The 567999-nt window shown below is 47.6% G+C and overlaps 7 protein-coding genes across 8 annotated transcripts; 5 read left to right on the top strand and 2 right to left on the bottom strand.

Moving 5' to 3' along the window:
* Window positions 1-140715: 140715 nt before the first annotated feature.
* LOC311217798 (actin-1-like) lies at window positions 140716-141849 on the top strand (the record flags this gene model as incomplete). Its single annotated transcript, XM_084300106.1, has 1 exon — window positions 140716-141849. One exon carries the CDS (start codon window positions 140716-140718, stop codon window positions 141847-141849), a length of 1134 nt encoding a protein of 377 aa, XP_084156232.1.
* A 1092-nt stretch (window positions 141850-142941) lies between these two features.
* Window positions 142942-144075, top strand: LOC311217799 (actin-1-like; the record flags this gene model as incomplete). The annotated part of the gene is made up of 1 exon (XM_084300107.1): window positions 142942-144075. One exon carries the CDS (start codon window positions 142942-142944, stop codon window positions 144073-144075), a length of 1134 nt encoding a protein of 377 aa, XP_084156233.1.
* Window positions 144076-169376: 25301 nt separating this feature from the next.
* On the top strand, window positions 169377-445993 carry PRDM16 (PR/SET domain 16; the record flags this gene model as incomplete). 2 transcript variants are annotated; one of them, XM_084299999.1, is made up of 17 exons in its annotated part: window positions 169377-169427; window positions 275715-276064; window positions 316479-316529; window positions 401463-401597; window positions 409872-409974; window positions 416842-417040; window positions 419575-419722; window positions 419879-420032; window positions 423939-425340; window positions 429041-429128; window positions 432962-433131; window positions 435039-435116; window positions 441147-441316; window positions 442094-442268; window positions 442652-442882; window positions 443827-444001; window positions 445916-445993. In XM_084299999.1, exons 1-17 carry the CDS (start codon window positions 169391-169393, stop codon window positions 445991-445993), a joined length of 3744 nt encoding a protein of 1247 aa, XP_084156125.1. In that variant the 5' UTR covers window positions 169377-169390. The 2 variants fall into 2 exon arrangements, with proteins under 2 accessions (XP_084156125.1, XP_084156124.1); XM_084299998.1 differs by having other exon boundaries at window positions 445859-445993.
* Window positions 445994-454020: 8027 nt separating this feature from the next.
* On the top strand, window positions 454021-462468 carry ARHGEF16 (Rho guanine nucleotide exchange factor 16; the record flags this gene model as incomplete). Its single annotated transcript, XM_084300111.1, has 14 exons — window positions 454021-454560; window positions 455228-455279; window positions 455671-455840; window positions 456461-456517; window positions 456888-457048; window positions 458175-458327; window positions 458827-458956; window positions 459319-459393; window positions 460145-460237; window positions 460461-460615; window positions 460930-461139; window positions 461484-461557; window positions 461885-461986; window positions 462329-462468. 14 exons carry the CDS (start codon window positions 454021-454023, stop codon window positions 462466-462468), a joined length of 2112 nt encoding a protein of 703 aa, XP_084156237.1.
* A 2140-nt stretch (window positions 462469-464608) lies between these two features.
* MEGF6 (multiple EGF like domains 6) lies at window positions 464609-536758 on the bottom strand (the record flags this gene model as incomplete). The annotated part of the gene is made up of 36 exons (XM_084300246.1): window positions 464609-464676; window positions 464845-464976; window positions 465479-465607; window positions 465700-465828; window positions 466214-466342; window positions 466457-466585; window positions 466706-466834; window positions 467353-467481; window positions 467695-467826; window positions 468440-468568; window positions 468821-468949; window positions 469848-469973; window positions 470092-470220; window positions 470849-470977; window positions 472354-472482; window positions 472584-472712; window positions 473012-473143; window positions 473411-473539; window positions 473640-473771; window positions 474888-475013; window positions 477717-477851; window positions 478126-478260; window positions 478428-478556; window positions 479678-479806; window positions 480486-480617; window positions 480813-480980; window positions 482067-482189; window positions 482936-483058; window positions 484034-484171; window positions 486059-486181; window positions 486563-486685; window positions 487284-487409; window positions 494937-495059; window positions 532449-532558; window positions 535103-535237; window positions 536673-536758. The coding sequence occupies 36 exons, from the start codon at window positions 536756-536758 to the stop codon at window positions 464609-464611; spliced, it is 4563 nt and encodes a 1520-aa protein (XP_084156372.1).
* A 2851-nt stretch (window positions 536759-539609) lies between these two features.
* TPRG1L (tumor protein p63 regulated 1 like) lies at window positions 539610-543540 on the top strand. The gene is made up of 5 exons (XM_084300114.1): window positions 539610-539814; window positions 539925-540016; window positions 540862-541038; window positions 541636-541789; window positions 542100-543540. Exons 1-5 carry the CDS (start codon window positions 539623-539625, stop codon window positions 542292-542294), a joined length of 810 nt encoding a protein of 269 aa, XP_084156240.1. The 5' UTR covers window positions 539610-539622; the 3' UTR covers window positions 542295-543540.
* Window positions 543541-543985: 445 nt separating this feature from the next.
* On the bottom strand, window positions 543986-557937 carry WRAP73 (WD repeat containing, antisense to TP73). The gene is made up of 12 exons (XM_084300023.1): window positions 557841-557937; window positions 557247-557399; window positions 556569-556685; window positions 550534-550606; window positions 549554-549657; window positions 548907-548993; window positions 548258-548392; window positions 548092-548169; window positions 547032-547137; window positions 545982-546107; window positions 545148-545339; window positions 543986-544266 (listed from the first exon to the last, which is right to left on the bottom strand). The coding sequence occupies exons 1-12, from the start codon at window positions 557907-557909 to the stop codon at window positions 544157-544159; spliced, it is 1350 nt and encodes a 449-aa protein (XP_084156149.1). The 5' UTR covers window positions 557910-557937; the 3' UTR covers window positions 543986-544156.
* Window positions 557938-567999: the final 10062 nt, after the last annotated feature.

Below are 567999 nucleotides of genomic sequence, written 5' to 3'. Positions count from 1 at the left end.
GAATCCATGTGTTAGGGAATTAATCATTCAGCTTAGCCAGACGAACACATTCTTCACAAGGCTTATGCACATCCACAATAATTTTAAAGAATACTGAATGTCATTTGCCTTTTTCTCATAGCTCCCTTGATCAGCTTTGTTTCACTATCCGAAATTTTCTATTTCTAGCCTTGCTGTGCCATATTCAGTGCCATGTTCCATTCCATATTTATCATGAGCTCCTTGTCCTTCCCTTATTCTTGCAGCCTTACAAACAAACGAGAAAAAACAGTCACTGGAAAATTCCCAAGCGGATAAATTAATGTATGCTACAGCCTGATGCCTCTCGCTTGAGTCTTGTTTTCAGTTTCTTAAGTTCAGGATTATTTTTATCAATTTTAAGGCCATAATCAGTGATTTTCCAGGCCTCTTCATAATGCTGCATTTCAAAATTGTATTGTGCAATCTTATGGAAAGTTCTGGCTAAAGTTCCACTGCCAGGACCATTCATGATGCTGCACAGTGCTGTAGATTCATCCAACTGCAGTGCTTCAATATACTGCTTAACTGCTGCTTCTTCCTCTGACACTGACAACAGCAGGAGTCCTTTTGAACAGTGGTCCTGAACTCGTGTTCTCAGACTGTTAGAGCCATGGTTCTGGATTACTTTCTCCATATCTTTTAAAGCTTTGTCATATTTTTTCAGGTGCATAAGGCAAGCAGCCCTCTGTCGGAGGTATCGTGGATTATCTCTGCTTGTCAAGATAGCCAGGGTAAAATAACCAAGAGCCTTCTCATAGCGATATTCTTTAATCAGCACATTTCCTTCTTGCACTGCTACCTGTTGACATAAAGTTAGTTAATATTTGTTATTAGAAGCCGGGGTGTATGTGTGTACATTTCTGCCACAGCTTGCTCTAACAGGTGACTATAGGGAAATTGTGTTTTCTGGTCAGTAAGGAGTTAGCCCCATGCATTGCTCCACAAATATCCACACCTGCTAATAATGAAATATGGTTTCTACTGAAAAGGTTCCCCAGGCTACAGGAAAACAAACAAACAAAACAAATAGCCAACTAGTGGCTTAGCTCATCAACAATCTCAAGCGCTTGTGAACTATCTGCTATTACCTGAAGGGAAAAACAACAACAAGAAAATAGAGAAGGCTGAGCGAGCCACATAATTTTTAGGCTTATAAAAGTCAATAAAGAAAACTCCATTAGAACTATTTGCCTCAAATGGATTTCTCATTATTTCCCTTTATTGGTAATAAACAAAGCTTTTAACATGCTGCAGCAGATTGAATATTTAAGTTATAAACAAGACTGCCACCAGCAGCTTAGGTCTTACAGAGCGCTGAGCCAAACAAGCCGAGCCCAAGTACAGGATAAATGTTGTCATCAGTCCCATTCCAGGGGATATCACATTGCCTTCGGGTGCTGGTGGCTACCCAAACTTTAGTTAGCCCAGCCACTGTCTCAGTAGCCGTGCTTGAGCACTCTCCAAAAGTCCATCTCAGGTCTTCTTCCAGTCTGCCCGTTTGCCTTGTCTTTGTATGTTAATGGCTTAGATTAGCACTGCTTGATGTTTAATGCAACAAAGGAAAACAGGTTCCCGGTGAAATGGAACAGTATTGCAGGTCAGCCTGAGAAACTCATCTCAGACCTGTGACATGAAATAATTTAGCCACTCCTAACAATTTAGGAAGAACTCTACCCCAATTTGCCACAAAATGACAAATATGAATACATAAGTGAGTTTCTATTAGAGAATCTCTCAGCTTCCACGTGTAGAAATAGGTAGGACCTTTCCTCAAATAGTGTAAATCATTGGCTTTAATAATTCTGGCCATAAATTGGAAGGCAGCCTGTCCAAAACCATCAGATCTCTGACTACAATTTAAAAAGTAGCAAATTTAGTTTGTCCTTTCAAGTGTTTTTACAGCAACTAGTCCGTGCAGGTGTTTTCTTAGTGGTGGGACTTTAACAGGGGCTCGAGGAGGAACTAACTGCATCTGCATGTTCTCTGACATGAGAACAGCTCTTTCCTAGAAATTCTGAAGTTCTAGATCACGTTGTTCATTGTGCAGTTCCTCAAAATGCCTTCTGCTGAGGGCTTAATTTAGACACAGGCTGTATCGTTTTTAAGGCTGTTTCTGTAGGAATCAGCTCTGGGACAGCCTATGGCATGTCAACAGAGCCTGCAGCTCCGAGGATCGGGGCAAGGAGCTGGCAATCAGTCACACATCTAACCTCTGACATAGGAAACAGAAGGGTTGAAGCTGCACTAGCAGCAAGCAAACTCCCTTCCTCTGACCTTTTGGAGTTTAATAAGTCTTTCAGATTCCTATTCCCATGTGGCTCTCCCAGTTGTTTACAGATTCCTTATCATGGGACCCCTTGGACTATAAATAATGCAAGAATTTTATTACTTTGTTTTCACGAAAAAAAAAAATAGTAGTACATCAAGGAGCTCTCCTTCCTCCACCCTTTCCTATGCAGCTCATGTTGGATTATTTTTACCTTTTCAGACCAGACTCCAGGATAATGACGATACATTTCTATAATACCCTTAATCTCCAAGCGCTGCTCTGCTAGAGACACGCTGTGGGACACTGGGTAAATCCCTAAACTCTTCGGTGTTTCAGTCTCCTTATTTGTGAAACGGAGGTAACAGAAAGAACACGCTCCCCCTGCAGTGTAGTTAGGAGCCATGGCACAATAAGGACACTTGTTTTTTGACACAAATTCTCTCTAAGCTCTTTGCTTTCACGAGATCTTCTTTTCACACAAACTGGAATAACCTTGTGGGCAAAAGAAAGTCCTACCAGAAAGATCCTTTGTGATGTTGTATAGGTGAATTAGCCAATTCCTTCCCCACCCAAGCAAAGTACATATTTATCCCCTTCGTCACAAAATGTCTATCAAAAAAAAGCCACCACAACAACCATTACTGATTCTGGGCTAATCAGTAATAAAGACAATCATGCTCAGTAATCTTTGCAGATTAGAGAATATAGAAAGAGACCCCAGGTGCTTGAGTTCAAATGTTTACTTGGTTTGCACAAAAAGCCTGAGAATAAAGATTTAAAAAATTACTCTTATTTTACTTGCAACAGATATTCAGTTCCAATCTTTAAATCAGTCCAGCCACCCCCACACCCCCAGTCTCTCGTGTGGTGGAGAAATCTTTCATGATAAATAAGCCACCAGTAAGGGGTTAAATGCCAGACCATTCCGAAGCTGATAAAAAAAAAAAAAAAAAGTGCCTCTCCTCTTTTAAAGGTTTCACTAATCTGTACCACCAGTGAGTTCCTAACACATCAATTCAGTTTAAACTGTACATATTTTTTTATCTCGTTGTCAGCATAACAATCCCTCTGCATTTTCTCAGAAAGCAGCATGGATGGACTTAGCTGTGAGACTTCCACACAGGAAGAGTGATGTAGCAGCAAGGGAAATTCAGCTGTAAAACTTATCTTCATTTGTAGATGCCTCCTCAGGGCCTTCACAGACACATTCTTGAATGTACCTTTATCAACTTTATATAGTGAAAGATTGCAAATTGGCTCTGAGATCTCCAAACTCTTCCCCAGAAGACTGAACTTTCTACATTATTCTGAAGAAAGGGGCTCTTTTCTCTGTAATGGTGTCTATCTAGGGACTGGTAAATTAATACTTGTTTACTTATATCCTCCTGCTGTTTTGCTAAAATACATACAAAGTACTCTTCTCTAGATGCATTTAGTATATCAGCATGTTGTTTGTTTTATAACCTGGGAGAAAGCATAACAATATAGCTTCTCACCAGGGTACACGGAATCTACAAATTGAATAAAAGGAAGCAAACTGATTCTCAGAACACAGAGCTTCTGGGTAATCAGTATTGCAGATGCCTGAGTGAATGTTAAAACTGCTCACCATCAATCTGACCTTGTCCTTCCTTATTGTTGGAGATGCTTTCTCAGAGCTGGATGCAATTTGGGGGCAAAATGTGGAGAAAAAAAAAAGGGAAAAATAAATACTCCATGGGACTAGAGCAACATGATACTTTTGTGTCAAACAGTTGTAGCTAAGAAAACCAATACCAAACCTCCCCAACCTCGAAGGCATTTTATAAAAATGTGAATATATTTACAATTCTGAAGTTACACAAGTAAAAAGGATTGAAGTGTTTTATGTGATTGAATCAGAACCTTCAGTTTCATCTCAGCAGGAAAATGAACAAAACATGAATTCCCTTTCCCCATTAGTCAGCTACGTGCACCATGTAACTCATACAGAGTACAATATTATCAACGATCCTGTTAAATCTCTAGCTCTCCCTCACAACCCCTGCATATTAGTGGTGGGATTAAACAGGCTGCGTGCTAGGGAGACCAGCAAGAAATTCCCCCAAGTGGTAAGAAGTGGTAATGATGAATTATTAGAGACTGAAGCAAGGTCACTGCAATGAAAGAAGCTGAATCCAAATTCTCAAATCTACTCTGACTGGCTGGAGAGAAGGATGGAGAAAGAAGCCAGTTTGTATGTAATTCTTCTGATAAATGGTCTTCCCACATAGTTCTGTACACTTCCTGTAAAAAATACTTCTGTACTTCTGTTACTTCCCATTTCTTTCCCTGCTGAATCTACTGATGAGGCAACAAAAAAGGGTTGTACCTGAGAGAGATGCTGCTGTTGCTTAGCATCTACAAAGTTCAGGAGAAACCTCAGCTCCCTTTCATCTTTCCTCGCTAGGATGCTGAATGAGTGAGCTGCCACTGGCATGTTCCTCTTCTTCAGCTGCAATACAGCCAGTCTTGCATTAGCAAACTCATCTGCACGAGAGTGGTCAAATGCTTCCTGAAGGTGAATCAGGGCCTCTTCATACCTTCCTGTTGGTTAACATCAGTACAAGGCATGTAACCCATTCCACAGGGAAAAAGAGACATCAATAAACTTTACTAAAGCAGACTATCCACATTTCATATCTAAGGGTATTATAATTACTTTGTACCCTCTCCTGAAACTTTTGCAAGCTTCTCTCAAGAAGTGCTGTAAAATAAATACATGCTCCCATTGCCACTGAACATTTTTTTTATGAATTCATTAATCATTCACTTATTCTGATGAGCTATGTAAAGAATTAGTGCTTACCATTTGCAGTCAAAACATCTGTATAGAAGATGTGATATTGAGCATCCTTGCAAATTTTGATTAGTGCTCCTGCAATCACGAGAAGGTCCCTGAGGGTCCTCCTTTCCTTTGAAAGGTCTTTAGTAGCAACAAGCTCAGCTAGCACGGTCCTGCCATGCTGAAGAAGCCACTGAGCGATCAGCTCCCGGGCTTCATGCTTTAAAGACAAGATTGCTGGGATCACTGCTCCTGCCTCTGCCTTCAATGCCGAGATCAAATCTTGTACTGCCTCCTATGTAGAAACAAGACCAAAAATGAAATGGTGACAATAGCTATTCGTTGTTTTATTTATCTTTTTTAATTCTCTCAGTTGCCAGCTGTTCCACAGCCAAAGCAAGGGCATTCACTGAGCAAATTCTATAGGAAACTCTTGACTACAGTGAGTCCATGACATGGCCTGTGGTATCTTACACTGATATTGCTTAATACTGCCAGAAAATTCACCAGTAAATCAATACAGTGATAATACCTTCTGCTGCTTCAGAGCAAGGTAAACGAATCCTCGTCCACTCAGAGCTTGAACGTTCCCAGGGTCCTCCTTTAGGACGGCATTAAAATCAAAAATAGCAGTTTTCTTCTGACCAAGGCGCCCGTAACACTGAGCCCTGATAAGGAGGCAGTCTTCAGCAGAGCCACCTGGAAAAGACATGCAGCTGTGCTTACTTGAAAGGTCTCCAGTCTAATGGTCTAAAGTAAGGTGCAGTAAAATCCCACTGTGTGCAGACTACTAAGCCCCACCAAAGGGCCTCAAATAGGCTAAGTGAAAATGATGCAGTAGATATACATGTACAGGTTGTGGAGTGCTGACTGCAGGGCTGAAAAGTAAGCGTTTTATTTAGACCTGTGGCAAGGGTGGAATAAGCGGTAGAATTCTGCCAAAGAATGGATTTTCACTGGTGAAGTCTTGGATGTGTTTTCAGGAGTGCCTTACAAAGACAAGGCTGCTCTGATGTTCTGAGTCTTGTGGTGTACGTTTCTCACTTACAGATAGATGGCTGACAGTAGAAACCAGTGCACCTTTATAGGCTAATAAGCGACAGGCAAATCTGGAATAATAATAATAATAATAAATGTCTGGGCTGCTATATGGGCAAAAATCCTAGTCAGGGCATATATGTTGCCACTAAGATAATTTTTCAAAAAATAAAAATTCTGCATGCTATAAACAGAAGAATCAGTTCTGGAAAACACTAAAAAGATGCATGTATATAATATTTATATACACAGGAATTAAAAAAAAAAAAGTTCTAATAGGGTTTACAGAAAGTTGGGGCACTTTGCTGAGAGTAAATGTATGGCTGCAATCTGATTTATAACTGTAACTGTCCTACCGTGACAGAACTCTAACTTTCCAGACAGGAACAGGCACCACACTGTGCCAGGCACACTACAAACACAGGCCTTACTTCAAAGAGCCTTCAGTCTAATTAAACAAGCCAAAAGAACATTGCAATAAAAAAATGAGTGGAAAAGAGAATCAAAATCATAAAATCACACTGCTAAATTAGTTCAAAAGCTTCCTGGTTTCTAATAAAATCAATACACATGTCAATAAACTTTATCTCTTCTCAAACAGCCACAACTGCTTTTCTGATTGCCTCAAGGTCTCAGCAAGAGCGAGCCTCTTCAGAAACTGTGAAAGGAAGCAAACGGAGTGGCCTGCAATTATTAAACACTCAACATGCAGGCGATTTTTTTCTGCCTTCTCTGGAATACCTAGACTCACACAGCTGATAGTACAGAGAAATTATACATTTTCCAGGTGTAATGAAACAGCTTCTGTCAATTTTTGAGGAAGTCTGGAAAGTTTTGCCATTTGTTATTCTTGAGGACCTCTAAAAACAGCACAGTAACGCTGCGATGGAACGCAGTAAAAGTAAGATGAGGCTATTTATTGTAAAAGGGCATGTCTTCACATCTCCACATCTATCCCACAATCACAACTGTCTCCACAGACAACATTAATGTGCCACAAAAGGAGGCAACCTACCAATAACACAGCCACTACATAAGGATCTGAGCTGGATTAGGATCCAATTCATTAGAAGTAATCCTGGGAGATTTTGGTGTGTTGGAATAGCACAAATTAGAGAAGAGGGCTCTAAAAGGAAGGTACGTGAGGATGGAAGCACAAAGCCATTTGGCTGTTTTAATTAAGTAGAGTCAGAAGGTACACGCTGTTTTGGATAGAACAGGAATCCAGATGGGACTGTCTAATTTACTTCCACACTTCATTTGCACTGGAATTTGCATATAAAATTATTTTTCTCTGCTTTCAAATACGCGCTGCCCAAATAAAAAACCATAAAGCTATCCATGAAAAGTATGGTCCCTTCATCCACTGGATACAAAGTGTGCATCCCTCCCCCATCCATATGCCCCTTCCTTTCAAGGCATTTTTGATGAGGATCTTAATTTGCCCAGGACTGCAATCAATAAACGTGGCATCTCAATACTGGATGATAAATTATCAGTGCCACTGTAAATATTTTTTTTATCAGGCAAATGGAGCATCTTGCACAGCTGCCTGCAGAGATGAGCCAGCAGACAGGCCCCTGGCAATTCTTTTACAGTAATGAGGCTTTTTCTCCCTCCTGATATGCTCCAAAACTTCTGTACTAAAGGTTATTATCGCTCTGGAGCTCTATCAATTGGCTCCCATAAAGACAATGTCTATTTCTTAACAAGCATCTGTTCTAGCAGGTGGGGGGTTGATAAGCTGGAATGCACAGGCTGTGAAATGGAACCATCTCAAAGCAATTAACAGTTTTCTTTTCCATTTTCATAAACCAATGTCTCTTCTTCTCAATGCTGCTGTCATAACATTTGCTCAGAGTGAAAGGCAGATTACCATAAAAATATGGTTTTGCTTGGAACATGCCAGAAGCATTTCCATATCAGCCTAATCTCTCTCCTTAGGAAAAGCTGGGATAATGATGCGTGTAAGTGGGTGCATTCACTCATTTGCACTGGAACCACACATTCATTGGTGTGTTGGAACATGAAGGCAGGTTGTTTGCTGCAGTGACTTATCTACAGCGTGCTCTTTATGAGGAACAGGAGGTTCCACGTCAATTTCACTGGTAGGAGGATTTTCAGGGTACTAACTGATGTAACACACTAAGGCTAAACAGGACCCTGCTACCTCAAAACTGCTGATCTAAAATGGGCTGAAGCTGAACCTGTTGCAGCAGCTTTTCCACACTGCTTATCCGCTAGCACTTCCCCTAACAGTTACACAAAATAAATGGGATAAGGGCTTCCTCTTTCTTCTGAATCCAGGATTTCCTTCATTTAGATGACTTTGTGAAGTAGCCCCTCATTCACAGTCTTTTAAGGACTAAGTGCTCACAGGGACCAAATTTCCCTTTCATTTATCAGAAGTTTGGCTTTAACCTCTTTAAGAAACAATTGTGTTTTAGAAGAAACTCTCATCTCTTTCTACATCAAGTTTGACTTTCTGGGAAAACTATGTTTTTAGATCAAAAATCTCTGGCTTTTCTTGCAATTACCAGCTTTCAGCCTTGCTTCAGTCACCTGTGTGCAGCTACTTGATGAAAATCACGGAAGGGAAAGCAGTTCTGCAGGATTTCCTTGAGACATTTCCCTGTGCTCTGAGCACATATATGTCGCGGTGATAAAACTGCATCCCTGCATCAAGTACCAAAAAATCCCTCTGTTACTTTGCTTTTCCTGTACCATCAAAGAACAGTATTACACTGCTAATCCTAAAAGGGTGTTTTATTTTAATTTTTACCTTCTTACATGTAAGTCTACTGTTTCAGTCTTCTCATTGGGGAAATGATGGATGGGAATTGTTTGCATACCCACTGATGTGATTTCCCATAGAAGTACATCTCCTACCCATAGCTTTATAATCTTACCTGAAGCAATGATGGCAAAAGAAAGATAGGCAATGGCCTCTTTGATGTCAGCATCCCTCTGTTTGTTCTTCAAGATAGTCAGTGCTCTGAAACGGCAGTGAGTTTCCATCAGCTTCCGATCTTCATCTTTGAAAATGTCCATGATTGGCAGGAGGCAGGAGGTATCGCCAATTTTGATCACTTTCTTTAGCAGCTTAACAATGGGAGAGAAAAAGATAGACTGGCATGAAAAGATAAATGAAATTAAGAGCTGCTAAAGCTAGAATTACTTCTGTCTAGGGATACAAGTATGCTCTTTTCCAGTGCTTCTCCATGTTTTACTGGGGTGCTGGCTGTGGTCTAGCCATACACCATGAATCTCTTCTATTATGTGGAATTATTATCTCTTTTATAATGTGGAAATCATTGTAGTGGATATAGTAATGCTGCTTTGGTTACTTTGAAATCAGCTGTTCAGACTGCCAGTTAACTTGCTATAAATACAGCTGAACTACAGGATGATTGCTCCAAAAAGAGAAAGTTTCTATGGAACAGGACTTTGCTGAAACTTTTTGGTTGTAAAATTGAAACTAGTGAATTCAGGGAAGTGCATCACCTTCCTTTTAGTACTGCTGAGAAATGTACAGATTCAAATCCACGAACTACTGTCCTGGGGAAGAATCTTGCCTGACATATGGTATCTTTGCCTCCATTCACTAGAGTGAAAATCACCAAGCAGTTTTTACTAAAATTAATATGGAAAAGAAACAAAAGGTGTTTCCTCTGGTAAAGCAAACGTGCTTACACAGGTAGTCAACATTTGAATCTAGGCCAGAGAAGCCAGAATGACAAGAACAGTTATCTTGATACACCAAACATAAACATAGAACTTATTTAGCTCTCTATTTTGGATGCTAGAAAGCAAGTTGATCAAAAATGTTTTGTTGAAAAAATTTTGGTGACATATATTCCATCCAGAACTTGTAGCAGAAGCTGCAGATAAAAATCTAATTTCCAGGGCCTACCTGCTGACTCTAATAAAGTCATGACATTCATGAATAGCTTCCCAAAGGCAGCATATTATACAAAACCTTTATTTTTCCCAGGAAATGGTGACAACAAAACCTGGGAACTTTTTTGGCTAGCAAAATTTATCTGGGATTTTAAAAAATGCAATAGTTCCCTCTGACGGCAGAAGCTGGTAATTCAACTTTGTAATCCTTGGTAAGAGAATCAACACATTGGAATTTCACCCACAGTTTCAAGCACAAGAAAGAAAACTGCAGACTTTGAGCTGCTGTTTTTTTGTTTGTTTGTTTGTTTGTTTTTGTTTATCCCCATTCATCATACCATCACTGATCAGTCTCTCATTCTCCCTGCTAGCCAGGTGCTCCTTACCTGGTTGCCATCATACAAGAAACCCTTCTTCAATTGCAGAAGTGCGAGTCTAGCCAGGATGGGAGACCTTTGTGGATTTCTGGAGAGTGACAGTAAGAGTAGTTTGTGAGCTTCTTCTACCCAGCCCATCTGGTATAGAGCATCAGCACAAAGGATCTGTGATGCTTCATCAGAAAGATCCAGTTCCACCAAGAGAGAAGCCAGCTGATAAACCCCAAGGGCATCCCTGAAAGAAAGGAAAAAAAAAAAAAAAAAGAAAGGAAAAGGAAAGGTTCAGGTAAAATGCTAACAATAACAGAGCCTCTTTGTCTCATCTGGAAGCTCAGACACAGTCTATTATCAAAACAGTTAATACATTTTACCACATCCAGCACCACATAAATCTCTTGCCACTTAATTCTATAATTATTACCCCCCTTTATAAAAATATGTTCTTAAGCAGCTGTGGGTCTAAAGAAAGGCTGAAAACATGTGATTCATACCTGTGGTTGCAGCTGATACTTCAATGGGAAAGGAAAACCTAACAGTGATACTGAAATCTATCTAGTGGCCCAGTATGTCCTTCAGTTCGGAGCTGAGACTGAAAGGAGCCAGCTAGCACTAACAAATCTGTTTTATTTTGGGTGTAACAACTCCTTTAGAGGAGAAATCTCTGTCATATTCCATCTAGTGTTTTGCTCACTCCTAGCTCAAGCCAACTGTTGCATCATGAATTAACTTTCATATAAAGATTGAGCTGATTTGGCTACGTGGATCCTGTCACTTTACAACATACCAGCCAAAAGGTATTTTGCTGGAATAGCCTCACCTATGAAGTTTTATTTTATTAGGAGCACTTTAAAAGGGTCTAAATCCTATTCTTGGTTATCTGACGCAAGAACCCTCCCTGCTACTCAGGCCACTCTGTTGGGAATCTGTTCAGCTGTGTTTGTTTTCCTGTCCCCAGGCTGAGCTGCCTCCAGGGTACCTTTTCTTCTGGAGCATCTTCTGTCCCTCTTCTTGGAGGACCTTTAGCAGCAGTCCTCTTTGGTTCCATGGCACATAGGACTTGATTGTGAAGATGGTTTCTTCCAGCTTTAACTGGCAAGCTGTGATATAATCCAGGGCTGTCAAGTAGTGGCTGCCACCAGAAATCCGGATAAGTCCACGCCCACATAAGGCTTTAATACAACTGCTGGGATGCGGGGAATCATGCTCGATGACTTTTTGAAAGTCCTGCAGAGCTTGCTGCTGGTTCTGAGTGTGGAGGCAGCAGAATCCTCGCAATGCTAGCAGAGTATTGTAGTAAGTTTTCTGCTCTGCTGCTAAGAGGTGGTCACAGATTTCCAGGGCAGTTCTGATGTGTCCGTGCAGGAGATGGCAGTCTGCCAGCCGAACACTGAGCTCACGTTTGGATCCTGGGGAGATGTGCAGGAGGAACTGGACTGTCTGGATCACGGAAGGGAGAAGTTCAGTACCATGATTGCTTCTGAGCTCAGGCCGAGCACGCACAGCCTCCCTGTATGCTGCAAACTTCACCTCCAGGACAGTTCTAGCCTGTTCTTCTATCTTCTCAGTATCAGGTGGTGAGAAAAGCTCTTCAAAATGCTTCATTGCCTGGGCAGGGGTAGCTGCAAAGGCTTCTGCTAAATCCTGGATCATTTCCTGCATCCGTCCACCCAAGAAGAAATATGCAGCAGCCCGTTCCAAGAGCAGACCCAAAGCTTTCTCATCTCTGATATTATTACCTGCTGACAAACCCTTAAGGGCCTTGCTACAAACTGCCACGCACTCCTCAAATTTGCTTTTCTTAAACAGGTAATCTGCCTGCATCCTGCAAATGCAGATATCATCTGGTGCCACTGCAGACAGGAAGTCATAGCAGTTGCCCAGCCACTGGTCCAAGGATCTACAATCTGGGCTTTCTTTCTGACATGTTGAGAGAAAATTAGAGAAGGCCTGGATGATCTGTGGCAGGTGTTCTCTTTGCCTGGTACACACATAGGCCACTGCCTCAGTGCGATGCATCACAAATGCTTCAAGATAGTCCACAACTCCCTTCCTTATTTGTGCCCCTGACAGCACCCATGCCAACGCCCTCAGCAGCAGCAGTTCCATCGAGTGCTTCGGGTTAGCCTTGAGCAGAGTACTGCATTTACTCACCACCTCCTCTGAGCATCCTCGTCTAAGCAGGGCCTCCAATTTAAATAGTGAGGATACCACATTGTCAGGACTTATGGTGGAGAGAAAGGCGGCAGCTATTTCCACTTTGAGGGACACAGCGTCCAAGTTCTTGCTCTGGATCTTGGGAATCTGACTCTTGTCTTTGCACCACATCTCCAAGGTGGCTACCACTTTCTCCCAGAGCTCTTTGTCTAGGGAATTCACTTTCTGCACGGCCGTGGGGGCACTGCAGCTGAAGGCAGCCAAATAGAAAGCAGTGGCTTCTGGCAACTCCTGCTGGGCTAGATGGCGGTCCCCCTCTTCGCACAGCAGCGTGGCAAGCCTCTGAGGTGACATTTTGAGCAGCTGTAGCTTCACCAAGGAGCATCACATCAGCATTTACACCTAGAGCCTGTGAAACAGAGAATAGGCAGCATGAGGGGCTGTTGAGCATAACTTCGTTTTGCTTAGGGCAGTGGAGCTTTCCAATTGACAGTAGGAAAGTAGGAAAAGAATTTGAAGTAGAAAGCTTTCCAATTGACAGATACAAGCAAGACAAAATCCTGTGAAAAGCCAGTGTTTTGTCATTGAGACCTTTACTGGGGAGCAAAGCCAAGAGCAGAATCAGGCCACAGAGGCTAATTAATTGTCCACACCTGCACATTAACCGCTTTTAATCAGAAAGCGCCACACAAAACCTGCCAGTATGCGCAAGCCCCTTGGCTGCCCAGGCTGTGGGACCTACTGGGTTTTGTCTCCCTGGCCACGATGCCAGTTTGATAAAGTTTTAATCACTGATAGTTTGTTGGTCCTGGTGGCGGTCAGGGAGGGGGCAGCTTAACGCCCTGCTTTTGCCTTTGAGGGGCTGGAAAGGGAGAAGGGAACTAGCACTGAATTTGCCCCTTCCCCCTGTAAGGCAGGGGTGAGCGGGGAGGGCGAGGTTTAGGGCAGAGGACGGAGTGGCGGAGCCCCTTGCTCGCCCCAATGCACCCGCTGGGGTCTCGCCACCCTGCGGAGGAACCCCCGGGGGCGTCTCGCCCGGAGAGAGCTACCTGAGGGCACAAACAACTACCTGAGGGCACAAATACCTGGCAGCGGGCGTCTGACGGAGCTGCTGGCCCCTCGCTTCCCCCGATGTGAGGTAAGGTAAAGCGGCCGGGCCGGGCGCGCTGTTGCCTGGAGACTGCAAACATGGCCGGGGCCGGGCCTGAGGGCCCCGGGAGCGGAGCCCGGCCGGGGCTGCCCGCCGGCGGTGCGGGGAGGGACGGGGGGGGGAGGGTTCCGTCTTGGTTTGCGCTCGTTGTCGCCTCCTGGGAGGTGACACAGATCCTATCACTGTGTGACCCGCGAGGGGGTGGCCGGGGAAAGCAGCTGGTACCGGAGGAGAAGTGAACGGGGCCCGCTGACCCTGGGCGTGACGAGGGCTGAGTTGCTCGCCCAAACTGTGCGGCTCCCTCCCTACCCTATCAAGGGTAAAACCCTTGATTTTTAGTAATCCAGGATGTTTTTAAGTGTGTTTAAACTTATGGCAAGCCTTTAAGCCAGGTCCAGCTCTGAAGTTTAGCCTTTTTGTTATATCCTTGTTCTTTCTCATTCAAATGAGAATGAAAAAAACCCTGTGATTAATAGAGATTTTTTGACATTTTATTAAGAGTTTGCCTGTTACTTTGATTTGATTACTTTCACTTTAATTACCATAATTAGCCATCGAGATATAATTTAGCATTGCTGTCACATTAGGCCACAGGTGATATTGCCAAGAAAGACTTGAGGGCATAAAAAGAAACGGTTCTGAAATAGAAATCACATTAAAAGGAGCTGAGTTGATCAAACGCGTGTGCGTCTTTGCCCCTCCGCTGAGGTTCAAGCATGGCTTGTGGGAATAGAAACAAGACCGGTGCCTTCAATGGATTCTGGCCCAGGCTGCAAAAATCATTACCCATAATTTGACTTTGCTGCATGACTGAGTGGTGTGCAAGTTGCTTCCAGCCACGTTTTGCCTTGTAGATGTAACGAATATGGAGGATACTAGCATCCTCCATTCATCATTTCTAGCATAAAGATTCCCAGTTTAGTTAAAGATACAGTGTGTTCACTGCACGGGTGTTGTGAGGGATGCTGCTGTGATCTTGATGTACAAGGCTGGCCAGAAAGGTGGCAGTAACTTGAAGCGATGGTTTTATTTGCTGAGGGTCAAATACCAGGTGTTACGAATACAGCCAATTTTATGTTACACATCAAACTTAATCTCAGGTTCCTAACTGCAGTCATCAAAGGAATAAGGGCAAGAGCATCTAGAGGAGCTCAAAGATGATTTGAGAAGAGGGTATTTTTCTGGTGGACCATGCTCTGGTATGATATGTGAGGTGTATGAGTAGAGGCTGGTGTGACAACCCCTCAGTACGGATACCAGAACCAGCAACGCAACAGCTCCCAGTCCTGGCTGCTAATGTTTCTCTCAAGTCACCAGACAATTTGTTGCTTGTCCTTTGGGGCAGATATGGCAAGTTCTGTTTCTAAGATCATAAAAAAAAAAGTGAGAAAAGGGGAAAAAAAAAAAAAAAAGTATAGAGATGTTTATTTAAACATTCATTAAATATTAAGTATTCCACAAGTTCATTAAATATTAAGTATAATACAATAGCTCCTCATAACGTCTCGACTAGTGATTAATTTTTAAAGGGAGGCGAGTGGGAAGCGAGTAAAGACACCACAACAAGTGGCTTTGTAAAGCTGGAGATCCTCTAACATATATGTGCAGTAACTCTTTCCAAGGATGTGTCTGAGAAATCTTGCACTTCTTTCAAGGGTTCTCAATGCCTGCAGGGCTTGTAATGGGTTCCTCCCCTTCAGGCTTTTAAATGTGAGACATAGCTTGGTCTGAAAGTGAGAAACCAGAAATACTTGCGTTTGGTACACAAGATTGGGTTTAGAAAATGAACTTTCTTTGATAGTATTGTAATGGGTTGGGGCACTAGCAACATTTTTTTTAAAAAAAAAAAAAAAGGGTATTTGATTTACTTGACTAACATTCTTCACGCTAGGCTCTACGTTGGTTGGAGAGCAAACCCCAAATTCTGCTCTCATTTAGCCTGGTGTAAGCATAGGGTAGGGAATGAAGATGGCTTGTACTAAATTATACAGGCTGGGCGACTGAATGCCCACAGGACTGAAGTCAAGAAGCTCTCTGCTGATGTACTAAGCTGTTAAGCCACACGATGAAATTTCATCCCTGTACATATTTAGTTCCACACCCACGGTCTGCCAGGAGCATTAGGCTGCATTAGGCTGCTGGTAACTCTGTTGTCAAACAGAGTTGGGATATTCTTCTCTCGTGAAGGAAATCTGCACCCCGGCATTGTATCCTGTGACCGCAGCTGCTGCTATTCCTTTGAGTTAGACCAGCAGCTTCCAAACGGAGACCTCTAAGCTTTGCTATTGACAGATCTTCTTCCTAATGTTGTCTGGAAGAAAAATGTATATAAAACCTCTCTTTTCAGGTTGTTCAAATTCTCAGTTAGCCTTATATATGTTTCTGTTTATATGATATGATAGCCTGCTGTTCCGTCAAATCTTTCTGAAACCCAGATAATCACAGAAGTATAACACATCCTAGGAAAACTGTAAGGTGATTAAATCAGTGATTGTAAAGAGCTCTGGGAAGTGTGAGTGAAAGGTGGCATGGGTCAGAGAAGTTGTAGTCTTGTTGTTTTATGGTCCAACCCCATTACTCTGGATCTGGATGATTTTTTGTAAAATTTACCCCTTTATTCAAGCTTATTAGTAAGGCCTTGAAGAAGTGACTATCCTGAATCTTTTGGCTTTGCAATGTTTATATATGTGTGTGTGTGTATATATATTAATATATTAGATATCCTAGAATTGGCTGTGACTGCATACTTTTATATGCTCAGAAAGCAGCATGCTGCCTTTATGCACTGGGTTATTTTCATCTGTTTACCCCAACGAGAATGACAACGTGAAGGATTGCAGGGCTCCCTGATGAACAGCAGGATTAAGATGCACTTGAGCAAGATTACAAGAAAAAAAGTTGTCGCTCTACTAGAGAAAGAAATAATCCTTTTGTTTATGTTCCAGAGATTAAAGCTCAAAACCCCCAAAGGTCACCACACACATGCTTTGCTCTCAGTTATTGTCTCTGATTTAACTGCGGGATTCAGCATTTGTGTCCAGTGAGGAAGCCATCAGAATAAACTGGAGCACACTGGAGCAGAGTCCTGAACGTGGCAAGCAAGCAGCATATCCTCCCAGGGCATGCATCCTTCCAATAGCATGTCCTTCCTAATGGCCACTATCAAATTTTGTTTCTGTGGTATGCTGTTTACCATGCTTATTTAGAATACAAGCTTTTGAGGCTAAGGATACTGCCTGCTACGATGAGTGTGATGGGCTGGATCTCTTCAGAGATCTGCCAGCACTGATAAAACATGAGGAATAACACAGTGAGGGATAAAAAAAGGATGCTGTTACAGCATCTTGGTAGATATGCTGCCAACTCAAATTAAACAGGTGGTGCTAAGCAGCCCACTTTATTCCTCCTTTGTTAGTGTTGAAATGTACTGCTTTTATTTCCCCTTGTTCCTTCCCTGCTTTACAGAGAAACGGGGATCAGAGCGCATTGTTAAGGGATAACTTATTTGGCTGCGCTAAGTTTCCAAATCATATTGGTTGGAACAAAGTTTATCAACCAGGCATGGAAACATTAATCACCCAGAAAAATAACACACAGTGAAATGACTTTTCAAAATGTCGTTGGTATAATTATCATCTTGGCCATTACATTAAATGCCACCATTTATAACTGTTATGTTTAAGTATGCAAACAGTAATTAACTTGGTAATGAACTGAGGACCCCTGTGCCTCTCTTCCCTCAGCTAATTTGCATGTTAATTATCATTAGCAACCAGGGAAACAAGTTATAAACAGCTTAATTAGCAGCTTAATCATTTTTACAAGAAAACGCGCTGCACTTTGATACATGAGCAAGTTAGATTAATGAAGTCAGATGAGCGTGTTTTTTCAGCGCTGTTCCCTGCTGCAGCCTTGCACTTGTGCTCAGGCCCATGGACGTGTGCATGCTCATGTTTTGGGGCTCTGTACCTTGTACTACAAGCAGGCAGTGTTTCCACAGCAGGATCTATCAGCGTTTTGGGAGGAACTGCTTTCCTCTTCCATTCCTGGAAGCATGTAGTTGGGTTAAATGGGCACCACAAGAGCTTCTACTCCAGCATGCTCAACCACAGTGCCGTGAGGCTGGTTCTCATCACGCTCCTCGCTCAGCCCTGCTGTTTCCAGGTCCTTTTTGCTATGATTTGACCTGTTCCCCTTGTTTTCAGTGCAGTGGGTGCCTGGCCACGCAGTGCTGTGCTGGCACTGCCCTGAACACCACTATCACCCCGTCCTGCTGCATGCGCTGCAGCCCCCGCTGTGCGTGGTTGGGAGCAGGCGCTGGGCTTGGTGCTGGGGAGCCCTGTGGGGCTTTTGTGCTTGGGGTTCAGCTGAGGGCTGAGCTTGGCTTCCTCAGCAGCACGGTGAATGTCTTCAGCAGTTCTGAATTTATAGATAAAATTATTTGCTGTTTGTTTTCCTTTTTTTTTTTTTTTTATTTTTTTTTATTTTAAATAACATTCAGAAGTAAAACAGAGAGCTGGAAATGCATCTTGTTGCAACAGAGGAGATAATAATCAAAGAGATGAAAACTGTAATAGGGAGGAGAAATGCTGCCCACTATGTCTGACAGCAGCCAAGTGGTGTAAACAGGCACTGATCTGTGTGAAGTTTGGATTTCTGTGCATGTACTGAAATCCTTTATGGGTAAAATAGCCAGATGAGGCTCCCTCTCTTGCTTATACAAAGGATAAAATGTCATTGTGGGAATTATTCCACATCAGTTTGCCAAGAGCACTCCTCATTTGATCAAGAATCAATCATCTGATAAAAGCCAATAGAAATTTTGTCATAAAAGGAGAAGACCTTGTCTAAGGGGATTGTGGAATGGCTGTCAGCAGAGATTTTGGGAACGGGTTATAAGAACACCTGCAAAGGATGGCCTGGGTATTGATCCTGCTACAGGATGGCGGGTAGACCTGAGCTCTGAAGCCGGGCAGTTTTCTGTGATGTGGCTGGAGAAAATCGGTGATGCTTGATAGGAAAATGTGCAATGTGATAAAACTCACTTCTCTATATGGTTGATCCAAGTTCAGGCTGGCTTCCTTTTATTCCACAGGAACCAAGGGATTATCTTACTCGTAATTAAGATGGTTATGTTGCATAAAGCAATAGCAGCTTGTACAAAATTAAAGGGTGTTACAACATTTATGCTACTCGCTATTGGCAGTACAATTCCCATCCTCGTGCTGTGACAAGCCGGTACCAGCAGAGGATGCCAGCGCACCGTTTGTTAGGGGAACAACTGTCAGCCAGAACTTGAGTTTCTCAGTTTTTCAGTTGCTGGGCTAGCACAAAAGGAGGACGCTGCTGCCTTGTGAGGCTCCTGAGTTCAGCTCGCAGAACTTTCCCCGGGCAGCTCGTCGCAAAATCCTGTACAGACAGAGGGAAGGAGTTAGTGGTGGGGACTTTGGGCAGTCAGCTGCCTGCTGCTAGAGGTGCTCTGCACAGGTCAGGGCTCACCTGGGAAGGGGGAGGCTTGTGTTAAGTGTTCACTAATTTACCTAATATTTCAGTAGACGGGTTTTGCTCGGGTACCTTGGGAAGCACTGTCCCGTGCTTCACAAATGCACATGCACGAGACAACCACCCGGGTACTATCACAGCAGAGGGTATGGCTGGGAGACATCAGTCCTTGTAGGTTCGCTTCTGTGAATTTACCAAAGACCAGACAGTAAATGCTGAAAGGGGAATAAATCATTGCACGAGCACAGAAGTGGCAAGCCAGCCCCATGGCCCAGCAGAGCTCAGGCAGGGCCCAGTCCGGGAAGCACAGCTGATTTACACCAGCTGAGGATCCAGCCTGGTTTATCTCCTCAGCCACCGACCCCCGTCATTTCCTCACGAGGGGCACTGCCCCGCGGAATGGCAACCAGCAAAGAGAGCTTCCTGTGCTATGTTCCATAAATTCTTTATCAGCTCGTGTAATCAGATAGCATAGCTGGATGTTGACTTTGTTACGGTACCTGGAGCAAATCTCTATATGTTAATTTAAAGCCATAAAACTACAGCTTAGGGTTTCAGCATCCTAATTGAAACTTCCTCTTCTTGGAGGCATTCATGCTACAGCAGAATAATAATCATCATAAAAACGCAAGATGCAGATAAAATGAAAGTGCATTGTTTCAAGTAACCCATAAATGCCAGGAAAGCTCTGACACCTGATGCCGAGTGTGCCGCAGCGTTGAAGGATCTCCACTGGACTTTCTGCTCTTTTACCAGCAGTCTGGTAGAAGCTCCACACTGTCATCGTGGGGTACTTAGGAGCAGAGATAAAATGGATGGGATTGGTAGAAGAATCTCATTGATTTTCCTGGGAGAAACCAGCCCTGTGGTGGGTCTGAATGCCAGGGTCCTGTCTCCAAAAGACCTTCAAGGAGTACAGGAGCTTGTGCTGAGAAGTGCTGCAGCAAGGATAAGATGGCACCAGGCTGCTGGCTGGGCTGTGCACCAAATGCTGTCACAGATCAAAGGGAAAACTAAATTATAGATTGATATGTGCTTTAGTTCATAAGTTATTAAGCACCAGGTAGCAGGTTAGATTAATATTGTGCCTGGAGGTTTCTTTTTTTTCCCCTTCATTCCCTTTTTTTTTTTTCTTCTTTACTCTTTCTCTTTTTTTTTTTTTTTTTTTTTTTGAATAGGAGAAAACAAAATATTTTTCTAATTAAGTAAATCTACAGTGCCTGCTAATGGGGCCCGTCTGTGTGCTTGTCACAGGGCACAGGGAGAACTGGAATAATGATTTTATTTTTTCATTAAATAGAATTATAGGCAGTTACTCAAAGCAACTGTGAGTCTAATTGAAAGAAAACCATTTCTTCTTAATTTACTTTCACGGTTCTGGATGATAAAAGAGTGTGTTCGCTGGAAAATTAAATAAAAAACACAACATGAGGAAGCTTGGAATAATGTTGCTCAGGCACAGGTGGGCAGGGAGAGCCCAGTGGTGTTCCTGGCGAGCTCGGAGCCTCCTCGAACCCCCTGTGCTTCTCCTCTCCGGGCCCTTCCCAAGCTCTGCTCCCTCTCATTTCGGGCCATCCCTTTGTGCCCCGGTTCTGTCATCCACCCTGTAACTGCTTCAAGGTGCCTCCTGCAGGGCTGTGCTCCTCCTCCCCATCCCTCTCCAAGTGTGGATCCAAGCTGCATCGCCAAACCACGGCACTGCACGTGGGTATGGGAGAAGCAAGGCACAAAATACAGCTTGGGGGTGCATATAGGGCTCCCCAGGGATTGCTCCTGATGCAGTGGGGGAGATGAAGTGTGCCCAAGGGCATGCACATGGAACGAGGGCACAAAGCTGCCATCCGAGCAGGGCCTGGGGCTCTGCATTGCCCTCCACAGGTGTGCTGCTCCGGCCCCTCCTGGCCACCCTTCTCCTGCTAGGGCTGTGCTGGGCAGCTGAGGTTTGACCTGATTTTTTGTCAGGCCCCAGCAATCTTAGGGCCCATACAGGCGTGTGAGGGGTTAAGAAAATGGGAACTGATTAATTCTGTGGCGAGGGTCCTTATCTGGCCCCGGTGCTGCCTCGGAACGGACACATCTGGTAGGGTCACAGCGTGGAGGACTGGCTGCAGCACCGAGGCAAGGGTCTGTTTCCACTAACCATTTCTGCTACTTCTTACACTAAGTACTTCCTAAAAAAGGCACGGGATAATGTTTCACTGTGGCTGCCGTTAGATTTACGGGGATACCATTTGCTCTGACTCTTGGATTCACTCAGCCCGGGACAAGATTAAAACCAACTCCTCAATTTCCTTTTTCTCTTTAGGAAATTAATTGTGGCTTTTCTGCTAATGAAAGTCCAGAGACACGAGCTTAGTCAGGCTCTGTGCTTGTTTGATATATCTTCAAGGTGCACCTGAAGGAAACAAGAAGCTCAGGCATCTATTGGCAGCCAACGCTCAGTCTTTACCCTAAAATCCTTGTCGTCCCAGTTTCATCTCCATTTCTCCATGTTGCATAATAGAAACCAAAGGAGTAATTTCAAAAGAGCTTTGGAAGCTTCTCTTCTCCTTCTAGTGAAATCCTTCTGAGAAATGCTTTTGGAACCAGCTGTATTTAAAGGAGCTTCTTGCAAACTGCTCTGCTGCTGATGATGCCGGAGGGAGGAAGTTTCCTGTAGCCCCCTGATGTGCTGTGGTGGGATGGGACTGGGGAGCCGGGCAGGGTGACTGGGAGCACTGGGACAAGATACCTGTATTTTCTCATCAGTGGACTCATTTGAGAATTTTCTGACAAGAAGGGTTTTCACTGGAAAATGCTGGTTCAGCCAAAATTAGTTTTCTTCCATCTCATGCCCGGCAAACACTAGCTTCTTTGTTCCTCCTGCTGCTGGAGAACCTGGGCCTCTGGGATCGGTGGTCCCAGTGCTGTCCCAGCTCAGCCCTATCAGCTCCTCCCTCCGGAAAATAGGAAGCCTTCCAGGCCGGCTGGAGAGCTGGACACCACGAAAATCCCCATGGAGGCCAGCGAGCTGTGACTCCAGGATTCAGCTGAACCCTGGCTCCTGTTGGGTTTGCAGAGGATGTGCCAAAGGAAGGTTGTTGAGGTTTTCTGTTTGTTTTTCATCTGTATCTGCACTGATGGGCTCGGTTAAAGAGAATCCCTGGTCAATGGATGCTCTTCTTTACTGGCAGCTAACGCACTGGGAGGGATGGCCAGGCCCTTTAGTTTGGTTTTAGGTCTGGAAACATGCTCCAGCTCCATTTGGTCGGATGAATAAAAGCAAAGAGAAAATGTTGCTGAACGCCCATTCTTACTAACAGGGAGCCTTCCCCCCTTCCGAACATCCTGCTCAAGGGCTCTGACAAGTAAACAGCATCCCGTGAGCTACCTGATAAATGCTGCTTTCAAAATAAAGATTTTTTCCAAACTCTCTAATACCTTCCTAATCTGAAGTACAATTTTTCTCCTGTATAATCACTATATTAAAATTTAATGCCAAGTATTAATATAGCATATTTAATGGCAACCTGCATATTATTCTGAGCGTAGCTGCCTTGCAAAAGAGCTCTGTGAGCTCGAGCAGGAGAGTATTTAACCCTTCCCAGGCACTCGGTGGGTAGCAAAGGCACCTGGAGTTTGCTGCTGCCACACACAGCAAACCTTGGCGCTGGGAAGCATAGTGGCAGGTTGCAGGCAGTGAACACATCCTCCTCATTTGTCTGCTGGGACAACTTCTGTTTAAAAAATGCTTCTTCTGAGTCTGTTCTAGCAGGTAAATTTGGACTGGAAAGATGGAGAAAGCATCTCCTGCACTCAGCTCTTTCAACCCCAGGACCAAAGTGCCTCCTTCTTATCCCAAGCCCGTGGGCAGGAGTTGACCCGTTAAGTTTCATTGCTGTGTCTAGGAAATCTGGATACCTGCCTTTTAGAGCCTGATGTTTTGTGGTACTGGAGCATCAAACATAGTGTAATTACCAGACAAGAAGCCTTGAAAAATGGGCTGTGCCACAGGACGATCAGGCTGGCTTCTAAATGCAAGTTTCCTGTTGGAAGTCATGGTTTTACATTTTGGCTTTGAAAGGCGTCCATCTTCTGGTGTTTTAGCTTTTGTCTGCAATACGGGAGGCACGGTGGCACGTAAACACAGACGTGCAAAAGCAGCAGCTCAGTGCAAAACGCCGAAACTCCTGACAAAAATCGGTGTGGTTGACACAGCCGTAACGCCTCAGGTCCACTTAGAGGAAAGAACAGAGGAAACAAGTATCCCCGAGCAGGACTGGTTCTGCTGCTGCCCCGGCCCTTTTGTCTGATGGCTTAATGTGAGAGCGGTCTGAGGAGGCGAAAGCAGCGGGAGCTGCTCCTTTTATAATGTTTTCTTAAATAGAATCACCGAGTAAAATATTCTCACCTGGAAAGAAGTCTGTGCTGAGGTGGAGGGAGGGGGAAGAAATTAGAAAAAGAAAATAAAGAAATAGGCAGTGGGTGGCAAAAGGGGGAGAGGTACACAGTGGTGAGTGTGAAGGATGACTTGGAAAGTAGAGGGATGCTATTGAGGAACAGCACTAGGAAGGAAAAGGGGGGCTGAGGGGAAAAGCAGGAGACATGGTAAGTTAAGTAAATTCACATTTATTTCTGCAAGAATTTGCTTCAAACGCTCTTCCTGCCCTCGCTCAACATTTGCTGTTTGGACGCTCTCCACTCCGGGGAGGAACAAAACGGCTCTGTTAGAGCACCAGCGGCGGAGGTGAATGCCAGGTCAGCGGCAGGCGGCTGTGCTGGGCTCTGCCGTGCTCCACCTGGGGCACCGCCGTGCACGGGGCTGAGCCGGGCCTGAAGCCCCCCCGGCCCCCCCTGGGTCCACCCCGTGCCCACGGTCTGGTGCTGGAAGCCAAACTCCGCTGCGAATTATTAGCCATCTCCCCAAACCTCTCGGCTTTTAGGGTAGCTGGCTGTGATCCCTGGGGAGCAGTGGTCATGGTGAGGTTTATTAGCATCGTCTTGACAGTGTTTAACTGCGTAATGGACAAGCTAGACCATACAGCTGTAACCCTATCCTGCGCTGCCAGTCAGATGTGTTCAGCAAGAGATGGTCCCTGTTTAAATTAGGGCCTTGAATATCAGTGCAAATGAAAGAGTTTTCATCGCCGAGGAGGACAGAATTATTTTTACCCTTAGCTAACCTCGCTGCTGCCTGCGCACCAGATAGCAGAGACGTTCCAGCTTATTGGGACTACAACCAACCTATTGTTTTGGGCCAGCGTGAGCCGAAGGGAACAATTGGAGACATTGTCGAGGATCTGATGCTGAAGGTTTTTAAATGCATGTTCTGCTGTGAAGGCATAGGGCATCTGCAGTGTGACTGTCTGGAGATGTTGCTGTATGGTCTCAGGGAGGCTCCTTTACGCACAAATCACACTTGTAATGAGGACATCCCATTTCCTAGGCAGTCCTACATGACTTCAGCTTTCATTGCTGTATGTCTAGGGGCTCCTCTCGACAAAAATTGTAACTCTTTAATGATCATAATCTGTTATTTCTTATCTCCTGTGTTCTTCAGTCGTGGCTGTACTTGCAGTTGCTGTTCACACCTCCCGTAGGTGAGGGATGTTAGCACACGACAGCTGTCCATGCATAAAGTGCCCTTCTAATTAAAACTGGCGTAATTCTGCTTGGCCAGCCTAGTTCAGCCCTCATTTATAAGCGTAAGGTCTCCTTTGCTTCCAAAGTATGGTGCATAATGGTATTTAAGAGAAGAGCTGATTCACTTCTTATGTCCATTAAAACATCTCATTTCATTGAAATGCACCATTTAGTCCTTTATGCATGAGATCTCTCACTTTAAAGACAGTTTAGAAGTTTAATTTGAAGTTCTCTGCAGAATTTCTCTGGCTTCCACGCCCACAGAGGAAGGCTCTTCAGACGAACACTGAATTGCATTCGGAGTGTACCTTTTTTCTTGCTTTCAGGGAATACCTTCCCTGCCATGTGAGCTAGAAGGGGACGTTTTGTGTAGACCAGCGTGGCTGGCTGATGGTCTGACAATTGAGCAAACCTAGTATTTCATCCAGTGCAAGTCTCGGCGCCTGTAACAGGCAGTTCAACGCGCTCCCTCCACGCGGTAACTTCTTTTGGATGTAGGATTCGCTGGCTCTTCAAACGAGACTGCTGCCCTGCGTCTCTGGCATTTGCAGTAATGCTGGAGGCATATTTATTAGAGTTCAGTCCTGCCATGAGAGCGTTAGAAACAAGGACAAGATTTTAGAATATATCCAGTAATTTCTATTTTTATTACTTTGCAGCTGAGTTATCCAAGTTTCCCACTGACAGTCAGGGTCCTGTAGCCAGCACGCTCCGAATCTCTGTAAGGAAACCAGTCCAGGTCCCAGAACTTGGAGCCTGACTTTCATTGATCAGTTACTGAAGGTGGAGGGTGGAAGAGGCTGAAGCGTGGGGTGCTGCTGCTCGTGCCATTCATCTGCTCCCTCTGCAGAGTTGCTGCTGAGCCCCGAAGCCCTGATAAGTAGCAGGCAGTCGAGGCCAGAACGCAGCTTACAGCTGGATGACATTTTACACACGTTTGGAGTGTCTCACAAGATGTTCTCCAATTAGTCATCATCACTCACAATATGTTTTACATATTACCACACAGTTTACAGTCAGTCAGACTAATACAATTGCCGTGCAGCTGCTCACAGCAAGACACAAAGGTTATGGCACTGTGTACATAAGCAAGCTGTGAAAGTTACAGCCATCCAGCTCCTTTACCCTCTTGTGCTTTTAAAAGCCAACAGAAGCAGAAACAAATAGCGAGCGCGCCTCTCATTTCAGCCCTGGAAAAACATTTGAAAGCATGGAGTGAAAGGAGGGATTTTGTTTTTATAATTTGATTCCCATTGCTGCAGCTGCAGCCAAAACCTTTGGATTTTGGAAAAAGTTCAGAAAGTGCTGCTTTTTGGAAGAGGCGGTGTTTATTGGAAAATTACATCTTGCCCAGTAAAAGCTGACAGTATAAGTACTCTAGTCTATTAAAAGCTACAGAAGACACCGTTAAGGGTTTATTTAATGATTGCTACAGATGGGCTTTGGGAACTTGGAGCCTGGCATTGGTGTATGGGCTCTGAGGTTCAGTTCTGAGAACACAGAAATGGTCCTTGTCGTACTGGTGACCCCTCTCATCCTCCTACATGGTTACACCAGAGCTGGCTGCCGCAACTGGACTCTGCCCAGTAATTTGGCAAGTTTTCCTACAGAAAAAGCTTCAGAGGTCAGCACGGCAGCTGTGAGAAGAGCTGAGGCGCTGCGACCAAGAGTCCGCGGCTGGCAGGCTCGGGATCCTAGCCCGAAAGCAGGCTCTGGCTCAGACCTGGGTTTGACCCTGTGAAGTTTCCTGGAACTCTTTGGGTTACGGAACAAAAATATCTTGTGGAAAGAGAGGAGCCACTGCCTCAGAAGTGTTAGGCCTGATCTAAACGCCGTTAGAACATAACAAGTGGCACAGGCATTGGCAGACTTTGAGCTGAGCCCTTAAAACATAAGCCACGCTTGCCTCTAAGAGGGCTGAGCCTGGGGAGAGGAAGCAAACATCACCACTGGAGTACCAGGAAACATGGGAATTCATTTCTTAGAGCCTGGGAAAGGGAACAGCCTCCCCCTTACCTTGTGGAAGCCTCCTTTTCCACCAGCTGTCCAGTCTCTGCTTGCAGGTCACGAGGAAAGCTAGGTACATCAAATTGTTTTGGGTGGTTTCTGACTCCAGTGTTACTGGACGGCAATCTGAGCCATCAGTCTGTGCAGTGAGGGATAGGTAGGGCACTGCTCTGCTTCGTTGGCTCCTCTGCTCATCTCCCTGGAATCCGGGTGCTTTCCTGGAGTCCTTCTAGGAAGCAGCAATAACATCTTCCATGTGTTTGTCAGACTTTTTTCTAGGAAATACTGTTATGATCTTGGAGCTGTTTTGGTGTGTATATGCACACATTGCACTTTCACTGAAGAAAAGAGGATACAGTAGTGGCCTCGGTGTTTATGACATTTACAGCAGAAAGAGATGAGCACTGTGAGGACCTTACGTCCTGTAGGACACCTCTTCAGCAAGTCCAGGCCAGCCCTGCTGATTTCCTCTTTAAATTCCGGCTGTTGTATTTGCCTCAGTGGTGCCCAACATCTCGGGGCTGTGTGTGTGCTGACCATTAGCACTAAATTCTTGTGCCACAGGTGTGGAAGTGTTCGGGAACTCAACGTTTTGCTTTGAGGCTGGGGTCTGGAGGCTGGATGAGATTCCAGGGACCCCTGCAGGATCTGCTCCTTGCCTCTGTGACTGAGAGGGGATCGCCTACAGCTGTCTGAAGGCATGCTGCCCTGCTGAATCCTCTCCTCTCCTTTACTTCTCTGGCTTCTGTGACCTGAACTGAGAGGTGACTTCCGTGCTGTTTTGAGGAGCTGCCTCTCCCCTGAGCATCAATTGCTCCTTTGCTACAGCCAGCAGCACGCGCGTGTTGTAAAGATGCCGATGTCACAGCTGTTTAGAGCGAATTCAGTGTAATTCAGTTTTACAAGAAGTGCTAGGCTAAATCCAAATCAACATTGCTTTCAGCAAAATACAGTTATAATTCTTTTGGCCTGCTAACAACGCGTGTGTTGCCATATTTGTCTTTCGAAAGCAAAATAAAATATGACATTTACTGACAGCCTGCTTCAGAAGTGGAAAGGCATGATCTCTCTTACGTGTCGAGGCTCTGGAGGAAATCCATTATTGCTCCTGTTTCCACGGGTAGAGCTGCCACCAGAACGGAGCCACTGCAGAGGGGGAACTCGGGTAAGAGGAGGGGCTGTGTTTCTTTCAGGAGCAACGTTTTCAGCATGTAGCTCATGTGAAGGAGCCAATTTTGAAAGTCGTCTTTGAGGATTCCTGGTGGCTGGCGCTGAAGTCAGGCAGAGTGCTAGTGCTCAGCTCAACGTTGATGCAGGGGCAGAAAGGCTGTGTTTTTTTGTCTTTATGTGTTGGGCACAGGCTAATTTATGAACCTGAAAAATGTCAAAGGCAGACATAATTCTGATTTTTAAAATTTTACAACTGAAAACAGAAGAATTTGGAGGGAATGGTGTGAGTTCAATGCCATGAGGAGTGCCACACAACTTCTAGGACATCCTCAGGAGCCTAAGATCCTGAGCATTCACTGCTCACGCAGCATTGCTGCTGCTGTTTGTAACAGATCCTTCTGCTCTTGGCAATGTCTCTAGGGTCTTGTGTAGTCATCCTGTAGAGGGGTTCATCCTCCACTGAAAGCAGCCTCATTAGCCTGCATGTTTAAATACTGTCTGGTGGATCTATTTCCCTCCCCGTTTTTAAGCCTGGAGAGAAAGAAAGTTGTGCACGTGCGCACAGCTATGTTCTGCCCCTCTTCCCTTGGTGATACTCACCTTGCATACGTACCTCTTTGGATTCCAGACCTCCTCTCCCTTCTGCACGTGCTTGGAGGCAGGCACCCTCCTTTGCTCACCCCACTTTGGCTCTGCAGTATTTGGGAAAGCTCACAGCTAAGACAATGTTGGCTGCTCTCCTAGCATTATTCCGTGCCTCTTCAAATCTTGTTATGTTACTTTGGTGATAAATAGTCATAATAAATTCTTTAATAGTGTGAAGATAGGTCATTACTCATCATCGCCAGGCTGTGAAAAGACCATAAATCTGGAATAAAAGCCATTCATTTAGTTGGAGAATCCAAAGCTTCACTGTTTAGAAGGATTCATTTCCACCATCCCCCTCAGTTAATCATTCTCCAAGTCCTCATAAATATCACAGGCAAAGGAAAAGAATGACCTATTCTTGCTGTGCCATAAAATGTACGATGTTATGCTATGAGTTTTTACTTCTCAGCTCACATGTGAAAAATTCAGCAGCAAACCAGAGGTTGCAATGTGAAGTTTCTTGCTCACTGTGCTTGCTAGGCCAAAAAGGCAGGTGGGCAGAAATGGATTCAAAGACAACAGAGTTTCCCAGAAGAAAGAAAATAGACAGAAGAAGGATCCCATGCATACATACTTATGTGTTGATGTATTTTCTCTTGCTATTTTACAAAATCAGTATCAATAGTACAAATTTTAAAATTACTCGGCCAGACTGTGCTGTCTCAGAGCCTCTAGACTTAAATGAGGCTGGATTGCTTCATAATTCTATCAGCTTCTCTTTCTGGACTTTATGGGGGAGGAAGAGGACATTTTCAGGCTTGCTCTCAACTGTAGAAGGCAGAAACAGATTTTTGCTAATGAAGGTTAAGATTTTCAGGAATTTATGCAAAGTGTCTTGTGAAAGACACTGAACTAATGACAAATGAGTCATGAAGATTTCCATACTGGAAGAAGGACAAAACAAAATAAAAACCACTGGGCAAAAGCACATATTGTATTGCCATCATGAAGAAAGATTGGGGGCACTTAAAGCCAAAGTGTGAGCAGGCTTCACGCAAGAGTAACTGAAATAGCTGTAGTGCCTACTCCGTGCCTGAGCCCTTGAGGATCTAAGTAGGAGGCTGCTACAGGTGGGACCGCTGCTAACTAGACCACAGTTCATGAGTTAGTGTTGGCCAAGAATTCGTTATCCAGATGTGCAAGTTATTTCATCTCAAAAATGCCAGTTTTCCTTGCGGGAAAGGTTTCTGACAAATTCTTGACTTGGATTGTGCTTTGGAAAAATGCTTTGAGTTTGTCAAAATATGCTACTTTGATATTTTAAAAAAATAATTTGTCATTTTTCTGGTTTAAATGACTTTTTGCTTTGCAACTTGAGTGAACTGAATTAAATATACTTAGTGTTGCAAATCAAATGTTTGAGTACAATATGTTTTGAAACGATAGCAAAGATCTTATGGTTGACAGAGTGGTAAGGTTTTTTTTTTTTTTTTTTTCACAATCTGCTCCAGCCTCTGGTTACTGACAGCTATTGGTGGTGGTGGTTGCTTGTAGACTAAATCAGAGAACCAGTGATGATTGTTAAGAGTGTGGCAGCTGCTTAAGGAGACCGCCTCTGTCTTCCTTCGTTTGCACATCACCAGCCACCTGGTGCTGTGGAGGAGGTCCCTGCCCTTGTGCTGCTGCTGTCCCGCTGGGGAAGAGGGTGGATGAGGCTGGGAGGGCCTCCTTGGGACGTGTGAGCACTGCTTGGAGAGATCCTGAGGGCTGGGGATGGGATGGGATGGGATGGGATGGGGCGAGGCGGCTGTGGTGGTGCTGAGCAGCCTTTCCCAGGCTGCAGCAGAGGAGTTCCAATGAATGTATTCAGGGGAGCAACCACCGGGATTGATTTATGCGCTAGCTTTGAACCAGAAACTATATAAGCAAGCAATAAATCATGGCACTGGAGGAACACAGAAGCTATTGCCTGGGACTCGGCAAGTTATGAGAAGGAAGTAGAAAAAAAACAGTGAAAAGGAAGAGAAAGAAAATTGTCTATTTTCAATAAATTGTTTGAGCTCCAGCATTAGCGGGCTGGGCTTTGCCTTGGGATTAGGAGCCAGCTTGGGAACCAGCGAGCGCTATCTTTGCCTTCACGTAACCTCATTAACTCCGTAATGTTAAACACATTCTCCAGCCGGGCTCCGTGGTCGTGTCTCCGGCCCGCTCCCTCCCAGGGCCGCGGCCCATCTCGCAGGCATCTCTGTGAAACCCTTGTAGTAAACGTTAGCGATCCCTTCTGAGCTGTTATTGTCTCTGCCTTCAGATAACTAAGCAGGTATACACTTAAGTCCAAGATAAACACTTCCTTGGCCTCTCATTTATTGCAGATATAAACTCCTATAAAGCTCGCCACTGTGCTAGCTATCATGCCCTCTATCGCCTTTTTGCAAAATGTAATCCATAAAATGCTTTCATGGTAACCTTATACATCGGCAACCAGTGATAACATCTCTAGGCCCCCGTGACAGACAGGAACTCGCAAGCATGGAGTTAATAATGCAAACTTTCAAAAAATGAAACTGGCAGAAAGAGACGAGGAGGGGAATAAAAGGGGCCGGTGTGGCTGTAATTGGGACCATGTGAGCTTCCTTAGAGAGGGATTAAGGGAAAGAGACAGGCCTCGCCCGCGAAGATTAGTTTCAATTAGACGGGCTGGAGGCGAAAGTCAGGACTTGGTGAAAGATTAAAACAAGAAGGGAGAAAGTTTCCATTGCTTTTGCTCCAGGCCTACACAAGAGGGTTCAGTGAGATCATGCTAATTGAAGGCAAAGCTCGCATGGAAGTTAGGAAGAACTCGCATTAATTGATTCGATGCTGCGATTTTTTCTTTATCCGCAGCGTTCTTTGGGGTTGTTCTTTTTTTTCCCCCTTTTCAAAATGTACAGAGGGAAATATCACCCGCAACACCCGCCGTGGTTGTGCGGAGCCATGCAGGCGAGCGGGGGGCACTCACCTGGTGCCACCCCGGCACGGCCGCGCTGCCTCGCTGCGGTCCCCGCTCGGTTTAGCATCAAGCCCTAGAACCAAATTGGTGGTGTCACTGCTACTACTGTACAGCTGAGCTCCTCGTTGCACAAATTAAGGAGCCTGTTCCCTTGACAGATTTGTTTTTCCTGCAAGAAGGTCCAATTTAGAGCGTTAATTAAACGTACTCTCTGGAATCTACTGCATGGGAATCACCCAGGCTTGCGTTTTCCAGCCCTGGGGTTGAGCAGAGATAACACGTGATTTCCTTCTGGCTATCATAAAGAGGAGCTCTTTGGGAAATGGTGAACAAGGTATTGTCATCTATCCCTGACTGGGAGAATAAAGCACTGGTGTAATTGTGATGCTGGTGAGGGAATTGTGTTGCTTTTCTCCTCCCGCCTCCCTCCCTGGCTTCCAGTTTGAGTGAAAACGGAAACTGGGGAATCGTAGGAATTAGAAGTGGACAAGATGGGTCCATGCTGGCCCCCAGTGCAGAACTCCTCTCAGTGGTGTAGTCCTCAGTGCTTTGTCTGCTTTGCAGCGGAGTGAGTGCTGAAATTACAATTACACCATTTCCTTTAAGAGGAAACTATTCAAATATGAATAGGTTTCCATGTTAAGATTTCTCTCCTCTGCCCCCTTGATAATACGGAGAGCTATAGCAAAATGTATATCCAATCTTTCTATATTAGATCAATATTTTTATTCCATTAAACTTGTCTCTGAGGGGCGAGATACATCATCTTTTGCCAGATTTCTGTATCAGATTGTCACTCTGTGGATTTTTGTTTCATAAAGCTTTGGAATTACAATGCCTAGTCAATTATAGTTAAATGCATTTTCACAGCCGGCCAGAAAAACATTAGCACTAATCAAAAACATCACACCAACAGGGATTCCCAAAGAGGGTTTTTTTTTGTTGTTTTATTTTGTTTTATAAAAATGTTCTCTCAGCTAGAAACATCAAAAGACAACCATGGACATGATCGGCTAAAATATGAGAGAGAGAATTTGTGCTCTAGCTGCAGCGAGATCTGTCTCTCTTGCAGATGACAGCTGATGCAAAATTTTTGCATTTAAGCTAATATCAATACCCAGCAGGGGAGGTCACTCCTGACAGCTCTAACGCTCTAATAATGGCTTGCTACCATCCTCTGTCTTCGGCTTCACATACGCACATTATTTCATTTCGGTTTCTTGCTTCCTGTTGCATTTTTCAAATTCACGATGAAATTAGATACCGGGGGCTAATTGCTCGCTACCTTTTCATTTTTCATGTTAGAAAATGGCAACACCCCCCTGTAGGATCTCGCTTGGCCACTAGATGACTCTGTGTGATGTTCTGGTCACCAGTGAACCCAAGGCTCAGCTTTGGGGCTGTGTGGAAAGCTGTGTCTGCACTGGTGACTTTCCTCTCACAGTTATTGTGTCCCTTGCTTAACACAAGGTGTGGTTTCAGTACATCCCAGCCCTACGATGCAGAACCTGGGAATGAATTCTGTAATGCTCCAGACGTGGCCTGGAGGTGCTTTGCTGTCCCCATCTGCAGCAGGACCTGCCCATGTTGGCTGGGTTTTTCCAGCTATCCGAGTGACACCGTGGACATTCAGGTGAATACGGTTGCAGCTGGGGTCTGGGGGCTGCAGCTGACTGAACATGAAATCTTAAAAGTTCTCAGACTGGACTTGTGCAGCTGTGGAACTGCTGCGCAGAACAAATTGACCTCATTTGCTACCTCGGAGTGGCACCTAGGCACAAACATCACTTTGTCATTACGATATTTATTTTAAATGGAAACACTGACAACATTCCAGTTTTTCCCAGTTAAAACCTGGTATCCCTGATTTCCTCTCCCCACCTCCCTCTGCCCTTCAGGCTTTTTTATTTTTATTTATTTATTTTTAACCTGGAGTTATTGCATGGAAGCCTGATAAATGAATGCTATGAATGAATGTTTTCCAAACATTGTAGGAACTATTAAGAAAGTGGTTTTCCTTCTTCCCCTTTTTCCTTCCCACACTCCTCCCTCTCCCACCCCACAACTAATAGCACACAAATAGCACTTCATGTAAGTTTGGCTACTCTCCACTATTCCAGGCAGACTTCAGGAAATCTCTTGATTTATGGTTGGGGCATCCAAAGGCAGCATGCTGCCTGCTTCCTTAAGGGGTGCCTATTGGTGACATTTAGTAAGTTTGAGGTGCAGTATTTCAAATAGGGAAAATCCATATTTTAGCCAGATAACTATATGTTTATACTTATAAATTGATTTAGTAATGAAATGAGCTCCTTTCATGGTCCTTGCTGGCTTTAGGGTCTTTGTTATGGTATACTCAGACTGTTCTTGAAATTTAGTTTACCAAAGCAGAGCCAAAATTTTCTATCCGTGTTCCCATGAGCAGCCTGATTGAATTGAATAGGGCTATTCACATCAATAGGTAAAGCAGGATCTGGGACACAGTTCAGAAAAGCCACCGAGCACGTGCTTGAGGCCTGCTGTCCCTTGGTCCCCTCCTGCTGCTCGTGGCTGCTTGAGGTGTATCTGTTCAGCCCTTGGGTATGGGAGTCGCATATCTGATCTCCTGCGGGTAGGACACTTGGGATGGGTGTTATTCAGACCTAAGTTAGAGCTACAGCTGAGTGATTTGCCCTTGTATTTGGGTTTTGTCCTCTGTGGCTCAGTGATATTTCACTTATCAATAAATTCCTGCCCCAAATGGAGACTGGGGGTAGCTGCTGCCTGGCAGACCTAGGTGCTGCCTGAGGATCACCAGAGAAAACGTGAAGAAACTTGTCAGCAGTTGGAACTTTCTAATTTCCAGTGCTGCATCGCTAGGTTCGTATGTTAGAGGCATTTTGGAAAACGGCCTCGCCGATACACCGTGCTGGAACACAGCGGAGGTTTGCCAGGTTAGCGCTGTGCTTAACTCAGGCTCATTTTCAGTGGGGACCTGTAAAATCTTTCCATAGGAAATGCTAGAATAAGGAGGACTTCAGTTTAGACTCCTTCACGTGAGACAGGGCTGTCGTTGTGCTTGGAAGGAGTTTCTCATGACAGCTGCTTTGTGCTGGCCCGGATCCGGCTGCACGAGGAACACGTTTGCAGAAGGCAGGCATTGTTCAACGCTGCGGACGAGAGGTGTCATTGCAAGCAAAAAGGCACGGGTTTGGACTTCTCTATCCAGCTTCTTTCGATGAATGAAATGTTAATTGAAGGATGCAGCTGGATCTTGCCTGAATCCCCGCAGTCCCAAGCTCAGCAGATACGGTGATGGCTTGTGACCAAGGATCGGGGTGTTTGTCTCATTGCAAGCTTAACTCTGTTTGGCAGCATTTTGGGGGAAGAGTTATTTTTCCTGTTTTTCTGCATACAGATGGTGCTGATAGCAATGAGGTCCTGTCCCTTACTTTTTGGCTCTGATGAAACCAAATTAATTTTTAAGGTTAAGAATAACTTCTGCAGTAACAATGGGTCATCACCATGATGCACTCACCCAGCATGAAATTACCGCTTTATATCAAGTGAAAGCTTGCACAGTTTTCTCACAGCACCACCTGAAAGACAAGCAGGGTACCGGGATCCAGGCACTGTTTCAGTTTTAGTCCATTTTACAGATTTGGCAGGTGAGCTGTGGCATTCACTTCTTCTGAAGATGTTCTGGTTTTCCCACCTATAGAAAGGGGAAGCAGCTATCTCTGTAAAGTGTCTGGAAGACGAGCACCACACAGCCTTGTTTCTAGTGAGTGCTTTTTGGAAGGTGCTCAACTTTGGGTAAAATAAAGCTTTTTACCGTGAAAGCATTATTATATGTTAGGCCAAACCGTGGCATCCTTGGACAATGCTGGGCCACCAGCTCCCACGGAGAGCTGGGGATTTGTCTGGTCCAGAACGTGTCTGGAATTCTGCCCAGAGTTAAGGACATTTTATTAGTTTAGGTTTGTCTTTGAAGGGAAAAGCGCAACTGTGCTCACAGATACCTGAAACTCTTTTGGGGGTAGGACTTCAGGTTTCCCACCGCATGTGAAAAATGTGCCTATCACTAAGTAATATTTCTTTCTCCATTTGTAATATATTTCTCCTTATGTTATTTCTTTTCTCCTTTACAATTTTTTTCTTTATCTTATATGAGAAAACATGCAGCAACGCCCACTGGCAAACAAATGAGTTAATCCTTTTCTGCAGCACTCTGATAGTTCATATATCTGCCTTGCTTCTTCCTGGATTATGACAACAGGTAAAGCTTCTCCTAAGAATAAAATAAACCCTGCTCACAGAGCTATAGAAATCCAGAAGTTTTTGAATTCAATTTGCAGTCCCGAAGCAGGCAAAATTCCCTGCCTGTTGTGCTCCCAAAAACATAGCGTGAAGATACCCAGTTAGAATTTCTTTTAGACAGTTGCTGAAGAGGAGAATTTAATGAAGAAAGAGAATGCAACAAGGGCGCTGTTCGTGCAGCCTCTTCGCAGAGCCCCATGCGGGCCTGAGGCCTTTGTCTATTGAAAACCTGGACCAAAAAGCCCCTGCTCCTGTCCCGCTCCTCCCACGGCTTCACTTAAATTCTCGGATCGTGAGGGCATGCAGGGAACAGCTGCTTATGATCTCTTCACAAGTGCTGGGTCATTGGTAAACAACCATCCCTCCACCCTCCCGCAGAAAAAAAAATTATACAAAAAATGTATTCATTTTCCCTGATGATGAAGAGTAATGAAGAGCACGTGCATGCTGCACTAAGAGAGAGAGAGAAAAAAATGACAAATTAAATCATGTCTCGTTTGACAACCCTTTAAGTGTAACAGGTCTGCACTTGTGCTGTCTGACAGGCATGATTGATACCACGGAGCACTCGTCAATTTTTAAACACACAGACCGAACAAAGAGTCACTTCATCCCGGTGCTTGTAGTTTACAGGCAGCCCAGTGCTACGCAGGGTAAGCACCCCTTCATGCGGCGGTGTTTTACTTGGCAATACACTGCATCTCACTGTTTGGACAACTATATTTATTTTTATGATCCTTAAAATATTGTAACCCAGTCAACTCAACAGTCATTTAAGGTAATTTCTGGTCTGAACAGCATCTATTTTCTGGACAACTTTACAATAATATATGTTTGCTATGGGCCAAATTCTTTGTGTAGGTACCTCTGTTTCTGGGCTTATTCATAGCTGTTAACTGGGAGGGAGTCACAGTATCCAGTAATTTCTAATAACTTGGAATTTAAACCTCCTGGTTGTTTTTGACCGTGCATTTTGCAGGCGATGTATAGGAAGGGAAAACAATACGCTTTTCTTTATTTGTGTACAAGCAAGTGGAACAAAACCAGAGGTGGCCTTTTAAAATGATGTTTAGATGGTGGTTTTGGATACAAACTTATGTCAGAACAGCTCATAGTGGTAAAATAAGGTCCTGCTGTAAAGAGTCAGTCTTTAATTATCAGAGCTTTGCTATTGCACCGGAGTAACAGAGTTACTGGGAGGTTTTTAAAGGCACTGATAGGAACTGGAGGATAATGCTCTGTTGCATTTTCCATTTCCTTCTGAAATGTTGTAAATGTCTACACTTGGACATCTTTCATCCTGCAATGACTATACAACATCACTAGATTGTTTTTGCCAGGGTGAATCATCCCTCAGTGGTGTTCCTACACCTCCATGGCAGGACGTGTCACAATATAAAGCCCTGCTTGGCACTTTAGGGCAGCCGGGGAAGAATTCTTTATGGCACAGAAGCGCAAAGGAGAGCCTAAGCAACACCCCTGTAAATAGACTGGATGTATGTGACCCTGTGGGATCACAGAGGAGTGTAATAACCTTGATTTTCAGGGATTTTCATGGAGCAGCACCCTGGGCAAGGAGCTCTGAAGCTGCAGGCAGCAGCGATGCTCTCTCTCATCTCTAGACATCCTTGACTCATGTTTTTGTGTGAAATTATTTATTAGCAGCCAAAAATGAATCAGCAAAGCCTTGCAACATTCAGTGGGTGTTACGAACTAAACCTGTAGTCTCTGTAAATCCAAGGCCCTCTTTAGACTGGGATTTAAGAGATGCTTACGTGCATATCAGCCGTGTCTGCGCAGGGATGAATTCCATCATCTAGGCTTTCATTCTGTGTATCTTTACTACTTGTCCTGGGCCCTTAACTCCATTAAGGGTAGATGCACAACTCTGTTTATTTAGACCTTTTTAACCTGACAGTTCCAATCAAGCTAATTCATCCGAGAGAGACCAACCATCCTTTTATTTATTTTAAACTATTTTACCAAGGTAACCCAATCCAGACCATCTCCATATCTTGTTTACAAGAGCAGCCTTGGTGACAACATCTGTCCTGTGTAAAATGTCAAAAAAAAAAAAAAAGGGAAAAAGGAAAACCTAGCAAAAATCATAAAGCCATCAGAAATGTTATTCAGATGCACGCACTGAAGTGAGCTTCCAGCATCATTGCCTACACTGTCCAGAGAAGAAAAAAGGTCAGAAGGAGGTATCAGGGCCATGAAAGCCCTTGTTGGGGCTGAGGGGTCAGGCTGCAAAGTGTGTTCAGGGAGGCTGTGAACCCCTCTGGGTAGTGGCCACCCCTACCTGCTGGCAGGAGGCGGTAGCACTGCTGGTGAGGTGTAAAATTGCTGAGCGTATCGCAGTAGGCTGTGTCTTTGGTCTTTCTCTGATGCTATTTCTTTGAAGGTTTAGTGTTGATATATATATATATTTATTTATTTTTTTGACTTTTGGAAACGTACACGTCTTCTACACAAAATGGAATGATCTAACAGCTATCTGCACAGGCGCAGGTAGAGTAACCTGTGGCTGTTTGTGCTTGTAAAGGTGAATTGTTTAAGAGGCAATAGGAGAGAGTCAGTTCCTGATGTAACTGGTGAGATATGTCAGCAAAAGGAGGTTAAAAGGAAACAAAAAACTACTGTAAAATTCAGAGTCTTTGGGCCTTGTACTGTCTGAACTGTCAGAAGAGGCTTTGTGCCATGCTCGTGATTGTTTGGCTTTTAAACTACACACAGTTTCTGGGCTGCATGGGGGGGATTTTTATTTTTAAGTGAAAACCTATGTATTTTAAATGAAGGTATCCAATAAAGCAGGGAAAGTCTTATATAGTTCCACTCTAAAAGGTTAACTTATGCTAGAACAACGATTGCAGTACAACATTTGAAAGTCCTACAGCAGTTCAAAGGAGATAGCTGGCTGACAAGTGTGGCAGCGCTTTGGGGTCCGCAGGGGCGGGGGAAAGCTGAGCAGCTCCCATTGCTGAGATGCTTTGGCAGAACTCAATGGCTTGTCTTGATCCTTGCTGATCCCTGCAAGCTCTTGTATTTCAGGAAGAGGTGGGAGCCTGTGGAATTTATTTGTCACTTGAGCTAGCGATGACCATCAGGAATGAGACCTGTGTAGTCCATTATTGCTTGCCATTGTGTGGCGAGCTCTTGTTCAAATTTGCGGCCGCACGATGTGTGGTTTGAAGTGGATTTCATGCTGGTGGAATGCTCCACATGGGCAGACTGCAGAAAACATTTTCTGACTATGCACGGAGCAGGTACATGATGGCAGGAGCACGTCCTGCCTCTGAGCCTTCCTTGGCTCAGCCAGTGGCTGTGTCTGAGAAGAGACCCCGTGGGCAGAACTGGCAGAAATGCATCACACCCTCAAGCCGAGCAGGAATGAAGTCATTATTTTACAAATCAAAATTAACGTGTTTATTTTGGTCAGAAAAAAACGCTTCTTACAGAAAAGATAAATTTTCACATGAGCCGCTGAATATCTGACAAATATCTTTGCTACTAAAACTGCAAAATGGATGTGAAATTAGAGAGAGAGGGGGAAAAACTGCCCAACTGATCCTTCCAGTTTCAATGAAACCTGCCAGAAATAAATCTAATGAAAAACATTGTCTGCGTCTTGTAGAAGCCAAACAAACATACCTGAGAAAGCTCTTTAAATTTATTATGACCGAGCCTCTCTCTGCACAGAAACAAGCCACATCTGCTCTTGGTATTGCACTCACATCCACGTGAAAGAAAAGATTAAAACAAGATACCAACATAAAAATAGATTGATACAGGAGAAGTGAGTGGGAACTCCTGGAAGGAGATTGTTAGATAGTGACTGCTTGGAATTAGTCCAGCCCCAATTGCGGCCGAGAGAAATTGGCTTTCTGCTGGGCCGTGTTTGCTGTAATGCAAACCAGTGTGCGCGGGGGGGTAGGTGACTGTCGTTACAACAAGCTTTTGCCAGCACAGTAGCTCAGACACCAGGGGATAATGCGTTACACAGTGATGCTTTCCAGGACATCAGTTCTGGTGGGTTGTTTCTGTCGGAGGCTGCGAGTTCCCGAGGCACGGTTTCCCACGAGGTGTTATCTCGGCAGTCCCAGGTTGGGATCCTTCCTGTGGTGCTTCGGGGAAATACCTTCACCTCCTGGTAGTCTTTGGGTTTCAGCTGGCATTGCTGCTTTCTGAGGGTAAAAGCAGGATTCATATTTCAGGGAATGGGCACAACAATCAGGAAAGCAGCCCCCTGTTCCTCATCCAGCACAATCCCCACCTGGCAGAATGGCTCGTGGTGGCCTCAAAGCCGCTGCAGGCTGAGGGCTCTGCTGAGAATAAGGCACCTCTGAGGGGAGCCCTGCTGCTTCCCCCCGCTTCATGGGCTTCCTGATGAGGGCTCTGGCCAGGGCTCGGCTGAAGTTTGGGGACCAGGTGATGGGGTTGAGGATCCTGAAGGGGGAAAGCATGCCCAGAGCTGCCTTGCAAGCAGCAGCATCTTTCAGATTCGGTGTAGGATCCAGTGTAAATGGAAAGCCCTTGGTTCCTTGTGTGGAAACCCTGGGATGCCACCTTTGCTTTAAGTAGTGGTGAGATCAACAATTGAGTTAAAAAATGTGTACTCACATGCTGCTGAGCCCCGACCTTTTGTAATTTCAGATTAATGCAGTAAATTTAGCTTCCCGTCCTCAGCTAGTTTGCTGCGTGCTGATGGACACTGCTGCGTGCCACAGCAGAGGTGGCAGGTGCTGATCGCTGGGTAACTCGATCCCTGGATCAGTTGTAACACATCTTAAAAAATTTAACTTACAGAAATATAAAAGGCAGTTCGCAGAATGAGATTTTCCCCCTTCAGACCTGGAAAACCTGGTGGTGTCTGTGGTTTTGTAAAAACCTCTCATACGGTATTTATTTTTATTTCTCTGCTAGCCCTTGGGTAAAGATTACTTTCAAACAAGCTGGTTTACTGTTTGCATAACACAGGCTTAAGTTCAGTTAGAAATAGATCATTTTTCAAGTAAAATTCCCCAGAAAATAATTACAGGTATTTGGGGGTGTTGGGGAAACCATCAGAAAGCTTTGTTTTTAAGGCCTGGTGACACCTGGCAATTAAAAGTAAAAATCCATTTTTCAATCCAGACCTTCCTCCCTCTCCTTGGGGATAAATTAAACCAAACTGCAGGAGTTTCAAACATGCTCCTAAATCCAGCATCGTTTGCTTCTGGGTAGATCCTACACTCTGCAAATTATTTCTTCCTGGGAAAGTGTCTCGGATTCATATTAATGAGGATTCCATGTTTGCGGTTAGGAGAAATTTGGTCTTGTGGCTTAAGCGGCCTCAGGACTCTCATTAAGGACAAGAGGTTAATAATCTAAACTAGCAGTTAACTAGCTCTGGTCAGCAGAGCATTATTGCTTTTGGCTCGGCTTGCTGAGCGGGTCCCCGTCCGCTGCGGTGCCGAGGTGTGGGTGAACATGGGGTTGCCCCCACCCTACTGCCACGCACCTCCAAGAACCCAGCCCCATCTTCTCAGTGTTTATCAGGTAGCAGCAGATGGCAGCGAGGTTCCCCCTTTTCTTTCTCTTCTCTGGGCTGAACAGAGTCACCCTTTGAAGCTCTTGTAAGATGTACTCCTGACCAGCTTGGTGGCCCGGGGCTGGACTCACTGCTCCCTGCCGATGGCTTTCTTCTACCAGGTGGCCCCAGAGTGGACACGATGCCCCAGGTGCAGAAGCAGAAGAGGGCAAGGATCGCTTGCCTGGACCTGCTGGCCTGGTTTATCCAGCTATCGGCAGGATTAAGTTTCTTTCTTGGTCAAGAGCTTGCAAGAAACAGTGCAGGTATTCCTGACATTGAGGAATTGCTGCTGAAACTAGAAGGCAGTCACAAATTAGCTCTATCCTTCTACAGCCGGTGGAAACTTTAGTTTTAATTGCACAGACTCCAAGCAAATTAAAAAAGAAGCAACCAAATCAGTTATCAGGCTGGCTTCCTGCAGTGTCCTGACAGTTCAAGGTCCCAGAGGCCTCTGCAGAGACTAGAGGTTTCACTGGCTTCTGCTACATCCTCCCTGCTTAAGTAGAAAAGAAATAAAAACAATTTTAATCTGGAAGTGATCTTTGTGCAGTTATGGATCAAACTCTGTTCCCAGTGGAAAAAAAATAGGGCATGATCAGATATCATACAATTACCCTCCACTGTTTCTAACATGTTTTATTTCAAGGATGCAATTTATTTCACGGGATATCTCTTGTTGAAGCATCCACGGATTTATCTTCTGGCATTTTGAAATAGATATCTTAGAGTATCCAAAGAAATACATTTAGTCTTGCTCAACTTTTGGCTGAGAACGAGTATCCAAGACACTGTCTAGAAATCCAAAACCCCAGTCCACGAAATCCAGCAGAAGCATGGTCTGCCTGAACAGCCAGACTCAGCAGACACTGTCTGTCATCCAGGCAGCATCGTGTGTCCATCCCATGTAGCATCAGCCTACACACTGGAAAGCTTTGCAGCGTGCTCTCGATTTGCTTCCAGGGGAGGCACCTGCTGTAAAAGAGGAAGGAGCTTTGTTACCTATTGTTTTGCAGGAGAACACGATGCTCTTGCTGTCTGCAGTTCCCCTGGGACCAGGACAAGTGGGCTCCTGGTTTTATCATCAGGCAGCCAGAGTTGCCTTGGTGGCTGCTTGCAGGAAGGAGAAGTGCTCGAAATGCACGGGAGCCCCCAAGTTAGTGCTGCTCGGGCCCGTTTCTGACGCCTCTCTCTTCTTGTGTCAGGAAAGCCGTCTCTGCACTCGCAGTTCCCTTTGGGAAGAAGTGCCTGGGACTCTAGCCCAGCCATACATCTCTGTCAAAATCTCTATGAATAAATTAACCTTTCTAAAGATTAGTGCACCCTAATACCTCAGGGTTTTTTTCTTGTTTTTTTAACAGAACAAATGCTAAAAATGCCTTGACAGACCTTGCTAGGTTTTGTGCTGTGGATCATCTACAAGGGATTATGCTGGGGATAGCTTTAAAGGCACAGCCGTGAGATTCTGGAGAGTACTAACTTGGCTCCTCCTTTGGAGAAGGGCTTTAATGCCCAGCAAACATATGACTATGAGCAGGAAATCCTCGTTAGGGCAAATAATAAAGAAGCTAATGAAAATCCTCATGCTTCTCCTTCTACAACACCTCAGATTCAATCATCTCCCAGCGTTTCACAACTGTTAGTGCACCGGAGCAAAGAAATGATCTGACTCGGGTGACTTTGAAGACTTAGGTGGCTGCACTTAACACTCAAACAGCTCCAGCACGGGCTGCCCGATACATCTGTGAAACAATGGGCTCAGTGTCAGCAGCCCAGCTGGCCCTTCTCCTGGAGACTTTTGCCCATTCTTCCTTACTCGAGCCCTTGTTTGGTGGAGCGGGCTGCGGGGAGGTCAGGTATCTGCTGCTCTGTTCTCTTGCCATTGAGTTGCTGGAATTGATCTGATCCTTTCCAGGCGGCTGGGGGCAGGGGAGCCATTCCAAAGATGGTAGGGAGTGTTTTGATTTTTGATCCTTTTGAGATGAATTATGGGGAGGAAGCTGTCTGCTATCAGAGGAATTAGTCAAATTCCTTGTCAGATGTGCAATCCCATTAAAAATGCATTATCTGTTTTCAAAGCTTAAGCATGGGTGTTGGTTGAGAGTCTTTAAAATATTATTGTAAACTTTCACTGAGAAGAAGTATTCCTGAGTCTTTCATGAAGGCTAATCCCGCTTCAACTACCTTAAACCATCAACTTCTGGGGTGGCCTTCCCAAGCAACACCAGGCGAGAGCACGCAATTATTCTGGGAAAATCCCCCTGGAAGATGCGTACATTTGTTTTATGATGTTGTTAGCAGCTCTCAGCATTCAACTGATTTGTTCTGATAACCATTCTGTATCTGTGTGCCTCCTCAAATTCTTCCTTTGCTTTTCTGCCTGGCATCTAGAGTTCAAATAGGACATATTCAGACCTTTCTTAAGAGCCCTAAATGAGACACCGAACAGATCATAAATGATGTGCTCTGGCTGGTTGCATGCTGTTCTGTAGGGTATTTTCCTGGACTTTTGCTCAGGTGAATTGTTAGTGCCGGAGAGCAATGGGGTTTCCAGCACTTCTATCTGCAGCCTAACATTTAAATCTCAAACTTCCTTACAAGGCGCAGTTTAATTCACATGCTGAACTTTGGAAGGAGATGGGATGGTTGATGGTAGCCCAGCCGCTTTGCTCGGCTCTGCAGTGCAAACGGGAGGAAAATGCTCTCATTCTGTAGGGTCGCTTTAACACCCCTGCCACTGCATCATCCGAGCACCACTGGACTAGCTGAGAACCTGCTAATCAGTCTATGTAATCAAGCTGTGTATTTAGAGATTACAAAATCAGGTGGTCCCCTTTTGGAAGGAAAGAAGCAGCCTTGGCTAGCAAGGGATTCTTGCGAGGCCAGGACTGTGCCGGCACAGAGGGACATGTTTCGTGCTACTTTGTTTTTCTGTTCCATCAGAGGAGTTGGCAAAAAAATAGGCAAATTCCTCTGGTCTGGCTGAAGGCTCTGGCACCAGGCAGTGTCCGTGTTTCCTGCCTGGTTCTCTGGCAGGAGCGTTAGTTTCTGTAACAACTCCGGGCCTCTGTGTCCCCGCCGGCAAACGAAACACAGCTTGGTGCTTATCTCCTGAAATACCAGTGAAGTTACGGGTTCAATCACCATTAGGCATCATTGCCAATCCACCTGTTAAAATATTTTCCAGACAACAAAGTATGAAAGTAGTGCATGCACATCATAAATAGTTGGGATAATGTGTTATGTTTGAACACTTTTAAGGAGCTTGGATTTTATTTTGATGGTGGCTGAACTCCCAAGAGACCGCACCGGGACTTGTGAACAAACGCTGCGGATTGAAATAAATTGTGCGGGAAGGTGAAAACCAGCTTCGCTCTCGCTCCAGCCAATCCATCTAAAAACTCAGCCCAAAGTTTTCTGAGAGTTTCAAGAACTCCCCTCTCTCTTCTGCTTGGTTAATGAGGGAACACAAGCAATTATTCTCATGCTCCTTTCCACATTTGTAAGCAGTGAATCTTGAGAACCTCACCTGGTCTTTGCCTTGCAAAGCTTCTGCTCCCCGTGCTCTCGGATCAGAGTTCAGTTTGCTGCAGACATGCAGCTGTGATGCAGCTTATTTTAATGCTCCGAAGCAGAGGTGGTGGTGGCACTTTAGTGTTTCCTTTGCTACAATAGGTTTATCTCAAAAGTTTATGTTATTTCAATGAAGTGCAGTGTTTACCATGAATAGTGGGGCCTGCAGAAAGCCTGTTGCAACCCTGTTCCTACTGTGAATCAGCAGTACCTCAAGCCTGAACCAATTTAGGAGGGTATTGGCCATATGATTTTAATATTAACAAGCGGAGCAAATTTGTGAGTGGGTTGTTGGCCAGTTTCATAGTGAGGGGCACCTGCAATCGATCAACGCGGCTCCTACGACAAGGTGTCGATGCACAGGCAGAATAATAACAGGAATCCGCTGCGTGCAGGGATCACTCAGCTGGTGGGGAGGTGTTAACACGAAGGAGAAAACAAAACATGATGGTGAAACGTTTTTATTTGTTGGGGAGTCTTGCTCAGAGATGTGAATGAAGCAGGGCAAGGGATGGAACATGGCAAGGAAAAAGAGAAAAAGGGAGAAAAAAGGGGGAAAAAAGGCATTACAGTTGTGAGACCCAATCCAAGGGTTGGCAAAAGGACCCAAATCCCAGGCTCCTTCTCCTTGGGAAGTTCAGGGGGCACTTCCCAGCCTTCAGAAACACCAAGTGGTTGGCTAACATGGGTCAAGGCAACCCATCTGTGGGTAACATGGAGCTGCCGTGTCCTGCTTTAGTCGCTTTGTCTCTGTTTTTTTTACCTCCGTTTCTTTATTTCTACATCATGTAGCAAGTCTTGACTTAGCAGAATATGTCTGCTCTAATTCAGGCTGCCCATACATGCTATTGGCAACATGTGCTGGCTTTATTGTGTTAATGGCATGCGATTCTGCAGATCTGAACTAACACCAATCTTTTTTCTCCCTCCAGATGAAAAAGCCCTGAGCCTACATTCTGCTTTGCCAGTCGCTGTTTCCTGTCACTCGCAATGGCCTCTTCCCAGGAGGTAAGAAAATAATCTTGTGTATTTTTTACCAACGGTAATCTGTTGTTTTGGCATTCTGTGAATGACTGGTTTCAGGCGATTCTGTCAATGTACCTAGCCAGCAACCAGGTTTTGGATATTTGCTTTGGGAACATTTTGTGGTTGAATGGCTGTGTTCCATTCCACATGTAAACATGGGCAAAAACTCATATTTAACAGTTCTAAACAGTTGGACACTGGTCAAAGAGGCTACCCCCCCTTCTCTTTAATACACTGAAATTTTGCATGAAGTACAGAACAATTTAGTAGCAGGAATGCCCAGGTCCTGCCAAACGTATGATTTTGTTTTATTTTATTTTTAAAAATGCCTAGCACAAAGACCGAGCCTGTATTTGGAAGGAGATGTCAGGAAAGCAAAACTTAATTGAATCTCAGACTGTACAATTGGAGTCATGTCTAAAAGGAAAGCTGTCTTTTCCCTCAGCGTGCACTTGTACTGGAGGCCAGTTTCCACTCTCATCTGCGTGAGTTTAAGCCACAGTAACTCCGCATGTGCCTGCACCAGTGGGGCTTGAGATCAGAATTGGGTCCCCAGCTATTTCAAGCTTTGTTCTTACTTGCTTAGACATCTGATTGATCCCAGCGATGCCAATCTAGTTACTTGTCTTCGCCACTCGGAAGAGTCTGGCCTCGGCAACAGGACCTGGTGTGCGTTCAGCACTTCCCAAAATCCAGCTCTGTGTTACCAAATGTTGTGTGCTGTGCTTCAGTGGGAGCAGGAGATCCCTGCATCCCGTAACAGTAAGTGCTGTGGAGTAAAGAGCTTGTGCCAGCCCTTTGCCTATGGGCAGGTTTATCTTCCAGGGGTTTTCAGAGCATCCAGTGGAGGCATCTCCCTCAGGTCCTCGGATGATGGAGCCCATTTTCCCTACTCAGAGTTGGTTCTCCCATGTCGCAGGGCTGGAGCCCACCTGCTGCGCCTCAGAGCATCTCAGCTGCCTGGTTCCCTCAACAGGTCCCTGGTCCTTCCACCTGGCTCTTGTTGCCTACAGAAAGGATTCCTGCAGAGTGCTGCCTTAGTTCCTGGGGGAGATGTTCGCTGTACGGAAAGCATGAAAAACATTTGGAAAGAGAGGGCTCCTTTGGTCTGACAACAAAGAGTGCTGTGCAGAGGGCTGCTCAAAGGGTGGTGAGGATAAAAAGGCCTTTGTTCAAAATCAAGCTTAGCCCTGGTCAAAACGGAGAAGGAAATGGATCTTTTCCTGTCTCATTTGGGCATGAGGCAAAAGATGAATATTTTGGGCGCAGTGTGCTTGGGCTACTAGTTTTATATGCTAGATCATTTGTTCAGAACTGACCCTAAAACATCTACTTCATGGTCCTTTTACACACTCACTGATGGTCACAGAAGTGCAAGTTGTACGACGTATGTCCTCACGTGTATTTATGATGAGCTGACAGTTGCTGTGTAATAAAACCCACCATTTCCGCACCTCCTTTAGCTCCAAATGTGCCAGTTAGGTCTCTGAAAATAGGCTTGTTTCTTGCAAGTGATCCAGGAATAGCAGAGCTCGGCCTCTCAGGCATTCCCAGTGTCGGGGCACCTCCTGGCCTGCTGAATGTCCCCAGTGTGTTCTGTCGGGGGGGGTCGTGCACAGTCTGTGGAGCACCAGTGATCTCTGGTAGCACTTGTTGGTGCTGCACAGATTGTCTGGTCACATGCTGCTGGCACGCTGCCTTATTTCCAGCTGCTAAATTGCATTCAAAGGCCATTTAAAATACTTTCCTAATAAAACTTGCCTATAAAAATAGTTACTATAGCTGCTGCAGGGATGTTCTAGGATCGGATCCAAAAGACAGTCCCTACTGAGATGAGATCCACCCTACCAAAAAAAGCTGAGAAATTTCAGCCTTAGCAGAAATTCAGCAGAAATTAATGGCAGGGGAAGTGTTAATCAAACCACGAGCTTTCTTAGTTAATGCACGGTCAGTCCTGCAGCTGATGAATAAGATAGGGAGCATGGCTTGTCGGGCAGAGTTTCTGAGCTGTTTAAATGTGTTACAGCTCTGCTATTAAAGTAGAAGAGTTTGGATTAATTGAGTAAGTGGCACTTAAGAGACGGCAGGTTAGGAGGATGCAGAGCGTGGCTACACGCAGCTTGGGTGTTTGCTCTCCTCTTTACATCTGCTGTTGCCCTTTCCCTGTAGCTGTGGCGTGAGGACAAAGCCGATCAACTGCAGGTTTCATTGCCAGCGAGCTGAGACATGCAGCTGTTTCAATTCTTTGATCACAGAAGATAGCAGCACGAGCAGACCCAGTGCTGATGCAAACTTTTTTATTTGAAAACCCCTGGGTAGGAGCTCAGCGCAGCTGCTGGGACTCTCAGAGGGTGGCTGGGGGCAGGCAGGGGAGGGCTTGCAACCCTTGCTGGCCACGTCCCTGCAGCAGCAGGTACAGAGTCTTCCTTGTGGCCAGGTGTAACCCGTGCTGTGTTCACCATCCCATGCCAGTGCCCAGGAGTGCTGGAAATGCAGCTTTTTAGGAGCGACTTTCTCCATCTCCAGAGGAAGAAGCTAGCACGCTCGGTCTCAGTTTGCACGTCTTGTTTCCCTTCTCGTAGACAGGAAGCATATGTGTCTACCTCACCCTTATCTCACCAGCTCGCTCGACGCTTGAACTTATCCTTCCGTTATCATTAGCTTGTCAAGGCAAACCCTTCCAGGACTTTCTGACTCACATCCTGGAAACCTTTTTTATTTTTTTTTTTCTTAGCAGTTTGGTCCAAGATAGAGATTTTTTTGTTGTTTTCTCTGCATATTTGGACATGCCTGGTGCATATGCCAGATACTACAAATAGCCCAATCTCCCCTCTTCGTCAGGCAGCATCTGGACTTTTTCCTTCTATGTCATTGCCGTGGTAGATGTTGACCTGGATTCTCTGCTATATAACGGGTAAGAAAGAAGTGGCAGGGAGCTAGTCCCACTGCATAGCTTTTTTTTTTTTTTTTTTCCAGAACTGGATACAGTCTTGTTTTGCAATGGGGATTGAAGGGCTAGCATTAAGGAACTCAAATTTATTTCAAGACCTAAGCCCAAACCAAGGATCTAAGCCATAGAGGAGGTGGTAATTTTGAGAAGCAGAAGAGAATTTTCCCTCCAACTGCAGATTCCCACACTGAACCAGCACAGCTCCTCACCTTTGGCTTGCATTTCTAAGCAGACTCATGCCAGACACCCCCTCGCCACTGCTTCTGTCCCCAGGACCTTCCTTTGGGGCACTGTTGCCCCATTGGCACAAATGGCATTGGTCTCTGAACAGATCTGTGCACATCTTCAGGGAGGCCTCTAGCTCTTAATGCGCTGGATCTTAAAGTGTTCTGCTGTGCTGCAGTCAGAACCACGTGGAACTGTCTGATTACACACAGCGGCTGCTGGAAGTCAGTGTGGTTTTCCTGAAGTTAGGAGTCCCCTTGGAAATGGGCTGAAACTTTTTCTGTAGCACCCTCTGCCTGCTCTCTCCTCAGCCTTTGCCTGTGGTTTTCTGTGTCAGCACTTTGTGCTGCAGTGAAATGGAGCCCGGGATGCTCTGGGCTGCGGCTGAGCTAATGGCAGTGGTGGAGCGATGTGAGGTGTAGGTTCTGTGTCCTTGGGATGGTCTCTGTTCTGTCTGCAGGGGGAAGGTATCTCAGTTGGGGATGTAAAACATTGATTTCCAGTGTTTGATACTGCTTTCTGGGAATTTCTTCTTTAACTTATTAATCTGGTTTTGTAACGTGTTAAAGTTCAAGTACTGATATTGCTAGGTGGCCTACTTCAGCAACACTTAAAATGGCATGAATGGTCTCTAAAATGGTATTTATTTTTGTTTTTAAGGGAAAGCTGAAATACAGGAAGTGATGGGATTTTTTATTATTATTATTATTTTTATTTCTTCTAGTAAATTCTAAATGAAGCATAAGAACTACTTTTAAGGTTGTCTAATTCAGGTGTAGGTACTTGGAAATATTTCATCTTCCATAAGCAGCCTACCATAGTGGAATGTTGTTTTCTCACTGTGCATTACTAGGCTACGATACTTCCACTTGTGGGACCATTGTCTAGGTAAGGGCTCTGTAGGGCTGATTTGTCCTCGAGTATCAAAATCAAGGCCACAATTAATTTTCTAAAGCTGAAACTTTCTAAAGTACCATATGAGTTGGAAGCATAAGTCAGCTCTTAAGCAATTTTTCGTGCTTTTCCTTGTGCCTTTCAGTGCAATTAACATTTTTGCTTTTACAAGCACTAAGCACCGAGGTGCCCACAGTGGCTTCAGCGGTGCTCAGCCTGCAGGGATCTCAGACCACAGGGTTCGGAGCCCCACTAAAAGCTTGTAGTTTCTAGGCAGGGAATGAGCCCTGTATGGGTTCTTGTCCTGACATCCCTATAACAGTCTTTGCCAGTAGGTGGGGTTCCAGTCCTATTAAAAAAACCTGGGAAACCTCTTGTCTATAAACGCTCGCTCCCCTTGCACTTCCATCCACAAGCTGGCCACATCTGGAAATGTTTGATTTGATATAGTGTCGTTTTACATTGCAGAAATGAGCGTAAGCGGTTTTTTAACCCACCAAGTGAGAAATGTGATCTGGGTTTTACTACCGACCCTTTAAATAAAAAACAGATCGCTTATTAAACCATTATCTATCAAGGATATGGAGAGAGTTAGAAATATCCCAGGATCAGAACCAAAATTGAAACGGACACATTTCCGTCTACTGTCCAGTCCTGACAGCGTGGTCCAGTCGTGCAAGAGCAGAGCTGAAATACCTCACGTGGGGAAAAACAAGCACAGAGAGACAGGGGAAAGGAACAAGCTCACATCCTACCCCGAGATCTGTGTCTGCTGTGACCATTCCCATTCAAGTACGAGGCAGTGCTCATAGGAAATCACTGAAATGTATTATCATGTGTTACTTGTTGTCAGGATTGGATAAAATCTTCCTGTACGAGCTCCTTGCGCAGCAGTAGGTGAGGGGATGCCAGCTGGGCTCCTTGCAAGTGCCACTGTGCTCACCTCTGTGTGAGCAAAACACTCTCAGTGGAGCTAACTCCTGGCTTGTGAAACACAATCCCGAGATACTGTGCTCTTATTTGCCAATTTTGACTCCTCATGTGTCTTTGCTTGAAAAGCAAAGGGTTCCAGCTTAAAGGATGCGTGCTAGGTTTGCTCACATGCTCTCGCCCCTGCTTGATCAAATGCTGCTTCCTCGCTGGTCCGGGCACATCCCACTGCTCTGATGGAGCAGCTCACGTGAGCAAAACCAGAAGGATTTGACTCTCCGTGAATTATGACAGTTGGCATCTGAAATGAAACAAAGATCAGATCTGAGATGGATTTTTGCCATCATGTTGCATTTAAAAGCTCGTATTACTTTGGTTGTATTACATTGCATCACACTCGACTGAGTCAATGTGTCATAAAGCTGCCTAATGTAATTGTACACTGCATAAATGCAACAGAATGCCTCCGAAAAGTGATATTTCATGCTTGCTAGCTAACGCCTCGGCAAAGATTAAATCCATGAAAAGTAGGTATGTCCAATTGTTAGTTTGGATCAGCAAATAATTCATTACCCACATTATCTTTTTTTGAAATGTCACTCTGTGCTGTAAATCACTAAGGTCCTGCCTAAAATGCCAACACAGGGAGTTTTTTAAAAGAGCAAATTAAATTTGAGGGCCAGTTGGCAGAGTGCTTTTCCCCTTGAGCGCAGCTGCCCATCTCCAAAGCCGACCCCGAGCACTTGCCTCCCTCTGTCTGTGGTGGCTCGTGATGGGCACTGCTCATTCTCCCCAGCACCTCCCTCGCAGGCACTGGCCTCCCCCTGGATGCTTTCAGGAGAGGAACCTCCACCCTGGGTTGAGCCCTCATTCTGCTCTTTTTGGGGAAAGAGGAGCATTGGGCTCCTTGTGCCTCAGTTTGCAGGGCTGCAAAAGCTCAGGAGGTTTGAGTTACAGGGAAGGATACGAAGTCAGGCTTTCAGAGCTCATTCCCAGCAGCTTTGGGTTGTGGGTGCCAAGCTGGGGATGGGGAGAGCTGAGTTAAAGTCTGGAGCTGCTGGCAGGTCTGCTCCTGAAAGGGCAGCGGCTTGGTGATGCTGTCGAGGCCGGAGGTGGACAGACGTGTGCACCCCAGCAGGGACCTGCAGGCCCCTTCCACTGATGCAGGGACGGAGGCTCAAAAAGGCATGAAAAAGCTGTGTAAATCTGAGGCAATCACAAAGGTGTTAGGCAGGAGGAAGGGCACGTGCTCGTGCATCGAGAGGATTGCTCTGGAGCGCGTGGCGAAGGGGTTCATGGCGAAGGGGTTACCTCCCAGCAGAGGAGGCTTCCCCAGCCCCAAGGAGCTGGGTTTGTGGGGTGGGAGAGGGGAAGGGTTTTGGTCCTGGCTGCCACCATGTGAGTGGTGGTTGCATTGAAGGTGCCCCTCGCCTCCAGCCTTCAGTTTGGAGAGCATGGAGCAGGGGGAAGGAGGTGTCCGGAGGGAGCCCAGGTGCCCAGGGAGGAGGGTTTGATCGCCAGGCTAAGGGCAGGTGCTGGACATGTGGAATCAGCCTCGGGACGTGCTTCTCACACGCCTCTGGGGAGTAGGTTTGTTCAGAAGGGAGCTGGGGACGGGTGCCTGTGCCATTTAATGCCTCCTTGCGGGCTGGGTCCAAGTGCTCTGACAGTGGAAAGCGAACATCTCTGCTCGCCTCGTTGTTAGGGCATCATTCAAACGTAGGGGTTGTTGTTCTCAGGAATGTCAGGGAGCCACGTTTGTGGCAGACAAAGCAGGATTTATTTCCTGCATTAGTTAATAGTACTTCCTTTCCCCAGTCAGCATTCAGACTGGAGGGTATGAATCTCAAACGGAGCAGCAAAGCTCGTAGTAACATTTTAACAGGATTTATTAACTTTATTTGCTTGAATAAACATTGGGATCCTCGAGCACTTTCTTTTTTGAAGATTAACAAACAACCTGGCCGCCTGACGCTGGCCTTGCCGTGTGCTGGGGGTGTCCTTCCCCTCAAGTTCCTTTACAGATCTCAACCTAAAGCTTTTATTGGGAGGCACGAGGCTCATCGGCCCCAAAGTACACACCTGTATGGGTTTCTAAGCTCATGGGTAACACAATATTTCCACAGCTGCTTTGTAAGCCATTTGCTGTCAAGTAGGTTCAAAAGATTCCACGTGCGCATAAATCTCTGTGTCACCAATATACAGCGGGACAAATTTGCAAGATATTTGTACAACACAAATGCTGTTACATACTAATTTTACGAGTCATTTTTATATCACAGAGAGAAGAAAACAACACGCGCCGTTACTGTGAGAATCAGTTTGGATGAAATAATATTGTAATTCATGTGCATGCGTAAAATTTTATAGGTATTATTTAATGCTTGTTACACCTCAGTTCCTATCTGTGTGTGAAACTTGTTTGCTCTTTATGTTCCTACTCATACTTTACGTTCAGTTTCTGACATCTCTCTCGAGCTATTTGCCTTGCCCAGGTAATGAGCTGTTTCACATTTGGTGCCAATTAGGAGACATTCCAGGCTACTGATACAGTTACAAATGTTGATTCCCAGAAATGTGTGAAATGTGTGGACCAGATTCTGATCCATTCATTCTAACGCGCAGCAGCACCGCTAACTTCAGATGAGTCACTCGTGATTTATAGATCTGGTTTATACACAATAAAAGCGCCTGGCCCTAGCTATTTCCCTCTTACAGTTATGTTTGCTTTGGGGGACTAATTATACTGCAGGCTGCTGCTTGCGTAGGGTTGATTGTGAGCTTGTGGCCCAAACTCAGATCTGAATATGCTCTAGTATTTATTAGAAAGCCCCCTTGGGATTGGGTTTGGAGCTTGGGATTCCTAGGTCCCTTTCCTACTTGCTTAGGCAAGCTGATAAATCTCCTTTGCTCCGAACCTCTCTATTCCATTTCTACAACAGATATAATGTTGTTTGCTTTTTACACAACATGTAGGGAGTGCCCAAGAATTCTAATTTTTGAAGCAATCTGAATGCCTTGGTTGAAACCTTTTCATTTTGGACGATCTTTTATGCCTATATTGAAAATATCAACAGACTGCTTGTGAAAAAGCATTTCCAATTCCATATGGAAAATGACTGAAGGGTACGCACAAAATTAAGGCTTGCCTGTTGAAACATTAACAGATTTGTCACACTGTTAGTCTCAGAGCTGGGCCATGCAAAGATGAGAAGAAAGCAATTCTGTGTGAGTTTGGAAGCTCCTTGCTGTCTGCAGGGCTGTTAGGGTGCTGAACAGGGGTGTTCCTTATGCCTTCTAAATTGTCTTAGGAGCTTATTTGCAGCTAAAAAGTCAGCTGGTAGGGAAATTTACTGTGTCTACTTATTACCAGACAGCTGTTGTAGAGGATACACTTCAACATTCAACCTGTGAGAGGTATCTGGCTTTTAAGCCTGCCTCTGTTCAGCTCATCACAGAGAGTACCAGCACGTGCCACAGCTGCCAGGATCCCTAGGAGAAGGGGTGCAAAGTGATCCAGCGACCTGGAAACTTGGGAAAGGAGAACAGGTGAAATAATGTATTTACACTTGGGTGTTCCCTCCTGGTGCCCTGCCATTCCTAGCAGCTGAATGGTCACATTCGAAAAAGTTTTAGTGACATAATCAGACTGAAATATTGTCCAAATTGCCTTTGTCTTTGCCATCTGTCTTTATCCCAGCTGACGACAAGGGAGACCCTAAAGCAGTGCAAGTTTAATCTGCTCTGGGTTAAGTATGCGAGAGACCCAGTGCTCTGTAGTACCTTGTTCAGCAGTGATCATCATGGAAAACAGAGCCGTAATCGAGAAGAACAGTTCTCTGCCATGTAAACAGTCCTCCATTTCAGTCCAAATGAAAGTTGACGCACAGAAATATCATGCACAGAGATATGCAATCTCCTTGTTCGTATGTTGGAGCTGGAATCATGAAAACATCCTAATGCGGTCTAGGTTCGGGTAGGTCCTGGTGCCATGTGCTCCATCCCTGCTTTGCCGTTCTCTTTAATTACGTTCAAGTAGGCAAAGAGAGCTAGCAGGGTCAAATCTGCTTGACAGATCCTCTTTGCCATCTGCTGTCCAAGCCACCTGCAAAAGGTTCAGGTTTGCCTTGATAAATGTGGTAGGTAATTCAGCAAAGTAAGTAGCCCTGTATGCTGAGATTACTGTAACCTCAGAGGGAGAAAACAAGGAAATTGGTGCATTTCGGCACATACCCCACTGCATGTGCATGACTAAAGATAGCAATGGTATCCCGTGCTGTACTTTGATCTCAGGGTATTCAATTTTAATTTCTGTTTTCTTAGCTTTTATCCCAAAATCTGCCTGGAAACTGTTTTTTGTTTTTTTTCTGCACACATCATAGTTTGTGTGTGCAGCATAGGCCAAAGGGGACAAAGGCTGAAATTTGCAGGCTGCTATCATTTTTCTTTTGTTTTGGGTGCTCCCTTTTTTTTTTTTTTTTTTTTTTTTTTTTTTGTGTGTGTGTGTGTGTGTGTGTGTGTGTGTGTGTGTTGCATTCCAGTTCTGATCCTATCTGCTAATATCATCATTTGGCTTCACTCCCTCATAGTTTGATGCCCCAACTTTTCCTTGTTAGCACAGGGAAATGGTAAGCTTGTAGTGAGTGATAGCCAGTAGGTCTGGGATTGATTACAAACAAAAATCCTAGATAAGATCATAAATTTAACCCATCCCTGTGATGTGATTGTATCAGGATTCAAGTACGTCTAAAAAGTTGTTTCCGATTTTCAGCCACTTCATCTGGTTTCCATACAGCCCAGCTGGGAGCGAAGCTCTCTCGCGGTGGACCCTAATCCATGCCAGCCTGGCGTGGAAGAAGCCCTTGTTTCTGTTGTTATTGTATTATAAAAGTGGATAGAAATGATTTAGACAAGATGGCCATTTCAAGGAGGATCAGTTCAAACACTGCTGAGATAAAACTGACCTGATAATAAAACAGGGCTGCTTTCCCACCCTGTTGCCTTCCTTCCCTTTCCCTCCCTGAAGTTTAGCTGCATTTAAACACATTCAGAATGGTGTCTGAGCACCCTGAAAGTCAACGGGGAACCATCAGCGAGAAAACCAGTACTTGGTTAAGAATAGAAGGTCAGCTGAACCAAAACACGGCGAGCCTAGCAAAACCAAACATGAGGATGTGTAGTGCCTGTTCCTTCACTGTGGGAAGAGATACTTGTGCTCGGCTCGCCACCCTTCTGGAGCCAGTGCCTGTCTGTTTTTGCCCACATCCTACATCTGAGCCGCCTGCTTTCCCCGCTGTAAATGACCACTGGGATGCAGTCCCGTTGCCTGAAAGCAGATTGAGCTTTACACCCTCCGCAGCCGATGCTCTCCCATCCATCCCCTCGCCCCGTGGTACCAGGTGATTTAATGTTACTGTGGCTTTAACGGCCTCGTCGCTGCTCTGCCTACACAGTGGTTGTCTCCTGTGTGACTGTGCCTGGGAAAATCTATTACTGGAGTGCCATTAATCTGAGGCTGCCGCCTCTGGCACTTTCTGACTCTTCTATTTAATGGGCCTCTGCTTCCGGAGCTCTGGAGACATGCTGTTTTCCTCTCTTGATCAGCTTTGTTTAATTATCAAAATATTTGATGCAGAAAATTGACATTAGTTGTGAAGGTTCCTGCCTTCCTCCTCCTCGCAGCCTCCCTCCCTGCTCTGTAGTGACATTGAGATCTTCCGCATGTACCACCTTCACCTTAAAATAGCAAACGGCTTGAACAATCATTCGCTTGTCCGGGCACAAGCCGTATCAGCGAGCCATGGATGGGGCTCGCTGTGAGCCCCCTGCTGCAGCACGGTGCTGAGCACGAGCTGGCCCCGTGCACGGCTGCACCCCGCTCTGCCTCCCGCATGGGGAGCAGCGAGGGCAGCCAGCACCCTGGTCCTGGGACGGCTTCAGGGTGAGCTCGTCAGTGAGACTCGGGATGGCAAAAGTCCCTCTGGAGCTGAGATTTCCACTCCTGCGTCCTGCTCTTGTCCTCAAAGCAGGCAGCTGGAGGGGTTGCAGGTGGCCCAGTTGCACCAGTGTGCTTTGCTTGCTGGTAGCCACATTGCTCACTCCAGTACTCAGGATGGGCACATATAAACCAATATTTATTGCCCAAATGAAGATCCGGTGGCAATATGGTTCCGACATATAAGGGTCTTCACAGGTAGGGAGGCCAAAGTCCTGAAAAAGCCCTCCCCATTAGCAGGCAAAAAGCACGGTAAGACCCCCGGTGGGGAGACAAATCTCAACAAGGTGCATTGTTCTTAATGCTAAAAGTCCTTAGCTGCTAGAGCAGCTATCAAAGGGAAGCAGTAAGTTTTCTGTGCTTGAAATCATTCAGTTGGGACTGGATGCCGTTCTGGAAACTCCACTTTTCCCAAGCATAACATAGGTTTAGTGCAGGGCAAGAGGGTGAAAGTGTCAGGGCTCTTGTCCTGGGCAGGCAGAGGAGCTGAGCTGGTGTTTCCTGCAGGACTTGGGGTCTGCCTCTGCCACGCTCTCCCCAGCGCTGCCGTGTCCCAGAGGAAAAGGAACCCTAAAGAGGGTCTGAAATTCGTGTCCTCCTTTTGGCAAGCCACCTCTCTTATTTCTGCTGCCTATCTGCAAAATGCAATGAAACATGAATTACTGAGATTTGGGGCTACTGGGAGACAGAGCAGGGGAGTGATTTGTGTAACCCTGAAAGACACGAGTACCGTCGTCGTATTCCTCCCTCACACGGTGCCTGCCTGCTCCGCCGGGCTTATCCCTTCCCACTAACATTTACTGCCCTCTCTTTCTCCATTAGGCACGCCGTGCTTCCCTCACAAGACACAGGCAGGCTGTAAGGAAGGTGAGTAAAGTACAGATGGGGCCCATAAAAGTTATCCAGCTTGCTGTTACGGTGACTTTCAACAAGTAAATCACCTCCCAGCAAGAGTAATCCTCTTTTACCAGCACCACCTTAGATGCTGCTGTCACGATCACACTGGGAATAGTTGCTGTTTGGTGTTTGTATGATTTGTTTGGGTCTTGCTATATGTACAAATATTTTCAATTCTACTAAGTAATTCATATTAAGTTGTATTTACTAATTAATTCATATTAGAAGGCTATCTGCGGTATTTGAACAAAACAATTTACAGTGAAAAATAACATTTAATTGAAGTCAGAGCATTTTGAAGATGGACGTGCATTTTGATGAGGAATCTTGTCAGCAGCAGGGTGTGTTCCTCAGCCAAAGACTAAGGGACACACTGAAAGCTCCAGCACAGATGATCTGACAGCACTGAATTTTGCAAAATTACTCAGATGCTTTAGTTTCAACCCATGGAAATGGAAGCAATGTTCAAAATCTCAAAATGTGCTGTATCACAGTATTGCTTTCCAGCCTGTTCCTGTGCCCTGGCAAGAGAAGGAAATTGTCTGGGCTATGTTCTTACCTATTTGGATGCTTAAGTGGCAAATATGGTTGTTTCTGCAGTCTTAGCCACTTGGAAGAGTTGTTTCTCCTTTATGGTACATAAGAAACACATTCAGGAGCAGTGAGATGTGCAGGCAAAGATCCTACCCTGTGCATACACCCGCTGAATGCCCAACAGTTTTTCTCGCCAGCATGTCTGTGTTGCCATCGTTGTGTCCTCTCCCTTTGGTTTGGTTTTTGGGTACAAAGACACAAAGTGAGACAAGAGCACTGCCTCCAGACCCCCAGCCTGGCCTGTGTGTAACAAGCAACCCAAATGCATCCTTGGGTTTGTTAATAGACTTTTCATTAAGTTCCAATGCTTCCTTAAGTAAAGGGGCAGATTGAAAATTCATACAAAGCCTGACCAGTTTCACTAGCTAGTGCACAGTTGCATAATCAAAAAAAAAAAAAAAAAAAAAAAAAAAGCCAGGGTTATGGCTTCTTGTTTTTCTTTTCTTTTTTTTTTTTTTTCTTTTTTTTTTTTTTCTCCTGTTTGCATGGTTTAATCTTGATGGTTTATGTTTTTCAACCTCTTATCTCTCTCTTGCATTACTTTTGTATTAGGAATACATGTATTTCTGGTGAAGTCAGTGGAGTTACCTCTGTGTAATTCAGGAATAATCAGTTGGAGGCAACCATGGACTGCTCTGGTAAGTAATGAGTGCACTGTGAGAGGTAATCAGATTCAGACTCTGCTTGTGAATATCCACTGTTAAATGATCAGTTATAAGTCTCCATGCTGTTTGGGACTCAGAAATGTAAAGCCAGTCTAGTAATAGGTGTTCACTGCATCACGGATTTGGGCATAAGGAAAAGGAATATCTTCAGCTTCATTTATACTGCACATGAAAATAATCAGAAAGATACAAACCACCAAGGTGCAAAATGAGTTTTCCAATTCATAAACACAAGCCACCAGGAGTTAAAACCTCTTGGTTTCTTCCCATAGTGCCCCAGGCAATAGTTTTCATATATATTTCTCCATGGTCAGAAGTCAGAGCAGACCACTGCTATCTAAGACCTTGACTTTTTTTCCCTGACAGTTACAATTATTACAGCCCGGGGGACTCATTTTCTCAGTCTGGCCACCCGCTGACCTAGCCTGCAACCAGAATACACTTTAAAACAAACAAACAACAGCTAGGCTCACCTCTCCTCGCTTCTCCTCCCCCAGCTCTGGAATATTTTCACACCGCACCCCTTGCAAAAGGATATTAGCCACTTTTGCTGAAGGCACAATCACATTATCAGCACCATTCTCTCTCTCTTTCTCCCTCTCCTCCCCCAAAGATAAATTTTTTATGTTGCTATTTTCTTCTCTTTTGTATTTGGCATTCGATATTTACTTGATAAACTGCAGAGCTGCTACTAAATGGGCCCTGATACAACTTAATAAATACATAACAACATCCAGACTGCACTGTATTACTTCGCTGTGTCCTGGGCTGCTAAGGAACCTTGGAGATAATGTCAGCTAAAGAAAAGTTATACCTTAGCTCAGGGGGAAAAAAAAAGATACTTATTCTGGAATAATTATTTGTGCATTAAATGACTGCTGCTGTTGCTGTTGAAATGAGCTGCCTGATAATCTTTCCCCGTGTCTTTCTGAAGTGCGCACACGCTCGGTGTTTCTCATACACAGAGAACCTTGCTGTGTTGGAGCATCTATTCTTCTCTGGAGGAATATGTAAGTAACACACGACTAACAAATTTTTACTGGGAGACTTTCCACTGTTCTAGCCAGGAAATATCCACCAGCAAAACTTTGACATCTGTAGGTTAAACTTTTAGAAAGGAGCCTGTGTTTAGGTGCACTGCTGAACTGAGGTGTGATTCAGTGAGTGAGTGTGGCAAGACCCAAATACAGGGGCTGGGCCTCGTTAAATACAGATATGAAAGAAGGAGATACAGTAAAAAGTTAGAGATCAAAGCTGAAGCGGAGGTTACTCACTTTCCTCTAAAGTGCACAAAGTTTTCTCTGTTCTTATTGTCATATTATAACACCTCTAAATTTTTAAACAAGTTTTTCGCATCTTGAGATTATTATTTTTTAATACAGAAACCAATTTAAACCAGGTAATTGACAATCACCCAATGTACAAAATATTATTCCCACATCTGCCAAGCACTGACCAGTGAATATTGCCAGCTGTGGCTGAATGATAGGAACCACCACTCAGTGTCCTGGAGCACTGCATCCCATGTCTCAGAGATCCTCTTAGACACGCATTTAGAAGCTATTCATAAAGCCCTGGTTCTCTGGGGGAAGGTACCCAGGCATTTCTTCAGCCTTAGCCAAGGCTGGGAGGCCTTCTTTGTGGAAGCAGAAGTTCCTTGTTTGATGGTAAGCCCTTCCTTATAATAAGACTAGTCAGAGAGGTGGAAAAATTTGAATGGAGATAACGTATGAGAACTGTACACCTCTGATTTACATGAGGGAACATTACTTCCTATACAGCACATACTGGTGTTTTGTTACCTTTCCAGGAAGAAAGCAGAGAGCATTCCAAAGTCTGTATTTAACGCAAAAGAGCATTGAACAAAATACCTCAGCAAACCCTGAACCACCTGTGGTTTCGAGATGACCTGTTCTGCCTTTAATAACATGGTGAAGAACATGTATGCATGCGTAAACACAGACACATGCACAGGTACATTGAGGAGTCATTCCTCTAACCTTCGCTATATTTTCCTTTTCCAGGAGGGCTGGATTTTCTTTACTAGTCTTTTCCATCTGTGTTCTAATTGCTGAAAGCATCAGCATAAAGTGCCATCAACCAAAACGAAGTGAGGCAGACTCCCACAAGCTGCAAAACTTTGCAACACAAAGCCGCAGTACAAAGAGTTTAGCTCTATAGAAACCGCAGTGAATGCTATGAAGAATCCCAGAAAACTTTGCACGATGCTTCAAAATGCACCACAGGGATCCAGCGCTTGTTACCTCCTGACACCATCTCTCTGTAAAGCAAAAAGCGTGCAGCGCTCCATGCAGCGATTACCCCGAGGTCCCACGCATTCAGTGCTAACGGTGGAAAGTTTCAGATCTCACAAAGAAGACAACAAGGAGCTTTGATTGCCCCAGTTGAAGCTCCTGGTAAGGAACAGGTCACTTCCCTCCAAGCCTCTGAGCCTCGCTGTGTGGATATTTTCATGCCCGCTTGACAGGTGACTGGTTTACCAGACAGGGTTGTCAGTGCTGCTGGGGGTTATCTGGATTTTGCTGTAGGCAGGAACTGGACCACAATGAGCATTAAAAAAGCTCGCTGTTCTTCGTTTGTTTAGAGACAAGCCATCTCAAACTTGTTTGAAGCCTTTTTTATTGAATTCACACTCTTGTGCCAAGCACTGAAAGATTTACTTTGGCTATTGCTGCAAGATGGAAAGCATATGAATGCGTGGCTGGCTGCCAGCCGCGGGTGCGCAGTGAAAGCTCTGGTACAATGGCCGGTTACATGGAACAAATGTGAATGCGCTGGGCAGACGTGACTAAAGAAAGGCCTTGGCATTCAAAGAACCGTTTGAGGTTTTATCCAAGTGACTGAAGTAGGGTCAAGAGATAACACTTCCAACCAGCAAAGCAGCTGAAAAGTAGCGAGCTACAGGTACGTGCACGCGTCACCTGAAGTCGCAGCTGCCTGGCTGTCCTCGCAGGCTCCAGCGCTTCCCCAGATGCCATCTGTGAAGGCAAAGACCCACTTGGACTTATCCAGTGCGAGGCACCCCAACTGCTGTTGTATATTTCTTGCAGATGTTGCCATAATTTTGTTGTGGTACAATTTGACATACGGCTCCCTGCTGCATCCGAAAGGGGCACATTATCTCAATTAATGTTTCACAGCAAACGTGGCACTGATAGTATTCATGGGACTAAAGACTATTACCATTTGCATGGTGACTAGAACAAGAATTATGACTATGTGTGTTTTCTGCAGCAAAATTTGCCCTTGGGCTCTTTTTTTTTTTTTTTTTTCTTTTTGGCTTGTGACAATGTTCTCTTTTTCTTCCTCCTTCTGTTTTGATTTCTACTTAAAGTTTTATGGCTCTGTCCCCTCCAGGGTGCTATTATCTTGTATGCTAATAGGGCTATGCATATTCTATTAGCGTTGTCAGTGTGAGATAAGAGGCACATTCTGTAAGGAGCACTCAGGGGGTAATAATCACAGCAAGGGGTCTCAATGTTAGTACATTATCAGTCATCTTCACATTTCAGTGGAGCCTGTTTATGCACCTCTTCAGCTGCGCAACTCAGACACTGAAAATTGCTGAATGTTTACGGAAACTGTTGTAGAGGAACATAATGAGATTTGAGATTGACTTGATAAAGGAGCCTTCTCCCTTGTTGCTTCCAGATACAAGATGTTTGGAACTGCATGCAGTAAGTATGATAATATGTTATAGGGCAGTTAGCAGCTAAAAGCAGGCTCGGATCTGTATTTCAAGCAGTAGAGCAGCTATCTAGGAAAAGATATCACGAGGGTCAGCATCGTTGTGCTTTCTTCAGAAATTTCTCTTTCTGTCTCCCTTTTCTATGTGGTTACACATAAATGGGCACACCTGGTTCACATCAGCAGGAAGGCTGACAATTTTTACACCCTTTAGTCTTGAACTTGAATGATTATAAGCCAGTCCACAGCAAGAAAATCAGTGACAGGATGTGAAGGGCAAACGAGTGACCATATGCAACGCTTAGTTAAATAGCAGTCCTTGGTTGCAGCAATGGCCAGTGGCTGTGAAAGAGGTGTCGTGCGAGTGTTTTTTCCAGCTATTGATGCTGCTATGGGCTAGTGAGGCAGAGGCTTTTCTGCTGCTGGAAATGTCTGTTGTTGCTCCCAGCTGACTTGTGCTCCCACCAAACCAGGGACTTTGTAATAAATTCAGTGCCTGGTTTTGCAGACCATGGGAAAATACATGTAGCCTAATGAGGAAAGACACAAAATACAGAGGTGAGGAACTAATCACGTATTCAGAACGAAGGAGCAGACAGTTCTTGGGGACAGATGGGGAACTTTTGCTGTAAAACTTTTCCTTTCTGCAAATAAAAAACTAAACATCCTGCCATGGGCAAAGGTTTTAGGAGAGCCTTAAAATGTTAGTGAGTATAAATATGCAAATTCCTAAATGCATAGATGCCTAGTTAGATGGTCTAAAATTAATTCCTGGGAAGCAGCAGCTATATGCTGGCTACAGCTGAACAACCATAGCAAGAAGGAAAGTGCTATGTTTTGGATCACTTCTGTAGTACTTAAGATTACACATGGATATGAACACTCCTTACTTTAAAAATATTTGTCCTTGACATTTCCAGACACATGGCTCACACCAAATGTATTCAGCTCCATCTCCTGAGGGTCTTGAGATTAAAACCCCTGCTTTCTCACCTTGTGATCTGGCATTAATAGCTGATAGAAAAATCACATACATGACTGACATCTTCCTAGAAATGTGAGACTGTGGAATTAATGAATGCCATGCTGGAAAGCAGGGGTCAGTTTGGAAATAGGATTTCTGTTGCCAGCCATCCAGTCATGAACTGGACAATCTGCCGTTCATTTTTTTTCTTCAGCATTGAGGAAAATTGGTCTGGAGAATAAAGCAGTCAGAAAATAAGTAGCTATGTTTCTTTGGCCACTGGAGGTTGATGGACTTTTACGGCTTGAGGAAATCGGGCTGACTTCTGGTTTACAGAAGAGCTGTTAGCACATTCTTCGTGCCTGCTAAGTTCTTTATCCTGCTGTTATCCACAGCAAAAAAATTTGCAAATCTGTAAATCTGCAACTTCTAGAGGCTTGGGTGGCCCAAAGAACTGATGGGCAGACGCTGTGGTACTGTTAGACCAATGACAGAGGTACAGCAGTGCTAGGTGGCTGCGCTCCCACCCCCTGGATGGTTGGTGAAATGTCAGGGGAAAAGATATCCTATTTGGGGGGAGAGGGGTATTTCCAGCCCCAAACTGCATCAGCTGGAGAGAAGGGGCCATGGAAAAGTCTGTTCCATATGATTTTAAATAATTTTCAGCGAAATAATGTTTGGTGTACCTTATCTGATGTTTCAAGATCCCCTGTGACCCCAGCAGTGCTAATATTGTTGCCTGTTTTCTACCTTCTCTGCTGCATCTGTCTACAGTTTTGTCAACACTGATCTTGTCAATGTGGCCGTGATGAAATCACGTTTACTCATGAAATAATACCACTCATAAATGAAACAGCACAGCCCCTGTACAACACTTCTCACTAGCATGGACTTAAATTGCTAGCAGCTCTGTGGAACTAGTGATGATCTCAATGAAAAAAAAAAATCAGCACTTCCTAGAAAGTAGATGGTTTCATGAAAGAAATAATGCCTTTTTGTGTATTTTTAGCATGAGATCAAAGCTTGGAAGCATTTGTTTTCTTTTCCCTTTTACTTTCTTTCCAATTTTCTGTTCTCTTTTTTCAAGAGCAAATGAAGAAGAAAAAAAAAGCTAAATACAAAGGGAGCTGGAAGAGAGAACTGGAAAGGAAAAACTTTTAGTTAAGACTTTTTTTTCTTGGTTAAAAAAAAAAAAAAGAAAAACAGGAATATTTGATTGAAATGTTTGCAGGTGTTTTTTGGTTTTGGTTCTTTTTTGCGAATGACATGCTATTTCTCATTGTTCTGTCAAGGTAGCTCCCACTCCCTCTGAGCTCTGCTGCAATCATTCTTGTTGCTTCTGGGTGCACACTGGTTATTTTGGCTTCCAAACAACTCCCGAGTCTGTCAGCTAAGCGAGAAGACAAATGCAAAAAGGGAATTACGTATCTTCTTTTGCTGCTCTTTTTACATCTCATCAAAAAACAGCAACAAAATAACAACAGCAACAAAATCCTATCTGTGCCCTGATCCCTTTCTGCACCCACATTGTACGAATGCACTGAATGGCTTTAATCTGAGCGAGGGTTAATTCTCTTTTCTAGACTCCCTCTAACTGGATTCCTAACTATAGGTGCGATCAAAGGAAGGTTTAATTAAATCAAAGGTAGTTTGCATTCAGCTAAAGCAGTCATTATAAATAGGTTTCCTTTTTAAAGGGTCGTAATAGCTGTGTTTGTTAAAAGGATAACACTAGTGAAAGATCTGAGGGCAAATTATCTTCTGTATTCTGTGACTTCCTTATTGTTTCAGAGCAACTTTTAGAAAAATAAATCCCAAAGCATCCTGTTTACCTCAGCCTGCGGGATCTGTAGGTGACAGAAGAGAAAAGCACGTGCCACCAGCATGCTGCAGGCGGCCTTATCCTGCCTGAGCTGTCCCACTGCTCGTGGCAGCCGGGCAGGTAGTACCACGGGGCTGAACCCAGCCACCGCTGGGAGCTGTGCAGGAGTCCTGGTGCTGGAAGACGAGACGGGACCCACAGCCACTTGTATGTCTGAGAGCCATCCCATTTTGATCAGCGAGCACATGAACATTGCACGGGGAGAAATGTGGAAGCAATTACTTTAAGAGCCGTCTTTTGGGCAATTCCCAAAGAGACATCAGACCCTGTATTTATGAAGCCTATTGCATTGGGCCCTAATGAAGCAATTAAGCAAAGGGTCCTCTGTGTTTGATCTAAATGTGGTAATTTTTACAAAAACATCGCCGAGTGATAGATACCCATAACTCAGAGTCCTTAATTGTACTTAATTTGTTTGGAATACGAATGTGCATTTAATTAAGCCAGGGCTTTGCCCACATGTTTAAAGAAGGGCTGTCAAGGAAAATTAAGACCCAGTTTGTTTTCAAAGTTACTGGTTTTTATCAGGCCAGGACAGCGATCTTCGAACAGAAGGTTACAGATAATTAGGCAGAGACCTCAAGCCAAAAAAAAAATGCAGAGACACTGTACAGCTGAGAAAGCAGGAAGAAAAACTCCTTGATGAAGAAACATAAGAATCGGCTGTTCACATAGTAAAGTCATGCATGGCTAGGATTTGGTAAATGTGACCTGTTGGTTAAAATGTGTTTTGCGTTCTTCAGCTCCAGCAATGTGGATGGAGCCTGGCTGTGGTTAATGGCAAAGCAGCTGGCTCTGGCAGCAGAAGTCGTGCCGTGCTTCAGGACCACTGGGAGCTGATGGCATCTCCATCAAATGACAAGAAAGTGCAGAGGACAAAAAGCACTTTTCTTGCTTACTCAAAGTTACTGAACCTAGCCTTTGAAAGGTGGTTTTAAAATTGTCTCTTTCCCAAGCATGGAAATACCGTAGGTGCTTGTCATTCTCTTGGGAAGAATATTAGTCTGGTGCACAGAAGAGGACTTTATTCCTGGATAAGTAGTGCTTTTGACTTGCTGATACTAGTACAGAAAGCAGCAGAATACACTTTTACATGAGCAAAAATATTTCAGTAGGAAAGAAAATATTTTAATAGGGGAGGAAAGATTGTAAGTGAAAATTCTGAGATGTGGACTTAAATATTTTTTTCTTTCTTATTTAGTGGAAAAATAATGAAGTTGAAAGCAAATAATGCTTCAACACACATGAAGAAGAAACAGATTTGGATTCTGAAGAATCAGTATCAGCATTACAGCAAACAACGTTCATGTGTGGACACTGAAACCTCCGATTTCTGTGAGTCCTTCATGAATCACATGCTGGTTATCAGTTTCTCAACACTGTCATTTTTAATGTCATGGTGAGGCATTTATGTCAAGACCCTTATTGTGGAAAATAGTTTCCCTGGCATTATCTCGCAGCCTAAATAGGTTACGTGGCTGACAAGGAAAGCTGTGCACACATCACTGGTGAGTGGTGAGGTAAGTCACAAAGAGAGTGACTTGTCTATGGAAAGGTGGTGCATCTGTAACAGAGCTGAAAATTGAACCCAGATTCCCTGCACCGAGGGAACGTCGGGGCCTGAATTGCAAAAATCATACTCTGAGTGTTTTGATGGGCTACCGCTCTGATGACAGCTGCAGTGGTTCTTAATTACGGATCACAAAACATGTGGAGAATCGGTAGAGTTTTTAAAGGAAAACTCACTGCGGATGGTGTTATCTCCTGTTTCGGGATCTGCCTTTAACTGATTAGTAGCTAATTCAAGCTGGCATCTCGCTGTGAGATGGTACCTGGCCTTTTCTGCTTGGGTGGCTCAATTTAAAAGTTGGCAGAATACCCAGAACAGCATCAGAGCTAATTTAGTATAAAATTATTCGACTTAAAATAAACAGAATAAAATAAAATAAATCCTATGGTATTAGAGTTCTCTTGGCTGGATTGTTTTATGCCTAGCAAAGATTTATGGCCTGCTGTTGTTAGAGCATCAGAAGGTCTGTACAGAGCCGAAGTACCCTGCAAGCCCTTTACCAGGGGTCTCCTTGCCCCCAGTGTCATAGGCATGTGAAAGTTTGCAACCCCCCCCGAATGAGATGCTGAAGGGGAAGGATGCTGTGGGAGAGCAAGAAGGTGCTCAGTGGCACCGGTGAGGCAGAACAAAGGCAGGGAGGTGCTGCTGTGCATTCCAAAGCCACTCCAAGGAGGTCTCTCTTTTTTGATGTATCTGCTAAGCACATTGAACCAGTTTGCACGCGCAGGCCCAGAACACAATTCTTCTCGTGGTAAATGAGCATGTCAGCCGTTTCACCCCCTTACTGGTGTTTAAAATTTTTGCAGCAATAATGGAGAATTTGAAAGGACATCAGAGGTGGATTTACGGGACTCCTGGGAAATCAACTGTTTCCTGTTTCAACAGCTTCTTCATCATAACTTGCTTTCTCAGTCACTGAATGATGTTCTATTAATCTTGGTGTGCAATGATTACTATTAAATGCAGAGCTGGATTGAGCCTCAATTTGTGAAATAACCTTTTCTGTGTCTTCTGTGAGTCCAGCATGGTAAACTTTGGGTGGAGGTCTCCTGACCAAGTGGATAATTGTGTTCCAATGCATCCCGTGAATAATGCAGATAAAAAAAGCTGGAGTGAATAATTCATTTTGCCTCCACTCATTTTGAATTAGTCTATTCATGTATGTATCCTTTCCAGTCTGCCTGTCTCTATGCGTGCATGTATTTACATAGCAATGTTGTAATTCTCAGGTACTTAAATATCAAAGCAATATAACTACTACTCTTTGCATATGTTCCTGACTATGCTGTGTGATTGCATATGTATAAGTCAGCATTGTATATTGTACCATAAAATTCAGGGCTTGGTTTTAAGATGAAACATGACACATCATTTCTGCTGCTGTGACGGCTATCTAAAATTAATATTAAAAAACTTTCAAACATGGGCAAATCATTTTGGCCTGGCTATAAATTACAGAATGCATATTTTGGGCTGCGTTCAGATGCAGTGCTGCATGTTGCCAAAGATCAGATCGCATGCTCACAAGTTTACCTTGCTTTTACCTTGCCAGCAACTTCTGGATCGTAGGTCAAGCATAGCCTGCGAGCATGAGGAAGCTCTTGCCTTTGGGGATGGCGTTCCTTGAGGGGTAAGGACAGCAATGAAATTGTCTGCGCATCACTGGCACCTGCCTGCAGCTCAGGAGCCTTCCTCTGAAAAGCCGGTTTCCTGATTGAATCAGGTTTGTCAGAAAAGTCTCAAGAAGCATCTGAAATCTGCACAGACAGCTGAACGGCCCGTGGCTCTGGTCTGTGGCAATGTATCAGCCGTGTCTGAGAGCTGTCACTGCCCCGTGGTGGATTCGTTGGCCCACTCGAAGCACAGCTCTGCAAGATGAGGTACTGGGGATGTTCCCGAGGGCATGGGCTGTGTGTTCTCCTGCCTTGGGCAGCCAACAAGTTGTGAGCACGCAGCTCCTAATCGGGGCTGGCAGGGCAGGTGGTTTATCTGTGCCTGAGAGGTCCTCCTCTGCAGAGAGACAGACGCTTGTTTTGCCTCCTTGTTGTGGGCTTTTCAGTTTCCAGTCCATTACAGGTGACACAGCCGATAAGGAGCCTGTCTGTCAGCGCCGTCCCTGGAGGGGCGAATCTTCATCCCTTCCTGTACTCAAAGCAGAGCCGCCTGCTCACGCTTTTTCAGATCATGCTGGGCACCAGGTGAGGGCTGCTCTGCTGGAAGCCAGGTCACAGCATCCCAGCCCTGCCAGGCCCTGTCCCACACAGCCCACACAGCACCTCACGGGCCACAGCAGCTCCAGAGCAAACCTCCTCCCCAATGGGGATGGCAGTGCGTAAAATGAATGCACTGACATTTTCTGAGGGGGTCAGAAGAGGAAAGATTTGCAAAGCTGTTCTGTGAACAGCTCCAACCCCCTGCTCGGGATCTAGGTTTTGCTAGTAGTGAATAAGCGTGCTGTTCACTACTCCGAGCCTTACCTTTTTTCCTTTGAGCTGACCTCAATTCTAACTCAGCTTATTACAGTTTTGTGTCTGATGTTTCAAAAATTATTTTCCTAGGGTTAATCCCTAACCCACAGCAATACCATTAGGAAAGTTATCTGGCAGACTGACTTGTTACCATTTAGAGCAAGCGGTCTTCTCAATTCATAGAAATCTGTATGTATTATTCACAGATTGGAGAAACTGGAGCAACATTTCTACAGCGCAATGCTCTAGTTTTGCCTGACAGACCTGTGCTAATTACTCTGTGTGGTTTTGACAGAGAGCCAAGAATGGGTTGTAGAAAAATGTGTATCACTAAAACTTAGGTCCCCAAAGTCAAAAGTAAAACAAACAGTGAGAGATCATTATCTGAAGCAGACCCTTACTAGCTGTGTACAGAAAAAAAGTCATTCCCATGTTTTGTTTTCCTTTTTTTTTTTTTTTTTTTCCTCCTTTAGACCAAGTAGTCATGTCTGTATTTGGAAATATCTTGAGCTTGTACAGTTAGGGCAGACAGTACATTTATTCTGCTTTATCCCTTTTTCCTTCTCTTTGAAAGGCTATAGCTGGCTCTGGGGTGGACTCTTTGTGTGGCCTTCAGTGAGTCACTTAACCTTCCTGTGCATCAGTTTACTCATTTGTAAAAGGAGTATTATAATAATAGGCACCCCTCGGGGGCTCTTCCAGATTTAAATAATTAATGTTGGTAAAGCAGTTTCTGAGGCCCAGATTAAAGGTGCTAAATAAAGGCAATATATAAGTATTTTTTACTCCAGCTCCTTACAGAAAGACCAAAGCAATAGCCTGATAACTCTTGGATTTAAAGCTGGGAATTAATGCTACAGTGCTCAGAGTATATTTTGATTTCTGTGGTCCTGATTCAGCAGCGCTCTTAAGCCCATCCTTAATTTTGGAAAGGCCTGTTAATTTCCAGGGGCACAGATCCCAATCTGGAAAGCTTTGTTGAACCAGTTCCTGGTGACAGACGAGAAGGATCAGCTGTGTGCGTATGTGCATGCATGTGTCAGTGTGTTTATCCTTTCGCATTTCTGACCTCAGTAAGAACATCAGTGCAACAAGAATATAATCAGCAAGCCTCATAAAGGTTGCAAAATTCATCCGGGATGCAAATCAATAAATGTAACAGGAGAGAAACTACAAGCTGTGCATTTCCACGGAGGCGCAGATTTTGTGGGATGGATAGACGCTGCTGAGCATGACCTAATGCCGCAGGAAAAAAAAGCAACCACAGACCTCAGCATCTAAACAGTATGAATATTGAACCAGAGGTCCTTGAGTAATTGTCCTTTCTTCACTCTAGGGGTGAAAAGGGTACATTAGACATTCACTAGCAGCAAATGGCACCTGACATCTCTTTAAGTGAAAGTCAGCTTGGAATTTTTTTTAATGGCCAAGCATAAATCTTTTAAATTATAAATCAATAAATAGTTAATTCAATAATAGGAATCTTTTAAATATTTAATGAGTCATATGCAGAATGGCTCTATAACTGGATGTTGATGGAACTGTGTCAGAGGAATTTGAATCAAACTTTTCTAAACTCCCCATATTAAAATAGTTATCGATTCAAACATAAACTATGAGGACTGTTGCAAAAGTAAGGGGGGGTGGAGGGGCTTAGCATACATTTTCTCATCCAAGAAAATGTAGAACTAGCAGCTTATTTTTAATGATGTATTCTTGAGCTTTTCAGGTTGTATTAATGTTCCCAGAACAAAAATGAGTAAGAACCTATGCAGACGAGATTTTGTGTGTGTGCATATTCATTAAAATCTTGTTTTAGTGGCAGCTGTGCTCTTAAATAAAAGTTGTGGCAGTCTGCCTCTCATTAAGGGATTCTGCTAACCAGCAATGGCATCGGTATCCTGAACTACCTCCATCTGAAACCGCCCCAAAGTTTAATTTATTTACTAGAGTTTCAAGTGGAAGACAGTGGAGGTTGTACCCACAAACGCTAGAGCTCAGCTTGTTCCTGCACAATTTTCTCTGGGGAGATCTGTAGGCAGTGTTCACTCTCATTAACTCCGTGCTGCTCTAAGTCAACAACAGTGTTCCTAATTACCCTGAACTGGAGGAATCTCTTCTCAACCCACAGACCACATTCAGTGCACTGCTATTTCATAGCAGATACGGCATCTTCAACTGTTCTGGGGTCTGACCTTTACTTCCAAAACTGTAGCCTAGCTCTCATGGTCGCAGTAAGTCCTCTTATCCAGTATAACCAGAGCCAGAGTCGCTGCCTCCTCAGCTGGCCCAGTTGTTGGTCTGGCAGGCTGAACATCAGCGTTCCTTCAGCATTTATTTCAGCGTTGGTGCTGGGCACTCCTGGCAGCCTTGGTTTGAGTATCCCTGAGCAGTCGCTGCTGGTATCTCCAGTAACAAGGGTGGAAAGGATGGTGCTGAGAGCAGGGTGCGGACGTTGCTTCGGTGGGGGAAACGCAGGCAAACAGGCAAGAAAGGTGCAAAGAGGCTGGAGAAGGATTGGCCAAAAAGCTGAGGTTCTTTCAGAGTTGCTCCCTGACTGGTAGGTTTGCTTTGGGTAAGCTTACGTGCATTCAGTGCCACACATTTCAGAAACACGTCCTGGCATTTGAGGAACAAAAAAGGCTTTTATGCAAGGCTTGTTCACCATTTTAAAAGCTTCCGGCTTTTAAGCCACTCAGCAAAAATAAATGGTGTCTTTACATTCCTTTAGCAAAGATAGCAACAAAGGTGTTTGATGTTGACTCCTGAAACAAAGAAACACGGTATCAGAAACGCCTTCTCGTCACACCTTATCGTGCCCATTTTACAGATGGCTAAATATGTTTGTATTCCGAGGGGACAAAATTTGACCATACAGAATTCATCCCGCTGCCTCTGAGGGGCAACCAGCCCTGATGCGGGCCCTGCCGTTTGCTCTACACATGCCTCTGTAGTCAGATGGAGTTGGTTCAGTATTTGTAGCAGATCCGAGTTTCATTTGTATTCTGCACACCTCTTCTCTCCCCTCTCCGTGTATGTACATCCAGAAAAGCTGCCTGCATATCCTTGTTTGGTTTTTGTTGTTTTGTTTTGTTGTTGTTGTTTTCCCCCAGGATGACAGATACTGTAACAATGAGAGTAGATTAATATCTCCTTAATCAGCCAAATGAACGTGACACACAAGGGTGACAGTTCAATTTGGTGCTAACAGATTGTGCCTATCAGAGCCCTTCCATTCCAACGGATGTTTATTTCTGGCAGAGATCATATGGTTCTGGGAGGACCCCAGCTCACAGACACCCATTAAATACATCAAGTACCACATAGGTGTTACTCACCCGCCTGTCAGGACACTATCTGCTTGGGAAATTAAATGAGCTTTGACACACGCAATGGAGACACACTGTCACTTAGCCGGGCGAAGCGGCAGCATGTATTATTGACTACCCGCTGCTGCAGGTCCCTCTCTTTATTGCTCGCTATTATTTGTTTGCCTGTGGACCGTTCGCTGCTGAAACATGGATCAGACACCGAGTCTGTCTCCTGGGGAGATGCATAACGAAATGTAATGGGGAGGAAATGCAGACGGGGCAGTGGTTTAGGTAGAAGTGATACATTAAATCTTAGTCCCAGAACTGACGGTGCTCGGAGTTTGTTTGCAGGTGGGATTTCAGAAGGATCTGGTTTCTAATTCTGAAATTCAATCTGCAGGCTCTAATTCAAATCTTTCTTTTCCTGCTTCCTGCGGCGTTTCAGATGAAGTAGCCCCAGATACTGTACAAAGGAGCTGCAAGTCCTTCCCAAGGGCTGTCCCTGCTCCTGCCCTCGTCTCGGCCACGGCCCCTTCTCTCTTGTGCAGGCTTGTAACAAAACACCTAAGCCTAGGAGGGCACCGCCATCAAGGAATCGAAGTAAAGCTTGGAATTTGTCAGGCTGCACTGTGGTGTGACCGTCGTATCAGTGCTTGCAGCCCCAGCCCCAGCTGCCTGCCCAGCGCTGTGCTCACCGCCTGGCTGGGGCAGCGGGGTGGCACGCTGTGTGCCGAGGCCTGGCATTGCTGCTGCTGTGTGAATCTGTCCTCAGCACTTACAGGTCTGATCCTGCAGCCCACTGCTGCCCACGGGAATGTAATTGAATGGGAAAGTTTTCCTTTGCTGGATGAACCCCAGTTATTTATTTTCACAGTGACTCACACCGGCTATCTACCTGCTTTTGTTTAGACACCAGTACCCTTCCCATATACGTGAAATTGCTAAATTTTGTGGGGTCCCACCCAAAAATAAATCACATTTGTAGACCTCTGCACACCTCATCCACAGAGAGGAACTGCTCCAGAGCTTAGCGGCAGGCTCATTGCATTACCTTCTGGTTTTCTTATGGAACTTGGTTGCACAACTCCCAGCAGTTTGCTTCAGAGAAGACAAGAGCCATGTTTATTTTTGAAAGATAAAATGCAAGTAAGTTTCAGCGAAAAGGGTTCCAAGACAAAATTAACAATAAATTACCCAAACAATGACATTAAAAGATATCCATGTGATTGTAATTATGAAGCCAAATCCTTCCAAAGGAGGGTTCTGTCATTTCCCATACTTGTTACAATTGCTGTCGTACAAATGTGTTTGGTATTTTTATCATTTTTTTCCTTCTTATTACAGGTTTTGTCATAAGAATAACTCATCAAGGTTTTATGACTAATAAATTCTCTAAATTACAGTCCAAGGATGCATTACTTTAATTTTTTTTCTCCGTATTCTGTATTTTAATTGCCTAGCTATTTCCCACTTGCCTTTTTTAATGACTCATTAGGCTTAAGGGGAAAGAATAGAATTTAGTCCACCTAAGATCTTGCATCAAGTTCTGGGCACCTCAGAAAGGAAGTGATATATGACAGGAGGATAAAAGTGACTTGTATGTCTCAGGAGAAGACTTTGGATTTTGAGTATGAAGGATCTTCAAAACTGACAAAAATACTTAAGAAAGCCCCAGGCCAGGAATTGATTATTAAAATTATTGGAACAATTATTCCTAATAAGAAATGCATTCAAGAGGCATTTGTAAAGTATAGATACAGGCATAAACTTTACGTGTAAGTAGGTCTACTGAGTTCATTGCAGAGTTCTGAAGACTAAAATTAGGTGAGCCTGTAAGCACGCTGTGAAGCCAGGACAAGCAGAACTAGAGGGGATGTTTTTGGTTACACGTCCTTTTGGGGATGTAGTGCAGACAAGGGCAGACAGCAGACACGCAGACAGTGCACCTCCTGGGCCTCTCTTCTGGAATAAAGGGGAAAAAAAGTATTTTGAGTTTGATGAACCCCTGCCCATTCCAGCACTGCCACATGCTATCAGAAACACACTCCAGGATAACCTACCATGGTACCTGTGTAAGCCAAGAAGGCCCCAAAATGCCTTTCCACATGCAACCGCAGGATCATTTTACCATCCTTCCCGTAAACACCCATGTCTCACACACAGGAACACAAGCCTGGCCTCGATTTTAAACATCAGAGAGATGTGAGCCCCAAGGAAAATATTAGCTGCCAATTCCAGCTGCACAAAGTCTTTTCTTCTAGGTGGTCCTGGAGACCTTGTCTCCTGGATGGACCACGGCTGCTGTGGTCCTCCTGCCTGGCTCGCGGGCCGTGCCCCGCTGACACTCATGCACACCCCAGCACGCGTGTGCCAAATAAATCGCAACAGCTTCTGCTGACACGTGGGCAGGATGCTGACCCAGGAAACTCGCTCCTTTTTCTCTGTACCTTGTTGTTAAATTGGTCCCAGATTTTTATGGGCCATCGCTGGCATGGATTTCTCCTCTGACCATTTGGGTTTCAACATGAGGTCATTAACAATCCGCTCTGGGGCAGAGCAAAGCCTTTGGCCTCCCACTGTGTTCACCAGGTGGGCACCACGGTGCCACAGCAGCAAGAAGGGCCCAGGGGACGAGCCCCTGCCGCCCCCCCCCCCCCCCCCCTCCCTCCCACCTCCTCCTCATCTTCTTCATTGCAAGGGCTCTGCCAAGCCTGAACCCATGGCAGGGAATGCTTCCTGTTGTTGTTTGTCTTGCAGGTTTCGGAGGAGGGACACCCGACCTTGGCATTTTCCCAGTGGGACATTGCTGCCATGGGCTCTCCTGCTCGACCTTTTCCAGCACCGCACGAGGGCCCTGCAAGGAGCTTCAGTCTCCATTGCACTGTCCAGCCCAGAGAGGACTTCTCACCTTTGAAATTTACAGAAATGCTGGCTAACTGCCCCAATTACAACCTGGACAGGCAGTTGCTTGGCAGAGTAGTGCCTGTATTTTCAGTCTCAAGCTAACTGGAGTGGGAGAGCAACTGCCAGGGAAGCGGTTCCTGTGCCTGTCAGCACTCTGCCCTTCTTCACTGCGCTGAGGTACTCTCTACCTTCTCTATTCTATTCTGTAAAAGTCACCTGTTAGCATGAACAATCACAGTCATCACTGTTCGAAACTTGCACATTGAGCCAGTCACAGGGAGCACACCGAAGGCACAAATGTGGGGCTGCTTCCATGCTCAGCAGCGAGGGGAGCTCAGACTGCAGAGCAGCAGGCCTCAGGTGGCAAGGCAACAAGCACCCAGAATGGAGAGAAAACACCTGAGTGTAACACTGGGTAATGAAATACAGTTGAGGAAGTGGGATAGCTGCTAATGGGCAGAGTTAAATCCCCAGTACCAACAGGCAGATGTTGTTTGCTGCATGGCTGTGGCAGGGATTTGGCTGAACTGTGCTGGGCCTCTGGTGAGCACACGAGATTTGCCCATGGAGAAGCCATCTCGTGACATGTATGGGCCTGAACATGACAGAAGAGCTCAGCTGCTGTGCTCTTGTCCCCCTTAGTTAGGAGCTGGTGGTTTAATTTTGCTTTAGGCAGACCTAAAGAGCAAGTTGAAAGCCCATTGACTGCACGCTAACAAAAGCAGGAAAATGCGGCTTTACGGGAGTGACTGCCACACAAATCTCTCTAGAGGGAGGCAGAGAGCTATTTCTACAGGAAGATTTGATAGTTTATGTGTGCAGCACAATCAGGAGCAACAGAAAAGCACTCTTTGTCAAGTGTGTTTCAGGTGGCAGCACAGGTTATGCTAGTGGCAAAGTCCTTAAATATTCACCTCCATCATCTGCTCAGCAGGATTTTTCTCTTGCAAAAGCTGCACAGCACTTTTCCTGCAATTGCAGCTCTCTGACCATAGCCCATCTTGTGCAGAACCAGGGGGTGCTTGCAGGGAACCAGCTCTGAACTGGGGGCTGCCTAATCAGGAGTGGAAGTCATAACAAAGTAGCCTGGTCCTCGCAGCTGTGCTTCCAGGATGGCAGCTAATTATTTCAGAACTGTGAGTGTTATTCAAATGCACTTCCCAGCATTTTTCCTCCTTCTGCTGACCGCGAGCAGCTTGCTGCGAATGTCTTAGTGTGCACGCTCAGAGGTGTCACTGGGTGCCTACTTGGGTTTCATTCACAAAACCACAGATTTTGAAAATTGCTTTGTGTATTCAATGTGGGATACAATCCTGTCTGAAGCTGATGAAAAAATGTTAGCTTCAGCCCAGGGTTTCAGAAAATCATCTTTTCCACTAAAACAGTTGTTTTTGTTTTCTTTTCTAAATCCTCAAATCCTAAACTCGCACAACAATCTAGTCACTAATTTGTTTTTACTTAGTATCCAGATTTTTGACAGCACAATATGGTTTTGTACCTTTTGAGGCCTGGCTTTTTGAAAATGAGACTCATAGAGGATGTAGCTCATTGCAACACGGCTGTTCCATATGCCCCATGCCCTGCAAACACAGCCTTGCTTGTGGGTACTGGAGCAGGTGTAATTGGGCTGGTGCTCTGAGCGAACAGAGCACAAGAAGTCCTGCGTGTGCAAATCTGAAATTCAGTTCACTGCCACGCACAAAAATCTGCCCCTTGCTAGCTGGGAACAGGCCGTACGCTGCAGGTCACATAAAGAAGTTTGTAGAAGCACTGCCCCAAAGAGGTCTGAATGCAGGCTCAATTAAAGGACTGAAACATCTGCATGTGTGTTTGCAGGCCGTGTTTTCTCCCTGATAACTGAAGTCATAATGTACATAAAGTGCTTAAAACCGATTTCGTCACAGTTAAAATTGAATATGACGGTTACTCTAGAAAATATGGCCTATTTCCTTTTACTAGTTAGCTTTTAAAGGTGTTTTACAATTCAAATGAGCCATGCAATTAAAGGTGACATTGCCAAAACTGGACAGACTAAAATTAGACATTCCTGCTGTGTGTTAGAGCTTGGCCCACATTTAGCTCACGCTGTCTTTGGGCTGTACCTGTCTGCTCCAATCTTATGAGTCAACAGGATACTGAAATGTTCCAGAATCCTGCTCTTTGTGTTTCTCTGTTCTTTCTGTCTTCTAGCATTATGCTGTCCTTCCTTCCCTTTATAGCATTTAATGCTCAAAACCACACTCAGGGGCACACACTCGTGCACATACATGCACTCAGAGCAATATTTTAGCATGTTTGCATAGAGAACTAGGAAGCACTTCATTATTATTACACTTACTGACTTGACCACTATAAACCCATAATTAGAAACAATCCCTGAGTTTACAATCCTAATAGCAGGCAGCAGGGTGGCAGGCTGTTATCTGTGCTTCTTAGCTAATAAACTGAGGACCAAAAGGGAGCTTCAGCCGTGCTAGGCTCGGGCCACAGTCACTTACAAATGCTTTGATCTGTGTAGATTCAATGGGATACCTTAGTTACAAGGTTGTATTGAAAAAGATGATTTTCCCACCTGTGGGTGGGAGCCTGGAGCAGCGCGGAGGGTTTTGGGGATTTTGAGGAACACACAGGAGGTCACTGGCAGCAGCAGTACCCAGAGCTCCTGACATCCTTCTAAAAATCCCTATGCGTTAATTAAATACATAATTATATGGTCCCTAAGTAATCAGTGACATGATTGCCATTAACATTTAACAATGCAAAGCGTTCTGCCATGGTTTGGGAACAATGTGTTAGTGTGGAGACTCCTGAAAATTCCTGTCATCAATAGCTCAAGGCAAATTAGAAAGTCAAAAGTGAGGGATATCTCCCTGACAATGCCTGTTGTTCTTTGAAAACAGGACGTGGCCAGAGAAAAATTCTCTTTCATTTTGGGTGCAGCTCAGCGCATTTAATAAGACCATCTTCAAGTCAGTGAAGTCTGTAAAGTCACGATTTAGCCACTCAGATTGGTTTCATATCAGTACAAGTGAACTGCCTGACATGATCATACTCCTTTTTATCAGGTAAGCGAGGAGAAATACTTATTTTCTTTGTGGGAGAGCAGGTTGGGTTTTAATCTTTATGGTTGTGTACTGTGTGTGCACAAATAGGTGTAAACTTCAAAATCTGGCACAGAAATTATATTGAAATTCTGTGGGTGTGAATAGTGCTAGCAGCCTGAAGAACGTACTATACGTGTATTTTAACTCACCCAGTATAGCTCCCTGCCAAGACAAGATTATATTCTGCAATACATAAAAGTGTAGTGTTTGCATAGCACCTCTAAGGTACTAGGTGCTTTACAACGTGCTGTGGAACTCCCGTGTTATAAAATAGTGTATAAATATGCTAGGAACTAGCTCTATTGCCTATCTTTTTTCCTAAATGCCTTTCACCATGTATCATTGGAGCCCTAAAGCCTGTCCCATGGAACATGCCATCGGATTCCAGGAGCAATGAACTTCAAAAAAAAAAAACAACACCAAAAAACCACCACAGTCACTTTTTAATGGCACCGGTTACAAGATCCAGGTCTTTTCACACAGGGCCAGTCATTTGAATCCAGACCAGGTTGGTAGTTATGTCTGCTGAGTGACCTATATGAAAAGAGTTCTTGGTTTCAATCCAGTTCCTAATGGAAAGATGCCCAAGCTGCTGAAACGAGCATCCCAGCTGGCCGCGCCGCTAGCAGCGCGAGCACCGGGGCGAGCTGGGAAGGTGCCACGGAGCCAGAGCCCGCGCCTCGCCCCCACGGGTGGTCTCCTTGGGTCAGGGCTGAAACACACTGGTGATGGTGACACGGGGTAGCTTGCGTTACTCCGTCTGCTGTACAGATACACGGAAAAACTCTTTCTCCAACTGTGTTTCAGTGGCACTGTTCCGACTTGCTTTAGAGGTTATTAGGTTCTTGCTACAGAGTGAACACTTGAAAAACTTAAGGACCGCTCTCTGATGCCAGGTTCGGCTCCAACCGCACAGGGCTTTTCTGTACAAGTAATTTCTGGAGTGAATGAGATAATTGTGGGCTGCTACAGCAGTGCCACTATAACAGAAAGCAGAGTGCACATAACTTGGATTGAAGGTGATTTACCACTGGAGCCACCTCCTGAGCGACACAGTGGATTTCCATCTGTTGCAGCCTTTACATCAAAACTGATGTTCCAGAAGAGATGCCGCAACTCAGGCAGTTGTTACGGGTTTGTTGGAGATATTTCTGCTTGATGCATGATGTTCTTTGGGTTGTGCTGTTCAAGAGGTCATCCTAAGCCGTCTTTTTGAGCTGGCCTTAAAATATATGAATGTGGTGACTGCTGCAGAAAGATTGACATGTGGCAATATTTGCCCCAGAGATTTTATTGTCAGCACTAAAATGCCTTTCTGTTAATCCTTTAATAGCTGTCGGCTTCATATCTGAACTCGGAGCTCTCTCAAAGTCTGGGGTCAGCACAAGCTCGCGCTCTCCAAGCCCCTCCAGCAGCCGTGGCAGCACGGACCCTGACACGACAAGCCAAGAGCTCCCGCAGCATCTCCCCCCACCTCTGCCATTGTGTCAGCAGGTACAAATACATTCCCTGGCAGAAAGACACATAAATCCCAACTGTCAAGAAACAAAGCACTTTTTAAACTTTAACGAGCAGACTAATGGAAATAAAATACAAAGAAAAAGAAAAAAGGAGACTAAAATGTTTTTTATTTCAGTATTCTGCAGGAAAAAGTGTGTACACTAAATAATAAATAAGCCACGCAGTGTTTTTACAGCTTCTTTCAGATGCGTGAATATTTAAAACATGCAAAAATGTGGAATAGGCATTTACTGAGGACAAAAGAAGAGAACTTATTTTATGTGCAGAGAGCAAGATGGGGAAAGCAGAGAGATGCATGTTTAATGGATTGGCGCTCGCAGAAGGGAGGTATTTCCAAGTGTGAACGTATTTGTAGACAAACCAAGCTGACAAGTTAGCTTGGGGAAGACATATTACAGCAGAATTGGCCTGGGAAACAGGGGAAACAGGATTTTGTTGTGAGGGTGCTCATTAGTGCAAACAGTGCCTGCTGGGTGGTGGCAGCCTAGCAGCCAGGTTCTCCAGCTACTCTGGAAGTCCTCAGCCCTGGTTTCTGGTACCTGAGAGCTCCTTATATGTAGCCAGCAAAAGATGCACAACTTTGCATACCTTTGTTGTGACTGGAGCCAGAAGGGACTCATTGCTGTGCCCCTTGTGTTTTGTAGGAGGGAGAGGGAGCGCAGAGATAAAGGTACAGCCGCCTCGCCTAACGCAGACCAGAGAGGAGGAATATTTCCTTCAGCTTTGGAACAGGTACCGTGAGAAGGGCAATTGCTGCTGAGGAAAGAAAAGAATAGTTTCACAGTGGTAAGGAGAGAGACAGCCTGGAGAAGCATGGCACGTGAGGCTATCAAGGACTTTCTCCATGGCTAGCTGGGCCATGCCTTTGTGTTTGGAAGCTGCTGAAACCGAAGAAAGAAAGGCCTGTTGCCATGACTGGCAGGGTCTCATTATTCACTATTCCATGGCTTATGGTTTAATGCTTGTTTAACTGGATTTTTTTTTTTTCCCTGACTTTTGATTTCTTTTTGCCAACTTTATATTTTAATACATGTTTTTATGGAAATATTTATAGTGCACATGTTGCATATAAAACACCATCATAAAGCTTTTTTCCTTCAGCCCTGTTGAAATAAATGATGTTATTATTATAATAATTTCATAGGGTTATATCTGTTCGGTAATGAAAAAGACCTGTGGCTGCTTGAACCATCAACCCAGGCAGATTTTACAGCTTTCTGTAGCTGCAGTGACCTCATGGAGCTGCTGGAACTTTTAAATACCCCGTTCCCCAGCCGAGGGGGGCACGCAGGGCAGAAGGAGCAGCTAGGAGGAACGGGACACTTGCATGCTGCCCTGCAGAGGACTGAGCATTGGTTTCATTGCCTACATTGCAGAGATTTCGTGTCCACCATCAGCTTAGCAGACTTGCAGGTGTGTTTCTGAACAAAAATAGGTTTGAATGAATGTGTGCAGGCAGGCACACGATGCACGTGTTGGTGCTTTTCTCTGCTGGGATGTAGGCTGGAAGGGGAGCAAGTATCAGACTAGAAAGATAAGGACTGAGTATGTGAGCATCTATTGGGATAGGCTTATGTACACGTGCGTGCATGCATTCTCACAAGCTTTAATGATAAATTTAAAAAAGGCGAGGCAAACAACTGTAAAGTACGGTGGATTTACAGCAGATTTTAAAAATTAATACTCAAACATGAAAATGCTTTATACAAGAAAGAAACCTTTTAATAACTTCTCCGTCCTAGGAAAAAAAGGATAATGAATAATTCAGCTACACACCAAGAAAACCAATTTGCTGAACAAGTGTAAAATAAATCTGAGGGAGAACTTGTCCAGATTCCCTAAATTAAGAACCTGGTTTGGGAATGATAAAAGTAAAGCTCTATATAGCATGAGAGTCTCTGTAATACTTAAACATGGAGAGAAAGACACTAGAACAGCACATTAATGCAGCAGCACCTGCGACTCCCTGTAACTTGTCCGTGGTGTTATCCTGAAGACTGCACTGTGAGATTGCCTTCTGTTTATGGGTACCACAGAAAGGTGAGCTTGAGGAAGAAGGCTGGCCTTCTCTTCTTTTGCCACAGATCACAGTTTGAAATATTTTGTGCCTATGCACAGCCTCCCTCAGCAAAGTCACGTGTAAGCTGGAGTCACATGAAAAGTAGAGGGATTAAATCATATGCTGGAGGAGATTTGCTAGTTAGAACTGGTTTGCCTGCAGAATAGGACCCAAATCTGATCTGTAAAGAAATAAATGCCTTAGTTATCCCGGAATAACCCCAAGACATAAGTCAGTTATGAGTCTTTAATACAGATTTCAACTTGCACTAGAGATTTTCAAAGAATTTCATAATCGATTGGTGGCATTTTAGAAGCAGCTGCATCTGCAAAAACACCTGCTGGCTCCTATTTGTTAGATCTCCGAGGGGAAGTAATGGTCAATGGCTAACAAAGCTGACCCCAAACTTCCAAGCAGGGAAGACAGAGAGAAGCCACTTGAGACAAAGACCTTGGAGACACCTTTGCCTGTAGCAAGGACTGCTGAAGGTTGGGCGCACTTCTGGAAATGGCACTGCTCTGGGTGCCTCTTGTGGAAGGCCCCTGCTCTATGCATGCCACCTTCTTTTCCACTTCTGTGGCGGGACGGAGCATAGGTGGGGTGCGGAGGAATTCCTGGTAGAAAGGACTAGTGTTTCCTTACTTGTCAGCTTGCTTCAGACACAAATTCATTTGCTGCCCCTGAAGCAACCCGGTCAAGGCTGTGTGGTCTGCTTGGAGGCCCGATCCTGTTTCTGATCCATGGGAGGTGCTCTGCATAGACTGAGCCCTTTCTCTGCCATGCTATAAAAGAGTTGGGCCTTGCGTACTGCGCTTTGGAATGAGCCCCTTGGAGGAACAGGCTCCATAAAGTTTTTATAACCCATATTTTATAAGGTATAGTGAGTTGGACGAAAGGAGTTTTTTTTCACGTGTATATGTGCATATGAATCAGAGCTAATGCACAGGTAATTCAGCCTGGACCACAGTCCCAGTTCCTGTCTAAGCTGACCTCTAGGATATGGATGAGAATAAAGTTGATGCAGAACAGTATGGCAATGGTTAGAGATGTGATAAAAACCCATCACCTTCATAGCAGAAGAAAGAGCTCTTGTGGTGCTAGTCCCCATGTCCTCGAGTGGTGCCGTATGAGGGTTTTGCCAGGGAAGGACCAACCTTCTCCACATGGCGTTCTGTAGGTTTGAAGAATTGCTTGTAACAAATACTCAGAAAGTGACTGTGCATTATGTACCAGTTTTTTAAACTTTAATGTAATTATGATGAGTGTTGTAGGCATATTAAGGCATTCCCTCTGCCATTGAGTGAGAGTGTGAAAGAGACACCAACATGAGGGATTGCTTCTCTTTTTTCTTTTTCTTTTTTTTTCCTAAGATTTTCTCCAGTGAAGCCCAGAGTTTTTGTATCTTGTTGCATCTCTGATTACAGAAGTTCCTGTATTGAATGCTGAGCACATGAAGCATTTATTTATGCATCTTTTTATCTCATGGACTCCACAGGAGCAAATCTTTCCATTCCCAACCCATCCCTCTCATGGAAGAAACCCTTCTCACCTTTTGAAATGCTTTTAGAATTTGGGTTTTCAGCAGTCGTGTTCAACCTCAAAGGCTGGAAATGTCGGTGGTCTCCCCCATCCCTCTGCCACAAAGATGACCACAAGCTAGTGGGGATCACTGGTGTCCAGCTGCAGGAGGCACTGGCCCAATGCAACGCCCTTTGCTCTCCGATGAGCACAAAACCTGTAAAAAGCTGCTCCTGGCTCAGGGTGGACTTCTGCTGGGGGGGCATTTCAGAAGGGTGCCTGCAGTGGTCCAAGCTGCAAGACAGTGGAGAACTTGCTTGCAGTGTTTTGTAGTTAACAAAACAAAAATTAACGTTATTCTGCAACAGTAATTTAGACGTGGTCAAGGTTTTAGCAGTTGTAAGGAATATTACCTGCTATAAAGTCTGAACGGTGTTGAATTTACAAAAAGTGCCTGATGTAAAATCATACTGTCAGGAACAATTAGCCATGGTGCATAAAAAACCTCTTACAGAGATTACACTTCCCAGATTGTTTTACAGAGAAACTTTGTGTTAATGTTATGCTTTGAATGCCTTTTGCCGTGAAGCATTTAAGAAACAACAGTTTATAGTCTCAGATCTTTATGGTTTGGAAGAATGAACACTCCCCTCATGTTAGGCCAAATTGATGTTTTAAATTCAGGAGAAACCCCATCATGTTATAAAAAGGAGAGAATGTCCTAAGAAGAAAGTGGTCAAATCATTCCAAGATGTTATGGGTTTAAGGGTTTTTTTTTTTTTTTTTTTTGCGCTTTTTTTTTTTTTCCTACGGAAAAATTTTCATGATCCTGGGCATATGGTCAAAAAACACAGAAGTGAGATATTTTTAGACAAGCACATTTGGGATAAAGTTACCCGCCCTGGCATGTGCACGGGGACAACCTGGGCTGCCCGTAGCGGCGTGGGCACCATGCAGGAGGTGTGCCCAGCTGGTGCAGAAGGTGAGGGTGTGAGCATCCCCTGCTCCTCGCTGCCTGGCTTCTCTCTGCTCAGAGAGGCCATGTGTGCTCCGGGAGGGCTGCCTGCCGTGGGGATGTGCACACCAACCTGGCACGGGGCTCGTGATGCTCAGCAAGGTAGAGCTGAGGCCAAGCAAACTACAAAGAGCAGGATGCCTCCTCCTGCATGTCCTGCTCCAAGCTGTGATGCTGCAGTGGGAAGGGGCTGAAGGACAGGGCTGCGGGCAGGTGAGGAAGCCCCCCTGGTCCCCTGGTACTGAGGGCACTGCCACAAAGCCTGGCTCTTTCCTCTGGCCATCAGTTTTGGGGTGCAGCCACAATTTATCCCCCCCAACGCCTGTGCATCGCTGGAGCCCACTCCTGCGGCTCAGGCTCAGTTGAGTGATGCGGGATCCAACTTTGTAAGTTCTGCCTGTAGTTTTTTTTCCAGCCCTGTCAGCGCTGCAGAGCCAAGGCATCCCTGGCAGCTCGGGCTGGATTCTGTTTGGCCTCACGCATCATCACCAGGCTTGCCGGTTAATTCAGGCAGAGGGTGATGATGTGTGAGGCAGAAAAAGCACAGCCTGGCCTTCAGGTGCTGGGCACAGTCACCACAAAGGCAGGCAGGAAAACGCTGTTTCCATTTGTACACTTGAATTAGCGTGACCTGGGAATCCTGGAGGCTGCAGCAGAGCCTGGACCACGGCGAGGCTGACAGCACAGCCACTGAGGCATTCGGATGGCTGAAAAACCTCCGTGGCAGCAGACTTGTGTCACTGTGGGCTGTGTGAGCACCAGGCTGGCACTGCAAGCCCAGGTGAGATCCCTGAGCGATATTTTCAGCTCAGTTACATGCAGGACACTCCAGCATCCCTGCAGCCGGCACCCCACACATCTGCTTCATGGCTGTGTGAGCCCACCCGTGTGCAGATGCCCCTGTGGGAGGCTGTTCTCTGGTTGTGTCCTCCTTAACGGGTTCCCTAGCTGCAATGGATGTACGACTATTTTTAGGAGTGGCCAGCAGCAGCCTGGCATTGGATCAATAGATGCATACCACGATGAACTCTGCGGGGTATTTTCAGTTCCCACTGCCCCTTATTAGGAGACGTGGGACCAAAATAACTGGAAAAGCCTATAGCCATGCAAAGAACACAACATAAAATGCAGACCAGGAAACGGGTTGAGGTATGATCGTCAATAATGCTTAAAACTCACAGTCCACACAGTTTCTGGCAGGAATGAAAAAGCAAACCACACAAGATCCTGGAATATGTGTGCAGGTATGCACTGAGTTTATTCTGGCATGAGCTGAAGTATGGCCCTAATAAAAAAGTCCACATCTGACATTGTGTGCTGTTCTTTTGAACTGACACAGAGAAGGCTTATCGGGACGGTGACCAAGCTACATTAGGCCTTGGATTTGTAGATGACTAAGCCAGACGTTGGTCTGCACATGAATTTTGGAAGGCTGATGGCATCACATGCAGTCACAGCGCTGCAAGTATTCATGTGTATGTAACAAGACCAAGGTGAGGAACGTTGGGGAGTCGACCTTGGGAGTCCGCTCGTTTTTTGGCTTGTAGGCTCAGGTTTGCACCTCCCAGAAGGAAGGAAGACACATGCCCTGAAGCTGGGAGAGAACTCCTCCTTTCTGTAAACGTGGTGTTTGGAGTGAGTCACGCTGCTCAGAAGGGCCAGGACTTGATCCAAAGCTGATTGAGCTCAACAGCAGTCTTTCCACTAAATTTAAGGAAAGCTGGAGCCCTTGGACGGATGCTGACCACTTGGGAAGAACTCAGTGCCCGGGCAGCAGTACTGTAGACACAGAAAACCAGCCCTAAGCTCCCTTGGAAATGCTAGTTCGCTCTTTTTTTTTTTTTTTTTTTTTTTTTTTTAATTAATTCATGCATAGGACCGAAAAATCTCATCACAAAAGGCTTCATGAGCAGATGGTTGTACTGTGACCGACCCCACACATACACCTCGCTTGTTCTTGTTTGTAAAAACACGTGTAAAACAAGAAGTCAGATGTGAGTTAGGCACTCTGCCTCTTAGGTGAGATTCCTCCCAAGTCCAACAGGAGAACCAGGAGTGCTTCTTTCAACTTCAGATTATGTGATATATTAGTTTGGTCTCAGAAGACACAGTGCTTCCTTATTTATGTAGCTTTGATCTAAAAAGCTGTTTATTTATGTTTTATTGAACTATAAAACATCCAGTAAACATGCCTTATGTTTTTATTATGTTCTACATGGACTCTGTCATGAAAATGTCAGGGAAAAATAATGAAGATCTTTATTGTGTTGCTGCTGGTGTCTTCCTTTGGAAGTTCCTACGCTTTGTGTTTCTGTTCAGATGACTGTAAAATTCATAAGGCCTGCAGATGTCTTGCCTGCTGAGCATCTGGAGGGGAAGGAAGTTTTTCTTTATGGAGTCCCCATGGATGCACTACTGGGGGCATTATCAGAAAATAATCATTTGGCATTTCTCTTCGGATGCCACTTGATGGGATCTCTGTCAAAGCTGTCCGGAGGTATGAATTGTGGTGGTGGGAGCTGCTTTCTGTGCTCAGCTGCTTGTGACAAGTTGAGGACCTGCTCTGTGCTTGCACCATCCCACAGCAGGCAGAAACTACCAGGAAAACCTGACCAAGGACCGGGGCACGGGCTCTCAGCCTTAATGGCACAGAATTCCTGCAGTGTCCTTGGGTAAGGACTTCCAGGTTTTTAGAGAATCGGTAATATCCTCAATTATGTAACAGTGTTTCCTCCCGGCTTACGGTGTTCCCAACATTGTTTTAAAAGAGCCAAGGTAGAAATTTGTAGTCCAAGGGAGCAGAGAAGGAGCACGGCCCTTGCTGATCAGCCAGGGCCAGGCCCAGGTGAGCTGCAGGTGTGCGCTGATGGGGCCGCCCTGCAGCAGGCTGCAGCCGGCCCTGACTCCACCTTAAGCTCTTCATGCCATGTAGGCCCCACGCTCCTGGACACTCTCTGGTATGTTCAGGCCTTTCCAGAGGAACCTGGAGGGTTTTCTGGTCTCTCAGCTGCCTGGCCCTGCAGTGAGAGTGATTTTGGGTGGTGACTTGTGTGGGAAGCCTGGTGCCTTTGCAGTGAAGGCTCCGGCCTTCGCACTGGCGGCCATGGGCAGGTGGGAGCTGTGGTGGTGTGGAGGCTCTGAGGGGGCTGCAGGAAGGCGGCGAGCCCGTGGAGCCCTTCTAGGCTGTGAGTAAGAGTCCTGTGTGTTATAAATGGTGTGTCAGGAGTTAGAGTGCTTCTTGGCTTCACAAATTGATGTTAATGTTGCTGTGATCATACTTCAGCAGGGTAGTGGTGGTTGCTTCTCACCCCAGGCCCGACCCAGCTGCTCCAAGAAGGGAGCTTGAAAACGAGCATAGTGGGAAACAAGTCCTTTTTCTGATGTTGCTTCTCACCAGCTCTTTTTATTACGCTAATTTTTTCCTTTCTTTTTTTCTTAGTGGTCGAAGTCTTCTCTTCCTGCCTGACAGAAAACGGCAGTGAGGAGCCTCGTAGCGCCGTTAGCTGAGCAGGTTGGTGCCCCGTGCGCGAGAGGAGGAGTGGGTTCTTCGAGGTGGGGGAGCCTGGAATGCTTCAGACTTACATGGGTATGGTTCAGCATTTCAGAAGCGTAATATCATGGCAGTCAGGATCTGGGCCTCGTGTTGATAGTTCTTTCTCTACAAAATGTGCTCTTCAAGCTGCTCTGAGACCCCTGCGCACGAGTCCCTTCTGGGGGTCTGCAGCGGGAGCGATTCAGACATGTGAAAGTTTGCTTCCTTTCCATTTGAATGGCGAGCGAAAGGCTAATTCCATTTTACAGTCATCTTTGTACCAATATAGTTTGTATGTTGCATTTGACCTCCTGTAACAAGGTTAAACCACAAGGATCCCCTTGAGAAGTTGCTATTCATCTTTTATATGTGAAGATTTTCAAGTATAGAAAGGGGATAAACCTAATATGGTGTTTAATGGAAAAAAATTATGACACCAATAACACATCTGTGTCTGTAATTTCACAGGTTTTCTTTCTGTATATTTATATATGTATATATGTATAATTTAATATCAGCCTCAGGGTTGTGGTCTCACATGTCATCAGCTTGCAGGAAACTGGATCCTAGGACTAAGTATCAGATGAGTTGCTAATGTTTGGAAAAAAAGCAAAAAACATGCTTTGGGTCTCTGTTTTATGGCCGTTATTGAAGTAAGAATTTGTGATTGTAACCTGATGCTTGCCTCACCAACATGTTTTCATTATTGTCTGGATAATTGAAAGTCCAGGCAAATTTGGATGTTAGGAGATATTATACATGAAGGTCTCAGTGCTCAGCACAGCTGAATGTAGAGGTGGTTCAGATTAAGGATGAATGTTTCACCATTTTATGTGGGTTAGAGATTGTTTTATTCCCCACCAGCAGCAGTCCAGACACAGGCTGATTAACATGTACTTAGTTTACTTCCAGGGCTGCTTCTCCAGCACACCCAGGCTGTCATGCACGAGCTCTCGCTCTGAGCAAAGTGTAACTTCTCAGGCTGACTTGGCAGCAATTCAGAGTAAACTACTCACAACAATACAACGATGTATTTTATCTTGCTCTGTGAGGAAATGCCTAAACAAAAATGGGAGTCGAGTCTGAGCTAGCCTGCTTGTGTCTAAGGAGCAGGGGGGGGGGGGTTTAGAGGTGGAACTGTGGGAAAAAGGCTTGCAAAATTCCTTTTAAATGTGCAAATGACTATTGTTGCTGCTTGTTAGTGTGGAAATCCCTGAAATGTCTTATGTCTTGCTCATACCAAGAAAGATTTCTGTAGAAAGAAGCTGCTAGATCTTCCCCAGCCTGCAAAAAGGAATTTAAGCCTTTCTGTCTGTCTTGGGCCAGTCCTTGCAGAAGTTTGGCTTGTTTTTGTTTGTTTATGCGAAATGGGTGGTCCTGGTTCAGTTTGTGGGTTCCAGGGCTATAAAAAAGCCCAGAACCTTGGTTTGTTGGCAGGAGCTGACATTTGTTGAAAATCATCAGAGCCGAAAGGACAGATGATGGGGACCTAACCCAAAAGGTGGTCCTCTGTGTCAGCGAGACATGATGACAGGGGCACCTCTCTGCCATAGTCCAGGCCTATTCCTCTTCCGTGGGTAAACACATGATTTAAGTCCACAGGATTTATGGATCTAGCGGTTTCCCCACTATGTTAACTAAAAGTTGACATAGAAAAAGGTAAATGAGGTTTGTAAGCTAATCCCTATTAACTGGGCATAACTGGAAAATTAAACCAAACAAAAACTTTGGGTGGCTTTGAAAAACACCATGAGACTTTTCTGCCAGATTTCTGAATCCTTTAATTAGATGCACGTGTCTCCACTGACTAAAAACCAGGGCTCGATCACTCATTAATCTTCACACACGAGGGGCAACCAGTTCAGCACAGCGTTCAGCCACGGCACGAGCAGGCACTGGACAACGTGACAGCAGAGCGGCTTACTGCTGACCCGCCGCTTGGGTAAAAAGCCTTTGAACAATTGGAAAAACCTAACTCCATATTTGAGTTCTGCAAGGAACTAATTACTTGCCTGGACTCTGCCCACATACCAGCTTCTACCCCCATAAATCCACCGAACAGCAGGCATCCATGAAAGTCCTCCACACTTCTTTTCTGAATCAGGCTCTTTATGTGTATCTCAACTTGCTTGTGGAAGATTCATGGCCCAAGCTGCCTTAAGTATTTTTGTTATGAATAGGAACCCTTAAACATTTCCTTCTCATTTAATTTATCATTTTTTTTAAGCTTTCAACACTGGGTGCAAGCTAGAAATAATGGGAGGCAAAGTTTGTCCCTGAGAAAAGGGCCTTAAAATAATAAAGCGTGCAGCGGGGAAGGAGAGGAACAAGGGAAATAAATTAGCCACTTGTGAGATGGGAAGTTTCTTGTGTCGTGTGGTTTCTGCATTTCATCCTGGTGTCTCTAAGTATTGACTTGATTCTGTGTTTGAGTGTGCTTTTAGGCACAAATGAGAAAACAGCAAAAAGAACAATGACAATTGGAGCAACTGTGTCCCATGCTTGCTGCTGGCTTTGGGACGTGGAGGTGTGCAGAGGTCATTCCTCGCTGCCGGGACTTCTCAGAAGGAAGACTGGCCAGAGATAAATGCAGCTCAGTAGTTCCACTTCTGCAAGGTTCTTGTTAATAATTAATTATTAAGCACTGGTGATTTATTTCCACCCGCACCAGTGTTTTTTCTCTATGTGGGCTGGGAAAGTTAAGGCTGTGTTTTGAATTAGGGGTTCAAACAAATCTGCTCAGCTCAAAAGGAAACGGAGTTGAAAACACTGACTTCCTCCTGGTCAGGCATCACAACAATAAACCTGTTGAGATTTCACTTGGAAATGGGTTGCGGGTTTGCTAATAAGTTTAGTAAATCATTTTACAGCTGGATTTGTCCTTTAAGTTCATAACAGAATACAATGCCTAATACTAGCAATATCTCTAGAATTTAAACTAGAGACACGTTTGGAGTAAATGCTTTGTTTACTGCATCTTTAACAGAATAAGAAAATTCAAGGAAATTCAAATTAAATATAAAAAGGCTGTTCTGATCTATACAGAATCCCTAAGATTATACAGTGAGGAATACCTGTATAGTCATCAGGCTTTCTATGAAAAAAAATACGAAATGCAAGTCCTGAGCAATTGTTTCATGTGCAGCTTGGCCCTCAGATTCAATAACAGGCTACTTTTCTCAGCTGCTGAAAGCCCTCTTTTACGGGGGCAATTTGGTTAGATGCCTTTTCAAAGGGAAATCGTATCCACCTTGTTTTTGACTGCGTGCTGTGTACGTGTGGTGTACGGGCTTACAAATGTGCAAATCGCTACCAGAGTAAGAACGAACCTTACCACGGGCAAACGATATGGTGTGTGCGATGTAAATTTTCAGGAGTTTCATGTTTGGTCAAATCACACTTTATAAAAACTCAGTGACAAACCTCGAGTTGTCTTTAGGTGGAGCAGTTCTCTTCCTGTTGCTGAGCTCACCTTGGTGTTTGCGAGCCGGCTCTTCTGCTGCTGGGACACTCGAGCATCTCTGAGCTGAGTGCTGCAAATGAGGTGCCCGGATGAAATGCGGTTACCTTCCCAGAAGGCGAGGCTTATCACCTCCAGGGCTGCTCTGCTTTCCACTGACTCAGAAGGAGAACATTTTTCACTGCCTGTTCCAAACCAGCCAGGGAGGTGGAAGACAGCCTATATAGTTTCATCTAATCTGATGCTGGAACTCGGAGAGCATTGCATTGGTTAGCTGTGATTCAGAACGTTAACCACTAAATCAGTTAGAGGAATTTATAATTCATTTCAGCTATTGCAGGATTTAGTACAATAAGATCATTATTGCCTTGAGATATCCTTCAGGTCATTAATTTAAATTAGAAATGCCTTCAAACAGGATATCACGCACAGCTCCTTCCATGGATTCTGGAGTTTAAGCTCAAGAAATACTTCCTGCCAGATATATTTGCTTTTGCAAATGTGAGTCGCTGCTTCCCAGTTGTGTAATACCTGACTGTTTACAGTTCTCAAAGGTGGCATTGCAGAAGTGGCACAAGTATTCTTAATTATGCTAATTACCATTGCTGCTTTGTAAAGGGCTGAATTCTTCTGTAATTGAATCGCTCTCCTACGTTCTGTGGTGATTTTGGTGTCACAGGGGTGGGGTTTATGTTGATTGCACAACTCGCTTCTAACTCACATGCTAGGGCTGTAAAGCCAGGGCATCTCCGATAGCAGCAGCAGCTCATTGCAGCTAGTTCGTAAGAATTGGCTGTGGTGGAAGGTGTTAGAGGAAAAGTAACTGTGACTGTGTGGGTGAGGTGGGCATCTGCTGCGGAATGCAGATCCTGGAATAGGGACAAGGCCTGGGCTAGGGGCAGGACTTGGTACAGGACATGGTGGTGTGAGCTGGGGCTGAAGGAAGGGCTGGGGCCAAGCCAAATGTGACGGGATGAGCTGTGCATGAAGGAGGCAGAATGCCCCGAATGCCTGGGGCTGTGGGAGGCTTGTTGTGAAGGCAGCCCTCACAGCCAGGTGTTGGGCTGGCATGTCAGCAGGAAGGCTGCAGGCAGAAATAATTTTCCAGAGTGGATCAATATGCCGCCAGCCACCTTTAAAAGTAGCCTACAGTCTGAGCAATTGTTCTTTGAACAGAGTGGTCTTAAAATGGAAAGAGAACATCAAGAGGTGGGTATTGCTGAGTTAGTTTTCTTTATCACCTCTTTAAGGGATTTTTTCTTTTTTACGGTGCTGTCATCAGCAGTTGATAACATTGCTGCTTTTGAATACATGGAGATTCTTTTTACACACCTGAGAACAGGCCTTGTATAAAGCCAGGGAAGAAAAATTGTTAGTTTCTGCTCTGTGCATCTGATGATAGCTTCCTGAAAGGCACTAGGGATGTCTGCAGGAGTCCCTGTTGCTTTTAGAAGAGTATTGTAGGACTTTATGGGGGGAAAATACTGCAAAAGCAAATACTGGGACTCTTCCATTCAAACCATGGTGATCTTCCCGTGTGGTGGGGATGCTTTCACTGCACGATGAGCCAAGGTCTTACACTTGTAGATCACTCTTCTGCGTTGTCTCCAACTTGCTCAATACCTGAGCAATCTATCTTGCAAAATTTGTCCCAAACTGTAGTATAAAATTTTGTTGCAACGTTCAGCAGAAAAGACTCAGAAGTGTTTAAGTGTCAATTTCTTTGGTGTTTTAGACAGGCCCAGCCTTTGAGTATTTTTAGCCTGAATTCCCGTGTTCAGAATTAGGATTACCTCACACCCATGGTTTGTTTCACCTGGGTTTTGAGCAGAGGTCTTCACTGAGCCTGTCAACGCTACAGGCAACTGGAGAAACCCAGCCTTTGGGTCTGAGCATCCGTGCTGGGGACTGTGAACTTCTCTGCGGAGGTGTTTCCAGCGAGCATGAGGTGGCCACAGAACCACCACGAGCTCGGGCAGCTCAGAAATCCTTTTAGGACCAGTCCAGGGGAAGCAGCCCAGCCCCTCCGCAGAAAGCTGGGCGTCGGAGGGGAGACCGATGGCTAGCTGGAGACGTGGCTGAGTGCTTCTCCTCCGCCCCAGTCCTCCCTGTTGTCTTCCCACTTCTTGGCTAAATGGGTAAAGGAAAGCTCCTTGGCCGCTTGCCACGCTGAAACCCCCCCAGCCCTGATTTATTATCACCGAAACCAGCTGCAGATGTTGGCTGGGCCAGGGCTCTGCTGCCAATTAGGGCGTCTCATGCAGAGATTACTGCTCCGCTCGCCGGGCACTCAGAGGAGAGCATGGCTGACGGGAGCGGGGCTGTGCAATAAAAACGGGCTTTAAAAAGATGAAAAATAGGTTTCACCTAGGCAGGTAAAAGACAAAGCTGAGCGGCTGGAGCAGTGCTCGGTGGCGGGGGGAGGCTGGCCCAGATTTTTAAGACTTTGTATGGGTTCCCTTTTCTTAGGTGTTTCACTGGGGTAATGAACCCTAAAATTCCACCCAGAAACTTGCCCAGCCAATGTGGCTGTGTCCATGTGTGGTTTGGGGGCTTGTGATTTGTCTCAGGCTTACTGAACGTCTGGCTGGACCGTTCCTGTACTTAATGTGAGACCTGCAGGAAAGCGGGCCTGGGCTTCCAGGAGCCCTGCCAGCTGTACGTGGCAGTAGGGAACACAGTTTTCAGGGAACTCATCTGTGAAAACAGCTTTACCCAAACCTATGAAAAAGGGCAGGAGGGGAAGAGACCACACTGAATGTCTGTGATGTACATACTGGGCTCAGGACAGGTATTTTCTTCTGCTAGCAACCCCTTGCTTAACTCCAGCTGGCCACAGTTCCAGATGATCCAATTCAAAATTAGTCTGATATAGAACCTGATGCTTTTTAATCCCTTTATCCCACTTCTATTATATTTTTGGTCTGTCACCTTTTGCTGAAATTACAATAATTTTGTAATGTGGTACTTCCAGTGCTATCCATAGTGCCGTGTGACCCATGCAATCCTGTGTATATGAATTTAAATATTGCCAAACTTAGGTTGCAATGGTGTGTGTGGCACTGCAATTGAAGTTTGACAAAGTTAAATGTGACTGAGAACCAGGTGAATTAAATTTAGAAAAGGTTATTGGATTGAAACGAATATACGGGAAAACTGTAGAAGAATAAAATCTCAGACAGTTTTATTCACTGACACCATTACAGCCTGCAATGGCAGGATGCTCCCTTAGATAACAGTCGTGTTTCTTTTCACCCAAACAGGAACACTAAATTTATTTTTATTTAAAGCTGCGTTTTTGTCTTGTTGCAGTTCAGCAAAACAAAATCTGAAAGGTATTCTGTTACCTTGTTCCTGTCACATACCTTTCTAATATAGGCTTCATACTTTTGCTGTGTTCTGATGCTTTCTGGGGAAAAAAACTGTTCCAGGAGGACTTAAACGTGCCTCTGTTTCTAAAGGTTTACCCTCTATATTGCGTGGTCTTGTCCATCTTTTTATATGCTTGCTATCATTTTCAAAGCTAATAGGAAATGAATAGAACAAGTTATTAGAGTATTAGTTTGTAACTCCTTCAGATCTTGCTCTTTTCTTTTTAAAGCAGCTTGTATTGACCTACTCAGGTATCAAGTGCTGAGCGCTCCAAATGAAATGCAAAAGCTAATCTCAACACTTGACTGGTTGGAATGAATTCCTTACATATACAAGCAAGATCAGAGCCCATTAGCAACCAATATTAGATTAAATGAGACTAAACATTACATAGTGTGATTTTCCTTCTAGAAGTAGTTTATTATTGCTATAATGCAAAGCACTTCTTCACTGCAGTGCAGTTCAAGTGTTTAGTCTCTCCCGGAGAGCTCGTGCGGTGCTGAGCACAGGATGCATGAAGGAGATCCCGCAGCTTCGGTGGCTTATCGGGAGAGCAATCTGATGCAGTGGCCCCAGAAGAACAGAGGGATGAAATCTGATAACCAGGCTTTACCTAAACTTAATAGCAACATAAAAGACTTTATTTTCTCTTTTAAGGTTTGAAATGTATTTCGTTATGAAAATGCGGTGTTGCGTTACCGTAATGCACAAAAGGATTTTTGCAAGCAAAGCCTTCAGTAAAGTTTCACAGCTACTGTGTCCTGTGGACAGTGGGACACTTGAGGGGACACTTGAGAACAGCCGAAAACACACCTACGGCTAAGCCAGGAAAATAAGTGTGAAAAGGCTCAAGATGCCCTCCTAATGACAAGCCACGGGGCTAGGCAAACCTCGGTGGGACGAGCAGGAGACGCGTCCTCACCGCTGGCACAAATCTGGCTTTTTCACGTTGTGGGATGGGGCAATGGAAGAAATATTATTTCTTTTGTCTGTCCTTGTTTACTTGTGAAACTGAGAATTGATTCCTTGTAGTAGGAGCCGCTGCTTGCCACCAGGAGAAATTTGTTTCTGAAATGCCATTGTTCTGCTGCGCTGGGGGCAGAATTGACAAAGCGACGGGTGGCGTTTCCATTTCTAGCTTCTCTAAAGATAACATAAAAATCATGATAGATCTCATGAGGGGACTACGTGGTGCTTGGCCCGGTGTTTCACCTAGCCTGCTGAAAGCCACGAGGACGCTTAACAAATAACACTGACACAGGTCTCCTGATCTTTCCTGTCCCGGTTATTTTGAACTGCCTCCCCCCAAAACACCCCACAGCACCCCTTTAGGCTCCCCAGAAGCCTGTGATGTTGGGCTTTCAGGGAACCAGAGCTAACTTGCAATTGATGATGAAAACCAAGCAAGGCAAATCCCACGCTGTTCTGAGATGGGTACCTCTGGTGCTAGGTGGAAATAGTGCCAGAACCAGGATACATCAAAACACTTTTTAGAAGAAAAAATGTAACCAAAAGCTGTAGGAGAATAAAGCAGTGCATCTTCATGCTATGATCAAGTGTAACTATAGATTTTCAGTCATTTCTAATGTTTTTTTCTAATTCTAGTGTTTTCTGTAGGACAGCATGGGCATACAATACTAGAAATTTGAAGTAATGTCTTAACGTAATCAAATATTTCGGTCAATCCTGACTTTAGGTTAGTTAATGTATTTTGGAATTTGAGTTTTGCTCTTTTTTTTTTTTTTTTTAATTAGAATCCCAGAGTTGTTTATAATTGGAGCTGGTACAATATTGTGAGGTGGTACAATAGTTTGTCAGGAGGAACACGTGGTTCATACAGCGCTAACATAAACTCTTATTTCTAGGCTGTAGGAGATGGCAGCAGTATGGCACATATTGGGCACATATCGATCAACTCCAAACATTAAATATTATTTTTAAGATGAGGTCAATCATCCCGTCTTGAAATAATGCCCCTACCTTCCCATAGGCTGGGAAGGAATTTAAGTGACTTTTTAAAGCCAGGCACCTATTCTTCTGGATGCTAACACGTGGTGGGGATACATTCCCTGTAGGTGGTTTGCACAGGGTCCAGAGGACATCATCTGCAGTGCAAGGAATGGTCTCGGATCTCCCCAGACCTAATAAAGCACCTTAACCATAACATTATTCTTTCTCTTGGTAATTTAGCGGTGTATGGAAGCGTTTTATTAGTATGTGGTTTTGGACAAAACATAAAACATTTGAGCAGGCCAACAGCACTTGTACAGTTTGGTAAAAACTGAGGACAATGTTTTATTAGTAAGCCTTCATGGGTGATTTTAATCTCTCCAGCTTCTAATAGAAAGTAAACTGCAACTGGAGCAATGAATCGGAGCAGGTTGGCTCTTCAGTTGTGCACCAACAGTGAGGCAAGCAGCTCTCGTCTGCTGGGACCTGGTCCTCCAGGCACCGAAGGGCTCTGCTCCTGCTGAGCCCGGTGGGAGATGCTGCTTGGTCGTTTGCCAGCAGGAACACACGCTGCAGCATCTGCAGGTTGTGCGTTTTCCACATTCGATGTGAGCCAATAAAACCGAGCCTATAATACACAAAACCAGGGGCTGGGTAGTTAATGGAGAGCCTCTTGCCTGCTTTGTGCAGCAATATTTCATTTAATAGGGTGCTACATAGTGCAAATTCACCATTTAATTATAGACTGTCAGAATTCATGTTCATATTTGCAAAGTTGGGTTAATTCTCTTTACGGTATTTGTGCTTCCCAGTCAAAACAGGAGTCACTTTCTTTCACTGCATACAGGTTCATAACAGGGTAAGATTGATGGGTAGAAAAGTGCACCTACTATAGGTTGATAACCTAGGCGTTATTTTGCTACTGGCAATTTATTTTGGGTAGACGTTGAGAGATCAAGTGAAAAAGCAGATTGCAAAGCAACATGGAGAAAAAATTCACCCTACTGAAGGATAATGCCTTCTAAAGGGACTTAGCAAAACTGTCCCCGACAAAAGAGAAGCCAGGAGAAGGTGGTGGGCCAGGGGTGACTGGAACATCTCATCAGTGTGCTGGGCTTAATTGGGCTCTTTTGGTGCTTGCACAGTTTTAATAATGTTTGGAGATGTAGAACTGAAGGCAGTGGCTTCTGTTTCTGATAGATTCCTTTGCACTGAGATTTAATGGATTAGCCAAAATGATGTGAAAAAATGGATCTCTGATTTATTACCTGCAATTTTTCGCTTACTGCAGCATTTTTTTTTACTCAATCACAGTGTTTTCCACCCTGTTAAAGTCTTGTGTGAATAAGTGCTATGTTGTGTTTCTGGATTTGCCCGGAGGGCTCATCAGAGGACCCTTTGCCTACAGTCCCCACCAGGCCATTTAAACAGGAAGTTTAATTTTATAGTATTAAAAAAGAGAAAACGGTACTTAATTATCTGGCTGTGAAACAGCAGTACTCTTTCTTAATTTTAGTAGCTAATAAAATGCTGTTCCTGCAGTTAACTACTTCTGGTCCAAATGCACTACAATTTTGGCTATTTGAATAGAATATTTTATGAACTGTTATATATTGCACTACAGTTTTTAAACTCCACTATGACATATTTCTCTCAAGATTTATTAGCATTTTTTATTTAAAACAATATATTAAAGAGAGGAGAAAGAGTAATCTTAGCTAAAATTCAAATATTAGAAAAACATAACATAGACCAAATCTTTTCATTTAACTTCCCCCCCTCCCTTCTCCTCTCCCACTGTTGCTATAAAAAAGTTTTTTGGAACAACAACCCACACCTGCATCATTAATTCAATACGTCTTCCAACATGACTCAAGCCATAGTATCAGTTTCAGGGGCCATTTGCTACTTAAATGACTTTATGAAAACAGAACAATGAGCTGCCCCTATGCAGTCCTTGCATTAACTCGGGCTAAAATAAACCCCGGGATCGTTTATGTCCCGGTGTCTTTTATATCCCTGCTCCTTCCCTCGCAGTTGCCGTTGTGCCTCCTGCCCCCCGAGCGCGCGGCCTCTCGTTAAGCGCGATGGCTGTTGTGCTGCCTCTGTCCTCAAACTCGTTAGTGCCTGAAGTGTGTCTGCACCGGGCCAGGAGCCTGGCTGGGGGCTTTCTGAAGTGGAAGTGTTTCGGGGAGCAGGCCTTTAGTCGCGGCTGGTGCTGCTGGGTTCCAGGCTGGGGACACGGGGGGGGGGGGGGTGGCAGGGCCGGATTTAGGTCTAGATTTGGCCCAAATGCTGCGTTTGGGAACGAGCAGCGCCCTCAGCCTGGTGTTGCTCACAGCAATGGAAGCGATGATCTGCAGAGAATTCACTTCATTTTTTGAGCAGAACGTGGGCGCTCCTCGTGTGCTGTAATGGGCCGGGGGCTGATCCAGGGGCCCTCAGAGCTGAGCGGGGCCGGTCTGTCCCTCTGTGGGAAGGAGCCCCCAGGTCGCCCTGGCGAGGCTCTGACTTTGTCCCAGCCTGGGATGCTGACAGGGAGTTGGCTTAAGCATGGAGAAGCGAGATCAGCTTCTGCATCTCTGCTGTTTCTGCCTTTGGTTTTGTTCCAAGCAGCAAGAGGGAATTCCCTTCGGAGAGATGGGGATCCTGCAGCAGGCGCTTTGTGTTTGTTCATCACCCTTGGAGCTGAAGCGCTTTCTAAATAGGAAAACCACAAGAGGGGGGAAAAAAAAAGTCAAAACAAATGGAAGAAAGAAGAAAACCTCGTGCAATCCAGCACAGCTGTTCACATTTCCATGTCCTTGTGAGCAGGAGCACGTGGAAGATGTGCTCCTAGAGAGATGATGCCTAAAGAAACAGTGACGGGGCACACCTGGGCAGCTGATTTCAAGCCATTACAATGAAATGAACAGGAAACTAATCACACAAAAAAAGTACGTTCAGTGCCATGTTCCCAGCTTTCTTACCTTGGAGGGCCTGAGACATTTTGATTCGTGTTGTGCAGTGCTTTTTTCTTAAATGACTCTAAATCATCAGCAGGAGGTTTTTAATGGGACGTCAATTTCTATGCTACCGGATCTTTTTTTTGGCTGTTTTAAAATAGGAGGACATGTGAAAGGCAGCATCGGCTCCATCGCCGTGACGGCCTGTGTCCTGTTGGCATGGCTGGGGATGGCTGCCGGGAAGCAGTTTACTCCTTAGGCCTTGGGTGGGAGGAAAGGCACTTAGAAATTCAGTGCCACTCTCCAAAATTCACCTGCTCTTTCTCAGGTGCTTGACTTTGGAGTGAAGTCCAGCTGCAGAGACAGTTCTCATGGAAATAGCTGTCATTCCAAGGGTGTGTCTTTAGGCAGGATGGAGGTCGGGAGCCACCAGGCATCCCTTGGGCTGCCCCTCGGGAGCACCCTGACCTGGCTTCACCCAGGCTGGAGGGGAGGGAGGCTGCAGCAGGGTGCTTGGAGGTGGGACTTGGAACTGGAGAGCAGGAATCACCTCCTGATGTTCTGGAAATACGCAGCACATGAGGAATCTGCAACTTAAAATCACTTAACCAGATTTATCCTTGATTTAAGTTTATTCCTACCCATGTATTATACCTCAGAGATGAACTTGTCCACATATTGCTTAGCCTGTAACTGTTCTCTCTGATCTGGGTATTTTATGCAGCTGTAAATATTTGCTGTTCATGATGAAAGTGCTGTGGTTGTGAGTGCCTCTTATAAACTCTGCCCAAACAGCAGCTTAATGTGCTGCTCTTTGTCTCCTCAGTGTTTCTAATATCAATTTTTAATGAGACTAATTGTTCTGAGTACTCCCACGTGGCCTGCGTCGGTCCAGCTCCTGAAAACTTTCCAAACTTATTTAGGAAATTCCCTAAGGTGCCTTTGGAGACACTAACATGCCGAAGTTCTCCCAGGTCCCACTACCACGCTGGGACCTTTTGTCCTTCTGGCTGATGTTCACTGCAATCCAATTAATGGCACCTCAGCGTACCATGATGCTACCAGCACTGACACCTACTGCAAGGGGTTGGACAGGGCAGTGCTGTGAGGAGTGCTGTTAGCTCTGCTTTGCTGCCTAGAACCGGGGCCTGAATCCTCAGGTTATTTCAGTAGGGATTGTAGTGGTGAAAACAAACGGATGAGAAATCTGCTGCAAATTACGGTGTGCAGCTGATGGGAAAGTGACGCTTAAATGCATGCGATGGACCCAGTCTGAGGAATTTGCCCAGTGACGTCCAAGAAGGCTGTAGTGTGGGAAGAGTAGGACTGTGGTCTTCAGAGATGCAGGTTTATGCTTGTCACATCTCCTGTCAAGTCCTTTATGCCCTTATTCCAGGCCAGTTTGTCTCCTCTTAGCGGACAAAGAGTTGCCTATTCAGCATGCAAAAGCCATGAGATCGCTGCCATCCTCTCTTGAGGCTTTGTGACTACGATATTCTAGATGCAGATCCTCAGCTTCTCCCACGGCAGGACCGCACAATTTTCCTCCCTAATCCATGCACAGTCTCCTTGACTCCTTGAGTTGTACAGGCATAAGTGAGAGTCCCTGGGTGTCCTGTCTGCTGGGGAAGAAATTCAGAGTAAACGGCACAGCCCATAATTCCTTATGAGTCAGGTCGCTTATGATGGAAATTATCATTTGTTTGCATAAGGGATAATACCCTAGTGAGCATCTGCTTAATCTTAGCTGTCACTTAGCAATAGAGGATACGCAATTCATGCTGCCCCCCACTGTATCTAGCAGGAACCAGTTAAAAAGGAAACTATTGTCATCAATTACGTGAGTCAATGTTTTAGAGAAAGTATCCTCCACAGCGGTGTCTCCATAATTTAGATGAGTGCAGTTAGTTAATTTGCAGGCTTTAAGAGACTCGGGCAACTATCAATATTAGCCTTACAAGCATATTGTATACCAGCACAAACAAATGAGGTTATCATTAATATACAACAGTCTGCTAGAAAGCATGCTGCAGTGGAGTGTCCTGCCCTACACAGCTCTTTCACGTGTACATGTGGAGGAAATGCATCTAACAGTCTCCTGCTCTGCATAAACCTTTTTTTTGTTAGTGTTGCAACTTCCACACTGCTTATCACCTATCTCAGGCATGGCTATGAATTGTTTGGGGGGAAAAAAAGCTGCCTGTTCCCTTACAGAAAGCTGCTTATATCTATTTTGGTTTACTCACCCTTAATATAGACATTGAAAAATCTTCCCAGATCTATTTTGAGTGCTGCCTGAACACAAAAATATTTCTGCAACAGAAAGCATCTTCTTGGTGTATTTAAGAGTCTTCAAGGGCTAAATTGGGATTGGATGAGATCCAAGTTTCTGAAGAGCAAAGGCTTTGGGGCAAGGGTTTTATAAAATCTGTAGCAGGGAGGATGACAAGGAAGCTTCTCTGTTTTAAGAAACACCGCCTTTCTGGTTCAGGTAGAAGTAAGAGGTATAGAACCAAAGTGATTATTCTGATGGGAAAAAACCTCCACTGAAGCTGGTAAAGTAATTAAAAGCAGTGATGTTACTTAAAACAGACTTGACATATCTGAATCACAAAGACATCAAAAATGGTTTACATTTAGCAGCAGAGTTTCTCGTTATCTGTTACAGTCACCTTGGATTCTGGGTCTGGAATTCAGAATTGAGAGGAAATGTGTTAATCAAGAAAGGCTCCGAAAGATGTTTCCATGGGACAAGGTAGCAGCAAGTAACTGTCTGCAGAAAGTCGTGTGCAGCCCTGCATTGGCAGCTCCTGATCATTGAATGAAACCCAAACCAGGGAGTCTAACAAAAATCCCTGCTGGAGTGCTCTCAGAGCCTGCTGGCCAAGGGCACTGAGAGGAGCTGATGGATGGAAAGGAGCTGAAGCAGAGATCGTGGCCTTGCCGTGTGGCACATGGGGATCATTACCAACCACCTACAAAGCCATCCTCTTGGCACACACACAGCAAACCCAGAAAGACGTCTGAAGTGCAGCAAGCATTACTCTGTTTGATCCAAACTGTAGGATGGCAAACTGACTTGTTCCCAGCGAGGGGAAGCCTTTCAGCGCTGGGGTAACACTAATCGATTTCAGAGGAGTGGAGGAAAGAGCACGATGCTAATTGGTAATGGCTGGACTTCATTAATTTTAGACAAAATGCCTGAGACGCCATGTAAATTGTTAGTATTAACCGTTGCAGTGGTGGTTGCTTAACTTAAGGGCATAGGATAAGGAAGTCTGGCTGAGGTGTAACCCGATATTAGATGTTAGACGATAAAAATCACGCACATCCTGCCTGGGGCAGCGGGTCTATTCTTGGTTCTTCCAGCTGGGATGGGCTGCTCGGAGGCCGTAGATGCATCCTAGCACCTCTTTGGGGGAAAAAAAGGCCTAGCTGCCATCTGAATAATGCTGGAAAGAAAGGTATTTAACAGGCATGCAGGCAGTATGGGACGCACACCAAAATGGGCTGTAAATAAGTAGATGAAGAGACCCTTGTATGACTGTGGGAAAGAAAGCACAAAATCCCAAAGCTGGATAAGTATTCTTGAAAAAATTCACCTACATTTCTGAAATCTGGCCGTGAGCTTCCACGCAAGTTCCAGGCAATCTCAGTACAGACGATTCTGCTCTTGAGAGATCAAAAACTTCCTGGTTACCAATAAAATTTTTTACTCCTAACTGCTTAAGACAAGCAGAGTGTCCATTTTGGAAAGCCTGGAGTGAGAGAAGGGAACTCAGCTCCGTGGCTCCAGCCCACGTCTCTTTGGCTCTCCCTACCTCATACGTCTCATCCTCCTGCCTTCTTCCTTCCCAGCCCTACAGCTGTGCCGCTGGATAGGTGAAAGGCAGGGAGACCCCACTTCTGTGCCTTGTCCCTTCAATATTCACACATCCTCCAAACAGCTTTAGAGAGAAGTCTGTAAAATATTCAGCGAGACCGGAGTGTCCCGTTTTAGTCTACATGTATGTATCAGCCGTGCTGCAATAACGTAAGGACCTTGCTGAGGCCTTGGGCTTTTCCATCAGTGAGAGTGCATTGCTGAGACGTGCATTGATTCATCTGGAAGGACTGGCGTATGCAGCAAGCGCTGGGAGAGTTTAAGACGTATGTTGGGTAAAAATATTAATCTGTAGAATCCTGGTGGGCCCTTTCAGCGTTAATGTCTGTCTCTGAATGAGAAAGAGGTCTCAGAAGTCCTCCTAAATGTACCCTGTGTCTCCATATCATAGAGAGCAGCACGCCCTGTAAGAGCAAGAGGAGAACTAAACTCCAGTCACTCCTTTGGTTTTTGACTCCTTGTAATTTTTTTATTAAGATAATGCACCATTAAGTAATGCCCTGGCCGATGTGCTGATTGCTTGCTGTTATTTCAGATGTCCATCAGTGCTAAGCAGCCATTAGTATTTACCCACCTGAACGTTATCACTGTGTGCACTTAGTAACCCGGATTCATTTGCCATTATGTAGATTTCTTTTCTTTTTGCGGTTGACACGCTCTTTCTTTAAAGACAACAACCCAAATAAGCCTATTAGTGCTGCGAGCTTGTCGGAGATCCCCGCTAGGCGGGCTGGAATCAGAATGTTTGCGCTTCGAATTTGCTCAATTGGTCCTTTTCCATTATTCGACCTGGATTGCTGCTGTTCGCCACCCTTGTCCACTGCATTAACTGTCTATTACCCTGTTTACCGTCGTCGTGTTAAATGCCAGCTTATGAATGTCAATTTGTTCTCCAATTAGCCATGCCTTATTGACTTGCCCTTAGACTTTCAAACATAAGCTTTCTGAAGTGCCTACCACTATAAAACTGATTTGTTTAATTTTTTAAAGGGATATGGCTTTAACGTGTCCTTTTAGTTTAGTTATCTCGGTTACCTGTGTTTAAGGTCTGTTGTTTTGGCAGTGAGGCTCATTCTAATAGCTTCATATCTGTGTTAATATTTTGTGACAGTTTATGGACTGACCTCGTGCAGGGGATGCATTCATTTCCTTCTCCTGGATGTGGCATGCTAGCAGGAACCTGTTACAGGTGCAAGCGTTTCCCAGAGGTCTGAAAGTTAAGTACAGGCAGGTTTTGTGCAAGGAAAATTAAGAAATCCTTTTGCTTGGGCCTGCTGCAGCCTTACACGACCAGTGTTGGTGTGGGACCAACTCGTTACCCTGGGACGTTCGGAAATAAGAAACGAGGAATTGCATCGTGAAACATCGAGACTCCAAATGATGTCCTGGTGAGGCCACCAGCAAACACTGAGCTGAGTGTGTTCGTTATCACAGGGCCACAGAGAGGCTTTTCCTCTAGGATCAGCCATATACTGGTTTTTACATTGATAGCTGCTGGGGCTAGCTGCCACGTGTTGAAGCCTGACACGTGCATGTGCTGCTGTCACGTTCGCAACACCTTAATGGAAAAGCAGAGCAAGCGGGCTGAGTAAGGGGTTAAAAACCAGGCAACCTGGGTCCGACTTTTCTCAGGTTTCTCCAAACAGTCTGCTCGGGACACCTCTGGCAATTATCTCACTGCTGACTGTACCTAGAGGTAGTGCTTGGTTTGGGCTAGCTGTGTGAGTGTTTACTGGGAGTTATCTGTCAGGAGACAGAGACAATAACACACTGGCACAAATGGTTTATTTTTCTTTCCCCACTCCTAACTTCAAACATCCTTTTCTGCCCCAGCTCTCTTCCTTCCAGCTAGAAAAGGTCCCCTTTGATTTAGAAAAGAACTCCAGAAGAGATGACACCAGAAACATTTTTTTTTTTTTTTTTTTTTTAACTGAGCTCTCCTGGCTGTCCAAAGATTATTTAATTATCCTTTTTAAAGGCTGCAAAATCAGAACCTTGTTAAAAAAGTTGTTAGGAGGGGGGGAAATCCAGCTTCTCCATCTTCCAGACTCAGTTCACGCCACCCTAAGGGATCCAGGCCCTGGTTATTAGATGCCCACCTCCCCGTGCTCAGCCTGATGGTGGGACCCCCACGCTTCTGCATGCGGTGAGCTGGGTCCTGCCTTCAGCCCCCAGATTTTAATTGCCATCAACTGCTGAGTCAAGCATGATGAAACACATGCGCTAAATTAGACTTTTAATATTTTAGCCTTTCATTTCCTCCTGTCCATGGCAGCTTGTCGTCGTGTTTTATCAGCTAGGTTTTCTGCTCTGTCTCTCCAAAAAGCCCTGTACGGTTTGGTTCGTTGGTTGCCCCAGCATCCCCAGACATCGCTTTCTCCTGTTGCTGTGTTCATCCCAGGTCAGTTGTGACCGATTGTATCAGTGCTACCGCTGAGAAAAGCACGAATCCTGCTTCAGCTCCAGTCAATTAGTCCAAGTTTTCCCCTCTTATGGAAATTGAATCTGCCCTCTGAAAATAACAAATCTCTATCATGCTCAGAGGCTTTTTTTGGTGTTTATTTTAAGCAAACTATCCAAAAAGCTACTTAGGCTTTCTGAAGAGATCTCTGGGACAAAAGTACAGAGAGCTCTTAGGAAGGAGAAGAAGAAAACGATTTCTGTGAGTTTTCTTCTGCCCTTTTTTTTTTTTTTTTGGTGTAGAACTGTATATGACAAGTGTTTTTTGGCATCAGAACAGTGTCAATAAATGGCTTTTGCAGTTATCTAAATGCTTTAGCTGTGCTCGGGCGTTTAATCTCTTGTAAAAGCTGTTTATTGCCTTCTGTATTGCTCTGCAAGGCACATTATCCCTTAAGTATATGAATGACACAATTAGTCCTCTTAGCGACTTACCAAAATACTGCTGATTAAAGGTCAAGCATAAAAATTCAGATGCCACTCTCCTTAATTAAGAAAACTGGCCCTACTGCATAAAGACCAGAGTCTGAAGGGAAATCTACGTGAGAGGGGGAGAATCAAATGGGTTCAGCTCTGTGCTGAGGATAAATGCTCCGTGGCCACGCTTGGTTTCTAGGTAGCAAATTGAAATCACAAAAGGTGTTCATAAAAGTCCATTTGACTATTAGTGATCTTCTCAAAACAGATTGTTAACTTCAATATGCTGTAAAGTGTAAGTGGCATTTATAGGTGGCATCACAAATAACAGGCAATCAAACCTCATTAACACTGTAGTTTATAATTGCAGATTACTGTAATTTGTGAGGTATTCAGGATTTTGCAAGGGTGTTATTTCTACCATTGGGAGCTAATGAACAGGGGTACAAATTTACTGTAAGTTTAGTCTTGTATTTTTCTGTAGGAAACAATTGACACTAAAGACTTCAATCATAAGTTTTTTTTGTTCTTGTTGTTTTATATAAAAAATAAAACTGTTGCACTGAATTTTGTTTGGGGTGGAGGGCTGAGAACCCAAACATTTCTGGTAAATGATGTTCACCTATAAAGGCTGCCTTTAATCCCTCCTCTTGCAAGGAAAGGGATGGCCAGTAGATAATGCTCTAAGAAGGAAAACAGTTCATGTCTGCACTTTAAAAAACTTTCTGATCATCTCTCTAGCAATTTAATAAAAGAAATTCATCTTGGCTTGTTTCTTTACTTTCTGTTTCTGATGTCTAGGCAGCAAGCTAAATCATTTCTTGTAACTGTTCTTTGCAATTTCAACAAATGTGGGCAGTTCAGATGGCTATCCCAGAAGTATTCAACTGCTGGCTATACATCCAAACTCTTAAATGTTTGAGGTTAGCACTGCATTTATTTGCTTTCAAGTAGCATTTGATTGGTACAATAAAATGAATGACACATGTTCTTAGTATAAATTAGGAAGGTGTCCAAACCACAAAGGTTAGAGCTGAGTTCCCTCAAATTGTAAGGTTGTTCGTAATTAGGGACTTGAATGTGCGTGGTGTTGCGTGTGTGTGTGTCTTTGTTTGGGATCTAGATAGTCCAATTAGGAAGGAAGGTTTTGAGACTCACAGATGTTACGTTTGCTCATTCAGGCCTCAATCATACGTAGTTTCTTGGGTATAAAGCTACCTGCCTAGTGAGTTAGGTGTGTGACAACAGTCGGGAGCATGTAGCTGTTAGGTAGATGTGGCTTGAGGCAAGTTGTTCGGCTGCTTTCTAAATACAGTTCTGGATTTTCAAATCTTGCCATGAAGTGTTCACTAAGGTCTTGCTTTTCTTTGAGGCACTGAATGAAGAGCTGTGGATGTTCAGACCTCTTGAAAATCTGGTGCTGGGTACTCAGAAGCTGATGCAATCAGTGGTCAGCTTTGAAATGTGGAAATTTCCTGCTGTAAATGTAAAACTACAATTTATGCCTTCCTGGCACTTTGCTGCAAAGGAGAATCCACAAGAAACCTGCTGCGTCCTCCTCTGTTTGTCATCACTTCTGATGCCACCCTAGAAAACAGAACTGCATCTGTTTGCTTGGTGTGATCTTTAGGGGAAGTCTGAAATCAGGTCTTCTGAACTGCTAAATAATTGAGGCATACCCACTTATTCCTTGCTGCTGCTGAAACCCTTTCCTCCAAATGGAAAAACAGCTTAGGTTTTGGTCTGTGGTTCTGCCCTTTTTTACCAGGTGTTGGTTAAGTTTAGTTTGGATATAAATGCTGAGGTAGATTATACATGTAAGGAGCCAGTTGTCATACAGAACACACTTTTCCTACCCTGACATTTAGACAATATTAATGGATTTCAAAGCTTCCTTTGTCCCAGAACCAGCTATGCCACAGTTACTAATGGGATTTGTTTTGCAGAGCTGCCTTTGCTGAGTTTTTTTGTTAAGTTTTGCCCCTGAGAATGCCTGAATTGTGAATTCAGTTCTTCCACAAGCTTAGGTGCTTCGAGACTGAAGTTGTTTGAGGGCTGCACTGGTGCTACAGGAGCATCCCGCCCCCCTTCCAAAATATCAGATTCAGGCTTCAATCCCCACCGCCAATAGGAGCTGCAGCAGGAGTGAGCAATGCTGCTTAAAACAAAGCTTAAAAACAGCCGGTAGCAGCTGTGTACTTTCATCTAGCATGCCTCAGGACAGCCTGCAATTGCTTGAAGATTTGTCTGTACAGCAGTGACAATAAAAGATGTACGAAGTTTACTTTTTGACTGCTTTCATGGTTCACAGGCAGAAATAAAAATGAATTCCCTCCAATTTAAGTCCTTCAGCCAAAAACACGTCAATTTTCAAAGCAAAAACCAGTGACCGATATTCTTGACAAAGCTAGTTTTGCTAATTTTAGGAGATATCCCTAAAGGTGAGCTTGGAAGGATGTCATATCTGACTCTTATCTTTGAATCCCATATACTTATGTTTATTAAAATCAATATAATCCATTAGCCTACATTGTTTCCATTTTTAATAATCTATTGATATATTGCCTGGGCTTTTACGGGACTAAACAAATTTCCTCTTTATGTGCCCTGTAATAGCCGGAGGTCAGGCTGGTTGAGAGCAGTTGCTGTATATAAATGTTTATTTACTGCCTGACTACTGATTGAGAACATATCTGGTCCACAGGCTTCAGATGGCTTTTAAACTAGAGATTTATGGCTTACTTCCTGTTTTCCAGACACAGTACACCATTTTTAAATAAAGTAATGAATGCAAGCTATTGTGAAAATAATAGGCAGGGATTGCACCAAACCCCGCGTTTGAGAGGTGGGTTACCGGGACCCCCGTTATTTCATATTCAATTTGTTTTCTACTCATACATATCATGTACGGCAAGCACTTCTATTCCCTCTCTGGGCTCGCTATGTCTTTTTAGCCCGGAGCTGCCCTCCTGGAGGGGCTCAAGTGCCCACCCCAGCCGCTCAGTGGCCAAGGGGAAGCAAGCTGGAAACACGCAGCAAAGAACCCGGCCCGTTTTTGCCCCAAAGCTGTCACTTTCTAGCAGCTTCTCTCCTCTTGGCCCCTGGCGCAGCGAAGCTTTCCCTTGGGGGCTTGGCTTTGAGCGGGATCCAGGTCCCTTCTTCACGTGGTTTCCTGCCTTTTTGCTCCCGGCTGACAGAGCCGTGCAGGATGTGCTTATTTTTAAGCCTGTGAAAGTAACAATTGAAATGGGTTTGTCTGGCCTGCAGCTCTGTCTGTCTGGATTTTTGGGAGCCACGTTACACGACACAGTGATTAACCAGGCTTTTGTGAGTCCTGTGTCCCATGTGGGGTGCGCATCTGCTTCATCTGTTAAATGGTACGTGCGCTCTAGACCTTTCTCTTCCCTGTGGAGCAGTAGCTGAAGGAAGTTCCGAGTCCCGAGTCCCTTCTTTCTTTTTGTTCTCCAGAAGTGTGAAAATTCACCCACCTAGCAGGATGCTGATCGCTCCTTCACCCCTGCTGCTGCACAACAACGAAATCACAGAGTTAGCATACTGTTGGGATAAAAGCCCTTACTGATAGTTACCTTAAGTTGATGACAACAGATAACTAATATTGTGTCATAGCTGTCACAACTGGACATCTGTAACCTTAAGTCTTCATAAAGTTCCTGGTCTCAGGCTGAAATCTGCTGCACAGCAGCAGTCGGGGTTTCAGCGACGAGACAATTTCATACGGGAAAATTGGCCATCACTTAGGACATTCCTGCCTCACGGGGACCCTTCCACGTGTAAATCCTGATAGTCTAAATTTCTTGGCAGCAAATTAGATGCGAATACAAGAGCAATTGACTGTAATTGTCCCCTGGGGATGGGATCGCTTATTTATTTGTTTTTACAGTTCTCATTCACATGGTGAATATCACTTCCCTCTGGACACGGTGTGGCTTAGAATCATCATTGTTATAAAGATGTTTTACATCCTCACAGAGATCTGAGGATGTAAGAGTTAAAGCAGAGCTTGCAGGAGGCAGCAATTCAAGCAGAGGAGCGAGCAGAAGGTCTGCTGCTGGGAGCGCTGCTGGCCATAGCGCGCGTTGTCCCGTGTGCCGAGCCAGGTTTCCCACTACTGACATCACTGGGGGAATTTTTCGGCTGATTTCAGCGTGTGTTTGTGGGGTTACTCGTAGTGCTGTGATTCCCTTTTCTCCCAGGTTGTTCTTTATTAGATGGCAACCTCGAGGGGCACGGGCAGGGGGACAGGCCAGTGCCTACTGGGAAGCCTGGGGAAAGCCAGCTCCAGTTTGGACATCTGACAGTCACATTAGCTGGATCTGTGGAGGCTCTTTAAGCAAGTTCTGTTGCAATATTATCGTGACTGTGGAAGCTCTGAAGGCTGTTTTACACCCCTCCAGCTCAGAGGCAAAGCACTGTAGGCTGCTTTCTCTGGTGTGGGGTGTGAGCACCCTGCTGGAGCATCACCAAATCCATAAACCCTTCCTTGTGAGGAGCTCTGAAGAGCTGCAGAAGTAAAGTTAGCTTGTAAGAATGAACCAGCTCAATCCCAGTTTTTCACGACCGAAAACATTTCACAGTGTGTTGCTTCAAATAAGAATAAGGCACTGCATCTCTGTCTTCATGACAGACTGTTGCACTCAGGTGGAGATCTGTAGAAAGAGCTGCTCAGACTTCCTTGGTCGTGTTACAGGGGATTCCTAGTGCTGATCTCTGGTCCCTAGATGATGCTGTTCGTCTGTCAGGGAAGGTTTCCACGTTAGAGAGCTAAATAAGCCTTTGGCAATTGCAGATTTTTGGCGATGCTGCAGCATGGCAGGAGTTGGAACAAATGTGCCAGCTCCCTGCTTTGCTTACTGTGAAACGGGAGTGAAAAGAGGTGGCTGCAAAAGCATCCTGGTGGAGTAGCCCTGCATCACAAATGTGGGCCGTTTCTGGGAGTTTTATGTGCATTTTTAACCTGTTATGCCATAAAAGAGCCCTAATCAATGCAACACATAGCACAGTGCGGATTGTGTGCTGCCTGGGGCACACAGAGCTCCTTCATGGAGAATATGCTCATTAAAACGTGTAATGACAGGCATAACTCCCCAATATTTCGTATGGTCATTAAACGTCTAATTATATCAGCATTTTCTATAATAAAAAATGTGGCATTCTTTATGAACATGCTTGGCACCAGCATGAAAGGGGCAGGGAGGGGCTGGGCCAGAGGCTGCCCCCTTGCACTGCTCGCAGGAGTTCCTGGAGCTTTCCCACCGTGGCTGTGCGAAACAGCAGCAAAAATGCTGTGGCGAGGGCCTTGGTTTTCTTTGGGCTGTGAGGGATGGAGCTCGTTGCGTCTGGGTACTGAGAAGATGGAAGAAGTGAGGGAAAAGTCAGCTTTAAGGGCTTGATTCAACACCCATTAAACTCAAGTTGAGAGTGATAGATTTTGAAAGGAACCTACAGATGCAGTAGCTACTTAGCAGGATTTTCAGGAGCACCTGGGTGTCTAATTCCCATTGATTTCACATGAGGGAATTGGCCTTCATTTGTAGGACACGATTTACAAACAGAGGTTCTTCCATGTGCAGATCCCACTGATCTGCAAATTGCCTGGCAGCAAATTGAGTGTGAATGTGAGCACAACTGGCCGTGGTTGCCCCCAGGGCAGGGGATAATTTCTTTGTTTTTACAACACCCACAATGTCCAGTAAACACAGGTTTCCCGAAGGGATGGTACAAAGGGTTCCAAGGAGAGGGAAGCTCCTGGCTGCCCTTGAAAGTCCTGGAATGTGTTTTTAAACGTCTGAGTGGTTTTAAATAGTTTTTAAAATTTTGGGAAGCATTCCATTGTCTTCTGGAGCAATACTCAAAGGTTCAGAGGCTCGCACCAGCTCTTCAGACACTATGAGGAGCTGCTAGTGATGCAGAGGAAGATTCGGCTTTGGCAAATTCCCTCCTTTGAGGAGTAGGAAGGAGAGGATTTGTCTAAACTTTCAGACTCGATCTGCTGCTAAAAAATACTTGGACTTGTAAATAAGTACATATTTTCATTAGCATTTAATTTGTAGTTAAAAATGAATTCACAGCAATCTGAGTTCCAGCTTATCTGCTTTTCTCAAAAGCAGGACAGGACACTCCCTGTGCCGGTGCATGTTTTACATATTTACCTTTAGCCTCCACTTTATTTTGAGGTGATCGCTAGCCTGAGTTTGTGGGGTTAGGGCATGGATGTGACTAACTCCTCAGAACCCGGCTGGAGGTTATTCAAAGAAGCTGGAGAGCACTGCACGTGGGAGACAGCTGCGGACTGTTACTGAAACGAGGAAAAATCTGCTGAGCATCTTCCCTGCACGCTGAGCCCCGGCCCATTCAGCTCTTCCCAAGCTGCTCAGGTGGCCAGAAGCTGAGGGTTTACAGGGCTTCTCTGAAATGCTGTATTAACTGAAAATAACCCACCTTCATGGTTCTTTCACCTTTTGTGAAAACGTCCCTTTTAAAGAGTTTTATGGAGTCAGCTGCCTGCCAAGAGTAACTTTGGGTGGTCATGGCAGCTAGGAATTCGCCAGCCCGGCTCAGCAGCTGGCAAACACCACTGGGTGAATTCCCCAGGCTGACTCCAGCAGCGTGGATAGCTTCAGAGGGCACAGCAAGAGATGTCTGCCCTGGGGGCAAAGCTGCCCTTGCCCCTCACTGCCACCCATGAAGTGGATTCTTTCCCCCAAGAAATCAATGCTGCAAATGCAAGGGCTACCACTGCACCCGCAGAGAACCGAGCTCTGACACCCAGTAATCTGACCAGAAACGTAAAACCATCGCATCACGGAATAATTAGCAGCTTAGTAACTGGAGCAAAGCAAGCCTTAAGGAATTGCGGTGCATGTGTGTGCAAAAAGAAACTAACCCCAAATAACCTTTTTTTCTGTCTCCCAAATACAACGATCGGATGATTTGCTGAAATAGGATGCACCAGGGAATTGAAAGGCCTGAAGGAGACCTAGTAATTGCTGTGGTTTCAAAGAAGCAGTGTAACTGGCCCTGGGATCCAGGAAAGCTGAGAACAAAAGCAAATGAATTAACTTGTTATTGGCTTTAAGAAGCTGAAGATAGGCTGGAGTTGAGGACTAATGATCCACCTGCAGGTCAGTCCCATAAACACGTAATCTGATTTCTGCAGGAAGTGAAGAGTGGAGCAGATGAATTACTGCTACTGCACCAGAAATAATTACTCGTTGGATCTAAATCCCTAACTCCAACTACAAGGGGAGGACTCTTGCTCTCTGGTGGCAAGCATTCGTTCTTCTCTGTGCCATCCCTGCCATGCTCAGAAAGTTCTTTAAACCAAATCTATGAGCACTGCCTCTTCCATTTGTCAAGTTTTAGTGACTGCCAAGGCAACTAAAGCCTCTGATCACTGTCCTGCCCAGTACGGATCCACACGGCTACGTTTTTCTGCATTAGAAATAACCAGCAGACATGAGAGTGTTTGTTTATGCCAGTGTTTGTTCTACTAAAGAAAACCATCTGTACAGTGTTCAGCACACCTCGGAAAGCTCTTCCTGAGGGTTCGGTCACACATACAGTCACTTCTTTTCTTGGAAGAAGGCCATTGCTTTGAAAGGAATCCAGTCTGTCTGCAGGCAGGTTAAGCAGTCATTCAAGGAATTAGGCAGGCAGTGTCTTCTCAGACACTGCAAATGGCAGGAGGTGATCTCAGCACGTTTAGGGGGTTCCTGCAGAACCTGGCCCCTGGTACTGCTGGAGTCATCTCACCCGGTACGGATGTCACATCCACTTCACTCCTCCAGGGCTGTTCTGTACCGTAAGAAAAGAATATGCACCAGCTTTCACTTGCATTGTGCTAGGCTCCATCTCAGGACTTCATCTTTTCCATCCTTAATTATGAAACACCCCTATAAATTACCCCACAAAGAAAGCTCCATGAAGCCTCCAGGTTCTCTAACAGATATCACTGCCACAGGCTGCTGGTTTTAACCATATTGCCAGGCACATCAGAAGAGGATTAGGACGCTGCTCCACCAGAAGCTGTGCAGTTAAGCAATAGTCAGGCAGTCCCTGCTCCAGGAGGCTCCCAGCCTATTCCACATACGGCCAAACTCATCCTCTGCAGTGGAACTGAATTAATTTAAGAGTTTTACACCCTGGATGAATTTGGCTTTGAGCATTTCTAACTGTTTACTTTCTCCCTTTTCACAGCCTGCGAGCTGTCAAGCTTCTATCATTTGTTTGGATGTTAATTTGGATTATCTTGTCATCGAGGAAATCATTAACTTATTATTGCCTTGTAAAATCAGAGTAGGCAAGGAGCGCACCCAGTGATTTTGGACCTCGGCAGCAGGGCAGCCTGAGAGCTGTCACAGCTGGCTTCAGTGTTTTTCTCCTCCCTCTCTTTGTTTTTAAGAGGTCTGGGGCTGTGGGTGCTAGAATGAACAATATCCAGCAAGTGCAATGTGTAAATTTTGAAAAAAAAAAATATTAAACATGTGGTTTGTGTTTCAAAACCCGGAAAATATTATGAAAGCAATAAAATATCCCTACTGCAGGCAGCCCGAGAGGGCTCTCCCTTTGTGAGTACATGCGCTCGGATTTAGCTGTGTGTCATTCTCCAGCCAGCTTCATTCCAGGAAAGCCAGGCTGGGCCTGTGCCTTGAACCGAGCTGGGCAGCGAAGCCGTCCCACATCTAGGGGCAGCAGCTGCGGGGTGTCCCCGGCGGAGCCCGCTCCAGACCGGGATAAAGGGAAGGTAGCAGAGCTCCATCTCCATCCACAGACTTTGTGTCGAGCGCCCGTAGCTGCTCCTGCAGCAGGGAGCCTCATAAAGGGCTGGTGCGCGAATTTGCAGCCAGACTAGCCGAGAGCACAGGTGCCTCGTTAAGGCCTGCAGTGCTGATGATCATAATTAATAACGGTCAGGCGGCTCACACTGTCTGTTCAGTGGCTGGGCACTCAGTAGCAGCCAGGTGTCTGCCTTCCTCATGCAATGTAAGCCTGCTCTGGCAGTACCCTGGCTGTCCTCAGGTGAGGATTCGTGGGTGTGCTAACAAATTAGCAGGGTGCATTTTGGCTCAGCGACGAGGTATTTTGTCCTGCAAACACGCACACAGAAGCTCAGTGGCCTGAGGGATGGGTAACAGTGTCGTGAAGTGTCATGCAAAAACTTGGGAAGATGTAATTAACTCATAAATACTCCTAGAGATACAGTGACAGGGTGAGCACGTCAGCAATAGGATTCTGCTATCCTCATGCCTTCAGATTTAACCAAAGCTACACCTAAACAAATCATTGTTTAGGGAGTGTGGACACTTTATTTTTTAATAGTCTGTGACCTGCAATAGACTTTAGGTTGGGTGTTAATGACCAAAGGTTTTGCAAGTAATTAAATCTGCGGAAAGCACTATCCCTGAGAGGCTGAGGGGTGTTTTGGAGAACAGGCGTGCGGCTGTGCATGGCCACAGTCCCAAACTTGGCTGGGCTGCCTGCACGCAACCTGAGCGGAGCCGATGCTCATTGATCCGGGTGGCTCTTTTAACCAAAGCCTGGACTTGGACGTGCTACTGCTGCTGTGCTTTATTCACGGAGAAACCAAATATTACAAAACCACGACACGCACGTCCATGTCTCAGGATACGACCATCTGATTTTTCTCTTTGGGCAAAATAAATGACATGAGTAGACGTGACTGGAGGTATAGCTCATATACATCACAGAAAAACTTTTAATATATTCCAGCTGAGAATCTCATGCATGTATATATTTATATATTAAGCTAAGTGGGTGTATATATATATATATATATATATCTTAGACTTTACACAGAAAAGACGTGAGCTGGTGTGCATGCTACCCTTCCTAAAACGTAGCTCCGTAACACGCGCTGTTTTGGGATCCATACACAAGTCATGATTAATCTTTTCTTTCAAACATTGTGCTTTATAAAGTCCCTGACATCTTCAGCTAAACCTTTGTGCTATTCTTTGGTAACCAGGCCGCAATTTTTCACTTAATGTATTGGGTCTGTGCAACCATCCTTCAAAAATAGATGGGTATCTATCTAGATAAAAGAAGGAGCAATCCAGGTTTCACCCAACATCTCACATCACACCTTTTCTGAGGGTAGGAAATAATGCTACTAAAAAATCATAAAAATAAATATATATAAAATTTCATTTCCGTGCTTGGTTGAGCATCAGGGTTCCAGCAAAGGAACTTTTGATATGTGTGCTTGGAAAGAGGGCAAAATTTGGAAACCTCACAAGAAGGCCAGTTCTTCTAATGGCTCAAACCCACTTTTTCACACCCTGTAAGGCTGGATTTATTTACTTTATTTTATGTCATGGGCTGCTTTTACTAAGGTCATGCATTATTCATCCATTTCTAAGTGTCTGATAGAGAACAACCTCTTGCATGTGTGATGAAATCTGTGGGGCCCACTCTGAAATGCTGACTTATGTGGAGTTAATTAGGCATGAATTAGGAAAGGGGGGGCAAAAAAGCCACGGAGGTGCCACAAAGCAAACACACTGCCAAGACAAGCTAAGCAGCAGCCCGGGGTATTACGGGTTAATTATTATGTAGCATTTCTAATGAATCAGAGAGGCACGCTCAGCTGGGGTCTAATTAGTGCTGCTGAGCCCTGAGGTTGCAGAGGCTGTAAGAGGGTGCTGAGAGATGGCTGCGGTGATTGGGGAGGCGTGAAAAGGGCTGGGCTGTGGCGGGGTGGTGGAGGATGTAACCGCGAAGACACGGAGGAAGCTGGTGTTCCTATTTTATTTTTTGCCCTTCCAGCAAAAGGGCCTGACCCTAATTCCTGGGTAAAACCGCGCTAGCCGTGGAGCCTCGGTTAAAGTCTTAATTTTTTACCACTACTACTCCTAAAGTTTTAATTCCTTGGCTTTCCTTGGTGGTTGTGAAGTGTCCGACAGGTGATCTTTGCTGCCTGAGGTGCTGCTAAAGTAGCCGAGTGCTTCTCTGACTGCGTTGCTCTTTGCAGACTTTGCCTATGGGAAGGAGCTCAGCTGGCACTGACGGCCCGTGTTGGCCAAGTGCATCGGCCCAGAGAGCTGTGAAACAGAAACGCCTTGGGGCAGAATGCAGCATCTCTGCTGCCCTCCTGGTACTGTCTTGCCAAGTGTGTTTTGCATCACAGGGTTCCTAATTCAGATCCGTCGTCCATCCCTCTAGAAAAGCCATTTGAAGGTACCTGTAACCCCGCTGTTAACTGAAAATGGCAAATGGCAAAGCCATTCGTCTTTTCCTGCCGGGTGGTGTAACCCTCCCTGTGCTCCGTTCCCAGTAACGGCCTGGTCCTTTCCCTTCAAACCCTCAAAGCTCAAGTGAACATTTACCCAGTCAAAACACCAGGCTTTGCATGGTCAAAGGATTAAAGCGCGTTATTAAGTTTCAGTAAAGAACATTACTGGGTATTCGCGGAGCAAGACTTGTATTTCACCTGAAAGGCCAAAGGCCTGGGGACTGAATACGATGCCAGGGCCAAAGCCGCAGGGTTTGGACCCAAAAGCACCGGGTGGCTCAGGCGATGCTGCTCCTCGCCCAAATTTCGATGCTCGCAGCCAGGCGCTGTCCTCACGGCCACTTCGGTCAGCGGCCGAGGCACTCAGCACCCGGGACTGCAAAACAAGAGGAAAGTCTCATCTTTTTTTTCTTTTTCTCATCAAAAAGGAAGGGATGGGGAAAGGTTGTAAGCACATAAAATGGGAGCATTTACAATGTTTTGTGCTAAAGCTTTGCATGTACGATTACCTACTGTGTACTGTGTCTTTAAAACACTAATGGGCCCACTAAAAAAAAAAAAAAACCCAAACCCATGACAGTCCACTAGCAACTAGCACACTAACAGGTTCTCATCTGACACCAGTAGGGAACCGAAGATATTTTATTATTTGGAAACTCCATATAGGGAAAGCCAGCCTTGAATCTGTCATTACTCCAAGAACCGCACCTCCCCTGGGAGTTAATTATTTTCTTAAAATGCAACTTGTACTGTTAGTTTAAAACATTCCAACTGTGTTCGCACTCTTTAAATCTTCTGTAAACCTTAGAGTTTAAATCACTTGCAGATAAGAGTAATTCTATTAGAAAAAAAAAAAAGTTCGGTGGAAGGGGAAAGAGAGGGAAATAAAAGGGCATTGATAGAAGCGTCCTTTGGGTGCCCATTGCCCTGTCACCTTTAGAACTTGGCAGGAGCTGCAGCCCGCAGTAACTTTATAGGTCCTGGCACAGAATGAAACAAAATAGGTGCATGCCACATTTTCCTTCCAAAAAAACACCAGGGAGAGACTTGCCTCCTTTGTAAGAGACTCAATATCTGAAAAGGTACGCTAAATTTAAAAGGAAAAAAAAAAAAAAAAAAGCGAGTGGGGCTGACAGGTCGTAGCCTTCTCTGGGCTTCTATTTTGAAAGAAGGTATTGGGCAAAGGGCTGCCTCTGGCTGGGAGCACGTTTGGGAACTGAAGGGCTTGCAGAAGTGTTTAAATATAGGGCGCTACTGCAATGTTTGACCATCTTAACTCCTCTTGTTTTGGCTCTTTTCGCTGCTTTCATGGGAATTCCGTGGCATTAAAAAAAAAAAGAAGAAAAAAAAAGAGCTCATTGCTGTGAGTTTGCCATGAGTGAGCCAGGGAGAGAGCGTATGTGTCGTTTTTGGAACTGTCTGTGCAATCGTTCGTATGTTGTATTGGCCAGGCTCCTAGAATTAAGGGTAATTCAGTGGTTCCAGAGCTGGGCTTTTTTTTTTTTTTTTTTTCCTTCTCCCTCCCCTCCCCAGCCACCCTTTCTCTCTCTAATTTGTTTGGGCTGCAAATCAGCTTCCCGAATTCTGTGAGTGCTGTTTTGCTTTCTGAGCAGTTTTCTCGTGCAAAGAGCACGTGGGTTGAGCTGCGATGTTAGCAGCGGTGCGAACCAGGCGCCACACACCTGCGGGAGCTTTTCTCCAAAGGAGATGGGTAAAAGCAAAGTGCACGTCGTTGGTAATTCTGGCTGTGGCTCTCGTGGTTCAGCTATAGAAAAAGGAGGTTCCCTCCACCTAGTGATCTGCTGAGAGACACCACCGACTCCAGCCCCCCGCTGCTGGGTGCTGCCAGGCTTCGAAAGGATGAAGGAGACCCAGACCCTACTGAATATTGCTTTCTGCAGATAGAATTGGCCTCTCAGTCCCTCAAAATCTCAGCTTCACAGAAGCGTGCTGATTATTGCACACACACACACAACTTCAGCACTTACTGGAGAAGGTTTGTGCTGCTGAACATCTGAGTCGGAGAGCCCAAATGCCGGGGCCTATCCTAACAAGCTAATTTATGAGTGACTCTAGTAGCAAACTAAACCTTAGGACCTTGGGGTTTGTTACAGTGAGACAGAAAGAAAAAAATGGCCTATGAATTTTAGGTCTTTTATAACTTGTTCTGAAAAGAAACACCCATGAAGCAATAAATAAATTTGTCAGATGCTTCCGCTTCACTTTAGGCGGGTGTCTTTATGTATATTCCTAATTTAAAACAGCTGAGATACCAGTACTGGAGAAGTTCACGTGTTTGTTACGCACGTTGCTTGTGAACAGCTCTGTGCGTGGTGAAGCCGTCAGGTTGCAGAGGATGAGGAGGATCGTGCCACATTTGCACACAAGGGACGGGCAGGGCGATGGATGCCCCTGCACATTGCCTGGGACTTCTCCTCCGTGATGCAGCAGGTCAATGATTTATGTCCCAAGGAATCCCAGCGTTGATGCTGTGTTCCCCTGGGCCTGCTGGTAGCACTGTCACCTGCAGGCCAGAGGGTTGGTTACATGCCCGACCAGGATTTGCTGGCCCGGTGGAGCTGCCCTGCTTGGGATGATGTCCTGGCAAGGAGAGGGGGCTCCACAGTTCCTTGGCACCGGGAGGGCAAGTGGAGGGTCAGCAAGAAGTGGGGATCCCCCCTCACGGCTTTAGTTGTGTCACCTTAGGGTGTTTTTTTTTGTTTTGTTTTGTTTTGTTTTTTTTTTTTTTTCCTGGCCTTTATTTATTTATTTACTTATTCCCTAAGTGTTCTGTTAAACGTGTCGTGGCTGGGGCACTGCGTGTCAGCTTGGAGTCGCTGTGTGCTATATCACCAACATTTACAGCATCGGTGAAATCTCATCCCTTCGTCCACGTGTTGTCAGGAGGCTGTTCTTGAATCCACTGCTCCTTGAATATGCCCATCTCTGCCCCTTGAAGCACCACTTCAGACAGAAATGAGGCACAGACAGACCAGAGGGCGTCCCCCTCCCGTGGTCTCCAGTGAGGATTAGATCTGAGGGGCTCTGTATCGCTGTTCATTCAGATTCCTTCTGATTTCTGCCCCATGCTAGCCCTACTGAATGAAAATTTCTTGGCCATAATTTAGGTCGGAGCAGATCCAGAATATTTCCTGGAGACATTTGTGTGATTTCCTCCAGTTCGGTTAAAGCACGTAAACATTTCCTACAAACTGATTCTAATAAAATGCACAGGATAGCCTTACATAAAGTGCTATCAGCAGACTTGAGATTACATTTTTAGGCAGAAATAAACCCGTATAAAGGACAAACTTCCTCTTAAAACTCCGCGTAATGAGGCACGGGAGCCCACTGAAAATAATGAGCTGTTAAAGGAATAAACACGTAAAAAAAAAACGACAAAAGGCCAGGCAGCTTTGGAAAGACAACGGGAGAGAAGCCGGCTGCGATAGGAGGACACCCCCGGAGGCTCGGGGAGCTGCTGGAAGCGCCGGGCCGGGGGGGAGCGGGGGCGCCGCCCGGCCGCAGCCAGCACGGGGCGCTGCGAACCCGGCACGGGGAGAAGGCGCTCGGCTGTCGGGCAGCCCGGCCGGCCCTGCGGCATGCGGGAGGTGCGGAAAGTACACTTTTTTTTAATTTATTTATTTTTTTTCCTGGATGCAAAACCTGCAGGAGCTTGGCTGCGTTGGCTGGGGCTGAATTCAACATTTATTTGCCTTCATTTCACCTGTTCCCGAATATTTGTTGAATACTGTTCCTGCCGTACACACTGCCTTCAGAAGCTTATTTCCTGGAGAGGAAGTACTTGCTCTTCTTATTAAAAATGCACACCTGGTAGATTTTAGGCGCTGTGCCCATCTAGCCAAGCGATCGATAGTCCAGAGACGTTCCCCTATCCCTATATATGATCTGTGGTCATCTCCTGAGCGTGGCCAGCAGCCTGGCTGGGTCCTGGGCTCCCAGCAGTGAAGTTGGTGGATGCTGCAGGGGGGGCACATCCCCCCTGGCCCACGCAGAAGCCCCGCAACGCGTGGCGCTGCTCCTGAGAGCTCTGCTGCTGAATGCCGCCTCGATCTTTCTTTTTGCACAGTAAAAGTTGTCCTCGGGCATTAATTCCTATCCTAATTTAATCAGAATTTCTCCTCCTACTGGAGCATAAAATAAGGAGTAATTAGTTTTAATGTATCTACAGCCTCTTCAACAGAAAAGAAAAATCTCCTACCCTTGGTTCTCCTTGCTGTAAGCCTCATTAAGATTCTTGAAGTTAAAAGAATATACAAAGAAATGTGCTTTGTGTAAAGCAGATGTGCTTTTCTGGTTTACTTAGAGCTCCTGGGGTCTCCTGGGGACATGTTTGTCCCCCTGAGCATCCGGCACACCGGTGGCACAGAGCAAAGCTGTGGTGGCACCGAGCAGGTGCGTTGCAGCAGGAAACAAGTGTCAGAGCCTGCCCCTAAAAAGCTCGGGTAAAAAGGCTGGTGGGGCCGGGGGAAGGTGCCCTCAGCTTCTGGTGGGGCTGGGCCTCGGCAGCCACACTCGATGGACTAAGCTGGTCGCACAAATAATCCCAATATTCACAGTATAGCCACAAAAAATCACAGCATTCTAGTAAGGCACCAGCAAAGCCTTTATTTAGTCCTCCCCAGAAGCCACTTGGTTGCTTTCTTTGCCTGTCTTTACATTTTTAACACGAAATAAGGCTTTTTTTATGCTCGGTGACTGGCATATTGAGCACAGGGGCCTGGGAGTTGGCCTTGCAGCAGGGTGCTCGTACTGCAGGGCTGAGGTGTCCGGCGAAGTTCATCCCTGCGCCGGCTTTCTCTTGCTGGCTCTACCGATAGCTGAGCGCTGGTACATTGCATTTGCTTGGTTTTGTGGTTTATGTCTCCTGCTGGTTCCGTTCCAGGAACACTGGTATGAGGTTGCAAGTAAAGTACCATTCTCTGTTGCCTTAATTTTGTCATTTGGAAAGCTTTACAAGTTAATATTTATATGAAATGATCAAAAATTCATCTTACTTGATGCATGTTTATTTAATATATTTAGGTAAGGACCGTATTAATTTTTTTTCCAAAAAATAAACTTTAAACTTTTTCTGAACTACTTGCATTTTAAGGTACTTAAAATTGTGTTGCAATTTTAACAAAACCAGTCTTTGTCTAAGCCTTTATGCCAGTTGGTAAAGATTTTTACATTAGTTCTGCAGTTAGACTTTTTATTAAAAAAAAAATAGAGGTATTTCTCACTTCAAGACAAAAAACTTCTAACATAAAAGTCCTGTGGAGTGAATAGAAAATGCTAACTTTATTTATTTATTTATTTATTTTAACTGGACTTTGGGTATGTGAATGGTTTTCAGAATAAAATACATTTCAGACGCTTCTGAAAGTCGTGGTAAATTAAATTCAGTAGCCCAGTTCTGCAACCTGTAGAAATCATTGCAGCTTTGTTGGTCTGATCCGCACAGCGCAGAGCCAGCCCCAGAGGTGTCCCCTGAAGGCTGGTGGCATCGCTAAATTCGGGGATTGCTCCGCGGGTCAGAGCTGGAGTTCCTTGGGCTCTGCTGTAAGGGAGGCCGGGGGCTTTCAGCATTTGCTGAGAAAAAGGAGCAGTACGGCATGAAATAACATTCTAATCAGAATTCCCTCCTCACTTAAACTCTCTTTAGATAGACAGTTAATTTATCTCTGTTTAACTGCTGAATCAATCCATCCATCAAAGCTACAAAAGCTAATTAGCTGGAGTCAAAGCAGCAGCAGCTCCGATGCACGGTAGGGTATGTAATACCTTATAAAATTGCAGCAGGGGATGCAAGGTACATTTCCCTGCACATGCCTTGAAGCTGCCCGAGAGGCCCAGGCATCCACTCCCTGCCGCGTTTGCGAGCGCCGGCTTTGGCCAGGAGCCTGCCTCGTGTGGTCGCTCGAGGACCTTCTCCTGGCGGTGTCCCCCCGGGTGCCTGGCTGTCCGGCAAGCTGAGCGCGTTCTGCAGCACCCACAGGCGGTCCTGCAGAGCTCGGGGGGAAGGAAAGCCAGGCTGAGGGCTTGGAGACCCAGCCCAAGCTGCTGCAGAAATTCACTGGGATGTTACTGCTCACCCGGCGTGGGCTGCAGGCTGTGGTGTGCTCCGAAGGGGTATTAGCAGAGTGCTGCTTGCTCGCAGTGTGGCTCCTTGGGTGGCGTTGAGGCTTCTTTTGTGCAAAGCCCTGGTGCTACAGGGGCCTTCCACGATATTTCTAGCGCACCGACCCATCTTACCTGGCTGTGGAGGATGCAGAACTACAAGCAGAGCATCCACAGAGGCACCAGGGGAAGAGCAGCCTGGGCATGAGGCGCAGTTGTTTCCCTGGGGTGTTTCTCAGTGGCGTTTGTATGCAAACTGCAGTTGCAGAAGCAGGGGCCGGTTCTTAAGAAACACGATCCTTGTTTCTGTGTTATCCATTAATAACTGTAACACTCTCAACAGCTCTTTCTTAGCAGAATGTCTTAAATCTTTCTCGCTCCTGTAGTCTTTTCCTACCCCTGTTCACTAAATTAGGGTAAATCTGTACCAATTACTAATCTCTGCTCCGGTATCATATGCAGTGTGGCACTAAGTCAGCTCCTATGTCAGCATACACCAGTATCACACATACACCCTTCAAGCTGTCTGCAGTAAATGTCCCCTGTGTTTGTACTGAACATCCTGGAAAAGTCCCACTACTTTGGGTCATCAGCCTGAGGCCTAAAGCTTCCTAAAGCAACACCAAAGGAAGGTGAGCACAGCCCTTGTGTGTTTTAATATTTGATCATTCTGTGTTGCCAAGCCTCCAACAATTATTTGCATCATGTGGAGGCGGCGTGGTTCGCCATTCTTGTGCATTGTTTTATGCAGTCAGTATAATCATTAAACGCCATGTCCATTAAATCCTGATAAATTGCTTGATGCTCCATTTGTCATGCTCCACGACAGCATGCAGTCTGTGTTTTCGTAACACATGTTCCACGTTAACTGTTTTCATTGACTATGAATCCATAAAAATACATGTGGAACAGAGGCTACACAGTACAGTCATGTCTGTCTGACTCCTTCCCATTCTAATTGGGTAGCAAAGTCGTTTAATAGAGTCTGTGGAGTCTGTTTAACTACATTCTGCCAGAACAATGCTCTATTCATGTTTTCAACAGAACACTAGTGATTGGACTAATATCTTTAAACTAGAAAACAAGTCTTAATTGGAACAGATGCTGCAAATACCAATGCAAATGGCCAGCTCTTGTGTGATCAAAACCAGGTACAGTCCATTGATTTGTTTTTAATAGCAGCTTTCATTTTTTATTAGTGTACACAAAACTCACTAACACTATACAAAAAGTCAGTAACAATATTCTGAAAAATCATCTTGTTTAAAACAGACTCTGCCATGCATTGTTTCTGGCAAGGTGCTATTAAAGAGTTTCCGTCCTATTTTGGCAGATCATGTTACTGAAACACTCTTCTCTACTTTCCTCTCCTCTAGAATTTGAATAATCCCAGTGCTTTTCCTAACAAGCTATTGACGTTACATTTAATAATCTGTTTGGATATTCACTTACATTACAAACAGGCATTCAGGTTAGATTAGGCTAAATAAATCCACAGTCCTGGTAAGCATGTGTTAGATTGTGATCTGCTTGCTCTGGGTACATGCTCTAGCAGAGCAGAGCATGTGTTTCCACCGCATAAACCTTTTGTCATGCCAGTGTTTGGGCCGGGGAAGCTCTGAAATGTTAAGGAGACAGTGATTTTCGAGCTAAGAATGAAAATATCCTGTGATTTTCTAGAATAAATTGGCTTTGTCTGTAGGAAATATGAAATATTTGATAGCAACAAGAATAGGAAAAGCCATTCAGAGTAGAGCAGAGAGACATTCATTGCGGCACACCTGGCACTTGTGGATATTTCTTGGTCTTTTTGTGAATGCAGATAGTTTTGGTTACCCTGTGCTGTGGCACTGGAGCATCAGCAGAGGCAGGCCGGCCCAGGGGTGGCCCAGCAGCGTGCCCAGGTGGCCACTGTCACTTTCACCTGAGGGGTTTGGGGCCGTGGCCATGGTCACAGAGGTGCAGCTGGAGAATGCTGGTCACCAAAGACAGAACGTAACTCCAAAATGACCTTATTTCTGTGAGAAGTGCTCCTAGAAATGCCCCTGAAGAAAGGTGCTGTTTCTCAGCACAACCTAAGACTTTAAAGAAGGGGGAAAAGTGCATTTTAGCAGGTTCTCAGCTTGAAAACAAGCGTGCTATTGTGACATTTCTACAAAGGGAGTATAGTGCTGGGAGGCACTGCAGCCAGAACCAAGCAGATCTCCTCGTGAAACTCCACAAACCCAACAGCGTTCACTTCAAACAGCACTAACAACCCATACAGCCTCCTGCTTAAAGCATAGGAAACAAGCCATCCACGCTGACAGCCCAGCTTCCACCCCGCATCTGGGTCCCTTTCACTCCACTGCTGCTGCTGGCTGCCCCCGATCCTGACTGCAGAACGCCGCTTCTAATTCCTCAGGCAGGGGAAACCTCCAAACGAGACAAATGAAGATGATGACTGGTGATAACCCATGTGCCAGTCGGGCAAGGGTAAGGACACTTCCAGTACAGCTGCAAGTTGTGTTTGAAACCGGCTGCAAGGAGGATGTGCGATTGCAGTCCAAATGGAAAGAGAAGGTGCAGGCAAAAACAAAAACAGAACAAACAAACAAAAGGCTCTTGTTCTTGTTTTGAAGTCTGTCATTTTTTTTGTTATTATTTTGGAGAACTTTGTGTCGTTTAGCTTTACAGATGAATGTGTCACAGAGGGTTGTCAGACATAGGTGCCTGCTCTTGGTGCCTTAGCGAGGTGCAGCCAGGGATGTGGGCTTGCTGCGGGTGGAACAAGCCTGGAAAGGCGACCTCTGCAGCTGCACTTTATGTAGAATAACCAAGGACCATGCTCACCAGCCCACGTGGATGCTGCTCCACGTGTCTCCGATAACCACACGATGATGCACGGGCTATCCTGAGTGCTGGCTGCCGATGTGAGGAGCAGCAGCGTGGTGTTCAGCTACAGCTCGAGGTCTTCCGAGCACAACAAGCCTGCAGCCTCGCTCAGCTCTTGTGGAGCTTCCAGCAAAGCCATTTGAGCGTTCAGCCTCAGCACAGGCAGAGCCAAGGCGTATTTTGCCCCGTCAGGTTTGTTGAAAAGATGCGACATTCGAGGAGGGCTGGGGATTGACTTGATGAAAAAAGGCTTTGCTGGCTACCTACCGCAGCACAGGCAGGTCGGGGACGGGGCTGGCGAGACAAGGGTTGGGCTGGCTCAGGAGGGGTGTCCCAAAAGGGATCTGGATTGAATTTGGCCTCCTCAGGGAAAGGAGGGCCTGTCAGTCATCCCCGGCTTTGTAAAGAAAGAGGAGGCATCGTGCTCGGCCGGGGGTCATGGAGCCAACACACGCACAAGGGTTTGTGATGGAAGCGGCAGCAGCCGTGGGCTGGGCAGGTCTCCTCCTCTCCTGCCTGCTCAGACGGGGTTTTGTGTTCCCCCAGAGACAGGGGGCACGCTCTGCCCTGCCTGTTGCTGCAGAGGATTGTGGTTTTTCGAGCAGGGCTTTTCTAATGTTGTCTTTCATATTTATCCAAAGAAAATTTGACCCTGTGGCTTGATACACTGAAAAAGAATCTGCTCTGAAAGGGCTGGTAGAAAAGCATTAATTGCATCAGATAACCAAGGGGCAGTGGCTGGCTGCTTGAAAGATGGGCTCTTTTGGGATAGCAGCAGCTCAGTACAGAAGCAGTGAATTTCTCCTTTTATTCTGAAGGACATATGAAAAATTACAGGCCTGTAGCCAAAGAATTGGCTTGGTTTTAGGTTAACCAGTTTAGATAAATCAATGCATATGTACATGAATTAATTAATCCTACATAAAGTTATTCAGAGGCTCGAAGTAGATGATGTTCTGCATGGATATGGTGAGCTCTGTTATTTAATGCCAACGTTGCTGTAGGTGTGAACAGAAAAGATCACAGATTCAAGGCTACGCAAATCCAATTGTAGGCAACTTGCTGACAGTTCCCAGTCACTGCTTCAGCTTCCCATTTACTGGATTTTATTGTGCAGCAAATCCTGCTGTACCACTCTTACAGCTTCTTCATACTATGGCCAGCGACACAGGTCTCCCATTCCCACTGATTTTCTCCTCTTTCCCAAAGAGCAGAGCCTCTGCCCTGCTCCTGTGCCAGAGGACGGGGCTGTCACCTTCTGCCTGTAGGAGCCTGCTGCAAGCCAGTGTTCAGCAGGCTTTGGTTCAAGCTGTAAGTAATGAGCAAAGTGGTGGTATTTTGTTTTAATTAATAACTTTTAACATTTGGCCACCCGTGCATTTGGTGTGTGTGGAGTTTGGCAGGGGTTGTTCCCAGAAGGTCACACAAACATTTTCCTTGGTCAAGCTGTAGGCGACCTCCTGCTGCCTGAGCTTCACTTGGAGATTTCGGTTGAACTTGACCCAAAGTCTCCAGGCCACAACTGGCAGCTGCCGTGCTTTACAGGCACTGATGCAGATGCAGAGGCTTTCCATGGGGTAGACACACAGCCTCGTGTCACCTTGGGGTGTTCGGCTGGGTGATGCTCATGCAGGAGGAGCGCTGTTGTGAGATACGCAGCTCGTGCTGGTGAAATGCCATGTTCCACTTTGGAGCTAGCAAATCCAGAAGGGCTCTTGCAGAAGGAGACTTCAGAAAGCTTTTCTCCGAAGCGAAGCTTAGAGCAGAGTGATGCTGACTTGGAGAACGTGGTCCTCCTTTTTCTCTGAAACCACTTCCTTCTTTCCCTAGGAACTGGGCTGCACCCAGCCAACCACACTCGAGCAATGACCATTTTGAAATGCAAGTGAAAGTATCAGCAATACTGGGGGATAAAAATACCGGAGCCACGGGAAATGCTAGGAAGGTGGCCAATGGAAAGTACAGTCACTCTGGCAGGGAGCGGGATCCAGTTGTTGAATTGCTGAATTAATGAAACCTCACCAACGAGGTCCATTTCGCGCAGCGCTGAAAGGAGCCCAGACTTCTTGCGTTGTCTTAGTGGTTGCACTCTGATCCCAGATGGGCGGGTAATAATGTTATAAATGATTTACTGCCATACAGTATATGTTATGGGAGGTTTATAGAGATCAAATCGCACAGTGAGCTGGAAAATCCTCTCTATTGTTGAGGCTGTTCCCTGGCTGCTGTTGGCAGTAGTACATTAATGGCATGTGAGGGAGTTTGCCTTATTCAAACAATAGTGTAGGCATTATAATTTAATTACTCCCATCATTAGACCAGTTTTGTTAGAGAGAAAAAAAAACACCCACAAGTGGAAAAAAAGAAAAAAAAAAAAAGATTTTTTTCTAAGCTTCATTTAATGAAGGACTCCCTGTCCTTTCTGTAAGAAGTCTTCCTTGCTGCACTGGATTTTATTAATGGTGTAACAGAAGATTTTTACTTTCCACCCCTAATATCCTGGACTAGATTTCCACCCCGGTATCTTTATTCCTGAAATTTGGTGCCTTCCTGACAAGGATTTGTCGGGCCAAATGTGGTTGCCCCTGGGCAAGCAAGGGGTGGTAAGGGATAAAATACATTCTTCAGGAAGGGAAATCTCCAGACTGGGAAGAGAAAACTCCAGTGAATTTTAAGTATTACAGATACAGTAGAACAAACAGCAGGTATATCAAGTACAACACGCAGGAGCAAAGTGTTTCTTGACCTGTGGCCCCGGAGGCACAACGTGAAATTCATCCCTGCTTCGGAGCCAGGATCCAGCGGGGCAGCGTGCGTTGATCGTCCCACAGATAGTAGCACACTCTCCCTTTGATGTACTTAAAGACTCCTTTCATTTGTTTATTTTTGCTGTCAAATTACTTCACTTAGTCCCTTGTGCAAGCCAGATACTGCGGGATATTATTCCGTTCAGTAAACAAGGAAGTGGAACCTGACACCTGAATGACAGTAAATTAGGTTATTTGCCAGTCACAAGGGCCCGGGTTGCAGGGGTGCTGGACTTTACTCCGAGGCACGTCCTGTGCTGTCCACGGCCCTTCGGAGAGACCCGAGCCCAGGGCTGTGGCCGAGCATTTCACCTGTCGTGGGCTCGCCGAGCTGCTTCGTGCCCTGCAGGGAGCTGCAGGAGAGCGTGCACGGGAAGCGCTCCCCGTGCGGTGCACCCGATGAGCAGCGATGGTCCGGATATTGTCTGGGACAAAGGATTTCCTTTGTGACCATTCTTTTGCTTTTTTTAACCATTGTATGAAGATTCCCAAGCGCTGCCATTGTACGCAGTGCCATAGGTATGCTCGCTGTCCAAACAGGGCAGGGGATTGAGGACAGACTGAGCAAAGCCCCCGAATTCCTGCTGGGCACTGGGCAGCCAGCACTGGGATGTCCGCTCTGGGGCTCACTGCTCTACTGAACCGTACCCCAAGTCTGCCTCAAGACCTCAGCAGCCCAAAGCAGTGGGTACCGGTGTTTTCAGGTCTCTGTGTGCAGCCAGAAATTACAGGAAGGCCGTTCTCCACCTTGCCAAATCAGACGTGGCCTGCCCCTTCTCATCTACAGGTGCACATGGCATTTTATTTCAGCGTGTGACCTGCTGGCACCATGGCCACACTGGTGATTTGTGTGGAAAACTTGTATCAGTAAAATATTTGTGTTTTTTGTTGCTTTCTGGTCTAGCAGGGCAGCTGGCAGTGTTCTCAGGAGAGCGCCTTGGGGAGGAGGTGTTTGTCTGGAACATTTTGAGGCTCTTGGTTGCAAGGTGCAACGCAAAGCCAAGGTTACCTTTATTATTGCTTTTGGCTGCTGCTGGCCTCCTTTCATGATAATTACTTCTGTTTCACCAATAACACCCCCAAAATGATTTCTGGTGGCCATGGCTCCAGAACAAGGCCATCTCTAGCCCCAAAACACAAGCTGTTGGTGGCCTTGAGTGTGACACCAGCACAGGTCCATCACGCGTGGTACCGAGGGGCGCATCCTCTGCCCTTACCAAGACCAGAGGGCTTCCCACCGGGGTCTCGGCACAGCCCCTCGTGACGTGGGATCTGATTGCTGGTGTTTAGGTGCTCTGAGCGTGCCGTGCCACAGGTCCCGTGGGGCTGAGAGCCGAACCTGGCGTTACCGGCGCGCTGGGGCAGGAGGCTGGGGCCGTGCTGCCAGCTGTAATCACTGCTCTAGGCTGTCGTGCAGCGTGAGGCTCTTATTTGCTTTGTTTATTCAGTCTCTCGTCACCCTGTAGGCATTTATTTCTTGCCCCAGAGTCACGATTACTGCTTTAATTATTAGCATTTCCCTTGCCAGCAGTTCCATAGCTTTCATTCCCTGAGTCAGCAGGGCCCGCTGCAATTGAAAGCCTTGAGTGCCTTACCCTACCGAGACACAACTGTAACTCGATGAGCCATTTGCAATGGCAAACCCATTTTTAAACTCCTAAACCTGAACAGCCTCACTTCAGTAAGTGCTGCTACCAGGAGTCCTTGCAAATAATGACTTCTCCTGTCAAAGACTTGGATAATTTGATAGGACAATGAGGAATAGTTCAAGGTCTCAACTTTGAAATACCTCAAAATTATTGTAATTGGACGTGTTGCAAGAGGGAGGAACCTCCATATTTTAAGTACCTTTTCAAAACCAAACTTCTTGTTATTCTCAGAAATAAGCAAGAAAATCCTGTGTTTTTTAGGACCTGTGCAAAAGAAGCAGCAATTGGGCTCACTGTATTGGTTCTGCAGGAGGGATTTATATCCAAACGCTGGCCTGGGTTTTGAAGTTCTTGCTCAATTTGCACTTGGTCAAAACTCTGAGCTACCTCTAGGTATACGGTTGAGCAGCTGGTAGATGAACAATAAAAATAAACTAGAGAGTGATGGCTTTTTGTGAGGACAGGATTAAAACAGTAGTCTCCCCATGGGGAAAAGCTGCCACAGTAGCACTCAGTAGTAGCTTGGTGCTTTCTATTTAAATGCCTCATGAGTTTTTAGCTTTGGAATTAAATTTCCTTCTCAATATGCCACAGTCTTTTGACTTCTGGACTGGTTTGTGCAATCACTCTTCTGGTTTTAATGGTCTTTGTTTGGTGGGACATCATACTGAGTAGCTACTTAAATGTCCCAAGCTATCAGAGAAAAATAAATCTAAACAGATGCATTAAATGTGAGAGCTTGAAGATATTCAAGGGAAAACCTTCAGAATCCACCAAGAGACAAATCTGCTAATAAGCTGTACTTCCTATTAGAGGAAGTTTTGAGTAGCACCCACAATACTTCTGATTACAACACAACAAACTTCACCTAATGAAGTTCCCAATTGCTCATGACTTTTCAGGCAGGTGGACCTATTTCTAAACTCATCCATTTGCATTAGGTGCTTTTCCAGTTTCCATAGTAACCGGGCAATTCATCATCTTTAACATATCTAGCCTTACAGTGTCTCACAGAGCGAAATACTATGTCCGTTTTATAAATGTGCAGCCAGAGGTGTAGGGAACTAAGTGATTTGCCCAGGGTTACAGGGTTCATCTGCAGCTGAATAGGGAAGGAACATTGCTTTCCTGAGTTCCAAGAAAATGCCACGACTGCCAGGCTGTCCTTTCCCAGGGAGGCATTTGCTCTATCAGATCCGCACCAGCTGAAGGTTGTTTCCCAAGTGTTCCTTTTCTCAGACTTGGAGAAAGAGACTTTCAGAAATGAAGAGGTTGGAGTTTGAGTGGTACAGAACGGGGTGAGTAATGAAACAAGAAATCAAAACTTGCAAGTAATTTATTCAGCATAAATGCCAGCCGCATTCTTTGGACAAATAACTCGCAATGAATAATTCAACCAGCGTCATCACTACGGGGCATAGGAACAGGATTGTTTTTGAATCGTTTGGCCTTTTTCTTCATGTAAATCCAACCTAAAAGTCCAGATTCAGCTCTTGGAGTGTTCCAAGTCTGGATCTGGATTTTGCTTGCGGTTTGGCCAGAGAAGGGTCAGGGTCAGACCTGGGCCTGTGCTGAGCACACTCTTTTATCTCAGAAGTCCAAAGAAACTCCGGGAATTTGGTATCTTACAGGATAAAATTCAAAGCTGCCCTTCAAAAACTGCATCTGTAGCCTCAAAGCCTTGTGAAAATAGCAAAACATTGAAAGCCATTGAGGAATCCTGGATTAACACAGCGCACAGTAGGGAAAAGGCTGGTGGCCTTTGGAACAACTTCTCACATTAATTTTCTTCCAATGCTGACAGCTTTGATTTATTGCCTTAAGGCTGGTTAGAAAACACCCAGACATGAGGGAAGCCAAGAATTATGGAAGGCAAAGGAAAATATGGTAAACGTAGTGATGAATAGCCCTGGTAGATAGACAAATACTGCTCTGCACTCCTACTGCACCCAAATACTGTCTTAAAGATGGGAACAGAGGTTTTGCTTGCACTTTCACTATTTCTTCCTTCACTTCTAATGTTGAATATTCTGCTAGAAATCCCATGGGAGCCCCCATTCTGTTTATTTTATGTCAGCTGAATGCCAGCTGGAGCACCAGCCAAGGGAGGACTTTGAAAATGAAAGAAAGAAATACGCACCAGTTGAGAAAGTTCCTAAAACCGATTTGTTTTGAGAACCCGGTGTATCGATCCCCTGCCTCTCCTCCCCTCTGGCACTGAACAACCACCCAGCGGGCTCAGCACCCGGCCGGGTGCTCACCGCTCCTGGCAGTGCTGCCTGGAATTGCTCTCATCTCACCAGCCGGGACAGGAGCCTTCTCTTCTGATTTACTGTGTCTTACTCAGATGAGATTTAGTGGTGGGATTCTGCGTCAAAGGAGGTGTTTGAAGCTGAACTGATCGCTTGAAATGGTTAAAAACCAAAGCAAACGCAACCCACAGAAACAGGAACTTGTTTTGCTTCTCCTTCAGCTGCTTCTCTCCGTAGGTGTTTGTCATGGACACAACTAGTGGTAGCATGTAAATACTGCTCTGCTAATCACCTCAGCTCAGGAAGTACCAGACACGGGCAAAACATGAGCCACGTGAGCACGGGTAACAATGCTGAAAGTCTGACTGCCCGGCTGTGCTGGTCAGGAGAACATTGCTTTACAAATGGTTCTTCCTTAGAAATCAAATCAATGCAGTATTTCCCAGCAGAAATTTGGGAAGTTCACTGAAACAGTTTTCTGGGCTACCAGAACTGCTTGCTGAGAGCCCCCCTGTGCTCTCGCACCCCTTTTGCTTCACCGAATTCGAGTTTACAAAAGAACCACACCAAAACAGAGCAAATAACTGAGGAACGAAACATTGTGAGAGTTGTCTTTAATTTCATCAACAGCTTTAAATATTTAGAAAGCACAATGTAAACATCTGAGGAGAAATCCGTGTGCTTGCTCTTCGTGCTCAGAATTGTTGGGATTTATAAACAGAAAGGCTGCTCTCAGGGTGTGGAACCGATGTTTCAGACTTTCCACCAAAGTTATATATGCTCATGTCATTACAGCTCTTCCCTCAGCCCAAATTGCTGGCACGGCGTCCTGAAATGTTTCTCATTAGTAAACTTTACATAACCTCCAAAACTGCAACAACTGTAGAATAAAATGTACCAGGATGCCAGCTGGAGCTGGCACTTGGCGCGGGGCTCTCGGGGCTGTTTGCTTAGCTGGATTTGAAGGATGTTCCAGACCAGCTAGCAGGGCATGTGACTGAGTTTTGACCTGAACCGCTTGCCCAGATCCAGAGATCCTGCATACTTCATGGGAATGCTTTCCACTTGTCGCTTTCATACCCCAGACACAGCTTTTAACAATTTGTGGGCAGACCCAGGCCCACCAGCCATCGGAATATAGTCAGAGGTAACGGCACGTGGCTCCAAAAAGTAACAATGAGATTCCAGAGCGGCTCAGTGTGTGTTTAATGCTGAGTTAACAGTTTTCTGAGGGTAAGAGGGCCCTGCTTTCCTTTTTTTTTTTTTTTTTTTTTCCTGTCCCAGAAGCCCCAACATCTCTGATTTCTTTTTCAAAGGCACTTACCTGAGCAGACACGGAGCTTTACGTGGACAGGGATCAGGATGCAAAGACGTGCCTGTGGTCAGGAGCTGGGAGACCTGGAAATAGACTGTGCATCTCTGTCGGCTAACGTTCCCATGCCTTAATCCCAAACTTTCCCTTCCTCCTGTTAGTATTGTAGGGCAACCTGGAGGAGATGGAGTTATTTCGGGGAGCAGAGCTGCGAGGCCTCAGCTCCGCCACTTCCCTGGGCAAGGTTGATTTGTGGCTGGGTGATTGGAGCTTTGCTTGGTGAAATCGTTTTACCTGATTTGGTTTCCTGGACTTCTCTTCATTTTCAAATAATCAAGCCTATTTATTTTAAATATACACATTTTCAACCAAGGCTTTAATGTATGCATAATTTATATCACTTCCTTGGTATGGAATTAATTTTCTTTTCTCCAACATGGAAAATAACACGCGAACTCTTGAGTAGTTCTCCGATGCTGAATTCCAAATTGTCTGAATTAAATTTGAATCCCGGCGGGTTCTGCACCTTCCCGGTTGTTCATCACTTGCAGGGTTTATTACATTTTAGATGATACTATTAAATCCAGCCACCCCTAGAGGTACTGGCTAGACTGTGTGAGTCTAAGGAGTAGGAGACCATGAATGAGTCCTCAGAGCCGTTCCAATTTAGCCATGCAGTAATTTAAGTTTCCTTTAAAAGGACAGTGAGTTGTAATTTTCTATATATTTTATAATTTGTTAGCAATTTCCATTTCTCTCCCTGCAATACCTTTTAAGAATTAGAAAATTAATGCGTTTTCCCCCAGTTTAGATCTTTTTTTTTTTTTATATATTTGCTGAGCATTGATTTTACTCCCTTCCTCAGTGCTTTTGTTCACCTCCAAAATTAACGCATCTCTTTGGCTTTCCTTTCCAGGGGGTCCTGCCTCCTTCCTGGTGAGCTGAGAAGCACTTTGCCCAGAGAGGCTGTGGCTGCCCCATCCCTGAGGTGTCAAGGCCAGGCTGGACGAGGCCCTGGCCAACCTGACCTGCTGGGTGGCATCCCTGCCCATGGAAGGGGTTTGGAACTGGGTGGTTTGTAAGGTCCCTTCCAACCTGCCCCATTCAGTGACATGGCTTTGTGATATGAACTGGAACCAGCAGCCAGCGTCGTGCTGCTTGGGCCACGGTGCCCTCATGGGATGGGCTAAGGGAAGGCTGAGCTACCCCAACCCTGACGGGCAACTGTGTGACCTCCTGAAAACTTGTGATGTGATGCTTGGAAATGTGCTTTAGTGGTGGACTTGGCATTGCTAGGTTAACGGTCGGCCTTGGTGATCCTAGAGGGCTTTTCCAACATAAATGGTTCTTTGATTTTATCAGGGCTGGGCTGGGCTGGGCAGCAGCTCTCTGAACACCGAAACCAGCCGCATGCACAGGGTTAACAGCGGGGTTCGAGCATGGAAAGCCATGCTGCGAGTCAGGGGGCTGCAAGGAAAATCGAAGAGGAGGATTTGGGCCATGTGGTGCCCATAAAAATGAATGCGAAACGTATCAGAAGTATATGAAATCTGTAGATAGTTGTTTTGTGTTTCAAAAGTGTTGAATATAGGGGGAAAAAAAAAGCTCAACGGGAGTTTAAATAAACACAGGCAAGTGAGTCAGCAAGAAGATATAAAATCATCAGGAAAGGCTGAGTTTGTTTTAATATGGGGATTACTGTAAACACTAGGAGTGCATGGTAACAATTTGTAGGCCATATGTTTTGAAATATCATAACTGGTGTCAATAAACACATTAAAATTCAACTTCAAAGAGTATTGTGGATGTTTGGAGTGTCACGAAGACATTGCAAAATGGGGATTTTAGATGGAAACAAGTATGGGAGCAATCAAACACAGCTCCTATGTGAAGAAAGGGATCTCGTCAAGTTGTTAGAGCTAAGCATCTGTGATGGTGATTACTGCTGCTTGCTGGCTAGGAGCTGTGCTCAGCCCCTGATTTCTTTCACACCATCTCCCTGGCCTTCCACCCTGACCTGCCTGTTTGTCTCGCCCACCTGCTGCAGCTCGGTGCTGGGGCTGAGCTCTTCTGCGCAGGGGTTGCCGTTCGCTGCTCCTTTCTACAGTTCATAGCCCGCCTGATTTCCTCGTATAAAAAGCAAATTCATTTTGTGTCTGTACAGATTGGCTTGTGGCACAGACGAAGTGCTGTCCTCCCGTGCTGACAGCCTGCCCCGTAGGGCGTTTAGCATCACCGCAGCGTTGGCTGCATTTGATTCTTCCGTGCGCTGTGAGCCACCAGTCGTGGGGGTTAGGGCATGGAGAAGGGCGAGCAGCCCTTCTGTCCTCCCCTCATGTGGTGGTGCCCTGAACAGAAGGTTTATGTTGCTTCCTGAATCCCTCCTCATTCAGACCTCTGCTGGGTTGAAATACCCTCTTCATACCCTCTTTTCCTCACTTTTTCCTCTTGTAGCACTTCAGATGCAGTGGGATTCCCCCTGCAAATGCTCTCCTATTTGTGCACAAATCGTTTGTTTACTCCACGGAGATGGGACCAGATCTGTGATCTTTCAGCTGTGAAAGCACAGACTTCTGACACTGAAGCTTTACTAGCATGATGAATAAAGCCTTTGGCTTGTTTCTGGGATATCCCACGACATGCTAAATTACTAGTGTACATACAAAGGCAGTGTATTTGTTTACAGGGCTGCCTGGAGACTCATGTCCACCATATGCCTTGTTCTTTCTTATTTTCACATTTTTAACATGTTTCATTTCACGAGAGCCCACCCTTCCTCTCTTCTTCCTTTTTCCTCCTTTTATTGCTGAGTGTGACATCATATGGTGTGAAATGTATGTCTCTTTTTTTGGTATCCCTTTCCAGATTTTTATCCCTGCTGCTGTAGACGTTACACATGGCCAGGCCCTTGGGGTTTGCATGGGCACGCAGACTGAGAACTGGCTGATCCTTTTCCCTCTGGTTTTATCCCTAGGAGACTCAGACCTGCCAGAGCTCAGCACCAGTTTCCAAGTGCTTTCCTGGTTCAGAGTCCACCTGAGCTGTATGTCTGGGGCAGAGGACTGCTATGAAGAAGGATCAAGCCTCAGCTTCCCAGCGGAAATCCCTTCCGTGCAGGCATCACAGTACAGCACAACGTCATGTTTAAACCAGTAAGTGAAAGTGTGTGCTCAGCACCAATGTATAAAATAAGCAAGAATGGCCGTAAACATCATGTTTAGCTATCTGTGGATTTTTACAACCCAGTGACTGTGGGACAGTCCTGGTCCTGCCTGCCCAAGCTGTGCCTCCAGGGAGCACGAGAGGCTTCTGGTGCCTCGTGTTGTCCCTTCTGTGAGGGCAGCTTACAGGGCTTCTGCTACACAAACAGCAACTTTGCTTATTTTATTACCAATCCTATAGGAACAAAGTGAACTCACACATACCCTTTTTAACGTGATTTATGACAGGAGCAATATGAGGGAACAGATGAGCATTCCTGCACCTAGGTTCAACTCTCCATTTAAGAATCACAGTCAATATTCCCTTGTTTTAATACTAAACATCATGTTCAAAACTGAGTACTTCACTGTAAACTGCAGGCAGACCACGCAGGATTAAATGGGGCTTCTAGTGTGATGAATATAGCAGCCTCTTAAATGATTAGGACACCTGTTGACATTAATATAGAAGCATGCATGAAAACAAGTGTGCCACTCACTGAAATATATGTACACAAATATTAAGAGGATTAGAGAAATTGCTAAAATGGATAGAGTGGCATTTAACACGAACATGTCTGGAATCTCGGCGGAATGGAAATAACATGCACAGAGCTGTTCCCTTGTTCGATGGCTTTTTTTTTTTAGTGGTTCATCTAGGGTATAAACGCAGTACAAGGAGGTCATTTGCTTACATTTAAAAGTTTCTGTTTAATATATGTCTTTGTTTGGAATCTGCCTGTGATTCATAACCACCTTCCTTTAGTAGCTGGCACCTTTGCCATGCAAGCTGCAAGAAAAAGTAATTAAATTTAATAGAAGCCACCCTTGCTTTGAAGCTGCCCTGGATTTAGAGCCACAAGGAGAAGCAATTAAACTGTGGCAGCCAAGGATTCAAACTGAAGTTATATAGTGACTTTTTTTTTTTTAAAGGAAATTTTCTCTGTAAACGGATTTGGATTGTCAAACCTGATTGGATTCAAAAGCACAGAAATTTCCTTCTGTGGGAAACTTTCTACTGAAGCAAAAGGAAAAAAATAATTAGATGTGAAATGGGGGTCAGTTGTGAAGATCTAGGATATTTTTAATCCTTTTGAACAAACTTCCAAAAACGAGTTCAGCAAAGTGCTGATGGGAAAAGGGAAACATGGAAGGAGGACAGCTGCATGTCTGTTTATTTGCAGGCAGGCCAGCTTGTCAGCAGCCTAGGGTACAGATTCATTAGGGGAAGGGATTTATTTGCACTAAACAGTATTAGAAGCATTGTTTAAAGCTGGCAGGATTTTTTAAACCATCAAGAGGCAGAAATTATTTTTTAATTTCTGTGCTTTTACCAAAAAGTTGTCTTTGCATTAAGGAACAAGCATAGGGGAAAAAAACAAAACAAGACTCGCAGATGTCATACCAAACACAATTCTTCCTACGTAAAAGTATTTTTTAGACGTTTCCTATAAAATATCAGAAAGGATTCAGTTGAAAAAGGTTTTCCTCCAATGCAGATGTTATTCAAAAAAAAAGCAAACTGGCAATTCAGTTAGCACTTACAGGCAGGCAAATCTGTCCTAATCTCCACCAGCTCTTTATATGTAAGTCTTAGCTAAGCCAAGGCACGTGTGAAAATCTTAATATTTTCATTAATGTATTTTGCCAAACCTGCTTTTCTGAGAAATAGGTGCTCTTGGGCTCAGTGTAAGGATACAGTTGATGGTCTGTGACCTATGGATCTGACTTGGTGAATGAGAGTCCTCTGGCTGGAGTCGCGGTAACGCTAAATTTCCAGGGCAGTGCCTGGAATGTTGTAACTTGCTGGGAAAATATATTATTGTATCACCGGCCATTATGAGGTAGCTGGGGGCAGACATGCGAGCTGCATCCCCCCAGAGAACACAGCCCCTGCGATGGTGACCAGCCTGTAAAAGAGGAACGGGAAAACACGGCCAGAGAGCTGCTCTGGGGCACCGTCAGCTCTGTGAACAATGTTTGACCCCAGCGTTTTGGACGTCCCAGCAGTAATCTTTGACAACGGGTCTGGGTTATGCAAGGCAGGTGTCGCAGGTGACAGTGGCCCAAGGTCTGTTATCACGGCAGTTGTTGGTCGCTCAAAAGCCAAATCTACAATGCTTGGAGCTGGGATGAAAGAATACTACGTTGGAGAAGAAGCGCAGTCCAAAAGAGGGATCCTATCTTTGAATTACCCGATTGACCATGGCATCGTTACCTCCTGGGATGACATGGAGAGGATCTGGAGACACGTCTACGAGCATGAGCTGAGACTCAAAGCCGCTGAAAGGCCGGTGCTGTTGACAGAAGCCCCCCTAAATCCTCTGCAGAACCGGGAGAAAATGACAGAGATCATGTTTGAAGGCTTCATGGTGCCCGCTATGTACGTGGCAGTCCAGGCAGCTCTGGCACTCTACGCCTCAGCCCGCACCACCGGGATCGTCATGGACAGCGGGGACGGTGTCACCCACACGGTCCCCATTTACGAGGGGTACTGCCTGCCCCATGCTGTCTCCAGGCTGGATGTCGCTGGCAGAGATATCACCGAGTATTTCATGAGGCTTCTTCTGGAGGGCGGGCACTCTTTTGTTAGCACAGCTGAAAGGGAAATCGTGAGAGATATCAAAGAGAAGCTGTGCTACGTAGCTTTGGACCCCATCCAAGAAATGAAAGCGAAGCCCGAAGAAGTCATGAAAGAATACAGGTTACCCGACAGCAACGTCATTCAGATCGGCAGCCAGCTCTTCCGTGCTCCAGAGGTGCTCTTTGTGCCTGCAAACATCGGCATCGAAGCACCCGGCGTGCACAAAATGATCTTCAACAGCGTCATGAAGTGCGACATCGACGTGCGCAGGAATCTCTACGCCAACGTCCTGCTCTCGGGAGGCTCCACACTCTTCCCCGGCCTGGAGGAGCGGATCCTGAGGGAGATGCACCTCCAAGTGCCCTCGGGCATGTTCGTGAGGATCGTTGCCCCCCCCGAGAGAAAATACAGCGTGTGGATCGGGGCCTCCGTCCTCACCTGCCTGACGTCTTTCAAGCAAATGTGGGTCACCGTGAGCGACTACAAGGACTTCGGGGCAGCCGTTATCCATCGGAAGTGCTTCTGAGGAGACCGTCAGACCGAGCGAATGCCTTGCTGCAACAAAGCACGAGCAAGAAACCCTGGCGAGGGCTGACTGAACCAAAAGGTGCCACAGCAGTTCATGTCTTTACTGGCTGACAAAACCTTTATGGAGATAAAGCATTAAAGAATTGGTAACCAGGGCATCGAGCCTTCTGAGCATTCATTGCCTCCAAGGGGAGCGCTGTGTGTTTCCACCTCCCTCGAGCCCCAGCCCGGAGCCTCATTTGTCTTCTCGTGCTCTTCCAGCCCCTGCCTCGTGCCTGAGGGCTCGGGCAGTGACACCACGGCCATGCTGTTCTTTGCCCTGGCCTCAGGGGGTAGCCTAGAGTGATCGGGGCCACTGCCACTATTTGCACAGCACTCCTACCCCCAGCCACTCCTGTTTATGCCATCAGATTAGTAATGGAATTAATGTGTACTAATGGGGAGAGTGGGAGAAGTGCCGTGAGAGGCTGGTTCTGAACTTCAGGTTAAAAATTCCAGCAGTTTTCCAGCAGCAGCTTCTACACAAATTTAGTCTGGATTCTGTGCTTTTTAAAACTTTGTTTCCTTTTCCTCTTCCTTTTCCTTTTCTTTTCCTTTTCCTTTCCCACAGACTGCAGGGATGCAGTAACTAACCGACTCACGGCCTCTCTCACAGCCGTACGGGAGTAGCTCTCCTCCTCTGCTGGGGATTCTTCCCTCTAAGGCCTTTGAGATATCTGGGGTTTGTATTCTAAAACTAGATTGCGTGTTATTTTCGACCTCATTAAAAATGTTTCCTTTAGAAACCCAGCAAAACCCCAAACAGAATCCAAATATAAATCAATGCAAATGCAATTACTGTAACCGACCCTCCTCTGAGCCTGAGGGCCTGAACAAATTCATTGATTCCCCTCTGTAATTTATCTGGGAAGCGAGAACACCCAGCCTCCCTTCTGAGCACCGGCCCCGCATCGAATTGCTCGGCGGAGGAGCAGGGCTGGGGCTGCCCCATGGGCATTGTGAGCTGTGCCCATTTGTGACGCGGGGTCTGGAGCGTTTCGTGGTGCTGCCAGAAGATCGCTGCCCCCCAGCAGCACCCGTCCTGCACGCGATGTCGCACGCGGTGGTGGCGGGGACCCCCGCCGTGATCTTTGACAACGGCTCTGGGCAGTGCAAGGCTGGGCTGTCGGGGGAGCTGGCACCCCGCTCGGTGATCTCCACCGTTGTGGGGTACCCCAAGTTCAGGTTCGTCATGTTTGGGGCCGGTCACAAGGAGTGGTACGTCGGAGAAGAAGCCCAGTCCAAACGGGGCATTTTGTCTTTGAATTACCCGATGGACAACGGGCTAGTTACATCCTGGGACAACATGGAGAAGATCTGGAGATACCTGTACGAGCAGGAACTCAGGCTGAAGCCCAGTGAGAGGCCAGCGCTGCTGACCGAGACCCCTCTCAATCCCTTGTCCCACCGGGAAAAAATGGCCGAGCTGATGTTCGAAAGCTTCCACGTGCCGGCCCTCTTCGTCACGCTGCAGGCGCTCGCGGTCCTGTACGCCGGGGCCCGCACGACCGGGCTGGTGCTGGACAGCGGGGACGGCGTCACCATCGCGGTCCCTGTCTACAAAGGCAAGTACCTGCTGCAGGGCATAACCAGGGTGGATTTTGCCGGCAGAGATGTAACCAAGTACCTCGCCAGGCTCCTCCTGGAGACCGGGCACTCCTTCATGAGCGCGACTGAGAGAGAGATCGTCAGGGATATAAAGGAGAAGCTGTGCTACGTTGCTCTAGATCCTAGACAAAAAATGCAGGACAAGCCTGAAAATCTCACGCGTGAGTACATTCTCCCTGACGGAAGGTCTGTCACGGTGGGAGACCAGCTCTTCCGAGCTCCTGAAGCACTTTTTGCGCCCAGAGAGGTAGAAGCCCAAGGGCCGGGGGTTGTGGGGATGGTCCTCCGGAGCCTCGCCAGATGTAGCAGCCGTATCCAGCTGGACATCCTAAGGAACGTGGTGCTCTCGGGCGGATCGACTCTGTTCCAAGGCTTCAAGGAGAGGCTTCTGAAGGATCTGCAGGCGGCCATCCCCAGCATAGCCCCCGTCAAGATCTTCTCCCCAGAAAATCGGATGTACTCCGTGTGGACTGGCGCGTCGCTGCTCGCCAGCCTGACGGCGTTTAGGAATATGTGGATTACCAGGGAGGACTATTACGAAGTCGGGCCAACACTACTCCAGAGAAAATGCTTTTGAAAAGTAAAAGTATGACCATCCAGGAATTTTTTTAAGTGCCAATCTGAACAGCTGGAGAGCAGTTAATAAATCAGTAAAAAAATAATTGATTTGTAGTAAGTGATTTTATAGCTTAGTAAAGAAAGATCCCTTGTGCATTGGGCTGAAGAAAGAGTCCTTGTTCTGAGCATTTTTGCTATCCAAGATGTTGGTTTTAATTCTAGAAATGTGTTGATCCCTGCTAGAACTGCAAACAGTTTGTCAGACTTTTAAACACTTGAGAACAAGCCACCTCCAGCCCATGCCCGGGGGGGCTGGCTCCCTGCCACGCACCGTAAACTTCCAAAGAGTGGAAAGAGACCTCTGATGGAGAAATAGAGGGCTCGTGGGTATTGCTGACCCTTCACCATAGCACCAGAGATCGCTCGTAGCAGTCCTGGAGAAGCTCAGAGAGGACCGAGCTTCTAAATTTGTTTTTGCTCGCCAAGTGAAAATAAGTTGGTCTGGCTGCTAGAGCAGAGCTCTCAGACCGAGCACACCTCTGTGCTGCTCGCGGCCCTGCCAAGGTATTTGCTATGTCACATCACATAAAACATCGCTTCTGTTTGCCCATCTGTGGAATTTAGGGAATATTCCAGCTTAAGGACTGTGTGAGACTTCATTTAGGTAATATAGTGTTAAGATTGGTAATTAATCAGAGAGCACAAGGTGAAAGATATTTAGTTTGGGTTTATTCGTAGAAGATTTCTGAACAAACTCTGTGACATCAGGCATCTACGAGAAGGTGGAGGTGGTTGTCCCCAGCTGGCACTGATGGGAAGAGCTGGATACATTAGGAGATGTTATTTCTCTACTTCCTCAGCGACAGCTAGGGGAAGTGACAAAATAACCCTGCAGATATTTGCTTGAATTACCAAACAAATCTGCCTTGCTGAGCTTGCTGAGCATTTTTTCTCTTTTTTTTTTTTTTTTTTTGAATGCTGAGCATTCCCAAAAAATAAGCTTAACTAGAGTAAATATCATGGCTAACTGATTGGATTTCCAAAGTGAGCTGTGAAATCCATAACAATCACGTGAATTTGCAGCACTTAAATCTGCATTCAAATAACGTGAAAATGATGTATTTACAGAGATCATCATCACCCACTTCTGCAAATGTATGTACTACATCGAAGCAGGCAATGGAAATCTCCTAATTAAACTCAATAGCACTATACTGTATATTGTTCAAAATTATTTCAGAACACCCTCAAGATACAGCTGAGAACTTACTGGATTTGTTCAAGATCAGCATGAAAATAGGAGAAGAGACACAGTCTGCCTTCTGAATGATTCGATTCGCTGTCTGGCTATTTTCATTCAGCTCTGGAGAAGAATCTTCAAACTCATTGATGCCCTCTGCTGCCTTGGGACTGATTAGTCATCCCTCACCTCCTCTCCCTGCCCTTTGGAGACTCACAGCACCGCTTTGCTTTCCGTCCAGGCGTTTACAAATGCTCTGAATGCAGGGATGTCCAACCTCCGTGTTCAGCCACTCACCGAGCCCTGGAGTACCTGGAGTGGGAAATTATGATGAGCCAAAAGATCCAGCCACGAGGGAGGTGGGCAGGGAGGGGAGGATGATTTCTGGGTGACTCCAGAGTCACAAGGGGATTTTTGTATTTGCAAAGTGGGAAGCACGGGAAAAGAGCTGGGGGCAGAGCTGGCTCAGCTCACCTTTTTAAGAGTGATCTCAGCAGCGGGTGTAACACAAGACGTGTACATCCCAGAGCACACTTATACAGGTCGAGGGAGTAGGCAGTGATAGGATGTGGAAACGTGCATGAATCTGAAAAGGGGATCAGCAGGCTGTGTGTCCGAAGCAGCTGGCAGTGGTGGCAGTGGCAGCAGCACTGCCTGTCCCCTCAGAACAGCCCCATGCAACGTGGTTATTGCTGTTTGGGGATGGGGGTGGCAGTGTCTGCATTGGGTAGTCCAGCAGAGAGGAGTGAAAGGCTTTCCTGGCCATGCCAGGCATCACTTTCCTTACACCAGCCAGGTGCCTCTTCCACAGCCGTGGCAGCAGGAGCATCCAGCAGCAGCAGCAGGACCTCGTTTTCCCCAGTTATCGTAGTGAAAGCATAAAGCAACGAGTCTGGAGTAAAACACACATCTCTCCTGCTCCTCTTGGGCCCTAAGGCTTCAGAAAGTTGAGATATGTATTACTCCATCAAGTTAATGCAAGTATTCAGAGGGCTTTTAGAGCTGTTATGAAATCTGAATCAGCAATCTCGTATCTTTCTTCCATTGCAGTATGTTACCTTTTAGCAGCCCACTGGAAATGTGTAAACAAACGAGGTACAACTGTAGACAGTTTAAATATTTTACAGCTCGCTGACTTCCATATGAGGAGGGATTTGCAGTAACTTAAGTGTTTAGACTCCTGCTCCAATAATCTAATGCAAATAAAAATGCAAACAACTGCGTGCTGGAAAGCAGCGGGAACCCCAGAGAACGGCGCAGCTCAAGGCTGCTGTCAGCAAGGAGAAAAGCGAGGCAGCAAGCGTGGTACCTGCACACCCCTGTGCAGACACACGGCGTGTTGGGAGAGTGACACCTAGCAGGGCTCTGTGTGCGCTCGTAGCAAGGTGTCACCCTTGCAGAGTGCATTGCCTGCTGTAACCCGGGATGGATTCGCTGGCACCAAAATCGTTCGACATCCAGGGACCTGCTGCAGCTCCTCCCAGCCGGAAATCATTCAACAGACCGTGATTACAGGTAGGTAGCACCCACAGCACTGGTTTGGCCCGGCTCTTTCCATTTGCCTCCGAGACACGACTTTGCTCAAGGACACACGGCAGATAGCAGGAGCTGGCACGTGTTCCCAGAGCCCAGGCTCTTTATCAGCCTCTTCAGTCTCTTGGTCACCTGTTGCTCCCACTGCTGTGCAGGGCACTGGAAATTCATTACTTCCCTTGTGTTTTATTTTCACCTTGAAGAGGTCAGTTGTGTTAATAGTCATGTGGGACCACGTTCCCTTGGCCCTCACGCCACAGAAAATGAGCGGCAGGAATCCTTCCTCTGTCATCTCCACCTGTCCTCTGGACATGTACTAGCTGCAAATGCCTGGGAACCTTCCAGCCTCAGGAAAGTCACACAAGTCTGCCGAATTTGGGACCGGTTGTAGGGATGGAAGAGGTTTGAGTTAACTCCTAGATTTACCATTCATTGCAGAATGAGGAGTTTAACCCTGGGAAAGTCAGGCGTCAGTTCCCCCTTGCAAACACCCTTCTTGTTCTGCCCCGTGCCTGCCCTGCAGGCTGCTGCTGGTGAGGGCCGTCTCTTGCTGGCTGCTGTGCAGCTCTGGGTTGGGTTGGGGATGAAGCGTCGTCACCTTTTACTCCCAGGAAAAACCTTCGTTAAGAGTGCAAGTCAGTGCAAAGATCTGGGATTTTGGGTCCCCAAAATCAGAAACACAAAACCACGTGTGAAGTTTGCACTAAAATGACATAACCATCTCACCCTGCTCCTGGTAATTTTTCCCTCCCTCCCCAAGTCTCACTTAGGTTTCAGTCCAGCAGCAGCCCTTTATTTTCCTTTAAATGTCAAACAATTCATCATTTTGCGCTTTCCCCATTCCCTGTGAATCTAAAGGTTTTGTTGGTATGCAGCGGTGTCAGCCTGGGACAATGCACACTGATTACCCAAAACAACGCGGTTCTTGTCACCCTGCCCATTTTCAGTGCGAGCTCTTGAGAAATGTGCAAGAGCTCTTGCTTTCTCTCTCTCCTCCCTGTTACCATATGCACAACAAGAAGGCTGGTTCACATACACACTGGACAAATATTTATTGTCTTATTCACATCTCCCGTCCCCTGCCCTCATCCACGCTGAGCACAGCACTGCAAGAGGTGGGCTCGCCCCTGGGCTGCTGAGCGAAGGTCTCGGGGAGGTCGGTGAAGGCCGGGCCGTGATGAGGGGTGCCAAGCCATGAGGGGTGCCAAGCTGAGCATCTCTGCAGCAGGGGCAGGGAGGAAGGCTGGGACTCAGCCCTTTTGTTTTTCCAGGCACGGCGATGCTCGGGGAGGCTCCGTAGCCATCACACACACACACACACGTACGCATATGCACACACTGATTTTATTAAGCCATTCCATACAAGTATTTTATATACGTACTTTTTTTGGTTGTTTTTTATTTGGAAAACTTCAGAGTGCTTTTTTTCACACACAGTAAAGTTAGCTTTGCTGAGATTCATTAGTCCCCTTTCCCCCTGTGTGTAAATGGATCTCTCTCAGTTATGCAATGCAAGGGTACACAACCATGAAAAGTGCAGAGGCAGCCAAAAAAAGCATTGTTCTGAACTCGGACGTGTAAAATATTCATATTCAATAATAAAAAATAAAAAACCAGCCCTTAATAAAAAATTCACGGGGTAAAATATGCATTGTCGCTCCGTCCCCAGGGCTGCAGCAGTTTCCAGACCAACATGTTACGTGGGTTTTCACTGCCTTGTTTTACTCGATTAATTCAAAACCAATTCACTCTCAGACATCCCAGTATTAGGTGCCTAAATTGATTCTGATTTCTCTACGGGCTGTGTGTCTATGACTACAGTTGTAGCTGGTAGAAACTGTTCAGAGCATCCGACGTGCAGCCCGCCCCAACAGGACCGTCCCTGATGCCGAAGGGGTGCCCGTGCCATGCTGGGCAGCCACACGAGCCATCTCCAAACGAGCCAGGAGCTCTTTCAGCACGCTGCTCAGCCTGCCACGGTACACCCCGCTTCTTGAAGGGACAAATAAGCCAAATGTTAGCATGGCAAGCCGTTCTGCCAGGGGGGTGAGCACATCTTGACCAATGGTGGTGGCTGTGTGCAGCACTGCACCCCTGCAGGGCTTTGCAGAGGAGAAGAAGTAATTCAGGGTGCTGAAGGGAGGCAGAGGCAGGTGGAGATAAATGCCTGGCTCAGGCCCTGACCACAGTATGCAGCCGAGATGGGAATTTAATTTATGTTTTTCTGCATCCCCATCCAGTCCTGTAGCTGCAAGGCCAGCCTGCCTCAGGTCCCAGACAGCAAAAAAAAAAAAGCAGAAGGATGGGATGGGGACTGAGACACTGCCCTGACAGGACAAGGACACCTGGACCTGTGCAGGAACGTAGCAGCAACCACACTGGACCCAGCAGCTCTGCTGAGGAGCCGCGGTCCCACTGTGCCCCCCCAGACCGATGCCAGCAGAAGCTGCTGCTTCCTTCGTGCTCTGGTTTCAGGGCTTCTGTCCCACGTCCACAAGTGGCAAAACTGAAGCTAAGGCACGGATCCCCTGCTGCAATAGGTACGCTGTGACTGTGCTGCTTCGTGCAACCGGTGGCAACGGTGCTGCTGCGAGCCCAGCAGCAGGGGAGAGTGCTGGAGGGGTGGCGTGAGCATTGCTGGAGAAAAGAGAATGCAGGAACGAGAGGAGAGGTTCTGAACTTAAAATATTTTGCCTGGCGCTGAAATTTTATGAAGATATATGGGAGAAAAGAATGAGAAACTCCAAAACAACCAATGCTTCAGATGTTTCTTTTATCTAAAGTATAGCTAGTTAAATGTTTTACATAGAACGAGTCCCAAGAAGCATAAATCAGGGGATATAAGCTATGTTTTATAAAGACTTCAAAATATAAGTTCTTTACCTCCCACATTCTCGGGCCAAATATTTTAACTGGAAAAGCATGTGGGACAATCAGCATGCATATCACCCATGTCTTTAATGACCATTCCCACCAAGGTGATTTGTTCTGTGTCCACAGTTTGATACTTACATACAAAAAAAAAAAAAATTTAATGGAAGAACAGAAAAGAAAGCTTCAGAAATTCTGATTTTGGAAAAATTGTGATAACAACTGACAGTGTGGAAGTAACAAAATATACTGTGATGTGACAGCTGTCAGAAACACTTGAGATTTTTCTTTTTGGGGGAGGAAGGGGGTAAAAATTGTTCCTTCTATCTGAAAGCTCCAGTTTACTTCTGATGGGTGTCAAATGTGAGCCACAGCACCGAGCTGCATTGAAGGGGGAATGGGAGAATTAAAAGACCTTGCTGAGTACCCTCCTCATTTGCCTTTCCCTAATAATTTTCCAATGGCCGTGGACAAAAGGCATTTTTATTGTTGAATTGTGCTTCTTTGTAGTTCACACAGAGAAAATTAAACTAACTCACCATGAACGTAAGGGCTGCATCATTTAGCCTAAATAAGGCCAAACCCAGGCCCGAGGCCCGCTGCTTGTGCACGCTGTTAGAAAGGCAGGGAAACCAGGATGGAGGGGTGGAGCAGGACGGGGATCCCTTGGCTTCACCGTACCCCGGTGCCGTGCTTGCAAGGTGTCGGACAGGGCTGGTCCCAGGGGACAGCCGGAGGGTGCTGCTGCCACCTGAGGGCTCGGCCTCCCTCCGGAGAGCTCCGTGCTTTTCTCCTCTTTAGTCCTTGTGGCTGTGGCTCCTGCAGAGGCAGACAGCTTCGTGCTGACAAACCGCCCTCTTTGCACGACTTCCTGGCAGATCTTTTCCCCGTCTCTCGCACACTTGCTCCTCCCTTGGATTTCTCAGGAGCGTGCAGTGGGAGCGCACCGAGCAGCCGAGCTGGGGGCTCTGCTTGCAGGTTGGCAACCCCACCCAGCCCAGCCATCTCCTGGATTTATTGCGTCTCCTTGCATTATCTGCCTCATTCCTGTGTCTGAGAAGGGAGGATGTGCTGAGAGCCTTCACATGGCCGGCCGCACGAAACCACATCCTCGCTATCCCAAAGTTCAGAACATCTGTCTTAATTTGTCTGGCCCTCAGCGCTGCGCTCTCGCAGCCTCGCAGGATTTACTGCTTGTTTTTGCAATGAATCTCGCTCACCGAGAGCAGAGAGGGGAATTTGATGGTGTTAAAAAACATCGCTCTCTCTGCGGTTCTCAGGACATCTTGGACCGAATGCAACCCTGCTGGTGTCAGAGCCTCAGACGAACGGAGGAGCCACTGGTGAGCCACTTAGTCCTCGTAATGCAGATGAGCTGAGAAGATTTGGAAACACTCAGCTCTTCAGATCCTTTGCTACCTCGAGAAAGCCGAAGGGAAATACATGTGCTGCCAAAGTTGTTTCTGTGGGTCATTCCCGAATTCCTACAGAAAATAGTATTTCTCAGAACAACACAGCAGAACTATTAAACTGTGCTGGTGGTCTGGTGACATTCTCTGAAGTACTGTCTTTCAGCCAAAGCAATATAGGTTTCCTAGAAGCACGTGCCCCTGGAGGGAGAAATCACGGGCTTTGAAGGTATCCAAGACAATACTCCAGATGCTGATTTCAGCTGTGCTGTCTTAACCCCCCTGTATTCCGTGAATTTACATCAAAACGGATTTTTTTTTACTGATGTGAGATCATTATTCCTTTATGACAAAGGATTCCTACGTACTCAGAGTAACTGGATGATGGCCAGCTCGCTCCCTCGGAGGTTTTCTTTCCAGAACTGCCGCAGGTTTGCTAGGGCAGGTCACCACGATCTGGATTCTTCCCATCTAATCTTGCACAATGAAAGCAAGTGACTTTAAGCTCAGGTTAAGAAGAGAAGCAGTGGGGGGAGAGAGAAGGAGAGAGACTTGAGAAAGTTCACCTGCTTCTGAGCTGCTGGGCTTTTATCCCTCTCCATTTACTGAGAAATTCTGGTGGTAGTTCCTGAATCAACCTCTCTGTGCACGCCCGTGGCACTGGATCTGAGCCTTCATGTGCAGCGCGCTGCTTCGAGGCACGCTGAGACCGGGGATGCTCTGCCCCCAAACACCGAGCTGGAATGGCAGAGCAGGAACCAGGAGGCTGCTGCGTGTTACGGAGATGCGTGCAGCCGAGCAGCGTGCTGAAGGCGGCGGCTCACCCAGCACAGCCGTGGAAACCCCCTGAGTCATCTTGTGTCCTGTTGTTCGTCAGTGGAAGGAAATGAGCAGATACTGAGTGCGCAGACTGAGAAACGTGGATGCGTCCCAGCATATTTCAAGGGAAACGTTCCTGTTCAGGCACTAGCGTGTGTTGTTCTCCTCTGCTTTGGCCCAGCTCAGTCCCTAGGGAGGAGCTGCTGTGAGCCCCGCAGCGCGGGACCTGCCCAGCCCCGGGATCCCGTGGATGAGCTCTGTGCCTGGGTCAGAGCAGCAGCTCCCTTGGCATCACCTGCTATCGCACCCTCGAGCAAAGAACGGAGGATGACGCCCATAGCAGAATTAGCTCAGCCCCAAACTGCCAGTGTTATGCTCAGAAAGAACCGGTCTCAGGGATCAGGCTGCCTGAGTCATTTCATTGCACTTCCACCAGTTTGACTCGTGTCCAACCGCTTTTATTTCCAGTTTATGTTTACAGAGAAGTGTCCATGTCTGAGCAACTAAATGTATGGGGATTTTCTTTCAGAAGCCACAGAAGGGATTAAAAACAACAATAATCCATGAAATTACTTCGGAATTTTTTTCTCCTCGAATGTCCTGAGGAATTCCCCAGCTCCTGACCTGTTCCAACTGGCACCATCGTGCTCTTGAGCTCTAATATCAGTGCAGTTTGTAACATTTCCAGGTTTTCTGGTGAGGGATTACATGAAACAAAATAATTCTTTCCATGGGGGATTACATAGCCACTTTTGTTTCTAATATTCCAGTCCACGAGTGAAGAACATTTTCTTGGGTACCTGTTTCTTCTTTGGCTATAAGAGCTGGTGTCATTTAGAATCTCTGGGCATAAATCCATTTCATTAATTTCATTCCTAATCATTTAGTTCCTAAAGGAACCCGATCAAATGCTCTGTCGTAAGGCCAGTCCTTACATTGTGGCTGAATGCTCTTGGACAATTAAATTCACCTAGATGATGTGATGCAGCGTTACCCATTTCACTGATAGGAATGCATCTGCCTAGTTAATTAGATAAAAACTCACCTGGAGGAGCTGTGACCCACTGATGCAAATGACTCATATTTTAGGGGAAAATTGCTACTGATTTACAAGAGTCTGGATCAAATGTCTGTTCTCAAATGTTTATATATATATATATAAATGTATTTTTTTTCTATTCAAGTACCAAAGTGTGCTTCAGGGATTTTTTTGGCAGGGGTTTTAGAGCAGGAAAATAGGAAATGAACTGGAAAATTTGAAGACTACAGCAAACAAGAAAATCCTGGAAGGAACATACTCTATAGATCCACCCTAGCCATTAATAATATGGAAAGATTTCATTAGAAAAAGGAGAGGGGAAGAGAGCAAGAAGAATGTAAAAGGAGGCAGTGTTAGTATCAGGGTGTCCGCGCTGCTGCAGCCAGGCAGGGCTGCTGCAGTGCTGCACGGGCAACAGGCTCTGCATTACAAGCTGCACCTCTCCTAACACCCATAAACCACGAGCTCTAGCACGTGGCAAGTGGCTCCTGGAACAGTCGCAGAGACCAATTTGCTGGGGACTGCACGGGATGGAGGTGTGCAGGTGAGAAGCCTGCCTGAGTCAGTCGTGTGCCAGCAGCGTTGGTGCTGAACTCGATCTGCCCCGGCTGCAGTGTGCCTGTTCCTCCCCCTTAATCAAAACTTCTTTTTTTTTTTTTTTTTAATGTAAAGAAGTCCAAGGGCTCACACACTCACTGAGCTGTGTATGGAGAGTTTGTTCAGCCTGAAATAGCCAAGGTTTGCCTGCTACAACAGCAGGAGGATCAGGCCAGGTGCCCTCAGTTTGGTTTTGTGATGCCCCCCAGCAGGTGCAGTGCAGGAGGCTGTGAGCATCTCAGCATCAGTGAGCATCACTGATGCTTCAACACAACCTAACGGGTCTGAGAGCTGTAGTTTAACTGTCCCTAAATGCTCACCTCTAGAGGGAACTCTGTAGAACTGATTTCACTCTGGCTGATGCTCTGAGGACAGACCACCACCCGAGCTCCTCTGCTTTGTGCCAGCACATGGCAAATAAAGCAAACAAAGCCGCCTTGCTGGCACTGTGGCCACCCAAAAAAGCCATTTGTGGTGGTGTCCCCCTTTCTGGCCCACAGCCCCTGCGTGCCCCTCGTCCACTGCCAAGCCGCTGACCCTCCAGCAGCACCCTCGTGCGGTCCCTGCTGGGACCAGAGCCGGTTCTCCGCACGGAGCCACGGGTGGGCAGGCTGCTGTGCCCGCGTTACAGCACAATGCTGTCTGCTCTGCTCTGGCAGGACCCAGGGAAATACACGGAGCCCACAGAATTGTTTTGTAAAAAGGAAATAAAGTTCTGTCCCCTCTCACCCCGCCGCGGCTCATACCTGCCACCCCGTCACCGCCACCTCCCTCCCGTGCGCCCTCGAAAGGTTTGCCAGTAGCCACAAAGCATCCATTACAGCGAGCGCTTCTGTTTGCTGTAACCTATGAACAGTGTACTGAACTCAATATATTTTTGTCTGGAAAATTGTTTTGTTCTTCCCTGTAACACATTCTAGATGATTGTCTGTTCTTTCATGTCAGTTCTAGGCAAAGTGCACTGCATTAAAACTCCCACCACAGCAAAATAGAGCAAAGCAATTTAAAATCCCTGTTTTTGCCAAAAGTTTTTGCACTATTGTGTCACATCCTATACATCAGCGTTTGCTGGGAAAGGCTTTTTTTTTTTCTTCTTTTTTTCTTTCGCACTGTTCTTGCTCCCTTCTTGAAATAGAAATATCAGCAGGTGAAATGACATTGAGTTGTGTTTTATGTATTTCCACAGTATGTAGGAGGAAGTTCACTCTTTATACTTATGAAACATACAGTTACTGCAAATAAAAGAATCCGAGCTTTGGAAATGTCACGAGTATTGAAAGAAGACCCTTTGGGTAGCCTGGCAGTGAACTCGGCTAGGGGATGAGCTCTGCCTGGTATGGGACACAGCCACCAGTGCTGCTCTTGTGGCCTTTTCCAAGTAACCACCAGCACACAAAGCGCACGGGGGCTTCTATGCAATGAGCTTCACATGTCAGTGAACTCTTGACCGCCCACCTAGAATTCATTAATTGCTTGCTCTTTCGACTAGGTGAGATGAACTGCTTCAAGATGGGCGTTGTGTCTCCCTTTGTAGGAAACCATCTTCTTAATCAGGATGCTTGGAAAACGTATTTATTGCAGCACATTCTCTCATCCCTCTCAGTCACAGGTAAATCCACGCAGAGATGCACTACAGGTGCAGAGCTGCCATTTCAGGTGCAACGTGTGCTCGTTGCTCTCGCAGCAGAGGAGTCGCCCCATTGCTCTGTGCAGGGCTCCCCATGGCCAGCTGCAAGGAGGGTAAGGCCCAGACCAAAACCTGATGAATTTAATGAAGCCTACCTAGCTCCACTCACCCTCATTGGAGTTCCTGTGGCAAATCAACTAATTCTATATAGGCAGGGCTGAACTACTTCCCAGAAGGGTCACTCTGCTGTTGGATTTGCTGTCTCTGGAATCTTGCTGTTCAAGGCTTCAGCAGGGAGTTTTTGCCTTCTTTGAGGTCTGTATGCTCTTCATCTACTTTGAGGTAATCAGCTGAAAGCTCACTTGCAATTGTAAGGAAGAGAATCAAAGCCTTAACAACAAAATATGAGCTGTTTTTATATTCTTTCTTTGTGCATCTGTTTTGCGTATGGATCAGTAAAGCCCGCACCGAAAGCGCTGCTCACGGGTGGTGCACATCAGCTAAGGGCTGGGCGACCTGTGATTCTAGCAGGAACCTTTGCAATGTTTGTAGCTTTCTTACTGTGTTTAAAAACAAAAAAGAGAAAAGCTTCCCAATGGGCTCTTAGAGTCCCTACTCTGCTGCAATACAGACTAGGCTGTAATGAGATTTAGAGGGGAAGCTATTCTGCTGCAAGGAAAGAAACTACTTTAGCCTGATAGGAAACACCTCTTACAGGTTTGCTGGTCTCCTGTGTTACTGGTATGGGTGCCCAATTCCCATACAACAAGAGAAGTCTCTTCACTGCAATGGAAGAAGAAAACAGCAGATGTAGACCCTGGAAGTAGGAGTTTCCTTTCTAGAAACTTTATACAAAGTAAAGGCTGAAAGCAAACAAAAAGCAGAAGCAAGCAGAACTTCAGAATTAAGATAAAGTGATTTGGAAAATGTGAATTACTGCAAGGGCCTGTGTTATCTGCCCTAATTAAAATGTTAATGCTTCTGGGGTGGAGCGTGGTGTGTATTCAACAATTCTGAGTTATGGCTTTGGCCAGGTGGTTATGCTGATGGTATCTGTTTGAAACATGAAATGAGTATAATTGGTAATGGTTGCTGGGCTAATTAGTGAAAACACCTGTTTAAAACTGCAGCAGGGTCTCCTATGGTGCTGCTGAATGTTCTGAGCCTGCTGTGATCCTAGTATTGCATATATGTTCAGAATAATTGCTGGGGACTTGTTAGTGTTCATCTGAACTGGTTACTTTGGAGCTTGGGCACTTCTGGCTGCTGGCAGGGTGTTGTGAGGCTTGGGGATTTCTGAACTGAGTCATTGCAGAAGGCCTTGAGGCTTGTCTCCAAAGGTGGAAGGTGTCAAAGCTGAGATCTCGGTCTCTGGTTGCTGTATGGTGATGGTGGCCCTGGCCAAGTGTCTCTCATCCCCTTCCCTGTGTAGCCTCTGGGTACGGTGCAGGAGAGAGCCGAGTAATGTGGTACTGTACACAATGAAATGTGGGATTCCTTGATGGTCAATAGAGTGAACACTGAGGCTTTTTGTGATGCTAGAGGGCAACTGGCACCTGAGCCAAGGTACAGGGTGAAAGGAAAATGTTGTTATTATCTGGGTGAGAACAGCCAGGAACTGTCCTTTTCTCTCTGAGAGCACAGCCATGTTTGAACTACAAATTCATCTGCTTCTATTAAAGAAAAATACAGCTGCTTTCTTACTGCATTTATTGTTTAATTCATTCATGCTGCTTGTTGGAAACACCATCATTAAATTCCTTCTGGGGCATAGTTTGTTTTAAAGAAAACTCTCCATGGAAAAGGCTTTCCTTTAAATTTAGTACAAAAGAAAAGCCCAACTAGTTTTATTTATAGATTGGGGCATGAGAGACTTCCAGTTTTCAAACAAGCTCTGTATCTCTGTTTCTCACATAAAAAAATGTTTAACATTTTTCTCATCCTTCCAAAATAAAATTCTTTTATTGTGATCTAATTTTCTTGGTTAAATGCTGCCACTTTGGTGACAAAAATGTTGGGTTTGCCTGTTGAATAGGATGTTCTGTGAGCTGGGGTTTTATTCTTGGATGATATATTCTGGCTTTCAATTATTCGTTGATAGACCATCTCATGCTTCTGTGGGTTTGTGAAATGTTTGTGAAAGCTTGTATGTCTAAGAGCATTTCCCAGACTTGGACCCTAGGTGTGACAAATTTTTAGTGTATCACTAATATAGAAGCAACCAGAATTTCAATGGGCAATATAAGCTTGTATGGAAAGTGAGAAATGTCTAGATGGTGAAGGGGTCAGAAATATGAATTTCTAATAACTTGAGAAATGGGAAAATGAACCTGAACTAATGCTAAGATTGTTTGCTTAATCAGGGAAAAAATACTAAAAGAGCGGTTTGCTTGGAGAAGCAGCAGTGCCCAGGTGAATGACAACACTGAGGATGTAAATCCCATTTTCTATGATTTATATTAAGATGCAAAGCTTTAAATGGTTTTATTTAAAGATAGCTTTTCCTTTTTGGTAGAATTTAGGTTGTAATAAACAGGTCCAGCTGTAATAATTACAGGTTGAGGTGCAGCTGAGGTGATGGCAATGCAGAAATGTTGACCTGCTTTGTGGCCAGTGCTTTCATGAAGCTGAGCGTTGGTCTCAAAGTCGGCAGCAATTCTTCCTGGCTTTAAGATGTCAGACACTGGTCACTTCTGCTGTTTTAATTTCACTGGTTTTACTTTTTCAGTTGTTCTTTATGCCCTTATTGTGCCCTGCCAGCCCAAATTTAGTGGTCAGTGTACTTGGGAATAAAATACTTCCCTGCTTAAATGGTTAATTTGGCTGAGCTTTATGACAAAGTAATTAAAACTCACATTCCGTTGAAAATGTCAAATCCTTTTGTGATCTCTAATTGATTCTCACTCTGGGTTGCTTAAAAGTGGAGCTAAAAAGCTGTTGGGAACATTTCCTCTAGAATTATTACTCATATGAGAGAGCCCTGTTCCCCCTTGTAATGCACCCAAATGGCTGAAACTGAGAGGCTCCAGTTCCTCAGGATGTACATGCTAAACTCCAGTAATGCTCTTATTTGAGTCATTTAAAATCATTGTATGGGTGATCTCACTCCATTATTTTTTAAAGAAACTTCAGTTCACTCTATTTAACTTTATACTTTAGAGAAATGAAACTATTTCCCCATCTCATTTATACCGAAGGAACAAAACTGCAGCTGAATGGTAGTCAAGCAGCTCGTGACACATCTGTTCCAGGGTACTGAAGCAATCTGGAGTGAAAATGAGACAGTCTTGAGGTACATATCAGGAACAATATTACTGGTACTGTGGTGAGATGGTAGCTAATGGATGAGAAATGCAGAAGCTTTCCTCTAACAGCAGCATTGGGCAGGGCTGCTCTGTGAGGGCTCCAGGTTTTGAGAATGCCCTGGGTAACACCCAGCACTGACTGCAGGACCCGAAGGCAGAATGCTTGTGTTGCTGCTGGACTAGGCATTTGTTGTGCTGTGCTGGCTCTGCTGGCTGCTTGCTGTTTACATGGCAACTTCCAAGACTTGTTCTGAGAACTTGGAGCTCATTTAGAGCATCGTGCATAGCGGGCGTGAGTGATGTGCTGTAATACCATTTCACTCCTGTGCTCTTTCATTAGAGGCTCTTCCAGCCAGCGGAGTGAGCAGCTCATGTGCAGCAGATGAATGAAATGAGCTTCCAGAAGAAAGGCCTGCAGAAAGGTCCTTTTCTCCTGGATGTATTCAGGCTCACAGCTCGCTGTGCTGCTTTTGTATCAGAAACACCTTGTACGACTGAGGGAACTTTTTGTTGTGTTATTTCCTTCTGTTAGTGGTGACAGTCTAACAGGAGTTCCGCCTCCACTTGCAGGCTTACTCTGCTGACCAGCCAGGGCAAAGCAGTGCGTGGGACTCCCACAGGAGAAGGATGAAGGCAGTGGGCATTGTTACAAGGGGAAAATGAGAGAGGCCAGGATGCTTTCTGCCTTGGGAATGTTTAAACACTGCATTCAGGTCTTCAGTTTCGCAGCACTTGCCCTGTTGAACATCCTTCCCATGGCAAACCTCAGGAGCAGCTCTGCCTTTCTGCCAGGGCAGAATTTGGGTTCTGCTCCCTGTGATGTGCCTGACACAGGAGGGGATGTGGTACAAGGGAGAAGGGTAGGGCTGGCAGCAGGTGCCTGGTGCCAGGCAGTGGCTCTGGTCAGTTGTTTAGGAACACGGGCTCTGGGTGCACAGTGCCTTGCTCATTTTCAAGCATGTCAAATTGTTCTTTTGCCTTTTTGTGTATAAAAATTATGTATGGTTGGAACCTGTCCTGAGAACAATACCTTTGATTTTCTGAGTTGCAGCTCATTAGTTGCAACCATTGCATGAAAAGTTTTTTTTGATATTAAGAGGGTAACTAAATACTAACCTCATTGTGCAGATAGTACTGGAGATGATTGATTTTTGAAGGTCTTGTTATTCAGGTACAGTTGTACTTGCAGGACTCTGCCAATGCGGACATTGTAGTGGTTCAATATGTGCCAAAACTGAAATCCCAGTGCCTGCAAAGTGAGGGGCTTGAATGTGCACCCCTTGCACATCCCAGATTGCACAGCTGGTGTCTGGGGTGCTGTGCAGTGGCAGCTTAAGCTACTGGGCAGCAAGTTGCTTGCTGCTTTTTAATTATGAAGGTGGGGAAGAAATTGCCCTGCAGAACCTAGGAGCCTGCAGCATGTGGCCAGGTACGTGGCTTTGCTTGCAGTGTGCTGCTTGGGAGCTTCTGCTCGGAGACAAAGTGAAAGGTGCTTAATTTCTCCTTGAATGCAGCAAATGCTGCCAGCAAGCAGTGGTAAGCTTTTTCGGGGAAGTTTGATTGGAGGGGTTTTGGATCAATAGCATGAAAGTAAAGTTAATCTACCATGCCTTGGCTGGGTAATTTATGAGTTTGTTTCCTCCCTGAGTGTATTCCTCTAGAAAGACTATATTTTAGGTATCGAGTAAACACTACTATTCAGCAAGGTTTTCTTTTGACCCGGGTATCGAATTAATTTTTGCTTTTAATGCTGTACCAGTTGTAAAAGCTTTTCTCCTACACAGGATTTAAATCAGTGCTTTTGGTTTTTGACAGGGAATAGTGAGTGTGTCTGGTGTTTTCCAAAATGTAGTGTTCCTGCCCCAAAGGTTCTGCTCCTTCCTCTGTTTTAACACAAGTCTTCACAGCAATAAACCCAATGGAATATGAGTCACTGTAGGAACAAGCATATGGGCAAGGTGGGCTACTGGCTTATAAATGGTACAATTGTAGATACAGAAGTGCAGAGACTGCACTTGTTGGAAAGCTGGCTGGAAAATAGCAGTCATAAGGTACAGGGACATTTCTATATATTCATAGAAACCATTAAATATTTTGTATATTTTTGTATTTCATTTTCTAACAACTTTTTTAAAAAATGGAGCTTGAGTTTTTTTAAACTACTTGTCAATTAGCTTATTGCTAGCTGTGTGTGCCTTGCTGCTCCAGCAACAACAGTGCTGAACTCCTTTTGTCTGCTGCTGGGTTGCCACAAGTTCTCACGTGGACAATTTCTGGAATAAAAACCAGAAAGGTTGAAGAGCCTGGTGGTCTTGGTTGTAGATCTTCAGTCTGCATTGATGGTGCATCAGCATTTGTTACCCCATCACTCCCATCACTGATTGAGATTTCAACCCACCCATAGCCCTTGGATTAAGAAGTATTTTATTCTTCCACCTGTAAAACAATACTGTTACCACAGTGAATGTGCATGTGTGATTGGAGAAGGATTTCTCTATCAATTACTTGAGCATGCTGCTTTTTCTTCTGAAATGAATTGCCTCCCTCTGTAGTGTAAGAATAGAGCTGGTTAGGAGATGCTTCAGTGGCTCCAAGAATTATCTCCTCCAGGGTGATTAAACCCAAACCTTGTGATGGTTGGCAGTAAGCGTGGGTGAAGGAGAAAAAGGATTTAGGATTGTCAGGAACATGGGTGTTTCTGCACTGTGGAAGACCCTCTGTTCCTTCTTCCCCATGCCCCAAGCACGGAGCTGCCCTTTTCTGCACTGGGGCATGTCCTGTGTGTGCTGCTGTTAGGCTGAGTGCTTGCTTGTACCTGATGTGGTGCTGGGAAACAATGGCAGCTGCTGAATCATTGTTTTCCCATGATGAAAAGCAGTTTTAAGAACTCCCATCCAGCTCTGCCTACCCTGGAACACCACTGAAGATGATTAGCTGGACGGTACATGAAACAGGGGGAGAATAAAGCGATCCAAATTCATGCCTGGTGCAGTTCTCGTCAGTGAGTTTTGCTCGAGGAATGAGGTTGACTCATTCTTCCTGGATGCAATCCACCTCTCATGGAAATCGATGAATTTTTTTCTGTTGCGTTTTAACACATGTTCTTACAGTTAGTTTCTACAGTGAGCCTTCATTAACTTGTGAATCTAAATGAACCCCTGGTTCCCTATGGCTCAGAAAATTATTTTTGGTCCTGACGGCTTTCCCGTGGGCTGGGGTGTGTGGAGGTGGCACCGGTAATGTGAAGGGTGCTGTACGCAGTCCCCGGCTCAGGCTGTGATCTACTAACCCAGGACGGGAGTTCTTTGTGCCCTGACACTATTTCACTGGGGGGCTGGCACCGCTTGTAGGGCTGGAGGGAAAAGCCTGGGGCTCCCCGGGAGCTGGGATATGCTGTGGGGTGAGGATGGGGGCAAGGGGCAGGGGCGGGCCCTGCCGGGGTGCGGATGCTCGGCGGGGTCCCGCGGGGCTGCTGGATGCAACATCGCTGTGAATTCAGCTCGCACCCCATCAGTTCCCTTCCTCTGCCCCCAGCCTGCTCTGAACCGCGTTTTTTAAGTTGCTTTTTAAAAGCTGCGTTGTGTTAAATGAATAAAATATGTTGGCGTCCCGTCGGGTCTCCGTTTGCGCCCTTCGTGCACCTTTATCAGGAGCTGGTCGTGGAGGGGGTGCCGCCGGCTCGCTGCGCTCTGCCGCATCCCCAGCTCGTGGGTCATCTTTTAGGGTCAAAAGGAAAAGTGTGGGGCTGAAGGAAGCGATCCTGTCGCTTTTTAAGAAAAAAGCTTTCGAAAACTCACTGGTGATTGTAGTCGGCGTTCATTTTACGCTCGCAGGGGTGCTCGAGGCTTTGCCGGGTGTGGATGTCTCCCTGCTTTAATACGCTCCGGTGGAGACGAACGGCACCTCCTCGGCACCCGGCATGTTTTCAGGTGGATTTGTGACAGATAAGCATTGCTGAAGCGCAGAACTCTGTTAGTGCTCAAAGAAATAGGAGCATTTGGAAAAGGGTTTGATTTTTTTTTTTTTTTTTTTACTTTTCCTGTTTGCTAGTGAAAAAAAAAAGTGTTCTTAATTATGACTTGGGGGGGTATGCCTGCAAAGCTCTTCCAGAAAAGTAATTCTAAACAGTGCAAAAAGAAAAAGCTCTATGATGTTTTATTTTAATAATCTTTTGCAGGCATGTGAGTCGTGCTCTGAGAGAAAAAAAAAAAGTTTGTAGGAAAAAGGCACGAACAATACAGCCTTTAAAACAAAATCTACAAACTTCTGAGAATATGCCCTCTTATTGAATACACCGGATTTCTCTCCCGAGCAAAGGGGAAGGTTTTGTTCGTTTGGACAGTCTTTGAATACTGTTCTAAAACTTCTTTCAAGTGGGAACTGAAGAGAGAAATGTTAAGTTCTGAGAGGAGACAATGCGTTAGCATCTTTGAACGGAGTCCCTTGCATGCAAATAAGGCTTTTGGCAATTTGGGGAAGTTTAATTGGAAGGTGGAAGCGTGTAAAGATAAGGCTGGATGGAAAAGGCATCGGAGGGAGCCCTGCAGCTCTGGCATCCCGGGGCAGTGGGGGGGGACCCGGGGCGGGACTCCCCCAGCCCTGTAGCGCTCCTTCGCTCCCTGGGGTCGCCGGTCCCGTGGTGGCGACCCCCGCGCACCCTCCCTGCAGCAGGGGGGGGGCTCCCGCACCCCTTTTCCCCCCTCCCCAAGCATTGGAGTGTCAGCCCCCGAAGGGACCTCGTAAATAAATCCGTCGGTTTAAAGTTTCTATAATTTTCACCTAATGAATTTTTTTTCGTTAATGCTTCCCCCGCCCCCAGGGGCATTGTGTCAGGCCGGGCCCAGCCAGCCCTGGATGGCTTTTTCATAGCTCTTGGCTGTGCGCAGCCCCTTCTCGGGATTAGTGGTCGGACTCCTCATTTCCCATAGCCATAAAAGGTCTTGAACTCAATTAATAGCTAATAATTACACGGCCGGCACCGCTGCAGCCATCGGCAGCGGGGGATGCGCGAGCAAAGCGGGCACGGAAACAGCGGGGGGGGTCCGGCGGGGCGCTGCTCGGGGGGCGCATCCCCCCGGGGCTCCCCTGCCCAGGGCTGCGCTGGCAGCCCCCGGGGGGGCTCTGTCGGGGCTGGGAGAAAATGGGGAGGGGGCGCCCGGTGCCAGAGCCGGGAGCACGCCGGGGTTGGCAAGACAGCGAGGGAAACGGGGACAGCTTTCGGTTCGCTCTCCCCCCCCCCCCCAAAGGTGAATTAGAGGAATCTCCCCCCCGGGCGTCGCCAGCCCCCGAGGCCGGGCCGGGGTCTTGTCCCTCTGCCTTCGGAGCTGCCGCCACTCTCCGGGATGCTGCGGCTCGCTTTAACCTTTAGCGGGGGGCAGTCCTGTGAATTTCCAGCAGCAAGCCGAGACAGCCCGGTTCAGTGTCTTCAGAAAAGCGCGTTTGGGTTGAAAAACGGTAAATCGAAAATCCCTCGGCCGGCCGCTGCCGCCCCGTGCCACCGCAGCCGCCCCCCGCGGGAGAGGAGAACTCCCCCGGGCCCCCCGTCCCCGCAGACTGCAGGCTTGGGCTCTTTCCATCACAAAACTGTTTACTGAATTGCGGCGCCCGTCATTTCCATTTTGCTTTCATTTGGCAAGCGTTCTCCGGGCAAAAATATTTTGATCCAACGTCTAAAAAAATTGCTATAACTCCTTAATTTCTCTTTATTCCAAGAGACCGTCATGATTAAAACTGCTGTGTTTACATCCTCCAAAAAGTATTTCTGTTCATAGGCTGACGTTTTAAAGACAACAGTGCGCGATCTTTTACGATGGTAATTATAATACTGTTCAAGTTAGATATTCAAATGTAAATGTTGCTTTTCTTTTTACGACTTCTTATTTTAGGGCATGCATTTTTACCTTTCCCCGGACCCGCAGCGCGGAGCCTTGCACAGTGGAGTGTAACGAATTCGAAGGAATTCTTATAGCTGGACATGTTTTTTGAAAAATCTGAAATGGCAATTTACACGGTGTATTTTCATGGCCAGAGGAGCCAGTGTTTTCCTCTGGAAATAAGAGAAAGTCTGATAAATGTATTTCGATGCGAGGGCTGATTTCAGCGCAGCTTAAGTATCGGGAAAGTGAGCTTCGGGAGAGTAACATGCACGCGGGGCTTTTGCATTTTTATATTAATCTTCCACCCCCAGCCCCCAATTTATTCGCTAGGAGAATCGCTAAGGTGGTTAAAGCGTTCGCACAAGACGCGGGCGTTTCTGCCTTTCCCAGCCACCTTCCTCCTGGACCTTCCCGAAGGTGTTGGGGATGATAAACTAAAAAAACACCCCGAGCTGTGGGCACGGCGGCCGGCTCCTTCGGTGCTGCCGGCGGCGAGGGGCCGCCAGCCTCCGGCCTCTGCCCGGGGCAGGGTGAGGGATGCTCGGGGCCGCTGACCCCGCGGGCAGGCGAGCGGTGGCCCGGGCGTGCAGGGCTGTCCTTAACTGCCCCCTTGCGCCTGCTGCACGCAGGGAGCCGGGGCTGGAAGCCGCGGCCGAAAGGTGTTGAAATTCCTTGGCACCGGCGGGGATGAAAGGCAAGCTGCCCTTTGATTGCGTGGATTTGAGGCAGCCCCTAATTACAATGCGGTTGTTGTGTGCGCTTCCTCCGCTTATTAATGGCAGATTAGGAAGGGAAAATCTCTAGGGAAGCGTGTGACATTCTTAGCGCCTAATCTGGCCGGGGCTCGCTGACCCTAAGGGAGAGCGGCCCCGTCGTATGCCACGGGGCTCTTGCGCAGTTTCCAATATTAATTCTCGCTGTAATCTCCTCGCGACGCTGCGCAGAAACAATAAGCAATTTATGCGAAAATCTCTGGGACGGGAAAAGGGGCTGCTCTGCGTGTGCGGCAGCTCCCGGCCGAGCCGGACTGTCTCAACCATTTTAATCTTCTTTAGCGCTTAAACCCGCCGGGGCACGGCGGCTGCACAGCGCCTTTCTCCCCGCCGCCGGAGCAGCCGCAGCCCCGCTGCTCGCCCCCCGCCCGGGGCCCGGAGGAGCGTTTCGGGAGCATTACAGCTGCTCGGGAACAACATCGATCGGGGAGGCTTGCCCGCAAAGCTTCACCTGGAGCGTGTTTTCCAAGCTGGCTTCATAAAATACCTGGGAACGCGGGGCTTTGTAGTGAAAATGCCAGGCAAGCCACCCGTAAATTACAGCCACTCCAGCGCCCCCCTTTAAAGGCTCGCAGTGAATCCCCGTTGAAACGCATGTGGCACGCCACGGAGTTTGTGTGTTGAAATGTATATTAGCTGGGCGAGGAAGCAGAGATGAAGGTGCAAACAGGAGCGAGGGCGGATTATATAAACTCTTAACAGGCGCCGCTCGCTGCCGCCGCCTCGCCCGTGCCCCCCGCCGGGGCTGCGCCGTGCCCGGCCGCGGGGGCTCCCCGGCCCCGTCCCCCCGCTGCTCGGGGCCGCGGAGGGCGAAACAATTGTGGCAGAGCGGCCACCGCCGTGGGGGAGCCTTTTTCCCCCTCCAGCCGGCTCCTGGGGGGGCTGGGGGCTCCTTGGCCACCGCTTCCCTGCAAGCCGGGCAGGGGCCCCCGGCTCCCCGGCGGCCACCTGGGCTGACCCGGGGGAGCCGAGGAGCTCCCGGCCCCTCTCCCTCTCTCCCCGCTAATGAATTCCCCATTCCCCGCGGCAGCGATAGGCGCTCAAACAGGTGCAAACTGTAAAAAAAAAAAAAAAAAAAAAAAAAAAAAAAGTAGCAGCCGCGGGATGCTGGCCCGGCCGGGCAGCAGGATGCGCCGCCGGGAGCCGAGGGTGGCTGGAGGAAAGGCTGCGGGTTTTCTCCTGCCCCCCCGCTGCCCTCCCCGCTCCGGGGCTCGGCTGGGCGCGGGGCTCCGAGCCCGGGGGCAGCGCCGTGCCCCCGCTGGCCCGGCCGCCCCGGGGAGCGCTCGTCCCGGCGGCCGCGGCTCGGGCGCCCGCTGGCTCCGGGAGCCTCCCCTGCTCGCTGCCCTGGCTGCGAACCGTGCCGGTTCTGGCGAGTTTTTGGCTTAAAACGAGGTTTGCGGAGCGGGACCCTGCTTCGGCCCGGGGGAGCTGCAGCTCCCTGCCCGTGGTGCCCGGTACCGGGCGGAACGCGCTGCTCGCCTCGGGGCTGCCCCCGCACACCCGGGCACTGGGGCTTGGCCATTCGTTCCCCTTTGGGATTTTCTTTTTTTTTTTTTTTTTTTTTCCTTTTTTAAAATTAATTTTACCGAACTGTCTTCCGGCCCGACACAAGCGGTGCAGCCTCCGCGGGAGCCCCGCTCCTGCCGCCGAGCGATTCTCGCCGGCTTGTGAGAAACGCGGCCGGGGCGAGCGAGAAATGGCAAATAGAAAGAAAGCTGAGCGCCGAGGGCAGCCCCAGCTCGGCCGGGCTGCCGCCGGCTCGGCCGGCCACTTTTCGATCCCTTCTCGTTGGCTTCGTTTGCAGAAGCCCCAACTAACCGGGGAGGGAACTCCCCCTCGGCGCACACACACCGCGCACCCCCCCGAACCCATTTTGCGTCTCTTCACATATCTGCGAGCGGCCCCGCTAAAGGCGAGCTGATTTCTCGCACCGGCTCTGGGCCGGGGGGGTCCGGGTGCAGAGACTGCGGCAGCTTTTGGCCCCAAAACCAAACCGGGGGGCTGGGGGCTCCCCCCGTGCCCGTCTCTCCCCGCGCAGAGCTCCGGGCCCTTCGGCACCCGCCGTGCTGGGAAGCGCAAAGCCCGCACCTGAGCGCGGCCCGGCCGGGGGCTGCCAGCGGCCCCGAGTGTCCTTTCCTCTCCTGTCCTTCCCTTTTTCTCTCCTGTCCTTCCCTTCCTTTTCCTTCCCTCTCCTTCTCGCAGGCTTCGCGGCTTTTGCTCGGGTCCGGGGCGCTACCGGCGGTTCCAGCGACAAAACCGCGGGGCTAACGAGAAGGGAAAAACCGGGACGAGGTTTTTAAACTGAAATGCGCCTGTCCCATTAGCAGCTCGTTGGAGGGATACGGGAGGCAGGCAGCGTCCAAGGTCGTTGGGAGAAATATTTCAATGCGCTGGAAACATTAGGGCTCCTGTTTCACCCGAGGAGCTCAGGAGAGCTTGTTTTTCCAACCTCGGGGTCCCCGGCACGCCGTGAAACGGCTACCTGTGCGCAGCGCGTTCCCGAGGAAGGAATTCGCAGGCACCATTTCAACATTTTAGGCGACACGTGGCTGCGAGTTCCCTTCAAACGTATTTATTTTATTTGGACTCCTGCTCCACCACCCTTCCCTTTAACGCCGGCTCCTAGGTAGCATCTGAAAGGGCCCTACTCCCATTTGCAATTAAAGACTTTATTGAGGAGGGGAAAACCGGTAATTAGCGAGAATATTCCCCCCTCCCCAGTTCCACCTGCAGGGCAAAAGTGCAGCTGGCAGAATGGCTTCCAGCAGAGACCTGACGCACCCACAGAAGTTTGGCTTTGTTTTTGCAATGCCCTTCGGTGAGAGGGCTCCTGATTTTTCTGGGTCCCGGTATGGGTTAGCACCTCGAGCGCAGATCCGAGCGCTCGCCCTAACCTGATTATTTTATTGAATGTTTATGAAGGCGCGCGCTTTCTCTCGCTCCCTCTCTCCATATTAATCTCATTAAATCCTACCTTTCAACCTTCTTCCGTGACCATCTGACCTGGCCACTTGAATTAAAATAGTGCTTTCTCCGCAGTCAAAGACAGCACATCAATCATCGGGCTATTTACACTTCGCTCCTTTCTTCAAAGAGGGGCTGCCTGGTCTCTCTCTACCTTCGCTTCCGGGGATGACGGGCAGGTCCTGCGGGTCTCGCCGGCATCGCTTGATTTTATTATTATTTAATATATATATATTTTTCTCACCCCCCTTTTCTCGGCTGTCTGCGCGGCTCTCGGCTTCCCCCAGCGAGGCGGCCGCCTAACCCTCGGGAGCGCTGCCCGGCCGCGCTGCCTCGCACCTGAAACGCACAAGAAATGGGGGGTGCGGGGCCGGGGCCGGGACCCTGACCCTCCGCGCCCCTCTCCGCGCCTCGGCCCCGGGGGACGCGGGCACGGGTGGCGGCGGCCGCCCGGCGGGTGCTGAGCCCCGTCCGCGGGTGCTGAGCCCGCTCCGCGCAGGGCGAGGGGCCCGTGGGTCCCGCGGGGTCCGAGGTTGGGGTCCGAGGGGTCGCGAGCAGAGAAGCGGGGGCGGCAGCGGCGGGGGCTTCGCCGGTGCGGAGCTGAAGGAGCGCGGTACAAAAGCGAGCAACGCCGGCAGCACACAAAGCGCCAATGGGTATCGCAAAGTTACGCGACCCCCCCACCCCCCCCGAGCCCGAGGGGGCGAGGCGGAGAAGGAGGGTAAAAAAAGGAAGAAAATAAAGAAAGTGATCGAAAAGTTACCGCAGATAAATATATATATATATTTGTTCAGGTTAAAAATAAAAGCGCGTCTAAAACATGTACGGTTACAGGATGACATCCGTTAACAAACTCTCTACAGCATTGCTATTTAGTAACAGTAGCAGTAATAAGAAGAATAATAATGATAATCACCTCTTTATAGGATGGCACCTTGGTCCTTAAATATTGTCCAGTGTGTAGGGTCAGTGTGCGGAGGGCTAGGAGCCGCCAGGGCTGATTTTTCTTAAAGGGGCAGATCAGGGGAAGGCTGCGATGGTGCTGGGAGAGAGGAGGGGGGAGAGATAAGTGGTCTGAAGAAGAGGATAGGACAAAAAAAAAAAAAAAAACTGATGATGATGAATACGTTGGAAAGTTTTTTTGGCCCTGGTGAGGGTGTCAGATTGAATGCTCTGTGCGCATGTGCGAAGGTGTCCAAACTGACAATGCTTGGGAGATGAAGATAGTGTGTAGCTGCTTCTGGGCTCAAGGAGGAGGAGAGGAATCCACAAGCCGACACGATGAGATCCAAGGCGAGGGCGAGAAAACTGCCCAAAAGTAGGTCCTTTCTCTCCCTTCTTCCGCGTCCCACCTCCGCGGCGGCTCGGCCGGGACGGCTCGGAGCCGGCCCGGGGGCTGCGAGGGGCTGGAGCCCCCCTCCCGGTCCCCGCGGCGGCGGCGGGAGCCGCGCTGCCCGGCCCCGGCTGCGCGCAGAGCGGGCGCCCCGCTCCGCACCGCCCCGCGCAGCCCCGCGCACCCCGCGCAGCCCCGGGCGCGCCGGAGCCGGGGCCGCGGCGGGCGAACGGCGGAGCCGCGCGGGGCCGGCGGCCGGGGGAGAAAAGCGAAAGTTAGCTCGAAGTTGACGAAAGGGGATAGCAACTTCTTTTTTTTTTTTTTTTTTTTTTTTTTATTGAGTCGTTCCAACGAGTCTTGTGAAATAATATTCCTGGCTTTTGAAATAGTGGGCGCTAGAGGTCTGCGTTTGGCATCTGCCTGCGCGATCCGGAGAGACTGAACGCTGGAGAGAGAGTGAGAGAGAGAGAGAGAGAGGGGGAGAGACAGGCAGAGACAAACGGAAAATAAAAAAAAATAAAAATGAAGAAGAAGAAGAAACCCTTCTAGGCTCGGGAACAATTATCAAGGAGAGGGAAGGAAGAGAATTTGTAGCAAAAATGGATCCGCTCTCAGTGAGGGGCTTTGGATTCGCAGGTCCAGAGGGAAGATCCTGAAGGCAGCTCGGGTGTCCCAGCTGGGGGTTAAGAAGGTCTGGGGGAGGGGAGTGTGGGGGAGTGTCTTTAATTTTTAATTTTTTAAAATTTACTTGGGGGTGGAATTGCAGCTCGTAAGTCTTGCGCAGCTTTTTCCTCCGTCTTCCGCTGGACCCCTCTTTCTTTCTTTCTTTCGAATTGTTTTTAGACTGGATTTTCGGCTGAGGACAGCGGGGTTTTCGTAGGGGACAGCGGGGCTTTGGTGCCCCCGCAGAGCCCCGCAGCCGCCCGGGGGGCTCCTCGCCGAGCAGCTCCCGGGCTCGGTGCCGCAGCGGTGCCCGGGCAGCCCGTCCGCACCCCTCGGCTGCTCCTCTCCTTTAGTTTCTGTTTCTCTCCGGCTCCGTGCGAAATCTCTGCAGGCTGCGGGACTTCCAGCGCGGTCCTCGCCCGCTGGGAGCTCCGCGTTTAGTGCTTTGAGGACGCTTTGGAAAATAGCGGCGCCCAGCTCGTTTAAACCCGCGTGCGTTTTCACGGGGAGCCTTGCGGGAGGATTTGTCGCGCTCAGCCCCGGACGAAGCAGTGGTGCGGAGCTCCGCGGCCGCCCCCCGGCCGTGCCCCCCCCCCGCCCGGCCCGGCGGGGAGCGTTCAGGTGCGGCGGGGCCGGGGGAGCCGGGCGCGGCGCGGGGCCCCCCCCGCGGGTCCCCACGCGTGGGCTCGGGGGGGGGGGGGGCTCGGCGGCAGCTCCCCCCGCAGCTCCCCATCGCTCCGGGAGGGCATCGCGCTGGGAAAAAGCGTGCCCGAGGTTGCGGTGCGGCTCCCCAGCCGAGATGCTGCAGGGTTTGGGGGTTTTCCTCCCCCTCTCCTCTCCGTATTTCTGTTAAAATCGCGTCGGGGCAGGAGTTTTCTTTCGGGTGCGGGCAGGCGGAGACGAGCCCCGAGGTGGCAGCTCCCCGCGTTTCTTTCTCAAACGACAAAACGCCCGGGCGAGCCCGAGGCCCAGCGATTTACCTTGCTGCGGCCCCGTTCTGCAATGCGCTCCGCGAAGGTTCCCCGGCTCCCCGAGCAGCCTCCGCACGCCCCGCAGGACAGCCGCGCACCCTCCTGGCCCCGACAGCCGCGGCTCCGAGCAGAAATCCTGCTCCGAGTGCGGGTGTGCTCAGCACCGCCAGCACATCGCGGACACGCTCCTTGGGAAGTTGTCTTTTCGGTTAATCCCGGGATTTTTTTTTTCTTTCTCAATAAACACACGCTTTAAAGGCCCCCTCTCAATAACTTTTATTTTTTTTTAATTCAGTTATATTTTTTTTTAGGATAAGGAGAAGAGTAATTTTCAGAGCGCTCTCTTGGTGAAAATAGTGGAACATAGCGAAATACTTCTTTCCTTTTATTTTTCTTTTATAAATATATATTTGTTCTTTCTGCTTCCCCGCGGGGAAGCGCGTGTCGGGAGCGAGCCGCTGCTGATTTTTTGCTGGAGTGCGGCCGGGAGCGCGCCTCCTGCCCGGCCCGGGGCTCAGCCGCGCACACCGCCGGGCTCCCCGGAGCTTCTGCGGCTTGAGGAGAGGATTTAAGGACCGGCAGGTTTTAAGGACCGACAGTTTTTTTTTCCGTTCCCGGTATCTCCAGCGGTAGGGCGATGAGCGGGGTGCCTGGAGCCGGCCGCTTCCCTTCGCCGCAGCAGAAACCCCTCCGGTGGCGGCGGGAGCGCTGCTACCGCGGGCTGGAAGTGGCTGTTCGGAGGGCTGAGCTCTGATTAAAATCAGGTGTTTAATACAATACAAGGCCCAACGGTTTATGGGGTTTCAGCTGAGGATTTTTTAGGGATCACAGTTCAAAACAGTAGTCCGAAGCTAAGGTTTCAGTATCCCAGGAGTATTTATTTGCAAAACAGATTAAACACGGACACGAGGGTGCAGATCTTGCCGTATTTACAGCGGCGAGGTAGTGGCAACTTCCCTGACCGCACGACGTCCCCAAGGCCCCTTCTCCCCCCCCCCCCATGCACCCGGGACCCTGCGGGTGCCCGTGGGTGCCCACGCGTGTCCCGGGGCCGGGCGCTGCACGGGGGGCGGGCAGTGCATCAAACCCCCGCGCTGCAGAATTTCGGTCCCCTGGGCGATATTTCCAGCAGATGTGGAGCTCCTCTGGGGATCCGGCGGGGTCACGCCGAAATTCCCGGAGGTTTTAGGGGAGCGGGACAGGGAGAAGCCGGGGGCCGGGCACTGTCCGAGCCCCTCTGCGGGGAAACGGCCCCAGGGGCCGCAGGTGAGCGCGGCCGGGCCCCGCTGCTCCCCCCCTCTGTGGGACCCCGGGGGGAGCAGGTTCCTTCCGTGGGCCCCCTCCCCTAGAAAATAACCCCCCCGGCGGCCCCGGAGAAGCGGCTGCAGCAGCCGGCAGCCCTTGCTCGGAGGGAGAAGGCGGAGGATGAATCGGTGCGGGGCTGCGCTGCCAGCAAACCCCAAACGCCCCCCGCTTCGGGGGCTCCCGAAATACAAACGCCGCTGCCGGCCGGTCCCAAATAAACGTGGTCCTAAATAAATGGTGGTGCTGGAAAACGGGGGCCGGGCTGCCCGCAGCCGCCTTCGCTTTGCAGGGCGAGGAAAACGGCGAAGTTCAAGTTCGGGGCTGAGTTGCAGCCGGGGCTGTTCCCTCTGCCCACCGAGGGGAGGCCGGGTCCCCCCGTCCCGGGGGTGCTGCAGGGCAGGGGGAGCAGGGGAGAGAAGGGGGATCGCGGGGGCTGGAGCCCGAGGACCACTTCTTAGGAAGCCAATATTTGCGCCGGGACAGACGCTTCCGATATCGCAGCACGCGGAGGCCGAAAATTTATGGAGGATTTTTTTATTATTATTTTTGTACGTGTCGTGTTTTTGTTTTTAACTATCTTCAAGGCTGCTCATCCCTCCGCCCTGTCCCTGCCCAGGGTCCCTACACGGGCTGGCGAGGGGCTCGCAGGTGCCTCCCCCGGCCCCGTCCCCCCCGGGCCCGCCGCCGCGGCAGCCTCCGCCGCCTCGCCCTCCCCCGGCCTGCCCCGGATCTGTTCAATTAGGCAATTAGGGAGCCTGGGCAGGGGAAGGGGGGGGGTGGGGTGTATGGGGGAGTTGATCCGCTAATTAAGGTGATGTGTAATTAGCGCTTCAACAAAAATTAGCAAGGATTTCAAATCGGGTTAGTCTTTTAAAAAAAAAAATCTAAATTCTACAAATATAATTTATCAGTTCGCCCCCCTCCCTGCCTCCCCGTGCACGTTTGATTTATTTGAGAAAGTGCGGAGGGAACGACTGCAAAGAGCTCCCTTCTCCCGTGTCCTGGGAAGAAACTTGGCAAAAGGGAGGGCTGAATTGGTTATTTGCCGAGGGAGACTTTGTTTGAACTTGCCCGTAGCCTGGCGGCTTTAGGGTGCCGAAGTGCTAAGGCTGAAGAAGACACAGACATCGGGGATTTAATTCTGGCCTGTAATAAAGTCGATGCTCGTGGGTGTCTGTGTGCGGTGCTTGTGATGTTTTATCCACGTGTGTTTGCATCACGGGACGCTCGTGTGCGCGTCTCTAAAGGTGGGTTTGTGCGGTGCCTCGCGGGGCGGCACGCTGTGCCCCTGGCCCTGAATTCCCGGCTGCTAAAGGGAGGCTGTGCAGATGCATTCGTCTGTTGGGCTGGTAATGCTTGTAGAAAGATCTCAGTTGCAGGCTGTACGTGTTGATGAACCTGTGAGCGATGTGCAGAAATGCGGTGACTCGTATTTTATAAACTTTGTGTAACAACAAGTAAAGCTGCCTTATTTGTAGACTTTGTTTTGAGACCGCAGTGTGAAACCGAGATCAGCAAATATGGGTCTGTGCTAAGCTGAGGGGACTCACAAAATAAACCAAGCGTGCTTCCAGAGGGTCCTATTTAAATGTCCGAGGAGGGCTGAAGGCAGAGGGAGCAGGGCATTGCCGTTCCGTGCCCCACAGGCACGCAGCACCCAGCGCTGAGCCGCGCGTCCCCCGTCTCACAGCAGGCAGGAGTCTGACCCACCGCACGGGAGAGAGCCGAGCGTACCTGAGACACACACAATCTCCACTCGCTTCTGGGCAAAATGCAATGCGGGAGCTAGGATTTCACAACAGAGGAGCGGTGTAATTCATAGCTGTTGCTCGCTGTAATAATATCCCCGCTCCTCAGTCGGATGTAACCGCTCCGTGACCGGTGATAAAGGAGCGCCGCAGCCTGCCTGCCGCACACAGCTTACACCTGCCCGCACGGCTGCGGAGTGAAATACCTGAAGTGACTGACAAGGGCATCTTCTGCTTAAGAGGGAAATATCCTTCTGTGGCGTGGCGGCACTCATTAATGTTTGTAAAGCACCCTGAGATTCTCAGAAGGAAAGGCCCTGTTGAGTGAAAAGTATTATTATTGTTATTACGGCTCCGGTTATTATGGCTTATATATTTTATGAAAGCTCTGTACCATTTAATACAGTGCTTCAAAGACAAAGGCCTGGAGAAGTTTGCAAACACTAATGAGGTAAGTCTCGGTGGCCGCCTTTCTGGTGGGGAAGCATTGTGAGCTGCCCGTCCAGCTGGGGACGAGGGGCAGGCTGCGGCCACTTGCCGGAGGAGCCCTGGCTGCTCCTGCTGATAGCATCAGGCAGACAGCCCACGTTTTTCAGACTTGCTTTTGCCCTTCTAGCTGCACAATTTGCATTCCATTATTATTATTGTTGTTGTTATTTTTTTCCTGTTGCCGTAAACTTCTGGTGTGTGAAATTGTCTGAATGCAGATTTTAATTCCACTGCAGCCTAGGCCTTTTCTGCGGTGTAAGGGGGCAGCATGTAGGAACGGACGTGCTCTGCAGGCCAGGGAAGCTCAGGCTGTGTTTCCACGACGTGATGGCTGTTCCACTCTGACTGGACGTGTTTATTTTTTTCCAGCCGGATTATTTAAATGATAAACTCACACAATTCTGAACGCTAACTGAAAGGGTCAAAATCTCAGCTGAATAATGAATTTCTCATGCCTGCTTCTCAAACGATATTTTAAATCCTGTAGGGGTAAGTCGCCAGCGTATCGGTAAATGCGTACACATACAGTGTCCATCTGCAGTTAAGAATAAAGACATCTGAAGGCTATGTGCAAACACATTTGTTTCCACTCTCTGGGTAACAGCCTGTTGATATGTCAGTGCTCTGCAGCATTCCACACCAAAATTACTGCTGTGTTTTCGGGTCTTAAATATGCCCTCTTTTTCTGGAGGAATTGCAGGTCAGGGATGTCGTAGTGGAAAAGATCTATGACCTTATTATTTCTTTTATTTTCTTAATGGATTTTCATGCATCACCGGTACCTACTCACGGGCTGTTTATTTTTATTTTTATTGCAGTAGGTTGTGCGTTGTGTAGCGTCCAAATCTGTAACAGAGTGTCCCTGTCCCGAGGAGTTTTTTTTCCTTTTCTTCATTCAGTGAATGATGTGACCCTCTTTGCTAATAAAAATGAAATACGACTTTCATCCCTGGAATAAGTGTACTTCTTCGTGCTTCTGAACGCTCGCAGCCTGAATTAGCTGCTCGATTTTTTATTTTATTTTTTTTGCCATCGGAAAGAAATTTCCCTGCGGTGAGGGTCACGACGTGAGCAGGTAGGGCTGGGACCCAGCTCCTTTTCCATGGAGCAAAATGCTTCTCGGCACGAAGGCACCCGTGGTGTGCCGCAGCAGCACGTGGTGTGTGGAGAGAGTGTCCAGCACATCGCCCCGTGGATGTGCTTGACCCTAGAGAAAGCCAGGAAGGTGTTTTTGTGCCGCGGCACCCGCTCTTGTTCTGCAAATGAGGCTGCTGGGTCTGGGGGGGAGACGTTTCCCAGCTGGAAATGGATGGAGGCAGCCAAATTACTTCCAGTAGGCCTCAGAATTACGCCTCTATCATGGTAAATCTTGGTCTCTGTTGAGCTGGTGTGGAAAGGCTTCATCTTCCCTGAGCCACTCGCTGCTTGTAGTGGCACGGGTAAATCGGGGAGCCTGGGCCGCAGCTCTCCGGGAGGACTGCACAAGCATTCGGGGTGAAATGGTGGACCAAAATAATCTGGGCGCTGATTTATTTCTGCCTTGATAGTTTTTACATCTTTCAGGTGTTTTGCTTTAAAGTCTTATTCTGATGTGGCAGTTGTTTTTTTTTTTTTTTACTGGTCTGTTGTTTTTGGCTTATGGACTCCCTCGCCAAAGCCATGAGACACAATGCCCTGGCATCAGTTCTTGGGGCCAATTTAGCCATCATTACTAGATAACACTGTCAGCCCGTTCGAGAAACATATTTGTTTAATAGTTAATGTTCTGTACAAAATATAGAGGGTGGGGAGAAGTCAAGCTGTAGTGAATGCTCTGCTTATTTTATATCCACTATAACTATTTTTGTCCATGAAAATTGGCTTAATTATATCAATGGAATGTTTCTTTTTCAATTCTGTATGCAATTAGTCCATCTTGCTGGCTGCAATTTATTTTAATAAAAAAATAAACCAGTGGCGTGTTCAGTTCCTCATCCCCTGGGGACAAATGCGATTGGTGTGTTTAATTTCATTAACTACAATGCGGCCTACTGGAAAAATGTATAAAATCAGCTTTATACAGCTTAAACACTGGCATTTGAAACAAATCATTACTGCATTAGCTGTCACACTGGTAATTCTAGAATCCAAGACAAAAATATTATAGCTGTTTTTATAACCCTCTGCAAATACACTGTTAAAATAATTTGTAATCATTTTTTAAACATGCCCTGATGTTTTTAGTTAAAATATCTTATCACCACCAGAGAAGGCTGGCTATTCATTATCACACGTGTTTTACTGAGCGATTCGTGGGTTGCTCCCACCGTAGAAATTCCTCGCCTGTCTGTCTGAAGCTCCCACCTGAAGATGGGCTGTCGGTGCTCACTGAATCACACTCCCCGTTTATTTATTTATTTTTTTTCATCTGAATTTGCTTGCACCAGTTTGCAAGCCCAGCTTTAGGTACAACCTGTGCACGGAACGGTTCTTCCTGGCAGCGTAGGTTAAGGCGTTGCAGAATTTGACATCATTTTGAATATATTTCCCTCTTCTACTAGTTTTTTTTTTTGATAAGCTACCCCGGAGCAAGCCCTTCCTACAGCAGTTCTGAGTTTTTCCGTGGCCCTTTGAGCGGGGGGGGGGAAAGGAGAGGCTGCACCCCGCAGAGCACCGTGCCCACCGGGACCTTTCATGGGGTGGGGGCAGAGCTCAGCACTCAGCTGGTTTGCAACCGGTTTTTGGCACTTTGTGAGGCAAGGTATTGTTCAGGTAGTGTGATTTACCCAGAAAACTGTTCTTTCCCTTTTTTTTTTTTTTTGTATGTGTGCCTTTCATATGGAAGTGCATACAGTGTTGGTTTAGGATGCGTGTGTAACCAGTGCATAATGCTGAGCAGAACACATGCTCTAATTCACATGCCTGATTCTCCTGTGAAAACTGAGGTTAAGCTGACAAAATACAGGATTATTATTATTTTTTATTTTTTTTTAAATGAGAGGCCAGATCCTCAACTCATGGAAATCAGTATCAGCATCGATGATGCTAACTTTCACCAGCTGAGCACATGACCCCAGAGATTTTCCGTGTATGTGCAGAAAATATACAAATATTGGCATACAGCTAGTTTAAGCACATTCACTTCTAGCATTTGCAGATCAATATTCAAATGGAGGGATGTTAAACTGTTTTTTTCTTAACTCGTGGAATGATCAATTATATAACCTTAGCATATTTTACACAGATTGCTATCTTCTGGAGTGGCATGGACTTCCTTTTCAAAGCAACATACAGAAGAGGGGCTATATTGGATAGAAGCCATCTGTCCCCTGCATGCATTGTGCCTTTTTTTTTTTCTTTCGCTTCCACCACTGCTATAAACAGTAGTTAATTTTCTTTTCCATATCTTTAACTTTATAGCAGTGGTGTTTTGGTACAAGCGATACCCAGATATGTTTTATTGGTATTGTGGGAGGAAAAAAAAATCAGCTTTATTTCCTTCTTGATATAAAATCGCTTTGGGAGGACTCACACAGCTGGGCACAGTCTCCAAAGCCAGGCTGAGGAAGCGGCTGGGCTGCAGCAAGGTGCAGGCAGTGGCACCGAACCCCCTGCAGTGTGGTTTTGGGGCTGTTTCTGTGCTGCGGGTGAGGCTCCGGCCTCGCTGCACCCTGGCCTCCGGCGCGAGGCTGCGGCCAGCACGTGGGTTTGTTCCCTCAGCCCTGCGCTGCTGGGCTTCGAGCCTTTGGCTGTCAGAAAATATGGAAAGTTGGATGCAAGGCTGTGCTCAGAGCATGGAAAAGTTGTAGAGTGATGGGGTGGGGGGTGGGGAGCATTGCTGCTATTAAGAAAATTAAAAAAAAAAACAAAAAAGAAAAAAAAAAGAAAAGAAAGAAGAAAAAAACAAAACCAAAAACAAAACTTCGAGTGTTAGCTGACCAGAGATGAGTCTAGGGTGCAGAAAAAGCCCAAGCTGCTTTTTCTGGAGCTGATGAACTAGCTTTACTGCCTTAAGCAAATAATTTACCCTCAGCTACCTCATCTGTAAAATGGGAGGGATTTTGTGTACCTGCCTTTGTGATTTCAGGATAAACGTATCATTAATGATCTTTGGGTTTGCTCCAGCTCCCGCTGAGGTCACTGGGAGACTTTTGCTGAATTTACTGGTTCAGATTTTTTTTTTTCTTGCAAGTTTCAGTTTTTGCTAAAAATCTTTTATTTCCATCTCAGACGCTCATAAAGAAATGCTTGTGTTTACATGCAGCCTGGCATTTTCTGTCCTTCCAGGATAGTATTTAGTGTTTTTTATTTCACAGTGAATGGACCTTTTGGGCTCAATCATGTAAATTAATTTTTAAATGGCTGTGCTTGAAGTTCATGTAGTATAAAATTGCTTTACCGTTTTTTCTGTTTATAGAAAAGGACTGGTTTCATTTTATATTTTATTACGTAAATGTGAAATAGAGAACAAGCACAACTAGCAAGCGATCATGTGTTTTATTTCAGAATTATCACATAGGAATAAAATAAATTTAAATCCCTACATGGCACAATAGTCATATTTAAAAAGCAGTTGATGCCTCATGGATAACTTGGAAAAGCCCTCTGCTCAGAAACAGTTCTGCTCGTATATCCCATATATAATGAATAAAAACCAGATCTTTGTTACTTTGGGAGTTCTTAAATTCTTCCTGCTAGAGCGCTCTTCAAGTATTTAGCCAGATAAAGTTCAGAACAGAATTTCTGCCTTTGTCTTCTGGTTTTGCTTGCACCTGCTAGCGAGTACAGTAATTTTAACAGCTTCTTGGTAGCAGCAGCTAAAGGTGAGCCGTCAGGAAATCCAAGCTGATTTCAGGGACATGTCCTTGAGGACGTGGCTGGAGAGCTACCGATGCTTTCTCAGGCTCCGGGGGATGTGTGGTTTTCCAGACAAGCAGAACGTCCCCGTCCCTTAGGCAAAGCCTCCTGCTTCCTCCCATAGTTTATTGTCAGGGGGTTATGAGTATTGATTTAAAACAAAGCACCTGTGGAGCGAACTGGCGATCACCCTGATAAATATTCTTCAGAAAACCCGCGTCTGGGCTCCTTGCAGTGGTTCAGATAGGCAGACAGGTGGATGGTCCGGGCGTTAGACCTACGCGTATGTATTTCATTTCCTCTTTAAACCCGTGTATTACTGTTTAACTTCCATTTCAGATAAAACAGCAATTTTGTGTAGTTCTCCAGTTAATGTGTAGTTCCCTGCATCCTGACAGGACACAGAGGGCTCGGTGTAAATATTCACGTGCGTAGCCTCCAGCCGTAATCAGAAAGTTTCTCGTGTGATCCAGTAGTCAATGCTCCAGCTAAATATTGATTTATGTAATAGTGCTGTCTGTTCCAGTAGATCAGAAAAAGGAGCGTGCATTTAACACGCGTCTATAAATCTATTTTTGCCCCATGGACAGTAACTGCTTCAAAGCGTTGTTCAGCACTTTGAGAAGTAAGTCTCAGGGCGCTGACCAGAGAAATGTCCTGCCCCGGAGTTCATGTTGTGCAGGGTCTCTTCTGCACGTCTGTAGCCGTGCTGTCAGGGTGAAGGAAACAAGAACCTATGGAAGATTCCTGGGGTGTTGCTTAGGATGGGAACCCTCTTTTCTTCCTTAACGGTAGTGCTGAAGGCTTCCTTTGGGGCAGGCCGAGGCTCACGTCCAACCCAAACCTAGGAGGCAGGGGTTCCACGGGGGAAGTTTGCCTTTAGCCTTGCACGCTCGTTGTTCCTCCTCCTGCCCGCCAGTGTCAGGTTCATCCTGCAGCTGATTCCTGGGAATGTGGAGCATTAATGACAGTGGTTTGTGACCGGAGGGAGCTGTGGGCTGCCTTTGTCACTCGCAGCAAGGTGGTCGTGGGGAACCCTGGCTGGAGCCGTGCGAGGCGGCCCTGCAGCCCCGGCGCCTGCCCAAGTTCACGGCAGTCCTTCCATCGGCTTCATTGGACTTTGGAGCAGGCCCTCGAGGCACTGAGCTCCTTGGGACATCGATGCTGTTTGCATATAAAGATTTTTGTTATATCTGTGTTTGTATGTAGTGCTCGTTAATGATTAGCTACCAAGGGTCCGGCGTGTGATAGACCTGTTTGCATGGATCAAATCAGCTGTGCCTTTGTCTCTACTTCTAAAGTCCTTTTCCTGATGTGACCCGGCTCTTAAAATAGTGATAAATACATATTTTTACCTGTAACTTGAAGAGCTGATGTGGCTGATTCTACTCACCCGGCCTCGAGGAATGTGTAGTCGCTGCCCCTCCAGGATCCCAGCGTCAGCGGCGTAATCCCGTCCCGTAGTCACGTCTCAGTAATTGAAGACTGAAGAGACAGCCTTGAGGACTTGACTGTCAATATATGCATATCTGGTTCTCAGTCTCAAGCTGTAACTATGTAAGGGGCATTCTTGTGAGTAATGACAGATTCTTAATCTTTCTTTTTAGTTCTTCCAGTGAAACTGCATCCGTACATGTTTGAAATGAGAAGAATCCATGAAAACACAGACAAATATCTACCTGCTGATCTATCTATCTAGAGACTAAATATTGGAAGAGTGGTCATTTAGATCAATCTTGTGCCTCAGTGCTCGCATTAGAACAAAAAAAAGCACTCTTGAAAAATTACTGAATTCTCCTTGCAGTGTCAGGTTCCAAGATAATGATGTGTCTGTGTGTGAAAATATTAAATTGCAATAACATGCAGAGTGAGTGGCTTTCTGAATGGGGTATTCAGTTCACAGCTTGGACTATACATAAAGCTAGTGAGTGACAGAATACAAATGGTGTCATAAAACATCAGGGGAATTTACAGCCAGTCTCAGGCTTTTTGATCTATATTCTATCTATGGAGCGCTCTCAATCTATCTTTAGTTAATGAAACAGTTAAACATATTTAATTATTTATCACTGTTTAATGTCAGGAGTTATCAAAACAGATTGTTTCCCCCTCAAACACTTAAAGGTAGTAGAAGAACTCTAAATTGCACGTACTGAAGTCTGGGATGTTTCCTGCCCGAAGATAACGTGTTAGAACATCCCTGCATGGAGGGGTTCTTAAATTGCAGTTGTTTGATGCAGGCAAACCCTTTAGTTTCTGTGCAAGAGCGTGTACTTTGTTTCTGAAGCTTGCTTGTTTCTTGTGCAAAGTGTTTTTATCCTTCATAGAAACAAACAAACAAACAAAAGAACAGGGAAATAAGAATTCAGGTCCACTTTAGATGAGAAATTAATTGTAATGGGGCAGTTCTCAGCGGGTATAAGCTGGTACCTCTGTGATGTGGCCCAATAACATGGAGCCCAAGTGAAAAATCATTCCAAAAGTGAGTCTGCTGTGCTGCACCACCTCTCCCACCTAGGGATCAGCCCGGCAGGTTCATGCACCTCCGTTCATGAGCATCACTACAGAGCAAGCACGCAGCGTGGTCCTGGGGCTCCTCACCCACACATGTAGGTGAAATATTTAAATATTTCGCAGAAGTTCTGTGAACGGCCCTTGAAGCTGCCCCCCCCCTCCCCCAAATATCAGGTGTGGGGAGCACAGCTACCCAGTGAACCTCATTTCCTATTTTTCCGAATTTCGAAATTCAGACCGCCTGTGACTCCAGGTCCTCGCTTGCCCCCTCGGAGCTGGGTCGGGCTGCCAAAAACCTGCTATCGGGGCTGCAGGCGGGGGTCCGGGGTCTGACCCTGCCATACTGCCCTGATCTGCTCTGGGGGTGGCTTTGGTAAGGAATCGCTCTTTCTCCTTTCCTGGCCCCGCCAGGCACCCCTCGTTCAAAGGGAAGCGTGGAGGAGGCCGGTGGCTGCCGCGAGCGGTCGCAGCGCCGGGCTGGACCCCGCTGGGATCTCTCGGGCAACTCCCCTCTGCAGCCCACTGAACAGAGTGGCATTGTGAGCAGGAAGGCGGCCGGCCTCGCTCCTCCCTGACAAAGGGTCCTCAATACTTTTATTCAGCGGAAAATGGAATAATACTTGGGGGCTGGCTTTGAAAGCCGCGACCGCCGGCTCCTTTACATGCCGCGGAGGGTTTCTGCGGGAGGAAGAGCTTTTCTGAGGGGAGAGGACTTTACACGTGGGATGAGGTGAAAGGCATCTCCGTGCCAACACACTGAACGTGGGGTTTACGAGAAGTGTCGGTGTTTCATTACTGCCATGTGCCCGTCAGGAGCACAGCCCTCGCTGCGCTGGTGTGCGGCCCCGGTTACTGCCCAGATGTGTAGGAAGCAACCGAGCCTGCTGGAAATAAAAGTTTTATTGTATGTCTTGTTCCCTTTAAAATGCACCATGTAGCAGTGCTGTTTTGGTAAAGGTAGGTTAGGGGCTGCTTCGGATATTACAGAGCTCTCAGCTGTTCAGAACCAGCTCTTTTACAAGGGGCATCCCTGCACGGATAAGGAAGCTGGCCACAAAAACCTAAACTAGCAGTTCCACCAGAGCAGCAAAAGGCTCCAGCAATGTGATCCCCGCTTGCTTTTGCCTGTAATAGGCAGCTTCGTGCTGCAGGTATCAGTAAGAACATATGAGCTAAACTTGAAGCTTTGGGGTTTTCCATGTCTTGATTTCTGATGTCCTGAAGTCCATTTTAAATGGGCTATTTTCTCCAGAAATGGAGAAACTCATCGGTGTGTCTGCTGGTTCATCGTGTCAGCTTTTGTTATTTTCGGTGTCATGGGACAAAAACTTAATGTGCTGTTGGATTAACCAGGATGTTGGATTTTATGGCTATAAAGATGATGAAGAGCAAAATTTTGAATGCAAGATGCCAGAGCTAAGGGGAAAGAGGTCAGTATCAACTGGACACGGAGTGGCTCCAGGGGGGGTCTTCTGCCTCCGGTGCCCTGCTTTCCCACCTGCCTACTTCATGCTCTCAAGAGCAGGTAGAAGCAGAGATAAAGGAGGTAAAGAGAAAAAGGCACAGCTCTTAAAGTAGCTTTTGTCCGCATTACATAGATGCTGTTTTGCCAAATCTTTCTCACTACTCTTTCCCATCTGGCTTCCAAGTCTGTTGCTGGTTTGCTTTAAGCAGTGTGAAGTTGTTGGGAAGCACTGGGATTTTGTGAATGCAGCTGAAACTGGTGTCACCTTTGACCCTCCAAAACTGGGCCTGGGAGGCTTAGCATTGCTCTCACTGGTAGCTGCTACCTTAAAACTATAAAAATACCCATCTGAAAATCAAGCTTGATCTTCAAAGTACTTGAGCTAGGTCTCTGATCAAAGTGTGCCACTTTCTCTGGACTCTAGAACTGATGTTTTCCTTTCTAGTCCCTTAGAAATTGCAGCAGCTTTGCTTGGCAGACCCCTGCTTGCGTGCAGAAACACGGGGCAAAGGCAAGAGCTGATCTCACAGGTTACACCGCATGGGGCGTGTGGTCCCAGCCGGAGGAACTTCTTGTGTTCAGAAGAGGAGAAGATCAGCAGCATTTGGTGCATGGGCATGGAGGATATTGGGTGCCAGTCTTGTAGGATCAATTCCTTCCTGATGCCATCTTTTCTTAGTTAAAACAAGATTTCTTTTCCACCTGTTCAGCTATGAAATCTAGAGAATGCACTTCTCAAATGAAGCTAGCATGGTCTGTGCTCAGGTTTAGGCATTTTTCTAACTACTGATGTAAGGTATCTGCACTAGTGGCACTGGCTTTACAGGGAAATAGCTGAGCAATCCAGAAGTAAGGTGAATCACGATGTGTGCATGCCTTGAGGAATAATCATTATTGACAAAAGGTCAGAGAAGTGCTCATATTTTGTGCCTTGTTCTCTGATACCTGCAAGTACCCGGGGAAGGCACCTTCCTTAGCCTGGCCGCTACCCGCGGTGCTCTCCTGGTGCAGCGCACGAGGTGAGCCCCAGCTCCCAGCACGCTGATCACAGGGGGCAGTGCTGCAGCTGGACCTTCCTCTGCTATGGAGGGGAGATTATTTGTAGTGCTGCAGATGTCTCAGTGGAAGAAAAATCAGAGTCCATAATGCCATATTAAAAATATTGAAAAAGTATCGATTATTGCGTAGCGCAGGCTTCAGGCGCGAGTTGCTGGTTTCCATAAATCACCCGATTCCTCCAGGACTCCCATGGAACCGAATGTCGCTGTGCAGCCAGGTTTCATTTAGGAAGTACAAATCTGGCCGGGTTTCAGAAAGCGATGAGTGAGGCCGAGCGCTCGGTGCCAGCTGCCACGGCCGACACGGCCGCGGAATCCAGATGCTCGCATTGTTCGGCTGCCGCTGCTCTGCCAAGGCAGGTGATAATTTCTAAATGGTTTTGATGTCTGAATAAAACAGTGCTCAAAATAGGATCTTTCAGGAAACATATTCATGAGCCTGAACACGGCACGCTGCCGAGCAGGGCACAGCTACCCAAAGGCAGCGGCTGTGAGGGTGCTCCCAGCTCCGTGCCCCAGAGCAAGGGGAAGCATCGTCACTGGGGGATGAAGTCAGGGTGTAAAATAGCTTTTAAAATTTTGAGTAATTGTCACAGTTTTTAATTTCAAAGCTTTATTTTATCCATTGTTAAACTTCAAAACAGTTGCAAAAACTTCTGTGCAGAAGGGGAAGCAAATTTAAGTTAAATGAAAAGATATTCTCACCACTGGCCTAAAAGTAAGGATTTTTTTTTCCTACTTTCACTTCTTGTTTCTCCTCATCATTGCAAGAACGTCTCTGTGTGCTGTTTCTATGCTAGGAATGAGAAAATGTTGTGTTGTTGTCCCTGTGTGCTACCAATTTTTTTAAAGCCCCGTAACCCAGTCACTTGTCCACACGATGATCCCCTAAAAAGAAAAAAAAAATACAAGAAATCCCACTGCCACAACAGTGAACCAAACAGATCCTCAACCCTTTTTCTAGGTAAAAGCCTTGATAAAACAACCTGAATCCACAGCAGATTTCCTGGGAGACAGGCGGTGCATCAGTAAGGAACCTCAGACATTTGGGTTGCCTGATGTGGAGCAAAACAGGGATGTAACCAACCTTGCTGTGGAGCAGAGGGACTGGCCCCAGCGCTTCCTTCCCTGGGCTCTCTCCCCTTCACACTGTGGGTGTCATCATCCCCGTTTTAGACCAGCTGTGCTGCCTGCAGGGCATTTTTGGAGGCTCGAGCAGATTCGGGTAGCCTGGAGGAATACCCAGTCCCTGGCAGTTACCGGAAGCAAACGCCAAAGCTTTTGGAGTTTCCCCATTTACATGCGGCATGAGTTTCCCATTTGATTAAACAAATGATGCTTTGGTTAATTTGTCTGTGTTGGCTATTTTTATGAAATATGCACTTAATTAAGAGAAATACAGAAACATGTTTATTCTCAAGATTTATGCGAAAAATGAGAACCCCACTGAAATTTCCAGTAGTGAAGCAATTAAGTAATGGAATTCCACAGTATAAACATGGTATAATTCAACTATAAAAACGATGTCGAAGTAATGTTAATGAGCTGACTTGAAGCTACGAAAGCGAGAAAAATTCACAGTTACGGATGAAAATTGAATTTGCGCTGAATTATGACTCAAAGAAGCTGGTTTGCCTGAGAAATCGCCGCTGCCCACGTGTGCGATGTGTCGGGGCTTTCGCTGGGCTCTGTGTGCTCGGCCCCGATCCGTGACGGCGTTACCCCAGTTGTGAGGTGCTCGACCTGTGAGCGGTGTTTGCTGAGAGAGGCGGGGGAACGGGAGTCCTGGCAGGGATGGTTTTACAGGGGGCTTTATGAATGACTGGCTCCGAGGAGCAAACAAGTCGGGTTCTTGATTGCTTGTTGAAAGCTTGCATATGCAGCCAGACACCTAAAAGTATAGAAATACATAAAACAATAATAAAAAGCATCACTGGCACCACCCTAATCAAACAAAGAAACACACCTCTCTGCCATCATGACCCCGACTAACTTATCTGAGGTTTGGGCTGACAGCCTGCAGAGTTTGCAGTTGCTCATTTTAATGTTTCTCCCAGTGACTCCTTAAATATTCTATTTGTTGAACTGTAACGCAGAGCCTGAGAGCAATAAATCAGTAACACAGCACGTGGAAAGAAGCTCAAAGCAATTTGACATTTTAGCGAGGTTCCGACTCGAAAATTGACGAAATGTTTTTTTGGATCCAAGCATGAACTCCAAATTTATCTTGAAATTTGGCCAGCATTGGAGCAAATGTTGTAACCAGCAACGTTAGCCTCGCTTTTCTGTGTCATCCCCGTGCAAATGCTGGCGTGGCTGGGGAGCTTCAGCAGGGCAGCAGTGACCCGCCCGGAGAAGCTGACTTTATGTGCATGATATTTGTTTCCTTTGAATTCCAACCTGATTTTGGTTGTTGTCTTTCTTACCCCTCCTGACCACCCCTTGCCCGAGCAGTTTGCCTCCGAGCTGTGCTCCCCCCGCTCCCTGGGGGCTTCCCCGCGTGCTGGCTCCACGCTCCCTCCTCTTTCCCCTCCTCTGTTCCCTTCTTGCTCCACTTCAGAATGTTGTTTCTGTCACCTCCGCAGCCCAGTAAATAGCGCGCTCGAGATTTATGATGTTTAAACTTTTAATGCCATAACATATTTTATATATTTTTCACAGTATTATTCAGACGTGTGATGTTATGGTTAGTTCGAGTTCTGGTGTAACTGCCCCGAGGAACTCCTTCCTTGCGGGCAGCCCTTCTCTGCCAAGCAGTATTTGCACTTGCTTCAGAGGAGGAGGAAAGGAATGCTCCATAAATGTTGCACGGGATTAAAACCGTGGATGGCCGAGCTGTTAGGGACGGGGACGAGCAGCCTGAGCCTGCAGCCTGGAGGAGCTCCGAGCCCGAGCTGGCTTTTGAGGGGCAGCCTGTGCTGGCTGCTCCTCGGCTCTCCTGGTCCACTTTGGTGCTGCGGAGGGTGGCAAGGACAAGACCAGCGGAATGGGACAGGCTGGGGTGGTCGGCTTTGTGCTGCAGGAAAATGGGCATCTTCCTTCTGCTGCTGGGAGCCTCCGCTCCTGGCCTTGGGAGGGGTTTTCGACTTGAAAATATTTAGGGAAATACAGAAAGACGAATGTGCAACACAGTACTAAGAGCGGCACTCAGCATCCATTCTGGGAAAAGTTCTGTTCTTTTCTCTTGCATTCTTATCAAGCATAGAACTATTAATTTTAGGAGTTTTTTTTTTTTAATTATTATTACTATTTTTAACTAGTTGTGGGGCACATCTGCCTGCCCTGGGTTCCTTTCACAGCCACACTAATTCTTGTGTGAAGTTTCTTGAGTTTATAAACCGTCAGGTCCTTCTGGAAGAACAACAAGCGTTGTTCTCTGCTCTAAAACCCGGCTACCAGACGGAGCAAGGCCTGGCCAGGGAGTATTAACTTTGATGGAGAGAGACTTGGTGTTCTGGGTATTAAATTATACGCCTTGGGAAATGCAGCACAGTAGATGTGTGTTTGTACTGAGTAGTGTCTTTGTCTTTCATATATAAAAAAAAACACTAATTAAAATATAATGTAAAAAACTGAAGTATGCTGGTTATGTTTTAGTATGCTGCTAAGGTAAATAAAAATGAAACAAAAGATATATATATTGGGTCATTAAAAGTGCATTGTTAAATCACTTTATGCCACAAAATTTCCGAATTAAAAGCTGAACAGAAATACATCTGGAATTGGACACAAAGGCAGATTACTGTTACTTTATCCGGAGCTCTGCATTTGGTCTATGGTTCATTTGCGCTGCCGGTAACCACTGTGCAGAGAAACACAAGCAAGCCCAGCTCCTGGAACTGTACCTTGCAAAATTTCCTTTTTACAACATCTCCAGTGGTCCAGCGTAACCCCTGGAAGTTTTACCCTAAGGCTCGGAGAGCTGAGCTCCATATGCTGTCTGGTGCTGGGGATATAAGATCCCTTTTAATACGCTGAAAACAGAAACAGCTTGGAATATTAACTTAGCTGTACCTTCCAGCTCACCGTGTGTAATGAGGAAAGTAGACAGCTGTCAAAGTTAGCAATTAAGGCTGATTCCTTACGATTTAAGATGTGGGATACTGCATATAAAATCGAGCTATTTGATGCTGTTAAATCAAAGCGTGATACTGATGGCAAGCTGTCGTGGGTTCACCATGGCAAATGGGCAATGCCTTCTCACTTGGATTTCAGCTCGGTGTGGGCAAGTGCACGATCTCCTCTACCTGCTGGGGACCAGTGGGTGCGCATCCCCTCGCTGCAGCCCTACTGTCCCTGGGGCTGGAGGCGTGTGGGTGTCCAGCGGCTGCCCTGACACTGCCACAGCTCGTCCCCAGGCCGTGTGGAATAAGCTGTCCTTCTAGTGGCAGTGAGAAATTGAGTCTGACATCTTGTTTGAAATACTAGGGTTCTGGTTTGAAACGCTAATCCCAAACCAGAGGCTTCCATCCTTATTGTTGTAAGCCCAGGGAGGCGAGGAGGTCAGAAAAGCCACCAGAGCCCACAAAGACCTTTCCATTGTGGTCATCCGGTTTTGGATTTGCTCTTCAGCAAGTACCAGTGCTGTACCTCATCCTCTGTGCTCGCAGCATTGGCCTCCCCGTTAGCAAATGTCCGGGCAGAAATTCAGGGCTGAAGGCCTGGGTAGGGCCGGGGGTGCGGCAGGTCACTTCACGCCACCGCACTGCTTTAACAGTATTTATTTAAGTCCTCTCCAAAATCCTCTCCCACTTCTCCCAGCTCACAGGGTATGGCCACCTTGGTAAGAAAAAAAAAAAAAAGATCTTTCTTTGTGCCACTATCCCCCTGCGGAAAAAGCTTAACATCTGATTTAAGTTTACTGAAATAACAACAGATGTTTATCTTGTATTGTATGGCACATGGCACTACATCTCATAAACCCCCTCCTGGAGCTTAAAGCAGAGTTTCTGGTCCCTCATTTGGACACTTGCAGGCTTTGTGCTCTTTTTTAAATGTTTTCATTTCTCTGGAGCTTAATCTGCTACCAAAGTATTTATAAGTATCACGTTATAAACCGTGAAACAAGGAATAGCAAAGGAGATTTTCAATACTTCCTTCCACTAAGCACAGGACTATGCAGCTACTTACCTGCAGCCTCAAATAATGAAAAAAATTGTGCAAACTTTCTGCAGTTTTTCATTACGAGGAATCCGCTTGGGGTATGGGATTGGGGGCAGATCAATAAGGGGAAAAAAAAAAAAGCCATGCCTTGGGAAAGCAAGCCTAGGGAGAATAAAGGCAGATAAGTCTGTTTTTCTGGAACTTGTGAAAAGTGAAACACTTTTGCTTGTGAAATTTGTGTATTTTACTGTGAAAATGGTGAACGCTTGTAGCTGGCGTAACTTTATTTTTGTAAGCACAGATACTTTGTTCCCCTCGTTGCACTGTAGAGAAGTGATAGAGGTGCCAGCGTCCTTCTGGCACCAGTCTGCTGGTGCTTGTGCGAATGTGAACGTCCTGCTGGAAATGGGAGGGAAATCCAGGCTAGCAACATCATGCTGCTCCTTCTGATGCATTAATTAATCCTGAGGATTAATGCTGGGTTAACTAGAGGTACCGTGCCCATCAGAAGGCAGGTTGCCTGTGCTTCAGGTGACAAAATAAGTAGCAGGGATTGAGAAGATGCATCTCAAGAAGCTGATGTCTTGGGAAGAGGGGCAGCAGGTAAGCATCCTGACACCGCACAGCTGGTGTGGCTCGGGTGAGCCCAGCACTGAGCTAGGAAGGAACCTGCAATGTCTCAGGGGTGGTGAAAAGCAAAGCACAAACTGCCAGGAGAGAATGCAGTTGTGGAAGGAAAAGAGGAAGTGCATTGCCTCTGGGCACCTCCTCACTTAGCCGTAGGTGAGGTGCTCTTTCTGAGCAAAATGAGCAGCTGAAAGGCACAGCAGAGATGGCAATTCCTTACTGACCGTGCCCGGACATCTCGTGCTGAGGATGCAGGCAGAAGGGGTATGCACAGCACATTCCTTCCTCTGCAGCGTGTTCTCTAGGTGCCACACCGCTGTCTTAAACTGAGATGGATTTTTTGTTGTTGTCTGGATGTTTCTGAGTCCCCCCGATCCAGGAACATTGCGGCTTCTTTTCCACCCTGCCCTCCGAAGGCATGGTTTGTTTTATGTTTGAATAAATGCAGTCCTCTTTTGTTTCCTCCACTGAATTCTTTATTTATTATTTCCTAAAATGATTTGATTTTCCCCCTCCTTCAAAACACATATGATTGCTATAAGCAGATACAAAATAGAACTAAGAAACAAAAGGCTGAACATGCTGATAATGTACATTTGGTTTGTATTTATCGTTTTAAGATGTGTTTTAATTGGTTCACTACCAACATCCTGTAACTTGCAGTCAGTCAGAGCAGAAACCTGTTTCATTTTAAAGCCAGTTCATTTCTTCCCTCTTTCAGCTGAGAGCAGTGGGAAAGCCCCTACTGTAGTATCTTCAAGTTTAATTTAATCAAAACGTTTAAATAAAGAGGATTATAATACATCTTGTTTTGCTATTCTCAGTTGATGATTAGGGGCTGGATTTCATTGTGAAATGGGCTTAAAAAAAAAAAACAACAACAGAAAACACATTTTGTTGCTTTGTAACATAAACCTTCATGCGTAAATTCTAACGAAAACGTGTAACTATAAACGTAGAAATAAACAGTTTGCCTGTTATTCCAGAAGCTCGATCTGTTTAGTTTAATGAAGAGAAAGTGAAGAGGTGACAGGACTGCCATCTCTGAGCGCTTACCTGACAGCAAAGCTCGATTTGATAGACTAAAAGTGTGACAGCATCTGATGTAGTGCAAGCATTATTTGGGAAGAAAAAAGTGGGAATCAAAGAAAACAGGGAAGGGAGGGGGAGCTGGAAGATCACCTTGTCTGTCCTCCCGGGCAGCTGTGGGACAAACCTCGCGGCTCTGTCTCTGCCAGGTGTTTGCTGAGCGTGTTCTTAAAAACGCCCGGGACAGTTTCCGCGCTCGGACAATTTGCTGGTGACTCGAGGAAGTTTAACTATTGCTGACAATTTAAACACTGAGGTTGGACGCCTCCTAAAAGGTTTACGTGTACCAAACAGGAATTAATTTGAGGAAGTGTTGTCGTACAGGAGGTCAGCCTGGAGAACCACAGCAGTCCCTTTTGACCTTGCATTTCATGAATTGAAACGACACCAGTTAATTTGCTGGTGGACGGGGGGCGATGTGATGTCCCCTTTCAGCAGTCACTCTTGCTGCAAGTGTGGAGCCTGAATCTGAGGTTTGATACGGTGTGAGCCTGGACTGCACGAACCCGACGGGTGTTTGGCTTTGGTCCCTCAGGCCCCACGGTTTTCACCCAGAGCGAGGGCTTGGACCTGGCTGGTCCTGCCCCGACCCAGCGCCCTGCTGTGTTACTGTGGTGCTTGTCTCACCAAGGGAGGTTTGTGCTGCTATTTTTTTGGACCATCAGCTTAGTTTTGGACTGAGAGTTTTCACAGACATTTTTAAAATGTAAACGTGTCCTTTCAGCTTTCTCTCAAATCAGAGCAAAACACAAAATGCCAGGCCTGACAGGGGACAGTTGTGTGTGCTTGTCTTCCACCTCATCGCTGCGCACTCTCTCAAAGGTGTAGGCTTTTTGTAAAGGATTTTTCCAAAACTTGTGTTTAAACACAAAAACCCTTTAATCACCTGCCAACCAAGAAAGGGAGCCTGTGCCTGGCAGAGGTTGCAGAGGGCTTTTAAATTTGGGTCGGTGTCCATGTAACTGAAGTCAAAATGAGAACCGCCTCAATGATGGGGGGTCCCCCCTTTTAGTTAGCTTTGGCCTTTGCCCCCAGCAGCTTTTGGGTGATTTCACAGCTATTTCTGCCTCCCCTGGGTAAGCTGCTGGCAGCCAGAGCCCCGTGCACATCGGCTCTGCCCTGGGAAAAAGGCGTCCGTAGGCGCCTGCTCCCCTGGGCAGCCGCTGATGTTTCTGCTGCTGCGGTAAAACTGCTCCGTGTGGTTGGGCCATTTCAAGAAGTTTATTAACAGAAGTGGTGATGTGGTGCAATTACCTGGAAGTTCACCTTGGCTGGTGTCACACGGTGGTACAGAGGCCACGGACAGGGCACTGCTGTCTGTGGCTGCTGCAGGGTGGGCTGGGCGGGGGGCAAACCAGGAGGGGTTTCCCTGCGGTGGAGCATTTCAAAGCTTTTGAAGCTAAGGTCCCAAAAAGGAGCTTTTGCATCTTTGCGGAGGGTGGGCAGATGGATGCTATTCAGAAAAATATAGGGAAACTTTGGCTTTAATGCTATGAAATTTCCCTTTTCCATTTGGCTACTGGAAATGCATGTAGGGGAAAAAGAGAAAAAGAGCACTGGCTGGCCACTTTGGGCAAAAAGAGAAAAACTGGGAAGTGTATTTTCTCGTGCTAGCTCTTACCAAAAGCCTCTGTCCAGCCCTGGCTCCGTGGGATCGGAGACCGAGAGGCTTCCGTCTCGTGCTCCTGCAGCCTTGCTGTGGTTTCTGCAAAAGTGCGTGGGAGCGGCGCAAAAGCAGCGAAATGAGCTGAATTCGAGCTGCAGTTTGGGAGGCCTGAGTTAAAAATGAAAGGCCGTGTTGCACTACTGTGGTATGCCGAGTTACTCCAGGAAAGAGTTATCCCTCAGGCGTCATGATGACAATATAAATAGTTCTCTATGCTATAAAGCAAATGCAGAATCATTTATTTAGTTCAGCATGCTGGAAGCCTGCCAACTCTGTGCTAATTATATTGTACCTTGTTTTTATCATATATATTATAAATGATTTGTTATGCCAAAATGGCTGGAGACGTTTTCCCCAGTATCCTGTTACTAGCTTAGGTTATCTCTGTGTTTCTTCTTCTTGAATTGATTGTATCTTCTTGTGTCTTACTTGTATTGATTTTCCTTTGGTTTTCTGGAAAATGCCATCTTGTTTGTTACCTGCTACCATAGCAATGCTCCTTATTCAAGTTCTCTAAAAGTGTGACCTGTAAGAAAGGAAAAAAAAAGGCTGAAGTGCACGGTGAGCCCCGCTGCACGTCAGCCTGCGTGAACCTGCCGTGTGCGGTTTTCCTTTTTTTGAAATGATGCAAGCTTGTCTGTCTGTGAAAATTTTACAAATGGTATTATAGCCAGGGCAGCTGTGCGATGAAGGAAATAGTTTTTCTTTTGTAATATTCAGTGACGAGGTAGATAAATGTCTGCAAAAGTGCAAGGCAAAGCGTGATGGCTTCGGCCAGAGCGTCACAGAACCTGCAGAGAGGGAGCTGAGGTGATGGAAAGGCGGATGGGTGAAGATGCAGACTATGGTCAGATGCAAAAGGAGAATAAGGGGAAAGAACTGGCTAGAGCAAATGAGTCAAAAGGGTGCAGAAAGTAAGAAGTGGGAAGAGGGGGAGCATTTTGGCGCTAGTTCATAGTGAGTTTTCCACATACATCAGCTGAATATATTAGCAGTAAGAACCTCAAAACCAAAACTTGTAATTTCAAAGAGAATCGGATTTAGAATAACTTTTAATTTATTTTTTTTTTTAGTTTAACTTTTTTACTTCCAACACTTTGAGAGGCAGTGGCCCTCACTGCAGGAGATGCAGGCCATGAATCCCCAGGCTGCTCAAAGCCCGAGGCGCTGCCTTAGGTCAGGGCTCTCCTGGGCTGCCCCGCTCGGTGTCAGCAGCGGTGGTCGGTGCGGGAACAAAATCAGCCCGAGAGTTCTGCAGCGCGTGGCGAATCTTCAGCGTGGCTTAGGGAGAGTGGTTTTGGTGTAACTCCTCTTGAGATTCTCTGTGCGTATCGCGTTCGCGGGAGAAGTCGGTCACCCAGTGATGACAAAGGGGTCCTTACTCGTGAGGACTGAGACGCGGATGAAACACCCTTTGAACTTTCTGAGGTTTCTTTGGCTTCTTTCTTTTTCTTCTTCTTTTTTTTTTTTTTTAATATATTTTTTTTTCTTGTGGGTTTTTGCTTTCTTCTTAAGAACAAAACAGTAACTTCCCATGCAGATCTAGTCTGTGCAGGACAAGGACTCTTTTGAACTATTTCACATACAGCCCCCATTCAGAAGAATCTTCTTGCAGCTTCCTAAGGAGCCCCGACGATATTGCACAGGGTGGGATGGGGAGAGCCCCTCTCTGGCGAGGAGAGCAGCGATGGCAGCTGGGCGAGCAGCACTGAGGGATCCCTGACCGCTCGTGGAGCCCCTTCCACTGTTGTCCAGCAGTGAAATAGATCTGCATCCTGAAACCCTCATGATTTTCACTTCACTCATCCAACATACCTAGCAGAACCACTGTCCATTAGTTTTAGATGCTGTCACACTTTATTATAGCGGGTGCACAGCTTCCTGCTGAGCCGCATCCAGGAGGAGCTCCCGGACTGAAGCCGCTCAGAAAGCCTCGGGCGAGCTCTCCACACAACCCTCTCCAAGTTATGCTTTCTTCAGCAGAGACGTGAAATCCGCTTCTATTCCAAAAAGCCTATTTTTCTTCTGGGGATAAAAATAAATAAAAATTAGAAACCATACTGGTATTTCCTTCCCAAAGGATCCAAACATCTGGGTGGTTGCTCTGTGCCAATTCTCCACGAAGAAATTTGTATCCAGAAGGAAATTGTCCTCGTGCAAGCTTATTTGGCTCAGATAACTTTGGGAGATGAGGGTCCTCAGCTCTAGTAGAAGCTAAGTGAAAGATGACAGAAAAGCGATACTGGACATGGTGAAAACAAAATGCAAGTGACTCTCGAGATGTGCCTTACCAGTGAGCATGTTCTTTTTTTTTTTTTTTTTTTTTTTTTTTTTCTGTGGGGAAGCAGTACCTATTGTGGAAAAAACATTGCTGTGCTTCTGCTCGGCAGGGTTAGCTGAGAGTTACATTAATGGAGGCAATGTGAATTTGGTGATGAATTTTGGTGATCGCTGCCCCCGAGGAAGTTTGCCGGCTGATTTAGGCGGTGAGAGCGCGCCGAAATGGCCAAGAAGCAACGCTGGCGGCGTGGCAGGTGCCCTGCCAGCTGGTCACCACGGATGCATTTCATTCCTTTGCAGTACTTAAGTCTTGTTTAGCAGGTCACTAGATGGTTAGCAAAAGCTTTGTTTGATAAGAAGTTGCCTAAATTAGGCTAATGATGGGATCTCCTGGGTAATGCAGGGGAGAAAAAGTTCAAAGCCCGGTATTTATGCACACAAAGTCCAAATACCTGCCAAGTCTCTTTGATGAAGTGTCTTTGTCATAACGATTAAATGAAGGTTAAAAAGGCCAGACCTTTTCTCAACATATTTGACTTGCTCTTTCTTTCCCCTCTTCAAGGTGTCTTCATGTTACATTTATTTGCTTCATGAATTCCTTATTACACTAATCAGTCCTGATGTACAAACTCATTAGAAAATGAGCTGGAAATGTAAGATCTGTCAAATTTCAGAGACTTCTGACATGGTTAGACTCAAGGGCCTTTTTGCGAAGAAAGGAGAGAAAGGAAAGAAGCTAATGAGGAAATGTCAGATAATGTAGAAGTCAATCCGTTTGGGGATGAAGTTTTGCAAAGTTCATAGAGAAAAGTTGTAGCACTGCCAGGGTAAACACCTGATTTTTATTTTTTTTTCTGATGTAAATTTTGGCACAGAGGAATTCATTTCTTACTGGTGTTACTGAACGCTTCTGGTTTGGTTTTGCACTGACATCTTAGAGCAGTTTACTGCACTACTTTTTTTTTTTATGATGATACAGAAATTAAGAAATATAATCATATAAATTACTAGTTTGTATTTTGTCTCTTGTGCCAGTCTTGTCTGGAATCACTGTCCCAACGTGCAAGGTGATACAGGCTCATGGTGAAACGAATGCTGCTGCAAAGCAGGCTCTGTTCCACTCCCAAATAAGCTTTGACATGTACGATCTGTCAAATTAGGTGGCCTAAGATCCCATCACTGGCCTAACATGAGAAAAAAAAAGTGAAGAAAGGAACAGCAATAAAGAGAGAAGTAACTTGCCTGTGGTCGTGCGCTGGTCTGCGGCTCAGATAAGCAGAGTGGCAGCGGGGGCCCTGCTGGAGAAACCATCGCAGCCCCACCACTGTCCTGCTGCACGGTGCCAAGGGGCTGCTCACGGAGGGTAAGCTTGTCAGCCTTTATTCACCTGAGCCTGTGTACGCACAAACAAGATGGTTTACCAAAATGTTTGGCTTGTTTTAGTTATTTATTAAAAAGCTTGGGTCAGGTGGGAGATGTTCTGCGCTCCGAGGGGTGGCTGCTGCCTTACTGCTCCGTGTGCACTGCGCCGCGCAGCGAGCAGGGGACTTGTTGCGTTCGCCCATCAGATCTTTTTTTTTCCTTCTTGTCATTTGGTACATGGGAACGTTGGAGATGTCTGCTGTTCCCATCACCTGCCTTACAAACGCCAAATAACTGCGAGCTGGCAGGGAGTGCGTCCGTGTCGCTCGGTGACACTGGTATGCACCGGTGGAACTTAATCGTATACATGAGTTGCTGAGGAAGAAAATGAAGAGTTATCACGTCTGACAAGGGGACTGGGATGCAGGACGTCTGGGATCTGCGCTGGGTCTTGTTATCAGCTGCGTGACCTTGGGCATGTCTCTTTGTCTCAGTGTTGATGCAGGCTGTGTGTAAGGTGCCCGTGCAGCACGGCGCAGCCCGACCCGGAGCAGAGCCAGCTCTCCGGTGCTCGCCCTGCACCACCGTGCACGATGGAGCAGCGTGGCTCTCGTGCTTGCACTGCTTCTCCTGTCCCCATCCTCGTGTTTCCTGGGTCCGCAGGGTCTGACCGTGTGGACAGCAGCAGAGGAGGTGTTTGTTCCTGTGACTTTGGGCATGGGAACAAAGGAGCTGGATGTTTTCCACGCTCTTGACGGCAGCAGGCTGCCCAGGGAAGTGAGAGGGGCTGGGTTCCTGGGTGTGCCTGCCAGCCTTACCTTTGGGGAACGTCTTCACCCCTTGCCTTTGGTTACGTTACCACACAGGGCTTAGAGCAGGCAACTTCTCTGTTCCCATAGAGCCGTATGCCAAGAGAAACCTTTCTCTAGAGCTTGTTCCTTCTCGCACTCATTGGTAAGGAGCCAGGGCACAACCCGGGCGGGCAGGTCTGGAAGACATCATCATCTCGGGCAGTGCGAAGCCGAGGCCCCTGCCGCAGGTCCCCAGTTGCTCACCCAGTCTGTGTTCCTGAGGGATGTGCCCAGCATCCTTCCTCAGGGGCTGAGCATCCCAGCCCCGCCACCCCAGCCGCAGCACGAGGCCACGGGAGCTGTGGTTGCTCAGCACCTCATAAAAATCAAGCCCCTGTGGGTTTGGGGGATAAATGAGAGAGAAACTGAGCTCGGCGAATAAGATAAGTTTGCTGGCAAATTGTTAGGAGCAGTGAAAGCAAAACCCGAGGCATTTACATAGCCATTAGAGGGGGATTTCAAACCTGGACTCTGGCCTGTTTTGAGATCATTGCTCTCCGGGGGCCACCTCGCCACATCCCACAAATGGTCACTGAAGGGCAGCTGCCATTTGTGTTCATCCCCGTGATGGCACCTCAGGCACCTGCATCCCAGCCTTGCCGGGGGGTTGTGGCCACAACGGCCCCGGTGATGCACGGCCACGGGGTGCAGCTGAGCCCCTGGGGTGCAGCCCAGGGGTGAGCACGGGCAGGACCGAACCCCACCGCAGCACCCGTGGCAGAGCGCGATGATTCATCACAAGGAGCTCTTTTAAAATCAGATTAGACCAAATATGCTCCTGAAAGGGAAGGGGGTATGTTCTGCTTTGCAAATCTCCATCCAAAAGGTGTCAAAGAACTGGTACTTCCTTCTTGGTTCTTCCCCCTCTTTCCTTCCTCTTTCTGCCTCTAGCTGCTGTCTTGCCTTTTTTGCAGACAAAAACCACATTTCCAATTCCTCCTATTTGAAGCCAATGGCTGGTCAGGTAAAGCAGTTTCATTAGTCCCTTAGGAAAAGAGTCTTGGGTGCTTTCTGTACTCAAGGGATGTGAATCTGACTTCTGCGGGGCAGCCCAGGTCTCTCTGCTGCGTCAGACCCATCCGGGCGAGATTCCCAGGGCAGTAAGACGAGAAGAGAAGAGCACTGGATCGCGCTGGCTGCTGGCAGAGTTCTGGTACGTGTTTCTGTTTGATCTACCAGTGACTATTTTAAAAGTCCCTTTATTCAGAGAAACACTGTAGGTGGTTTTTTTCATGTCTGCTTAAAATCATCTTAAACTTTCCCTGCGCGTCTCGCATCACGGTGGCGTTACCAGCTGCTGCTTGAACGTGTCTCCCAGCCTCCTTTCGTTTCTGCTGTGCTGATCGGCGCTGGCTTATTTGTCTTTGAGCACATTTGCTTGATAGCCTGTTACATCCTACTGCTCCAGGTATTTCTCTCGCCAAATAAAAACCACTTCACTGTAGGTATGAAACTTAAATGACTTCAAACACCTAATTTGTTGCTGTTGGCTTTGGTATTCAGCAGCCTCTGGCTATCCTTTATTTTGTCTTTACTCTCAATTAGAATTTCAGCTGGTGACAGCTTTGACTCTTGGCTCTGATCTTCCAAATGTGGCAGTTGTTCTTCCAGACCCAGTGCCAGGGGGTTTCTCTTTGGCTGCCCTTTTCTGAGCCACCGCTGTTGGCCGCGGAGTTGCTCCAGGTCCTTCAGCCGCTGCCCACTGCTCTGCGCCCCGGTGGTCGCAGTGTGCACAGGGCAAGGGTGGCTGCAGAAATCGTGGGGGAAGCAATATGCCAAATACATCAGTAGAGATTTGCCATGTTTTCCTTCACCAGAACCTTTTTTTTTTTTTTTTTTTTTATGTTACGTGGAAACTTCAAGCTCAAACTTTTTGAAAAATTTTCCTTTAGAAAGCATCTCGTGGAGAACTGAAGAAATGCGTAAGGCCAGGAACTTTCCAGAGCCTGGTTAGCTCTTAGCAATCTGTACGTAGAAACGTTTGGCACTACTGGTTGTCTGTCTTGCTGTTAATCATTCCTTTTTTCGATAAGGCTGCTCTTCACTTGTGTTTATTTCTTGCCTGCCTTATCTGCTCTTCCTTCATCTACCTTCTGCAACCGGCACAGCCAGCAGTGGGAGGCTGACCATTCTAGATGCTGCTTTATTTTTGGATTTGGATTTGCACAAATTGATTATTTCTGTAAATAACTATGCAGTTCACTACCAAACCATATACACTTCTGAAAAAAAAAAAAAAAATCTCTTGATGTTTTCTTAAACTCTTCTCCTTTAATCCCTCCCTGCAAGCTTAAAACCAGTGGATGGACAAAAAAAAAAATTGACTTCCAGAGTATAATGTACCTGTGTTGCCTTTCTCGCTCAGAATCCAGGGTTGAAAGGGCCAGTGAGTTTTAACTCCTTGAGACATCTTTAGCTGGTTTTCAAGTAAGTTCAAACAAATTTATGAAGCCATATATGGGGAAGTTTACATTTCTGCCAAGTGTGTGTTGATAAAGAGGAGACTTTGATCCCCTGGGCTGTCAGTTGTGCCTCGTCTGTGCTAGGTCAGGACAAAAGTCTAAGTGTGTTTCCCTTAACAAATGGGTTATGCTACTTCTGAAGTATTGCATCTGTATAACAATCAGTAGTGAGCTGGCATGATTACATTTTGGGAGATTTATCTGGAGAAAATTCTCAGTGTAAAAGCTGATTCATAGCATCCACCCTCAGCCAGGTTGATAGGAATCGTCAAACAGCCGGTGATGAGAAACAAGCCCTGTTTGCAGAGACTGGGGGCATTTGGAAATGAAAGCACACACGTGCGTGTTTAGCTGAGAGGCCTATAAATAGAGCACCTGGCACTACCCCGGCTGGGAGTTGTTTTTGCAGTGACTGCAGCTTAAACGGATGAGTTTTTATAATATATTTTTAAGTGGATTATTTGAGGAAAAGGAGGCGCTGCATGAAGAGTTAGTGCCACTGCCAAAATGCAGCGATTGTAAGGCAAAGAAGCTTCCTGAATGCTTGTGCTTTCACGCTGGCCTGACCTGGGGCTTGGGAAGTTAAGGATGCTTGAAACAAAAACCTATTAGAAAAACAAGGTGAGCTGCTGTGTGTAATAGCCGCCGTGTCACTTCGTGGCTTTGGGCAAAGACTGGTGAAGGGCACAGGGCTTTACGCCTCCCATCAAAGTGCTTTCTGCTGCTAAACTCCAAGGCAGCAAACAAACCGCCAAACCAGTTTAATGTTAGATGTGACCTATAACGCGAGCGGGGGATGCCGAGGTTCTGTTTTGTTCTATTTAACACGTTTCTGTCTGCGCTCAGGGCAGGCTTTCCTGGCCAGGTTAGCTCTGTGGATGTGGGAGTTTGGGCAGTGTCAGCAATCAGCAGTGTGCCTTAATTGCCTCATGGGCAGTGCTGCATTTGATCAGAAATCCAAACCGTGCTGCTCGTTTGCTCGTTGTGCTGCAGGCGTGAGGCAGAGGACAGAAAGCTCAGCTGCTGAGGGGGATGCAGAAGCTGCTGCTTTTGGTGCCAGGACCGACTGCAAAGGCCAGGCAGGGCAAGAGAGCTGCTGGGGCCACCACTAACCACAGGTTTGTGCCCGCTGCAGGGGGAGAAGCCCAGCGGTGGGCACGGCCGGGGATGGCAGGGACCGAGCACTCTGCGGGCTGCAGGATGAGTCCGGCTCTTAGGGTGAATTTCTCCTCAGTGCAGACCTGCCTCACCCCACGGCTGCTACCGCAAAAGTCCCTTGTAGCTTTCAGGAAGCCTGTACAGAATAATTTTCCTTCTACTTTCCCCACTTCCTCTAAATGCTAGGCCAGACAAAGGTGCTGCAAAATTGCAAGCCACAGTTTGATCTCTCCACGTTACAGGGAGTGACTGGGTTCGCAGTGGTTGAGACGAGATGGGAATCGGGCCCTGACTTTTGTTTCTCTGTGGGCCCCCGGTGCAGGCTTTTATTTTAATCTTATTTTTGTTCCTCTCATGTGCTTTCCTCCCTCCCCTCTCTCCTCCCTTCATTCACCGTTGAAAAATAGCACAGAAAAACACTGCTTGAAGTAGGTTGGAGGCAAGGGAGTGAAAATATGCCAGGGTGAGGGGGGAAAAAAGGGCTGCATAGCCCCAGTCGCTCACTGGTGCTTTGCAGGGGAAGGGCAAGGCCGTGGCTTGTTGGCTACAGCAGCACCAGAGGACAGCTTCTGATGCACGTCTCGGTCCCACGGGGAAGACAGGGCCGTTATCTCCTAAGAGAGAGGTGCAGCAAAAGCAAGCCAAAGCCCTTCTGCATTTTTAGAGCATGCGGGGAGATGTACAGACGTGTTGGGCTCAGCCTGTTACGGGCCCATTTCAGCTCAGCATAAAGGTGTTGAAAAGGTTCCCAGGGGCCATCGTGAGCCCTCAAAGGGGTCCTGAATGAGTTCACAGGAGTCACAGACAAAAGGAAGAGGGCAGAGAGTGCAGACGGGGACGCACTGGTATGAGATAGAGAGCTGTGTCTGTTGTTTGAACCCCTCCTGATGGCAGAGCCGTGGTGGAAGCCTTACCCCACCAGCTCCTGGTGCCTCCTGCCCTGACGGGTGCCCGCAGACGGGTGGCAGTCCCCAGCAGGTCCCACCACGCAGCTCAATTGAGGTCAATTAAAAAGAGAGAGAGAATGCTATAAAACCCTTCTGCCCATTTACATCTAAAGGGCACTCAAAAAAAAAAAAAAGAATGGCGTTCACTCAGCTGATTGCACTAAAAAGGCTGAAGAACTCAAATGACTCCTCGGGGACTTGAACTTGTGGTTGAGGGAAGTAAAAAGTCCCAAATGTGATGTTAAGGAAATCTTGAGCTATACCCCCTGCTGGCCCCATATTACTGTGTGTTGAGGCTTAAAGGCTCTGATAGTCTTCCATGTTAATTTTCTCATTGCAGAACTAAAAGCAAAGTAGTGAGAAAAAAATCCACCGTGCAGCTACCTGTGCTAGCACCGCAAGGTGCCATCATCCGCAGGTAACGCACGGGCTGGCAGCTTCTTGGGTTTGTGCTGAGAGCTGAAACATGGGAATCTGGACATTTGGGGATTGAAAAGATGGGGAAAAGGAGGCCACTCTGTGATGATAGAGGAGGCAGTGGCAGGTAGGAGCTCACAGGAGGCTCTGCTGTCAAGGCCAAGCATCTCTGTTGCGGGCTTGGTGGGGCCAGGACCACCCCCGGGACCATGCGATGGCTCCTGCCCCAGCACAAAGGGCAGCCCACGCGTGTCCTTTGGCTTCTGCAGTTTGTGCCAAGAGTGCTTCCAGCTGGAGCGAGCACGGCACGGAACATTTTGCTGTTTGCAATGGTCCTGGGGCAGCAGCAGGGCAGTGCCCCCAGCCCTCCCTGCACCGCGGTGCCCAGCTCACCTGCGGGCTGAGCGGAGCGGTGGCACCTCGCTCCTGCAGGGCTGAGCGTGATCTCGGAGGGGAATAATCTCTGCCACCCGTCGGGCATCCCGCACACACGATGCGTGCGTGTGAGTGGGCATGTCAGTCTGTTGGTGGCCTCGACTCAGCTGTGTCTATTGGATTACACACTCCCCTCCGCTCTCAGCGCGGGGAGGAACATATGCTTTTGCTTTTTGGCTCAGCTGCTCCCAAACATTCACATCAACAACAGAGAACACTGCAGCATTTTTTTTTTTTTTTCAGCTGATTGAGTCATCCAAGTATGCAGTTGTAGGGTCGGAGAATGAAAGATGTGTGATAGCTGAAACAAAGCATCTTTCAACCGGCGCGCTGTGCTGGCCGTCGGAACGAAGCTCTGCGCCGACACGTCTGGCAGAAACCTCCCGTGCCAGCTGACTCCGGAGCTCGTCCTGTCCTGGGGGTGTGGATGCAGCACCTGAGGCTGCCGGGTGTGCCCGTAGCTGATGCCCCAGGTACTGAGGTGTGGGTGGTGTGATCTGGTGGGATCGCGCCCCTTGGCCGGCTGTTGGTAAAAAAACCATGGAAAAGCCCTCTGTCCTTGTGCAGATTATTTCCTTGCTTATTGCAGGGGATCTCCATTAGGCAGGTCAAAGAAAACAATTCCTCTTTCAACAGCAAACCTGCTGTTTTTTACTTTATTTTGTTTTAAGCTGTTCCTGTGCAGTGTTTCTGTTCCATTCGTTGCTCTCTTCAGCGGGTCAGGCAGCAGACACGAAGCTGGGCTTGCTGAGATATTTCCCAACCAACCACATGGGCCTGCAGAAGTCCTCCTGGTCCTGGTCAGGAGCTCAGCGATGTGCCTGCCAGCCTCGCTTTCATAGTAAACAGAACTCCCGAGCACAAACTGACAATAAAATTCCAGCCAAACAACAAACTCCAGTGTTACTTTGGCAGGAACTTTTTCCATGCAGAAGGCTCTTGGCACTGCCATGCGTTAGCATGGACCATTAAGGTTGCATTAGCATAGGGTTACTGTAACAAACACAGCAGATTGTGTTATTAGTTTGAGACTAAATCTGTATTTCTGTTCGTTATCAGAACTGAAGCTTTGGTGTATTTTAGTAAGAAGGACATAATTTTTTTATTTATAATTTATTTTTTAATACAAAGACTAATTTATAGAATGCGATAGCAGTAATGGTTGCTCCTTGCTAGTGATGAGAACTTACTGGTGATGCTCCTTCTAGTGATGAAATAATCAACAGAAGGAAGTCACCCATCGCTTTGTGCAGTGCGTGTGTGGAGAGAAATGCCTCGGTCCTGAGGTGCTCGGGGTACCCAGTGAGTTCTGCGGGTGTCCCCGGTGCTCTCGGTGGGGTTGTCCTTTGCTGAGTGCAGACCTCAGCTCCCTGCTGCGGGCTGCGAGCACAGGGCCTGGTTTCTGAGCAGGCTTCGGTGCGCTCGGATTCCTTCGCCTTCAGAGAAGCATTTCTGCTTACATCTGAGCAGCACGCATCTAAGGACCAGTGGATTTCAGCCCGTGACAAGGGCTTTTCTAAATAAAGCCCCCAGTGAAATAAATGAGGAGCTTCTGTTTGTAGCAGTCGGTCAGCAGGGCTCTGCCCACAGCCCCGGGAGGTGCCGGTGCCAGGCTCCATCTGCTGTGTCACCGCCCTGCCTGCGCAGATAGCGCTGGCATCCGCCCGGTCCCCGTCCTCGCAGCATTGCTCCTGGATGAGTTCAACTTTTCCCCCCCTCCCCTTCCTTTCTCCTCTTCCCACCTCCCTCCCTCCCTCCCTCCCTGGTCCTTGACAGAGGCGCAAACACTCTTAAATGAGAGATAGTGGCTTCCATCCAATGGAGCCCCGGTTAATCACCGAACATCGTGGGAAAAGCACAAGATGAGGGCCGAGAAACAGCCCATTGTCTGGGCAAGATTAAAGCCCCAAAAGCCGTATTGTCTACTGAGGGGATAAATCTTCCTGCTGTCACTCAAGCACTGAATTAAATTCCCCTTCATTTCTAAAGGGGCTTATCTGTACTGAATAGGCTGTTGCGCCACAAGCGTAAGGGAACGTATTAAGTGAGCTCCTGTCTTGGGCACCTTCACAAATAGACGAAAAACAGGAGCAAATCTGGACGGGGCGGGCGGGAGGGGGCCGAGCAAGAGAGCTTTGGATGGGGGGAAAGAGCAGGGATGGCAGTCGTTACTACAGGACGAGGTGGATGAAATGGCCACTTTGCTTGACTCTCCAGCATCCCCACCGCTGAAACACGGACCAGGCGCGAGCGTCGCTCAGCACAAGGATGGTTGAGGCAATGGCACGCCCTGGTGCTGCTCAGGGAGCCCCAGAAGGACGGCGTGATCCTTCTGAGGGGTCCCTCAGGGAGGAACCAGCCTCCAGCGATGCTCGGAGCAGCCCCAGAGACCCTCTGCCACCCAGGTTGCCTTGGGAGGGGTGGCGAGCGAAAGGGGCTGCGATGGGCACGAGAAATCTTTTGTGTTGGCTTCCTTCTCTCAGCTGATGGTGCCTTACCCTTAGCAGCCGAGGGGCTGGACACCAGTGGGATCTAGGAAAAGGAACGATATTCTGAGCACATCTAACATCTTGAGGAGCCCATGGGCAACACCACCACTGCTGCTTCTCTAAATGCTCCTCGTGGTCCTTGCAGGGCCCCAGCACTGTGAGGACATGGGACATGCAGTCACGTCTCATTTCACTCTGATCCTCTCTTCCTCTTTTTTCTCCCCTTTCCTCACAAAACACCAGCATGCTCTGGTGGCTCACCTGCAGATACCTCTGGGAGCGAATGTTGCCCCATTCAGTACCCCTGAGATGCAGCAAGCAGCTGTGGATGCCTGGTTGGTGAACCGAGGGTTAGCTGATGAGCTTGGTGTGTCAGAAAATAGGGCATTGCCCAGGGGTCTCTTGTTGTCTGTGGGGTCCTAGCAGCTGAAGGCCGGGTGCACCCCAGGTGGTGAGCTGTCGTTCTTCTCCAGGGAACCTAGAGAAAGTCAGAGAGTTTTAAACAGAAATCAAGTTTTCTTCATGATAGCTGTTATTCCTTACTGCCCAATTTTAATGTTTGCAAAATAATTTTTAATATTCGCAAATTGAGGGTGAGCCATTATAACCCTGTGCAGGTGAAACTGAATTCTGGCTCCTCCTTGACATATATATTTTTGTCTGGTTGGTATTCTTTGTTTTTATTAAATCTTGCTTTGCCTATTAGTGTGCTTGATGTTGTGCTTGTCTGCAAACTTTATTGGTAGCCTGCTCAGTTTATATTTTGGCCAAATAAAATGCACATGGCAAAAGCTCTCCATGGCAGCTGAAGTTTGGATATTCACTGTTCTTGGGTCAAAACTGAGCGTGCTACTGACTGCAAATACAGCCAAATCTCAAAAGACAGCAACATGTATATGTTTCTGTTCGCCATGTAAAGCATTAACTATGCAAAACGTGTTCAATATAGCTGGTCAGACTGTTCAGTCTAAGAAAGCAGATGACTATACTTCACCTTCGTGTTGGTATATTGGATTAGAAGCAGACTGTGTTTTGCATTTGGTACCATTTGGTAAGTGCTAAACAGGATTTTCTGCATCCTGAGTGGAGTTTCCTCTTGTTGATAGGGTTTAAAGCTCCCTTGTACAAATCTCTTACTGTGCAAATACCTCCAATCTCTCCTTTTAGCAACCCAAACCATTGCTTAAACAAGTGGGTTTACACCTGCTTACCAGATTAATTTAATTAGCCAAAAATAGAGTGAAAGAACTGGCTTGAGAACAATAGTTTGCAAAGAACACTTTTTTCCATTTCTTGTTGAATCTGGTAATCTGGGGAAAGCTGGATTGAAATATTATCCCTCTTAGTTTCCTGGCTTCTTGTTTGTATATACTAACTAGGGAAAATAAACTGATCAAGATAATGTTTGGATTCAAAAGAATATTAAAGAAAAAAAATATTTTTCTGCTTCTTTTTACCTTTGTACGAGAGATGATCTCGTCCTTTGCTATTGCAGGAAATACAGTGTATTTTCTGCCTAAAATCGATGTCTCAGTTCTAAAGTTTTGCTCGTGGAATACCCAGAATTTATTTTTTATCAATACTTGTGTTATTTCAAGAGGTCCATGCTAATGCAGAATTGTTTGTGCTTAAATTGGTAGCGCAGTGATGCCTGCTGTGTCAGTTTGTACCCATTGCTCAGTCCTGAACGTGGACTGATGCTGAAGGAGGGGAATGACGAGTTGGGCACCAGCCCCAAATCCCTGCCTTTAGGCTGCCACTCGGCGGCTGCTGCTTCAAGCGGTTGGAATTGGGCTTGGCTGTGGTTGTTTGTTTGTTTTAAACCTCAGATTGTTAATTATTTAAAACATGGATCCTGTCAAGAGAAGCATTTTATGTCAGTAGCGTTAGATGCTTATTTCAATTTCACCCTTACTTGTAAGGTTTTCCTTTACAACTCAGATCTCCCATTTCAAACAGACAGCGTTTTCCAGCAAAAAAGGAGCTGTAGAGCAAATGTCAAATTGTCTTTTCACAGAGATCGTCCTTAATCTTTTAAAATTTTCTTAAAAAGACACCAGACAAATTCCTGTTTTAATAAATCCACATTTTCTAATAAATACAGTTATTTAGAAGTACACTGGATTGGACAATTGTAAAACTACAGAATTATATACATTAATTTGGTTAGAAATCAGCTGGTATTTTCCTCCTGAATCGAGATCACGGCCTGCTCCATTCATTTTTCTTCATATTCTGCAATCTTTTGGAAGAAGCACAAGATTTAAGTAAAGCACCTTCAGAGTCCTACATAATGCTACTTTTAAAGTAATTTGTATTTAAAAAAAAATAATAACAAGCAAACAAACTTGTTAGCCCATAGGATGCTTCTGCCCCGTGGCTTAATGGCACAGGTCTTTATACATCCAAATCCAGCAGCTTTCAATAACAAAGGATGAAATTCACAAAACAAATTGCTTCTCTCTTCATAAGTCACACACTCGTATGCCAGGGTAAAGATGTGTTGATAACATTAAAATAGTTTGGTCGCCGATGAATTGTAAATTCCCACCGAGCCTTGGGCCTCGCAAGTGAGCTGCGAACAGCATGATGCTGGACACAGAATGCATTCAGATTGTGGCATTCACTACTTCATTTTTGATAATATTTTTAGGGTAAGAGCTAAGGAACACCACTGAGAGATTTTGGTAGGCAGCCTTGAGTGGAAAAAAAGAGCAAAATATGCAGAGGCGATTTAATGAACATCCACGGTTCTCTAAAGCTGCACTGTTATAAATGTGATCTCTGCTGACTGTGACTTTTGGGGGCAGGGGGAACAAAGGAGGAATTTACATGAATTTCCTTCCCGACAAAAGGTAGCACACTCGCACTCCTTACACAGAGCCGCTGTTCATCCAGACAAAACCCAGCGCGAGCAGGTAGCGCTTGCAGGGGCTTCGCCCCGCACTGCTCCATCGCAGCCCTGCTTTGGGAGGAGCTCTTCCGAGGGCGCCACGGGTTTGGCTTTTAGCCCCCTGGGACTGTTGCTGGCGTGGTTAACGGGGCAGGGGAGCTCTCCCCGTGCTCATCCCACCCGGCACCCGTGGGCGATGTCCTTGGGTGGGACGTGTGTCCGTACGGCTGTGCTGAGGTCTGTCTGTCCGTGCGCTCCCGTACCACGACACGTGGCCCCGTGTTCCAGGGCGAGGTGACACGGCAGGGCTCTCCCTCGAAGGGCAGGCGGTGGAAGTGCTGTCGGGTGGAGCCGCTGCACCGGGGCGGACTTGTGCCCAGGATGTTTGTTTGCAGGATGCCATACTGCATGCTCGAGGAACCATGCATTTTAAATAAATACGAGAATAACGCTGTGGTTCTGCTCTTTAGTTTTTTTCCCAGTTACTGTTTTAATCAGATCTTTGAATTATCCAGCACAATTTGAACCCAACCAATCTACAAATGAAAAAAAAATAAAAAAGAAAGCAGTAATAGATGGCTTGCTATGCCAGTTTTGGTGAATGCCACGCTAATTTCAGCACATTTGGAGGACGGCATTCAGCCCGCCCTCTGCAATTAGAGCCCCGAGGTCTGCGCTAGGATGCTGCCTTCAAGCCGCGGGCAGGGAGGGGACCCCGCAGCGCCGAGTTCTTCCCGCAGGTCGGGACACTTTGGCAGGGCCCAAAAGGGTTAACAAACAAACTGCCTGAATCGCTTTGTTCACTGGAAATCTAATCAGATGTTAACCTACAGTCTATATCCAAGCAATCCTTTCCTTATGATAGTGATTAGTATTACACTCGGAATGAATAGACCAAGGAAAGATTCCTATGGTAACCTTCAAAATGCATTCCATCGGCAGGCTCTGCCTACTCACAATAATTACATTCTTAACTCGTCTAACAAACGGCATGCTAATTAGCTGCTTAACCAGCCTCAGCTCATTATTACCAAGGTTGGGCAGGCTTGAGTAAAGTGACCCAGAGAGAACAGGCCCACTTAAAAAAAATAATAGTAATAATAAGACATTTGCCAGGTTTGCCATCAGGACGGACCTCCTCCCGGCGACAGGACGCTCTGTGTGTGCGGACTGGCCTTTTGGCAAACCCGCATCCCCTCGGCGAGGTTTCGGCTTCCTCTGGCTGCGTGGAGCTCGTGTGCTTGGGTTGGCATCTGCCAGGCGTTGGGCTTTGCCCCAAGAGCATCTTCAGGGCTCGTGCATGGCTTGGGAGATGCCCTTGGGGCGAGCAGCCTGGCTCTTGAGCGGGTTCCCTGTTTGTGCCCCAGATGTTCCCAGCCCTCACTGCTTTGGCCAAGCTCTCTGTGTGCATCCATGGCACTGGCCTGGGGAGGAATCCCTTCCTCGGGGCAGGACGGGCTCCTCGGCTGCCGAAACGCACACACTGCTCGGTGTCCTTCCCGTCCGCCCTGGGAGAGCCTCCAGGAGCTACCCTGAACCTCACCTTGTCTTTGGGCAGCTGTGTTTGCTTTGTTTGCTCCCATTGTTTCCTCACAAAATGTTTAATTTCCTGCTGGTCTGCAGTGGTGATACGCTTTCAATGCAAGGAGGAGGAGAACAGCACTTTCATCTCCTCTTTGGGAGAGTTTGGTTTGGTTTTGAGTGTTTGTTGTTGTTGTTAATACCTGAGGTGGGGAAAATCCCAACTGTTCCCATTTGGGCAGCCTGTGCAGGGGCAGAGCTCCCAAATGTTCGTGCATCTGGGAGCCCTTTGCTGAAAGAAGCCCTCCAAATCCGGTTGTCTTTACTGCTGGCTGGGTGAGCTGTAGAGTAGCTGATGTGGTTACTGAAAGGTCACAAAAGTGAGGGTTTTAAAAACTTTTTTACAGTTCTTCAGTGTCAACCCACAAAGTTAATCCTAATGCAAACAAAGAATAATAGGAGGGAGATGCCACTAAATGCAAACCTGTGATAGTGTGGAGCACTGCAAGGGTAAGACTTGGTCTAAATACAATCTGTCCAGTTTTCGTGTCCTTATACCAGCTGGAAATGAAAACTCTTTTACAGCGATTTCAACTACTGATTCGGTGAGCATACATCAAAACACTACTTAGTGAATGAAGCAGAATGTTTATTTCTGGGTTTCACACTTCCAACCCTTTTAACACCCTGATGCTCGCTTCCATTTTGTTGCACTCCTAATTATTTTTTCTCCTCTTCACCTCCGCAGTTTATTCCTATGTTGTTGAAATCCAACCAGTTGAACCATGACAGAAAGCTTTGCGTGCTGCCTGGCAGAATGTTATTTCCTTCTTGTATATGCACACAGAGTACAAAATCCCAGTTAAATAAAAGTAGCATCTTCACAGTTTGTGATACATTTCACTGTCACAAGAGAGTTTTAAGTTAAATAAAAGGAAATCTTATGGTCGAATATAGGATCTATTTCGTAGTTTGTACAGTTTAGCTGTGTACTAAGCACGTGTTCCTCTTACTGACAATAGTGACTTTTTCATCTTTGCCTAACGGGGTTTGTCAGTAGAACAGCAATGCACATCCCTCCACAGAACGCATGTTGTCCCTCTCTCTCTTCCTCTTCATAAAACATTGGCAAACTTTCTCTGTGCTGTTAAAGCCTATAAATGCTTTTTGTCCCCATGGGTATATGTGTTGATTTCTTTCAATTGCAGATTCATGACCTCCTTTGTAAAGATGAGTTTGGAAAAGGGCTGTGCGCAGCTCTCCAGGCAGATGTTAAATGTGGAATTTGGGGAGTTTCGGGAAGTCAGACATCTCCTAATCACCCCGTAGGTGCTCAGAGCTTTCACTGTTCCCACAAGCCATGGCTCCTCTTGGACCAGAAAATATCAGTACCAGGATATTGCCAGACCACGAGCTAAAGGAGGATTGTGAGGGAGGAATGCACCTTTGGTATCAACTTCCTTCTCCGGTGTACCACCTAATTCTATGTACCATGCTACGTATCTGTGTTGGCTGGCTGAGAATGCTTACTAGTGATAATTTTCATAAATATCTGCTTGGATTTTGACTGATTTTCATTGTCAATGCCTGTCCTGCCAGCTGGTCTTCCCTGCAGGTGGAGCAGTGTTTGAGAGTAGCGTGCATCTGTGGTATGAGCCTAAATTTGGTTTTGGGTAGCAAAACAACAAAAAACCCACCACCAAGAATTTGCATCCGAGTTCCTGTCTGTTCACCAATTGCAGAGGAGCGCCGATACCATGTGAACGATGCATCCAACCGAAGGGCAATAGCGGGGCTCATGTTTCAGCTCCTGCTCGGAGGCTGCTCACTGCTGCACGGGGAGAGCTGGAGCAGGGAAGCGGGTCTGGGGAGCGCCACGATCCTTGCAGGACAGTTTGCACCTAGAACTAGTGCTGTGTGTGACTGGGTCAGCTTTAGTGGCCGCAGCCATGCACCATGGTATGGAAGGAGAAAAACCTGTTTTCATATAAAGCATCCTACTTTTACCTAGGTTCTGTGTTGGGCGGTGAATACGGTTTTAACCACTACAAATGGCTTGAGACGTAACAAAAGGTTTCCACTTACTGAGGGTCCTTACTGGGCAGTGGGGGCTTGGTACAGGAATGCAGCTCGCTGGATTCCCATCCTTCCTCTGGCACGCAACAAAGGCTCAAGGAACATGGTCAGTGCAGAAAGGCATTTAAAAATCATGCAGGGAAACACAAACTGTGTAATGGTTGGTAAACTGTGCTTGTATTTTGTGCTGGTAACAAGTAGGGCAGATGGGTGCTTTTTGGAAGGCTGAGCAGGCTTGTACAGAATTAATTCTGAGCATTGCATCCCTTCTAAATCTGCAGTGGACCTTCCCCAATGTATTTTGGTATGGCTTTGAAGAGGCCATTGACTGCCACAGTCTGATGGACGGATTCTTGTGCAGGCAAAACACCCGCCCGTATGGTTACCCTCCCTCCTAATAAAAATAATAATTATATGGATATATAAATAAAGACACCGTCCTCACATGAAAAAAACTACCAAAAAGAAATGTGCATCCACCCACAGAGCCACAAAGGCAGCAGCAGGGAGCACGCACTGGGCAAACAGGCATTGCCTGGCTGAAAGAGAGGAGAGAAGGAGGTGCCTGGCTTGCCAAGGTAAGCGAAGGAAGGTGGCAGCCCTTCTCAGCTCTGTGTGGCACAGGGACAGGGCAGGAACGTCTCTCCTGGGGCTCTGTGTTCTGGCAGCCACAAAAACACCATCCTTTGTCGGAGTCCCACAGCCGGGAGGTGTGGGACTGGAGGCTGGGAGGTGTCCTTGGCTGCCCAGCGGTTTCTCACGTGGTTTTTGTACCTAAAAAATTCCCTCTCCTGCTAACTCGGACAGTGATGTGCGTTAAGAGCCAGCTGAAAGCTCTGCACCAAACCCCGCGAAGCTCCCGTCCGCTGGGCAAAGCCTCTTCCCCTCTCCCCGATGAGCTGAAACTTCTGCGCCCTGCAGCGGGGAGGGGAAAGCGGAGCTGCTAGCGAGGAGACGGCGTGCTTTGCAGAAGTAAAACAAAGTGCTGGAAATCTGCTCTGCTGCCTGAAAACGGGTCAGGTTTCAGGGTGCTGGGCCGCGGGCAGCCGTGGGGTGCTCAGCCTCCGAACCCAGCCGGAGTCGTGGCTCTGGAGGAGCACATTCACAAACCACCCCCGTTCGAGCAAGGCAGGGAAGGAACAAGGAATATGAAAACACAGCTTCTGAGATCTCTGTGAAAGATTCTTATTATCCTGCCCCAGATGGCACCAGCTGTACTCCTGGACCAATACTAAATGACTGTAGCTTGTGCCAAATATGTACTTGAGTGGGTTGTACATGCCCTTTACAAATAGAAGTTGAATGTTAATAGATACTGAATGAAACCCATTGCCAAACCAAACAGAGCCCCTGGATATATACAGGGCATGCAGGGAAATTATACATTTCAGCAACGCTTGCTGCAGAATGCGTGCAAAGGATTTCAAAGTGTTGGTGGATTTAATGTGGTCGTCGCTAATTCCCCGCATGCTAATGGCTGCGCGAAGATGCAGGAAGAAGAATGAGCGAAGGTTAAAAGACCACGGCACTGATATCATGTAAATTCGGGATAGGGTCAGCGTATGGTGTTGTAAACAACATCACATCTCGGAGTACATGGAGTTCTGATCCTTTCAGGTATTCGAGCCTTTGTCTGCTGATATAACGCTTGCCTGTCAGCCCCACGGTCAGAGGCCCAATCTTTTTTTCTTCAGTTGCTGAAAAGGTCCCAGCGCCACATCGGGGCAACACACTGGCTGCCTATTCTCCTTCCCTATGGAACGCAATCACTGGACAACTCTGCTATAATTCACTCCCTGGCCAGCCCTTTGAAAAGGTGGGCTGCCTCAGTGCTGTTAGCCCAGCAAGATAAATCATGTACTCGAAATTAACTTCCATTGAAAGGAAGGGGTGGAAGAAAAGCCGACTGGTCAGGCGGAGCATGCTAAAGAAAAGATGACTAGAGTTGATAAATGTCATTGCGGATAATTTGGGGGCTGTGATTAAGATCTTATCTAGGTAGGAAGTAAATAGAAAAGACTTAATAAAAGTCCTACCCAGGGATCCGTCCTTATGAAGTTGTGAAGTTTTAATTTTTTTTTAAGTGAATATTGAAGAGAGCAGCAGAAAGGTCTTCATTAAAGGGAAAGTTGTTTTCAGGGTGCTGCCTGGAGAGATTTAAAAAGCGCCTGGGTGCAGCAGCGCGTCTTCCCCCACTCCTTTTTCTTTTCCAGAGGAGAAAGAAAGCATCTTTGTCTAAAAATTCCTTTAAAAAGTTAACGGATAAACAACTGGGGGCGAACCGATGAGGATTTCTGGGTAACGATCATCTGTTTTTTCTCTTTTCTTTTTCTTTCTTTAATGAATGGGCTTTGCTGCCATAAAATTCCCTACAAATAAAACGTAACCTTATCCCCAATATGTGTAAGGGAGAGAACGCAGAGGCCTGCTTCTCCATAAATTCACATGCTGTTCGCTCAGAAAGCATAAACTGCCTCCTATTTTTATTGCACCGGGCAGAATTTGCTTTTATGACGTTATTAGCAGCAGCTCGGTCCCACCGATCCCTGCAGCAACCCGCACGCAGGGAGCGGAGCGCGGCCGCGAGCCCCGGGGGGCTGCGGGGCTGGAGCACGGCTGGGTGCCCCCCGCAGCGAGAGCAGCTCACCTTTTATTGCAGTGTGACCTCCAGCCTGCCTAACCCAAACCTCTTGGGGCTGTGGGGCTGCTGGAGGTTTGCAGGACTCTTGCAATGCCACCTCTGAAAGAACCCAGCTTGCTTAGGCACTTCCTCCATACCTTTTTCATGCTTTCCCCAACATATAGGGCACAGAACTAAACTGGGCAATGTACTAAGGGGAAGAAAAATAGCAAAACAACCCCCCCACCCTCAAAAAAAAATGCAGAAAGGAAGAGGTGAGGGCACATAGAAAGGAGACATGAAGAGCTGGGCACTGTGACTGCCTAGACTGAAGCAAGCCAATGCTGGAGAATGTGAGAGAGGAGAACCCTACTGGGGAACCCGTAATCCCTTTGTGTCCCCAAGCCCTCTTCCTGCTGCCCACAAAACAAAAGGGGAAAGGCAAGAGGAGCGAGACTCTTGAAAAAAGGGACTCCAAAAGTCTCTGATATGGAGAAAATGATGATGCTGTGGCGGACAGGAGAGCAGAACGTGCAGTCGCACAGTGTTGCTGTTGTGCGTTCAGGGCAGCAGCTGGGTGACCAGGGGGGCGTTGGGGTGGGGACGTTTCTGCAGGGATGTTCCCGGGGTGTGCTGGAAGCTGGTGCTTGGTGCTGGTGCTGCCTGTGCACGGGGCTGAACCTGCCCCCTGCAGGGCCCCATCCTGCCCCACCAACAGCGCTGGGAGCCTGTGCTGAGCCCTGGGAAAGGAGCAGGGCAGGAGGCCGGGGGGTTTAGGAGAGCTGGGCAGCTTTACCAGCTGTGTGGCTGGAAGGTGCAGGCTGCAGCTTCAGCTCCTGGGCGCCCGCTGCTCGCTCTGTAATTAAACACGTCCTTAAGTGTGTGGCTGCGCTGCAGGTTTCTGAGCCTGGGGACAGTTGTCTTGCTTGTATTTATTTTAAGATCCTGCAGTAACAAAACTTGTGAAGTTCCAATGGAAGCTGCAAATTTTAAAAAGAGCATCTTAGAACAAAAACACTGAACTATTCTGTGGGAGCAGGAGCTGAAAAATTACATCTTTCCTTTCTGTTTTTAAGTTCCCTGTGCGCTGATCCAGAACTCGACACCTGCATTCACGATTTACAAGTCTGATCCAGAATTTAGAATTTAGTAGTTTATAAAAACAAATTAAAACAAACGCCTGCCCTGGGGAGCTGGCCGTGTGCTACATGCCATCGGGGTGTCATCGGGCACTCGAGGCATGGAGACTGCAAAAGTAAATTATAAAATGGCCATAAATGGTGGCTACCAGATGATAAGTGGATGATGTTCTTGTGATGCTTTTCATGCCTGGTAGCATGGAAGTACCTGTAGAAATAACAAGAACTGTACAAACTAACTGCTATTGCTAGCAGGTAGCAGTGAACAGCAAGGTTGGTGACAACAGTTAAACAGGGCCTTTGTTGGGTTTTGGAGAGATGTTTGTGAATTGGGTTCTGAAATGCAAACATCTCTCAAATATGAAGTGTAAAAAAGAAAACGGAAAGTTTGAGCTTTGCAATGCAACAAACACATGAGGTGATTGCGTTTTATGTAGCTCAACATCTGCTGCAAGCTGGCTGCTCCGCTTCTCCCCAGCGATGCCAGAGCAGGTATTGTCTCGGCTCCCCTTGAAGGCTTCTGAGGGCAGTGACTGTGTGGCTTTCTTCTTGGGTATTCTCACCAAATCAAATCTTCTGCTGGCCTTTTTCACGTGTTTGTTGTAAAAAAGAAATACACTCTTCAGATATTTCTCAACTGAAATCTAGTTTCAAATGCAAAACGCATATCCCCTTTCAAAACATATTTAGAGTCTAATTCATGACTGCTTTCCAAGCTGTCGACATCATCATTTTCCAGTGATCTCATCGGCATGTCAAAATCCCCCTTGTTAATGACTCTGAGAAAACTGTGGACCCAATAAACTCCATGTCAGGTAAAGAATACAGTGAGGATTGGAAAGTGACAGATAAAGCAAATATCCTGCTCCTAAACAAACACAGCAGGACAGGAGAAGATGACAAATGATGGGATTGTGTCAGCTTGAAAACAGATTGGACTAATGGCATGCTGGACTTTGCACTCCAGGGGATCAATACTCTATCAGGCAAGAGAGCTCGAGACCTTGTGAATAGCGTTTGTATGGACACAAGAAAGATATCTGCTGATAGCGTCTGTGGCGGCGGCTTGCACAGCACCGTCTGCTGTGCACAGTAAAACTCGAATTTAAGCCTAAAAGGGGCATTCTGTGCCGTGTGGTTTCCGCAAGGAAGGGAAGGTTTCTTCCTGGAGCTCATCCCGTGGTGCTGGGTGCCGCAGGGTTGGGGTCTCTGCAAATGGCCCCGTGCCGGGGCTCGCTCGGTTCCCCTCAAGCCGCCTCTTTTTTGGTTTTCTCTTGGGGGAAGGGAGGTGGAATTGAGCAGGTATAAAGGACAAGAAAAAAAGGTTTAGTTCTTGTACTTTAAAGCAGAATACGTGCATGAAAAAAAAAAAAAGCATTTTTCCTCTCTTTGTCCATTTCCCTTCCCAAACCTCCAGCTGGTACAGACAGGGTTGTGTCTATGTAGGACTCCGAAAATCAATGGGATGTGTTTCTGCTGTGCTGTTTGGCTGCCTGATGCAGAACCTCGCCCCTGTACAGGTATAAATGGAAAAACAAGGTGGCAGCAGCGTGGGCTCGGCAGACCTTGTCTGCACGCACGTTGGTGTTTTCCTCATGCTCTGAGGAAGGCTCTGGTGCCTCCTCCCCTCCCATTAGCAAGTCCAGAGTCCTGCTGCGATTGCTGCCCGGCTGCACCCTTCCTTCCCCTCCTTCAGCCTTCCCCAGGCACCTCGGGGGCCCCGAGCCTCCTCTGGGCCGGGGGGAGCGCTGCAGGCGATGGCCCCGTGAGTTCTGCTCCCTGACCGAAGCGAGGCCCCGAGCATCTCCAGGACAATGCTCCTAATTTGCCATGTCCAAGTACATTCTGTTAAAAATACATATTTCTGTCATCTGGATTTTTTTTTTGAGGCATGGCTGAAAGGGTTAATTATTTTTGGATGGATTGTACTGCCTTTAATAGCTGTTAGTTGTTTACCTGAGCTAATAAGATTAATGTCGTGTTGGATAAGGGGAAAAAAAAATCCCTTGGACAGACCAACACATGCTTTTAGATTTATATGCTAATCATCACGAGCATGAAATTAATGCTAAGGAGACATTGCAGGAATGCCTTGGCTTGATCGGGAAAACAAAAAGAATTAACAAACTTCAGCACGGCCTTCTACATCCCACCGAAGGGCTCCCAGCAATGAAATCAGTAGGACTGCTCTGGTGAGCAAGGGTTTGTAGGATCAGCCTTGAAAATGTGTATTTTTAACTTTGAAAGGTCAGGTTCAGCGCCCGGGAGATCTGTATATTGCTTGTGCTTTTCCAAGGTGTTTATTCAGCTTTAAAGTCTCTTCAGAAAGAGAAGGAAAGAAAGCCTCTTGTGTGCCTATCAGTTTCTCTGTTGATATTTCTCTCTACCCATTTGATATTTTAGATAAATAGGCATTATCTCATCTAAAGGCACCCTTTGGAAGGCAGCAAGTATTTTTTATTAGAGTCTAACAAGCTGCTATTTTAGAAATTATATATATAACTTATGCTATAGAAAGGAGGGATTTATATGAAGGCCATATAATCAGAGAAGCAAATTAAAATCCAAGCAAAATATATAGAAAAAAAATCACGGGGAAAGTTATTTGTGAACAACGTAAACATTTTTAATGGTGTGGTATTTAGTTAAATTAAGTGTTCTCCGTTTTTTGGAGGTACTAGAGTGCACAGAAGTTGCAATAGCCTATATGGCCACTTTGTAGAACCAAACAATTTAAAAATAATTGCAGCTGCCCTACCTGCAGCACCCACAGAGCCTGCAGACCCCGCTCCTCGTGCCCCAAACGTGTGCTGAGGGCAATACTGATGCTGGAAGGGAATTGCTGCGGGATCAGAGCCATTATGGGGCTGGAATTTGCTTCTTGCACGCTTTTTTTGACTGGCATCCTCTCCCCAAGACTACTGTGGATGAGGGAGTGCTCGTCCACCTTGCTCTTGCTGCTGGAGGCAAGGAGGTTGCCCAAGAGCAAGGTTTAAGGATCGCTGCTCCGTGGGAGCCGACCTGGCTTAAAATCAGATTCGGGGAGGGGTGCTGGGGAGGGGGTCAGGCCGAGAGAAGTTTAGTCTCAGTATTGTCTGGCTGGCTTGGTTACTGACATGATCTCACTGCTTCTGGTTGTCAGACAGTACTAAAATAATAGAAATGATATGCTGAGAAGGAGAAAGTGAAGCCATTTTACGTGGATTTCAAATGGTGTCTCTGTTTTGCTAAATTTTCTTGCACACCAGCTATTTAAACCAACAATCAGAACCCCTCTCTAATTATTTTTTCTCTTTTTTTTTCCCCATCATTTATGCATAATGTGTGCTCAAAGAAGCTGGAGGAGAAGGACTGTTTTGCATTTATTTTGGCTCGTCTTCCCTTGTAACATGCTTGCTTGGGCCAGAGAAATTGCATGTGGGGGGGTGGGGGCAAGCTTTGAGTATCCCAAGAAATGCTTACATCCTTTATCTGCTTAGCTTTAATAATAAATGCCTTGCTCCACTGAGGCATTAATTGGAATCAGTTGATGTATATAATAAATTAAAGCTAATTCCCCATTCATAGATCTCAAAGGACTCTCCTAATTCTGTTTTCTTTAAGAAAATTAGAAAGCTTGGATGTGCCTGAGACCAAAGCTAGTGGCCAAAGGATCCCTCACCTGTGCAGCAAAGGGGATCTGCATGCCCCCCTATGTGTAGTGAGTAAAGGTTGTCCAGAAGTAAGGACACTTACCATTTCCAGAAGCATTTTGTACAAAGCAAACTCTGTAAAGAGCCTAGATGCACACTATAACTTATCTGCGGTGCGCCGGGCTGCTGCAGCGAGTTACCTTAACAGGCAGCTGCACATGGGGGAAAGGACGCGTGCTGTATTTGACAAGTAAAAATGCATTGGATCTGCCACAGTCATTTGTCTTTATTGTGGCCCTAATTTGAATGAAAGCAAGTGCTAATAGAGGACACGGTTTAAGAAAACTCTGCACAGTGGCATAAATACCTTGCAGAGGGAGAACCCAGTGTGATTTAACAGCCCGGCTTATCTTTGCTCCTGGCGAAGTTTGCTAGCAGGGTGACGCTGGTTCCCGCTGCAGGTTTTATCAGTGCAGAAGGCTTCCTATTCCCCCTGCCCTCTCCGAACTTCCCTGGTGAATTCATCTAGAAACGTATCGATTCCATGCTGCGACGGAGTGGGACAGGGCCCTGCTCTCGGAGAGCCCTCGCTGTTTCCCTTTTATGCAGAGGCACAGGCTGTGTCTGTCAGCACGGCTTGTCCTGCGCTACGTCTTCCTTCTGACTCACAATGCGAGCTGCTCGTCAAGGCGAGATAGACGTGTTAAATAAAGTGCCATCAGGCCTGCTCGCTTGCACAGTGGTAGCCCATTGTGCTGCCGTAGGGGTGAGCCGGGGATGGGTTTGTCCCTTTGGAATCCTTTTTAATTATCTTTAACGTGATTCCAGCTTGAAATGATATTTCAATTGAAAAGAACTCGGGGGACAATTACCTTCTTCCGCATCTTTGTAAATATTCATGTGCCGATTTGTTCGGATGAGGAGTGGGGGTAGGAGGCAGGGGCAGGGAGCAGTGGGCAGAATCTGGCAATTTGGAGAGTAAACATTACGGCCTTGGATGGGGTGGAACTAGAACTGAAAGCCACTTATTCTCAAAGATGTGCTTTGTTTTGTTTTCCTTTTTCTCCCTTTTAACTATTTGAATGCCACAAAGTGAAACGCAGCTACCCTTTGACCAGCCTCAACAAGTGCAGAGAGGGCTGTCAAGACCTGTTGTGTTGTTGGGGAGAGCAGCCAAATGCTAGAATTGCAAGAATTAGCCCTTCCATACAGATAAAAAATATAAAAAAAGGAAAGAAAAAAAATAACTCCCACTCTAATATAGGTCCCCAATTGAAGAACCTGATCCACGACTCCTTAAGGTCTCTGGAGTTGGTTCAGGAGTTCTTCTGGCTGTGGTGACCACCTGGAGGTACTTGGACAAGGCTGCTCCTGCCTTGCAAGTTCTGCTTCACCCCTCTCCTTCTCTCTCCTGTACCCATCTCTGCGAGACACTGGGTGGTCCTTTGGAAGCTCAGGGCTGTCACATCCCCGTGGGCACGCCGAGCTGTGAGCATCCCTCCTGCAGATGCTGCTGACTGCTCGCTAAATTCCCTTGCGGCTGCGACGTTGCAAGTTTGTGCTGCGTAGCACCTGAAGAGCAAGACATTAATTTAATTCAGATCTCCAGAGAAAGATGCTTTGTGCAATTAAGCCTCTACCCTCTAAGGGCAGTGTTAAGGCTTTTAGTATCGTGCCTTCTGGGTCCCACAGGAGGGTGGGGAAAATAGAAATTCTTTTAACAGTCCAGTTCTATTTAAAAAAAAAAAAAAAATCCCCTAAATAATTAAAAAGATGGATACAGTCTGGTTTAGACCTCTTGTTTATCCAGTATCATTTAATTTCACAAATATTAAGTTTCCCTCTTCCATCATCAGCACCCCTCCCATGGGACACAAGTTACCACCAATTTCATTCTTCTGATGCCTCATTAATGTCACCAGTTGTTCACTTTGACTTATGGCTTAAATTACCAGAGACTGAAACAAGTGTAAATATAGTTGGGCTGCCCTTGGAAAACCCATCCACACTTAAAGCTCCTGCAGCAAACAAAAGCTGAGAAAGTCAGGAGGCTCCAAATGCGGCCGGGGTATGAAGATAACGCTGGCAGACCCTAAACCAAACAGCGTAACCCTACCGGCTGTGATAACACGGACCAGCAAATTCACGGGTATTGGGCACGGAGGAAAATGCAATAGTAAATACCGAAGGAGAAGCAAGGTAGATGGATAATTGGTGGCTGTTCACTCCCCTCGTGTGTGTCTGCAGCGAGAGGACGGTGCTGCTGACAAGGAACACAGGTGTCGGCTCTTAATTACACAAAGCATTCAGCGCAGAACTTAGCGGGGTTGATGAGATGTGAGCTTCGCGTTAATGACAGAAAAAATCATGGATTAAATGGGAATGGTGAGGGATGTGAGACACACCTCAGCCCTGCTGCTGGAGTTGTTTCCCCTCGCAGAGAAGGCACGGTTGGAGCCCACCCAGAGGTGCAGGTACAGCACCCTGGGCTTCCCACGGGGCTTTTTGTTGGCCCCGGGAATATTTACATAAATGCTGGAGGAGAGACTTGCTAAACCAGCGAACGCATAAAACTTGCTGTCATTCTTTACTTTCTCTTAGGCGCAGTGGTTATAAAAGTACATGTGTTGTTGACTTTTATGTTCTAAGCCTTTTAAAGCTTCAAGCTGTAAAACAGAATGTAATTACTAACGAAACATGTGTAAGTATCAGGGGTGCTCGAGACCACGGGATCAGATGAGCTTCAAAGAGGGGGAGGCTGCTTTTAAAGAAATATAGCGAGGGAAAAAATGGGTTGCAAATAGAGAGCATCAGTAACGCTAGGCTGAGCTATGTACACTTGGAAATCTTTCTTGAACCTCATGGTTTTACTAGGGAGTTTATAATACCGGCACCATAGCGGGACAATGAGTTAGTGGCAAAATTGTATTTGACTTGTGCTTGTGGCATAATGAATGTAGCCACGAGAGTTAAATAATTTCATGTGCAGACATTAAGCTGGTAGTGCAAAATTGTCAGGAGCTTCATCCCTGCTTTTTCCTTCTCTGAAGAAGAGCTCCGGGGTTTAGACTACCAAAAGCATATGATAAACTTTTTTAACACGTCCGAAATCTTGTGCTGGGAAAACCGACGTGGCTGGCCCCTTCTCTTTTAGTTCTGCTGGGTGGCACAGCACAGCAATTAGCGTGTCCTCCGGGCACACTGCTGGAGGCAGCAGCCCCGATGCAGCCCGGGAGGACTTGGGAGGCATTTACCAGGCAGTCCCACCCGGCTTCCAGCACCACGTGCACCGAGCCAGTGAGACGTGAAAATAGATGTTAGCGGAGTGCTTACACAGGCACAGACATAGAAAGAAACCAGGGTCTCAGTAGCAAAAATGCACTGTATTTGCAGAAAGAGCCAGCTACTGCTGACATGAAAGGATGAAGGGCAACCGGGGGTTTCTAGCAGAAAGTTTGTCTAGTAACAAATACTCCAGGTTTGTGCAGCACCTATTTTGTTATTTGTTTTAAAGTTTGCTACAAGTGAAATTGCAAGCTGTTTGAGCGGTTTTATACAAACTAAAAATATTAATTAACAAGAAAAAAGAAAAAAACAATGCCAGCCAACAACAAGCAATAGGAAAAAGTTCCTTGATAGGGAACAAAAACATTTTTGTTGAGGCCTAATAGAAGTTTGAGCTTTGTCCTAAAGCTCTCTCTAGTCTGCAGTGCCTCTCACTTATTGAATAAGTGAAATGAAGCCCTTGGCGAGAGCTAGTAAGTGTGGGACAAAGGGCAGCAGTGAAAAATGAACACAGTTTCAAAATGCAGAGAAACAGATGTGAATCTGCAACAGAGAAAAGGAGGAAGGGAAGCCCATTACAGAGACCATACCAAGGGCAGAATTTAAAGCTGCAAAACATTTTGCTTACTGCGCTTGCTAGCACCACACAGTATTTTACAGACTCGTCCTCATCATTATCCCTGATACCAGGGAACAGAGAGGCCACTTTTCAGACAGCATCCAACATCTGAAGATTCTTGAAGAATATGCATCAAAAGACCCCGGGCAGGGTGGGGGAAGGAGAAGGTGGGCGCTTATTAAGTCCTGCTAATGTTAGTGATGTATTGAGTGAAACATCATGAAAAATGAAAGCAAATCCTACTATAATCTTGACAGAACAAAAGGCTTTCAGTTAAAATAGAAAAATGCTAAGGCGGTATATATCAAACATAACTTTTATATTAAATGTGCATGTGGCAGAATATGGATCACATTATAAGAAATGTTGTTTGGCTTTTTTTTGCTCAACATCACCTAAAGCTCTTGCTTGGGAAACATTTGGACATTGCCCTGCTTTCTGTTGGTAAAATTAGATTTTCTTATGTTTTGTAATTAGGAAGAATTTGCCCATCTGCACTTGGAAGAGAAAAAATTTTGCTCATCAGTCATTAAGTACAAGGTTTACATGTCTAGCCTGAGTGAAAGTAGCTGTACTTCTCATTCATCTTTTCTTGACGGGATAAAACCAATATATTGGAGCACTTTTTCTCCTTTTTAAAAATCCCTCCTTTTATAACCACTTAATGGTATCAAATTTATCTGATGACTCAGTTTCTTTGAGCACAATTTCCCCAATTCTAATTACTGCAACCTTTTGTTCTAAGAATAATAAAATATAAGCCAGAGTTGGCACAGAAGCAAAGTGCCCCCTAGCAAAAGTCAAGTGCTTGCAAAGAAAATAAAACTCTCCCAGTTCCTCCTTGAAGTCCAGTAGCTCTCGCAACAGCAGTTGTTTCCTTTAATGCATTTAATTTGTCACAACTGGAAAAAAGTCTTTTAAAATAGCCTCTATCCTTAAAAGTGAATGTGGCTCTTTGGCTCATCAAGCCTGGTGCCGAAGTCGTCATCTTGGCAGTGAAGAGAATTCATGTATTAGTTTAGGGCTCAAGCAACATAAACAAAACTCAAGTGGCTGGAGGGAAAAAAGGATCATTATGTGAGTGAAAAAAATTAAACATCTTGACTCAACAAATGTTACAGTCCTGTCTTATACCAGACTCTCTGTATGCCAAGTTACAAAAGTCATCTGACTTAAGCTGGGGGGGGGAACAGGGTGTATGTTTCAATGTGCAGAAATGTAATACAGTAAAAAAGTGGAAAGGATTTTTCTAAATATATTTTTTTCAGCTTTTTTTTTTTTCTTTTATGTTTTTAGAACTGTTTCACTTTAAATATAATTGTGCCAAATTCAAATAGGGGTTTAAAAGGAAGTCTATATTCCTTACGATAGTGGAGGAAAGCAAAACAAAAGGAAACTTAAGCTGATTTCTTTATGAATGTCCAAGGAGGGCATTGTCACATGTTGGGCCGTCTTCTAGAAAGAAACCATGACAGATTGGAGGGAAAAGATTTCTCTATCCATCTTGTTATGTCACCTCTTATAAATCAACATATCTTAATTAATTACATTCTTTTCATACCAAGACTTTAAAATTGATGAGGGTGTGCCAGTGTGTATTTATTGCTCATTAGCTGCATGACTCTACAGAGTTTCTGTACTTTATTCCCACATGTTTAAAAACTCCTCAGCACACTGTGGACATCTCATTTTACTTACTGTACGGATAATTGTCTCGGTCATGGTGACTTAATTGTGTTACTATCCTGCAGCAGACATAGGAGATGCATAAAATTATTCCCTGTGTGTGCATGCATTTTTACCTGTCACATGTGCGCACATAAATATCTGTACCTAAACGGGCATGCATAGGGGACCTCAGATTAATTCCACTTAAAGACAACAGCGTATCTGGGAGATCACAGATACGTGTGCTTTAATTGCTTTTATCATTTATAAATTAAATATGAAGCCGAAGGGTTAATTCTGTATGATATCAGCAACAGCAATTCCTTAGACAACCCCACAATGCAGAGGGCCACGTACTGGGTATTTTGTCTCTCATTCTAGTGTGCCAAAATTTACTTGAAAAAGAAATTGAACTGAAGCTGAAATGGGTCTTTTAACTTAGCTAATAACTAGGCACATTTGATATGAGCTAGAGTCTAAACTGCAGAGATTGATTCAAACAAGTAAAACAAGGCAAAGTTAAAGGCAAGCTGTCGAAAATGAGTTCTGCTGGTAACACTGGAACAGAAATATTTCAGGCTGTGGGTATGGATCAGTGCAGATATCTGGGCAGAAATGATCGTCCTGTCTCATTATTTCGCCAGTTGTTTGAAGAGTACTAGCCATTCCTGCCAGAGCCGCAGAGGAAATGGTGAGGGGAAGAGGACAACATGGAGAGTTTCCCAGACTACAGCTAGCATGGGGAGATAGCAACCAGATGGAAACTGTCAGTAATAGTGAGGATATTGCTACTGCTGTTTGAAAATGGACAGAGTAAGGAATGAAGGAAAAGAGGGGGGAAGAGGCTGAGTGAAAGATGGATTAGGCTGATGAGCAGAAAAGGAGATAATGAAAAAGAAGTGGGGAAGGGGTGTGTGAGCAGGTCTGGGTTAGAGAAGCCTGGCTCCACTCTGAGCTGACAAAAAGAATTTGTTGTTGGGGGAAAAAAAAAAAAAAAAGCTTACAAAATTTATTTTGAAATTATCCTGAGACTAAATGGAGATCTTTCAGCATTTGCATTAAAATCCAGACAGATCTGCTCTCCAAAATGCTTAGTAAACAGGGCAACTTCTTGGGATGGAGATGCAGATTCAGATTTCTGTCTGCTTAATCTGGAGGTGGAATTTAAACTTGGGTCTCCCTCAGTCTGTCATGTGCCTGAAAACAACCACGTGCAGGGAGATGTAATGCCTCTGGTGCAATAAGCACCAGTTCCCTGGGGTGAGAGGGCATGGGGGAGAGCAACTTTTACCCTTCAGGCTGGCAGTACAGCATTTACCTGCAATGAAAAAAACAGATGTTCAAGTTCCCATCCTCTACCAAGCAAGGTTCCCTAGCCATAACATTTGCTGTTTTGAGGTGGAGCTGTGGTTTGGATAAGAAATAGAAAATGTAGACAGAAAATCCTGCCAGGTGTAGCCGAGGACCCTGTCTTTATTCTTGGAGCTCAGAAATGAAGAGTGGCTCCATGCAGGCACCTATTAAGTTAAGGTTTTTTGGGGGGGAACTGAAGCACTGTGACTTGCTATCAGCTTAGACCTAGAGTTTGTTTTGTCCAAAACACCAAATTTCTGCACCAACAGCCAGTAAACGGTCTGACAATAGAAAACAAACATCTGGTCCTCAAGAGAAAAGAGAAGTCATCCCTGATGTATCTCTTAATAATAATAATTCTATGTTGTTCTATTGATTGATGTTTTGCATTTTCTAAAATCTACTCCTTATTTCATCTCATTATTGGAAATGCCTGACTTTTTAGTATGCAAGTTATTTAATTTCTTTAAATGATGTCAAAACAAAGACTGAAATAAGAACAGTTAATTTCAGACATAACCACTCCAACTTGCACTTTGGTTTAAATATTTTGCTTTGATTCTGCTTCACTGGATCTCACTTTGGTCTTGCAACTTGCTCATGATTTTTTACTTCATCCAAATTTGTTTTGTTCAGCAACATAATGCAATTTATGTGTTCTTGGTATAACTTAAAATATTTTACATGTGTTAAAAGAGTGAATATAATTACAGTATAATTCACTGCAATATAGTTCTCTCAGATACTAAAATGTTAGGAATACCGAGATCTTTGTGCTATCTGTAAACATTATTCCTGAAAGGAAGAGAAATCAAAGCTATTTGCTAGCTTTGCTTCCCGCTTGTTTATTGACATGAATGATGGCTATTCAGCCACCATGCGGATCAGTGCATTTTTTTTGATGATCTCACATTGAGTGCAGTTCCTAACTGTATGTCTCAAGGTCTGGATGTTCTTGCAGAGTTTTAACTTGACCTCTTGTGACTAAAGATCGTGCTCGGCTCTCGGGACAGAACAGAGCAGGCACTTTGCGGAGAGGTCCCTGGAGCTGGTGCCTCCGCAGCGCTGCGCAGCTGTGCCTTGTCATTACAAAGACAGGGTGGCAAGGCTGAGAAGGGATGCATTCAGTTGGAGGGGTCTGCAACCTGTTTACTTTGAAAACGGTGATAAAAGCAGCTCGTGAGGACATGCAATCTCCAGCTGCAAGGCTGAGGTAGGGGTGTACCCGTGAAGTCCCCCGTGCTCAGGGCTTGCAGTGCCTGATGGCTGAGATAATAAGGACCAAGACGACCCTTTGGGACTTCTGCAGAGGTGTCTGAGTGGCACAAAGCCCCTCGGAGTCTGTGTGCTGTCCTGCTTGCAGCAGACCAGGCCTCCCCATGCCCTGCAGCCCTGCACCCAGCTGGGGCACCCCAGGAACAATCCCTCACACACCGCCTCTTCCCCTAGTCCCTGCCAGGATGTGGCCCTGGGTGTTTCACGCTGCTAGATGCCACTTTTCTTCCCCTGGAGCCTTGAAATTAAAAAAAAAATCGCGTGGCTTTGCATCTTTTCGTGCATGTTTAAGTAACGGCCACGGTTAAACCCCTCCGGGGTGCGGGCAGCTCTCGGCCCCTGCCACTGCCCTCAGGGGCTGCTCTGTGACAGGCAGGCAAGGCCCCTCACTCAGCGCTCCCCCGGTGGAATTTCTCCCGGACTAATGGAGTGCGGAAACTGCCGGCCCTCAGCTGCAGCCACATGTTGTGCTCAGCCCCCGCCCGGGACATGGGGCCCTACCCTCGGCCAGCCTCCCCCCGCGGGGCAGCCGAGCTGACCCCGCTGCTCCCCTGGCCCCTCGGGCCCCTGGACACGGCCCCACCGGGGGGAATGGGGCCGGGCCCCATCGAGACCCCAGGTGCGGTCCTGAGGGCGAGCAGGCGGCGGGTGGGTGACGGTGGGGACCGGGCTGCTTCTCTCCCGAGGTTCCGCACTTTTTTTGCTGCCCGCCCTGGTAAGTGTTGAACATTTGTAACTTGCTTTTTTTTTTTTTTTTTTTCTCCTTCTCCTTCCGTGAGGGATGATGAAATGATAATGAAATGCCGCCCGCTGGAGGCGACGTGCCAGTGCCCGGCTGCAATGCCGGCATTAGCCTAATTCAGTAAGTGCTAGATGCCCGCTTTGTTTGTGTGGAGCTTGCAGCCCTATTGATGTCAAGCAGGCTGTTAAAAAGCATAATGACATGGCATTAGAGACCCCGAGAGCAATTAACAGGCTGCTTAATTAGCAAAAGGAATTAGAATTTGAGTGGCTGATCTTTGCTTAAAGACTTGTAAAAAAGCTGGAGCAGTTATCTGATTATGCATTGATCAAACAGGCTAACCCTGTCCTTAGGTAATTCTCTTCCCTCCATTGTGGTCTTTGAATATACAACTGTTTAAATATTCTGACCTGCCCCAAGGAACCAGAGGGGAGCAGCACCCTCGGGGCCGGGCGGCAGCAGGTCCCCGAGCATCAGCTGTGGGGCTGGGTGCTGCTGGGCTTTACTGGGTGATGCTGGGTGCTGCTGGGCTCTACTGGGTGCCACTGGGCACAAGGACCAGGGCCAAGACCTGGTCTGGGGGCTGTGGCCAGGCGTGCAGCCCTCCATGTGGCACCCTCAGGGCCCTCGTGGTGCGGTGCCCAAGGTTCACCTTGGCCCAAGCCCCTAGCCGGGCACCCCACTGCTGCCGGCAGCCCGGGCTGGCTGTGTTTGGGGTTAGCGTTGAGCTGGGGGGCCGCTTGTGGCCTTCAGCAGGGCTTGGATGACGTGACGTGCCCGTGAGGGGCTGACACAGCACGAGGCAGGCTCAAACCCTTCCCTCCCTCTCACTGCTGCTGGGAGAGGTTTGCAGGCCGCCCAGGGAACAAGCTGGCAGGAGGGAATCGCTTTGCAGGCAGCCGCACGGGCCTGGTCGCGGGGCAGCCGCGGTGGGGATGGCAGGCCCGAAGGGTGCCGGCCGCCCCCCTGCGCCGACACACACACACGCTCGCCGTGTCTGCACTCAGCTGTTGGCAGCCGCAGAAACCCGGAGTGATTGATTTTTACACAAACACACGCACACACACACACGCACGGTATTGTTTGTTCTGCCTGCCTTTGGGTTTGATTCACTCCAAGTGTGTTATGACACTCCTCTCCTCATCGAATAATTGTGGAATCGCAGTTGGGGCAGGAGCGAAGAACGCTGTTGGGGAAGGGGAGAAATGTGGGCGTCATGAAATGCCTGTGTTGATTTTAGGTGGTATTTGCAACAAAATAAGCGTGTTGAGGTAAAGAGAAAGAAAAGAGAGAAAAAAGTGAAGCAGAAACCTACCGTGCTACTAGATGAGACTGTTGCAGTGGTGGCTGCTGCAGAAGGTCGGACTAGATGATCACAGCATTTCTGTGGCCATAACGTGTACGTGACACTTGCTTGACCTTGCTGTGCTTTTGGCAGGTGGTTCCCTATTACTGTGTGGCACGGAGTTATTAAAAAATCCATTAACGGTTGTGTTTGTACTTGCCAGAACCCTCCCCCCCTTCCACAAACTTTTTACACAGTTTTTCTTGAATATTGTTTTCTTGTTTGCTACGCATAATTTTGCCATATTGGGAAGATGTTATTTAACGCTTTGTGGTACCATGAATGCATCTTTTTTTTTTTTTTTTTTTTCCCCCCAGAATTTATGCGGGTGAGGAAAGAGAATTAACCTTTACAAGGTGGGGGAATTCTGCTGTACCCAGTATAGCTTTCATTGTTTTACTTGCAGAAGTTTTGTGTGATCCAAGCTTGATTGTGTTTAGTTCCTGACAATTTTATTTTGGAAACATTAGTTCTAAACATAACCACCCAGTCTCTAAAAGGCCACCATTGTTTATTGTTTTCCTTCTAATAATCTAATTTTCTTCCTGTCTTCTCGATGGCCAGAAGGAGAACCATAATCAGTCTCCACCTAAGTAGCTTTGTGAATTAAAAGCACGTAACAGTTTTCATACTGCGGGTACCATGTAGTAATTTTCATACTGTGGATACTGTTTGGAAGTGTAATATTGTGGAGTCCTCTTCCAGTTCTTGTGAGAATCTGATTAGTTTTTTAGGCTCTGAAATGAGTAAATTGCAATTTGGGTTACAGTAAATCTCTGCTTACAGGAAAATTATTCTGTAGGGAAATATTTATTACTTCACTATGAGTTCATGTGTTAGAGAGATCAAATGCGTATTACATTTCATGCCATAGAATTCACTGAAATGTTGTAGAATATTATCGAAATGAACGGAATCAACTAGCCCTTAGCTCATTGACAATACAGCTTACATTCAGTCCTCGCACACTAGCTTTGCTGTGCTGAATGCAGCATTTAGTTTATTTTTATTCTTCTGAAGAGGTACAAGTCACTCAGATAGAAAGAGGAGGGTAAAGCTTGCACGTACTATAGCTTTTTCATATCAATAGGCTGTGTGATGCAATTGCCAGGGAAACTTCAAAGCTGACATTCCAAGGTCTTGATCTAGACATCAGCTCTACGTAGGCAGTGCTCTGCCCATGATTTAATTGGGATTGCTTATGTCTTCAGGGATCTGTCCAGACGGGCACCAGTCTGCTATCAGAGAAAAGCCTGTTACTTACAAGCATTTTCCTCATCTTTCTACTTTAGTGACATATTTCTCCAAGAAAAAAAAAAAGCTGAATCTTTTCCAATAACTGCAAAAGTGTATTTGAAACAAAAATCTCATTCCTCTGGAGACTTTCCTCACTGATAAATGGACTATTATGCTGCTCAGCCAAAGAAGATATTCATATCTTCCAAAAATTGAAAGAACATATTAATAACTGATCCCGTGACTTAAATTCCACATTAAGTTGGATAAAACATATTTTTAAGAAAAGGAAATGACAACAAAGCCAGGTTTGACATGCATCGGTGGGTAAATAAGTATGTGAAGTTCTGCTTGCATTTAAATGCTTTTAGGATGAAAAATGAGTTGCTTTAGGCCTACTGTGTTCAAATTCTGCAGTAGTTTTGGCTTTCCTGAAGGCTTTACCTTGAAGGTAATGAGAAATGTTGATAAAACCTTTTCTAAAGGGCATTTCTAGTCATCTGAATCAAACTGCTTGTTAGATAGGGAAGCAAAGAGCCAGCCTGTCACCTGAGTCAAGGCAGGGACTCACACCTCCTTTCTTCCGTGGTCTGATGACTATTTTTCATGGAGTTATGCTGGGTGTTTCAGTCATTTTAGTGGAATGTAGAGGTTCAAAATTTTTATTTGGAGGAAAGGACAGTTTAAAATATCAATGGAATGGGAAAGTCACCTTTGTCCTGGTTGTACTTCATTTTGCACTGCTTATTTGGTGAGTAGATGCTTTTGATCTCAGCACAAACTTCAGCACACAATTTATTTGATGTTGCATTGCCACGTGAGGTAGCGCTGTGCTTCCATCCCCGTGTCAGAGGGGACACAGAATTCAGCTATGACACTTTTTAAGTGAGCTCTTGCAGCTTCTGATTTTCTTTAAAACATTGAATCTGGCGATTTATATTTTGTAATCCACGATGCTTCAAACAACAGGAAAGTATTGTTTTATAGGAGCTGATGTTCCTGAATTCTGCTGGGAACCGTCACACCTCGATGACACATCTTTGTAAACAATTTAACTGGCAGCTCAGTCCTGCAGTTTCCTGTGTGCAGAAGCACATCTTATCTTGTGTATCAAACTGTGGCCAGTGATGTTGATAGAATTGGTCCTGTGAATCAATTTTACTATTTTTATTTATTTATTTTTTTTAATAATACCAGTTCATTGATTTAACCTTAGCAGTTCATGTTGGTGACATTTTGCTTAGTCCATGCAACAGCAAATGTCATCTTCATTCTGTTTATCTTCTTCTACCACCTCATAATTCCAGTTTTGGTAGCACAATATGATGCCATTTCCTTCCAAAATACTAGAATTTAGGGAGTACGATTGTTTGTAGTTTCACTTTTTTTTTTGCAGACCAAGACTACTGTATGGAGAATTTCAGAAGCTGAGGTATGACTGAGGCTAGAATTATCTGCTGTGTTTCTGATCCTTTGTTTTGATAGCTATGATTCACGAAAATCTCCCCTCCTTGTTGAAGGATGATTTGATAGCCAAAGGTGTGGCTAAAAGACAGGCTTCTCTGAAAGCGTGCCTTATCTGCAGGGCTTTTTAATTTCACCAGCGTAGCAGAAAAAAAGATTTCAGTAGTTCCATGGCACTTAAATCAATGCTGGATGGTTTCTTACAATATAATTCCTAGTCCCTCGTCTGTTTCAAAGGTAGTAAACCCAACAGTATTTTGTTTTGAATCATTTGTGTTGGAAAACATCTGTAATTTAGCTCGTTTCTCTGTTTCCTTGCCTGCCTGTGGATTTCTGACGGTGGGCGCAGTGTGAGCATTCCTACAGCAGCTGAAGCGCTGTCTTGGTCTGCGCTCTCAGAGGCAGCGTGTGCTAGGCAAATTGTCTGCCCTCTCCCAGGAGCTGTGTGCTTTCATAAAAGCTTGTCAGTGTTACATCCTCCTGATTTCAAAATTCTGCTCTGGCCTCAGTTGGTCAGCTCGAGGGAAGGAGCTCGGGAGCTGAGTTTCTGCTCAGAGGTCACCTTCTGCTGCGTAGGAGATTCACAGCCGTGGTCAGGATTCTTTTCATTTTCCTTTGAAACATTAGTAGTGAAGCAAGTGTGGATAAAATCAAAGCAAAATCTGTCAGCCTGGGAAGAATTATATAAGCCCGTGGAAAAAAATAATGCTTAAGATTGTTCATTTATGTTCTGAAGGAACCCAGATAAAAATAAGTAGCTTTTGTTTTATTGCCTTGAGTAGTTAGCGATGAGGCTCAGGTAATGTGAAATCTGAGGGACTATTCCCACAGGTGTCTAAAGATGCCTTTCAGGAGGTATTTGATTTCAGTGAGATTCAGATTCTGCAGTGAGTTGGGATCCGTTCTGGGGGGAAACGTCCTTTGTTTTCTTAGCTATTCGCGTTAATCTGGAACTAGTGAACCGAACAACCCACTGTTGTCCAGCTATGAGAACATAAAAAATTCTTTGATGGAAAAATGCAGAAACTGAAACCCATGCACGTTGTTCTGAGTGGCAGGAGGAAGAACTGACAGGGCAGGCAGCGGTGGCTGTTCTGGTGGGTGAGCAGTACAGGCACATCTTCCCAAAGTTCTTCTGAAACCCACAAAATATTTTACATCTTGCCTTTAATTCATTATTATTTGCTTTGATGGGTATAAAAGACTTAAAAATTTGTGAAGGATCCCAAAAGCTGAGAATAAAAAGAAAAAAAAAATCAGCTCTCTTTTTCATTAACAGGAAACTGCTCACTAATAAACGTGTGAAGTGTATCTGCGTTGTAAATGAAGCAAAGTACAGGAATGTAAGCAGATGTAAGCAGACTTTGTTTTTTAACCAGGGTAAGTCAGCATGGTTGTCCTGAAGTCAGGAAATGATAAAGTTCTGTCCGGTTTGGACTGATATTGAAGACCAAGAGAAGAATCCCTGAGATTTCACCGCAGTTTTAATTCACTGTTAATTAATTGCCAACACAATTCGTGCTCTCTGGGGGAGTAGAGAGAAAAAGTGAATAAAATCCCAAACGGTGCAAGTTTAGGGACAGGAGGGGAGGGAATTTGGATTGAGGTGGTGGAGTCATACCGTTTTAGGTAATCTTGACCTAATTAGTCTAATGGAACATAGTCCAGCAATAAGCATCTGTGCTCAGATTTTTCAAAAAGTAAAGATTAAATTTAAAGAGATTAGACAACTTTTTTTTTTTTTTCTTCTTTCTTTCCCTCTGCAAGATATTAGCTGTTCAAAAATGACAAAAATGTCCTTAAGCCTCTCTGAAGGAAGGGTGACCAAACAGACTGCCTTTTGTTTGGCGATGGAGCTTGCTTGCAAGCCACTGAGAGGTGGTGTCCGGTCACTGTGTGCGGGACCCAGAAACATGACTTATCTATCGCCAGCAAAGCGAATCAGCCTGGGGTATTAGCAGGGGGATTAAAAGTCGAAGTTGCTAGTGCAGCAGTGAAAACACCGGCCACCCACAAGGTCTGCTGGAGAGACAAGCCTGTAAAAGCTTTCTCTAAATGAGAGAAAAGGTTGGGGCAATGATCTTCCCAGTGCTAATGTAAATGAGCCTTGGATTCATTATATTAATACTGACCTGGTGTTAAGGTATGGAGAACAGATGCCACTGCCTTTAAATAGCACTTAAGCTTCTGTATGTTCGTGTAACCTCTGAAAACGAAGGCGGGCTCCTAAATCTCCCTCTGCTCGTGTTGAGCCCCTCACTGTATGCGTATGGAGGTGGTAAATGTTTTAGGCCGTTAAAGGAGGAAGGAGTTTTTAGGATAAGGTGCTGGTTTTGTGTGAGCTGCTGGCTGTCCCGTGATTTCTGAGGTTGTCTTCTTGCCTAGCTGGATTGCAGTGTAAGATTTTGGGATGTGTAAGAGTTGTCTAAAGACAACCTCTGCTGTTTTCTCAGAGGTCACTTATTTATTTGAAGCCTGCTGACTTCCTGCAGAATATATCATTCCAGGCACCCATGATAGGTTTCCTATCATTCCTAGGAAACAGGGTCTTGAACAAACAGCTTGTGGAGCTGTGGATGGGATTATTTCTCGGCCAGCTCTGTAACATGCTCTAGGGAAGTGCAGGACTTCCCTTTGGCTCCTGGCAAGGTCTGCGAGGAGTTCTGGGCCCACACAAACCTGACCGTGTGCTGTGCAGCTCCCCGGTCCCACCAGCTCCGTCCTCTTCCCTGCTGTCCTAGGGGCTTCCAGCACTGTCTGAGCTGCAGCATGAACTCCATCCTGTTCTGGTTCTTGGTCACGAACACGTCATCTCAGTTTGTGCTCGTCACTGGGGCTGATTGTGGCCTGGTTGAGCTTGGTACGTAACAGAACTGGGAGCAGCGTGCACTTCCACTCATTTCCAATAGCTCGTGGTTGGGCTGGATGACTTGAGAGGCTTGGATATGATTTTGAACTTGTTTAATCTTTGCATTTCTTTGCTTTTGGAGAGGTTTGAATAGCTTTTCTGCACAGCTTTTCACCGTCAGGTTCGGATGGGCCAGAAGCAAAATGCAAATGTCACAGTTCAAAAAGTAGTGTTACCTGTTAAATCCAGTGAGAAACCTCTTTCTCTTGACTTAGCACGTTCTGTTGGACTTGAAAGGATTTAAATTACCCCAGCTTGTTTGGAAGCTCGGTCATCTAAGGTGGAAACGTTGCAAGACCCTTAACACTGCCCTTACGCTCCCCCAGATAAAACCTCACACTTGCACCTGTGCCTCTTGGGGTCCTCACACATATCTGTACAAAAGAATAGAGAATGTTCGCAGTGTCTTTATGAAGCGCTGATTCTATCGGTAGGAGTTCTTTTTATTATTAACAAACCCTTTGACTTTGAAGCCTCAGTTGAAATACTTCTTGACCTTTACAAGTGGATCGGCGAGACACTGAGCATGTGAGGTGGGTCATATGGAACAGATTTAGATACAAACTCATATCATCCTACCAGAGGAATGCAAAGTCCCTCCCGATCCCTTCCACAAAGCTGCATCATGTGTGTGAGATAAATCCAGGGGACGTAAGGGGTTGCCAGACAGCGCAAAGGACAATAACTTCGCTATCTCAAACAAAGCCGCGCTGCTGGGAGATTTCCTTCTTAAAGGTGTACTGACTGCTCCCTTGACCAGGGTCATTCCCAGGGTGGGAGGAATGGAAAGAAAAAGGGATCTGTGGCTGTTTTTATTCTGTGGTGGTCTGGAAAAATGCGTAAGGGACCGCATGAATATTAAGGTGCCTTTGGAAAGCAGTGGAAGATTTTAAGAAGTCAGAAGCAATAAGGAGTTCAACCTCTCTGAACACCAGAGCATCTCGAGAGAAAGTTCCATCGGTTCTTACTTTACACACATCAAATCATTTCTTCCTGCAGCAAATCTACAAGGGTAACGAGGGCTTTCCTGAAAGCTTGGAGGTGAATTTTTCCCCCCATGTCATCACTTGTCAGAATGCTCCAATGCATGCTGTTTGAATAGCCCTGTAAGAGGGTGTGAAATGTGTGCTGTGCTCAGAAGTACAGCTAAAACCTAAGTGGAGTTTAAAACAAAGAAAACTGCTCAGGTCTGAAGTTTGCGGAGGAGTGGAAACAAGCCACAGTGTGAACTGGAGAGAGTGCAAAGTAGCATCCCCTTCAGTGCTCCAGGTGTGCAGCTCCTGATGTGGGTCTTCCAAAATGCCAGCGGTAACAAAAGTCACAAGTCTGAGATGTCTTTGTGTAACTTCAGTACAATAACCCTGCTGGGTACTCTGCTAACACATGGGGCATCGCGTTCTGTGTTAGTGACGATGCTGGGTAAAGGTTCTTTGGATTTCAGAAAATATTTGAGAAGGTAGAGTTATTATTTTACTTAGAGTCTCTTAGTGGAAGAGCATCTTTAAGCCATTAGGCATCGCTTTAGCCCACTGGGACGTTTTTTGTTGTCTTGCTTTCTGCAGGAGGAACTACTTCAGCTGGAAAGGTTGACAGCATGCAGACCCTGGTGATTAAGACATTTTTCCCCAGAGAAAAAAGGAAATTACCTCTTCCCTCAGGCATGGGAGGAGGAGTTAGGCAGTAGACGACCATTATGGTCGTTGTCTGCTCCTTTAGTGCTTAAGCTTTCGATGGGGTAAAAGCTTAAGGCAAACCCATCCTTTAGCATTTTATTGTGATGAAGTATAAGTGACTAATTATAGAAGTGCTGCTCAGTGTCCTGGCTCTTCAGGACTCCTCATCTACCTTTCCGTTGATTTGTCAAGGGCGAGTAGATGTCTAAGAGCAGCAGTGTGTCTGACAGCCGGCCACTGGGATGTGTCGTGGTGCTCAAGCTCCCTTTAGGCACCCAAGTAACAGCCCAAGCTTTCTGAAGACTTAGGTGTGGAAAGTCTGGCCATTGGTACATTACGAGAGGAACTACTGAGGCACAGAGCTTCAGCAGCTGGCTCCTGGTGGGACTTCTGAACCCTGTCCTTGTCGGTGTGAGGTAGGAAACGTGAGCATCAGCCCTGCCGAGACAGACGCTGCAGTTGTAGGTAGAGAGGTGTCAGGCTCTTGACCAACATCATTCTTCATTCCCCTATTTCAGAGCTTTTTCTTTCAAACTGCTTTTGCCTTAGGACTGTACAACTCTGACCTCTAGTACCAACATTATACCTTTAATTATGTCTGCTAGACAAATGTGTCACCTTCAACTTACTTTAGTCATGCCATGCCATGAATCTCCCTCGGCCAGCGTACTGTAAGGCTCTGGTTTTTGACAATGCTATTAGCAGGGAAGCATTTTAAGCCGTTCGTTGTATAATCATCCCTGTAAGGTGGTGGTTTTCTTTAAATTAATCAGCAGGGTTTGTATTTAATCAACAGTGATACATGTATATTTTTTCCTAAGATTACAAACTGCTGTCTCGGTGTTTCACGGGAAGCTGCGTTTTGCAGTTTATCTGATTTGTGGGATTTTAATAAGTTCGGCCTGCACATAAGTAAATGTACACTTGACCTTGAACATAATAGCAGAAGAGGAGCTATAGCCCCCGTTTTTGTTGCTGACAAAGCAAACAGTTTAAACATAGAAATTAAATTTTTCTTTCGGTGTTTATCCCTTTTTAGTTAAGCTATAGCAGAAGAAAAATACAGCTCGGGCTACATCTGAACCAATCCTCACATTATTAATATTCCTATTAAAGAGCAATGAGGATAAAGAGCAAATGGGAAAGAATAGGAATTTCCTTTGCTTGCTGGCACTTGAGCATAAAACATTATTAAGATGATTTGTTAAATAATAGAAAGGGTTTTTCATTTCCTAATTTTCCGGCTCCAGCTAAAGCTATCTCCCGGCAACCTGCTTCTCATTCCTTAATATTTAGACTTATGGACCAATTTGAGAGTATTTTCTTTCCTGCTATGATTAATGCTTCTATGAAACAATGTCATCGCAAGCCATCTACCTACCTTGTCAGCTTGGCATCAGTCTGGCTGTGCTGTGCAGTAATTTATGGCTTCAGCCAGTAATTTGCAAATCTAATGTTGGGGAGGCTATGAGGATCTGAAATTTGAATGCTTTTTACTGATTTGGTAAATATCTCCCCCATTAGTAAAACAAATGGCACAGGGATCAGACATCATCTCCAAGGCTCAATAAATATTTTATCAGCCATAATGGAAATTGTCAAATTGATCTAATTGTACAATACGTTATCAACAAGATATCAAAGTTGGACATGGCCTCTGCCCCTGTCTATCATTTGCAGGCTTTTGTCTTCGATTGCGACTTCCTGGAAGGGAAGCAGGAAGGTGCAGAGTTCATTGCAAAGTGGTGTGAATAACACACCAAGTGAATATCCATCCAGAAGATAAATTCTGGAGAAATAATTAACTCTCCCCTGCTTGACTATAAAGCAGGACTGTAGAAGGTTCATGTAAATCTCCCAAATGTAGCTGGTATTTTTATGTTGAGCCTATATACGTCGGTCTAATACATAGAGGCAAATTATCCATCACTGGTACTGCTTTTGAGGTAACGTTCATGCCTTCGTTCCTTTTAGACAGGGCCGAATGAATGAATTCAAAAGCAAATTTTAGTTGTCTGGCAGCTGCTGCGGGGATTGTGTAATTAATTTATTAATAGAAGGGTAGGAAAAAAAATGGCCTAACTTTAACGAAAATTGAACGTAATTATTACTCTGCTTGAATTCAGTGCAAATGACCAGTCACAGGAAAAACAAGTTTGTAAATAAGCAAGGATTTATTTGAGTGTTTGATTTTAGCAAGATAAAATTAGAAGACTTTGCTGTGTTAAAATTCATGGTGGTAGGTAGAGTCATCTCGTTCAACTTCATCTTCTAGTGGGTCCTGGAGAGATTTTAATTTAATATAGCTTTTCTCAGATTTATTTATTTATTTATTTGAATGGGGGAGGGAATCCCATCCACTGATAGAGCGAAATCTATTTACATTTCTTATTCAAGAATTTCCTGAAGAGTAAAAGGCAGGGAGGGCCGCCCTGCCTGTGGCGGTGACAGCGACAGGATCCCGATGTTCTCCTGCTGCCGGCTGGTGCCGATCGAACCCGGCAGCCAGAATCCAGCAGGGCTGTGGGGAAACTTGTATCTGCTGGAGAAAATGCCTGGTAGTTGTCGAGGTGGAAAGGTTTGTCACTTTTTCTTTCTGAAAGCATCCAGTTTTCAGCCAACGAGTTAATAATTAATGGATAAAGAGATAGGAAAGCACCAGGGCAGTGCACAGTGATTCACAAAAAACGCTCGTGACAGCCTTAAGCTGGTCAAGCAGCATACAGCCTTTTTTGTTCATTTTTCTTCCAAGCACTCATTGTCCAGGAGAGACAGGACGCTATTTTAGATTTGCCTTCTCTGTGTCTCAGGTTGCTCACTGCTAAAAACCAGAACGTCGGTGCTTTGGAGAGGCTGTAGGCATCGCCAAGGTGCTGAAGATCTCTGAACGAAAGGTGTAGTAGAAATGGAAGTGTATTCCTTTCTTTTTCGTGAAATTGTTGTTTGGGTCTTGATGTACCCAGACTTGTTGGTGTCTCACGCTAGGTAACAGCTGAAGAATGTCAGCAGCCTTTTCACAGAGAGCCTCGAGCATGTTCTCGGGTACAGCCCCTAGTTATGTTTTTCATTAGATCTCTTGAAGGCTTAAATAAAAAGTCTGCGCTTGATGTTTTTGGTTTCCTGTCATTTTAAATAAAAATAAGAGTAGAAAATGTGGTATCTTAATAGGAACCTTGAGTTAGAGTAGCTTTAGGTAGCGCTGTCTTTGAGGAAGTGCTTAACATTTAAGCTAACAAGCTGCAAACATCCCCTAACACGTTTTTACCGGACTTTGCTGGGTACTTTCTGCATTGTAAGTAGGGAACAGAAGTAAATGGAAGTGAGTGTGGAAGTAGAATCAATTTCAGGTTGTTAATAACTGAGCACAAGTAAGATCATAAAGCTCATTAATTCAGTGAGGACTATTTTAATAAAGTACAGCAGACAGACAACCAAGAGCAAGTTAAACTTGGGCTTCAATGCAGCCAGTAGCCTCGGGGTTGTTGAGCCAAGAGAGGTTTCTAAACATAAGCCATATGCTTGCTCCGTCTTTTAAATGTTCTTTTAACGTATATGTTTAATTTTCCACCCCTGCGCTTGGTCCTTCTGTTATGCACAGTGAGCATGGGACTTGTTTAGCGTGGTTTTCTCCATAGGAGTTCTGGATATAAGTTTTTTTTTTTTTTTTTTTAATTTTCAACTGAGTATCAGAGAATGATGGGGTGATAGCTCATTGGGTAACACCAACATCTTCATACTATTCAATTAAAAAAAAAAACTGCATTCAGATAACTTTAGTCTCTATTCTGCAGCAATGCAGTAGCAAGAAGTAGTTGCAATTCCCTTTGTGCTTGAGAGGTGATAGCTCGGAGTATTTGGTTGACTCCGGTACAACATATGCTCACTCGTAGAGCCGTGTTTTCCTAGGTCTGTTTTCAGACCAGTGCCTGTTAATACAAACAAACACGAAACAGTTTTTGTTAATGATTCTTTCCTGTTAAATTTAGCAGTTGGTGCAAGTAACAAATCCTTGTTATCTGGGAGCTGGAGGAAAGCTGGGGAATGGTGGCACGCAGCGTGCCTGCCTGTCTCGGAGGAGGCACGCGTTCCTACCGGTCAGCCACAGACTGAAGCCTTTGCATCCACCTCGCTTGGAGCACAGCTGCTTTACAGATTAGGGATTTGGGAAGTTTTCCTCCACTTCCCTGTCCTCCCCTTTCCTGGTGCCGACTCCATGAAGATGCGTGTTTATATTGACTTTGTGGACCTGTGAAGATTTAGCCATAAATCCCACTGCACTGGTGGATTCTTTTTTGGGGGGCTACGAGATTGCCAGTCTCTTGCCTTGCACCCATTTCATTCTCTAGTATCTCACGAGCACTGCGGCGTTGTGTCTCTCTTTAGCACACCACCTCTTGGTCTGAGTGACTCAAGTGATGGCAAACTTGTGGGTGTGAGCAAGCGCAGTTTAGCATCAGTGATCTGCCTCCCAATTAACTTGGGTTAAAGCGCTATTTATTTTTGATGCAAGGTTCATGCAATCCTTCTTTTCTTTGCATCCCATGCACACTCCCACCTCTGTATCAGCAGACCGAGATCTTTATCTGTAATGGCTTCTGGTGAGAGAAAAAAAAAAAATACACGTTGTTCTTAAGTATTCATTTTCTAGGCCAACAATAACCCTCGCCTAGACAAATAACTCCCTCCTAGTTCCTACGGAGAGAAGTGTTAGACTACACAGACAGTGAGGTCATTCATAGTCACTATTGTTTCTTGATAACCCAATTAAGAAAGTGCAATTTATCTAGCCTGTTTCCATTTAATTGTCTAATTTGTCTGACTGAGTCGGACTAGCTATCTCCTCTGCACTCTGGGGTTGCTATCACACTGAGGACTTGTTCCTGCAGCATGCTCCCCAGGTGCTTTTCATTCATTTGACCTATAGTCATAGACAGTTATAAATCAGGAAGGTAGAAAGAGCCATCGCATTGCTTTCCCTTACTTTATCATGAGGGGGGAAATGTGTGCGCTAGATTGAGAGTCACAGTGCTATTGCCCTCTTACTAATCTAAGAGCAAACTTTAATAAAGATATTTTATAGGCTTCCATTTAGAGCTAAAGATGGCTTGAAAGAAAAGGTTTGTGCGTGGGGAGAAAGATTTGTCAATGCGGATGTTCCCCTGCAAAGGGTCAGACCCACAAAATTCATATCAGAAGCGGCGTTATTAATACCCGTGCATCACTGTCTCTAACACGCTCTAATTAATGTTGTGTTTGTAAATACTGTCTTAATTGTGGTTATGACTGCTGCCCTGTGCTTCTGGAGGTACCCATGTGAAGCAGAGGGATGATTTGAAACGAACAGCCCCCGGCAGCCCTCTGAAGCTGTACAAATTGGGAGCTGGGCTCTGGGAAGGAACTGGTGTCCTCTGTAAATCGAAGGTTTGCTCTTCTGGTTTCCTTCCTGCTCCATCGTTTCAACCAGAGCTCTCATTTGTAATGGGGATCTGGTTGGTGCAAGGCAGCGAGATCTGGGCTCATGGCTTTTGTTTCCTTGTTTTTTTTAATTTGGTATTTGTCTGGCTTTGGACTCTGGGCTCCCTGCTTGGGCACCTGCTCCCGTGATGTGGTGTTTTAGGGGTGCTCGGTTCCAGACTCCCTGCAGGAGGAGCGGGGGTGTCCTCAGTTCACCCACCTGGCAGGCTGGTGCTCGGGAGCCTGCGAGGGAAATTCACCTTCCAAAGGGAGGTTTCACCTGAATGCAGACAGCGTTTTTGTGTCTTCTTTCACATCCAAGGCGTGAATTATGTGAGTGCAGCAGGAGTAGCAGCACCGTGCCCTTCTGCTCCTCCGGGAGAGGGTCATTGCCTTTGTGCCTGCTGTTATTTGGGGTTTGGTCCTCTCGGAAAGGCTTCTGGGCTCGGTGTAGGGAAAATGAGGCACCTCAAAAACCCGGCCTGATGACGAGGGGTATTTTAGGTTGTCTCTGCTGTCCCATGTCAATGACCTGGCTTATATTGCTTTCTGATTCTTGGAAGCCGGGGCCATCCACCCTTTCTAAGGCTGTGGGCGTGTGGGCTTGCTTTTTTTATTTTTTCCCCTGAAGTTGTTTGAGCTGCTGCTATTTCTGCAGAGGTGTGCTCTGCGCTACTTGAAGTTAACCATGAACTGCGCTATCTGCTGCTATCATGGAGATTTTGTTTGCTTTGCTACAGCCCTGTGCGGTCCAAGCAGGTGGACAAATACCGACGAAGGGTTTGGCTCTGTTTGTGTTGTGTTGTGTGGGTTTCTTCCTCTCGCCTCTCCACCCTTTAACCCTGTCGCAGCAGCGCTCCCACTTGCAGCGCCTGGCAGCGTGGTCGGAGGCCTGGCACCCCGCACGTGTGTCCGGCCCCGTGTCCGCTGGGCACTTGGGGTAATGAGCTAAAAGCTGCTCCTTTCAGGATCTGGGTGGCTGAGCTTGGCACCGACTGGTCTGTAAAGTCTATCAGTGTGCTGATAAATGACTGGGGGCGTTACAGACCCACACACAGCACGCTGATGCCTTCTACCTATTCCAAATTAGAGCTGAGAATTATTCTTGTAGTCGGTTTAATCAGAGCCCTACCATTGTTGAAGGTAGCAAAGGTGTTTTCCTAAGGTGAAAAGAAGCTGTTAGAGTCTCTTCAATAGCAAACCGAGGTCTCTTGTCTTCAATGAACTCTGCTGGTGGAGGCAGACTTGAAGCATCTCTATCCATTGAAAAGCATTTGAAAACACGCTTTGGATAGTTTCCATGTTCCTTACAAATACGGTGCAGACTTCTCCCCAGAGTATTTTCCTAACCTTTTCTGATGGAAGAGGAGCTACCTGAATTGGTCTGATATATCGACAGATGAGCATCTCATACAACGGCCGTAGGATGTTATAATTCAACGTAAATGTGTGGTGTGATTTAGTGTAATCTCCGTTAGCAGGGATTATCAGCTCACATGGTTCACAGGACATACTGGGAAGTAGCTTTTGGGAAATTTCTGAGTGTGCTGATGTTGTATTACGTATTTCCAAACCCTGAGGTGTTTGTCATATTACAGTGATGATTATGATGTGCTGATATTCAAATTTCAGCTTCTGCCTGCCACCAAACCATGGGGATAGGCTTCAGATTTCATGGAAGCTATTAGTAAAGCTTAAAGCCAGTTGCTAATGATGCAAAATTCCTCCACTTGATACGCTTGTGGCTTTTTTTTTCCTTACTCTTCTTGTGCAAATACTGGGTTATGAGATAGAAAGTGGTTTTATATTGAATTAATCTATCCAGCTTTCTTGAAGTGGTCATTTATGGCTAAAAACAGACTTGCATCATGTTGACGTGGTAGTTCCCTCTCAAAAGTCTGTTGCCAGGTTATTCAATAAATGATAATTTTGTGACAGCGCAAAATGGATTTAGAATTAAAATTGACATTGTTTCTTTTTAAAAATTGCATATTTCTCTTGAAATACAACCTTATTCCAAAAAAAAAAAAAAAAAAAAAAAGCCATCAAGAAGATACTGCTTTCCATGGGGCAACTGGCACAGGTCTCCATGGTTTTGCAAATATATCCCAGTTCTGACCTGGAACCTGTTTGGCTCTCTTGGACCTTGGGGTTTGTCCTTTTCTGATGAGGTGGTGTCTCCCTGGAGCAGGTAGGAGGACAAACTTTCTCTTCCTCGCGTTGGGATCTGCTAACGGTGCAGCTGCCTCCTGCCTGCTGGCTGGGGGGGGAAGCTGTGTCTGAAGGATCCCCTACCTGCCATCCTCTCCCAAGACGTGCACCGGTTAGGTCACTCTCAGGTGTAGATAGTTAAAGGTGAGACAAAGCACTACGGTGGGAATCCCTCCTGTAGTGCTGATTATGAGATTTTTATTCACATGTAAGAAATGGGTTTAGGTGATTTGTTCCCTTGCAACTGGTGCCAGGAGTTAGGAATTCGCCTAATGGGTGTTAGAATAGGAACAGGTTTGCCAGTCACTGGTAGTTATACACCTTCTCCTCCCCTGTATTTGCCTCTTCCCTGTGGAGCAGTGCTTCTGGGAACATTTTGGCTGGCTGAGCAGGAGGAAGGCCAGCTGCTTTCGGAGGTTTGTGAAGCACAACTGTGTGCCCCCTAGTTCAGGTGCCCTGTTCTCTATAACACACCATTTCGCACTGCTTTGGGACCTCCATCCCTCCTAGAAACCATGCGGTCTGAAAAACTGGCGGGGGGTGTTAATGCTGGAGTGTAACCAAAATGGGGAGGAAAAAAAGGGAATGGTTGTCATTTCTGCATCTGTAGTTTGGTTTGTGCTTCGTAGCACAATATTCTCTGTTAAGTGCTTGGCAGGAAGCCAGGAATTAAAAATGTTTGTAAATCCTGAAAGCTTCGCATATTTCTCCCGAATGATTATTAGTTCAAATATTTATACTGTGAAAAGACAACAGTGGTTATTTGTTGTTGGGCTCCGAAATGCGGGCTGTCCGCTGGGGCGCCGCTTCCCGCGCAGGTGAGGGCAGCAGGTCCCTGCCTGGGGCTTGGTGCCGGGGAGAGCTTTTGCCATGGGCATTTGCCAGAGACCTCAGCAGCAAAAAGCTGAACTATTTGAGAGAAAGCAGTGAACCCAGTGTGGTTGTCCCAACTGTTCAGCAAATACTTGAAGAATTAAACGCTGGCAGAGAAATGGCTGGTAACGCGGTGAGGGGCAAAGCCTGCGAGGAACAGGATCTGTCTGACTGCATCCAGAGTGGATTCCATCTCCAAAGGCAGAGGGCATCCTTATCGAGACTGGCATTTGAATCATAGCAAGGGCTCTTTTGGGAATGACGTCCATGTTATGTGCAATGCTTACGCAAATACTGATTCACGTAGCTCAAGAACAGATTTTGGGGTTTGCTAGCAGTGCAGAAGTTGCTGGATTACCCTCATTTAGGCTTCTTATGAAACCCTTTTCTCCCTGCTCTCCTTTCCCTGTTATTCTAAGGAGCCACGAGAGTGAAGTCTGCATCCTTTTACGTGGCAAAAAGCCTGAGAAGGATCCTGTGCTCATTTCCATCGTGATAAAAGACAAAACAACTAAATTAAATTGGAAGCAATCTCTGCATTACACAAGTCTGCATACTCCAAAATTCTCAAAACAAAAGAGGTGCAGGGGAAGCCAATCACCATCGGAAAGGAGGAAAAAAGTGTCTCTGGACTAGAACTTTTACTGTTCCTTAACTCAGAACTGAAATATTTTAACTCTTCCACAGCCAGAGCCATTCAAGCTGCAGAACGCAAACAGCAAAGCCAAGGAAGTTGCCACGAATGTGGATGTTACCCAAATTTGGTGCTGTTGAGAAATGACATAATTTCAGAGTAAATACGCCCGCAGTTAATGTCAGTGACTTTGTTGCAGTGGAACTGTCTGAAGCTGCAATTTGCACATGTTCACCAGGGAGATGTGTTAGCTAGCTAGAGGGAAAATGTGCTAGTGACTTGGCAACGTAAAAATGCAGAGGAAATCCAAACTGTCTTCTAGCACTCAGTTTCTTTTTTTCCCTTTAGAAAAAAATAACTTTGAAACTTTGAAAGACTAGACTATTATTTGTTATGGTTAAGTTGGCCACTGACCCACTGGCATAGAACACAATCTTTTGCAAAAACTTGTTGCTAGATTTTATTTCATTGGAAATAGAGAAATGGAAAAGTTAACTGATCAGGTATCTTGCCTCATCCAATTTAATTATTTTAAGCAAAAAAAAAAAAAAAAGGTGGTCGCGGGGGTGGGGGGAGAATTCCTTGGAGCTCAAGTCACAATGTTATTATCAATTCAAATTCAGTGAGCTTTTCTGTCCCTCCCTGGACTCTGGGTGGAACACGATCTTATGAAATGGAGATGCTTTACCTGACTCTGTGCGCGTGTGCATACGTGCACTGCAAGTTGTTGGTAGTATTTTTAGCCTTCTTTAATCTTTGTTAGAAACAAATGGAATAATTTATACTTCTTTATTATTTTACATTAAAAAATTAAAATGTGATTTGTGCTTGAATAGGCTGCGAGTGAACTTTCAGCCTTTTGCCGGATCCGGAGATGGTCTCTGTTGTCCACTGGTGAATTAAATTTCCTGGAGCAACACAGGAATATCAGGTCACCCTATGGCACGTAGTTGCTGTTAGTGGAAATCTTTGCCAGTGCAATACCCCTAATCTTTAAGGAACCTGAGAGCTCGGTGCTCAGCAGTCTGTGGGGCTGCTCCTCTTCCACTGCACGGGCTGGCTTCTGCCAGAGGTGACCAGGCTACCAGAGCGTGCACTTCACTGCTCTGAATTTTCGTCCATGGGTAAAGCTGACAGTGTGACCCAACAGTGGCATGGTATGGGGAATATCTCAACAGCTGTTTGCAGAGTAATACAGAATTTTGAATCTGGGGTTTGTATGGTGATTATTCACCTTTACGGGTTTCTCGGGAAGCAGTTTTTGCAGCAGTTTGCTCAGCAATGAGGTCAGCCTGACACTGTGTTCACTAGATCTTGAATTATCCAGGATGGGATCAGAGGCAAATGGCACAAGGATTGAAAAACAAACCAAAACTTTGTTATTTCTTTGGGCTTTGCCATTTGAGATTACTCTGATAAAAAATATTTCTGCAGAAGTGATGTAATCCCTTAATAAGTTTGTGATGAAAATACAATATTTGCCTTTTCAAAAAAAAAAAAAAAAAAGGAGGGAAGTATTTGCATTTGGAAAAATAAGGTTTTTAAAAGCTTTTCAAACAAAACTTGAGAATTCCAAGTTCTCTCGGTAGACACTGCAGTTACCTAGCTGCGTCTCCCTCACGGCTGATAAATTACAGCTTCATTTTGATAATGTACCCATGGCGAGATAGCTGAGACAAAGGAGGGGCTTTCTCATGTTACAGAAGTGGCTACCCTCAGGTAAAGCAACTCAGTTGTTCATAAGTTGACCCATTGACCTTCTAATCACTGACAAATTGTCCATGCTTTATTCTACAGTCTTCATTATGCACTGTTATTAAACAGACTAATTTCTTTTTTATTAGGACAGGATCACTGAGGTGCAATTGTAACCCTTTTCATCAGCGTTAGGTAGGAGTTATGGAAGTGTTAGTGTGATCCGCACATGAATTTCAGCGTGTTGCAGTAGTTCCTATGGCAGCTTTTCCCATATCCATGGTGAGGAAAGTGACGCTGTGGGTTTTCAGGTATTGCATTTTATGAAACGTTAACGTTTTAAAAGTCCCCGCAGAAGGAAAGTCGTCATACAAGGCATCCCCTGTCCCGGCAGCAAGGAAACCACCCAAGTTACTTCCCCAGCCTTCCTCCTGCACCCTCTGGAGCCCCAGCCCTGGCGAGCCCTTGGTGCGGCGCTGTGGCCTCCGCAGCAACAATGGAATTTGCAGCTGGCTTCACGCGTGCTGCCGAGCTGGGCTCAGCCTCTGCACGGCCCCGCGCTCCCAGGGTAAACTCCAACTTGCACTGAGCAGCGTGCTGTGGTCGCAGCGCCGACACAAGGGCTTTGTACAGGTGAAGCTACTTCCACAGAAGGAGGTTTGTACACTGGTAAAAGCCCAATATGAGTGACCTCTCTAATCGTTGATTGACAGAATAGTCTGAAGCCTGAGCTCTACAGCAGACTTTAAGTAAGTCTGAAGGGAAAAGAGCAGGAAATATGTTTTGCCTAAAATAACAGAGATAACTTGATGTTGCTTGCATGATATTTTTTAACGTTTCCCATCAGTCTTTTCACTAAAGCATTTCCAGTTTTTCAAAGGATTTATTGTGAAGGTATAGGGAGCATGGGGGAGGGCAAACAAATTAGGGGTTTAAAATTACTATTAAGTATCTTATTTTCAACCCCCTTGACTGAGATCCTCAGTTCAGAAGGAAAGAAATCAATGAACCATAGTCTACATTTTGAAAGAGTACTAGTGAGCTTAAGTTTCCAATACTAAACATCTTAAAGAAGCCCAATTTTTCAGAAAGCTACAAGTACCTGCATTCTACACAGACATCTCCTTCAGGATGTTTCAGATGGGGCACCAAACCCTGGGACATCTAAAATCACCCCTGAAAGTCTCAAACAGTACACACTGTTTGATAGGTGTTTATTTCCCAGTGCCCTTTCAGCTATCGAGGGATGGATTTTTTTGTACTTGGTAATTTTCAAGGTGAAAGAATTCCAAATCTAGCAATTTCCACCAAATTCTATTTAAATGTTGTTGAGGGGGTGTAACTACCAACACCACTGAGTGAACAAGTGAATTAAGTCAGAATTTAGCCCTTACCAGGCTTTAGAGGAGCTCATTATTTGATTTTTTTTTTTTTTTTTCCTCTTCTGTGTTCATTTGGATTCCTTTGACTCTGAGCTGTGTTGTCAGGAGCAGAAGCAGAACTGTTGTATACCCCGGGTATTTTCGTGCAGCATGTTCTGTCCATAAAATCAAAGAATCTCACAAAATATTTATGCAAACCTTATCTGACCTTTCGGAACATAATTTCCACTGTTCTGGCGTCTGTTTTCACCAAGTAAGTTGGTCCTTCCATAGTCCCTTTATTATGGGCATTAGGAAGCTGGGATTTATAATGCAGAGCCTCAGCAGAACACCCCGGCGTGCTGTTGGCAGCGCCAGGTAGAGCAAAAAAAAAAAGGGGGTGGGGGGTGAGGCTGAGGTGACAACACAGAGTTCAAGTACTGTGGTGAAGCGATACTCGTTCGAAGGACAGAGGCCTAAAGTGCAAGAACCTCTCAGTTTGGGTTTGTTGCTAATCCTTTAAAACTGGGAGATTAACTCTTTTTTTGACACCAGGAGTAGGACTAGGTGCTGAATCTGTATTGCTGCCATGCATAAATGGCTGTGTGCTTAAACCCTCTGTCTCCAAGCAGAGAGCCTCGAGTGCCTAAACCCACACCGATGGCAAAAACAGAGCAGAAGGCTGTGGTTTTCAGGCGTCCCAGATGTGTGTTCTGCCAGTACTGCTCATCTCAGCAGCTGCTGAGGGGCTCGTGCTCCCCTTGGGACAGGCAGAGAGAGCATCCCACCAGCGTGTTTGCATCCCGGGGTTTCATCACTAAGTGTTTGCAGGATTGGGCTTCAGAGCAATTTAGAAGCCCATCAGAGAAAACGCAGAGAGCAAGGCTAGATGCGGTGAGTAGATGGGCTGCGAGTAACACAGTTAATAGCAGCGTGAGAAGTGAACTGGTGCTAAAGTAATTCTTGCAAATGGGTGGTAGGTTTTAAGCCACTGGTAGGCATAAGCTATGGGTATTTTAGTCTTAAGAAGTCTTTTGTCGCAAGATTTAAGAAAAATAAATCAAGTGAAATCAAAGGCTAGGTTTTGCATGATGGGAGCTATATGGAGATTGTGGCTGGCGATTAGCATCTCTCACAAAAAGTACTTTCAGTTCAGGTTCACAGAATTATTTCCCTGTTATCTTTGTTGTCGATGGCATGATTGTATATAGATTTCCACAGTAGTGTTCTGTTATTTTGGAGTAAAACGGACCTGTTGTATTGTTTAAAACGCACTTGTTCCAATTCTGAGTGCTTTCCATCTGTTTTCCTATTTCCTTCCTCTAGATAGGAGCAGCATTTCCTCCCCTTCGTGCTCTGCTGGAGGGGTGGAGAGGGAGACTCTGTGCAAGGCTATGCTGAGCTCTGTGCCGTAGGATGTTGCCCAAGATTTAAGCCCTGTCTTTGGGTAAATTAAAAGGGAAAGAGGTTAGGAGGAGTTATTTTTATTTCAGAGGTTTTGGAGAAAGGGCTTTACAAACAGGGAACCCGATGGAGTAGGATCACCACCTTTTGCTACCAAACAGCTTGCGGGTGGCCCGCCTGGTGCCAGCTGGGGTCCAAGCCCAGGTCATGGAGAGTGAGGGTCTGCAACAGAGGGAAACACAGAAGGGAAGAAAGAAATGAAGGAGAATATGAAAGAAAAGCAGATCTAGAAAGGCACCTGGGGACTTGCCATCGCCTCATGGTGGCAGCGGGATTCTGTCTCCCGCTGACCCCCAGCTGCCTATAACAGTTCTTATGTAACCTTGTCCTCCCCTCAGAGCTGTGGGGTATAATGGATTTCTTTAAATTAATAATGCGTAAAAGGAGATTTACACCGCGGTGCTAAAATATTGTCTTTGCCTTTTATTCATGCATTTGTCACTGTAATCTCTAATAGAGGTGTTCAGTGGGGGGATAAATAATGAAGGGTAAAAAATTCTGTCATAATCCTGGACCATTTGCAAATTCATCACCAATATTCTTTTGGAAGCAAAGACAGAGGGAAATGAAAAATATGTACTGGCGCTAATATATCTCACTGATTTCCTTCTCCCATTTATTCACAGAACCCACTTTGAGCTATGATAGAATGGGAATCCTAGGAATTGCCATTCCTTTTTAAAGACGACTCTGAGGCTGCTACCGAGCCTCTCAAGCAACAGATTAAATATAGGCATTGAGTGCTAGGTTAATGTTCTTTATTGTAGGACATAAAACACTTAGCTTACATTTTTTGATTAATTGGGTTTTAAGTTATCATGTGCAAAATGGTAAGAAAATTGTAGCAATCCCTTAGTGTATAAACTGTTGTGAAAGCTTTTGAAGGCATGTTCCAAAAAGGCAAGGAAATAAAACCCAGTATTTCAAGGTAGAAATCCTGTAAAGAAATGTTAATCAAAATGAGAAGTAAGAATGACTGAAATAAGTCAGAAGAGCCACCCTGAAACAGATGCGATTTCTCATGAACTTCAGATTCCTTTAACCTTCATTAAAAATGTTGCAACTGCAGAATTTTGAAATTGTGGTCTTAGGACAAAGGAAAATGTGTTATTGCAAAAGAGATTCCCTTGTCATTTTCCCTGTCTGAGCCTAGGAGTTATTACAAAATTTACAGGGTAAAGACTTTTTTTTTTTTTCCAGGGAAGATGTGTGACATTGTGCCGGGGTTATTTGGGTAAGGTCGGCTCAGACATTCAGTTACGATTAAAGGCAGGAGATTTTGTGTCTTTCAGGGAAGCTTTTATGATTGCCCCGGTACCGGACGGGCTTGTTTGATCCGATGCAGCTTGGCTTCTGCGGTGCTCCTACATCCAAAGGAGAGCTGCGAAGAGAGCAAGCAAAGGAACTGAGGACGGGCTCGGTGCGCGGGTTTCCTTATCAGCAGATAGCGGGGCTGCGCTTTTACCCACTGCACTGGGTGACTGCAGGGCGGCCGGGCTGCAGCCAGGGGAAGATGTTTCGGGGCGTGAAAAGTTTGGGCCTAATGCGAGTGCTGAGGTAGTGACATTGTGCTTTGTAGCTCGGGAGCTTGAAAGTGCCTGGACTTAATGGAATCTGCTGTTCGGTGTGTGATTGCTCCCTGCTGCCAAGCCAGGGCTCGCTTGGAACCAGCAAGCAGAGTGAAAACAGAATGTAGTAGCACTCTGAAAAGGGGGAGAAGATGAAATATATCACAAGATAATAAGAAAATAAACCATTAAAAGGCTCTGTTTCCTATTATCATGTGGTTTTATGTTAATGAAGTTGTTCCAGGCCTGTTTGAGTTTAACTCAAGCAGGGGAATATGAGTAATATGAAAAATATGTGGGGATGAAGACCCTAAGTTAAAAAGTCTGTGAAACATTTAATGTTTTCATTCACCATGCATTTCAGAAGAAGATATAAAGCAGCCAGAAAGTGGTACGGAAAAAACATTAAGCGCCAGATTTTCCTTTTTGTGATCTCCAGATTTCTGAATCTGTGTGTACAAAAACAGGCAAACTTGATGTGGATGCTGCTTTGGACAACTGTGAAGATGCCTGAGTGCAGATTCATTTACCCTGTTTACCTGTATTTGTGTAAATGCCTCGATGAACCTTAGAATCCCAGAAAAACGACATAAGTGATAAACTGCCATCACTATATAGAGTATTTGTCCAGGATTAAAATAGTGATGGTGGTGTTTTTTTAACAGCTGATTGATTTATAGAAGAAAAAAGATATTGGAGGTAAAATTTAGAAAGTAGTTTTGATCAGAACAATGGAAAATCATGAAAATATGAAACGAGATACATGATTTTTTAAGTGTTTTATTTCAGAAAAGTAAAAAAAAAATAATAAAAATAGTTCTGACCTGAAATGACCTAAATTTAAAAAAGGAAAAGAGAAATCATGAAAGGACTAAGATGTTCCAGCTTTAGAAAATACAGATCCCATTGTGAATTGAGTTATGATTTTGGGGTTATCTAAAAAATTTACATTATTCTGTTTTTCTTTTTTCTTTTCTTTTTTTTTTTTTTTTTTTCCAGTTAATTCAAAACCTTGAAAAAAATCTGCTGTGATTTTATATGCAATGATCTCCTTAACTGAATTTTTGCTTTAGGAATGAACTAAAACATTAATGATCCAGGATAGCAAGGATACCCTGGAATTGGTTGGAGAAAATTTCCTGAATTAGCTCGTGGGGCAGCTGCAGTGTGCTTTCACAGCTTTTATCACTTACTGTCCATGAACATCCTAATTTTTTTCTCCTCACTTTGTTAGAGGTGCAGAGCACAGACCTAAGAAGCACAGGGGTGCTGCAATTAAAACAGGGAGCTGCGTTCAATTGGAAGAGCTCATGAATGGCTGAGAGCTCACAAAAATAAACAGTGAAAAGCTCATTTGTTCACCGTCACAGAGCTGTACTGGCTGCTAGTCATGCATCAACCATGGCGTTTGCTCAGCCAAAAGAGTTTTTTTTAACAAATAAGTTTGCTTTCTGTTGTCTTATTGCTGGTTAGAACACGAGCAGTGATGCTAGGCACTCTGAATCTACACCTTGCCCCAGGCAAGTAAAAGATGGTCTTTTTTTTAAAGCCAGGCATCTATTTTCTCAAAGAAAAATATTTTAAAAATCAAATGAGATAAAAAACCTATCTCTGTTTTAAGTAATTTTCTGAAATGTTATTTCAGCAGAACTTTCTATAGTAATTTCCATGCTTATAGTATTCTAAATCTGCTGCAAAATTAAGCAATGGGTAACAGAGGAAGAAACACAAAAAGACATAGAAAAAAACATTTTCAGGTGAGATGTGAATGAGCTCTTAAAAGGGGCTGGAATGGGAATAGCCATGAAGGGAATGTAAAAGAAAAGGCTTAGCACCAAAGTAGGTGCAGAAGTAGAGTTTGCAGAAGTTTGGTGCTGTGCAACCTAAGTTTAAATGCTGGAAAGAGACAGAAGATAACATAGAATTTATTTTTTTTAAGTGTTCTCTACAGGGCATAGAGTTTTCTTGAGCATCTGGGGAAAAGGGTATTGGTTTGTTTTTGTTTATCCAGGCAGATGATATTAATAGGTAATATTAGAAGACAGTAGCTGTACTTCATTCTAATTAAAACGGAAATACTAATACTGCTTGGTATATTTTCAGTGCATCTGCATTTTTTCCTGAAAAATAAACAGATAAATATAACAGTCGTTTGGACACCTGGAGGAGAGCATAAGAATTTTTCCTCTTATAGAGAGAACTTTTAAGTTCCCTTCAGGAACAGTTAATACTTCAAACAATGTGGGACTGTTGCTGGCCAGTCAGAAACAAAATAGAAAAATATTTTTGTCTTAAATATTTTTTGTAATAATAGCTTCAAAGGCAGAAAAATTGCTTGTTCAACTGCACTTGACTGTTGTATGCTGTGGCCTGGCAGCATCCAAGTCGTAGGGAAGAGAAGACCTTGCGTTTTGGTGGTGGTGTTAGCCTGGAATGTGAACCAGCTCGCCACGGTGTATGGCTGAACCAAAGGGTTGCTAGCAGGAGCTGGGCCATACAGGGGGAAACAGTGTCGTGCTGTGCAGTTATATGTGTGGGGATCTCTCCAGGACTTCGAGTTGCACCAGGTTTTATAGGAAATCCTTCTGGATCAAGACTTAATGAAAATCTTCAGAGGGAATACCAGAGAGTGTAACTAGTCTGGGTGCTGCTGGGCTGAAGAGGCAGAAGGCTGAGAGCTTCTTGCTGCCTCTTTCCGTCCTGTCCCCCACTGGCTGTGCTCGCTGTGAGCCGGGGAATTGGCTGGGGAGTGAGGAAGGGTCAGTCCTGAGTGAAATGTTTCAGGCTGCCTGGCTTGGTTGTTGCACCTACAGCCTTGTTGGATGACACTGCTGGGCCAGTCCTGAAACAGCAGCCCCCTGACAGGTGTTCCACACGACACAGATTTAAGGTACAATGCTGATGCGATTTTTGCATCAAAACTAATTCATTGAAAACTGACAGGAGGTCGATCATATTGTGCAAAACCCATAGGAAACTTTGCTAATCCGAATGGGAGAGCTGTCTGCTGTAGGAGCGGGGTTAGTGGTTTGCACCTAGATCAGTTCTTGTTCCTGCTTTGATGTTCGAATTCTTAGAAGTTGTAAATGGGACAAAATGGCTTCAGGGTGGGGGAGTATAAATTGGCACAAGGTGGGTACTCGGTGCTGTCAGCAGTGCAGAGAAAATGGCAGCAGATGGAATCCCTTATAGCCTCTGGTTATTACTGTATCTGAGTTGCAACATTAAACAGGAATATCACCTTGCCTTCTGTTTTGCTGAAATGAATTAACTGACAGGAAATCATGGATTTCCGAACCCGGCTTTCCTCATGACATTCCTCGCTGCAAAAGGAGAATTAAACCGGTGAAAGTGAGTAACAAGAAACAGGTTCTAAAATTATTGTGCGTGGTAAAAGCGAAACGTGGTCAACCTGCTTAGGAGCAGTTCCACTACTTTTAAAAAAAGGTTTTTAGAGAAAGATAAACTGGCACTGAGGGAGCTGAGAGCGCAGGGAGCATTGCTGGCCCGCGGCGTGCTGCAGCAGTGCGGTTACAGCGTCCTGCTGAATGTGCTCTCATAGCTGGGGGGAGAATCCACTGAGCACTTCTGAAAATTCTCTGTTAAATCCCCTATTAGGTCATGAATGGGAAAAAAAAAAAAAGCAGAAACTTTCTAAACAGATTTTTGGAATTCTCACCATGGTTTTATTATCTTCATAACTTTGAATGGCCGCACTGTTGAGGCTGCCTGTAGTGGGAGTTACGCATTGATGGTACGGGGCAAGACCGAAAGAATGCAGTTTCATAACCACTGCTTGTACAATACAGCGGGAACATTCAAAATTATTGCAAAGATTCATTCTTTTCCCTATTATTCCCCTACCCCAGTGCATGTGTAGGTCTTTCCTTCCTCATGCATTCATACGAGAACTGTGTTTCTTCACATTTCCCTGTTTGGCTGTTTCTGCTGACAGTGTTTTTCAATTAAAAATTGTAGCCAAATGCTCGTATTGGTTTTGATTACCACAGCGCTGCCATAAGGAACGCAGCAGACTGCCATTTAAAAATAAAGCCATTTTCAAAGAATTCTAGCGGTCAAGCTTGGTGCGTATCTTTTCCGAGTATTTTGTGCAGTGTTCAGAAACTTGAAATTAGAAGCCGTGTTAAAACAAAAACGGGGTCTCCCTGCCAGGAGGTGCTGCGTGTTACACCGACGGTTTCTCTCCAACTGTTTCCAGGCACAAGTGGCTGGCGCTGTGCGAGCCGAAAGCCAGCAGCTCTCAGATCCCCACGCTTTGGAAGCGGGATGGGAGCGTGCATTAACTTCGCTAGGACATGTGGTTGCTTGAAGTTTGCAAGGGGAGAACGCAGAGGCCTTTGGCAATGGGCTTTGATCAACCAGGGCTGCCCCGGCAGGCCCTGGCCGGGCACCGCGGCCTGCTCTGGCTCCCCTCAGAAGGGGAAGGGGCGAGAAGTGGTGGTGGTATCAGTGCCGGGATCCTCCTGGCCAGATCCTTCTGTCCCCAAGCACGGCCTCACGTGCACGAGGCCGCTGGTGGGCCTGGCAGCCCGCGGCATGTCGCCCACGCTCCTCAGGGGGCTCGCTGCGGCCTGGTGAAAGTCAGTGGATTGGGCTCCTTGAGCCCCCTGGACAATTAGAGAGGAATTAATACCTTGTGCTCTGAGTTACAGGAGCCGACTCGATGCTTCTCCTTCCCTCCTTCTCCTATAACCTCTGTGCCTTCCTCAATTTTCATGTGCAGCATGCTCCCGCTCCGCTGTTACTATCTAATTTCTCTTTCTCTATCCCTTTTTTTCCCTGCCTCAGCAGCTTAAAAAAAAACCAATCCTTTCTTTCCTAGCCCTGTGGCTGTGCTCTCCTTTCCTCTGCTCGTGTCCCAGAGCCGTGCTCGGGTCAGCAGCAAGCTAACGCTTTTGTCAGCGTGATTAATAGCGCTGTGGATTGTCGTTAATTCACTGGCTAATGACTGCAACTCTGGCCGCTCCTGGAGTAATCGGGTGATGTATGTGGGGAGCGCGCACCTCATGGCAGAGGTGAAAATCATTTCGACAAGTCAAATATTGTCACAGGGAACAAATGGCTCTCCCTGTTAATAAAAATTAATGAATTTTTTTTACCACTGGCCTGCTAAATGAAGCTGTGGAGTGACTGAGCGGAGGGGACAAGCTCGGTGGAATTAAGCACTTTATTTGATGGTTAAAAATATAAACATCTTTATTACGGTTGTGATGGGATGTGGCAAGCGTTGGGGATTTTGTTTGTGCTCCAGAGGGGTCTGTTCTGGGCTTTTTGAAAGTTGTGTCCGTGTTTGCATCTGGAGAGAGGAGAGAGAGAAAACAAAAGAGATGTGATCCGATATGATGGAGATGAACGTTAAATATTAGTAAGTGGTCCCTCCCTCTGTTCATGCCGTGTCCTGAGTGCCTGCCTGCCCGCTGTTGCTGCCTGCAGCTCCCTTCCCACCGGTTTCTCGCCCACCAGCACTCAGAGCCCTGGGTGCTTGCAGCCGATCCCGGGGCAGGGTGCTCCGAGGCTGGGTTGGAGAAAGGCAAGAGAGAGCAAGAGACAAGAGAAAGGCAGCATCCTGGAGTCAGCAGCATGTTTTGATGTTGCAGGAGGAACTGGTACTTGATTACCTGTTAACTAGCAAGCTGCCCAGCATGGGTAATGGCAGAAGAGTTTGGCTTGGTTTCATGAGGACTTCTGATTCTGCCTGTGCTGCTGAGCAATGCCGTATTACTGAGATGATTGCCCTATAGATGCCCGTGTCTCTGGAGCAGGCAAGGTGCAGCCCATCAGTGCCTCGGATTCCCGAGGGACTGGTGGGAACCCCGCTTGGTTCCTGGTGGTGGCGGTTCTCGGAGCCGATGCGCTCTCACAGAAGTGATCGGGAGCTTTGCTCGACCCCTCGCTACGTGCCTTAGCTGCAGTCGTTGTACTCTTGCCCAGCAGACCAACGAAGGCCCGTTTGAAAATCCTAGCATTAAGGACAAAACAAATGTCTAATAGCCCGGCCATAAAGCTGTATTTGTTCTATCCGATACATAGAGGAAATCTTCTTCAAGCGATTTTAGCATTATAAAGAGTCGTGTAGATGAAGAAAAATATCACTTGACCTGTACAGAAATCTTTTACATTTTCCAGAATTTCATGTTCTTGGCTATCTGGGGTGCAGAAAAAAATGAGGGAATTAGAGATTTGTAATTAATTAATTTATTTATTTTAAGTGTTGGAGGAGAGGCTATGTTGCATGCTGCATTTCTTCTATTTTCTGTAAAGATGTCCCAACAGAGTGTATCTTGGTGAACACAAGAATAAATATTTATACTTATTTAAAATGCATTTCTTTTAGCAATATGGCATAGATACTATCTTGGGAGAAGTTAAGGGTTTGTGTCCTATTGGGTTGTGCTTTGCTTAATGAAATTCTTTCCTGCTGAACTTAATCTGAATTTAAACATTTCTTGCTGCATCAAAGAAAACAATCCTGAAGAACCACAAAAACAATCGTGAAGAACCACAAAAAAAGAGAAGGACATTTAAAAAATTTTGTGATTTTAATCCATTTTATGTGGATATAATTTTATGGGTAGCAAGGTTTAGAAATTTTTTTAAATTGCTGAACAGTAGGGAAAATTCCTGCGTTGGGGTTTATCAGTTGTCATGTAATTCAGGATGGAGATGCTCTCTTTCAGATGAAATGTAAAACAAAATCTTGGTTGATTTTGATTGTTAGAGATCCTGTTAGTTTATTTACTCGTGTTTCCCCTGCAAAAATGCATAGTTTATTGGATAATAACTTATTGTTAACATTTTTCTTTGAGGTGAAGCGTTCCTCCCTTATGCTCCTGAATGTGTGCAGTGGTTTCCAGTGCTGGTAAATGAGGATTTTGATTCCAAACCTCACCAGTTTAAAGGTGTCTGAAAATATTGTAATAGTTTATAAAATATACAATGTACTATGAGAATGGTATAAGTGCAGAGAGCAGTGAACATCTTGCCACAGCTTTTACTTTTGAAGTATATTTTATTAGTGTACTTGGACACAGGTTTTGGCACGTATGTCATAGGAAAATCTATCCTATTTGTCAATGAGAGAGACAGAATAAATTAAAATTTGCTTAAGCAATACCAAATCTGGGTTAAATGTTACCGTGCATAAAACCAAATTCTTTCTGGTACATAAGACAAAGAACCTGTCTGTTCATTTGAAAAGTCCACCAGTGCTTTCTAAGATGAAACAATCCCATATGAAATAAAATGCGTGTTATTTTGGCTTTGTCCAGGAAGCTGCAGATCCATTCATGTTTTTGGTAACTTATCGGTGAGCTTGTACACAGCTATCTGGTGCGAGGAAAGCAGGCCAAGAACCATGTGTGTTCAATTGTACAGAGTTTCTGGTGGGGATGGACAATATATGTTGAATAAATCTCAATTGCCGTGTGGGAGTTTATTAATATTATTTAGCTTCCAACAAGAAAGGGATTTTTTTTTTTTTTTAACAAGGCTAAAAATGTTGGCTGTTCCATAAAGTCATGCTAAATATCTTGAACTTGAAATGATTTGGCAATGTTGAACGGAAATATTTTAAAGCATACTATTAAAAAAAAAAAAAAATCTGAACTTTCTTCCCAGTGAAATAAAATTTCAAGATTGTGTGATTTCTTGTGGGATTGCCATGAGGAGTTTTGAAGGAATAATGTTCCTCCAAGTGCTTTGGTCTCAGTTCCTTGTTTTGTCGATAGCAATGCAGAGTGGAGCAGCCCCAGTTGCACAGCAAAAGCGTCGGATCCCATCTCCAGAATCAGTTTCCCAGAGGTTGGCTGCCTCACCTGGTGGGAAGGCTCCTGGATTTACTCGTCTCGTGCTGCCAGAGCTCGCTGTTGTCTGTGGCTGCAGTTTGGTGCTTCAGCTGGAATCTGTAGAGGTCTGGGAAGCTCCCTGCCCAGCGCGGTGCAGGGCTGGGTTTGGGCTGGGTTTGTCTCCAGAAGATGAGGTGGAAGTGTAATGGCACCTGGGGAAGGGTTAAAGCTTCCCTAAAGCGAGTGGATCTCCTGGTGGAGCCAGTCTCGGGAAAAAAAAAAAAAAAAGGTGGATCCTTACACTCAGGTTTCTTTTCTCTGTTCTGTTGTCTCTTGTGTTTTTTGTTTTTCAGCTGTAATTTTAATCATGCCTTTTACTTGAGGGAGGTTCCCCCCCCCCTTTTTTTTTCCTAGTATTATGGGCCTCTGGCAGCCAAAGTCTGCTTATCACAGAATCACAGAACAGTTGGGTTGGAAGGGACCTTAGAGACCACCCAGTTCCAACCCCTGCCCTGGGCAGGGATGCCACCCACTCGATCAGGTTGCCCAGGGCTCCCTGTCCCTCTGTGTTGTTAGCCAATGTATATCCAACGTGTTGGAACCCATTAGCTATCTTTACCCCTCTTTTTTTTCCTTTTTTGCTTGTATGTTTTTGTTAGCCTGCACTTTCTATTTGAAGAGAACAATTTTTATTGTTATTATTTTTAATTATCCGTGCTGTAGTTAAGTTATATCAAGCTGCTGCAATACAAGTTTGTGAGAAAGAATTGATTTCAGCATGGAATAGGAGCTGCCACAACGTCACATCTAAATTCCTAGTGGTTCACTGTGTGTTTTTCTATGCACATTATATTCTAATACGCTTTTCTGTGGTTGTCCTTGAAAAGTGTTTTTTAAACTACATGAATCATATTGAAAGTTATCAGCTGGGCAGCAGATACTTGTTTTCAGATTCTATTAAATGAATGCAAGGCTGACCAGAGCTCTTCTAGAGATGGCTGCATTTGCTTGCAGTGGTAAATAACATTAGCCAGCGTGCCTCCCTCCTCTCTTGCTCGCAATCACTGCAGTCTTTTGCCACAGCAGATTGACCAGTCCTGACATGCATCTCTTTAACGTGGCCGTGAGCCTGTGGAAGTCCAGGAGTTGAAGAGTTAAGGCACAAATAAAATCTCAAGTTCAGACTGTCAGCTTAGATAGTGCTTAGCAAGGGTCGAGGAAAAAAAGCCAGTTGTGATTTAGAAGAAAAACAGTGAGATTTGACCAATTCCATGGAATACCTTTCTTAGCCCCAGGGCAAGTGGAAGTGGTATATTAACCAAGGAATAGAGCAGAGGAGGAAAAAGGCCAAATCACATTTCTTTGAAACAAAGAGGCTTTTTACCAGGAACAAGCCTTGATAAAAATTACAGTGGCATCGCAAGTCATTTCACCCGCTCAGCCCCAGGCTATATTAAAGCAGTGAGGAAATAAGGGATGCAGCAGCCCTGAAATACAAATACAGTAGTCCCGGGAGCGTTTTTAGTATAAATAATCCTTTTTAGAATAATGTCGTGGCTTTAAATAGGGCCAGGTGGTGGGTGCAACACACCAAGGTTGGTTTGGAAGCAAGCAGAGGGCAGCAGGATGCTGTGCCTCTCTACGTGGCGCTGCAGACGCCCCGCCGTCCTCGTGCTGCCACCGCTTCCCCTATGGCGACTTAGAACCGAATCTGATGAAATCAGCTTAAAAATAATGATGCTAATGGATCTGTCAAGCTAAGCCATAAGAATACCGTGGGGTGACTGGGAGCTTGAATGGCTCTAAAAGTACTGCAGAGTTCCCAGGAATCGGGTGAATTTCCATTGGAGATCACGGGATTCCGACAAACGTCGTGGCTGCGGCTTGGCATTTCTGAGCAGCTGCTCGGGCAAGTCCCGTGACCCCTCTGCAAAGTGCCCGGAAAGCCTACCTGTGTAACAGCATTTGTCACAAAGCAGTGTTACCTCCCACTGCCGTGTGCTGGACTTACCCCTGTTCCTGTCCTAAATTTTACCGAAAATGGGCTGGGAGTCCTCTCTCAATCAGAAGGGGCTCGTGAGCAGGTTTCGGTGGAAAAACGCACTAGGATTAAGCAAATGCTTGGTGCTGCGTCAGACGCTTTCGCTTTTCTAATAGAGGAAAGCCCGTCTTTAAAGAGCACTTGAGTGGTCAGGAAAAAAATGCAGAAAACAGTAATGTCTGCAGAGAGGTGCTCACCGTGCAAACACAGACACCTTTTGAGGAGAAATAAAGAGATCTCTGCAAAGAACCAGATTTAAAATGAAAGTTGTGTTCCTTATTGTCATCGCCTGCCCCATTGAAATTCCACTTTTTCATATTGGTTACACATTTCTGTAACCCCTCAGAGCACTGGTAGCTGGAGGAAGGGTGCGTGGTCGAGGAGGGGACTTCGATTTTATTCCCATAATATCAGTAACTTGATTCCCCAGCTTAATGGTGGGAAATATTTGCCAGCCCTCTGAGGCAGACTTTACTAAATTTTCCTCATTTGCATGCTTGAAACCTGGTTGCACACGAGCTGGAAGCTGATGGGATGATTTAGCCAGAGGTGTGCCTCAGCCACGAAGGTCAGATGCAAATCTTGGGCTGGGTTGCCATCTGCAGTGCTTGATCCTTGCAATGTTTTCCCCTCTGTGAAGCTGCATCATCAATTTATGGGTAATTGTGTACCTGACAAATCAGCCGGTCAGTGCTGCTTCCAACAGCTCCAGGAGGCCTGGCAGTGTGGGCACGGGGCTGCCCAGATGCCCAGGAGCTGCTCAGGACACAGAGAAAACACAAATATTTGCGGCTCTCATTGCAGTTTCAAACACAGCACCAGGCTTTGCGGACTCCAGAGGAAAATTAGGGATGTGCAGGAGCACTGAAAGAGAACCCAAAGCCAGGCAGGGGCTGACGTTAAAACCCCACAGCAGTCCGCATGCTTGGGAGGTGAATCCATTGAAATGGACAAGCCATTTCCAGTTGAAGAGGCTCAGTGGTGCAGTGGAATTTATATTGTGCCCAAAGGTCTTGAGCTGAAATGGTTTAATTTGGTTTAACCAGCACAGGCATCACGCAGTGGATAATATAGGAACCTCTCTGATAATAGCACCGTGCATCTTCTGGTGCTCGTCTGCTGCTTGTAATTACAAGTATGTGAGAAAATGATAAAGACTCTCAAAAACTGAATTTTAAAAACTTTACTGGGATAAATCATTAGAAAAATGCAACAAGTTTTAAAGTTTTTTTTTTTTTTTTCTTTACAGTAGAAAGTGCAGCTGGTAGAAAATAACCTGAGTACAGGGCAGGCTTCAAATACCAATCTATTGGGTAAATTTTTGCATGTCTGAATTAAAAACACATATGTAGTGTTACAAGTGCTGAGGAAAATACAGTTTGCAGAGCAGAGCGTTACTAAGGATGGCAAAAATAGCACGAAGCAGTTTTTCACTGTTTTTGCAGAGCTCTGCTGTTTATAGCGTGATATAAAGTTGGTGAGCTTCACTGGAATTTTTTTTTGGCCAGGGATGGAAAATCCAACTTATACCGTGGCATTAAAATGTGTTCCTCTGTTCCTCTGAAAACAGAGCTCTGCTTTTGACACCCACCTCACGGCTCAGTCCTGTGTCCCGCATTGATTCACTGCTTCCCTTTTATTCCGTACAGTCTGTTGGCACTGTCCCTTTCCTTGCTCTGCCCTCCCTCCTCTCCTCCACGCCTGGGGTATGTTTGTCTGGCTCACGTTAGGAAATATAAATTGTTATCGATTAATATTAATATTTAGCATGTTTGTGAAAATGTCTTTTCCCACTGCTATTAATCTGCTATGTTAATAATGCCAGGACTCCTGTTCTGGACCCTGGGGAACCCACAGTGAGTGGAATGACAATGAGACGGTGACAACAGCCGAAAAGCTTTCACTTGGCAAAGATGTGAATTCCAATTGCAAGGTCTCCTTTTGGAGACTTGCAAATGCTTTATTCTTGTTCTGTGGTTTGACATCCAGGGCTGAGAGAAATATCCAGCATCATTTGTTAGTTTTTGGAGAGCTGCTCTAACTGCGTTTATTTATTTATTCTAAACAGGTAAAAATTCTCTTAGCGGAGAAATTATCTTGCAGTTGTTTTTGAAGTTCTACTTTACTGCATTTCCAACAAAGGAATTTCTATAGAAGTGGAGCATTTCCATACTTTTATAGATTTTAAAGGGGAGGTGCTTTGAAGGAAAAATAAGCAAACTACTGAAAAGCAATTAGGATTTTTCTTTACGAATTGAAGCGTTTTCTTCAGGCTTTCGTCTCTGATTCCAGATTTTGTTGTTGTTATTTCTATAGATTCTTCCCAGTGTTTGTTACAACTATATGTGTAATACAGTGTACATTTCTTGTGACGCTTCATTGGAGCTATTATGTTGTAAATAGTTTAGAGACAGAAATCCCAAAGGCTAATATTTTTTCCAGTGGCTTTAATAATGAGATATATTAGAGGTGTTTTTTCGTTGTTGTTTAAAAGTACCTTCTCTATATACTTGCATTTAAATGTGCATAGAATTGATTTTTTAACATAGCAGAATTTGTAGAAATGTCATCTTAAGTTCAAATATAAAATAAAACATTGAGCACAGGGATCAGGTGAAGTGCAGTTATGGACAACAACGTTCTCTGGAGAGTTTGATTCTAAAAGGATCTGATGTGGAAATATTTTTGATGCCTGGTTGAACTAGACTTTTACTGGAAATATAATACTGGCATTTAGTGGAGAGTAATTTGGACACTTTCCCTGCTGGTTTTACTAGAGGAAAATGCGTATTAAGGAACACATTGAAATAGTGTTTCAAGCTTTATTCTTCATTTCTGCCAGCAGAAATCCTGTAATAAAAGAAAACACTTAATTTTTTTTTTTTTACCTAAAACCAAATGCACTTTAAATCCCTAATACCTGTTGTTCTTGCAGCCAAGCATTGAAGTGACTATTTTTTAAAACACATTGAAAAATACGTCCGACTCTTCTGCTCTGCACTCGGTCATTATCTGTTCTCACAGCTCACTTCTGACACAAGTTGTTTCCTGCTTCTATTTTATAAAATAACTTGAATCAGCTTTGAGGGGTATAATTACAATCAAGGCAAAAACAGGCGATGAATGTGAAACTTGAAAAATGAATATACAAGTTAAACATGGAAAAGGTGTTTTCTTTGAAAGTGTTTGTTTTTCGTCGTGCTTTTCCTTTCGTTTGTCCCGTCCCCTTGTCCTGGCTCATCCCTCACTGTCTCGGTCTCTGAATAACCCTGCAGTTGGATTCTCCGGGACTAAATTATTTCCTAATGCGTTCTGTGGCAGTCCTGCATTGAGTCGGGGCAGCTCCGTGCATGATGTCCTTAGCACCAGTCGCAGACACCGCACAGCTCGAGTGCCAGGCTGGGACACGCGAACACAGCGCTAACTGCGGAGGTTTCCTCTGGTGAGAGAAGGGTTTCTGGGAGGCCCTTTTCTGAAATTTTGCACAGGAAATGTGTTAAAACTTGCGTCTCCTCCTGATTTCAATGGCATATATAAATACGAGGTTCCAGGAATAGTCCTCTAAATGTGTGTGTGTGTTGGGATCACTTCACATCCTGCTTTGTCAGGCCAGGGGTTAGGGGACTACACCTGTTGCAGCCCTGGCATCCTGGGCTGGAAAAGTGAAATATTGGGGCTTTGCCTAGCCCTGTGATCATCCCTCGTTAGTTTTAACCAGCGCGTACCAGCTACTTCAGATAATAAATTCAGGAAGACCGAAAACCTATGGGTATTTTCTATGGAATAAATAGGCTTGCTTTTTCCAGCTCTAACATCTTGTGAAGATAAAGGATTTGAACGAATGAGAGACGTTCCTAAATGATCATTTGAAATAAATTTGCTTTTCCTCCTGCGGGAGCTGAAGGTTGCCCCGTAGGCCTCTGGCCCCGCGTGCGCGCAGGAGGCGGCCCTTGGGCAGCTCCTGTGGCAGCTGCTGGCTGCGCCCTGCTCACCGCAGGCACCGTGTGCTCGGCCCGTACAGCTCCCATGAGGGGAGAGGTCCCTGCAACCAACAGAACAGGAGGAAGAAACCTCGTGACGGGTTCAAGAACCTGAAGTAACTCATTCCTTATTGTCCTTTCTACTCAGCCATTAAAAACTAAGTGAATGCGGTCTGTGGATGGAGGACACGTCATTTGTATATGGCCACGAGGCATTTAATGCTTCAGCCCCACACTCGGTGAATTAGGACTAATTCCCGTCACCACAGTTCTGGCAGGACTTCACATCCTTTCTGGAGGTAGGAGAGCCACCTCAGGCTACCTTCCAGAGAGGGTCTCGGATGGAATTTTTGGTCCCTTGTCTTAACCTGGCTCTCTGGGCATTATAACCCCCACCGCCCCCTTGTCTGTGGCAGTGGGCGGGTTGGTGGGGACCGACCCTCGTGTGAGAGCTGCCTTGTGGCCGGGCACCCCTTGTCCTTGGTGTCGGGGTGTGAGGGAACTGCTCCTGGGGGGCTGCACGTCGGGCACCTCAGCTGCACCGTGTGAGGCGGCGTGTGGCAGAGCTCACCGGCCGCTGGCACGTGGAGCTTGAAACGTCTGGAAACCAGCTTTTTTGTAACTGAGGACAGACAGATTCGGCACAGGCAGGTTTCCGGTTTTCTATTGTATTTCAGCTGCGGCCATCAGGTGGCAATCTGATCTCTGCGATCGCTCGCAGCTCCAAAGCCCCCGCTCGGGTGGGTGCCCGGCTCCCACCTTTGGGCCGGTGGCTGCTGGGTGGCCTAGGCCTGGCAGGACGTGGCAGGACGGGACCAAGGCTCGTGGGGAGGCCGTGGTGCAGCTCCTGGGTGTGAAGCACCTCGAGTAAATCGTAGGTGGGCAGCGCGGTGCCGAGAGGTAATGAGCCCTGGCAGCTGCTGGCAGCAGCTAAGCACATGGTTGCTTAAATGTGAGTGTTTGCACTCCTGGCTGAATTAGGCTGTGATGATGATTTGTTCAAGCTCTGCTGGTCTACAAATCAGTCATAAAAATGCCTTTTTTTTTTTTTTTTTTTCTTTTCCCCCTCTGATGAAACATCCTGAGCGTGCAGCAGATAGGCACAGACTCCTGTCACCCCGCTCAGAAATGTGTACGGTCTTGTCTCTGGACATGCGAAGTGCTCCCTGCCTTCTCTCTAACATGGCAGTGTAGCCGGGCTTTTTCCCATTCGATCGCTTTCTTTCTCCGTTCTGCCCTGGGAAATGTTTCTAAAGGGAAATCCACGCAGTGCAGGAGCTGGGGTATGTGCCGAGGGGCCCTAAAGGTGCTGCTGACGTTCCTGGTCCCCTTGCAGCAGCTGCTGGACATTGCCCAGTGCCCTCCTGGCCTCGGACCAGTGAAACCAGGTCCCAGAGAGCTCCTGGCCCAGTGGGTGCTTTCTGATGATGCCTTTCATATCGAAGTAGCCCAGGAACAAGCACTTAAGGCAGGACCCTGGTGCCTTTCTGAACTTAGAGCTAGGAATGAGCTGCAGAGTTGGAATAATGGCGTAAGAAGACTTTCACCTACCAGTTAATCCCTAAGGCCAAGAGTCTATTTATCACTGTGTTATTTCAGTCTCAGACACACAGTCATAATCCCCTGTGCTTATACATGTGTATTTTATTTTGTTTTACCATTTTGCTCAAACTCTTCTTGAGACTGATATTCCGGGTGAGCTTCTGAAGCAGAGTATGAATTCAGCAGGAGGCTGTGATTCTTCTCCTTGTCATTTGGAAAATGAAAATATCAGCTTTTTACATGTATATTGTATTAATACAAACCGATTCTACAAGAGAATCCTCTGACCTGGCAGCATCGTGGACTTGAGCCGGTTGTTATTTTACACGCAAGTAGAAATGAGCTGTTTTCTGTGAACATCCCGTTCTGGAGCTGGCTGCCAAATTTCAGCTTGGAAAGTCACCGAGTGTCAGCCAACAGCATAATGCCATGGAGTATGACAAAAGTGTTATGGGCTCAGTCCTGTGTTCTCTTTGCTCTTAATATCCCCAGTGCTCTCAATGGGAGTTCTGCGTGCGGGAGGAATGTGGGATTGGGCCCAGCTTTATGTTTATTTCAAGGTCAGTGCAATCCACGGAAGATCGTGCTTACTGGTCAGACGTTGGTTGCCTGAGAGGAATTCCTTCTTGGTGTGCTCTGAAAGTTTCCCGAGCCGAGGAGTCGGAGATGGCCTGTGAATATAAAAGATGCCTTGTTGTTTCAGATGAATAGATATTTCCTCTGCAGACTTTTATATAGTAATATTAATAAGCATATTAAAAAATGAGTACAAACCCAAGGAGAACCCTGCCCTGAATCTACCACATTGTTTCCTTTACAAACATTTCCTTTAACATTCGATTATTTTTTTCTTTCATTACAGCTGCTAAAGAGATTATTCATGAGGTCTCTCACCAATACCAAAGCATCACTTTCATTGTTGCAGGAACCTCATTGGTGTCACACAGATTTTAAGCCTGTGCCCATATCTGATTATCTGTGGAAACAACTTTTCAATGGGTCTTTTTATTGAGTAATTTTGCTAGTGAGCTTTGAAGGACTAATTTTAGTTTCATGACAATAACAATAAGGTCAAGTTGTATTTCTGTACTGCTTTTCACATAACCAGACATTCCAGAGCACTGAAATACTCGCCGTTGGAAGAGGGGCAGATGTAGGACAGCACGGTTGTCGGTGAATGCAGCATCCCATGGAGCTCTCGAATCACAGCCAGATAACTTGTGACGAAACTCGGCAGAGCTGAAGATTGTTTCTAGACAGGAAAATGTTCTCTGCTCTTACTGTGCCAGTTGTGCTACCTCTAGAGTAAGGTGGAGGAACGCTGAGGTTGGTAAATGGCACGGCGCTCAGCAAGGGCAATGTGGGAGGTTCTGCAGCACAGTGCAGTGATTGCAGCACTGTCAGCAGTGCCATAACCAGAACTTCAGCAGGCTTAATCCGTACTGGGGGAGTGGTAGCACATCTCTGTGTTTCAGGCACATCAGATGTGGTCGTGTGGCCATTCTCTGCTTGGAGCAACAGAGACAGGAATGGCTCTCGCTTCCTCTGGCAGCCCCAGCAGGTGAAAAAAATGCCACGTAAAAGCTGCTGAGCTAAAGAGCTGACGTGGTGCACACACCTGGGTGCTGGTTCTGCTCACGTGGATCCCCTGTGCTCTCTTGTATCACAACTGTTGTGGCTGAAAAAGATAATTTTCGTTTTCATTTTGTGCCTGCTGCCAGCCCCTGATAACTGATTTTAGCAGCTGAAAAGGCAGAAGGAAGAGATTACCTGTGTTTAATGATTTTTCTTGAAATATGAGGTTAGTCAAATGTGGGCTCAACTTCAGAGTAAATTACGATTTAATCAGGACTGGCTTGATTATCCCATATAAGAGATTAAATTAACAGTGTTCAGGAGTGAGACGTCTTTATACTTGTGTCATTTGAAATTTTTCACAGGTCATGCTCCACTAAACCTAGTTTTGCTTTTCAACTCGGTTGGAATTCCTGTTTCTTAAGTGCAAAAGAGGCTAATCATAGAGTAGAAAATAATTTGACTTGCTAATACCAGGAGAGAAAACATTTACAGCAACCACAAGTATTTTCAGGATTATGGAGCATATAATACTTATGAAAGCTTGTTTCTGGTGACATGTTTGAGTAAGGAGGGTTGCGCTTTTTAGCAGAGGAAACGTTTGTAAACCCAAGCAGGCAGTTCTCTGTACTTCTCCAAAGCTGGGGCAAAAAATGTTGGCAAATGAATCAAAATCCTCTTCTGCTGTGCAGCCTGCCACCAGGTTTCTTAGGCATGAACTCAGGAAAATCTGTACTAGCCATAAAAAAAAAAAAAAAAAAAAAAAAAGGAGGAGATGTGCCTTCCATACAGAAGGTGTATTCTGAGGATACAGAGGAGATGCAGTGTGCGTACCCTGCCTGAGCCTGGCCGCTTCAGCTGCTCTCCCCTGACAGTTTGTGTCTGGCAGGGAGAGCTGCCTGCCATGCTGCCGTGAAAACTGTAATTTTTGTTGGGTGCTGCTTTCCCCCCGATTACATCAGAGGTCAGTCATTAATATGCACTGTGGGAGTCCCTCTCGTTCCTGCACGGCCCACAATGAGGCTGTTGTTGGACTTGTTATCATAGTGGAAACTACTGTGCAATGAAAGCACAGTCATGCTGCCTCATGTTTAATTGAGAGATGGCAAATCTGTTCCCAAAATACTTCAGCTACTTGTATTGTATGACAAATGTGTTTTTCTTTTCCCCTTCATCTGTTTCCCTCCCTTGCCTTTTTTTTTTTCTCCTTTCTGGATGAAAAAAGCCCCGTTTCCGTTACATTTGAATGTTGTAGCTCCACGATCGACTCCTCCTGGAACAACCCCCAGACTCAATTACCCCGAGTCTACCATTTTCACTCGAGATCTTCCTATCTCCTACGTCCCTCAGGCTCCCTGGGCTGGCCATTAGGGGCCTGTAGCATGTTCAGAGCTGGTTGCATACCTTGCTTCTCAATTTTGTGATTATTTTGTGTTTGTGCTGGTGCTGGCACCATCCCAGGCAGGAGCAGAGCAGCAGGGAGGCCTCAGCACCTCTCGGCAAAGCAGCCAGCACCAGGCGTGGCCCCAGCAAGCAGGATGCTCATGGCACCATGGGCAAACCTCAAGGCCCCTGGAGCTTTCTGTACCCTCCCATGCTCTGCTGGCTCCCTGCAGATCTCTGGGGCTGCCAACAGCTCAGGCATCCATCCCTGTGTGTGGGACTGATTGAGGTTTACTTAGGGTATGCCTCTTTGGTGGCAATAGCTTTTTTTTAATGAGGGAGGAGCAGTTGTTCAGCCCATGCGTCCTTTTCTGTTGGGTGACAAACTATTTAACCTTAAATTAATAAATTAGTCTCTGTCTAATACCAGTTTTATTCCCATCAGGCAGGATTTCCAGAATCTGAAATGGAAATTTCAGCTGATTGCTCGGTCAGTGCTCAGCACCTCCTCAAAGCCTGCCTTTTTCCAAGGCAGTTTATTCATCCGCCTTGGTTGCTTGCCACTTCTCTTGCACCGTTCCCTCTATTAAATTTGATTCTGCATTTCAGCGCACCTCTTCCAGGAGTTCTGCTCCGAGACTGCCTCCTTAGAATAACATTTTGGTGCATAGCTAACCACTGCCTGCGATACCTTGAGGTGCTTTTCCCCTTCCACACACACAGTATCTTTTGTTTGGTGCAGAAAAGTTGGGTACTGACAGACATCACTTTTTGCTCTGTGAACTCTGGAGCTGGAAGGAGATAATCGGCCACGCTGGTTCCAGCCAGTGGCTGGAAGGCGTGCCGGAAAGCTGATGCACTAGCTAATGGGGAATCTGGTATTTTTTATTAATTAAAGAATAATTTTAATGATTATTAACTATGTTTTTTTTTTTTATGTTGCAGCTGAAACTAACTTCCAGTAACTGTAATCTGAGTGGGAACCGTTTTTGTTTTACACAATTTCTTACCGACTGGTATTTCAGAATATTGCTTTAACATTTTACCAAATTTCTGTTACCACCTAACCCTCAATATTTGGAAGTAAAATGAGTTCTGCGCAGTTTGCTCTGGGGTAGGTGAATATCAGCTCGTCACACTCAGTTCAGGTAGGATATTTTTATATACAAGCCAGCGCTCCAATTGATCTGGCAGAAAGCTTTGAAGGCGTACGTACAGTAATACAGTAATTCCTTTTTCATTTCCTCAGAGCTTTCAGGGAAGATGTCTGAAACTTATTTTCTTCTTAATCTCAAACCTTGAGAGTGAAAGGGCGCTTTTTTAATTAGAGGGAAATATAATTAACAATCTTTGTGCACTGGGAAGTTGGAGCTCAATGTGTTTGTGTGCATGTGCATCGGTAGTCAGAAACGGGAAATAGGGAACGTGAGCCCAGTCCTGATAACTCTGTATTCAGACAGGTTTGCGGTGCCTGAACAACTGCTCGCTTAAGTATGGTTTATGATATTGAAGTGTTATTCTTTGTATGAGAAAGGTCTCAAAAGCTGGAAAAGGCCCTGTCTGGCACTAGCAGTCTGAAGAGGTAGATGCATCCCAAAGATGAGGCCCGCTGCCTTCAGCAGTCCCTTTGGGTCCCTTATCTCCGGGTTTAGCACTCACGTGGATGATCCCAGGATCCTATGGCTGGTTCTGCCATAGGTAGTTCAAAAAAGTTGTTGAAAACCCACAGATGGTTCAGTCAGGAGCCTTAAAAGGGTTGCAAACACACAGTTCAGCGAAAGATATTCTATCCTATGTAGCTTATTCAAGAGGTTAAGAGGTGACATCCTCAAAAATTGAAAAGGGGGAGGCGTTGAATGCAGAAGGGAAAAAGGAGGCAGACGGCTTGCCAGGGAGAGAGGAGACAAAGGGCCTTACAATTCCCCCATTAGCACTTGCTGCCGAACCGCGGCTTTGTGCGGCTGGGGGAAGGCGTCCGGCCCTTCTTTATCCCCAGCAGGAATTGCTGTTGGGCCAACGTGGGGCTGGGAAACCCTGGAACAGGGTGGTTTGTGCAGCCTCAGAGATGAGCTACGTGTCACCTTCTGATCTTGAAGACGGAAATAATTCAGGGGAGCCCTCTGGTCTGAGTTACGCAGGAGGTCAGGTGGAATTAGCCCAAATCCTCTTTTCTGTCCTCACAATCTGTCAGTGCCATATCTGTTGGTGAATCTCTTGGTGTGTTCGCCTTGAGCCTGGGGTCTCCCTGGTGCCGCCGCCCCGCCTGGCTCAGGGGTCCGTGTCGGGATGGAGGTGCTGGGTGGCTTCGAGGAGCTGCAGAGCGGGGTGTTAGGGTTTTTCTGTTGGATATTTTTTTCTTTTTGCCTCTGATTTGGTTTTGGTTTTGGCTGCCCCAAAAAATGTTTGAGAATGGTCGCTACAATTATAAACCTGTAACATCAGACCTTGAATAAATAAATCAACAGAACAGAACATTAGAAAATAAATAGCATGCTGTTGTGTAGTGTATTTTTGGAGTCTTAGAAAGAACTCAAGAACTTGGCCTTCCAGCGAGTGAGGAGAGAACCAGTTGCATTGCAAACCGGGGCTGTGCTCTTACAAATGACCCTGCTCTGGGTTTGTCACTTTACTGAAAAACAAGACAAAACCAAAAAAAACACCCCAAACCCACAATCTCCTCCCATCATAGTTACCATAGGGGTTTGCGAGGCTGGAAGTTCTGGTGAAGGGCACTTTATTCAGACAGGAGCTATGCTGGAAGTCTGGGGGGCTGACGGCTTCTCTTTGTTTAGCCTTTATTGGGAGGAGGAGAAGGATTCGGACACGATAAGCTAAGGCCTGGGGCTCATTTTCTAGCTCCTGTTAGCAACCTGTGTGTTCTCCCCGTGGCTGCGTGTCCTGTCTGTAAGACTGCAGCAAAGCGTTTCCCCTTCCATCTGTTGGTAAATTCTTTGCAGAAGGAGCTCTCTTCTGAGCAGGGCTGGCTAATCAGGCTCAATGGGAGCTTTCAGCATAGCCTCACAATAATAATAATTGCATTTCATAAGTGTATGCCGAGCAGAAATGCAACAGAATGTGGTTTGACTGTGGGAATTTCACCATATGCGAGTCCAAGGGAAAGTTGGTCAAAACCCAAAGTTTTCTTTCTTTGTGGAATTCTGTTTGAAACAAAACAAAACTTACTCATTTGGTAATCAAAAGACGTAAACTTCAAAATTTTGTATGGTCAGGAAAGTAAACGAACTAAGGAGACAATTAATTTTGAAATTTTTTGAGTATTTGGTAACGAAAATAGGGAAATGAAATGTGTTCTTGGGATCCAAGCTCCGACATCTGCTCAGCTCTGATGCTCCGCGTTTGCTGGCCTGGTGGCAGGGAGGGAAGCGTCAACGCAGAGTGACGGCCGTCCTGGCCCGGCTGCCGATGTGCGAGTGTGGCCAAGTGTCTGCGAGGAGGAGGAGGAGGAGGAGGGCAGCACCGGGGGCCTCGGGGAATCCCGGCTGCGCAGCGGGGAGCGGCTCGAGGATGCCCTGTGCGTCCTTACGGCGAGGCAGCCTTGGGGGCTTGGCCCTGGGCTGCTCCGTAAGGTGGGCAGCAGGACAACTCCGCTGTGAAATCCCTGCGTGAAGCTCGGTGGATCCGGCAACCTGACATTTTCTGCCTTAGAGTATCTTCCTGAAAACATCTCGCCCCAGTCCAGTTCCCTGCTCACAAAGCTTTCTTCTTCGGTTGCCCTTCAGTGCGTTCTGGTAAACCTGTCTCCGATTATTTACTTGTTTTTGGAAAGTGATGGAAGAGGAAGGGATGTTTGAGGAATATTTTTAGCTTGTACAAGCCAATATCAAAGCAGAAGATGGATGCGTGTTGTTACGGGTTTAGTAATGTAATTGACTTGTAATTCTCTGAAGTGTAATAATTTGTGCTTGCTAACATTGTGCTCATTTCCTAATTGGTCTGGCAAAACGAAGCTTGAAAAAGCCTTGCAGGGTTAAGGCTATTTATGCTCGGGGTTTTTGGGTTTGGCCATTTTCCCCAAAAAACACTCATGCACACAAATGCACCTATGCAGTTCCTTCCTACTTTCCTATTTTAGTTTGATTCCCATTCGTTTCATAGGCACGGAGCTGCAGGGTGCTGCAGTCACCCTGAAGATGCCAGGCATCAAAGGGCTGACGTGGCATCTCTAACAGGATGTGGGTATCGGCGCTGGCTAGTGGTGTTAACCCCTCCTCCTGACGATTTTGCCTTTATTCTGTAGACGTCCTGTTCAAATGTGTTTACGTATTTTTTTCCTACCACCTGTACATCTGAAGAACTCGAAGCATGGGAAAAAAAAACTGCAGTTCTGCTTATGCTTCAGTGGGAAGACCACACAAAGAAATATTTTAAGCCCAATGTTCTGAACAGTATGAAATTAGCACCTTAGGCCTGTGTTTTTAGGTGTATGGGCTTCTTTTAAACACTTAGCGTTGGTCGGGCACAGCAGCCTCTGCTGCGTGGTGTGCTGAGCCCCGGCAGCCCGAGCACTGGGCAGGCAGCTCCTGGCAGGCTGAGCAGAGAATTTGGGGCTGTCAGCTTTGTGTGCAGGGGTCTAGCTGCCTCGAGGTCCGAGATAACCCGTGCATGAGATCCCTCGTGCATTGCCATGCACTCGCTGTGCCTCCCAGGTGCTTTATGTTCGAGGGGATGCCCTGTGCGTGGAGCGCTGCAGGCACCTGCGATGCTCCTGGTGGTGGTTTTGTCTGGGAGCTGCTCAGAAGTGAGCAGCTGTGCCCAGAAAGCTGAAAAGTGAGCATCTGCCCTTCCCAAGCCTGCAAACACTTCTTGCTTCTGCACCATAAGAGATGACAGGTCTTCAGACGGCTTACGCTTTGTGACTGTAGAATCTTAAGCCAAATTTGATCTGAATTACTCCTTTTCTTTCCTCTACAAAATGTGCTGAACCAGTTAAAACAATAAATGGTTGCAGCAAACCCGGAGTGTACTTCTGCTGTGCTTCTTCCCTCTTTAGGTTGTCTTTATTGAAAGACAGCCACTGCAGTACCCCTGCCCCAGTATAACGTGATAGCCTCCAACTCGCCTCCCGTCCATCCTGCCGTAGCTCTAAGCGGTGTGCAGGCAGTGTGGGTGTTCCTACCCCAGTTCCACCTGAGCTCTGTAGGTGAGGATTGCCTTTTCTCCACCGCTGCTCCTATCCCTGAAGTGTGTGAACTAGACTTAATGAAACTTTGTCCCCAGAAGAGATTAACTGATGTTCACGTGAGTATTTCAGTGTGTTTTGTTCTGCTGTTTCCCCTTTTAGGTGACAGCGAGATTGTAAATAATATGTACGAGACCGACCCTGATCTCCTTGCTGGCGAAAGTGCAGAGGAGGAAACAGAGGACAGTATTATGTCCCCCATCCCTGTCGGACCTCCATCACCCTTTCCCACCAGCGAGGACTTCACTCCCAAGGAGGGCTCACCTTATGAAGCTCCCGTCTACATTCCTGATGACATTCCAATCCCACCAGATTTTGAACTCAGAGAATCTTCGATCCCAGGGGCAGGGCTAGGGATTTGGGCCAAAAAGAAGATTGAAGTTGGGGAAAGATTTGGACCTTATATGACAGTACAAAGGAGCACGTTAAAGGAAACAAACTTTGGATGGGAGGTAAGCGTGCAGAATGTGGTACTCACATTCATTTGTCTTCTCTGCAAACTGTTCGTAAAGCTAGACCGAGTCCTGGCTGCCCTGGGGACAGAAGCAGTGACTTTGCTAATGCTGTATTTCCCCAGGTTATTTTGTATCCCACGATTCCATGCAATATTCAAAAAGCAGCAGAAATCCTTTAATATAGCTTCTGGGGCTACAGATATTGCTCTAGCGCCATTTAAGAAGGTTGGTTTTAAATGATGTTGGGTCACTTCATAAAGTGCTTGTCATTTTCAAATTGTGTTCGGAACTTGTCGCAGTGGAAGAAATCTGATTAGTCGCGTCATGTTGTGTGGTTGGGTGTGTTACCTTTGACTTCCAGTCCATGTTAGCTGTGCAGGCATTATTAACTGGTCCTAGAAAAATAACATGTACCCATTAACACCCTAGATGTTCTTGAGCTCCTGTTCTGCAGCAAAGATAAAGGAATGCAAAAGTCATTTTCCCCTAAGAATTAAAAAAAAAAGAAAAGTCTTCAGTAGGAAACCCAGCACTATCCCAGAATTCCTACATCCTTCTCCCTGCTTTTTTGGGATTGTCCCAGAAATCGTGTTAGTCTCCTTTACTCCCAGATGTTCTTGATTTGCAAATATCCATACCTGTAAGAATTAACGTCAACTAAGGTGGGTTCTGGGGACAGTGAAGAGTAGCCAAAGATTTATGGTTTGTGTCTGTAGCCCTATCCCAGTGCACCCATCCATGGCACGATATCTAACAGGTAACCACTTCTCTGCTGTCGCCCTCACGTCCACCCAGCACTACGGGACGCCTGCTCACCCGTTGGCTGGCTTAGAGAAGTTCGCCAGGCTCACTCGCATGCTCTTTGATAAGCTGGCTACGTCTCTCGAAATCTGTGGCCCTGTTTTGCCTCCCCTTCCTGCCCTGTGAAGCACAGCGAGGTGTCAGGTCCATCAGCCGCTACCGGCGTGCAGTGGTCAGTGCTGGAGCACGGAGGTGGGAAGGAACGAAGGGACGAGGCTGTAGGACCCCAGTGTGCAAGCCTCACAGCACTCACAGCAGCCTTGTTTTCTTAGAAATATGGCCCAGGAGGCCAAACGTGAGCATTAACATTGTGAACTGTCTGCTTACATTTGCACTCCTGGGTGTGAAGCCTCAGAAATCGGTGAACAGTGAGGTTTTGCGAAGCCCAGGGAAGTAGGTCCAGATGTTTTTGTTTACTTCTGAAACGTGCCCAGAGTGCCTGAGAAAGCAGAATGCGCTTGCCATAAAATCAAAAGTCATTCTGCTGCAGAACTCGTTCTGGTTACTTCCAGGTTATTTCAGGGAGCCTGTAGCATGGGGCACCTCGAGGTTTCCCTGAGTGCTGGTCGCAGTGAGCTGCTGCCGAGGGAGAGCTCGGCCGGTTCCTGCAGGAATGGTGCAGTACCGGCTGTAGGCTGCAGCATGGGAATTGCTCCTGCACAAATGGGGGAGCTTTCTTTTTCTGAACATTGTATTTGGAGGTGATTTTTATTTTAATTTTAACAAAGCTTTCCTTTGAGCAAACAGCCGACCTCCGTGGCTGCTAGAAATCAGACAAGACTCGAGTAACGCACAGCTTTATTCCCTGTGACCTTGGCGTAACTTTGTCCTTGTCTTTTGTACTTCTGGTGCAAGTTGGTATTTACTTTCAGGTTTTTAAGAAACGTTTCCTATCTCCGTTACGCACTGAATGCCTGATACAAGCCACAGCCATTCCCTGCAGTCGGCGTTGACTTTGCGATACGGTTTGGTTTTGCGGTGTACCTGGGCAAACTTCCCCTCTCCGCGGCGTCTTGTTGCTGCGGCACGCTTTTGTTCTCCGGTGCGGCAGGAACGTTTCATACCTGAAAGGAAGAAGTATTTGTCCTCCATCCGATGTCCTCAAATACTGTCTTACACCCACCCCACCACTATTTCTTTTGACCTTGCTCGTGCTGGCAGGTGCCTCTTGGAGCTTTTCCCTTCCTGGTGTGCCTAAGGGCGGTTTGGAGACTCCTGCTCAGAGCCTTCAGCATTTCACCTGGGAAGAACTGCACGAATGCCTTGGTGCTGGGCAGGAACCCATCATAAATACTGCCTCTGCCTCTGTGGTGGTTTCTAGCTGCTTCCTTTGAGCACAAGGCTGTTCGGAACAGCCTTTAAGAGATGCTCTAAGCAGCTTTCCGTGATGTGCCTTGAATGTGTTTCCGTCCTCGGTCAGGACGAGTAGGCAGGCAGTTGGCAGCAAGAGGAGAAAAGAAAAATGGAGGAACTTGTCCTCATTCTGTAACATATTCGCTAGGCTTTTGCCCAGTTTCTTACAAATTTTGCCTTTTGTTTCGTACAATAGTGATGAATCTAACAAATCTGCTTTTGTTGTATGCCAAGAGGAATGTCCCTGATGCAGTCTGACATTATTTTTTGACAGTACATCTCTGTAATTTGTGGGTTTGACTTGACAATGACTTGAACTTACTCATAACTTCTGATGGCTGGCTTATTGACATAGCTCTTGAATTGCCCATTTTACTAGTTATAGTCACATTGTTTATCTCAGGAAAGATAATTGTTTCTTACACCCAAACTGCTTCTCATTGATGGCCCTCATTTCATTTCCTATAGTTTATACTCTTGTGTCACAAAAAAAGCCCCAACCCATAATCCTAACCATTCTGGGTTTTTCTGGGTCTGTTTTTAATGATCATCAGTTTCTTAATTTTAATGGTGTTTCTGCCTTTTGCACAACAAATTCTTGCCCTTTGAAGGGCAAATTGAAGGTGGGACTGGGTGACCCTAGAGCTCTTTCCGACAGGAAGGTTTCTGCGGTTCTGGATGTTTGTCAGGCTGACAGCTGAGTGCCCCTGGAGCTGGCACAGGCAAAGAATGTTTTACACCGTGTTTTCAAGTGGGCATTCATTACCAACGTCCCTGATTCACCAGGAGCTGTTGCTCATGTCTCTGTGCTTAAAAAGGCTCCCCTGGCTTTTGAGCACCTCCAGCATGCGAGTGCCTTCCACCTGTAGCGGGCCCCAGGCGCCGCAGGGAGCACAGAGGGTGCGGAGCGGGCTCTGTGCACGTATACAGGAAGACAGCTTCTTATTGCTGTGGATTCTTTAAATTCTGTGGATTTTTTTAATTAAAGCTTAAGCATGCTGATTCAGCATCTTAAAATACAATACACATTTTAAAAGGCTTCAGTTTGTACTTGCAGTTAAGATTTATTTTGTCTGATGTCTTCAATTAAAAAATAAATGTTGGACATCTAGGAATTTTGCTATCAAGGGCTTTGACTTCAGAATGGTCTCTGCCCTATCCAATCCATGAACTCTGCAGAAATATCTTTCTCTGTTTGAGTTCAGTGGGAGCAGATTTGTGCAAAGGAAAATGAAACAAAACAGTGAACTGCATTTCTTCCAAGTCCTCGGGAAACATGGGCTGCTGTTTGGGGGTAGAGGCCAGCTCTCTCTTCACCTGAACCCTTTGATCCAGACTTGGCCTGATGTAAAACATCTAGGTTCAGGAGGCAAAATGAGAATGCTGTTTGTTGAAACTTTCTGCTTACTCATTATTTCCCCTAATACCCTTAAAATATCATAGGGAATACAGAATGTTGTGCCTTACCTTGGAAAAAAGATGTGATTTTTAAAAATTATAGATATTTTTTTCCTTTAGCCAGATAGGAGTGACTGGGTTAAGACAGGGTAAATACATGGCCCACTTTATCTGCTCCAAGCCTTTGCTATCTAGTTTTTTTCTACGTTTTTCCTCCAACATTTGCTTTGTGAATATCTGTTTTTCAAAGTATTCTTGAAATTAAGCCCCACCTATTATTCAGGGACTGTTTTAACATGGCATGGCACGGCGTGATTCATTCGCATTTCATAAAAAGCACTGAGATGTGTCGGTCTTCCGCCCCCCGCCCCCTCCCAGAGATGATTCAGTGAGTGCTTGTATGGGACGCTGTGCCCCTCGCTCCCTGCCAGTGCCGTGCTGGTCGTGTTTATCTACTTTTTTTTTTTTTTTTTTTTTTTCCCCTTAAAAGACACCACCCAAACTAAAAGCCTTGTGATTATTTAGTGTGACTTGATTGCATTTCTGCTCTGCTCTCCTGATCCTATTACTTCCTTGCCTGCTGACACAGAACATACCATTCAGAGTACCCCGAATAAATCACAGCGTGTTTTCGCTTTATTGCCTCTGGGACCTTAAAAAAAAAAAAAAAAAAAAAGGCAGCATAATGATTTTGGTCACTTTGTTGAGTAAATAATGATATTTATCATAGCACTGTTTATTTGGCTAATTGAGGGAAGAGTGGGAATCACATCCTGGAGGAAAATATAGCAGCTGAATTCTAGGGAATTTGGAAGCAATCAGACATGCTTTTAGCTCAGTTTGCTTCACAGGGTAACTGCCATTAATAAAATACAATTATTAGTTCATTTGTTTTGATCTGTGGTTTAAGAGGGAGTATTTGCTGAAACAAAAGAGACTTCTGTAACGCTAAAGTTCTGGCTCTCCTAATAACAAGGTAGGTTTCTTTTCCTACATATGAAAAATCAGTGCTTTCATTTCATACTACAGGGTGAAGATAGAAACTGTCCCATGAAGGACAAGTAACTGTGGAAAAAATAAGAGCCAGCAGCTAAGGATGCAGCAGGCATTCTTGGCTCCACATCTGGGCCAGTGGAAAACCCTGCTGGTTTGGGGCATGCTTCGTAGTGTCAGCGCTGCACAGTTGTTCCACCTTCTTGTTCTCACCAAGCATTTTGCTTGTACAAATGCTTATAAATGCCAAGGAAATTTAACTTCACGGGACTGGCATTGGTTGTTGAGAGAATTATATTGCATTTCTGTGAGTGTCATTGAATAGGAAGGAGACTCTAAGCATTCTTCTAAATGTGATGGTTTTGTCGTGCTTCCCACTTAGAAGAGCTCACAGTCCAAATTCCCTTGTTTCACTTTAAAAGCTGATACAGCTAGTTAAAAAAGCACGTCCTTGTCTGTCCTGTTTTGAGAGAAAAGATGCTAAAAGAGGAAGATGAGTCCTTTAGATGAGCAAAGAAATTTCAAAACCTCTTTGTACTCATCCCTTGCTAATGTTTTTTAACTTTCAGACTGAAAGGATGTGATGACATTTCCTTGTAGTTTTTCTTCATGTCTCTTCTGATTCATTCATTTTCTCTGGCCTCTGCCTTTCCCTTTGGCCTGAGAATAACGTTAGGACAGCAGCCTCTATCGCCGAGGGAAGGGGTTAGGAACTGCTGCTCTCAACCCGCAGCTCAAGCTCTTGCAGGGAGCGAGCAGTGCTGGAAATCTTGCAGAGCGGTGCGTGGCCATTCCCGGGTGGAGCACGGTACCTGTGTGCAAAGCACGTCCCGTCAAAGGTTGCTTCACAATTTCTGCAAGTTCTGTTTGGCTAAAATAATTCTGGCAAAGCAAGAATCTCTGGGTTCACCTGGGGAACAGAGCGTGAGAGCACTCTGGGGCTGAGAGCTGCTGACTGCTGTCCAGTCGTCATCATTGCTCCATAGTTAGAGTTTAATACAAATGCATTCAAACACTGCAGATAAACTTTTGCTTTAGCCTGAAACATGGCACTAGGGGGCTGGAAATGAATCTCACGGAGGAAAAAGAACTTTCTGCACTCTATATTCTAAATATCGTGCAGTTTGGGGCCAATAAAGTCGCTCGACTTCTTGTGCCCTGCACCCTGCCCCCTTCCCAGAGAACATTGGTGAGAACATTGGCACTTTAATTTTCTCCCCCCGTATGGCCTTTGTTCTGGTGTTGAGTGACCAGCACGAGGAAGGGGAAGAGTCGGCTTCCAGGTCCTGTTGATTGTTAGGCTGCTTCCTACGGCTGGCACTGACCCCACGCCAGCGGGCACGCAGCAACAACAAGCCCCGGGGGGCTGGGGGGGCGCTTGTTGTATCAAAGGCAAAACCCCTTCCCTGCAGTTAAATCTGCTGGGGGTGGGGTGTCCTTCGATTTTAGTGGTGGATAAAAATGAAAAAAGCATCTAATGATACCCAAGTGAAAGGACTGAAATTTGTACCATTTTTTTGATGTTTCACCAAATGCTTCAGTGTCGGGGTTAAAGGAGTAAGTCTTTTTTCGGCCCAGGAATGCCAAGATATCCTGCTCTATCTTAGGCACTTCTCTAAAACATGGGTATATAAGGAATTAAGAAAAAAGCAAGAAGAGACAGGGAGAGGGAATGACTAAGAATACCTCCTGATATTTCTCCTTTATTTCCATAAGGGGTAATAACTCATGAGCAATCCGGCAGAGGGCACTTTCTTTAAATAGAACATTCTGATTCACAAGCAAAAAAAGGAAATAAATATTTTGTTTTAGTCTTCGAGAGACATCCATGAATACCAGCTTCTGAAACAGTATTTTATCATCCACGCTTAAAGAAAAAAAAAAAAAAAAGAATGAAAGGGAAAAGAAGAAAGGAGAAAGAAAATCCCACAAATAACTCAGTGTAGACCACAGGATTTGGGAAACGGCTCTTTTCGTTGTCAGAAGACTTGCAGAATGCAGGATGCTCATTTCTTCCTCTGGAACGCTAACCTTCGTAGAAATCCCACCTTTGTCTTGTCCTCTCCCAGCAATGCCTGGCTGGCACTGGGACACAGCGAGCTTTTGTAGAGGGACTAAGCAGTGAGTTAGAGTGAAACCATAAAGATGCGTGGGACGTGGAGGAGGCGTCGGTCCGCACGCTGTTCCTGTTGCAGTTTCAGAAGGTGGAAGCAGTGCAAAGGGTCTCGTTCTGCAGTCCTGGCTGCTTCTGCGTGGCCGTCAGAGGAGACCGTGCTGGTGCTGTGTGCTCGTGGGCAACGCTGGCACGCTGCTGGGCATTGGGGACCCCGCACAGCTCGTGGGCTGGGAGCCCAGGCTCGCTGCTGAGCTCGTGTCCGTGCCGCTGCGCTCACAGGCAGGCGACCCACGCAGCGCTTGTACTGACCCCCTCGGTGCACGGAGGGACCCTTACTGCTGAACATTTCGGGTGTTCCCCCTGTTAGATTCCAGCAGTCCGCTTCCTCTGCAGCTCATCCCTAATCCCTGAGTTCCAGTAACCTCTGTGGTGAGGCACTCGAGGAACTCATCGGGCACCTTCGAGTCAAGACTTAAGCACCCAGAGCTGGGTTCAGACTCCAGAGGTTTGTGACACGAGCAAAGCTTTCAGCAAACCTCGTCTGAGGTCCTGGGGAATCGTGGAGTCTGAAGGTTTTAAGCTAAATTTCTTTGCCTCAGTCCGTACGATGCAAGAAGTGGAGTAAGAACAGCAGATTTTCCAGAGGAAAATGTTAATTGCTTTCATAGAAAGGGGAAATCACGTTCCCTGCATAATTTGGCACTGTCCTTCTCTTCCCATAGCAAATGCGGAGCAGCACCGCAGATCTGAACCACTAAATATAGCAACTCCTACTTTGTGGGATTTCTCACACTTTGGCACTTAAATTGCTTCTTATTTGGCTCCAGAAATGCAAAGGATTTATGTTGTTGTATGTGGAGATGAAAATGGGAAGTTGGGTCTAGTGCTTTTTCTCCAGCAGTAGGAGAAAATATAGTTGGGCTTTGTTCCTCACCTGTTAGCATGGCCGTTCATTATTCATCCCTTCCACTTCTTGTTTATCCCATCAGAGCGTAGTAGTGGGACCTCTACAAAACGAGACAGCCCTCGTACTGAGAGCTTGCAGCTTTGAAAAACACGGGCTGTTTATCCAAGGAAGGCGTGAAGCTGGCTTCCAGTCCCATTTAGCAGCATTAACGAAGCAGTACGTCTGTGGGAGGATGGCCGGTGGTCGGACGCGGTGGGGAGTTGGGCAGCCAGAGTGGAAGGAGCGTTTCTGGGCAGAGGGGTGGCTTTGGGAAGTTTCCTACTGATGGTGTGCTGGTTTCTCAGCTCGTGGCTGAGGCCAGCTGCTCTGCGAAGCGTCCTTGTGGAACATCCACCTGGAGCCATTCGTGCATCGCTCTTCATTTCCTGGTTCTCGCTGTCCCCTCTGAAAGCAAACAGATAACGAGATCATTTGGGGCACAGGCCTAAGTGGGAGCTGGTTAGCTTAATCGGGTTCCAGACTGGTAGCAGTGTGCTGTGGCCATCTAATGTGTTTGCATTGATCAGAGACATGCACATTCAAGTGGGATGTGTAAATAAAGGAGAGGCATCTCTCTCACAAGGAAAGTCGATTTGTGTACACACGGGGAAGCACAGGCCAGAGAGTGGTTCGTCGGAACTTGCCATCACCTACTCTCTCTGCCTCAGAAACGCACAAAATGTGCTGAAAAAAAAAAGAAAGTGCTGCTCGGTGCAGGGTACACTCACCCAGGTGTCCTGCTCACGCACGCACCTCGGCGGGGCTTATTTGGGCTGCTCCTGGCAGCTCGCTGCTAGTGAGGTAACTCTCCTGTAGCTCCTGGAAGCACAGGAACGTATAATAACGGGTGCAGTGGTTCAGGAGCCCTGATCTCTGAGAAATACCTTTGTTTAATGTATTCCGGACTCTTCCTGGTGCAGAGGCTGTGGTTCCCAGCCCGCTTGTGGCTGTGTTTGTGCTGCGGCGGCTCATTCGGTGCAGGAGTGGGTATTTTCTTCCTTTTGATCTGATTAGCGAGCAGTATGTTTCTTCGCTTTCAGATAATGCCTGGGCAAGTCATTGCTTTAATTGTACATCTTATTGTGCCATCCCTGTTCAATCATGTTCAAAAATACCTACATTTCACCCTTGTCCCCCACCTCCCTTTTCCCATTTAGATCTCACTGAAGTCCATTCTACCTTATCAGCACAGTAATTTCATGAGCAGAGCTAGGATTTCTGCCGTTTAGGCCCCGGCCATTGTCTGTCGCAGCTGCAGTCAAGATAAACCCTCACCCAGAACAAAGTTGGAATGACCTTTTACAAGCAGAATCTGCCTTGTTTCCCTCCAGACTAATTTATCAGCCTTCATTTCAGCCTAGTCTCTCAGCAGAGGCCTGAAAGAACATTACAGAGAGCATGAATGAACAGGGGGATTAAGATGCTTGGCTAGTCCCTCTTTTTCATCAGACACCTTCTGGATTTGCTGAGATGTAAGCTGTAAATGACCGTAAGTGGTGAACTGCCTTAAACTTGGAGCAAGGGGAAGGGAAGGGGCGGGGGGGAAATCCCGAAAGCCAAATGTTTGGAAAAGAAGAGCGATGTGGGGACCTGGATAAACTTCCTACCCTGGGGCTGGTCTGAGCACCCACCGGAGGCTAGATGCGACGAGGAGCTCTGTCCCCGGGGAGCACACCACAGCCCCCATCACGGCCGAGCAGTAGCTGAAATCAAGTTTATCAATTTAAAGCGAGTATCAAAAACCGGGTTACATCTCTGTATGTACTGAAAGTATTCCTGTGCAGCAGACCAGCAAAAGTGTTCCTGTGAGCATGATTTTACCGCTGCAAGAAGTCTTTATTTTTTTCTTTTAAAGGTGAACTTGGCAAGCGTAGAAGAGCCCTGTTTGAAATAAAAGATCCACTTGTAGCCGACAACAGCCGTAGTCCACGGGACTTGCTGTGAGGAGGGGAGTAAATATTTGTCTCCTGAAGGAGGGGGGAGTTGTCGACCACGGTGTGGGTGAATATCCTGCTGTACAGCACCGGCAGCTGCTTGCTGCAGTGGGGTTGGATAGTTCCACCCCTAACGCCATAAGGCATCAGATTTTTTTTAGCGCTCACACCTTTTAGCTTTCTTCGTCTTTTATTTAATGAAACAAGGAGCTGATAAACAGCTCCAACATTATTGTTAACGCACAGGTCGCTCGGTTGAGAGGAGGGAAAAATCCTCGTCTGTAAAACTTGAAGCATTGTGGTGAATTACTTTAATTGAGTTGAGCTGAAAGCTTTAGCAAGGGAAGAATTAAACACAGCTCCAGTGACGTAGCCTTCGGTGTTGGCGGTGGGGGTTAGGACCTGGCCCCGTGCAGCAGGGCTGGCTGTGACGGCCAGGCAGCAGAGGTGTCCTGTGCAAAAACGTAGTGTGTGGAGATTTGGGGCTTTTGGAATGTTATTTGGACTGTTTGGTGTATCTGGCCTATGGGTGGAAAAGAAGGAAGAGGCAGAGGATGGAGAAGAAGAAAGAGGCAGAGGATGGAATCGCAGGTGGAGGGGTGGGAGGGGGACTGTGGGGCAGTCAAGTGAGCAGCGGGGCAGAAATACTCTGAAGAAACATCTTGTGACAAGTGCTTGCAAACAGCAACCACAAGATGTTTAGAAACTGGCTTCAGATAAAGGACCAATGCTGTGAAATTGTTTTAAGGTTATGAGGAGTCCAGCCTCGGCACTGGACAAGCCGGGAACTTTGACTACGAGAATTTGGACCTTCCTGTGTCCACACGTACCAGTAAATCCCACTGCAGTCACTGACATTTCCCTTTATGAGCAAAAAAAAGCCCTTGAAATGCAAAGGCTTGTGATTATAACAACAACAAAAATCTAGACTTTTATAAACCTTTGGAAGACTTCTGATTTAATTTAGATATTTGGGTGAAAGTTCAGGCCATGATTTCTTTATATCCCCTGTGTTGCTAATCCATAATGTATCGGTGCTTTTGCAGCCCTTTAGCTAGTACCAGGGACGTCGTCGTTTTCGAGTTGATGCAATCTGTTTTGCACTCAGCAGTGGTTGTGTTTAATCTTGTATTGAAAGAGGTTAATAATGCAAAAGTACTTCACCGTCACAAAGCTTGCGCCCTGTTCTGTATTTACGTGCGTTCAAAGAAAAGGTGCATGCATCTCGCCTCTTAAATACCAACTACAGCACGCCTCTAAATACTGATTTACAGGCACTTCCCCTCTCAGAAGTGTCTTTTGCTATTCATAAGTGCTTATATCATATCAGAAAATGAATTTCAGCAGTGTGGAAGAGAGATAAAAAGCTGCCTTTCTGGAGACTTGTTGAGGCAAAATGCAGATACTTTGAGCAGGGCAGGCTGCTTTTGGCTCTTGTCCAGTTCCCTGGGAAATGGACAGAGAGCAGCTTAACTTCTTGCAGTCCACTGCGGCTGTGCTTCGGCTTTAATAAGCATGCAAACTGCACAAACAACCAAAAAGAAAAAAAAAAAAAAAGGGGGAGAAATTAAATGATTCTGGGTAGTAACAAATGACATAAAGGGAAGAGTTGCAGGGTCAAAGGACTAAAACACAGAGCTCCCGGGTAAGGGGGATGCTGCCCCTCCAAGGCCTCTGCCCGTGCCATGTCCTTAGGAAGATGCAAGTCTTCCCCTCCGCTCCCTGCACCCGGAGAGGTGGAAGCTGGAGTGAGGGGAGGAAAGAGGCAATCTGCTGTCATCCTGTTCTGTGACCCCAGGCCTTTGGCTATAACTGTGCCAATTTATGGTGCTTCCGAAGTTACTCGCTCACTTCTATTTACTTTCTGATGTTGATGTGTAGCTTGCACCTCCTAAACTGTTGTTTCTGCAAGAGATCTTATTTATTGAGATTTAAACCTATAAAAACATGGTGGGGTTGATATTACGGGTGAGTTGGGAGTCTTTTCCTCTTTTTCAGAATTGATTCATTTTGCAAAGGGCTCGTGCCTGTGATACGTATCAGTAAATGCATGCGTAAATTCACTGCTCACTCCAAGCTGTAACCGGCAGGAGGAGGAATATAGTGAATTCAGAATGTGGCCGATAAAATACTGATACTGTATCTTTTAATTTATTACCTGTATTATCCACACGCTACGTTTTCCACTCTGTTCTCTCTCCTTCACGAGTTGTGTTTTCACTAGACTGGCATTTTCCTACTCTGATGAATTAACTGTCAATTGAAGTTAGTGAGATAAATCAAAACAAATGGACACGCTGCTCCATATTGACTTTCTCACCGCCTGATTCTGAAAACCACTTTGAGCGCCGTGCTGCTATTACGCTCACTTGGTTCTAAGCAAATGTGCGAGAAAGAAGGAACCGGGGGAGGTAGGTGTTTAACAGCCATCAATTACATCTCCACTATCTTTGTTTCATCTGGGATCTTGTCAACAGCGAGATCTGTGCCATTTACCTCGAAAGAAGGCACTTGGCATTGCATAAGAAAACAAAATGTTAAATGGCTTTCAGGAAACGTACATTCAAGTTTGGGGCTTTTAAAGCGTGGCCTCAATCTATTAGAGAAGTGTTTTTTGGAACTGCAGCAGTTTAAATAAAAAGGAGAGCGTTTATTCTCAGACCCAGCACGGGCTGTATGCAGGGCACTCCCCTAACAGTGAGCGAGTCTCCAGTGCGAACCAGGTGGGGTGTGCCAGCAGTTGGGAATTTTCTGCACCTAATTATGTTGTGGGTAGGGGGCTTCACCACGCTGAAGTCTTGGCTTGTATCCCAAGACAGGAGAATCATTTCTGTCCTGATTTATTCTCCTTGCACAACTAGGTGAGTGATGATCAGGTGTCTGATGATGCAAATTATCTGTGTCCCTGGTTAGGGAAAACAGTGCTGAAGGAATCAGTAAAATAGCCCCGAAATACAGACGTGCTTGGCAGTTACCTCCTGCAGCCATGGTCAAACTTTGGGAGTAAAGAGCACATGGGTACATGGGCACAGGCATTTGGTCTCATCACCAGGGCTGGAACTCTGCGATAGGAAAGTGACGGGTTGTTTCTGAATGTGAGAAGAGAAAATCCATCCCCGTGTCCTCAGCAGTGCTACTGCAGGGCTGCGTGTATCGAATACCAGCCATACCTCTGGCTGACCTCAGTTACTCTGCATGGTTTCAGCAGGAAGAACAAGCATATGCCTGTCATCCAGCAAGTGTTGAAATTCCTTTGTTATTTGTTTACTTGTATCTTAAACATCTGCGCCTTAATACTTGGCTTTGAAATGCATTCTAGATGAACCAGATTATGTTTTCACAGCTATCTCCTGATCGCGTGTTATGTCTTCCTGCGTAACCAGCACCACATTTTGCAAATAAATTTAACGCCTTCTCACCTGGAAGGCATCTTATAAACTTTAATTCAAGAAGTAAAAGGTTAAAAAAAAAATGTACGTGCAGAGGAATGGACGGTGGAAAGGGGTAAAGCCTCTCAGCAGTAGGTTAATTGGAGAGTGGAATACCAGTGTAGATGGGAGCACATAGTTTCCTTGGACAATGTGCTAAAGAAGTGGGAGCTGGGAAGGACCAGCTGGGATTGTTAGTGAATTAGCTGAAGTCAGAAACCGCTGAATGGAGCAAAGAAGTAAAGGGGAAATGAAGGTTAGGGTATAATTCAGTCTAAATTAGGTGGGCCATTCACAATGCATAAAAGGGCTCTGAGCTTCCTTTCTAGGGGAAAATGGGTAGGAAAGCTCACTTTTATTTGGATGCGGGTTGAGTGGTTGATTTTAAGAATGTGCATACCTAGAGCCTACTTTTTGGAAGTGCATTATCCCACATGAGTTTGGAGGAAGCATTGAAAATGCCATGAGCCTGAAAGACAACAGATTTAATAAGACAGAATCGCAAGCATTATACTGCAGAAGCATGTAACTTTAATCTCTTAAGAACTGAAACAAATTCTCTTCACTTACTCAGTCTTTACTCTCCTGTTGTTAACGATGAAAACTCTGTGTCTGATCACTTCTGAACCCTGGGCCCTTGCAAGCCACTCTGGCTGTGGCCTATCTCTACTCATTACTTTTGAAGAAATTATGGCATTTGCGTACTTTTATTTATTTCTGAGTTTTGTTTCTAAATGGCTGTGCCGTGGAAGGTGATGCTGCAGTCAGAGCAAGCACGCTTGGAGGAATGTGTTTGTTCTACCTTAAATTACGAAACCCTTGGAGAGCCACTCTCTCTGTTTTCCTGGGAGGAGAGAAGGAAAACGGGTAGGAGAAAGAAAATGTAAACTGGTATTGTAGTTGGCCTGCTTTATTTATTTATTTAAAGGAGGGAGAGTCTTGAATGAGTCTTGCAAAGCCAGCTTTCACTTCAGTCAAGCTAGAAATGAAAACAAAGAACAAATCCCTTGTTTCTCTGGTGGAGTCACATTTATGTCTGCGAGTACCTTACCAAAGCATTTTCTTTGTCAGACGTTGTGCTTCTGCAGCACACGCAGCTTCGTGCCACATCCTTCTGGTGTGTGTCGCTGAGACCAGCAAAGCAGAATGGGCAACTGAAGTCAGCGCTGTCGTTGTTCAGTGGATGTTTGGTTGGGTTTAATGAACTTCTGGTGTTACCCATGGGATCTGTAGTTTTCCAGTCTTGGTAGTTCACCATGGAAAGGCTGTGTAGGCTGCCTTTAATTTCGATGTCTTACGATCAGCACAAGGTAGGCGAAGCCAGCTGGGCTAGCTGCTGGTGCAGCACGAGGGGCTGGTGGTCGGCAGCTCTGGTTTGGGTGCCAGCACTGTGAGGTCCAGGGGGCTCTACACATGCTGGGGGCATCAAGAATCGGTGGGAGAGGGGCACTCAGCTCTACTAATTACATAAATTTATTGCATTATTAGTTAATTTCAAGTGGCACTTGGTCCACTTTAAGGCACAGTGCATGCAAGGGGACCGGTAACTCCATAAAATCTCCTGAAATGAAGCAAAATTAGAAACAAAGGCAATAAACATTGATTTGTTATTAGGAAGTGGCAAGTCCAAAAGCCTCCGTGGTATTTATTGATATAAATCTGCGGAGGTTACCTCGTGGCCTCACCACAGCCAGCAGAGGCTGTGATGAATGGGAGCTGCCAGACGCGAGCAGTCGGCTGCCAGCCCCGCTGCGCTCACGGCCACGCGCAGCCAGCGCCCGGTGCAGCATCCATTTTCTGCTCCACAATCCTGAAGGAAGAAGCGGATTTGCAGCGACCTTGCAGATCAACAGATGCTGGCTCTTTCAAATAAACGGGATGAAAACATTACAAAGCGGAGGGCTTCTCCCAGCAGGCTGCGGTGAGAACCTTGTGCTTGCCGGAGCTGGGCCAGGCCTCTCCTGACCCACGTGTGTAGTTAGCAGGTACACAATCTGTGGGGTTCCCCTGCTTCAGTTCCCTCATCTATTGAATCACATCTTTGGAGTAGGGGTAGAAACAAACAGCATAACGTGATGTGTTTATAGGGGCAGGATCATGGAGGTAAACGTGAGGGAAGTTTGTGGCTGCAGGTGTGTTTTTCCTTTTCTTGTTGAACAATACATCTTTTTAATGATGTTTATCTGTGGTGCATTGCTTTCTAATTTTGATGGGAAGAGCTTTGCTGCATCCCTACTGCTGTTGTGCCATCAGATTTCTGTGTAGGTGTTCCAACTCACCCTCCATTTGCCTGGTATCCTCCAGAAAATGTCCATCTGATGACAAAAATTCCCCATTTTTCAACTTTGTAGATACTTGAAGCTTTCCTGGAGCTCACTGTGATACAGCACCCTGATCTGTATGTAGTCTGTGAGTGCAGAGTGATGCTAATTTCTGTTGAAGTGGTCTTTGTGGCTGTGCAGAGCACACCCAAGTCGTGGGCAGGTGATGCCAAGCTTCTCTTCAGCAGCCTGGGTGATGCTCGATGTTCGTGTGTTACAGACCTACCTGCGGAGACATTCTGCTGGATCCTGAATAAACCAAACTGCCTGATTGTTGCTATTCTGGTTTTATCAGAGCTAAAATGCTTAACGGGGAATATGCTCCTTGTTCTGTCAGTGTGCAGCTCCCGAGGAGCTGTGGCTGGAGGTGGGACTTGTTTCCCCCCGCTCTACCTGACGCAGCCTGGACTCATTTCTGCGTTCACTCTAAAGGCTTATGTCAAGCCCAGTCAATTTAAATGAGATTCAGAACTGGAATGGCAATAAGTGTTCAATCAAAGTATTTGATAAATCACTTAAACAATCTTGCAGATTGCAAATTCTGTAAATGCAAGTTCTGCACTTATTCAAAACTAGTGAATGTGACAAGACTAAGAGACAGCAAAGTCAAAACAGCAGGAAGAAAAACTCAGATTCTTTGATGAGATTAAAATACCAGCAATTTAAGTGGCAAGCAGGTAGGACTGTGCTGCTCGTGTAGCTTTCCAGCCAATACTTGAGCATTTACAAGGAGAATATACAGATGGGATAAAGAAGAGAAGGCTGATTTGATGATTACAGCATAATTTTACCTTTACTTCAGGGTATGTGTGTTTTCCTTAATATCTTGAATGGCATAATTTAGATGGTCAGGAAAGTTTTCTCTCTTATTAAATGGAATGACAAGTGACTGTAAAAGTAGGAGAGGAGAAATCTCAACAAACCCCAGATTGCTTTGAATGCTAAACAATTTCTCTCCGGTTAGTCAGACCGTAGCGTGAGCTTCCTCAGGGGGCATTTACTCTGATAAGTGTCTTCATGTGAAAGGTGAAAGCAAAGCAAAGTGTTAAAACAAACTCTTTGGCTTGGCTTTAAACTGGTTTGTGCCTACTGCAGCAATGAATGTGTCAAACTTCGTAGTTAACGATTCCTTTCTGTCTACAATTCTGATCATCTCAAAGAAGGATGGAAAAAAATAAAGCAAATCAAAGGGTTTTTTTGAGTAACTTCCAGAATGAAAACTTGTGCTTTCTTCTTTAACTTTTCCTATTATTACTCAAAGATTACCAATTAGAACAGGAGAGAAATGCACTTACTGTCAGTACCAACCTAAAGGCAAGAAGCAAGGTTTGCAGTCAGGGTTTTCGTGTTTACCAGCAGATAAATGAAAAATGGCATCATTTTAGACTGTAGCTGGTGCTGATGTTTAGCATTCTGCTGGGCTGTGGTTCAGTGTTCCCTTGTCTTTGTCCCTGTTTGTAATACTATGCGTGTTTTTATTAAGACCCTGGTCCCAGACTTGCGTTTACAGTGCACTCTCCTTGCTTCTTCTGCTAATAGAGTCCTTATGAGCGGAAATTAGGAGTTTGATCACTTTTTGGAAAGATTACAATAGGAGCCAGGTGACCTAACGTTTGGTCTGGTCTCCTCCCAGGCAGTTATTCCGTGGACATCTGCAAGGGGCCGAGCTCTTCGTCTCCTTTTCCCCACCCATTGTACCACAGACATGAAATGTTTTAATTGGTGCCTAAAACATACATTCTGAAAAAATATGCATTTATTTTCAGGCAGCATGAGTGCTGATTCGTGAAAGTTTTTAAGGACTTGGAAATTCTCAAATGAAAACTAAAATTTCAGCACATACATGGGATAATGTTTTGTGTTCTGTGGTGAAGTTGGATGGATTTGCATTTTGCTAGACTTACATACATACATTCATATATATATATACATATATATATGCATACACTTGTAAATATAACATATCCCCCCAAACACAAAAAAATGCTAAATGGTTCCTAGAGTTCGTTTCCATCACCTCTGTGAGAGGTTTGGCATCCCTGCTCCTGAGAATGTTTCAGGCAATTCTCTCTCAGTTACTCTAGTTTTCCAAATTCATCCAAATGAAAAAGATTTTAATAAATTAGTAAAGATTCACATTCTAAACCAGTAGCTACTGAAATGCCTTATTCTACTGACGTAAAGTTAGCAAGTTTGAAAGGACAGTAAAATCTTAACAAGTGTATACAATCATTAAAATTGTTTCCCCTTAAGTTGAAATATTTTTTTTCCCCTTTAAAAAACAGTTTTTGAAATTTGCCAGCTCTCATTATTCTTTCTCCCCCCAAATGCATGTTTTGCACATTGAACACCTCATAGTTGATGGAAATCAGCAGTTGTAAGGATTCATATAAAACTGCCCATAATGTGCAAGGTGGATTTTTTTTTATCTTAAAATCTTGATTTGCTCGCATGATGCCGGTGCCTTTATTTTCTGGTCTGTCTGTGGCTCTGTCTAGCAGATTTGGAGAGGTTAAGCTCTGTGTGTGCGTGCAAGCGTGTGTGTGCGTGCGTCTGTTGTTTCTTTCTTCTTGAAATGCTTCACCACAGTAGGCAAAATGGATGAAACATAGAAAAAGAGAGACAATAAATAGTTTCCTAACCTGGCTTGGATAATAGAGAAAGTTCGTTAGATTTATTAATCCTCATTTTCCTTTGGACTGTCAGGCTTAGAGTGACAGTAAAAAAGCTTGTGACGACTTTGGCTAATTTGCACTCCATTCACTTTCTCATGAAAACCCATCAGGATGACTGAAGAACTGCTCTGCAATTGACCTTATTCAATGGCAGAGTGATATACTGGGAAACAGGCCAGTTTTTACAATGCCGAAAAGAGCAAATTGGACGGAATCTTTGTTCCTCTCTTTCTTTCTCTTTCCTTTTTATGCCAGTCTTGCTCTAGTTAAGCTCTCTCATTTGTTCCAGCAGTAGCTCTAGGGCTCAGGTCACCCTCTGTGGCTGCCATTGCAGGTGATCACCGCGCTGCTTGTCTGCGGCGGGGACAGGAGGGGGACGCTGGAGGACGAGGCCGGGGCGTTGCGTTCAGCCGGGCTGCTCGGCGGCAGGAGGCTGCTGGTGGCCTTGCACAAACCCCGGTGCCCAGGCAGGTCGTGAGCATGCAGCAGCCAGAGGGCGGCTGATGTCTGCCTGCCGAGTTTTTGGGTTATTCTCGGGGAGAGGCGTTAAGCTGGTGGCAGGCTGGTGGTGGTCACGGCGGTGAGGGAGGGGGAGGGCACTCCTCACGTGTCTGTGAAGCTCCGTGTGCCTGTACGGACACAGCAGCAAAGCCCTTGGTGCTGTCCTTGATGCAAAGCTTCGCGTGGCTGCCAGGCTGGGGGCGAGGGCGATCATGTAGGGTGCGGGGACAGCATCTCCCTCAGTGAACATCTCGTGTTCTGAGCAAGAGAGAACAGCCCTGAATGAGGGGCCGAGCTGGATTAGCTCACAGTCGCTAGTCTGGCAGGTACTGAATTTATCTGGGATGGTGGAGAATGGCAAAACAACTTGAATTTGGCTCTGAGAGCTGGGCTGCTGCTGCTTTGAGGGGACCCCACCCCACCCCTCTCATATTGACTGAAATTATTGAAACTACAGCTTTGTTTCCAGGGTTCATCAAAAGTGGTTTCTATAAAGATTTCTGACTTGCCAGGCATTGCTCTCGGTGTATTTAATAGCAGTAATCCCAAGGTATAGGAACTGTGGGTCCCGCGTGTCTTTGGTTCTGTACAAACTGTGCTGCTTTTCCCTCCTGTACCAGCAGCTTCTCACGTGGTGGCCGAAGTGTTCGTGATCACCTCGTTTGGTGAGCCCCTTCGGAGGAACCAAACGAGCATCACAGGAGTTAGTATAAAGCTTGGCAATCTCTCATCTCTCCAAGCGGGACCAGCCCAGCCCTCCCCTACCACCCAGGAGCTTGGTCTGCGCCTCCTTTCTAGGGACAGACAGACGCGCTGCAGACTCCTGCTGAAGAGGTTACAAACCTCAGGGTTCGTAGATTTTGAAAGTAAACCAACAGGGTGGAGGCTGAGGTATGTGTGCAAGAGTGGAGGAAACAATAAAGCTTTTTCTACAAGCTTTTTTGGGGGCAGGCGTTCGTGGGAAGGGAAGAGCCGTATTGACACAGCAAGCCTTGACCTGCAGGAGAAACCACGAGAGCGCTGTGACGCTCTCGGAGGTGCTCCTAGGTATTCCTCGTGCTGTCAGGAGCCTGGGTGGCGATCACGGCTGCATTTTGGGCAGCTGGCCCTGCGCAGGGCGATTTCCGCCGCTCGCTGTTCCCATATGCTGCGCAGTCACTGGCATCGCTGTGGCGCGCTCTGTCATCTCCTTGCCCTCCTCCTTCTGGTGCCCTCAGGTCCTCCAATTTCCCCTTCTCTCTCTATCAAATTCTGCCCATGTCCGCACCCTCATTAATCAATGTCAAGTCACAGAGTGTACAACAAGGGCTGTATTCTTCAACTGCCCCCTCAGCCCTCATACATCCCATTGTTCCAAAAAACTGATTCAGATGGCAAGAAAACAGCCGATGCAGCACATAAAAGAGATGAGACAGAAATGAAAAGAATCAAGGAGGGGAAAAAAAAAAAAGAGGAGGCATTTTTTTCCCCTGAAACACTCGAATAAATACTCGGCAATGATAATTTAAATTATTCATACATTTATGAAAACATCCATTGAAAAGTGAAGTGTATGATGCTCTTTGTCTACTTTACTTGTCTCTTGTTTGTGATTAACCTTTACTGTAACTTGGGCTGGCAGTGCCACGATCACAAAGACCAGACTTTTCCTTCCATGGGAAAAAATGTTTCATCGTATCCAAATGAAAAATTAAGTGGAGGTATTTAGTGCTGATGTGGCGATTTGTTGCGAGGCATTAAAGATGCAGTATTATCCACGTCTGTCGTCCAAACACTGCTTCCTAAAAAAAAAAAAATAAATATAAAAAAAATGCACAAAGCCAGCTTTTAGCAGCGCGTTCCCTTACAGCAGCGTTTGACATATATTCCACATCCAGTACCATGACGGCCGTCAGCAGCCAGAGCGCTCGGCACCACGCAGCACACGGGGTTCGCTGCTCCCAAGGAAGGAGAATCCGCGCACACGTGTGGACGCTGGCAAACAGTCCCAGAAAATGGCAACGAGCACAAAGGCAGCTCCGACTGGTTTAGTTCCAGCTCCTCCTAAGATGTGCAAACTCTGTAGGGCTTACTCATAGTGTCGTAGTGATAATTTTGTCAGAAAATGTGAGGCATTTGTGACCTGACAGCCTGTGAAAGGCCAGAAGATCATTTCTTTTGCCTTTTGGATCGACTTTTTTGCTCAGACTTTGTGGTCGCTGGCTTGCTTTGTAAAACCGCAGTTGTGGCAAGATGAGTAGAAGGATATGAAATGCCAATGGTGATAAACAAACTAATATCGGGAATAAGAATAATAACTTGGGAGGTTTTGGAGAGCTCAGAGATGTGGATATTGTATTTTTTGGTATATTTCTGCAATTCTTACTTTTTTTGCAGAGACCAAGAGAAATAGTCAGAGCAAAGCTTCTCTTATAATGTTTGTGTCTTGCTTGTAATTCATCAAATTTCTATCCAACTTCCAAACCAGAGAGGTCTGGATAATGTCACATAATCTATAGATAATCATCCAAACATTTTTATTCTCAAGTGAACATATTTCGTCCTGCAAATATGCATTTATGCCTTTCCATAACTGGTTGATTACGTGGGAGGGGGAGCCATTGTCTAGCAGTCAAAGCCAAGGGATTTTAAGCAAAGATCTAGTTACTCTTCTGTTGACTCTGCAGTTGACTCTTTGTGTGACCTTGGACATGTCACTTATACTTTGAATGCTTCACTTCCTTCTGTAAATGGATATAACAGTTTTGAGTACATGCAGAAAAGTGTGTCTGGAACTCAGTAATGCATTTTGAGATTTTCCCTCCTAGTAGGTGCTATTGGGGCTTGGCCATTGAAACTGATGGCAGGCTTTTCAGCAGTGGGGTTTTGTTAAGCGTTGTTGTGGAACTTATCTAGGGAATGTTGCATGTTTTTTCTTCAGCTCCCTTTTCAGTCGCTTTCCACTTTTATATTTGGTCTTCCGGCTTTCCTACCTAGCAATTTCTGTACAAAACGACTTAAAGACGATTTCTTTGCATCTATCTTGTCTGGGATTTACTGCTTTTGTGTTTTAATACTGTCTCTGGATGTGCCTTTTGCTGAGGTGAAGCATATGCCCTTGTTTCAACAGAAAACATTTTTAGTAAATCCACCAACGGATAAATCTCCTAAAAGAGGCTGTCAGCCATAGGATACAGTATTTATATAGAAAGTGTGGTGGAAAACTGTGTATTAAAAGAGGAAAGGAGCTGGAGCAAAAGTCCTAAATCAAACTCCTGGCAATGTACTGTCCTGGTGTGTATTTCTTGTTAGGCTGTGATTCCTTTTTCTTGGAAATTCTCCAGCCGTTCCTGGCTCGGCGGTCGGGGATACTTTTCAATATGCTGGATGTACGGAGCGGTGGGCAAACTTCAAAAGGCTTGGAGATTTTCCTTTGAGCACGGAGCGGGATCCAAACTTCGTGTTCCTCCTCTCTGCTGATTTCCTCCCCAGCCTTTCCACAGCCTCTGACCGAGCCCCAGGCGCCCGGTCCCTCCCTCCCTGCCCACCCGGCCCAGGCCGCCCGTGTCCTGCAGTGGGGCTCGCGCCTCGGCCCCGCTGCCTCCGTCCTCATCGCCCGGCAAGGAGAGGGCCGTGCACAAATAGCCTGTGTTATCCCAGCTGGTAACAGGAGCTGGAGGAAGGAAGTTTTTTGTCCTGTGCACAAAAACCACCCCCGGGCTTCTCAGTTTTAGGTTTTGGATGAAGATGGCTTAGCCGGGCCGGTTATTCTAAGCACGAAGCCGTCACGCTATTCGATTCGCGGTGCCAGTAATTTGTAAGTAACCCTCGCACCTCTTTTTTTTGTTTTGTTTTTGCCGGGCCTTTCTGTGGCCGAGGCTTTAGAAGGCCGTGCCCGTGGCCGGCAGGGCTTTGGGGAACACGGCTCTGCCAGGCCTGCCCTGCCCCACGGCCCCGGCCCCGTGGGGGCTCCCTGCCCGGCCCCCGGCCCCGGCGCCCTGCCCGAGGAGGGGATGGGGCCGGCGGTGCCGCGCTCCCTCCTCCCGCCCCGCCACCGCGGCCGGGCTCTGGGAAGGTAGCCAAATGCCACCGAGGACACTGGAGCAATAAATCATCCTCCTTCCAACATCTGCAGGCCCCAAAGGCTAGCCCCTTGCCGATGATGATCTCGCCTCCCACCCCCTGCTTTTTATCCTGTCCCTCTCTGACAAAACACCTATTGTCGCAGGCTGAGTGAAGAAGAGTCCTTTTTCCTTCACAAAGGCCCTCTGAAGCCAAGTGGTGAGCTGCCAGAGAAGATGCCTATGTCTCCGCAGGGAGCCTATATCTCACTCGCTTTCTCTGTAGTTCATACTTTTTCTCTCTCACGGGGGTCACCCAAAGCCTTTCACTCTGGCTTCATATTCACATAAAGACATCAAGAAAAAGAAAAACCACACCAGAAAGAATTATTAGGCATGGCTGTCAAATGCTTTATGGGGGGGTGGGGGTGGTTTGGGGGGAAAGAACAGTAACTCTTTATGTGCTGGCATTGTGGGGAGAGCTAATGTACTCCTGCCTGAGAGCGGCTTGCAGGAAGACATTACATGCCTTAAGAATTAGGGAGAAATATTAAACGAACATATTGTGTTTCAGCAAAAGGGCATTTCCTTCTCATTTCTGGGTTTCAGCAGGTTTTCCTAGGTTATAGGAGGCTCTTTCTCAATCCCACTTTCTCAAACTTTATTTTATTTTATTTGAGGAAGCCTTTACTGACTGCCCCTGCCCTTCGCGTGCCATTTCTTAAAAGCAGAGCGATCTCCAGGAACAAATAGATCAAAACGTCCCGGGTCCGCATTTGCTTTTGAAAGGAGTCCAACATCCAGGCGCTGTCCCCACCAAACCCTTCCCAGCGTTTGGTGTTTCCTCACCAAATGCACTCGAGCAGAGGAGCGGGACCTTGGCAGTGAGGAGCCTCCTGCCCCTTCCCTACCAGTCAGGAGCTGGTTTTTGGCTGTGTTTGCTGCGAGCACAGCGACCGGGCAGCTGTGCAGATTGCCAGGTAGGGAACCACCCGTTTGTCACAGCTTGGGGAGGAAAAGCCCCCGTGAAGCTGCTGCCCACCTCCCTCCGTCAGCTTCCAGGGGGTTTGGGAGGGCCTGACACCGAGGGCCTCGCACACAGACTGCCTGCCCACGTCCATTGGGGTGCCGCGGAGCCGGGTGTGCTCACACCTCTCCGGAGCCGTGCTCCTTCTCCTGGCTCAGCGGGCAGGCTGAGCGAGGCACTGTTTAGGAAGACCCTGCTGCCGTGGAGAGGAAGATAAATTAAAAACTTCATTTAATCCTTTGGACGGCCGAGACTGTAAAGTTAACAGTCGAGTAACCTATTAAAATTTACAGTGCAAGGCATCAAAACAGAAGAAAAGTGCACATGTATAAAGTTTAAAGCATCCTTATAAAAAGCCGGAAACCTAACACTGCATTCCTACAAATTATTCCCTTAGCAAACATTTTTATTTCCAATTAGTAAAAGAAAAATTGCTAATTTGCTGCAGTTGGACAGGCCTGACGTCTCAATCTGCAAAGTGTCAGTGCTGTGAAAGGAAATGTTTCACACTGTGCTGGAGAGAGAGAGCAGCTCTAAAGAGGGTCAGGGCATTGGGCCCAGAAACCAGATTGACTGGCCATAGTGCTAAATTACTCACACAAGACATACATTGTCTGCAGTGCCAGCTACAGAGTACTCACTTTCTCATTCTTTCCCTTTTTTAGCTGGTGCTTGTGGGGGAGGTGAGGGACGGTCGGGCCCAGGGGAGAGGGGAGGGGGACGCCTTCAGCAGGGACACGGGGTACGGGCTCATCTCTGCTCTCATCTGAAGGCAGTGCCTGTAAATCATCCTGGGGAGGCCGAGCAGTGCTCGGTGACTTTTGGGGGAGCAGCTGGTGCCAGCCCCGGGATGCCGCAGGGGCATTGGAAGGAGCAGGGCTAGCGCTGGCCTGGGTGGCCAAGGCTCAGGCTGTGGACGAGCTGCCCCTTCCCGTCCATAGCAAACAGCGTCACCAGGAGCAGCAGGAGCTGCTTGCTAAGGGTAGTGCTGTTGCTGGCACACGGTGCTTGTGTCAGGGTAACATGCACGCGATGCTTCTTGCTCCGTGAGGGCGGCGATCCCGGGAGCCACCGGAGGGTGAAGGGGCCAAGCACGGGCCGGTTCTGCAGAGGTGGGGGAGCAAAAGGTACCGTGTGTGCTGCTGGGCTGTCCACGTCGTCACAGTGTCCTGTTTAAAACATCCATGCTGTATTTATTCCATGGTCTCATCAAGGACCCTTGAATCCAAACACTGTTATGGGTGTGTCTCAGTACATTAACCGGGATGTAAACCTGGGTTTTGTGAAGCTCATACAGGTGAGCTGGAAAAAAAGTCCGGTCTGGGTCCTCCACGCCGACCTCTGAGAGATTGGGAAGGCACCAGCTGTGATCTCAGCTTCACCTTGGCATTGCCCTGTTGTACGGCTGCCTTCAGCTGGGACTAACAGCCTGACAGGGCCCATTTTTATGTTATCAGGGCTGGTACTTTACTTTAAATAATTACCCTAATTGTTTTGTTAATCACGTAAGGAAAAAAAAGTCAAGGATCACATTTCCAAGTAATTGCTGCTTCCTAAATTGCAATCTTCTTACCTGCCTCTGAAAAAGTTTCTTATGCCTTTGGTTCCTCCTTCCCCCGGCTGCTCCCACCAGCAGCGTTGGGTGCTGGGCTGCTGAAGGTGCAAGGTGCCTGTAACCTGCAGACACGCGGTGCTCGATTCACCGTGATGGGCAAGGCGTCACAGCACTCGGGGGTATCGCTTGGTGTGCTTCCTATTAAGAGGCTTAAAAATGAAATTTTATTTTGCTAAGATACTGCTAGCTCTTGGAGAGGAATGTCAACCTCAGAGACATCTTAATTTCTCTTTCCTTTCTGCAAGGAACCAGCGTGAGACAAGAACTGATTTATTTGTGCTAAAAATCTTGCGTGTGGGCACAGATTTCCCGTTAATTCTGTGGAGGGAACCCATTACAGAAGTAGCTTTTAGCTGGCCTGGGAGGAAGCTATTGCACCTTGACATAACAATCTCCATAGCCCCTTTCCTAACCAGACAGGTTCTGGGTTTCTTTCTGCTGATAATCCCACCAGGACCTTTGTTTTCTGATAAAGCTAGATTCCGCTGGAGAAACCTAAACACATTAGAGGCTCCATTACATCCTCTGCATACTTCTTAAAACCTGCCCTGCGCTTCCTGTGCGTTAAACAGAGCAGATGCCTGCTCGGTTCCTGCGGCACAGGCCAGTCCAGCCATCACGGTTATTGCTGATAGCTGCGTACAGCTGCCACGATAACGCCCTAACATTCTCAATGTGTCCCTGTAAAAAAAAAAAAGAGAAAAAAAATGAAAAAAAGAGGACCTTGCCTTTGGTGAGATAACTGGAGCAGGACTGTGATGGTTTCTTTCTCCAGGAATGCAGACGCTGAGCTTTTGGGTCACGTTGCAGCTTCTTCACTGATGGGAATCTCTGCAGGCACTTTGTGATCCGATACCAAAACAGTGCTTCTCTTGGCTGATACCAGGAAAGGGGGGAGAAGCAGCACTTTCGTTTGGATTGCAGGTTGGGCTTACAGAACGGAAGGCCAAATACACGTTTCCTTTCTGAGGCTGCCCTCTCACAACGCTCATGGCCAGAGCAGCTCCAGCACTTCTTGCGTGGAACTGAACCATCAGCAAGCCCCAGAGTTGCTTTGGAAGAGGCACATCCTAGCATCTCATGCAGGAAGGATAGGGAAAGAGAGAGTGATTCAAAATTTTGGGGCATTCAGGAAGTTCTTGTTGAGGTTGGTGGACAGATCTGTGAGCTACAGTCTGAGCTCAATGAGCAAGTAACCACAGCTGTCTCCCTTGCAGTTTTTCTTCCCTTTGCCTTTTCTGGGGCTGAACTTTGCTCCATACAATTTGAAAAATATTTTTCAGAAGAAATTTGAAAGGGAAGCAGCAAGAAATGCTTGAGTTCTTCCCTTTTCATGACCCCCCCGTCATTACCCTGCTATCTAAGGAATGCAGAGAGCAAAGGGGGGGACGGGTCCCGGGGCTGCACGGCTCGCCGTGACCCCGTGCGTGCATCACCTCGCGAGGGGAGCGTTTGTGGGCCATCAGTGCTGAAGGGCGCTTCTCATGCATCAAAACCTTCTCGGGGTGAAGGAGTCTGGTTATTTTTCGCTCGGTTTTTGCCTCTTTATTGGCCAGTGGAAGGAAAGTGCCCAGAGTGAAGCGAGGAGCGATGTGGGGCCATGGGCTCACAGCCTGTGCCAGCAGCCGGCCAGGCGGCAGCACGAGCCCGAACGCCGTGTTCCTCCTTACCCGCACTCCCTGCTCAGTGCCGTGCACCTGGAAGGGCTCCAGGGCCTTTACATATGCAAACACCTTCCTGCTGCCGCCCCACAAAGGGCACATTCTGCCAATCGCTCCTCGCACCCGCGCCGTGCCCTCGCCGCAGAGGTTACGGGGAATTTGTTTCCGTGCATCCGAGAGCTTGTGATGTGCCCTGAGGGGGGAGGTCGCTGCCCTCCGTCCTGAGGTTTCCTACTTTTTCCATTTTTTGTTGTCTTTTTCTTTCTTCCAGGCCTTTAGGATCAGCCTTCAAGCCCTAAAAACACCCTCGTGCTGTCTGCAAGGTGTAGCTGTTGTTAGAGCTGTGCATGGCCACACGGAGATCCCTGGGACACCACGTCTCACCTTTCCTAACCTCTGCTGCAGGGGCAGGGGCTGGCCGCATAAACCTTACAGTGCCTATATTTGTATTTGGGGAAACAGCCTTGATGTTCAAAGCAAATTGCCCTTGGTCTGGAGCTTTAGGAACTCATCGTACTTCCCAGCTGCTTGTGGCTTTGCTCGTGTTCTTTTCCATGAGCCATGCGGCTCGGTGAGCCAGCACCGGCTGCTGCTGGAGGTGGGGACCCGCGTGGCCCAGCAGCAGGATGCTCTGGGTGACTCTCCTGAAGCCTCACCTGCAGCTGAGCTCCTGTTCTGGGAGCCTGAGCTCTTGGAGTTGGCTTTTCAATCAGGGATATGTCAGAAACTGGTCCTAGGATGTGCTGCTGACTTGTAGCTGCTCAGGGGGCCTTCTCTCTGCTTTGATGGCCAAATTTAAGCTTGGGTTATTACATTTGCCTTTCCGTGTGCAGCTGGTATTATCAAATGGAGGTGTTTCCTTAATGTTTGCCCTTACCTCGTCTGCAGAGTCGCTTTGGGCTGTTGGATTCCCCGGTTAGCTCCGTACGTTGGCCAGGTAGCGATGGATGCATTCCCCCACGCACAAGCTGTGAAGCCCTTTGGGCTCTGCCACGATGGAGGTAGCCCACAGCAAACACCAGATAGCAATTTCTGCCCGAGCTGCGGGGTTTTGTTTTTCTTTTCTTCTTCCTTGGTAGTGTTTTCCCCTCCACCAGCCCGGTTAGTTACAGCGGAGGGGACAGTTACACCAGCGAGAGATAAGCCAGGCTTCAAAGTCTGAATTGATGTGTGTATAATTCTGAGCTTACCGGGGTCAAAGGTGTTTGCATCTGAGCAGGACTGACAGCCTTATTGTTGAGATTAGCTCTGAGGAGCTGGAGACTCAATTTCTGAATGCCAGAGCCTGTGTGGTTTTGGCACGTCACCTAATTTCGTGTCTCAGTCCTGTCTGTAAAATGGGGATAGCAATCTTTCTCTTTTTCTTTTCTCACCGTTTATCTGCTGTGTTTACTTATTATCGAGGTCTGTTAGGCAGACTCATCGCTGTGCTTTATGTAGCAGCGAGCACAACGGGGCTTCGGGCCTTTTCCTGGGTGCTGCCGATAATAAATGGTGGGAAACTTGGTCAGGGGAGCGCAGCACCAGGAAGTTTAGTCACAGGGTTATCTGACGTGGTGCTTTCCCATTACTTGGAAATACCAGATGTGGGCAATAATGGAGACAAAATTGTCCCTGTTTCAAATTTGAAGTCAATGGCTTATCAGTACTGGATTTCCCCCCTTCCCCCCATGGAAATGATGAGTTTTGGGTTGGAGATTCTCTGAGTCGACCTGCCTGAAAATGTTTTTACATGGTTTTCTTCATAGCTGGCAAAACCAGCAGATTGGGAGCATTATAATTTTCTCATGCTTATTTCCTGCGTGCCTCGGTGAGTGGATGAGAGGCGTTTTTGAGGCAGATTTGCTTTTTGAAACAGGTTGGAGCAAACTGTGCTGTGCTGTGGGGAGCAGCAGCAGCGGAAGCTGGTACGAGGCCGTCCTGCCACGTCTGAGGCGTTTCTTCAAGTAAATTATCAGATAGAGGTCAACTTGTGTCACCTTAACCATGACACAGCTAACAGAAGCCTTGTTTGTGAAGCAGCTGCTGATTATTATTGGTGAGCAAATGTCTTTGAATTTTATAGTTCCTCTTATCTGAAACTAATAAAAACACAATGCCAGTGACGAGTCGAAGGTCATCTCATCCCTCTGTCGAGATGTATAGTAAGTAGTCAACAAAGCTCAACATTATACACACTTTTTGGCTGATATAGTCCATAAAAAATAAATGTTTCTGAATGAGGGGTAGAAGTCAAGGATGCATTCTGTCTTTCCATTAACACCTAAAAAAACTTTTCATTTTATATTTTCATATATTGGATCCTAACCTCCGCTCTGCAGAAGCTAGCCAAACAGGTGGCATATTTCAGACTCGATGAGGTGCCATTGCAGTTAAGCAGGCACTCGGATGGTTGTGAGTCCCTTTTAAAAAATCAGATTAATAGAAAATCTATTGAAACAATCAAAATATTCACCTTTCAGGGAAGCCATTGTGCCAAGTGCAACGTAAGGAGACAGCAATAAATCACCATGCTATGCACCTCAAATAGATAATCAATTTAATTGAAAGCATCAATAATCATAGTTTGACATTTATTACCCGGTGGATGGTTTATCTTTTAGGCTAGGGGACAGCAGGGCAATGATGAATACCAGTTCTGCGATGGAACACAATTATATGGTGCAAGGAAAAGGATTTTATATTCTGCAAAAAAAAAAGGCAGTCAAATTCATAATTGAACCAGATTGCATGAAAACTGCGAAATAAATGGCTCAAATGCATATCAGTGAATCCTACTGTTACGGTTTGTGAGATAAAGTTGCAAATGCTGCTGTGTGCAGTCTTTTTAAGTGACTTAGGACAGCGATGCTGCAAGACCAAATCTGCCAGAAAATCATCTTTTTTCCCACTTGCCTAGGAGAAAACCCCAAGCATGGCTGGATCGGTTCCCACTGCTGTGTTTTATTGTTGGTGCTCACCTGGTCATTTCCTTGTGCATCCTCTGTGGTGAAAAGTACAAGAACAAGCGGCACTGGTTATACAGACAGAAGGCTCCGAGGGCAAACGAGGGGTCAAAAAATAATCTCCTGTTTATTTTCCAGCAAAGGAGGAATTCTCCTTTTCACCTCAGGAGCTGTTTCCATGTAGTGTGCCCAGTGTCCTGGCCGAGTGGAGCAGGAATAGCTGCTGAGCCTGGAGGCAAGTCCCCGGGATGGCCAGTGGACACCCGGTCCTTGCACGTCCTGGGAGGCTTTCAGGAAGGTGGAAACCTCAAACTTTTAACACTTAGAGCTGTAGAATAAGTTATTGCAAAAAAACACAAAACCAAATAGTTTATGTTACTTGGAATGGTGCACTTACTGTGCATCAGTCCAAGCATATTATTATACCTTTATTACACCTTTTTTTGGTGCGTTCTTGAGGCCTCTTGTTGAATTGCTTGTGCTTTGAGAAGAGTGAGGTTACGCTCTTAGTGCTTTCACCAAGTAGTGCAGCCTGTGTAAGTTATTGTAAAGTTCTCTTTTTATGATTTGAACCAAAACACAACTTAGAAACCACACTGACTGGCGCTGTGCTCCTGGCAGAAGGGAGAGCGCAGCAGCGAGCCCCTGGGAAGGGAGGGATTAGGCAAGCTGAAGTCGCGTCCCACCAAACGTCAGCCAGATTATTGCTTTTGCATTTAATCTTAACTTTCATCTAACCAACAGGCTGCACGTCTGAATTAGGGAAGGGAGATAAACAACTGTGAATTATAAATATACGGACAAATTGACAGCCTTGGCTGTAGCAAAGCAGGCAGTGGTATAACAGAGTGTATTATCTTGCTTTAGTCCAGTGCTTATCCCAACCCTAGAAATCATTATTTTATTGCTTTAAAATAGATTCCTTATCTTTAAAAAACAAACCGAATAAACAGCCTTACAAATTCCTTTTGTATTATAAAAACACACATCTGAAATACGAGGGATGATATTTAGGGAGCCTGCAATGGGAGGATGTGGTGAGGAGAAGTCTTTGGAGAAACCCGAGACACCACAAACTCATCCCAAGCCTCAGAGCCCCCTTCGGAATTTTCTAAACTTCAGCACAATCCACAGCACAATGCCAAACATTCAAAGCAGCAAAACAGCCCTCGAAGAACTGTGTGTGAGCGTGCAATCGAGGATGATCCCGGGTTGCTGTGCAAAGCCCGCAGCATTCGCCTCCCAGCTGTCGCCGTTTGCAGCAGCCGGGCCTTGGGCGGTGTCCAGCCCGCTCAGAGCAGGTGCCAGGGGCAAACGTGGGGAAACGGCTGCAGCCTGTGGCTAATGACTTCATTGACTTCATCCCTTCCTTCCTTCAGTCAGAGCAGGACCAATTGACCCCGGTGACCCGGCAGCACAGACTGACAAGCATGCGGGAGTTTTGTTGCCTTTGCAGGGCTGGCTTTGCTCTCTCTCAATCCCGAGAGGTTTGGGGTGTTGAGGAGACGAGAGCCAAGTCTCTCAGAGTGTTAAGCTGCTGCTGTGCAGTTTCCACAAAGCAAGGGTTTCCTTGATGGCACGTTCAGATGATCTGGTAAGGTAAAATCTCTTAACTATGCTCAAATCAGTGGTTATTTACTTTGGGCTGGCAGTTAAAAAAGCACTTTACTTCATTAACCCCTCTTCAGTGGCTCCAATTCATTTCATTTCCAGCATCTGGACACATTGCGGACATTTCTTTGTCTGTGAACCCTTGGTGGTAGTTTTGAAGACATAAACAGAAATGCTATTTGGCAAGGTCGTGTAGGGAGCCATCTTCAAACCTCAATGTTCCTTTTGGCACAAGATTAAAAAACCCCTGGCAATCAGTGCTCAGAGCTGGGTGTCCCCAGATTTTCCTCAGAACTGCACTCGGAGTGTTTAACGACAAGGAGGGCTGTGGGTGCTTTTGCAAAGCTTGTAATGAAAAAAGAAAAAGTGTGGGATTTTTGGTAGTGTTCTGAACGGAGCTCCAAGTGGAAAAATCCATTTTCATTTTGGTGGCAAGCAACTGGAATTACTAAGGATAACAAAGGTGATTTTTTTTAAAATCTGGAATTACTAAAGATAACAGCGGTGAGTTTTTTAGGATCTATTAGCCATTTTGGTTTACCTCAGGAAAATTTTCTGCGGAGATTTCCAAATTTTCTGAGCAAGCACTCTGAAAGCCGGGCGCCCACGGCTTGAGCCGTGCGGTCAGGAGGGAAGCAGCTTCTGGCTGGCAGGTGGCTTTGGGAAGCGGTCGGCCACAAGGGCTTTTTACTGGGAAGATGTCTAATCAAGAAAATGTGAGCAGACAGGTAATGGTCAAGTTTTCTGACCTCAAGAAATGAAGTGCTCGCTGCATTTATGAGCTCATTTCTCTCGTTATTCATTGGCTCTTTTAATCAATGTTCTCTCTAGATTAGGACTTGCCTCTGTCTCGGGGAATAAAATCCCATTTCTGTCCTGGAGGCCAAAAGGGTCCTGGTGCAGAGGGCGGGTGTCGCTGGCTCCTGTAACAATTAACAGATCTCGTTTGCTCCAGCACACGCATGTTGGTAGCAGGCACCCCCAGCAGGAAGGGGTGTTGGGTGCTGAAGGAGACGTTGGAAGGAGAAGTGTTACGTGGAGAGACGGGAGGGTGCCGTCTCCCCCGAAAGCTGTCCGGGTGGTGCCCTCGTAATTCTCTGACCCATCAGTTCCTGGAGCTGGCTTACAAACCAGCTGCCAGGTGAAGCCACACGCTCTCTGGTGGCATTCCCTGCAGAGAGGCACCGGGCACATACCCAGCCCCGTTACCTCGAGGCCCTGGACACAAATCCTTACCTGGGGAGGACACCAGCAGCCCAAGGAAAAAACAGAAACTGATTTCCGCTCGGACTCCCTGAATTCCTGTCTCAAGAAAATGCATTGAAATTGCCACCCACTCTCTGTCTGGCTGATTAAATAAAATATTGACCTTTTCCAAACACAATATTATCATTCCAAGCATAATATTATCCAGTTCTGTCTGAAACCGTTTCTACAGCTCTTAAAAGGGACCTCACCTGGCACCCCCTATCAGCTCAGGAGAACAGCACTGTGTCCCTTTTAAATAGGAGACTGATTGGGCCAGTGTCTGAAGTTAGTCCGCAGAATAATTCCATACAAACTTTTATTTATAGAGAATGTAATTTCTTGATATTACTTCTGGAAAAAAAAAAAAAAAAAAAAAAAAGGAAGACAAAGTGCCCTTTTCTGTCCCCCTGCTGTTTTTGTCCTCGCAGAAAGTGTCCCGACAGGGGGTTCCTCCCCAGGTTAGCCAGCCCATTTGGGACAAGTCCCTGCTCTGGGTTTGAGGGGCAGTGAGTCTGGAGGATGAGTGGCAAAACATCAGCACAACCTCTTCTTGTGCTGCTCGCCATCCTCCTGCTTTTCCTTCAGTAGCTACCTCTGAGATGGGCCCTGCAAAGGAGCTCTGAATATCCGCGTCTTCCCCTAAAATAAACAGGACTTGAACCTCTCACAGCCAGCCTTATGTTTCTCTTCCAGTTCTTCTCAGGCTTTAATGGGCCATTTTTCTTACTGCATCGCAGTGCCTGGCTACGACCTTGTCATGTTAAAGTGGCAGTTAGGTTATCCTGCTGATGGGTATCAAACTGACATATCCCATCCTCGCTGTCTGAGTGCCAGGCAGGGATACATTCCCAGACAGCCCGCGCTCCCCCTGGGCGGTACCAGCTATTAGGCAGGCTGCTGCTTTCAGTCGCCCCTTTCACAGCGCGGGCAGCAAAAACCGGGCTGCTAAATGAGACAGTGCATTTCCCACTTTAAACTTTTGAAATTGGTGGGAACGTTGCATATTGGCTTTATTTTCCTTCAAGTGTGATTAATGATCAAAAATCTACGTGTCACAGCCCAGCTATTTAGCTTTGGTGCACTACTATGGTTACAGGGAAGGCCATTATTTTGATGGAGCTGAGGATAAGCTCTAGATATAGACACAGTTTATTGAGCAGGATTTTTGGCAAATTCTGTATGCAGCGAGCTGCAAGTTTGCTTTTATGTTTGTGCCTGTGATTTGACGTGCTTGCATGTGGGCAGCCGCAGCAGCTCCAGCGAGCTCAGCCACGCCGTGCGCTGCTGGGGCAGGGAAAAGCCTTGGCTTTTGGGCCGAGGCAGGAAAGCGTGCCCAAGGCAAAATTTATTAGTTATATACTCCTTAAACGTGGTGAAACAATTCATAATTCTTATCAGTGTCTCTTTAGGCTGCGAGGAAGAGAATGAAATGAGGTCATTTTTCTCTGTTCTTTCTCAAGCCCTCAGCTGTGAGATCACCGCGCGTGGGCACAAGCACGCAGGCTCGGCGTGGGCGGCGGCAGGAGCCGAGGCTGCCCCGCTCGTGGCTTGAGACCCGGGGCAGAAAATCTCTACACCTCCTCCATGCGGCAGCATTTTGCGAGATGTCCGGGTCATCCCAGGTGTGGTTGGGTTTTGGGATCTGAGTGCGTTGCCTGTCTAGGTCTGTGTGTCCGTGTGTGTCCTGGATACAACGGCTGCAGCGTCGGATGAAGGATGAGCTGCTCCGCCGGAGCCCAGAGGTCCCCATGCGTCAGCCCCAGCGCGTGTCAGCACTGCCATTAGCGGATGATGTATGGTCTCCCCATTTACTTATGATATTAGTGATCATCTTAACAAGCAGGTTATCAATATGGGAAGTACAGAGGAAGTTCATTTGTATTATTCTGTCAATATCAAGGTCATTTTTATAACTAAAAAGGGTCGAGAACAAAAGATGGATGGATCGTGTATGACTAAAGCTAACCGCCCAATCTATTTACATTGCTGCGAACAGCAGAGCTTGGTCTGCTAACCAAAACACTGCACTTCACTCTTCAAGATGATTTTTTTTGCCTGGATGATAAGGAGCTGCAGATCCATTAAGTGATTGTTTTGGGTGATCCTGCAGCAGGCAGGATGCAGGGCTGGGGGCCCGACACTTGGATTCCACTGCTGTTTTCTCTATGGGTAGAGTGAAAATACAACTGTCTTGCAGTTCAGAAGCCCATTCTGTCACAGGATCTCATATTTTCTCAGACTCTCCTATTTGTGGTCCCAGTTTTGAAGATGAACAAACTGAGTAAGTACAGAAGCAGTTCAATACTGAGGAGGTCTGTTTTAATCCTTTGGCTGTACATACTGCTCTGCTAGGCAGAGAGAAGTGTCCCTTCCTCTTCTCAGGATTCAGTTTTATCATGGAAACATGCACCAAAATAATATTGGCTGGTTTATGTCCATAGGAACGTGGAGCTGAGGGCTAATTCTTCCACCCGCATGCTGCGTGGACCTGGTTTCATCCTGGTGAATGTGACTCCTAATGCCCACGTCAGGACTAGGAAAGGTTGCACAATTTCTCCCCAAAAAGTCAGGCTGTGGTTTATTGTGGTGGGACTTTGACCTGCCTGCACTTTGCTAGCTGGGTGTCTAACAACGCTGTCATCACTGCCATATTGAGACACGGTCGTGTTCTCAAACCATGCTGTCCCTCTGGATTTCCTTCAGCTCCTGGGTCACTCAGAATCTGGACGTTGTTTGTTACTGGTTTTGTGGTTTGTCCCAGTTATTTACCATCCCTGGTGCTTACTCTTCTTTCAATAATTGCTCGCCTTGCAAAAGGGAACGCAGTGGGTGCATCTCCTCGCTGGAGCTCTGAAGGGTCTCGTTTCTGTTGTTGGTAAAGGCCACATAATTTAAGCAGTGTAAATAGGTGGCTATTAAAGGTGATGTCAGGTTGCTGAAATAGAGAAAAAGAAAAGAAGGAGGTTAGACGTGACGCCCTGTGAAGGGGAAATGCATCTCTAGTTTGGATCCAGGGAACACGTGCAATGAATGGAATACGTTCTCTTTTAGCAAAACTGCCAAATTATCAAGTGCATTTCTCATGCTCATTAACACTGGACTTTTAGAACCTGATAAGAATGCAATATAAAATCAAACAGCCCCTAAAGACGGAGAGATTATATTAAATGCTCTCCTATCACCAGCCCCTGAGTGCTTGGCAAGAGAAATGGTGACATTTACTAATCAGTAGCCTCTCTTATTTGTCTTGGCTGAAAGTCTCAAGTCCTCAGCTTATTGAAGTTATTACAAATGCTCTCCATTAGATTCTGTTTAACTTCCTGGTATTTGCAGTTGAACTTGATCGCAATGTCACGGAGGAGTTATGTCTTTAAAAAGAGATACAGAAGTTGTGATACCATGTATGTAAATTGCCTCTTTATTTCCTTTCTTCCAGCCTCTGTTCCTAAGCATGTCGTGAGTGTCTGACATTGAGTCTTTTCACCATTAACTACCCCTGACACTTCCCTGCTCCTGTCTGACTGCAGAGGAGTTTATTTCTTGTAACGTGAAGGTGATATTTCTTACCGAACCATGACTTGGGATATCCCTTTGGTTTGAACACCCTTCAGGATGACCTGCAATGGGTCACCTCCTGGAAGTCAGCAAACGGCACAAATTCCTCCGTAAGGCTGGGACATGAGACACGAACAAGTGCAGAGGTGTGCCCTGGGGCAGATTACCAGAAATTTGGGGCTGTGGATCCTTGCTGGACCACCTTTTTGTTCAGACTTTCACCTGAAAAATAAATGGTTATCAAATGGTCTGTGGAGTGCATACTGTGGCTTTGCAGCCTGTTACTGGTCCACAAACCACAGGAGCCCTGTGGCAAGCGGGATAAGGCCCGTGCTGGGCTCCTGGTTAGCAGCAGCACCTTGCTGCCGGCCCGGCTCCGTGCCGCAGGAGACCTCCGAGCTAATGCCAAACTGCTTGGAAGAGCTCGAAGAGCGACAGCTGTTGTGACACTGTTAGGTTTTACACAAATCGGCTTTTCGGTTTCGCTTCAAAACTGGCAAATAGATTGTTTTGAGAATTGTTATTAAATAAACAAAGCCTTTCCTGCCTGTGCATTTGCAGTCCCCAGAGCTGCTAATGGCAGAGGAGGTTGGCTCTTCGCTGCAGCAATGTGTGTCAGTGCGATGAGCAATGGTCTTCATGTCCCAGGCAAATGGTAACAGCGAGGAGCACATCGCGTGCTGCTTTTTGTGTGTGCGTGTGTAAATTGTCCTTGGGCACCAGGGGGTGGGAGAGGTACTGAGATAGCTGCTACGGCCACGCAGACGGGCTGGGAAGATGCTTGGGGCAGAGCCACGCGAACCGGCGTTGGGAGGAGGATTTGCTGCTCCTGCAGCACGCCAGGACAGAGCTGTTAGAGGAGTAATTCATGGGTTTATGAAGAACGAGAGTTAGGTGTATCAGAGTGCTTGGTTAACTGCGTCTTGCCAGCCTGTGATGTGTTGAGCTCTTCCTGAAGGATCAGCTGAGTTATTGCCCAAAGTGCTGATATCCCCACACCAGCTTTGCAGACCCGTTGGGCTTTCTCTTCCCTTTCCAGCACAATTGTAGGCATGGAAATGCTTCTCAGAGACCAAGACTCAGTGGAAGAGGGGCAGGTCCTAGTTCTGTCGTCGTCTTTGCCTTTTGGTTTGCTGAGCACATCAAGCCATGCCTATTCAAGCTTTTTTTTTTTTTTTTTTTTTTAAATGACAGTTTATCTGAGCTCACGGAATGAATGGATAACGTTACTATTTACATAAGCTCATTGTGATCTGTCTCGGTAATGTAATCAAATTAGGGTTAACTGCAGCTGGAGAATGCCAGCTTGTAAACTGTTTTTCAAAAAGAATCACATGGTGTTACTTGACATGTTTAGTATACATTCAGGAGGCTTTGCAAAAATTATAGCACATCCCTAACTAATGTAAGTAAGGCAGGGCTCTGTTGCCACCAGTTTGCTGAGCCCAGGAAATGAAACGCAATGAAATTCATCATCAGCTGGAGGAGAGATACCTCCAACCGGATCCCTCAAACAACTTCTTCTGACGTGGCTGCTGCTGACATGTTGTCTTTCTTTTGGCTAAAATCAACATATCAGTTGATAGAAAAAGCATATGGTGCAAATTTTGAGTACATTTAAGAACATCTGTGTTAACTGCAAAACTGCAGCCCACTGTACACGTCAAGCACAATATTTAGTATTATGGCATTCACATAAGATGAAGTCCAGCCTGAGCTAAAATTACCCAATGAGTAGATTTTCAAAGTATCTTTTGTTATTCTTATTAATAAACATCACATCTGGTACTTTCTCCCCCTCTCTCTCCCTTTCTCTCGTTTAATTAGGAGGTAGTATTTACATCCCCGTGTTGCGTTCATTCAGCTCCCTTCCGCCTAGAAAGGTGTTTTCAAACAGTTTTCGTTCCAAACTGGGAGTGCAGAATAAGGATTTTGTACTTTCCTCCTGAAGCCGGGAAGGTTTCTGAAGGCTCTGTCAGATCCCCAGCAAAGGTTTGACAGCTCTGGGCTTTGGCTTGTGTCTTCTGACAGCCTCGCCCCCAAATACCAACAGTGCCAACTTGTTCTAACGACGTGGGCAAGTAGGAAATTCAGGGGTGTTCAAGGAACGCAGAAACCCTGTGGCAGAACCTCGTCCCGTGCTTGTGCACTGCAGGCGTAATCATCTTCCTTTTGTAAAGTCTGGTGTAAAGCAAGGATGGAAAATGTAATCTAAACAGGGTTTGAAACCTCCCGCTTTTGCTAAGAAACCTTTCCCTGCATGTAAATGCGTGTAGCTTGAGGGTGGAGATGGCTCCGTCAGAATAAAAATTCTTCATGAAATCAGGGTTTATTTCCCCGGAAGTTCTGTAATGGAAGGAAACTGAAAAACTACTCCACTTTGTCAAAAATCAATCATTTTGAAATACCACAAATGAACATTTGGATAGAAAGCCACGGTGCTTTTCTGCAGAATTACAATTTTTTGAATTTGTATGGCATACTTTTTACAGAAATTCTGTTCTCTGAGAATTTTAAAATTTGGGATCTGCTATGAATTGAAGGGGAAAAAAAAAATGCTCTGAGAAACATAACTTGCCCCTTGAGCAGAGATCTCTCCAAACCAACAAAAGGAAGCTTGTGTTGGCATTTAGATTCAGACTCAGGAATTCCTGACTCTTAAGCCTGTTTATATAGGACTATACCACAGCCCAATTTGCACTTCATTTCAGTTTTTTTTTCCCCTCTACGTTTATGGTCATGTTGAACGGGTGGATTATGCACTCTGAATGCACATACTTTACCAATTGTATTTAAAGATATTTTACATACAATAATTACAGCGAGGTGTCTTCGTTTGGAAGCAGCAGTGTTTCGTGAGGGCTTTTCAGCCGTTTAGCATCGTCCTATTTATATCACAGCTCTGCAAGTTTCATGGCCTGGCTCTCACCAGTTCCCAGGGAAAATCATGGGGGCCGGGATGCTCTGCGCCTGCGAGCAGCCACTGATCCCCCGCGACCTGGGGACCCACGCTCCCAGCTCTGTGACAGATTTTCCTGGTGGTATTTCAGCGTCTGCATGTGCACACACAAGTGCACGAGCACACAGATTTTTATTGCTCGGGTATTCACCTCTTGGTCCTGTTTGCTCTCAGCTACTTTCCAAACCACAATTTCAGTATCTATTAAAGCTGTTGTAAAATACAGAATGGCTTAGGATTCTTACTATTTCCAACATGGCACGCTGTTATTACAGCTGAGCTTGGAAATATTTGCCAGCATTTCTGAAATTGGTAGATCAGTCGATCTCACCTGGACATGGTCAAAGGCATCCAAGAACTTTGGGCCAAGTCCCCAGCTGCTGAAATGCAATAAAGCTGCCTTGGTTTGGTGAGAGTCAGGTTCAAGTGCACCAGGAGAGGACTTGGCCCTTTCCTTCCTTTCTTTTTTTTTTTTCTTCCCCTTCATTTTTTTTTTTTTTGGTAATAAATCTTTACAATGTACAACTATTCTTTTTGTATCTTGGGTTTCCTTGCAGTTTGATCTCTATTCCTTTGAGCTTATTTTTATTTTTTTTTTCCTGCTCTTTGGTAGCCAAAATACATTGCCCAGGCCTGGAAGTCCTGAGTACCTTGACCCTACCCTAGCACTTGAGCATATGCTTAACCTCAGACATGTGAGATCCCCGCTGAGGTCAGAGAAGTACTTAAGTACTTGGAGCCGGGCTGCTCCATCGAGCCCTCACAGGGATGTTTATCCTGATGGCGCTCTCCAGCGTTGCACGAAGCTTGGGTACTTGACCTCCCTGAATGCCTGCTGACCTAGGTCTAATCTGAGGTGGAACACAGCCGCTGTCGGATGGTTTGTGTCACCACACCTCTGCTGGAGGAGGAATTAAAGAGTTTCCTGCAGGCTGCGGGTAGAGCCCAGGTGCCGAAGCGCCGCGAGCCCCGACCTCGCGGCCGGTCACAGGCGAGAGGATGCGGCCGCTCGGTGCCGTCTGGGAAAGTGGCGTGTGCTCACATCAGCCAGACCTGGAGGCGTTTTTAGAACCATAGAAAACCATAATATGTGGGAGAATAGGAGAATATGTGAGCACTCTGCTGCGCGCCTTCCATCTGACCCCCCAAATGTCCGAGTCACTCAGTCGCAATTGAGAGTTTTGGCCTTTGTATAGTACTAATAATCAGCATCTTTATTATTTTTATAACATTCTTAGCTGCATTTCAATTTAATTTTTTTTCTCTTTTTCTTCTTTTTCGTAGCAAATACTGACTGATCCCGAGGTGACCTCGCAGGAGGGCAATATAAAAAAGGTAGGATATGGATTAACCTCGTGCAAGTTGTTTTACTGTCTGGCTTTGGAATATACCTGGTTTCTTTTACCTCCTCTTAATTTTGAACAAGGGTGTGTATCGCAGTAATGTCATGAAAGCGTTCCAGTATTTGCTATTGCTTTTGGGTGTTAAATTTTGTGGTTCTATTGCCGTATTTTTCTGTCTTTCTGTGATTCCAGTATTTATGAAAAAGAAAATAGTAGTGCGAAGTGTTTCTTGATTCAGCTACAATACGAAGGAGCACCAGTCCAAATTTAAAACCTCATTTACCTCTCTTCCAGTAAAAGAAAATGTTGGTCCTTTGTTAAACGTGCTAAATTTTTAGAGGTCACTTCACCATGTAAATGTGGCTTCCGTGAAGTCCAAGGGAATAGGAATAGATATATGGAAGGATAAAATTTAACTAGTGTGATGTATTACCAGCGCTTTTCATCACGTTGTGATGCTTAAACTGTAATACTGACCAGAGAAAAATGTGCTCCAAATACGGCCCAGCTGTATAAATGTCTGCGTGGTAGCTGCGAGGCGGGCTCAGCGCTACCTATTGCAGTAGCCAGGCTGCTGCGTGGGGTGGGCTGCTCTCGTAGCGCCGAGCTGGCGTTGTCTCCGTGGCTATCTGCTGGCTAGCAGCTTTCCTAAGGGAACGCGTTTCAAGTCGTTTTTGATTATAGCCTATCTGCATGTCTCGAGGTAGTGCGTCCTTGTTGAAATAATGGTAATTCTTTTCAGATGTGATGGTCTTATCATAGCTACTCACGGTCCTGTTCAGAAAGTACGAGTTTTTTTTAAGTGGAAAATGTTTTAAATGGGAGCTTGCAACAACTGCCTTTTTTATTCATGCATTTAGGCCATCTTCAGTGCTGCTTTGACTCTGAAAGTTAAAAGGAAACACTCGTGTCACTCTGCCAGACACAGCGAAATGCAATACTTGTCAGGCTCCGAAGTTAGTTTGGGAAAAGACATTTCGACACATGTCCGTTGTGGGCCGTTCTATTCTTACCGTCCTGAGAAAAATCAGCTCTTATTTTAGAAGCTCGGGCTTCCACTAGGCAGTGTCCCTTGACCATCCGGTGACCTTGCGAAAGGACCTGCAACACTGCTGAACTTTTTACCTTCTTCATCCCCATAACTCACTGCGTGTTTGCCTCTGCCTCTGTGGGATCCTTTTGTCTGGGCAGACGTGGTGACAAGGTGGCAGGTTCCTATTATCACAACGCGCTTATCACAGCGATGGAGAAAATTCTCCGTGGCCCACGACTGCTCTGCTGTTTCTTTCTCAGTCTTTAAATACAATATCACGAATAAATTCTGCATCCTTACTTTGCTGAACCTACATTACCCCGAAGTGAGCGGGCTTTGTGTGAGACAATGGTGGAAGGAAACATTAAACTGGCAGCTTTATGTGTTGGATACATGTTTTTGTATTTGAACTCCATTACTTTTGTTTCAAAGGAGAACCATGCAAAAACTACGGGTCTTTGAAAAACACCGTGTCCTCAAATACTTTCCTGGACAGCAGGTATAAAACTGGACAATTATGATATTTGACAAGGGGGGGGGGAGGGAGGACTGCCCCTTCCACTTCTTTCTTTAAATCCATTGTAGAGAAGCACTAGTGGGAGTTTATGAGGTGATAAATTTATTGAAGGATGGGCAGTAGGGTTTTACAGCTAGGGTAAAAAAGGTCAAAGCAGTAAGGTAAAGAGTTCAAGTCTAAACTTTATGGCTTGTGAAAAGACTACTGCTAGACAGCTTTTCAGTCAGGAAAAATGAAAAATAAAGAATGAAAAATCATTCTGTGCAATTTCTGAGGTATCTTAGAATAGTTTGTAAGCACTCTTGGCTATGTAGCGTTTTGCTCTGGTGGCACAAGCCCTCTTGGGAGAAGATTTCCTTTTCTAGCATCTCTAAATCATTCGGTTGTCATATCCCTAAAGACACAATAGTTGAGATTTGACTTCAATTTATTCCTGTTCCTTCAGAGCTGTGTTGGTGGTGAGAAGGTGACTGAAGACAGATGCAAGTGCAGCGGGTGGGCCGGTTTAAGGCAGGGGGAAGGAAATCAGAGCCCAGCCAAGGTACGCGACCTGCAGCGGCTCGCTTGATGGGCTGCTGTATCCCGGGCTCAGGACTGGGTGGTAACAAGGACTAGAGAGAGAAAAAAATTGCTAGAATGAAGAGAAAACCTGTAAAACAGTGAAAAATGGATCAGGGAAGGCCGGGGTGATAGCAGAGAGATGGATGGAAGATGTACAGGAAGCAATTGCTGCTTAAGAACTGACCCCAGTGTTATTTCTGGTGTTAGGTTGCCAGAAAATAACGCTCTATTATGTAACCTTTCATAAATTAAAAGGCAGTGAAAAGTCTGAGGACGCTATTATATTGTATAATAAAGCAGGCCTTTTCTTGCTTGGAGCAAAATAAGAATGATTTTCCCACTATTTCCAGTATTTCTCAGTTTGCCTTGCTGCTGTTTCTGCTGGGACCACTAACACCAGAAAGCTGATGCTGTTGTTGTTTGTCTCACAAGAATTAAGATTTCTAGCAATGCTATTAAAGGCCCTGTGCCCAGGGTCATTTTTCTGTATGCTGCGCCGTGGAACAACACGCGGTGTGCTCCTGCCAGGCTGCTCTTCTCTCTGCTCCGCTTGCTGATGTTCGGTTCGACTTGCACAAACCTGCATTTAATCCTCACCCTGTTTTTTTCGTTTTTAAGTCATTGATTGTGAAAGTCATTGACATTTTTTTTAGCAAACCGAATGCGTACATTCAGAGAGGCACACAAACAAGCGAGCTACATGCTGGGTGTACTGTCCCAAATTCCCCAAACTCCTTTTTTTTTTTTTTTTTTTTCCCAAGCCATCTTCCTGCGCTCTGTTTATTTTCCTTGCGGAGCAGCTCGCGCGTTCTTCCACTCCGAATTTTCGAAGTCTCCCCACCGCCTTGACCGCATCGAAGCGCTGCCCCGTCACCATTATCTCCGTTGTCATTTTGATTTAACGTTGCGAGGGAGATGAAAGATGCGGACTTCCTCCGGCAGGAAGCGAGCCCGGTGCCCGCTCCGAGACGTGCCGTCCGCGGGGAGCTCGGCGAGGTGTTGGGCTCCCTCCCAGCGCCGCCGCGTGCGGGTTTGGGAGCCCGGCACGGCTCCCGGCCCCTCCGGCAGGGCTGTTTTTCTGCTGCGGTGACAAGAGACCTCGGGGACTTCTCTCTTCAGTAGACTCTCTATTTAGTTTCTGTTTACTTAGAGGGAATAGCCTGAGGGGCTACTGGAGAGAAAACATCTGTGGGAGATAATCTATAGAGTTATCTATCTATCACTCTTGTCGACCCTGTCTCCCTTGAGAGCAAGCTGAGAGACTTGTAATAAAAAGGCATCGCTGAAGAGGCTTTAGGGACAAATAAAGAGACATGTTAAGGGCCAGCTGAAAAAGGATAGAAGACATTATTAAAGCTCAATAGCCGTCTTATCAAAATCCAATAGGATAGGCATTTGGCAAAAGGCTTTAAATTTATTCTTTGACTTTCTCGAGAGCTCGAATTTATCCATTAACAAGAATGTACTGCACAGGGAGCGGGAGATGCTATCAGCTTCAAAAGAGTTGGATTCAATCTGGCATTGTTAAAAACAAAACAAAACAAAACAAAACCCCAAAACTGAAGACAAAAACATTTTTTTTTCCTTTGTCTGACTTCATACTTACACTGCAAACTACTAGCAGCCCGTAATATGATGCCAATGACGTTATAAAGTAAAAGTAATTTATTCAGCACCTTTGCTGCTTTTCCCAAATCACATAGATTTTTTTAGAATAACGTTATGCTTAGAAACTGTGTTAGATTAGAAATCTCGACCTCTGAGAAAGTATCAAGTAGTAAACACGACCGAGGTAGATGGAGAGCTTTTATTCCTAAAAGAAAAGTAAAAAAGAAAATAACGAATGTTTTGGTTCTGCAGATACGAGGCAGGATAGGTCCATAAATCTCTCTGGGTTTATTATTATATACAAAACGCTACAGGTCACAGGAACCATCTGATACTTCAGGAACACATTGTTCACACAAGATGATTGATTGATAATTATGATAATTTGCAAAATGATTATTTGGGTATTATAACCATAGTTTGTCCCACTGGATTGCTGTGAAGACATTTTCTATATCATGGGCCGTCAGAAATGGCCTCTGGCAACCGGGGATATGGAAAGGTCTGGTCGGTCTCTCCCGGTGGGATCTGCGGGACTGATGAATGATGACCCAGAGGAGTAAGAAATCAGACTTCAATAAGCAGTCAGGAAGGTAGTTAGAGAAGAGCAAGGGAACTGTTAACTGTCTTTGGAGGAGCAATTACGAGCTGGGCCATACACCCTCAGGCCTCGGCACAGTCTGTCAAAATATTACCCATGCAGGGAGAGATCGCCTTCGAGATCCTCGCTGGAGCTGTTTGAAGTTCCTGGGTTTGCAGCACTTTGCACAAAACAGGGTCTGTGTTTCACACACGTTATGTGTTACGTGTTCATTACCTATATCTAACGAAATGTTCTAAAACTGTTTCTAAATTTGATATAAGAATCCAAATCTTGGAGATGTTTCTATACCGTGTAGTTGTATACACTGAGGAATCGAACCCCAAATGCTAGTGTTCTCAAAGCAGTCTTGGTGCTCACCACTATTTACCAGCCTGAATGTAATTATTTTGGAAACAGCGTCTGATTTTGTGCACCCAGGTTGAGCCGAAAGAAGGGGAGCTGCTCCCGTGGGCTCGGGGGGACCGCGCCGCCCGGAGCCAGCATCCAGCTGCAGCGTGGGCGCTGCCGTGCTGCTCCCGACCAGCCTCAGTTCGGCTGTTTTATAGGTTGTATCTTTATGAAATAAAGGTATGTTTAGCTGCCACAAACAGGGGCAGCTTTGAGTTGATTTTTATAATCTTTCCGTGAATAGGCTTGCGTCATTCCAGTAAGCCCTGGACAAAAGAGTGGACAGTCGTCTGAGGGTCTTTTTTATAACATTTCTCTCTTTCCATTGTTAGAGGGCTGCTAATAAAAGAACCAGGAGTCCATTAATTCAGTGAATGAACATATAGTAAAGTCAGTTCCCTCTTGAGAACAATAATGTTGCGGTCAGCTTAGGTTTCCATGGAAACTAAGTACTTCTAAGAAGTTTGCATCCTTGATTTTGCTGAAACGAAGCATGTAAAGCAAAAAGAAGGTGTAAAGCGGGCAGGGAAAAGTCGGTGGAGAAACCGATGGTGAAATCACGCTGCAGGAACAGCGCCGTGCGTTTAATTTCTGCCGTACAGTTGTTGGGGCTCAGTCACGGAGTGCGTGTGCATGACAGCTGAGTCCATAAAGGGGCCTGGGGGCCGAGCCCATAAATCAGCCCGATTTAGGGGCTTGCTCTGCCCCTGCCCGCGGTGTGCTGGAGGGAGCTGAGCCGCCGGCAGCACCACGAGATGTACGCAGTGCACCTCGGCACGGCTCCTGCCCTGCCTGCTTGGTGCTCTCGTTGGCAAGGCAATGCAGAGCACGGGCTGGATGCGAACTTCTCAGGTTGTGTTTTGGTAAATCGAGTTGGTTTCCCCTCCCTTCTGCTCCAGCTGAGTTCATGCTTGAGTACTGCACCCGGCAGTTTTAAGCAAAGAGCAGGGATGGGGATTTGTTCTTCCCACACTAACACACACATGTGTAACCCGCTGCCGTGTTTCCCTGGGTGCATGAGTGAAGGTGACGAGGGGAGAGCGCCTGAGCTCTGAGCTGTTTGTGGGCACCTCTACTGACCTCTGACCACGAGTGCCCACCGAACCCCAGGCATGGGCAGCTGCCCAAGCCCACCTCGCCTGCTTAGAGCCCCTCGCAGACAAATGTCCTGCAGTGATAACGGGGCTGGGGGCGAGCAGGCAGGAGGCTGCCCCTGCCCCGGGCTCCAACAAGGGTCCGGGGCTGGTCCGCGGGGCCTCGGCATGGTCCTGGCCCCGCTGTGGGGGCAGAGAACAAAGCCCAGAGCGCGCCACGGGAGGTACCAGAAGTGTCCGAGTCGGATTTCAGCACCGGGGCAGCCTGGGCTAATTAGGGCAGAAATGATAACTCATTAGCTAGCTGGCCGTGCTTCTGTTCCTGCCCTGGTGCGCGGTAACAAAGCGCCGCACGCTCAGCGGCCATGGACCCACGAGCTGAAGTCAGCCGGGGCTGGGCAGCAAGGTGGGCAGAGCAGGGTCTGTGGGACACTTTGGCTGTTTTTCTGCTAAAGACATGCACATGTTTAAGGTTCATAAACGCATTCATAGCCAGGAGCTTCCTCAGCAGCATGAAGCCCACGTGTCCCAGAGAGAGACCCTCTCCTTACTTTTTACTTCCTTTGTTCCCAAAATCATTCAGAGGCACGCACTGACCATTTAACACTTCCCTCAGCCCTGCTTATCAGTCTGAATCTATAATTTCAGTGATTCCCTGTTAAAAAACCCACGTGTGCTATCCTGTTGAAATTCCAAGTGCTCCACATGCGTGTTTATTCACCTAAATCAGGCTTTGTTTTCAAAGGTTTGCATGGCTTTGAGCATGCACTTTTTTCTTTTTGCTAATGAAACGAACTGCAGAATGAAAGGCTGGCATTTACGTGCCGCCTGTAAGACGATTACCAGTGAAATAATATTCTGGATGATTAGGAGGTATTACAGCCTCCACTCAGTTTAAAAATGCCAGAATGCCCCAGAGAGCCCCATGAATCTGCTGCCAGCCGGCCCCTGTCAGAGCTGAAGGCAGCACTGTCTGGAGCCCAAAATCAACTTCAGGAAGGTCATGTGAAAGAAAATCCTCAGTCATCAGGAAGCCCTTGGCCCCGTGGCCTTTCTGACATTTTCTGACAAACCTTAAATCACCAGAGTAGACAAAACATCACAAATTTTGGAATGATAGCCTCTGGGATTTCAGAACTGTATGCGAGCTTCGGAGGGAAGCCCCCACGTGGGCTGCTCCGCGGGTCGGAGGGCGAGCGTGCCGCGGGGGCCGGGATTGGGATCGGGGCCGGGATCGGGATCGGGATCACCACCAGGTGCTGGGGCAGGAACTGTGGCAGAGCAGGGCATGGGACAGACACCGATGGGGCTGCCAGCGTGCACGGGTGTTGCCACCGGTTATTTACACCGTGCTGGGAACATCAATCAGAGTTGTGAGAACAGGGTACGCGGAGAGGGCTGTGTTTCTGCTCCAGGGGGAAATTTGGGATTGGGATTTGTTGTGCATATTGCATACGCTACAGAAGCCAGGTGGCTCTATTAATAGCCAGTGAGCTTGAGGTGCGTGCAGTATCCTGTTAATCACATTGTGCAGGGAATTTCTATCAGGTAGGAGGCCTGTTAGGGCTCTCCAGCTAAACAGAAAAACCTGGACAGCAACTGGGGAGGAAGAGAAAGGTTGGGGAAAGAGCAGGGAGCGATGTGGAGTTGCTTCCTGGCAGCTACTTGGAAACAAGAAGCCAAAAAGCAGGGAACAGGACGCCAGTGACCTATAATTAAAAAATATATGTATCATAGCAAAACCAAAAAATGCTTCTGCTTCTATTTGATTTTTTTTTGTTCACATTTTGCTCTAGAAATATATCAAGGGTAAACAGCAGTAAAGATATGACTGCTGTCCCGTGCCCGTTCCAGGAGCGCAGTATATTTTGATGATGCCAGTTAGATGGCCTTTTAGATTAGATTAGATTTTTATGAGATTATAAAATATGTGTTCTGAAAAAAAAACGCCCCAATTTATTTTTCACTGGGCGGTTTTGAGAGGAAAATAATTACTGGAAGTCCGCTCTGCGGTGATGTTCAGCAGTGCCTTCTGTCTTTACCCATGGAAATTTCAAGGTGCAGCGGGAGCACATCACAAGCTAATAAATGAATTCCCTTTGTAGCAGATGAAGGAGGTGGATGGAGGAGTGCCTCATGCTAAAACCTGCAGTTCAAAACCTGATTTATTTGAGGGTAAGGATACAATTTTGGCTCCATGTCTTGATGATTGTCCTCAACATTTTTTTTTACTCCAAATGGATGTTTCTTTTCACAACATAATGAGTTTTCAAAACTTTATTTTATTTTGAGTTGGGCCAAAACCACTTCACTTAAACCTAATCGAGTTATATTTTCAGATTACTTCCTCTAACTTCTGCTGAATTTTAATTTAAAAATACTTTGCTTAAATAAATTGCTACCTATCAACAGAGAATGTTCTGAGTTGGGAAATCTCCAGTCGATTCCAGTCTTTAGCTTTAATTTACATCTACGATAGCAGCGAGCGTTTATGTGGTATTTAAACTGACGAGGACTTTCCAAATTCGGAGCCCCAAAAACTACGTCAGAGCCGTGAGAGCAGGGCTGGTCACGTCCTTCCACAGCAAGAGATGAGGCCGCGGCTGAGGAAATGACATTGTGTCTAAGATCCCGCTGTGGCACCGCTCATTTCCAGCTCTGCCAGATCCAGGCCAGTCCCCAGGCTGGGAGCTGCAGCCAGGATTGCCCAGCACTGAGCGCAGCCTCTGCAGGCGTGCATCAGCTCCACAGGTTCCTTGTAAAGAAAAGGAGCAAGGGATGGGAACTTTATCCTCCCATCTTCAGTCATGACTCGAGTAATTTTCACTAAATGTCCAGGTTTATCTTGCTCTTGTGTTGAAAATCCCCTGATTAAATTCCTGAGCTGAGAAGAAGGAACCTTGTCTCTCTGAGTGCTGCGGAGGATTTTGCTGACAATTTCTGTCCACTCAGGCAGCCGCAGGGGCTTCAGGTCTGGTTACATTTCTTTGAAATTTACAGTTCTCCATGTGCTTTGACCAGCTGTTAACGCATGCAGAAAGGTCTCACATTTAAAAAAAATGTATAAAATAATAAGAAGAATACAGGAACCTAAATTAAGTGCTTAAATCCTTACTTGGCTACCCAAGCGATTGATCTAATTATTCTGAAATCCTGCGCTGGCTACCTGCTGGAGCAGTGGGCTTAAACGCAACTGTCAGCATCAGGGAAAGGAGTCTGGCACCGAGAGCTCCCACGGCACTTTGGGGGAACTTTGCTTGTGCATGGATTTGCAGTGGTTTTGCTTGTAGGAGCAACAGAGAGAAGTGGAGGGTGTGAGAGAGAAGCAAGAAAAGCAGCGCTTCTGTCTGCCGACCTCGCCTAATGCTGCGTGCTAAAGCAGCCAGGAGCTTCCTGCAGAAATAGCGCTGGCTGGGAGTGGAAGGCGGGCGCTGCTGCTCTCTCTTTTTATTTTTTTTTCTTGCTTTTTCTTGCCAAAAATAGTGTTGAGAGGTGTAGAAGGTGCCATATGCATTCTACACCATATGCAAAGGTGTAGAAAAGAAGTATAGAAAGCTGTTGAATAGGTTATAAACTAGTTAATGCACTTCATGAGTTTTTCTCCTGCTTCTGTTTCGGGTTCCTGTAAGCTTTAACGTAGGCTTCATGTTCCTGACATTAGGAAATCTTTCCTACCTGATCTCCTCGGCTCCGTGCAGTAGCTGATCGCTGCGGGGCTTTGCCCTGGTGAGCGCTGAGCTCACTGCTGAGCATTTTTCCAGATCGTTGGTAATTGCTGTAGAGATAGTCAGGCACATCTGCTGTCAGGACGTCTCAGACCCTGCAATAATTCCTCCTGCTCCAGGGGAACGAATCCCAAGTCCTAAAGGAAGCGGTGCCCTTCGTTTCCAGTGGGATTCCAGGCTCCGAAGTTGGCCCACGCCACGTGCAGGCTGCTGGGGGCTCTGGGAGCCGACAGAAATGCGATTCCATCCAAGCAGTTTTTCTGGAAGTGCTGTAGAGGTATAATTCTTCTACAGAATTAAATTTAAAGCTAACGAAGAGGAACCTTTGCTTTTTGCATTGCCCCCTGCACTCATGTGCCCCTCCTGAAGCAGGACAATTTCTTCCAGGCTTTTACTCTTCTGAGGAACCTATCATCTGGTCTCCAACATAAATTTACCCCTGGCAGTTTCCATTTGCTGGACTTTCTGCCAGTAACAACTCGCTCTGAATGGTGTCCCATCCTCTGGTCCTGTCCCGTGGTGGCGGTGGCAGCCCCCAGGGTGGGTGCTCAGCCCAGGCCCCTCTCCCCGAGGTGCTGCCGGGCGCTGGGGGCTGCGCATCCACCACGGCCCCCACCCTGCGGCTGGCATCGCCTCCCTGCATCCCATTCACCCGCCTGTGGCATGGCTTTTGCTTTCTGAAGGGTTTTAAATCCAAGAGAAGAAGACGTAGTAGTAAAAAGTGGGATTTTATTATCACTATCCAGATAACGAGATTTTCTCAGATTAATGTAATCAGAAAAACCCGGGTTATTATTGAATCCTGGTGAACGTCTGTTATTCCTGAACCCTGACCAAGGCTTCAGCCGTGTGCTCCCTGAGTGTTTGTGTTCTCCTGACTTAAAAGTGTTACACAGGCAGAGGCTAGGAAAATGACCGTGACCATGAAAGCAGGTTATTCCGAGATGGTTTTAAATGGCCCTTTCTGCTGTGTGATAGGGAGGTTGGCAAAAAGTCGCTGATGAACGTCAGAGTTCGGAGTCTGTTTGGTTTGGATGCTGGCTCAGAAGTTTGGATGCGTCTCTGCAATTCAGCCTGAACCCCTCTGGTCTGATAAACAGAGATGAAAATCTTGCACATGACATTTTAAAAATTAATTCCTTCTAATTCCACAAACTAAGTGGACTGGAAATACCCAAGAAATAGATTTCCTTGTTATGTTTCCTCTGTTCTGCTTCTAATTCCAGCCAAAGCCTTAAAGTGTTAGAAGCCTATGTACATAAATAATGAGAAAAGAAGCTAATGGATTTTTTCTTTTCCTCCAAAAGTTCAGAAATGTTTTAGAGCTGGACGAGACTGTGAATGTGTTTTCTTTCTCGTGGGACTTAGCAGAATGAAAGAGCAAGGAGTTTTCTTTTCATATATCTCAGTGGGTTATTCCAGAACCAAGCAGAACCACAGCTGCAGATACGGCTGGTAGGAAGAGCAGGTTTTGGAGGAGCACACTGAAGGTCAGACAGTAAGTGAATGGTAAATATTATGAATAACAAACCCATATGCCAGTGATTTCTTTCAAAAAGAAATAGATAAAGCAGAGCCTGATTGCAGCACTGGTACGTGTGGCCCGCAGCTCAGAGTGCCTGCAGACAGCCACAGCCTGCGGGGCTCTGCCCGAAGGGCTGGGAACGATCGCTTCTACTGCGAGTGTTGTGCTGAGGGAGGGAGGGGAAAGCCCTTAACAGTGTCAGGTCTTGAAGGGGGAGAACGTATTTCTGAGAGGTGGTTAAATTAGTATTTAGTGTCAGTCAGAAAATGTGCTGCAGTCTTTGGATGAAAAGCATCTGTTGCTCTCAGTCACGGTACCATCCTGCATTCCTGCCTGTTCGGGTACTCTTGTGCTTTTCGTACTTTTTCTGTGATGCTTGAATATGTCAAGCACTGAATTAAAACAGTCATGTGTTTGGTAACTATCTGTGCCGTTTGTGAATAACCCTGCCCGTATTTGTTGCATTTGGGCTGCATTTGTGCTGTATTTGCACAGCCGTGATTTATCCTTGTTAGTAGCCCTTCTTCCCCCCGTTTGTTTTCACTCACATAAAGCAGTTCACCTGCATTTACTGTGCTTACACAGTGCTCCCCCTTTTCACGCTAACACAGCACGTCAAATATTTGTTCGTTTTTTCTTTAAATGTCTACTGAAATGAATAACCATTTCCTTAAAAGAAAGAAAAAAAAAAAGTGAGAGGGGAAGCGCTGAGCATCTTAATTCACAGGTCACAACTGCAAAGCCAATATGGTGGTGGAGGCAAACCCTGTGTAAAGGAAACAGAAATAGTTAAAATAAATAAATTAGACCTGATCATGCTTCTAGTGGAGAATTTCCTTAAGATAAGCAGACATCCTTCTGTAAACTAAACAGCCAAAGCCAAAATTCTTGTTCTGCATGAACCTAAAGGGGGATCATCTGCATGATACATCCATCAGAATAAGACAAGAAGTAGCCAGCCTTGTAGCAAAAAAGATTTGTGTTAAATGCTGAGAAAAATTAAATACCAGAACCGCTTAGTACTGGGTGGGCTCTCTAGGGAGGAGACAAAATATCTGCCCCTGAAGGCTGCAGAGATGAGCGCCTGTCAGCTGGACCCGTCGTACACAGCCCTGCGTTACAGCAAGGGATAACCCGGATGACTCCTGAGATCCTTTCAACGTTTTTATGGTGCTCATAAGTTTGTCTTGTTAATCAGAACGAGAGAGAGCAGTTGGGTGAAGGAGGTGGGGAGCCAGAACCTGCCCCTTCAGTCTCTGGGTAGCCTGCAGCAGCAGCTTGGAGCAGACTGAGAGAAGTGAGCTGTGCTGCAGTGAGTGCTTCTCGTCTTAATGTAGGCATTTTGCTTTTGCTTAGAGGTGCCTGGTAAGTTTTGTGCTCTTTGCTTTGAGCATTCCTTATCAGCCAAACATTTTTCTCCATTTTCAAGTGGGTTTGGTGCTGAGCAGAGCTGGCAGGTTAAGGAGAAGGTTGATCTGAAGGGCTGAAAGTTAAATCCTAAACTTGTACCCAGCCAAGTTCCCTAGTATGGAAACGAGTCCATCCAGATTCCAAAACACGTCCTTACGCACATCGGAACGACAGAAACCCAGAGAAAAAGAAAAGGGGGGAAAAATAAAATAATAAAAAAAAAAAGCCTTCATATTTGTAACTGTAAGCCAAGGTTCTGAATTAATGTAGTAAGGGAAAAAAAGAGATGAGAGAATGTGGAATACCAGATGCAATTAAGGATAGTGAATTAATGCTGAAGCACATTATGCTGTCATAAAAAGCTTCAATGTGTCAAAATATTTTTCTGTTTCAACATGGAAGTTATTTGTCCTTGTGGCTGACATTGCTTAGTTTCTATGTATCGTTGCAATGGGTGGAAACATCCTTTAACTGCCAGACAGCACTTACCGATAAGCCAGCCAATTAATAATGTTGATTTGAAAAGCCCAAGAATAGGTGAGAAAGCAAAGTCCTTTGGTAAGTCATATTTGCACAGTATTAAGAGTCCCCTTTTACCTGATCTAGTAAACATGGTATTAGGAACTCTGTGCTATTGAAAAGTTGAGAGACTATAATGATATGTGTAACTGATAATTGCCACTCCTAACTATTCAGCACCCACTTATCATGCCTTTTGTACATACATACCTTTGAAATAGACAGCTTATGCTATATGTATTTCTCTTTCCTAAATACTGATGGGGTGATATATTTTTTTTTCTGATACATTGACCTGCTTTATCAAAGAAGTAAATGGGGAAGAAGAATCAGCATTTCCTTCCAAGCCGGTGGCCCTCACGCTGTAGGCTTTGAGACAGGCCTGGATGTACAAACATCTCCGTCTGTTTGCTCAGCTGATGCCACAGTCTCCTCGTGCTGCATTGCTGCATGCACTGGACAGACAAGATGAGTATAGTTTGTGATGAAAACCAGAGGTGATCTGGATCTATAAGCAAATGCAGAAGTGGTTCTCTGCGGTAATTCCACTGTCAGTAACCCCACGCAGCCACAGCTTTTTACTTTTGGTCTCCGGCGTGGATCCGCGGAGTCTCGAGCGGCAGAACCACGCAAGGCGTGGGATCGTGAAGCAGAACGGGGCTTAATCGGGAGGGAGGCTCGAGCAGAGCGGTTGTCAGCTGGCAACAGAATGCACTCTATCATCTGTATCTTTGTGTGTTCCTGTACTCTTAAAAAGGCATAGAAATTGAATTAATTAGAAGGAGCTGAAGCTGTTTGATTAAAGGGCTTACTTGTTGCCTGGACGTATGTGTAGGTATAGAAATGCAATTAGTTGAGGAGTGCCATTAGCAGTGTCAGAGACCAGAAGTAATAGAGCTTAACCCTCACAAGAGCCGCGCTGTCGAGCTGTGCGCAGCTCTTTGCAGGACTTTGTTCTACTGCAGGAACCACTTCTACCTCCTGGCTCTTTCTGCAGGGTGAGTGCCCGGGGGCTGTCTCACTCCGGGGGTGCACACACGGTGCCAGCTCTCCCCTGTCTCCGACAGCCGGGGCTGAGAAGGGATGCACATCCAGGCTCTCCTGGCGATGTGCAGCGTACATAAATGCAGCAGCTTTGAGAAATCACGTGGAAGCATGGCGCTGAGGATGGCACAGGGAAATGAGCTCCTTGTGCCTCTGGTCCTGTCGCTGAGCTGTAGCTGTTTGGTGCGAGTCTGATCAGAGCACATGCGAGATTAGAAATCAGCCCTTCAGGAGTCATGGTGTTCGGATACCATCCAGTGTTGCTGCCTTCAGCAAATTAACTTTATCAGTGGCTGCCTAAGTTCACGTAGATGGTATTCGGACTTATCTGCACTTCTGGTCTGAGCATGGACTTTGAATGCTGCTGTGATCTGTTAATGAGCGTGGTGCAGCCTTTGTGCTGTTGCTGGGTTGTCTTCCTAGACCTCCAGAGTAGGAAGAGGGAGCATTGACTGGATTTAGCCAGGGCCAGCGTTGTGCTTGGCCGAGTGACTTGTGACATTTGGTATTTCTACCCAGCACATTGCCTCTTTCTGCTCTTCATGAAGATGCTGTTGGCTTAAGCACTGCAGCGTTCACCCACGCTGTCCTCCATGAACAAGTTAATAACGTGCTGTGACCATCCATGGCTGAGAAACACTCAAACACTTTTTGGGGGAGAAATATCAGTGTCTGTGGTGCCCATCATGTGAGAAAACGTGCACCAACATCAGTCAAGGTTGGAACAAACCCACTCTTAATCATCATAAATGTATATTAAATATCTGTTCTTTCCCTTGAGAAAGTGCCTTACTTTAGATGAAAAGAAATGCACTTCATATTTCAGCTGATAATGAGAAGTTAATAAAATTGGGATTTTGTGCAATGCAGGACCTCTGACATCTTAATCTTTATTAAAGAGACTTAAACTACCAGGAACTGCTGGTGCTGACTGGCACAGCCAGACTCAAGAAACACCAGGAGAGACTGGTCAAATGAACTGTTAAACAACTCTTCCTAATCCATCAGGAAGAAACAATAAGTGCTGGAAACATCTATTTACCATGCATCAATCACGCTTACCTAAGCAATTTCTAAGTAATTATACTTCTGTTATGTAGTTCCTGAGATGACTGGTCTGAACAAGACATTTTCTTTATTAAAACACAAAAATTTACTGTACTTGACATATCGAATGTTGGTTCACATTCTGACAGAGCAGTAATTTTTTTGGACATAACCTCTGCTAATTGTTGTATTAAAATCCTATCTGGAATTCACTTCCCTACTTTTACCTTTTAAAAGCTTTACAAAAGGACGGTTTTTAAATGTTTTAATGGTAGAGATTTTGTCTGCTGAGTTTTGCTAAGTCGGTTTAAAAAAGCGTTTGGGCTAGCCTAACAAGATGTGTAGGTTCAGCAGACCTATGGGGAGGAAATTTCTTTCTTTGGGGGTGGGGAAGGGGTAATTGATCCTTTCTGCAGTAAAAGCTCGTTGCTTTCCTTCTTTCCTTCTTTTTGTTTCTTTTTTTTGCCTGCTTGCTTCTGTCCCAAAGCATCCACTAGGTGCAGGGAGAGCTACGCTTCTGCGACAGCCTGATGGTCTCCAGCACAGAGCAAGCAGCATACCTCTAGCTGCTCCTGCTCAGAGTACCAACGATAGGAAAGTTTTGCTTATATTTTTCCTACCAATATAACATTCTAGACTACTAGATAAATCAATGAAGAGCAATTTGTGTCTTTGTTTTTTGCAGCTAGACGAGTGCAGGATGTTGCGTCTTGTTGACCTTTGGTGTTAGAAGCTCGTGGAGTTCCCAAACCATATATGTGTATATGTGTGTGTGTTTAACAAGCCCATCGTTGTGTGGGGCTTTGAAACGTCGTTTTCTAATCCACTCAGAGAAAGGGGAGGGATAGAGTCTTTGTCAGTATCCAAGCAATTAGGATAATTAAAAAAGAAAGCTTATTGGGTAAACATGCTCTTAGATTGTGACCTCTTAATTAATGGACTACAGGGAGAAATTACAGCAGTGGCAAGATAATTAACACATGCATTTAAAAAGAACTGTTAGACAAGGGTATTATAGGATAGTAAGACACAGATTTGAATCACCGAAGGACTATGGAGGTGAACAAACACAGTTGAACAAGACAAGATTTGCATGTATGAGTGCCCCGGCACACAAGAGGGAACAGATTAGGTTAACTTCGTTATCACATGTGGGCGGCTCTCGCAGTAATAAGGTCCCTTCAGCGAGGTATTTTGAAAGTCCATGCTGATTTTTGTACAATCTCTGCTGAGATGAATTCTGCCGCAGAACGCGTGCTGCCATTTCTAGTCGTTGTGCCTAGTCCTCCTAAAGCCTTGCCTCTTGTCCTGCTGCCCTTGGTAGAAATGTTGTCAGCCGTCCATGGCATCAGCGATGCGCTCGGGGCTTGGGGTTCCCAGCAGAAATCCCCACACGGGGCGTTTTTGTGGCATCTTGCACACCTCACTGGTTTTGTTACCCTCACGAGTTCTAGCAATTTCAGCAAATATTTTAAAAACTCTATCAGTCATTATAAAAAAAAAAAAAAAAAGGAACAGGATCATTGTGTTTAGAAGTATTCTGTAGTTCGGGAGGCAGAGGACATCTGTTACCCCAAACAACCCGTGCTGTAAGAACCTTTCAGCTTTGTAAGATCCCAGATACATGGGTATCTTTCTCTCTTTTCACCTCTGTGGTAAGACAGGCATTGGTTTAAATGGAAACTTTCGGTCGATTTTTGCAGGCAGTATAGAAGGATCTTTTGAAAACCTGGTGGCAACCAGACAGAGCTCTGCAATTTGAAAACCTCTTGGGAACAAGCAAGGGGTGCTTTGTAGAGCTTGGGTCACGTCCATGCTGGTGGGTCCCAGCTGCTGGTTACAGGGCAACCCGTGGGCAACAGCTTCAGCCCCAGCACTGCACGTACCACAAGCAGACATCGTCCCGTCCATTTGTCTCCTTTGCACTTTGTAGTTACAACAGGGGCTGTGCAAGGTGTGGAGGGGGAATCCTCTGCGCCCCAGCAGCCAACCTGCACCAGCACAGCAGGAGGCAGGGCCGTGGAGGTTCGTCTGGGTGGGATGTGTCCCACGTACCGGTACCCGTGACAAAGCCATGTTCTGTGCTCTCGATTCATTAAATTCCTAAACTCTTAATTTGTAAAAGAACAAACTGCAGAAGAGTCCAGAACTCAAATGATTTGTGCGAGCAGATCAAGCCTCGTGTTGTCAACGCGTACGCGAGCCAAACCGAGCGATTACGTAGGGCTGGAGGACGTGTGATTTGCATAACTCCCCGCTCTTCGCGGTGCCACGGGGAACAAAGAGATGCTCTGCCAAGCCCACGGGGCGCGCCTCCAGCCGTGCACTTGTCCCGGGTCCCACCCACCTCTCGGTAAGTCTTAGCTTTGCTGCTTTTGTCTGAATATAAATGTCCCCGCTCAGTGCTCTCTTCACCCTACCTGGAACATTAGAGATGCAAGCAGACAAAAAAAAAATAAAAAGCTTTATGAATGTTTGATTAGTGACTTGGGCCCCAAATTTTTAACTAATTGAGAACATTAAATAGTATGTCTCTGAAAGACTAATACAAGACACTTTTCAAAGCTTCTTTAATAAAAATTCTATTTGGGATTTGACCATAATGGCTATCCTTGCTTGCCAAAACATGACTTCTTAGCAGGTGACTTTCATCAAGTACATCTGAAATAGTACCTAAATGAATTAGCAATAAAATGGACTTAGGCCTAGCAGTAGGAGCCTCCATTAATCTTGGGTTAATCACTAAAGAGATGCCATTCACTTTTCTTAAGAAGTCACATTTTTCTCCCCTTGCTGGCGACCAGATTTCATAAAGTAACATATTTCTAATGAAAGGGCTCTGCTTGAATTAAAACCCTGAAGGTTTATGCAGATTTTAGTTTTGATTACTGCTGGCATGGGCTCTTAGCAGACTCCGGAAGGTAGGTCCGCAGTGAAAGAGTCCCAGCATGCAGTTCATAATATTCTTTGAAATAAAATAGTGCACTTGTACTTAGTGGCTTTAATCAGCTCTGACTTTTGATAGTCAAACAATAGCTAATTACAGTAACACCTGCCTTCTAAGTCATGTCATGTAGGTTATTGCCAACAAGAGACCTTGTATCTTAGCTGCATGATTATTACAGAGTCTAAAACCTATCTGTTAAAAAAAGGAGGGGGGAGAAGAACTGAGTTTGGTAGCCATTATACGTGTTTTTATTGTCTGATGCATTGCTGGCTTTTCTGTTTGCGGTTCTCTGTGTCTGAAAGGCAGAGAGTTGGTGTTTATCACCGGGTTAGAGAGCTGAGTTTCAAGGAAAGATACGTGTTTGCGGCTCTCACCTTTGTGTGAAGTCACGATAAACGATGCACGGTCCATGAGCATATTTGAATGCCTCTCATTTTACAATGCAAAAACACAACCCAAAACAAAAACCCCACCAGTGCGAGCTGTTCACATCATCTAATCGCTGGCACGTAGCCACAGAGCAGAATTTTATTTCTCTGCCATTAAATGTAATCGTACAGCGAGGGGGAGGGGGAAAGGCCCGTTTATTTCAACCTCCATCAAATTTGGAAAGGCTTCATAAAATCAAATGCCCAGCTAAGAACCTGAGTTTCAAATAACAGTCAATATTTTGGAAAAGAAATCCACGCTGCTTTTCCCATCGTTCTCCTTCACGTGAAGAAGAGGCAGATGAATTTCGCTGTACTCGCCGGCCGCTGTGGAAGCCATAAATTATTGTCTCATTGAAGACTCTCTTTCCTCATTAATTTTGCTAGCAAATAAGTCTTCGTTTCCACAAGCCCAGTCAAGTGAATAATATCAGGTGTTTGCCAGAGGCTGAGCAGCCGCCGCAGCAGCTTCAGGAGCCGGCACCACAGCTGCGCGCGGCCGAGGCGAGGGATGCTCCCTCCTCCAGGCAGAGGGGACGCGGCCACCCTGCTCTGCGCTGCGTGGGGCTAAAAGGGCTTTTTGATAACCTGAGCTTTCACAGAAAGCCTGCTGGTTAAAGAGGGACCAAACCGAGCCATGGGTAGATCTTGTTTGATGAAGTGTCGTTCTGTGTGCGGTTCACAAAAGCCATCGCGTTGCGTTTAGGTTGGGCAGAAGTTCACCATCAGCGCTTTGGTTTTGCTAAAACTTATTTGTATTGCTTTTTTTGTAGGTTTTGTTTGTTTGTTTCCCCCTGGCAAACCTCATCTTAAATACTTTGAGACAATCTTTGCTCTTTGTTCTGGCACCTAGCGGCATGGATTAGGCCACCTTAATAGAGATTTTGCTGGTTTATTTAATGGTTTGTAGAGAACTTGAATGTTGAGCTGCACGTTGGCCTCTCTTTGCATTTTAAACAACCAAATCGCAGCCTCACCTGGTGCAGTGGCGGCAACATGCAGCCTAAAGCGAGTGCTGACACCAGGCATCAGCTGCGCTGCACCATCGCTTCGGAGAGCTGAAGATGTGAGGTTGTTTAAAGTTTCTCTTGGAATCAGGCTGTGTGGTCGAAAACCATTCCTCTGTGTTTTAAGTTGCTTGCAAGGGAGCACGTTCGGGGTTACCTTGATGAAGAGGGAATGAGTGCATGTTAAAAGGAATTGGTGTTAACTCCGCTTCCCAAAGCTGCTTGAAGTTCACCGTTTAATGGGCTATTTTTTCCCTGTAAGTTATTCTTTCTCACTCTATCATTTGTCACGTTAACCTCAAGCCGTGTAGTAAGAAATCTTCTTTATATCAGTTACCATGTTTGCCATATCTGATCAGTTTGATTGATCATGGCCTCAGCCACAGGTTGGTAATAAGCTGTTTTGAGAGAGACACACATTTCCCATAGGACAAAATTGGCATGACAGCATTATAAACTGGCCATTTATCAACCTTCTCCCTGGTGGTCACTGTCTGAGCTCTGCGAGGCAGGCAGGCGAGCGGGGCTCCGGCGGCGCTGCAGGGGGATGGAGTCGGGGCCAGCGGACACCGCGGCGCAGCGAGCGCGGGGACAGTAACAAATGACGCTGTATTTGAATCAAAATTGTTGGTGCAAATGTCACGCGTAAAGTCGACCGAGTCCCTTCCCTGGCAGCGGCTCGTTAGGTGCGTGTCGGGTCCCGCTGCAGGCGGAGCAGAGCAGCAATGCCAGCTGTGGGGTGCCCGCGAGGCGCCGATAGCTGCTGCCTGTTGTCTGCGCGATGCTGACGGTAACAAACTGCTCTCCGTTAACGCTGGGCATGCACCAGCGTTTTATAGACCCCACGTGCATAAAAAAGGGGAAAAAAAAGAAAGACGCCCAGTCTTAAAAGGGTTGTGCAGGTGTTCTTCACTTACATTTCTGTTGACAACAAGTCCGTGGATGGAGTGAGGTGGCACAGGGCCTCCAGTGTATGGTCTTGCATCTTTTCCCTGCTCTCCTGCCCTGGGGGGATCAGCAGCAGGTCCTGCCCCAGAAGGAGCAGCAGGAGCCCTGCTGAGCCGGGCCCTCCGCACTCATCCGCCCCTCACAGATCATCAAAAAAGAATCGATATATTTTCTGTTATGGAAAACTTGGATTAAAACATTTGCTCCTTCATTATTGCCTTACTTGGCCATGCACAGACCAGGTAAACTTCCTAATGAAATAGAAGCTGCAAGGTAGAAGAATTTCTTCTTCTTGCAGTATCTTGTATCTTATAATACAAGTGGGGACCTGACTTTGCACTAAAATACGTATTTTATAAAATCTTTCTTGATCTAGAAAGGCATTTAATCCCATGCCTAATTTGACTCCAGTGGAACTGCTCCCATGCATAGAGGTAACACATGCTTACGTTCCCTGCTGGTTCGAGACCTGAGCTGCCACCATAGGTATCGTGCCTGCTTGTATCTCACAGCTCTTGAGACCGCAGCATTTCCGAGTACTTTAAGGAGATCTTCCCACATATCTTGCTTTCTGAGCACCTTTGACAGTGTGTGTGATGCACGTAGGAGGGAGAAATCCATCTTCGGAGCAGGACCGAGGAAGGTGTGACACAACTTTCCTCCTTTTAATCTGCTCTTAGGGCGTGGTGTTTTTTTCCCAGAGAATTTTGGTGAAGTGATTTTGTTTTACAGGTTGAGTGTGAAGTTATTTCCAGACTGCACAAACTGCAAATTTTAATCTTAACGATAGATTTAGTGACCACTGAAGTGTAAAATAAACCACCGTGGCCTAATCAATCAAATCTGCATAGTTCAGAGAAAGCACCTGTATGAGGCTGTTCTGTCCGGACGTCTGTAATGGTAATAGATGTTTATTAGCAACCATAAAGCTGTTTGAATTTAATATCTCTCTAAATAACACCAACAGCATTAAAACAAATCTCTAAAGCAAATGCAACCACGCCATAAACAGCCCACAATGTAAGGTTTAAAAGCCATTACAAGAATCCTGCAAGATTCATGGTTTCTGCTGTGGCTTTGGACACTCAACTGTGAATGAAAAAACACTGCAGTTACTGTACGGAGCCCTTGGAATAAAGCATTGCCCGGATATTAATGAATTGGCAGATTGTGTATTTCGGCACAAAATGTACACAGCTATCTTGGTGAATTGCATGGGCAGCAGAAGCTTCCAACTGGGCTGTGCTCACAGCTCAGCTACGTCTGAAATGTCTTCAAAAATCAGCTTGTAAATGGGGTAAGATCAGCTTTTAACCCAAGAAGCAGCTCCTGGGAAGTGCTGAGGACACGGATGTCGTTCTGAAGCACCGAGTTGGATCACTAATCCCTCATGGTTAGGAGCGAACCAGAATTACCTCGTGACCAGTGGTTTTGATTTTCTTGGCACTTAGAGCATAAAAGCCAAACCCTTGGTAAGCCATCAGGCCCCGTGCTAATGAACTTCCGAGGATTTTAAAAACGTTCAGGGTTTGGAGAATTAAAAAAGAGGTTGGGTTTTCCTCTGCTTAATTGAGACTTCTTCCTTGGCCCCTTATTTTAAGCCATCCCCAAGCAAGGATGGCTTAAAAATTCCAGTATTTTCCTGCTATCCATGGAGATGGCAGGAAAATGCTCAGAGCAGAGGCTTTTGGCTCCTGCCCTGCCTCTGCCTGCTGCCCGGCTCCTTCCCTGGCAGCAGGGCTGGGGCACTGCCGGGGGGCAATGGGTGCCAGTCCTTGTCCGTGTCTCCTCAGCAGAGCAGTACCCTACCTTTCATCTCAGCCCATTTTAAAAAATGTAATAAAATTCTTTTTTTTTTAATTTTTTTTTCCTGAAAACCCAGTTTTGGCTGGAGCGAGGCAGTTTGTGGAGCAGGCCCTGAAGCGTTAGCAGCGCAGCGGGGGCCCCGCAGGAGGGCTGTGCTTGTCCCTGTGTCAGGAGCTTCCCGCGGGGGTGCACGGCCGGCTCCTGCCCCCGGGGCTCTGCTGAGGGGCGCAGGGCTCTGCTCCTCGCCCGGCTGCCGCTCTCCCCTACATTTACGGGGCGGGGAAGCCAATAAAACCTCGTTCTGTGGCACTGACGCAGTCTGAGGTCAGGGCCCCCAAGACGCAGTTGTTTTTTTTGGGGGGAATGCGGTCGGATCAAAGTGCCCAGGAAGAAGAAGACATTCAGATGACAGGAGGTCATGGGCGCAGTGGAGGATAAGGGCCGGCAGTGTTCGGCGCGGGCTGTGGTTAGCAGCGGGAGCGCTGCGCTCACCGGAGGGCTGCGAGCCCTGCCCCGGCCCGCGGGGAACATTGGAGGGCTCTGTGCTCGCAGCTCCGACCCTGCAGCGAGGCCGGGGCAGGGATTTCTCAGCACACGAGAGGGAAGAGAAAGGAAACGGGCAGCTGTGGCAGCGAGGTGACGGGCACCTGATGCTTAACGAGCGGGACTGAAAGCCCGGCTCTGCCCGGAGGGAATGGAGCAGGAGGAACACGGTCCTGAGAACGGAAAGTGAAATTTTGGTGGAGGTAAAAACCCAAGTCAGCCTCAAAGTGAGCGTTGCTTATCATTTATGGGAAGTTAAGGATTGACATGTGGCATATGGAAGGTGTTAAGGAAAAAAAGCTGTGTGGGGAGATCTGCTGCCCACCTCCCGTGCAGGAGCAGAGAGCAGCTTGTCCTCAGCTTCCTTACTGCAGCTAAGGAAGAACTCTGCGTAATAGGAGAATGGTTTCTCTTGTAAGAAATAATCCTTTTTCTTTTTTGCTATAAATTATACAACAAAACATCCCCACCACCAAAAAAATAAAGAGGTCTGGCTGGAGCAGGAACAATTGCAGGAGACAGCTGACGGTGCTGCCACGCTGCGATAACGCGCCGTGATCTCAGCCAGGGAAGCCGAGGGTGAGACCGTCCCCGAGCAGCAGAGATTTTCTTTTCCATCATCGGAGAGAGAGAGAGAAACTCAAACGGAAGGCAAAGGAGGATGAGATTGGATGCTAGAGGCCTTAACGCAGACAGAGAGCCAGTAATTGTTTAAGGGAATTAAAGTAATGGAACTAGTTCTGGACTAATGCATTGTGCTTTATTGGGAAGCCCACAAGTAACAGGACCGGCATTCCCCGTGTTTTGTATTTCCACCTTCCAAACTCTTCACCAGCAGCAAGTTTAAGTTCTGCCCATCTTGTCAAACCGCTGCTCACTTTGCACTGCATCCATCCCTGCACCCACTGGCATTTTTTCTCATCAGCTGTTACTTTCTGATCAATTTTTAAGTCTGTGAGTTTGCTTTGATCCCCGGGAGTCCCCTGAGTGTGCTCCCCTGCCCTAAGGCTGCCCAAGGAGCTCAGAAACGACCAGCAGGAGCCCAGCGGCCTGCAAAGGCTGGTTATGCTCTGCCCTGTTCCTTTGTTGTGTCCAACTTTTACGTCTTGCTTTCTTCCTGCCTTACTGATTCCTTGCAACAGGACCTGTTTCTGTTGTCGCTTGACTACTCGGCATTTACTACAAGGTGCCGGTCCTTGAGCGAGTTTCCTAGGTGCCGTGACAGGACACTGGGGAATGCTGAAGAGCTCCTCGCTGGAAATACAGTCATTTCTAGCGAGGCAAGCGTGAAGCGCTGAAGACAGAAACAAGATGTTCCGGGTCTGTTCAGTGGCTCCTCTGCTTGTTGTATAAGCGCTTGCAGTTGGGTGAATAGCTGGGTGCAGGGCTGGCGTTGTGTCTGCCAGTTTTCATACTCTCTGCGGGATGATAAATGAGTGAACTTAGCTCAGCAGGTAGCAGACCTATCTTGCAGTGCATCGGGGCAAGGGAAATAAAGAAAGAAATGGAGAGACTATTGCCTGGCCTTCCATAGGCGTAGAAGAATTCAGTCATATTTAATTTATCCCTGCTTTCTGGACTTTTAATACAAATTACTGGTTTGTATGTCTTGTCCAGAAACTTCTTTAGGATATCAAAATAAGTACCATTTAGAGACAAGTTCCAACATGAAATTGCAGTGCAGAATAATAGCCAGCTACACTAGCATCCAACCTTAGGCACAGTCCATCAGCGTGGTGGTTAATTACAAGAATAATCATTTTACCAGTGCTTCAGTGAGAAGGCTTCTCGGGTTTGGGGGAGTAAGTGCCTGAGAGACCGGGGCTTGGGGTTCACACCTCAGCCTACCGCAGCCCAGCTGTGACTCGAGCAGCTTGCTCACCCCTCGGGGCTCGTCAGGGCCCGTCCGCAGCTCGGGGGAAGCTGTGCTGGCGGTGCCGGGAGGCGCGGGGCCGGCAGCTTCCTCAGCAGCGCCGTGCTGCAGCACCTCGGGTCGCCAGCCTGCTGCTCCGAGGGCTGCACAGTGGGACGAAGCAGCAATTTCCCCAAAATCTTCCCGAGTCGTGCATCTGCGAGCGAGGTCGTGGCAAGTAAGTGCGAGCGTGCTTCAGGATGCTGCTGTGGTGCTGAGCGTAAACGGCGCGGTGCACGCGGTACGGTGTCAGCGCGCTGCAGTGAGAGCTCGGTCATCTGAAAGACTTTATATGAGTTTTGTTAAAAAATAAGTGTACTGTCCAACCACAGCACTCGTTTTTCCAAATGAAATAATTTGTATTTAAAATGCATTTTTTTTTCCGTTTCTTCAAGAGGAGCCAAAGGCCTTAGTCTGCCTTCAGGATTAGCAGCCAGTACAATTTCAATTTATAATAGAAGCCCTTTTTGATTTGAAAATAAAAAGCATCTGAAACCACTAACCAACTTGGCTTTCATTTTTATGCCTGTAAAAATGTCTGAACCATTTGTTTTTTAAATTTTCTAACTGTAAAATGTGCTCCTATGACCGAATATGTCCAAGTTTCAATTGGAAGAGAACTTTCCTTTTTTTTTTTTTTTCTTTTTGATGAGAGGAGTTAAAAAATCCTCACGTTTGCAAAGACTTTAGAACGATTGACCCATTAGGAGAAGACCAAGAAAGAATTTGGTGTGAAATAACCTCCCTTACCCTGTTGTTTTACTTGCATGAGTGACTCGAAGGCCTAAAGGGCTAGCTGCGTGTAGATCCAAACAGCCAGGCAGTGCAAGGAGAACTCCTCATGTGGCTCTCCGTGCAGTTTGCTGGTGGCTGGTGGAAGGCCTGGGTGTCCCTCTGCAGAGGCAGCCCTTCCCCAGGAGCTGCCTCACGCTGAGAAAAGCACCGCGGCACCGGGCTTCTTACTGCCTTTCTTTGGCTGCTTTGCTTGGGGAACCCTTGAAAACCACCCGAAATGGTAACTTGGGGCAAAGCGACTGCAGTTTGGTTGCAGCTCTGTCAACAAAGCCTGTGTAAGGGGTTCTGCTAGCCCAGGTGAGTCAGTCCTGCTTCATACCTTGCCTCTGCCCTGATCTAGGCAGGTATTGTTGGAATATTTTCACGGCCTTGGTTTCGTGTGAAAACAGGAAAAGAAAAGGTGCTAAAACCAAAGCAAAACACAGTAACTTCTTAATCCTTAGTTAGTTGGTTTGGGCTAGGAATGTGACAGAAATGAAGGATGCCTGTTTTGTTTTGTTTTGTTTGTTTTTTGTTTTGCTTCTTTTGGTCTGAGCAGTTTCAGTAGCTGTACCTTTTCCCAAGTCCATTTTGTAATTTCTTACAGGCCAGTATAAAACTTTTTTTTTTTTTTTTTCTGACAAAAAGTGAACATTGCCCTGCCAGGCAAAACACCTGAAATGGTTCAAGAAGCCCTCTCTGGTAGTGCAGAGCTGAGGCACAAAAATTGGACATGTCATGTGGTGTGGGATGCGTTTGTTTTTACTTGGTACTTAACAAACAAATTTAAAAGGAAAAAACAAACCCAAGCCTTTCCTTCCACTTTGTATTTTGCTAGTTTCAAGCAGTTATTTTCACTCTTTTCCCAGCTGGTTCGTTAGTTTCGTTATTGTTTGTGTGCATCCCAGGGAAGTGTTATTGTAAACCCGCAGTAAATTAGCTGGAGGACTCTGAAGTGCATATAATCCCTCTAGGCTATTTCAATTCATTTCTTCCTCTGAAACAGTTTAGATTTCATCGTCTCTTAACACCGCTTTAAAATGTTTTTGCTCAGTCTGTACTGCGAACAATTCTTTGTAATAGATGTGTTCTTAACCTGTGGTGGGGAAATGGATCTTTAAAGCCCGAAGGCTGGCAGGGCATCTGCCCGGCGGTGTCTGGTGTGGGGTCCCGGGGCTGGAGGGCTCCAGGTTCTGGTGTGGGATCGCTCCTGGTGCGGGCAGAGCCCAGCTCCTGGTGTAAGAGCTCCTGGCACCCGCTGCAGGATTGCTCCTGGTGCAGGATTGCTCCCAGCTCCCATCCCCAGCCCTTGCTGGGTGCCGTGCAGAGCTGCGGCCGAACATCGCCGGGCTTGGAGCTTCCTGAGGAACGTGCCAGAATTCGGTAGCTTCAGTCTAGGATTAAACAGAATTTCTTTCCTAAAAGAAATCAATGCGAACCTCATTAAAATTACACATTGTTAAACTAGAAATGCAATTTCAGTGTGGTGCGTGAAGCAGAACAGGAGGAGAGGTGTGCAGCACCTTCCCCTGGCGCTGACATCCCCCCCGTTGTGTGAATTTCGCCCTTTTTCGGCGCAGCACCCCGGGGTGGGGGCAGGCCGCCCTCACGGCCCCCTCATGGCGCCGCGCCGGGCCCGCGCTGGGCCGCACGGCCTGTGTGAGGGCGCCCCCTCTCGCCTCGGCCCCGGCGCTGTCGCGGAGCTTCGAGGTAAAACATCCTCTGCCCGTCCTCAGGCTGCTCTGACGCTGCCAGCGTTTTTGGAGAGTTAAAAACAAACAAACAAACAAAACCAGGAGAGCCCTCCGTGCCCTCAGCCGGGCGCCATGTCCCGGCACAGGGCCTGAGGCACCCCAGGGTGCTCGCAGGGGACCTGCTCACCTCTACCTGCTGCAGAGCCACCGAACTACACACGCTTTGCTCCAGGTGGGAACTTGGAAGTAACTTTTTTTGTTTAGCAGCCCACCCTTGGGTTTAAGCAAAACCATAATAAAATGTAGCTGGTGTCTCCTGGCAAACACAAATGTCAAAGTTCCAAATACTCTGGTCACCGTGACCTTATTTTAATGTATTATTTTTTTTTTTTGGAAAAGTCCCATCTTTTTTTCTTATTTTTGTAGGTCAGAGGCACTGTTACTAACAAATGATTAAATTCTGACCTTGATTATGCAAATAGTCTGGTATTGGAAGAGTTGTTCCCATTTACATTGGTCTGAATGGGAGAATAATTTGTTTCAAATAATACGCTCTTTTGTTTTAAAGTGTCAGCTTCAGGAGGGTTTGGTTTCAAAGCAGCCATGTAGTAGTTTATGTCTCTATCAAGTCCTTAAGGATTGCGGTTCTGTTCCTAATATTGGATCTGTGAACACTACATCAAAAATGACAGCGCTTTTCTGGAGATTATTATTCCAATAATATAAACTGTTCCTGGATACATGACTTCCAGGGCACTGGGAGTTGGGCTGTGTGGGAAGATTTGTTAGAAAAGAGATACAGCTCAGAAATTCATTTGTCCACACTTAAAAACAAATGCTAAAATAAAAACTATGCAACGACACCACAAAAAGCCCTGTGCCGCTTTCAGTACTAAAATTTTGTGCCAGAACGGTGATTTTCAATTTTGCCAAAACGGCAAAATATTTAACTAGCAAATTGCTCTGGAAGTAGCTAGATGTCGCCTTGTAAGCCAGTATATTAAATTACTCCAAACGCTGCAGAGAAAACACCACCTTTTGCATGCAGCGCTAAGAAATCGGCAGCCTCGCTCCCGTGGAGCCCTTTGCTCTGCCCGGTGGTCGTCGGCTCACGATGGTGTTTGGGGGAACCTCAGAGCGGGGCCGGTCCCGGGGCAGCAGCGGGGACCCCACTCCGCTGGAGCCCAGCCCCGGCCGCGCCGCGTGCAGCGGGAGCGCAGGAGATGCTGCGAGACAGGTATCGAGTGGCTGGGGTGGTGACAAAAGTTTTCTGAAATTCTGGATTGATTTCTCAAGATATTAGAGCCTGCAGTATTTTGGGACGCGTTCCAGGTTTTGAGAATGTTGAAATGTTGTTAGACATGTTCTGAATTTGTGGTTAACTCGGAGCTGCCTGAACCGTGTTTTAATGCTATGTGGATCCCTTTAACCCCTGAACCATAGGAGAATAAGGCCCTAAGCTAACAAAATAACTGCGTGGTTCCCTGTTCCAAATTGCTCAGATTTATAATGACGCTGGAAATATTTCTGTGGCATGTGTGTGTGACATTTGCTAAAATTTTATTGGACCTACACTTGAAAATTAATTCACAAAGGGCAGAGGCAGGAAAATGTTGATGAACCGTTAATCAACCCCTCCTTAACAGCAAAAGCAGCCACATGTTTGTATAATAAGTTGAATGTGTTCAATGACAGTTTTCTTTATCTGGCAGTACTGTTTCTATTTCAGAGCAATGGTGAATGCAATTCACTTATTATTGCTACTTACACAAATATGTTTATTCAGTCTTTTATTTTTTATAACTGTTACTGTCTGGAAACGCTCAGAAGGCCTTCTGTTGTAGTGGTAATACGTCTTTACCCACATGTGCACCTATGTTGGGAAGCACACAGGTATGTGTAGGTGTTTATAATACTTCCAATTTCTAAATTAGGTCCAGCTCAGCCTCTCCCCTAATATTCGTAACCTCCTATGTTCGTGAACCAGAATTAATCTTGTTTAATGTGAGGCACATTTCAGATTTTAGGAGTTATGAGAGGAGGGAAAGGTGCCTGTCTGTGTGTCCGTGCGAGCCCCTCGGTGAGTTTCTGGGTGTAATCCCACCAGCCGTCTGCTCACACAGGGGGCTCTGCTGGCCCTGGTCGCCCAGCCTGGAAGGAGCTGCTGGGCCTGGCTCTGCTGGGAGATCACAAAGTGGCCGTCTGCTACTGGTGATTGCCTTTAAGCACTGAATTTTTACATTAATGTGACGGATTTAAGGGTTATTAATGGCTTATATATATTACCAGTATGTCTTCCTAAAAGCAATAATTTGGGAGTCCATAAAATCATAAACTGTGAGAAATTTCACCATGGAAGTGTGCGTCGTTACTGGTCACCGTGTGAGGAAGGGATTCCGAGCTGGCCGGGAAACCTCACATAAAAACCCCTTAGCTGCTGTACAGTATGTGCAGAAGTGCCACTTCAGTTTTAATCTAAATAACTTGAATAGTTTTTTTATGGGCCAACGTGGACTGAGGAGTTGCAAAATGTTGGGCTTTATCCAAGTTTTTCCCAACTAAAAGTCCCTCTTCAAATGTTACATCGATGTTTGTTCTGGTTTGGGTTTATTTTATTATTCTAAACATCATTTGTGTATACCGAGCCTTACAGACAGTTACAGATAACAGGCTCCCAGCGTGAGGGGTTGCATCCAGTGCAGTGCAAACACAGTGCAGTATATTGCAATATAGCACAGCAGGAGGAACACGTCCTCGTTTTCTTGCCTTTTCCACTTGCTTTCCATTATCTTGTGGGCCATTCTTAGGCCATTTTAGTGCACCTGTGATAGTTGGTTTGAGAGGTGACAAACATCTGGCTGCAGATGCCTGCCCCATGTATCCGTATTTACCTGCCTGGGTGCATTGAGAATTGTGCCCAAAGTCTGCTGGGCACAAAGGAGCTCAGCTGTCTCACGGCAGCTTCCAGGCAGCTTTTCTCAGTGAAAGGAGCGGAGTTTGCAAAGACAATTTCAGGTCACTTCATCATCAAAGGGTTAATTCTAATTTTGAACTTCCCAAATGTCAGTGCTCTTCCATCCAAAAGTACAGCAACTGGCTTTATCAACATATGCTTTTCATTACCTACAAGACTTACAATATTTTTGGTGTCTGTATCAACTTGATTCAATTACTGGTACCACTGTGAGGGAACATTACCTCCAGGGAAAAGGGGGTGAATGCATCAGTGCCCATGGATACAGTGTACAGAGCAGATTAATATAACAGATTTACATCAAGACTGCTGACTCCATTACTTTAAAACTCCTGTAATTGACTTTTTTAAAAATGACATTAGCATTTAAATGGTACTATCGTTACAAGGGTGAAGGTTCAGCAGAATATGATCAATTTATTGAGCTCTTCAAATGTTCTTTTGATATTTATTTTTTGTTGTCACGCTGGAGGGGTTTTTTAGTGTTTTGTCAGACATGAGAAAAAGTCTATAGCACCGAGCTCCTGGGCTGCGCTGCTGCGGAGTGGGAACATGTGAAAAGCTCCCCTGAACACTGCGTGATTTGCTCCAAGTTATCTTCTCACCTCCGCTCCCCCGCAGCTTTTTCTAGTATGTAAAATGCCAGTACGGCAGAAAGAAGGAATGAACGGAGGCTGCCTTCGGTCTGCACGAAGAGCCTGGGGTTTGTGCTGCTCACAAAGCACGCAGCCAGGGAGGTTGTCCTGGGTGAAGCCCCTTGTCAGCCCTGTAGGTGCGCCAAAACTCGTTCAGTTGCATTCAGAACAAGCACAGTTCGGTCCCTGCAGTCCCCCAGAAATTGCACATTGGCTCGGGAGAGTTGTACACGCAGTGCTCTGCCACCTCTTGTAGGAGCTGAACGCCCATTGCACCCCTCACCTTGTGGGCATCTCGGCTCAGCGCCTCTGCTCCTGCCAGGTTGGCTCTCTGCAAGCTCCGTCCCAGCCTCCGTTCTTCGGCTTTCCTGGGGTGAGAAGTCACCAACTGGACAAAGCCACACTAACAGAAATTTGGAGGAGTTTTGTGACAGCAAATGGCCTAAAAACAGTAGTTAGTACAAACAGGCAAACAGCGGGCATGTAAGGGTGGGTTTGCAGTGCATGAACACGCCTGTGGATAGAGGCGTTCGGTCTCCGTGCTGTGCCCTCTCGTTGCACAAAGCCAAGCAGAGAATGCAGCAGTCCACAGGTGGGTCCGCTTTGTTTGCTTCATTTTGGAAAGGTGAATTTCTGAAAGGAGAAGAAAAGAACAACAACACCGTTAATTTGTGTTTGTAATCGGTGGCTCTTGGGCTGCTGCTGATACCCTTGGTGGGTTCCAGCCCCATTCTGCGTCGAAAGCGGCTCCTGGGTGCAGAGCCAGAGCTCAGGCGGTGGTGGCAGTCAGGACTCGGTATCCCTCTGCTCGCCTCGCTATAAAAATGCTTGGTAATGACCCGGTTCGACCCTGCCAGCTCTCTCTGACCTCCTTCTTTTCAGGATGCTGCTTAATTTGCACTAATTGCATTCCATTCTGACAGGAACTTGGACATTGTCTCCAGCGTGCAGGTATTTCCACTGCCGTGTTCCAGCACAGAGGACTCTCAAGGCTGAGTAAGAACACGGCAGTAACAAATTTATGAAAATACACTTTAATATAATAAGTCAGTGGTTTACATGTCATGTCATCTGTTTGCGTAAATACGCCTTCCAGTCTGACTTCATATTTTAGTCCTGAACTTTGAGAAGGATTCAGGAGGGTTTGCTAAACCCAGCAGTGCGTTTTTGGAGAATGATGCATGTGTTGGCTTTGGGATTTTTAGATTTTTCTCTAGAGTTCCCAGGTTAAATTCCTAATAATAAGCCGAGGGTTGGTGGCTGCTGGAGGTGGCTCTGCTTCAGGGAGGTCACTGGCAAAGGAGAGAGCTGCACGGAGGAAAACTGATGGATGGATCCAGCCTTGGTGCTGCCGAGGTCACTGTGTCTGTACCTGTGTGCGTGGATAGACAAATGAGAACCATTCATTCAATTTTTCTGTATGGTTTTACAATAGAATGGCTGGAAAACTGTCTGGCAAGTTGTTCACAAAATCGGTCTGTGTCAGAATGGCTGCTTTGGCCTGAATCTGCTCATGTTACTGGGAGACACTGGGGGGCTGCCACACGTGTGTGTGTGCGGGAGGTCTCCTGCCCACCTCCTGCTGCTCCCTGCTCTGCCGACCTGCCTAGAGGTTGCCAGCCCAGGCCCCTCAGCCTCATGGAGAGAAATTTTGTAAATAAAAAGTTCCAAATCCTCCCCTCCTTGCTGGGGCATAGACACTGGGAGCAGCCCCAATAGCGTGTGTGCTCTTGTGTGCCCGTGTCGGCATTCACGGCTCACGAGCTCCTTTTGCATAGAGGCAGCAGAACTCTTCTGTTGTTCTTTTTTAGCACTGAGACAACTGAACAGAGCCTCCAATAACAGAGCGGCTGAAAAGGCAGCTTCTGCCAGGCAGGAGAGTGTCCGGAGCTGGGAGGAAGGGGCCACGCTCCGTATGGAAGCAGATTTCAACGTGAAGCCTCAAAGCAACGGATAAAAAGTACAAAGCGCATGCCAAGGCTTTGTATTACTTTCACGAGAATAAGATACGACCATTGTTGGAGCTCCAGCTCAGGCTTTTAGGCACAGACAGTATCAGTAAAGTAGTTGCATGTTTCAAAATATTGTATCATTTTAAAGTGCAGCGCACATGAGATCACTGAAACGGGATACGCCAATTTGAGCTCGGTCGTATAATGCAGCTCTGTGTCTGCAGAGACAGAGGCACCCTGAACCCGAAATCCCTTGAGCTGTCTTTCAAAGAGTGATAGTTACGGAAATTAGCAGTGCAGAAATCCATACGAATCATTCATCGGGAGCCTTATTAACCATCCCGCCCCTGCTCTGGGAGCGGGCCCAGCCGGCAGCGCTGGGCAGGGGCTTCTCCCTGCGGCGTGCTCAGGGCAGGGCTGGCCCCTGCCCCTGTCCCTGCCCTTGTCCCTGTCCCTGTCCCTTCCCTGTCCCTTCCTGGTGCTGAGGAGCTTGTTTTCTCCAGGACAGCAGCCCTGGGGCTCCGTGGTGGCATCGTGCCGGGTGCAGGTGGCACTGCGCACGCGGGGAGCTGGCAGCCCTCCTGCTAACGGAGCGGCCCCGTGCAGCGCCCAGCTAGAGAAACACCACTCATACCTGGCCCAGCTGCACTTCCCCAAGGGAATTCCGTGTCCAGCTTGGCCCTTGGTTTAGTCAAAGCTTCCTTTTAACGTCAGCGTGAGACCTGTGTTGTCGGGAAAGGAATGCGTTAGCCTTTCCGAAGTGGGAGGCAGGAGCCTGACCCGTGGCGTTCCCATCTGAGGCGAGTTTCGAGTGAAACCAAATTAAATCACACTCCTGGGTTCAAGGATTTAAGTCAGTGGATCTTACTCCCGCTAATATCTCCACTGCAAGGGAAACAAAGGACATAGAGGAGATAAATAATACTTGAAAAAGACAGAATCTTTTTTGTCTGCTGCTTTATCTGTAACATGACTGTGTTCCTTAAGTGTTGAAAGGGGCACTTTCTTGGCAAGTATGACACAAATAACCTTCACCCTTGACTGCACTGTCTAGAGACAGTTATAAATTTGAGGATAAAGGACGCGAACAAGAGTTACTTTATATGATCCTTTCTCGTGATAACAGGGAAGGGAGAAAAGATCGGGTATTGGCGGCGTGAGGAGGGGATTTGAGGTCTGGTGGCACATCTGTTGGGCGCTAAAAGCTTGCAAGCGTTTGCACAACCGGAGTGTTCCTGGGGCCAGAGACGGCTCCGGGGAGGTTTGCTTGGGCAGCCCGCGGCGTGGGTCAGGCTGGGTTTATTTTAAGCTTTTCTGCTGAGGGAAAATGCATGGTATATGCTAGCTGCCCTACTAAAACACCTACGGTTTTTATCCATGGTATGGCATCCTTGGGCAGGAGCTGGGCCATCCGGGACCTTTTGTCAAAACCAACCAAACCAAAACCAAACTACGTTAGATTCTTCAGATAACCCTAAGAAATGAGGCTCTTTTCCCAAAATGCAGCAGGAAAAAGTCTCTTTCAAGGACCGTGGAAAAGAAGTCTGTTTTGTGTGTGGGCTTTCACAGCAATACTGGTGTGAGACAGACGTTCACCTTCATCCTGCTGCTGTCTTGGTGCTGCAGACGGTGGCTTCGTAGTGCAGCATTCAGCTCCCCTCATTGTGCTCCGCAGCTCTCCCTCGGAGGGTGCCTGAGCTTGGGGCAGCCTGGCGTGTGTTCACAGCTCGCACTGCTTTGTTAGCGTTCTGTTAAAGCAGATTCCTGGGGGAGATGGCTTGAAGGAGTTTCTCACTTTACAAACGTTTCTGAGGTTGTGGAACCGATGCACTTAGTTCCAAAATGCAAGCCAACGTTTTAATACAAAGATTAATCTTATTTGATATCATCTCTGGCTCAAGTTTGCGCAAATCTGTAAAGCCTGCTGCAACTGTTCGGTACAAGTAGGAATTGCTTACCGTGCGTGGCACAGAGCTGCTTTCTAGGCTCGGAGCCCTAGAGAAAAATTGGGGGGGGTGTTACAGGACTGGGGGGATCAAGCAGAGACTTTGTCCAACTTCAGCTCTAAGTTCGGTGTCTCTGCACAGCTGCTTAGTGTGGCCACATTCAGGCCTTATCCATCAGATTGCTTTCCTACTGTAGGATTATTTTACTAATGTGCTGTTTTAATAGTATCACAGCTGCTGCCTCAGTTTGTTCTGGTGCTGGCACAAGAGTAGCAAGCTCCAGAATAGCTGTGGTAATGTAAAGCCGGTGGCGAATTAAAACATTGACCGGGGAAGGGACGCCTGCCTCTGTGGTCCCCTAACGCGTAACCTTCCAGGCTGAGCCACAAAGGGGGTCCTCTGCTTCTGATGAGCTTCATTTTTTGGAGGATTATCCATAATTAGTGAGGGCCAACATTTCTGAAGACTCCGATCCGGCAGTGAGAGCCCCGCACTGCGGGTCGGGGCTGCTGGGTCTCCCGGCTGTGTCCTCCTGCTCCTCACCTCCTCACCTTGCCCTCTGCACAGCGGGCACAGCAGCGCCTTGCCTGTGCCCCCAGCAGCGCCGCACTGAATTCATGCTCCCAGCAATGGTTCCCTGGAGCATCGAGTGCTCGCATTTCTTCCCTGGGAGCTCCCCTGGTCTCTGTGAGCCGCTGAAAACACGACGTGGCGCAGGGACCTGGTGTCCTCCTGCGAGTTTTGATACGAGGGAGCTCATCAGCTGCCCCAAGTGGAAAAAGATCCATCCCTTACACATAGACACTTGTTCTTGTTCTGCCCTTCCACACACTCGTAAATTAGACCAATATACCATTGTGGTGGGCTTTTTGTTGTTGTTTTTTAAAATCTTTCTGTTTTTCCCGTGGTTAATTAATGCTGAATTTTGATCTGTACATATAGCTGCGTATGGAACTGTATTTTAATATAAAAGAGATACTGCAGCTGAAATCGCAGTCAGAAAACATAGAAACAACCAGAGGCATTGCAGAGATTGTAGTGCTGATTAGGAGTGCAAATTAGATTTAGATTTCCTGAATATCTAACAGCAGCTAAGCATTTTTTGTCCTTTGTGTATGAACATTTCCATTAAAATTTACAAAGGGTTTGAACTGGATTAGACTCCCACAGTCACTTTGAAATAACAAAATACAACTTGGCTGACAGGGGCTGTTTAGAAACCTTTTGCAAAAATTATCTTCAGAAACGTTAGCACTTAGCAGTTACAAAATGTCTACTTTTGTCTTGCCCCCTCTGCCAAGTTCCCTTTTTGTCTTGCCATGAGGAGGATAAATTATCCGACTTGCAGAGATAAACCACAGAGAGGTGAGATTACTGAAGCTGAATACCAGAAACTCCCAGCACTCTGTCCTTCTATACAGTTTGTATTTAAAGCCCTGTTTCTGGCTGTGTCAATCAGTCACTTAATGAATGCATTACTAAATGCACTTGGTTTTTTCCTTTCTAGAAGATGCAATTAATGTTTTGGCTTAAGACACCTAGTTTGTAATAAATGTATGGAGTGCAGCAAAAGATCTTTGGAGTAATTCGAGGAATTATCTGAACAGAAAACAGGCGCACAATGCGGTGCTTTGAGGAGCCTGAAATGTGTTGGCACAGGGCGAAGAGGGGAAATGCCACCTTGCACGCTTTACCACGAGTCCTGCACAGCCCGGCACGCTGTGGTTATCCTGAACGCTGGCCGAGCACTGGGCTAAGGGCACCAAGACACATGGGAGGCTGTTTTGTTGGGACAGGCTCGGTGCTCTTTGTGGGGAACATCCACAAGGATGTGTTCAGTGTAAAAGTGGGGCCGGGGGCTTCCCTCCAGCAAAGGGACGAGCAGGACGCTCCTTGCAAGGTAACGTCCTGCAGAGCCCAACGAAACGCAATCGTAGCGTTTGTTCGTGTTAAGATTTGTGCTCTGAGGATGCGATAGTGGTCACGCTGTAGGGCACATTATGTACCTGACATCTGCAGCATCAGCTCGCCCTTCCCACGCTCCCCCCTTTACCTCACCACATTTTTTCTCGTCTTGAAAACATTTCAGCCTTGCAGTGGGATGCTCTGTGTGTGTGCAGGGCGAATTTAGCGCAGAACGAGGAGCTCTGACCAAATTCCCGTGGCAGGGACCGTGCTTCCCTGCATGCAGGGACCTCGCTGGGGCTTCCTGAGCGGGTGTGAGAGGAGCGGCGAGGCGCGGAGCTACCGCTGCGAGCGGCACCGCAGCTTTCGCTAGCACCCTGCTGGAGCTCGCGAGCTTCTCGGCAGATTTGCGTTGGATTTAAGTCTGTGAAGAAAATGAAACTGCGAGTTTCATGTTTCAAAACATGGTTTCTGCCCCACTCTGTTTGGAGGGCTGTGGCGTGAGCAGCGCGGTGTGAAGGTAGGCGATCGTTTATAAAGGTACCACGAGGGAAGCTTTAGGGCTTTGTGACCAGCTGCAGGTGATACCATTTGCTTATGTACCGAAATACGGAAAACATGAGAAAAGTTGCCACGTGTAACTGCCTTCATTGGGGCTGGTTACTGCGAAAACGATGCATTTTGAAAAGTCCTTAGGTTCAGAGTGTGCTGGTGCCCATTTGCCATTTTTAATGAGGTTTTGTACCCCCTCCAGGGCCCGACGTGTGTTCAGGATGAATTTTGCAGCCCTTGCTGTGTGGTCCCCAGACCGGCTTGCCTTTAACACATTAACTCAGGGGCAGCACACTCGGGTCTGCATCTCACAAAGCTTCCCTGAGTGCGCCTGAAAGAATCTCTTTGGTGCTCTGTATGCTAAATGCCTTTAACATTTGAGTTATACGTGTAAACCTCATGTGCTGACTGTATTTATACCCGTTCATTTATTCCGTTTTTATTAATAATATAAACGATGTTGCTGATACTGATGAATTAACTCATAAACAGAGAAAATTTCAATACTTGTATTGTAGCCTTGTGCAAATCTCGTGCAGGCAGCCACTTACAGCTGGCCGGCTACGGGAGCTTTTATCAGCGTAAGGAATAAGGACTAAAGTCAGATGAACTCCTGGCAAAGCCTCTGTGAATCGAGGCGTTCACACACGCACAAAGCCAGCCACCGAGCTGTGAGTGCATTGCAGAGTTTGACAGCTAATAGATGGAAATTAGATAATGGGAGAAGCGCAATTAATTCAGCAATTCATTACAGTAACTGCGGGATTTTGTCATGTACAGGGACTGGGAGAGGCAGCGAGTGCAGAAGCGCAGCCCGCAGGAGGGAGCCGCGGAGGTGCTGTGTGCCGGGAGGGCCGGGGGGTACCCGAGAGCTGCACCCCGCTGGGGCCGCGTCCCCGCCCGCAGAAAGGGTTAACTGCCAACACGCAGCACAAACAGGGGATGCGAGCAAACAGTCCCCAGCAGAAATTGGACCCATCACTTCCCCCTAATGAAAACCAGATTCACTCCCGCAACAATCATTCCACTGTTCCTAGATACCGGTGCTGGTTTGAGAGAAGCATTATTGTTGTTTCTATTAAAAAAAAAAAAGGTGAATGCAGACATCATTTCTAGAGTTGGTCTGTTTTATCATCTGGTTTTCCTTCTAGAAAAGGAAAATAAAGCAAAAGGTTTTGCCAGGTCTGGGCACTGAGTCTGAAAGCAAAGAAAAGGGGAGGGAGTCCGCAGTGCCATCGGCCCAGAGCCGGGTGTGGATTAGGTGATCTGAAATAACTGGGCTGGCGCTGGGCAGGGTATGAAATGTGTCTCACTGCCCTTAAGGGGTGAGAAGAGATGCATAAGGGCTGTTCTCAGGAGTGTCTTTGGCTTTGTTAACTACGTGTCCTTCTCCTGCTATCTGCCCCATTCCCTCCTGCCCGTGAGCTGCCCTCACCCACGCGGCAGCGAGCGGCAGAGCCGGCCTGGGGAGGATTTACCTGGGAGCGGGGAGTCATGGGGGGGAAGAAAGAGGGGAGGGCTTCTGGACTGGGTCTCTCTGAGCAAAACACTTGTTTCTGATCTCATTAAGCAGATGCAAAGTGACTGCAACTGCGACAGATTTTTTTACACTTAGAAAGAAAACAAGTTTAGACCCAACCCTGTTGATAGTTTTAGAGGAGCCTTGCAAATACAAATTTCTCTCGTGCTTTTGCTTGAATTGCGAATATTTTTGCACATCCTTGTTAGGATCTTGCACCTCTCGTGCCTGTGTTTCTTGGATGGCACATGAAGGCTTTTGTGTGCCTCCAGCCAGCTGACCCTGCGAGCAGCGTAACCGTGGTCTTCAGCACCCTGATCAAAACACGCGGTGCCGAGGCCTTTTTTTAGCTGTTGGTTTGGATTTCATGCTTTGTAACCGACTTGGCTGAGGACAGAGAGGGGTCTCTGATCTGACTGCAGGAGAATCAGAATTCAGACTTTTATCTTCCAGAGCATTTCCTTTAAACAGACAAACCAGCTCTGAGGTCTTGATACATTTCTCCTGCTCCTTGCTATCTCTCAACAGCCAGGCTGTTCTCCTGTGCAGGCTAGGATTTCAAACTTACACAAATATTCCAGGGCTTTTTAAACCTGTTCCAAAGAGACATTTATTTTGGCTACGACAATATTTTCCTTTTATTGCTGTTATGAGATTCAACATTTCCAGAAATAACTTCTGAAAGGTGCTCAAGGGTCTCGGTGTAGGTGTTGTCAGATACAGCAGAGAGGCATTTCGAGATGCCCGATGTGTACTAACAGACGCTTTGAGAAGTAAGGAGCACATCTGTGGAACCAGAGCAGATTTTCAAGGTAAGTCTTGGGAGTCACGATGAAGCAACATCCCCCCGCACAAAACAACCTTGTTATCCCATAAATTCACTACATTAGAGTTTGCACGGTGCATCTGATGGCTGCTGCCTGCTGCGAGGAGATGCGAGTTTCCCCTGAACAGGCTTGGTCGTGTCTCCACGATGACTAGGATGCTGCGGAGCTTTCTTCTGGGGTGTGATTTAAGGCATGGCGTGACATTTAAATGATGAGCAGTGTACGAAACAGGTTCTTTTCTCTCCTCCACCTGATGGCATATTTGCCCCTTCCATGCCCAAGGCGCTGTGCAGATGTCAGCTAACCCCCACGCTGCCCCTGTTGGGACCATGGGACCTTGTGTGTGCTGTGTTACCAGTGTTGCAGTGACTGGCTTGGGTCGTCCTTACAGAACACGTCACTGCGAGCCGGACAGTGACACTTCTGCAGGACTGAAGGACAGCGTGCAGCAGTGCGCTGCTCTGCGTTACCTGTACGTCTTTTTCAGGGCGTCACCTCGGTGTGCAGATGTGTACGCCTGTGGATGCGAGGGCACAGTGCACAGAACGTACCTTGTAAATATTTGAGTGTGCGATGTACTCTGTAAAGAGCCCCCACTGTTAGCGCCCCGTCTTTGAGGGCTGCCTCACTTCCCATTCATTCCTCTAACACTCCGAAATCTGCTGACCCAAGCCAAAACCTCTCCGCTCTCCTCTGCTCTTGGGGAGGAGTTAGGGATTTGTGAATGTGTGAAAGTATTAGCTGCCAGTTAGAACTGGAATCGAGCCTAGAGGAACCCAGATCCTTCAGCAGGAAAGTTTGTAATACATTATCTCTGGAACCGGCCCAGCTTTCAAAACCAGGAAGTATTAATAGGAATAAATGTGAGCACCATTAGCGCTCCCAAAGCCCTGATTTATTATCCATTTTGGTTACAAAATATTGTTTAGTTGCATAACCTTGTTCATTTACATAGGAAATGTCATTAATGGATTAGCATGTGAAATGCACAGACCCAGAAGTGAGGGATTCCTTGAGCAGGCACTCTGTGTTCGCAGGCCGAGCGTTACAGCTACGCAGAGCCTGCTGTGAGAGAGGGGGGAGCGTTTCTGTGCTCTGCCTGGGGGAAAGCCCTGCGCTGTCTGGGAGCACTGGGTGCTGTGTGTGCACGCCGAGGGGCTGGGGCCGGGCAGGTGCTGCCGTGGTTCCCCAGCGAGCTGCCAGCCCCTCGGGTGTGGGGGCACACGCTGCCTGCTCCTGCCCCACCGGCAGCCCTCCCAGTACACGAAGAGCAACTTTTCCAGCACTTGCAGGAGACTGGCTGTAGAAAAAATAACTCGGTGAAACATCCCCGTGTTCTGCTTTAGTGGGAAGAGGCCGTTGCCCAGCGATCATTACATTGAGTTGTCTGCTAAGTTTTACTTAGTGTCTGACTGATTCGTGGAGGCAATGCCAATTATCCCGGCTATTTTCTATTGCAAGATGTTTTTCCCTAATGCTCTGCCCCTGCAGTCGGTCTGTTCGCTGTAAAATCCTCTCCTTCCCTCTCCTCCTTTGATCTGCTGGTTAGGGTTCACCTCCTTCATTTTTTGCAATTACCAGTCTGGAGTGAGGATGCCCCTGACCTTTTACCAGCAGTCTGGCAGACACATGGGACAGGAAGCCCGGGTTTTATTTCAGGCTTTTCTACTATTCATCTTGGATGGATTACAACGGTAGCAGCTCCGACTGTCTTGCAGCCCTTTTAGTGATAAAGTGGGGGTAACATCCCACGCAGGGCCCTGTGCAGCCTGCTGCTCTCTGCTCCGGGACGGGCTGAAGGGTGGGCAGCTTTCGTGGGTGATCAGCTGCAGCAGCCCCTCGGGTTCTGCGTGTTGCTATACGGGGAAGAATTTCTTTTATGGCAAGCTGAACAGCAGTTACCCAGAGCGCAGTCTGGTCTGGGGAAGAATCCATGGGGATGTCAATACGGCAGAGGAGTCGTTTGCTCCCAAAAAAGGGCTCGCTCCTGTTCCTCTGCTGCTGTGCTGCGTTTTTCAGAGTTCTGAACCTCCAGCAGCAGCAGGACGGGCAGAACCGATCAATCTGCCAGAAGTACTTTGCAGAAGATTAGGAGCTCGGGATTTGCGTTTGCGTTTCAAGAAGATGGGTAAATTTGTCATAAAGATACACTGCTGCTGCTGCCGTGAAGTATTAGCTCAGCTCTGCTCTTCCCGTGCTGCAGAAGCAGCCGGGAGAGCTGACACTCGATAGCTGACACCTGTGCACCTCCGCAAGGAGCAGCAGTAACTCTGACTTCCCTCCCTCATTTATACGGCTTAAAAATAAAGAAGTCAGCTTTCCAGAGCTACTTGTAGCGGACAGGCGGTTAAGAAGCTGTGTGTGAGGTTGCCTTGGTGGTTCATCGTTCCGCAGCACAGCGGTGAGCGCAGACGGGCATCTCCGGGGAGGGAGCGCGGCTCCTGCCCGGCACTGCCCGGCCGGAGGCAGGGAGATGCGGCTGTGCGGGGACATTGTGGCTTTACCTGCCTGCTGAATGTGTCTGCGGACTTAAATGACATCTCAGGGGACGGTATCAAACTTCTGAATTCCATTCATCCATCAGATGGGAGAACAAGACCTGGCTTTCAGTCGGGCAGGGGCTGGGGTTTTCTGCTGGAGTCACTGAGCTCAGACCACACAGATAAAGGACTTCTTCTGTTCCGCTCCGAAACACCGTGCAGCACAATCATCTGTCACCGGGCCCCGGCTGAAGCGTGCGGCCGGGCACAACAGTGATGCTTTTCAGGCTCTTTCCAGCCCCCAGTCCCGTCCCCGCTTCCCGGCCGTGCTGCCCAGCGCCTGGCAGCGTGACCGAGGCTGCGAGGGGCTGCGAGCTGCAGGGGACGGAGGCTGCGCCCTGCCGGCTGGCACTGCTGCCTGGCTTCAGGGATTTCATCCTGCTCGGCTTCTTTTCCCTCCAGCAAGCACCTTTCCATCCTAGCCAAAATCCCAGGTGTAGAAAACCAACGAGCACATTAAGGAGGTGTTGTGGGGGGAGTTGGTTTTCCTGGGTGGAACCTCATCGGCCTGGCCTCGGGCTTTTATCCAGATTCAAATATCAATTTGTCTGATTAGAATGAACTAACCTGCCAACTCATACAAATTTCCGTGTAGACAATGACCCGTGTTCTTACCGTAGAATTATGTCCAGGGAAGAACCAGAGCCCCGTGTGTTAGCCTCCATAAGACTGTCTGTGATGTATTTTTGGAAAGTTTTAGCCCAATTTACTTCACGGCTTGCACTCACCTAGTCCAGACAGGCCTGCTGCTCCCCCAGACTGTGCCAGCTCTTTTTTCATGTTAAAAACTGTTTACTCACCAGGAAGTTCCATTTCAGGATGTTGATTTGGTCCAATTTAGTGAATATTTTTAAATGAAAGAAAGATGGACGGTAAAACGTCGGACCCCCACAGCTGGTTTCGGAGAAGTGTCTCGAGCGCCGTCCCCCCCCGGTACTTCTCCTTCCCGGGGGGCCCTGGGGCAGCCCTCCCAGGCTGCCTCCTTCAGCCTGGTTTTGGGGGGATGCTGTCCTTTGGCAGTGAGCTTTTACCTCCCTCCCTTAGGACTTGGACCAGGGTAAGGGATGCCGGAGACTGGAGAGAAGCCCCTCAGGCTGCCCTGCTGCTAAAGAAGGGGCAGCATCCCCTGCTCCCCGCTGCTGCCAGCGGCTGGCTCGGCCGTGAGCAGCGCCTCCAGCCCCAGGCACAGGTGAGGCAGGGAAGGTTTGCCCATACCCATTGGGAAGGCACAGGTAAACAGCAACAAGGAGCTCAGAGCTGCGTTGAAAAGGAAAAGTGAGTGTAGAGGAGGAAAAGAAGTTCTTCCAGGACAAAAGAGAATACAGAAAAATCAGCTCCGGTCTCTCTGGTTTCATGCTGGAAGAGCAGGAAAAGCACCAAGGTGTAACCAAGCGCCCCCGCAGTCCCAACCTGTCAAAACCAAGACTCATTGGGAAACTCTCTGTATTTTTGTTAAATATTTCATCTTGATTTCCAGAACAAATGAGTTTGGGTAAACTTGAGATAAGGATCTGAAATGCGAATCACTGGCTCGTTTCATTGAGAGCTGCCATGGAAACATATCCCCGGTTAACTTGACTATCTACAAAGGCTCAATCGGCACATATGATCCTAATGATTTCCACCCAATTCACAGCTATCTGGGTCAGACACAATTTATGTTGTATCACAAAAGAATGCGCGCCTCGTGTTTTTATAGCATGTTTTTCCATGCAGAATGAGAAAAATATACGGTGAGGGAAGAAGGGAGGATATTTAAAGCAAAATTTCATGTTAATTAAAATAAAAAGCAACTTTTCAAATATGAAATGTCAGGCTGGTTAACCTTGCATCCTGAGTCTGGAGAGATACATTTTCATCTTTGCAATGCCTTAGTTAGTGGTTCCTGGCACATTACATTAACTAATTTGAGATCGAATTATCAAATTTGCTCATTGCTGCTAGCACTAATTTGAAACCTTACAATAAAGAACAGTTTGAGAGGCAGATGAAAGGTTGCCACCCACAGAGGCTCCAAGACCTGTCCCTGGTGTATCACAGCAAGGTTCGGAAAGATTTGGGGTAATTGCAGTCATGAGCTGGAGTTGATTGAAGAAAATTATACCCCAGTTTTTTACTACAAGCATTTTTTTTCCTTTTTCTTCCCTTTATTGTGTGTGTGGCTTTTCTTAAATTATGCTGTGAAATCCTATTACAAGGAGGACAAAGTATTACATTTTTAATAACTTTATTAAAACTTTGCTTACGACTTTTTCTGCTTTAGTACTACTGAACTTTCTGGAGTTTATAGAAATGTTACCTGTATTTTCCAGGGGGCTTTCAAATTTTATTGTGTCTGAGGTTTTTGTTTTTGTTAAACTTTTCAACTTTTAGCCAAAAATATGTTAATGGACTTCAAAACAACGTAAAATGTTTTACGTCCTTATTAGAAAAGATCTCCCGACTCTTTGAGTCGTACAACTTTATGAGAAGAGTTTCGCAATTGCTAGCTTTAAGAACTACAACGGGGAGCTGAAAGCAGTTCTCTAAACATCGGGATCTCAGAATCTTTACAAAAAGGATGCGTCATTTTTTTAGCTGGCTTGCTTGAATTACCATCCTCAAAGAACTTGAATTTTAACAAGTTATAGAGGCTGAAGCAGCAGGGGTCCTGAGAGAGGCATTTTCTTTCTGACCTTCCTGAGATAAATAATTAAGATGGAGCCTAGATAAAGATCACTGTCAAAGGTGAGGGGTCAACCTGGCTGGCTGACCCGAGAGGTAAAATTGCCCTGCTTGCTGTAGCAGCAACTTGAAGGCAGCTGTGTGTCAGCAGGAAACTAAAGTTTTTTGCTCTGTTGAATAGGCAGAGCACTGAAAAAGAAGAGATGGCGGAGCTAAAGGTCTGCTATTTACAGTGTATATCACTCAAATTCTGTCCATAAAAAAAAATTCCTTCTCTGGTCAAGGTTAAGGGAGCAGATTAGGGGACGGTAACAAGGCTTGAAATTTGAAGAGTGCAAAGGTTAAAATGTTCTTCTAATTTGGAGCCCGTAGGCATACCTGCTTGCAGAGCGGGGTTTTTGGCTCTGTGAAACAAGTCATTACCAAAGGCGTGCTCCTGCGGGGAGCCTCCTAATGAAACCACAGGGCCCTCGGGTGGGGATCCCCCATTGGGATCGTGCTGCTGGGGCTGGGAGGGGACCCGAGAGGGGGGGAGCACAGCCAAGTGCCCGAGGATGCTCCTGGCCCTTCTGTGGGGGTGTGGGGCTGGGCAGCTCCCTGCGACTGAGGGCTGCTCACCCTCTCTGCTGGCAGAAGGAGATTTTATCCAAATGAAGGTGCCTGGGAAGGAAAATCATCCTTCTTTGCCCCGTTTCCAAAGGCACGTTGCCCGTTAGTAGACACCACGTAGTGAGCCTGTGGGCACTGAGCAGCAGTTAAGCGAAGCTGGTGGTTTCAGAGCAGTTTTGAAATTATGATGAGCCAATCCATTATCATCAGAAAACCAGACGCAAGAGGGAAAAATGGGGGAAAAATCCACCTCCCCCTTGCATCCCCCCCACACCTTTGTTTCCAGAGCTCAGTCCCATTCGCAGCACCCTCTGGGACGCTTTCTCATCGGACAACTCCAAAAGTTATTTTTCACCCCCCGATGCAGCTAAATACTTGTAACCACGTGTGCACGGCCTCTCTGCAGCCTAACATCAGGCCTGCAAGAGCACGAGGTCGGCGCAGCTCCGTGCCCAGGGGCCGGGGGGTGCCGGCTGGCCCCGCGCTCCCCCGGGGCACGCAGGAGCCTCCCGCTGCCGCCGGTGCCGGGCTGCTTCCAGAGCGCAGTGACAGGGAGGAAGCAGGGCCAGGAATAAATGGCCTGTTGATTTACTCAAGTTACATCATTTTCTTCCCCTCAAGAGCCTATAAATCTCACGCTCCTTGTAAAAACAGAATTTAAAAACAATTGAGAGCTTCTGAGACGACCCCATAGCTTCCAGCCGCTGTGGCCTCTGAATATAGAGCTGCCTTTCACAGGCTGGGCCACTTGTTTCATATTAGATACTAGGGGAGCCCTGCTTCCAGCTAAGCAGCAGAAGCTGTTAAGATATTTTATAGTCGTCCTAGTGGTTTAGATAACACTCTCCCCACACATATCACGGGGCTTTAGCTAAATAGCAGGCTTCCTGACTCGGCCACGAAGCTCGGAGAGTCATTAATTCACACGTTCAGGTTTCTCCTCTCTCCAATAATGTTTCTGATCAAAGACACCCAGGCTGGCAGAGGTGCCTCTGTTAAAAAGTGCATTCTTCTGATTATTGTAAAATTTATGGCCTTTTCACTCTGAGGTTTGCATTTTAAGAAAAAAGCTCAATTGTTAAGCTCGCTGCAGCGCTCATTAATTTTGTCTCTGGCCTCCTGTCTGAAGAGATTTTTTAATTCAACAGGGATTTTCCTTTTATTATTTTTTTCATCGCTAATGGGATACAATGGGCTTCGGCCATCTCCACAGCCGGGTTAGTCTTTCAGATGGTTATCAGCCCTCGGGAGGGTGAAAAAGGGACTTAGACAAAAAGTGCGGATTTTAATGTTGCAGTGCTCCGAGTGAATGGCAACGTGCCACTTCGCACCTACGAGCTGGGTGCTAACCGAGAAGAGCTGGCATTTAATCTCTCTTGATGTTAGAACCCAAGCACTGGTGATAATTTTTATAATTATTACGTGGGGACGTGGGGTTTATGGAGAGAGGAGCCTGTTAGTAAAGCCGCGTCCCCGTTCGGAAATCCAGGGCCGTAAAAGCTCCGCTCAGGAGTCTCCGGGAACCTTGGAGAAACATCAGGGGCTTTGCTCAGTCTATTTACAGCCTCTTGCCACCGCGCCTAACAATGTGATACCTCATGTAATGATGTCAAAGAGGCATTTCTGAGCCTGATCCCAGCTTTCTGGTGGCTAACATCCAAGTCTTAGCACCGGAGCCCCGACGTTCTGCTCTCCCCTGTTGCAGCTGATAAGCGCTGAAGGGGCTTCTCTGCTACTGGGTATGCAAACACAGAAAAACCTGCAATTGAAAAAGACTTCCCTGGGCACGTGCTGCGAGCAGGTTGTGCTTTCTGCGCAGTATTAGGGAGAGGAGCGCTGCCTGCCCTTGGCTGTGCTGTTGCTTGCACGATGGCAGAGTTTGTAGTTCTTCTCGAGGGGTGCTTTGATAATGGCACTGTGGTTAAGTGCAGGAAAGGCAGAACTAAATAATGAAACCAGCAATTCCTTATAGACTGATTTTTTTTTAATTTTTTTTTGTCCCAGAGAAAAGAAATAAACATACAAGTTGACATAACTCCAAAATGCCAGGATTTGCTCATTTCTGGCTTGCTGCCATCCCAGACTTAGCAGAGGGGTGAGGAAGAAGGAATCCCTGCAGGCACAATCCACATAAACTAAGTGGATTTACTTATCATTTATGAAAACAAAAGGAAGGTATCTGATTAATCACTCTGTGGATTGAGGTCTACGTTTTGATGGCTTAAGCGGCAGTTTATCGTGTGCTGTGTCCCCCCCCCCCCCCCCCCACTCTGATTCCAATTTGCACTTTCTTTTTGGAAGTTTCCAAGTGTCTCGTGGCTGGCCTGGCATCGGTGGTAGAGGTGGTGCTGAGCTGCTGCAGGCTCCAAACCCAGCCACGGGGATCGCGGCAGCGTGCCCGGCTCCTGGTGGCAGATGAAGGCACTTTTGGAGCCCACACTAAGACACCGCTGCCCCGGGAGGTGGCATTAGGTCAAATAACGTGAGGATTGGTTCCTGACAGCTGCCGCTTTCAGCTTCTGCCAGGCAGGAGCAGATCGGTTTACCTGTTAGCAGCATATAATTACAACAGCATTACGCTGCTTTCCTACGCCCGTACGGTGTGTGAGCTTTCCAAGAACACTCGCGCAGCTCCTGCACATGCCTCGCTTGCCGTCTCGGTGCCGAGGGCCTGCCTCGCTGCACGGATGCTCCTGGTGCTGGGAAGCAGGTTGAAAATCCGGAGCTGCCCTCTCTGGGCTCTCTTTCACCGGGGCGTTGAGCAGCGGCTAAAAGGGAGACCTCACAGATGCTGGGAGCTGTTGAGCACTGAGTCGTAGCCTGGACGGTGCTTCAGTTCCTCTGCTCGGTAGATAGGCAGCGTTTTTCATGCCGTTTGACAGTTATCTCCTCGGCAGCATTACCGGGCTTATACATCTCCTTTCAGCAGCTCCAGATAGAGCTGACAGCGGGGGGATTCTGTTTTGTCTCAGCGAAGAAAAAAAAAAAAGGTGGTCTTTTGGCAGTAGCCAAGGCCACACTCGAGCACCGAGGGGCACAATGTCTCCTCTGTCTCCGAGAGAAAATAGCTTCTGACAGGAATCAGCTTTCAGTCAACTGCCAGGCATCTCTCATTATGGGAGGCCCGACCTGCAGGCTGCTATGTAGATAACCTGTTATCGCAGGAGATTGAATGCGGAGTTAAATTGCCTCGTGCTGCTGTTTCTGCAGGTTCCGGAAAAAAAAGAGAAGAAAAAAAAAAAAAAAAAAAAAAACACCATAAAATACATCCTAAGGAAAATTTGTCAAAGTTGAAAAAGTGGAAGTTGAAGGAAGGCAGCAGAAGGCAGTGCCCTGCTGCAGGCGGGGCAGCCCCAGGGGCTCTCCCTGTCCCTGTGCAGAGCTGGGGGCTGCTGGCACTGCGGGGACATCTCCTCCACGTGCCCATCGAGCTGGGACCTGCAGCCCCCCGATCACCGCAGCCCTTCACATCACGCATCGGGCATCCGAAATAGCCAGGCACTGAAAAAATCCCAACCCCAAAAAACAAAATGCAGAAGGGAAAACCTAATGTGACTTCTGCAAGGTTAGTGGCAAATGCAGCAGTGCCTCGTGACCGGCAGCTTTAGGCCAGCTTCCATAAATCTACACTGATCTGAAGCCAAGTGCTTCCTGTACTCCACGTCTCTGCACCTGGTAGGGAAGGGACCGGCTGCTGCACACACCCACACTCCCGTCTGCACACTGGGAATCGTTTTCCTTGGGGCCGTGTACAAGCAGGGCCAGCAGAGTTAGACAGGCCTATTGTAGCGGTTCTGTGTGTGCTGACAATAAGTTATTTGACCTCCAGGCTGATCACGTTTCCGAGAGGGATCGCATCAGCTCCTGGGCTCCCTGCTGAGAACTGAAGTCCACTGCAGCGACACCGGGGACGCAGCAGCCAGGCTGTGTTTATGGGCAGAGAGGGAGCGTGGAAGCAGAATATCCCACCTCTACAGAGCTCTTCCCTTCCTCTAGTGAGTGTGCCTCGAGTTAGGGCATTTATCTCTCTCCCGGCCGGGAGGAAGGTCTTCTGAATAATTCATTCCAGATTAACTGTAGTAGCTGTTTGCTCAGGCTGCCTGGAAAGGGGATAAACCAATTAAGAGGGGATGAAAGTGGAGCTGAAAACCTCTGCTAATCACCTGTAGATGCAGCTGAACATTCTTAAGAACCGGGATGCTTTAATTACAGCAGCGTTTTGAAAAATTAATGTGTGTTAATCTCACCAGGCATGTCCTTCCACACTCTCCCACCAGAGGCTCTGATCCTTCCCAAGGGTTTTATGCCAAAGGGATGCCCGCTTACAATTTGTGTACGTCTGCTCGAGTGAGCACGTGGAGGGAGGTCTCTGGGGACTGTGGGGTTTGGTCGGTGCAGCGAGTGATGCCCCACGAACTGGAGCTTGGTTTCCTGCTGATCTCAGGGCTCCAGCATCGTGGGGCCGTACTGGTGTCGGTGGTAATGCCATGTGCCTGCTCGGCTCTGTTCACCCTCAGACCAGGGGCTGTTGCTCCTTGCAACCCTGCCTTGATTTTTTTTTCACCACCTGCCTCAGGGTCCAGAGCAGTTACAAAAATAAAGAGGAGAAAACATACACAGCTCATCACGAGTTCAAAGGAGCAGAGACACTTTGTTAGCTGCAGGCTCTTCGTGCTATCTCGTACATGACATAGTTTGCTGAACAATTTGGTGGCCACTGTGCACTGTCAGCTCTCACTGCTCTGCCATGGGACGCGAGGGAGCCCCGAATGCGGCAAGGAGAAATGCTTTCATGTCACTTTTATCAGACACTGGACGCCTGGGACAAGTTTTTGGAGGTAGTGCTGAATTCTTTCGAGTGAATCGTGGTGGGACCCGTGCAGCTTCCCTCCAGCATCCCCCAGGGGCGATGCACTGGGAGCTCACTGTGCTTCCAGGGGGCTTTTCCCTGGCACCCAGGTGGCTACAGGACATATACTTGTTAAATAGAAGTTGGGGGAAAAAAGAAAAAAAAAAGAAAAAAAAGACTTCTGTAGGCTAAAAGTTAATTTTGCAGGGTAGAGGTTTCAGTGTTGTCACACAGGGAAATGGCATTTCTTCTCCCACATGCGTCCATTCCTGCCACTTCGCGGTTCCGTTGGCACTCACCTTGCGGTTGCCCCGATTGTCTCGTGTCCTTTCCCCACCAGAGCTCCTCAGCTCAAGTGGTGTGGCTGTGAGACCTGATAAAGCGCTTTCAAAGCCAGGCCAAGTATGAAAGTGCGCTGCGATAAGGGCTGCTCCCTCCTGCGTCTTCAGGGAGGGACAGGGAAACGCTTTTAATTCCTGTTCTTAGCAAAATAATAAAACAGAATATGGAATATTTCCAGCAAAGCTTTAACTCCTACAGGATTGTGTAATGGGGAACTGTTTCTTTTAGAAATGCCATAGATGTTCCCGATATTTTCTTAAAATCTTGTTGTTAGAAAAAAAGTACTAGAAGGCTCTTGCTAAACTAATGGAAGCATCTGTGCTCAGCACCTCGCTGCTGCCGGGTGCTTCACTGTCCGTGGGATTTTGATGCTTTGCACTTACTTTGCCTTGAAAAATGCAGCATCACGTCACTTGCTTGAATGCCTAAGGCGTTCCTTGTACTATTCTTTGTAAAATAGGAGTTTTCTGACAAGTAAAAAATCATTCTTCTACAGAAAAATGCGTATTTCTTTGAAACATAAGCAACTATATACATTTATGATTGTTTTCATTTATTTCAATTTTTTTTACTTGTCACCTTGTAGTCACTTTAAATTTTAGGCTCCATGAAAGAGAAAATTCAGCAAAACCATCCATTTTTATTGCTGAAAATTCTCAGAATTCAAGGTGATTCTGATGAGGGAGATGCAATTGTCTTCCTAATTTGTGTTCATAAAGGTAGATGGTCTCAGAGGAGTTTTGCGGACCTAGACTTAACGTATTCAACACAACACAAATAGGCTTAAAGATGATGTTCCTTTTATTCTTTAAAGACAGAGCCAAAGGACTTTGTCACCTGCTAGCTGCCCGGTAGGAATAAAATCCTGTACTCATTCAGGGTCAAGAGGTGCGGAGATAAGGCGCGCCTGCTGCGTGCGGGAGCTTGGCTTTGAGCGAGCACAAAGTCGGTGTGAGCGTGGGGAGGACGGCAGGAGCCGGGCAGCAAAACCCGGGCTGTCCCCGTCCGACAAGGAGCAGACACCGAGCTGGGTGCTGCTGGACACTGCTCGCAGGTGGTGGGGCCTGATGGAGCTCGTGTGGTGCGTCCAGAATCCAGACACGGATACCATTTAGTGCTGGTCACAAGGAGGGACGGTGAGAGCTGCTCCGCTCACACCTCCTCCTGCCCTCCCGTTTTGTTTTCCTCTCGCTTTGCTCCGAAAGATTTGCTTGTGCTCAGACAGGAGCTGCTCGGGTGAAAAGAGCCCAGCCTTACTTCAAAATCTATAATGGGCTCTCAGTTTTTTCCTAGGCTGGGTAAGTGTAATTAGAATTTGCCCGCATCAAGCAGCAGCTCCCAAGAAAATCATCAATTAATTGATTCCAATTACTCGTAATTGTTTCTCATACATTTCAATTAGTCTGCTGTGTTGTTACCCGCAGTACCAGTCAATTATACAAGTAATCAACATGCCTTTAATAACTGTCGTGAAAAGAAGTTGTGAAAAAGAGTTTGGGGAGGAAGGACAACATTCTGGGCGTCAGAAAGCGCCTGTTTCACTGACGGGTCGTACAGCTGCAGTGATTCCTAGGGACAGAGCAAGGAACTGAACCCTACGAGCCCGATGCTATTTGTAGGGAAAGGGCTGGGACCCCGAGCTGGAGGCAGGCACCCCATAGCCCCGTTACACCACCAGTAGGGGAAGTGGTTGAGGCCAGGAAACAAACCTGCTTACTAGTAATCAACGTTGATACAGTCCCTCATCACCCATGAAGGGCAATTTTATTTATTTCATATATTTTTAAAAGTAACTCAGGTTTGTGCGGGGAGCTTTGGAGCCGGAGTTGTGGATGTGTCAGGAAGTGTTGTATTTCCCCCCGTGCCTATCGCACCCGTCACAGTGACCTATCTGGAGTGGAAAAATAAGCAAATGACAGCTCCGCAGACCTCCCAGTAAGTTAAAAGCTGCAGCACAAACCTAGCTGAATGGAAAACGTTTTCACCCACCGGCTTGCAGCACGGCCTGTCCCTCCCAGCCCCGTGCACCCAGTGTGCAGCCGGGCAGAGGCTCCTGCCTCTGCATATGTGAGGCTCTGCAAGCTCCGGAGCGTTGGGTAGGGAATATTTCTGCTAAAGTCCCCTCATGACAAGGCGGTGATGCGTGCTGCGGGTACACCTTGCTGTCTGTGGGGCCCTTTGGGAACAGGGACAGCACATCTCAGAGTCGTGTTGTGCCATTCTTGCCCCCAAATTCTGTGCCCTTGTGGTTTGCAGTCTTTGTGGCAGCACACAAGGTGACACTGGAGGATGTCCAAGCCCCCGCGCAGCGTGCCCCATGCACCAGAGGCCTTTCCCTGCGTGGCTGTGGAGCTCCAGCCTCCAGGAGGCCAGGGCAAGCAAAGCCAAGGTGCAGGCCGGAAGGTTCTGTGTCCTACTGATTTTTGGCCTTGCCTGGGCCACATTTTTGGTTTCCCAAGGGCGCTGCTTTGTGAGAGGCCTTGGGGTCCGCGTCGAAGTGCGACAGAGGCCTTGCGGGAGATGCCCTTGGTGGGCCCCTCGCACTGCCGCACCACCGCTCATCAGGGCTCAGGTGTTTCTCTGTGATTTCAGTGGGGAGCCCAAAACCTCCTGTGTTTTTGGTGCTGTTTTTTTCCCCCTGGATGTATTGGTTAGCGTGAGGACAGCCGGTGCCCACAAACCAGGCTCCAGGGAAGCGCGGTGTCAGCTCCCCGCGTCTGGCGGGGGGCCGCGGCCTGCGGCGTTTCGGTGGCTGCGAGCTGACGTGTGGCAGAAGTGCTCAGCATCCAGGCGCCCCTCAGCAGCAGAGAACATGTCTGAGGATCGCATTAACTCTCCTAGGCTAAGTTATTCTCGTGTTTGTGCCAAGTCCTTTGAATATGTAAAGTGATCCTTCAGCTTTACTGAAAACCTGTCGGTGAGAAAGGTGGTTTCTCAGTCACATCACCACGCATGAGCAAATTGCTTCAAAATTATTCGACAACAAAACCAAATGTGTCTTCAGAGAAGCCTAGCAGCTCTGCAGGCCTGTGGAATTTAACCTTTAAGTTTGGACACGTTAATCTAAGAGGAAATTCCAGTGGAAAACCATGCACATTGCTGAATGTGTCACGTTAGGTTATTTGGCTGCTTATTTACAGTAGGTGCTTCTCAGAAAAGGGAAATGCAGATCAGTGCTAAAGATGAAAAGAATATTCTTAAACATCTGCCTCATCTGAATAACCTTTATGTTGGGCTCTAATCTCACTCCAAATCTGCTCTAGTATAACTCAATTTACTGGACTCAAACTCTTCCAGATTGTACCAAAGCAAAATAAGGCTCCGTGCCAAAAAATGGCAAACATCTCAGCTTTGTCCCAGCCTCTGATCCATCCAGAAATACAAAGGACCGAAAATGCAGGGATTTATCAAACCTCTAAAAGCAATGAAATAATTAACAGGAGCGCTATTGGAGTCATTGCAGTAGGTATTTTCATATTGATTAGAGATACGGTTTTATGATGAATATTTACAAATCGACTCTTAGCTACAGCAGCAGCTTCTGTTCTCAGATGTTCTTGGGGAGCTCTTGGGACTTGAGTCTCTGGTTCCAGAAAGCATTCCTGGTTTTGTGCCTTGCTGCTGGGGCGAGCGTGGGACAGCAAGCACGGGTTGCTGTTCTGGAGGGTGGTGTTCTGCCCCTACAACTATCCGTGTTCAGGAGACATTTCCAGCAGAGGGGAAATGAGTTTCTTCAAAGTCAGGAGGTATTTTCCATCTTCAGGATGTGTTTGAGAAATGGCAAACTCAGACTGGTTCCTCTCACAAATTGGTTAGGCCCTAGAAATCCAGCAGAAATGTTACGCCTGTGCTGAAATAACACTGAATTCTTTGTGTTGCGCAGCATTAGCCTTAACTAAGATGCTTTGTTGGCGCCTGCAAACTGTTCCTCTGGCTTCCCTGTGCCTGGGGTTGCTGAGCGGTGGAAATGAAGCAGATCACCTGGAGACCTTCCATCAGTCCCAGGTCAGAGGCTCCCCGCCCGGTGCAGCAGGCACGCGAGGTTCCCAACTGCAGTGATGGTGCAGCCATCGTGAATCCCAAAAAGAGGGAGATGCTCTGTGCCAGGGATCCTCTTCTGTTTATGTGACCCTCAAAGGATGGACAGGAGCCTTTTTGAGAGCCCAGACTCATCCAGTTTGAAGGCTCCCCATCCTTCAGACAGCAAAGGAGTGATCCAGCATAGTGAAACCACAGCGCTGGGCTTTGCGTGCTCATGGATAAATTCGTACTGTGAGTGGCCAGAAACCCCTGGGAGTTATCTTCAGCCAACAGAGGCCTGAACTCTGGTCTTAGGAACCCTGCTTCTGGGGTTCTCATCCCCTGGGCAGCGCCCGCATTTACATTCAGCACACACAGGGGATGCTGAAGCTCCCAGCTCTGGTTTCCATGCATCAGAAGTCACAGGGAGCAGCAGCGTACATCTTTTTCCATTTATTCTTCTGTTTCATTTTGTATTTCAATCAAGTTTATTGATTCTTTTTTAAAAACATTTAAGTTAACCACAGTTTAGATGTTTATAATAAATAACATCTACAAAGAAAACCAGTAATAGTTTTTTGGAGTAAATTACTGAGGTCAGGCTCTCTACTAACACACTGAATTAAAGCATTTGCTTTCTTTAGGGTTTGCTGCATTTATGTCTCTTTGTACCTTTACTAGCTCATCATACTCCCCCCACCACACAAGTGACTCTAATGCTGGCCAAAAGTATTATTTCAGGCTTTTTATTTTCATGCCAGGTACTTGAGAGATCAGTGAGTTACATAGAGGCTTACAAGTGACCAGAGAATGGTTTTTCAGAACGTGTCACTTGTGTGCGAAGTGAACCTGCTTTCCATTAAATCCCTCCAGGTGAGAAGACAAGTCCAAATTACCCAAAAAACTCCTCTGCTGACCATCAAGTTGATGTTTTTGGGGTTGTTAGCATTGCATCGCCGTGCTGCTGGCTGTGCCCGCTGACGAACATGGAGGTGTCTCTGCTCTGCTGCTGGTGGGCTCGCTGAACGAGGCTTTAATGTAGCCCATTTTCTATTACTGAATTTTTATGGTTGAGTTTCTTCTCTTTTTCACCATTCTTGGTTTTGGAGTGGGCGTAGGAAAGGGAGTTGCATTTCTTTATTTTATTTTATTTTTTTATTAACGTTTACCCATTTGCAGTCATTCTCTGTCTCCAAATAAGTCTCTCTCACTGAAGGAAGTAGATGGAGTTGGCTGGCATCGGCTGGTCCTCTTCTGAGTAATTACTGAATTTCACAGAGCAGTCATCAGTGGAAAGCAAGCCAGATAGCGCTCACTGCTGTGACAGAGAGACCTGGCTGTGAAGTTGTGGAAGGAAATGTCTTCATTCTGGGTATACACTCTAGATTTAGACAGCACTGAAAAAAAATCAGACATCATACTTCAAAAATTCACTCGTAAAGGTATTCTCCCTTAGCTGTAGTAACAATAGTACCTGTGCCACAAAAGGCTCCTCCAGGTGCCTAATTCTGATGTCGTGTTTAAAAAAGTCACCCCGTAATGAAGCCAGATTCCCAGATCCTGCTCCATTTTCTGTACTGCCCGGCAGAGCCCATACAAGTCTCCTGTTTCTGTGGGCTCCCTGCTCTGTCTGGCTTTAGGGAATTCCAGGGCTGGATGTTTGTGCTGTGCTGAGGTATCCCTTCAGAAAAGTATCACTGATCCACAGTTAGACTGCTATTTGCATTATATGCACTTAAAAACTCCAAATTCTGATATTTTGGGCCTGTTGTGCCAGACATCACCCAAATATCCACATTGCCAGGATATCAGGTGGCCAGAATATCCATTTTGTAGTCAGACTGCTGATATTTGTGTACCTAATAATTACTTTTTTTTTTCCCCATTATGAAAAGAATCTTCATATATGTCTGTAAAGTATGTGCTGCATTTAGACAGGTTACTAACAGGTTTCTGAGTACTTTAATGTAATAGACACTAATTCGAATACGTTGTGGGTAAGATGAAAGAAATTATTGGAAATGTACCATTTTGAACATTGTCAGTAGAAAAGCATTGCTGAGGCTCTCAGTAGTGCTTGGAAAAGCCCATTATTCAGCGGGGTGATAACAGTGTCTGTGATTTAATTAATATTGGTGATGTTTTTGATGTGTGTGGAGTCCATTCTCGACAGAGTAAAGATGTAGCACCGCACAAAGCCTGGGGTCCTTAGGTCAGGGACTGTCACTATGGAGCTGGTATCAGTTACAGAACAGACAGGAACAGATTTCGTTTATCTGACACTGAGCATTGTGTTGGGAAAGTTGGCAGTGCTAATAATTAGAGATGTGAGTGCTCGCTAAAGAAACCCTGCTTAGCATGTAATCAATCTTAAAGGGAAAAAAAAAATGAATCAGCCCACACCTGCGAGGTTACAGTGAACTTAACAGGAATGGAGAAAGGCAGATCCCATCTTACGCAAACACCAGAAGCTCTCTGAGCATTCAAGCTCCAGCTCTGAGTATTTGAGAGAAAACAACCTGATTCATGTCTTCGGGTCAATGTTTTGTCATGTTTTGGTCCTTAGGAAAGCAAGAGGAAAAGGTGTCTGCTCTGCGGGCGAGACGCTGGTGTTAGAATTCGTGACCATGTGTGTGAGAGGTGGCTCAGCAGCTCAGCGCCCGCAGAACACGCTGTGTTTGGGAGGCATTGCTGCAGGGCTGGGCTCACCTGCGTGCTGCAGGCTCGCTTTCACCTCTGGCTGTGCACCTTCTCCTTCCCCGGGCTGCTGCCTGATGGTGCTGACAGACACTCGGTGTGAAGGGGGCACCCCAAGTAGATATGCGACCCTCTTGTCGCAGATAGAGCTGCCTGAGTGCCTTCAATTTATTTGGAAGAGAGAAGGGGAGGCTCTGGGCCTTTCTGCTTCTGCCAGCACTATGTTTGCTCACTTGTTTTTTTCTTACTCTACCTTCCAGACACGTCCTTTTCAACCAAAAACATAAAAATTAAAAGTAGGCTAATGAAGTGTAGGTGTTTATTGGTGCTAAGAAAACACCAAGACAAGCAGAAGTCCTTGCACTTCCCAAGATCCGTCTTCGAGAGGTCAGCGTTTCAGAGAATGTCTCCAACATTCCCTGAGAGAATAATTATTTTTGGCAAACTTGCATCGATCGAGTGTAACTTTTCAGCGGCGTGCTCTACACAGCAGGCATCCTTTGCACTCTCTTCTATGTCTTCAGGAAATAAAACTGACAGAAAACTCAATAACCCAGCTGCCTTCCCATTGATCATATTTTGATTCAGAAAATTCGGCAGGCAGCGTGGTGCTAAATTATTAACCGAATGTCATCATTCACAGGGGACGCGCTCTTTGGCACGGTCTTTAGAAAAGAAGCGAAGCGATCCCTTGCATGAAATAGGCGAAGGAGTGTCAGCAGCTAAAGAAAGGGAGCTCCTGTCGGGAGCAGCTGTCGAAGCCACGACGTGCAGGTATTGCAGCGCAGGGGGGTGCGGGCGGGCACGCAGCCTCCCAAAACCTCTCCTTGGTGGCCTCCTGCCCGGCCTCCCAGCGCCGCGCTCGCCTGTCGGGCAGCGCTGCACGCACTTTGGCTTCGCACGGAGGCTGCATTAGGCCCTGGAGACATTTGACATCATGTGAGAAATATGACTTAAAGAAATTCCAGAAGCGTTCCAAGGCCGGGAAGCCCACGTACCTTCGGCAGTAATGTAGGTGACAAGGAGAAGAAGAAATTCCTCCGCGTTGAGGTAATGCTTTAACCGCGATGGCCGTGCAAAAGTTACGATCAGATATTCTTTTCTGGTCCTTTCTGTTTTTCTTTCCGGGTAGAAAGAAAAGTTTAAAGAAGAAGGAATTGGAACCAGAAAAATAAAAAATCATTTGATGTGAAGTGAAACGTCGTTCGGGGTGCGGGTTTTGGTGGAGGAGGCCTGGCCAAAACCCGGTGCTGCAGCTGGCACCGCTTCTTCCTGGGGGCGGCCAGTGCCAGCAGTGGGCTGCTGCAGCTTGGCGAGCTGACACAGCTCACAAAGCAGTCGTGGCTCATCATAACAAATACACAGCACCAGGGGTTTTGGGGAACTGTGGCACGGACCCGCTGAGGCCTCTATGTGCTCCCGCAGCATCCCTCGTCATCCCGGAGTGCTCCACGGATGGCAGCTGCCGGTGACGGCACGGCCCGAAGGAGGTGGGAGGCAGTGAGCAGCCCCTTCCAAAAGCTGCTGAGGCCGAGATGTGGAAGGGCAAAGCAAAGCGAAGTGCCTGGAGGTGCTGGGAAAGCCGGGTCACCTCCTGGCTGCTGCCGGCATCCCTCAGACAATGCTGCCTCTAGAGTACACAAAGGTGCATTGAGCCCAGACAATACGGGCTTTGTGGCACGCTTCGCTCCTTCTGCTCAAGTGGAACCTCCTTAGAGCAGCGTGATTTTATTGGAGTTCTCAGAAACGACTTTTCCTGGCGTGTTAGGTATGGAAAATGTTTATCAGGTTTAGCTTTGTTTATACCGTTGGAGAAAAGTCATAATGATGTTCCTGGTCAGTTTAATCCACACAAAATATGTCAGCCCGATGTGTTTATGTTTTCTGTTCTGTGCATTTAGGCAGCCTCTTTTACAGCTTTCAGCAGGACACTGAGTTTTTCTGGCAGCTCGTGTTCTGACATGGTGTTACCCAGCAGGGGAGAAATAAAGGGAGGATGTTTAGGTTAATGTGGTTTAATAAAAGATCTGGTTTTAAGTCTGGAAAAGGCATAGTGAAGAGTCTTTATCCCAGTGTTGATTGTAGGGGATCTTTTAGTCTCCAGACTCAGTAACGGTTTTTGGATATGAGAAAATACTATGGAGGACCGAGTGCTTTTTCCTAGTGTAGCCACTGGGAACTGAATTGTCAGACACGGGAGTTTTACAGCTGTTAGATCCCACAAGCTGCACTTTCCTGGTTCTCCTGTTAAATCAGGTACAAAATAAAAAACGTAGCTGAGAACAAGATGCTCTTTCTAAAATCAGAGAAAGGAAAACGATTAGAAAGAAGGGAACACCCGAGTTGGTGTGGAAATGGCACTTCAGGCCTCCACAGATCGTTAGGAAGCAAGAAAAGCTCCCCTGGGCATTTAAGGTAAGTTTTAGCTGACCAGCAGAGCCACAGACACAACGTGCTCCCTACGGGATTTCAGCTGTCCAATTCTGTGACCATTCCTGAGGAACTCACTTAGCTCACCTCCAGTCCTGGACAGAAATCGGGCAATATTAGATATTTTTTACAACTTAATGCCAGATTTCATTTTTTTTTTTTTCCTGTTTGCTTTTAACTCTAAGTGGTAGATTCATTTAGCTAAATTTGGCTTTTGTCTGTGCAAGCTGATGACGTGGTCTGGGGCTTGCATCGACCCCGCATGTCCCAGCTGCCCGGGGGAAGGCTGTCGGTGTCTGACGAGGCAGCCCTGCGGGGGCTGCAGGTCTGGCTGTGATGTGCTGCTGGTTCCAAAAGCTTCACCTCCTTGGAAAACCTGGAGAGAGGTCTCACAGACACCGCGTGCCCGTGGCTTACACCTGGTGTCTGTCGACTGCATGGCAGTAAGCTCTGAGATCCCATCAGGATCCTCGTGTGCTGGCACCAGGAAGGTAGGGAGCACGGCAGAGGGACCGCTGCCGCGAGCACGTGGTCGAGTCAGAGCCCAGATGGAAGAAAGAAATTATTATGGGCGCGATTCTATAGCTGAGGCATTCAGGAAAAAATCACAGAGCTTCCCCGAAGTTGCACAGAAAGGCGGTGACACGTCAGGGCACCCGCCCTGGGTTTTTGTCAGGGCAGCCGATGCCCTGGGCGGCAGATCGCCTTTCCCATTCATGCTGTGAGCAGCGCGGGTAGCGAAGAACGCGGGGCATTGTTCCTGCGAGCTCTGGGAGGAGGCCTGGACGTCTCTGTGGCTGCTGCCTATTTTGGGCTGCTTTGCACTCCTGATGCAGTCGGGGGGACCAGCTTGCTCTGTACGCTCTTAGTTTCACTTTGATTTTTTTTCGACTTTTTTCCCTGCCTTCTCTCTTTTCTTTTTTTTCCCTATACCATTTCACAGGTCCATTTGAGTTACTTACAGTCTGCGTGCCCTCTGTCTTTTGTTTTAACCACAAAGCAAAGCATGTAGCAGATTCCTTGTGACTCTGAATACACGTCTGGAAACATCCCTGTCCCTCTGCTTCGCTCCCTGCCATGCTGAGCGCTCCTTGGACCTCAGTACAGCACACACAGCTTCTGCCCCCTAAGTGTGCCATTTGCCTGGCAAAATGCACCTTTAAGAAACACATTTATAACAGCAGTGCTTGGTAAAACAAGGTAGGACATTGTGGCATCATTTCAATCTCCACTCCAGCTGTTTGGGTGTGCTGTACGTTGGGCGTGCTGCTTTTTTCCCACCGGTATCCAGTTTGTGAGATGCAAAAGAAAGATTTTTACATGCAGAAAACACCAGTGCTGTGTTCAGATATGAGAAAGGAATTCCACTGCCCAGGAATGAGTCTGTATTTCTGTAAATGGTACAAACTGGGCTTGGGCTTGTGGTGGTGATGCCAGGAGAGTAGAGCAGCTCTGCTCTGGATGTGGTGATGGAAGTGTCCCAGAAGCTTTGGCCTGAAATTGCAGAAATAATTCTTAAATTACAGCAGTCAGAAGTTAATGTATCTCTGCTCGGTATTGTCAGTGGCAAACCCAAGCCCATTAATTTCCCCCTCGGTGTTTGTTTGAGAAATCATCCCCTGTCAGCTGCTGCTGGTGAACTTGTCTCCTCACCGCATTCCTAGACATGCTCTCTGTCTCCCAGCGAGGGTCCTATCCCTGCAGGAGATAAGATACAACCGGTATTCACTAGGAGGTGTCAACGGGCTGCTTTATGACACATGATGAGCGATAAGGGCCGCGGAGAGGTGCTGATGTGGCCACATTAGTTAATGAGGTCATAGCCCAAGTTGCTGCCCCACTGATAACCTGCAAATCCAAATAATGCCGAGATAGCAGCGGGGCGCTCGGTCTGTCCCCGTGTCCTCTTGCTGTCCGTCACACCCGAGCTCCCGGTCTCACGAAATGAGGATGCTTCCCGAGGAGCAAGGCTCGTCCTCGCCGCTCCCGGGGCTGCTCCTGGCCGTGGGGAGGCCGCGGGACCCGGGGTGGTGGTGCTGGGGCTCGGCGGGGCCCCTTCCCATCTACCGAGGGCACCGCTACGCCGAATCAGCAGTAATAATAACAAAAAATGCTAGGCATTTGGGAATCTGTGAAATCTGCTGGTTTTCCCCTTTTTTCTCATCGTAAACAAGCCGAGACCTGGCAATGTCTCGTGGTGCTGGCAGTGAACTCTCTGTCCTTCCCTGCTTAGAAACTCAGGTCTAATTTATTTAATTATTGGAGCACACTTTCAAAGTGCTCTGTGCCTCCTCTTTTGTGTCTCAGGTTCAGATGTATTTTTAGCGCTTGTTACTGAACTGGTTCTGTGCATTGGAGAAGAATTAATTATTGTTTTGGGTTTGTTGTTATTCAGACACTCGGGAAAAAAAAAAAAAAAGAGGATTTTCAGACTTTGAACACCTCAGGGGCTTTGTTATATGCCGTTTGTGTGTCGTTGGGCTTTTAATGATGATTTGGTTTCTAATGCAAGTTCAGCACTGCTGGAAGGTGGCGGCCCCAGCACACGAAGCCAGCCCCGAGCGTGGCAGGAGCTCGCCCTCGCCCTCCTCGGGTGGCAGAGGCTGGCTCGGGGACCTCGTCTTCCTCCAGGCACTGCTGAGATCACTTTTCTTTCCAGCAAAGAAAATTAGAGATTCCTCCAAGCTGTTGGTGAACGTCGGTGGCGTTGCTAGAAGCAATGTTAGTCCATTGATCGATGTGCAATCCCTCTTATCAGATCTTCTGGTTAGGGTTTGGTTGGATGCTCCGAACTGTACGGGTTCATGAAGGCAGCTGATCAGATGCCTCTAACCTCAGCTGTATTCCTTTGAGTTTTTGTTCCATAGTTGGGTGACAGCTAAAAAATATTTATTTTTTCATTGGCCATTGAATGCAATGTGCTTTTCCCAGATGTGAGTGCAGATTGCGATTAAAAGTTGATGTTGTAAAATGTCAAATTGGAAAACTGGAGACTGATGTAAAAAAAATGCATAGGGAGAAACCAGTAAAAATGATTGGAAAATTAAAGAAAACACATTTCCAGTGTTCACCAAATTGTTATTTTTACCTTGTTTTCTCCACGTGCCTGAACACAGAACAGTGGGCGCATCTCACAGGCATTAAGAGGGAGGAATCCAGGTGGCAGTGCCCGTGGCCTGGTTTGGGGCTGCTGGGCCAGGCCAGGAAGGTGGCAGGAGCCTCTGGGGAAAAGCTCGCCCAAGGGGACCAGCAGTTCCCTGGGGCTCAGCCGTGCCCAGAGCTCACACCTTGCTCCTGGTGCCTTCCTCTGGGTGGCTCGAGGGCTCCGACTCCTCTCCTCGGACAGCTCCGACACGTCTCTGCAGGGCCCGCAGCCATACCAAGCATCAGCGTCACCTGCTCTGCTGCTGGGCTGTGGTTTTTGCTGTTAGACCATGAGTAATTCTCACCTTCAGCTCTTTGGTGTTTTCGTGTGCAGCCTCCTGACCGTACCTGCTTCGGCTTCGCGAAGAGGTTTTGTATTTAGGTGACTTTTGGGCACAGATTTTACAAAAACCTCTCCCAGCTCCGCTGCTGGTTGGAGTGTGCGTGAAGCCGTGCTCTCGGCACCTCTGCTCTATCAGTCTATTCATTCTCTCTTTTTTTTTATCTCGCTCTTCCTCCCGCCATGGGCCCAGCCTCTGTGATTAAGTCTGCAGCTCTCCTGCTGTTTTTAATAGGCCTGTAGACCTGACCATCTGATGAGAACCAAACTGCACAGCGTGCTCCTGAATACTTTCACTGGAATCTCCTAATGCAGGGTATTAATCATGACTGTCAAACCATTCAGGCCCTAAATATGTCCACCCAGTATAAAATCATACTAAACGGGGGGGAAGGACTTGGCCCGTATTAAAACCAGGCATCAGACGGTCCCCGACTTCCCAGGCGCGATGGCCCGGGGCACTGTCCGCTTGGACAAACAAGGGCATATTCAGAAGGGGCTGGTGGTGCCTGACAGTCATAAAAGTTTGAGAAAATAAGCATAATGAGTTAAAGGAAATGCAGAAAGGCGTGGCTTCCTCCTCCTTTACCAACACGTATTCCTGCGAAATAGTTTGCTGGGGTATGTAGTTCAGATGCATCTGCCTCGCTGATCTTAATAAACATTTGGTTGGGTCTTCTGCTGCTGCAATTAAAAAGCAAGAAGTGCCAGGCCAGACGCGGTCGTAGTGAGTTGTGCACACAGAGCTCGGGGATTTCTTGCTCCAGTGTATCCCTTGAGTTTGATCCTGGAAGCGCAGAGCCCAGCGTGGCAGTAAAGCATGGGGTTGCTTGACAAGTCACGAGAAAGGTAAGGCTGCTTCTCTGTTAGCCATGAATTAGACGTGCATGTTTTAAACTGTGCTTGTTCTTGATGTTTCTAAGCTGCCAGGGAATGCAACTCCTAATACGAGAACGCACCTTCCTCCTCCCCCCCAAAAAAAAGGCTGTTTCTAATTCTCTGCAGTAAGAATGCCTTTATTCTTTGGAGTCGGCAATAAAACTTAATCGAGTGTAAAATAAAAGTTACATAAGGTGAGTGGTAAAATTTTACTGTTCCCAATGCTGGATTTATTGGAGCCTCCTCTCAGCACTGGGAGCCACGCGCCTCCTGCCCAGGAAGGCCCCGCGCTGCGGCACGGCCCGGGGACCCTCAGCAGCCTCCGGTGCTCCCAGGGCCAGGAGGACCCTCTGTTCATCCCGGGGACCCTCTGCTCATCCCAGGGACCCTCTGCTCATCCCGGGGACCCTCTGCTCATCCCGGGGACCCTCTGCTCATCCCGGTAAGGCCTCTGCTCCCTGCGTGCTTCGACTGACAGCGGTAGTGGGAGAGGTGGTGGGTTGAGCCCAGCTGGTCCCGGTGCGAGCAGCCTCTGGCAGCGCTCCTGCAGCCCGCACGGCTCCTGCCAGGCCCAGCCGGGCTACAGCAGCCAAGCCAGCGTCCTGCTCGGGGCTCCCTGCCCTCTGCCCGGCTGCCATTCACTTGCCCTGCACACGGGGCTCGGGTCTTTGCTCGCTTTCCTCTTGCCCTGCTCTGTGCCTGGTGTAAGAATGCACAGAGCCAGTAAGAATAAAACACCTGGGCGTGCTGCTGTGCGCAAAGTAAGGCAGGTGGCTTCCCTTCGTGCCTGTCGCTGGCTGCATTCATTTGGTGGAAAGGCTGCCAGGGTAACGTGGCCCTTACTGGTTTCACTTACACACTTAGTGGGCTGATTTAATGTTCTTTTTCCCATTCTGTTGTGTCTTTGATAAATATGGCTTAAAATATCAGGCTATTTGGCACTTCTGGAAATACAGCAAAGTTTGTCTTTATTTAATTGCTTTTGCATTTGTTCCTCTAAAACCCAATTGAAGCAGCAATGACAAATAAGGCAGCCGATCCTTGCGAGAACAGTAACAATGCACCGTTCCCTACCCTGACTTATTTCATATTTCCCATGCTGTGAAAGAAAAATCCTCCTCGAACTGCGGAGCAGTGGGTTTGTTGTCATTGCTCTTGGCAAGAAGGCTTCCAACTGCCAACTGTGTTAGATGCTTGGAGTCTAGACTAGGATGTGGCAACCAGGCGCGTCTCAGCTGGGTTTGGCTTTGGAAATGAAGCGAGGAGCCCAGAAACGGGGCCGGAGGGCAGCGCTCAGGGCGAGAACCTCTCGGCTGTCCCGGAGAAGATGCGGTCTGCTTGCGTGTCTGAGATGGCCCAGCCGCCAGAGCAAGGAATTTGAAAAAGAAGGTGGCAGTCGGCTTCCAGTCCCCCGTGGGACAGAGCAGCAGCAGTCAGAGCACCGGGTGAGCAGTGCACAGCCAGCTCCTGCATGGGAGCGGCCGTAGCCTGCCCTGCAGCAGGGGTGGCTGCAGGGACGTAGGAAGAGGCCAGCCAAGGCTGCACGCCTTCCCTGGCTGTACAGCACAGGGCAGCAGGAGCTTTGGGCATCTCTCTCATGTGTGTGCTTCCCAGGGGTGGTTTCTGGTGCACTTCACTAGGAATTGCCGCAGCACAGTGGGTATGAGGAAGGGCCCCGTGTTGTCAGATGTCGCGTTTGTACCCATCACTTTGGGCTCACTGTGTGACCTTGGCACTCAGCCCTCCTGCAGAGCTTCGGGTCGGGCTCCTGGCAGCCCCAGCGCTCTGGCAAGAGCTTGGTGTGGCACTGCACACCTCTCCAGCACGTCTCTGCCCTTCGCTGCAGCACCAGGCTCTGCTCTCGGTGCTCTCCAGACCCTTCTAAGGGCTCGCAGGTTTGCGTTGCTCCAGCATTTTAAGAAAAGCAAAGAGTGCCCCTGATGAGGGGAGCCAGGCGGGGTTCATGCAAAACAAAACCTTGCTATATTTGTGCGATTGTTCGAGCGGTTACGGGAGATAATTTGACCTTACAAAAGGGAATTATATATGATTTTGCCTTATTTCTTTCTTCTGCAAACTGACTTACGGCATGCGCGATGATTCATGCCAAGAGAGCAGAGAGGATATCGCACAATTCCAACCGCTTCGAAGGAAATGGACTCTTGGTGCCCTGAATAAAATAGAAAATTGTTAATAGCTGAAAAATGGCCAAATGTTCCCTTCTGAAAAGTCATTGTGGAACAATTAGAGCCACTAATGCTAATACTGCTGGCTTACGCTTTCTTTTAGCAAAGGTGAAGGGGGAGGAAAAAAAAATGCCAAATGCAGCCTTTAGAAAATAGAGAATTATTATTTTTCAGGATGAAAAGATCGGTGGCACACATTGCACACATGCCAGGACGGAACATTTCCATCACACGCCCCCACGTACACACACACGTGTGAAGGGCGATGCTGGTCCAGCCGTGCCTGCGTGCGCGGCGCTCGCGTGCTGGTACCTGCTGAAACCCGCGTGGGTGCTTGCTCCAGCCTCGCGTCTCTTTAGCAGCATTTTATTGATCCTGTCTGGCTCTCTTAGGGGCATAACACATGTATATTAGAGGCCATTTATTCCTGATGTATCTGTACTCGTGAAACATGTTTCTATAACTGTATTATTAGTTTTGTCCAGCCTACAGGAAAAAGTGATACCGTAGCTGGCATCCCAGTGTTAGGTCATATTAAAACCATCTGTAACAAATCTTTATTTGCAGTTACTTTAGAGTTCAAATTTCAGCTTCTACTCCACCTGTCATCAGTGTTTATCCTCATAAACTTTCACAGCTTCTTTTATGCTGTTTCTTTTTTTAGTTCTGAGAGACCTTTTCAGCATTTTTGGCAATCTTGCGCTTAACTTTGCTTAGCAGAATTTCCCTCCTTTTGATTCAGAAAATACATAGGTTTAATACATCTAGAGTATTTTGAGGAGAAGAAAATGATTTTTAATGTGATTTCCAAGAATAGCACTGTCGTGACTGTGATCTCCATGTAGACTTTGGCATAGGAGAACAAAATGCTGAGGGAGGCTGTCTGCGAGCTGTTGCAGCAGAAGCACGTCGTTGTTTTTGTGGGAATCAATAATTCTGCTCCCTCTCCGAGCGGCTGTGCAGAGGGGATGCTGCCATGATAACCGTGTGCTCGTTCAGACCTTTTGGCTCGCTGATTAAGATTATAGCCAAGATTATGAAGGGTGTTGTCAATTCAGCATGCAGCATGCATTTTAGAGTACCGCCACATCCGGCTTCAATCTCTTGAATGCACACATCAAAAAAACCTTTGCTTGGCATCATCCAGGACAATCTCTAAAGCTGGGCACAGCTCTGAAACATCAAATGTAAAACCTGAGTTGTGTCTGTGGCTTCAAAGTGTGGCTCACCACTGCTCTAGCAACTGCTGGGTCTGTAGGAACCTCTGTGGGCTGGGCTCACGTGCTGGAAGAGAAAGGTTTTAAAACCTTTTTTTTCTAATTTATGTTTTTTAATCAACCTACTTGGTCTTCCAAGCAGAACCATTTGTTGATGCTGAACATTTGTGATGTAGTTTATGTTGTCAGATTGCTGTGGTGAGCAAAGATGGGCATGCCAAGGAAAACAGACATTCTACTGCATGGGAAGAGCTGCGGTTCCAATAATTCTCTATAAAGTGTGTTTTCCACTGTGATATCTGCTGTTGTTCTTTCAAGTGGGATCTGGGGAGCAGTTAATAAGCACATGTTTTCTCTCAGCGTTTCCAGAGCTGCCCAGAGAAGTAGGGCCAGTAACTGAGGTTCCTGCATCAGCGCGGTACGGTCTCGGAGGAAATAGGGCACCCTCCCAACTGCTGGCGGCCTTGCCAGGTTCTCAGTAGTGCTGTAAACACACTGTGAATCCAGTGACTGATCTGAGGACCCTACAAGATCATAACAAATGAATGAACCCTTGGAAAGAAAGCAAAACAAAAGTCTAGAGGAAATTGCACTTGAAATAGCCGATGATCGCGGCCATTGAGATGCTCGTTACGCACACTCGTGTAAATAATTTGTCACGTTGACACGTTGCAGCCAAAGGAAGAGGACCTTGCTCAGGCTCCGCATAATTTGGGTCTGCCCCGTGCTCGGAGTGAGTGTCCCAGTCCTTTCTTCCTCTCTCCTGGTCTTTTCCTCCTCCATCTCTTATTTCTGTGATGCAGAGGATGCATGAGTCTCGAGGTGATGGGGAAATCTTCCGGGATTTCATCCCACCTGCCACAGGAGCAGTGCATTTTCCACCTTGGGACATACCGTTTTTTCTCATGCATAGCTGCATTTGATCTTGTCATTATTTTTTGTGATGCTTTCTGCCTCATATCCCATGATTATGGCTCCTAAGCACTCAGAATGTCCAAATTCAGCTGACAATCTCCTCATCTTTTTAGATGGTTGGCATAGCAGTATCTCATCCTCAGGCCAAACAGAAACTTGTTTTTGTTGGACTTGCTGTTTAATATGAGCAAAAGGAAGCAGAAGACCAGGTTGTTAAAGAAACCACTGGGTAAATAGTGCATAGCTGAGCTCAATAGTGTGTGCAGAGCTATTTGCGGAGATAAGAGCCTTCCAAAAATTTGACATGAGAGCAGTGGGGTTCAGAACACAGAGCAGACAGGTTGTTCGCACGGCGTGCAGTGCACTGCAGCTGGGTAACAGAAATACCATTTGCATCGTAAGAAACCCTATACAGGTGTCCTTTGTCTCAACTGCCCTGCTACGTGCTGGGCACGGAGGGAAGACCAAACACTGGATGGAAAGCGAGGCTAGTCAGTGCACGCGTGCATATTTTAGAAGAACGTGAAGATGTGAACAAGTCTGGGTGGTGGTTGACATGCCTGCCGCGGGTGGTGCAGGTTTTGATCACTTAGCTTCGTTTGCAGGGTGCCTGTCAGGGTCTTTGTGTCTCCAGTGGGAGACAAAACTGGCAAAACAGAGAAATTGCAAGATGTTTAAGATGCAAATGAAGCATTCTGTATTTAGATGGACTTCTGCGGAACTTATAAAAGCCTAACAGCTTCTAAGAAGCCTGGCTCCTCGGGGCGTTTCTGGGTGCCACCCGGAGGAAGGGATCTCGGGCTCAGGACAGCAGCAGGGCCCTGCAGAGCCCCGCAGAGGAGCTCTGCTCCCAGCCCCACGTCCCCGCTTGGTTCCCCGCCAGGCTCGGTACCGACAGCCGTGTTTGGGGTGTTTGAGCAGAGCTCCAGAGCCTCTTCTGTCACCACTCCATCTGTGCTGGCTTTCTGTTGGCTTGCTTCTGTCTGAGCGTGTAAGTACACACAAGTACACGCGTGTATGTTGCTGCTGTCGTCTTTCTTGGGGGATTTGGTTTCTTTTTAATGATCCCATTCGGGGTGAGAGCAGGGAGGCAGGGGAGCTGCCACGGCCATAAAGCGGGCAGAAAACAAGCTTCATCTTTATAGCACAGAAGAGCACATTATGGATGTTTTTAATCTCTTTGACCTCGTGGCGGAGAAGGAGGGAAGTGAAGAAATTGTGACAAACCCCAGCCCTTTAATGCCAGGTTTGTTACTGCTCGGAGTGCCCTAAGGGTTAATGTAACAGTTTTAAGTCCTTCAATCACACCCACCCCCACCTACAGAACACTTCCAAATAATCCCTTTATAATAGACCCTTTTCCACAGATTGTATCTAACCCATGCATTAATGGGGCCCGTTGGTGTCAAGCATTTCAACAAATACGGGCCAGCAGCCTGCTCGGGGAGCCCCTCTTTCTGGCTCCATACGTTAATGATCTTTTGCCCCTCTGACTTAGCTCCCCTGCTGCAGGGACAAAATTAAACTACTGCGGATGGCAAAATAGTTATTTGCTGCCCAGGCAATTACATACTTCCAAAACTCTCCATCGCGGAAGGCCAGATGGACTTTATAGAAACCAGACCCAGGCCGCAGTTTTAATTATCATAGTCCTGTCAGAAATGAGTGAAATTCTGAATGACCGCATGAAACGAACCAAAAGCCTTACACATGGATTTTTTCCTCAATAAAATTTTATGGCTTCTTAAAGAAACAGCATTCATATATTTTACGAGGCCTAATCATTCACTAATGCCTATATTAGTGCACCTGTGGCACTCGGCCCCATGGAAATTGCAGCGCTGGGCCCGGCTACGTTCTTGTGCGTGTTATTGCAAACCCCTTGTCAGGAAGGCAGCACATGCTCCAGGGAGAAGCCGGGCTCGTTTCTGTTAGCCAGCAGTCGGTGTAATAAGGCAGAGAGATTTATGGACATTTATCTGCTGAAAATTTCGTTTCATCGCGTGAATAAGGCTTGCAGAAATGAAACGGCGCTCCGTAAGAGGAGCATTTTTAATGTTCATTGTGGGGCAGGGCAGTTATTTGGAGGGGTTGGACATGTCATGTTCCTGTGCTGATTCAGTATGAGGAAGGATTTCCCCGGAATATTTTCTCCTGAATACTTCCCTGTGGATACTCTCCCCTCTCCTCGCAGCATTTGCCCTGTAAGTGCCCGGGAGCTGCGTGTGGTGGTCCCAGAGGTGACCAGGGCACATGAAATCACACAGCTTTGTGTTATCGAGCTGCTGGTGCAGGTCACACAGCCTCGAGTTTGTGTTCGAATCACTTCGGGGCTCTGAGGGGCAGTTTTGCACTTTTCTGTCCTCTTCTCCCCGATCTCGGCTGCGTTTTGGGCTTGGAGCAGGGACGGGAGCAGGAGGCACGTTTCGGGCCCTGGGCTCTCGGTGCTGTCCTCTGCTGTGTGCTGAGGGATCCCGTGCCCTAAATCTAATGGCTTAGGATTGTTCCCCATTGGTAATGAGTCTGGGTCCTGGGAAAGCCCTAGTTTAATTGGTTCTTGTTCGTTCAAAGCAGGTGGCCCAGCTGATGGATTTACCTCAATGTGTTTAATCACACAGGCTCTAGAACCACCAGTCCCTCTCGCAGCCAGCACAGGATCTCCAGGGTGTTTGGGGCAGGTATTTCTCTAACTCCATCTTCACAAAGCTTCCACAATCTCTGCAGCTGCTCTTTCCTTTCCGTATCACTCTCTTGACCGTCAGATGGTGCCTAACACCTCAACTGGAGCCTGTGACCAACTCCCAACACCCAGTCCTAAGGCCGGGCAACTCCGGATCCTTCCAGCTGTCATTGTGTACCACATTTCTAGCCCTCAGCGTGTTCCCACAGCTCATGCAGGGCTGTCACTGTTTGCCTGCCTCTCTCTTGGTGTGTGCTGCCCATCCCAGGCCGTCCCAGCCCTGCCGTGTGTCTCCCGAGGGCCGCGATGAGTTTGCACGCCCCGATCGCGGAGCAGCCCTGCGGTGCCCGCTGCCGAGCCCAGGGGAGGATGAGCAGGTTGGAGCTAGCTGGCAGCAGAGGGAAGGTGGCCCGGAGGAATGCATCTCATCTGGTCCTTAAAGTCAAATTTGCTAATGAGGTCCACTTCAGCAACGTGCTGACAGCCGCAGAACATACTGGGTGTGTTAGCCGCAGCGCGGCTGGAATGAAGTCAGCTTTCTCTCCCTATGCTTTCTCATTACTTCATGCGCTTGGCAGCTGCTAACAGACTGGACGGGCTTAGCCAAAATAAGACCCGATGTAGAAACATGGAAAAGACTATTTAGCGTTTCCAACCGGTCGTGCCGGGGGGCGGCGGGGCTGCCCCGTGCGGATGCTCTGCCCGCGGTGCCGCCAGGTGGGGGCTGAGCCCTCCGCCGCGTCCTGCCGGGGGGACAAGTGTCCTCTGATGGAGCCGGCCGCTTCCAGGGGGGGCTGGGAGGAAACTGAGAGTATTTGGATAAACTCGGCGGCCCTTCGGACTAGAAAAGGACTTTTGTTCGCGTAAAGAAAAAGGCTGTTACATTACCATAGGATAACTGGACCCCGGCCAGTAAAAACTGCGCTTGAAGTATAAAGACCGATCGGGAGTGCCAAACGAAGGATCTTTTCCTTGAGGTCAGGTATTTATTTTTATTGATTAGAACGTGAGATCTACATCTATGGCACGGCCTGGCCCGGAGCACGGTCTCTGTGGAGGATTGTCCATCCACCAAGGGCGCGTTGTGCCTGGCTCTGCAGCTCCCTCCTTGTTGCTGTGCCTCCGGCTTCTCTGCGCGGTCACTGCCCGGCCACAGGTGCCCAGCACGGCGCTGCCAAGCTTGGTGACATCCCCAGAGGCATTTCCAAGCACATTGGTGGCTGCTGATGGGCTCCTTTCCACCCAAGAACCATGCCAGGGGTGCTGAGCTCAGTGGTGCCCGCTGGCCGTCCCCAGCATGGGATGGTTGAAGCCCCATCCCGTTGGGAAGCTCCCTCGGGAAGGAGCAGATCCAGGAGCACTGGGGGGGCACCTTCAGAGCATGGTGCTCCCTGCCTTCCCCGAGCAGAGGGTGAGCCTCGTGTGCCTGTCCTGGCTGCTCTTCTGAAGCTCTCGCGATGCAGCGGAGCGGTTTGGGGCAGAAGAGGTGGCTTTGTTAATCCAAACAGAGTGAAAGAGAAGAACTGAGAGCTGAGAAACACCCTCGAGGGTTCCAGCCAACAGATTATTGGGTCCATGCTCCTGCTTAGGTCTTTTTTATGATAATATGATACGCTTCAGTATAAGATATAAAAGACATATTTGGTGCAAATGTTTTCCTAGGATTTATTTGTATCTAACCACTTATGAAAGTTTTACTGACTTTAAAGAACAGATTTGCTCACCACCCATAAACCACTTCTTTCTGCTTTAATTAAACCATTTTTGTCCATGAGGTTTTATTCACACACTGACAGCACCAATATAAATACATCTCTGCCAGAGTAATTAATAAAAGTAGGCAGCGCAAGGGAGAAAAGCATGTGTGTCGTCTCATCCTGGTAGGCTCTACCGTTGTGTAGCTCTTCCAAAAAGTTAAGAACAGCCCTGATTAAAATGTTATGCGGCTTATGTGTGTTCAGATTTAATTTGGTATAATTGAATTTATGTTCATCCTTGGAGAACTCACGGGGCTGCCAGATAGAGACAGAAATCACTTATACCGTGGAAATACTGCACTATTAGATTTTTTTTAAGGCTGCAGGATTAGGTCTTAATAAACTGTTTCAACAGCATTTCAAGGCTTGGGTAGTGGCTTGGACTGACTGTGTGGGTATTTGCAAAGGGAATGAAGACAATTCTTGTTTTCACCATGTTTCAATGGTTTTACATGCTAAAGAACGGCTTGGAAATGTGACACGGTGCTTCCTACTTAGCGTTACATTAGTAATTTTTATTACAGTTTGAAGGAGTTTCTGCAGCATACACTCTATAATCTATAATTTATAACTTCAGAATGAGAAGCTGCCTCAAAAAAATGTCTCCATCTGTTAATGAGGATGACTTTCAGATTACTTTCATGTGGATTTCTAATACCTGAAATCTTTGAAATGGTTTCCCAACAGCATTTCACTGGAGGAAAGGTGTTTGTTTTGGAAAGAAGGAGAAACCATCCTCACATTCAGAGTGACTGAGAGCTGACTTGAGAAAGCAATGTCCTTTTCTGTCCCACCCATCGCATTAACAAAAATCCTGCTCCCTTTTTGCAGGCATTTAGCCTTGTGTCCTGTCTTGTGTTTGACTGACACGAGTGGGATTTTCTTGCATGCATTTTGGGGAGGTGCTCACGTGCTGCAGTGATAGTGGCGATGCCGAAACCCCAATAACAAGCAAACCCTGTACAAGGAGCAAACATTTTCCTGCTTAGCGGGTGGGCAGGAGTGGCCCAGGTAGGATGTGGGATCCTTTTCCTGAGGGTGCTGATGCAGTCCTTTATTCCTACAGCAGAGGTGTGTTCCCATGCTGTATGGGGCCGTTTTGGTGAGCAGATGCCTGATGCTTGCCATCCTCAGCTCTGTCTTCTGGATCGCCCTCTGACTCTGGTAGTTGAGAAAATCCCTGTACAAGGTTGATACTAGTCTTTTTTTTTTTTTTTTTCCTCTTCCTATTTGGATTTAAATATTTGGCTCCCTTTAAAGCCAGCAGAAGTCTTTTCCTGTTGGGTTGGAGGCCAGATCGATGTGCAAAATGTTGGCTTTAGCTGTGCAGCCGTGCCTCTAAGAGTTGTGAAAATCATCCGCAGAAGATCAGCGATTCCGTGTGAGGGTACCAGCACCTCCCTAACGCAAACCTGCCGTGCTCAGGCACTGCAAGATACGTGCTGTGTCAGATCGTGCTTTGTTTTGAGACCCTCCGTCAGAGAACCAGATGTGCTGGGATCTCCCGAGTAAAACAACCCGAGCGGAGGCACCCGCGCACCTTCCGCAGGGCAGCGCCGTGCCTCCGGCCGAGCATCGCCCTGCCCCGCTGTCTGCTGACACAGAGCTGGCCTCAGGTCCGGGCTGGGGGTTTTGAAACGGAGCTGCTCAGCGTATCCAAAGGGCAGATTTATCATTAGGATAAATTCCCTGGAAGACAGCGTTTCATAAGTCGGTGAATTGGCTCGGGGTAAAGTTCATCCGGGCGGCACTTGGGACTGCGCAATTGACCCCTGTGCATCCTCGTAACGAGGGTTTGGGTTCGTGGTGGCAGACAAGATACATGGACTTGTCTGGCTGCAGCTGCGGGGAGGTCTGGTCACCGAGATTTAGTGGGAAATAACTGGATCAGCCCCTCGGTGTTGTCACTTTGGAAGGAGCACCAAGTTGGGGCCCGGAGGATTCTAGAGCTTGATGAAAAAAAAAGAACAGATTTCCATGATTTTGTGAGAGGGGGTAACAGCAAACTCCCCTGAAGGATGCAATGCCAAAAGGAAGGCAGCGAGCATGGGGACGAGCCCGGGCTGTGCCAGGAGCCCAGCAGGGACAGGCAGAAGCAGGGGGACAGGACCGGGCTGTGGCTGCCCCCAGTGCAGGGGGAACCGGGGCTGGGGCCATTTGGAAGTCTCTTGGAGAAGGGCTGGAGGACGGTCACAGACGTGGTGGAGGTGCTGGGGTCCGCGGGCAGCTCCAGCCCAGCCTCCTGGCTTGTGCAGCCCCATTACAAGGGCACACGTCCCAAAATACCGGGGTGGCACAGACCAGCCCCAGTGCCCCTGAGCCCCAATGCCCTTGTCCTCATGCACATAAGGTTTACCTGAGCAGGCTTCGGAGCCTCTGCTGGCTGCCAGACTGCCAAGGGAGTGGGGATGCTCTTGGTGCTGAGCTTAATGAGAAACGAGCGCCCCAGAATCCTGCTACAGCTCGAGTCCTGTGTCAGAGGGCAGGATCACCCTGCTCAGCACGTCAATTCGAAGGGAAATGGCTTGGCTCGTGTTGTTTATGTGCCTCTGCTGAGTGAGGCTGATGCTGACTCGCAGGCAGCTGCCAGAGGGCTGCTCCCTCCTGTAGGAGACCTTTGATATCTTCAGGCAGGAAGGGGCTCCAAAACCATTTTTTTTCTGGTGCGGAAACAGCTCACTTGGTGCAAAGATGTCCAGCCCTGGTGTCCCAGGTTCTCCTTCCAGTGACGCTGGTGTTACAGACGAGCTGTGCGTAAGAGTTATGAGGGGAAGAAGCTCTCCGGTAAGATGCTGAGCACATGAACGATCTCATCTCCCCCAGGAGGTGAGCCGGCCCGCGAGCAGATGCTCTAGCAGCGCTCAGAGATTCTCCTTCCCCACCTTGCTTGTGTAATTCAACAAACGCTCCTGCTGCCCACGCTGCAGGGCAGAGAGACCGGATAATATCCTGGCTGCTTCCCTGCTCGCTGCCCTGAGCGCAGAGCACCTCGTGGCTTCGTGCAGGGCTGTGCGTGTGCCCTTGGTGTAAATCAGCAGCTGGGTGTGTGCAGGATGGTGCTCAGCGGGGCCGGAGCCCCCCGAGCTGCTGTGGGATGGGTGCGGGGGCTGCAGCGCCTCGATTTTGCACCCTCTTTTGGTAACGTTTTCGGTAAATATCGGCTCTGAAGAAATCACATGTTTCGGCTTGGCGAGAGGCGAGCAGCGCGGTGTTACTACATCAAGAGGAAATTTCTCGTTGGCTTGGCCCGAGATGGCCGCTTTGTTTTCCGAGCCGTTTCAGCAGGGCTCTGCTGTTCCTGTTTTTGATCAGCTGCGTTCAGGAGGGAAGCCTATAATATCCTTTCATTCTTTCACTCAGTGCCAGCCCCGGTTCACAAACTCATCTATTTCACACCTTCTAAAGAGCACGAGAACAGTCTGCAAAGCAGCTGCCTTGCTCATTTCTGATCAGAAAGGTTCCGAGGGCTGCGCTTCCTCGCGCGATTGTGGCACCTCTGGGGGGGTTTCCTGTGTAAATGAAACCTCGGTGCAGCTGCGCTCACGGCAGCCGGGGGACGGGAGGGCTTCGCTCTGGGTCTTTGCTTTTAAAATCTCTGCTCGGAACGTGTAAGGTCACGGCCAAAGCGCTGGTAACGTGCACCCTTTTGGCCCGTAAATTCAGGGCATTTAAAGCTAACATGCGAACAGGAATGCGCTTCCAGATGAGTATTCCTGGGCTGCCCGGCTGCCGCTGCGCGCGATGATGTGAGACGGGAGGGAGGATAATGACCCTCTGCACCGGGTACGTTGCTGCTGGTAAATCTGGGCCTTCGTCTAATTTAATATTTAAACATCTTAGCGTACGGCTGGTGAGAAGTCGGGAAGAGGCAGGTGAGAGCCCCCAGGACGGCGTTGCTCCGTGTGGGCCTTCCCGTGCCAGGTCCTTCAGGGGACTTCGCTGGGGCTGTGAGGCCGCTGTGCTGTGGCTGGTGTTAGCAGTATGAATGGGCGCTTGAAGGCTCTGCTACTTTTTTGGCCAGCGTGTAAAATGCGGCAAATGGTTTTGGCACCCGGCGCCTTCAGTAAATCACTCTGAAGAGCCTTGCATGTTAGTGGTGTTCCACAGCTCCCTTCCCAAAACATTATTAAAATAAAGTCGCAGTAATGAGGAATGATTTAAAACAAGTGGCAGGAGCCTCCGCGCACACCGGCCCAGCCAGGCACCGGCACGCACCTGAAGAAGTTGACCAGGAGCTGTTCCTAAGGCAGCTGCCTTCCCTTTTGGGAACGAGCGAGGGGAAGGAGCTGGTGCCTTTGGTTTGATTTCCGATGGCACAGCTTGCCACTTCCAGCAGTCAGCGTGCAGCTCCTGGAAGCGGTGGTGAGGACGGGACCTGAGGATGTGCAGCGTTCGCCTCAGCTCCATCATGAACAGGTCTCTGTAATTTCTGAAGACAAACGTTCAGTTTTGGCCCTCAGCAGCACCTCTGTGGGTGCCTCGACCCAAAGACCTGATGGAGCTGGCATCTCCGCCGTGCCACCACGCTCAGCCTGTGAACACCGGGCAGGCACCGAGGGGAGGCGGCCTGGGCGGTGGTCTCACTTCTACAGCACCTTGGCATTTCTTTGGCACCTCGCTCCAGGCGGGGGCTGTCTGTAGGGCATTCCCCATCTCCAAAAAGCACGGGCGCTTGGCCAAAAACGGCAACATCCCCCCAGGCTGTGCATCCCTGAGATGCCCACAGGCAGCTCGCAGAGCAGCAGGGTTAAAACGTGACATCCTACGGGTGTGCTCAGGGCGATGGCAAACCAGACGTGCTGCCTCGCGAGCCTCCTGGCATCGTCACCCCCCTCACCACGCCGCGGGCGGAGGCGGCTGAGATTTTTCGGGTGTGACAGAGCAGGGTGCTGCTTCGGGAGGTGCGCGAGGAAGCCTTCACGTGTCCGGTGGTGCAGTGCCTTCAGCAGGGCTGTGGGAGTTGTTCGCTCCTGGAAAGCAGCACAGCTCATGTAGCTGGGGCGCTGGGAGAGCAGGCGGAGGAGAGCCCGAGTGCCAAGGGGCCTCCTGGAGAAGCTGTGCTCAGGAACTGTTCCAGCCTTAACTCAGGTTCTGCTCGGCTTCTGGGCCGGTGTGTTGCTGCCAGCAGTGCTGCTCTGCTCCTCCTTGCCCGTGGCTAGTGGCCCCCCTGCCTTGGAGGGAGCCGTGTGGTGCCAGGTCTCCCTTCTCAAGCAGCTCCAGGCCACTCGTGCCCTTCAGCGCTTTGTCCCTCTGCAGAAGCTGCGAGGTGCCGGCACGCCGAGCCTGTTTCGGTGGAAATTCAGCGCTGCTGGACCTCCCGCTTCTGCTCCCTCTTCCTAATTAAAGCAAAATTAAATGTCCTGGAAAGCCTCATCTGCCTGCGAGCAGTCTGCCTTTTGTTTATCAGATCCAGACTTCTCTCGATTTCCCATTTATTTTTATCTACCAAGCTTTTAGAACTTCATTAATGTTTTTTTAAATGGGTCGAAATGAAGTAGAATACGAAAGTGTGATGTTTTGAGCTCTTTCTGCGGGGAGGAAAACTTCAAAGTTTTAGCATGTATATATTACAAAGAACTGGAAATCCCTTTCTTGACTTGTGTGTACAATATCTGAGGCAACCCTGCGATTTGATTCAAGCATAATTTTTTACGGTTTACTGTTTAATTTAAATCAGTGTGGTATGAATTACGTTACTGGTGAAAAATGAGCTTTTGTTGAGATAAATGCTTGCCATCATCTTGAAAGTCTTCTTCTGTTTTGACATCTTTACTTGATGTTTCTCTGCGCGGGGACCCGGAGCTGTGCGAGCTCGGGGCCAGGGGCTGCGTGGAGGGGAGCGGGGCCAGCGGGGCGCAGTGTGCTCAGCCTCGAGGCTCCCGAACCCCGCGGTGCCCCCGCTTTGTGGAGCATGAGATGCTTCCGTGGAGCACCCACGAGCACAGCGAGTACCAGCACCGCATCCCTGCTCCTCCCGCAGAGCTGGCTGGCAGCTAGGAAATGCTCGCTGGTGGTGCTGGGCTGGCTCCTACAGCAGCGGGTAGCCACGGGCAGGCCTTCTGGAGGCCCCATGTGGTTCAGGTGTGCTCCTGAAATTCAGACGTGCAGAGCCCATGCCGTGATCCAGGCTCCTTGGCTTTGGAAATGGAGTGGGGCGTTTCGGGGGAGCAGCCTTGTTCTGGGCCATCTCTTGTGCTCTCTGTCCGGGTCACCCCACACGTGGCACCCTTGGGTGCTGGGGGGGCTCAGGGTGCTCCTTCCACAGGAGGAGATCCCAAAAGGTCCCTCTCCATCTGCGATGTCCGAGCGGCTCGGGCTCTTGACACCTGAGGATGCTGTAGTTCTCCGATCCTGCGGTCATTTAACAGCCCCACGAATCAAAGCACAGGCTTTTAGGATCTGTCTTTTCTCCAGTCCCCGCTCCCCTCCCACCAGTTTGCTCTGGCCGGGGAACTGGCCGTGAGCTGGAGGCCCTGGAGCTCGCTGGGTGCTGCGCAGCGCGGCTCCCGCGGGGCCGCTCCTGTGGCCCCAGCCCGGCCGGGTTTGGCTCGGCTGCTGGTCCCATCAGTTCCCTGTGCTGTGACCTGGTTTTGTCTGACACGTTTCTCATTAACTCTTTGTCAAATCACCAGGAAGCCTGGTTAATTGCAGGCAGAGTGCTGAATTTATGAGTTCATCTAGGCTTCGTGTCTACACATTGACAGAGGTGTTTCTCTGGATGAAATCTTTTTCTCTTCATTTTGCGGCAAGAATGGACTTTCTGTTTCACTTACTTCTGAAAGTCATAAATCGTAGCGATCCCTCCCTCCTCTTTATTTGAAAGAAACACAACAAAACTTCATGGCAACAGTTTATTGCTCTAAATCAGCTTGTGGGTCATTAAAGCAAAAAGAAAAAAAAAAAAGGAGGGGGGGGGGAAATCTCCCTCTAACTCCTGCCAAATAAAATGCGTACATCAGCCAAACTGTCAAAGGCAGATCCTGCAACTATGGGATGAGAAGGTTTATTACACTTTCAGCTTCTGGGGAGGGATGTTATAGCAACAGGACGCTGGGTCACTGATGGCAAACTCATGGTTGCTTCGTTTCTTCATGCACACTAGGAATCCATTAAGCTAACTGACGACAGATCCCTAGGCATTCCAGTCCTACAGCACACCTCTGCGGAGGCCAAATGTTGGACTCTGCCCATTAAAACGTGAAAGAAACAACCCAACAGAGAGCCCACAAATTAGAGAAGCAGGAAACCTCAAATGATGTGCAAAAAAAATGGTTAATGTTCAAGAGAATTTTTCCATAACTTTTGCTTCATAACTCAGCATCTCTGATCTTAATAAATTACGAGACAGAGCCCCTGCAAGATCAATGAGCCCTTTGGATTCGAGTCCTGAAGGCTGTTCAGCAGAAAGCAGATGAGGCTGCAGAGCGAGCCCTGGGCCATGACAACCATTTCCTCTTGGCTGGCTCGAGATGAGCCTGAACCACAGCCGCGGCCAGCGGTCGGCTCTGGGTCCAAGCTTCGTGTCTCTGCAGCGGGCCAGGCTGAAAACCTGACATCCAAATGAGCATGAAGGTGCATTTGTTTGAAGCAAATCGACTGCAGAGGAGAGGGATGGGGGCTTCGGGGTGGGAAAGGAGACGGTGCTCCCTGGAAGGATAGCGAATGTCTCAGCAAAACGTCGTCGTGGCACCGCCACCAGCCGGGACGTGGAGCTGGGAATTCTTGGATGAAGACAAAAGAGCAGGGAGGTGCCTGGGTTCATAAATCCAGCGCACACCCTGAGCTTGCCATCTGCAGCAGAGGGAAGGGGAAAAAGATGAACTTGTTTTGACACGGTCAATGAAAATTAAAAAAAAGGCAATGAGAAACCCACGGCAAGGTGCGGGATGGCTGGGCTGGGCTGGGTGGATCAGGCTGAGCAGAGGGCAGCAAGGCACTGGAGGTGCTCTCGCACTGATGGAGTTGATGAGAGTGCCCACGGGCTGCAGTCCAGATGAAAGCTGAGTTTTCCAGCAGATCGACGAGTGCACGTGTCTGTCTGTCCCAGACGGCCTGGAGATTAGCTCAGGGAAAAGGTGAGGCAGCCAAATGTGCTCCTGCCCCGAGCACAGCTCTGGGGCCGTGATGCCGCAGTCCAGGCTGTGGTTGAGCACGATGGTAACGTGCTGTCCCCAAAGTGACCACAACACCGACAGATAACGGGTTTGGGCACTAAAAATATTACCAATTGCTAATTTTAAATTTCTTTTCCCTACCCTTTCCTCATTCTCCCCCCTTTTTCTCTTTTTCCTCTTCTCTGATAATGTCTTTTAATGTCTGAGCCAAATTATCCCCCCGAGATGCCTCGGTACATCGCTGATGTCAGAGCTGGGCTGAGCAAGCAGAAGTACAACCAACGCTTCAACGCCACCAGCTCCGACTCCTGCCAATTCCACGTGTGATTTTCTGGCTTTGTTTTGGTTTTCTGTAGCTTTTTTTTTTCTATCCCTTTTCCTTTTGCAATTGGACTTCTTTGGAGCATCAGTTACCTCTTGGTGCTGCCGTGCTTCTAAAACACCCACGAGTGAATCACCCTCGTGCATTCCAAACACAAGCCCTCAAACAGAAAATCTTTTTTTTTGTTACTGACAGTGACTTGCAAACAGCTGGTTTGAAGAATTTCGGCAGAGGAAATTTCTGATTTTCTTCTGGTCTAAACTGGAAGAAGATGTGGTAAAAGGTTTCGGTTTGTTTTTCTGGAGGTTTTTTAGGGCAGGGGAAAGAGGAGCTTAGGAAATTATTTGTGTGGACACGTGTTTGATAGAGGTAAAATGACATCATGGGTAATAACTTGCAATTACTTTTTTTTTTTTTTAGTATTTTTTAAATTATGATGTACATTTCATATAGAACATCAAAAAAGTGTGTGCTTGTGATCTTTATCTTGCTTGAGGTGTCAACCACAAAGAGCTGGACCGGCAGCGCTCGGAGTAGGTGCTTCCACTGCACCTGAGACAAAGCGTCCTTTTCTGACAGCTTGACATTTTGTTGGACAGATACTGAAACATCCTAGAAAACTAACATGTAAGGGATCGTGCAGGATCATGGGTACATAGGAAAAAAAAAAAAAAAGGCAGAGAAAGTTCCTTGAAAATTAGAAAGCTGGATAAAGGTGGATCTGGAAGACTGCCATGGTGTAGGGCTGTCTGCTGTTTCAGTTGCAATTGCAAAGTAAAGATGTGTTAGCACAAGTCCTAGGAAATTCACATGGAAAAAAGAACACCTTTTCCTTCTGTACCTAAGGGGAGAGGAAAACTTTTCTACCTATTGCACTGCGGTCAGCCAGCAAGTGGTAACTGACTGCTGCTCGGCAGGTGCATTGCTGCCAATGATCTGCCTCTTCTGCCTCTCCAACAGCCCTTTTGTTTTCCAGTTTTTGTTTTTCCATTTGTTTTTTTACCCAAAGCAAGGAAGGCATGCCGCAGTGTCAGGGACGGCATCGTGCAAATTGCCTTCCAGTGACACCGCCGGGCCTCGGCTCGTGAGACTTTGTTTTATTTCCAGAGTACAGTGAGTGTGTGAGAAAAACAGGGGCTCGAGTTCTCAGGGTTTGTACGGACTCGTTCTTTCTCATTCTGATCTGTGAGATCTCACACCCCCAGTTTGGGTGCTAAAGCTCCACTCAGATGAAACCACAGAGTTTCAGGTGATTTTTAGCTAAGACAGGACCTCGCTCAGGCGGCGCTGGCAAGCCTTGTGCGGGGGCCTGCAAAGCAGCTGGTGAATTGGAGCTGAATTCTGCTTTTCTCCAGAGCTATCTGGAGTATCTGCCCCTAAACAACTCCAGAATATGAAAGAGGGCACCTGAAACATATGGCTACAAACCAAAAGGGGATTTGCCATCTTGCTGACTGCTGCTGTACACACTGATGGTGCCGGGGGTTATCTGGGTGCTGTCTGTCCAACTGTTCAAACCCAGAGGCCCTACACCCACACTGGTTGATGGCTTCCAACCAGCAGCCGAACATGGACAGTCGGTCCTGGTTTTGCTGTTTTCCAGCTTTCCCTGGGAGCTGTCACCCCTTCCCGGTGAGCTGTGTCCCCGCAGGTGCTCCCTGCCTGCCCACCACCCATCGCTGATTTGGGGTCAGCAGGGCCAGGGCCAGGGCTTTAATCTTAGCAGCAGTCAGCAGCGTCAGCCAGCCTCCATGTTCCTAGAGGTTCCCTGAGATAAAACAGAAGTTACTGTTATTGTAGCTTGAGTAAACTCGGTAGAGTTGTTCAACCCACGTTAGGAACGCTTTTCTTTTTTTCATTTTTTCTTACAAAGTCCAAACTACCCTCACCAGCTTCCTCTGACGGTGCTGCCTTGTATCAGAGAGGAGAGTTACAAAGAACCAGGTACTGAGAGCCTCGTTAGGGCAGAGCAGGGGCTGTTGTGTGCCCTCGCTTCCCCTCGGAGTCACAAGAGTGTAAATTCAGTGCATGGCAGGTGGCTCTCCTGGAAAGCGAAGGTCCTCGAACAAATGCAGCCAGTTTTGAGGAAAGCACCTACATAAAAATAAAAGACAAACAGCAGCGAAACACACCGGTAAGAGCCCTCTGCACGGGGTGCGCCCTCAGTTTGGATTTCTGTATGTTTAATGTTGGACATAAATTCCAAACCTGGAACAAACCCATGGCACCGGGTGACATTTGGGGAAATGGTGAAAGATTTGTGCTTGCTCTCCAGGTGTCCCTGACCCCTTCCTCTGCCCCAAAACCTCCGAGGGCCCCGGCAGAGCCCGGGAGCTGCAGGAGCAGCGGCTGCGTGTGTGCCATGCACGGGCACGAGGAGGGGCTGGCGGCCGCTGCCTGCCCTGACGGCGAAGCGGAACGAGGTGAAAGTGAAACCAGCAACTGAGAATTTCCTCACATAAACCCGAATTTGCTCATATAACTTCTACACGGCTGCCAGCAGGAAGCGTCTCGCGATGCAGCCGCTGCTTTCAGCGGGGAGCGCGCTTCCATCTGCAGCAGCTCCGCTCCAGCAGAGCCGGGGCACTGTGGCAAAGGACGTTGCCTCTGCAACTCCTGTTTTATTTATCCTGGAAGCTGGAATGTGAGGAATGAGCAAGGCAGGGCTTTCTGGAAGGGGAAAGATGATGTTTCATGGCCAAGACAGTTGAATTGAAAGCTAAACTCAGTCGCTGCTTCTGCTGCTGTGTCCTGAGGAAGTCATCGAAGGCAAATTTGCCTGAAATGGCCACTGCTGGGGTGCACCCCAGAGAAACCTGTGCCAGGACTGAGGTGTTAAGTAAAGCACGGTATCACCCCCGAGCAGTACGGAGGCAGACCTCATAAGTGTGGGCTGAACACGAGGGATCGATGCCTGCGAGGCTCCGTGTGTGAGCCGAGCTCTGCAGCCTGAGCCCAGTGTGCACAGGGAGCTGAGCTGAAGCGCACAGGCAGCATGGTGCTGAAACCCCTCACACGGGGATAACATAACCCTGGGCATTTTCTTCACTGTTAGCAAAGACAGGGCCCATCAATTCACCTGAATCTGCCAGGCCTGGCTGGTGAGCAGCAGCCAGAGTATTCCCAGGCAGGGTAGGAATGAGGCTGAACACAGGGCTGTTCCTCCTAACAGTTCTGCCCCATCCAAACACTCATTCTGGGGGGAAATGCAGGATTTCCCTCAAGATTCAGTGCCATGGTCTGAATTGGAAGCAATAAGCCAAGAACCGAGGATGTGATTTTCCCTTTGTCCATTTTAATGCAAGTAGCTTGAGATCAGAGGTTGGTGCTGGAGGAGGCAGGGTGGGGACCTCCAGGTGTGCTCAGGGACCTCCAGGAGGGCTCAGAGCCACAGGTGCTGGCAGCACGGAGCAGTTTGATGGCCTGGTCATTACAGTGAATGCAGTTCAGCAAGTCGATCTGTTTTGCTTTAAGCTGATGTGAATACTAGAAGAGTGCTTTTGTCTCCATATCAATTGTAGTCCTGAGCCAGTTACTCATGGAGAGCTCTGGTAGGGGTCCTTGGAGGTTCTTCTAACCGGGAACTTGTGATCATGGCTGAAGAGCTGCTTTAGCCCTGCCAGACATGTTTATCAGTGTTACCTGCCATCCAGCTCATGCCTTGCTATTCCTTGTTATGAAATCTGCACTGCAAATAATTCTCCTTTCTTTCTTCTTTCTGCATCTGCTGTTTGATACCAGATGACCCATGTGTTCCTTCCTCCTGTTCTTCTGCAGATTGCTGATGACCTGGGAAATGAGAAATTCTGCATTGATGCTAGCCAGAGCGGAGCTGGGAACTGGCTGAAGTACATCCGCGTGGCCTGTTCCTGTGACGAGCAGAACCTCGCCGTGTGCCACATTAACGACCAGGTAATGACTTCGGCAATTAGCCAAATTAACTGCTGTGTTCACCCGTGCGGGCTGCGCGGTGGCAGCACCCGTGTCATCTTCCAGGCCTTGGCTCCTCTCGCGGTGGGGAAGGTTGTGTGAAATGTTGGCACCTGCTGGGAGGCGTAGGTTATGGTACTGGAGCACAAAGGAGGCAAATGGAAACCACTGCTGGTATTTTGTTGCCATCAAACCCGTAAAAAGTTCATGCCACAAGTTGTCAGTGCTGGGCACGTGGCTGCAGGCTGTGAACGCAGGTTTTGTCTGTGTTTTAGAAGGGATGAGAGTGGGGCATGGATTGGGAGTCTGCAGAGCAAAGAGGAAAAACCCAATGGGCACATTGGGGAAAGGCTGGTGGAGCAGGCGGGGGCGAGGGACGTCACAGGGGTGGAATGGTTTTGATAATGTTAGTCCCAAAGACGCAGGAACCTTTCCTCTCTGAGCAGATGACAGGGTATTTCAGGGATTAAAGAGCTATTGTTTCTAATGTTGTTTGAAACATAAAACCAAAACTGGATTCAAGACGAGCAATCCAAGTTGGGAATTTCACAAACCTCAAATTGAGTACAATTCAAATATAAGTTACTGGTGCAGACCTAGCTTAAATGAGAAATGCAGTCATGTTATTGCCAGCTCGCAAACAGGAGGCATATTTGGATGCACACAAAAAAAAGACTTGAGGATGGAAAACCAAACTTCTAAAAAGCCCAGTAAGAAAGCTGTACTGCGAGGGACGCTGGAGGGAATCTGAAGTAAGCCAGCTCTTGTCAAATGAGAGCAGCTCGGGCTGTGCCGAAGTGTCAGCCCACTTTGTGACCTTAGTTCCTGTTGTAAAATGCTTTTACATCATTTAACTTTGGACGCAGAAAGAAAAATACAAAAATACCACAAATGTTCCCAACTCAGGCAACCTAGAGGAGATCGAGGCACAAAGCTCTGAATTTCAGCCCGCCTTGTTGAAACGAGCTGCTGATTGCTTCAGTGCCCACTCACCACTGCTCACAAGTGCTCTTACGGCAAGGAGCCCTCCAAGCAAGAGCCAACATTTATCATCAGCTCCTCGTCTTACACCGCGAGGGGCTCTCCGTGGCACGCGGGGCTGGTTCCAGCCTCTTGGCTTCAGGGAATGACAGGGTCGGTGTCTCAGCAGCCCTCACGCTTCCCCTCGCCGATTAGCAAGGTCTGGGGCCGTGCTGGATGCTGCGGGGACACGGCCTCCTCACGGGGCCTCCTGCAGGTCCCCGGGACAGCAGTCTGGGTCTGCAGGGTCCCCTTTGGGTTGCTGTGTCGGCAGCATCGCTGTGCTGCCTGCGTTATCTCGCGCCTTCCAGCAGTTACGGGTTGTGTCCAGTCAGATACGGGCACTTCTTTTCTGCTCAGTCTGAGTTCCGAGGACTTTTTGCCCAGCGTTCATCCTGGAGAAAGGGCGATGAAGCTGTTAGGGGAATTTTTACCAGCAGCAGTAGGAAGGCACAAATATTAAAGGGCAGAGGAAAAAAATCTTTTTAATTTGTGTTTCTTAAAACAATTTAGAGTGAGGAAGGAAAGAAAAGAAGTAGATATATTCTTTTGACATGAATTAACATTTCTTTTTAAAACGTTAATTTGGCTGCTGGCTTCTCCCAGGTTCTTATAAATTAAGGGTTGCACACGTACATAAATTTTGCCAGCAACCTGAAGGCTGTATCACGTTTTATTCTCAGCCCAGTCCCCTGCATGTCCTTCTGTCTTTGTCCCTCATCTGGAGATGTTTGGTGCTGCATATTTTTAGTGCATGCAGCAAGCCGATTGGGAAGAACAGCTGTTTATCATCCACACTCATCTTCTGTCCTTTGCTTTTTCTTTGTACTGACCATTCTTTCATGTCCTCTCAAAAAATAAACCCACTAAAACTTCAACAAAAGGGGGTGCATAGCAGGCAAATGGTTTTTCAGAAGGAATAAAAAGGTGCAGAATATAACGAAATGGTAGCAAAGCAAAATGTTTTCTCCTCCTCAGCTTTCTTCCCTGGAAGACTGGGGAGTCTTAGGTCAGGCCAGTGGGATTGAGAGAATCCAGGGTAAGAAACACGGTGGGTGGCGGTGGTGATAACTGGAGGCACTGGGAGCTCAGCTGGGTGAGGAGGAAAGGCCAAGTAAGGACGTACTTCTTCCTAAGCAATTGATTTTGAGAGCCTATGGACTCAACTGAATGGCAGCAGTACTTGGAGCAAGCAGCAGCATGTTAAAGTCAGGGCAGATTTTTCTATTTTATTTATGGAGGAGATGATTTAGCCGCGTTGGTTCTGGAATTTCCTATTCGTTCCTCGTTTCCCTCACTGCTACACAAAACCAAGGCTCTTGACTTCGCAGGAAACCTTCTGGTGTCAGCTGATGGTTGCTTCTGGTAGTGAAACTGAGAACGATTCTTCTGCGTGATGCTCCAAAGGCTAAGGATGGCCGGGGGTGTTCCTGGTTGTCGCGAAAACCAGGAGTGTCAGGTGCCAACACAGCTAGAGAAGAGCCGTGCCAAACACTGCCGAGTCTGTGTGGCTGTGTGGCTGTGAGCTGATCCGTACCTTCATCAAATTCTGTCACAATTTGCAAGTAGCCCTTGGTGCCTTTTGGATACCGGGCCCTGTATTTGAAACTTCAGACACTTTAAATAAAATTAATGGATTGTAAAAGCAAATTCTTCATCCTGGCCATAAGAAGCGTACATTTTCAAAGGCACTGTAGCTGGTAGAACCGCTGTGGCTGGACCTAGCTGGAGATACAAAACGTTTTCACACAGCATCACTTCTTATTTAGCTGATACCAACGTGAGTTTCCTCCTAACAACAACAGGGGAGAGCTCTGCTTGCGGCCAGGGCTGCTGTGTGCTTTAAAAATGAATGCCTGCGTTCTGCCCCTGTGATATATTTAGAGCACCGGCCTCAGCCCTGCTCCCCTGTGCACCAGAACCCAGGGCAGAGCGGGGCGGCGCTGCGAGCATCCCGCGGGTGCGAGAGCAGAGCTGCGGCCCTGCACCAGGGGCTCCCGAAGCAGGAAACCTGCTGCGAGCGGTGAGCAAGCACTGCTGGGTCCTACCCAGTGCTACCGCCTGGTGCTGTTCCTTCCAACACTCCTTAATTTCATGTTGTTAGCAGGGTGCCTTTTTTTTTTTCTTTTTTTTTTTTCCCCGTAACAGGGACTCAAAAAAATAGGGAGAAAGGGTTTATCTTCTCTGGTCAGGAAGCATAAAGATTTATTTTCTGTTTGTGCATGTGCAAAGGAAAGAAAAGCCTTGCAATAAAAGATTACCCACAAAATAACTAAGCAGCATTGTGTTGATGAGAGCCAGGACAAGCTTTTAATCAAAACCATTTGCTTTTCAGGAAAAAAATAAACATGTTTACATGGGGAGAAGGTCCTCTGCGCCTTCTTCTTCTTCTTTTTTTTTTTTTTTTTTTTTTTTTTCTTTTCACAAATAGACCACATTCTGTTCTTCTTTACATTCCTGTAACTCGGGAACAATCCCAGGAATATCCAGAGATTTTTTTCTGGATTTTTTAATGAAGTAATTGGCAACAGAATCTGCACCTCAGAATGTTTTTGTTTGTTTTTTGTTTTTTTTTAATTAATAGATTAAAATGTTGAGAGGTTAGAGACATTTCATTAACTATTTTTCAGTAATGAAATAATTTTCAAATGCAAAATAATGTTAGCCAGTTTCCTTTATATTTAGTCTCATTTGATAGGTATTTGAAAAGAACAGAAGATCCTTGTTTGACTGAGATGCCTGTGTTTCTAAAGGAGGGCTGGAAAAGGATGGTAGAAAAATGAAACGATTTGGTGAATGCATCTGGAAAATGATACATGACTTCTGTTTTATTTTTTCGTGTCGCTACTGCTGCCTTCATAGGGCAAATACTTCAGCAGTTTAGCTGTACTTATTCAGGAGACTGTAATATTAAACAGAGTATATGTAATAAATATAATAGCCAAGAGCTTGCTTTCAGTATGATAGCTGCTGCTTTTGTTTGTGTTACATATATTTTTTAAAAGGGCTAGCAGGAGTTACAGTGCTGGAAAAAAAATAGGCCTCTGTTTAATAAATCAATCTCGTGTGTGTGTATATAATACAGATTTTTTAAAATATATTTTTACATACATAACCTCATACTGTGAGTCTGTGTTCAGGATTCCTTGCTATGTAATACAATGCCTTAAAAAGAGGAAATAAAAAGCAATGTGGTGTAGTGGAGACAAAGGGAAGGCTACTCCAAAGGAGGAAAACGGCTGAACAAAAGCAAAATGTGCAGTCCCGTTCCGGCCAGAAATGCACGAGGCCAAACTTTTTACATATTTACTCCTCCTTGAGCCAGGCAGCCGCATAGATAGGTCTGAGCGTGGCCTTAGACGAACAGTAGGTAGAAACATTTGCCTTGTTGTTTTATTGAATTTTCGGATAGTTAACTACTTGCCAGGCCAGCAAAGCAGCAGCTTTTTAGCTCGTTTTAAATTGTCTTTGTGCATCCCTTCCATGGCACGCTGATGCAATTAGTGGGTGTGTTTTTTGATCTTTAGGTAAACACTGCAGCTGTTCTCTCAGTTCTCTAATGCTCTTTTTGCCTGAAGTACAAACGTGTTACCGCGCTGAAGCTAAGATAAATAGTAGACATAACTCATGCAGCAGGTAAACAGTGCTGTTTCTTATGAAAGATACTTAAATAATGAGATAATGACGCGGGCGTACTTTTCTCACTTCATGTGTTTCGTCTCCATCTCTTGCCCTGGTACTGGAACCAGTTAAACAATTACCACATCGCTTCTGAGCCGTGGCCGCCTGTCTCGGGAACACTTTTTCTCAGAGAAAAGATGTTCAGCTTGGGTTACTCTGTGCTCCGCTCCGAGGAGATCGGCGTGCTGCGGTTCTGCGTTATCAATACTTTCAGTAATTGTTCCAAATTGCTTTGTTTTGCGCTGCGAGATGTTGGAGCCAGAGCCAGCTTTCTGTGACACCAAGTTTACGTCCGCAGGAGTAGTAACAGGGCAGAGCTGTGGATCGAGCCCAGATTAGGAAAAAGATTCCCCTGTTCTTTCCTTTCCTTTTTTTCTTCTGTCTTTAATTCTCTGTGCCTAGAAAGCAGAATATTTTTTATAAAAATAAAAATGTAGTATTTTCAAACTTCTGTTAGAGCATTACCCAAAACTGAGTTATATTATTAACTGTTTTATGTTTAACTAAAACTTACTGATAATTATGAGAGATTGCTGATTTAATATTTATTTGGTGCCCTTTTGTGGTGAGAGAAAGAAATGATAATGTGTGGAATTTTTATCTAAATGATGGATATAAATGATATGAATGTAAATGTTCTGTTGGATTAGTAAATCTGATCTTTTTCAGTGGGCAACAAATAAAAAAAGTAAAGGAAGCACAGCAGTAGTTTTAATTAATTCAGAGCATCAGTAACATGATTGCAAGATGAAGTTAATTATTATAATGAAATGTTTGATGAAATTAATGTGACTCCAGCAGAATTCAACTTTTTCCTAATAATTAATGAAGCTTGCACTGTATTTCTTGACAGACTGTTTGCAGCAATGTGTTTATGTACAATAAGGTACTTTGTTCTAAAAACAAACAGGAGGGATAAAGGAGTTAAGATTATGATATAGAAGTAATATTAACCATTTAATATGATAATTCTGACAGATTTTTCCCAGGTAAAATTCATGAATGTATTTGTGAAGAACTAGGTAGACCTTTTAGATTGTTGTTTGTATTTCAGTGCTGATTAGGTTTGGGATTACTAGCTGAAAGAGAAATGATCGTTAATAGCTATATTGAGTTATTTTCTTACTTCTCTTAGGTAGCTCCAAGTGATAGTGTGTTATGAGTTCTGTTTTACTGAGCCAAGCCCTAAGGTCAGTGTTTGTTCCTAGTCCTTTTTTTTTTTTTTTTTTTTGGTTTTGTTTTGTTTTTCTTTTTTTTCTTTTATTTTTCTTTTATTTATTTTTTTTCCCAGGCATATTTACCATTAAACTCAGTGTGGTTTGGTCCTGATTGAAGCTTGTCTTGTTGAACAAGCGGGCAAGGAAAAGTGCGAATGAAAAAAGGAATGAGACGAGGGAGAATGTTACCTAATTCCTTGTTTGCAGTGGAATCTGCAGAAGTGCAGCCACACAGTCGGTGCTGAGCAGTTCAGGGCCATCTTTCAGAAGCACCCCCAGCTCCTTCCATCTGCACCAGGGCACCCAGCTGCTGTCGGGTTTGCTCTGAGGGGTGCTGGTGGCACCTCCAGCGACCCAAGCCCAGGTTTCGTGATCGTGCCCGGCTGGAGCGGGTGTGTGTGTGTTTGGTGGATGAGTTAGTTACAGAGCAGGGCAATGTTGTGCTAAGGGCTCTGCCAAGTGCAGGGCAGGGTTTCTGCTCGGTTTGGGACGTGTTGTGGAGTCACAAGCCCGCGGTGTGTTCTCAAACACAGGGTGGCCGTGTCTTGAGGCAGAGATTTTCCATCCTTTTCTGTTGGGTGGCTGCGCTCTGCTCGCACACACGCCGTTAATATTTCGATTAGCCGGCAATTGAAATCGCAGGGCTTTCCGAGCGTGCTTCAGAGAGGATCAACGCGGGCAGCCGGGGCGATCAAACGGCGAATTCAGCTTATCAGAAAGGGGCTTTGCCAAGCGCCGTCAGCCAGGGCCGCCTCAGGGCCGCCTCAGGGCCTCGGCTCCGCTCCTCGGGGCCGTGCCGGCCGGCGGAGGGGCCGCGGGGCCGGGCTGAGGGGAGCCGGGGCTGAGGGGAGCCCCGCGGCCCGGGGCCGTGCGCGGGCGGAGCCTGCCCCCTGGCGGGCCGGGCCGGGCCGGGCCGGGAGAGCGGTGCTCGGGCGGCGCCGAGGGAAAAAGGGCTCGGGGCTCTCCCTCGGGGCTGACAGGGGATGTCCCCAAAAAGAATTTGATGTGTTGCTACTCAAGGGAGTGCAAATAAAACTTTGCAGTTAGTCACTGCTACCTGTTGAATTCTCGTGGCGGTGTTTGGAAGAGAACAGGGTGCAGCATGCTCTGAAGGTTTGGAAAACTCCCTTGGAAGGCATCTTGCCACTGAGCTCCTGCTGCTGCTGTTTTTCACAGTTATTTTGTGCCGAGGATTCTCAGGAAGGCACCTCCCGGCTCCAGGCACCGAGTGCTCGCACCCTGCTGACCCGCGAGGCGCACCGATGCGGGGGTCCGGCAGCACCAGGAGCTGGCTGAAGCAGGCTGCGGTCAGCACAGCCTCCATCCCCACGTACTTGGCTCTTTTCTCTCAAGGCACGAGGCCAGTGGGGTCCGCTCTCATGTCACCCATCGGTCACTGGCCATGCTGCCCTGCTCCCTCTTTGCTCTGGGTGTAGGACAGCACAGATGAGGGCATGGTGGGTGTGTGCATGTATCAGAAGAGGTGCTATGAACACATGCACTGATGAGTTGATGCCTTGCAACCTTACACCTTGCTGCACCTTGGATAATGTTGATTTCTCTCCTGTATTTTTTTTTTTTCTGAAGAAATGCATCCTTGGAGTAGAATACACTGGTTCAGGACACCCACATAAGGCCTGGATATCATTTAAACCATGTTCTACGCAGTTTAAATGGGTATTTAAATGGTGCACACAGCTGGCGTGAGGTCTCTGCCCTTGTCTGAGTTCTGTTTCCATTCCGGGCTTGTTCTGCAGTGCAGTAGCAGAGGTGCAGGAGGCCAGCAGCGTGTCCTCGTCACACCTCAGAACACGCAGCTTCCCTCGTTAGGCAGTGGATGTGAGCGAGGATAAACTGCTCAGGTGCTGTCATTAGGAGTCAGATCCTCAGGTTGTAGGTGGGAGTAATCCACAAAATAACGGTGTGAGGGATGCTAATTCCACTCTGTAATCATTAGGCCAGTTTCAGCTTAGGGAAGCAGAGACTTAGCTGCGTCAATTCCATCAGCTTGATTTTCCCTTTGCTGTAACAAACACACACGAAGCTTAGAGGAGGTAGGAAAAACAATTGGAAGATTTTTGTGTAATATAAATGAGAGAGGCTGTTACTGTAAATACGACTTTATGGTCCAAACTGCATGAAACTCTGACATGCACAGAGTAAAATAAAGGCAGGAAAAAAAGAGCTCTCAGCAGCAATTATGCAAATCAAGTGACAGCCTCCCCTATTAGCTGGAATAATTTGAGTTATTGGTTAAAAATGTAAAATGCAAGTCTTTGCATATTTAACATGTCTCTGAATTTATTTATTTATTTTTTTGTTTGTTTTTGATTCCCAGATCTATTATAAAGTTATTAAAGAAATTGAGCCAGGAGAAGAGCTCTTGGTGTATTTGAAGGAAGGTGGTTATTCACTTGGGAACATGGCGCCCAGCATGGAAGGTAAGGCCTCGTTTTGCGAGCTAGGACCTTTCTGCACCCCTCACCAGCCAACCTAGGAATGTTCAAGAACCCCGATTAGTGCTGAACTGGGACAAAAACCTGACCTGGTGCCCGCCCCTTGTGCAGCTGTTCGTATTTTCTGCTTATTTCCACTCTTTCTCCCTGTTGAGAGTAGTTACCTTAGTCAATGATGGCAAACAAGCTTTTATTACCTTCAAAGCATGCAACTGATTCATTTAATTCTTGTCGAGGAACGTTGTGCCATAAAAATGTGCCAAACCATCCCAAGGCTTGCAGAACTCTGGTCTTTAGAGCTTTGGATTATGTGGAGAAGGGGACCTGGCAGGGGATGGAAGAGTCGTCACTAGAATTATTATTACTACAACAAGCACCTCTGAAACCATGAACTGATGTGGTGAAGGGGAAAAGAATGATTATTTTTAAAAGAAAGCTCATATTTTTATTACCGCAGTGTCTGTCCTGCCTCACAGCAAGTTGGTGTTGCCGGACAAGGTGCACGGCTCAGGTGGTTTCCTTGACTGCACATCTCATGTGAAGCAATGTGACAGACTAAGCATTATTCACTCCTTCATGTATTTTCCTTAAAATATCCTGCTTATTACCGAGTTTCAGTAATCACACAGACTGTGTAAAAGACCTTTATGCTCTCCACATTAGAAGTTTTCTAGTAAGCTAGGGCAAAGAGCAATGTGCTAAGATTTTGAGGTTCTCTTATTACATGAAAACTGCTACGTGAAATTCAAGAGGATGTGTAGAGAGGGATGGGGAAGGAGAAGAGTTTGAGTCCTTCCTTTTTCATGGTGCGCTAAGATGGCCATAAAACACTTACCTTCTTAATAAAAAGAAAGAAGCATGAAGCTTTCTGCTTGCTATTCTGTTAGACTGTTGCAAGCCTTGAGTTCAAATTTAGTTTCACAAAGAAGAGAAACGTGTTACTGCAGAGTAAGAGTAGCCAGAACTCCCAGGGTAAGGTAACTGGCAGACTGAGGGCTTTGGGAAGGAAGAACAGACTGAGCAGGTTCCATAAGAGGCTGTTGGAGGCAGCCAGGAGGAGCTCCCTGGGGACAGGTTGCTGCTCTCCTGTCTTCCAGGGGCCTTGCACGCTTCTCTGCAGTAGCTGGTGCTGGCAGCGGGAGAACAGGCTGGCAGGACACATGGCCTGAAGCAATCTGGCAATCTGAGAGTGTCTCTTGGATATTTTTTTGCTGGTTAAAGTGCTTTTCTCAATATCCATCTGACTCTGGCGTCCCACCTCTTTCACTTCAAGTGACAGAGCTTCTCCATACAAACGCTCCGCAGTGGAAATGACCTCTTAGGAAAACGAGGAAAGAGTTGCTACGCCGTGCCCAAAAATGTTATAGAAACAAGGCAACAGCACAGGCATGTCTAAAGTAAAAGAAAACTATACCAATTCTTAAATTGTTTATTTGAAAATTGAACTTTTTTCCTGAAATGAGTGCAAAACTCTATCATACTAGAGCAGTCCTCAGTCCTAACCTAATGTGAAGTACATTGTGATCCATAAATGAAAATCAGTCCAGACTTGCAAAGTTCTGCTGTATTTTATGAAGTTCTTGGTTTTCTCAACATTTGGTAACAGTGAATGTCGGGGAGCAGTGTAAAAGGTGCAGGAATTATCTCAAGTGAAGAGATTTGTGGGGCATGTTATTTGTCTTTTTCTGTTCTTTCATTGAGTTTAGAGCCTGTTTCAGGTTTCTCATTATTATTTGATGATTCATTTCTAAAAATACATTCTCATCTATCAGTCTTTTTTAATCTGTTAGCTGGAACTATTGCTCTATGTGATTAATTGCTGGAATTTGAATTATTTCACCTGGACATCTTACAACACATTTATTTTTCTTTCACCTGTGTATGAATATAATGTTCAGATTCAGATTTGCAGTAAAACTCTTTAAGAGTGTATAAGCGATATGAACAATTAGCCTGAAATACTTCTCAGGATCCTCTCGAGTTTGAGGATTAGTGCTCTTTATGAGCAGGCATTGCAGTAGCTGCTGTCTCACTGAGACGTCAGGTTTGGAATTATTTTTTCAGTGTTCTCCCCACAAAGAAGTTAATAATTTTCTTGAGACCGACACACAGACATGAATAATTTCTGTACTCGCAGCCGTGGAGTAACACATACCTTTTTTGATGCCAGGGAGAAATCAGAAAGAAAATTCGTCACTGTTTAGCATTTCTGTTTCTAACAGGCTTTTATTTGAGCGAGCAAAAAGTGCTCCTTGTTTTCCATCGTTGTCATTATGTAACATTTATCTGTATCTTCCTGGTAACGTCTAGTGCTTTTGCCACATAATTGCTTTCGAATTATAATAGGCCAACATTAAATATTTGACTTCTTAATACTTTTTACTTTCAGTAATGCTATCTTCCTGCTGCCTCGCACCCCCATTTCGATTCTGAATTAACAAGAAAGAAAATGCAAAATTGTTCCACACAAAGATAATTATCATAAAAATCTTTTATCCAAACCCCAGCCAAACACAGCAGACCCCTTATCACTGCAGGAATTTTGAGTAGGGCACTTGAACTCCTTTGAGATTCAAGTCTGGTAGATTAGCATGTAGATGCCACATAATTGTGTTCCCCTTGGTTTCTCTGAAAGCTATTAGGCACTGATTTATTTTTCTGCTACATTCCTGCTTTGTCCTGAGTGTTACTGATGGAACTTAAGATAGACACATATAACCATAGATTTGACAAACAAGACATAGAGAACAGGCAGCAATTTTTTGTTACTGGATTTTTCTTTTCTTTTTATCCCCTTCTCCTCTGTAAGGTACTGAGGCAGGAACCTTCTTTTGAAGGGCAGTATTTTTATTTGTGGTGCTTGAAGAAGGAACAAAAACTTTAATGAGAACTTGTTTTGAAGGGTGATATTTTTTATTTTTGATGCTTAAGGAAAGAAAAAGAACTGTAATGAACCTAAAGTGTAAAAACTGGGTGTCTCGTATAAAGGCACAAAGCAGACACCAGGTCTTGTTAGTTCAGTTCTGAGCTTCCTTTGTTACTGGGGATTTTTTTTTGCAGGGTGATGACCTGGCCCTTGGTCTGCAGGTCAGTTCCTTTCCCTGCAGCAGTATTTATTGAGAAGTCTGATTTCTAATGTTCTGAAATTCAGAAAACAGAATGCAATGCTGGGTATTGATAGGAGATAACCAGCTGCTCTACCAGCCAGTCATTGCTTCCCCTGCTTAGCCTGTGCGAATATCAGAATAATATTTGCAGCCAGTGGTGACATGTGTAACATGTGACTACAGGCCTTTTGATCATATTTTTTCAGTCCTTTAAATCTTCTTTTCAAGAAACATTCCTTTTTCCAAATCCAGATATTCTGAAAAAAGCATTTCTTTTCCTATCTCTTCTATCATCCATCTCTTCTACCTACAAAAAAGCTGTTGCACTGGATAGCAGGAGAGGGACGTTGTTGTTACTGAAGCAGGAGCTGGACAAAACAGGGTTTTTTCAATTAACTGATGTGCAAGGGCTAGATCTATAAAATCTGTGCAGCACACAAGACATGCAAATGCAAAAAGACTCCATGTCTCATCTCAGCTGCCTTGTTTCTTCTGTTATTTCTTCCATTTCTTAATAAAGTCCGAAGGGGGCAGCTCCTCAGCTGGTGTAAGCGTGCCTGTGCCAGCCACTGCCGACTGAGGATCGCCTTACATTGTGTGTAGCGGTGTGAGGCCGGTAATTCTGCTCCGAGAACAAGGAGGACTGGAAGAAAATGACTTCTGTAACAGTTATTAGCGAGGTTATTAACGTATTTCATCTGTCTGTCTATCTACCTAAACTGTAATCTCAATGAACGGGCAAAAAAATGTTCTTCTTGTTGATAACAACAGGTAGCAGAACATCAGGGTGGGAGCTGTAGGAGGGTGCCTCTGAGTCATCCATCTTCAGCCGGGTATGCAATAAATTATTCTCTGAGGCTCATTTGCCAAACTCCGAGTGGATTTCTGGTTCCTAGAGGATACTCTGGGTAAAATAAGATGTGGTTAATCGTATACATCTCAGTCTGGGATAGGAAAAACCTTGTATGGATTTGGGAAGTCATTTTAATGTATTTTCTCGAGTCAAAAAAGAAAAAAGAATAAATGGTTTTCCCTTCCAAGCTTATCATTTTGGGGAATTGCCACGGTTTTTGTCTGTGAGATGCTGAGTTTTGTAGAAGCTTCTCAAGAGGTGAAGCCATCTGGGAAACTCCGGTCCAGAGGGCTTTCAGTCTCTTCTACAAAAAAGAAGCCTTGTCGCATTTAGCCATCAGTGTGTTTAAAGGAGAGCAGGGAGGAGAACTACCAGGTTTGCCGGGTGAGTTCTGAGGCAGAGGATCACTCTGCCAGGCTGCCCCCTGAGAGGCTTTGCCCCGCTCCCTGCAGCGCAGCCGGCTGCACGGGGCGATGAACTGCTGCCCCACGTGCGTCGCTGGGAGCCCGAGCAGAACAAAAGTGCCGTGGTGTTTGGCAGCACCGGGGGCACTTCAGAGTGCAGGCTGACGTCTGAGGCTACAAAACCCCAGCGCTGAAGCAGCTGAGCGCTCGTCTCGGTGTGCGTGAGAGCTAACGTGAGTGCTTTAAGCACTGAGAGATGGCGCAGCGAGGCTACGTCCTCAGCCCGTGCAGTGCGTGTTTGGGCACTTGATGTTTCGTGCCCGGCTCTTCTCACCTGGGCTTTGGATGGGTCACGAGTGAGAAGTGCAGCATGCCTCAGCCCCTCCCGTGCCCCCGCACCGAGCCTGCCCCTGCCAGGGACTTTGTCAGGCCATAAACCCAGGTGAAATCTTAAATTTTGCTAGCTAACATCACGCGCTCCGTGCTGTTGTTAGAAGTAAAACGCAGTAACAGACCTTAATGTGATACTGCAGTTCCTTTTTTCTTTCCCTTTTTGTATTTTCATAAAAAGCAGTTTGGATTATTTTAATGATAGGTAATGCACAGTCTCTCAATAGTGCTAGGTAGTTTATTATGTCCTAATTTCCAGGTTTTCTTCCCCGGGGACCTAAAACACACGAGATGCATATTAGTGCTGTTCTACAAAATGCTAATAAACAGAATTTTTCTAAGGAGCAGAACAGGGGCTAATCCACTTCCCTGTGAGACTGCTGATACCAGTACAGGGTATATATATGATGTGTCAAAACTAGTTGGAATGGGAAAGACACCGGTATTTTCTTCCCTTAGGTTGGCTTTTTTAGTCAAACCTGTTCCCCCGACCCATCCCCAAAAAGGAAGATGTTGACCTGTTGCATTTTATTTCTTCTTGCATCCCTCTCTTTCAGGAAATGCTGTAGCACCTCTGCATTTGGGTTATTCTCTGCATAAGCTGGGTTTAGCAGCACGAGACGTGCTGCTCGGATAAGCAGCAGGGCACAGCTGATCGTGTCTCAGCGATATTTTCTCTTTTAGCTCTTTGGCTCGTTCCAGCCCGCGGCCACGCTGATACTTTCCATGTAGGTGTGACCTCGGGGGTTTTGTCTGCCCACGCGGTTGTGCAGCGGCTGCGGGACCTCGCCGGTTGGTGTCAGCTCAGGAGCAAGTCACAGCCTGGGTGCAGGCACTGAGGTGCAGGGGCACGGGGCAGAAACCACAGCCCGGGCTGAGATACTCTGCAGGGAGAGGGGTGGAAAAGGAGACGGCCGCCGGAGCGCGGGCAGGGACGCGGCGGTCCCCGTGTGACACTGCCCACGTTGGTGCTTGTGTCACGGTGTGAGCAGGATGGCAGTGGTTGTGTGAAAGCAGGAGCAGACGAGCGTGTTTGGTGCTTTAAACCGAGGGTTTGCTGGAAGGTGCTGGGTTTTGAAACCGGCTGCAGACAGGTGAGTGGCCAAGAGGTGAGGGCGGCCCGGTGTCACCCTGCTGTCTGCTCCATCACCACCTCTCCTCCTGGCTTCACCTCGTAGGAAGCATATTGCCACTCTTCCCTCTGAAGCAATGCATTTTACAGGCTTTCCTTTTGAAAGCGAAGTAATCAGACAAAGAGAATAACGCTTGGTACGAAACAGAGCTCCAGAGAGCAGAGGAAGAGGGCAGAGGGACAGGGGAGCGCAGCACGAAGGGCCCAGTGGTCGCTGTAAGCTGCTGCTTCGAGCTGGCTGCAGGGTGGAGAAACCCCGAGCTGTCCCGACTCCCTCGCAGAGGTTGTTCTCCTGGAAAATTTACAGCTCTGAGCTGATTGTTTGACTTGGCACCATGGTCAGGATGCTGCCTTGTAAACTTAATAATAGCTGCCCTCTTTTTAATTTGTTTGACCTTGACTACAATAATTTATTATGTGCATTAGAACTTTTTTTTTAAAAAAGGAAAGAAAAAAAAAAAAAAGAAGCCCAGCACAACAACAAAGACTTTGGCTCCCTTTCCTTTCCTCCGCAGTGCTCTGGTGCTGAACCCCTCCTGTCTGATGGCGCACCGGGCTCCTCGGCGGCGTGGGGCCAGCCGAGAGGACAGCGCTGGGAGGGCGTTCGCCGAGAGAGGAGCGTCCCCAGGTTGTGCTGGGGCTGGGATGTGCTGCTCCCAGCCCCGGCCCTGATCCCAGCGTGGTTCCTTTCTTTCCTGGCAGCCCCCGCTGAGGAGGAGCTCGCCGGTGCTTTCCGAAAGCCACCGCGCACGAGGGCTTGCTTTTAATGCTTAAAGTGAAACCCTTCTGCCGTCACCGCCTGCTTTGGTTTCTCTGTCCTGTCACTTGCAGATCTCCTCTTTGTTTGTTTGGTTTTTTAGATGAGAATATTACATTTTCTTTACAAGCACAACATTGGGTAAAATAGCTGGAATCGTTTGAATGTCCTGGTCCTCGAGTCCAAATCCTCTGGTCTGTCTGTTTCAGAGGAGCACACGTTCCGCTGCGAGGACTGTGACGAGCTTTTTCAGTCAAAGCTGGACCTGCGGCGACACAAGAAGTACGCCTGCAACTCCGTCAGCTCCCTCTACGAGACTCTGAACGACGAGATCAAGCAGGAGGGCCTTGGCGATGGGCAGGTCTACGAGTGCAAAGACTGCGAGAGGATGTTCCCCAACAAATACAGGTACGGGCGCTCGCCAGGCGCAGCCTTTGGCGCTGGTTTGTGGCAATGCGGAGTTCTGGGGCTCGCTTTGAGTGCCCTGAGACCTGCTGAGGGCTGGGACAGACTCATTGGTAGGCCTGGTCAGCATCTTTGCAGGAACTCCTCCCACGTGATGTAGTTCTGAGGGAAACCAGCGGTAAGACATCCTGCCACTGTTTGCATGAAGAGCGTATTTTAAATATAATCCTTGGCCATTTGAGATCAGTGGGTATAAAGAGGCATTGCTGTACTGAGAGCTCTAACGGGATCACGAGCTCCTCCTTAATCTTACAGCAGCAATTAAAAAAATTCTGCTCCAAGCACATATCAAGTATAGCTTTTTAAAGAGGAAAATGTTCTTGAAAATACTTCGTGTTTACCAAGCATTTTTGTAGTAGAACTGTGGAAAAAAATATATTCTCCATCTTTTTTTTAATTTTATTTTATTTGCAATGATTATTAAAACAGAGATCTTTGAGATTTCTGATACATTTGCAATGTGGGACTCATTCAGTGTTAGGTGCCAAGTTTAAAAAAAAGTTGAGCTTTTATTTTTTATTATTTTAGGACTGTGGTTCTTTGCATCCCGAGCCTTTACCATCTAGGCTGTGTTTTCAAGGTTTTCTCCACAGTGTGTGAGGGCTCGGAATGTGTTCGTTTGCACAGTGTGCTGTCTTAATTCCTGTACTTTTTATGTTAATTTAGGAAATACCCTTTGGAGATTTATGTGTATTTGTCTCTTTGTAATGTTTGTGCATTTCCTGGTTCCTCTTGGGGGCCTAGAGTGGCAGCGAGTCCATTTTACAGGAGTTGAGAGAAGCAGGAGGATTTTAAGTCCCATTTTTCCCTTCATACTTGGTTTATCCCATGTGGGTAAGATGTTCAGAGTCTGCTGGTGAAGCTCATGCCAGGTATTCAGACGATGTGGCTTGGTTAAGGTCCCAGTATCCCTCGATTTCTTGGGAGCAGTGTGATCAGAAAGACCTTGCCTCAGTTGAAGACTTGACTCCCCTTGGGACATCTCTCCATTGCAAGCATTCCTGGCAGCGTAGCAGAGGCTTTTAAGTGTCGGTAGGTAAAAGGGACGAACAAATGACTTGTTCAGTCAGATGGAATACCTGTGGAAGGGCCAGGAACAGAACACCAGCTTCTTTTTTAAGCAAATAATACAAAGCAACTTTTTTTCAGCAGGGAAGGATAGAGTCAGCAACATCACCGGTCTGTGTTCTGCACGCTGACGGATTTAGTGGGGCTGGAGAGAATTTCCACATCCATCCCTCCCCCATCAATCTGCTGCATTTTATGTACTGAAAAGCCCACTAAAACACAGAATAAATCCAGTCAGCATACCTAGATGGTCTTATAATTTTTCAGAAGTTAATACAGATCAAATCAAGAGTGCCACTGGGGAACTGAAATTGAGCATTTAGCAGCTGACTAAATAAATAAATGTTTTGCTAATCCCAGTAGGTACTTGCTTCTAAACAGCATATTAGTTTGTCCATATTTGCTCTAAATAAACTCATAAATCACAGTTAACAGGAACATATTTTTATATATGTATATGAAAAGTATATATTTCTTTGTACGTGTAAAAAATTTCATAGTGTTAAGAACACCATTTTTTTAGCAAAAATGAATATTGCTTCTTTAAAATGAGTGGATTGTCAGTTTACAAGGGGCACGTTCATGAATATTTACTATCACAACTTGAAAGAGGAGGAGGTTCTTCAGGGAGTAGCAGGATGCCTGCTGCTTGCATTGGTGCTCGGGATGAGGCAGAGGCAGGGCTGCGGTGGAGGAGCAGCGCAGCGAGCGCCGCATTCCCCTGCTGTGGCCCGCGTCCAGCAGCCGGTTGGGTTTGCCATCGTCCTCCTGGTCCGAGGGAGGCTGCCAGTTGGCAGAAGCTGAAATTGCCGAGTTAAGTAATAAAAGATGTCTGACGTTTCGAAGTGAAATGTGTTTGCACCCTATCGTGTTTCTTTCCAACGCTAAGTTGCCGTGTTCCGGGAAGCTGTGGGCTTTGTGCCCACGAAAACGGCAACGCGATAGCCTCAGCAGCAGCAGCTAATATCTTGTCTTTCCCTGTGGGGATGCCATAGAAATCTTGGTCACAAAGTGCTCATTTTTCCTGTCGGGACCCCGTGGGGTCAGGTCTGGTTTTACCTTCCCTCCCCCCCTTCTAAATGGACTCAGGTATTTAGTAAGAGAAGTCACAAAACCCAGCAGCATTTTGAGGCGGCGAGGGCAGCTTCCATCTGTGAAATAAATGCCAGAAATGTGCCTGCGGCCGCACCTTCCATTGTTGCTGTGCTGCTTGCCTGCTTTCTAACAGGGGGTCGTGCGTGGGGGCCGTAGTCCATCCTGGCCCCACACCACGAGCCCTGGCCGGTTTCTCTGTTGTCCCCATCAGTCGTGGCTCATTTCACACCCCCTCGGTGCCACGGACAGGGTGTGTGGTGGCATGGGCCTGGCTCAGCGGGCCCCGGGCCCCTTTCCCCCTTTCTCTTTTGCAGCCTGGAGCAGCACATGGTGATCCACACCGAGGAGCGGGAGTACAAGTGCGACCAGTGCCCGAAGGCCTTCAACTGGAAATCCAACCTGATTCGTCACCAGATGTCTCACGACAGCGGGAAGCGGTTTGAATGTGAAAACTGTGTCAAGGTACGGCGCCGAACGCGGCGACCGGAGGCAGCTCTGGGGAAAGAGGGCGCTGGGGCCGTGTGCTGCTGCTCGGGCCAGCTCCCATTGTACCAGTAACGGCCCCGGTCTTCTCCCTCCGGCTTTGTTTCCGCTCCCTGAAGGTGTTTTCTCTTTCAGGTGTTTACCGACCCAAGCAACCTCCAGCGGCACATCCGTTCCCAGCACGTTGGCGCGCGAGCCCATGCCTGCCCCGACTGCGGCAAAACCTTTGCCACCTCGTCTGGCCTCAAACAACACAAGCACATTCACAGTACTGTCAAACCTTTCATATGTAAGTTGTCACGGCCATCACGGAGTTCTGGCTCTTGCTATAATTGCACGTATCCTGCGGGGCCCCCCAGTACTAGCTGTCCCTCTGTGAGCAGCCGCTGTAATTTTATAGGTCAGAGCACAAGATGAAATTCCGCAGCAATTTTTTTTTTTTTTTTGCATGCTCCCTGTTTTTTTAGTAAACATTCATGGCAGTTTTTGACTTTCTTGACAAGTTAAAAGCTGAGTCTCTCAGCAGTCCCAGTGATGCCATTTTCTCATATCTTTTCTTTCTTCTTTTTTCCCTTAATAATTTTTGAATGTTCATGTTGGTGACATAAATAAATAGCTGGCACAGCCTGATCGAAGTGTTTTTCAGGGGTGCCTCAAATCCTCTAGCTGTGCAACAGAATTTGGAGTAGTCACGGAGACGAGAAGAAGGTGTTTTTTAAAAAGAGATTTTTTTCCTCTTTATTTACTGCATGTTTCATCTAGATAGTACTTGGAAGGCAAATAAATAGCAGATTAACTGTGTCCTTAGTGCTCGCTTTAGTGCAATATTTCCAAAAGAGCGTTTTCCCTCAAGAGCCATTCATCTCCTTTCTTGTCATTTTTGGGGGTTGTATATTTCTTTAATTGACACAGCACCTATTGGATTTTGATAACTGTGCAGAAAAGTGGATTGTGTCACAACAAAGCTATAGAAACTTTAGGGACTACTTCCTGACACTCTTCAGAAAGTGTCATTAAAGCACAGAGCAGGATCTGGGTTTGATTCCAGGCTTTGATGTTATGGTAGGGAAGCCACTGAACCCCCTTTTGCCTTTTTCCCTATTGGTATAATGGGAACAGCATGCAGGGGTATCCTGAGAGACTCGTTTCATTAATGTGTTCTGAGATAATCAGATGGGTGTCAGCAGAGGAAGAAAAAATACTCGTATTGCTCATTTTGATGCAATCTTTCATTTGATGACGGGCACATGAAAGAGATAATTTGAATCTCATAGTATTGCTGCAGTGAGATGAATGATTTCTTCTCATAATCTCCTCACTCTCACCTCATAAGAATTAGGGAGTTGTCAGTCTAAATCAGTGTGTAAAACAACTGAGACTGATTCTGCTTAGTTCAGATGTACCAGGTGGAGTCACATGCGTTAATATGGAACCCATTAGCAATTTTAGGGGAGCTGTGAGGCAGGATTCCCTGGAAAGGTTTTCTTTCCTGTTCAGTGGGGAAAAAAAAAAAAAAAAAAGTGATTGGTTGCTTTATTTTGTTGTTGTTGTTGTTGTTTTCCCCCCAATATTATACCTGGCTTTAAAAAAAAAAAAAAAAAAAAAAACTTTATAACTGCAAAATGTAGAACAGCAGGCAGGGACATTACATGCACAGTGACTAAATCATTATGTAATTGGGGATTTCAACTTTTTTTTTTTCCAGTTTTCCTTATTTTAGAATGATGATGTGAGCTCTTATACCTGTAACACTTTTATTCAGGGAAATTTGTGCAATATTGCGTATATGAGGAGGCTATAGCAACTCTTCCTGGGGTGGAAAATGGAAATAAGGAGCCAAATTCTCTTTGAAAATGTAGCTTTTGTTATCTTTCTTTTCTTTTTTTTTTCTTTTCTTTTTTTTTTTTTTTTACAACAAAAATAACACAAGCAGCACGAGCACAGTGTTGAGCCAGTGAAAACTGACAGAAAGTGCACTCGGTGGTGATACCATCTGCTTAGGCAGATTAGCCATTTATTATAAACTTGTGTGTATCTTCCAAACCACAATATAACATCTCTTGGCACATGTCAAGGGAGACGGTTAAAATTAGAAAGGGGTAATTTTGTTCTGGAAAGAAAAATATACAAACTTATTTTAAATAAATCCACCCAAATGTGACATTTCTTCAGAAATTATCAGTAATTCGAGAGGGAGCTCACACAAGGTGTCCTTACCCACGGAAGCCTTTGCACAAACCTGTTAATTTGAGCGTGCACAGTCCCTCCCACAACCCTAAGGAGGGTGGCTTTGCACAGACAAGCAGGTTAAGAAAAATACCCAGTCTGGAATTAAAGTCAAGCAATTAAAGTAGAGTCAAGGCAGAGATACAGCAATGCAGCCGGGTACCTGACTTTAGCCGGACAGTGCTTGTGGGGGGACAGCACTTCTCACGGATCTCATGGATCTGAGGCTGTCGGGTAGCGAGTGCGTCTCCTGCAAGGACAAGGGACAGGGACAGCTCTGAGGGAACAGGGCTGTGGGACTGCAGTTACGCAGGTGCTGGCAGATCCCTCTGCTTACATTTCTCTAGAGTCAGAGGCTGTTGTATCCAACAGATCCTCAGTTTTAAGGAAAATAAATGGAGAAGTGTTTCCTTTCAGTTCTCTGTTTAGATTAGTTTTTAAGAAAATATTTTAAAGTAAAGTTTAAAAAAATAAAAATACAAAAGCCCTTTCCTTGAAAGTCTAAGGGATAGCTTGAACAGAATCATTTAAAAAGCTGTTGCTTCAATACTGGAATTTGTCTGAGCTTAAAAAAAAAAAAAAAAAAAAAAAAAAACAACTTTGAGGAATTTTTAGTTCTCCTTCTGTTTGTGCTTCCTCTGCAGCTCCTTGCTGTATCAAGGCCCAAAGCAAGAAGGCCAAAATACTCTGAGTTCACATTAAATTTCTAGTGCAGTCAGAAGCCAGACGCAGCAGGCCCTTCAGTGACAATCCACTGAATTTTGCGATGCTCATTTCAACTGAAATGGCAAATTTGTCCAATTTTAGTAATCCCTGCTTTGTATTTTACTGAAAGGGTCTTCCCTTATATTATCAGAGCTGCCAGTGATATATTTTGACTGTCTTTTGATATTCAAATCTTGATGCAAATCCGAACGATTTAGAAAACAAACTGGAGGGAAAATCAAGCTTGCGTGTACCTATCAGTAAAAGCTGGGAGGAAGGAAGGATGGATGGACAGGCTGCTTTTCTCTGGGTTGGAGGGCTGGGTGTTGGGAGACTTGGATTCAGGTCCTTGCCTGCCCGACCCTGAACAATGCGCTTTCCCTCTCTTTGTCTCAGTTTCCATGTTTACAAAGTGGTGATAACAGCAGCTCTCCTGTGAAAGAAGCATGTTAATTCACCAAGAAGTAGGATTTATTCCTATGTTGAAAGAGGCGCTAGATAATAAAAAGCTACAGTGTTTTGGTATATAGGAAAAAGTTTGGGTGTTGTTTTTCTTTTTTTTTTTTTTCTTTCATACTTTGTTCCTTTCACACCAACAAAGTCTGTAGGTGAAAGGGGTTGTAAAAATTCACATTGTGACAGCTCTGTGTGTGCAGGTCATTAAAGAGAACGGAGATGTAGAATTAACTTGGCATTGCTGGAGTGTCCTGCTAATTCAGCGAGTACAGCATCCACCCCACTTCTAGCTGAACTGAGCTCTGGCTGGCCAAGTATTTATAGAACATCCCCATGGAGTGGTTACTTACTATTAATGGCATTAAAGAAAGGGTAGATTTGATTAAACGAGGCAAAGTTCTTCCCCTGCAGCCTTCAGTACTTCCTGCCATGCCAAGACTGGAGGGAAGGCAGGCTACAGTCCTTCGTCGACCTTTAAGGAGGGAGATCGCTTTTCCCACATCCTTGCAAGCTAGAGAGACCAGATGGGCTCATTGGCCTCATTTTGTACAGGGGGAGCTGAAGCACAAAGAAACTTGTGCCTGAAGGCATGTAGGGAAGCCTCAGCTGAAGACATTTGAAGCTGGGTTTCTAGAGATCCAGTCCAGCAGCATACAGCTTGCTGTTTATCTCCTCTGCCTCCAGGGAATCAGGATTTTAGGGGCAGGGTGAGAGGAGTGTGGGACGCTGATGAAGCTCCTAGTGAATTCCATGCAATTTCCTGTTAATTTCATATTGCTTTTGTTTTTGGTTTCTGTTGATGCTTTAGGTGAGGTCTGTCACAAATCCTACACGCAGTTCTCCAACCTCTGCCGTCACAAGCGGATGCACGCGGACTGTCGCACCCAGATCAAATGCAAGGACTGTGGCCAAATGTTCAGCACTACCTCCTCTCTCAACAAACACCGGCGCTTCTGCGAGGGCAAGAACCATTACAACCCGGGGGGAATCTTTGCCCCAGGCCTCCCCTTAACGCCCACTTCCATGATGGACAAGTCCAAGCCCTCTCCCAACCTCAACCACGCCAGCCTGGGGTTTAATGATTATTTTCCATCCCGACCCCACCCAGGGGGTCTTCCATTCTCACCTGCCCCCCCAGCGTTTCCTGCCCTCACTCCAGGATTCCCCGGGATTTTCCCACCGTCTCTGTACCCCAGGCCCCCCTTGTTACCACCCACACAACTGCTCAAAAGTCCCCTCAACCACACTCAAGACGCAAAGCTTCCGAGCCCCCTTGGGAACCCGGCACTTCCTCTGATTTCTGCAGTAAGCAACAGCAACCAGGCCGCTTCGGGAGAGGAGAAATGTGAAAGCAGCCTGGAAAACTCCTACCTGGAGAAGCTAAAAGCCAGGAACAGCGACATGTCCGACGGCAGTGACTTCGAGGATGTGAACACAACCACGGGCACAGACCTGGACACCACCACTGGAACCGGCTCCGACCTGGACAGCGACGCAGAGAGCGACAGGGACAAAACGAAAGATAAGAGCAAACAAATCGAGAGCAAACCAGACTTTGTCAGCAGCTCTGTGTCGGCAAGCTCCACCAACAATACCAGCGAGATCCCTCTCTTCTATTCTCAGCATTCCTTCTTTCCTCCCCCCGAAGAGCACCTGCTGCCCACCACAGGAGCAGCCAATGACTCTATTAAAGCCATCGCCTCCATTGCAGAGAAATATTTTGGGCCTGGCTTTATGGGGATGCAGGAGAAAAAGATGGGTTCACTCCCGTATCATTCCATGTTTCCGTTTCAGTTCCTCCCCAATTTCCCCCATTCCCTCTACCCTTTCACGGAGCGGACCCTCAATCACAACTTGCTGGTCAAGGCAGAACCAAAGTCACCCCGGGACCTCCACAAGGTGGGCAGCACCAGCTCGGAGTCGCCCTTCGATCTCACCACAAAGCCAAAAGAGATAAAGCCAATCCTGCCACCACCTAAGGTCCTGCCGGCCCCATCCTCAGGGGAAGAACAGCCACTGGATCTCAGCATTGGCAACCGCATCCGAGCCAGTCAGAACGGAGGAAGAGAGCCACGCAAAAACCACATTTATGGGGAGAGGAAACTAATGGCAAGTGAAGTCTTACCCAAGATTTCCCAGTCTCAGCTGCCTCAGCAACCATCCCTGCATTATGCTAAGCCATCACCCTTTTTCATGGACCCCATATACAGGTATTAACATACCCTGCCTTAATTTTTTTTCCTCTAATGAGCTCATTTTCTAGCTGACATCACAACCTGAGGCAGATCTGGATGTAGGTTGTTCAGAAAGAGCAGTGAAAATCTGATAAAGCTGACAGTACTTCTCTGTCCTTTGTCACAGCACGTTGAATTTCCTGAATGACAAGGGCTGAATAATTGAAAGGAGTACTCATAATCAATATGTATAAAGAACACATCTTTATTTTGATAAAGAAGAAACTTGGCCTATTTAAGGACTCTCCCACGAGCCAACACTAAGATGGCACTTCTGCTGGGGAAATTCCAGAGGTTTGATTCGATAAGAATGCAGAGTTCAGATGCCTCAGAGCCCGGGCTCTCATGGCTTGGGAATGAGTCAGGAGCCCTGGGAGCCTGCAAATACAGCTCTCCCACTCACTTCTTTGATGGCCTTTTGTGAGCCACTTCACCTTTTTCTCTCCCCGCCCCCCTTTTTCTTTCTAATTCCTTGGAGTTATTCAGTTCTTAGGAACTGCTGTTGCAGACCCAGGCTTTTGAAACATTTTTTAGTCTGGAGTAACGAGTACTGAGTAAGTGCATGGTAGCACATTATCTAGATGTGTCCCAGAAATGTTTCTTGCACAATCACCTTTCTTAGAAGCTATGCAGGGGTTTCCAGTTTCACTGAGTGGATGTTTTTGAGGAAGGCAGGTTTGTCGTGTCACTCCTACAATAAGTCGTACGTGGAAGGCTTGTGTAAGGCAGAGTAGATGAAGTTATCTAAGTGCCAGCTAAAATTCCAGAAAGAAGGAATGCAGAAGAAGCTGTAAAGGAAAGGTTTGGGTCTTCTGTTGTTGTAGGGCTGTTTATGGATTCTGTTTCTAAAGTACAATTCTCTTGAGCTTTAAGGTGAGCGTACCAGTGAGTTATATTGCCCCTGCAGGCACTGCCACTACCTTTGTTGTCTTCCTGCTGCTACCAAGACATCTTTGTCACATAGCAAACACCATTTGCTGGTTTTTAGCAAAGTCCAGCGAGAGGAGGTGTCCCAAAACCAGTTTACTTTAGATGTTAATGTGGAATTAATGCTCTCTTAGGCTACACGAACTGCTTTATAACCACCCACTTCGGTACGCAGGTTCGGCCAGAGGGCTCCCCTGCTCAGTGCCTGCCCACGTTAGTGGCTTGCTCTCGAGTTAAACATGAATATTGTGCTGCAGGGCTGCGCAGTGAGCCCAGGGGTAGCCCATAGTGCTGGGAAGCTAATGGCAGTGCTGCAGAAGCTGGTGCTTTCTAGCGCTGGAAAGACTCAGCGTCACCGCCACGCGATTGTGTCAGCACCGGCACGGCTCGCCTGAGTGTTCAAAGGGCTGCGAGCAGCAACGGGTGGCGTGGCCTTCCCTGCTGGCTGGAAAAGCAAGCCAGGAGAACAGCACCTATGTCACTGCCTTGCTGCTATTGTATGCTTGATAACTGTGGGAAAAAATGATGTCAATGCCTAACGGGGCCAAGGAACTGTCAGCTGAGAGGAGGATTAGCGAGCCCTTGTTGCTTGCTATTAAGAAAGCGTCTCTCGCTTTGCCAGCGCTCTCAGGGTCGGTGCCGTGTTGGTTGCTTCCACGCTTGCCATCTGTGATGGAAACGCTGCATCACAACCTGGGACGTGCAGGGTATTCTGTCTGGGGCCCATCGTGGTCATCTCCTGCTGGAAAAATAAGTAATGATGCAAATAGTCCGCTATTTGTTTTTGTAAAAAGTACTTCTGTGCAAAAATAAATGGGATAGGGAGGTAAAAGCGGAGAGTGAGCTTCGGATTCTGCCACCTCTGGGCATTCTCAGTAGGAAAGTTAAAATAACATGGGCTGAAAAAGCAGTTGCCAATTAAAATAGCAGCCTCGGGAAAACCGTAAAGGTCCAGAAGACAGATGGAAGTGAAGGATGGGGGCATCATTTGTTGCATTCCATGGGATGCATGTAGTTTTAGTAATACATTAAAATAGAAAGGCAGTGGTGGAGTCGCTTGCGAATCAGACTTCTGATGTAATGAGCTAAACAGCAGAGCTTCCAAGTCCCAGCTTAAAAAATATGGAAATATTTTGTTTCTAAACTTCTCTTTATCAGACTCTCTCACATCATTTGGCTCCTTCATTTTTCTCCCAAAGGCCACTTAAATCCTTGACATTTTCTCCTGGTGATATAATTTAATGCAGCCAGACAGCCTGAAATCAGAGCAGTTTTTAGCTCGGCCTTGTTAAGGTAACGTTCTCAGGCAGCGGCTGGGCAGAGCAGCCTAATCCCCGAGTCACGGCACTGCTCAGCTCTGACGGGGCTGCCCTGTGCTCCTGGCGTGTTCTCGCTGCTGGGAGATTGCTGGGAGATGGTGGGGCTGTGCGGATGCCATCACTTCTCCATGGGCTTTGCGTCCCTGATGCAGGTGGGGCCAGCTCACGGGGGTCCTAAGGGTGTCAGGGACAGCACAGCTCCGCTGGCAGGGTGTTGGGAGCTGCCTTTTGCTGCTGGGCCTCGTGTCAGGGAGAAACTTCCTACGTCTTGTTTTACAGGCTGCTGTTTTTCTGCAAACTCGTGCCCATCAAATCGCACACCTTCCCAAGCACAGTAATTACGGCTGCATTTCAAATCCAGCTCTTCTCTTTTCTTCTACCTAAGAGAAATTAAATGCAGATTAACTACAGTTCACTAAATAGCACTCTGCATGACTCTTCTTTTAAACTCTTTGGTAATTTGATCCACACACCAATCAGCTGAAACGCAGCAAAATAATTTGCTCTCATTTATGCTGGACTAATGTAGTTAAAATTACTCTTACTATTGGACTTCTGCTGGTTTAGCTGGGATGGACTCGGTTCCCGTAATTTAAAGATGCAGCTGCACTTATTGGAGCTGCTTTCAGACAACTTTCCCCCAGAGGACATTTCGGATTCTCTTTTTGGGTGATTCCACACCATGGTTTTCCTGCAGGCGGGATACTTTCAGAAAGCAAAGCCAGCATTTCAAACACCCGAGCCTAACTTTTGGGCTGTTCCTGCACGGTGAGGTGCTGGAGCAGGGAGGACATGAATGAACCGCAGCGACGTGGGAAGAGCTGGGGTTCCTGACTCACTTCTGACATCGCCCACCAGTTCCTAACTTTTTAAACTGTTGTCCACATATGCTTGCCAAATAATGCAAATTATATCTCAGCTGCAAGGGAGGAAATAAATATGAAACACCTAATGATTTCAGCACACATGGGGCTGCAGAGTCTGGCCCGGTGTTAACTCTTAAGATAAAGACAAACTCTCAAAGAGAATTTGTTTCTGTGCAGTGGCTGCCTGCTGTGGACTCCAGAGCTTCTCCCACTAAAACATTGCTTTTGCTCTAAGTGTGATTTTTTTCACACAGCGGCATATAAACCACTGTAGCAGAGCCGTTAGGTCTCATGTAGAAAGAGCAAAATGTTTTCTTTGTCATCAGTCTGGTGGCTGAAAAATGCTGCCCAGAGCAGGAGATCAGTTTCATATCCCTGCCAGTACCTTTTGCCAGTAACGTTTGGGTCATCGTTTGTAGTATTTGGTATAAGGGGGAGAGAGGCATTCGTGTTGGTCAGAGAATAGCCTCATCTATGTAATTTAAACACCCCTGCAAATGACTTGGCTATTTCTTTCCTGCCTGTATCCCTGGAAGGTATGTAACCCTCTGTGTTGTTGTCCAGCAGGGTGGAGAAGCGGAAGGTGACGGACCCTGTGGGTGCCCTAAAGGAGAAGTACCTGCGACCCTCCCCGCTGCTATTCCACCCCCAGGTAAAAGCAGTAAAATTGTAACGCAGCGCAAGTCTCGTGCACCAGATTCTTTTCATCCAAGGGCCTGAATGGAAACTCCAGTATTTTCCACCAGTTACTTTTAAATACTTTTAATTGCATACCTAGTTTGAGGATGGTGGCAGTAATGTCTTGCTGTTGCTTTTGCATTAACAGAAGACCAGGGCTAAGGTCTGGACAGCTCGTACTGGCTGCCAAATTTTCACATGCCAGAATGCCGACATAATTTTTTCATTGGAAACACCTGGTGCAGGCTTTTGCAGTAGTGCGAAGTGGAGAAAGACACTGAAGCATCTAGGCAGTAGCATTTTATACCTGCCCGACGCTCCCTTTACATCACTCAGAAAGTGTAAAAGTGGGGCGATGGTAATTGGAGTCCAGATCTACCTCCTGGGAAAGGTGGTGGTCAGCCCACGGTGCAGCCGCGCTGGGTCCTTAGTGCACAGAGACTGTTCATGAGACTCAACCCCAGTTCACCAAAAAAACCCTTATATTTTAAGTGGTAGCTAAACTGTCCAGTGGTGAGGGTGGTGTTACTCTTGCCCTTGCTTCCTAACGGTAACGGTTCTGCCACAAGCTACCCGATGGCCTCTCGGTGTGACAGTCACCACCATCCTCTGTCGCTCCTGCCGTGAGCACTTAGTGGGAGCTGAGCTCTGTGCTCATTATTCTGCTCTCCTTTATATTCACATGCATTGTTCTTGTCTGATAATGTTTCCCACCTTAGATAAATAACTCGCAGGTTTGTGAAAGCTGGATCCTGGTTGTTTTCACAGCTAAACTTAGTTTCTTCATTGTTTTGCATCAGCCTCAGAGTTTGGTTAACAACTTCCCCCGATTTTTCCTTCATACAGGCTGGATAATGGTGACAGGCTGGCCAGGAACATCCTGTGTTTGTGTGAGTTAGAATAGTGGGGATATCTGCCTGTAAAGAATCTGATAGCAGGGAGGAGCTAGCGCAGCAAAGCAACCCAACAAGACGATGAGAAACGTGCAGACCCTGAGCAGGAGCAAGCATTGGGTGGAAGGTTATTAACATTGTTCACGAAATCCTGACCACGTCCTCTTCCCATGGCAATGAAAAGATGTGGAAGGTCTGGTTATCTCTAACAGCTTATCACGCAGAATAGCCTAAAATTTACAATCACTCGAGCCTGAAACTTCCTGATAACTAAATTTTAATGAAGGGCTTACTGTGTAAAGATCACTCCATCTCGACAGCGGCTGTTCCCCTGCTGTTTAATCACTCAGCTATTTCAAATACTGAAGGTGAATGAGGGCAGGTCGTTTGTTCAAGAATACATGAGCTTTTTACGTAGCAGATCCCCATCCAATATTATCCTGGATGTTTTCCTAAAAAAACTCACATTTTCAGGGGCTCCTGCTTCTGTCTTCTTCGTTAGGACCAACATCCATCCACCAGACGAATTAGAGGCCCCTCTACATGTGTTTCTCTCACTCAAAGCCCACGTCTGGTCTAAGTCTCTCCTTCTGTGAATAATTCCCCAGATCTCAGAGAGGGCCCTGGGTGAGAGGTGATTAAGCCAAAAGCTGTGGTAAAGATTGAGCGTTCAGAAGATGCTTGCTCTCTTAAAATGAATTTCAGGCACCTTTTATTTCTTACCCGGTCGTTGACAGTAGTTCCTCTGCTATGATGTGAGTTATTCCTACATTGTCTATTTTAAATGAAACTCTGGACAACATAAATAAATGGTGTAACTTTTTGATAACTTAATGGAAAACCTTTTCTCACCTGTTAAGTTTCTTTTCTTCTCCCCTTCTTTTTTATTATAACCAGGCAGTTGTTCCCTAAATAGCAAAGTGCCTTTACCACTGGAGAGGCTATGGCCGGTGTTTAGAATTTTAAAATAAGCCTACGGCTATCAAGCCAGCAAACATCTCTGACTAAGTGCCTAAAGAACAGGGCACAACAAAAGATATCTCCAGGTACTCCAGCAAAGGGCTGAGTGGCATAGCTCTGAAAGATCCGGATAGCATTTTAACGTGATGGTTTTGTTACATGACTGGCAGCTGGGGCAGAGCTTTTGCTGTAAATGATCAAGTAACCTTTTCAAGTGGCTGGCGCTAAGTATTACTTACTATTTATCATGGGCTGGGAGCCTCCAACTAAGGGGCTGTGGATCTATTATCGAGAAATGGGTTTTACTACTCCTCTTTTTTACAGCTTATGAATGGTTGTCAGCCTTCCACAATGTATTCTTTGGTGATTAAGACAACTTTTTTTTATAGTCATACATTTTAAACAATATCTTGGCTCTCTTCTCCCCCCCGAGCCCAGTTTAATAAAGTGTAAACGTGCAAAAGGTCAGCCCTTCCTGTACAATAGAGCATCTAGTTTTGATATATGGCTTCCTACTGCCTTCCGCTCGCTCGCTGTCTCCCCGCTCGCTGTCTGACTCCGTCCCGGCTCCCATTGCCCCTCGCTCCCTCTCCCGGTGATGTCAGCCACAGCCAGGAGGCAGCTTTATGGCTTGCTTGTTTGTTTTAGCCCTGCTTCAGCTGGGTATCTCCAAAGTGCTCTCGAGAGTGCACAGAACTGAGCGCTGGAGATGTTAGTGCAGCCCTCTGAGTTGCTTTCTTGGATTTGGATTTCCTGTTTTGCGTTAATGAAAGTAAAAATGCTTTTTTGTTGTTGCTTTTGTTTTGGGGTTATTTTTTTAGATGTCCTTTTCTTTCCACACAGACCGACTTTCTTCTTCCTTTTTTTGCTTTCCCCTCCTGCCATTTCTCCAGGTTTTTCCCTTTCTCCCTGTTTCTGGTCCGGTTTAATCCCCGTGTGTGTGAGGTCGGGTCTCTGCTGAGTCACAGAAACTCGAGCTGGGAGGGGTGCACAGGAGCCCTGTGCTCGTGTCCCCTCTCCAGGCCTGTTTGCCTCCCGCTCCCCTGCAGACAGGTTTTGCTGTGCAGACTGTGGTCCTCCTAAGCACAGGTCATCCAGCTGCTGCTCACTTCTGTTTTACTTTGGCTGGCATTTCTTCTCCTGCCAGGAATTTGGCCATCCTTCCGTCACCTTTACTGACTTCTGAACCTTTCTTACCTGTAATTAACACGTTGGCCTCTTACCCTCACAAGCTCTCCGTGGACACCCTCGGTCCTGAGCCTGATCCTCCCCCCACCGCTCCAGCTGCTGCCTCCTCCCTGAGGCTCCAGCCCCAGCTCCGTGGCCGGCAGTTCCCATTCCCCTGCTCTCTCCCTCTGCACTTTGGCCAGGATCCTCCTGCCCCAAATCTCCCTGTCCTCTCCCGCCTGGGGCCTCCTGCCTGCGTGCCCCGTGCTCGCTGCTGCTCGCCCTCTGAGCCAGAGCGAGCGTAACGCGTGTGTGTGAGGAGTGAAAGCTCCTCGCTTCCCGAGGCTGCCTGGTTTGGGGGAGAAGAGGGGTTGGGCTGTGACTTCTGCGCTCAGCAGCTGACCACGCTGTCTGAATTTCGGTGTCATCCCTGGGGAAAGGGAAGCCGAGTGTATCCTGAGACAGTTTGTAATCTGACATGCTGAAGGTAAACACAAACACGCTGCAGAAGGTTAAAAAGTTTTTTAATTTCTACAATCCGATGGTTACAGCCTGGCTTTGTCAGCTGTACCTTTTCTGAATCCTCTGAAGCCAATACACTGTTCCTCTCTTTCCTGGCTGGATTCAGTGACTCCGTTTCACGCTGTGCTGCTAGCTCCTGAGAATAAGAGCAAACATCAGCACCAGGCTCTGAGCACCATGCTAGTGCTAAAAGACATGTTTTATGCATCCGAGATTGTTCTTCCTGTGGATTTTAATGACACGAGGTCTTGCCTTGTACTTGCAGATGTCAGCCATAGAAACAATGACAGAGAAACTGGAGAGTTTCGCAGCCATGAAGGCAGACTCCGGCACTTCCCTGCAGCCCCTTCCTCATCACCCTTTCAACTTTCGATCTCCGCCGCCCACGCTCTCCGACCCCATCCTGCGCAAGGGCAAGGAGCGCTACACCTGCAGGTAAGGGCCTCGGCACCACCGCAGCAGCGGGAGCGTTCTCCACGTGTGTCGAGGCACAGAGCAACATCGCAGCAACATCATCGGGCACAGGGCAACTTCACATGGTCATCCGCACTGTCTGGGTACGGGTGGGCAGGAAAAACAAGAAGCAGCGGAATTAGAACAGAGCGTGCTGATGACTAATTCGCTCTGAAATAGCTTGTTTTGTCTGGTAGAAAATCAGCATCTTCTATTTTCTTTGTAATTTTTAATAACCTTGAGAGCAGATCTGGAGATTCTCAAGCAAACAGAGTTCTCCAAGCCAAGTCTCTTGTGTGTGGTAGCAAATGCCACAGTTTCCAGTGTAAATTCATTACAATCTCAGCTATGCAAGAAAAAAATGGAACTTTAAAAACAGCGTGCAGTAAGCCTCTCTTTTCAGACACAACTTTATCCCCAGGAGTACTTATGTATCCATTGCAGATATCAGAGCGTATCACCAAGGGAATAGAAACCTGTATCTGCTTACACAGCTTTACCTGCAAGTACCAGAGGTTCTTGTGATGGCTCCTGCTTCATTTTTCTTGGGGGCAGTAAGTGGGCACAGATTTTGCTTGATGCATCTCTTGTGTTCTACTGCCTCAAGAGCTCTGGGCTCAAATTTCAGTTGTGGATTCAGAAATGTGAGGCTTGTAGCTCCAATAGGGACTAAATTTATATTTAGATATACAGTAGCAAATTAACATTTGGATTTTCATGATTGATTAATGCTCCCATTAACTATTCATTTTAAGGACATTTGAAGGTGCTGAATGCCTCTGAAATTAAGAAAGTCTGCCCATATTTTCCTCCTACAACATTAAGCATCGGGCTTCACAGACACAGGACATAACCTTCCCTCCTGAGTATTTTATTTCCCAATTAATGTTTTTATTTATACCTCCCTTCCTTTTGAGTTTTCTCTGAATCAGATTTATTGTGGATCCCAGTTCATTCTCTTATTTTATTTTATGTTGCTGCATTTCCTTATTCTAAGCAGACTGTCAGAGTCCCAGCAGTATATCCTGATAACAGCAGTGCAATGCTGCAGCATTTATCTAGAAGTGAATGCTATGAATTCTGGGGATGACCAAGTAGATTCTGCATGATAAACAACTAAATAAGAATATAAAGGAGATCTGTAAAAATCTCAAGTGGTGGGCAGTCAGTGATTAACCACTCTGTCCTCATGCAGGAATGAGGTAGTATCAAATGAAGTTAGGAGTGACAGGCTGAAACAAGCCGGAGATTCTTTTGGACACAACACAATTCAGCAGAGGAGCTCACTGCTATAGGAAGCTGAGGATGTCAAAAGCATCTGTGCATTCATGAAGCTTTTAGAAAAATAGATGGAAGAAGTTCAGCAAAACTGTGTTGAGTGCAACTGCTCAACTTTAGGCTCAGAAGGATCTGCAAGTTCAGATTACTAGAAGCTGGGAGAATGTACTGGGGATTTGTCAGTGCATCCTTTCTTTGTTCTTACATGCTTCCCCAGGCCTCCAAGATAAGCCACTAAGTAAGTCAGAATTTGGGTCTGAACCAAGCCTTCCTATAATAGGCATTTGATTTATTTTTTTCCTGCCCTTCCCAGTGTTGCAGCATTATTGACTGCTGTTCTGTGTCTGGTGGAAATGGGTTCCACCAGTGTCTCAGCACCGTAAATGCTGTTATTCTGGGGTGGACGTCACGCTGTTAGTTCTTGCTTCCACATCTCCTGCCCTCAGAACATATGTGCCCAGAGTTATAAATGCACAAAGTAATTTTCTTATTTGGGGAACGGTATCAAAACAAGTGAGAGAGATAGCAACTGGTGATACAGTGTTTTTAATTTTGGTCTCATGTGGCAGAGCTTTCATGCACTGATGGTTACTTTGGCTTTCACTGTCTAGGTACTGTGGTAAGATCTTCCCACGCTCAGCAAATCTGACAAGACATCTGCGGACACACACTGGAGAACAGCCCTACAGGTGATGTTGTCCCCCAGATACTGCCCCTTTCCAAACACGCTCCTCATTCACCACTCTTTTTTTTTTTTTCCTTTCTGTAAAGTTGTGCCAACATAATGCTGCAGTCCTGTAGCATTACATATAGTGATTCATAGGATTGTATATTATGTGTACCAGCCAAAAATAATCGGGCTTGGCAGCTTGAAGATAGACACTTAACTTATATTTAGATGTATGCTGGCAAATGAGTGGTCTGATTTCCAGTGTTGTTTAACACTCACATTAACCATTCATCTCAAGGACAGCTGAAGGTGCTGAATGTCTCTGAAAATCAGGCTGTTTTGAAGGGCTTGCCAGTAAATTAACTGCTGGATCTAGCTAGATTTTTTTTTTTTTCTTTTCCTAATGCATGTCAGAGGTGCCTGGAGTAGTAGATCAAAAAAAAAAAAAAAAGCCCTGTGGTATACGTGTTTTAAAATCTGAGTTAGGTAGTGTTCCAACTTAAGTGGCAAAGTTTAAAAAGAGTGATCAGAGGGTGGGAATTCAGACACTGTTTGATTTAGTTAGGTGTCTAAGGTAGAAGCCTGTACTATTTTCTTCTAGTTATGGACATAAAAGTCTGATTTTACACTGCAGTTTGGGTTGTGTATAGACAAAAGGGCACGTACAGGCACATTTATAGAAAATCAAGGCAGTGCATTCCAGCCTGGGCATTGGACTCTCCTAAAGGGACTCCTGTTTAAGCGAGTCTTTTAGATTTCAATAAACCTCACGAGAAAATATATGTAAGTATGTGTGAGTATATGTATGAAGGATCATTTGTCATGGAATATTTTTGCCTAATATTTTCTCTTAGTGTTTTGCAGTCAGTTTCAAAAAAACTTTGGCCAAAAATATGCTTAGGTTCGTTTCTTTTTAGAATAGTATATGAGCAAACCTGAATGAATGATGAATAGAGAGCTCACTGAAAATCAAGCATTGTGTTTTCCATAACATGAGTAAGTGTTTTGCATGTTGTCAAACAGTAGTAACAATTTGAACAATTTCATTTTTGGTAGCTAATGTTATGGTATTTCCATACACAGTCATAAGTTCACAACAAAGCTAATGTAACAGTTATTATATAAAGAGAAACAAACAAATTTATGAGCAGCAAAAGGCCATCTGGTCAAATATATCAAATTTTTATGCTTAGTTTAACTTAAGAAGCCACTTTCTCCCACATTGTAATCCCAGGTACATACAGAGTCAATTTTTTTTTTCTTCCATATGGAGTCATACAGAATTCTGAGTGTAGACATTAGGTAAATTAAAAATAATAAAAAAAAACTCTCCGAAGCAGACATATATTTTGGAACCATTCCCTGGTCTTCTGATTTTTCAGTTGCGTTATTTGATATGCCTTGAATGAATGCTGTGTATTCACCATACACCCCTGTCTGAGTAGAATGCTCACTCCCAATTATTCAGAGATTGTTAGTCCAGTTTTCTTCCAAAAAAGGAGACTTGCAACTTAACAAAGGTTAGGAAAATACAGATTTATTTGATCTGGTCTTCTCCCAGAAAATGGCCCGTGTGTTTTTTTTTGCAATAGAGGTTTGACTTCTGGACAATGTTGCATTATAATAGCACTCCTGAGAGTTAGTGCTACATTTACAGAAGAGCTTAATTGTCATTGATTTTCTTTTGCTCTCAGAGAACCGAGATTTTAACTTTAGCAGCAGTAATTGTTTTGAGAGCTTGTTTTCAAAGTGTCAACTTTATGCAGGTAAAAGCAGGTTGCTGATTTTTCAGTGTTTTATTGATGTCTTGCTTATAACTTTTCATTTGATTGTTTAAAAGTGTTGTGTTTTGTTGTGTTTTTTTTTTCTGTTGACTCCGTCAGTGTTGGAGTTTGTTAAAATATAAATTAAAATGTTCATAAAACTACTACACACTGACCAAATGTCCACATATAGATTAAGAAACATTCAGGGCAGAAAATCAGATGCTTTGTTTTTTGATTCCTGATTGTCACTGATAAGTGGTGTGGCTTTTACAAAGTCATTTGAAGTCACTAGCTGTCTATTTAATTAGGCATAAGGTAGGAATAAATAGTAAATGAGCAATATGAAGGTCAATTAATTTGTATTGAAAAGGGAAAATGCTACATGTTTTTGGAGAGAGAAATAACTGCTAAGGCACTGTGCTTTCTAAAAATGAGTGATTTGAAATGGCTTAAAGACAACATGCTATACCATAGAATTAGACACAATTCCTTCCATTTTTCTATAAAATTCAAAAGTATGTACTGCAAAACCCAATGGTAAAAAGGACTATGAAGCTTAGAACTGCGTCTTTCAGAGAAATGCAAACTAACTTGGGCTTGTTGTGAGATCATGTCAGACTTACGTGGCAGCTCAAGTTGTGCAGAGCAGGAGCTTGTTGTCCTTCCGAGGTTACAAAGCAAAATGCAGGCAAGGCGATTTTTAATGAAGCTCCTTATGCTTGGCACACATGAACATAAGGGCATACTGTAGCTGTGAGTTTGCTTCTTGTTTTTGTTTTCATGCCTGGAATCACAGAATCACACAAACTACATAAATCTTGGACTGAGAGCAACTAAGAGCTACTCGATGCAGAAAGGCTTTTTTTTTCTTCTTCTTTCAAATGTCCATTCCCTCCAGGATGCCATCTAATTGATTCTTGAATTACACCCAGTCCTTAAGCACTGCCTGTAAGGCTGTGATTCCTCCTATAAAGATGTGCTTCCTGACGTCTGTTTTGAATTTGTTTTTCTTTAATTTCCTTTTAGGCCCCCGTGTCCTGTTATCTGCATTAAGCTGAAACTAACAACTAAAGCTGACATCTACCCTGGCATTTCAGATTGCACACAGTTCAATATGAATCTCTTCCCTCTCATTTTCTTTTCTTTTTCTTCTTATTTTTTTTTTTTTTTTAATGTAGGCTAAATTCATCCCTGCTGTAAGTGCGCTTGGTATTTAGGAAGAGTCACTGTCCTTGTGTTTTACGCTTTGTGACTGTAATTCTGTTTTACATTTTAATTTTATTTTTTTAATTTTGCAAGTGCAGTCACGCTATTGAAACTTCAAGACGTATGTTACCAAATGCCTTACCGTCACCTCTGCAGTGTTACCAAACTGTCTTTTTCGTAGGGCGATTAGCTCAGTTACTCATTTTTACGCTGTTTGCTGTCTGTTTTTCCCCTTCCCGTTGTTTGTCATACCGAGCATCCAGGTTGCCTCCAGCTCTGACTTAGCCCAGTCTGCTGTTCCTTAGAGCTCCCACGTTCCAGTTTTGGCTCCTTCTTAGCTCTCCTTCAATCCTGCTTTGTATTTTTGTAGCCTATTGGTGTGTTACTTTAAACCGATAAGCAAGAAATTTTACTAGCATTTTGTCAGTCTGTTTACAAAGTAAATACAGCTTCTTTTGAGCTTTATTCTTCTCCCGCCTCTGTGTTCACCTCTTCCCTGAATTTAAGTTGGTTCCTCTGTCTGGGTCATTTATTTAGATTAAAACCAGCAGAGATCCAAGCACCGACCCCTCTGGGACCACAAATAATACAGTACGTCTCCCTCGTCCCTTTACTTTCAGACGTTAGATATTGCTCCTTTCCAATGCCCCTCTGTTTTCTATTTTTTTAACAAGCTCTTTATCCTTTCTCTGGATCTGAACCTGGATCCACATAGCTCATAGTTAGAGCGAGGACCTGTCAAAGGGAACTTTTCAAAGACTTCCTGAACATCTAAATAAATTGACATACGGGAGGCCAGATCTCTCTTGCCTTGCTCATGCGAGCACTGCCTTTGAAGTCCCTGGAGCTGCCGGCGTGAGTGATGGGCGCGGGGTACCCGGGGCAGCCGCACGCGCTCGGAGCCCCGACGCTCCCCTCGTGCCCGGCCCGCGGCAGCACAAAGCTGGACCGAGGAGGGCAGGTTTGAGGAAGAGGGAAAGAACTGTGTGGGAAAAGCAACCCGGAGTGAGCAAAGGTGTGTCTCGAGGTGGGATCAGCAGTGATCTGATCTAGAAATATTTCCTGCTTACGAGGTGCGGACAGGCAGGGAGGGAAAACCAGAGCATCAGCAGAGAGGAGGGAGCTGGTGGTACAGTATTGGTAGAATCAGCTGTGCAAAGCTGCTTAGGAAAACCCCACAGCATAAGAAGGATATTGGGCATTTGTTTTGCACAGTGCAGTTTTCTGAAATGCTGAACAGCAGAAGCCTGGCAGCTCATGAAATCAGATTCGTTGGGTGCTAGCAGGTAGGGGCAGAGTAAGAGCTGGAAATCCATGCACGTTTACCTTGTCAGTGTATAAACTGCTCGTCCAGTTGATGCTCAAATAATGCTTTGTCTTCTGTGGTTGTTCAGTTCACATTTTTTGAAAAAACAAAACAAAACTTTTCAAGTCCAAGAAAACTGTGGTTTAATACGAGATTTGCCTTTATTCCTATGTTAATAATAACAAAGGTTCATTATTTGAGATATCTTAATATTTTTCAGTGATTCAACAGTAGGAAATTCAGGGGTGGACATGGAATCCATAAATATATTCAGAGAGTGTTTCATAAATGTATCTCTGCTATTTCCAAAAATAATAGCAATTTGGTTTTAGAGAGCAAATAAAAATCACAGCTGTAACACATCTGGAAATTGTGTGTATGTTTCACAATATACATTTTTTACACTTGCACCCCCTTCTCCCATATGAATCTGTTGTGTTTGCAGGAAAACGATACCATGTCCTTACTGTCAAGGCAAATCTGGCTTCACGCCTGAATGAGAGAAGCCCAGGACACATTTGTGTGCCCTGTTCGAGCAGTGGGGTAATGGCAGTCCTAAAGCATGCACACCTTGGCCCACCGTCGTTGTGCCTTATCAGCTGGTAGCTCAGCTCAGTGGGACAAGTTCTGCTCTTCGAGCAGTTCAGCTAAAGCAAGTGGTTTTGTGCAGGAATTCCGGTTTTTCTTTTGTCCCATAAGTTTGTGGGATTTGCAAAGGTCTGCAGTGGGGAAGGGATTCTGCTTCCCGTGAGCTTTGGAAGCACAGCCATGAGGAAAGCAGTTTTGCTGAGGTACAAATGATGTATTTAATAGGAGACCTAACGAGGGACTCAGGTTGGTTCAAAGAATTAGTTTTCTGTAGCTGTAGTCCTGAAACTTTTCACTGCGGCTCGAAGCTGCCCTCTTCTGTACAGCAGCTGCAGTGGTGCCAGCGCTGGGAGGGAGAGCAGAGGTCCGAGCTCACAGCATCGGGGTTTACAAAAGCCTTGCTTTTATTCTGGGGGAATCTGAGTCCAGAGAGGGGGATGGCGACTTTGAAGAAGCTTCCAACACATCTACCGTGGTTCCTGCCGAGGGATTTTTCAGAGACAACATTTCTTCGCTCAGCAGCTTCCCTAAGCATTCTGGCTTGGCTCCTTACACTGCACATTTTTTTCACCAGAAACCAAGTATTTGCTACATAGGAGTAAATCTTATCCTGTTTGGAAGCTAGAGTGTATTTCTTGGGAGCTATTGTACTGTAATAATAACCATAATTGCCTTTAGAGGCATGCTCTGCTGCCTGTATCTTGAGTACCACAAGGAATTTCAGAAATAAATCTAGGTTTGTCTGTCTGTCCAGATATCTGCGTCATGTAGGGATGTGCAAGCTAATAATGGGTTTATATTTTTAACCTCCCTTCTTTCTTCTCATTCTGTCTTCTTTCTCCTCTCCCCACAGCCATATTTCACCTGCTTCCCCAACAAATGAGAAATAAATTAACTCACCTTTCTTGTTTTTACATTGATGTGTGGAAAAGTAATTATTTTGTTTAAAATTCTTATTTGTTTGGACGGCGCACTTCTTAATTAATCCTAATCCTTTCTTTGTGCTCCTTGAGTAACAATAATATTAGATTTGTCTGGAATGATTAATGCCTCATGCGTTCCAGGTCCTCAGCTGAGTAAAGATTTATAGACCAACATATTCTGGTTTTCTGGTAGTCAGATTTTTCTTTTTTTTTTTTTTCCGCTCACGTTGCACTCTTTGGCATTTGCTTCTATTTTTCAGGTGTAAATACTGTGACAGGTCATTCAGCATTTCCTCCAACCTCCAGCGGCACGTTCGAAACATCCATAACAAGGAGAAGCCATTCAAATGCCACCTGTGTAACCGATGCTTTGGGCAGCAGACCAACTTGGACCGACATCTTAAGAAACACGAACACGAGAACGTTCCAGGTAGCAAATGGCATTGCTGGGTGCTTCTGCTGGGGCGCCGGAGGGAGAAGACACTGTGGTCTCATCTCTCTGGTCACCTGGGGAGGCCAGAAAGCACTGTTTCTTTATGCTGAGCATCACTAGGTAGTAAAAACCAAACACCACCTCCTCATGCAGCCAGTGATAGCACAGCTGCAGTGCATCACAGTAACACAGGCACACAGGCAGAGCACTCAGCTCTGCCACGGTCTTGTCCGTGTGCCCTTTTCCAATCGTGGAATAGCAGTCATGACACTAACCTCCTGGGGACGCTGTCCGGGGAGCCTAACCTCCCATCAGGAGATCTTTTGGTACAAAGGTGTTGCAGACACCCCAAACTCTACCAGGGGTTTTCAACCTGAAATGTATGTGTGAAATTCAAGAAGATAAATAGACTTTGTCCTGAGAGAAAAACTGAAGGAAGAAATTCCTGTGCTGAAGCCAGCTATGTGATCTCTCAGCCAAGGGAAAAGCTTTACGGTGAAGTTAAAGGCAAACAGCTATGCAATGGATAGTGGTTCCTGATTTGTATATACCATCTGTAAATGCTAAATACCATCCGTGTTTCTCTCTGTAGTTCAAGTCTGGAAAACATGAGCCTCTGTTGATGAATCCATGAGATTTCTCTTAAATATTACATTCTCAATGTATAGTGAGGGGATTGTTGCATAACGTTCCTCCTCGATTTTTCCTCTTAACAATAGCTTTGACCAGATCTGATTGTTTCTCCTGTTCTCTTTTCTTGTTTTTCTCACTCAGTGAGCCAGCACTCTGGAGTCATTACAAACCACCTTGGGACCAGTGCCTCTTCCCCAAACTCGGAGTCAGACAACCATGCACTTTTAGATGAAAAAGAGGATTCGTATTTCTCTGAAATCAGAAATTTTATTGCAAATAGTGAAATGAATCAAGCATCAACTTTAGCAGATAAAAGGTAGAACAAGCAAATAAAATTACCTGGTGACACGTATTGTTAACATGGTTAAAAGACCAGTCGGTCTCTGTCCTGTGATTTAAAACACTCAAAAGAGAGAAATGTAGAAATGTAGCAGTTTGGAAGGAAAATGCAATCAACTTTAAGTTCTAAGCCTGGTGTTAAGTCTTTTCAGAAAGTTTTAACTGCCTAAAACATGTCAGTTTTCCTTTTCCTTGCAGTGTAAATGATATGTATATGTACAGAGATACATGTCTACGTGTTTGCATGCATACACGTATATGAAAATAATGAAGTCTTACATGACAGTGAAAAGGCATGACTTACTCATTTGGTATCTTTTCTTCCTTTTTCTTTCTTTCCCCATTGACCAAATATTTCAGGCCAGAAATCCAGGATATTGATGGCAATTCCCAGTGTCATGGATTATCAAATGAGAAAACAGAAGATGTGGATGATGAAGATGAAGAACTGGAAGAGGAAGACGATGACAGCCTGACAGGGAAGTCACAGGATGAAACAGTATCACCCACCGCAGAGCCCCGAGGAGCATATGAGGATGAAGAAGATGAAGAGCCCACATCTCTCACCATGAGCTTTGACCACACCCGAAGGTGAGGTGGGCCGTTCCCTTTGAGAAGTCAAATGGGGGCCAGACTTCTGACCCTGTGTCACTGGTAGATTGTGAGTGCTACTGTTTTATTTTTCAAGCCATATATCATACCTCCAGTTTGATTTAAGCATTCACGTGAAAGATTCCATTTTCACCGTGGTGGGGGATACGAAACAAGTGGACTGCAAGGAGAATCCGTGATAAGACGGGTATCCAAGACTTGAGGAGTTAATGGGAAAAGAGTTAGTCCAAAACAGAAAGCACCTTTTCAGCATACCACAGTTCAGTGGATAATGTCCGTCTCTAAAACCCTGGTCAGGGCACAGGGAGAGGCATATGCATACAGCCCAATTTGCACTGCGCTACCCACAGTATTTGTGGCCAAATGTTGACTTCAAGTGAAGTCACCAGAGCGCTGGGAAAAAGTGATTTTTTTTTCCCTGAGATCAAGCCATATCTATACACCTTCAAAATCAGTTTGTTGGCCGTGGTGTAGGCTTAGCATTGCTTTTTCTGCCTCTGTTTGACACTCGTAACAAACGTCCTGTGATGCAAAGAGCAGCCTCTCATTTAGTCTCAGCGCATCGCTGTTCTCATTGCAACTCAGACCGCAGCAGTGCTCTGTGGGCACGGGCACAGCGTCGGACGTGTCGGGGAGTGGGCAGCAATTGGGCACCTCCAGGCAGGGAGCTGTAGTCAGCCTGAACCACAAATACTTGCAGCACTGATGCTTGTACGTGCGTAGTCATGCTCTCCACTTTTTCTTCACTCCTTGCACTTTGTGTCATTTCTGTGTTGTCCGTCTGTCCGCTCACGCATGTGGCTTGTGAGACCCCCATGGTGTGTGCATGCAGGCACTGGGTTAGCACCACTCACATTGGCTGGTCTGTGAACGGCGAGACGAGCTAACAACAGGTCAACCCCTTCCCCTGGTCATTGGTACAGGTGTATTGAGGAGGACGAAGCCGGCTTGTTAGATTTGGAGCAGATGCCGAATTTTGGGAAGGGGCTGGATCTTCGCAAAGCAGCCGAGGAAGCATTTGAAGTTAAAGATGTGTTTAATTCCACCTTAGACTCTGAGACAATAAAACAGACTCTGTACAGGCAGGCTAAAAACCAGGTGGGTATATGACAGAACATTTTATCTAGCTTGCCGCCAGCACGTCCCGTAGGATTAGCAAGCAGCTGGCCTCCTTTAGCTAAGGTTTATTTTCTTCCCCATCCAGTGAGAAGGAATTCTGACTGTAATAAGTGAATCGTGTGGGAACTGTGTCTTGGTGCAACTATACAGAAATTGAGAAGAAATGGAGTGGGCGTCAGGTCTAGGTCGCCAGGTCAATTTATCACTAAGCCTGTGTCGTGAGAACATGCTTATAGAGCAAGATAGCGGCATCTGTCTGTTTTTATCTGTCTGTATAAATGTCTTTTTCTGACTATTATGTATTTATGCTTCACTGTGCTGGACAGCAGAGCTCACACTCAACGCTTCTAACCGTAAGCCTCTAAGAAAGGTGCTCGGAGTTACTGCCCAGCTACCATCGTTGGCTCTGTAGAGAATTTGGGCTTCTGCTTTCAGAGAACCACTTTGCACCTAGCTATGGAACGTGGTGTAAAGTAAAGGGTGTGAATAATGTCCGTCCTGACAAGTGCCAAGTACGTTAGTGGAGGCTTGATGATATTTAATACGGGGGATAAGCTCAGCTGTTGCACTGCAGTCCTTTTCTAACTGTCAAGCAGCAGAATGTGTCTTGAAATCTATGCTCAGTGCCCAGCAAAGCAGTAGCTTAATGCAGCTGCCATGCAGAACAAGATTTATGATTTATTATCACCTGGAATTTGTGAAGTTTTGTCCTCCACGGTAGGTGCTAGGGCTAAAGCTGGGGAAGGGACTGCTCAAAGGTAGGACCTGGCTTTTTTCTGGGGGAAACTAAGTAAAGCACAAGCCACTTGCCTGACTCTTACATGTGTCCTGCTACTAATCTGGCAAATGTACTAACTACCTGGGAAAGCTTGCTCCTTTCAGATTCGTCCTACTTTTAAGGTCTGTCTGATGCTTGGTGGGGGTCTGTGCTTTTTGAACCAGGTTCATACTGACTGAGGTGCAAGCCTGGTTATGCTTAAATGACCATAAGTAATATAAATAATCTGAAATAGGGAATGCAGTCATAAAACAGCGTTTGTGTGAGCAGCAGAGCACTCCTTGGGAGCTCTCTGTCTTTTACACAGTTAGAGAAGTGTGCGTGCCCTTAGCACTGCCAAGCTGAGCCTCTCTCAGCACATACCTCCAGCAGGCGGTGTGCTGACCTGACCAGTAGGTCTGACTCTCAGCCTGAAGAGGCTGAAGCTGGATGCCAGTTGGTGTTGGCACCGTCACAGCTGCACTGCTAAGGGTCCTACTGCACTGAGCGTTGTACCAGGGTCCCAGATAAGGTGTGCTCTGTGGCTGTTGCCCTGCAGAGGCTTGTGCCTGGGTGGGTGCTGCACGGCCACCACTGCACTCACACGTGGGAACATCCTTGCAGCAGCTAGTGCAGGATGGGGGGAACTGTCCTCTGCTGTTACATGTCAGAGGTGGATTTTACCTCTAGCACACGAGGCTGTCGCCTACCCAAGGCCTCACATTTGTTTGGGCTGTGAAAGGATGCCAAGGGTGTATGACTCTTGGAAGAGGGAGAGCATCTGTGTTAGAGAAGCGAGCAGATCCTTAGGTAGCAAACACAAGTCTCCGTGCAGTTTTTCAGCAGACACTCAACCACTTCCCTGCAGCAGAGACCCGACAAGAACATACGAGCACACTGGGAATACCAACGAGCTTTCCATGCCTGTGTTCCTAAACGCTGGCAAGATTCTTAGCCCAGGCCAAAGGGTGCTGGCAGTCTTAGGGTTTGGTGAGGTGGTGCTGTGCTTCGCACAGGTTACTGCAGCCTGTCCTGCGTGCGTATTCACACGTCCCCTGCGTTACTCTCTTCTCCTGCAGGCTTATGCAATGATGCTGTCCCTGTCTGAGAACGCTCCCCTCCACACGTCCTCCCAGAACTCCCTGGGTGCTTGGTTGGACATGGCAGGAGCAGCTTCAGAGTCGGGGACCTTTAACCCCATCAACCACCTCTGAGAGGTCAACAAGGCACTGGCCAGAGTCCCAGCGAGGAGGCGGTGGTGCTGCAATTACCCTAGCAAAAATCCCAGCAAGCAGAAGATGGATGAGAGGGCCTCAGGAGTCGCCTGGACTTTTGGCTGAGAAAGAAACCTGTCGCATCCGACCTACAAGTCCTGCATTTTTACCCGCCCAGAGTTTCCATTTGTAATTTATCAGAATGAACCTCTCCAAAACTGGATAACTGATGCAGCCCCAGGATTTCTGCCTGTAGGAATAGCATAAGCAAGACATGAATTGCAACAGTGCAATCAAATTGGTCCCTCTAACATTACAAGATGGTATCACTGCGCCAGTGAAGCCCGCATTTAAATCACGTCTTGAAACCATTCGGTAGCTTAATCCTTTCAACTCAGCCAAATAACGGGGTAGCAAGGAAACAGAGCCAGATCGGACCTGTCCCTGGTGCAATTCTGACAGTCACGGGAGTTACACCAGGGAAGGGTAAATTTAATTGACCTCAAAAAGAATCTGAACTTGTGCACTCCCACAGAAACATGCCCTATCCTTTGTTCCCAACCAAACGTACTGGCACAGCCCAAAGCTTCTCGAGTGCGAGGCCACGCTGCCTGCGGTCATGCTACGCTACGTGCGGTGTCCCGGTTGGGAAATCTTCAGCCTGGAGCATTGCTGAGGCTGGGTTGTTGGTGTGTCATGCAAATACGTGGTTCACAGTCACTGGCTGTGCCCTGAAAGCCCTTCTGCCTGTGCCTGCACTGCAAGGCTGGGAAAGCTTCCCATCTCTGGCAGTGCCTGCAAGCCCGAGCTGCTGCCTGTGCTCGGAGCATCCCGAGTGCTTCGGAACAAAATCCGTGCTCAGAAAATCTCTGGCGAGCAGGGTGGTGGCATTCAACCCTGCTCTGGCCCTGTGCCTCATGGCAGGGCTGCCTGGACCTCCCCAGGCGTGAGCACCCCGGGTAAATCCGTGCCCAAGAGGTGCAGGGGGGGCAGGGGGGGCGGGCAGGTCCAGCCTGCGGCGCAGCGCTCGTGGCTTCTGCTTCTCTCCCAGGGTTTGCTTCAGGGTGGTGTCTTCTCGGTGTCGGCAGTATCTGGGAGCTGTGGCAGAGATTTCTGACTCCTGCCGTTGTTTTGGTTTGCTGGGTGGTTGTTTATGGGCAGCACACTGCCAGTGGGCCTGTAATTGTAGTAGGAAGATTAAAGCTCCCTTGCTTCAGCAGTGTCAGGGGTTCAACCCACTATTCGAGCACATACAAGAACAGAATTGTCTTTCTGACTCTAAAATTGCTCACAGATCTTTTATGAGTGATTTCAAATTGCTTCCAAGTCTCATCTCTTTTACCGACCCTAAGCAGCCTCCAGAAATGCTGTGATGTTCGTGCTGTTGTGCCTTGTGATTACAACCCGGTGTTGCAGCGGTGATTTTGCAGGTAAAGCTGAATTACTGAACGGTCTGGGAAGTGATTAGACCTGTTCCAAAGAGCAACATTGGCTATACGGATAAAATTTAGGATGCGTGTCCTGAGAATTTGCTATTTGCAACATGATAAAAATGAGAATTTCCAAGCCTGCTGCTGCCACCGAGCGAACGCTGGGGTGCTCCGGCCAGGAGGAGCCTTCCCCTCGGGGCTGGCGTATTGCAGTGCCCGTGTGCTTCTAGCAGGTCTCGTATCTGGTAGTAACTGCCTGCAGGGCTGGGCTGATGGCTGGTTTCAGAGAAGCAGCACACGGTGGTCAGGATATCTGCCTGTGAGTACCTGGCGTGCTCAGGCTCTGCCGACTTTGAAGGAAACCAGAGAGGAGGTGCTGTGCCAGGCCGGGATGGAGAAGCACAACACGGGAGCCCCGTTCCAGCACGCTGAAACGAAGGAAAGAGCTACTCAGAGAAAGTGGAGGTTTGGTTAGGGACCCTTTGTAATTCACTCTTTGCACCCCAGAGCACACCTGAGGCTGGCTTTGGATAGCCGGGAGCCTCAGGCCACCCAAGGAAGAAAGCGTCTCTAGGGTGTTTCGCTAGAGGAGGAACAAAAGGTAAACTAGTGGTGTCGGTGTATTTTCCAAGAAAATTTACCCTTCCCATTTGGTTCTCCACATCACCCTGTGAAAGTGCCCAAGGCTCTGAATCCAGCAGGCAGCGGAGGCCGAACTGCTGCGTGTATTTGCACAAAGCTCCCGGGCAGACACGGCCCAGGACCCGGCACTGTCAGGAGGCACCGGTCTGCGAGCGGCACGGGGACGCCCCCAGCCCCACAGCACCGCCCTGCCCAGGCGCTCGGCCTTTAAATTATTCCCCCAGGGGCCAACTGAAAATAATAAAAGAACTGTTTTCTCTTCTGGAGGGAATTTATTTTAATCTGTACATAACTTGTAATTTTTTGCTAATTCTTTTCTTATTTTATTTCTTCCTTAACAGTATTTTTTGCATTAGATATCACTATTGTGAAGAAATAATGTTAATATAAGTATGTAGTGAAGGACCAAACTGGTGTCATTAAGGTTGTTTGTTGTATGATCGATAACCAGGGAGTAGGAAGAGTTTGTTAACGTGCCAAACGACCCCGATTAATCCTGCTATTCTTGCTGCCGATTCTCCAGACAATCATACGCCGTGTTACCCTTGCGGTCAGGTGCCAGCTGCATCCGACTCCGGTTCCTATTTATTTCCTTGGTGGGCTGGGAAGCAAAAGCAGCCTCCGCAGAGCCAGCCCCGTGCCCACAGGGGGACAGGGAAGCGCTCGGCCATGGCACGGCTCAGCCCCGCGGCTCCCAGGCGCCAGGAGGCACCGAGCGGTGGCACAGAGCTGTCCCTGCCCTGGGGAAGCCCAAACACCTCGCTGCTGCTGCTGCTGCTGGCCTCCTGCGTGCCCGGAGCGAGCCGAGCCCCCCCTGAGCAGGTGCTGGGACATTTCTCGCCCTGCCACAGGGCTCCACGCGACACCGAAGGCAGCTTCAAGGAGGTCGGCATCGCGCTCAGCTCCCCGGAGCAGCAGCGAGCTGGTCTCCAAAGCGTGAGCCAAGTACTGAGCAATGCAAATGTTACGGTGGGGTTTGTGGGTTGGTTTTTTGGTTTTCTTTTGGTCTTCCCTTCAGCATCTCAGCCCTCCGTTCTGTCGCGTTGTGTCTCCAGAGGAGCAGGTCGGCGGCTCCCTGGGGGGCAGCTCCCTGCTGCTGGCCAGGGGCTGGGGGCACGCGCCAGCCAGGGATCAAGGACATGAAAAATAGAGCTTTTTGAATCATGAAATGATTTTTTTTTTCTTTTTGCATTTTCCTAATTCAGTTTTCTTCCCATTTTCTCAAGCTAGTGCCTCTGTTTGCTTTAGGATCTCCTGACTCCTCTAATTTAGCACTGATGACAAGTTTTAATTTTTCCACAGTTAAATAAAGAGAAAGCCTCACTGGTTTCCATTTATCTCGTAGCTCTCATTCAATTGCACTTAAAACGTGTTGCAGCTCGTAGCAGATGTTTAGGTTTTGCTTTGCTGTTTCGGACAAAAGCGGTCACTCAGCTTTGAAGGATCTTTCCCAAGACGTGTGTATGTCAGGATGGAGCTGGCACGGGCAGTGGGGAAGGTCTGGGTCCCCCTGGCTCCAGGGGACACGGAGCTGTAGTGCCTAAGGCCACCCGATGCCCCTAGCCCGGCGTGCTCAGGACCCCCCGATGGCGGTGTGGTGCCGCAGGCGCGTAGTTGCAGCGATTTCAGTACAGCCTGGCGCTCGTGTGAAGGCGAGGGCACCACGCGAGGTGTGATGCAGAGCGAGAACATTTGGTCCCCAGGGGCTTCTGAGCACCACGGGGCCGTGTCCCCTCCCTGGGAGCCCACCGCAGAGGAGGACACGGGCCTGAGGCACGGGCTCAGCTGTGAGGTTTTGAGCACTGATGGGAACGGCCGGGGCTGGGGCACAAAGCCCATGGAGCAGCGGCAGTGCTGAGGGTGCCGGTGCACCCATGGGAGCTGTGCACACCCATCAGGAGCTGCCTGCGGTGCCCTTCGGTGCCCGGGGATGTCCCGTGGGGCTGTGCTGTGCTGGCTGCGGGCTGTTCCTTCGTGGTCACGGCAGAGAGGAGCAGGGCTCGAGAGGCACGGCTCGGTGCCAGCAGCAAACCCAACCCAGGCAGGGTTCAACAGCAAAACCCGAGCTGGGCCTGCTAAGCTGCATCCCAGGATAAAACGCGGAGCTTGGTTTCTGTCTTGCTTAAAACAAAGTAGTGGAAGCGTTCGGGTTCTCCCTCAGCAGCACTTAGGCTCTCGGTAGACGTTCTTGAAAACGGCTTCTCACTTCCTACGAAGCGTTTGGAAAGCACTTGCACAACGACGTGAACGTGTTTAGACTCTAAGCATCAAAGCACTGGATTGTGAGCCCCCTCCCCTCAGCCAGTTTCAACCTACTGACTTACATTCAATTTTTACGTGCTGTACTGTGTGTGTGTGTGTGTGGCGGGGAAGGGGGAGCACCGTGGTGGAGGAGCCTGCGCCTCGCCGCCTGCCGCAGAGCCGGCGGGGAGCACGGCACGGTGCTGGGAACATCAGGGCAAAACCCTCTGCTCCTGGGTGACGGTCAGTGGTGTGCTCACAAAGCCATGAACCTTTTTCTCTGTAGTGTTGAGTGATACTGTGATTAAAATGTTATTGAATGATTCCGAGATTATGTTTTTTTTTTTTTTTTTTTTTTCTGTCATTAATTCTTATTACCACTTTGGAAAAAGAATGAAAAAAGAAAAAAAAGGCAGCTTTGATTTCCAAATGTGCAATTCACATGTGAACAAAGTAATTCTGAAAGTAATTCTCAATGTCTTTTACATTCTCGTTGCTCTCTTCAAAGCAAGAGATGTTTTGCCCTGATGTCATTTCCAGCCTGCAGAAGATGTAATTTAAAACATATATATATTGTGCTTGCAAGAATCATAAATCTGTGCATCCCATGTCATTCCTTTTCCCATTGTTACAATACAGATATGATTTAGGTTTTTTTTTTTTTCTTTAGGACTGTATAGTGTTTTTTTAAATCAATTGTAAATGTCTGGTTTTCATATAATGTTTAAAAAACATTGAGAAAGAGGATGGTGCTTGTTCCATATCATTCTTGATTGTATATTGCTTCTGTTATGTTTATAAGTAAACTGTGCATGACTTGTGTTTAGCAGTCATTATTGTGTCTGTTTGTGAAATTTTTATTAAAAAGAAAAAAATTCCGTAGATGCACTTATTGTATATGTGATTAGATTTTGCGTCCGAGGCTAGAAGCCTTGAACTGCCAAGGAAGAGAAAAAAAAAAAAAAGTGTTGGCAGTTATTAATTAATATGAAATCGCTTTGTTGGGAGCATAATGAAATAAAAGATATGAAGTGTAGAAAATAATTAAAGAAGCGATTTTACAAATTTCATTTTGATGCTTGTGATAAAAGACAAATGTACTTGTGTAGAGAAATTCCTTTAAAATAATGAATAGAAAAAGCTGATTTTGAGGTTAATGCTGTAGAATAGGAATGTATACCAAATGTAATCTTTCCAATGCTACAATGAATTTATACATGAGATTGATATGCAATAAACCTGTGTGCTTTTATAAGCAGTGGTCCTTGAGCTTCTTTTTTCTGGGAGGAGTGGCAGAGGCACAGCACCAGGCGCAGCAGTGGGGTGGTGTAAGTCGTGTGTAAGCTTTGGTGCAAGTTGTACGGGCGCCGTACGGAGAGCACGCCCCAGCACAGGGCTACCAGGGACGTGTAGGGGGAGAGTTCATCCCTCCCTGCCGCCCGGCCGTGCCTGCATCCTCCTCGGGGGAACGTTCCCAGGAGGAAGAGCAAGAACGGGGCCGGGGCCGGGTTGCAGAAGGGCTGAGGAGCGGTTTGGGAGTGGTGAAGGCTCTTTCCTTTCACAGCTGAGAGCGGCGAGTTAGCGACTATCGAGTGATAGCGGTCAGATGTTTCAGCGGGGGCACCGGGAGCAAAAATGACTTGAAAGCAGGGTCTTTGAGCTAACAACGTGCATTACAAAACCGGTGAATGGTCTCTGCTTCAAAAAGTCATTCAGCGTGATCAAATGATGGGATCCCACCTCCCGCATAATAGCACTTCCCTGGAGTTTGCCGTGCGAGGGCTTCAGTCGTGGCTGAACTCTTGAGTAGGAGCCCTCTGCAGCTCTGTGACGGCCGGCAGCTTTCTCCTTATTAGCCCCGGAGGGAAAGAAAAAAACCTCTCAGATAAGAAAGCGCTGATAATAGAGCGATTGTCTGGCGAGGGGAGAGCGGAGTCTTTTAGAAGAATATTGCCGACAAGTGGACTTTGTCATCCAGAAAGCACTTGAGATTCTCCATAAACCAGGGAGAAAAAGGCTCCATTTTTAACAGGGAAAAAAATCAGAGCGGAGGGCACAAGAGAAGGTCAGGGAAAAATCTGCTCCCAGTAAACACCCGGAGCAGAGCCCGGCCCCTGCAGGCAACTGGGCCGCGGGGTGGCTGCCCCCAGCCCGGCCCTGGGGCCCTCCCTACCCCAAATGGCCAAACGCCGCCTTGGGGCCATGAAATGCTCCGGACGGCTGCTTTATGCCCACGCAGGGACAGCCTGTGGCCTCTTCCAGCCACTGGAGACCCAGCTGCGAGGCTGAGCCTCGTGTGCCCGGAGCGAGGAACAATCCCCGGCCCACTGGAGCTGGTTGTGGCTGCCCAGACCCCGAGCAGGGTTGGCGGAGCAGCCTTTGGTCGCCCCTCAGTGCACCGGGTGCTCCCCGGCCTCCCTGCGAGGCGTTACGGGTCGGGGTGCCCCAGGAGCATGGGCTGGGGCTGGGAGCAGCACCCTGGGGACCCGGCTCCTTGGTGAGGCGTCGAAAAGCAGGAGGACAGCGCGGGGCAGCCGCATGGAGCTCGCTCGGCAGCCCCGATCAGTGAGGAGAGGAGCGGGGCCGTGCCCAGCACCGCGCAACGGAGGGGGCCGGGGACCGGGACTGGGACTGGGACTGGGATCAGGATCGGGACTGGGAATCCGGATAAGGATCGGGATTGGGATCGGGATTGGGATCGGGATAGGGACCGAGGGAGGCCACCCCCGCCTCCGCTGCGCTCCTCCAACCCCAGGCCGGGCAGGGCCGGGCCCCCGGCGGCTCCTGGCGCCTCGGGACTCCTCCTCCTCCTCCCCTTCCTCCTCCTCCTGCTCTTCCTCCTTCTCCTTTTTCTCCTCCTCCTCCCTTTTCTCCTCCTCCTCCTCCTCCTCCGCAGCTGGCGGGGCTGAGGCGGTGTCTGTGAGTAGCCGGAGGCCGGGGCCTCCCGCGTTCCGGGGGGTTTTTTGGGGGGCTTTTGGGTGCTTTGGGGGCGAGCACAGGAGGGGCTGCGGGGCTCGGCTCCGTGGGGCTGCCCCCAGCACCCGCGGCCGCTGTCCCCCACCCGCGGGGTCCCGGGGTCCCGTCCCGGTCCCCTGCGAGCGGGGTGAGGACCCTGGGCTCAGTGGGGGGGCTTCGGGGCTCGGAGCGGGGCCGGGCAGGGCTCGGGTCGGAGGGACGCAGCCGTGGGGTTCCCTTAAGCTCCGTAATGGGACGGGGAAGGAGCTGGGTCGGTGGCACCCTGCACGGGGAGCGCTGGGTGCTGGGGCGGGAGGGGCTGCAGGGGGCCAAAACTGGGCTGGAAGGCGGTGGGGAAGGGGTGGGCTGCGTGCCTGGGCCCTGCAGGGGGGGCAGAGAGCACGGGGAGGGCAGTGAGGCCTGGGGGGGTGCACCCACAGTGACCCTGCCTCCGCGCAATGCTGGGAGCGGAGGGGGAGCACCCGTCAGCCCCGTCTGTCCCTGGCTTTTTGGGGGCTGCCGGGCTCCCACCCACACCCGCTCAGCAGCTGAGGGGCGAGGTGATGCCCCCAGTCAGAGCGGGGATGTAACAGCACCCTGGGCTCCATCCTGCTCCTCTCCCAGCCCGGGCCCTGTCCCCATGTCCCCACACGATGCCGTGTGATGGCCCCAGCTGCTGGGAGAAGGCACTCAGCCCTCTGTCTGTCTGTCCATCTGTCTGTCCGTCTGTCTCTTTCATGCAGCTCTCCAGCCGCTGCCATGTCCCGGAGCCCCCACAGCAGCAATGCGGACGACAAGCCCTTGCTCCTGGAGTACCGATGCCACCCCCTGCGGCAGGGACCCCCCAGCTCCATCCCCACCTCCCCGTCCGGCACGCGTAGCCCCGACTCGGCGCCACCGCTGGGCCCCTTCCCCTTGGCCGAGCCGCGCCGCATTGTCCTCAGCACGGACAGCCCGGCCGCGCTGAAGGTGGGCACCCAGCAGCTCATCCCCCGCAGCCTGGCCGTCTCCACCAAGACCAAGAATCCCTCGCGGCACCCGAGCACGGGGGCGGCCGGCTCCAGCCAGGAGCCCGCGTGGCCAGACCAGAAGCGGGCGTCCATCCCCAGCATCTCCCTGGAGGAGGAGGATGAGGAGGACGGCCGGGGGATGCTGAAGCGCAACCTGAGGAACATGTCCTACCGTGCTGCCATGAAGGGCTTGGGCACGGAGACAGAGCCAGAGGCCGCCGCCGCCTCGCTGAAGCCGGTGCTGGAGGAGGGGAGCGCTCCCCCTGCCCGCAGCCCTGGCAGGAACAAGGTGGGTTTGTGCCCGCTGCCACCCCGTTTATTTTGGGCCCCGTGGCTGTGAGCTGCTTCCAGGGGCCGTGCTTTCCTCCTGCATCTCCTGCCTGCAAGAGCATGGATCTGGCAGGGTGTGCTGAGCCCAGGCAGCCGGGCTGTCACCCACGGGTGCTGTGGGTCCCCAGGGAGCAGCTGCTGCAGCTTCCGTGAGGATTGCGGCTCCTGCGGGGCTCCCACGGGCCTGCAAGGCGGGGTGGCCGGGCGGGGGCCCTGGGCCTGCACCCAGACGTGGGCGAAGCAGGGCTGGGAGGGCCGAGACGCCGAGCAGGCAAAGTCCAGGTGCGAGACAGACGGATGGGAAAGGCAGCGGAGTAACCAAAGGATCGTTCAGATTGTGACCCTGATAATGCGAGGTGAAAGCTGAGTCACTTCAGTACAGCAAACAACAATGTAGACAACAGTCGGTCTGAGACAATAGGGTGGTGTTTGCAAACAGCCTGCCCGGGGAGCTGCTCCCCTTCTTGAGGGAGCCGAATGCTTCCCAGGGCCCGGAATACAGCCGGTGGGTGTCTGACCCTGGCACGAGCTTTGTGGCAAGGGTTGTGGTTGTGTGGTCCTGCCGTGGCAGCGAGATTTCCTCGCGGTGGTGTCAAGCTCTCCTCTTCCTCTTCTTCCTCCCGCAGAGAACCTTCGGGCGGAAGCGGGTGCAGAAGCGGGGCGGCTCATTCAAGGACCGTGAGTGCTGCTTCTCCTCCTCCCCAGCCGCTCTGTGGTGCCTTTTTCCAGCCCACGCAGAAGGCGCAGGGAATCCCTGGCAGCCCCTTTGCCACGTGTGGGGCTGGCCCAGGGCAGCCGCTTCCCCCGCGCTTCCCCACCTGCAGCAGCAGCGCTGTGGCCCCGCTCCCCAGGAGGGTGCAGCCGCGCTCGCAGCGGGAATGCTCCCAGCTCTGTTTGCTCAGGGCAAACACTGCGGAGGCTGGCGGCAGCCAGAGCTGCTGGCTGGTGCCGTGCAAAGTCCTCAGCGGGGAGGTGCTGGGCCCAGCTGCCGCTGGGTACTGGGGTGGGGAGGTGGTGGGAGGCGAGGCGGGAGGAGGCTGCTCTCACCCCCCGGTGCTCCCCGCCGCAGAGCCCCGGCTGTACCAGGAAATCCGCGAGCGAGGGCTGAACTCGGTCAGCCACGAGTCGGACGAGGATTTGCTGGAGGAGCCCATCCCCGAGGAGCCGTCCCCGCCCGACGCCGCCATCGTGGTGCAGAGCTATCGCCCCGCGCAGGTCACCTGGAGCCAGCTGCCGGAGGTAGGAGCAGGAGCACGGCTCCTGGCCGCGTCCTGCATTCCCCGGGGGAAATGGGTAAGCGGCGAGTGCAGCCCTGGGCAGCAGCACCGCCTCACCCAGCTGCTGTCCTTGAACCCTGGAGCAGCCGTGCGAGCTCGCCTCCTGCCTCCAGGCCATTTCCCCGGGCCTTCTGCTGGGTCTGGGAACCCTCACCTGGGAAGGCCAGGCTGCACCCCGAGCAGTCTCCACGTTGTGAAAGATTATTTTTCTGCTCATCTGTTCTTGAAAGCCCTTATTGCACCAGAAGGTGACCTGCTTATTAAAAAGAAATAGAGCAGAGTGTATTTTAAAAGCTGTCTGAGCTGCCAAACCAATAGTGAGCGGTGTTACCCCGGCTGTGGGGTGCTTTGGGGCAGCCCGGTGCTGGTTGGGACACGCCGGGCTCCTGGCAGGTCTGGGCAGATGCCGGCCGAGCTGCTGCGGTTGCGCTCATTGAGGCACCCCAGCAGGCGGCTCTGGCCGCTGGTGTTTTTGGTGGAGAGCAATCCCTGCCTGCAAAGCACTCCCACTGCCGAGCACAGGAGCTGCTGGGGTGGGTTTGGGGCTGTGGGGAGCCGGAGCTGACCCTGTGCTGCCTGCAGGTGCTGGAGGCGGGCGTCCTGGACACCATAACCCCCGAGGAGCGCAAGCGGCAGGAGGTGAGAGCGGCCCGTGGGGGCATGGGGGTGTCCTGCTGGGGCGGGTGGTGTTGGGGGCTCATCTCGGGAGCTCCAGCTGCTCCAAAGGATCAACCACCAGAAGGGAAAGCATCTTCATGGTGCAACATGGTTTCGGGGCTGTCCGAAAGCATGCAGACGTTGGTGTAGGCCAAGCAATGCACGAGATGGTATCAGGGGATGCTTGGAAAAAGTTTCCAGACGTTATTAATGCAAATAATGTGAGTTATTACTACATGCTATAAGGTCGTTATTAATGTAAATGAGGTGCAGCAAGTTGGAGCTCACCCCTCTTGCTGCCGGTGGTGCCACAGCCTGCCCCACTGCCTCCTCACCGCCCCGCTGCTTGCAGGCGATGTTCGAGATCATCACGTCCGAGTACTCCTACATGCACAGCCTGAGCGTCCTGGTGTGCCACTTCATGAAGTCGGAGGAGCTGAAGGAGACCATGACGCAGACGGAGCACCACCACCTCTTCTCCAACATCAGCGACATCCTGGCCGTCAGCACCAGGTGAGTGCACGGGTGCTGGCACCGCGCCGGTGAAGCTGTGCAGCGCGGAGCGCCGCTGCTTTGCCGTGTGTGAGCAGCAGCCCCATGGTGCTGAGGCAGCCCCTCAGCATCGTCCTGGTGCTGGTGCCCGGGGTGAAGGGCACCGTTCTGCCCTCCTGCCGTTTTCTGCTCACCCTGAGGTTTTGTAGCGGGGAGCAGTCGCGTGGCTGCACTCGGGCACTGAAGCGGGAGTGCTCCTGTTGCTCCATCACCGTGCCCGGGGTGTTTCTGTTTGCTGAATTTCACAGCTGGGGGCTTCCCAGCCAGACGGACAGGATGTGGGACCTGGAACTGCCTCCTCCGAGAGCTCGCCCTTTGCCCCCCGGGGGTGGGAGCTGCAGCGGGTGCTGTGGGAACACCACGGCAGGGCAGCACCGTGAGACCCGGTGTGGGGGCGCAGGGGGCTCCTGCTCCTGCTCCTGGTCCCCGCAGCTGGGCTGGGCATGGGGGGATCTCGCGGGGGGCTGCAGCACGCAGAACCCTCCTGGGGGATGGGGATGGGTGGCTGCGGGGAAAGTCGAGCAGCTGGTGCACATCTCAGCTGCGGCAATTTGGGGAAAACTCCCAGCGTGGGAATGTCGCTTCAGAGCGAATAATTTGAGGAATTGTTCTGCTCTGGGACACTTGGCCTGCGGGGATGGTCCCAGCAGAGCCTGCTCATGGCAAAGTGCACCGAGCTTGGCAGCTTGTGTGTCGCTCTGGTCTGTTAGCTCCCCCGGACAATCTCCTTCTGTAACTCATAAACCAGAAAGCGTTTGCTGCCCCAGAACTGCTCTGCTCCCGCAGAGACACTTTGCACAGATGCCAGCTGCGATCCTGGCCACAGAGGTGCCCCTTGGGGCTGGCAAAGGGCCGCGGGAAGAGAAAGCAAAGGCCTGAGCTGAGGGGAGACCCCTGGGAGTAAAGGTTCAAGGGGGGCTGGAGGAAAAGGGGCAAGGCACCAGGGAGGGCCTCCAGCTGGGCCATGCCACGGGACCAAGAGCAAGGCACCTGGTGGGAAGGCTGAGCTGCCCCTGGGCCAGCTAAAAATCCGCTCGGCCCTGCCCCAGTGAGGCATGCGGTGAGGCCGCTGGCTTTCTGCCCCTAGCTTCTTTGAAGACTTGGAGAAGCGACACCAGGAGAACCTCGTCATGCCCGACATCAGCGACATCGTGGAAGAGCACGCCTCGAAGCACTTCAACCCCTACGTCAGTTACTGCTCCAACGAGGTGTACCAGCAGAGGACACTGCAGAGGCTGCTGTGAGTCGTGCTGTGTGCTTGGGCTCCTGGGGGGCTGCTCGCAGGGCTCTGAGCTGCTCGGGGCCGTGTCCTGCTGAGCACCGAGACTCTAAGACCTGTACTGTGTGGTGTGGGATTGGAATTTGGGCTGTGTATTGAGAAGAGGAGGGATGGGGGCCAGCTGGGGGCAGTGCTGCCCCGTGCTGAACCAAGCCATGCTGCGAGCGGGTGCTGCTGAGGGCGGTGGTGTGGGGTGCTTCAGGGATGCCCGTGGAGGCTGCTTCTGTCCAGGCTGTCCCCGTGGTGCCGGCCGTTTCTGACAGCTCTTCCCAACTTCTGGCTGATTCAGCATCTCCAGTCATTTTTCCATCACCTGCCCGTGGATCGATCCCTTTTCTGTGCCCGCTGAGCAGGACGGGCTGGTGCTGGAGCTGCACTGCCAGCCTGCCGCGGGGAAATCCTCTGGAAAGTCTTGATAACCGAACAGCAACGTTAATGGAGGTTTCTTGTCCCGTTCCAGAACCACAAACCCCCTATTTAAAGAGGCCTTGAAACAAATTGAAAGGAAACCAGAATGTGGAGGGCTGCCAATGATCTCATTTCTCATTCTCCCCATGCAGCGAGTAACGCGGCTTCCCCTGCTGTTAGATGTAAGTAAGTCAGAGGTGGCAGCGCTGGGCACCTCCTGCTGCTCCCTTCCTTGGCTCCCTGAGCCAAGCAGCGATCTGCCAGGGGGACCGCTGGTACCTGGGGTCCTCGGGAGCAGGGCCGGGTGGATGCCTGGTGCACGAGGTGATGGTCACAGACGTGGCTGCTGTTAGAGCCCTGCCAGGAGCCGGATTCGCAGCCACCAGCACTGTTCAGTCGTGCTTTGAACGCGTGTCCTGTCCTGTCCTGTCCTGTCCCCCTGCCAGGTCTGAGCAGGCATCGCCTCCGCAAAGCCCAGGAGGCCGTCAATGCGCAGCTGCTCTGTCTTGCAGTGTCACTAAAGCATCTTGTCTTGACGTTCTAGACTGTGTGTCAAAAAACTAAAGCATGCACTGCAGCGTACGGGGCTGCCACCAGAGCTCTGAAAGCCATCAGCAAGGTGAGGACAGCCACCACCACCTTCCCTCCCTCCCGGCGCTCCGTGTCACCACCCCGGTCCCCACCTGGGGGCTGGCCTCTGATTTTCCTTCTTTCATGGGGCCACTTGAGATTTCTCTGCTCCAAAGAGCTGTTGGATGCACACGTCTTTTCTATTGCCCATCTTTTTCACTTGATTGTGATTTTTTTTTCCTTCTTGTCATCTTCTCTTCGTTCCTCTTTGGCCATCTTTTGTCCTTCCCCTCACTGTTGTCTTCTCCAGGGGTGCTCTCCCTATTTTGGAGGCCCCGTGGTGGTGTCCCTGGGCTGCTGCTCTTGCCTCGTTTCTGGAGATCTATGCGCAGAGCAGGGAACCAAGCAGGGCAGCGGCGCAGCAGCAGTAGTGGCAGCTGTGGTCCTGGTGCTGGCAGTGCAGCTGCCCCACCTCCATTTGCCTTCCCTGCTGGTTATCACCTCCTTGTGGCTCCCTGCTCCATCGCCAGCCTCCTCTTTATCTCCCCTCCTCGGATGATCGGTCCTTCCTCTTGGTCCTGCCCCTTGGTGAAGCTCTGTGCTCGGTTTCTCTGTGGTCAGAGAGACCCTGCTGCCTCTCCTGGTGATGTCCTGGGTAGGAAATCCTGGAGACCTGCTCGAGGTCTCCTGTCAGAGGCAGCCAGCAGCAGTGGGATCCTTGCCAGCTGTAATCGTGCTGATGCAGAGGCAGGGTGTGCTGAGCCTCCTCCATCCTCCCCTTCTCCTGTGTTTTTTTCCAGCTGGTGAAGAACTGCAATGAGGGAGCTCGTGCCATGGAGAGGACAGAGCAGATGTACACCCTGCAGAAACAGCTGGAGTTCGGAAAGAAGAAGGTGAGGATGGGTGGCGGTGGGGGCTGGGTCCATCCACACTGCTTCGTGCTTTGATTTTTTATTTGGGATGATCCTTTGTGACCCAGGGCTTGGACCCAATGTGGGTCCCTTCCAACTGGGATATTCTGTGATTCTAGAGTCCCCTGTGAGCTCAAACACAGCTTTCTGACTTGGTGTTCCCTGCCACACGGGACATCAGTCATTCATTTTTTTTCCATTTCAGCCTTTTCCACTGATCTCTGCCTCCCGCTGGCTGCTGAAGCGGGGTGAGCTCTACCTGCTCTTCTCCGAGGAGGCAGGAATCTTCCGCAAGGGCTCTGGCAGGGTTTGCTACCTCTTCCTCTTCAACGACGTCCTGATCATAACCAAGAAGAAAAGGTGAGGCTCGGGGGCACCCCTGCCTCTCGCTGGGAAGGGGCTGGGTGGATTCAAGCCTCGCTTTCCCAAGCAGCCTAAGGAAACCTCAAGGTTCCCCCATTGTGAGCATTTTGGAGGTGTTTCTTGTTAGGGCAGCAACCAAATCCTGGTTGGGAATGGCCCACAAGTGCACAGAGCACGTTCAACCCCGATCATCAGCACCATGATGGGCACCAGAGCTGTGGGTGATGCCCGCTGCGCGCGGTCCCCCGGGCCAGCATGGGGAGGCGGCTCCTTCCCCCAGCTCTGAGGTGCCCGTCCTGCCGTTGCTGCAGCGAGGAGAGCTACACGGTCATGAACTACGCCACGCTGGACCAGGTCTCAGTGGAGAAGGTGGAGGCGGCGGAGCCCCCTTCCCCCCCGCCCGCCAAGGCAGGGAGCGGGGGCGGCACACGCGGCGCGGCCGGGGGGCACCTGCTGCGCGTGGTGCTGGAGCGCGACAGCGAGGGCAGGCGGGAGGAGGTGCTGCTGGCGGCGGACACGCTGTGAGTGGGATTCTGTGCTGCTGCACGGGGGATGAACCCTGGGTGTCACCTGGGGGGCTTCTGCATGGCGCCCTGCCCCTCCTGCTTGTCCTGCCGGAACGGGTCCTGCGTGGGTGTCTCCCCCTTGCTGTGCTTCTCCCCCTTGTCTTTCCAAACGCTCCCCATATCACACGTTCCCCACACAGTCAGCAGTGCGGCCACGTCTGTGTGCTTTTGCACACATCAGCATGTGTGCTTGCACTCAGTCCCACTGCCTGTGAAAGCCCTCGTGCTGCTGGGGAGCTCTCTTCCAGCAGCCGCTGCTGCCCGTGGCTTTCCTGCACATCCCAGTTTTCCCTTGCCAGGAGCGACCGGGCACGGTGGGTGACAGCGCTGATGCACAGAGAGAGGGAGCAGCCCGACACCACACCACGAGGAGGTACGGGGGTGCAAATCCCACATTTCTGCCCTGTTTGTACCCGCTCCTGCCTGCGATGGAGCTGGGGATGCATTGATGGAGAGGAGGAGAGCTCAGGGTACCGTGCCTTGCTTGTTAGGAGTTTCTCCCATTCAGATATTAGCCTCTTCCTCACTCAGAGCTCAAATACATTTCCTAGGAGGGACAGGAGGAAGCCTGGGGGAGGTTTAGGCTTGCAGTTCAGCCTCCCACATGCATGCAGGGCAGGGCAGGAAGCTTGGCTTGCACTGGCCGGTGCGGTGCGGCCGTCCCTTCTCACCCGCTCCCTTTTCTCGTCCTGCCCTGCAGACCTGAGCCAGGTGGAGATAACCCGTGCCTACATGGCTAAGCAGGCGGACGAGATCTCTCTGCAGCAGGCGGACGTGGTGCTGGTGCTGGGCGGGGAGGACGGTAAGTGCTGGGGAGCGGCCGGAGGTGGAAAAGTCTCAGCAAGCCGGGGGCTGAGCGATTTTTCAGAAGCTTCCAAGAAGCTGTAGCAGGGGCTGAGGTCTGTGCCCTTGGCTGGAGCTGTGGCCCAGCAGATGACAGTGGGGCACTGGGGGAGCTCCTACTGCCACGGGTGGGCAGCCGAGGAGCCCTGGGCTGTGGGAGCAGCACAGCTTGGAGCAGCCAGGAGCAGAGCCCCACTGCGGGCACCTCCATGGCAGGGCCACCCTGCGGCTGCCACCCCGCACGCCTGTCCCCGGCGGCCACCACCCTTCCCTATGGCATCAGCACTCGTTCTTCTCCTAGGCTGGTGCTGGGGCGAGAGGCTGCGGGACGGCGAGAGGGGCTGGTTCCCCCAGTCCTGCGCCCGGCCCATCACGAACCGCACGGCGGTGGAGTGCAACGTGCGGCGGATGGAGAGGCTGCGGATAGAGACCGATGTGTAGGAGCAGTGCCACAGAGACATGCCTCGGCCCTGGCCAGGGGGCTTCAAACCCCCGTGGGCTCAGCCCACGGCAAGGAAGGCAGGAGAGCCTTTCTTCTCGAACTGTGCCTGCACCGGGCGCTCACAGGCACCAGGTTTCGTGGTCGGGCTTGGGCTGCAGCTGGAGCCGCGGTGACAGCAGTTGTTAACGTGGGACCTGGCAGCGGGTGCTCCTGGTCACCCCTCCGATGTGACCAGCCTGGAACAAGCCCTGAGAAGCAGCTGAGGTGCTGGCTCAGCTTGAAAGGGACAGGGCTCAGCCCCAGCCTGAGTTCTGGGCACTCCCTGCTCCCAGCTGTGTGTGTTTCAGGAAATATCCTGCAAAAAAACCACTTCAGGTCGCAACAGAATTCAAGCTTAATTGAGCGAGAGACCAAATAAATAGAAAGTCACTGAGGCTTTCTGTTTATTTCTCTTAATTGCGGAGTAATTAAAAATTTTTAACCGGTGCTAAATTAGAGGAGACAGAGTCTAGGAGAGAGACACGAGCTACATGAGAAAAGGAAGTTTCTGTAGTAAGAAATAAAAATGGTTTAAAAAAAATATAATTTGAAGAAGTTTCTGTGTTCCTTGGGTGGAAGGGCAGGGGATGGGGCTGGGCACTTGCACCCAGGGCTGCCTGGGCACCATGAACCTGGTGGGGCCGAGCACTTCCCCGTCCCTCGGGCTCTGCGGAGGCTGCTTTTGCTTCCCAGCCCACCAAGGAAATAAATAGGAACCGGAGTCGGATGCAGCTGGCACCTGACCGCAAGGGTAACACGGCGTATGATTGTCTGGAGAATCGGCAGCAAGAATAGCAGGATTAATCGGGGTCGTTTGGCACGTTAACAAACTCTTCCTACTCCCTGGTTATCGATCATACAACAAACAACCTTAATGACACCAGTTTGGTCCTTCACTACATACTTATATTAACATTATTTCTTCACAATAGTGATATCTAATGCAAAAAATACTGTTAAGGAAGAAACAAAATAAGAAAAGAATTAGCAAAAAATTACAAGTTATGTACAGATTAAAATAAATTCCCTCCGGAAGAGAAAACAGTTCTTTTATTATTTTCAGTTGGCCCCTGGGGGAATAATTTAAAGGCAGGGCTGGGGGCGTCCCACTGCTGCTCGCAGACCAGTGCCCCCGACAGCACCGGGTCCTGGGCTGTGTCTGCCCAGGGGCTTTGTGCAAATCCATGGACAGGGCTGGGTGAGGCAGCTGGTGGTCCCCATCACGGGGCTGATCCCCTGGCAGTGACTGTCCCCGCTGCTGCAGGTGGCAGCCTAAGCCTTGCAGCGCTCTCGTGCTCGCTGCTGACTGTGGCTGTGCGGCTCCTGGCAGCTCCTCCGGCCCCTTCTCAGCCTCTGGGCTTCCACCACAATACGGGAATGTCGCAGGGGCCAGGACAGAGGACACCTAACGAGGGCTGTGCATTCACCAGACCACACAGGAGCTCTGTGCCGTGCCATACAGCACGCTGACTGCACCTGGTTCAGGCTCGCTTTTCCCTGGAGCAGGTGATGTGGGATGCTCAGGTGGGCTGGCAAAGCCCTGGTTTGGGACTGGCTCTTGGCTGCAGAGCCCAGCACCTTCTCCCACAGCAAATGGGAGCTTACAGTACAGGGTGGCTGCAGAGTCAGGAACAGCCAAGTGGCGTGGTGCCACACTGGGCATGAGCGCTGCAGAGCTGGGAATGTTCACCCGCCAGCTTTGACAACGCTGTTGTGCAGCTTCCCATAAATATTTTTGCATAAATACCTATTTTTGGCTATAATGTCAGCCCCTCCCAAACCTCCCTCCCTTCTCCTCCCCCCTCCCAAACCCAGCACCCAAACCCAAAAGGTGAAGGCCAGCAATTTCCCAGCCACCGAGCAGAAGCAAACACTCCTGGTGTCCGGCACGAGGGGCACCGGCTCTCAGGGTCCTGCGTCCAGCCCCAGCAGCTCCCGGGTGCCCTGGTGGTGCTCAGCACGCCAGCCTCGCTCAGAACAGCAGCATAGTCTGGCACGGTGGTACTAATTAATGCGTGTGGCTTGTAAACAAGTTCAGCAATAGGTCCTGTGCTTCTCCAGGGGGTCCTGCACCAAGGGCGCTGCTGGCGGCGGCCAGACCTAGTGCTCCGTCCACTGCAGCTCCCCTGGGGGCAGCGGGGGCCTGGTGGGCACCTGGGCTGGCACAGCTGGAAGGGAAGCAGGGGCATGAGCTCAGCCCTTGCAGTCTGCACCGCTGGCTGCAGGCGTGGGGTCAGCAGGCATGAGCACAGGGATCCCAGCACCCCTGCACGGCGGCTGCCTGTGCGCTGGGATGCCGCAGCACTCAGCAGGGTGGTGCTGAGCCCAGGGCTCACCTTGCCGGCAGGTCGGGCCCATGTACCCGTGGAGGCAGCGGCACTGCCCGTTCCTGGCGCTGCACTGGGAGCTGTGGGGGGCGCAGGCGCAGCCGAGGGTACAGTCGGGGCCGTACTTGTTCGCTGGGCACTCTGCGGGGACAGAGGTGCTCAGGGTGTGGAGGGCTCAGCCGGGTCCTGCTGAGCCAGATGGCACCAGCGTTCCCCACCGAGCCACGCACAGGGCTTGTCGTGGTGGTGGCGAGGAACACAAGGCAGCGAGCTTTTTGCCTCAACCACCTCCCAGCCTGCTCCCCAGCTCTGGTGAGCCAGGACAGCGGCCGAGCCCAGTAGGGTGCTCCTGCTGCACTGCAGCCTCAGCCTTGTGACTTTCAGGTGTGTTAATGCAAGGGGACTGTAGGCTGGCGCCTGTTTGTGTTCAAATCTGGCTACAAATAGAGGCTGAAGGGGTGGATACCTTTGTTCAGATGCCTTCTTACTTCCCAAGAGGATGCACACCAAGTAGGAAGGGCCCTTCCCTGGGTCTTCAGCTCCAACAAAGGGTGCCTGCATCCATCTTAGGCCTGTCCTGCCTGCTGGCAATGCCCCAGTGCATTCCCCCCCCCTCACCTTCCCAAGCTGTGTCTAACCTCACCTGAGCCGCACTTGGGGCCAGTTTTCCCCGGGGGACAGAGGCAGCGCCCCGTGGCCGGGTCGCAGGTTGCGTTCCCTACGCAGTCGCAGAGCTGCCGGCATCCCTCCCCGTGCGTTCCTTCCTCGCAGCCTGTTTGGGGAGAGGGGATTGGGCAGGGACGTGCTGCCCGCCTGCACCCGGGGCTGCTGCCGATTTTGGGGGGCACGGCGGGCGGGCGGTACCTGCCTGGCAGTGCTGGCCATGCACACCCGCGGGGCAGCGGCAGCGGCCGGTGGCGGGGTCGCAGGCAGCGCCGTGCTCGCAGTCGCAGCGCTGCTGGCAGCCGGCCCCGTGGAAACCCGGGGGACAACCTGGGGGGGAGAGCTCGTTAGCGAGCACAGACACGGGCTTGGCTGTAGATGGCCTCTGCAGCAAAGCCTTGGGCTGGAAGCAGTCAGCTTTTCTCTTCGCAAAGCACCGACTTGCTCAGGTGTCTGGCACGCAGGCTGCGCGGTGCTGTGCGTTCCCAGGTGGCTCTGAGCAGCACCCTGCAGCCCACGGCCTCAGAAGTGGGGTTCCTTGGGAGCACTCCGGGAGGGCTCACTGTGAACACAAGGAAAGGGAGGAAAGGAAAGGCAGGGCAAGTCCCCCCCACCTTCACCCTGCTGTCCTGCTCTGCAGACCACCCTCAGAAACCACAGCCACAAAGCCGCAGGTGATGCCCCCGCCGCATCAGGTCCCCCCGGCGCAGCTCACCGTGCTCGCAGAGGGGTCCGTAATGTCCCGGGGGGCAGCGGCAGGCCCCCGTCGTGGGGTCGCAGGTGGCGTTGTGCCGGCAGGAGCAGTGCAGCTGGCAGTCGGCGCCGTACCTTCCCGGTGGGCACGCTGCAGGGGGGCACCGGGGTGGCTCAGAGGGGCCAGCAGGCACACAGAGCCAGGTGCTGAGCCAGCTCAGCGCTTCCCAGCTGGCACAGGACCGTGCCTGCAGAGCTGCGTTACCTAATTCACAGGATTTCCCAGTCCATCCAAGCCCGCAGGAGCAGGACCCGTCGGTGGCATTGCACAGCCCCCCATTCTGGCAGGAGCAGGTCTGCTGGCAGCCCTCCCCGTAGCGCTGCTCCTGGCAGCCTGTGGGACCAAGGGACAGCGGTGGGCACACGGGCAGCAGCGTCCAGGAGGGAAGCAGAGGTGTTGGGACGGGGAAACCGGTTCCTGCTTGGGATTTTTCCCCCTGCAGCTCGCGTTTACCTTGCTCACAAGTGGGACCGACTCTTCCCGGTGGGCAAAGGCAGTCTCCGGTGACGTGGTGGCAGGTGGCCCCTTCCCCACAGGCACAGGCGTGCACGCAGTCTTGGCCGTAGCGGCCGGCGGGGCAGGCTGGCAGGAGGAAGACCTTTACCTGCCTTCATCAAACCCATGGGCCATGTGTGCAGGCCAAAAAGGCAACACAGCTGTGGTGCATGAGCAGAGCAGGGGGGCAGCTGGGGGAGGCAGGAGGGTTTGCAGGCCCTGGGGCTCGTGCCCAGGGGGACTGGCAGGGCAGGGAAAGAGCGTTCACATTTCCTTCTGCTGGAGAAGCAGAGTGGTGGCAATACACGGCTGGCACAGTGCAAAACCCGATGTGCCATGCCTTTCACATCGAGGAAATCATTCTGGCACCAAAAGGACAGAGTAAGAAAATGTTTCTAAGGCTCAGACAGACAGCAAATGAGATCAGCTGTGCTCCCACAGCACTGAGCACACGAAGCAGCCTCTGTGCTGGAGCACTGCTGGCTGTGTGGGGCGAGACGAGGAGCTTTCCTCCTGCAGGTGGGCCAGTGCAGGGGTACCACTGGACCACCATTCACCCGCTGCTGAGGCAGCCTCTGGGGCCCCCCATTCCCCCCAGCACTCACCGATGCTGCAGTCGGCACCGACATAGCCCGGCGGGCAGTGGCAGGTCCCTGTGGTGTGCTCACACCTGGCTCCATTCTGGCACTCGCACGGCTGCTTGCAGCTGGGCCCGTACCAGCCCTCGGGGCACTCTGCACAAACAGAAACAATCGCACCAGTGCCTGGCAGGGTGAGAGCAAAGCACGGGCACTACAAGAAATGCACCGCAAGGGGATGCGCCGGGCACAGCGGCTGCTCCTGTGCAGCAGGGCACAGAGCTGACCCAGCAAAGAGCAGCCCCGGGGCAGCCGTGGCCAGCCCCACAGGGACCCCACGAAGCACGGAGCAGGACGCAGTGGCCTCACCCAGCTGGCAGGATGGCCCGTGGTAGCCCGGGGCGCAGACGCAGGCGCCGGTGACAGGGTGGCAATCCTGGGTGGCTCCCGCGCACTGGCAGCTCTGGCTGCAGCTCTCCCCGAAGGTGCCGGGTGGGCAGGCTGCGAGAGAGGACAGCAAGGCAACACGGGCACAGTTAGCGCCCCACCTGCCCCGAGAGGCTTGGGCTTTCCTTTTTTCTATTTTTAAACCCAAGATTTAAACAGGCTCCCATGGCAGTGGATGTTTTCTGGCACACGGAAAGCAAAGGGAGGTGGTGCTCAGCATGCCAACTGCTCCCTGATGCCAGGAACCTTTTGCAATGCCAGCCCTACCTACCCTGCTCAAATTCCTGCAGCCCTTCATCCCGCCACACAAAGACATCACAAACACACCCCCGTCCCCCAGCGAGGAATGTGCTCACACGCTTCCGTCTCTTCCAGACTTGCTTGTACCCACAGGAGCCCATTTTAACACTGATTTGTCACTAATCCTCTGGACAAATACATGGCTCTGATTTCCCGCTTGGCTCCTTGTACTTTGCTAAGATTCAGTGGGCACGCGCCCAGCTGCCAAAATGGGAGTTGCTCTTTGGCAAAGCTCACTGGTGGTGTGGTTTTTTTTTTTCTTTCTTTCTTTTTTTTTTTTTTTTTTTTCTCTTTTTAATTATTTTAAGTATCAATTGCACGACCCGTCATGCTCCCCAAACCCATCAAAAGTTTGCTCCCTTCCTACGTTTCTCGCATGCAGCTCCCGTGAATCCCGGTGGGCAGGCACAGCGCCCGCTGACGTGGTCGCAGGGCGCTCCCGGGGGGCAGGCGCAGCGGCCGGCGCAGCTCTTCCCAAAGGACCCAGGCAGGCAGGCTGCGGGGACACAGGGGGGTGCCAGGCTCACAACTGGACCTCGAGTTAATGCCTGGAAGCGTCAGCTCAGAGGTCCCAGTGCAAAATTGAATTAAAGATTTAGTGTGCTGCAGTGCCGGCCTGCTGAGAAACACCCGAGACGATTTCCTCCTAAATAAAGGAGTCGGGCTGCTGTGTGCTGATGGGGATGGAGCTCCCCTCCGTGCCAGGAGCTGGGGTTGTTGTGGGAGCCCTGGGCGATGCCGCTCTCACCTTTCTCGCAGCGCCGGCCCCTCCAGCCGCGGGGACAGTCACAAGCACCCGTGATGTGGTGGCACGGCACCGCGTCCCCACAGTCACAGCGCTCCTCGCAGCGGGCCCCGAACAGCCCCTCCGGACAAGCTTAGGGATGCAAACACAGGAGAGACGGCAAGTCAGGCACCAGGGGACAGAGGGGGGCATCAGCCAGCAGGATGCACCCAAGGAAGGGAAATCTTGAGCAAAGCAAACTGCTTTTTGTGCACTCTTATGCCTAAACCGACGTGAAAAGTCTCTTTTTAACCATGCCAAATGTTTGGGAAGTGTTACGGCTGGCACTGTTTGGGGACGGTTGGGTGCCAGCCATATGTTGTCAGTCACAGCTGTGATCATTTGGGTTTGCTGCTGCTCCTGTCCTCACAGGAGGCCCCGGTGCCCAAAGCAGCTGCAGAGCAGCGCATCTGCAGTACCAGCGCCATCCAGAAGTCAGCACTGCAGGTGCAAAAATCTGCACACTCGGTTTTCGCTTCTTTTTCATGAATGAATGAAGAAAAAAAAAAAAAAAAAAAAAAAGAAAATCAGCAATGTCAAAACTGGCTGCTTGTCCCTGCACGGGCTGAGTTTGCAGAGGTGGCTGTGGGGAGCGGGGCTGCACAGCACACAGCAGGCATTTGCACGGTCATGTGTTTTGAAATGTGGCTGATTAGGAGGGCAAAGAGAGGATTTGAGCTTCTTTTTTAAAAATCACATAATTGCGGATGGGCTTTCTTTATTCATTTTTATCTGAAAGAAAACCTAGAAGTCTGACTGTGGGTGAGCTCGGTGCCCACTCCAAATGATGGCACCCTCCCAAGTTATGGCACCCACCTCAAACCCCAACACTTACCCCAAAACCCCGACACCCACCCCAAAACCCCAACATCCCCCCTTCAAGCCCTCTGGGCCGTGCAGAACCCCAGCTCTCAGGTATACACCTCGCAGCCCCCTGGTTCCCAGCCCCTCACTGCAGCCCCCCGGCGCTCCCCCTGCAGCCCCCACTCACGGCTCTCGCAGGCGGTGCCGGTCCATCCAGCAGGGCAGAGGCAGTGCCCGCGGTGGTCGCAGATCCCCCCGTGCTGGCAGGTGCAGCGCTGCCCGCAGCCGGCCCCGTGCCGCCCCTCGGCGCAGGCTGGGAGAAAGCACAGAGCAGAGCCGTCACCCCGCACACGTTGTCCCTTCAAAACCAGCCCCAAGGGGACCGGCTGGTGGTGGAACCCATCCCTTGGTGCTGCTGGCTGTGTCCTTACCCAGCTCGCAGGCCAGCCCCGTCCAGCCCGCGGGGCAGGCGCAGTGCCCCGTGGCGGGGTCGCACGTCCCCCCGTTCTGGCACAGGCAGCGCTCGCGGCAGCGCGTCCCATAGAAACCCTGCGGGCATGCTGAGGGGAAACCAAGGCAAAACCCAAGTCAGAAAACAGTCCTGACTGCACGCCAAGGGCAAACCCCACCCTTCCGAGTGGTAGGTGGGCATGAAATGAAGCTGCTGCTGCTTGCCATGAGCTGGGAATTGAGCTAGTGGCACCCTGAGGCTGCCTAGCTCCCCACGTGAAGCCATTTGGGATTTTAACCTGCTCACGTTGGAGACGTCGCAGGGCCTAAGTGGAAACGGGACTGAAAAAACCCCAAACCTGAAGCCAAACCCCAAACACACCCTTCTTCCCCCAAACTAGCTCAGGTGGTGCTGAGCTCATCTTCCAGACCTTGATAACGCCGGTACTTGATAGCAAAAATCCATTTAAACACACGAATAGCTGCTCTCACGCACAATTTCACTGAGCCCTGCCTGAAGGCATTGCTGACAGGGCGCTGTTCGGGGCACATTGGGTGAGGGCGACCTCTTGGCTTCTTGTCTTGTGACAGCATCGCTAAGGTTATGGTCTTGCAATCTTGCCTTATCTGTCTCTATTTTTTTGTAGCTGCTACTCCACTGAAAGCTCCAGCTCATGCAGAGAAATGGCACTTTTATCACCTGTGGGCAGGGCGGGGAGGTGGCTGTGGGAGCGTTACCTTGCTGGCACGTGGGGCCCGTCCACCCGGCCGCGCACAGGCAGCGGCCGCTGACGTGGTCGCAGGTGGCGTTGTTGGAGCAGCGGCACGGCTGGCTGCAGGCCTCGCCGTACCTGTCCTCCTGGCACGCTTCGGGGGATCAGAAGCAGGCACAAGAGTTAACACCGGTGTGAATTACGGCATCAAGGCTCCTACTAATGGTCATTTGGGGGAAGAACTGGAGACTGGACTGACCAAAGTGGGTGGTGGCTGCTTTGGGCTGCTCGTGGGGCTGGGTTTTATGGTGTTACACAGAGAAATAATGTGTGTGGGTGACATTCAAACACCTGGGCACTGTGGTTATCCTTAACGTTACCACATTTATCTGCTAGGGAACCGTTCTGCCAGGTGCCTGAGCCCTTGCTATGTTCAGGATGTGCTCAGCCCCCCAAACAGGGGACGTCTGCCAAAAGAGCCCCCTGAGAATCTGCTTCAGGTAAACCCAGGCCCAAAGCACCTTGAATTGTTTTAGTCTACAAAGCCTGGATAAAGAGTGTGTAAGAACAGAGCCCCTTCAGAGATTTTTGGCATCCCCTCCCTGAGTCCTAGTGGATGCAGCACAGGACAGTGCCCATCCTGGCACGGGGATCTCTGGGTGCACGTGAAAACTGCTGCAGGAGTGACAAGGGCTCGGTCAGCATCTCAGTGCCTCTCTCGGGGCCTGGGATAATGCGAGTTATGTAGGGCACAGGATGGTTTGGGGCACGCTCTCCATTTGGCAGGGCTATTCTTAGCACAAAAACACAATCGGAAGGACACGAACTGGAACATGCCTCCGAGAGGGAAGCCAGCAGGGCGGCGGGGGGCTGCTGTGTCTGCTGACAATCTCCTTCCTCCCTTGCAGAAAGATTTAAATGTGGTTCTTCATGCCCTGAGCACAAGTGACTGTGTTTATTCTTCACGCCTGATGCCAGAGCAACAGCAAAGCTGCGTGCATCCCACAAAAAAAAAAAAAAAAAAAAGTGTCCACTTTATTTTCTGCTTTTATTTTTGTGTTTCCCTCTCATGTTTGGGTCATCAGTGCCAACACTTCATGAAAAAAAATTGCAGAATATTCCGTGCAGTGGGAATTTCTTCCAGGGTGTTTACCTTTGGTTGTGTACTTTTGTCAGCAGTTTCAACTAAACACATGCAGATAGGAAATGCGTGTGCACAAGCACACACGCACACACGTATTTGTAGCTGAGGCCACGCACACTGCGGGCTGCACAGCTCCAGGCTCCTCTCTGACACTGCTCTGGGTGAGGAGCAAAGCCAGTTCCTACTGACTGACACCCTGAACCTAATGTTTAGGAGCTGCATTGCTGAATTTATGGTTTTTGGTCCAAATACTTCTGAGCCACACAGAATTGACTTCCACATAGAGACTTGACCCTATGCTCACTGTGCTCTAGCAGCACAGGGGGATGGCCAGGGCTCCATGTACGGGGCCATGGGGACACCTCCTGTGGCCATGGGACACTTACTATGGCCGCAGCGGGGACCAGTCCAGCCGGGAGGGCAGTGGCACTGCCCCGTGACGTGGTCACAGCTGGCTCCATTCAGGCATTCGCAGGCTTCCCGGCACTCGATGCCATAAAATCCATCTGGGCAGGCTGTGGAAGACACAAGAGAAAAGTCCCAGGAGGTCTCCATGCAAGGGACCGGGGGCTGTGGGAGCCTTCAGCAGCTCGCAGCCCCCAGGGTGGGTACGTACGGTGCTCGCAGAAGGTTCCCCGCCAGCCCGAGCTGCACGTGCACGCCCCGCTGACGTGGTCGCACGCAGCCCCGTGCTCGCACTGACACCGGTGCCGGCAGCTGGCCCCGAACCACCCTTCTGGGCACCCTAGGAGGCAAAAGCAAATGGCATTGATGAGCCCAGGAGCTGTGCTAAGCAGGGAGCTCAGGCTGGGAATGGGACAACAGGATCTGGCCACTGCTTTTCTCTAATCAGGGGGCTCCACGCTGCTCCTCACAGCCGTGTACCCACGGCACCCAGCCACCCACCGGCACAGCACCACGGAGAGCCACGGGGACTGCCCTTCTGCACCCAAACACCTCCCGCAGCACCCACCCTACACCTCCCCAAAGCCCCCAAACCCAAACCCATGCCCTGTGCCCCAGCAGCTCGCTGGCTGCACTCACGCTCCTCGCAGCGGACACCGGTGTACCCGGCATCGCAGGCGCAGCGCCCCGTCACCGCGTCGCAGCTCCCGTCGCTGCCGCTGCAGTTGCAGGTGTTGGCACAGCCGGGGCCCCAGCGACCCCCGTCACAGGCTGCAACAGGAGGAGCACAGCCTCAGCGCCAGCCCTCGTGCAGCCCCTCGGTGGGGAAGGGCATGGGAACAGCTCTTCTCCCCCCTCGGGGTTTTATCCCGTTGCTTAAAAGAGAAGGCAGCAGGGCTAATAAAGGGCTAACGGGGCTGTGGGTCTGCAGCAGACGCTGAGGGGACTGAGGGAGTGATGGTGCACGAGTGTGGGGTTGCCGTGATTGATCCTTGGTGTTTTCTACAAGTGATGAGCAGTGAGCAGAGGGCACCGTACCTCTCTGGCAGTCATGGCCCGTCCAGCCGGGCGCGCAGCTGCAGGTCCCCGTCACAGGATGGCAATGTCCCTCGTTGCCGCAGCTGCAGCTCAGCTGGCAGGCAGGGCCATACCAGCCGGGCGGACACACTGCCAAGGCAGAGACACCAACAGCAAACCTGCTGTGAGCCTGGGGCACGGCACTCGCTGCCACCCCCCCGGCACTCAGCACCACGAACCCAGCACTCACCGTCCTGGCAGCGGCTGCCGGTGAAGCCCGGAGGACACACGCATGCTCCCGTGGCGGGGTCACAGCTGCCGTTGTTGGCACACTCGGGACACAGCTCCTGGCAGCCGAGGCCCCAGTGGCCTTCGGGGCAGGCTGCAGCAGAGGCAGAGGGAGCACGGGCGGCTCAGCACCTGCACCAAGCAGCGCGGGCAGGGCGAGAGCTGCCAGCGGGAGGCAGGAGCCGTGCTGGCTTCCTCCACCCAGCAGTACAACAGGACCACGGCGTGGTCTGAGCACCCCGAGGGCACGCCAGGAGAGGTGCTGCTAACCAAAGGGCTGCAAAGCCCTGGGGCAGGGGGCTGGGACCTACAGCAGAGGGGTAGGGGTGAAACGGATGGTTCCTTGTGCACAGCAGTGGGTTCCCTGTCTTGTTTGTACCCAGGCTTTATGCAATGCTCACGCTTTGGTTTGGGAGCACATGGCTAGGAGTAAGGACAACACTGTCCCGTTTGTGTTATAAACAGCACGGGAGTCCTCAGCAAGTGCTGGTCTGACCTCTCGCCAGGGTTCTCGTGTCAATTTTTGGATTCACATCTACTGCTGGGGAGCCACCACTGCTCCTTGCTAGGCAATGGTGTTTCTGGCCAAGCGCCCTCAGAGCCGCTGTCACGCTGCTCGCGCTTCCAAGAGCCGCCTTCAGCTGCGCAGGAGACTCAAACTGCTACAGACTGATAAAGGCAGGGCAGGACGCCTCGTCTGAGTGCTGCAGGGCCTGGAGTCAGCTCAGGCTGCGTGGTGAGCGCCGTGCACACGTGCTTTCGCTGCTCAGTCGAGCTATTACGAGCAGGACATCCATACAGGACTAATAACTTCCAGCTGCTGTAATGCTACATGAGAGCATAGAAGCTTTTAATTTAAGATTCTCTCGTTTTCCAGCAGTTGAAGGATAATTTGGGGAAGGCAATTAAAAAATCCACAACTGTAAAGAGAGATTCCTTGCCTATGTTAAGGACTGCAATAACTGAAAATATCTCTGTCATTTTTATTGCACTTTGTTTGCTTTGTTGGAGCTGCCTTCAGCTCCAACAACAGAGCTAAGCTGAGGCTATTGTTCAAGACTTAGCATCAAAAGTTGCATTTTTTTCTAAATTTCCATGGCGATGGTCCTAATCGCATTAGATGTTTTTAAAATGAATTTTACCAGAAGAAAACCAACAGCCCTACACCTGAGCCCCGGGCTCAGCACCTTGGCTCCTGTCACCTCCTCACCTTGGGCACAGTCGTGTCCCGTCCAGCCCGCCGAGCACACGCACTCCCCGGTGGCACGGTCGCAGGGCGCCCCGCTGCAGGAGCAGAGCAGCAGGCAGCCAGCTCCAAACCTGCCCTCCGGACACTCTGCATTGGAAACAGGAGTGGGAGAACCGTGGGTTACCGAGATGTGGTTGTGGAGGGAACATTCACAGGCAGCCAGCAGCCAGAAGCTCTGGGTGCTGCGAGAAATCCGCTCCCCAGTGCCTGACCGAGGCCCTGCCAAGCAGCCTGGCACAGCGGGTACAGTGGTGCAAAGCAGTAAAGAAGGAGCATCCTCACCCAAGGGAGGAGTAAGTGCTTTTCCTTCCTGCTGCTGCCAGTGCTAGAGATGCTGCTGGCAGGAGAAAGCTCTGTTTGCTCTCTGCCCAGCGATGCAGTCAGCAGCTAAACGCACGCAGGCTGAGGGTCTCAGGCCCAGAGATGCTGCAAACCTAGCTGAGCCCCCCCAGGCACTCCATGCTTGCAGTCCTTTTCGCTTTCTGAAGCCAATGTTTCAAAAGGTTCTGGCAGATACAAATGCACCAGCATTCATAATTAATGGAGGAAAAAGCACACTAGCTTGTAGATTTCAAGTGACACAGTGGAGTTTTTGTTATTCCTGCTCTGTGCTAATTGATGGCAGATGTTTGTCTTCACCCTTTAATCATTTCCAGATCCGAACAACAGCCAAAAGCCTACTATTTCTATACAAATATTTGTGTTATTTCCTGTGACTCCCCCCTACAGGCTCAAGCTCCTTTCTTATTCTTTTTAAAAATATCCCTGGCCGAACACGCCGAGCCCTGGCAAGCTGCGGCTGCGCGGGCACCGAGCGTCCCGCCACGTGGAGGACCTGGACCGGGGGCTTCCCAGGCTGCTGCAGGGCCACCAGCATCTCCCCTCCTTCTTCTGGCCATGCTCTGCAGAGGGAAAGCCTGTCTATGGAAGGGGTGACATTAATGATCAGAAAATGAGATCTAGAGGAGGATTCACCTGCAGCACCATTGCTGTGCCTGCTCTGTGTTACGCACCAGGCCCTGCAGCAACACCAACAAGCCCAGAAGAAGGAGGACCAAGCCCAACCCTGCCTTCACCAGGGCCAGGCAGCTTGGGCAGGGTGGCTCCTGCTCCCTGTCCCTCCCCATCACACGTTCAGCTGCACAATGTTTCCTTTCTGCCACTGCTTTTCTTAAACCAGATGCCAAGCTGCCCCATTCCTCAGGACAAGGACGTTAGGGAGGGAGAGCAGACTGCAGGCATGCGGCTTAGCAAGAGAAACAGTTCACTGTCATTTGGTTTGAACAAATAACAGAGAACCAAGACTGATATTACCACAAGTAAAACTTGTTTTGTTTCCTTGGAACTGCTCATGACGATCTGCAGCTTTTGCTTGGACCAGCAGAACAGCTATGTTCTATCAGCTACGGTGTTGTGCAAGATAATCACATGCTGGTAACTTAATTAGGCTAATAGTTATAATTTCTGGGTTGGGTGTGGATGGAATGTTTGGGCAAATCTCAGTGCAGAAACTCCTGGGATGCTCGGATCAAAACTCAAATGCTGAACACCAGCTCCTGGATGCAGCGAGTCTTCTCGGAGTGCAGCACGTCGGACGCTGCAGAAGCCCAGCTTTGCACGTTTTTTGTTGGATCCCACCAGCTGAAGTGTGATTGAGAAGGAAGGACCCTCACGAGATGGGAGCACGGTTTTCAGTGGCTGCTCAGCTCCGAGGCTGGCACAAGCCATTATTTTCCAGGAACTGTGTTCGTGCTTTGTAATCATCACCTCAACTTTCACACCAATGACTCATTGCCTTGAGGTACACTCAGACACCTTTACAGGAAGAACATCAAGCTCTCTGACAGCCCACCTATCTCCGAGGATCTTAAAAATCTGCTCCCTCCGTGCTATACTGCATGCCTGGAGCTGTGTAGTTCAGTTATCACAATGCCAACTGGCCTTTATGTGATGAGCAGAGAGCTGCTCTGGAGGGTACATATAGAGGCAGAAGTTTAAATACTAATGTGAATGAAGAATAAAATTTTTTTTCACACTTGCAGATCAAATAGAACTTCAATACGGGATAGCGAACAGAACGGAAAATATGATACTGTTCTCCTGGGGATTGATTGCCTGGAAGCAAAAAGACATCAAAGGGAGGAAAAAAAAAGATAGCTAGATAACTATCACCTTCATCTGCAAAAGCAGAGATGCCCAAGTGGCAGGATAAAGTGAGACCTTGTTCTTTTCTGAATAAGGATCATTATGCCTGAGAATTCCCGTTTCCCTGCTCTTCAGAGATCACAGGGTTTTCATAAAGACCTGCGAGTGGCAGCTCTTGTGTCATCTGAAGCCATTTCAAATTTCCACTCACTAGAGCTGGGCTAGGAGGTCTGAAAGTCCGGGCGGAAATGTGCAAGCCCTTTCATGTTGTTTTGCAAAGGAATGGTTTGTGTGTGGGAGGAACACTGGGGGTACACGGCTCCTCGAGAGCGTGCAGGCTGGGGAACCTCAGAGCGCTCCAGCAAGAAGCAGGAGCTTGGGACACGGGTGGTGTGAGAGATGAAACCCCTCCAGCTGTGCCTCTGGAAGGCAGAAAGCCTTCGGAGAAGGAAGGAAGAAGTAAGCAGGAGCTAAGCACTGGGTCCCAGCGGCAGTGTCTGTGTGTCACAGCACAGCAGCGACCATCTGAAGCCAGGAGACCATTGCTCGTCCAGCAGCAGGACCTCTGTGCTCCTCTGAGCATCATCACACAAAAAACAATCTTATGTTTGCCTTGCAGGGCCCCTGCTCTTCACGTGGCCTTACCTTGGTCGCAGTTGTCCCCGTGGTAGCCCTGGGGACACTCCTTCCGGCACTCTCCGGTGACGTGGTCACAGGGCACTTCTGGGGAGCAGCTGCATTTCTTCCTGCAGCCATCTCCGTAGTAGCCAGGGTCACATTCTGTTATCGTGGATAGTGAAAAGGGCTGGTATTAGAAACAGGGAGAGGCAGCAGCACCCTGCCGAGCCAGCAGCTGGGCACAGCTCCAGCACCTGCTTTTACTGCCAGAATCAATTCCCTCCGATAACTACTTTTGCTCCTAATCGAAGCAAGAAGAGGCAAAAAGGTTCTAGGAGGATGGAAAGCAAGCTGAGCTTTTTCCCAAAGAAATCAGGGGAAAAGAGGCTGTGGGAGGAGGGAGGGGGATGGCAGTGAGCGCTCCTGGACAACTCACCCTTCTCGCACCGCGTGCCGTGGTAGCCGGGCTTGCATCGGCAGGAGCCGTCCCTCTTGTCACAGTCCTGCGTGTTCTGCTGCACGCACTGGCACTCCTCGGAGCAGCCAGGGCCAAACGCCCACTTGGGGCAAGCTGGGTGGGGAGGAGGAGGACAGCAAGTGACCCGGGAGGACAAATATCACAGACAGGGGACAAAAACATTGCCACCACCCAGCACTGACCCTTCCAGGGATGGAACCTAAACGGGCTGCAATCTGAGAATAATACTCATCTCATAAGGAAGGTGTGGACACGCATACCTAGGTGGCAGTACCGCCCGTACAAGCCAGGGTCGCACAGACAGGCGCCGTAAATCCGATGGCAACGACCGCGGTTGGCACAGTTGCACTTTTTCCTGCATTGTTTCCCAAAAAATCCTTTAGGGCACCCTGGTGATAAATAAAGAGAGATTTTCTGGGAGGATGAGGAAATGTGGGTCTGTCACTTTATGTCCATCACAGGAAAAACACATCGCAAAACCAGAGCCGTGTGCCGTCAGCAATGAACTAAGTAAAGTGTGCAGCGAGGGTGGAACTGCTTTCTGACCAGAACGTGCTTGTGTCCCTGTGCAACAGGTAATGATAAGAGCGATCAGATTCCCCGCATCAGCTCCAAATTGAGTCTGTCCCCGTGGCATTGCAGCCTGTCTTTCTCGCCTGCCCTTCTGCAGCCACCTGCGGTGTCCCCAGGGCACCCATGGGTGCTGAGCCGTGCTGCAGGGCTCCAGGGAGCCAGCTCCACCGTATGTGAACAAATAAACCATGAGGCTGTTCCTATCGATAAGCAACAGTGGTGTTTGCACTGCTAAGGGAATAGAGGGATTGCTCTTTCTCTTTCATGCTGAAGATCCTAATATTAGAAGCAGATGGCAGACGCTCCGTGTCAGCAGAAAGCTGCAGCCAGCGTCTGGCCAGGCAGCACAAGTCTTCCCCTGCGGCTGCAGCGTCAGGCTGAGGAGCAGCAAGTGGGACATCGCATCACTTCTTCGCTGCTGGTGTTAACCTTACCTGCCTGGTTTTTCCCTGTACCCCTCAATCACCAGATTATAGACAGAAGAGGTCTGGGTACCTCCAGCATTCATTTATAGTCTGCCTCAGTCTCCTCCTTCAATAATAGTTTCCATATGCTCTGAACCTTTTGTCTGCAGCCACTTTGTCTGAATCCCTTATTGTCTCACTGCTTCTGTGTTTTTAGACGGTGCTCCCAAGATTTTAATGCTTTGGGAGAGAGAAACACCGAGCAGGGATGGAGCAGGGGATGGAGCAGGGGTGCATCGGGGTCCCTCAAGCACTGGGATGATCCAACGATGCTTTCAGCCAGCGGCTCCAAAGGGACCCACACCAGGCTCTGTGGAAACCCTCCCGAGGCCCCAGAGACGCCCAGCAGGAACATCTGACGGCAGCAGGGATGCCTGGTCACCCGCTCACCAAATCCCACCAAAGGCCCTACTGACACCTGGAGAGAAGGACGCGCAGAGCCCCGCTGTCCCCCCCTCTGCCCAGGCTCTTACCGTCCTCGCAGTGGGGCCCGGCCACGCCGGGTGGGCAGCGGCAGGCGCCCGTGCTGGGCTCGCAGGTGCCCCCGTTCTGGCAGCGGCACGCCTGGCTGCAGCTCCTCCCGAAAGTGCCGGCCGGGCAGGCTGGGGACGGATGGCAGAGGTCAGCAGGACGCGGGGCTGCTCCCGCACCGCTGCAGCAGGGCAGCAAGGGGCTGCAGGCTGGCAGGCGGGGAGCAGGCGCAGCTGTTTGTGGCAGCAAGCGTTTTTGCCTTCTTGGGGCTAAAGAGCTAAGAGCAAATGAACTGAGGACGTTGGATGTTCATAACTTCGATTCCTTACTCTGGTTGCAGATATAACCTACCAGCAGGCTTTATCTGGGCCACTAGAAAAGCAGGTTAATTCTTTCTCAAGCACAAGAAGGCTTCCACTTGTGGCAGAAGTTTATGGGAAGACACACTAAAAGGGTTCTCATTAATATTGTAAATATTTTCTTGGTCTCAGAGAATGCAAAGCCTAATACAGTGGTGGTAGGTTTACATGCAGCCTGACACTAACTCAGATTTAACACCAAATATGTATGTTTGCAGGTCTGACGCACAGAGAAAAATGCCCTAGGGTCTATTTGGGAATGAGAAGAGGGGAACTGGGCATTTGTGCTGGCTTTGCCAAGATAAACACAGCAAATAAAAGCAAGAGAAGCAAAGGGCTCCAGTGCTACATCTGACTAACTGGAGGTTGGCGCATTCTCCTCTTTCTTGCCCGGATTTTGGCAGGCAGGGCTGGCAGGGCAGCCGGCCTGCCCCGCTGCAGTGCTACTCACTCTGGTTGCAGAGCAGCCCGCTCCAGCCGGCCGGGCAGTCGCAGCCGGTCCCCTCGGCATTGCACGTGCCCCCGTTCTGGCAGTCCTCACACGTCAGGCTGCAGTCGGGGCCGAAGGTGTTCTCCAGGCAGACTGCAACAGGAGGAGCCATGGTGAGACACCGTCCCCAGGGCTGCTCCAGCAACTCGGGGAGTTTGGGCATTAATCCCGACGTTACAGCCCCCAGCAAAGCTAACAGCATCTGGGGGGGTCTGTGTGCACAGAAAGGGTACCTGATGCATGCTGCCAGTGTGCCTGGCACGCATGGTTAATTGGTTAAATGCCCACCAAACTTTTCTGAAAGTGTGTGCTCTCCTCTTGCTTCCATCTCTTCGTCCTCTTCTTCATAGTCCTCGTTAAAGAGCTGGGTGAATTCATCCCGCAGGATTGCGACGTGAGGGATCGGGCGGATAACGGGGTGCTGAGCATCCAGAGCTTCCACTGGGTCATCTATGGCTAGGGAAGCAGTCATGGAGATTACAAAATCAAGGGTTGGAAAGAAAAAAGAACTCATCTGAGGGGCAGATAACAGGGCAGACCCTGTGTGATAAGACAGGGGAACCAGAAACATCTGTATGGGGTTGGTGCAGCTGATTTGGTGTGCTATGCTCTGCCGATCTCTACATTGACACCTTTAAAATAAGAATCTGTTTCTTTCAAATTTTTGCAGCTTGTTTCCTTGTTTTGGCTAGAACATGGCACAGCCGACCAAGTGAGAAACTTTGCTCCTAGCCTGGATGGGCAGCTCGGGCTGCCTGGGTAACTGGGACCACCGCCGCTCCATCGCCTTTGCCCTGCAGGTTTTCTGGCCAGAGCCACACAGCTTCCTTGTGTTTTCAGATAATTCAACCTTTCTCTAGAAAATTTAACAAGTCTGCCCATCTAACAAACCTGAGCAATGCATTTCAGCTTGGTGCTCCTTTAAGAATGAGTAAGTGTCAGCTACAATACCAGCTCCCTTCCTTTGCAGGGCAACAAGGGTTAAAAGTCATGCAATCAAGATAAGCACAGGCACTTGGAGCAGGACTGGCTCAGCTATAAAAGTGGGCAGGGCACGGCAGGGCAGGGTTAGCACTCTGCTGGGTTGGGGAGGCATGGGGTGCTGCTCCTCTGGGTGCAGGCATCATAAACTGGCAGGAACAGGGAGCTGGGCAGTGCCTGGGGGTCATCTGGAGAAGAGGATGTGTGCTGGGTGCCTTGCTGAGCGAGCTGGACGGCAATGTGCTTGGGGGTGTGATAAGGAGGCCACCACTTGGAAAAAATCCTGTTTATTATAAGGAAAAACTGTAGATGTGACTGTGAAAAGGGTTTGGTCCTTTGGTTAGTGTGGGGTCAGGACTGCAGGCTACAAAAAATGTACCAAAATCCCTAGATTTGCTAGAAAAGCTGTGTGTGACACTGCTGAAACAGGCATGGTGCTGCCAGGGGAGCCTTCTGCTGCTGCTAATGAGTGCTGCGAGAGCAGTGAGTGCCTGCATGTGTGGGCCCTGTGCCTGGAGGGGATGGGGATGGGGTGCTGGCAGCCTGACATGCAGCACTTACAGATGCAGCCCCTTCGGTCTTCGTCCAGTTTGTATCCGATCCTGCAGCTGCACTGGAAAGACCCGAGCTGGTTCTGGCACGTGTGCTCGCACCCGCCGTTGTGTGAGGAGCACTCGTCCACGTCTAGAAAACAAGGGGGTTGCTGCGTGTTTGCAGAGCAGTGAGCAGGCTGCGTGAAGCCAGCTGATCCCAAATGTTAAGGGAGGCTACCAAGTGAGCAGGGAGCCCCAGGCTTCTGAATATCGAGCACTAAGCTTTACTTCTCTGGTTAGTTGTGTAGAAGCAAGTGGGTAACCTTGGTTTCCACCTGTGGAGTGTTACTGGAGAGCTTTGCTAAGGAAAAAAATCATTAGGAAGACATAAAAGTCCCAAATTCTTTCTGCTGAGAAGGCTGCTCATCAGAGCCAACAGGACAACTGGGTTGAGCTGGAAGAAACTGGCAGAGACGCCTGGCTGTTCACAAGCAGGTAGGACAACCTCTTCTTCTCTTTATTAAAAGATTGCATTCATCACTGAGTTAGCTGGGTTTTAGACAGATGCTTGTTCTTGCCTGTATCTCTTCTGTGGTAAAAATTATGGTCAGTGTTGGCTCCAATATTGCACAGACTAATTTCTGTGAATTGCTGATGCAGTCAGACTTGGGAAACTCTCAGAGATGCCAATTTGAATTCAAAGGGGGTTGAAAAAGCCCCATGGCTACCCCGCAGCTGTGCTGACCTGGTGTGGGGGTTAATTAGTGGAGTAGCCTAAACTCCTGCTGAGGTGAGGAGGCTGACAGGACAGAAACAAACCAGATCCCCTGCTGTGTGTGCACCTCACCATGGTGCAGCGCTGTCCCCGTGCTCGCAGGGCCCCACACCTCTGCTTACCTTCACAGGCACAGCCATCGGTGCTGAGCCGGTACCCGGCATGGCAGGCACACTCGTAGCCTCCTGGGTAGTTGTAGCAGTCCTGGTGACAGCAGTGAGATCCGCTGTCACACTCATTGATATCTAAATGAAAAGCAAAGGGCGCTGGGTGTTAGCATACGCCCAGCTCCGTAGTGCTGACAGTAATTGTTAAAATCGCTCCGTGACTAGTTCTGGTGGATTTTTGCTGAGCTGTCACAGGCTGAGCTAGGATTCGTGCTTTCTTCTTGAAATCAGTGAGCTTTGTGCTAACAGCCCCCTTCACAATGTGCTCCCTGGCCAAGGGGGCTCCTGAGGCCCAGCAGGAAGCTACCACGGCTGGCAGCCTGAGGTGGTTCTGTGCTCGCCAAGGGGGTGGTTCCAGCCTCAGCAGGAACTGGCATTTGTTTTCCAATTTGTCCTTTTACAAGCATGATATGCAGAAAGCTGGGAGCTGCATGCTTCCTCCCAGCTGCACAGGAATGTGCCCCAGTCAGGCACTGCTGCAGGAGAGGTCTGGCTGGTGAGCACTGCAGTGAGTTTTGGGCTTGGTTATTTTCCCACAAGGGAAATAGTAATGCTCAGAGTAATGCAGTGTCAGGTGTATGCATCCGCTTCATGACACTTAGAGCTCAAGGTGGGTTTCACCCTAAGCCTCTCCTCTAACACAAGCTGTGTAAGTGATGGGGCTGAGCTATGCTAGTGCCTCGCTCACATTGCTCACTCAGAAATTACACTGCTCACTTTGGGATAACAGGCCAGACAATGCACTTCATACATCACCCCTTCTAGATGTAGGCTTACAGGTATCTGAGATGTGAGCCTCTGCATCTGCCAACACCTTCCTAGGTCTGTTCTAGCAGGAAAAGCTGATTAGCTCTGAAGTCAACAGACACCATCCTGGTAGGTCTTAGTGAACCTCTTCAAGCTGAGCAGCATCTCATCTCCTTTTACTTGACATCTGTTTCTAGCCTTGTTAATCTGCTTGTTTTGTATATACATATAGCATCTGATCTGTGGGGATCCTCATTACTTGAGACACATCTGTAAAAACAAAGTGTGACATTTCCCTTGCCTTACCAGTGCACGTCTTCTGGTCCTCCTCAAGCTGATAGCCGAAGTTACAGGTACAGACAGGGCCAGAGCTGGTGTGGTGACATGCATGGGAACAGCCACCATTGCTGGCTTCACAGCTGTTCACAATCTCCATTTCTATCCCTGCAAGACATGCACACTGGTTAGGATCTTGCAGTGTTTGGTGTATGTCGGGTGATGCCTTCCAGCAGGCACCCACATGGAGCTTCACGTCTTCTCGAGCCCCTTGCGTGTGCCTTTTTGTGCTCAAAGCCCTGCTGAGGCCAACGAGCTGCAGCAGGGAAAGGATGAAAATAGCTCTGCACAGAGGCCACCTCTGGGCCGGGAAGCCCAAATAACAAAAATAAATGGACAGATCCCAGGCAACGCCCCGTGTGGCCTCTGCAGGCTTGACTTGTGGGGCAGGCTCTGGACAGGCCCTGAGATGAAGCAGACTGCAGACAAAGCTGCTCCCATTCCTGTCAAGCTGCAGGATGTGCTGCCAACCCAAAGTTGGCTCAGCCTTCCCTGTACAGAGCTGTTCTGATGCCAGCTAGGAATGGGAGCAGCAGAATCCAGCAACTGCAGAAACCTCCAGATGCCTGCAGCTAGAGAAGCTAGCTGGGGACATGTCAGAAATGGCAGGCGCAAACATCAACAGCAGCCACGTATCTCAGCTTGGCAAAGCTTATGTAAACTCCGTAGTCCGGTTAATGAAGCCTTCTTAGACTAAAAGGAACTCATACCATGGAACTTTGATTCAGCCCTGAACCTCAGGAAAAGTTTCTGCCTACAAGAACATTTTTGGTGCACTCAGGCCGAAGAAGGATGAAAGAAGGGGAGCTTGATTGTTCCCCAGTGGGTCTGTGCATGTCAAAAACAAAAGTTGTCCCGTAGTGGAAAGTTTATCTTTCAGATTTCACAACATGAATTTATTCCTTCTGTTTTCCCCTTTCTTAGTGATGCATACTAAATACTAAAGCCAGACCTTTGCACAGGAGATACTAAAAACTGTGGGGGCGGGGGAACATTGCTCATACAATAGGGCTACGTAATGCTGCTGCTAAAGGAGAGGTATTGCCAAGGCTTATGGCAGTCTCAACTGTCCTTTTCCTTCTGGAGCAGCAGAATGTGAGTGGGGCTTGTTTTTCTGCTGCCCAAAGTGACCCTCTAGGGCTAGCATCACCTACCTGGAAAGCCAAGGCTTGAGCAGCAGTAACTATTAGGCTTTGGGTCACTTGTGGACCAGTTGGCTGAGGGCACCAAGGGTAATTGTCCTTGGTGGGACACTCGATGCTAGGTGAAAGAAGTAGCTAAAATTTGTTAGGCATAGACCTGGCTTTCTAATCCAATACTCGATGCCTTCCAAGACCCATTTCTGGTTTGCAAAGCCCTACTTTCCCACTCCCACAAAAGCACAGTGCTGTGGCAGGCTCCTGGTGAGAGCTGTGGCCACCGCACAGGTGGAGCATCACGGCTTCCAGTGATGCTGGCTGCCTGCGCTGGGACAGCCACGGAGGCTTTCATCTGTGAGGGCTGCTAGTGCTACATGCTGATAGCTTCACTTCAGACCCTGCTGATGTGTATTAGCTGAGCAAAGACATATGCGCAATCTGGCTCATTCTTACACAAAGCTGTTTATTTCCTTTCCTGATGGTAGCAGATGTGATCACATCATTAGCTCAATTCCTTCTTCAGTTACACATCTGCAGCTGACCAAACTCATCCAATGAGGTCCCTAAGAGCAGGACTTAGCCTTTTTGGAGCCAAATGGCCTCAAATAAATTCCCTAAACTAGTGAAATTGGCTTCATTGTAACTTTAAAGATTAGAAGTTCTTACCTTGGTGGAAGAAGTGAACAGCCCCAAACCTGCTGGTGAAGGTGGCTGTGACTCAGTCCCACCAGCTCACAGAAAATGATGCACAATCAGTGCCAGGTGCAGATTTCACCTCTTTCTGCCCTTTTCCAACCTACAGAAGCAAACCCACCTCCCTCCCCACCTGACGAGGGGGACTGCAGGCAGTACTCACGGTAGCATTGCTTGCCATCTGCCCCCAGCTCGTAGCCTGGGCTGCAGGTGCATTTGAAGGAGCCGCGGGTGTTGAGGCACTGGTGAGCACACATGGCCAGGCCTGTCAGGCACTCGTTCACATCTGCAAGGGATGAGCAATTAGGAAAAGCAGGTAGTGTGGGAAATGTTCCTTCAAAATAACAAGTGTTTACTGTCTTTGATTTTTTTCAGTAATTTCTTGCACCCTAAATCCTTCACTGGGGCCCAGACCAACACCGTTAAGGGTTCAGAACTACTGTGAGGCTTCCAGGAAAATCCAATCAAGTGAAACTCAGGTGTTGGGCCCCATCGTCTAGCAGGGCTCCTGGGCAGACCCCAACCAAACCTCTTCATGCTGCCCCTCTGGGAGACTCAAGCTTTACTCCATTAAATTCATGAGCTGGCATTTGCTGAGGCTGAGCACTACTTTAAACAGTGAGAAAGTTGGTTTTTCTCTACAAAAGCTCCGCTGTGGGGTGCTTACCTTCGCAGGCCTTGCCATCGGGCGCCAGGCTGTAGCCGGGGTGGCACTCGCAGCGCGCGGCCCCACGGTGGTTGTGGCACTGGTGCATGCAGCCCCCGTTCCTGTCAGCGCACGGGTTCCTCACTAGAGGTCCAAGAGAAGAAGCAGGCTTATTTCAGACCAGTCCTACTATTATTGGCATTACACTTATGGGAAAACAAAGCATCAAGCACTTATGGATAGCAAAATAATGTGAAACCCATGGAAGACCGTTCTCCACCGTGACATAAAATCTGCTGGTGTTCCCTGCTTGGAGCTGCCCAAAAGTTAGTCTGACTGCAACCTCGGTGGGCTTCCAGCTCCTAAGAATCTCCTGCTGATGGTGGAACAGCATAAAAGCCCACCAGGTTTGGCTATGGCTGACAGATGGCTGCTTCTGCAGATTTATGGAGATTTATGGCCAGACACTCTTCCAGCAAACCGAGGGCTGGAAAAGATCAAATGCAGCCATGTGCTACAGGTGAGGGCAGAACCTACAATGGCTGTGGGGCTGTGTGGCCATGAATTTAGTAGGTGGAAAGGGGAGAAGATCCTGTCCTACTGTGACACGCTGCTGTCTTCCACCTCTCAGGAGTGTGTGCCCTGATACCATTTCACATATCAAGTCCATGCTGTCCGTGCCCCCACCCTGCCCACGAGAACAGCCCACGAGAGAGGTGCCCAGGGTGCCACGGGGACTCACGGGCGCAGCGCTTGCCGTCCTCCCTCAGCTGGTAATTGCGGCGGCACCGGCACTGGTGCTGGATCAGCGTCACCTGCACGCAGTCGTGCTCGCAGCCGCCGTTGTTCAGGGAGCAGGAGTTCACCACTGCGGGGGAAAAGGACATGAAATTCATCTGGAAATGCTGTGTCGCCCAGTGAGGTTCTTTTCAGAGGGTAAAGCAAAGCTCACACGTTTATGAAGAGCACCACAAATGAGAATTTAAAACCAGGGACATGTCCAAACTCTGTTAAATGAAAAGTTCACGGCAAATTTGTGAAGTGTGCTAATTGTGAGTGTTACTGTATTACTGCTGAAATCCTCACAGGTTTGCTCAGACAGGGCAGGTGTGATGCCACAGCTAGTTCCACTTAATTACTGCTCAGAGAGCTGCACTCAGGCATATTCAGATTTTCTTGTAACAAAATAACACAGAAAATTAAGTTTCTGGCTTCAAGCCATGCAAAAGACACCAATTACCCAGGGCAAGGCCAAGCAGGCACCATCAGCTCTGGGAGCATTCAAGGAAAAGTGTTTTCAGATGCATCCTGCACATCCGTGCTTTGATCTGGTGTAATGCTGCCCAGCTCGGTGCTTTGGCTACGGGACCTCTGCAGGAAAGTCAAGCTGGCTGTGCTCGCCCACATCGCAGGAGACTGATGCTGAGCCACCTCCTAAGCCAGGGCTCGGAGATGTGCTGGCAGGAAATGTGATTTCCCAGTAAGTGCAGGCGGGACTGGGAATTGGGACTCCTGCCTGCTGCTCCTGGCCGTGCCACAGCATTTCTGTGTGGCCTTGCGCAAGGCGCTCTCCTGCCCAAAGGATTTCAGACAACCAGAAAACAGAAGGTTTTGCCTAGGTTACAGCAGAAAACAGGTCTTATGACCAAAGATGTGGACTGCTTTTTTTTTTTCCTCATTATTATGATTTACAGCTTATTATGATTAGTTAGCTTTAAAATAGCATTTCTCCTGCTCTGCTTTTACAGGCCAGGACTGCTCTGCAGAACGAGCACCAAGGCTGTGATGTCTGGCTGGAGATGTCAGGGGCATCTGGCTGCAGATGGAGGGGCACAAGTGGTGGCCCCCTGTAATTCTGACTCGTTCTTCACACTGCGGAAGGAACCAACATGCTGACTTCAAGAAATGCTGTAAGGAAGCTAAAAACCCCTCTAAGGAAGGCCATGTCTCTGCAGACCAACTTCAGGTAGTGGCAGCTCTTGCACGGCTCAGAGCAGGCAGCGTGTGTCTGCCAGCAACTCTCATTGCAAGGACTGGCTCCTGCAGAAGAGCTCATGAACAGACGGGACCAGGGCCAAAGGAACATGTTCACGGGGGAAAAAAGCAGCCAAGAGATTAAATGAGATGTCAGTCTCCTGCTTTTATTACTTGTTGGTCAAATACTTGCAGCCTTTTCCCTCTGCTATCAAAAATCCTCTCTGGACCTGAATTTAAATAGCAGGAAAACAGATTTTTCAGCTCGCTCAGTGCCTTGCATTTACCCTCTTGTTTTACCTGAGCCTTTTAGCCAATTACAGAGTTTAAAAGAGTATATTCTCTAGATAAAGTACCAAAAGTAATTTCATTAAGCCTCTCCTGCATATTACTGAAAACCAAATATTTGGCAGGGTATACAAGAAGGGAAAAAAGGCAAAACTGTGTAGTCATTTTTTCTGCAAACGCTTCCCGTGCAAAAAAATATGCCTTGACTCAGAGCTGAGAGCTCTCTGATTTTACAAAGTGAACTTCCCTTCGTATGCCTCTAATTAACTAAACAACATTTTGGAGAATAAAAATGACTTAATAGGGTCAGAGTATTGCCATACACAGTGTACGGCTGGAGCAAGAACTATCGGTTTGTGTTAGCTTTGCTGACATTGTTTCCTTTAATCCATTTGGAAGGAAACAACAGAAGTAGTTGACGTTACTGGAAAGTTATGGGTCAGACTTAGAGTGCTTCAGCAGAGATGGGTGGTCATTTAAGATATTCTGATATATTAAAGTGTCTAATAATGCACATTCAGAAACACATAAATAATGTGTTATTGGAGTGCTTTTTTTTAAATAATAAAAAAGTAAAACAATGCTAGAGCCTGCCAAAACATTCCTTCTTATGGGAAAAAAACTTGGCCAATCCATAACAAGCCAACACATCTCACATCTAAAATAACCTCCCAGTATGCAGTTATTCTATGAATGTGCAATCTCAGTAACTGCCCTCTTCACATACCTCTCTGAAAGACAAGTTTTTAGAGTGGAAAAACCCAAAGTTCAGATTCTTCATTACACAATTTAAGCAGACAGAGGATGCCAACAGAAATCCTGTAAGGTTCGGTAAAGCAGGTTTTCCAAAAAGGCAACTTCTACACACAAGAAATCAGACTTTCCCTGGGCTGCCTTTACCACGTGCTGAGGCATGACGCCCATGCAGTACCACGGGGTAGCTGCTTAGGTGGAGCCTTGCGGTGGCAAAAAGTGTAAAATGCCCCAAATGACAGGAAACATCAAGCTCTCCCCGTGCATGAGATGGCAACATTTGGCCACCACCAGCAACTTGGGCAGGACAAGAACTGAAGGGACCTGCACTCCTGTCCCAAGTCCACCCGTGTGCCAGAAGCACTGAACATGGGGCTCGACCAACACTGTCTGCAGCCCAAGAAAAGACATGAAAGACATGAAAGGTGAAGTGGTGAGAACACAGGGGTCTTGCAGAGCTTTTTGTGTCCCTTTGCGTTTCTTTCTGTGTAGGTTATTTGCTAGCAAATTTACTCTTGGAGCCTAATAACCCCATCTGAGCCTCACAATTCTGCGACTGCACATGATGAGTAAGAGCCCTCGTGCTCCGTGTGCCTCAGCCACCACGGGTACATTCCAGACCACGACGACTAATGGGAACCAGAAGCCCTCCCCTGCCAAGAGACGTATGGATGGGGAAGGAGCTGCTGGCATCGTGGCCTGTGCAGTGCTCGCAGGCTGTACGGTGCTCGTGGCACACGCACAACGAAGGGAGCAGAGCCCCGGCATCCCACCACGCTCAGCACGCAGCCACGGCAAGGCGCGGGCTGGCAGGGGTGCTCCTGCAGCTCTGGAGCTTTGCTGAGATAGGAACGAATTCGAGTTAAGGACAGGAATAACGAGGAAAAACAAATGAAATGTTAACATTGTCTTGGGTGTCGTTCCATCAAAGCGAGGGCCTTTAGCTCTGGGTCTCCTTAGTTGGCTTCTGGCAGAGGAACAGCCTGCAGACCTCGCTGCTGGCCTTGTTTTAATTATGGCTTTTTTTCTCTGTTTACAGAACCACTCTAAAAATATTTCCATTCCCAGATGCTTTTCCTAGCTTAACTTTTCTGTGACAATGCTGCCAAATCCAGTGTCATCTTGTACATCATGCAGCTTTTTGTAATTAGAGTTCAGACAGATTTTCCACAGATGATATTTCATCGTCTGCAAGAGGATCGCTGCTGCTGTCTCCTCTGCCTGCAGGGATGCGGCGTTGCTGAAAGATGTTAAACCTGAGCCTGGTCCTCCTGGGCCCAAACAGACAAAAATGTAACAAAAAAGGCACAAAAAGGGTTCCCCAGGCTCCCCTAGGACTGGGAAAAGGGCGAGTCCAGCAGCTCTGAAGGCACCCAGGCACTTCGCTGCTTTGCGAGGTGGTGCTGATGCACGACTCGGGCTCTTCCACTTTCCCATCCCTCCAATATCATCATGCCTTTCCTCCACATCCAGGTAACCTGCCACCAGAAGCAGTGAGCTAATAGCTGAAAAATAACTGCAGACAGACGTCACTACAGTTCAGCATGGCATTTGGCTTTTGCAGCTTGACACAAAACCACTGACTCCAAGGAAGGGCTGAGCAGCACCGCTGGACAAGGAGCTCGAGGTCTCTAAAATGTATAAATTGTCTCTATAATACATGCAGATTAAAAACCTCTAAGAAGTAAAGATAATTACCCTCCTGTGCACACAGTTCAAGCCTGCACAACCCTTGATGGCATCATCCTCCTGTTCGCTATAAATTGCTGCTATACTCGAGATTTCTTCACTTGCAGTACTCAATATACAGAGGGCTACACCATGTAATCCCAAACTGATTTATTCTAACCTCAGACAATTTCCAGAAACATGTGTGTTAATACAGACCATCTCACTCCTCTGCAGGCCAATGAAAGCAATTGGCTCACATTAAGTTCTTTGCTTTGGACTGGAGCTCATCCCCCTGCTGAAGCTGTGGAGAAAGACCTGAAGATGACAGCTCTCTGCCTCCTGCCCATGTGGTTCTGATAAAGAAAGGTAATTTCAGGACGTCCAATGACTCTTTTTGCTCTACTTCACTTTCAACAGAAATGTCTGCTCCCTTTTTCCTCTCTCTTTTGCATTAAAGTCATCAGCAACTTGCTAGAATAGGACAACAAAGACACAACAAACGAATCTTGCACCAAGCTGCAGGCTGCCCAAAGCACCGCCGGTGGCTGGAGTCCCCGTGAGATGGGGAGCAGGATGCACGGAGGGGCTGCAAGCTGTCTGCAGCACCCACAAGCATGCAGTGACCTGCACGGTTCCAGGGGCAGCCAGACCCCGAGAGCAGCACAGCGGGGTCACAGCCCCCGCTCAGCTCCCGACACCCCGGCTCCGTCCTGGCCGTGGCTGCAAGTCTTTGTTCTCCTCCTGCACCACGGGAACCACTGCGAGGCTTTCTGAGCCAAGCAGCTATTTATACAGAACCGCAGTACACTTCAGAGTAGATTGCTTTTAAAGGTGCCTAAGCAACTTCCGAATTTTTGTGCTGATCTATCCCTGCATTGTGCTGGCTGTAACCACCTGCACCACTGAGCACAAAGGTGTGAACATCTACCGAGGGCGCAAAGCCATCAAGAGAAAGCAGCAAAAGATTTTTACCTGGTTTTCAACTCTTTGACCTCTGCAGGAATAAAAGAGGCTTCGTGCTTCCCTCGCAGGCTGGGGTTAATGGAAGAGGGCTCATCACCTGCACCGGGCACACCAGCTGAGCTCCTCAGCTCCAGGGGAGCTGCATGGCATCGGGCAGTGCTGCGAGTTAACCAAGGCTTTGTGGCTTGTGTGGCAATTGGAAAACATTTAAAGAATGACAGCCGTGGTTTTATGGACTTTAACCAGAAAACTTGCGGCAGCGATTCCCGTGTGCCGCCAAAATACTCTGCAAAATCCTCTCCTGCGCTGCCCGCGGGATGCAGAGGCTCTGCAGAGCAAGGGGACAGAGCGGGGAGGCTCGCTGGTGCTCTTATTCCCATCTGTTTGATTTTATTTAGTGGAAATATTTAAATTGCAATTTTTGGCTGCACCGATTCCTGCCTGCAAATTCAAGGCGATCTCAACCTGAAGCAAAACACAGCTTTTATCAGACCACAGAGCCATGTGGTGAATGACACCCAGTGCAGCTCCAGTGCTGCGCTCAGCCCCGACCCGAGAAAGGGGTTGGGGTGGTGTAAAACTGCCCCCGGCCAGCTGCAGCACTGGCGTGAGACCACCGCCGTCTGCAGCACACAGCCCAGCCTGGCAGCAGAAACCTGCCCAGAGGCAGCAGGGATGGAGCCAGCCTTACAGCCACGGGGCGTTGCGGGCACTCCAGCACTATGCTGAGCATTTGGCAGAGGAGCAACCGCAGATCGTGCACTCTTTTCTGAGCTTTTACAAGAAAAAAATGTTTACTTCCATCCCTCGGCACAACCGCCTTAATGGGCCCAGCACTGAGCCGTACTGACGGCAGGATATATATATCTGCGCACACATACATGTGTATTTCTGTCACAAAAGCGCAAAGAACAAAAGCCACCAGTCCTGAGGCAAGGAAGCCAGATCGTGGGGGCTGCTCTGTTGTTACTTTAATTTCGAAGCCGTGGTGGGCAGCGGTGCAGCTGGAGCTGGCACCCGCTCTCACCCCCTGCAGCGCGTGGCACAGATCCTGCCAGCAGCACTCCCTGGGGTCCTGCCCCTGGGGCTCCCCGAGCAGATCGGGTTTCACCAAGAGAGACCCCGTAATTCAGGCGGGTGCATTCCAGCGCCGAGCACGCTGTGCGCGTTATGGCAAACGCTGGCTCAGAAGTTTAATGCAAAGCAGGTTTGCAGCGCTCGGAGCCAGCGACACGGCGCGGGGATGCCCTGACACCCGGACCCCAGCGGGCAGGCTCTGGCGTCACTGCCGCGTGAGCAGGTAAACCAGAAGCACAAAAAACAGGCATTTATTTTAAACACGAGGCTCCTCCCTGCTGTGTTCTCGTTTACACTTTCTTTGGAAATCGTTTCACCTTCTGGGGCTGACCCTTCTGAGAACAGCAAAGCCTCCCAGTGGTCAATTCTTTCCCAGTTTGTCTCGTGTGTTATTCAGTGAGGCAGAGGTGACAGGATCACCGTATGCCACCAGGAGAACTACACACTACAAAGGCAATTTTTAGATGAAAGACCACACGCTTACATGCAAACAGTTGCAACACACAGCCATAAACACAAGCTCACGTGTTCAGTGCTACAGCACTGGGAATATCTGGCTTTTTTTCTTTATTTGCAACCCTTTTCTCTTGGGTTCTTCCAGTGACATGCACGGCACTCAGTGCCTTGCACCCTAAGTGTCCATCTCCCTGAGACTGTGAAGCATGGCCACAGAGAGAGTACAGATGCCAACAGCCTCATGTCCTTGCTGTCCTGGACATGGTGGTGCCCCTTCCCTAGATGTTTTTTTCTGCTCACATCACCGTTCCCAACTGGAGCACACATGCTCACGGTTGGTTTCAGCAAACTTCAGAACGTGACTGCATTCTGAGCAAATCCAACAAATGGTCTTTGAAATACCATCGCCCAGGAATTCTTTCCATTTGTATGAAAATATCCCTCAAAAAAAAAAAAAAATGTGTCAAATAAAACTGTAAGGGAGAAGTGGTTTAATAAAAACAGCAGCAGATGCTGGAAGGCAGACTCCAAGCTCCACCCTGGTGTCTCTGAAACACTGCTCTGGGGCAAGAAGGCAATGATATTTCAAGAAATCAGCCCAGAAATCAGCCACAGGCCTGACCTGGCATCCAAGTTACAGTGCCTGGACATGCACTGTCCATGCGGGCTGCTGACTCACACCTCAGGGGAGCGGGTTTGGGGATTTTTGTGGCCACAGTTCCACATGTAGCCATGCTCATTTTCTGCTGTTTGTTGCACCTAATGCCTGCCATGCAGACACAGAAAGCTGGCTGAGGTAAAGACAAAGACTGACTTGAATCTCTGCGTTTAAGAGCATCTATTTTATGGATGAGTTTTGAAATTCCATATCTGATGCACCCTGTACCGAAAGTAGATGCACCAATGCACTGTGAGTTATTTCTCTTGAACCAGAATAGACTGAGGCACTGCAAGAAACCTAAACTGCACATGGCCATTGTGAAGAACAGGAAATATTATGAACCCAGCCAGAGAGACGTATTAAAAAAAAAACCCTACTGGAATCCTGAGAAATAAAGGAACCGGTAACCCATCACTGCCATATCAAATTTCCTGCTTGGAGGATGGATGCAAGTGCATAAGCCAACATAAACCATTTACAAAAAATTTACAGGTATGAAAAGAGATACAAAGAATTAAACATCTCCAAGAAACTGAACAGACTTTGGCTTACCAATGCAGGTCCTGCCATCTGTGTGCAGGCGAAAGCCTGGTTTGCACTCGCAGTAATAAGATCCAAGAGTATTCACACATCTGTGCTGGCAGCCCCCATTGTGAACCTGGCACTCATCAACATCTGCAGAAGAGAAGGGAAAAGGAAAAAAAAATCAGAGAAATGGGCATGACATTATCTGAAGGTAGAATTATTTATTCTCTGTTGAGCGACTCCAGATTTGAGGAATGAATGCAAAAGGAACAAGATTGTGATTTCAATCATGTTTAATCAGCCAAGCTATTTAAGAAATTTCAAGGACAAGCATGCAATCAGAAAAAAATGCATCTTGTTTGTCAATCAGCATAAACCATCCTTCCTCTTGCTCAATTTGCAGCAGTCCCGATTCCCAGATGGAGGCACATCACCCTCTCACCAGGGTAGAGACTGACCGAGCCAACTGCTGCAACGCTTTCCAAGAGGCATTCCCTCTAGGACTATGAATTTATTAAAATCTTAATTTCCTTGCTCTTCCTCTGTTGGAGATAGGCCTGGCTAAGTCCATTTGTTACCTAAATACTGACATCAATGGTGGGAGCAAACACCTAACGTTAAGAGCTGAAGCGAGGGGCAACACGAAGCAGCAAAGTTTAACAGCTCAGCGCCTCAGCAGCAGATGCTGGGATTCTGCTGAGTCAATCTCCTCCTCTCCCAGCATAAAAACTGCCTTCTCCAGAGCTCAGCGATGTGCTGAAGGTGAGAGCACCCTGCCTCCCCCAACAGCGCTGAGGTTTGCCCAGGCAATTCCTGCCCTGACGCCCGACATCGAGTGTGTAGGCAGCAAATTTGCCAGCTACACTCGCACAGTCACACACAAGTAACTGGTCCGTGGGGTTATATGCACGATTCTGAAAGCAGAAACTGCTAGCAGGGTGAGATGCAATGTCTGTGTGTTCTGCACTAATGCTCCCTTTCCTCCTTCATAGTTTTCATGGCTGAATGGAGAACTGAAGAGATGGTGTTTACACGACACGTGAAATGAGCTGACATGTTTCAGGATGAAAGACTGAACTTACGTGTTTTACTATCATGTTTCTCATCTCAGTACTTCCCAGAGCGTTTAACACATCTCACGCCATGTGTGCTGGGACCTCTCTTACCTGCTGCTGAAATGCAGCAGAACCTGGGCTGTGCAGCGAGGAGCCACGCTCTGTATTGCTCTGTCTTTAGGGATGAGAAAGCAAGTTAACACCTGCATCAAGTCTATGATTAGCAAGGGTTTTATGATAACACATTCAGGTTAAGAACACAATGAAGTCCAGTTTGACCCCAAATCATTACATTGCAAAGGTGAGAATCCCAACCAGAGCTCCTCACCCCCCTCCCCAGCTCTGCGCAGCTCCGTGACCAGAAAACCAAGGCACGGCTCCTACAAGAAATCCACTTGGCCAATAAAACTTTGCATGTCTATTTCTATTGTTAAAACTACATGCCCTTGAACAAAAGACAGTCTCTGTGCCAGAAAAGCCTTCTGCCAAATGCTGAGCAATCTTTCAAGAGTTGAAATGGGAACAAGCCCACAAGTTCTTGATAAAAAAAAATCCTATTATATTTTATTATCACAGCCCCAAAACCGAGGAGGTGGACAGCAGTTGGTTAGAGAGAGATTAATTCCTGTTTCACAGACCTTGAATTGCCCTTAAATACTAGGAATAATGTCCAGAGCTGAGAAGAAATTTAAAAATCTGTGAAGCTCCAAGCTGCACAGTGCTAAGATGCATATCAAAAGCTTGTCAGAGGCAATCTCAAGTTCCTGAGACGTAAGATTCCTCCATCTGGCTATAATTAGAAATAATGGCAATGTATGTGGTTGTAGCCGTGCAGCTCCTTAATTCCTGCCATGCGGGTGTGCGTGTGTACACATATACATGTGCACTGCTTCTCAAACCAGAGGGGATCAAAGTTCTCCAGGCAGATGGAGGAACCAGATCACATTCACAAGAGCAGCCGAAAAGCCAGCCACCGATTCCTTTTTCCATGGAGAGAAAACCTGAGTAGCTTTGGGTCTGTTAACATTTCTGTGCACTTTCTGCACAGAGCAGTCTCTGGAGGCTGCTAAGTATCGAGCACAAAGCTCTTTCAATCCAGCCTCTTTGGTCCACAGGTGACATTTCTAAACAATGTCATAGCAATACACAGAGTTCAGAAACGAAGAAAAGGGACTGGGATGGCAACTGACAAAAAGAACGAGATTAGCAACTCACAGGTCTGCAACTCACAGAGGACATTCAGGGTAAGGGCATATACTGCTTGAGTTTATTCAGGGCACTTTAAACAACACAAAAAAACATTACTGAAGCTAAACCAGAACTGAGACTCTTGCTCAAGGACGCAGCTCTTCGAAACTGTGCTGCCGAAGAGCAATTTGAATTTGCCATAACCAAACCCCACATTTTCAGTACTGAAGGTGTCTTTCTGCAAGTACAAAGCTCCCAGCCCTGACAGCACCTGGCTGCTCCTTGCATACTCTTTGCCTGCTGAGGTATCCCTCATCCCTCCCAAACCCACCTCTTTACTGGTCAGAGCCTCCCCGCTCGCACTGAGCTCCCCGGAGCTTTTCGAGCGGTACGTGATGGAAGGATTAACACAATTAGCGCAGGAGCAGGATTTCTGTGTGCACGGCTGGTAGGTGTCCCAGGTGCAGGAATTAAAGCGGGTGAGGGATGCTGGTTCCTGCAGCGCCCCAGAGCTCCTGGATGGACAGACAGACAGACAGACAGACCCGTGCACACAGCAGGCACGGCTGCCTCTGGCACAGCGCAGCAGGTTAAGCAAGAGGAGTCGTACAGCTCCGTGCCAAGCAAAAGGACGAGCACATATTTGTCAATGAGAGTTACTAACGAGATAAAGAAACATTTCCCCAGTGAATCATGGCAGGGCGTTGCCTCTAGCTGTGTCTTTGCAAGCAAGAAGTGCAAAAACCTGCTCAGACCTCGCCCCGGCCCTGCGGCTGCGTTTTGGGGCTCCTCGCTCCTTCCTCCCCGCGGGCAGCAGCTCTGGGGACACCCAGGGTGTCCGAAACCACAGGAAAAGAATTGCAACCTTGGCTGAAATTTTACGCTAATTACCACCAGGTTATTTGCCAAACGAAATTAAGCTAGCAGCAAACACACCAGGGTGGGGAGGGAGCGGGAAGCCAGGAGGGGAAGGTGGTGGCTGCTCCACCGCGTGCTTGGGAGCCACATGGGAACAACACAGCCGGTTGTCTCCTCTGAGCACCTTTCAACTGAAGGCTTTGCACTGCTTAGGGCACCTAGGAAGCCCCGAGCAGAAAAGGAGGATGAGGGAAACAGAGGAAACCTGAGGAAATGGAGCCTGTTTGAAGAATGAGTAGACACAAGCAGTTATTGCGAGTTATTGTGAGCTATTATTATTCCCAGAAATCACAGAAGCGTATCTTGAGTAAAAGCAACGCTGCAAATTCTGTTCTGTGGGAAGTATTAAGCACTCGTTTTGTTGGGGACCAACATTTTCTGTTCTAAATATACTCAAGAACAGGAAAACTGGGGGTTGGGAAGTTTTTATATGGAGTAATAAAATTATTCAAAGGACTGAATTTAAAGGACTGTTCTACCACCTCCCTTCAACTTAATCTGAAACCACGGAGTTTTACTGTCAGAACAAGTTACCGATGTGTTGAATACACTTCTTACTTTCACCCCATTACTCGTGCTCAGCAATTAGACGTCTCCTCTCTGAACGTCTGCTCTCCTCTTGTGCTTTTCTCACCCTGTGCTCGCACAGTGCTGTGCTCACGCTGCCCCTGCCCCTTGCCCCCACCCTGCCCTCGCTCTGCCTCCATCCCATGGCAGCAGCACCACAGCCACCTCGTATAACCAGGCACATCCCAGTTTTCCTGCTGGAGTTTCTCATCTCCTTCTACTCTGAGATTTTTGGAGGTATACAGCATGGTTGTGGGCCAGAAACCTCCAGCCCCTCACACCCCTGTTGGGAGGGCAGCGATGCTGTCCCCTAAATGTCAGGCTTGTGTCTTTAGGATCAGCACCGCAGTGCGTGCAGGTAGGAGGGCGCAGCAGGAGGAGCTGAGGGAGCTGCAGTGAGCCACCAAGTGCTGCCTTGGAGCACGTCCTGGCAGCGAGGACTGGCAAAAGGACGCGAGGCTCCGCACGATGCAGTCTGTGACATGCCGCGGTGATTTTCCTATTGGAAAGCTGACAAAATCTGGTTGAAATTAGCATGCCAAGGAGGGAAAATGAGAAGCACGCAGGCTTTTCCTCCACACGGGCACTGGGCAGGCTGCAGAGCACTGCGCACTGCCAAAATCCACTGAGGCAGACCCAAAAAACAAAATCAGCGAGAACCTGGAGCGGGACTTGGCATGTGGGGTAGGAAACAGGAGCTCATGCTGTCATCTGCACAGGCACAAGGCTCACCAGATCAGCAGTGGATGCTCTCACCACCCTCTCCTCTAGCAGAAAGGATCCTTCCCACCTCAAGCAGCAGTCACACCAGCCAACAAGGGTCATGCCGCAGCCTAACTGAGGGTAGGCAAGAAGAAAAAAATGCAGGACCAAAAAAACACAAAACCAAAAAAGTCCAAGACCAAAAGAGGCAGAGGGTGTGAGGAGGAGGCTGTGGTGACGCGCACTATGACCACGCACGGGCCTTTCAGGAAGAAATACTGAGATTTATCTCAAACAAGAACTCTGTCAGAGGAAGGAAAGTGGCAACAGCAGCCCTGCAAATTACTGAGTGTTTTGTGTAGCTGCAGTTTATCTCCTTTGAGAGGCTGAGGAGAAGGAGAGGAATCCCAGCTGTAAGCAGACAGCAGATAGGCTCGAGGGTTTGCTCGATCTGGCTAACCAGGCTCTAACCTTATGGCAATTAGCCTGGGTTACCGAGCTGGGCTGCAGGGAAAAGGTTAATTAAAATCCGTGGAGATGAGCACGTGTGGGATTCAGCTCCTTTATCTTTTCAGTACCAGTTTGTTAAAGCTATTTCAGCAGTTTTAGGGAACAGTGAGGCTGGAAGGAGATGACCCCAGCAGGGTGCTGGGGTGCCCCACAGTGTGGCATGGCCGAGGGGCTGGGAGCACAGCCCCATGCCAGGATATGTCAGAGTGAAAAAAAAAAACTGCATTATTTCACCTCTTCCTTGTACTGCATGAATCCAGCATGAACTTGTACCGCACAGTCCCCACAAATAACCTGCAGACACCGGAGCTCCTGTTTCTTCACACACTTTGGCTGGCCAAAATGCTTCCACAGCCTCAGCCTTGTTGTAAGGCAGCCTTGGGAAAGCCCTCAGGGCTCACACAACTCCAGGGCATTACGCCAGGCTTGCTTCCCTTCCACAGCAGCCTCCCCTAGGCAGGCAGGAGGAGCTCGTGGCTCTGTCTGCACACACCTCTGCCATCCCCGGCAGCAGCGAGTTTCCAAGGGTTGTGTGGTAGCAGATGCACTGATAACAGCCCGATGCATTCCCAATCATCTGAGGACATGGAAACGGGTCTGGGAGCTATTTTGCCTCAACCACAGGCTTTGTCCTCAGCTCACCTTTCTTTGCCTGCAGGCTCCGCAGCTGGGAGCGTCACCCCACTGCTGCTGCTGAGCCCTGCCACGTTTCTCCCTCCCGATGGCACCGATAACCGCGCAGTGCTCCGAGCGCAGCGGAGGCACACGTAACGACAAGCAGGCAGCTGCCTCTCGACTTGCTGCTGCAATCATCCTCTCAAACTTTCCTTCGCAGCTTTACTTCATCCCATTTCTCCATGCGGGATGTCATTTTGAATGGAAAACCAACCTGCGCACAGGCACCGCGGTGCAGGTGCTGAGCTGGCAGCTGCCCGGCTGACAAACGCACAGGGCACCCGTAAGGAGCCCACGGCTGATGGAAACCCTGCAGCCAAAGAGAAGCACCCAGCTGTGCCATGTGCTGCTTCCTGACACATTAGAGGGTCACGGAGAGAGCATCAAGGTGCCAGGTCTGCTCCACTGTGAGGATTTAATGCAAGTCCTCAGCAGAGAACAACAGGCTCTCCTTTAAAGGTTAGCTGCGTGAGGATGTAATCCATAGCACTGCAATGAGGCACCCTACAGGAACACAAGCAGCAAACGGAGCACTGTTTGTACACAGAATAGGTTTGAAAGCACTCAAGGCCTCAGCGATATGCACACCCCTATTACACAGAACACCTCTTCATTCACCGTTAGTACAACAGCGACGTACAATGCCATGCACCCACGGCAGCTCCTTGCACTTGCTTTGCTTTTGCAACTGTCTGACAATGAAACCACGTCTGTGTACAGGCAAACACTGCCAGGACTGGCAAACGGGGCTGTCCAGGTAAACCAGCGCCTGCTGCTTCAAAAATTACACAACCAAAATGTCGAATGCAACCTGTCCAAGAGGCCTCCCCGCATGCCCCCGAGGACTGCTGGGCGCAGAGCCACCAGCTCCGCTCAGTGACTGTCCTGTGCTGGGGCTCCATGCCTTGGATCAACCATGTGCACAAGGCTTGGAGGTCAGCTGAGCTCAGTGCTGGCTGAAGACAACAGCACCGGTGGTCCTGAGAGATCCAAAGCCAAAAAACCCCACTCTGCATGTTGCGTGTCTGTGGCTGGCAGGGAAAGGCTCGCCCTGCCAGAGCAGGCAACCAAGACATTTACCCGCAGCAGTCCTCTCCCCTCCACCTGGTGGCTTTGTCAGATTCAGAGGAAAGGTGTTTCATGCTGCAACATGTCAAAAATCCACTTTTCAGAGAGGGAAAGAGAGAAAGATGTTTTTCCTTGTTTCTTGCTGCTGTTGTTCTCAGCTAGGTGGGACCGAAGATGATGGGATGGGATGGGTTGGGTTTGTTTTGTTTTGTAATCTGCCCCTACTTTGTAAACTGTGCAGGGATATTAGACATACCTCCTTGGAAGAAAGGCTTATTTAGATTATCTGCCAGATTTTTTCTTGCAAATGTCTGGACACTCATCTTTTACTGATGATTTAAAAACAAACAAACAAACAAAAAACAGGCTGCTGGAAAAGGGAGCTTAGAGATCACACACTTCGCAGTAGATGTTGTTTTCTTCCCCCAGGTTCAGAGAATTTAACCCTGGGAAGAACAGCCAAAAGGTCTGGGCCAAGGCTTTTTGCTCTTCCACTTGCCTGCTTTAAATGACATTCCTCCTGACCACGAGAAAAATACTGCAGCCTTGCCAGACTGAAAGGCACCCCCCACAAAAGCTGGGATAGACGCACAAGTGTGCATGGAGCTGCAGATCTGTGGAGCCCTGATCAGTAGGGTGAGGGGAATTAGGGTCAGGATTAGGGAAGTGGAGGCTGGAAGTTTATGCTCCAGACAAAGGTTGATCTCATGAGCTTGTCCTGGAGAAATCGTATGAGCTAATGTAGTTGGATGGAGACATCAAATGCAGTTAGAGTTTGAGATAATCAGCTGATCTACGAATAACAAAACAGTAACTCACCCCGCTTCCAAAGGTCTGCCACATCTCGCACACACACTGATATCATTTTATAATCGACAGCTTGGGGCATTTATTTATTAGGATTATCTCATGATGAGATAATGCATTCCTTGATGGCTGCATTACTCACAAGCATCCAAAGTCTTCAGTGGACTGCAGCCTTCACGTATTCTCCACCATTTCCTACATCTTTGGGCAACCTCAGTCATTACCTGCTGCTAAATCAGCTGAGGATACAAGGATGGAGAGGCAGGTGTATGCGTGCTTGCAGAAGTCACACCTCACTCGACACCCCCAGCCACCATCACACAGAAGCCAGCACACACAAATACTCCACAACACCTCCCGGTTGTATCATTGCAGTGCCTGACCCGCACTGCATGGTCTGCTAATGCTTGTAAGTTTGTGTCAGCGGGAGGAGATGTAAGGGGCTGCTCTGCCAGCCCCAGGAGAGCAGCAGGTGAGATGGAGCAGAATGGCTCCGTCCCCTCCATCTGCTGGGTGGAAGCTCAGGCTGGCCAGGTACTGGCCACAGCGGTGGGTTTGGGGCACCTTTGCTGGACGCTGCTGCTAACAGATGCCAGTGGCTGTGGAGCCACATCGTGAGGTGAGCTGGGAGCCTCAGCTGTCCCGAGCACGTCCCCGGCTGTAGCCCACGGCTGCCCCTAGCTCCCGGCTGCAGTCCCTCTGCAGAGGATTCCCCGCACGCAGAAAATGACACGGGACAACACAGAGCTCTGTCCTTTACCAGACTGCACCACAAAGTGCTCATACGACCCAGAAAAACTCAGTCTCTCTGAGAGAAAGCCAGATCTGCTCACGATAAGTGGTATTGTGATTCCGTTATTGCCCTGGACTGGGGGGAGAGCCTTTAGAGCTGAGGTAAAAATGGATCATCCTCACCTAGCAGAGCACATACATTTGTTTTAAAATGAGCACTGCACAGTAGCTGTCTTCCCAACACGTTAAACCAAGCCACAGAGCCGTACAGCAACTGATGGGAAGAATCTCTCGTTGCTTCCCCTCTCTGCCAGAAATGACTTTTCAGAAGAATAAATCTGCCAGAGTACGGCAGAGTACAGCTCTACGAATCCGAGCCGTGATGTACGGCGAGGTCACTGGGCTGTGCCTTCAGCAGCTGCCAGCCCGGACCCCCACCTGGCCGCCGGCAGCCCCCGCGCCTCCCGAGCCCCCCACGTACCCGGCCTCATCTCGGGGGGGGCAACGCCGTACCCCGCACGCCCCAGGTAGCAGCGGTAGCAGTTCCTCCACAGGTAGCGGTAGTGGTTGCCGGCAGCACCGCGGATGCCACCCAGAAAGCCAAAGCACCAGAGGAGCATCCAGACGTGGCTGTGCTCCTGCCCCATGGCGAGGCGCTGTGAGGAGCGAAACAGGAGGAAAGAAAAAAAAAAAAAAAAGGAAGAAAAAATAAATAATAAAAAATTCCACGAGCTGCAGTCCCGCAGCAAGATAAAGGAGAAAGAGCAGCAGGAGTCAGAAAAAAAAAAATAAAAAAGAAAATAAAAAAGGAAGAAGGCACCGAAGCGAGCGCGCCCCGGGTGCGCTGTGCGCTGCCCCCGCCCCGCAGGTACGGGGCGAGCCCCGCAGGCGCCTCCCCCGGCCCCGGCGCCCCCCCGCGGAGCGAGGCAGCGGCGGCAACCCGGGGAGGGGGGGGGGGAACGTGGGAGCCCACCCGGCTGGGCACGGGGGTGCTGCCAGGACGGAAGGATGGACGGATGGATAGACGGGCGGACACCCCCGGGCAGGGTGGCCAAACCCAGCTCCTCCGGGAAAAGGCAAGGGCGCTGCGAGCCCCCACCCGGCACCCCCAAAATCGCCGGTACCCGGCCCTATAACGAGCCGCCCCCCGCCCTGTTTCTGCTTTCTGGACAATTGGCACATTTCCCCCGAGGTGCCCGGTGTTGGACGGGCTCCTGCTGTCACCTCGCCCCCCCTCTCAGACAGCCCACGACCGAGGAAACTCCAACCGAGCGCAAAAACTGCCCTGCGTGATTCCTGAAAGAAAAATTCCTCATCAAGGAACGGGGCTAAACGAGGAACAGCCACTGCGAATGGTACAGAGAAAACCGTAACGTTACCGTTTCCTGTAATATGGAACCTCGCATTTTATTTTACCTTTTTCATTAAGCAAGAAGTAAGAATAGCTTATTGGATTTTCCAGAGGCGAGCTCCAAAGCCTCATTTAACTTTCTGGAATGTTTTGAAACAATGTGCTTGCAGGGTTGAGCTGGGGGGAAGAACGGGGCCTGCCACTTTGAGACATTTTAGAAGTATTATTTGGCTGTAGTAAAATTCCAAATTAAAACTTGTGGTTTAGGCTGCAATGAATAGCATTCCACAGAAAATTCTGAAACACTGCGAGAAGCTGAATCCAGGAGGAAAATAACAGTTTAAGGCTGTTTCTGCAGTGGTTTCCGAAGGAAGGTGGACTCGAGTCACGAGCCCCATTAGCAGATCGATCCAAGCAAGAGCAGCTTCCTAGCATCCCGTGGACCATCCGAACATTTGCCCATTGTAACAGTCCACATGCTTCTCATTAATATTTTGAATTCAGTAAAAATATCCGACCCAAAAATTCATCAGTCGCTTTGTGGAAAAAATATGCAACCTTCCCAAAGGATGCTGCACATTTTTGGAAGTGATTGGCACAAGCGACATTGGTGCAAAGTGTCGGTGTGACAGCACCCTACCTTGTCCACAAACACCTGTCTGCCACCCCCTGTGGGTCTGCTGGAGCCCCCACGGATATGTGTACGTGCAGCCGCCTGCTGCCATCCCACAGAAAGCCACTTTTAGATCTCCTAAATTCTTCACCCATTTAAAAATAACACATTGCCAGACATCGCGAATTTTTCTTGCTGGCCAAAGCGCAGTTCCTTGGGAACACCCCTCTGCACAGCGACATTTAAGCCATGACAATGGCCAGCGTTGACACTTTTCCTGTAAATGTTTTTAGTAGTGTTGACATGCAAAAATGAATGTTGCCACAGAGCTATGAAAAACGTTTTAGGCTGACTTCCTCCATTCAGCAGTGTTATTAACATGGTCTATATTAAATTATCCTTGCCTGGAATGCCTATGAATCACAGCGAGCGTGGTTCTCCGAGTGACTCCCTGGCTCTGCAAACACAAACCCACGCGACCCTTCCACTGGCTGCGTGACCTGGAAATTCCTCCTGCTCGGGCATACCCAGCTCCCTGCAAACACTTCTTGCCCTGCAGAAAGAAATGCTATCATAGCTGCTGGCGCTCAACAAATTATGTGACAGAGTTGTTCAATCTCATATTTCCTTAGACTGCTAAAAAATAAAAAATAAATAAAGTCATGCGGGGCTCAGATGTTCCCCAATGGCTCTGTGGTGTAGCACATGTATCAAAAGCACTTCAGGCTTGAACATAAACTGAATCCTGCTTATGTAATAAGTTATACTTGGCCAGGTTTGAGCCAGCTCGAGCTTCCTTGTCACCTAATTAACTTCAGCTGATTAGGTACGAAGAGTCAGTCTGAGTACAGTAACGCGCTCCAATCAGCAGCAAATCATTCTGCCTTCCCATGGCATTAGCTGGCTGACCACTGACATCAAGAGGGGTTTTGTACACAGCTGAGCTGCACCAAACCCTCCCTCTCACGGACTTCCATTCAGCCTTAATTCTTAAATGAGTTCTTAAAAGAACTAATTCTTAAAAGAATGAATAAATTCTCAGAAGAACCCAACCAAGTCACAGCAGAAGATGTGGTACTTCCTAGTTCAACAGCGTGTTAGGTCCTGAAGTTCCTGAAGTTAACTCATCCCTGCATGGCCGCAGCTCAGCCAGCTTAGGTGAACACGAGCAGCTGAGCCTCCAGCCAAAGGTACCCAGCTTCTGGACCAGGTTTCTTCTGACCAATTCTACAGTGAAAAGGAAATAGCCAAACAGGCAGTGTGCGGAGCCCAGGAGGACGAGCAGCATGGGATGACTTCCAGCTGGGTACTCGTGCATCCCTGCCGAGCAAGGGCTGAGCGCTGGATGCATGCCCAGTGAGCCCCATGGTGTCTTTGAGCTGCTTTGCCTTTCCATGGGGATGCTGTTCGTGCTACAGGGCTGGCTTGCCACTCCCAGCTGCCTGGCTGCTACCACAAGCAAGGTTTCCATCCTGCTCATCAGGTGTAACCAAAGGAGATGCCACAGGATCAGCTGCAGGAATTGGGACAAACTGGAAAAGTCAGAAGCTTTTTTGTTCTTCCAGTCTGAACAACCTCTTTTGGTCAAGATGTGGCTTATCTCAAAGCAGCCATCAAACCACCCTTGTTCCATTTCAAAGGGAATTAAACAGGGGGAAATTCCCACATATGGCATTCTGTAATGGCACCTGGGTTAGCACAGAGACCTGCTAACAGTCTCTGCTCTCAAAGTCCTTGCGGCCAACACGGAGCCAGCAAAGGGGCTGAAATACTTAACCTCACTTTTTGAAGCCCCGGATGCTTTATTCAAGCTCCATCAGGATTTCTATCAAGAAAAGCTGAATATCTTACAAACTGTAAACATTAATCAGTGCCTTTTGTCTTTTCTAAACTCCCCCATCTGTACAAACATGAATCTAATCCCGTCCACTCTTCTTCGTGCATGCATTATCATCCAGAGTATTTGCAAAGAGTTTCTTATTTGGTGAAAAATAAGAAAAAAAATAATGTAAAACTTGTTGAAGAAGGTCCACCCGCCGTCACAGAAGTAAGAATGATGGAGGAGGGTAAAGCACTCCTGAGATCAGGCCAAAGAGACATGCACAGGCTCTGCGGACACGACCAATTACAGGAATACATGCAGAGGGATTCACATTGTCTCCCCTAAAACAAACAAAAAAAAAAAGGGAGGGGGGGGGGGGGGGGGGAGGAGGCACGGGGACAAAGAATTGTTTGTTTCCACCAAAATCCCGAACCTCTTTATCATCTGAGAAGCTGATCCCTGTCCGGGGAATTCTGGGGAAACTGAAAATATTTTAGTTTGGCTTAGATAAGGGTAGAGCTGTTTATTTCACACATCCCTACGGTGGTACGGAGCCAGGAAATACTTTTCAGTTATTTTCAACAAAACATGACAAATGTACCAAATTGGCAAGAAAGTGACATTTTTCTACAGAATTCTTCAGTGTCCAAACCGATATCCACAGCAATGCCTCTTTCCCAGTTTGTCAGTAATCTTAGTTAATTATTCTGAATTCTTTTGGACCTCTGCTAAGCAAACCAGTGCTGAAAATATCTGAGAATGTCACCAGAAAGCATGGCAACCCTAAGCAGTTGACGGTGCAGTGGGAATTTTCATGTTGTGCTAGGGAATATGTGAGCTTTGAACTTCTAGTCTGCAGGAACCTAGCAGAGGTGTCTTTCTCTGATGTTCTCAGTGAATCCTGGAGCTGCAATATACTCCAGAAAATATATCTTGTTCTTGGCTCTGATAAGCAAATAGCTCTTCGCATTTTTCTGCCTCTCAGCTCCAGCCGCCTCAAACACGCAGAACTTGCACAGATGATAATTCCCAGGGAGAATAGGATGGGAAATCTGCTCAGTGCATAACAGCCGAGGTTCGAGCTGCAGGAGGTGAAAAGTCCACTTGATGTAAGGATTGCTCTGGGTACTATGCTAATGCAAATCCCATGTTATGCTTTACAAACAAAAAATTGTCTTCTCTTTCAGTCTGGTTTGAAAGCAGGAGATTTAAAGTGGAAGACATGGAACATTGTGATGATATAGACTCATGAGGAGAGCATTCATCTCTCTGAAGCAATGCAAACACAACCTCAGGAGACCCAAGATCTCACCCTGAAAGCTTCATTTTTACCCAGGTCAGACTTTCCCTCTGTAACTGGCATCATTCATACAGCTAAGTGTGCAGCAGAACGAGAACACTTTTTCTAGATGACTGAACACCAAAAGTGTGCACAATATGTGAAGGAACAAGAAAACCCGAATGCCTCTCCTTCAGACGTGTGGCCAGGACAGCTCTGCAGCACGTGGCTTCTGTGCAGCCAACACAAACGTGAAGCTCCAAATTTCACAGCCACACCTGAATGAACTCACTCTGATGAACTACCAAGCGTGTCCCCAGGGTCTAGGGCAAGAAGGCAACGTCGGAGACATCACAAGCCTCCTCTAAGAAGCATCAGCAAAATAATCTTCTACATTTATCATGAAAATAAATGTTTCTTCTCCACAGACTGGGAACACCGTACTGCTTTTTTTATCACAGTGTCAAACTGCTTCCATGTTCAATAGCAAACGATCCGTTCTGAAGGTAATTCAAACAGCATGTGCGAGAAGGCAGGGAGATGCATTGCGTTGCTCAGAGGTAATCTTAAAAAAGATTAAATTAATGCTGAACAGCAGGAGGCTGCAGGCTCGGTAGCTGTCCTGTGAGAGGCACGCTGCCTGTGACAGTGCCATTAGGAAACCATGCGGGCTCAAGGGGTCTCAGTGTGGGTGTTAGGGAATCAGGCAACAGGCCTTGGTAGCCTAAAGTGCTGCTGGAAAATCATTTTTATGTGAACATCAAGAAAAAAAAGGCAATGTATAGAGAAAGCAGGCACGAGGTTGTGCAAAGTCTGTGGCTGCTGCAGACATTACAACTACATGTTCTGCTCAAGCCAATATCCCAGAAGTTGGACATTTTGGCCAAGCTTTGTGTTCACATTTGTATTCCATTTTCCACTAGGATCCTAGCACTTCTTGTCTTCCTGGTGGAAACAGTAGTGGGACAACCAATGTTAACAGCAGAGGCTGATGAGATTTTAGAAGTTTTACTCTCATCTTCAATCAAAAGGGTAGACTTATGATATCTTTCCACTAAAATTCCTTCAAGTAAACCCACACAAATTGTCTGAATAGTATTAACCCAGTAAAGACCAAATTGAAAAGTTGTGAATATGAAAATATTCACATATGTTCTACTAGTTTTTCCAAATCAAGTCGAGAATGAATCATGTAGCCTTACCTCCTTTCACAGCCATACCAATACCAGCAGTATTAATGCCTTATTACAGGCATTTTTCATTTCATTCATATCTGATGCCATTTTGCATCAATTAAAGAGAATGAATTCTAAAACTAAATCATTTCAAATATCGGGAAAGAATTCAGATTAATTGTGCATTAATAAGCAGTAATTTAAGTAGAAGACAATTAGTACTTTCATTTTCTATAATGTGACAGAAAAGAAACCACTATTTAATGTGACGGGCACCTCTGCTTAGCTTCTGCTCCTTCTGTCACCTCCAGTCACCATCATCATTTGAAAACTCGTTTTGGGGCAATAACACAGCGGTGCACTGGGGCGGTTCTGAAGAACTGGGACGGGTCCAGCAGGGAGGCCACCAGCGTCCCCACCGGCAGCGATACACTGGCTCCGTGCCATTGCAGTCCCCAGACCGACCAGCCTCCCTCTCCCTCCTACACCAAGCCTCCTGAAGCCAAAGGTGTCTCTTTGTCCCTGGTGGGGGTCAGACCTTTGAGGAGCACAGCACTTATCTCAGCCTGCCTCCCAGAGGTGAGCCAAAACCAAGCAGAGCTTCACCAAACAGGCAGGTGAATGTTGAAGAATCACACCCCACTGCCTTCCTTGTTATTTCGCCACAGGATCCCTCTATCTATTCAGCACATCCCTGAGAGAAAATCCCACAGCACAAAATGAACCTGATGGGGAAGCAGAGATGCCACCTATGGGATCAGAACCAGGCCTGACAGCTGGGGGTCCCCACAAAGCAGAACCTGAACTTCCCTCCTGACCGAGGCCGTGTTCTCCCCACAAGAACATCTGGAAGCTATTAAGACGTATTGGAGATGTTTTCCATTCAAGTGTTTTCACACCTCACCAAAATACACGATAGCTACTTTAATTAGTCAAAAAAAAAAAAAAAAAAGACTGTGAATGCTGCCAAGGTTCCCCATGCTGGCCACAGGAGCCCAGGCTAACAGACCCAGAGCTCAGCACCCCGCAGAGTGAGCCCAGGACTCAGCTCCCAGGTGTCTCAGGAAGGTTCATAAACCTCCTGGCCAAGGAACCTCATGGGGACAAGGGCTTCTCTCACCAACTGGGGCACAAAACCCCTGTCCCGCACAGACCGTGCATCCTGGGGAGAAATCCTGGCTGTTCAGCTGGAAACACCAGTCCCTGAAACACCTCCTGCACCCCAAATGGCAGCGGGACCAGAGACTGGCAGGGAGACTGCAAGGAGGGAACTGTTGGGCTGCATCAGTGTCAGGCCATTCTTTTATCTCCAGTGACAGACCAAAATCAACCCCAGATTAGGAAATGCTAAGTTTTAGTTGGACATGTGAAATATATGGGGAGATTTCAAAAAAGATGTATCAGTTGCTGGCAAATTCTTGACGTTTGGCACTAAACAAGGCACTCTGAAAATGTATTTGTACTTAAGAAGCTACTTTTTTTTTTTTTTTTACTTTTTTTTTTTTGTTGTTCTGTAGAGAAGCATTTCCTTCTTAAAGTTGAAAAATGGAGACAAATACCGTTTTAAGGCATTTGGTCTGGATAGAAGAATAATGAGCTGTACTTTTGCCAAAATTGCATGCTTCAGCCATACTGTACTCTGTACATTTCCTTCTGCTACTGCAGATAAATCTCCAGCTCCTTGTGCTCACCGAGCGCTGATGGAGCTCCCTGTCTGCTGGGAGCCAGCCCCGCTTCCATCTGCTCCCAGCCTGCCCCAGCTTCTGCATCGATGGCCAAACCAGCACCGAATGCTTTGAGGAAGGGACAAGAGCAGGGCAGGGCCACAAAACAGAGAGTGGGTGGTGGGTGATGGACACGGGGAGAGGGTCACGGACAGGGATGGAGGGCGATGCATTTGGGCAGCCTGCAGGCAGCCCAGCAGCCAGGCACCGGTGCAAGCACTGGCAGCACATCAGGAAGGACAGATGCAGACGCTGTCGAGGTGAGCAGCCCATGCAATGCTTTTAGTCCTCCCCTCCGCATCCCGAGCGTCCCGGCCGAGGCGCTGGGGCCGTGGCACCGCCGCCCTCTGCCGGCAGCGGCTGCCCCCGGCCGCCCGCAGCCCCGGGGCAGGCAGCCCCTGAACGGGGTCAAACCAAGGCTGATGTGATCCAGGAGCACCCACATCCCATTCCCTGGGCATTCAGTGCCCGAGAACCCGTGCACACGGATGTCACTGGCTCATGCTGTACGCACTTTGTGCCTGCGCTCACTGCAGTCCACGTTACCAAATCCCAGCACAGGCATTGCTCACGCAGGTACAGGCACCAATACTTACATTATGCATATTTGACCAAAACATGTCGAACACTAACAAGCTATCGTAGAGCTTCTGAAATGAGCCTAGAAAAAGTGGGGACAGGAGTTTCATCTTTGTTCATGAACTGAGCTTTTAGAAACAAACTCTAATGTATGTCTTAAGTATAAGAAAAATTTCCACCTACAGAAAATTCTGTATAAGAAAATATCTTCTGGATAAGAAAAAAATAAATTACCTGCTTTGGAATTTAACAGAAATCTCTAATTTGTACATTGGCTATCAAGAGATTCGCAGATCTCAACTGCAGGCAGGCAGTCACTGCAGACAGGCAGCTTGTTTTCTTCTTTTCCCAAACTCATGAATCAAAAGGACTGACAAAAATTACATTTTGTACCCTTTGAGGTCTGCTGGGCAGATTACCTCCATTTTTCTCTAACTGCCAGGCAGCAGCTTCTCCTGTCCGTGGAAAGATGCTGCATGGAAAACCTCTGTGCAAAGGCACAAGGCCTTGGCTATTACAAAACTTCCTCCAGCAAAAGAAGGACATTTTGCCTGGCAGCCTTCTGGGTGCTGGCTTTCTGTTCCCCCCAAGGCTAAAGAATCGTGTGATTAGCCTGTAATTAATAACTTCCATCCTCTTTATCCACATCAAAACTGGACTGACGTGCCTGTCTGGGCTCGGAGCTCCCTAACTACTTCTGAAACACCAGACTGTACAAGTTTTGTTTTACTTTTCAGAAATCCTAAGACCTGCTAGAGCTTAGCAAAATCCCCAAGGGTTTGTACTTGCTTAATCCTCTCACTGCAGCTACCCGCCAGGGTTAGGAACTCCGCAGCTCATTCCAGATGCTTTGTGTGAGACAAAGGTTTCCAGGGCTGCCCTGCAACAACTCCACCTGCTCTGTTAAGATGGATTTTCACACTACAGGTGTGATTTCTATGAGATGCAACAGCCTAAACGCAGTGTCTCTTTGAAAAGAGAATGGTATGTTATTGTCACAGCTGTAAGAAGAATAGGTTTTTAAACCAGTTCTGGAAAGTAGCTCTGCATCAGTTAAAGGCTTTCCTGTTTTCATCAAAGATCTGGCAAAACTTACAGTTACTGTCCTACTGTGAACTGCTCTCAGGACGGATGCCAGCTCTGGCAGACACACAACCAGGTGACACGACAGCCTGTGTTTTACATGCAGGAAAGTAATTCAAAGTGCTGTGAGTACTGCTCACAAATACAAGGCAAAATTCTGCCCATTCCTCCCGCAACCACCTTCACAGTTTTCACTCATGCAAACAGCAACTGCAGCTGGACACGTTGGGCAATACTGGGTTTCAAAGAAATACTTGCCGACTTGTTAAGGGAAGCAGAGGAGGAATTAAGAAGCACGACCCTGCAGGATTGTGCAAAACTTAGAGGGGGCTCAAGAATTTGAAACCCAGCTGATGTTTTAGGAGCTAAAAGGGCAGCAGCTCTGGCAGGAGTGTCTGTCCTGCTGGGCTAGGCAAGGAAAGGCTTCCACAGTGGAAGTAACCCTGCAAGGAGCATTCAGAGAAGTGCCTCCTGGGCACTGTCTCATGCTTCAGAGGCATACAATGGCAAAATCCAGCTGTCTGGACAAGCACAAGTCACAGAGAGTCCTACGCTGAAGAGCTGACATGTCCAGAGAGGAGCCTGAGCTGGAAGGGCTCTGTGACTTTCCTGGATATGTGTTGGATGCAGCTGAAGTCTAGCACATTAAAAGATTTTAAATTATTGCTATTATTTAAACAGGCTTTTTTTTTTTTTTCCCTAAAGTTCCCTTTAATCTTTCAAGTGGACACAATTTAAGCAGATTCCACATAAACTGTACATTTCCTCAGCAGCACAGAGAGCAGGACTTACCCTTGACTTCATGTTTTGTAAAAATAAGCATTGTGGTTACGCTCTACAAACACTACTTTCAAAATTTTAAAGCTTGTATTTATCAAAGCGTTATGAAACTTCCTTTCCCCATGACTGAAGCATGCAAGCCATAAATAAAACGAAGAGCATCCCTCATGCCAGAACTCACACGGTTCTCCAAGATCTCCAGACAAAGGATACCTGCATGGAATAATTTTTCAAAAGGGGGAAAAATAAAATAAAAAGTGTCCAAGGATACTGACGAGCAAGCTGACGGCTCAGAAAGGAAAGGCCAGCACTTTGCACGCCCAGCCTGCTCCCACACTTCCATCCTTGCTCCCTGTGGGTTCCCTGCTGACCCTGGAAACCAAGCATGGGTCGCCTCTTGCCATGCTTACAGGCTCCACCGACGCTTGGTTTCCACGGTCGGGTGCAGCTCACGTCAAGGGGCTCCAGGAGAACAGCCCCCAGAGAGGAGTCTCGCTGTCTTCCATTTCACTTGGACATTTGCTGAAGTGCCATGTGTGTGCAAATAAATCCAACGGGAAACCTCTTACAAGACTTCCATTAAAATTACCTGTTATTACCTAGTCTCAGATTATCAGAGTCTCGGGTTATCAGAAATTTGCTTGAGAGGGTGATAGCACCATGAGTAAATCAGTACAAGAAGGCTGTTGGAGGAGGAAGGGAAGAGGGGACGTGGTGTACACCATGTGGATAAAGGCTGAAATTGGGATTTGTTGTTGTTCTTTCACACGAAGAAACATCAGTATGAGTTAATTTAAAAGTTTTTTGCTATTTTAGTTCCACTTTGGCATTAAATCACCTCATGGAAGCAGGCGGGGGTGCTGGGCCCTGGAGGACAGGACAAGGCTGAAGCCCAGCAGCGGTGCTCATCCTGCCCCACCATGAGTGCTGTGCTCCAGCATTTGGAAGCTCGCTTTGATGCCTTTTATTAGGAAAGGCTTGGAATTAAATACTGATAGCAGCAGGTATTCCTGCTCTTTATGAGAATCCCAAAGTCATTTTAAGGAAATCAGAATTCAGGCACATCTGGTATTTCATTTACAGGGGTCACACACTCCCACATGAAAGAAAAAAGCATCTTAAACTGATAACAACAACAACAAAAACCAACACTTTTCCATCTGCCTTTGGGCTAAGAGACCTTTAACATTCACAGCCTATTGTCAGGAGACTTTACAACATCTCGTGGAAGGCCCTGAAGGAAGCTGAGGAGAGGCCCCAGTTGGCTTTCTCTTGAACAAGGGCTGCCCCTTCCCTGCATAGCAGGGAACACACCACAAAGTCACATTTCCCAGTTCTGAAGCCCACCTACAGCCACATTCTTGGGAAGAAGCTCAGGGAACACGACCCTCAATAGAAGGAATGTCTTTGTGCATCATCCTTATGGCCTGTAAGAAGCAAGCACACGGCAGACCACACAAACCACCTCAGCTATGAGCTGTGGGTAGCACGATGGCAGCACCAGGCTGGGCTGCACCTCCCCAGCTGAAAAATGATTTTGAGTCTGTGTTTCAGAAACCATCTGTCCTGCTCGACAGCCCTGTGTGACGCCTGCTGCTGCCTGGGAGAGGCGTTGGTGCTGGGAGGGCGCCGGGGCTGCAGGACTTGCAGTGTGGCTGGAACTGAGCACGCTGCTGCCTAGTGAGAAACGCTGTCAGTGCCTTTTCCCATCATCTTTTCTTTTTTTTTTTTTTTTTTTTTTCTTTTTTTTTTATTTAAAAGACTTTTAACTACCTAATTATTTATTTTTGCAGAGGGAAATTTTCCATTTCCTGACCGTTTCAGAGTCCAAGACCTGCCTTTTTCCTCTTCAACACCTACTGCTGCAAGCGAGCATGAGCTGACATCAGAGAACTGTGCTGTAAAAGGCAGCTCAGACCAGTGGAAGACCGGACCCAGGACACGGAGCCTCATGGACAGATCAGATCCCTTCCTTCATGCTCAGTTCTTGCCACTGCTGCAGAAAAAGCAGCTGAGGGAGCCCCTGCTTCAGGAGGACCGGGCTGCTTCTGGCAGGAGGGCATCGAGGGTGGGAAAGGCGAGTTGCAAAACACAAGGACATAACCAGACATGCAGAAAAGAGAAACTGTAAGGATATTTCATGTCATTTCCCGTCTTCCAGAATGTCCTTAGCAGATTCTCATCCTAACCCAACTAACCATCTATAAACTCAGTCTTTTTCCATGGGTTATACCGAGTGCTCAGATGACCTCAGCCTGCCTCCTCCTGATCCACAAGATGTAGAGATGTAATAAAACATCCATGGCAGACAGCACCTCCGGGAAATCTGGGAAATCACAGCCTTTCAAGAGAAGATGCCTGATGAGATCCGCTGTGGTCTGCAGGGAGCAGATTATCTTTCACAACTCTAGCTTCCTGTAGAGCTCGGATAAAGCTGATGCCATGTATGTATTGCCATGGCAATCTACTGCAACCAATTGTGATCTCATTTCACAAAATGACTCCTTGTTTCCTTGTCGCCCCTGTTTTTCTGCCATCAAGTTCTGCAGAAAACAGGAAGCTTGACCTTGCCTGCAGAAAATCTCTCCAGAGCATCTCATGCCTTCAGAACCCGAGGCCAGGAGGAGTCCGACACGTTAATAGATAAAATGGCCCCGCAGATGACATAACCACCGAGCAGGAAGCTAAACAGTTGGAGGCCAAGCTGCATTTCTGACCTCTTTGTAAGAGCAAGCCCATGTTACCGATAGTCATTAGTGTGGTAATGCAGCAGAAATGGCTGGTGGGTCTCAGAGCCGCAGTGTCACAGCAGGAGCAGCCTGGCACCCCGGCAGGCACACCAGCAGCCTGCACTTCGTGGGTGAGCCAAAAGCAGTTGGCAAACCAAAGGCTACAGCCAAGAAAACAGGTTACAAACGTGCCTGCTTCAGCCTGATGTGGTGAGGCTGGGCTCTGTACAGCCCCTGGGGAGACTCACCTCAGGCTCGCCTGCTCATTTCACACAGAATTACAACCAAAATATGTCTTTAAGCAGAGCTAGCATAGCTTGACTGTCACCTACAAGTTGTTGCTGCTGTCCTTGGTCACCCTGCTCCTGCCACCTGCGAGGCCAGGGGACACTCAGCAGGCAGGGCAGCTGGGTTTTCCTCCATCAGAAACCAGGGCATAGCCACTTGCATTAAAAAGAAATCAGCAAAATAAAAACCAGAAAGCTGCACAGGCAGGCTCCCGGGGAGCACAGAGGGTGAGCCCCAGCAGATAGGGCTGCTGTTGCTGGTCCTGCTGTGCCTGGGGCTCGCAGCCACGCTGCATCTCTGTGTGCCCACATCTCTGGAGACACTGGAGTTAGGCAAATAACTGTGCTCACCCAGGAACACATTGTCTCTTTGCTACAAGGGGAGAGAGGAAAACCCCATCTCATGGAGATTCAAGACAATGTCTGTGACCTCTTCATCCTCCTAATTCCTAAAAGCAGCCGTACGTCATCTGGCTGAGTTTCAGAGCGTGAAAACCCTTCAGTGCTCCCAGGAACATCTGCTTAAAGGAGGAAATAAATAACAGAACAAAAAAACAAAAGATGTCCTGATAATCATCCCTGTCACCAGCTAAAGGCTGAGAAACCCATCTCCCAGGAACAGATTTACTCGTCCCCAAGAAAAAAAGAGAAATGAAGTAGCAAAGGGCTTGCCGAATCCCTCCTTTCCCCGGAATGCGTGTAAATACCTGTCAGATTAGCATGAATTATTTCTTTTAGGTTGTGCAAATGTTCTGGAAGAGGGAACATCTGCAAGAGATAATAGCTATGCAGATCTGCAAGTACACACATAATGAGCGGTGCCGTGTATCTTCCCCACAGCCTCCAGTAAGGGGTGAGATGAAGATTTTCATCAAATAGTCCTACTCCACTCAAAACAAACAGGTTTACTTATCTTGATGTCTCAATGATTCTCTATTTCCTTAGCTTCCTGCCCCCTGCAGGACACCCACAGCCCCACAGATGATCTCTTTCTGCCAGTTCCTGTCACTGGTTTCTACTGGAGTCCTCTCTCTCTACTACCTTGCCCCTTTCACTTGCAGCTTAAATCTTTAAAAAGTGGTGGTGTGGGTTTTGCGCACTTTCTCCTGTCTTTGGGCACGTGGTCACCCCAGCCCACACGTTTTGGCAAGTTTCCACGTTGTTTTCCTGAATGTCCTCAGAAGACTGAGTGCTGTTCACCCAGGCTCATTTCTTCCAAAGGCTGCCTCGTGCTTTGAGGACCTGCTCCCACCGAGTCAGCAGCAGTCTGCCTCGTCTCTGCGAGAGTAATGTTAAACTCTCAAGCTCTGCCATAAAACCTTACTTTTCCTCTTGGACTATAAATACCTCTCTATAATGGAGAGAATTTTTCTTTGACACTTTATATCATGGATGAAATATAAAAATATACTGCTCTTGGCAGGCTTTGCAAGACTTCCCTTTGGGAGCTCAGCAAATGGGCTGGTGTTTGATGATTCTTTTTTCCACTCCAAGGCCAAAGCTGCATTTCATGGAAAGACGGAGAGATGACTCCCATGGGAAAAAACCTATATTCCTGTTCTGGAGGAGCTGAAGAGACTTCCTTCAAAATTTCCAGATCTTTGAAGTGACCTCAGCTCCATGAGATCACGTCTGTGCTTGCCAAGGCTGAGTACGAAGGTGCGAACGCCGGCGGCAGCTCCCTCCTGCTCTCCTGCCAGGCTCTGCGCCGTCTCCAGCCGCACATCCCCTCAGTGCTCCGCAGGCTACATCCAGCCCTGTTACATCTCCTGCTCCAGAGCAAAGCCACCAGGAGAGGCAGGTCTGACAGCTAGGTGCTTGATAAGGTAAGGCAATCAGGGAGCTGAACTCCAGGCCCATGCTGGGCTCACACATCACCTCCCCACCGCCACGTCCCGTAACCCTGCTGCTCTGACCTCTCCAGCTCAAACACCGTGGTGTCCCTACTGCATGACATTTCACTAATTGGGTTTAAATTTACTGATATGAATAAGAAGCTCCAAGAGCCACACTCTTTGTTTTAAAGGAATCCTAAACCAAGCATCTTCCAAAGCTCTGCTGTGTTGATTGTCAGCTACTCCTTCCAGCAAACACCCATTTTTTGGCTGCAACAGAGTCAGAAATGATGAAATACGACAAAGACAATTACATTCTCAAGCTAAAAACGGTTAGAACCAGAATGCTCAGCTCTGACAGGTCAGCAGACCTTGTCTTTCCAGGCACTTTGCAGACTTCTAGTCACATGTGACCCTAATGCAAACTGTACCTTTTTTTTGAGGCTTGCTCACTCAGCTACTAGCGCACAATGGGCAGTGCACATTTTGTTCTGAAGAACTGGAGAGTCCCTGGGAAAAAATAATCTTCTCCTCATCTCTTTGTCTCAATATAATTAAGGTCAATACTACAAAGTGGCCGAGGGGGGAAGCACTTTGTAAAGTTCTCAAGAGCTGCAGTAGCATTTATAGTACAAGATTGTCTATGTAAAACTGTTGATTACTGATCTCATTATTTAGATTTCATGACAAAAGCCACTTCTGTTCCCGGATGCATAATAGGTGTCAAGAGTAAAAACCTTGAAAAATACATGGAAAAAGTTACAATAACAAATGGCTTGTTTATGCCATAATTGGTATTAGGCAATTAATGGTGGGATGAAACACCACATTGCTTCTGAAAACAAAAAGCAATACTGTTTAAAGAACGTTTAATGAGCACGTTTTATGTTGTCCTCAGCAAGTTTACTGCCAAGCCACAAAAGACATTTATACACACTTCCCTTTGTCTCTAATGAAAGGGTCATTGCTACTTGTTTCTTACTAAATTCACAAGTTAAAAAAAAAAAAGCCAAATGTAATGTTTTAAACTTGAAATTCATTCAGCTTCTTGAAGAAGCTGTTGTTTAAGTTTAGCAATGTTTTTTAGGCACAGACCCTCACAGCGCTGTGCAGGCTATGAGAATCACAGGGTAAATCCAACACCTCCATGCAGAAAGATGGGTTCAGGGCCCGCCTGCCACAGAGACCTATTGTACAGCTCCGAGACGCAGATACTCCAAGTTTTTGACATTCCAAAATCTTCACTATTAATGGGATGAGATCTGAATGACTGGAAAAAATGAAGGCGGAAATAATGTATTTATTTACTGGGAGCAAGTCTTCAACTGTGCAAGTCAGAGGAGTTTCCCAGACAGCGTTCGAGGGAGATGATGCCTAAATCATTTTAAACTGGCTAAATTACTTGATCTGCTGTCTCCCCAAATCTATTTTCTACATCTGTTTCTCCTACACGTGTCAAACATCACCAGTCTCTGCTGTGACATTAAAAGAGATCTCTCATGTTTTTATCAAAGCCAATACTCTGCAGGAGAAGGGTTCTGCATTTCCAGCTATGAAAGGTTTCAGTACTGTGGAATGGGAAGTGGTGCTACAAACATCTCCAAAGGCTTTCCTTTCCAGAGCCCAGCATCCTCATTTCCTCATCTCCAGCGACGTGACAGCAGGAGCACCACACAGCGACATAGACAGCTTCAGCACCGCACGAGCATCGGTCTGAGACAGAACAACCAGAGTGGAAGTTCAACAAAGGACAAAGGTGTTCAGAGTAGTAGAAAAAATGCAGCAAAATAAGTCAGTGGAATTATTTTCTTCCTACTGAACCATTTTTGTAGGTCTGGAAAACTGACCTCACAGAGCATTTCAAAAATTTCTGTCTGGGAAATAAATGCAGGACTTCAAAAGACTTAGAAAACATAATATTCACAAAACTGAATAAATGTACGATGGAGATGTATCAGACAAAAATACAAAATCTCACATGAGCCTCAGATTCCTTCTGATTAAAATCCTGCATCCAGTATGAATATCCTCATGATGAACTTATTGCTAAATATGCTATGATGCATTCTGTATTCATACTGTCTACATCACTTAGTGTCCTCTTTTTAACCACTTACATTCTTGAACTTAAAAACATGCATTTTTAAAGAACATATCCTGTTATACTAGAGACAGCAAAGTGAATAGCCATGTCTTATTCTCACATAAGTGCAAAAACATCCCTGGCATTCTTTCACTTAAATCCTTGGAGTTTTCTAGGGATTCATTTTTCAAGTTCAATGTAGAATATAATTTTCCAGGCAAGTTTACCAAGGCAAATCATAACTGAGCTCCTGAACAAACCAAAATCAAAATACATTATTTGACTCTTCCCTGTGTGGCTGGTTTGGGCTACACCAGACCATCACTTACCAGTTAAAGAGAAGCCTTGTATCATCTGAGATACCAGAAGATTGTGAGAATTCAAGCTTCTCATGATGAAAATGTACAGTAGAGGAAGTGGTGGACAATCTGCAGCTGGTGAAAAGAGGTATCCTCTAATTACATGCATCTGGCATCCATTATCTCAGCATCTGCTGTGCTGAAATCCAATATGTCTCACAAAACACAATGGTATGCTGAGGAAAGGCACAATATCGCCTGGATTCTCTTTAACAGCTTAAGACCCACCCTTCCTCTTTATCCACTGCACACTGCATTGTTAACACAGCAAAAGGAACCCAGCATCCTACTGATCAGCTGCCTTTAGTACAGCAGACGGTATTATTTTGGCCCTTTGATCTCTGACAATCAGATTAGGACCATGAACCAGCACCACTGACCTCCATTATCAGTGATTCGAAACAGCTCCTGCATGCAAGAGCCAAGAACTAGTTAGGATCCCTGGTAATGTCCTATCCACTCCTTAAGCATACCACTTAAACCTCTAAACAAACAAACAAACAAACAAACAAAAACTATTTCAGTCTTCAAAACATGGGCTATTCTACTTTGTTGTCGCTGTTTATTTGTATTAGCATGGGCCACATGGACTGGATTCCCACCTCAAATCAGCAACGCAAGTTTTCAGCCCCTCCTGCTTACAAACCTCCTTGAGAAGCCTGTGATGAAGGCACCTGAAAAGGGCAAACTTCAGGTAAAAAGCATCAGAAATCATCTCCTTTGTGAAACTACAGATGGCCACTGACCACATGCAGGCAGAGCTGGAGCAGCTTGGTGATCTGTGTGGGTACAGGCGAGGCAAAAGGCAGCAGCTCTGGGTCCGACTGCATCCCGAGGGCTGCAGGACGCTTGGCTTTTCAGCTCATCTGTCAGAACAGACAGCAAGAACACCACAAATGTGTTGCTTTGCTGAAGGTTGGCAGATTAGGTGTGTGCTGGAGCGCTGGCCATGCAGGAGGGAGCTGGTCCGGGCTCCCTGGCACCCACAGCAGGGCTGCCTGCTGCTCCGGTGCTGCCTGCAGGGCTTCCAGACCCAGCCATGGTTTTATTTGCTGGAGTGAGGGGGGGCAGAAAGACAGTTAATGTGCACTCACATACACCAAACTAGAAACACCTGTTGGCATTCAAAAACAGTTTTTTGGCAGCCTTATAGAGACCGGGGATCTAACAGGTGTCCTTGCAGCCAGTGGGAACCTAAAGGGGGTTGCAGAGGCCCCATGAACACTAAATTATGCAAAGAAAAAATGTCTGCACAACCATGCACAGCACGTGTGTCTGCGTGAGCAGGTTTAACCACAAGAAACTGAAGTCCCATAAAATTAAGCACGTCTGGGAGGAAATCAACCCAGCGAGGACTGGAAAATCTCAGCGCAGAACAGCCCCAGCAGGTCGGGTGCTCCCCGGGGCACTGCCCGTGTGCCCGGACCCCGGCCCTGTCCTGCCAGCTGGACGCGGCCCCGCGGCCCCGAGAACAAAGGAGCTGCACGGGCACAAGCTCGCAGTGTCCCGGGCTCAGCCTCTGAACTCCGGGTCAGGGACTCGCCGATCTATTTTCAGAGACACCATTTCTCATGTGAGTTTTGTAACAGACTTGGCAGTGAAGAGCGATCGTAACAACCCCTCCTTCTGGCCAATGCCACCCTCGACGTGTTTGAGGGGGCTGCCAGTGGAAGATTTTCCTCCTCAGTTATCAGATGACTTAGTCTGGTGAAAGGCTGCACAGAACAGCAAGCTCCAGCTCCAGTTAAAAGGAAAAAAAAAAAACTTCAGAGGACAACAGGAATGCACAAAGCATCCAAACACTTGAATTTGGAGCGATGGTATACGGCAAGTGTCCTCCCCTCCTCACATAACTCTCATTAATTACACCTCTGGAGCTGCAGTCCTCAGAGCATCTTCCTGAAAAAAAAAGTATTTGCAATGACTGGAATCTCAAAAGATAGACGTTTCTTGAATTATTACTTGAATTACACTGCAACACTGAGACCATACAGAAAAGGAGAGTGAAGATGGAAACGCAACAAATGAAGCAAAATTAAAACCCATGGCTGCAGTGGAGATAAGGAGTTCCAGAATCTGGTTAAGAGATGTTATCGACTATTGCAGAGCCTTTAAAGGAGGCCTCAGAGAAGGCAACACATAATGAATAAAAAAATGTTTTTTCCAACCTTTCCAAAACCAGAAATTGAAAGCATAACACACTGAAGATTTACGACAGACTGTGTTGCATATTTAAGCATAAGATAATTCTAAAAATTCCAGGAGGGTTTACAGCAACGCTTTTCTTTCCTGCTTCTCTCTTTCCCACTTTCTCAGACTGAATACTGACTTGGTCCTGCACCTTTTTAACACAGTAATAAAGATCTACATGAAAATTTCAAACCGTTGCAGTGCCAATGGAATGATTCCTCCTTCCTTTATTCGCCAAAAATCTCAGCAGAGCGCCACAGCTCATCTAAAGGACTCAAGCCGTGCATTTTCTTTCACCCAATATAAACGATAACGAAATCCTTCATTCTCAAGTTCAAAGGAAAGGCCTGACCCAACCCAGGGAAAGCTTGAACAGAACAAAGCAAGCCATATCCTGATCTCACAACAGCCTTTAGGACATCAGTCTCTTCCACCAGCCGTTCCCCTTCAGCCACCACCAGGTTCCTTCACACAAACCTCTCGGTGACGCTTTTGCTGCATCACTCGTGGGCAGAGCCACACAGCTTTAAACGTGTCAGCGTACACCCAAAGGGCTTTTCGCTGCACTCTAGTTAACCTTTAGAAATTCCAGCCATATAAACTGTGAACTTATTCTGAGTCCCGTGCATCTGCACAAGGTTTGGAAGCGGCAGCAGGCAGCGCTGCGGGAAGCATCACGTGGGTACGAGGGCAGCACCAGGAGCCCCCTGTGCAGGCACCAGCCCAGCCCGTGGCTGCAGCACGCTTTCCTTTTTCTTCAAAACTCACTCCACAGACATGATTTTTTATTTTAATTTTTATAAATAAACCCCTGCACAACCTTGGCTCGCTTCCTCTTGCTGACTTTTTCAAAGAGCCCGGCGCTACCTGCGTGCCAGCTGCTAAATACCTCGCCTTTGGCCGATGGACAAGCAGATAGTGCAGGACGAGCGGAGCTTTGCACAAGCTGCCCTTGTTCCATGGCCTTTCTGAGCCAGCCAGAGAAGTGATCCCAGCCAGGCACCACTACACAGCGGGACTGCAGGCTTGAGAAAGCTCCCCTGGGCTCAGGCACTTCTCCCCTCCCAGCAGCAAGGCAGACCTGCGAACCAGCAGGGTGCTTGCTAAGAAAAGTATCTCGGCTTCGTGGCTGCTGGAGGAGGGCTCTGCCTCGTTTAGCCTGGCTGTTATTAACAGGGGAATCTGTCCAATAAATTGTCGGCCAAGGAACAATTGCTGCTATTTAACCTCACAAACGGATTTTAAATTGGCCTTGCGAACTGTGAAACTATGAAACACCAAACACAGGCTCTTGCTGTTGTTCCAAACGTGGCGCTGGGAGCTGCTTGGGCTGGGAAAGTCACGCGAGCTGGAGCACGAGTCGGTGAGCACACACCGAGGTGAGGGACTGCAGAGAAAGAGTGCCCAGGCAGTCCCACATCCTGCAGCTTGGGGGACGAGGGAGGACAGCACCTCGGCCCCAGGTCGGGCTGGCCCCGTGCTGCCTGCCAGGGTAAACAGCGGGTGGCCGTGGCCCCAGGCTGGCCAGCAAAAACATCCTATGATAAGGGACTGTTCAGGACGGAGAACGTCCTGCTTTTCAAGCAAACATTTCTGTATTTCTTTCCAGAAAAGAAGCGATACCATGAGGATCTGACACAGATTTCTGGGAGACGAATGACAAGAGCGTCGTTCACCCAGGGCTGACTCGTGCTGCGTTCATCGAGCTGCCTCCAAAGCCTCCGGACCACATCCAGACTCACTCCAGTCAAATGCTAACCAGCTCTGTTTGGGGGAAGCATTTCTCAAGAAGATAATATGTACCGAGAAGATAATCCCACCTGTGCCTGGCACCGTGGGACTGCCAATGTGAGCTGCAGAGCACCGGGGTGGCCCCATCCCATTCCCAGCCCTGCTGCCAAGCAGCCCTGCAGAAACCCACGGCAGAGCCAGAGCATCCACAACCTGCTGTTGTCCTCCCTGTCTGCCTCAAAAAGCTTTGGAGGACAGTAAAACCTAATCCCCAGCCTTCCAAATCTGACCCAAAGCACTGACTTCAGGCTTCTCCTCCAAGGGGGGCAATGTTTGTAAACCCACAGATGTATTTTCTTCCTCTCCCCAAAAAGCCGCTCATTTCCCTTTTAAAGAAAACGTTTGGGGGTCTCAGAAATCTGCTCCTTATTTTCAAAGCTGCAACCAATTATAATTGTGGGAATTGCTGAACATTTCCAAATGCCAAATATTTATTTATTTTTTTACCTCTCAGGTTCTGTACGGGAAGACGTCTGATGTTTATTTTATTAATTTGCATGACAGAAGCTAAGACAAAAAAATGCAGGGACAATTTAGGGACTGTTTGCTTCCTGGAAAACCCTGCAATGTCTCTTCTGAGCCTAAGCAGTACAGGACCTCGTACATCTCTGAGAAGTAGCTGTGCTCCAACCCTCCGTGGGTCAAAGGAAGAGAGAGAAGCTGTGCTTTACATCATGGCATTAAACTGAAGATAGGAGAGTGTCACCGGCTGGATAAATAATTTGGACTCGCACTGCTATTATGTCTGCGGTTTGACTGTTTTAGAAACAAAGCAAGAAAAGCAAAACAATCAGGAAATTATTTTTAGGCGAAGCAGTCTCCTTTTCATCTCAGCGGAACTCATCGAAGGGAAACCACTGCCACCAACACCTCCCTGGGCAGTGAGGGCACGGAGCACGAGCACCAAGGGACAGCAGCCCCAGGGGCAAGCCTGTGTGCAGGGCCTCAAGATGACTTTTTTTGGGGTGCTCATCACAGAATTGGGGGCTGGTACCACCACTGGGCATGGCAGGGGCAGATAACCATCACACACAAACCCACACCTGGCACCTCGGGGTCTGCTGCAAACACACAGCTTGAGGTCAGGTAATGACACCGAGCAAGGGCTGGAGGCAGCCCAAAGCCAACAGCATTGAGGAGGTTTTGGCCAACCTACGGTTGGCAGCTGATTGAGAGAATCCTCTTCCTTTATGGGCTTTGTCTAAATGAGCCTTGCGGGCCTTTTAAGCACCTCTAAGTTGATGCTGCCCCGAGGTGGGGGCTCTGGGCAGGGACCCCCAGCCCTCCTCAGCAGAAGTCCAGCTCCTGCTGCACGCAGACCCATCCCACTTAGTGGTCACTTGCCATGCGGGTGCTCTGCTGCCAAATCAAAACACCTCTGAATTACCAAACGTAAGAAACTCAATGGACTGCAAGAGAGAATTCGTGTATTGTGCAAACGTTAATTAAATAAATCTTAGCAGCCCCCAGCTAGACCTAGCTGAGGATGTAACCGTGCAGTTGGTCAGAGCGCAGTTATTTCCCCTCCTGCTGTGGCAGCCCATTGCTGGGCTCACTTGGGCTGGGTTTCTGTTTGACCTGAGGTGGATCGGCTTCCTCCTGGCCCCCAGCACAGCCCCTGCGGAGGGCAGCCCGGAGCGATGGGGCTGTGCTTCACAGCCAGGCCTGATAAGCGTTTCCTTCCCAACCATCCAAACTCCCCAAACATTACTAACAGTGGCCAAAGAAAGTAGAGGGAAGATTATCGGAGTTTGGCAGATAAAACAATAGCCAGTAAGGATTAAAAAAAAAAATACCGGGGTATCCCTCATTCTTTATCTCCTTCACTTCTGACCCAAAATCAAAGGAAGAACTCAAAAAGCCGACTCACCAAACTGGCAGCGAGGGCCCTGGAAGCCAGCGGGGCAGAGGCAGAGCTGCGAGGAGCCCTCGACGCAATTCCCTCCATTGAAACAAACCCCGGCACTGCAGGCAGCTGTGAGGAGGGAGAGAGAGAATAACTCTGGAGATCAGGAGCAGAAATGCACCTATGCTAATAAATGCCCGCGCACTGACTGAGTTCCCAAAGCCCCGCAGCAAACCTGAATAATTACAAAAATTTCTGAGGGGCATCTGTCCTAAAACCTAGGTGCCAAAGGAAGGGAAACAGCTCCCACCTCGGGGCCAGCGCTGGCTGGATTTCAGCTGAGCACAGAATTAATCTAATCCCTGCCTCCTTACCTCGCTGGGGCTTTCTGCAGAGTAAGTGACGCCTTCAAAGCACAACAAAGCTGTCGGATGGGAAGTACAATAAAAACACTGCTTGGTTGACTGGCTGGAGGCAGGGAGCTCGTCTCCTTCCCCAGTCCCTGCTGCCAGCTGTGCCACTCGCTAAAACAACTGGCTTACAATTTTATTTTATTTTATTTTAAGCTACTCTCACAAACTGGTCCTGTGGTGGGCTTGATGAAAGACCACTTGCATCAGAATGGACATTGCCCTGTATCTTGTGGTGGGCAGGCAGCGATACAGCTAATTAACCTTCTCATCAGGGTTCAGATTATTTCTGCCCCCGAGAGCCAGAGATGAACCATGCAATTAACTCGCTCGCTCCCCGGCGCATGCTTTGTCCTGCCTGCACGGTGATGTGTGCCCACAGCTGCTCTCCAGCAGCCAACGGACCTCACTTCTACTCCTAAAACAACGCAATGCCAGCCAGCAAGTGGGTAAAATCATCAGGAAAATGGCTCACAAGGAATCGTACCCAATCTCGTACCGGCAATGATAACTTGCTTTGAAACTGGAGGCGTCCTTAAGGAAAAAAAAAAGCACCAGAAGCCGCGTTCCATTCCTGCAGAGCCGGCCGGCCAGACGTGGTGTCACCTTTTGAGTGGACCAGAGAATGAAACGGAGCTAAACTGCAAGGAAGGCCGAGCAGCCACATTTCTCTGTTCTCACCCAGTGAAGTGTGAAATGAACACAGAGAGAGAGAATGCTCAATTAGGCTTTTGAAATCCACCTTTTCAAACATCCCAATAAAGCCACAAACAGGAGCAAGTTTTCCCAATGAAACACACTTCTTAAAGCTCATGAAATGCAGCAAACATTTTATATTTCCCACTAGAAAGCGCTCATCTCAGAACTGCTTTTAGCAAACGATGCCGTGTTTGCTGTGCTTCGTTGCAGTGTAGGGACGCAGCACAACGCCTTCCTTTTCAAGTCCACTTAAAGGTTGGACAAGGCAATTTTCTCTGTTCACAGACCTTCTGTGCTGCTGGCCAGCTTCTTTTTTTTTTTTTTTTTTTTTTTTTCCTACTCCTTTCCTCCTTCCTTTTCCACCACAGGGTGCCCGTGTGCTGTGCTGGCACTGGGGAGCCCTGGCAGGGACGCGGCGCTGCTGCCAGCCCTGTCACGGTCACCTGCTTCGAGGCCCTCGTGTCCCGCAGACCCAGAGCCCGTAATTATTTCAAGTAGCTGGAGTTACAGCAGACAGACCTGGCAACCCTCAGCCTGCTGGCTCAGAAACACAAATTTACTAGAAAGAGCACAGCGCACACGGCCCAGACGGAGCTGGAGGGAGCTGGGTGCAGCCTTTTGTGGCTCCGTGCTGATGTCCCAGCTCCAGCCCTGCACGGTGTCCTTTTGGAGATGCAAACAGTGAACAACATCTTCCAGGGTTTCTCTATATAAGAAAAAATTGCAGGACATCTCCCACAGAGTGCAGAGTCCCGCGGGCTCCTGGCTGCTTTCATCCCATGTCTGTAGCTCCTCGCATGAAATTCACGTGCGAGGTGAAACCTCTGCAGGGCTCAGCCCTTGGGCAGGACGCTGGGATGTATTCACACAGCTCACACCACAATGCAATCAGCCACAGCCTTCCCTGCATGGAAAGCTAATAACCGCATTACCAAATTTCCCACTATTCTCATTGCCCCATATATCAAATATGGGCGCTGCTTTTTCCTACAGAAACACAATTGATTTCCTAATTCCCCCCCTGTGCTAAATCTCAACATTGTCTCGTGCAACACTTTCCGTCTGGCTTGCACTGATTACGGTTTTGTCAACGTTTCGGTGAATATTACATCCTATAATTTTGTACCCTTGCTACACAGACACACCCCTATTGTAACGATGTGTGCTCTGTCGCTTCTTTTACTTGCTCAAAGCCCAGAGAGCAGATGGCATTCTCAGGAGATGCCCTGGGGACATCCAACCTCTCTATGGAGCCATCAGATGAGCGGCCCCAAGAGCTCGGCATTCTTCATTTCCAACACACCAAAGCAAAAAAGATGAAAAGGTACCTGACGGAGAGACCTCCTGATTAAACTCGTTGGATCTGGCTGGCTTCCTCACATCGTATCCTACATTTACGGCAGAGAAATCAGCAATTACACTGGCTTCTCTCCTTACTTCCCACGCGCTGCTCAGCTTTCTGTTAAACCTTCTGTACCTGCCTCCTTCCGAGTCCCCTTCCCGCTGACACCTGAGCTCCGCAGGCTCTGCGCCTTGGGTGCATTACAGCTAACACACTTAAGCCTCAGTCTTGGCTTTCTTAAGAACCTGATGAGTTTTCAAATCCCCCCTCCTCCAAAACAAAGATTATTTACTAATACAAAGGCAGCATTGAAGTCCACACACTCACCCACCCAAACTAATGAGACAGTGATGAAATGTTGCTTCAGAAGGCCAGTTATCTCCTGATCTGATGCTTTAGCCACTTTTCATAGCCATGCAGCCCCAGGTACCGAGGTGACCCCGTACCAGACAGGCTGCCCGGCTGGTGCAGTTTGCTGCAAGCTGGGAAACCACCTCCAGCCCCTGCCCAGCTGCACCGTGCCTGGTGTCACACACATTTCCCGGGGTGTTTCCTCCTACACAGCAAGGCAGAGAGGGCTCGTGGCACTTCCCACTTCCAGCTGTGCTCCAAAACCTCCTGAGGCACTGCAGCTTTTTAGTTTTGCTCACTCTCCACATCTGCAAGAAGCACAATCCAAAGTTTTCTTTCCTTCTTTCTTGCCTCAACGCTACTAGAAATAATGCAGTAATCAAAATGTAGAGCAAGGTTCTTTCATTTTCCCTGACTCCTTCACCTAAATCACCAAAAAATGAGACTTCAGGCAGTGGATCCCAGCCTGGCTCCACGGTGCCCATTTGCTGGCGATGCTCAGTCCATCGAGGCTGCCTTGTGAGGCTCACAGCATGATAGGGACAAGATAAATTCACAGGAATGGTTCCACCTCACAGCATCCGACCGCTGCAATTGAATTGTCTGCAGCGATCCCCAGCGCCGTGCTGCTGGAGCACCACCAGTGATCTCTGGAGGCGTGCAGGAAGGGCCACAAATCCCGCTGACATGGTTTGGCACAACCTCGCCGCCCTTCGCTGCAGCAGGGGGCAGGCGGGCCTGTGGCTGCTGCTCACAGCGCCGAAAATCCGCTAATGCGAATAACACCCTGGTCGTGTTTCCCTGCCTCAGCACTTCACCGATTTTACTGACTCATTTCCTCGGCCAGCCCTTCCTACGCTCCCTGTGGACCCAGAGGAAGATGTCCCTGTGCTCGCACCAGCAGGAAAAGCCATCACGCCCCCGCCAGCGCCGAGCCCCTCGGACGGGAGATCTGCTGGCACAGAAACCAGGTCCCCGGGATGGGCTGCAGATCACGGCAGCAGATCCCAGCCCCGGGAGCTGGGCAGGACCTGGGGCACAACCACAGATTCCCGATCTGGCTTGGCTGGGACCATTTGTCCCAGTCCAGCCCATGACTCGGGAGGTGATGCAGGGTGATGCTGCGGGAGCTTCCCACCCTGGGTGATCCCTGGAGGAGCCCCTGGCTGTGCAGAGGGGCACAGAGACGAGCTCCCCACGGCACATATTGCACCTGAGGTGTGTGAGTGCCCCTGCTTTATTCCTGGGAACTTAGGCTCGCCTGTCACACCAGCAGTATGAAACGGGTACGGAGAGTCCCAGCATTTCATCCCCACGTGTGCTGGAGCTCCCCTGGCTCCCGTTCACAGGAGCTTGCTCTGAGCAGCTTTGCTCCCTTGTCACCTCTTCCTTCCTGCTGGGATCCCTCGCGTCCCCTGCAGGAAAACCTCCACGCAGCCACGGTTCGGAGTTCACCTGAGGTTGTTACCGCATGCTGACAGCTCGCTGGGCACTGCAGCGCTTCCTGCGGCACAGCAGGTTGGGTTCTTCAGCAGGAAGAATGAAGATTGGCTTGCTAGACACCTTTTTTTTTTTTTTTTTTTTTTTTTTTTAGCTTTTTCTTCAAGCATCAAAGTGCGAGGAAGGTGCAGGCAGCCTGCCTGCAGAACAAAGGGCAGCCAGCGCAGGAGCCATTTTCCTATATTGTAGGTCAACTGCAATCAAAACCACTTCTACAATGGGGCTGGAAACTGCTGGCTTTCATCCCCCTGATGGCAAGGCAGGTTTGATCCCAAGGGCTTTGTTGGTTTCCCTGCCTATTACTTGAAACCAAAGCTGCTCATCCACAGTGCGGGCTGGAGAGCACCTCCAGAGCCTGACCCCGACACGGGGAATGCATGAGATTCTGCCTTGACAGTGACATCTGACTACAGGTACACCTAGACAAACCTTTGTCTGATTCAGAAGATTTTATTTGGCTTTCACCTTCTCCAAAGCGAAGTTTGAGGTTCAATATTGCCCAGCTGGAGGCAGCTGCAGGAGGAGGCGGGAGCAGCGCAGCCCCCCTCACACACACCAAGCCCCAGTGGGAGGCAGGGATCCGGCCCGTGAGGATAATGCTGCCTCTGTCTTCAACAATAGCAATGCAGAATCGTCACTTATATGAAGATTTGCATATCCATAGCCCGACTCATGCCAATCTGAACACACGGCAGCTTCCCCGCACAGCTGGGAGGTAAATGCTTCTGCGCCTGCTCTGCAGCGAATTACACCAGAGCTCACAAGCCAACACAGAATCCCAAAGGCTCAAGTTCTGTGTCTTTGCCTCAAATCTTACCCATGCCATCATTTCAGCCACGCTGGCAGCTCGCTTCCTGCTCCGTGGCTGATGCTGAGGCACCCTGTGCTGGTCCCCCCGGGCCTGAATGTTCACCTTTAGGCTAAAGCAGCGGGCAGATGGAAGGGAAGAAGCACAGGGACCTCCAACCTCTAGCAGGGGGCTTTCAAGATCTGTCAGTCTTAAAAGCAGCAGAACTGGGACCTGGCACACAAGCCTCTCAAAATGCTGAGCAACTGGGGGGCAGAGGAGCCCTCGCCATGCCGTCACACAGGCAGCAATTACGGGGCTGGGTAATGAAAAGTCCACTCAGGACTTGGATCATCGCTTTCCAGAGCTTCTGCCAACAGCACCACTTAAATCACCACTTTGGGCTTTAAATGTTTAATAGCGTTTGGCAGCCGGATAAATGAGCGCGCCTCTGACAACCCTTTCAGGCTGCAAGGGGGAAATTCTGCAGAAACGGAAAGCAAACACGGGGCTTGCTGGGGAGCCAGAGGAAAATCTGACACACAACTCAAATAAATAAAAAGTTAAAAAACACAGACAAACAACAACACAAAGTTCCTTTTAAAGACATTGTTGCAGCATTTCCTGGAGGCACGGGACTTGAAATGAGCATCCTCAGCCAAAAGGACAGCGCTGGCGGCACCCGGAGCCGCGGGTACTTACGGTACAGGCAGCCGGCATCGCCTGCGAGCTGGGACCACCCCGGGCAGCACCTGTACGCCGTCTGGTACCGCACCTCGTACACCTGCCTGTAGCCCGTGTAGTACACGGTCCTGAAACAGAGCAAACACGGCCCGGACAGCGTTAATTCCTGCAGAACCAGGGGTGCAGGCAACAGGGGTCGTAGCTCTGGCTGGGGCAGGAGAGCGGGGATTGATCTGGAACATAAATAAATAAAAGCGACACTTTTCTTCCCCCTCCCGGAATTCTGCTGTTGTGTGTATGCGAAAACTGAAACAGAGATAAAACTTTTGAAGCTGAATTTTAAAAAGCTTCCTTGGCAGAACATGAAAACTGCTCCACCAAAGCAAAGCAGACAAACAACAACAAGTATTTGGCACAGCAGATGTGCTGTACATGTCCACCCAAAATATTTATCCTAACTCATTCTCCTTGTTTGGTTTTGTCTGAATGTTGTTACAAACAGAGCGAAACAAGGGTGAACCACGGATTCCCGCGAAGGAAACCTTCAGCTCCCCTTCTGTGCCAACCAGCATATGGAAGCACAGCTGAGGAAAACGACAGCAGATACCAATTTTTGTACAAGCTGTCAACAAATTACGAAGGCAATGCTCATGTTCCAGAAGCAGCTAAGGCAGCAGTGTGCAGTCACTGGGGCAGCAGAGCAGCTCAGCACCAGGCCCAGGTCCATGTGGATGCCCTCAGCAGGGTCTGCTAGCACTGTGGCACTGGGTGCCAGAAGGACAAGTCCTGGGGCTGGGGCAGAGCTGGTGGGATTGGGGAAAATGTGATCCAGAAGGGCTGCGAGGTAGCCAGCAGCCTCTTCCACCTGTCCTGCATAGGCTGAGAAATGATGAGAAAATGGCATTGCAAGAATTTGGAGAAAGAATAATACCGACCACAGCATGCTTCTATCCTCAACAATTCCCTTGTTTCCTATTTAAATCAGGAGAAAGTGGGTAAAGGAACATGTTCCTCAGCTCTGCTATGCTACCTACGAGAACACTTTAAAGTAGACTTACGTCAAGAGGGCTGAAAGAAAAAAATATTCTTCACTTTTCTTCCAGGAGAAAAATATGATAAACCACAGGCTCTCTAAAGCCAGTCTCTGTCAGAAATAAGGAATACGAGAAACAAAAGCAAATGCCCTCGTGGTGACAGGAAGCCTTCTTTGTTCTGTCTCTCGTGGGACAGGGAGCTGGGTTATCTGGTGTGCAGGAAGGGAATTTTCTCACCCTTTCAGGTCTAAGGGACCCGGTGAGGCTGCAGAGCTCAGGACGAGCCCTGGGCTGCTTTCTGCCCCCGGCAGCACCCGAACAACCTCACCTCCACGGCCTGGGTGAGCGCCACCTGGCACGGCCACCCCCAGGGGTTCTCAAGGAACTGCAAATATTTTGACAACCCCGACTGCCTGCGGGTATCTGGATGCTGTGGGCTGGAAAGAACCGCAGAGCAGATAAAGTATCGTCGACGTTTCTGTTTTCCTCTGTGTTTTCAGGAGTCCCTGGCACAGACAGAGTTGAATGAGCCAGAACTAATGGAACCCAGGCTTAAAAGCTCCTGCTGTGTCCTGCTGCTGGGAAATCCACTTCCAGCCCCCAGGGACAGCGCTGTCACCCCCCAGTTCGGTTACCGGGGGCTAAGCAAAGTCACCGCCTGCTGTCAGCTCGCTGGGGGAGGCTGCACAACTGGCAGCAGAAGCATCGCTTTGCCAGGAGCCCCCAAAAGCACGGCCCAGGAGCTCCCCAGAGCCGAGGGACAGGGAGCAAAATCTCTCCTGGGGCAGCTTGGCTGCAATTCCTTTTATTCTCCTTGCTTTTAAAACTCCACGGCCAAACCTCGCTCTGCCTTGCAGCACCTCCAGGCTTCACCTCCCTGCTTCTGGCAGGAACCGAGTTTTAGCACGGGGCTGCTCTGGTATTTATAATGAAGTGCAACAGAGGGTTTTTTCCTTTCAGCTCCTTGATTTACAGTGTCAAAAACGCACATTAAAGGACTAAAGGGACAGCTGGGACTGAAGAGCTCCAGGCCTTTGAAGTGGCAGCAGCCGAGGCACCTATCATTTCAAAGTCCTCTCTTAAACACAGCCAAAAGCCGGACTCTGTTCGCTCCCTTCCTCCTGCTGCACAGATATCATCACCGAGGTAATTACCAGCAATTACAGGTTAGGAAGAATTCCTGAATTCGAGACTTAAAAGCTGTCTCTAGTCCAAGACGCTTCTTTGAAATCATTCCTGTGATATTGTAAAGGCTTCTAGCTGCTTAGCGAGGCCAGGAAAGCAGGTGGAGGGCAGGGGGAGGTGGGGGACACAGCCATTTGGCTGCCGTGGAGGGACGGAAAGGCGATGGGTCACACTGCTGCACATCTCCTCCCCCTGCAGCCCCTCCTTGCCTCCCAGCTCAGAAACGAAACCCCAATTACCTGAACAACCACAGCAATTTGCTGCTCAGGTTTCGGCTGCAGGAGCTGAAGCACGGCTTTGTGGAGCCCGGCAGCGGCTGCCCAACGGGCTCCTCTCCGGCACGGATAAACACAGCCACACCACCCTCCCACGGCACCAGCACGAGCTCCTCAGTGGTATTACAACCGAGCAGCACGACGCTATGGCACGAGGACGCGATGGCAGAGCACCTACCTGCGCTCGTAGCCCGTGCACCAGCTCCGTCCCGCGCAGTCCTGCCTCCACACCCTGACCGTGTGGGCGTGTGCCCGGGCGCAGGGCTCCCGGCGCCCCACCAGCGCCAGCTCCGGCTCCGCGCAGACGTGTGGCCTGGCACAGAGAGACAACAGCGTGGGGCTGTGGCTGTGGCAGAATTTGGCTCCTCCGCCCCCACGGCAGCCCCAGGGACAGCGGGAAGATCCCCGGCCACGTGCGGTGTCTGCCATGGGGAAATGCTGGAGAGCTGTCAAGAGCACGGCACAAGCTGGTGTTTCACAGGTGGGAGCCAAGATGGAGAAAAGGCAGCAGGAAAGCAGCATTTGTACTTTATTTCTTTCCTAATCCTAGCTCTTCCTCAGCAAATAGCAGCCAGGAGTTTTAACTAAGGACAAAGAAGGGAATATTTGTCCCTGAATTAATGTTATGGGGCCATTCATTACCTGGGAATGCTTCTATTGCTTCAGACTCCCCGCAAGAGGCTGTGCATTTCCACAAAAATAAAAGGTTGAACCAAGTAACTGGGAGGTGGTGGAGACTGGAGTTCACAGCTGGCATCTCTCTGCCCCGGGACACTCGGTGACACCGCTGCAGCCAGCCTGGAAATGCCCCTGGGACCCTGGCATTTTCCCCTTGGCTGTCCCCTCCCTTTGCTGGTACCTACATGCCTCACCCCTGAGCCCTCTGCGTCTCCAAAACCACGGCAGCAGCGATGCTTGGTGCAATTTGTCCCAGTGAAGGAGGGTTTTGTGTCCCCAAAGAGCGGGTCTGTGTGCCACAGGCATCGTCAGCGGTGCCCATGGGAAGGGGCAGCACTTCCAGCTGCTGGCATTTTCTTTTCTCTGATGCTTTGGCACACAGCTCGTCTCCAGTGCCTCGTCCAAGAATCCTAAAAGTGCTTGTCAAAGCAGAGGCACAAAATCCCTTACATGGGGGGAAAAAGCAACTGAGCCAAAGCTGCTGGAAAGGACCCTGCTCCCCCTTTCCTAAACCCAAACGTCCAAAACCCTGGGGGGAGCAGCTTGCCATGACAGCACCATGCAACGCTGGGCTCATTTACCAAAGGAATGAGAGCAACCCCTGCATCCAGAGATCATCTGCTGGCAGGGGACCAAGCTCGCGAGGAAGTTTTCCAAAGAAGCTAAATGATTAACACCCAACTGGAACTGTAAAATTCAATTAAAAAGAAAGGACTACGTGCTCCTGGAGTAACGGGAAAAGGGGGGGAAAGAAGCACCGAGGAGACACAAAGTGCAATAAAACAGCAGCTCTGTGAGGAAAGGTCAAACTATTTGCACAATAATCGCCTCTTGTGCTCACACAATAGCAACACTTCAGTCAAAGACAGCGAATTACCTTCTACAAGCAGGGACTGTGCAGACTTTTAAGTTTCTTTTAACTTTAAATACATTTGGTACTGGATAAAGAACCACGAAACAACCCTCCCCAAACCCTCCCTGCACCTCCCTTCCCCCTTGATTTTAAAATCTTGCATTTAGCCTCCGCTTGGCAGTCCCCTGCCCTACAAATCCCCTCGGGATCTACTCACATGTAGGGCTGGAGTTTGGTCCCAGAAGCAAGCGAGGATATTCGCAGCGCGAGGATGAGGGACAGGGCGAGCGCAGGAGGCTCCATGGCTCCGGCTCCTCTCTGCTCCCCAGGTGCCGCCCGTGGGAGCTCGGAAACCTCGCAGGCACCTGGAGCACACGGGCAGGTCCTCGTTCCTCGACGGGCGATGCTCTCCGGCACGCAGGGATCCCTGCTGGGCTCTGCCGGGCGGATTTATCACTCCTGGAGGCTTCCTCCCGTCGGGCCGGGCTCAGCACGGTTCCCCTGTCCGTGGGACGTGGTCAGGACGCAGCTCGCCGCTGGGCTGCTGCCAGAACCAAACCTGGCTCCTCGCACCCGTCTGCTAGCGGCGAGGAGCGTGGGGCTGACTTCTTCTGGCCTCTGCTTCCCGGCAAGGTGCAAAGCCCTGGGGGCTCGCTGGGGCCGGGTCCCATCCAGCAGCGAAGCCCCCATGGGGGTTTTGCTGCTCTGTGGTCCCGTGCCACGCGGCCAGGCAGCCTGTACCCAGCACCCAGCAGGGGATGGATGAAGCGGGGAGCTCCCCGGGGTGTCCCCCAGCCACCAAACCCCAAGGGCTGCCCCAGCAGCAGGCGGTGAGCTCGCTCAGCCCACCTGCGGGGCCGCAGCCATCCTGCCTTCCCTCCTCACTCCCCCGGAGACGGAGCCAGCAGCCCCCCGGCGTTTCCACCGAGCAGCCAAACTTCCCTCCTGCTTTCCCAGGTCTAGCTCCTCTCGCTCACACGCTCTCCTTTCTCCTCTCGCTGACAGCCACAAATCCCTCCCACCAGAGGAGGGGGAACCCTGCGGAACCGCGGCGCGGACGCTGTGGGTTTGTTTCCCCGACAGCCCCTTTGCACTACTACCAAGGGCAACTTCTATCCACACCATCCCAAAGCCCTTTCCAGCCAATCTAAGGCATCCTGCAAAGATTTATTCCTTCTACACACTCCAACAGAAAAAAAAACCCTGCTCTCTCCCCAAGGGAGTCGTGCTCTGTGTGTGGGGCTCATGGGGAAGGCGCAGCGCTGGAAGGGCGCTGCTGAAGGACCAGAGCCTCGGGGGGATGGCACCGGGCAGAGGGAGCTGGGGAGCAGGATTAAACAGCTCCCTGCCTGCTCCTCCCCAGCTCCCTGCTCTGAAGGGGAGAGCAGAAAAAGAGGAGAGGACACAGATTTTACTGCAGCTGGGTGACTGCAGAACGACCCAGACCTGCCCAAGCCCAGGCAGCTCGCAGTGGGGTCCCTCTCCCCAGCCCCGCTCCGCTCTCCTCCAAACATCTTCACCCCGAAAACCTACCAGGAGCATCAGTGGAGTTACCACTGCTCTTCGCAGACACAGCAAGGCCTGAAGAGCTGCCAGGGGTCTGCTCTGTCTCCTCCCTTCCAGGACGGACGGATGGGGCTGGCAGGCACCACAGGAGGCAAGGAGCAGCGGGGCAGCAGCGCTGCAGCTCTCTTCCCACCCTGGGATCCCTCCAGTTCTCTTGTCGAGGCAGAGTTGTTCCAAGGGTCACAATGATCCTCGCACAAGCCCACGTTCTTCCCCTCACAAACAAGCAGAGGAAGCAGCAGGTAGCACCTCAGCTCTGCTCCGAGCAGCGCTGAAGAGGACGGGACCTGCAGCCTCCTACCCGAGCAGCAAAGCGCCACGTCGGGCTGGCAGCGGGGAACCCGAGTTCTGAGAAACACCCGCACGGAGGAGAGCTGTGACAGCCCTTAAGAAGGTTTTATTAATAAATAATGTATTTCGGTGAGAGGTTTGGTAGTCTCAGCGGCCGTGGTTTCGCTGCTGTAAGCCAGCCCCACGGTGCCCTCCAAAGCCCCTTCTCCAAGTGAGGTTTGCTGTCCCCCTGTGCTCGTGGGAGCGAGGGCTGCGGGCAGGAGGTCAGGGAGGCAGCGGGGCTCTAAAAAGAGCCGAGAAAATATCCGCAATAAAGACAGAAGCTGGAGAAACGCAAACGTGAACTTGCCAGTGGTTCCCCCGCATCATTTCACCTTTGCTGCCGGGGCTCCAGCTTTGGGGCTCCAGCTTGCGGCTGCCCCTTGCTGTGCCTCTGGGCAGTGGGGTCACGGCCACAATCTGCGCCCCTGCCCCGTGTCCTCAGCACCAGGAGTGGGTGAGGGCCTGGACCGGTGCAAGCCCTGCTCGGTGACACCACTGCCAGTGCAGCCACCCCAAACCCTACCCCTACCCCAAACATAAACAAAAACCAAAAGCAAAACCTGAACCCAAGGCCAGACGTGAAGCTGAACCCTAACCTTAAACCTAACCTGAATCCTAGCCCTAAACGTAAAGCTAAGCCAAATATTAACCCTAAATCTAACCCAAACCTTAACCCTTCTAACCCAAACCCTAACCTGAACCAAAACCCTAATGCTAAATATAACCCTAACTCTAAATCTAATCCCTGACCCTAAATCTAATCCTAAATCTAACCCCTGAACCTAAAGCAACCCCAACCCTAAATCTGACCCCTAACCCTAACCCTAAATCCAACCCCAACACTAAATCTAACTGCTAATTCTAACCCTAAATCTAATCCCAACACTGAATCTAACCCTAAAACTAACCCTTGACCCTAAATCTAACCCTAACCCTAAATCTAACCCCTGACCCTAACCCTAAATCTAACCCTAATCCCAACCCTAAATCTAAACCTAACCCTAACCCCTACCCCAACCCCAACCCTAACTCCAACCCTAACCCTAAATCTAACCCCTGACCCTAAATCCAAGCCAAACCCTAAATCTAACCCTAACCCTAACCCTTGACCCTATCTCCAACCCCAGCCCTAAATCCAACCCCATCCCTAACTCCAACCCTAACCCTAACCCTAACCCTCCCCCAAGCCCCGCCCCCTCCCCGGCTCCCTCCCCTCAGCCCCGCCCCCTGTTCGCCCCGCCCCCCCTCAGCCCCGCCCCTCCCCCGCCATGTTGGCGCTGGGCGATGCCGCGGGCGGCCCCCCGGGGGGCTGCGGCCCCGCGGCCGTGCTGGGGGTGGCGGCCCCGGTGCCGCTGTCCCCCCGCGGGCCCCCGGCGCCCCCGGCCCGGCAGAGCCTGAGGCCGCTCCCCGTGCGCACCGCCACCCGCCGCGGCCGCCTGCGGGACTTCTTCGTGTTCCGGGTAGGGCCCGGCCCCGGCACCCACCCCCCCCTTTTCCCGAATTTCCCCTGAATTTCCCCAAATTTCCCCCCCCTCGCCTCACCGCCCCCGTCCCGTTGCTCTCCCCGCAGCCCGGAGCCGTGGAGCAGGCGGTGGGGGAGATCCGCGCCGTACTGACACCCGCCGAGGACGGGGAGGTGCAGAGCGTGTGGCTGCTGGCGGAGTAAGGGGGCTGGGGGGGGGTAAAGGGGGGTAAAAGGGGGCTGGGGGGGGGGTGATGGGGTACAGGGGGCCTGGCCCCTCGCCGGTGAGCGGAGCTGAACGGGGGGGGACGGAATGTGAGGGGCTGGGGGCCAGGCAGGAGCTGCTGCTGGCTGCAGGCAACCCACAGCCCCGAAATCCCAGCCCCCAGACCCCATTTCTGAGCCCCCAGACCCGAAATCCCAGCCCCCTGCCCTCACTTCCTGGCCCCAATTTCCCATTTTCTGGCCCCAATTTCCCCATTGCAGGCAGCAGCCGGCTCCAGGCTGTACCCCACGGCGCACCTTGGGGCGGCAGGGAGCGTGCCCTGTCCCCCAGAGAGGCTCTGTGCAGCCCCTGGCTGTAATTCACCATTGCACCATGAGAATAATTGTGGTCTCATCAGCGTTACGTTTCCGTTCCTGGTGAAGCAAAGTTTGTTAATTTTTGTAAGACAGTCAAGGCGGTAAAAATAAGCTCTAGTAGGTGTCAAGTTTGAATGCTGATTTCGTCGCCCTCAGAGCGAAAGTAGGAGCAGCTTTAGATGCCCTGAGGATGAAATTGTCTCAGCTGTGGTGGTTCAAGAAGGTAGTGTGGCAAAACATGCAGGGAAAGGTAAGATCTTGTGTTAAACGTGAAGAAACTGACAATTTGGGTGTGCAGATGCGCTTCCAGATGAAAATGTTAAGTCACCACACAGTTACAGAAGACTATTTCTCTACCCTATCCTTGCACAAATGCAGTTATTGATTTAGTAAATGTGGCAACACCAAGCAATGTGGCAACAGCCAAGAAGACCCCTAAGGCTCGCTCTCGTTACCTTCCCAGAATTGACCACTGGAACAACGAGAAGGAGCGTCTCGTGCTCATCACAGACCGGTCCCTTCTGATCTGTAAATACGACTTCATCAGCCTGCAGTGCCAGCACGTGACGAGGATCTCACTCAATGCAGTTGATACAATCTCTGTAGGAGAGTTTGAGTTCCCACCTAAATCTCTGAACAAGTAAGTTGATGCAGTAATATTGTAGCATTACCCTAAGTAGGGTGGGCTGACAACCTGTGGTTTTAAACATTGGGCACCTTTTGAGAATTCTTCCTCTTGCTGGTGTTAACTCGTTTATTTTATGTACAGTTACTGAAACTTCATTGGAAGATCAGAGTAGCTGCGGTCTTGCTTGGACACTTACTAGTTGCATTAAAAGCGAGTTGCTCCAGGACAAGACCAGCAGATGTGGGAGAAGTTCATTGCCATTAGATAACGCAGTGAGCAGCAGCAGCAGCACCGGAGCAGGATTAGAAAGCCAGGAGTAAAGGTCAGGTCATACTGAAGTGTAGGTCACTGCAGACAGTATGGCTTAGCCTTTGTGTCCTAGATGTCTCATCAGCTTTACCTTTTTGCACTTAGCTGAACGTCTCCTTACGTGTTTCAGGGATGGAATTATTTAAAGTTTAATTATTTTATCACTTTCCTAGAGAAAAGCATATTACCAAACAGTTTAGCTGCCAGTTTTAAGTAGGACTTTCAGAAGGTACGCCTCTAATTAAACTCACTGCAAAGACTAAAACAATTCTGTGTCAATTCTGCTGTCCTCCACATCAGGCGAGAAGGCATTGGGGTTCGCATTCAGTGGGACAAGCAAAGCCGTGCCTCCTTCATCAGCCGATGGAACCCGTGGTCCACAAGCGTCCCGTACGCCACCTTCACTGAACATCCCATGGCAGACGCTGATGAGAAGATCACGTCCCTCTGCCTAGTAAGGAAATCGCCTCTCCTATTCTAGATGGCTTCTTGGTATCATAGGCTGGATACTACTTAGATTATTTTTGAAAAGACACAGCAGGTAAATCAAACAGAAGCAGCTAAATCAAAGACAGAACTTAGAGCTGCAAGCCGTCTCCCCATTCTCCATGTTAAATGTCAGACAGTAAAGATTATGACATGCAAGGTCCATCACAACTACAGCTGTAGTGTTAATGCTTTAAACTTCAACATCAGCAGCTCTTTGCCTGTGAAAGCTTAACGCTTTTTAAAACAATGGAAAAACATCTTTTTTTTTCTTTCAGTTGGAAAACTTTAAGACCCAGCTAATTCAAGCTGTGAAGAAGGCCCACAAGGAGTGTCCATTGCCAGGAAGGGCTAATGGTGTGCTAGTGCTGGAGCGTCCTCTCCTGATTGAAACCTACCTGGGATTGATGTCCTTCATCAACAACGAAGCCAAACTCGGCTACTCCATGACAAGAGGCAAAATTGGATTTTAAAATTCATTGCATTTAATCTTTTCAAGGGAAGGTGATTTTACATTAGTCTCCTGGGGAGAGTGCACACTGTGGCAGAATATTTGATAATCAAAGGGGAAAAGTTACAGGAACAAAAGGGGGTGGTTGTAGAACTAATCAGTCCCAGGAAGCCCTGGTTAAGGAAATCACTAGAATGCACAAGCCAGCTTAACCTGAAGTGGACACAAGGTGGTGTCACTCTCGTATTCTGTATCTAATTTACAGTTCTTATTGGGTCTTACACAGGGCCAGCGAGCAGTCGTTACTTCCTCTTCCACTTCTAACTACATGTTCTTCCCTGTTAATTCCATGCGATTGATTTCTGCTGCACTCTACAGATCTCCAAGGCACTGCAGCACGTTCATGCCATATTAGTGCCCTATACAGTGTCAAATCATGTGGCGTGCTTATGACTGTTTAAAGTGGTATTAGTGCCTCAGTTACAGTAATCTTAGCATTTTGATTAATGCCTGTTAAGAATTTTGAAAGCTGTGTCAGTCATTCTTTAGCAAAACAGTCAGCAAGTTTTGTTAAGCTGCACTGCCACATCTGCTCAGAAGCAGAGCAGTGTACACGAACCATTACTTTGTAAACTGACGGATATGGCTGAATGTATTAGCTTTTTGTAAAAATAGTTCCTTCTTAACTGAGTCTAACTTGCCAGTTTGTGTTTTCTTGCTGCAACCATAGAATAAAGACTATCTTGAGAGTGTTGCCAAAAGCCTCAAACACATTTGCCTTCAAAGTTATTATTTACAGGAACAGTTTTATAACTTAAAGTAATTCTACTTTGATTAGATTTATATTTTGTAATTTTTCCTAAATTTACTGTGGTATGGGACAGCAGCAGTACAGGACTTCCTAATACCTAAAAATTTAAGCACTGTGTGTCAGTCTTGATTTATTCATTCTTGCACTTACCCTCTCTAGTACTGCATTTCAGGAGCAAGAGATACTAAAACTAGAATTACTCCTGAGGTTACTGTAACAAGCTTTGCCATTGCGTAGGACCTTCTATACGCTGCTCTATCAGAGCATTTGTCTGCATAACTGCAATACTGAGTAAGTGCTGTAGTGGTATTTTCTTGAACTTAAAGTAGATGTGGATTTCTGAAATTTATATAAAGCTGAAATCATGATGGAATGCAACAAGCTGCATGCCCCTCTCAATGCATTTTCTAAGGTATCTATTTATTTTATCTTGCAATAAAGTTAAATGCCAACTAAATTTGTTCGCTGTTCTTCATTTTGTGGAGACTGAGCCTGTCAAATTAAGTAGGAGAAGAAAAAACAAATAAATTGGTAAATGTCCCTTCCCTTGAAGAATCATAGGCTGGCTACTCAAATGAAAGATAAAGGATGGTCCAACAGCTCTTTCCTTACTGAACACTAGATAGTTGGTTCAGAAACTCCCCTTTCAGTTCCCTGTAATGTATTCAAAAGTATCAGGTATGATCCTTGGAAAGATTCAGTGCAGTAAATCTAGGGCAGTACAGGTTTATAGTGAGAGTCATACCAAGTTTATAACTATCAAAATATTTATTGGAAATTATCAAATTTAAATAACAGCTATACATTATATACACTCATACAATCTTAGAAGTGAAATTCCCTAGTTGACAATTTCAAAGAAAGTTCAACTACATGAGAACTAGTTTTCTTAAAATCCAGACTTCATTCTCTATGCTTAAGTTGCAACACCACTCAAATATAAACAGTACTTTACAGATTGGAGTTTGGTTACACTCCTTCAAATAAATAGAAGTACAAAAACCTTCAAGGTTGGGCAATGGGGTTTGACCCTCTTCCTCAAATTTGAAAGCATTTTTAAATGCAGCTGACAGTTACTTCACCTCTTCTCTTTCTAAGTAACACATACAGAAGTTCTCCTTGCTCAGAAGTGCCATGGAATCTCCACTAGGATGCCAGCAGAGAGAGACAATCTGGAAGTCACCTGCAGAAACAGATCACAGTTTGTCAGCAAGAAACCACGTCTTATTTTGGTTACCTTTTCCTAGGCTAAGTCATACACATTGCAAAAAAATATTCTCCTACTTTAGAAGCTTTAACATGGAGTTTTTGTTCCTGTTGTAGAGCCAATCCGCTCTCTAACATCTCAGTGCAAGTAATCTGTGTTACTGACCATTTCCCCAAAATGGACAGTTACTTTGTACTCCATATACAAGCATAAGCAAGTTTGGAGACTCATCATTTTAATGCAAACAAATGCCACAAGACTGTCCGCTGCTGCAGAGCTGCATGCTCTGATGATCCAGCTGCTACTTGTGGAGAGAGGAAAAAGCTGAATCTGATTTATTTTTCTGTTTAATAAGCAGAAAGACATTGATCTAGCTAATGGCCTGGTATCACTCACTGCAAACCATAAAGCTTCTCATAACACAGGCTGACCTAGAGTTCAGGTTCCCATATGTTCTATCTTTACATACCAGACTTAACACATTTTTCCCTGCTAGTATTTCTGTAGTTGTAATTTAGTTGTTTTCAGAATACCTCAAGTGTTACAACACTTGGCATTCTGCACAGTGACCATTTCTATGTAAATAAACTTACATGAATGTAAAGCTTAAGAACTCAACATATCACACAATTAATGCAACAATTAAAATCATTAGCCCCTGTGCTCTGTCCATGATGTATTTTACTGTGTTTGCTGTCTCATTTCAAATGTCTTTTTAAAAGGTAGAAACACCTAGTTAAGAAGCTCCAAGAACACAGCTAAACCTTTACATGATAATGCTTGGACCAATGTAAAAGTGGAAAAAAAAGTTTATTAGAAGCTGATGATTGCTTGTGGAAGTAATTGCAGAGCTTTACCTTCCACTGGAACCTGCACTGACACACATCCAGCTGGGGACCATAAGTAGACTTTGCTATTTCCTGTGCACACAGCAAGTCGAGGTTGTCGTGGATCCCACTGGAAAGACTGGATGGCACACAGCTGCTCTAGGACTACAGATAGCTTCAGCTTTTGAATGTCCCAGATCCAGACAGCATTAGGAATGTTATCTGTCAGAAAACAGAGGTAATCATGTGAATAGCAGAAGGAAAAACAGATCTCTCAGCCTTCTTAGAAGCAACTCAATTTGTCTTCCAGTCCTTCACTGGCTTTTATCAAATTACTCACAATTACGCTCCTCTGCTAGTAGGCTTTTACTCTGAACCACAACTTTTGCATCCTGATGTAAACAGCCCTTGGGCCCATCAAAGGAAAAAATTGAATGTTAATCCCACAACTTTTACTATTTGTGTTAATCAAAAGTTGCACTGTGACAGGTTGTAAAGAATTCTGCCTTCCAAGACACACACGCTGTATAAATAGAGGAAGGATTTGTGTACTTCATTTTCCAATACAGTGACCTCATATAGATTTGAGGAAATATAGAACAGACTATTTCTGTTAAATATAAAGCCAAAACCAAGGTAACGTAATGATAAGCAGGTCTCACAGCTCACAGTACTTTACACATGCTACACACAGAACATACACTGAATTTCCGCTGTAGTAAAGTGTTTACACAGCAGAGATCCAATTTTAAATAGGGCCTGAGTCTCTCCACAGTGCAAAATAATTCATCCATTATTGCCCATTTCTGTAAGAAAACACCACATATGAGGTTTCCCCTTTAGTAGGGGGCAGCAGGAACTCACCGTTTTTGGTTGCCAGGAAGCAGTTATCTGGACTGAATGCCAACATCCCAATCCCCATTTTGGGGTTAGCCCTATCAGCAACTGGTTTGATATACTGGAAAGAGACTGGCACCTGGGAAATGTCATCTGCAAGTGGAAATAAAAGTGTGTTACTAAACAAGCCTGCACAGACAAAATATTTTTATTCCGACTATTAAAAAAATCTCTCAAATGATAGGACAGGATTTGACTCTTCTCCAAGATGTTTCAATCAGAAACCTCAGTGTTTAAGACATTGCATCTTCATATCAACAGTTTTTACCCTTCTACCAAAAAGAAAAAAAAAAAAAAAGGACTAGAAATCCTAGCAGTTCTGAAACTAAACCATGAAAAATATGTATCTCTAACAAATACCAATGCAAGGCAAAGGCGATTTACTGTTACAGTACCACAAAAAAGATAAACAATAGAAAAATACTCATTATACCTTGTCTACTTCCTCTTTAGTATTTCAGAGTCCATTGTCATGGGGGGTAAGCTTAAAGCATTGCTAGAACTACAGCTTCCCAGACAAAAGCCTAGTCCTCTTTTCTTGCTTTTTTACACAACCTCATACTAAAGGATTAATCACTATCCTAAAAGAAATAGCAATGCTGCAACAGCTTCCAATTTCTCTTTTTTTTTTTTTTTAAATCACTAGAACTGCCACACACTATGATAAGATTCTTAATTACTAGTCAGGTGAACTATCACTCTTATCTGCTAGAGTTAAATTAACTCCAAGGTGTGAGATAATATTGTATAGGTTGAACAGATCAGAAACAAAAAACACACAATGTTAAGATAATTCTTTCAAGCAACTCCAGGATTGAGATCTGGCTACATCTCCTATGCCCAAGCAATTACAGTTCACTTGTACAATACCTCACTAGTTGGCCTCAGGAGGCCTGAGCAGAGCATCCAGAGGATCCATTCCAGTATCAAACAGGCAGAGTTTACCTATGATGTTTATTTATGGAAAGACTTCAAATGGCAAGCTCGAGTGTTTCATTTTAGTGAATTCTGGCTTACATTTACTTTGTGTGCTGAAGAGAGAACTAGCCAACGCTCTTGTTGGTGGGAAAGAAAGTCTCTCCATTTCCACAGCTGAAGGTTTCTCCACTTCTTTATACACAACCTACACAGAAACAAGTGAGAGTTTGCTTGTTTGAGAGTGCACTACTCAAGTGTATTACACCTCAGCACCCCATAGCTCATTAAAGGAGCAAAGGGTTCCAGCAGGCAAATACTGAGTCTGACATTCTCAGTGAAACATTTGTTTGTTGGAACCATGATCAAGAAAACACTCCTGTGACAAATAAACGAAAGTGAAAGTAAATGAAATGAGAAGTTTTGCTGAAGTGCATTTAATGGATCATGCCTTGCTTCTGGTTAAGAGGCATCAGCACAGCCATGGGGATTTTGCAGACTTAACAGCCTACACATGTGAACTCTTAAAGGACATCTGTCCAGATACAAGACTAGGCCTTCCTCCTCAATGGCACGCAGCACTACTACGCTGTTTTTACCTTGAAGACCTGAAGAATGAGAGCAACTTTTTGGAATAAGAGCTATAGCTTTCTGCCTGCTGCCAACTACCCACAATCTATGGGGTGAGAGACTACACATAGGCAAGGAGAAAAACAATGACAGATGTTTACAGGAAACACTCTTTAGGTGAGCTCAATGAGGTTGTAAATACAAGACAAATCACAATCCACTTCAAATGCTGTTTGAAGTTGAGAAATCGCTTCTGTTAAGTTCCCCAGTTTGTCCTCGTCATCTGCATAACCCAAATTGCTAACGCAATCACCATCTACATCAAAATACGCTGGCATATGACAGAAGTCCTGAGACTGGTGCCAACACTGAGAATCACGTGCATATTCCAAAAAATTTGGAAGGATTCCTGTTTCTCTTACATCCCCTAGTTTTCAAGGGAGTTCTCAAACACTGTTTATACCTTACAAGGAAAAAAAAAAAAAACAAAAATACAACTCTCCAGCATGAAATGCACTTGCTGGCATCTTCAGATACGAATACCTGCACCAAAGTGCTGGTAATTATCGATAGGTTTTGGATTAATACTTACAGTCTTTGTGTTAGCAACTGTTGCTGGATGTTCGAACTCTGCGATCTTTTTCCAAGTTACATGGTTCAAGATACGCACCTAATTCAAGGAAGCATTGCAAGACAGAACCGTTATGACAAAATTCTGCAAATGGTTTAGATGGAAAAGAAAAACACCTACTTCTTACCTTTTCATCATAGCTGCCAATTGCCAAAAATTGACTGCTGGGACTCCAGGCAATTGATTTTATGCCTAAGGACCATTCATACGCCCGGTATGTGGACAGCAGTCTGCCATCAAGGGAGTACAGCAATATTTTATACTGAAAAAAAAAGTTGATTAATTCTAAATACTAAGAATATCATTAAAAGCCATAGGCAGGCAAAACCACTCTTGCCAAGCTCTCCTGGGGTAAAACACAGAAATTTAATACAAAGGGCAGAGTGTCTTATCTGTGATATGAGGTGAGGCTCTAGGTATAGACACACAGAATTATTGTGCAACATAATATAAGATTTCCACAATATTAAAGAATAACTCATTTATCTGAATAGCTGCTTCCACAACATTCACAATCCAAACTAATGTATTTTTAGATAAATCACAAATCTAATGTAATGATGTTATCATTAAATAAAGACTTACGTAACAGTTTGACATACACCTGTAAGGATGCCCATTAACAATACAAGTCTATTTTAAAGGGTTTCATTTGAGTTCAGCTTTTGTTATATTTGTTTAAGGATTACAATACTAGCTATTTCAGTCACTGCTTTGTACATGGCAGCTCTAAAAAAACAACCCAAATTCTAAGTAAGCAAGATTTTTCCTCATACCTCAAGACACGTATCCCACACTGCCAGAACACAGCCATTGGGAGCCCATTCGATCCCAAACAGATCTTGTGTTTCAGTGTCAAAATGCTGTCCCCAAAAGAGAAGTAATTAGAAATATTTTACTACCAAATACCATTGGATCTGACCTAAACATGATCCCTAGTTCTGTCCTTTTAAACTCTCCCACAAAGGTAGAAATAGATACTTTGCTATTATGAAAGAAAATATTTCTACAGTTTCCGTGGTTTCTCTTTCTGGAAAAGGGCAAAAAGTTGCTGCATCTTAAAAAAAAACAAACGGCATTTCACAAAAAAACACAAAGGTGGTTACATCGAATCAGCCAAGAAATCTGGCTAACATAATTCCTTGTCTCAGAAAAGGTTTTAACTTCTCAGATTCATCCAGTTCTCCAAGACATGCTAGCATGTATTCTTCATAGACCATTCTCATTTTTAAATTGAGAATAAAACAATTTATATGAAACATTTCAAATGATCACTTTGTCAATCATCAGATACCTTCACTACCATTACTACAGCAGTTTGTTGTAAAGAAGCTCATGTCACCCAAGTGACAGCGTTTAAAGCAGTGTACAACAGATGGCTGTAGTCCGTGCAGAAGCCATGGAAGACAGGGACATGTCTTACCCTGAGTAGCTGCCAGTCACTGCATACGAAGAGGCTGACGAAGTCTTTGCAGTCACGTCTTTCTGCTACTGCCATATAGCGGCCGTCCTTAGTGAAAGCAATCCCTGACAAGGAGACAGAAAGGCAACACTAAGAGAAGGCAAGGCAGAGTAAGTGATGACTCTGCAGTGAAAAGCAGTTAAGCCTAATTCGAGGGGGAAGTAAGAGTAAAGGGGGGAAACACTTAGTTTTTACAGAAGATCCCATTAATCAAGTCAATGAGCAGTTTTCACTAATTTGCTTATGCAATTCTTGGACTTCAAATAGGAAGTCTAATGATGCAGCTTTCCAGCTACTGCAGAACTTCATCACACTTCTCAACAGACTGTTTGATTACTGACATAGTTGTTACATGAAGTCCATAGATTTCAAACAAACAGTGCATTTGGCCTAGCTGCATGTCAGGTATGCAATTACTGGTGTCCCATCAAGTTCCAGGTGTGTGTCCTGTCCACTCTTATAAAAGAAGAAATACTTTGCCATCTTCTTCACATGTGTGACTATTATACATAAACCTCAGCCGGGAAGCTGCTAACCACAGTCATGCTGCAGACGGCTCTGACAGGAGCTTCCTTTTTAAATCTTTTCATGTGTAATGAGACACTTTGGATTAGTGCTTTTCATCACAGTGCATCCAGCTTAATTTAATGTCTTATAGGACCTTTCAGAAGGGGACCAGGACAGAAAGAACAGGTACATAGAGAGCTGTAATCCTCTCAGTGAGGAAGAGGACCTCAGATCCTAGGGCAACACTCGCAGTAGTTGGCAAACGGGTACTGATTTCAGAGCTGTGCACCTCTGCGGGCAGCCAGCCCTTCAGCAGGGAGGGACTAAGAACCCTGCTCTGTTTGGAAACAGGAGCTTCATCTTCACACGTCAACTTTGTTTCTCTTTGTGCCACATTAAGAATAACATCCCCCTGTTCAAGTTGTGACACTCACCTTGCTGACAAGCTTTGGGATACTTTATATAAGACACAGACTTGGTGCACAAGGACCACACAGTTATCCGCAGCTGTTGCAAAGAGAGAACAAGGAATTATTTGCTTATTTTTGTAGATTAAAAAAATAAAAACAAAAACACAAACAACCTAGTTCAACAACACAATAAACACATCTTCTGTGGTTTAATTATGCTTTGCTATTATTCAAACAAGTCCTAAGAAAACCTGCAAGGAATTCTCTCCTGAATTCTCTTCAGTTAGCAAGGACACTTATTTCAGATTATTATATACACGTATCAAATACTCTAGAGGGGTACAGGTGCATAACACCCATACAGACACAAGCACTTTGTTAATATTGAAGTTGGGGAGGTCAGCACGAATCTAGCTTCAATTGACAATGTATAGTGTACATAGATGCTTTTCAGCTGGAAAAACAGTTTCATCACAGAATCTGGAAAAGAAATGAGGAGTTTATTGCATTTATGAATAGATGAGAAATTGCTGCAGCTTACGAGTATTGTGTCTCTTGAGATAGGGCTACTAAAAGAGAAGACTTTCTTTTAAAGACACTCAGCTTTTGATAGCTGATTTGCATTTTTCTCTTCCCTCAGCCACCCACAAGAAGGCAACATTACATAATTAAAGAACTAGAAGAGAACTACAATACAGTGTGCAAAGAAACGCATTAAACATCCTGTCTCGGGTATTTCTGGAGACCTGTGCATCCACAAATCAAGAACTGCAGAGAAGGCAGTCAGCTGCCAAACAAGCCTCTCCGCAGCTCTTCAAGGTCACAGCCTGCATTCTGGAAGCTCTGCGTTGCCATCTGCAGATTATTCAATTAAAAACAAATACTTCTCTGCCTTAGCAACGGCAGCCACACCAGACATATGTGCATCAATCAGGATGTCATGTGAACCTTTGCATTTATATCTGGAGCAAGGAATGTTTCCAGTGTAAGTTTTTTCCTTGTGTTTTCCTATGTTTTATTGTACCAAGGTAAGGGAACAGGTAAAAACTATTTTTGCAATAAAGAACAATGGTCGTAAAACCATCTTTCCCAAGACTACTGAACAACAAAATCAGTTGATTCACTACATAAGTAAAGCTTTAGCACCATCTGCCATTCTCTCACCCACCTGCATCAAGCACCAACCACCTACCAGCAGCAGTGGAACAAGTTTCTGCTGCACTTTTTTTTTTTTTTGTTTGTCCTCCATACCTATTTTCCTTCTCTGAAGCAATTGGTACAATTCGTTAGCGAGAGAGGAGCCCAAGGTAGCATCCTGTATATCTGTTCTACCTGTTAATGCTCAGACTGTGGAGGTTTTTCTTACTGCTAACATGTGCTTTCTAGCAAAAGTGACTGATAGGATTCTGCAGATTGATTTGAACACCTAACAAATGCTGCATCTCTCCAGAGATATGTGGAGTCCAAAAGCAAAAGAGCATCACTAGCTGGTTTTTTTCTACTGCTTTTGTAAACAAAAAAGTTTGTGAGACTTGAAAAGACAACACAAGAAGCATTATCATTTAATATAACAGGAAAGAGCACAACCAGATTCCAGTCTGATTGTAACAAAGGCACTACTGGACCACTGTTTGATGCAGCCTTTATTATTCTTCTCCTTTATTTAACAGCTATGAAATTACAGCTAGGCATCTACAGCACCAACCTGGAAGTTTAACAGATCCTAGAGGAATCCACTAGATGAGCAACATTAATCAAGTTTTATCACTGCAACTGCCCACTTCCGGACATACAGAAATACCACGTTGTTAGTCTGCTCTTCAGGCAAGATTTACTTTAAAAATACCAACACAATGCCTACTCACATTCTTCTACAGCAACTGCAATAGTGATATGCTGCTTGCTCCTATTAATTGCAGTGTTAAATGTACTTGCTGCTGTTCCTCCCCTGAACAAAACATGCAGGACACACAACACGTGCATTCTACAGCCACTTAATACAAGCTTAGCAGCTGCAAGCTTTGAATGCTGAGGTCTGGATTGTAATTTTTCCTGACAAAGGCATCCAAGCTTACATTTGTGTTACTGCTTGGCCTCACGACCAACTCACCTTGCCTGCTGCGTGTCACACACACTTTTATCCTGCACCATACAGACTGGCTCAGAGCCTCAGAAAACACAAAAATGCACTGCTGAGTGCGTAGGGAGAGGGAAACCTCTACCAGAAACAGCCCAGGGCATGTAAGGGCTCTTACCTCTGCCTTGCCCAAGACTGCACCTCAGAAGAGAAATGGCAAGTACACCTTCCCTGGTCCCAGCATTAAAAGCATGTGAAAGTAAGCTGCTTTGACACCCAAGATCAGGATTCTTTTCAGTTGTTTTTCGTCTCCAGACAAACAGAACATTTTCTGAACTAAGAAAGACACACCGCATGCTTCAGCTATGGACCTGACCCCTGTCTTACACAGGCTAACAATGTTCACAATCAGATGTGCCAAGAAGGGGGAACCTCCATCTTTCCAGCTGGAACTGAAACATTATTCCACAATCCTGCCCAAGCTGACATGAACTAGCCCAAGGAGGTTTACTGCCCAGCTGACAGAGGTGATTGAGAGACAGAAACAAGATCACAGAATGGCTGAAGCTGGAGGGGACCGCTGGAGATCTTCTAGTCCAACCCCTGCCACGCACAGAGGATAAGAAAGCCAAACACCACAAAAATCACAATTAGTTGTGTTCTTCTTACTGACTTTTCTCAGAGAGCTCACGGGGAAGGGACAATTGCTTTTCCAGCAGGAGAACAGACTGTGGCCCCTAAGTCCGTGGCAAGCACTTCTTGGCTGATCATTTTGAGGGATCCTTTGCTATAGGTGACTAGATTAAGTGGAGTTGTCAAACTCAAATCCAAATAATAATGGTGTCTGAGAGGTTTTCAGCTGTTGTTTTGCAGTGGAAAAACAAACCAAAAGCAGAAGCATTTTTAAAATAGCCCCAAAACAGCTGAGAAATAAAAAGTATTTAGATGGTAACGTGATAAACAGTCTCCAGTGCTGGGTTCAGGACTACGTCCCGATGTTGACAGCTATAGGCAGGTGTAAGACTGGTGATTTTCAATAGATAAAAACACACTTTTAAACAACCTTGCATCTCAAATGACTGTCAACTTTTGTCCCAGACTTGACTGGGTCACAAAGCCTCCTTACATAGCAGTGTCTGTCAGCACCGGATTTCAGAAGATTATTCAGAGCACATTCCTCGACAGAAAGCATTTTTCAACCAACGTAGCCATTTCCAGTTACTAAGGATTAGCTCCAATATACACAAACACACACATTTTTTCTGCTGCTGGAGTTCTACAGAAGTTCCTTAACGCTTTGGCACTACAGTGGAACTAAAGAGTACAGCACATGCACTTTGTAAGTATGGGTCTTAAAAGAAGCACTCCAGAACAATGCTGATTATCTTCAGATATTTATCACAAATCTTAGAAGTTTTGAAGAAGCAAAAGCTCCATTTGCTTTCTCTGCATCTTTTACCCACAGCTCGTTTAAGCTCTACATGTGCCTATCACTCCAACATTTAGGCAGAAGGACAGCACTGTAAGAGGAACAACACCAGGTACATCTTCCACAGGACAAACTGAGAACGGGGAATCTTCTGGTAATCAGCTTGCTGTGCTAGACACACTGCAATGCAGCAGGAGCACAGAACTGCCCCACAAAACGGAGAGGATTTCAGCAGGAGAGGAAGCACCTGCTGTAAAACAGAGTAGCAAACAATAGCCATGGGATGACAAGCTGCCCCCCAGGGCTCTACGTGAATCACTATCATTGACTCCATGCACTAACTTTTTCAGATTCCAGGTAGATTTCACATAGCAGGCTTTCAGAAAGTGCTTTTCTAATTTTCATTAAGCCTTTATTGATTAAAAACAATTAAAAAGTACCTTCAGATCACTATTTTATTTTTCAAAACTGCTTTTCCTAACAGAATTGTACTCTAGCTTGGTATGAACAACAAGGTGATGAAAAAGTCAAGCTGTAATTATTCTGGCTTCTTGTCATGTGCAGCTCTAAGATAGAAGCAGACAATTAGAAAAATGCCTTTCAAGTCTGGAAGCACCTTTGAGTATTTCCTGCTGCCTGGTAGAACTAGAGAACCTGTGTATACTTCCTCTCTTAAGACTGTAGCATCCAGCAGCCTTGCATAGCATGCTGTTGATTGCAGTGATTACGTGAAGATTTAGATAGCTGACAAATATGTTTTCTGTGGCACAAGTAAGTATGGATTGCTGGAAATAAATTAGCATAACCATATGCCTTCAAAAAATTCGAGTAGGAATAAAAGTTATTTGTGAGCTTACAGTGCAGCTCACATGCTGACCTGAAGAATTACAAGTATGAGTAATTAATTGATGCTGTTTGCAAGTGCCACACTACCAAAGCCAAGCTGCACTGGTTCATAGGGAAGCTTTAAGCCCTCTGTGCAATCTTTGAATTTGCTAAGGTACCTAATACACCAATATTAAGTGTCCTGACAATTTCTGTCTTGAGCACCGCTCATGTCTGCCCCACCAGACTATGGATTTAGCATGCTATAGGGTAAACACAACTCAGACATCGGCATAACCCAGGCAGCTGTCTGACAAAAGCTAATTTAGCAACCTGTTTACAGCTGGAAAGAAAACTTATCCCAACGCAGATGCCAACTTGGCAAAGGCTTAATGAAATCCTCTAAGGTCAAACCGAGTTCTGTTGGGAGGTAATAAATACTTGCTCGTCCACCCCCACACGCATGTGCCGTACGGAACTCACTTGTAGCACATAGCAGCAGCCCTCAGTTTGGGTTACACAGACTACTACGCTCCTGCCTGAGTAACAAGCGTGTCTTTACTGACTTCAGGTTGAAGCTCTGGGCTCATTTATTTTAATCACCATCAAGGTGAATCATTCCTGGAAAAAGTCAGGCTTAAATTCATCACTCCTCATAAGCCATGAGCTAGAAGGGTGGGGGAGAATGGAAGGAGACTGTTTTATAGCCAGAAAATCTCTAGTTCAGTCAGCACTAAAATCCCTGGCCAAACACTAAACAGGCTTGCCAGAGAATTCCTCAATGTGTGCACGGGGAGCTACACTTCAGCTGCAAGCATGTTTTTTCAGAGGTTTCCTCGAGAGCATCAGCACTTACACTAACTCTAGCATGCACACACATGACAAATTCCCCCATCTATCACTCAAATTTGGACAGTGGGTTAAAAAAGGGAAATCTTGCAGTGCAATATTTGAATTCACTGCTAGTGGGGATTGTGGCACAACAAGGTGTCATCTGGCTTTGAAAAGATTAGATACAGCAAAAAGAACAGTTTCTTTCAAGTGGTTCCTAGTTATTTTCTGACTGTTCTGCTCTGCACTGAATAACATCAATCGTCAGCTATAATCCAAAGACTATAAAGGTGGAGAGTCAGACTTCCACACACCTTCCAACAAGCCCTTTGTGTCCAGCACACACAAACCGCTTCAGTTTCTACACCAGAACACGGCTCTTAATCAATAAGCACTTGCATGCACTTTAATTATAATTTCACAAGTGGTTCTATCAACAGCCTTCTGACTCCTATCTATAAAATCAAGTGTTCCTGTAAGCATTCCCAAGATATAAACCTAAGAGCTTTTTTTTTAATTCCACAGCCAGTCTTAAATTTTTGTGGATGTGGTTTTGTTATGCTTGTTTGCTAGAAACCCTGAGCTTTCCCTGAGCTACCAACACCACATTTGATTACTAAAAAAGCGTCAATAAATGCCAGTTATCCCTACTCTTAAGCGCACAATTTTACCTGTATAAACTAAAGTGTCCATTCCCTATTGTAACAAATGCAATAGAATAAAATGTTAACAGAATAACACCTAAACTGGAATTAAGCTCGATTACATCTGTAAATACAGGAAAACTTGGTGTTCTTTACCACCACTACAGCTTTAAGAGCTTCTGGTTATTTTAAGAGGCGAAGTGCAGACAGCAACATCTGATACCATCAAGAGTAATCATGACTTCACACTTACATGAAACTCAGTTGTATTGAGAATGTGACGACCATCCGGACTCCAGCATGAAGCCACCAATCCTGCTGAGCCTTCGTCTATCTTACAGTGCCAGTCTGGCTGCTCCAGGGACCAGACCTAGGACAGAGGGGAAACCAAACAGGCTGCACCAAACGAACACTTCACCTAAACCTCTTCTTGCAAGAACACACCAGAGCTGAGGAAGAGTTCCTGCATTACATACCAGAGGGGTCAGGAAATCTCTGAAAGCCCGCAGCCATGAAGGACTGGCGCTGGATTCCGCTACAAAAGTAAGCCCCACACCTCTGTGTGTTAATACAAACTGTAAAGCAAGTTTTCTTCTGTGATAAATATTCTAAGGTCCAGCAATTTAAAAACAAACATGGTTTAGCCCACTTGGCAAGTTTGCATGTATTTGTTTCCTGCTGAAATAAGAAACCCTTAAAATATTCTCTAGCTTTGGTTTAAATTGGTTTGCTAGGTATTTTATTCAAATTTTGCTTGTTTTCAAACTGAGATGTTTGTGATAGTTCTGTAAATATTAGCCTGCTGGGTTACAAAGCCTCAAGCCATGCGTTGTGAATAACATCAATTACTGCAGCAAAAGCACTGAGCAACGGCTTGCTGTTACATTCTCCCTCACGCCACATGGGAAACGTACCTGGTCCGGGTGCTTACCTGGACAATCCCTCGCTTGTACATGGCACAGAGGATGAAGAGGGAGTCTGACGACCACTCCACGTACTGGATCTGGTCCAGGCAGGTGTACAGCTGCAGGATCTGCAGGGTGCTCACGTCCCGCACGATGAGCCGGTACTGCACGCACGACGCCTGGGATAAACCAAGGGCAGCGCTGAGCTGTGGTGTACCAGTGCCACAGCTACAAACTGCAACTCTCACTGCACCCCAACGAACCGCTGCTGACCCTAAGAGCTTTAGTTACAGTTTGTTTTTTATTATTATTTCCCCCCCCCTTTAGAAAGGCCTGACTGACAGAGCTGCTGTAACACAAACCTCTGTAAGAATACTTAAGCCAGCAGGGGGGCCTCTCGTCACTTAACAAACCGAGCTCATTAACTCCCAGACCGCTCGCCAGGCACAATCAGCCCTAATTCCCCCCAAACAAACCCATTTTTGGGGGGGTTTCTCGTCAGCCCCGGGAGCCGGGCAAGGCGCCGCGCTGCCCGCCAGCCCCTCACACGGCCCCGCCGCAGCCCAGCGGCCGGGGGGCGATGCCCCAGGAGGAGCCGGGCCGGTACCGAGGGCACCCACCAGGCACCTCCCGTCGGGGGAGATCCTGCCCAGCAGCCCCGACAGCCGGCACGGCTCCGAGAAGTTCATGGCGGGGCCCGGCCCGGCCCTCGCCCGGGGCCGGCGGCGGGAGGAAGGGGCAGGCGCCGCTCCGCCGGGCTGCCAATAAGGCCGGGGGGGGAGCCACGATGTACGCCGGGAAATGTAGTCCCGGCGCTGAAAGTAATTATCATGCAAATGAGCAGGGTTAATGAGAGCCCGCGCCGGCTTCGCGCCGTGCCCCGCGGGCTGAGCTTCCCCTCCCCGCGCTGCGCTTCCAGGCGGTTGGGGCCGGGCGGCTGATTGCTGGTGGGGAGAAGCCGGGCGGCCGCCACCTGCAAATGAAGCACCTCAGCAGAGGCAGAGCTCGCAGGATCTTTAAAAATTAAAGATCTTAAGGGTGTTTGTTTTCTTTTTGAGAAAAAGCTGAGAGTCGCTGCCGATGGGGGAGACAGGTCTACCCACACTGGGGTGCACCCCCCCGGTAGGCCTGGGGCAGCTGCGGACCTGGAAAAGGCCCAGGATCTGCTTTTCTGCCCCAAAATGTGCAAAGCATTGGCAACAACAGCCCCACAGGGCGATGTCCCCACACTGCTCGGCCCCTGCTCTCAAATCCATGTCAGTTTGGTGCCTGTACACAGTCCCAGCGTGGCCACACAAAGGCAGCACGCCCCGTCCCACATCCACCTCAGCTCCAGGCCCGTCCTCAGGACACGTTTTGGATCGCGCATTTAGGCCCTTAAAGCAGCTACCGTCACTCCGATGTGTTCAGGGTCCCACAAACCCATCTGTCCTCTCGCCCTGCCCACGCGTAAAGCCTGTGGGCTGGTCTGAAGCCAGGGGCAGCGATTTTGGGGTGCCTGCGGGCAGAGCTTTGGCTGTTTGGCTCTGAAGGGAGGCGGGTGAGTCAAGCACGCGACCGACTTTTTAAAGGTCACGAATACCTCTCAGTGGTTTCACCCCAGTGACTGAATGCAGTCGAAAGGGAAAGTCAGCAGGAGAACTTCAGCTTGTGAAAATGGGTGTCAGTAAACAGATAGTCGAGGAGTGCAGAAGGAAGAGTAATGCTGGCCGCCTCCTTGTGAGTGCTGTAAAATGCCTGCCAGCCCGCCGCTGGCCCTGAAGCTGTTTAAGCAAGGAAGAAGGCTCCCAGTCCTGCTGTCCTTTGGGGAACAGTCTCCCACTGCGGGCAGTGCCAAGCGAACAGCAGTGCCCTTGTATATCCTGAGCACGGCCTGCCCCAGGCCAGTAATGCCCCAGGATGGATGAGCGGGGCATTTTGACCAATGCAAGCACCAAAACAACTCCGGAGCAGCAATCTGACAGGGTGCAGAGCTTCCAGAGGTGCTGTTGCGCACATGGGGTCTCCTTCCCAACCCGACAGCAGCCATCTCGGGCTCTGTAACTCTGCTGCTGGAGCCCCAGAGGGCTGCCTTGCCCTGGAGTCACTTTGGCACCGGTGACCAGCTTAATTCCCCAGCACGCTTGGCTGAGCATTCCCCACCCCCTTGTAACTGCCTCGTATTCCAGGAAGGAGCGCACAAGCCTTTGCCTCACTTTTCACATAGCTTTCAACAGCTCCAATGTCATTGCCTAGGCGACCGGGACGCTACTAGATTGTAGTGCAGTAAATAACATAGATCCTCAATCCCAGGCCGCTCCTGTCTGCGGGAGACCTCCGGGGGAACCCGAAACGCCTGGGGAGCCAGAGCAGGTAGGAGGAAAAAAAGACAAAAGGAAACCCCTTGCTATTTGTGTGTGTGCGCTACTCAGCACAGACCCTCTCAGGAGTGCAGCCGGCAGATGACTCGTGGCCGTTCTGCTTTGTAGGGTGGCTATACAAGATTAGGAAATCTTGGAAAGTTTGCTCCAAAGTGCCTTAGATCCAGAGTTAAAGCACTTGTGGAGGAAAGACCAGCCAAGTGTGGGATAAAAAGCAGAGGAGGGGTTGGACACATGCAGGATGCTGTGGCTGGTTGCCCGCTGCCTGGCTCCGTGCGGTCAGCGGGATCGGGTCTGCACTCAGGGCTGGTGCTTGGCTGCCAGGTGCAGGAGGGACAGCCGGCTCTTCTCACGTCCCATGATCTGCGAGGGACTCCTGTCTGTCGACTTGTGTGTCTGTCAGAGAGGATTTGGTCTCACTCACTCCTCTTTTCTAAGCATTGTTTTGCACGTGTGAATTTACTAATCAGGGACAAGTGAACAAGAGCACAGGTGACATTGCGACCTTGGATTCTATCTACATTTTGCAAAGCAAGGCTTTGTCCCCCTCGTTACACTTCTGGTACCCCTTACCTGCCTTATGCTGATGAAAGAGGGAAGCTGAATTTGTAATAATTATAAGAATATTTTCAGAGCCAGTGGTTAAAATAAGAAGAAATTGTGCCCCTGGAGTGACACATCCCAACCCGTGCTGCACAGTCTGGCAGCTCAGTGTAGGAAGGTGGCAGCCCCACGTCACCGCTAATCTGGCAGTGTACTGGGCCAAGTCCCCACAGCAAGCAACTGCGGGCTGTTTCCTCCTTGCAGGCTTTGTCCCTGTACTTCTAGTTGATTTTTCGCTGTGCAATTTCCCTGCAATGCACTAACTAGCAACAGAGGGAAGCAACAATCCAGTGAATGGTGGAGGAGACCCGAGAAGGCATGCGGAGTGGCAGCTCCCACGTGAAAACAAGCAAATCGCGTAAGCAGCATTCGCTCCATGCACCGAGCCCCCTAGTTTGCATGTTTCAGTCTTTCTTCCTCTAAAAGCCTGCAATAAATCAGGTGAATGGCCTGCCTGCAGACCGCCCCCAGCTCTGCATGTGCCCGACACAGTCCTGTGTCACAGCATTCACCGCACATCACTCCAGGCACATCATGTCCGTGTTGCTCTGAGGCAGAAGGGACAGAGGACCCCTGCCGCACCGTTCCCTAGCTGAAGAGATCTTCGGTTTAATAAGCAGATGTGGGTCTCTGGAGGTGTCAGGGTGGAAATTCTCCCGGTGGTTTCACTAGAGAGCTCCTCTGTGCAGAAGTCAAAGTGTTATCTCAGGCCTTTCCTCAAACGTTGGTGCTGGAAGAGGTGTCAGGGCGACGTCGGGGAGCTGGTGCTGTTACTGCAGAGGCTGCGGATCCTCCAAGGTGATGTGGGAGACTGGAAGTGACAGAAGCTGAAGGTGCTGGGGCTGTTTCCTAGCTCTGACGCTGCTGCCAGTGTGTTTAGCCCCGGGATAGTCACCTCCCAGTGCTATTTGCATAGTTTACAGGCACTGGGAGGTAATTACATCCAAGTGATCTAGTAATGCTGCTTTAGCAAGACAGAATCAGTCCCTACAGCTCTTCCTAGCTCACCTTCATTTAACCTGTGCCAAGGGTCTCTGCTGTTTCCAGTAGGATGTGATTTCCTTCTGCTGGACCTCACCGCTGAGTCGCTTCCCTGCTTCCCATCCAGCTCGACTGCAAGTGCCTCCACAGCACCTCGTTTTAGAGCAAATTACACCAGCAAAGTTGCTGCCAACTTTGGGGGATGCTGTTTGCAGTCTTCTGCAACTCCTTGACATCCTAGAGGCCAGGCTTTAGCCTGTCCCTGTTGCTGCAGGGATTCCTTCCCAGAACATGCAGTAGTCACTGCATGAGGGAGGCTGACAGCCAGGATGCTCTCTGTACCATGGAGTGTAAGTGTTTGGGTGTGAGAGGACGCTGGCCTGGCTTTGCAAGCACCAATTGTGCTTTGAAAGAGAAAGGGAACTTCCAAAACGCCCTTAAAATATTCAGATTTTTTTTCTGTTGAAAGCGAGTGCAGCCACGTGGTTAGAGCTGGTGTCACCCATCATGACCACACAGCACGGGGCGGTGCGGAGGTGCTTTCTCTGCTGAAGGAAACGGCCTGGCTCATTCTTGACATTGCCGACACCTTGGGCCATGGAAGGCAACATGGAAACAGGGTAAGGCCCCCAGCAGAAGCCCCGCGGCAGCTCTGAGCTTTTCCTTTTCTCAGAACTGCTGCTGCCGTCCTTTTGTTTCTCTTCATTGACTCGTGGGACGAGGAGGGGTGGGTGGACACGAGACTTTCACAAGCTGGCTCTTCTGCGAGCAGACTTGAGGGGAGAGCTCTCTGCTGCTGTGCCGAGCCCTCCTGGAAGAGCACCTGTGGGTGCTGTGTGGCTCAGGTGAGTCACAGACGTGGCAAAAAAACAGCGTGGGGTCAGCTTTCAGGGGACACCACCCTGCTTTCATTTGAACGCCTGGTGCAGTGTCTCCTGAAGCTGCCCAGCCTCCAGCTGACTCGGAGGGACCACGGAAAGGGCCCCGAGGCCGGCCCCACAGCTGGGCTCACCCAAACATCACCCGCAGCGGCCGGCAGCCCGAGAGCGGAGAGCAGGAAGCCTTCGGGCTTTCAGTATTACACGGCGGTACTGAGTTGAAACGAGATGGTAACCCTTGTTTGGGGAAAAGGAGTAACCTGGTCTCGGCTGGGCTGTGTGTGTGTGTCAGGAGGGGCAAGGAAGCCGTCCCCGGGGTTCCTGGGGAGGAGGAGGATGGCCGTGCGGCGCGGCGGCGTGCCGAGGAAGGCAGCAGGCTGCTCAAGATGGCTGCGGGCCGGCCCTCCACAGCACGCTGCCTCTCCCAGGGGCTTGGCAGGGGGACAGGCACCCAGAAAAGGTCCCGGTGTGCTCAGAGAAAGAGGCTGGGATGCTGTGGGCCCTCGGGCTGTCTGTGGCTCACGGCACATTGCAGCTGAGCCAGGCGTGCTCTGTCCATGTGGTCACGCCGGGCTTTGCCACGTATCGTCACCCATTTCTCCAAAGAGCAGGCAAACAACGCAGCTTTCCTGGGTGTTACAACGCCTGAAGCACCTCCTGTGTGTTGTCTTTTCTCTCTGAGCATGTCTGCAGGCTCTGGAGCAGCTACAGACCGCCCTTGCTCTTACAGAACCACGTTTTTGCAAAGCAGGACCGGACGGTGGCCACCCATGGGCACTCGTAGCCATACGTATTTCTGGTGGGTTTCCTCCGTGGGGTCTGGTGACCACAAAGAGCCTGGCTGTAGGAGCAAGTAGGAGCAGTGCTGAGCACTCGGTGCAGGTGTAGGTGGGACAGCTCCCTCCCCATCTCACGGCCAGGGGCAGGAGGAGCAGATGGGATGAAGGGTGGCTTAGTGGCTGTGCAGCACAGTAGCATTCAGAAAACTTTCACCAAATTGGCTTTCCTACTTGTTTCCTGTATGCAGTTCTGGGTAAACGGGGCACTTCTCTCAGTAAGGCTGCTGTCCCTTTACAGGAGAGGCAGCGCTTCTGCCTTGGTTTGCTTGGAAAGCATAAAATAACGTTCAATAGTATTTGCAAGCTGCTTAGAAGTGGGAAGGTCATTTTAATGCCTGAACAAGTAAATTGAAAGGTGCCTGTATTGTGTCTTCTGTGTGAGTTTACTTAGCTGTCTTTATACCTTTACGGATTTCTGGGTATTTGCAACTAAAGGTTCATGAGAAAAATACGTTAGTCTGTTGGCAAATAACATTCCTGGGATAAAAATTGTCCTGTGCCTAACATGGACAAACCAGGATCCAGGAGCAACACCGTAACAGAGCACAAGCAGACTTCCTGAAGTGGCCACTGGGTACTGGAGGTGCCTGAGCTCAGGTGCTGGGTGCTGCTGTGCTCCTGCCTTCCTGCCTTGCCTTGTTCGGAGCAGGAGGATATTCCATACACCAGCCAACAGGGGCCAGCCCTTGTCTTGAACTCCTGGCACTGCCCTGATTCAGGGGCACGAAGGCCTGCCCTGTGTGCACCAGTTTTGCACAAGAGGGTTTCCCCACTCCTCTGCTGGCCACTGAGCAGCCGGGCAGGCAGGGTGCTCTCAGGGGAGCAGCACCAAGGGCCCCTTTGGCTCTGATTCTTACTGTGAGACTTTGTTTGCTACCTAACTTGAGGTTTCGGTTTTATTCAGAGGCCTCATACTCGAGAGTTTGGTATATCTGAGAAATCTAAGCCCTTTACTGAATGAAGCCGGTCCCAAACGTTGGCTAGGAATAGCTGTCAGAGTGCCCCAGGGCTGGGGAGGCCGCGTGTGGCAGTGCTGGGTGCTGCTGGAGCGCTCTGTAAGCATCCCAGATGGGAGCCCTGAGTCACAGGATCGGCGTTCAGCAGAAATGGGCTGGCATCCAAGCACCCTGCCACTTCGGCCCTTTCCAAAATACCCACATCTGTGTAAGAATGCTGTCATCACCCGAAACACCACCCTTATGAGAAAGCTGCAGCCAGAGGGCTGCTGCAAGGACACGGCCGTGGTGCTTTGCTGGCCGTTCTCTGTGCAAAACCAGAAGCCAACACTGTGCTGGAAGGCGCTGAGTGGCTGTGGGGGATTCGTGCTGCCCCCCTCGATCAGGTATGGCTCTCCAGCAATGCTAACCTTGTTGTTTTTCTTTGCCTCTAGAGTGATTTATCCTTTGTCAGACTCCCCCTCTGCAAAGATGTCTGAGTCGTCTCCAGCCGATGAAGGTACAACGTTTGAGCACCTCTGGAGCACACTGTAAGTGGTATTTGATCGTTTGTGTTGAGGCAGCAGTGCCCCTTTGCTGTGCAATCTGTGTTAGCACATCCCATCAATATGGCCTGGGGGGAGACAAGTTTCTTTCACATGCTCCAGTTTTCACATATTCCTGTTCTGCATTCAGAATTTTGCTCCCAGGCTCCAATCTCTCTGCTCAGACTATTTCATCTCCCAAACCGCCTTACCTCGGTGATGCTAGACAGTCAGAGGCTGGGGAGTTTGCATACACTGAGTGCAGGGCCCCACAGAGGTTTTGGAAACTGTTTCTGAGAAGGGTTGTGCAACCACCAGGATTCCCAACACGCAACATAAAGACATAAAGCCAAAGGAACGAGCGCAACAAAGGGTGTTCGTGCACATCAGAGGTCAGCATCTGGGCACGCTTTTTGCTGGAGGAGACAAAGGTGTTTGGGCAGCAAGGTCAGAGTGCCTCCACGGCAGCTGGGGCGAGGAGGCACTGACTCATCTCTGCTTAGAGAGGAGCAGCCCATGTCCGTTGTACCTTGCCTGATGGAAGCTCCTCTGGCCCCAGCAGCACAGCACCAGCCCCTGCCCATGCCCCTGTAGCACAGCGTGCTGGGGAGAGGGCACCTGCCAGCACTGACCAGCCTGTTATTGTGATCTGTGGCCCTTCAAAACGGTGCAGGCTGTGCTGGAGAGCTGACCATCTGCCATCACTTTCTCTCAGGGAACCAGACAGCACCTACTTCGACCTCCCTCCGTCCAGCCATGCAGGCAGCAGCGAGGTCTCCAACCGCACGGAGGTGACAATGGACGTGTTCCAGCTAAGGGGCATCAACGACTCCGTGATGGTGAGCGCACCTCACATACAGACTTGTCTTCCTCCTGGTGACTGGGTGGCTTTAGGGTAGAAAATGGGAGCTTGATGGTTCATAAAGCAAACAGAAACACCACAGGTGCAGCACTGCCATTATTTGTTTGGTGTCTGCTAACCTATAAAAGTGACTGTGCTGCGGTTTTGCAGCCCTGTGGTACAGAGGTCAGTAAACTAGTGGCTACGTGTTAATACATCCTCTAGGCCATTCTCAACAGCAGCACCAATGACAGTCACAGTTTGGGGGCTGGGAAGCAAGAAGGCAGCTGCCCCAGTCAAGGTAAAGTGCAGCGGTCACAGTGACTGTAGGAAGCAGGCTCTGTGCTGGGCACGTGCATCTTCCTCCTGCTTGCTTAAACATGCAGCAGGGCTTCTGCGCTGTGATGACGGTGGAGCTCAAGTACCTCAATAGAAATAGAGTATAATTTGCTCAGTTGTAAACATGCTGTGTAGTAAAGTTGTTTGCAAGCTGCTCTGCAGCCAGGGCTTCTGGAGGGCCGTGTCATTCCCTGCTGCAGTGGGGCTCAGCTGGGTGCTCCTCTGAATGGTCTTTCAGAGAGGAAGGGCACGGCAGGAAGAACTGCCTTCAGTAACAAAAATCTCTCCAATTTGCTGGTTAGGATGTGCTCTGTTAGGAACGGGCTCCTCAAAATTGCTCAGCTTTAAAATCACTGAGGCCGTGCTTCTCTCTTCCTGAGTGCTGGAGGTGCACCAGGGATAAAACCCTTCACAGAGATCAGCTTGCCATCTCTGAAAGCCAAAGGCTTGGTTCACACAGTGTAACCACTGCTCATCTGGCCTCAGGATCTCCCCCTGCCCAGCCAGGCATTAAAAATCCTCTACCAGACATCTCAGAGGCAACAGGGGCCTCTATAATGCCCCCAGAGCACATACTGCCGCATTCACGCTCCTCCCAAGCCCTGCAGCCTCCCGGGAGCATCCATCCCTTCCCCAGCATGAGGCAGCTCTGGCCGTTTCAGCATCTCCCTCCACAAAGCCCCCGTTTCCCTCCTCGCCAGCTTGCATCCCCTCCCCCAGCTCCCTTTTCCCTCGCTTTCAGCTTACTTTCCCTCTCTTGCGGGCCTTTGTCTGCAGCGGGGCAGGAGGCTGAGCCTGGCAGACGGCTCAGGTGGAGCCCCTTGTGCTAATGACCGTGGAGCTGTCCCTGCACTGATGTTCGGCCTTGCTTGGCTCCTTGGTGCTGCCGTGACTGAAGCCACCCGCAGCAGATTCCTGCTGTGAGCAGGCTGCGGGCTCACGGGGGCAAGGAGCACAGAGGCAGAGCCAGCTCCCAGCCCTCGCTCGCAGCAATGAGCCAGCAGTACGTATCTGTGTTGGCCCCCTCGTGCAACCACTGCGTGCTGCAGTGCTGAGCTCAGAGCGAGCTCCTGCTAGCTGTTGTCGCCGGGAAGCGTGGCAGGCTGAGGTGCACGAAAATAAACGCACAGGTGAAGTGATGCAGCTTCTTGAAGCTTTTTTCTTGAAGCTTTTTTCCCAGCTTCAGGACCTTCAGGTGCTGCTGCGACCTGGCTGTGCACGGCTCCGTGCATGCACACCGGTGTACAGAGGGGGGTGATCCACACGGGCTCCATCTTTGACAATACAACCACCACTCTTTGGGTTCCCCCCCTGCTGTAAGATGCGGAGTTCTGCAGTGGGCTCTGGCTGACGTGAGGACCGTTCCTGCCCCTGCCTCGAGTCATAAAGAAACCTGACTCACCGCAGGGCTTGTGCTGTAGCCGGCAGTCCTGCTGCTTCTGACGTCGCGCCCTGCTTTCAGCCAGATGTTGGGTAAACATCTAACTCGTTAGGCTTCTTCAGAACATCTCTCGGTGAAACAAATCAGCGAAATAAGACAGGATGGCAGGGAGCAGAGCATTTATTAGCGGATGTAAGGCTTGGGACGCGGGAGGCTACCTGGCCTCCGGGCAGTTTTGTCAATGGGCCCTCCAGGAGCTTCTGAACCAGGAGAGCCCTGATGGAAGCTATTGATGTGGTTTGTAATGCTACTGACCTGCAACTGAAAGAAACCCCAAGGGCCCAGATTGGGGTGGATGGAGGGACAGAAGGACAGAGTGATGGCCATGACTGTCACATCCAGCTCCACAAGCACAAGCTGGAGTTATCTCAGTCACAGCCACCCCCGGCTGCGGAGAAAGGCTTCTCTTGGGATGGGGTTTGACTCCAGCGACGCTGCAAGCAGCTCTCTGGAATTAAGCCTGGCTGGGTTTAATTACGGAGCAGGACCCCCGCTCCCCTCGGTGGGGATGGTTGGTACAGCCGAGTCCATCGCTGGGCAAGCTGGGGCCTGCCCCGCGCTTTAATGAATAGTCATGAGGGACAGAAGGGGGTGGGCCCCGTTTTGTTGTTGGATGCAGCTAGTTGACAGAACTAAGGGAGATGAAAAAAGCAAAAAAAGCCAACAGACCGCACACAGGTGGCCAGCACAGCATCCCTGGCACTGCCTCGGCGGCCCCGCTCCCCATGGTCCGGCACCGCAGCTCCCCGGCCGCCTGCTCCATCGCCCCCCGACCCCATGACTCCTCTGCCGGGAAGGTTCCCACTGGTCTATAACTCCCACGAAGACTAAAATGCTGTACATCAGCGACCCGATGCAGCATTACACCACGGTAGGTGCTTCTCTTTGCTAAGGGGTTTTGCCTTCTTGCTCCTTGTCTAGAGACGTGCCCTGGCGCCGTGGCAGGAGCATAGTGCAGCTGTGTGCCCACGGAGCCTTCGTGCTGCTGCTGCCCGGGATGTGCAAGGGACACGGGGA

Source organism: Netta rufina, assembly GCF_964035555.1.
Source record: "Netta rufina genome assembly, chromosome: 22".
Classification (NCBI taxonomy): domain Eukaryota; kingdom Metazoa; phylum Chordata; class Aves; order Anseriformes; family Anatidae; genus Netta; species Netta rufina.
This window is presented reverse-complemented; position numbering and strand designations above follow the sequence as displayed.

Bases quoted from the DNA above. Each gene is read 5' to 3' on its own strand.
- TPRG1L (XM_084300114.1), top strand. From the start codon at position 539,623: ATGTTGGCGCTGGGCGATGCCGCGGGCGGCCCCCCGGGGGGCTGCGGC. The intron at 539,815-539,924 runs GTAGGGCCCGGC...CTCTCCCCGCAG, and splicing joins GGGACTTCTTCGTGTTCCGG to CCCGGAGCCGTGGAGCAGGC. The intron at 540,017-540,861 runs GTAAGGGGGCTG...TTACCTTCCCAG, and splicing joins AGCGTGTGGCTGCTGGCGGA to AATTGACCACTGGAACAACG.
- WRAP73 (XM_084300023.1), bottom strand. From the start codon at position 557,909: ATGAACTTCTCGGAGCCGTGCCGGCTGTCGGGGCTGCTGGGCAGGATC. The intron at 547,138-548,091 runs GTAAGTATTAAT...GTTTCTGTGTAG, and splicing joins CAGTTGCTAACACAAAGACT to GTTGTGTATAAAGAAGTGGA. The intron at 545,340-545,981 runs GTGAGTTCCTGC...GTTTTCTGACAG, and splicing joins CTTCCTGGCAACCAAAAACG to ATAACATTCCTAATGCTGTC.